Source organism: Gopherus evgoodei, chromosome 6 (assembly GCF_007399415.2).
Source record: "Gopherus evgoodei ecotype Sinaloan lineage chromosome 6, rGopEvg1_v1.p, whole genome shotgun sequence".
Lineage (NCBI taxonomy): Eukaryota > Metazoa > Chordata > Testudines > Testudinidae > Gopherus > Gopherus evgoodei.
The window spans coordinates 102,220,280-102,796,995 of record NC_044327.1 but is presented as its reverse complement, the minus strand read 5'-3'; the positions used below and the strand labels follow the sequence as shown (position 1 = coordinate 102,796,995).

The following is a 576,716-nucleotide window of genomic DNA, read 5'->3' as shown; positions in this document are numbered from 1 at the left end:
TTTTAACTCTTCTCTTTCCCAATCTAAAAATGAAATGAAAATTAGGAATGGCATTCAAAGACAAATAAAAATGCAAAGAAGCAAATATGAGAGTAACAGTGACATTTTAGTATGTTGTATATGAAGAAAAAAGAAATTTGTAACTTAAATTACTGTATTAAAGTTGTCTGGATTTTCTACTATACTTAGATGGTCTAAGAACAAAAAATGAGTGAGAATAGTAGTTTCAAAGTGATGAGTTGTTTGTTTGTCATTAAATTCTCTGAATTGATGGGTTAGAATACACAGACACAATAGGGATTACACAAATCTCTTGGTTGAAGTCTCCCTCATTTAAACTTGTTTCTCCCTTCTTCCTAGAAAAAAAGATAGTTTCCCTGAAATTAATATTTCCAGCTTTGAAACAATGACTTAATCAAAAGATAATAGGTAAAGTAAGGTTTAGAAACCAGAGTCAATACTGGTGGGGGGGATAATAAATACATACATAATCTTGGCCCGCTACTAATTTTATGAAATTCCACAACCTAATGAATCTGTCATCTGAATGGCTGCTCCACTGAGAAGCTGGAAGACAAAAAGTACAGAGGTTGAACCTTTCTAATCTGGCACTCCCTGGTTCAGCAACATCCGTGGTCCGGCACAGGAGCTGACTCCAGAGATGCTCCAGGGCTAGAGCACCCCAGGAGAAAAATTAGTGGGTGCAGAGCATCCACTGGCACCAAGCTCCCTCCTCTGCCACTCTCCCCCAGTGCCTCTCGTGTGCTGGCGGCCCTGCACTTACCAACTCCTCCTCCTCCCTCCCAGCGTTTTGGAGCACTGCAAACAGCTGATTCGTGGCATTCAAGCTCTGTGAGGGAGGGGGAGGACCTGGGGTCAGTGACTGGACCCTACACAGAGGGCCGGCGGCTAGGACCCTCCCGCACCCCTACTTCCAGTGCCTATGGAGACCCATTGGCATTCTGCATTGACTTCCTGTGGTTTGGCAAATTCTCTGGTTCAGCACCAATCAGGTCCTGAGGATGCAGACTAGAGAGGTTCAAACTCTTAATGAGTATATAACCTCTTGTAATTTACAAGTTACGATCTTGCTTTGACAACACATGGATCAATTATATCCTCCCGGATTTAGTTTTGACATGTTAATGTTTGAATCAAAAGAGGCAAGTGTGAATAACTTAACTGTTTATATTGGCTAAAACTGAACTCACATAGGATGCCCTGACATACTGATCTGGAAAAAACAAAGATGTATATGGATCTTTCATTTTCTGTTTCAGATTAAATGTGAGTTTAAATGGTTGTAGTTGTGTTGCAATACTAATGTCTTTGTTGAAATTAAATTTGATAAAATATCTTAGTTAAGCAAAATGTAACAGAAAGTTACCCTAAGTAGGCAACTGTTTTCATATATGATATATCTCAAAACAATAGTTCACTTTCATTTAACAGGGAAGTAATGTTACTTTTGCTTTGCCAGTGCTTCATGTTGCCAGTGAGTAGTCTATTCTTCTGTATGACAGAGTCCTGCAGTGGAATGACTGATAGTGTCAAAGGGCTATTAATATGCTAAGCCTTTTAGTGGCATGGGATAGCTCCATCCTATTCTCCCCAACTAGGGTGACCAGATGTCCCGATTTTATAGGGACAGTCCTAATTTTTGGGTCTTTGTCTTATATAGGCCTCTATTACGCCCCCCTCCACACACCCGCGTCCCTATTTTTTACACTTGCTGTCTGGTCACCCTATCCACAACTGTTGCAATAGTGAGCTGTAACTCATTACTTGATTTGAGGAATTTAATGACTGACTTTGGTATTAATTTAATCTTTAGGCTCCAGAAGTAAGAACATTTTTACTGTATAGAAATAATGACAATTTAGTGTTCCAAAGTAATTTCACATAAACTTAAATAGAATAATTAGTCATTTCACTGCATTTTTATATTATTTTGTATACCACATTTGCAAACCTACCTGTGAGAGAAACTGCATAGCTACTAGAATGATAATCCCATCAGTAACTTTTTATGCTAATACATGATTCAGTTTAATTACAAAACAGATCTCAGGCCTGCAGAGAGAGAGACTACACTGAAGTGCATGAGTGAGTAGTTCACTTTTTTCTGATCTTCATTTTTGTGATGAATTAAATACAGGTTACAGAATATCACTTGGAGGAAAAAAGTGTAGAAATTACATCATAAATAACACTGTGAGCAAACACCTGCAATACAACTAAATATGATTTTAACTATAGCCTTTTAAAAACGAAATCCTGTAAAGATTATCTTAAAATATCCTTTAACATAATCTTAAGAATTTTGGGAAGTACACATTTTATTGACCATTTAATAAACAAGTGAGGGTCCTACTCTCTCAAGATTTACATCCTTCATAGTTGATTTTTCAGATACATGGAAAAGTGATAGAACACAAGCCTCCTATTTAACATTCATGAAATTAGCAATCTCACCTGGATATTTTTTAATACAAGATTTTTGACCAGTAAGAAGAGAGGCTACAAAAATCTAAAGAGGGTCTGAGAAGGGGCAAAAATTGGAAGATTAATTCCAAATAAACAAATCACAAGCACTGATTTACAAAAGCAATGAATAACAAATCTTGGGAAAAGTGTGATGTGCAAATTAAACTACTCTTGGCAAGATTCCAAATGCATGAAATATATTCATATAGCATGAAACCTGACCTTCGGGCTATTTTTTGGTAAGGTTTACGTATTCTGTTACCAATGTATGGAGCAAAACCAGATTTCTTTTAATGTTTCCTTACTGAAGCTCTGCAAACTTCTCATTAGAAACTTTGTAAATTTTATTTAGAAAATATTCAGTTCACAAATAAGATTTTTGATATATTTTTCTTTTTCTTTCAGTACTAGGGATAGTTGCATGAAAACAGTACTTCTGTTCTTCAAGAATTTATCAACCATTGTCCTACAGGAGTCCTAGTCTCTTTGTGACATCATAATTCTCTTTGCAAAAACTAATTGTGACACCACAAACACAGACTGCAACTTCAAATGCAGTTAATCTGGTGAAAGTCACTGTTATCTTTTAAAATATGTGAGGCTGGATTTTAGTAAAACATTCTGATTGCCCCTGCTTGGGTACATCAGGAAGGTGAAGAGGCCTGGGTGGCCTTTTCCCCATCCAGCATACCAATGCATGAAGGAAGCCGCCAGAATGTTAGCGCTTACAGTCCCCGAGTGGCAGGATAGGGAATCAAAAGCACAGCCAAATGCAAGGAGTTCTCCAAATGTGGGATTGCCAAGGTATTTCGCTTATGACCTTCTTTCCCTCAGAAGTCCAAGCTGAGTGGGAAATGCACCCCACTTTTCTACATAGGAGATGTTGCAGAGTTGCCAGCTATCACAATATTTCATGATTTACTTAAATTCCAGCTTCTGGAGGCATGTGATTAGGAGAAAATATCAGTTTTCATTAACATAAAAAAAGTTTCTAGCCCTCATGGCTGTGAAGAAAAGCTTCAACCTGCAACTTGTAAGTGCACCCTAAAGGCTCCAAAAGAAGAAGGCTAATAAAATGAACCCAGACATTTATCATTTTAAAAAATCTCAAGCTTTTAAAACTAGTCTCATGAAATTGTGGACCCTGACTCCAGACTTTTAAATATTTGGGATTGGCAAATAGGGGCCTGTCACATCTAAATGTGTTATTTCCAGTACTCCTAGATACATTGGTCCAAATCCTAGCCCACACTACAAACTCCCTTTCATCTAGATAGGTAGCTGGGGATTTCTCTTGCATGTGGGAACCCTAAACTGTTATGCACCACCCTCTTCCAAGGCACCCCAGTGTAGGAGATATGTTGGGGACATGCTGATGGTGTGAGCAGCTGAGGATGAGGCTGCATTGTGCTGCATTCAAGTGGGGAATGAAAACTGGCACTTTCTTCAGCTTGATCCACAAGAAGGAGCAAAATAGCTTGCAACAGATGGCTTGCTTAACCAAGAGAGAAAGCAAACACATCCATTTTAAAACATCTCTTGTAAGCAGTGCAGCAAGATTGTCAGTTTCTCAGTTCATGATCCTATTTCTGAGTTTGGTTGGGTTGGGGTGGAGAGAGACAATAAGCCTTGATATTTCTCCCCTTCCTATGAAACTGAAAGATGGCATATTCAAAACTCAGAAGAGGAAATATTTTCCACCAATAATTAGACTGTGGAACTCACTGCCACTGGATGTTGTTGAAGCCAAGAACTTAGCAAGATTCAAAGATGGATTGGACATTTATATGAATAATAAGAATATCTAGAGTTATAATAGCTAATGCTACAAAAATATATTGGAAGGGAGATGAAACCTACTGTTTCCTATCTTAAATAACAGAGTAGGATGAGACCTTCATGCTCAGAACAAAATATCCAACACCTGCCTATTCTGAGGTTTCTTTAACTTTCCTCTGAAGCATTTGGTGCCAGCCACTGCTGGAGCCAGGATGCTAAAATAGATAGACCCTGAGTCTGACCTAATATAGTAATTCCGATGTTCCTATATATCTGCTCTAATAAGACCCTAGCTCACTTTTTCTCCACCTACCTTTGTGTGGGGTATGGCCACTGCATTACAAGTGTTTTATGTTATATATCTTTATTATTCTTCTATTAATCCCTCCAAAATCATTAATGCCATTTCTCTCAGCAAGACCAGTCAAATAAATCAAATCTGTAGTTTGCAGTCCAAGCCATGTTGGAGATATGTCGAGTCAAAAAAGTTAAGAACATATTGAAACAACTGATATGAAACATTTGACATATTGGCCAGATACTCTAGTGCACTGAGGCTATTTTGTGCTGTATCCTGGCTCTAAAACGTGTTTACATGGCTCAGTAAGGCTCAAAGCAGTGTAAGGGTGAACATATAGTGATATAAACTAGACAAACAAAAACTTGTGCAAAGATATGATCAGTGTATAAATTTAAATAAATGATTAGTTAATCAGGGAGTCTTTTCTGTTATTTATTTTCTAAATACTCAACATTTTTTTATTATTTATTTACATCTACTTTATATGATATAAAAAAATCTGCTTTTATGGCACTGTGTTTGTAATAATATTATTTTATTCAAGAACTCAGAATCCCTCTCTTTCATATCAAACTGTGTTCTCTTACAACCAATGCCCTTTGTCCCAAACCACTTGTGACCTCACTGGCCAAGTTTAGTTTTGACAATATATTCTTAAGCGGATCAGCAGAGATTCTAAAGATGGATGAACTGAAGAGGTTCCATTTAATTTGGGACTGAAAATTGGTAGGCAAGGCTCTAATCAAATAGCAGTTTTTTTCAATATTGGATAGAAACATTTCCTGAAGTCTCAATTTCAAATGAAGAACCAGGCAAGGGTTTCTTCTCAGAAAAGATGGTGATCAGATAGCATTATCTGTCAAGGTGTTTCTGACCTGGGCTGCTTACAGCACTAGAACCAATATGAATTGCTCTCCTTTTGTTGCTCTGAGACATCCAAAATGGCTCAGTTAGGGAACCAAAATCTTCCAAAAATATGAGAAAACAGATGGCTATAAAAATTCAGACTAAACTCTGCTTTGCCTCCTGCTTCAAGTAAAGAAGAAGAAGCAGAAATTACCCCACAGATGTTAAAGTTGTGCGCCCTTGCCCAAATAAACAATACAAAAAAGATTAACTGATCTCTGCTGACGTCAAACAATAAAAGCAATTTCTCAGCACTGGCAAGCTAGACAAGCCTGAGGGTTTCTATTGTAAATCCCAGTGGCCTGACGTCACTCACTGAGATGGTGTGTGTGGAAGGAGTTCTTTCTTCACCATGGCAGCAATATCCGCCTGAAAGGGATTTTTAAAGCCCTGTAGGTTATGTCACTTGCGCCAGTAGTGGATGGTGAGATTTCTCAGGATGGCAGCTATACAAGCCTAAGCGAAGTGAGCTGCCATCCCAGCAGCCTCCCATCACTCACTCTGATGGTAGTGGGTCAGTTGGGATTCCTTGGTAGCCTGCAGGGCAACAGTTAAAAATATTTTGGGTCACATGTCAATGTATCACTTGAGAGCAGTAGGTACAAAAAGTGTGTGGAGAGGGAGGTTGCTTTTGTTTTTAATTTTTAGTTCACAAGGATGGATGTGCAGGGGATAAAGGGAGTTTTTCTGTAAGTCTGTTTGTATGTTAAACTTAGAATGGAGCTGAGATTGCCTGGTTTTAATTTTTTCCCCTCCTGTATGAGCTGTGGTGTTTCATTGAAGACCCCTACAAAAGGGAAAAAATTAAAACCAGACAACTCCAGCTCTATTGTAAATGTCACATGCAATCAAACAGACTTGAAGAAAACTGTCCCTTTCCCCACCAACCTGGCTACCATTTGAGGATTGCACTTAGATACACCATATCCTCCCACACCCCACATTTTTATATTCACTGATCTTTTAAGATAGAAATTGGCTTCTGAAGCAAAATCCTCCATTACATAGTATCTTGGCACGCACACTTTAGAAGGGTTTACAACAGGGGAAAAGACTTTCCTCCACTGCAAACACTTGCAAAAAAACTGCAAGTAGAATTGTGGCTGACGTTTCATCAGTGAGATAAAGCTTTCTGGCTACAAATGGGACCAAAGAAGCCAGTCTTTCAAAGGAAAGCCCCAAACCCTCAAATACTTATGCATATGAGTAACTTTTCACATGTGAGTAGACCCATTACATTGGGACTTCTCATACGCTTTATTGTTTGCAGGATCAGGGCCTAAGTCAGGATGGCCACTTAAACTACAGTTTCCATATATAAAAGTAATAGAACAAACAAAGAAAAACAGAGCTAATATTGCACATTAACTGTCATCACTGTGATTGGTTTACTTGTATGTTGTATCCTTCCTCCCCTAGTCTTCTTCTGTTCTTTGTCTCTTTAGGTGGTGAGCTCTTTGAGACAGGGGCTATGTCTTCCTACATGTTTGCACATTGCACAGCACAAATATTAAATAATAATAATTTAGGAACATCCCTAGAATTTAGCTTTACACTGGTTACTCTGTTATCTATTTGCATCAATGAATTCTCTGTGTCAGACTGATCTTCTTGGAAGCAGGGTAAAACCATCTGTATGAATCTTATTCCTACAGAAAAAGAATAATAATAAAAAGTTAAATTTTCTTCTTGAGTACTTACAACGTGTGCAACAACCAATGAAATCAATTGGACTTGCTCACGCATTTTTAAAGGGAAAATATTACCCTAAATCTTTATAGAAAACAATAGGTACCATGAAGATAAACATTACTCAGCACAATTAGTGCTGCCACGCAGACTGTTTCAGTCTTGACAGATTGTTTTCCATAGTGCAACTGTGATAATAGACCAGCCTGTAGCCAGCATTATAAATGAAATGTTCAAGTCTTCATTAGAGTGTGGACGTTCCCAAAGTAATTCCTGTTTTGCTGCTGTCTCAAAAATAAAGACTTTAGCTGAATTCTCTTTTTGGATGCATGAAACACATACATTTTCTAAGTAGTTAACTTAGGTCTGGACTGCACATAGAAGTTGCATCAGTTTAACGAAAGGAATGATGTTGCACAGGTTTAGTTAAAGTGGTGCAACTTTATGTGTGGATACACATCATCAGCTAAACCAAGGTAAACCTGTTTGAAAATGATGTAAGAGTGTCCACAATAAACGGAACCAATTTAACTAAATCAGTACAATATCATATCTTTAATTAAGCAGGTGCAACTTCTGTGTACAGCCCAGACCTAAGTTAAGGATTTGCTATGGATCAATCAGGCGACTGAAGCAATGCAAAAAAAAATTATGAAATTTTGTTTGACTAGCTCTAACCTTAATGCCTCAATCAGTGCAACAGCATTGCAAAACCCTGGATCTGACTCTAGGATATTACTGGATCCAGCCAATTTTTGACAACCATCTCTTAAATTATAATTCCTAAACAGAGAACACGTATAGCTGCTCCTGCTGCACCAATAAAATTAGTACACATCCTGGCATGACAGGGTCACAGAACCCTGGATCTGGCGCCTCAATTTTTGGTTTCATCCCTCCTAATTCTACTGCACAAATGTAGAATCAACTGCTATGGGGGAAAAAAAATATGTACCCAGCACGTCCCAGTATGATAGCACTGCAACCCAGTATGATAGATCTGTCCAGTTGTGGGTCTCACCTCAAGAAGTCCATTGTTTAAAAAGAGAACAAGTGTGGCTGCTCCTGCTCCTACTTTCTCAACAACAAAATAAAATACCCAGACCCCAACAGATCCCAATACAATAGTCCCAAAGAGTTTGAATCTAGCACCTGGGCCCTGCCAGTTTTTTGTTCCAATCTTCAAAGTTCCACTAAATAGATCTTTAGCTTTAGCTGCTCCGGCTGCACCTTACAAATCTAAACACTAGTATGCCCCAGTAAATCAGCACTGCAAAAACTTGGATTTGGCATCTGGGTCATTTCAGAACCTGCCAAATGCTGGCCACAAACCCAGAAGTTGTATAGTCAATTTTGAGAACAAGTGTTGTCCCTACTATTTCACCAAAAAAAAAATCAGGACACGTCACATTCTGGTACAAGAAAGCTGCAAAAATTCTAATTTGTCACCCATATCTTCCTGGTCTTGTTAGCTTTTTGGCAGTATGGACCATTTTTACCATCTAAATAATTCCCTGTAGCCCTTCCGAATAATTCAGATCTCAGTATACAATGGTACCGCAGAACCACACAAACATGTATCCAGCAACTGAATCTGTCAAGGTTCACGTGGTTTTGGCAGGAAGACCCAAACAGTATTATTACTAACCAACTGCATTTGAGTTTTCCTTTACAGGAATTCTTCTATATCTTTATCAACATACTATGTTCTTGGCTACAACATATATATGTCAGTAGCTTAATTTACCTCCCTGGTTACTGTGATGAAGTAAAAAAATTCACTCCTCCTTTAAGAGATATTAGTGGTTCTAATGTCATTCATTGTAGAAAGTGAACCACAACATGCATAGGTGCTGGAACTAGGGCTGCTGGGGGTTCGGTAGCACCCCCTAGCTTGAAGTGGTTTCCATCAGATGCAAGGTTTATATAGTTTTGTTCAATGACTTTCAGCACTCCCACTATAAAAATTGTTCCTGCACCCCTGTCAACATGTTGGAATATGGATTATTTTAGCTGACTAGAAAAGCTGCACATCTACTACATTTAGATGATAAAATGGGTTTGTAGCCAAAATTTAGCTGTATCTGGCAGGATCCAGGTGCTAAATCTGGATATTTGTAATGACGTTGCTTCCAGATGCATCAGGGTCTGAATTGTTTGTGTAAGAGGAGCATTCTTTTGTTCTCTGTTTATGACATATAATTAAGAGAGGAATAGGCCCAAAAATTCCTAGGTGCCAATTTGCAACAATTTGTAGTGCATTTGCACCACACTTTGTCAGGGTCTGGGATTTTTTGAAACACCGAGAATACCTAGACTTCTTTATTTTACAATGTAGGGGCTTGGATGTAAAAACTCGGAAAGATCGAGGCATCTCCCTGCCTGATATCCCTCCCCTCCCCGCCCTCTTTGCCATTCCCTCTCCCCCTCCCGACATCCCCCGCTTGTCGAGAGGTAGCTGATGATTAGCGCCTTCGCGTTTCCTCTCTGGGCGGAGAAGTTTTGGCCCTGGGAGGCCGCCGTTTCGCAGCGGTTCTGGCACCACCAGCATGGCGGCGGCGTTGTCACTGTCAGCGGCTCGGAGGCAGCTTGCGAGGGGGAGAGGCGCGTTCGCTGCCTGCCTGACTCCGGCCAGGTAACTGGGGCCCTGGACACCCCTCCCGGTCCGGAGGGCGGGGTATGACGGCCTCCGGCCGCGGACCCTGCGGCCTGTTGTTGTCAGCGGGGCGCCGGCTCCGGCCCAAGCTCCGTCCCCGCCGGGGAGAGCGAGCACCCCCGTGGGGCTCAGTGTGAGCGGCGCTCGCAGCCCCTGCACGGGGGAGGGGTTCCCGGGGCCTTTCCCGTTCCTCCCTCCCCGGGCAGGAGGCCGCAGCCGTGCTTGCCAGCGGCCCGGCCTCAGCGCTTCTGCCACCTGGGCTTTGCTCGGCGCTGCTGAAATACAGGCCTAACGTGCCCAGTTTCCGCGGGCGATGGCCGCCTGCCGAACTGTGAGGAAGACAGAGCGTGGTGGTGTTCCTTATTCCGCCCCCGGTATGATTCCCCTGCCCTCCTGCTGTGCTTTTGCTTTAGTTCACCCTTCTGGTGTTACAGATCAAATAGAGCGGCTGTTCACCTGGGCACTTCCTCTGACCAAAGTTTCTTATCTTGGGGCCCTTTCTTCTACTTCAGGGGAGAAAATGAGTTCCGTGCGCCTCGCTGCGAGGGAGGTTTCTCCCCAGGTGTATCTCAAAAACAAGAAGAGCCTCTGTGGAACATCAGGGATCTATGGTCTTTTTTGGATGAGTGTCCTTGATCATGTTAACTTTCTCTGTTGTTTTGGTGCTCTGATTGTCCTTTTAGTTGATGTCCTCCTCCTTGAGGTGACAGCAGTTGAGCACTGTGTAAAATTATTCCTGCATCTGTTGTGAAATTCTTTAGAATCTGTTAACAAAAACTTGAGTTATTAATACCTTCTTATGCACAAAGGTGAAACATGAGTTAAAATTACACCTAGGAAGAGATTCTAAAATAAAGAGAGCACTGAAAAAGCTTTTTTTTTTAATGCTAAATACTTGAGGTTTTTATTTAACTATGCAAAATGACCTTTGTTTATACTTAAGAAGAAGAATGGTGGATAGTGCACTCTCTGGGACTGGGAGTCCCAGGTTCAATTCTCTTCTCTGCCTTTAACTTCTTGTATGTTACCTTGGGCAAGTCACTTGGTCTCTTTGTTTCTTAGTCTCCTATCAGCATAATAGTACTTTTCTACCTCTCAGGTGTTTTGCAGACGTGAGGCACTCAATTACTGTTGTAATGGTGGGGGGAGTCATATAAGTGAAAAAGGAAAATAGGACCTTTATTCTGTGAGGAGTTCAGGGTTCGTAATACTTTACGGTACACAGTTCGTTGCCTGACCATGGATTGCTATGTGCACACAGAGCCCCCTTACATTTCTGGGGCGCTTCATGGGCACAGCAGTTGACTGGTGCACAATGAATTGGAGGATCAAGGCCTGATTCTAAATGATTTTAAGATTGACACCCACAATCAAGGAAATTCTGAGTTCAGCCTGAAACAGCATTCATGTTTTTTTATCTCTGTTTTTTTAGACCAAGCAGAACACAGGGTGTCAGAGTCCCAGAAGATTCAGGACCCCCATAATTCTTCACAAATAAATTGAAATTAGGGCATCTAGCTTCATAGATACCAAGTTGTGACCATTTTCTGTTGAGGTTTTTTTTTAAAACCCTTCTATTTGTTTAAATCAAATCGCACTTAAGTAGAATAAGAGGAAAGTATAATGCATGTGAGAAGCTTATTGGAGCAAATTACATAAAAATTCCTCAGGAGCCCAGAAAAGTGATGCTGGAAGCAGGGCCTGCCCTAGAGCAAATGACGTCCCAGGTGAGGAGTGTCTTCAGCATGTTCCCCTTCCATTTGTTAAACTTTTGAATGCCTTTTTTTTTTAATTTTATTTGCAGCCGATTTCACGATTTTGATACATAATTAATCCCTGTCATATAAGACTGACTGGCAATGCCCCGCCCCTTATATACCCATGAGGGGATGGCTGACAGCATTCTAGGAGGTTTGCGGAAAATGTAGTTCTCAGAAATTTTGGAAGGTTCCACAAGATTCTGCGAAGGTCCAGAACATTCTAGGACATTAGCGAAAATCAGTCTACGTACGGAATACCTGAAACATTTTACTTGGAACATTCTATTTTCCCTTTTGTAGCTAACAGCAAAAATAGGAACCTGAACCGGCATCCCCCAAGCCCGGCACCCCAGGCAGTCTCCTGCCTCTAAATCCGGCCATGGTGGGAAGAACTTACACTTTAGTAGTGGTAGTTGTGAAAATTTTACTCTGCTGTTTTACCCGATCTTCCCTTTTTACATAAGAGTATGTGTAGGTGTACGGTCGCAGAACCTCCTAAAAATAGCATTTCTTAATTGAAATAATAGCATTTCTTAATTGAAATTGTAGCATTGCAGTCAAATGCCACCCAAATAGTTGTATCAAAAATATCTTTGCTGTCGGAATTTTAACAGCAGCTGCATTCGAATCCTTCAGTGAGCTCTGCATGGGTGCACCCATGTGCCCATATACAGCAACTTTCAGGATCAGGGTCCTGGTATTTTGACACACATCCCACCTGAAGAAGACAGTGTGCCCAAAAGATACTGAATTATGATGATAGTGTCAGTACACCTTCATAATGCGCTTGATTTTAAGGTGTTATATCTCAACTTTGCTGCTTTTAACAAAACAATAATAATTTGCTTAGGCCTCAGTCTTCTTGATGTCTTGTATTGAAATTGTCATAAGATAAAATTTTTTGAGGGCTTGGAAGAAAAATCTACAGAGACTACATCTAAACTAAATTTTTTCTAGGATTTTCTTATTCTAGTTGAAATCATCAAGAGATGAAGATAGGAGTTTCAGACTTCACCTGATATTCATACAAGGACTTTTCTGTCTTGTAGCTGGATGCAACTTTTGTCTATTTAATTAGATATAGAAATAATGTAGCAGGATTTGCCAAAATCTTCAGAGTCTGAGGGTGGCAAGAGTTCTCTTACGTCTTGATCATTCGCTCCTTGTATAACTAAAACTTTTTATTAAAGTAAATGAGAAGGTTTGTCCTGCGTACGGGATTGGCCAGTACTGGTTTCTTTTAATGAGTTTCTGGACACTACATTCCCCTCGGCCTGCCTGTTGTCTTGGTTCTCCTTTTAATAACTTCTTGATATATATATTTGTACCTTTACATTATGACTTCTGGGTACCCTTCTGGCTCTGTCAGTCTGTTTCTTCACTTCCCCAGGTGAGTATTTTAAGAACCCTTGATAGAGATCCTGTAGGTGTTTGTCTGAGGGACTGAAGCAAATGCCGTTATATCTTATGGGTTGGCTATAAACAATGGATTGTGTGATGTAGTGTGGATGAAAGCTAGAGGCATGTAGGTAAGTGTAGCAGTCAGCAGGTTTCTGGTATAGGGTGATGTTTATGTGACCATCACATATTTGCACTGTAGTGACCAGGAAGTGGATCTCTTATGTGGACTGGCTGAGGTCCATGGTGGGATGGAAATTGTTGAAATCATGGTGGAATTCCTCAAGGGCCTCCTTCTCAGGGGTCATAAATGTAGCACAAGTAGAGTAGGTAGGAGTGCTAGGGGATGAGAGCTGAGGAAGCGTTGTTCTAAGTCATCCATTTGTTGGCATACTTTGTGGCCATGTGGGTACCCATAGCAGTGCTTCTGACTTGAAAGTATAAATCATCCCCAAATCTGAAATAGTTGTGAGTGAGGACAAAGTCACAAAGTTCATCCACAGGTTTGCCGTGACATTATCGGGGATACTGTTCCTGATGGTTTGTAGTCCATCTTTGTGTGGAATGTTGGTGTAGAGGGCTTCTGCATCAATAGTGGCTAGGATGGTGTTTTCTGGAAGATCACCAATGGATTGTAGTTTCCCCAGGAAGTCAGTGGTGTCTCAAAGATAGCTGGGAGTGCTAGCATAGGGCCTGAGGAGGGAGTCTACATAGACAGACAATCCTGCTGTCAGGGTGCCAATGCCTGAGATGACAAGGCATCCAGAATTCCCATGTTTATGGATCTTGGGTAGATGACAGAATACCCCTGGTCAGGGCCCTAGGGGTGTGTCTGTGGAGATTTGTTCCTGTGCTTCTTCAGGGAGTTTCTTGAGCAGATGCTGTAGTTTCTTTTGGAACCCCTTGGTGATATCAGAGGGTAATGGCCTGTAGAATGTGGTGTCAGAGAGTTGCCTAGCAGCCTGTTATTCATACCCTGACCGATTCATGATGACTACAGCACCTCATTTGTCAGCCTTTTTTATTATAATGTCAGAGTTGCAGTAATTTGTGTGGGTTTAGGTGCCCAAATATGAAAATTTGGACCAGATTTGTTTATTGGTTTGGCCAAGGTCACAGAGTGAGTCAGTAGCAAAATAACTTATATTGCCTAGCTCCAAATTCTGTGCTCTCAATTCTGTTAAGACATGCTTCCTTTCAGATATATAAACTTCTGTGCCAAATTTTATTTTTTTCATTTGGAAAACAGATTTTTTTTCCCACTCTTTTGTGTTTAATGAATTTTGGTTGCTTTCTTGTTTGTACTACAGTCATGTTGGCACACCTCTTAAAATAGTGTGTGTTAGTTTGTGCTTCTCCAGTTGTTTGGAATAACTACAATGTCAAACAAATCACTATATACTGAAGTTCTACAAGCAGTGATGTCGCTTTTTTCTTAACTATGGCATAGTGGATTTGTAACAATATTTTGACTCTGAAGGTAATACTCAAAAGGTCACTATAAATCATAGTATCAGAGGGTAGCCGTGTTAGTCTGGATCTGTAAAAGCAGCAAAGAATCCTGTGGCACCTTATAGACTAACAGACGTTTTGGAGCATGAGCTTTCATGCATCTGAGGAAGTGGGTATTCACCCACGAAAGCTCATGCTCCAAAACGTCTGTTAGTCTATAAGGTGCCACAGGATTCTTTGCTGCTTTTATAAATCATAGGATAGGACAAATATTTATTCCAATTTCTCTTTTAAAATATGGATTTTTATATATATGTTAAAAAAAAACCCACAACAACAGCAAGAAAAATGTTTGTTTGTTTTCTCACTAGTGGCTCACCTCAGCACACCCAGAACTAAGCCTAGGTATGTTAACTGTACCTGAGATACACCTATGCATATCTTGCAGTTGAATGTTTGATACTGTGATTGTAAAGCAGATCTTGGGGACCAGATTCATTGATATTTTATGCAAAGAGAGAATAGTATTTATACAGTGCCTAGCACAGTGAAGACCTATACCAGAATACAAATAACTAGTAATAAGCAATCAATTGACGTGTTATTCTCTGTCAGTTGGCAGATGAATCATATTAATTACTCATGTTCTCTTGATATCATAGAATCACATAATATCAGGATTGGAAGGTACCTCAGGAGGTCATCTAGTCCAACCCCCTGCTCAAAGCGGGACCAATCCCCAGACAGATTTTTACCCCAGTTACCTAAATGGCCCCCTCAAGGATTGAACTCACAAGCCTGGGTTTAGCAGGCCAATGCTCAAACCACTGAGCTATCCCTCCCCCACCTGGTTATTGATGGATTATTTAAATTTCTCCATAATTGGGACTTTGAGGAGATAGTTGTATCTAGTATTAAATGAATTCAAGAACCTGTGGCTATCTTGGTTTTTACAATTTTTTCTCTTTAACTAATAGGTGGAAGAATATTGGAAAGGCGTATTGGGTCATTTACCATAGCTGAGATTTTTCAATTTGGGAATGGCTAGCATGTTGCAGGAAGTACACAGCTGCATCTAATATTAGTGTATGACAATTGCTAACCTGTTTCAGGTACAGCATCTTAGAGAAGATATGCCATCATCAGATTTAGAGTGAGCACCGGGAAGCCTTTCTTAATGCAAATGTAGACATAGGCTTTGAAAATATCTGCTGTGTCAATAATGCAAAAGACATATCAGAAGTTATATTTTTATTTAAATAAGATTGTTAGAATACTGTTCTTCAGGAGAGATTCTTTTAAAATTGTTCTTTTGTCAGAGGACATAGCAGGAACAGAAGATTTAGGTTATGGCTGCACTCGAAACTTCAAAGGGCTGCCGCGGGAGCACTTTGAAGTGTGAGTGTAGTCGCAGCACCAGCACTGGGAGAGAGCTCTCCCAGCACTGCATGTACTCCACATCCTCATCAGGTTTAGCTTGCTGCTCTGGGAGCCGCGCTTGCAGCGCTGTGGCACTGTTTACACTGATGCTTTACAGCGCTGTATCTTGCAGTGCTCAGGGGGGTGTTTTTTTCACACCCCTGAGCTAGAAAGTTGCAGCACTGTAAAGCACCAATGTAGCCATGGCCAAAGTTAGTAATCCCCTCCGCCCCGCGGATTTGTTTAACACTATGGGTATATCTGTTGTAGTTGTTAGTGTGTCTGTAGGAGTGTCTGTGACTAACATTCTTTCCATTTGGCATTGTCTGAGACTAATAATAAACACTTTATATTTTCATAACATTACATAAACTTTAATCCTCAACTCTCTTCTGAAGGTCAAGTAGCTATCTTCCGTTGTAGTTGAGAAAATAAAGATACACAGTGCCACACAAGTCAGTGACTGGATTAAAATTGAAGTGCTGGAGCCTGGATGAGAAGCATACTACAAACTCTGTAAGAGAGGAGGGGGGCCCTTGCCACTCCCGATGGAGGATGAGTGACGCTCTGGTTTGTGAGGGAGCCATGCAAGGCCCCATGTAGTGGTGTTCTCAGGACTCCAGATTGCTTTATCCAGCCCTGCATATTTGCATCCTATGTGAGACAGAGCTCTGACTGAGACCTTCAGCACATTGGCTTGGCCCTGCAACTTCCATGTTCTCTCCCATAGTACACATATTGGTCCTGATGAGCCAGGAGAGTTATTGTCCTGCTTTTTGGCTTCTGCTTTTATGGGCAGTAAGGGTGTGAGAATGCTCTACTTATGTAATTCATTCCCTCTTGTGGTAAAAGCTGCATGGAAAGAAGAAACTGTACCCGTGTCCTGACCCAGGAATAGGGAGAACAAAATGTTGAGCTTATAGCTTCACTAAAATAATAAATTCAGCAGCCAAAACCCAGAATTCTGCTGCCATTGGGCAAATTTCCAAATACTTTCAGGGGAATTGGCATATGCAGGGCCCTGATGATAGAAGTTAGGGTGATGGTAGAACACCTTTTATGTCATCTATTTTACTTCCTTGGTAGTACAAATTTTTCCAAACAGTCTATTTTCTAGTGCTCTCTGTATACTAGATCTTAAATTAATATAGTATTGGGGCTTCTATCATTTTTTTGGAGGAACTGTTTCACAGACTGATAAATCTGGCCAGAAAGAGATCTCATTGTTTTCAGGCTAAATTTCCTGTTCTTAACTACTTTTCATTACATCTAGTTGCACCTTTTTGTCTCCCTAAATATCCTTAGAAGGGGAAAAGACACCAAGTTTTTAGTTTATAGTGGGAAAAATATTGCCTTTTGGGTTACAAAAATGACCTTCAGTAGATGTCTCCTGTGACCTTGGGCATTATAACTCAAGTCAACTGTGGAGTCACAGTTTTCCACTGCAGATTTCAACTCCAGACAATATTTACCTCAATATGTAATCAGAAAAGCCAAAAAGACAGCTTTTTGGGTGCTGCTTGTTTTCTGTGACTGGTAGGAACTGTTGCCTCCAAAGCGATCATTTTCCAAGTAAGGTTAGCATCAGAATTGGTATGGCCCAAAATAACTTTTTTAATGGAAATTCTGGATAATTAAATGTAAAATGTGTGAGAAAACAGTGCTTGCTACCTCTTTAGGATGCTTTTTATGGTTCGTCGCAGCATGAGACAGAACAGGCTGTGGATGAGTATCTAAAACTTTTATTTTTATTGGAAATAAAAGCAAACCAATGTGATAACTGTGATTGTGTTAATACCTGTGTACTCTCTCATGACTGTCACCTCAATATGTTAAAAAGATATGAGAGTAGGACAAGGCTGTGCTAAAGTGTTAACTTAGGGGACAGCCAAGGAGTTAAATGTTTATTTGAAAACAGCTATCATGTTGCCTCTGTATACATAATTTGTACTACAGATAAGGCAGTTAGTATGGTACTACTTCCATGTTCTAAACCATAAAATTTTCCCATTTATTTAAGTAAGCTTCAAAACAGGGTTTTACATAGCATAAATTTGTGGAAATATTAAAGAAATGGGTTCTTTCTTACTTACACTATTTATGTATGTGGATGAAGGAAAGACTTAATCCTATTCGTAGCTGTTTCACTTATTTTTGATATTCAGATCATTTGTATGCCAAAATAGTTTCCTTACAGTGCTTTTTTGTGCATTGCTGGTACTTTAGAAACTAAAAATTAACAATTTTCATATAGACTCCATATTTTAACGTGTGTGTGTGGGGGAGGGGGGGAATCAACTTTTGCACGTACTGTTAACTTTCCTATTATTGACCGGGTTGTGGGAATGAAAAACCATGTTTACGGTCATCCTGAGAAGCTTTATATACTTTTATAGGGAAGCTTAAACCTATATTAGTATAGACTACTGAGTGAAATCTGTGCAGTGCCTTTACTCTCTGCCCCATTTTATCTAGGATTCTTAGTAGATTTGATTGAGTCCTGTGGTGATATAAACATTTTCTTTAAGAATTGTCTGCGTTTACGTTACTTTCATCCTGTTACAAAAATGTGAGGAATTTCAATTTTTTAAAAAAGTTTTAGTTCAGTTAAGTGAAAGCAAGGCACTGTCACACGGTTAAATGTTTTGTTTCTATAATGAGGTTCATTGTCATCTTCTTGTAAGAACTTAAATCTAACTACTTTACAAACGTGTATCTCAAGGTTGCCCAGAAGTGTCATATATAGTCTTCTGTAACTAAATAAAATAGGTCAATCTAGCAGGTGATAAGGTCAAAAATGAATTTCCCCTTCTTAACATATATTCAGATTTTAAAATTAGAACTAAAGTTTATGTCAGATATACTTAGGGACCTGAGAGGTCTCTTTAAACTAAAAATATGTATAAATTGATCTATTATGTATTCAAGGTGACATTGTTCCTTGCTGGTCAATATGGTATATTTAGATACTATTTTGATAACAAGGCACCTCCATCTGCTGTGATTTATTGCTGTCTGAATCTTCCCTAGACCTGCAACTGATGTAGAGAAAGTAAATTAATTTTTGACTGTGCTAGACAGACTGTAGGCAGCCACAGAATTCGTGTGGGCAAACGTTTCTTGCAGCTGTTTATAAGACTGGACTAGTAATATAGAAGTTTATTTTCATACTGAACTTTAATTCACTATTTTAAAAATTTGACTCTAAATTTACAGTTTACTTTTAAATAAATAATTGAAGGCATATCTTTCATGAAATTTACGCTCCTTAATATTTGTATACTTTTCCCAGTTGCCATCTTAATATCAATCTAACAAAGTAAAAAGGCTCCCACAAAATGCTAATGATAAAATTTGTATTAATGTAAATAAATATTAGGTTTTAATTGACATTTAAGTAGATCTTTTAATCTTCGATACTTCGTGCACAGAAGCTGTTTGGGAGACATTAAAACAACATAATTGAGAGACTGTACATGATTATAGTAATGAAATAAGGCATTCTTTTTAGATATTTGAAGGCCTAATGCGGTGAAAAATGAGTGACTTATTTTTTTGTAATCCTTTTTTAAAACAACAACGTAGAGCTTTTTCCTGCAGTAGTCTGACACTACTGTGATGCATTCAAGGAATCTTTTATATGCGCTCTGAAAATTGTCTGAAGTGCAGTTTCACAATAGTGATGTTTTGTCTAAATGTAGATGTGATTGTGTTGAAAATGAGAAGCCACAGGTTGTACTCTCAATATTGTTGCCTGTGTTTTGAATTGGAATTTATAGTAAGAGTAACCTTTGCATCCTGAGCACTAGTTTTGCCTTAGGGGTTTATTCCACTTTAGAAACTAGTCAGCATTAGCAGGTAGTCCTTTTAAGGAGCTAATAGCTGCTCAAAAGGCAAGAGCATAGAGAGAGACTACAACAGAGGAAAAAGAAAAAATATAAAGAAAAATCAGCTGGGGTGGAGGAAGGGAATAATGCAGTAACTAAGAGAACAGGGGACCGTAAGAAAATTATAGAAAAATAAACTATTTGGGTTTTTTTTTTTAAATGTGTCTTTCTCAGTACTCTAGATTAAGCAGAAGAGCAAGTACAGAAATTAGCTATACATAGAAAATAAGAAGGGGAAATTAAGATACATGAAGTCTGGAGAGGAAAAAGGTGGAGTGAAAATATAGTTTAATTTGTCTCAAAATAAACTACAGTAAAATCACCTTATGTGCTAATAACATACAGTAATGTATCCCTCATCTGTCTAAAGTATTATTGTCCCAAGAGAGTAGATATTTACATTATATAATGTTCTCCGCTATATATATCAGGCTTGTTTTCTAAATTAGTTTTACATAATGATTATTTTCAAATGTGTCCTAGAAAGTTTGTTGTATCTAGATGTTTGACGTAACACTCTGTAAAACGATAATAGGAGACCCTAGCAGGAGGTAACATGCATTGCAATTGGTCATTTGTTTCAAGCCAAAGGAAAATGTGCATGATAGAAGTTAATTATTTCACAGTTTTGTCCACAACAAAAGAGCAATGTGATTAGACTGTTCGTAAAGAAAGAGGTAATACTTTTTATATTCTGTGTTATCTCTGAGAGATTTTAAATCTTACTGATATAGTGTAATGAGGTTAAAGATCAAAAGCAAATATGCTGCAAACCCTAATGTTCCACCAGAAGTCCAACTGGAACTATTGACTACTGTAGTCTGGCCAAATTCTGTCTTAAGAACTCTAATGATATTTACAACACAACCTGACTTTTTTTGGATGTTCAGTTAATGTTAATTCCTGGATGTGGGATTGCACCATTGTGCGTGTTGTCTGGATGCAACACTAAATGAAGCATACTAAAGTGTCATGATGATTGTTCCACTCTCAGTACTGTAAAATGCAGGTCTGCAGCAGCTGAACATATTGGAGCTGGAAACAAATCCACAAATTCATAATAAGACTTAAAATCAAATGTGATAAGTAAGCAGCAAGGTGGATAATTGTGGTGGGAATAGTGACAGAGAAATAAGATTGGAGTGGAATTGAGGACAAAAGCTATAGGTCAGGAAGGAAGCCAAAGGTTGGAGGAGAAAAGCAGGACAAAGGAGATGGAATAAGAATGAAACGGGACAGGATTTCAAGGGGGTCTATTAGCTTGATAATCCCACTGTCATGTCTAGAGTGAACTCTGACTGGAGACAAGTCTGCGAAATGGTAAGTTTCATTTAGTTACTACTTCCAGAATGCAGTGCATTTCTTCCTTTCATTGAAGTATTTCAAAGTGAAACGCTGTGTGTGTGTGTGTGTGTGTGTGTGTGTGTGTGTGTGTGTGTGGTGTGTGTGTGTGTGTGTGTGTGTGTGAGAGAGAGAGAGAGAGAGAGAGAGAGAGAGAGAGAGAGAGAGAGAGAGAGAGAGAGAGAGAGAGAGAGAGAGAGAGAGAGAGAGAGAGAGAGAGAGAGAGAGAGAGAGAGAGAGAGAGAGAGAGAGAGAGAGAGAGAGAGAGAGAGAGAGAGAGAGAGAGAGAGAGAGAGAGAGAGAGAGAGAGAGAGAGAGAGAGAGAGAGAGAGAGAGAGAGAGAGAGAGAGAGAGAGAGAGAGAGAGCGAGCGAGCAGTCTTTGCAATTGTGGCTCTCTAGCCAAACAGATAAGTTGGCTTTACTTGCGGACTGAAAATGTTAAATCAAGAAGTTTCCCAATAACATTTTAGAAGATTATTTCACACACAGTTAGCTGAATGGTTTTTAAATGGGACTATTCTGGGGATATGGAAGGCAAGAATAAGATGCACAAATTTACAAGCCAGCTTTTGTGGCCCTCACTATCTTGTGTTATCTCCAGACCTATCAATACAGTGCATGTTACTATAAATGCTCAATGAAATGAAAAGGGAGGCAACATCAAGAGGAAAGGCTAGATATGCAGTAATGTAGTATAACCTAAAATTTATGTAAAGTTTCTAGTGTTTTTTTATTGTTTTTTGTTTAATTTTATACAATTCAGGATACGTTTTATACCAGAAAAGAAGCACAGACTTTCCTACTGCAGAGGTGGGTTATGGATAGAGCCCTGCGTGGATACAAAATCTGCATGCAATCTGCAAAAATGGTCTGTGGATATTCACGGGTGCAGATATAAAGCAGATATTCACAGATTTGTAGGGCTCTAGTTGTGGAACTTGAGCTTCTTTCATTCCTTGCAGTGTTGGCATTAAACCCTGGGACTTTTGTTCTTTTTACTACAAAGAGAGCACTGAGCACAGTTTTTTATTTACAGTTACTACTGATGTGGCCTGAATGTATGTATGTATGTGTATGAGGGGAGAAGTTTGACATTCAGGAAACAGACATAGCAAACTTAGATCACCTATGTTTTAATTGAAATTCCCTCCACCTTCAGCTTTCTCCCCATTTCTCAAGACCCTTTCCAAAAATAGATAATCCCCAAATCAATTGATATAAATTAAATTAAGTAAATGTTTCCCCTCTAACATCCAAGTTTCCACTATTGCACTGAGAATCTGCCAGCTCAGGATTATGATCAGAGATTAATTTCCAGACGTGTGTCTTCTGGTTTAGGGAGTAGTGCATAATACCCTTTCCCAGTTACACACCACATTGCTGATCAGAAATTATATTACAACAGATCGCAATAGTGAAAAACAATTCCGTCACTTGACATCAGTGGAACATTTTATAAATGATCCCATTGCTAAAGAAATTAATATCCACAATCTTGTCCTTTTTACATCACATGTTCTGTGACAGCTACTATAGTAATTTAGAGTTGATCTTGGATTGCTTAATTCTTAGTGTGCTGAGCCATTCTGACGAAAGTGCTTATTTCCTTTTTAATGAAGTATTTAGAACTTACAAGGTCATGAGTTCAATTTCCAAAGACAGGTGATCTTCTGTACTAGTTGGCTTTGATATATGATACTTGGTAGTTAAAGATCAAACAGTGTTAATTTTTTTTTGTAGTAGTTTTTTGGGCACACTCCAGTTGAGCAATACCTGTATACCTAAAATACAATTTTCTCTAGCAGAAAAGCAAATTCAGTTAGTCCATGTAAATTGGGATATATATTACATTATACATCAACTCTTCATCATAACTGCTTATACCTGCTATACTTCTGAATGTTTTCATTTTCACAGTTTGCATTTTTTTTTCCATTTTAAAATAACAGTTTCTGTAGTTTAGATTAGACTAGAACAGTGTTCCTTTCACCTATCTCAAACTCATTTTTCTGTTTTTATCATTTAACCTAATTTTGAAGGCAGAGGAGAAATTATGATGTGCAAATATTGTCTAAGAATGTAGCTACTTTTAAATGGGAGACTTGCTTCTCCTCCAAAACCAAGTTAGTCATGCACTATTGTAATTGTAATACACAGACTTCACAAAAGTTGTTTTACAAACAGATATATATATATATATATGGAGAGAGAGAGAGAGAATTTTTAGATCTATAAACTTGATGTTTACTAATAATGTTATATCATAACATCTATATCCTACATGAAAAAATGCCCTAGTTTGTTTTGAATCTACTTCTTAATCATAATATATTTCTAGCTATATATTTATTTTTACTTTTAGAATATAAAATGCACCATCCTGGAGCTTTTGAGCTCATGTGCAATAAATACTGCTTGGTGAGTTACATTGGTTTAATGTATAATTGTGTTTCACATTCACATCCTTTGTCTAGCTTTTTCTTAGATTGTTTCTGCTTTGTCCCTTTCTATGCAAGGTTCCCAAGAGCAACTTTCTGTTCTGTGTATTCAAGGGTTCTGTTTTGAATTTTATTTGTTCTAGTACCTGCTGTTATTCAGGATTGGTCTTCTTAAAACTCCCTTTATGCTTGATCAGAATACATGCTTTTTCGTAAGTGTTTTCAAAACCCTAATATTATATGATGTCTGAGACATGGGGTTTGATTTCAGGCTTTCCTCTGTCTTCCTATTATGATTCAATTTTCCCTTTCCGAAACATCAAATTTTCTTCAACATACCTCCAACCATTGACCGAAAGGCAGTACTAAAAGATCAGTCGGATGTCTCCCACATAGTGGTTAAGTAGCAATTTGTTTTTTCAGTGAATTCTTACAGAATTCTTTACAGTCTTACCTTATTGATTAGATCAGAGGAGTATGAATATTCTGCATGTGGTCATTCTGTGTACCAGCCAGGCAAGCACAGTAATTTGACCTCTTCTCAACATGGCTTCTTTACATTTTCCTTAATTTTTTTAGATAAGTCTCTATTACTTCAGTGTCTGTGTAAGTTTTTTAAATTTTTTGGTTGTGTATTTAAATGCGAAAAAAGAAATGGAGTTGTGTTACTATGCATTTGTTAATACATAGTCTTCTTAGTATCACCTAAAATCAGTTAGTTGAATCTTAAAATCTGATTAAAAATAACACATTTTCAAGACTAGTGTTTTTAGGCCAAATGCCTTAATTTTCATGCAAAATTTAGCTAAAATATTTATAAAATGTAACATGTTTTTCTGTATTTAACAAATCTGAGGCAAAGCTCAGGTCTGGTAACTCCACTTGGCACTTCTTGATCTTGAATGGCACAAAGTGGATTTAAACTAGCCAGGAACTATCAGCAGAGAGTTCTCCTTAATAGCAGAACTCTCAGATGGTGATGGTATCAGCAGAGTTAGTTCCTACTTCCCTGATGTAAAGAGGGAAAGTGGTCATGTTGGGAATGAGGAGCGCTGCAATGCCTTATTTTCCACAGGTATAAGGTTGCTGTGGGACCTTACACCAATGGTGTAAATTAGAGCTACTGCTTGGTTAGGATTAGGAAATTTGAAATGTCTCCCTAATGGGCACCCTCACTTCCTGTGCAGGTGAAATGGAGAAGCTGAGCCTCTATCACGTGATAAGACAGTTTCAAAAAATGTTGTAAAATTAAATTTTAAACAAACTACATATTACAATTAGAATCAGCATTTAAAATTTAATCCAAAAAAGACATCCAACAGGATTTAAGGACTGCGCACTTTTCAATATGAAAAGCTCAGTAGGAGTTAAGATAAGTTGAAGCAAATCAAAATAAGCAAGGACTTAGATAGCTTAATCCTAGCTGAGGGCTCATAATATAGGCAGTGGATCTTATTATGCATGTCAAACAATATTTCTGAATTTAAGTGTCTAACTTGTTAATTATCAGAGGGGTAGCCGTGTTAGTCTGGATCTGTAAAAGCAGCAAAGAGTCCTGTGGCTCCTTATAGACTAACAGATATTTTGGTGCATGAGCTTTCGTGGGTGAATACATTGCATCCGACGAAGTGGGTATTCACCCACGGAAGCTCATGCTCCAGAATGTCTGTTAGTCTATGAGGTGCCACAGGACTCTTTGCTGCTTTAACTTGTTAATGTTTGAGTGGTTCTGTATCTTTCCACTTGGTTGCTGATTGACATAAGAGTGATTCTCACATCATAGTAAGAATGAAAAAAATTACTACTTGTTATGTCTGTGGTGAATTGGGGCTATATCTGTACAACTGATATGTTCCATGTTAGATTATGTACACTGTGTGTCTGTCAGGCTGCAAACTTCATTTTGAATATGTAGCCTTTTGCTATCTCCATGATTTGTTTGCCTCCAAGGTGGGTTGAAAATGACAAAGGCTGGTGGAATTATCTAGTCACTGGAAATCTATTCACTTTGAATAAGACCGGTTCCTTTCCCAGAAAAACTGGCTTAACGGGGGGAAGTCACCTCAGCAGCAATCATCTGACGGGGGTTCATGCTGATATGGGGGCACTGGTCAGAGTGTCACCTGACATGAAGCTGAAGGTTTTAAAAGGATAGAAGCTGATCTCAGGGTCAGTTCTACAGTCTAGGTGGGAGAGACCATCCAGCATGTAGAAATATCATGGTACAGGGGGCCCTGACTGCTTTCCTGAGCCCAGATGGCCTCTGACTGGACAATCCAATGGGCTCAGACCGCGGGCTCAAAGAATGCCCTGGAGTGATGAGGAAATTGAGGCAATCACATTGTTTAGCATTTGTTGTTTTGTATGATTTGTACTGTCCTTTGCTTTATATAAGTATAAAATAACATAAAACTGTTAGACCTTGCAAAGTGTTTCTGTATATCCTTCACAAACTACTGCATTCTCTTGAGAGAATTAAACTCCAAACCAAAAGTTTAGAGTTTGGGGTGGAGTTTGAAAGAGAGGTGTGTTTAAGTACTGGGAAGTTTGAAGTATCAGTGCTCCACTCAGAGGGGCTAGGCAACTGGACAGCAGATCCTAACTCTCAGAGGGGAGTGTCAGATAGAAGTCTGTGCCCTGAGAATGTGCCTAGGGATCTTAACATGGGGCAGTGGCTGAGCTTTGTTGAGGCTCCGAAAGCTTAATGCATCCCAGAGTATTCAGAGCATATAGGCTTGGATCCCCCTCACAGCAGTCCTAGTGGAAGGTCAGGAGGGACTCTGTCCCAGATCCTAGCAAATGTCAAATGGAGGAAATAGAATGTGTGAATTAATAGAAACTAGTGCTGTACACCATTTATGACTTCGCTAAGCAAACTTGTACATGGAGCAGTTGCAAAAGGGAAGAGACCCTCTTTGCAATAAGAAATCATTTGGTTTTGTCCTTTGAAAAACCAAGGATTTGATGACCTCTAAAGACCGAAATTTTGATTAGTCACTTTAACTGTTGGTCTTCTTGTGTGATGTTAAAAGCAGCTACATTGTCAGGCAATAATAGATACCATATGCTTGGGAAACTATCTAGTGTGGGACAGAACTAAGAACTGGACATTTTGCACCAAAGTGTCAGTGAGCAGTGGCTTTATCCATGTACATTTGAGAACATCGTTACAATACTTGTGTATATAAATGGTAGACGCCTACCCATTTGTGCATTAAAGGGCAGGCATATTATTGCTTCTGGCTTCTTAAAACCTTGTTTAAAATTGGTCTCTTTATGCTATGTTGCCAAGAATCTGTACAGTGCTTGTGTAGGATACCTACCCTTTTGACATAATTTGAAGTGAAAACAGAAGTTCTTGAAATAATTCTTAGACCTTCTGGAAGAGTTAAACCACTAGAGTTAGCAGCAGGTTTATGTCAGACAGATGGTTATGTTGTCATTTTTACCAATTAAGTTTAGAAGGTCCTTTAGCTAATCTGGAAATAAAAGATAATGCCAGTGATCTATAGTAAAGGTTCCCAAACTGCTATGTTCTGGAGATCACAAGTATTCCATAGAGAGTGGCAGGTCACCTGCTGCTGGCTGCTTCATATTGCCAGCTGCTGAATTGCAATAAAAGGAGCAAAAACATTTTATTTATTTATTGATTTTACATAAGCAAATAGATATCTGTCACAAAAGTTATGTGATTGCAAATGTGAAGGAAGTCTGGGAGATAAATCATGTGGTTATATAGTTCACCTTTATGAATAAGGTTTGAGTACCCTGAACTATTGCAATTTTGGGGTATCTTTCCAGCTGTCTTTTGTAATATTTTTAATGTGGAGTCCACATTTGAAAATTAATTTACTGGGCCAATTATTAGTCCGTTTATTTTGTGTAAATATTTTATATTGCAGTGATATCTAGAGGCTCTGTTCATGGATCAGGGCTCATTTAGACTCTGCACTGTACAAACAAGTGAAACAAAGACTGTCCCTGCGCCAGACAGATAAACACAAAAATGAGGGTGGAATGGATAGTGTGAGGACAAGGACCACATCTTGGATGATGCCACTCAAGAGAAGAAAGGAGGAAGGCAGGTGACCTGCCAAAAGAGACACCGAAAGATCTATAGGATAGGGAAGGAAAAGCCATGCAAGGATGAAGCCATAAAACCAACAGAGGGTGTGATTTTTAAAGAAGCAGGACTGGTCAATAGAGTCAAAAGCCAGCAACAAGTCAAGGAACATGTGGATGGAGCAGCATAGAGGTTTGGCCAAGAAGTGCATCTAATAATTGAGTGAAAGCAGTTTCAGTGGAGGAGATGAAAGATGGAACTCGAAAAGGGAAACTTCAGCAGTGTTTTTAGACAGCATGTTTTGTTACTTTGGAAGTGAAGTAGGATAGGGAGATGGTGTAGTAGAGGCATGCAGAGTCAAGATTGTGCTTTGCTTTTTTTGTTTGTTTTTATGAGGAAGGCTGAGATGTGCCTGTATTTTGAGGGGAGTGAACCTGAGGATAATAAAAAGTTGAAGGGGGGAGAAATTTTTTGAAGCTCTGAGTACATTTTTGAAGCTCTGTGAGATCAGTTCAGTGAGATTTTTTTGACACCTCTGAAAATCAGACCAAAACTTGTTGCGATGATCGTGAACTTTGAATAGTCAGGTTACTCCTACTCAAATTATCAAATACTGTAGAATCAAAATCAATACCAAGTCCCACAAGTGAATTTCCCATAAAGATAAAAATCAGTCAATAGCTTCTATAGTTCAAAAAGTTGTTAAGCCCGAAAGATATGCTAGTATCATGTATCCTACTGACACGAGAGACTCCATATGCTTCTACTTCAGGTTCCAGCTATCTCTTCTCTTGGATGCTCATTCTCAACCCCATTTCAGATAAAGAGCTCCCAGGCTGTTCCCTAGCCTGGTAGTAAACAAGAACAGATTCAAAGAGGTCATCTGATTGAAGAAACATATAGGCTTATGATCGCTATGATTGCCAGTCTGTTTGGCTGTAAATCCTTAGTACAGGGAAGATAGTCATGAAAAGAAGCAGAAACTGGCTAGAGATCCAAGCTTTTTGACTAGCTCATCTTTCTCTTACAAAAACAGGTGTAACTTCAACCTGTCCGCTATGATGGACAGCACTTGCGTGATGGTCTATACAGGCAAACAAGTGTAACCTCTTCTTGGGGCCTCATAGCAAAAATCAGCACAGCACAACTGGATAGGTAGACAAGAGGTGAACTCAGTGGAGTCTTTTTGTCCATAGCAAAACTGGGATCTTTTTGTAAGCAGATTGAAATGACAGAACAAGAGTTTATTCCTGACCTATTAGGCAATGGCTCTGAATATACTGTTTCAAAAGTAGTAATGCGTAATTCCAGTAGCTCTCTTCTGGGCTGAGAGTTCATAGTTTCTGGACCTCGTGGAATTGTCCTTGCACACTTTTTTCTCTCATTCCCTAAAGAGAGCCCAGAACTATCAGCCAAACTTAAGTAAATATTGTCAAAACGTTTGGATTTTGAATACAAATAACTGGGTTGTGGGGAATTGTCCTCTGTAGTAACTGACACCCTTAACATCTGTGAGGAATAGACTTGGAATATGCTTTATTTGACTTACATTTAGTTTATAATATAGAAAAGAAAAACAAAATTTCGAACTCCAGGCAATATAATTCCTCAAACACTAGGAGTTTTGCAGGTTGATCTGCCATTAGTTCTGAGTGAAAACATCCTGAAGATTCGTGAGCCATGTCCACAACAGAGGTAAACAGGGCTTATTGGATTTTTTTTTGTTTTGTTCTTTTGTTCTCGTATCATAGATTTGTACAGCCACAAAAGACCATTGTGATCACATAGTTTTACCTCCTACATAACACAAGCTATCAATTTCCTGCCCTCCTTTCCCCCTAGTAATTTCTGCATCAAATGGATTAACATGTGGTTGCATTAGAGGGTCAGGGCAAAGCTGGGAGGCAAGATCAAACCAGTATCTTAGATGCCTTTATACAAATGCAAGAAGTATGGGTAATAAGCAGGAAGAACTGGAAGTGCTAATAAATAAATACAACTATGACATTATTGGCATTACTGAAACTTGGTGGGATAATACACACGACTGGAATGTTGGTGTGGATGGGTATAGTTTGCTCAGGAAGGATAGACGGGAAAAAGGGAGGAGGTGTTGCCTTATATATTAAAAATGTACACACTTGGACTGAGGTGGAGATGGACATAGGAGACGGAAGGGTGGAGAGTCTCTGGGTTAGGCTAAAAGGGGTAAAAAACACAGGTGATGTCGTGCTGGGAGTCTACTACAGGCCACCTAATCAGGCGGAAGAGGTGGATGAGGCATTTTTCAAACAACTAACAAAATCATCCAAAGCCCAAGATTTGGTGGTGATGGGGGACTTCAACTATCCAGATATATGTTGGGAAAATAACACCGCGGGGCACAGACTATCCAATAAGTTCCTGGACTGCATTGCAGACAACTTTTATTTCAGAAAGTTGAAAAAGCTACTAGGGGGGAAGCTGTTCTAGACTTGATTTTAACCAATAGGGAGGAACTTGTTGAGAATTTAAAAGTAGAAGGAAGCTTGGGTGAAAGTGATCATGAAATCATAGAATTTGCAATTCTAAGGAAGGGTAGAAAGGAGTACAGCAGAATAGAGACAATGGATTTCAGGAAGGCGGATTTTGGTAAGCTCAGAGAGCTGATAGGCAAGGTCCCATGGGAATTAAGACTGAGGGGAAAAACAACTGAGGAAAGTTGGCAGTTTTTCAAAGGGACGCTATTAAGGGCCCAAAAGCAAGTTATTCCGATGGTTAGGAAAGATAGAAAATGTGGCAAAAGACCACCTTGGCTTACCCTTGAGATCTTGCGTGACCTACAAAATAAAAAGGCGGCATATAAAAAATGGAAACTAGGTCAGATCACGAAGGATGAATATAGGCAAATAACACAGGAATGCAGAGGCAAGATTAGAAAAGCAAAGGCACAAAATGAACTCAAACTAGCTATGGGAATAAAGGGAAACAAGAAGACTTTTTATCAATACATTAGAAGCAAGAGGAAGACTAAGGACAGGGTAGGCCCACTGCTCAATGAGGAGGGGGTAACAGTAACGGGAGACTTGGAAATGGCAGAGATGCTTAATGACTTCTTTGTTTCGGTCTTCACTGAGAAGTCTGAAGGAATGTCTAGTATAGTGAATGCTTACGGGAAGAGGGTAGGTTTAGAAGAGAAAATAAGGAAAGAGCAAGTAAAAAGTCACTTAGAAAAGTTAGATGCCTGCAAGTCACCAGGGCCTGATGAAATGCATCCTAGAATACTCAAGGAGTTAATAGAGGAGGTATCTGAGCCTCTAGCTATTATCTTTGGGAAATCATGGGAGACGGGGGAGATTCCAGAAGACTGGAAGGGGGCAAATATAGTGCCCATCTATAAAAAGGGAAATAAAAACAACCCAGGAAACTACAGACCAGTTAGTTTAACTTCTGTGCCAGGGAAGATAATGGAGCAGGTAATCAAAGAAATCATCTGCAAACACTTGGAAGGTGGTAAGGTGATAGGGAATAGCCAGCATGGATTTGTAAAGAACAAATCATGTCAAACTAATCTGATAGCGTTATCATAGGATAACGAGCCTTGTGGATAAGGGAGAAGCGGTGGATGTGCTATACCTAGACTTTAGTAAGGCATTTGATACAGTTTCACATGATATTCTTATAGATAAGCTAGGAAAGTACAATTTAGATGGGGCTACTATAAGGTGGGTGCATAACTGGCTGGATAACCGTACTCAGAGAGTAGTTGTTAATGGCTCCCAATCCTGCTGGAAAGGTATAACAAGTGGGGTTCCGCAGGGGTCTGTTTTGGGACCGGTTCTGTTCAATATCTTCATCAACGATTTAGATGTTGGCATAGAAAGTACGCTTATTAAGTTTGCGGACGATACCAAACTGGGAGGGATTGCAACTGCTCTGGAGGACAGGGTCAAAATTCAAAATGATCTGGACAAATTGGAGAAGTGGTCTGAGGTAAACAGGATGAAGTTCAATAAAGATAAATGCAAAGTGCTCCACTTAGGAAGGAACAATCAGTTTCACACATACAGAATGGGAAGAGACTGTCTAGGAAGGAGTATGGCAGAAAGAGATCTAGGGGTCATAGTGGACCACAAGCTTAATATGAGTGAACAGTGTGATACTGTTGCAAAAAAAGCAAACATGATTCTGGGATGCATTAACAGGTGTGTTGTAAACAAGACACGAGAAGTCATTCTTCCGCTTTACTCTGCGCTGGTTAGGCCTCAACTGGAGTATTGTGTCCAGTTCTGGGCACCGCATTTCAAGAAAGATGTGGAGAAATTGGAGAGGGTCCAGAGAAGAGCAACAAGAATGATTAAAGGTCTTGAGAACATGACCTATGAAAGAAGGCTGAAGGAATTGGGTTTGTTTAGTTTGGAAAAGAGAAGACTGAGAGGGGACCTGATAGCAGTTTTCAGGTATCTAAAAGGGTGTCATCAGGAGGAGGGAGAAAACTTGTTCACCTTAGCCTCCAATGATAGAACAAGAAGCAATGGGCTTAAACTGCAGCAAGGGAGATTTAGGTTGGACATTAGGAAAAAGTTCCTAACTGTCAGGGTAGTTAAACACTGGAATAGATTGCCTAGGGAAGTTGTGGAATCTCCATCGCTGGAGATATTTAAGAGTAGGTTGGATAAATGTCTGTTAGGGATGGTCTAGACAGTATTTGGTCCTGCCATGAGGGCAGGGGACTGGACTCGATGACCTCTCGAGGTCCCTTCCAGTCCTAGAGTCTATGAGTCTATATCTCTTAGAGAGCCAATCTTAATTTAAAGACTTCAAGTACTTTCAAGAGAATTCACCAGATTTCTTGATGTGGATTACCCTCGCTGATTGAGTGATTGATTACTCTCACTGATAAAATCTTATGCCATAATGCAAATTTGAAATTGTGTAGTTTCAGTTTCCAGCCCTTCAATCTCATATATGTTTTTCTGCTAGATTAAAGTATGAGAGTAGTATCCCTCTAGTATGAGAGATCTTCTCCATGGGTAGCTTTGTTAGCTTGGCCAATGCCAGCCACTCCTTTTTAACTTAATGCACTGGTGATCTGTCTGTTCCATTTTTTTTAGTCTTTATTTACCTACACAAAGAAAAAATGATTGGGTGTCTGTGTGAATTTTTCAGAGAGGAAAAATCCTTAGAAATTCCAAGACCAAAACTTCATTTAAAAATGAGCTAACATTTAACTACTCATAATTTCTTAAACACAAACTTAAAAGCAAGGAATTGGATTGGCTCTGAACAATTTGGTGAAAACTCATGATCAAATGTCATTTGGCACTAAATTTGTAACAACTCTGAAAGAGTAAACAAACTAACATGGAAATTATAAAGATATAATATAAAATGAACACACATTAGCAATATTTGTAAAAGTGGAAAAATTGTAGTAGTATAAAAGAAACTTGAGAATATTTGATATGCAAATTAAAAGAATAAACTTTGCCATCCATTATGCCATTTTTAGAGCCACCTTTTAAAGTAAAACTTCAGTTTGTCTTGATTATCCACTGATCTCAAGAACAATAGATTTCTGCTAGTGCTTCATGATCAAAATGCTGTTGCATTAAAAGAATTATTTATCTAAGCCAAAGCATACCTAGACTAGTATGCATGTCTTATTAAAGTGAAGTAAAAAGTTTTTTTTTAAATCAAGATTAAAATAGAATGAATATTGAGTTCATGGGTTTTCAGTGGTCTTCTAACTTCTTTTCCTATATACCAGCAGTTAATACAATTCCTTCTCGCAGTTGATGAATGCAAAAATAAACAAAGGACTTGTAATATTTTTACCACATAGGGTTGTTTGAACACACTCAGTACTTCTGTTTCTAGCAGGTACAGCTAGTTCAGTTAAACATTTTTGTTTTTTTTCTCTGTAGTGAATCATTATTCCTATTTGAAAATACAATGCTTTGTTGCAAAGTTATTTTTCTTTTGCTCCTCAGGAGTGCTCTGTGGGCAGCAGTCTATTGGCCACAAAATTGTTCTCTAACTCCTATACAGTTTCTTTCTGACCTAATAGATGGGAGCATTTGAATAGAAGAGTAATTGCTGAAAACTCTCTGTGACACTACACCCCATATTCTACACAGTGATATTATATGATTATGGTATAATTATGATGTATTTTGTACAAGACAGATCATGTGAGGTGTCATTGGAAAAGTTGTGGTTTGCTGATTATGATTATCCTATTCGTATTCATGTATCATTTTTGTATCTAAATTAGGAATATTGACTATGTATCTGCATTTCAAGCATGCTTACTCTGGGTGACACCCACAACTAGCCTTTCTGGTACAACAGTGGAGAAGCCAAAGACAATGGACCCTGGAAGAACTTAACCTTCCTGTGAATGTTCTAGACAGCCTGTCAGTAATGGCTGCTATAACTCAGGTATGCAAGGTCATGTAATCAGACCATTTGTCTCTGGACTCCATCTTGGGATGTCAGTATTTTTCCACAAACCGGACTGGGAATCAAGTTTTGAAACCAAGGGTTCTGCCATATGCTAAAGCTATATAAGGCAAGGAGTGACATCACTCCCCACACAAGAACAATCCTGGATACACTTGAGGAACAAAGACTGAATTGAGGGAAGTGCTGGACCCAGACTAAAGGGATTTCTACCCTGTGTATGAAAGACCTGGGGATTCCAAGCTGTAAAGCAAGTGCAGTTTGTCCCTTAAGAATCTGCAGCCAACTTGTATCATGAGCCAGGGTGAGAATTCGCTAATTCATATCCTGTCTTCCTAGTATCTTAGACTAGTTTGTGTTTTTTGCTAGGTAATATGCTTTGATCTGTTTGCTGTCATTTATAATCAATTAAAATGTGTCTTTTGAGGTTAATAAACTTGTTTTTGCTTTATCTAAACCAGTGAGTTGGAGTGAGGTGCTTGGGAATCTTAGCTTAGAGAGGCTGTTGCATATTCCTCTCCACATTGCAGGGTGGGGACTCTGTGAGCTTACACCGTGCAGTTCCCTGTGCAGTGCAAGACAGTATAATTTTGGGTTTATGCTCCAGAGCGGGTGTGTGCCTAGGAAGCTGAGAGTTACTGCGGCTTTAGCCTTTCTACTTTTGGTTGGTTTGTGCAGTGGCTAGTCCGAGAGCCTGCATGTAACTGCAGCTGGGTGTGTCCCTACCTGTGTGCATGGTGGTGGAGGTGTAAGACCGGGAGCAGGTCTGCAGCTTGTCACAGCAGCACAGTCTGAGGAGCCTAGGCTGGTCGGTCAGAGGGCTCAGTTGTACCTCAGTTCCCAGGGGGAACCGATCACTCTGTCTTCCTGGTAGCATTCATAATGAACAGAACTGAGAAACTTCAGTAACTGATCTAATTCTGCAGTGTCCACAGGTGTATCATCTGCACTTTGTGGCCAGTTGATATCAAAAAATGGCTGATGCATCTCAAAATTTGCCGTGGGTGTATGATTTTCATCATCATAAGATGATCCTCAACCAAAAAAACCATGGCCTTCTGTGTACTATGCCACATTTGAAGATGTGTGGGCTCAGAGATTGGAGGACCACAGACAATGCTGTAGTTGCCTTGCTAAACCATTTTAAACTTCTCCTGGTATGTCAGTTTCAAAACAGAGTGAAATTGGACTATTGTCAGCATCAAAATGGTTTCTTGAGCAAGGGTCAGATAGCCTTTTAAGCAGAGCTGATATCTTGCTCTTCTGCAGGGAGTAGTAAAAAATCTGTTCCACTTACAGTTTTTTTATCTCCCCACTGTCTTTCACCAGCCAAGAGAGACCTGGATCTGACTAGCATGTCTTAGTCTGCACATCCCTAGCACTCCAAGAACCTCAGGAAGCAGCAATAGTTGAAACCCAGGCTGTGAACTAACACTCCCCACTCTCTTCCTTTCCTTTCCATACCTTTCCTACCATGGAGACAAACAGATCAGTCTGATCTATGTGATCTTATTGTTTAAAATAGCTTGAAAATTCTTTAACTTTCTGGATGTAAACAGCTTTCATTTAACCTAGGGGGGTTCATTCTCCTGGACTGTTCTGCTGATTGATATTGTGAAGGTGAAGATATCCATATAAGCTCTTTAGTTTCATTTATTCCTATTTGGAACAAGACTTCTCCCCCCCCAGTGCTTCACCCGTATTTCCTTCTGCTACATCTGAAAAAAAAAAAAACTATTGGATAAGATAGAACCAGAGAAGGTTGTGTTCATGGGTAAAGGATGAAATATCATTAAAAGGTCCCAGTAAGCCATTCTTTTACTAGTCTGCCAATTTCCTTTGAGCCCTCTGAAACCCAGTGGATTATAGTTTATTATTCGTACTGCAGTAGTATCTAGGAGCCCTAGTCATAGATCAGAACATCATTTGCCTAGGCACTGTACAGGCACATTACAAAAGGCAGTCCAGTAAGCCTGCAAGGTCAGATCATCAAGAAAGCTTGACAGAAGTGAGTGCTTCAACCAACAAAACAGAGATGGATAATGGTCAGTCTACAAAGGCATATCCCATTTCTCTCACCCCTCCACCAATGTCAGTCCCAAAAACAAGATCCAGAGTTCAGCCACCTGCTGGAACTGAGCCAGAAGCTACCTGAGACAGACACATAGTTGTCACTATCGCCAAGAGATCTTAAGCTAATTAAGAAGGTTCTTCATCAGCATTTATGCTGAAGTCACCCAGAACAGTTGGTCTCTCTTATTCCAGTGCTGCCACAGAGGAAATCTGTCAGTTTAAGCAAGAATTATGAGTTCACCTGGTCAAATGGGATGATGCAAGAATTTTTATACTTAAGAAGGCTGCATTATCATGAAAAAGTAAAAATAATAAAAGAAGGAATTTGTTTTGTAATTGATGGCAAATTGCTTTTTTGGCAAATCAAATTTAATATAGTTAAATATGAACTGCATTAATGCACATTAAACAACATAGACCAATGGGAATATACAACTGAAGTAGAATTGTGTTGAGCTTGAAATAATAGTAACATAACCTCTTGGAATGTTGTTGTTTTCCTGGACAAATGGAGTTGGATCCTACTAATTCCAATTATAACTTTGCATAAAATAGTTGTGGCTTGACCTATGCTCAATGCTCGCAAACTCTTCCAAGCAATAATAGCTAGAACTTTGTCAGCATTGTTAAAATAACTTTTTCAGTCACTTTAAATGTCATTTGGACTGTTTTCTCTAAAATGGAGGAATTAATTTAGTTGATGTTGCAAAGTGCAGTAAAGCTGGTTTATTACTAAATTTTGGGAATAGATGAATTTATAATAGCCATTTGGACTCTATACCTTCAAAGCACTGTACATCATTATAAGAGGAGCTTTTCTAATTTGTTCCTGAATGCTTGTATGAAAACTCATAGGTCTTAAACTATATTTCATATTGTAGCCTACTAAACAAATGTACATAATTGTTGGCTTCTATTTTTGGCTTAGATAGTATTTTAAAAAAAATCTGAACATACTGTCATTCTGTTCGTGAAAAATTTGGATTTCAGAATGTACTCATATCGCATGGTTGGCTTTCAAAAATTGTGTAATGTACTGATAAAAGATATGCCAATAAATCACCAGCAAGTCAGCCATGACACCTCATAAACAAAAATCTCATAAATTTCATTTGCAATTTGAAGTGTGTCTAGCTTTCTGAATTATGTAACCTCTGAAGGACAATCGAAAACTACAGTAGTATGGTCCACTCTTTTTTGTACTTCTATATTCTCACACTTTAATGCGTCATTTGTTTAAAGCAACCTGAATTAAACATGAGGCACACTATGAATTAGCAGAGAAAACTGTTCTTTCACTTGCTGTTGTACTGTTTCGCCAAGGGACTAACTGCTTTTGTAGGGCCCAGTCCTGCTCCCAGTGACTCCATAAAAATTAATGGCAAAACCATCAGTGAATTAACTGGGAGCAGGATTGGCTTCATAGTTTTGCCCATACTTAATGTTATGGGTTTTACTAATTGTGCTATAAGGTTAACCAAAATGTTCGGAAGTTACTAAACAGATCAACAATTGACGTAGAAATGAATCAAAATGAGCTGTACCTAGTCATAAAGACAGAATTTGTGTCTGAATTATTAGTTAAGAGGAGTGAGTTTGTTTGTTTAATATCCTGTTATTAAACGGTACAACTAGCTTATGCCATTGGGATAGAATTAAGATTGTTTTCCTCTGATGCCATCATTTAGGGATCAGAGTTCCTGAATACTTGCAGCAGCTTTGTGTTTTTGTCTGTTCGTGACAAACCAACTACTGTACATTCATATAGAGCAGTACAGTCCTTGCCACTGGCAGTCTCTCTGTGACGAGAGCCTGTAGGCTGACATAAAGTGCAGCCTGTTGTGAACTGCTAAGTGGGAGTCTGCCAAAAACTCAGCAGACAGAACTAATTGGGGAGAAAAAGGATTTTTGTGCCCTCATCTCTCCCTCTTCCATTTTTTTTTACAAGATGGATATTGATAAAGTAACTTGTTTATGTAAGATTTGTCTGCCTCTATTTTCTCATTGCATGAATCATTTTTTAACTTCAAGTCTTGCACTGCAGGTCACTGAGCACTTCCACATGGCGGCTGGCACAGGACCAAGCTCAAGACACGCAACTCATCACAGTTGATGAAAAATTGGTAAGGGTTTTCTACTGCACACTGCTATGATACTGCCTTCAGGGTTATTTCTACACAATAGGCATTCAGTATGATATTCCATGCTCTTGTAGGAAAGCCATATAAATGTAAACTACAAAGCAAAAATCTCTCATACTTTTTAAAGTGGGAATATTAGTGAGCCATAAGGAAATCTGTATGTGAAAGAAATTCATGGTTACAAATATTAAACAATACAAAATTATGAAACTACCTTGGTGTTGATTATTTTGTGGTCAAGAAACAGTAAGAACTCTATTTTTGTAATTAAAGTGCTATTTTTGAAAGCCATACTTTTGCCTTTTTAGTGAAATCACACAGAATTTGCCACTGCTTCCTAAAATTAACTTTACTGGGTTCTACAGTGCTGAAGAAATAGTTTAAAGAACGATGCAAAGTTAGTGTTACTTTGTACCTATACTCGGCTTTTGAATATGCATGAGGGTTAGATTACAACTGGGAACAAATGCATAGCATTCTTCTCCTAATCAGTAGCAGATTAGAATTTTGGCAACCTTCTCTTATACATTTTGCAATGTGTGGTCTGTTACTTTAGATGCAACCTGATACTTATGCTTACAATATACAATAGCATAAGTTTTGTAAGACTTCCAGGACTTCTGGTGGAATGTGTCATAGCAAAAGCATGTTTTCATTGGCTTTCTTACCACTTTGAATCTTAATTTAAAAAAAAAATCCCATAATAGATGGTTCATATTGTATTTACCTTCAGGTATACAAAAACATCTTAACTTTCTGGGAATAAAAAGAAATACTTGAGTTTTTTTTATCTAAATTGAAAACGTGTAATAGTAACTTCAGTATTGAGACATTTTAAAGCTTTTGAACATCTTTTTGAAACTTTATTTCCCATAGTTTCCATAATATAAATATGGGTCATTCTTTCCTTTTCTATGTCAACAGATAACTGTTCAGATTATCTGTAAATACATTTCAATACCCTTAATCATTTTATCTGAATCTCATTTTCAAAAATAATAAACATAACACTAAAGTTTATAAACTAGAACTAAGATTTTTTTTATCTATTTTGACAGATCTAGTTATTCAGTTGGACAAATGTGTAACTTGTGCAGCATGTGCCATTTTATGTATAGAAACTTAAATACAATATTTTCAGTATATGGATAAATAGTCACTGAATGCTGCCTAAATACTCATGTTCCTGTTTTTCCTAGATTTAATAATTATCTTATGAATTGCATTTCATATAATTATTGTAGCACTGTTCCCTAATATAAAGATTTAACACTGGAGTGGTAATTTGTATTGTAGTTACATGTATCTTGGCTACAAAGGGGTCAATTTCAATTTATACATTTTGTGGACTTTTTGGTGTTCTGTACAATACTTTCAAATTTGATAATGCAATCCCTGATTAATTCTGTAAATACAGTATTAATCTGGCAGCCCTTTAAATAGTAAATAAGATAGTTAAATGTTCATTTTGTCCAGTTCTTCCCAGTATTATGGTAATAGGTCTAACCAAATGCTGTTGTTTATTGACAATTTATTTGTGGATTTTACTGGAATATTTTTCTTCTGTGCTCATACAGGGCTTGAGATTAATTTTTGTAATAGTTGAAAAGATTCATAGTATTGTGTCTGTAGACTTGATTACAGTCTGAATTAGATTTGTTTGTAATGGAGTCAATGTAGAAACCATTTCAGAAAAACACACACCTGAATAAAAATAACAGACCTTTAATAGTTCATGTTTATAAACGAGGAGCGGTTTCAAGTGAATGTTTGATGTAGATTAGGTTGCTATGTAAATAACTTAATTTTGGTTGTTGACATGACTTCATTTTTATTAAATCATACATTAACTCAGTCGTAAATTAGGATTAAATCCCTTATTTATCAGCAAATCACTTTTCAGAGACTTTAATACGTAATTATTTTTTTCAAAAATTAGTGCTAAGCATAACGAAACCACACTGTATCTATGCATAATTATATAGTTACATTACATTTCCGAAATTGATACTTTTTTCTTCCTGGAAAAGTTTCGTATTTGCTGCATGTGTAGATATCTCCTCATCAGAACTCATTAAACCAAACTGTGCAATATGAGTAGAACTCTTATTCCACCACCACCCCCTCCCAGTTTTGTCATAACCACTGTCACAGACTCCCAGGACTCATGCTGTCTCTCGGCTCCATACGGTCCCTGCGAGGAACTCCCTTCAGTGTCACAGCCCTTCTCAAGGGTTCACTCTCTCTCTGGGGGTTAAACCTTGTGCTTCAGCGCCTCCTGGAGCCGCAGTTCTCTGAACCTTCAGCATGCCTGTCTCCTGCTGTGGGCCCCCTCAGGGAGTCCCCTCGCTCTGGACCCCCAAGACCTTCATGCCCAGAGGGAATAATGCAACCCCGATCTCTAGGCTGCAGTGACTCTCAGCCAGCATAAAACAGAAGGGTTTATTGAACATCTGAACACAACACAGGAAGTTCTCAAAGCCCTTGGGCCTAGCAACCCTCAACACAGTTCATCTAGGTCTTTCCCCCATCCAGGTGGGCTCTGGTTGCTCGCTCTCTCTCTGCAGTCCAGAAGCCCCCTTCTTTCAGCTGACCATTTTATATCACCTCCCTGAACAGCCCCTCCTCTGTCCTTTGTCTTCAGTCCCAGATAAACAGGCCACCTGGGCCCTCTCTCTTCCATCCTTTGTTTCCCCACTGACTGGAACCATCTGGTCAGGTCACGGAGTACTCTCTGCTCAGCCCATTGTCCTCCCACTGATCTGAACCAGCTGACTTCCAAGCTGGGGTGGGCTTCCTGGTGACCAAACACTAGGGTACCAATCTCCAGGCTGTTATCCAGGGTCCTAACTGCTAGGCAAGGTCACCGCTGGTCCTATACAACAACAAACGCCCTCTCCCACCACCTCATTAAACAAGCAACACATAGGGGAACCAAGTCCCACATACTTTGTATGCAAACCATTGAAAAAATAAGAAAATCCCTCGCTTTATTACAACCACATTCCATACATCTGGCACATCTTTCTCAATAGATCAGTTGCATGTATGATAATATCTAGTAGGGAAAATGTAACGTTACTATAGGTATTGCTGATCTACATACATATGGCTGTAATGTCAGTAAGGCATTTTGATGATAATCCACAAGAAGAAAATTAAAAGTGCTTTATAACTATACTGCAGCCTGAGGATGGAATTACTTTTATCATAGAAATGTAGGACTGGAGGGGACCTGATTAGGTTGTCTAGTCTAGTTCAATGCACTCGAGGCACGACTTAGTATTATCTGGACCATCCTTGGCAGGTGTTTGGAGGTTTTTAAGAACAGGTTAGACAATGATGGAGATTCTGCAATCTCCCTAGGTAATTTGTTCCAGTGCTTAACTACCCTTGCAGTTAGGAACTTTTTCCTAATTTCTAACCTAAATCTCCCTTGCTGCAATTAAAGCCCCATTACTTCTTGTCTTGTCCTCAGTGGCAAAGGAGAACAATTTATTGCTCTCCTCTTTATAATGTCCTTATACATACTTGAAGACTGTCATCATCTTCCCTTCAGTCTTCTCTTCTCCAAACTAAACAAATCCAGTTTTTTCAATCTTTCCTCCAAGGTAGAACCCTACCAATTTCACAGTCATAGTATTTTTAAAATAATAAATTTCATGATTTCAGGTATTTTAAATCTGAAATTTCATGGTGTTTGTAATTATAGGGGTCCTGACCCAAAAGGGCGCTTGGGGGGGGGTGGGAGGGGTTACAAGGTTACCGTAGGGTGTCACAATATTGCCACTCTTACTTCTGCGCTGCTGCTGGTGGCTGTGCTCCCTTCAGTGCTGGGCAGCCGGAGAGCAGCGACTGCTGGGTGGGAGCCCAGCTCTGAAAGCAGTGTTGCCACCAGCAGTAGTGCAGAAGTATGGATGGCAGTACCATACCATTACTTCTGCGCTGCTGCTGACAGGGTGCTGCCTGCAGAGCTGGGCATCTAGCCAGCAGCCACCGCTCTCCGACCACCCAACTCTGAAGTCAGTGCCGAAATAAGGTTGGCAATACCATGACCTTCCTACGATAACTTTGCGACCCCCCCCCCTTTAGGGTTGGGACCCCCAGTTTGAGAAACACTGGTGGTCTCCATGAAATCTGTATAGTATAGGGTAAAAGTACACAAAAGACAAGATTTAATGGGGGAGACAAGATTTCACAGTCCGTGATGCTTTCTTTTTTCACGGCTGTGAATTTGGTAGGGTCTTACTCATAGGTCATATTTTCTAGAACTTTAATCATTTTTGTTGCTCTTTCTCCAATTTGTCCACATCGCAAAGTGTGGTTCCCAGAACTGGATACAGTACTCCAGTTGAGGTCTTATCAGTGCTGAGTAGAGAGGAAAAATTACATTTTGTATCTTGATTACAACACTTCTGCTAATACATTTCAGAACGATGTTCATTTTTTTCCCAACAGTATTACATTTTGACACACATTTAGTTTGTGATCCACTATAACCTTCAAGAAGTGATGATGCTCTAACACCCCTGTCATTGATTATCACTTTCATTTCCTGTGTAGTCCAGATGTTAAGGTATCTTCAATGAATAACCAAGGCCAAAACAAAACAAAAAGTATATATAAAATAAACAAAGCTAAACAAAATCACGGGTGTTGCATCATATCCTGAATCTGTGGTCAAACTCAGGGTCACCAGCACGGTTTAATTCCAAAGGCCTGGCGTTTTACCCAGTAAGTTTACAGCAAGGGCATTCCATTTCTTCTCAACTGCTAGGATAAATGGCAGTGAGAGAAGGGTTCTGAGACCCAGGGCTGTTACTGACAAGGTCTTTTAGCAGTAGATCTCCCTCAAGTGATGCTTAAAATAATGTAACTGCAAATATAGATGGGACAATGTAGTTTGAGCATCATTGCAGAAAGTATGCTTAGTATTGCATAAATTAAAAAATTCCATTATTGCAGTTTATAAGCTTCATTTGTACTCTTGTAAGTCTTTTTAGCGTGTCTGCCCCAAGCAGGCCTTGCATTTCATAGATTCTAGAACGGGAAGGGATGTCGAGAGATCATCGAGTCCAGTCCCCTGCCCTCATGGGAGGTCTAAATACTGTCTAGACCATTTGGCATACTACCCCCATTGTATAGTGGGTACCTATTGCATAGTTTCCAGCAAAGCACAGTTCTGTGGAAGTAGCTGTCCACAGTTGGAGAGGTGCTGTACCAAAATTTTCATAAAGCTTTTTTCAATGGATAAGACTAGTTGACATCAGTATTGCATAAAATATTTTTGAACAAGAAAATCCATAATATCACGTACTTTATACCGTTAAAGAGAAAACTCATATAACTGTACATAAGTTACAGTAGTGCACAAAACAAGGAGTAAAAATACAGGAGATGTGGCAAGAATCTCTGCTAGGTGGACCATAGATGCTGCACAAGCTACAGGTGCTACACAAATGCCTTCTGTTATGGAGCACAGTGACCTGCTGCGGGATGCAGCAGTGCGAAGCCTTGCTTACAATTGCAGTTGTGCTGTGAACGCTTTTTACGTTTTTTTTCTTTTTTTGTGCATAGACAGTGAGATGTGTACAAGCATGACCAGCTACTTGCAGTGGTGCTTATAGTGACAAAATCCTGTATGTGGCTATGCTATTGACATTTCAGTGACTATGCTGAAGTGGCTTTGCCCTGTCTATATATGATCAGTTAAGCTGTTTTCTTGGAATCAGTTTAGAAGAACTTGTTACTGAAAACTGTCAACAATGGGTCAGTTTCCTTCTGTAGACAGGATTTCAGAGAACTGGCATTTGAAGTAATTGTACATGTAAGTGAATGGGAAGCCAGTGCAAAAATGTAAGCACTTATTCCAGTCAGGAGGTAGACAGTTGCATCCCTCACCTGCTGTGACTTTTAAGAGGTCTTCCAGTGTACAGCACTTTACAGCAGTCCAGCCTTGAAGTAACAGATGGATGACTACAACAAAGGGGAGTAATAGTGGCAACCTGTTGGCCATCCATAGGTGGTAGTGATGGCCCGTAGTGATTTTTACTATATGAGAATCCAGAATTAATGATGGATCAATAGGATTCCTAGCATGTGAGCCATTTTGGCATGCATATACTTTCAGTAACCAATTGTTGAAACCATCCCAGTCCACTTCTCTAGAAGCTTACCCTACCAGCAAGCATCATTTAGCCTTGTCAGCTTGTAACCAGTTTACCTTCATTCATTTCCCTGGCTTGGAAAGTAGTGAAACAATAATTTGGGTTTGATTAAAGAAGACGTAGTATGGAGTGTATTAAACAGTGGTGAAACTGCAGCACAAAATAGAAATATGTACCCATATGTGGAAAATGATCGTGAAAAGTTAAACTTTTTCAAATGTCTCATATTGTCTAGAGTGCTGTTATATAAAGGACAGAGCCATAAGAGTTTTAGCACACCCTTAAAAGTTTAGATCATTTTCCAGCAGATCAAAAAAAAAAATTAAAAAATGTGTGGTAGTATAACTTCTTGAAAACAAAGCATGAGTATACTGCAAAGTTAGAGGCAAATCAGTGTGATATCATTTCTGGAATTTGTCTTAGAAGCTATTGTGAATTGAAAGGAGAGACATTTGGCAAAATGCAGCTTTATTAAATATAGGCTTACTGTACTTTCAAGAAGAGGAAATCTTACTTAACTGGAAATTCTCTGAGCAATGCTACAGCATTTTACAATAGAGATACTGTGGACATGCTGTATGTTGATTTTCAGAATGCTTTTAACGTAGATCGCTTGGGCAGCAATTGAAACTGCTGCTAACTTTGTGCATTTTACAGTATCTGGATTAAAAAAAATTAACGTAATCTTTTAGTCCTTTGTGCTTTCTCCTATACTGCCTTTAATCTGCAAAACTGCATCATTATCCACCTTTAAAATTCTCTTTTGTTGTGATGCCTACCAAAACTTGACAACCATTAGGTCACTGGTTTGCTGAGACTGCTGGCTATCATAGTGAGTGGTATTATTTCCTTGTACTCATCATCTGTCTGTATTGCGTCATCTGTTGTCTCTTATCTTATACTTTAGTCCCTGCCCCAGAAATATTACAGTCTGTCTTATTTTGTATTTGTACAGCGCCTAGCACAATAGGGCCTTGGTCCATGACAAGGGCTGCTTGGTGCTGCTATAATATAATAATTTAGAATGGATCCACATCCACAGACAGGATTTTAAAATTATATATAGTTAATTAGGGTGTGACCCTATGCTATTTCCAACAGCGAGATTAAGGGAATTGCTGCCTTAATTAAATTTGTGCTTTCATAGTATAAGCAACACTGTGCATGCAGAAGAATCCTTGTGATTACCTGCATTTGGTTTCTTGTTATAAGATCTTATTCCTTAAAGCTTTACAGGGAAAAACATATAATAACTGAGTGCTGGTCTCTTTTCTCCAGCCAGTTTATTGAGACCTGATTCTTTTGTGTCCAGTAAAGTGACGGTTCCAGAGATAAGAAAGAAAAGAAACTCCACTCACCAAAATGCATTTTCAATCCACCTTACTGGGTGCAGAGAGTTTTTCCCTCTTCTTAACTCTTCCCTCCTCCAATCCCTTTCCAGTCTTAGTCCTAAGTGTCCCTCAGATGAATGTGTGCACACAGTGCTGGGATCACATGATCTGTATGACTCTAGTTTTGTATACAAGCTAGGTACTGTGTGTGTGTGTAAAACACACACACACACACACACACACACACACACACACACACACACACACACATATCCCCCTTCTCCGCCCATAACCATGTCAGCATCATAAGTTTTCTTCCCTTTTCCTCCTCATACCTGTGGTGTAGAGTACATACCTCTGTCACATGAGCAGCATTTCAAACCTGGCTATGTAAACTAATTGGAGATGAAAATTTGAGGTAACAAATGGAAAAAAGGGTAAATGTGCAACATAAAATAGGCAAAAGCCAGAAAATTGGGAAACCGATCCATTGCCTTTTTGTCAGATCAGTAGGAGTGCTGATTTTCACTTCCTTCTTTTCCTTCCCTCAAAGAACAAACAGTGAAAAACTGAGAGTCTGTCCTTGAACATTCAGATTTCATGACTTTTTATATTTACAAACATACAGTCTTATGGTTCTAAATTCTATCTTGATTAGGATAAACTTTTCACTAAATCTGGAGGGTGACTCACACTTTGATATTCTGCTTGCCTTGTGCACGGAACTCCCCCTGATGTCAGTACAAGTTCATCATGTTCATCATATGTAAGTGCAGGTTGTCAGAATTGATCTGCTGTGTGGCTCAGAGAGGAAGATTGTGCCCGAAGAACAAATCCGATCTATTTCTTTTGTGCTAGCTGGATTGGTACAGTTATCCTGTGGAAGAGGAGGCAGAGCTAGAGATGTATACTATCCATTCTAGTTAGGGATGTAAAATGTTAACTGGTTAACCGATAAGCATGAATCTTACTGGTAAGGTATTCCAATTAATGTCCACTGCGGGACTCTGCTGCCAACCCCTGGGATCTCGGCTGTCGGTCCCCGTGACCAGATCTCTGTTCACGGTGGCAGTGGAGCTTAATGTTTAAAGGTTTAACTGGTGCAATTTTAATAGTCTAAATGTTTTTAAAAGTAAACACTATTTACATCCCTAATTCTAGCTTCCTGCACAACAGGAAGTGCTACAAGTGAGGGTCATGGGAGAAACAGGGCCAAGGTATAAACTGCTGCTTGGTTTTTCAGTTCTTCATAGCAAATAGGCCTGGCAGAAGCTACTTTAGCTTGTAGCCTGAACAATGTGGCTTCACCAAGGCTCCTGTGGCATGGGGCCCCAGGCAGTTGCCCTGTTTGCCACCCCCTGACACCGACCCTGGCTTTTATATGCAAAAAACAGTTATTGTGGCCCAGCTGGGTCATGGAGTTATTATAGCATGTTGTGGGGGCCTTGGAAAGAAGAAGGTTGAGAACCCCTGTCAATTAGATTGATTGGCTCTACTGCTTGGGGGAGGATCTCCTCCCATCCCAACTGCATCTAATCAGTAACTGACCAGACTATTTGAGCAGATACTGGGCTCTGGAGTGAGCCTAAATGGATAATTATTTGCTAGTAGACTAGAGAAGACATTGATTATATTTAAAAAAAAAAAAATTTAGTACAGTCAATGTTCTGTTGTTCTCCATTGTTGTTCTTAGGATAGTGTTTTTATATGCATTCTGTTGCCTCTTGTTCTGGTGGTTGTCACTTTAACTTTGTAAAACCTGTAATGCAAAAGGTTTTTCAAAATTGAACAATCTTCCCCAGAATGATTTCGAAATTAGATGTATCTCTCGAATAAATTTGAAATGTAAGAAATGGAGGATAAAATGAAAATAAGATACTTGCAAGTAAAAATACATATGCAGAAAGTGAAGGTGGTAATTATAGTGAATATGCATTTGCATGGTTAACCTGAAGCCCACACAGTTGGGTACAGTTATTATTTATGGTGACATTTTGGTGCCCAATAGTTTTTGTGCTCTTCAGCAAAAGCTGTTAGTGCACACAAGCACAATTGCTTACTCAGTTAAAGGCTGACAATTTTTGCTATGTAGTATTAAAGAAAAAGAGCCTGAATTTGATAGCTTTGTCAAGCCATTAATATTATTTAAATATAATCTTTCAATGTATGAGATTTTTTTTCTCTGCAGAAAATATCAATCTGTTGTAAATGTACACGGTGACACACTTGATCACCAGAACAAACGTTTATTGCTAAAATAGTAATTTATATTAAAATGTGGTTTGGGGGTTTTTTGTTTGGTACAGTTGCTGCTAGAAATATCTTAAATACAGTACACATTTATATTTACAGAAAATCTGATATATTGATTGTTAGTTCATTGCATTTCGCTGCCTGGCAATTAAATCCCTCTTTAATTAGAATAACCTATCTCAGTTCAGCCCCTAGTGCTTGCTGCAACTTGCTTTTGTAGGTAATTACTGTTTGATTAAGCATGTAGTAGTGTTAGCAAGCTCGGTTGGCCGATAGTGATTGATATATATGGAGCTTTCTGTAGAATGTCTGAAGGAAATAAGTGATTCACCAGCAGAGAGGAGAAGCTTTCTGTAGCTCTGACAGTGCAAGTAAAGAAATTACTGAATCATCCTCTTTTGTAAAGAAGAAAAAATTGATGTGAACAAGCTTTGGAAAAAAACAACAACAAATATTGTTACATGAATGTATTGGTGTTTCTAGGATTAGGATAATTTTCTTTCATTATGGAAAATACATATAATGCTAATTTTGCAGAATTTTTAAAGTAGCCCCTAACTTATTCAGAATCAATTTCTACTGAGCTGTCTTGAAACAAATGTACCGTAGTTATGCTGATGGGTTACATTCTCATGTGCAAGTTTTTGAGGAGAAGGTAGAGAAATTGGTTTTCTTTTTGAGATCCTTTTCTTGTGGTGCATGGTAGCACTATCTCTGCTAGGTTATTGGAAGGAGGAGTGTCTGAGATTGGGGCTATACAACCTTCTAACATCTCAAGTGTCTGTTTTGTCTGGACTTCTCTCATGCAGCATTCTTGTGCAAAAATTTCAAGGCTTTAGTCTGAAGCACTGGGTCAAAGGATATGTCTCTTTGAGGGGGAGACAGGAGAGTTTTTGTTTTTGTTCACTGTGTAGTATTTCATTTTACATCAAAGAATACTGGTCTTCTAGAACCTGTGATGGTGGCAATTTAATACAGCTTTTTAAAAGACATATACTAAATATGGCAACATTTTGCAGTTAAGAGTTTTCATCTTGCAAATACTTGGTTTGGTTTTATAACTAAATATGCAAACAGTAATTTGACTATATTGTAAATAATTTAGCCAGCTTATGACTCAGTTTTGCTTTTAAAGAATAATTGTGGCTATTTTCACAACTCCAAATACCAATGTGACTAGCCAATCCCTTTTCAGAATTGTTTTAAGTAAAGGCCCTCTCCATGTTGCTGTTGCTTGCCCTAATTTACTGTTAAGTATCATTTCCAGTCAATATTTGTGTCATAAATATGAGGTAAAAGAATAACTCCAAGACAAACTGTTTCCTGTGCAGGAAAATCTTACATAAGGAACATGAAACTGTTTCCACTTATAAATGTTTCCTTTTGAATCATTCTGTTGGGATTGGATGGGAGGAGCATGATTTACCCCTCAGGAACAGAGATTTAAGGGCCTGAAACCTGTAAATCCCCGTCTCTCTTGATGGCTCTGTGGTTCTGCATTAGTTCTGCCACCTATCTCCACCTCCACAGTCAATGGGAGAATGGCTACAGTTGCACCAGTATTTTTTGGCATCTTTTAGTTACTTTTGAACCACCCTCTCAGGGCTAGTTTCCCACAAAAGTGGCAGCCTGTGTATAATGAGGCTGGATGGATGTGGCAGAGAATATCAGTTTTTCAGCTCACAGGGTCTCCTTGTGTGCCTTACGCAGTGTCTGTCTTGGTAAGAACATGCTTCAGAGAAATTGCTCCTCCCCTTTTGTATGATTAGTGCCTCTTTTTTTCACTCCATAAAGTAGAACAGAGCATGTAGCCCAGTGTCTTTACCTTTTTCATGAGAAAATAATCTTCACTGAAGCTGGAAAGAATTGTTACCCTTTTCTGTGACCGTTGGGTAAACAAGTGAGAGGGAGTATGCTACAAGTGATCTCCACTAAGGGCTGACAAAACATTTTGAATGTGGTTTCTGTCTCTCTTTAAGGGGATTAAAATTTGCCACTAATCATAAAAACTTCCAGGTATCTCCTGTAAAGACATGTATGATATTACTCTTCTTGCATATGAAGAAACTGTTCACTTTTCTTTGCAAACAGTTTAATAAATAATCTTTTATTCACATAAGTATGTATGCATATGTAAGTGATTTTTGCAGTATGGAATAGTTTTGTGCATCATTTTAAATATTTCAAATGAAGCCGTCTAGAGGTACTAAATCCTATAGGCAAAAACTTCTTTAGATTATCTATAGATGTAAGGAATCTTCACTTTACATTACTTGTATACATTGTAACATTAAAATATTTCACTTGTAAATGACCAAAAAGTTGTTAATGCAACCATGTCTGTGTCTGATTGAAATTCACCTTCAAATCCATTAATTCTGTCTTTCTCATAAGCTAGTAGCTGAATATTGCCGTACTAAAACAGAAATGTATTTTTAACATAATCATCTGTTTTTCCCCAAACTTAACTTTGAATGTTTGTAAATGAATTATGAATATACAATTGGTGTAAAACATATTCTTCTGTTTTATTGTTCTTTACATAGCAATAGAAAATTAAAGGCAAAGATACTGTATATGACATGTCTAACTTCAATACCTGTTAACTTCTTAGACCTAGGTTTTTCTCTGTTGCATCACAAAAATTGCATAGAAACAGGATTTATGGCTGTCAGCAACTTGAGAAGGATAAACTCTGAAAAACACAACTCTAACTAGACCTTAGCTTGACCATAAGGCAAACAAGGAATAATCAATAGGCCAGATTAGTGTACAGGTTTTAAAGAAATTGCAAAAAGTTTCTAATTGACTAATCTAAATTAAACAATCGTACTGTACATACAATAAGTTTGTTTTATTTTGCAAGATAGTATTCAACTATAGCTTTCATCAGTGATGGTTAAACATTGAAGCTTTGTTTCTTTATTTGTATGGAGAGAAATGACTAACATGACAATCAGAAAATAGAACCTTCTAAAACGTTAAAAGCTTAAAAGTGCTATGCACTAATTAACGAAATACAGTGAAAGTTTAAACTGTTAATAGCTGCAACATCCTTGATGCATAGAACTGCAATATACTAACACTGTATAACCCAGTGATCCCCAAGGTGGTGCCCGCGGGCACCATGGCACCCACCGGGGCATTTATGTGCGCCCGCCTAGTGCCCAGCAGGGGAAACGAGCCGCTTTCCTGTACGTGACGGAGACAGAGAACTCTGGGGCTGCAGGCTGTGGGCGCTGGTGTTTTTTGTCCTCACGGCTTCTCTCCAGCTTCTCTCTCTCCTCTCTGGATTCATATATTATGTTATATTAAATATGATGTTTTTCATATTATTTAATCTACAAATACAAAATAAGCCTTGAAAAATTGTTGGCGCCCGCCACACTCTTCTGAAAACATGAATGTGCTACTGGCCACAAAAAGATTGGGGACCACTGGTATAATCGTTCTCTATTTTGTACCCTTTTAACTAGGGTAACTGTGTCCATTTTTTTTCTCCACTACCTGCTGTATATGGAAATTGTGCACACTATTTGGAACTAGCTTTCAACATTGAAAAGCTATGCATATTATTGCATGGAAGAATTACATCTCACATTACAGTTGGGGAAAACTTTTAACATTCTGGCGGGTTTCTTATAATTCCTAAAATTTAATAATGCCTCTTAAACAGAGGTACAAAATGCCTCCTTCAACACCACTGCAATTTGTAATATTTGATTTAGGTTTTACTTCCATTCTCTGTTCTCTCCCAAATTTTAAAACTGTTTTACACATTGTAGCCAGGACTTACTGCAGCAGTAGGAATTGCTTTCTTTATTGTGAGAGAAGCGAAGAATGAAGAGCACATGTGAAAATAAAGAAGGGTCTTGGCTTACATGGGAGTAAGGTCTTCTGGGAATTATACTTAATTGAAGTGTAATAGTATTTGCTGCTATTGACAATATTGGTCTTTAAAGTTAAAAATATCCATTTTCACTTTTGTTCCCGCTAGCTCCTGAGGACTCACTCAATGCACTACTTTTTGTTTAAATAAGAGTTGTGCAAGGACCTGGATAGCTTATTGAATTAAATTCCAAACCTTTGAGTTACGACTTTATACCTAGTTATGAGTTGTTCCAAAATTGCATGAATCAAAGAGGTGATGATTTTAAAAACATTTCATTATTGTGTAATTATAATAGACTTTTAATAGACTTTAAGGTCAGAAGGGACCGTTATGATCATCTAGTCTGACCTCCTGCACAACGCCGGCTACAGAATCTCACCCATCCACACCTGTATCAAACCTGTGTCTGAGCCATTGAAATCCTCAAATCATGGTTTAAAGACTTCAAGATGCAGAGAATCTACTTTTGACCATACTCCACACTATATCATCTGACATAAATTAGCATTAGAATTCCCTGATTTTTATAGGTTTCATCTATATAAAATGGAACTACTTTAACATGGTGCAGTATGATTTCTTAGAATCAGTATTTAGAAAAGACTGTTTAAGGTCATCTGGTCCATATTTGGACCAATTTATACTGGTGGATGCCTGGGAATGGATGCAGAAAAGGAAATGCCATAGGGCTCACTGTTGTCCAAAGAGGAACAAAGTAAAGCAGAACCTGCTCAATTTGTCTTGCTTCTGATTTATTTCCTATGAAGTAGTGACTTGATATGTTAATATAAGCATGACATCTGAGTGATTTGTTTCAGGAGTTTTGTCTGACTGCTATTCTAGTCTCATGAGAGGGAGATAGTATGTCCTTTTTAAAAAAAAAAAAAAAAAAAAAAAGTGTGTGTGTCTGTGTAAAACACCTGTAAACTTCAGTGGCCATTACATGAGCCAACATCCTATTACACAAAGTGCTGCTGGACCTTTAATGGAAATAAGTGGTTGAGACCTTAGTTTTGCATCTCATCTGAAAAATGGTATTTTAAGCTAGTGCCTGTGGGTTACTGGTTAGTACTGTCACTTAGGCAAGACTCTCACTTACTGAGTTGCCATAACCACTTCCTGTAGCACCTATTTGTACCTTTTTGCTTTCCCGTCTAAGTACTGGTACAGCCCAATCTGTTTAGTCCATGAGATCTAATAGAAGTGCAGCGCAAACAATCAGAAGTGCAAGGTGAATATTTTGTCTAAAACTCTCAGCCTCAATTGTTATAACTTTGTTAATCTGTAGTGTATATAGAGTTGAAGATTCAGTCAAGGGAAACAGAGCAATGTTGTGTATGACTGCTCCTTCCTGGTCTCTTGCTCTTTTGATTATTTGTGCTGTACTTCTGCTAGATCTCATGGAGTAAGCGGATTGGGCTGGGGTCATTGCTTAGATGGCAAACCAACAAGGTATAACTAGGTGCTACAGGAAGTACTGATGGCAATTAAGTAAATTTAAGCTCTCTTCCATCCCCTACCTTTCCGTTTTGACACCGAGAAAAAATGTCTTTTGTTACAAATACTGGTGGTAGCAAGATAGCAGTGGCATACTGCCAACAATTGCAGATGATAGGAAGCTAGGAAGCAGTGTCAAATCACTTCAGCTATGTCACTGTTATCTTTCTTTGTGTAAGCCCAAGTAATGTTAAACAATATCCCTATTTCCATTTATTTGGAAATTCATAATCCAGAAACTTGGCTATTGTTTTAATTCTTAACCACTACACTTTTTTTGTATTTAACTGTGATATGTTTGTTTTTATATGTATATATACTGCATAGTGTATATGCACAATCTAAACCTTTTACAGTACAGAAAAATGCATATCACTAAATTTGTATTCTACAGCTAATAAACATTTTGGTGTGTCTTTTGGCAGAATAAATACATCTTCTATAGATGACACTTCTAGAAAGAATATTCTGTCTATTCTTAATATTATGCTTTGAAACTAATACAGTTTATAAGATGTTTTGTAAGGTGTTCTGCTGTGATTTCCCTACCACCATTAAAAATGCTGTTTCATTATTCTAAACTAGAGAATAAATTCTCACACTGAAGTTCCAATGGCAAAACTCCAATTGACTTCAGTGGGAGCAAGTTTGGGCGCTCTCTCTCATAGACTACAGGCCTAGTTTTCTATTTTTTTCCATACAGTTTCACAGAGATTCTCTTCTTTCCACTCAAGTAGAAACATTCATAACTTCTTCCAGGAATTAGTCAAATCAGGCTGATGCAATTTTTCTTTTTAATTTCACTAAACTTATCAGGCCAATTTTAACAAAACAGGAAAGCAGAATTGTAGAAATTTAAAAATGATTTTATTTCAAAATAAAGATTTCATTTCCTTTGCTTTATTCTTGCTGCTTCGTGATTCCTGGCAAAAATATTTGAGCGCGAGATCTCTTTATACCTCCTGTGGAAGTAGGTGGAACTTACTACTTACATTTCCAGATACTTTATTTTTAATTTCTAAGACACAATTATTCTATCCAGCAACAGACTGAAGCCGTTATACTTTTTAGAGCTTGCCTTGTCTGATGCAGTTTTGTTGAATATACTTTGATACTTCACTATGAAGTTTATCAGGACTCCGAAGGAAGCAAAATATTTCAATTTATTTTTATTTTTAGTACTGTCTTTAAACAAGTCTTTAAAAAAGAAAGACACTTATGTAAATATCTTTTTTTGTAATTTTGTCACAGAAAACCAGCCTTTGATATTGTACATTTTTCTGTGAATATAGTGCAGTGTATAAATAAGGTAGTTTCCTGTGTTCAGATTAAAGCATGAATTTTGAGGGGACACCATTTTACACCCTTCTCTTCCCTTCATGTTTCCCACTTGAGGTGAGAATTAATGTATGGAATTAATGTGGATCTGCAGTCAAATATGTTAATGGGTTAGTGGAATGTTTTTCAGAATGGTAATCAAACATGCTACTGTTTGCCATTTTATTGCTTTCTCTCAGGACAAAACAACGACAAGTGATACTAACCAAATGGTCCAGGGAAAGGCATGTTATATACTCTAGTTTTGGAGTGACTTTGCGTGCCAGGCTTTTTTGTTTTTCTGATTAGACAGAAAACAGAGTAACTGTTATATTGGCATATGCACTGAAACAGGAGAGGGAAAGGCTGCTCAAAAGGAGTGGGTGTTTGCAAGCTTCACTCAAACCAGATAACTGCTCAGAGACCTCTTCTGGATGATGACTGCTCCTTTAGCATATGCTTTGTTAGGGTACATCTACACTGCAATTAAAAACCTATGGCTGGCCCATGCCAGCCGATTTGAGCTTGCAGGGCTCAGGCTAAGGGGCTGTTTAATTGCAGTATAGACATTTGGCCTCAGATTGGATCCCAGACTGTAAGACCCTGCAAGGTGGGAGGGTCCCAGAGCTCAGACTGCAGTCAGAGACCAAATGTCGACACCTCACTTAAACAGCCCCTTCGCCCAAGCTCCATGAGCCCGAGTCTGCTGGCATGGGCCAGCCACAGGTTTCTAATTTCAGTGAAGACATGCACTTAGTGAAATAAAAGATATTGCAAGAGGAACTTCTATCAAAAACAGATTAGAGCCCAACTGACAACTCCCACATCTCTCACAGACATGCTCTCCAGAGTCTCTTTTGTAGATTCATCACCCTTCTCTCTTTACTTGAATATTTTTCACTTTAAGCAAAAAAAAAAAAAAGAAAATTTTTATGTAAACATGAAATAAGGGACTAATGAAGGTATAGACTTTAATTTTTCTGCTATGGTACTGTATTTTTCCTTTAAAATATAATAGTAAAATCATCCTGCTATGAATATTTAGATGGAGTAACACATTATGGGTAACGCATGTTGTCCACAGAATTATTATAGTAATGCAAAAATATTCTCTCTGCCTTAAAGAGAGTGCTGTGTTCCATGCAATATGGAAATTCCAAAGAGCAAATATGTTCTCCCCCCCGTTTATGTCTATATCTATCAGATCTAAATGTCTGCCCATATTCAGCTTATTCTGCTCCATCTTTCTGCTTGTGCTTCACATTGATTTATTTTCTTACATTTGTTTCAAAAGGACCATAATGAATTCCAGAAATGTGCATGTTCTCCTCACCTTTATTACAACCCAAACAACTTAAGAACAGTGAATCAAAACTCTTATTTACAGCAGCTACATAATATATGCAATTAAAATTGCCCAATGGCTTGTTTTTGTGTGTTAAGTCATAACTGTGTTTTGATTTAAACTTAAAAAATGTATTGCAGAGGAAACCATGATTTTATAGCAAAACCTGATGCAATTTATTACTGACCTGTCAAAACATATGGGGTACTGGGGGAAGAACAAACTCTCTTAAACTCCTGTAAAGTGCAGAAGTTTTATAACAAGTGTAAACTGTGGAGGTTAAGTAGAGGGGGCAACCGGAAGTAATTACTAAGGCCAGTGGCATTTCTGTGGTTTAATACAGGCAGAAGCTAATTATTCAGTTTTTATTTCAGTGAAATGATGCCAAAAAGGAGGGTCCTGCAGAGCAGCTGCACTCCTTCAGTATTGCCCTAATTTACCACAGACGACTGTCACAAACAGAACTTTTAAACTTGATATATAGCCACGAAAGTAAGGAGCCTTTTGTCTGGAGTGCATGCAGAAGAACTCCTTTATACAAATCAACCGGCAGATGACGGACAATGATGAAAATTTGATTCTTTGAAGTCATAATGGTCATTGAAATGTGTGAAATTCTGGTATTGAAAAGAGAGCGGCTAGCAAGACTCTAAATCCTGGGTGGCTGCTGGAAGCTTACTGGGAGGTTTTTCTGCATTTTGACATCAACTTCCCATTGCTTGTTCCCTGCTTCCTTTATTTAAAAAAAAAGGGGAAAAGTTAAACAGTAGATATTTGATAGCAGCACTTCACACAATTTTTTCATGTGTGTACGAGAGTTTTCACAGTGGAGAGATGAAACTTGTGCACACCTGATTCATATGAGCCAAAAATGGTTACTTTCATAAATATTAATAATATGTTAAAAAAAAATGTTTTGCTCTCCTCCCTTAACTTATTAGTTTCTTTTTTTCAAGACTGTCGCCTTCGGAGTTTGCTGTAATAGTGGGATACTTTAACAGCCCCCTCAGAAATGAAGTAGGTCACTTTCATGGTGAATTCTACTTTCATTAACCTTCAGTCTGTGAACCAGTTTTTTCCTCTTTGGATTCTGTAGCTCATCAGTAGGAAATGATACAAGTGTTCAACGGCCTGGATTTTCAATACTACAAATCTTTCTAAATAGCATAAATGAAAAAGAAACATCTTTTTGATTTGATAGACATTAAGGATTTTTGAGGAGGGCTAAAGAGAGACATTTCCAAAGTTTATGATCTATTGCAATATGCTATCAAAATGATAAACCTTTTTTAAAGTTATTTTCTTCAAAAAAAAAAAAAAGAAAGAAAGAGAAAATATTGTATATTCATCATGCAGTACAAGTCCTAATTTGTGTTTTTTGTATGGTCAGATAAATAACATCAACTAAAATCTGATCCAGTTTTGCCAGCCTGCTTAATTTTAAGCATTGAACAGTTCATCTCTTTAGTCTCAAGATTTCTCAGGTTTTTTTCTATTTTTAATATTTGATACCTTTATTGTTTAAAAAACTCTAACACTAAGTATATTAATACAAAAGCAAAAATTTGTAAGAAGCACAATATTAAAAAGAATGAGAGCAAATTGAAAATAGCTGTCAAAAACATCTTTGTTTTGGAGTTTGTTCACAGGTAATTTCAATGAGAACTTGAACTCAGAACAAAGCACTGAAGACACAGAGAAAGTTCAACTTAGTGCAGCATAGTTCTTTTCAAGTATTATATTGTTTTAATGGAATCTTGGAGCGGGAGCTTTAGCCCATTGAAATGTCGCTTAAAGGACAGGTTCTTCTGTCACTAGCTGGAACCGTGTGGATGAAATGATCACAATAGAGTGTTGTAATGCATTTTAAAAGTGTGAGAAATCCGTTTGTCTAGACTAAGAGTGCGCCTACGGGGAATAGGAATTTTAGAGCTTCTGTGCTCTTTAGGTGTCAAGTATGTGATAGATGCCAAGCCTTTTTATTCCATATCTTTGGCAACAGCTCAGCTATGCTACAGTACCTTACATGTCTACTGCAAGCAAAAACAGTGATTCTATGTCAAGACGACTTGGGCTTCAAAATCCAGAAAGTCATTGTCCTAACAACTGTCTGTTCAATTGCCAACTTTAAACTGGGGAAGATATCAATAAATAATTGCTAGATTCCCAGAAGGCATGGAAACTTTAGCTATAATGAATCAGAAATATGGTGAGCTAGCAACATCATATAGCTATTTCAGTGTCTTAAAACAGGCAGTTTTTATTTGCACTTTGAAAAGATCTTCATAGGATGAATTGCATGCTGCTAGGAAAGTTAATTTTATTGTTTGAAGCCAATCAAGTGCCCCAAAACTGTGACTTTTTTTTTTCTTTCAGATAAACTAGACTGGACATTTATTACAAGAAATTTACAAATACAGTAATTACTGTGTTCTGAGGACAACACAGTGCAATTTTAAAATCATATTCAATATATGCCAGTTTTAAAATTATTGCATTATATGCAATACTTCTGTGTTCTTTTTGGTGTGGTGTTTAGGGCTGTGGGGGGAGTTTACTATCACCAAAAGAGAGAATTTAAAAAGTGTCCTTAAGTTTATTGTAATCTCATTTAATAGAACACCATTTTATCCTGGAGGATAGCACTTTGCAAACTGGATAAGCCATAGATTTGGTAGATACAAGAACTGTTTAACCATCGTCACTGTAGATGAAAAAATTAGTTACACCCAATTTGTGAGTGTCAAAATAAATCACAATTGTGAAAATGGCAATACTAATGATATTAAAAATGCTTTTCATTGTACAATTTTTGTAACTATCTTTGCGCACATAGTAGGATCAATATTATTTCATCAACTATAGTGTTCAGTTTCTCTGTTGCCCGTACATACTTGCCCCCGTGTGTGTGTGTGTGTGTGTGTTATATATATAATAAATATGGTTTACTTCTTCGTTTCTATAAACAGACAAGCCGTAACAGTAAAGCCGCACCTAATTTTTGCTGCAGATGAAAAAGTATTGGGTTGGTTAAGCACAAAATTTGTTGCCAACTCAAATAAAAACTTCAAAGTATTTCTTTTTTAAATTGTAGTTTTGAGATTTTAGCAGAATTAGAAATGCCAGTCTGTTAGAGTATGTTTTGTGTACATGTTGCAACATTTGAGTAATTGTTAGTGGTGGTTTTTTAATATCATGGCTAGACTGGTATTCAAAATAAACATTACTTGGGCTTAAGGAAAACACTTATGAATAAGTTGTTAAAATATTTTGACAGTTTGCTTTAGGTATAGTCTGATCTCAAATTTTACAAGTTGGAAACTTCCTGTGTTTTTCTTTCATTCTGATTTAGTTATAAATGCAGGACAAACATTTCACTCTCACTCACTGATTTAGTTCAGACAGACTGATCTAGTTTATTTTGTGAATTGATACAAAAAATGAAATTCCTCATTTCTAGGGATGATCTGGTGACAGCATCAAAAGCTTCTAAGTATGTCACAGAACAGAATCCTATGAAGCTGGTAGCTGAAGACTTAAACCCAAAATGACTTCTTTGCCTCCTCAATTCAGGTCTTGTCACCACTGGCAAGATTAGTTCAATATGCCCGAAGTTCAGCTGCACATTTCTGGACCTTCACCAGGTGAGCATTTGTCCCTGGAGAAAGACAAGGAGAAAGAGTCCAAGAAGCTCCCATTGGCATTAAACTTAAAAGTATCTGAATTCATGAGTTGTTAGCTGGTTTCTTTCAGCAGCTTTGGATGAAGAACTTGATGATTCACTTTACTCTGTTCAGCAGGTGTCACAGTGCTAGGATGAATTGACATGGTAGTTATATTTAATTGCTGTTTAGTTTTTAAAGTGTGTTCATTTCAGTTATATCCAGAAAAATTACTCTCACCAGTGTCTGTCTCTCATGAATAGATTGCTTCCTTGATTATTATTTTTTTGTCTATTTTATTTTTGTTACCTATTAAAACTTTGTCTCTCTTTATGGTCTTTATCTAGTGTTTTACTGTTGAGTACAGTTAAATCTGGTTACAAGACAATAGCTTAATTAGCTGTGGCATTCTCCTACTAACCTCTTCCACTAAAACTTGTAAACAGTTTTGCTTTTTAAATTATAAGGTTCCTGCAGACTTCTTCCCCTTATAAACAAAAAATATAATCCCAAAACATCAATAGAACAAACACTGCATGAGCCTTAATGAGAGATTTCCCAATCAAAAATGTCAAACAGAATACGTCTTTAAGTGAAATGAGTCATAATATCAGAAACTCATCAAATTGAGCCTGCATTTTGAGGAAAGATGAATTTACAGCGTACACCTTCATGGAGGGGGGCGAGTTTATTATAAAGGAACCTTTCTTCTAAAATAAAGAAAAAAACTGTGTGGAAGGTAGTGAACATTGATATTTATATTAGCTTCTTTAATAGAGTAGTTTTAATCAAGTTGCGTTTTTTTTCTCTTTCTGTAGGATATCACTCCTTTAACTGGCGTTCCAGAGGAGCACATAAAAACCAGAAAAGTTCAGATTTTTGTCCCAGCACGTAATGCCATGCAGGCTGGTGTCAACAACACAAAGAAATGGAAGCTAGAATTTGATACCAGAGAGCGCTGGGAAAATCCTTTAATGGGCTGGGCATCTACGTGAGTCTGATTTTGAAATGATTTCTCCTCTCATATCTGCGCAGATTTGACTTTGAAATGTCCTTTGTATCTGTAAATCTGTGTATTTAACCATAATTATAATAAATGGTTGATGGGTCACGGTGATCATGATGAAATTTTAAACATAACAGTACATATGCTGCTCTCTCTGTTAGCATAAATAGGTTTAGAAACAGATTTAGATTGCATTGCTCCAGGCTAGAAGAGGCTGGAAAAAAATCTTCAGTTTCCTTCTCCACCTAATTTAAGTGTATGACCCAAAAATCAAAGATTATGTTTACATATGCAGTGTAGTAGCAAGTTGCAGTCTCACTATAGTTGAAGGTCATAAATTACATCTGCTCCTAAACCCCTCTGAATGGTCCATTTTAATTAGCCAAAGCTTCAGATAAATGTATCTAGTTCATGAGCAGTCTTTTAAAAATATTTCTTCATAAGTATTTACATCACTTTACTCACTTTTCAAAATTATGGCCTATTGCTTGGTTTGGTATGCTTTAAGATGTTTTGTTGACTTGATGAAATAAAAATTATAGCAGTGATAACTGTACAGTATCACCTGCTAAACAGTCTTGTCCCCGTTTTGAGCCTGCAGAATTTTTATAGCATTTCACAGGCACATGAATCAGTGGTTTCAAATTTCATAATTTATGAGAATTTGGCACACTTCTCCTAACATCACTGTAAATTGCCACTGAAATATCATTTGCTACAGACCTATTCTGAAAAGTTAACATTTACACATTGTCAGCAAAACTTGTTTCAATATCTCACCCATTCCAGAATTTTTTTTGAAACATTGGAAAGAGCACAGTTCACATTAAAGTTTCCCCTAGCAATTATTTTATATTACATTAGAGCTTAGTACCAAAGCGACTGAAACCAAACCCTTAGTTACCTTTGTCCTGTGTGTTTAAAAAAAACACACCTTAAAGTTGAAATAGTATAGATTGTTTATTGTTTTAGCTCTTTAATATTCTAAATCCAATCACAAAATATATGCATAATTTTAAAAATAGTCTATTTTAAAATGTGTTTTTATTTGAAAATTAACCTTGAGCTCATGTCTGTTTGCTGTGTTTCATTTCCTGTACACTAGTTGGTACGACCAAAATCTATATCAGCTCCCTGATGCCCAGTGTAGCAGGAAAAATATTGAATTCAGACGTGAGCTCTTAGGTGGTAGGAGAAGGAGAGAGTGATTACTAACCAGCATATTTTAATACAAATGATTTTGAAACATTAAGCCTATGAATGTAGTCTATTAATGATTTGCCATCTTAAACAGCTCCCCTCAGACTCCACGTTTTTCACCTGTTGGGCTCTAATAATCTTAAACCAGTTTTTAAGGGAATCAGGCTCTAATAATAATGTAATAAAATATGATTAGGCTGATTTCTATACTGTACATAACCATCGAATTGTCATCAAATGTTTCAGAGTGGTAGCCATGTTAATCTGTATCGGCAAAAAGAACGAGAAGTACTTGTGGCACCTTAGAGACTAACAAATTTATTTGGGCATAAGCTTTCATGGGCTAAAGCCCACTTCATCAGATGCATGCGGTAGAAAATACAGTAGGAAGATATATATGTAAAAATACACACATACACCCCCCCACACACAGAGAACATGAAAAATTAGTTCTTGCCATACCAGCTCTGACAAGACTAAGCAATTAAAGTGTGCTGTTATCAGCAGGAGAAAAAAAAACTTTTGTGGTGATAATCAGGATGGCCCATTTCAAACAGTTGACAAGAATATGTGAGTAACAGTAGGGGGGAAATAGCATGGGAAAATAGTTTTTACTTTGTGTAATGACACATCCACTCCCCGTCCCTATTCAAGGCTAATTTAATGTTGTCCAGTTTGCAAATTAATTCCAGTTCTGCAGTTTCTCGTTAAAGTCTGTTTTTGAAGGGTTTTTTTGTTGAAGAATTGTGACTTTTAGGTCTGTAATTGAGTGTCCAGGGAGGTTGAAGTGTTCTCCGACTGGTTTTTGAATGTTACAATTCTTGATGTCTGATTTGTGTCCATTTATTCTTTTGCGTAGAAACTGTCCGGTTTATGTGTGCAGGTGAACAAGCCTCTGATGGTGTGGCTGATGTGATTAGGTCCTGTGATGGTGTCCCTTGAATAGATACATGGACAGAGTTGGTAACGGGCTTTGTTGCAAGGACAGGTTCCTGGGTTAGTGCTTTTGTTGTGTGGTGTGTGATTGCTGGTGAGTATTTGTTTCAGGTTGGGGGGCTGTCTCTAAGCAAGGACTGGCCTGTCTCCCAAGATCTGTGAGAGTGAGGGATCATCCTTCAGGATAGGTTGTAGATCCTTGATGATGCGCTAGAGAGGTTTTAGTTGGAGGCTGAAGGTGACGGCTAGTGGTGTTCTGTTACTTTCTTTGTTGGGCCTGTCCTCTAGTAGGTGACTTTTGGATATTCTTCTGGCTCTGTCAGTCTGTTCCTTCACTTCAGCAGGTGAGTATTGTAGTTTTAAGAATGCTTGATAGAGATCTTGTAGGTGTTTGTCTGAGGAATTGGAGCAAATGCGGTTGTATCTTAGAGCTTGGCTGTAGACAATGGATCATGTGATGTGGTCTAGATGAAAGCTGGAGGCATATAGGTAATTATAGCTGTCAGTAGGTTTCCAGTAAGGTTGGTGTTTATGTGACCATTGCGTATTAGCACTGTAGTGTCCAGGAAGTGGATTTCTTGTGTGGACTGGTCCAGGTTGAGGTTGATGGTGGGATGGAAATTGTTGAAATCATGGTGGAATTCCTCAAGGGCTTCTTTTCCATGGGTCCAGATGATGATGATGATGTCAATGTAGCGCAGATAGAGTACAGCCAAGAGGAAACCCCTATTGCAGTTCTTGCCGTTCAGTCTTTGGCTTTCTCAGTGATCCACCTCCCACTTGCTGTCTCAGAAAGGCAGGGCACCATATTAGGTTTTGTGCTCCAGTAGTGTTACCCCAAATTTCTTCCTAGAATTGCTGTTAAATTTGCAGGTTAATCGATTACCATGTAGCTTTATTCCTTTGTCTTCAGTGCTCTAGATTGAATTTTTATAGCTGCTAAGTGGACCCATAGTTTTTACTATGGCTTGACCCACTTATTTCAAAAATCATTTTGCCACTTTGTGACTTTCAGAAACGAGACTAAGACAACTGATCTACAAGTAACAATTAGCTTATGGTTTCGGGCTTCTGAACTCTATTCGTTTAGCTCAGAGGGCTTCTGGACTTGTTTTATTAGGGTACAGATGGCTTCTGTTGCATTTAAATGCTGCTCTGGAAACACTTGAATGTGGAGATCATCGCAAACATAACTGTGTCAATTTTCAGGCAGTTCTAGATGCCAGGTTTGTTCAGGTATTCTCTAAGTATTCCTGGCCTACTTGCTGTGAAGTCCTGCTTTCCCTTCTGCAATAATGTAGATTCACAAAGCAAATAGGGTAAAGACAGGCTCCTTGTCTCTTTACATTGTTCAGTATTTACATCTTTCACCTTTTCAATCCCTCAAAATCCGTCTTCCTTTTTCAAAGAGTTTTAGAATTAAAAGGTTTTCATAGAGCACTGGTTGCTTATGTCATTGGCATATGCTTAGGAACTTACATAGTTACAATTTTAAAATATCAGTTTCTGAAAATAAAATCAGAAGTTTAACACAGATTGTTTGTTTGAAATACAAAGAAAAATCTTCCCATGGGAAAATCTTTTAATACTGAAATTAAATCCTAATTTAAAAGTAAAAGGACTCAGGTTCCTCTGATTTATTTGAAGATGATGCATTTTCTTCATGGTGTCTTTAAAAATGTATACATAAAGTGACATTAGGTTAGACTGTGAGATGCAAACATTATTATACAAAATGCTTAGTGTTACACTTCAAATATATATTAATATTTTATGTTTTACATCTTACAGTGCTGATCCTTTGTCCAATGTGGTTCTAGCTTTCTCTACTAAAGAAGATGCTGTTGCCTTTGCTGAAAAAAATGGTATGTATTTGAGAATTCTAGGTCATGGCAGTATTTGTGTTTGAGTCCGTTTTGTTTAGATAATCTTTACTTTACCATTTGGGAAGAAAAGTTACATTTAATAAAGTACGCAATAGTGTTTTGAAGCTAACATTCTTTAAGTGCCAGTTTTAATTTTGATAATTACATATTAAAAATCCCTCTTTAATTATGTAGTTACCTCATAGTCAGTAGCAGCTCTGAAAACTTTTGGATGTTATGTATGCCTCCTTATTAATTTGGGAGATAGAATCCCGATCACATGCTATCAAATCCTATTCTTGACTCTGCTGCATCTGACCTTGTGCGAGTCACTTAACCTCTCCCTCAGTCTCCACATCTTTGAGATGTTTATTTCACTGTGGAATTGAGAGGCTCAGTTCATGTTATGTGTGAGGCAATTAATTTCTGTTTGTTAGAAGGCACTAAAAATGCAAGTATATTAGTAGTAGTCATTTTTAATTTTGATTTGGCAGTCTAATGGACTGCTCATATGCATTAATATAAGCACATGCTTAAGTCTCTAAAGGATTTGGGCCTTAATCTTCTAACAGGCCATTAGAAGTACTATATATATAGTAAGCAGTCTACAGTTTGTTAAATAACTTTTCAGACCTTTTTCTAACAATGTCCTTTGCAAGTGGAATTTGCAACTGCACAAGGAATTTGTTCCATTACTCCAGCTTTCCCACACAGCTCTGCCAATGAACTTCATCTTGGCCTACAAACGATTACTATTTTCAGTCCTAGGCACCTCATGAGTAGGGAGTGCCTGTCAGATCAAATTGGTGCCAAATTATGTGGTATTTATGATGTGTACACACATGCAGGGAACTAGGAGAAGCCCTTCAAAGAGATTTTCACTTAATTCCTGTCACTACAGGTCATAACTTGTATCTCCAGAGGTGAAAGGCTAGGGTATTAAACCACAATGTTGCCTAATCTTTCTCCGTTCAATGTATTTCTGAATTTAGAGTGGTCACAGTTCAATTAAAAATAAACTGAATTAATTACCCTTAAAAAATCTGCCTGTTTCCATTGGGATACACAAATTACCATTTCAGAAAAAGTTAAAGAATGCAGTAGTTTTCATTCAGTCATCATAGCACCTTCATCTCCCTCAAGGGCTGCAAGGTATCCAGTGCTGTATGTATAAAGTATTGGATAAAAGATGATAAGCAAAGCAGGAAATCAGGAGAACCCAGAGCTGCCTTAATGATAGCACTTCTGTTCCACTGCCAGGTTTTCAGCTTAATAGGTGCAAAACCTAATAGGGGAACACATACTTAATCATCTTGTTAGAATGAAAGTCAAGCTTAAACCCATCTCCTTGCACATGGCTAGTCTCCACTCTCCCCCTGACCTTTTAATCTGCGAACTTGAGTATGATGCCTGACGTTTACTACCGCTCAGTGTGGAGGACTGTGCCTACCAATTTACCTTATTTGTGCCTCAGTGGCAGTGGTGCTGATTCAGCCTTTAGCAGCATGTAGGGGATTGCAGGATCAAGGCATAAAGCCTTGTCTAAACACAGAACCTGCACCAGTTAGGCATAAAGCCTTGTCTAAACACAGAACCTGCACCAGTTTAACTAGGGGTGTGATTTAAAAAAAAACCAGTTCAGTTAAAACAGTACAAGCCTCCTGTGTAAACATATATATCTATTTAATACCAGTTCGATTTGCACTAATACACTTCCCAATGCCAGTAAAATCAATATAAGCTAGGGTAAAATCAATAGAAAGTGTCTACACAGATGTTCGTACTGGCTTAAGTGATTTGATTTTAACATCACACCTTTAGTTAAAGTGGTGCAATTTTATGTGTAGCCCTTATGTCTTCAGACCTTATTAGTTGAGGGTCTTAAAACAGGCAGACCTGGAAACTTAAGTTTTATTTATATAAAAATATTTGTGTGTGTGTGTGTATATATTTATAAAAAAAATAAATTAGGGAACTGACTATGTACCCAAGTTTATAATTTAATTTACTAGAGTAATTGCCACAAATTGTTGGTCTGAACACTAGTTTTGGTTCAGCTTAGAAAAACCTGAGGAGATTCAGCAGATATCTCTTCTCTTAACAAGTATTTATGAATGCGTTTTTTAAAATAGAATGAAATACTGTCACGGAGTTGGGGGGAGACAAGGCCCTGCCCCCCCCGGCTTCCTGTGATTGATTAATTGATCTCAGCCAGCCAGTAAAACAGAAGGTTTATTTAGACAACAGGAACACAATCCAAGACAGGTCTTGCAGGTACAGACAACAGGATCCCCTCAGTCAGGTCCATCTTGGGGGGTCAGAGGAGGCCAGGAGGTCTGTCTGGCCTCCCCTTCATCTTCCCAGGCAGCTCCAAACTGAAACTCTTCAGCCCCTCCTCTGCCTTTGTCCCTTTCCCAGGTCAGGAAGTCACCTGATCTCTTTGTTCTCCAGCACTTTCAGTTGGCATCTTTGCAGAGGAGGGGCCCAGGCTATCAGGAGACTGTGTGTTGGACATTCTCTTTGCACACCCTTGCACACCCCTTCCCTCTAGGGTTCTGCAACAATCACACAGCCTTATCCCACCACCTGGATACTTAAGAAATGCATAGGGGAAACTGAGGCACCGACACACTATTTAGAGAAAATACTAAGAACATTCCCACTTCGTCTCACTCGTGTATCTCAAATATATCTTACATATAGGATAAGAGATGCTTAGAGCAAATGCAAGACTGGGATTCGCTCAAAGGAGCTTTGCACAAAAGTGTATTCTATTCTCTCTGAATGGCACAAAGCTAACTGTATGTATACATTAGTACTGCCATGTTATAAATGTTAAAAAGGTTCAGAAGTATATGTTAGTATTTTGGGGGGTTTTAATTTTCTTTTTTAATTTAACTTTGAGGAAATTTACCCTTTCATTGGCATCAGTGAAACTTCTGCTTCTGTAAATTTCTAACTTAAAAATGGAAGTATTTCAACTGTTTAATGATTGAGTGAAATCATGTTGCAGAAAGGGAGCCCAAACTTCATAATACTAAGCATTGTATGGGCAACTTTCCAGATACCTAATCTGCATGTTGATTTACATAAACAGTATTGTCCCTATCTCCACTTTTCTGACCTTTTTAGCATTTCCCTTGCAGAACTATCATATTACTCATCTTTTAATGTTTTATTCCTTTCTCTCTCATCCCCATTTTATTCTCTGTGTGTGTGTGTATAATTTTAACATATATACACACACACACTTTCTTTTTACTCCTTTCTATCTAGCTTTGATTACTTAGTCTTCTTTTTCATAGCCTGTTTTCTCCCTCTTTCTCCTTTGCCTTGCAACGTCTCCCTTCTCTGCAGATTTTCTCCCACCCCCTTTCCCTAGGTCTCCTTTATCTTTCCTCACATCACCCAGTCTCTCCTTCCCTCCCTAATTTGTAATTTCCCCTCTTGCTGAATTCCCCCCAGCCACCCTCAAAGGGCACATGCATTCCCAAAGTCTTGGTGTCTCAGTCTGATGTAAAATATAGAGATGTGGATCCATGAGATTATGGGACTATATACCTCACAGTCAGTGCTCCTCTTTGTGCTTTCCCACTGAAATAATGCCCCAGGAAGGAGCAGTGAAAGTTGAAATATGCAATATCTGAGATCTGACAAACCTCAGAACAGGCGTAGGTCACATTTAGGGCTTCTCTATGTTATAGCATCATTTTCTACTGCTGATTACAAAAGAATAAGTACCTATATATTATATATCAGAGGTGTTTATATTTCTTTTCTGTTAAATATTTAAAGTTTTAATTTCTATTTCTTTGTTCATTTGCTCCATATTATATGCTGTGTGTGTATTGTTTAGAATTCTCTGTGTGTTTTTCCCCAGGCTGGAGCTATGATGTTCAAGAGAGGAGGATTCCAAAGCCTAAATCCAAGTCTTATGGTGAAAACTTTTCTTGGAACAAAAGAACAAGGGTGTCCACGAAATAGATTGGCATTGGCTATCTCTCTGTCTGACTGTGAATAAAGTCAGCTGTGCTGTATTTATAGTCCATGTATAATACATCTCTTAATCTCCTAATAAATTTGACCTTTAAACTACAGATGCATCTTGTGGTGTCTATTTAAAATGTTTTTGATGTCTCCAATTGAACCTGTTACAGCCTTCCCTATATAGAGAGGAGATTTGGGGTGTTCATACCTCTAGGAAATTGCTGTACTCGGAATCCATTAAAAGGAATGTTTGAAATCAGCTGCAACATTAAGGATTGTGGCTTGCCTTTCGTAGTAATCTTGTAGTTCAATAAGTTGTTTAAAATCACTACCTTTTTATGTAGATGTTCTGTTAACAGGAACTCCTCTGTTTTTGTTGTCATTGTGTACAGGAGAAATTCATCAGTCTGACAGCATGGTATGGCATGTAGAAGTCAGTATCTGCTTATTATTTAAGTTGTTTGGTGGAACTGCATGTACTACAAGCTCCTTTCAATCCAAATTAATACTGTGCTGTAAATGTGACTTCCTAGAAGCATTCATAATCTGAGTAACAAGCTAGCATTGTGTAATTGTGTTTAAAAATATTGTATAGTCCTGTGAATTTGAGCTGCAGTCTCAAAGATCAAGATAGTAAGCCCTCCTGTTTTGATATACCTTCAAAGTACAACTAGATGGGAAATTTTAATACTTAACTCATACTTACAAATTAAATCAGAGTAGTAAGGTAGCAGCTATAAGGTGCTCTTGTAACATTAAATATATGCTAATATACCTATTTTATCACACCTAAATTTTACTTTAATAATATAGAAAGCAAATACTTACCTAAACTGAGGGTTCCATAAAAATACTACACGTTTCATCAGCCTTACTACTAAAACATGTAACCCAGCGCTGTCATGGTGCATTATTTAATTATTAGAACGTTTTGTCATGTAGAAATCTATATTTGTAGTCTTTGACTTACCAGTGTCTTTTATTTGCCCTTTATTATTTTTCAGTAATTTTGTAACTGACAAATTGAGACATCAGCAGATAGTCGCTGATGAGACTTATAAATGTTGGTATAAAACTTGTGTACAACAAAACAGTTTACCCTGAGTCCCACAAAAGAGTGTTCAGACAAGTTTCATTTTTCAGATGGCTGCTGCTATTTAAAGGACAAGACACTTGAAAATGGTTCAATTGCAATCCATTGGTACACTGACCAAAGGAAAGCACAAACAAATGTCTACGGTGACTCAGACTCCGTGATATTCTTGTAGTGTCCCTATTTCACAAAGGTGTCCCAGTGTGCTGGCTGACATTTATTTAAACCATTGTTTTTTACCCAATTTCAGTATAATCAACTGGCTGGCTGATGTTGCTGCCTTCTAAACACAGAAAGCACTAATGTTCCAGCCACAGCGTAGTTCATTATCTTCCTATTGCATTGTGCATGCAATGATGTGCAGTGGCATCTGAGTTACTCCAGAAATCCCAGTGTGCACCAAACTGGAGTTTTGAACAGCCCAGATTCCATTGCATCGCTACATCTTTCAACCCAACTAGCACTCTGTCCTCCACCAACAAGCATTTCTCTGTATAGAACACAATAACTTTTCAATGCCACATTTGATCAATTTGAAAATGTCAGGGAATGTTCCAGGCATCAAGGACTAGAACCGTATATTTTGGAGAAAAAGGAGGAAAAAAGGGGGTGGGGAGGCATATGAAGACTGTGCTTGCTCTTAGCAAAGCGACAACTTCAGGCACATCTTTTAATTGTCAATAGATAGACTTGTTCCTAGCACCCATTGATGCCTTTCAGCATAACAATACTCCTTAAAATAGTGTTTTACATATTGACATCCTGACTGACTTATCACGCAGCCACAAAATAGAATCATGGCTTTTGGAGGAAGGGGGAATGGAGGTGTGCGCACAGCCCCATCATGGAGGGGCAAAATGTGGGTTCCTAGTATGGGGGGATGGGGAATAGGACACACATCCCCTGGTGGGAAGATTGGAAAACCTTCATATGGGGTACAGGAACAAAATGGCCCTTGCATTGGGGGAAGGTGTGAATTGTGAGGAGGAAGTGGTGGGGCAGATAGTTCCTGGCATGGTGAAGGGGGGAATAAGGGTGTAAACAGAGCCCCTTTTATAGGGGCAGAATGGGGGACCCATGAATGGATATTGCAGAATAAGGTCACAGAGCCCCTACTATGAAGAGAATGGGGGACAGAAGGACCACACAGACCCTGACATTGGGGAGAGGGAATGGGGCACAGAACTCTGGTAGAAAGGAGGATGGGGGGAGAATAATGGGGTGGCACACAGAGCCCTTGCATTGGAGGAGGTTTGGGGACCTTGGAATAAGAGGAGGGCTTATAGGGGGCACAAAGAATCCCTGCTGGTGGAGACTGGGAGGACCAGGAAGAAGGGGGATTACACAGCCTATCATGGGCAGGAGAGGAAAATGGGTACATAGAGCCTCTGCTATGGAGGGCATAGAGCAAAGTGAGTGGTGAATTGTCTGTAACTTGAAATCAAGGACTTCCAGGACTTAGCCAGAGGCGGTGGGCCTATTGCAGGAGTGTGGTGGGTGAGGTTCTGTGGCCTGTGATGTGCAGGAGGTCATGATGGTCTCTTCTGGCCTTAAACTGACTCTGTGAGCATGCACATGGAACCCCTGGCAGAGGGCAGATTGAAGGAGTTGCAGGGAGTCTCTGAAAACAGGATGGGAAGGTGGCACACAGGGAACTTGTGTGGGAGGGGAATGGAGGAATGCAAGGGGCCCCTGGTTTGTGCAATAAACTCAACCTTCAGGGTGTCTGCCCCCCTAATCATAGCTATACTCACTAAGGCCTTCAAGTTCTTTGCTCTGCCATGTGGGACATAAATTTATTTTCAAAATCAAATTGGATATAGGAGCCTCATAGGAAGAACTAAGCACAATCATAATGTTTAGAGATAGGAAACACCTTTTAGATAATTGGCTCCATCCCCTTGCTAGTGCAACATCAGAAGATGGTTTGCTGTATGATTCCAAGTTTGACCTCAAATTGCACCAGATTACATGACTATGGCACCAAATTGATGCTAAAACAATGAAGAAAAGGACTCCAGTTCCAGCTGTCTCTGTATGAAGTGTAGTTCATCTCTTCACTGAACTGTGCATTAATTGCTCCAGAAATTCCGGAGTAGATAAAGACTAGATCTAAACAGGTTACCTGTCATACATCTGTAACTAACTGAGTAAAGTTGGGTATTCTCAACCAGGAGTGGTCATCAGTATGACCTGTGAAATCTAGAAACAGGCTTGGGGATTCCCAAGAACTACCCAGTTCCTTATCAAGCTGTGTCTCTGAGACAGACAGTATAATAGACTAGTCAGGCTTTCAGAAAAGTTAATTGTAAGTGGCATTTTTTGTTAAAAGTTGGTAAGTCTTTTAAAGATAATTAGGGTGTCGGAATCCAAATATGGTTGTTACCAAGCTGTATGTTGTGTATAAAGACTTCTACAAAGAGGAAAGAGTAATACATGGAAATCGCTGAAGTGTAACTCTTTATTTTCTTTTCATTTAGGATTAACATACTTCGGTTTGGCCTTAATGAGCTGTAGGATGTAAGTAAAGTGACCAAAATGTTATACAACCATGAAAGATGTCTCTTATAACTTGAGCATTAGCATCTTAAAACAAAAGTATACAAGCTTATTTAACTCTCAAATACAATACGTAATCTGAAAACATCTGTTTTAAACAGGTGAAAATATTTTCTTGATTAAACATTAAATAAGCATTTTTATATACACAAGTTAAGCACAGATGTTAAACATTGGTATATAGTGGCAGAGTGAATCAATATGTTGTTAGGTCACTTACTATGACACATCTACATAACACTATCCATAAGCACTAAGTGTTAGGTGCACTGACAGAGCCCTGTTCGAGTTCTCTGCGTTTGTATGGTCCTGGACAAACAAGTGCTGGCCTGCACTTGCATCACTGACTTCTGCACCCCATTGGGCAGCCACAGTATATTGCCTCCATATAGTCTGCTGTGATTGGTGGCAGTGACGTGAGCTGTGCCATCAGACCTCCGTCCTCCTGTTTTCCAATTCACTGTATTTGAGAGAAAGTATTAGATTTCGGCAGCGGGTGTGTCTCCAGCGAAAGAATAAGCACATCAGTGTCCCTGGCTGGAACAAGCACACTGTAGTTATACGATGCACAGAGTGTAACTTCGTTCTTGTCTACTTCTTCCTGAGGAGCACACAGCTGATTGGTGTCAACTCTTGCTGCCGAGCACCATATTTCAGCCTCATCCTGAAATCACCAGCCAGAATGTCTATTTTATCTTGTGGTGCTTGAGTCATTAGTTGCTCAGATAAAATATGGAGGGCCTTGCAATATTTTTCTGGAAGCTCAATGAAATTCATCTAGTTACTTTGAAGAGCCTCATAGCTTCAGGTGGGACTTGAAGCTCTTGAGAGTTTTTTGCCTTATACCATGCTTAATAGATTCCTTGTATTACTAGTATCTATTTTGTGGAAGACTGCTCCAGTCCTAAGTACTATTTTTTAAAATGTGCCTGCAAAGTCTCCAAATGTTTTGGCTCCAGATGGCTTTCCTATGGCTTGGGCCAAAGCCTCTGCATCTATCACAAGACAGCTTCTCCCAGCGGGGGTAACTGTTGATGGGCAGTGGACATCATTCAGTACATCACCCAGTATTGCTTTTGTGCTGTTCTTAGGCTGCAATTAATCTGTGCTAATGCCAAAGGGACAGGTATTAATTCACGTTTCAAAATCTGTTCTAAATTCACAGTTCTGCTGGCTTTGTATCCCTCAAGAAGAGATTGTCCATCACATAGCAGCTGGAGGAACATGTGCAGGTTATCTGAAACACAAGCAGCTGCACCATCCTCACTGACACTGAAACATTTGTAGCAAAGTATCTCCCCAAATTTTCAATGCAACATGTACCAGTGACAGAAATATATCTTCCTGGGGAGGGTAAATGGGGATGGCCATCTCCTCATCTTGGCCAAGAATCCATCATTTGTGAGATGGGTAAATATTTATACTTGGCTGTAACTAACAGTACATCTCTCAGCAGATGATCGTTCAGGCAATGAAATGAACTGAAATAAATCCCCAATATGAGCTTGGAGATTTTCCTTGAATAGTGATCTATTTCAGGAGGTACTGGAATTCCAATGCCAGCTTCCTTTGCAAGATTGCAGTAATAATGCCAAACCTCAGATAGCTCCAAAACATGGCCTTGACTGGCTGCATGCTGAAGCGCATTTTGAAGAGAAAGCATTGCTGTGTCAGTAATTTTGGTGCCCTCACTCTTTTTCATCCCAGACCTCATAAACGGGATGTAACAAGTCAGGCGGTACTTGCCTTCAGCAGCTCTGAGGTCATTTACTCCAGCTAAATGAACACTCATGTTGTGGTCAAATACAGCTGCCTTCATTATCTGTTCACTCATCTTGAATGTACTTCCAGTTATGAGTCTCTGTTTAGAGTGCACTTCTTCACAAAACGTGCAGCATCTCCAGTCCTAGCTTTCACAGAACTGACCTGTCTTATATTATGGACATTGGTGTTTTTACTGGGATCCCTACAGCTTGCCACATGTGCTACATCAATTGCAGATGCTCTTGCTTTCTGTAACTTCTGATTTTGCCTTTATCAGTGTATTGGGCATAGCACTATTAGTGCTACATGACTGATACCGAATAAAGGGTGAACTCGGTCCTGCCATTGTCCTCTCTGTATTTGTGGCAAAATTTGCAGATGATACAAAACTACTCCAGATAGTTAATAAGACTGGGACTATTCATTTTGGAAAAGAGACAACTATGATTGAGGTCTACGCAATCATGACTGATGTGGAGAAAGTAAATAAGGGAGTGTTGTTTACTGCTCATAACACAAGAACTAGGGGTCACCAACTGAAATTAATAGGCAGCAGGTTTAAAACAAAACAAAGCATGTATTTTTTCACACAATGCACAGTTAACCTGTGGAACTCCTTGCCAGAGGATGTTGTGATGGCTAAGACTAATAACAGGGTTCAAAAAAGAACTAAATAAATTAATGGAGGATAGGTCCACCAATGGCTATTAGCTAGGATGGGCAGGGATGGTGTCCCTAGCCTCTGTTTGCCAGAAGCTGGGAATGGGCAATAGTGGATGGATCATTTGATGATAACCTGTTCTGTTCATTCCCTCTGGAGCACCTGGCATTGACCATTGTCGGAAGACGGGATAGTGGGCTAGATGGACCATTGGTCTGACCCAATATGGCTGTTCTGATGTTCTTATGCCATCTTGCAGTTTCTTTCTAATTGCTGTTGCTTCCCTTATTTTATGCAGTCCCTTTTCACATGCTTCACACACACCTTCTTTACTTGATTGTTGCCAAATAATGCAGGGCCTGTAGGAAACTGGCGTGGCTCTCTTGATACTTACTACCGGTTCCATGATTTACCTACAACTGCAACCGATATGAGTATCATAAACCACCACTCCATCTAATCACTGTTGCTCTCTCTATTTGTAAAAAATACCACCACATAAGTATATAAGAATGGTCACATTAGGTCAGAACCAATGGGCCATCTAGCCCTGCATCTCATCTTCTGACAATAGCCAGTACCAGATGCTTCAGAGGGAGTGAGCAAAACAGGGCAATTATTGAGAGATCAAACCCCTGTCATCCAATCCCAGCTTCAGAGGTTCAGGGACACCCATAGCATGCGGTGTCTTGGCTAAATAGGTGGATGGACCTATCCTCCATAAACTTATCAATTCTTTTTTGAACCCAGTTATACTTTTGACCTTCACAATATCCCCTAGCAACGAGTTCCACAGTTGACAGTGCATTGTGTGAAGAAGTATTTCTTATATTTGTTTTAAACCTGCTGCCTATTAATTTAATTGAGTGACCCCTGGTTCTTGTATTATATGACTGGGTAAATAACACTTCCTTTTTCACTTTCTCCATATCAGTCATGATTTTATAAACCTCCATCATAATCTCCCTCTGTGTAATCTCTTTATAAAGACTGTGACTATTCAGCTTAGAAATTTCTCATCATGTGGAAGCTAATCACTTTTGTTACCCTTCTCTGTACCTTTTCTAATTCTACTAGAACTTTTTTGCGATGGGGCAACCAGAGCTGCACACAGTATTAAAATTGTGGGCATGCCATGGATTTATATAATGGCATTATGATGTTTTTTTTTGTTTTATTATCTATCCCTTTCCTAATGGTAACTAAGTATTTAGTTAGCTTTTTTGACTGCCACTGCACATTGATATGTTTTCAGAGAACTATCCATGATTACTTTCTTGAGGGGGTAACATCTATCTTTGAACCCATCATTTTGTGTGTAGTTGGGATATTGTTTTCCAATGTGCATTACTTTGTACTGATCAACACTGACCTTCATCTGCCATTTTGTTGCCCAGTCACCCAGTTTTGTGAGATCCCTTTGTTACTCTTCATAGTCAGTTTTGTACCATCTGCATATCATATTCATCTAGGTATGTGATGATTGTGTTTTTCACTATAGTTTTAACCAGTTTCCCTGGTACTGAAATCAAGCTTTCTTTCTTGTGATTGCCAGGATTGTCTCTGGAGCCTTTTTAAAAAATTGGAGTTACTTTATCTATTCTCCAGTCATCTGGCACAGAAGCTGATTTAAGTGGTAGGTTGCATACACCACAGTTCATAGTTCTGGAATTTCATATCTGAGTTCCCCCAGAACTCTTGGGTGAATATCATCTGGTCCTGGTGACTTATTACTGTTTAATTTATCAATTTGTTCCAAAACCTCTTCTATCAATGCCTCAATCTGGGACAGTTCCTCAGATCTGTCACCTAAAAAGAATGGCTCAACTATGGAAATCTCCCTCACATCCTCTGCAGTAAAGACCAATGCAAGGAATTAATTTAGCTTCTCTGCAATAGCCTTGTCTTCTTTGAGTGCTCCTTTAGCACCTGATTGAATTTGTAAATTCAGAGACGTGCTCCTTCTTCAGTCACAGACATTATAATACATGCAAGTGCAATAGCTGATACAGCTCAAGAGACAGAACAAGCTCTCTAATTTTCCTCTTTTCAAGGCTGTATCTATCAAATGCCATAGTGTATGTAGGTGCGTTTCCATCATAAAGTCATGACCCTTTTTGGGAGGCAGTCTTCCCGCTTTTTGCTGTGATCCAATTAGATCTCCAAAAAATTCAGTGAAGTTGAGGCAGGAGGTCAGACTAAATCATCTTAATGCCCCTTCTGGATGTAATTCCTAAGGTCTTGTCCTTCACAGTGCTGTAGGCTGGTCTACCAGGGTGCAATTTGTAAAGTGTTCTTATATGTAGAGCTCTAACTGTCCTGTGTAGACCCTGCTGGTGTGAACTAAAAGGTTCACACTGATGTACTCCTGTTTCAAGGATAAAATGGAACAGTACCCAGAGGTAAATGAGACCCAGGATTTTGCTAGCCTTTTGCCTATGGGAAAGGGGGAAATCTGAAGTCTTCTGCAGACTGAGTTCCTCTGTTGGGAAACTCCACCCTCCTTCCACTTGTGGGGAAGTTGGAGAAGATTCAAAGGCAACCTGAGTCCTGCAGTGGGGATAGGGTGCCCACCTCCAAAGTTATTGATTGTCTGGTGAGAGTCCTTAATGTCTCATGGACCCAGTTAAATGCCTGGTTTGACAGAGTGGGACACAGGGCACATAGTGCCCCTCCCAATGTTAAATAAAGTGGCAACCTCCTGCCTAAATCCATACCATGTCTTGCACATTTTTCTACTCATCGTTTTTTGCAAGAATGCTATTTGGACAAGTGGATGGTAACTTGCTACCTGTGCAAAGTTGTAGAAAAAACATTTTCTAATTGTTTTGTGACTTGATTCCACAGCACAGGCAACCTTCCTAGTATGGGTATCACAGTTCACTGGGCCAATGGATTTGTATCAGAGTAGAGTAGGATATGCTAAATGTCCAGCTTTAGAAGGAGTCAGCTCAGGTCTGTTGGGTTGGGATAGAAGGCAGCAGCACAGGGGTGGATATGAAAACTCTTCAGTGTGATAGGGTGCCAATTTACTTGATTACACCCTGATTAGAGCAATGACAGTGAATAAAACAAATGTCAGAATTTCATTTTAAAGCTATTAATCAGGGCCGGCACTTCCATTTAGGCGGCCTAGGCAATCACCTAGGGCGCCAGGATTATTGGGGGGCGGCATTTTGCCAGGAAGGGGGCGGCAGGCGGCTTCGGTGGACCTGCCGCAGGCATTTCTGCGGATGGTCCAGTGCTCCCACGGCTCCGGTGGACCTCCCGCAGACACGCCTGTGGCAGCTCCACCGGAGCCGTGGACCAGCGGACCATCTCCGCAGACAGCTGCGGGAGCAGCGCGCAGGGCAGCGAAATGGCCGCACCTACGGCGCTAAAAACACTGGCACTGGTCCTGCTATTAATTAGTGCCAATTTGACAGCTCTGGCAATGGAAGTCCTTTCCCCTCATCATCTCATTAATATGCCTCAGCCATATTGTTATAGCATCTCATCTAAAAGTCACTCTCCGTGTTCATTTGTCCTCAGTCACTGTCCTGAGACTACTAATAAGGATGATATTGTGAGAGTATTTGGTGCTTACTTTAAAACTCATCTTTCCTTCCCTGAAATGTAGATGTAGAGTTGAAACTGTGCTTAATTTTTAATTTAATTTTGCACAAAATAAGTGTCTATTTTAGAACACTGAGACTTTTAAAGAACAAAATTCTTCAGCATGCTAAATAATTCTGAAGTCTAGTGATATCTATACTTTTTCTTCCAGCGAACAATTTCATATTATAACAAGGCCCCTTCAAGCCTTAAAATTCTGGAAGTTGAAGTGAAACGTAAAGGCTGCCAGGAAGATAAGAGCACAGTTCCAGATTTTAGCAGTATATTACTTCACTACAAGATTTAATGGATAATTTAAAACAAATCAGTCCAGTAAGTTATATTGTGAAATGGAAAATGTAATCACCCTTATCTGCAAAGTTTTGGCAAAGTGAGGAGAAAAGGAAAGCTAAAATTCAGTTTTGCTTTGCTTGGATTTATTACATGTACCATTATGTTTAACTACGTTATCTTTGGTTACTGCTCAAGCCAGCATATTTTGTCATTTTACAAAGGAGTAAATTGCAAAAAACATAAGCCAATCATGCAATGAGCTAAAGAAAAAAAATGTCATTCCAGACAAATAAACAATTATAACAAACTAAGACACAATGGAAATCAAAGTATGGCATGCTGGTAATGCAACTATCTTTCAAAAGTCATTGCTCTAATATTTCTGCAGTCCATAATGGTCTTTTACAGTAGTTGAAATAGCCTGTCAAAGCATGTGTTTTCTTCATTACTAAAAAAAACTATATCAATTGATTGATTAGTTAGAATATAAAAGCACAAAAATCAGAAATTCTGAATTAAAGCTTCAAGAAACACTAAGCCCGTCACATTATTTTATTTTAATATTTCATTCCATATGTGTTTTAGAATGATATGGTGCAAACCTTGGCTGGGATGATTTAGTTGAGATTGGTCTTGCTTTGAGCTGGGGGTTGGACTAGATGACCTGAGATCTCTTCCAACCCTAGTCTATGATTCTAAGGTACCTGATCCAAAGAACTTCAATTCTTATGTGTCATATCTTGCAGAAATTTACTACGGGGAACAGTGTTTATTACTGTGAGTAGGCCCAATTGGACTTATCGCAGTCTTCAGCGCTTTCTGGATTGAGCTTTAAGGGCATGTTCCATTTCCAAAAGTATGTATTACACATATCCATATGTAGTATTTTCAATTAGTGTTTATGCTTTAGCTCATATAACTAACTCAGGCTGATGTGCCCTTTTAGTTACATATTCTGAGATGTTTTTCTGTGGTGGGGGCTTAAAGTGTCAGAATTAACATTGCTATGAGAATCTTGACTTTTGAAATTCCTGACACTTTGCACATTTACATTTGAAACCTCAATATTACATGTTACATATGAATTTTTGCACTAATTTCACTCTTCCTTTAAAAAAGAGAAAAGAAAAATGTATGTTACAGACCAATGCATCAATGAAGTGCATTTATTTAAACTGATAAGCCAAGATTTTAAAAAATGGGTGCCTAAATTTTAAATCTTCCTTTAGGCACCCAAATACATGGCCAGATTTAAAAAAAAAAAAAAAAAAAAAAAAAACCAACAAGCCAAATCCCCTGAATGCTTATTTAGGTGTCTAAAATAAGGATTTGTTAAAATCTTGGCCACCAGTCCTGCCATTTGCTACTGTCCTTGGTGAAGTACAGAATCATGTTCATGGACCTTATTTTGTAAGAAACTGTTGGAATTTGTGCACTTTTTCAAGGCACCAGAACTGGTGGATGCATGGCAGGAATCAAGGAAGGGGGAAATAAGGTGATTTTTAATGCACAGATATTTCAAATTTTTGAAAACTGCCTAACGTATACAAATATATAATTTTGAACAGTAAATTGCTTCTTAAACTTGTAGTTGTAAACTATATATGGCTATCTGGGCTTTATTTAAAAATGTGTATTTATATATAATATGTATAATTTACCCTTCCAACATATTTGTATTCCCATACAGTAAAATTCTTCTTAGCTAAAGCATGCTTTATTTAAGTAAAGAAAAAGTGAAGACAATTTGTGAAAGTCCTGTTTACTCAGAATGAGAGCTTTTAGTTTTCCACTGTTATGTAAGATTACAAAATCCTTAGCATGCCTATTCAGTGAAGCAATTGTCCTCTACTATGACTTAGTTTCCTGTTGCAATAAGCATATGTAAGTAATGCTGAATACAGCTGATTCAAATTATTTTTCTAATTGAATGTTAATAAGTCATTATTGCCTTCTGCTTTTAACCAGTTATGTGAAGTAAAGCATCAAGCTGAGAAACATTGTAATTTTGAGGCAAGAACACATAGTTCATTACGGACAGTAGCCAGATGTCCCAAATCAGATTTTCTGCTTACTGCAGCACTTTTAGATGTTGGATGTTTCGTTATTTCGGTAAAAGGGCACTCTGATATTGTGTGGCCTAATGGGCTTTTTCTAAAGACTACAGAAAATGTTTCTTACTATGTGCCTTTTTTGGTTAATGATCACCACTGACAACCTCATTTGTGAAAGTCTGGATAGTACCTGAGAATAACTTTGTATTCTGGACATAAAAACTGGGGATATGTTGCCATTATAGCACCCTTAAAATGACATATTGTAGCAAAGTTTCACGGATAAATCATACTGAAGGAATATGTGCTTTTGAATCCTTTGGTAGTGTTTTTCATGCTTTTCAGGTCTGAGGCAAGACAAATGTATTGTTCAAGGAGTTTGGAGAGGGGAATTCTCTAAGCTCCTGCACCATACAACTTCCAAAATTATACAGTATTTCTAAGTCTAGTATGTGTCTGTAACCATTAAACCAATTAGCTGCCAAGCCAAATTTGTAATATGTGGAGAAACTCCACTGAAATATCAGAAAAGAAACTATTAAAGAAGAAACCCACTTATTCAGCTATATAAAGTTTACTATAACCTCAGGTTCATGATTCAGCATTTGCAATTTGTTTGTGAAGTGTTGCATTAAACAACAAGAATGCTAGGGACAGAGCTGATTTTCTTCTAAATTGAGTGTTGTGTATTTCTCCTGGTCCTGATACAATAAGCCTTAAAATAATTAACACTTTAGAGCATCTTAACTCAATAAAAGCAAAGCAATTCAGAGTTAAGGCTCTCTGTCCATAGGTCACCCCTTTGAGCCAGATTCCCCCTCCCTTCCATTCCATTACACCCGTGTAAATTTTTGCAGATTAACTTCACTGAAACCAAGTTACTTTGGATTTAGAGTGCTGTAACTGAGCAGAACCTGGTTCTTGTGGATTGATCTGAATCCAACTGAAAATAGTAAGTCAGGAATAATTCCTCTGAACTCATTCCATTTACAGTGGTGTGAAACCAGTATTGGCGAGATTAGAAAAAAGCCCCTTTGTGATTTGGTGTGTCTCTGAGCAGTAAAATGTTTTGTAAACAGTGGATTGCATTGGGGTCAGGGATGGACTTGCAGCTTTCTTTCTAAATCTCTCTATTTTGTACAACTGAAGTTTGATCCAAAAGCTTTATTCGTCTTCGTGACACTTGCAGCTTGGGGGCAGAGCCAGACTTGTCAGTCACTGGCAGCAGGGGAATGCCTCACCTCCTAAAGTTCTCTAGGAGCTCAGCCAGGTCTCCCAGCTGCAGAGCTTTTCTGAGGGAAATTCCAAACTTTATTTCAAATTTTTAGACAAACAATTTGGTTCAGTAATGTATCAAATTCCCAGCCATAGCCTACGACTATATTAGATTTTGTGGGAGATTGTCCCTTCAGCTCTGCTTTCCCCTCTGTGAGGCACTGGTGGTGGCTGGGGCCCTCTCAGGTTGCAGGAGGAGAGGCAAGGCCAAGAAAAACCAGAGGCAAAAGGAAGGGCCCGTGTCTTCTGCTTAATTCCCTTATTGAGTCTCTCACTGGGGACCTCTGCAGGCAGGACACAATTTTCCTCGAAGTCCAGTCTCTGTAGGGGTCACTCAGTCTCCTCTTCCCCCTTCAGGAGAGAAGCCAGGCAGAAATAGTGAGGCTGGCTTTGCTGGGAAAAAACATAGCCCAGTCAGGCTGAATCTTCCCTCCCCTGGAAGGAGAAAAGGCAGGCAGGACTGGAAAAAGAACTGACTCCAGAGTAAGCAACACCCTCCTCTATATCCATGAGGTGAGTGAAGCCAGAAGGACAGTGTGTCAGGTGGAATATTGTACCTGAGTTCCTACAGCCTGCCCCTGCAGCCAGATCTCTGTAGAGTTCAATGGCCATTTCCCCATGTATAGAGGGTACTGGACACAGCATGGGCACTGCCAACACCAGAGCATGAAGTAAGGGGCCTTTGTGTCCAGCTCCCTCCCTTTACTGTCCCAGGGAATCCCTATTCCTAACCCAGGGGCTGTGATCTCCAAGGGAAACACAGACCTATCTAGCCTGTGTGGACCCCATGCAATAGAAAGGGGTAGCGCTTCTGAAGAGCCCATCATTGAGCCTCAGGCCAGTACTTTCCTTGAGAGACTTAGAAGGGATCCATATGGGAAAGAAGAGACAAATAAGCCACTTGAAATAATTTCAGTGCAATCTCTGCACCCAGTTTCACCACCCATTCTGAAGCAAGAGTATGGGAGAAATACATTCATAATAATCAAAGTTGTTCCCCTGCTGGCCTTCTCAGAATACAGCAGGACAAATACTCAGTGCTTAGTTCCCCTGCTCACTTTCATGGAGTGCAGCCTACGGGATAATCATCCATGCCACGTTGACCCCTTCAAAGAGCAGCATGGCAGATCAACGCAGAAAAGGACAAGTTATAGACCTGTTACAATTCCTCTGGGTATGCCTATGTCCACCCCCACAAAGGGAAACCTAACTCTAGCATTCCAAATCAGAGTTACAGATCAATTCAGTAAAATACCGGTACATACAAAACCACAGAAAATAGATTTTCAGTCAAGAGTATGCTGAGTACTGTGAAATGATGGTTAGGAGGTCTGTAGCTGCCCTAGACAAACTATAGCCATATATACCCATCATTAGGGTCCCCAGGCCCTAATGTCTAAATTATGTGTCTCAGCTTCTCTTGCAGGTGCCATGCCTCGCCTCCAATTCCATGTTTTTCCCCCAATGGATGCTATGAAGTGATGAGAGGGACAGTCCAGACGTGGAAGAAGTGTCAGGGAGTAAAGGTCCTCTTGGCACACCATTTATCTCATTGATGTCATCAAAGCTTTCCTTTTTCACCATCCTCAGACAATTCTTATGTTTTGCAGTTAGATTGCTGCCTTTTCTCACCAACTTCCATTGTTACTATTTGATCTTACATGCACTTCGAGGGTCTAGGTCCAGAATCATGGAGCTGGAAAAATATTGGCTTTAGGGAAAACATAAATTCACTTTTAGCTGCTGGACAACTTTTCTGATCAGAGTACTGCACAGAGAGAGAGCAGAGACAAACACACAGTTATATGTTTCCTGGAGTATGTTGGATTCAGGACAAACACCTATACATGGTGTCAGAAGAATCATAGCTCTGGACTGTGCATGAACACTATCATGTACAGAATCAGATCTCAGAAGATGAAGATGGCCATAATGAAAAACAAGTGGAGTTACAGAAACAAAAATCCCAATTCTTACTGTAGCCTATTGGAAATATTGATCTGATACACACATGCACATCACAAACTTGCCTCAGTGATCCAGCCACTAATTCCATGTATTCCTTCCATATCTCACCCATTGGAGAAATCTAGTTTTAATTGTATATTCTCTGCTCCCACAACTGGTGAATTTGAAGGGATCTTCTTGATTCAGAACCAGGGCTGGTGCAACCATTTAGGTGACCTAGATGGTCGCCTAGGGAACTAGGATTTGGGCGGTCGCATTTTCTTCAGCAGCGACTGTGGTGGACGGATCTTCAGCTGCCCCGGTCGCCGCCGGCATTTAGGTGGACGGAGCTGGGGCAGGGGAGCGCGGGGAGGGCTCCTGCAGCAAGTAAAAGGGGGGGGCAGCACGCAGGGGAACTCCCCGCACCAAGTCACCCCTGCCTCACCTCCTCCCTGAGCACACCGTGGCTGCTTCACTTCTCCCACCACCCAGGCTTGCGCACTAATCAGCTTAGGCGCTGCAAGCCTGGGAGGCGGGATAAGTGAAGCAGACACAGTGTGCTTGGGGAGGAGGCGAAGCAGGAGTGAGCTGGGGCAGGCAAGGGCACCTCAGGGCAGAGTGGGGGAACTGCCATGAGGGGGGTGCCTCAGGGTGGGGGCTTGGGACCGGGGGAGGGCGCAAGATGGAAGTTTCGCATAGGGCGCAAAACGTCCTTGCACTGGCCCTGTTCAGAACACTGCTCCTTCTGTGGATAACAAATGTTTTCTGGCCACAACAGTCCATATGTCTGATAGGATTAAATAATAAGTAGGAAGAACACAATCAGTCCTACCCTTGAGAGCAGTTCCTCCTGGGTGGAACAAGGTTTCCTATCAATATGTGCATTTCTCACTAAGGGAGAGATTAACGCAAAAACGCACGTCTGATTGGCAGAGCAGCTGCTGCACCCAGAAATTTCTCACACAATGTAAGTCGATTTGGTTGGGCTAGTGCTTGTCGTCTTTGCACTTGGAAACAATAAATAAAGTGTAATGCAGCCTCCAGCCTCAGGATTTGAAGTGGGGAATGTCATCTTGCAAAGCTGGGTAACTATGTCTTCCCACTTTTTCCACTATTTTCCAGGACAATACAGGAATGAGAGAGCAGCATGCTACCATGCTAGACCAGTAAAATACATCTTTAGTTCTTCTAGGAGGGTTTTATGGATGGGGGTAGAACAGTGTTCAAGCAAAATGGTCAAATTTCTATAGTTTAAGAAAAGAATGTTTTTGTACATTTCTCAACATTAAATGTTTCTTTAGGACATGAACCATATTCCATCCCTAGAAGGTCCTAGAACATGACCTTGAAATCTCATTTTGTCCTTTAAAGCACTATCCAGAGTGAACTTCTGCAGGAGGGGGGTCACTGTACTTCTGAGCCATCAGATTAGGCTACTCTCTCCAATCAGATGAGATTTTTTTAATTTGAAGTTGGAAACTTCCTTTGAGACACAATCTTGTACTTTTAATTCAGACGGGTAGTCTTCACAACTGTCATAGCATTCATTCCCTAAGTCAAGTAAAGAAATACTCATGGTTCCTTTATTGAGATCTGCTACACAGCCATATAAACAAACACACACACACACACACATACACATATATGTATGTGATGTGTGTGTGTGTGTGTGTGTGTGTTTATATGGCTGTGTAGCAGATCTCAAAATATATATATATATATATGAGAGCAACACGAACTAGGAGAGCCATACCGGCTTGGACGTCGCCCGGATTAACAAGGTCCGCGCCAGATGTTGAGGAACCAGGACAATCTGACGATAAGTGGGCTACTGGAACAAACCATTCATGGACAAGACAAGAGAACCTGGAACTGATGGAATGCTACTATAACAGTAGACCTAAGGAGAGGGGATATATGAAACGTATGAGGGGGCTATGGATAGACAAAAGACCTACATCCGCACTTACTGAGAAACAGCTAGTTACCCAACACTTCAACATAGTAAAGAGGAAGCTGCTCTCACAGCTTGAGATAGACCAACTCCACATTACATCCCAGACTCAAGAAGGCCTGGAAGAACAAGTGGATGTGCAGCCCACTCCTGAAGCTGAAACTTCACTGCCACTGCCATTGCAGAGCACAGCAGCTGATATGAGGCATAAGATCATGGAGAAACTAGCTACAGTCAATCCTTGAGACCAATTACCAAGGCTCAGTGGAGAAGTACCATCAGATAGTATGTTAGAAGATGCCAATAGGGCCCTCATGACAATCCCTACTACCACCATAACTCAAACCAATGAACTGCTATACGCTACAGCCTCTGTAATCCTGGAGATGCTTGGCTGTACGATCAAGAAGAACAACAGTATATACCCACCCTGGAAAATGAGGTTGGAGGATAAGACCAAGGCGACTCAGAGAGAAGTTAGTCAGCTGGTGGAACTACAGAAGGGTGTAGAGATTAAGGATAAGACTCGGCTACTGAAAAAATACAAGGGCCTGACTCCATCTGAAGCCCTAGAGACTGCTAAACAAAGGCTCACAGCACTGGCTACCAGGTTAAGGAGATACACTAGAGAAGCAGAGGCCAAAAAAGTAAATGCCCTGTTCTCTAAAGAACCATCTAAGGTGTACTCCCAATTACAGTGCAACAACACAATAACAGCAGAGCCACCAGCAGCAGAAACTGAACAGTACTGGAAGAACATATGGGAGAAAGAGAAGACTCATAACATCAGTGCAAAGTGGCTGCAGGACCTGAGAACAGAGCACAGCAATCTCCCAGAACAGAAATCAGTTACCATCACAGTAGAAGACATCCAGAAGCTGGTCAAGAACATGAAGAGCTGGACAGCACCTGGACCAGACATGATCCACACCTACTAGCTAAAGAAACTAACAGCAGTGCATGAACGCCTAGCACCACAGATGAACCAGCTGCTGGCAGCAGGCTCCCACCCAAACTGGCTAACACAAGGAAGGACAGTGCTGATCATGAAAGACCCCTGCAAGGGAATAGAACCATCCAACTACCGGCCAATAACCTGCCTCCCCACAACATGGAAAATCCTATCAGGTATCCTAGCCGCCAAGCTACAGGACCATATGGGCCAGTACATGAGCACAGCTCAGAAGGAGGGCATTGGGAACAACACCAGAGGCTCAAAACACCAGTTGCTCATAGATAGAGCAGTCACCCAAGACTCAAGGTCTAGACAGACCAATCTGAGCACAGCCTGGATTGACTACAGGAAAGCCTACGACTCAATGCCGCACACGTGGATCTGTGAATGTCTGCTGCTATACAAAGTCAATAGGATACTAAGGACCTTCCTCAAGAACTCAATGGGACTATGGAAGACGACACTGGAAATCAACTCAAGGCAGCTTGCACAAGTGGCCATCAAGTGTGGCATATACCAAGGTGATGCACTGTCTCCACTGCTGTTCTGCATAGGCCTAAACCCCCTCAGCCAGATAATTACAAGGACTGGATATGGGTATGGGTTTAGGAGTGGAACTACCATCAGCCACCTCCTCTACATGGATGACATCAAGCTGTATGCTAAGAATGAACGAGACATCGACTCACTAATCCACCTGACACGGATTTACAGTGAGGATATCGGGATGTCATTCGGACTGGAGAAGTGTGGCCGGATGGTAGTGAAGAGAGGGAAGGTAGTCAAGACTGATGGGGTGGAACTACCAGTGGGCCACACAGCAGACATACAGACCAGCTACAAGTACCTTGGCGTCCCACAGTCACATGGAAACCACGATGAGGAGGCAAGGAAGACAGCAACCTCCAAGTATCATCAAAGGATAAGACAGGTCCTGAAGAGCCAGCTCAGTGGGAAAAACAAGATTCACGCCATTAACAGATACCCTGCCAGTATAGTGAGCTGGCCAAAGGAGGACATGGAGGCTGCCGATGTGAAGACCCGGAAGCTCCTCACAATGCACGGAGGTTTCCACCCCAAGTCCAACACCCAGAGACTGTATACCAGCAGGAAAGAAGGCGGGCGGGGCTTGGTGAGCGTCAAAGCCACTGTCCTGGATGAAACCCGAAGCATCCAGGAGTACATCAGTAAGATGGCCCCCAAAGATGAGCTGTTAAGAGAATGCCTGAGGCAGCAGCAGACATGGGAGGAAGACCAAGCAGAAGAAGTGCCATGGCAAGACAAGATCCTGCATGGGATGTACCATCGACAGATAGCTGAGGTGGCTGACATTGGGAAATCCTACCAGTGGCTGGAAAGGGCAGGACTAAAAGACAGCACTGAGGCACTGATCATAGCAGCACAGGAACAGGCACTGAGCACCAGATCCATTGAAGCAGGGGTCTACCATATAAGAGAGGACCCAAGGTGCAGACTGTGCAGAGAGGCCTCAGAGACAGTCCAACACATAGTGGCAGGATGTAAGATGCAGGCAGGAACAGCATACACTGAACGGCACAACCAAGTGGCTGGCATTGTGTACAGGAACATCTGCACAGCGTATGGGCTAGATCCTCCCAAGACCAGATGGGAGATTCCACAGAAGGTTGTGGAGAATAGCAGGGCTAAGATTCTGTGGGACTTCCAGATCCAGATGGACAAGCAGGTACTGGCCAATCAACCAGACATTGTGGTAATAGATAAGGACCAGAAGACAGCGATGGTGATAGATATAGCAGTGCCAAGTGACAGCAACATCAGGAAGAAGGAATATGAGAAGCTGCAGAAGTACCAGGGCCTGAAAGAGGAACTAGAGAGGATGTGGAAAGTGAAGGCCAAAGTGGTCCCAGTGGTGGTAGAAGCACTCGAGGCTGTGACTCCTAAGCTGGGTGAGTGGCTCCAACAGATCCCAGGAACAACATCAGAGCTCTCTGTCCAGAAGAGTGCAGTGCTAGGAACAGCTAAGATACTGCGCAGAACCCTCAAACTCCCAGGCCTCTGGTAGAGGACCTGAGTTTGAGGAAGACACCCATAGGGGTGAGAGGGCGGTTTTTTATATATATATATATACACACCTCATTTTGGATAGCCACATTTAAGGGATGATCTTGCTGCCCATCCAGGAGGCAAACTGCTATGAAAATTCCATTATACCAGATTTGTGAACCTTAGCACATAGATCGGAAAATGTATCTATGCCCACCTGCAATTTTCCTTTTGTTGCATGATAAGAGCCATAGGGCGGTCCCATCCTATAGACAAATGGATCATCCAGACCAGAGATGGAAACGGACATCCAGAGATTTGGTTTCTGGGCCTTCGGTGGAATTTACTATGCTCTGCAGAAGGAGAAATAGTTTTGCTTTTTCCTCAACATATGTTTAATATAATCTGTAATTTAAATGATCTGGCTGTGGAAGTTATCTTAACGAGAGAGCATTTCAGGAAGTGGGGCATTCCCCACTGCCACTTACTGGTCTAATCCTGCTCTCAAATTGCAAGGAGGCCAGGATACCAGTGTAACAGATCTGTGGCATTTATTAGTTGAAGAAAGGAAATTTTCATTTAGGCATGGCGACATCTTCCTATTAGAATTTATTTGCTTTGTTTTTAAGAGCAATATAACCATTTAAAAAATAAACTGCAATTAAATATGAAAATTATTAAAACACTCAATCTTACTGCCTTATAATGGCATTGAAACCCTCAGAATGTGTTAACCTCCTAATGAGACATTTCTGATGTATACAATAAATGTGAGAACACCAGATTGGTGCAGGAAGGGAGGTCAGACTAGGTAGAAATGTAAAGAAGCTCCTCACAATAAAGGAAACTTTGAGCACTAATCTTTAAAGTGACAGGAACACAGTGAGCTGGATCTAGTTAACATATAACAAATGGGGAGGGCTTTTTTTTGTTTTTGTATCAGAATGACAGTACTCTTGGTGGGGACTGTACTGCTATTGGTTACATTCCATCTTGCTGAAAACTGGTCCAAAGATTTGCAACCCAGCTTAATAATTTGATGATTATTTGTGTGCAGCTACATACAAGATGGATGAAGAGGGAAAGGAAGTTATCCATCAGGATAGCAGACTGTAGTGTGAAAGTTGTCAATTTAGAGCATGATTGCAACTGCTGAAACAAATGAGAGATTTGTTGAACCCGAAGTGTTAAGAAAACAAATGTATTTTTTGCCGACTCAAGAGTCTGGTCATCAGAAAAGGGAAAAAGAAATCTTCCTATAATAAACTATTTAAACTTCCATTGAAACTATGTGAATGTAACCACGTGACTGAGTAGAATATAGCCTGGCACTTGAGTTGAATATCAAATCCCAGTTAATTTCCTGGAATTGGCTAAAAGTAATGGGAATCTTTGATAAAATCATCAAACCTGGTGTTTTTAAAAGATGCAAAGTTAGAACTATGCAAGCTTTGACAAAAAACAAACAAAAAAAATCCTGTGGGCTCTGAAAAAAGTAAAGACCATCTCAAAGTTAAGATTCATCTGGTTCTTAGTGGGAAGTTGAGTCTCAACTTGATCCTCCAAATCTCAGTGGCAAAATATAGCCTTTGAACTTTCTAGATCTCATGAATTAAGAACAGATCAGCACTGAGCAGGTTACTCATACTTGGCTTAATCAGACAGTTACTTTATTGAGGCATCACTCATGAATAATTTTTAGCTAAATATATTGCACAACAATGACCACTGCTTAATCAGGGTGACAGTAGTAAAAAAAATCTGATTTTTTGGCCAAGCATTCAGCTTATGTCACGAGATCAAGTGGTTGTTTACTAAGACGTTAAATTGGTGTGAAAAAGTGAGCTTTGATTTTATGATACAGTGATTGTAAACAGTGAAAAACAATACCAAATAGATTAACTGTAGCTAATATATTTCTTGTATTTTTATTCAGCACACTTAAATTGTTTCTTGACTTTTTTAAAAATAGTCTTCTCTCTGAAAGGAAAAAGCCATTTTATTAGAACAATACACAGTTTATTAGATGGCCCAAGGGAAAGGATTTTGTTGTTCTTTGGATGGAGCAATCTCTTGTGCCAGGAACCTATATTCTAAATTCTTAAAAGCAAGAAGTCCAACTCAGCCTGTTATATAAAATAGTTTATTGGAAACATTGCCGATAGAAAACCTAGTCCAAAGTGGAATCTGTGATTAGGGATGTTCAAGGCTCCTGGTAGAGTTGTGGGTTGATATTTGGAATGAGCTGAAAGGTTCCAAAAATTGGATGAAATGTTAAAGTTGAAATCACCTAAATGTGTTTTGATTGCTTAATTTTCTGTATGAGGTTGCCACCCATTTTTGGACCTGCATCACTGAAAGGGGCAGCAAGACTGGTGGATTGGAAAGAGCAAGCCACAGCATCCTGGCAGCCCTGGCTGCCCCTACTGTCTCCTGGGTCTCTGGGATTAGAACGGGTGAGGAATTTTTGATGAAATTTATTTTAATCAGAAAATGGTGATTCACTGAACCAGAAACATTTTTGTGGGAGTGTCCCAGCTTTGATGAAATTTTTGCCGTTCTTTTCTTTCCTGTCTCATGAGAGAGTTTGTCTTGTTTTCTCTTAAAGGAAACTGGATCAGATTTCAACAGCAACAGCTCAAGACCGTCTAAATTGACTTTCTCTTTTTCCCAAAAAGGATAGTTTATAACTAAAACAAGACTATTAAGCAGGCAATTTTCCTCTCTAAAAGACTATATACCTAAACAAAGAGGGAATAAGGGAAACTATTAAAATAGAAGCCTTACTTAATTCTATAAGTTCCAAACACTTTAACTGTTTTCCTTCTCTTTTGGTGTTTAGTAAGATGTTTAAAAGATAGTTGATTATTACAGTGGGAATAAGCCAGTGATAACTTGGTATGAAACCGCATTCACTTTTTAATGTTGTGTCAGTGAACAAGGGTATTAACATTTTATTTCTAGGTTGGCCCGAGGCACCTCCTTTTCAACATAAGCTTGGTGATTCAGTAGGGGGCACTCTTCACATTTGACTTTCCTGACCAAATGCCCCAGCATTTTTGCTGAGGGTACCCTACTTCCATAGATATTATCTTTGAAATGAAACCTAAAACTTGGGCTCCTGATTGCCTGTGGCTATAAACCCTCCAACCCCCACCCCCCAAAAAGCCCCCAACAATAACAAAAAACAAAGAACAAACAAAATAAAGAAACAAAAACCACACAAAGTGCATTTATTTCAAAAGTAGGAGCATTAACCCCAGTTCCATGGCAAAATTGCAACTCACGTAAATATATTCTGCCTCCCTAAATTATCCTTGCAGTTTAGGATAAGTGATCTTTCACTTTCTAGCTTAAACTGTGCCATAATGATATACTTCTTAAAGACTGATCCCTATCCATGGGGTGGTAGTATGTCTGGGATGAATGAAGTGACTATAAATGATATTGGTCTGAATACATTTTAATTGTTAATATGAATGAAATTAAATATCAGTAATCATCATTATTATGAAAAACGCTTAACTAAGGCATTGTGTTAGAAATTACCACAGCAAAGCTACCTGTAAAAACATATCCAGGAGGAGGAAGACAAGAAAAGACTCATAAAATTGATCTGTAATAATTCTCACAAGTCACAGCTGATGTTATAAAATGCCATTTTCTCAGAGGCTGATAAATCTGCTGTTTAAAATCTGCTCCACACAATCTGCTCTTACACTATGGGCTATTTTTTTATGTAAAATGCTATGTTAAGGCATTGATGTTGAGGCATTTGTTGGTGGGAGGTGGGAAGGTCTGTTCAAACCAAAAAATGTGGGCAGAGGCCCTTGTCTCTCACGTTATGGGGAGTGGGAGGAGGAAAGACAGGCTAACATAATATTCTGTTTAGGCTGCCATCTTTTCAGATAACTTAGAAATAAAGACAAATACTATTAGAATTAACATTTTAAACTTTTGTTCCAGGTAGATAAAATGTTGTCTTCTTAATATGGATTCCAAAATATGCCACATTTTTGACTACAAAATTATGTAAGTCCCTTGCAAAGATTTGTTTGTTGATATTAATCTGTTTGGCATGATTTTAATGTTAAGATACTTTTCTTGCTCTGAGCCCTCTGAAGTATTTGTGTGTGTTAAGATTAATTGTCGTTAATGAGAGGGTTAGCTTTAAACTATATTGCTTTTTATTAGTTTGTGAGACTTTTACTGTAATATTGGGGTCTGGTAAATCTAAACGTGACAGCAAAGTAGACAATTACAACTGGGTAGAAAAAACCATTTTCAAAAAAGGTCTTTAATTTTTGAGAGCCCATTTTTAGACACTTACCAGAGTGCTCTGATTTTCAGAGGTACTCAGCAACTTACATGGGAATTACTCTAGTACAGTTCAACACCAGAAAATGTTGCTATTTCTATTTAAGGAGGAAAAGAGGAACATAAAAAGCTGATTGTCCAAAAACTACCTATTTGTAAAATGCTTCTCCAGGATAACTTTGATGGACATATGAATTCCAGCTAACTCAAAGAATGAGACAATATTTAAGATCTAATTTGAAACCTAAGCATTAAATGGTTGGTAAATTAAATTTCAAGTTCTGAGACAGGACTACCAGAAGATGTTATACTATACTGTGGCCTCTTGGGCGACAACTCTCCTTGATCTTGACACAATATATTTGAGTCAGGTTATAACTATCTATTAATCAGCAAGGCCATAGGCTTTGTGCAAAAAAAATAAATCAGATTAGGGATCCAATTTGTCCAGTACTAAACACTTTCACATACTGACCATCTATTTCAACAGTCAATTTAGATGTTTCCCGTAAGTTTAGATTAATTTTCCCTGTGTTCTTTACAGAACTGCCACCCCAAATTGAGGTGAGGAACACAGTGAGCTTGTTATGACAGCTGTTATTCACAATGTTGTCTCACTGCTTCCTGAAAATTTAGCTGTATTTAAACCTCCAATCCATTACTTATAGTCCTTTTCAGAGGGAACAGATTATATCCAAAGAGCTTTTAATTTAATTCTTAGCATTCTGTTATAAATTAGTGTATTACTGGGTATTTTCTTCTATTTGTTCTGTGACTTGAAAGATTTAAAATATGCTCATCATCCCCCCACAATGATTCAATAAAAGTGTATTTAAGGCAAGAATTAGACCACATCTCTGAGCTTTGCCACAAGCGACGACACAAACATGCTTGGAACATGCTGATCTAAAAATCATTGAGAGAACACGATGATCTAAAGAATACTATAAATAAATATTGATAGTGGAACAACATTCCTAATGTATTTTCCGCTGCCAAAAGCTTACTTAAGTTTTACTGATAATGACAACTGAAGCATTGTTGAGTATAATATGTAGATAGATTGGATATTAAACATCACTTAATTTTCACTCTATTGAAATTTGAGTAAATCTTGCCCAGGCAATAATTGCTGATAAATGTTTGGAACAGCAGTCATCTCAGTTATATGCATTATTAGATTTTCCTTCCTCTAAAAAAGCAAGCTTCTAAAATTATAGATCTAATGAGATTAAAGAGAAGAAGTTCTTATGGAAAAAAAAAAAGGAGACTAAAGATCAGTAGTAATCTAGCTTCATCCACGTAGTGCTACGTAGGTGTCGCTGGGAAAAAGAATTAAGAAAAATATCCCTTCAAATGCCCTATAGGCCATCTGGAAAAAGCACTTCAAAACCACAGGGTGCAGCTTCTAATTAGATGTATTTTTTTTCACTTTTCTTTGTCTTGCACTACAGACGGGGATACATTTTTATAGGGGGATGGAAGCTAGAAAGTAGAAGAAAGGCAGAAATCTGACGGAAATGTTTCTGTTGACCATTTGGTATTTCCTATTGTCTGGGATTATTTGTTGGCATTATAACAAAATAAGATCTATTGATAAAGATAAAGTTATGACACTGGAGCAGATTTGACCTGCATGTTACACTTAAGGAAAAGGAATGTAGAAAAAGGGGAAGAGGATTACATCTGAGCCCCAATCCTCCTGGGAGAAGACTTCGGAGGCCCAGAATTTCCCTACTTTTTACAAAACTAGTGTAATAAGAATTTTGGACAGAAACTTGGAGATAAGCTTAAGGCTTCTAGGGTGAGTTGCATGTGTCATCAGTATGGGTTACATTTGAGATACCAGTGATTTCACAAGTCAGGATAATATGATGGTGGACAATTGGATTAAATAGAATTTTTTTTTTAAAGGTCCTTGCATTATCCTGCACAAGGCTCTGCAGACTGCTTCAGGCTGAAGGTCGCACAGGCCAGACAAGGGCCCGTATCTGAAAATGAGGAGTTAGATGTGAATAAAGGAAAGGTGTTGAAAAGAGTGAGGGAAAGGGAGTTTGGGTTTGGAGCAATATGGTGAAAGATTTTAATGGAAGGGCCAATTACAGCAATGAAAAAGTGAATATTTTCTGTGGAAATGTGGCTTCAACAGAAGTTGAAGGATATTATTGGCCTAAGCATAACATAATAACTGTTCTGAACAGAGAGAAGGGAATTAGTCAAACATAAGAAGAAACAATTAGCTATAAGAGAGAAAGAGAGAGACTGAGAAGGACATATAAGAGGGAGAGAGAGAATCAGAAAAGTAGAGAGAAGTTCAGGAATGCCTACTGTGAATCTACAGAAGAAGGTAAAAGAAAGTATGAAGGATGTAAAATGCATGGAAAATGAAATGTTCATAGAGAAATTTAGAGAGACATAAGAATTGCCAGTGGATCAGATCAATGGTCCATCTAGCCAGTATCCTGTCTTCTGACAGTGGCCAATTCCAGGTGCTTCAGAGGGGTTGAACAGAACAGGTAATCGTCAAGGGATCCATCCCCTGTCACCCATTCCCAGCATCTGGCAATCAGGGATACTAGGCTAGGGACACTTCAGAGCATGATTTTGCATTCCTTCCCATCCTGGCTAATAGCCATTGATGGACCTATCCTCCATGAACTTATCTGGTTTTTTTTTAATGCTGTGATAGTCTTGGCCTTCACAACATCCTCTGGCAAAAGGACATTTTAATGTCCTTTGTAGTGTGCATTTACAGAAATCTGTTGTACAGAACAGACATCTACTGCATTTGTTAGTAAATATGCCAATGAATTATAGAGGTATCTAATGCAAAAACAATTTCTTAACAATTATGTAAATCATGAGTGGGGAATGCAGGCAGGGTGAGTGGGGGGGATGCTGAGAGTATGAGTATAGCTCAAGTATTCTATTCAGCTCTTATACCAGGCCCACCACAATGGTCTCAAATGTTAACACCATTTTTCCTACTATAGCTACTGGGTATAAACCAAAAACTACTGAAAACTTCGTGTGTTAGTGTACCTATTGGAATGTGCTTGTTGAATGCTGGTTGAATGAATGTGCTTGTTGGAATGCAGGTTGAATGAAGGCTGCAAAAGGTAAGGGACTCTATTCATTTAAGAATATTTCCTCTAAGCTTCTCACTTCAATGCTTTGAAATAGCCATCTTGCATTAGCTCACATAACACAGAACTCTGACACCAGAGGTCAAAACATTGTCATTTACAGGATAAAATCAAGTCCTTTCCCCTCTTTCATACAGGTTTCCAATTCAATTCACCCAACCTTCCGTTTAAATAAAAATAATTATCTCAATGAGACAAGGTCAGGTGAGGTAATATCTTTTATTGGGGCCAATAAAATATATTGTCTCACCTATCTCGTCTCGCTAATATCCTGGAACCGACAGGCTACAACAACACAGCATACATGTAGCTACAGCAACACAGCATATGTTATTCTAACAAGTAAGCCTGTACTTTCAAAATGATCACTTTATGGAAGAATGTCCTGTTACATGAGAATCTTACAACTTCAGAGAGCTCTGTATCTCCAGGCAGGTATATGGTCACTGTGATGAGCATTTACTCTCTGTTGTTAGTTCTGTGGAGAGTTGTTAACGCTAAGTTGTTACTGCTGCCAGCATTGCTGTTCTTGGAGCTCCAGTGTCAGCAGCGCTAGCAGAAAGTGCAACATGTTAATTCAGCAAACCTCCACGTTAGTCGTAAGACAAACCATAGTCTTGGTTTGGTGGTGAAGGCGCTCCGCATGGTTTATTGTAGACAGAGCATGGTCCTAGCGTGCCATAGGAGCTGGAGGTACACTAAAACATGTATGTCCCCGACAGTGGTACCACCTCAGTCAGCACACCAGAATGCAGTCTCCTCGGCAAGTACAAAGATGCCCTGCCTATGACTTCTCCTTTTATACATGGATACAAACAAGTTATGCATTACACTCCAGATGTTGTTAGTGGCCACCCTTAGCCTTGTACCTGCCAGTTCGAGCAAAACATCCCCATCCATTATCCTGTCATCCCATCGTTATCTTACAAGGTTTCAGCATGTTCCTGTACAATCTCTTGGGACTACATTTACATAGTTACTTGAGAACGCTGGGTGCTCTTAAACCATCCTCTCTGGTCAGGAATGTGCTTATTTGGTTAGCCAGTACTTAGTGTGTTGTTATTTTGCCAAGGCCAGGTCTACTCACACCCTTTGGTTCACATTGGTAGTTATGCCTAGGGCTCCAGTAAGGCCTATACTCTCATACAGAACTCTTACTTTTCTCTCCTGTAGCCAGTGTTTTAGCTGATCGGTGTTTTGTCTTCCACAGCACCTTCTTCTACCGCTTCTTACTCTAGCAAATTTCATTCTGTACAGGGCTATGTCATGATGTTGTTTGCGACTTCCTTTTTTGCAGTGCAAACAGTAGTTTTAAATACTCTTCCCCCGTCTTTTCACTCATTTTTGGCTATTTCTCTTCTACCTCGCAGCATTTTGTAAATTGTTTTTACTTTTTCACACAGCTTTGACATGAAACAATCCCTCTTCTTCAACTAGGTTCCTTCCCCACAACCAATACAAGCTTTACATCCCATTTGCTGTGTACTGCACTGTCTGCATACAAAGCTCACTGAGTGTACACACATGATCACTCAGGCAGTCTTGTATAGTACAGGGAGAATGAGCACCCGTACATGACTGGTATAACCTCACTAGACCAACTCATCCAGCAGGAGGATGAAGTACAAGATTAGTCTGCACCGTTGTCAACTAGCCCCACAAGACAGCCATTTATAATAATGATTAAGTGCTGGTATTCATAACTATAGGCTGGGCTAAGAAACTAAATATACAGAGGCACATAAAATAGTAACATCATAGGTAGGCACTGATAATGTTATATGTCAAGTCATGCCTACTAAGTAATGCTGAGGGTTGTTAGTAGTGAGGGATTAATGGAGTGAAGTCCTACCAGTTAACTGCCCACTTCTTGATTTCTTTAAACAAACAAAAATGTTTGTAGTAGCCACCTTGTTTTTTCCCTTCTCTCCCGCAGAACAATAGGGAGAGCAGCTGGGGCAGGGGTAGTCAATAGGTGGACTGTGGGCCAAATCTGGACCACCAGACACTTTTCAATGGTCTGTGCAGGCTCAAGCCAAGCCAGGGCTGGAGCTGTGCCCATTTCCCGAATGCAGGTTCCCTCCCCTTAGCAGGTGGCTGGGCTGTGGGGTACAGTCGCGTCCCTAGGTGGCTACTTGTGCAGTTGCAGTGCCAACTGAGATTGCCAGGCATCCGGTTTTCAACCAGAATGCTGAGTTGAAGGTGCTGACCGGGCAGTTAAAAGTCCGGTCAGCAGCGCAGCAGAGGCCTGGGGCTAAGGGCAGGCTCCATGCAGCTCCCAGAAGCAGCTGCCAGTTCCCTACAGCCTCTAGATGCATGGGCGGTGCCCAGGGAGGCTCCATGTGCTGCCCCCATTCTGAGGGCTGGCTCCGCAGCTCCCATTGGCCAGGAACCATGACCAATGGGAGCTGTGCGGGCAGCACCTTCAGGTGTGAGGGCAGCACATGGAGCCTCCCTGGCTGCCCATGCACCATGGGGCCACAGGTACCTGGCGGCTGCTTCTTGGGAGCCGTGGTAAGTGCCACCAGGCTCCCACACCCTCTCACTCACCCTCACCCCAATCTCCTGCCCCAGCCCAGAGCCCCTTCCCACACCCAAACTCCCTCCTGGAGATGCACCCAGGATCTTCCTAATACCTCACAAGAAACCCACACGCCAAGCTAGAGCCCTCTCCTGCACCCCAAACTCCTCATCCCCAGCCCCACCCCAGAGCCTGCACCCCCTCAGTTGGAACCCTCACCCCCCCTGGCACCCCAACCCCCTGCCCCAGCCCAGTGACTTGACTGAGGGTGGGGGTGAGTGCACGATGGAGGGACAGAGAATGAAGTGAGTGAGGGGGTGGGGCCTTTGGGATGATGTGGGGCATGGGTGAGGGCAGCAGCTCAGAGACTGTGGGGGTGAGGGGATGATGAGTGGTGCCAGTTGCAGGGGGAATGCACGCACGCACACACGCACACGCACACACACACACACACACACACACACCCCTCCTTACGGGGAGCCTGATGTGGCTCCATTACACCCTGCCTCTCCAATCAAGGAGTGACGGGGTGTCACGTGCTTACGCTGTAGCCCAATCAGAGGACGGTGCTGTAGCGGCCCTGACTCAAATTATTTTCTGCTTGCTGTGGAGACAACAGGGCTCGTTGGGCCATGGCTTCGTGACTTGTTGGCCCCAAGCCCTACCTGCAAATCTGGCTGGAAAGTGCCTGATGAGGTTGCGCAGCCTTCCCTTGTACCAGGGCACTGAGCACGGCATGCTTCCCTCCCATCCTGCCCCCCTCCTGCAGACCCCCCCCGAGCCTTGTCTCCCCCCACCACTCCAAATGGTCTCCAGAACCCCCTGGAGTCCCAACCGTTTGTTCCCCCTCACCATGAACTGTCTCTGGAGCCCCCACCCCCCTACCCTGTGCTCCCCACCTGATTTAGGGTTTGTATACTCTGCAATCAGAGGTATGACTGTGGCACCTGTAGATATACCCATTTAAGATAGCTATCTTGAATAATAACAGTAGAGACGCCACAACAACATGGGCTAGCCACTTGAGTACACATTCAGGGTCCTGGATGGGGTTATACAGCCCTGTCTATGAATAAAGACCAAAGACTGTTTCACTGTAACATGGACTGGGGAAAGGCACTCAGGATCCATTCACCCAGGAGACAGCTAACAAGTGGGGCTCTTTTTTAATGACAGATTGGCTCCTGGTTCCTGTGAAGCCAGCTTTGCAGCTGAGTGAACTCTGGAAGGGGAGGGGAACCTCCTTTATTAGCTAGGAAAGATAACTATTAGTAAGTGTAAGTCCTAGTTTGCATTTTATGGTTTTGTCTTGTGTTGTGTCCATTTGTTTCCAATCCATCATTATTGCTTGTTTCTAGTGCAATCTCTATTCTCTCTTAAATAACCCTTCTTTACTTTCATTACAAGAGTTGTGTTATACAGGCATGATGATTTAATTAAAATGGGTAAATTGGGACACACTGCTCCTTTGGGGGCAGAGGATCTGGGATTCCTATGAATACTAGTGTCAGGGGCTGGATACCACAGGAGGACACTTCAAGAGGACTCAGGGACTGTGGTGCACCTTTTATTAACATCCAAGGCAAAGACAGGGCTGGCATAGCCAGGGGAGAATGCTTGAAAGGCTGGTAGTGTTAGGGTACTAACACCCAGTTATCACAAGCAAGACTTCCTCACGCTAGAGCCAGGGGTAACAAGGTGACTCACAGTCCAGGGTACTGAGTCCTGAGAATTGTCACACTAAAGAAGAAGTAAATTAACTATATTTAGGAGAAATGTATTGCTAAAATATTAGGCTTAAATCAGTGAGGGCAACATTAACGTTTCCATTTATTAGCTGCGTTTGAGTCAGAAATGATGGGAAAAATGAAATGTCTAAAGAGCTTCAACTACTTCTATTTAACAGATCATTTTCCCTTCTGCTTTTAATATCAGGAAGTGGGATCTAAAATCTCATTTAATATAAATGCATCAGGAGTCCACTAGACAATATAGGGAACCAATACTGTAAGCTTGAGGCATTGCTTTTAATAGAAGACCCTCTGAAGGGGGCTGAGTGAGTGTCCCACCCAGATGTAGAATGGTCTATAGACCTCCAGGGAAATGACCTACAAGGCCTACAATAGTGATGTTGCTCCAAGCGTTTCAAGAAAAATCATCGCCATGTCTACACTTACCGGAGATCGATGTTACTGTGATTGATGCAGAGGGGTTCGATTTAGCGGGTCTGGTGAAGACCCATTAAGTGGACAGCGGAGTGCTCTCTGGTCCACTCCAGAACTCCACCAGAATGAGAAGAGTAAGATAAGTCGATGGGAGCATGTCTCCCATCAACACAGCACGATGTAGACACAGTGGTAAGTCAACTTAAACTACGTTGACTCTAACTACTTTAGTCACACAGCTAGAGTGGAAGTGTAGACAAGGTCATAGATTTCAATTCATAGATTCCAAGGCCAGAGAGGACCATTGTGATCATCTAGTCTGACCTCCTGTATAACACAGACCATAGAATGCCCCCAAAATAATTCCTAGAGCAGATTTTTTTTAGAACAACATCCAATTTTCATTTTAAAGTGCCAGTGATGCGGAATTCACCATAACCCTTGGTAATTTTTTTCCAGTGGTTAATTACCCTAAGTGTTATAAATATATGCCTTATTTCCATCTGAGTTTGTCTCGCTTCAACTTTCAGTGAGTGCTGGTGCAACAAAATATGGATTGGGGAAGCCCCCAACCCTGAAGAAAGGTGGGGTCAGGAATGCAAGAAGTGGGATTAGGTGGGGGTAGAGTTGCCTCCTGTTGTACTTGGTGTTTGAATTTTTAACACTCTACTGCATTCTATACCATGATCTGAGAAATAGCATAGTCATGTGCTGAATTCAAACACAAGATGTAGCAAATGACAGAAGGGCAGCACATGAAGCAGGCCAAGCACTGAAACAGGGCCCACTAAAGAGAATCATAACGTGAACTAACACTTGCAAAAACCCTTATCTGAAGAAGACAAGAGCTTCACCACTCACTGGATGGTAGTGTGAAAGAGTAGATACAACATGAGCAACTGCTACCCTGCCCATGTTTTTCTCTCCTTTTGCTAGAGGGTCTTACCTTCCCTGTCTGCCTGGGAGACCGATGCTGTCCAGTCAAAGAGAAACATATTGTAAAAATTATTTATGATGCTTTTATATTCAGCCATTTTCCTTCTCTGTCTTACTTTTCTTTCCAACTCCCTTTCTCTTTCCAGGGCCCTCTTCCCATTTTCTCCTTTTACTTCCCACCTTGCAGTGCTTCTTTTCCCTAATCACTCTTTGGCCCCTGTGCTTTCTTTTTGCTCTACCAACCCTTGACTCGTGTGCTCTTTGCCACTGCCCTCTTGTCCAATGTCCTACATACCGATTTTTGGATTTGGCTTCTCTGAGTTTCTGCCAGTCATAATGCCTCCTCTGTGATATCTTCAGTGCATGTACTGGAGGTTATTTACACTACCCGACACAAGCATTATACACCCATGCCACAACCAAGTCCTAGCTCTAGGCTAATGCCCCCTTCCATGCCTAATTACTTGCAAAAGTTCCTTCAAATTAATTCTACAGACAAATGCCTCCCTTCCCAATTTAAGGTCAGAACAAACACATCCCATGCCCAAACCAGAAGACCCTATGAGAAAAATGCCTTGTAAAAGTGCTAACTATGGACACTAATACCACCACCTGTTCTTTTTTTCTTTCTTTCTTTACTTCAGTCCTTCCATGGAACCAATGCCCCATCCAGTTCCAGCTTGGTTAAACAAAATCCCCATCCTAAATTACTGCTACCACCATTTCAAGAACTGGGGTTCACACTGGGACAGATCTGGCTTCCCAGTCCGCCCAATCAAGTGGAAATAACCCAAGAGCAGCTGATAAATAGAAGTCCAGCACTGAAAGGGTTACTGGAGAGGGGACGTGATGGGGAAGAAAGGGTTAGCGGAAAGAAAATAGCCCAACACTCTTCCCAGCTTGTTTGATGGAGATGCGACCTGGCAGCATTGAAAAGCTTCAAGATTAATGGAGAAAAGGCGGAATCTGACAGCTTTTCCGCTGGTTTCACTCCTCCTGGGTGGGCCGATTGGTCTTGAATGTCACTCGCTACTTAATCTTGTGTATCTGAAACAGACTGATGTGTTTGGGGAGCCCCGCTTGCTCTGTATAGACATCAATTGGAAAGGCAGATAAAAGGAAACTGCATTGAATTACTCTCTTATGCCTTTTATAGAGCACTTTCTGACTACAAAATAATTAGTAGTGCCATCCAGCACAACTATCATACTTAGGATGCTCCTTAAATACCAAAAGTGGTGAGGCAAAGTATTCCATGTTTATTCCAGTCCAGTAGCTTCCCCAAATTACCACTAAGCCTATGTGTGTTTAGACCCAAATGGAAACTTCGCTGGATAATATCCCATTATAGAATCTCACCTTACTGTTTGTAAACACCTTAGATCTACTATTTCTTCTGCACAAGTCTATTGATTGATGTATGTTTAAAGGTCAAGATATGCTATGTATTTTACATAGTATATTATATAGTCTTGCTGCACAGAACAGGAAAAGAGACGTAAAAACACAGCAAGCCCTGCTCTTAGTGAATGTGCTGCGTTCTCCCATGATAATGGGTGCATTAGAATGACACAAAAATCAGCGATTTCTCTACCTGCTGTGAATTTGGAGGGTGACTGCACTGTTGCAAAGAGATTTTGTTTTTAAAAAAACAAAACTCTGAATCTGATTCTGACCATACGTATATTAGTTTAATGCCAGATAAAGCAGCATAGAACAGGCATGAGCTAAAAAGCAAGCCCCTTGTGTCAAAATACCCTGCTTATATATATAGCAGAGTAAATGTAGGCTCTCTCAGTGGAGATCATCCAGATTTACACCAGTGTTACAGCTGGAAGGTGAAGCAGTTCCTTAGTGTATAATCAATAGCAGCTGAGAGTAAGCCAATAAACATTTAACTGGTTTATATTTAAAAGTTAGGAATGTTTTGTTGCTACTGCATGCAATAACTGTGTCTGCTGTAAGGCGACTGTTGAAAGCATCTTTCAAACACTGGGCCAATTTTTAAGAGAAATATATTTATTTGAGAGCATGTCAAAACTTGCCCTTAAATTTGAAAAAAATAATGGATGCACAATAAAGATTTAACTGTTAAGTTGTGTCACATCAAACGCTTGGTGGAAACTACAGTGCTGGCCTAAATCAACAATGACACTTCCAGTGCATTTAGACTAGCACCTGAGAAATAGATAAACTTACAAGGTAATTCAGATTGTTCCTTTAACAATTATGAGAACATATTCCAACTGGCATGAAAATACATTTCTTGGTACTGAACAAGCTTTTCTTTAAAAAAAAGCATAATCTTGTAGGGCTCAGTGGCATTGTATAGGAAGAAAAGATGCTTTTATATAAAATGTTAATAAAGTCACGTAACAAGCTACACGGACACCTGCCACTTCAATGTTTATATTTCAACATGCTAATTCTCATGTCCTGCTGGAGGAGACAGTGGATATAAAGTGTATGATGAATCTCTATGGTATAAATGTAACAAGCCTTTGTTATTTATGTATTTATTTATTTATTTTAATAGGAGAATTCCCAGACATCATACTATTTTTAAAGCCCAGCTGCTCTTTTCTGGTCAGTTAGCCCTGTTTAAACAAAGCTGCAGGCACACAATAAGGTTTTAATATTATCATTGCATTGATTCTTTAAAATATTCTAAATTTTGATAATTGGTTTACCCAATAATTCAAGCACAGGAAAAAATGTAAACTCCAGCATTTTCATGTGTGTGTGTCTGTGTGTGTGTGTACGCACGTGTGCATTGATAGTGCATTTGTGTTTATAAACAGTAACATACACTCATACCCTAGGATATTGTCTTCTTAGGTATCAGATAATTATTTTCCTACTTCTATATATTTCTCAGCAGTAGCCCCTTAATGAAAGCTATAGCAACTGGGGAAAGCTGAGGAGAGTAACCAAGTATGGATAAGATTTTGTGTAGTAAATGGATTCCTGTGCTAAGTATGTGCTGAACATGGGTTGGCTTCAGATAAGAAATGAGGAAGATGAACGTGAAGTAAGCCACTACTACTTTTTGCAATATCATAAGGCATCAGGAAAAACTGAATAGAACACTTATAATTACAGAGTCCTCAAACCATTCATTTTTCTGGAAGGATTACTTTAAACATATGAAAACTTATATGAAGCTTTAAAACTATTTAATAAAATTTGTCTAATCACTTATGTGGGGTTTTGTCTGAGTTTTTAAAGAGTGGCACTTACTTAGGTCCTGATCATACAAATGCTTAATTTCTCTCGTGTGGGTAGCTCCACTGAAGTCAGTGGAGCTACTTGCATGCATAATATTAAACATATGGATAAGTGCTTACAGGATCAGGGCCTTAGACTGTAAAAAGATGGTAAAATAAAACTGAATTAAAACGGATTTGAGATTCCCTGTGAGTGCTATACATGGGTGATTCCCACTAGCTAAATGCATGTGATCTTTTTTGGAGAACAGACCATAATGTGCTCATATCATATCAGTGCTTAGACACCTTGATGACAAGTGCAAGACATAAAATTTAGGTAGACAGACTAGATTAAATAGAAAAATCAATGAATCTCTGCCACTATACTATAAATCACACCACTGAACCACTATAGGCCATAATAGATAACTTTTTATTTTGTGAACTATTAATGCATCAACCTGCAACATTTCTTTTGGGGCCATTATACTCTTCAAAGACTACTTCAGGGACTTTAAAGCATGGGTTATTGTCACAATAAACTGCAAAGTCTCTTTTGAGTCATAGTAGCTACTCTGTCAATGGACATGCTGCTGCCAAGGCACAATACTTGTCTACCTACTGGTACCATCCTTCTAAAATGTTTGACAAGAAACAGGAGTTTGAATATATTAGATATGCTTTTATATGCAAACACCAGAGAGTTTATTTTCCTTCCACACACAGAAAATGCTGTGATTCCATACGAAAAACTAATCACCGCCCAAATTTTTAAAAAACAAACTACAGAATTTTAAGTTGTAAGGGTAGATCAAACAAACCTGAATTCTAAAGGGTGTGTTTTTCTGCCATATTATAACAGTTAAACAAACATAAAATTTTGGGCCTGAGTCTACATCCCTTGCACACCCAAAAGAGACATGATTAGTACCCTGAATCACATTTATCAAATGGGGGGTAGGGTGGAATGAGGTGGGGGGTAGGGGTGGCAAGACCCCCTCAGTTACTAAGACTTTGTAAATTTCAGCCCACAGCCCACTTTTAAAATTGAAACATGACATCCTGAAAATAAGGGGCCATTTATAGTGAAGAAGACAGCAAAATGTAACTCTTTCTGTGCTTACAGTGTTACTACACTTATCTAGAGAACTGTGTTTTTAAAACCTACCTGTAAAGAACTTTATACAGTTGGGTTCAAACTGGCCAAATCAGGAAATTCAAAGATAATGTTTGCATTCTATCACTAACCTCTGCCATTGTAGAATAATAAGAATATATGATCTTTTCATGATATATGTGTATAATGCCTACACAATGTGGCCTTTACTCAGATTGGGGCCTCTGGGTACTAATGAAACACCAATAGTTAGTGGCAATGTCTCTCATGGCCCATTGTCATGCAAAATTCCTCAAGAACAATGCTAAATGCCTTATAAGCAGAACCCCATGTACTCTGTAGCACAATCTGCTGCAGCAATCTCTAAATATGTTCCATATCCATGACAAGAGTGAAGGGACTCCTGTCCCTGCATTTACATGAAACAGTGGTTGAAAATACTAATTCATGTAAAATTTCTTGATTATTTTCAGTGTTGCCAATTTTTACAATTTCATCATGAGTAATGCAATTTTGGTCCCTGCAGGACACAATCTTGTTATGATGAAAGAACTGCCAGGCCTCCCTAGGACAAATCTTTGGAACTGGCTACCTCCCCCACGTCCTGGAGAAGAGCAGCCAATCAGGGAAGCATGGATAGAGAATTCAGCAATGGACCCAAGGACAATGGAACAGTGTGCTGTGTTCCTGAAGTGAACATATGAGATGTGCCCATATGAGGTGTGGATGGGATTATGAAGGCATCTGGTATGTCTTCACTGGTGATGATTTACATTGGAGCCAGTGATTCAGTATCCTGTGGAAATACACAGATTAAAGAAGACTTAAGGGATCTTGGAAGGAAGATGAAAAAGGGGTAAGTTCAAATGAGATCCCAGGTGTGAGAGAAGGCAGAAATACATCACAGGTTTCACAGAAGGCAGAAATACATGCAGTGAATTGTTGGCTGCATGATTGTTTTTGGTTTGGTGGAGCACTGAGCAACATTCCAGTGGGGGGCCTCCACCTCACAGGTCGGATGCTAATCTACTTGGCTGAAAACTAGCTGGAGCAGCCAGGACAACATTAAACTTGCAATGCAAGGAGAAGGTTCCAAGAAGGTAAATACAGTACAAATTCAAACTCAAACAAGAGGAAGTAGAAATTCTCGTTGATGAGAAAAAAATATAATGCACATTACTGACATCTGTGAGAATTCACAAGATTGGAAAGTTAAAATCAGTAGTTAAAACCTCTTTAGAGCAGAAAAAAAAATGGTGGGAGGAGCACTGTACATTAAAGACATCATTGCCTGTTTTAGAGTTATTGAAAACTAAGAACCACGAGATCTTGTCTGTATATGGATCAATGTGCTAACTAACACAGCCCAGAAGGGAGTGATGGTGCGGGGTATTACAGATTTTGGAATCAACTGAGAAAACAGGATGAGTTAGGGTACATCTACACTATGGGATTATTCTGATTTTACATAAACCGGTTTTGTAAAACAGATTGTATAAAGTCGAGTGCACGAGGCCACACTAAGCACATTAATTCGGCGGTGTGCGTCCATGGTCTGAGGCTACCGTCGATTTCTGGAGCGTTGCACTGTGGGTAGCTATTCCGTAGCTATCCCATAGTTCCCACAGTCTCCCCCGCCCCTTGGAATTCTGGGTTGAGATCCCAGTGCCTGATGGGGGCAAAAATCATTATCGCGGGTGGTTCTGGGTAAATGTCATCACTCATTCCTTCCTCCCTGAAAGCAACGGCAGACAATCATTTCATGCCCTTTTTCCCTGGATTGCCCTGGCAGACGCCGTAGCATGGCAACCATAGAGCCTGTTTTGCCTTTTGTCACTGTCACTGTATGTGTACTGGATGCCACTGACAGAGGCGATACTGCAGCGCTACACAGCAGCATTCATTTGCCTTTGCATGATAGCAGAGATGGTTATCAGTTGTTCTGTACCGTCTGCTGTACCATTGTAAATTGGCAATGAGATGATGGTTATCTGTCGTTCTGTACTGTCTGCTGCTGTCATGGGTGCCCCGGCTGAGGTCAGCCAGGGGCACAAAGACAAAAATGGGAATGACTCCCCAAGTCAATCCCTTCTTTATGGTATCTAAAAATAGAGTCAGTCCTGCCTAGAATATGGGGCAAGTGCACTAGAGAACCAGTGTATCAGAGAACCAGAGAGCACAGCTGCTCCGTGTCAGTTCCCGCAGAAATGATGAGCTGCATGCCATTCACGGGGGGTGCCCCTGCAACAACCCCACCTGTTGATTCCCTCCTCCTCCAACCTTCCTAGGCTACCATGGCAGTGTCCCCCTCATTTGTGTGACGAAGTAATAAAGAATGCAGGAATAAGAAACACTGACTTGTTAGTGAGATAAAATGAGGGGGAGGCAGCCTCCAGCTGCTATGATAGTCCAGGCAGGACATTAAGTGGTGTGGGGGTGAGGAGCCCAGCATCCCGCTGCTGTGATAGTCCAGGCAGTACAGAATCTTTTCTTTAGACATGAAAGGGAGGAGGCTGATGGAGCTCAGCCCCCAGTTGCTATGATGAGGACAGTTACCAGCCGTTCTGTCCCATCTACTGAGAATGACCGGAAATCATTCCTATTTTTACCCAGGCGCCCCCGGCTGGCCTCACCTGAGGCCAGCCAGGAGCATTCACGGGCTGATGACGAGGACGGCTAGCAGTCCTACTGCACTGTACCGTATGCCACTGGGGAGGGGAGGAGAGAGGATGCTTCTGTTTACTGCTGCAGCACCGTGTCTACCAGCAGTATAGATAGAGTGACATATAAAAAAGTCAAGAAATGATTTTTTCCCCTTTTCTATCATGGAGGGGAGGGGTGGTAAATTGACGAGATAGACCCTGAACCACCCCGGACAATGTGTTTGACCCTACAGGCATTGGGAGCTCAGCCAAGAATGCAAATAATTTTTGGGGACTGTAGGATAGCTGGAGTCCTCGGTACCCACTCCCTCCCTCCATGAGAGTCCATTTGATTCTTTGGCTTTCTGTTACACGTCACACAGCACTGTGCTGTGGACTCTGTATCATAGCCTGGAGATTTTTTTCAAATGCTTTGGCATTTTGTCTTCTGTAACGGAGCTCTGATAGAACAGATTTGTCTCCCCATACAGTGGTCAGATCCAGTGTCTCCCGTACGGTCCATGCTGGAGCTCTTTTTGGATTTGGGACTGCATCTCTGGACAAATAGGAAATGAAATTCAAAAGTTCGCGGGGCTTTTCCTGTCTACCTGGCCACTGCATCTGAGTTCAGATTGCTGTCCAGAGCGGTCACAGTGGAGCACTGTGGGATACCACCCGGAGGCCAATACCGTCGATTTGCGCCACACTAACCCTAATCCGATATAGTAATATTGATTTTAGCGCTACTCCTTTCGTTGGGGAGGAGTACAGAAACCGATTTAAAGAGCCCTTTATATCGCTATAAAGGGCCTCATTGTGTGGACTGGTACAGCATTAAATCGGTTTAACGCTGCTAAAATCGGTTTAAACGTGTAGTGTAGACCAGGCCCAAGTCCTTAAGCAGCTGCTTGTAATGTGTAGGGGAAAAGGTGTGTTGTTATGAGACTTCAGTTGGGAAGATATATGCTGGAGATCTCATGCAGCCGGTAGTAAAACATCATTAGCGTTTGCAAAAATTATGGATGATAATGTCTAATACAAAAGATATTACACCCAATATGGAATATTCTATTTGGGACTTCATTCTGACACATAAAGATGAATGACTCACTGGATTGGAAGTTGCTGGTTGCCTAGGGATCAATGATCATTGCCTGATTATATTCAATCCTGGCAAACAGAGGATAGTTCCAGCCAATTGCATATATACTTGGTGTTTCAGAGGGGTAATTTTCCAAAAACAAGGTAAATTATGCATGAAATTGGGAAGGAAAATATAGACAGAAAAATGTGAATGAAAATAAGGAGTTCTTTAAGATAAGTTTATTAGCTGGCCAGAAAGCCACAATTCCACAAGCAAGAAAGACAACAATTTTGGCTAAAAGCTCATCCTGATTCAGTGGTGAAATGAGGGCAGAATCTGAAAGAAAAGAGCAAGATATAATAAATGGAAAAAAGGGGAAATAGATAATAATTGATATAAATTAGAAGTTAGGAGGTGTAGAAAATTGGTAAGGAAAGCTAAAGCCGTCAGAGAAAAATACAAGGACGACAGGGCTAAGAACAAAAAGAAGGTATTTTTAAAGTATATGCGCATGTGCGTGTGCATGTCGGTTAGGACTCTTGCCTTTTTTGGGGTGTGTGTGTAAATCTGATTCATGATTTTTGAACTGTTGGGGGTGACAATACTATATGTTTGACTATGCTTAGCTTCAGTACCTTGAACGATAATGGAGCAAATAATCAATTAGTAAGCACCTAGAAGGTAATAAGGTAATAAGTAACCATCAACATGGATTTGCCAAGATCAAATCATGTCAAACCAACCCAATATCCTTCTCTGACAGGGTAACAAGCCTTATTGAGGTGTAGGGGAGGCAGTAAGGTTTTTGATGCTGTCTTACATTACTTTCTCATGAGCAAACTAGAGAAATATAGTCTAGATAAACCCATTATGGTGGATGCACAAACAGGCACTGACTTCTAATTTCCCCCGGGGGTGCTCAATCCCTGCTTAGCCTCACTACAACTCCATCCCTTTCCCGAGGCCCCACCCTGCCTCTTCCCACCCCCTTTCACCTCCAACCCAGCTCTTCCCCACTGCTTTCTGCCCATTCCCCCAAGCACGCCCAATTCACACTCCTCCATCCTAGGCCCTCCTGCATGCTGTGGAACAGCTGGGAGGGAGGGTGAGGAGTTGATTGACAGAGGCCACTAGTATTTGCAAGTGGGGGAAAGGGGAGCTTGGCTGCTAGTGGGTGCTAAGGACCCACTAATTTTTTTCTATTGGTGCTCCAGTCCTGTCCAGTTCTATTTAGTATCTTCATAAATGATTTTGGATAATGGCATAGAGAGTACACTTAGAAAGTTTGCAGACAATACCTATCTGGGAGGGTTGCAAGCACTTTGGAGAACAAGCTTGGAATTCAAAATGATTTTGGCAAACTGGAGACATGGTCTGAAATAAATAGGATGAAAGTCAATAAGGACAAATGTGAAGAACTACACTTAGGAAGGAATAATCTACTGCATGCACACAGAATGGGAAATGGCTACCTAGGAGGACATACTGTAGAAACAAATCTGGGGACTATAGTGGATCACAAACTAAATATGAATTGTCAATGTAGTACTGTTGCAAAATAAAACAAAACTCCTCCAAAAAACCCTGAACATCATTTAAGGCTATATTAGCAGGAATGTTGTAAACAAGACTCCAAAAGTTATTCTTCCAATCTACTCAGCATAAATAAGGGCTCAGCTGGAGTACTGTGTCCAGTTCTGGGCACCACGCGTTGGGAAACAAGTGGACAAATTGGAGACAGTCCAGAAGAGAGCAACAAAAATGATTAAAGGTCTAGAAAACATGAGGAAAGATTGAAAAAACTGGGTTTGTTTAGTTTGGAGAAAAGAAGATTTTGGGGGGGGGAGGCACGTAACAGTCTTCAAGAATGTAAAAGATTGTTATGAAGAGGAGGGTGATAAATTGTTTTCCTTAGCCACTGAGGACAGGACAAGAAGTAATAGGTTTAAATTTCAGCAAGGGAGATTTAGGAAAAACTTCCTAACTGTAAGAGTAGTTAAGCTCTGGAACAGGTTTCCTAGGGAGATTGTGGGATCTCTGTCATTAGAACAGGTTAGACCAACTCCCATCTCTATTCCTGGGGCCTGAGCTCCAGTGAAATTGCCTTGGCTCCCTGACCCAAACTTCCTTCCCCTCTTATGTGCCAGAGAAGCAGGGAGCTTGTAGCCAGATTCAGCAGCTCATTTCCCCAGTGTCCCCATTGCTGCACTGTTCCTCAGATGGCCTGGCTTATCATCCGACACTTCTGGCTCACCCTGCTTTCCCCCCTGGGATGACAGCTGGACTCCAGCTCTCACTTTCCAATCCCTTGCTGCCTACTTCCATGGAACAGTGCAGGGAGTGCTCACTGCACTCCAATTAACTCCCCACAGTGGGGAAAGCAGACGTGCAAGAGGCAGCGGCAGGTCAGGCGACACGAAACAAAAAGCTGAGTAACCAGTAACAGCAAAATAGCGAATTCCATGAATTCGGTGGCCTCTTGTGAAATACCAACTTGCACAGTCATACCATCGTTGAGTCTCTGGGGCCCTGATGGAGCTGAATGGGGCAATTCACACCCCATGGAGGTATTGTTTCAGGTTCCCTCCAGACTCAGGCAGATGATACTACAACCATAAGGAATATGTTTTTAAATAAAAGGGGGTGAATTGCAAACTCCATTGCCATTGAATACATGGGCTTGCTAATAAGCTCCCCACCCCCATACTGTTGCTTCTTTTTTAGTGGATTATTGATGATACAATATAATGCACTTAATTAGGGTGGCCACTTTATCGGGTTCATCTGCCAGAGACTCAATTTTTGCATAATGATAGTGCATGTCAATAACTTCCATTCAAAATGCTGGTATTGGTGAACACCACCATCCCCTAAAAATTCCACTAGCTTTGAAGTCTTTAACTCATTAATCTCATTTTTTTAAACAAATAGTCCAGTGTATTGCTTTAGTATTAGATGGAATGTGCTGTAAGACACTCTCCATGCAGTGCACTGGCTCCAGTAGCTCCTCGTGTTTTAAACTATGAGAATAATTAGCCATTGGAATAATTTACCAAGGATTTTGGTGGATTCTCCATCACTGACAATTTTAAAATCAAGAGTGGATGTTTTGCCAAAAGAAAAGCAATAGGAAGCATTGTGGGGCAGGTCTCTGGCCTGTGTTTTACAGGAGGGCAGACTAGGTGATCACAATGGTCCCTTCTAGCCTTAGAATTTACGACTCTATACTGCTGCTTAAAAGAAGATTCTCAGCTGTTAAACTAGAAGCCTTACCCCATCCAGCACTGCCAGCCCCAATCCTGCTGATGACGACTGGATTGAGCACTCATAAGCCAGACAGAAAAGAGAGTATTACCTCTGCAATTGGTGCTTATCAGTATGTAGGTGCTATTAGAGTGTTTGCTTATGCTTTATAAAACTGTGAATAATCTCAGACTCAGCTACCTGAGAGAAGGCCTCTTTTCCTATGTTCCCTTGGTGATGCTTCCCTGATCTACTGTGTTCATCTCACTTGACGGTCCTCATGGTTTATCATCCAGGTCGAGCAGTTGTGGGATCTCCAGTTATGGAACTGGCATCCTGCTTTGGCAGCCTTCCAAAGCCTATGGTTATCAAGCTTCAGGACACAGTCCAAGGTATATTTGTTTATACAGGCTTTGAATTAAATATTATAACAGCCCAAGAGGTCATTAATTTCAGCTGATTGCCTCTGTTTGAGAGACACTTTTATCTCCATTTTCAGTGTTGTTATGGTATCTGAATATGGTTTATTGGGGGCTGTATAAGTGGGCCTATATCCTCTCTCTGATAATACTTCCTGTGTTCCACTATTGATGCCTGCTTTTAATCCCTCCTGGGTTTTATAGTTTCAATAGACGCACACTGATATTTCACTTTATAAGTCAAGAAAATGTGTTACTCCCAGAACAAACTATTACAGCCAGCTAAGTGCCTAAAATGGTGGGCTATAATGGGTTTGCTGGCACAAATTTCACTTTAATTATTGCTGACAAGATATGATATCCTGAGTAAAATGCTAGCTGTAGTACTTGGACCAATATCAGGACTTGTTTGCATGTGATTTCTTTTCTTTCCCCTTTCCCTGTGTTTCCACCACAGTTTGGAAGGACAACTGGTTGCTGCCTTGACTCCATACAGGTCTAGTGTGTGCTCAGCTGATGGTTCTGCAGCATTAGTAGAGCCTAAAGGCGCTCAGATACTACAATGATGAGCACCATGGATTGCCTATAGATAAAATAAATAGGACTACCAGGGCTATCTCTTGGACGTGAACAGTATGATTGGTAGATAGCAGCTCTCAGCTCCTCCATCCTTCTGTCTTCTTCAGTGTTCTGTTGGTTAGACCCTACTTCCATTCTCTATGTTCTCTCCCGCTCCTCCTTTTTCTGTTTGCTCCTCCTTTCTCCCTTCCAACACATTTTCCTTCTGTTCCACAATCTGCTCCCCCGCTTTCCAAGCACGTTTCCCTCTTGCTCTCCTACTCCTAAGCGTGCCCTTCTGTACACTTATATCTCCCTTCCCTATGTCCGCAGGCTTCCAGGTGTGGAGAATGGCAAATGTTTGGATTTCACACAGAAAAATAAGCATTTGGTGATGTCATTGTCACCCTGGCCCAGACTCTCACAACAAAACTTGTATTAAAGAAATGCCTGGTTAAAGAGTATGGTTTGGCTTTGTATCGCTGGTTCTAACATATTATGTTGTGGTTTAAGAGATGCTTAACAAGTCTGTATATTCAATCTGGACCCGTTAGCTGTGCAGCCAAAGACAGCTTTACTTTTCCAATCCTCCACTCTGCCCCTTCATTAGTTGCAGGGTGCTTGCTTTAAGAGATTGCTTACTGAGGACTCCAGCTATCAATTCCCTTACAGTATTTGGATTTTTTAAAAAGTGTTGCTAGATAAGTCTTTTGCAAAATCTTTGATGATTTTTCTTTGTGATTTTTTCCCCTGCGCAGTAATAGAGCTGATCAGAAAATAATATCATGATAAATTCTTCCCTCACTGACACACTTTTCCACTGCCAGTTCTATTATTAAACATAATGTACAGAAATTAGGCACTCAGTCCATCTCCTAGTCAGCGCAGGTTTGTCCCGCTGGCATGGTTTCTAGGGTTTTAACTAGACAAAATGGTCCCCATAATTTCCTCTTAGAAAACAATGTCACAGCTTACTCGGGAAGCTTTTCCTAACATTCAGCCTATTTTTCCTTAATTAACTTGCTGTTCGGCAACTATAGCCAATAGGGCACTGCAATTACACTGATTTTTTTTTTTTTTTTTTGAAGACGGGAGGCCTGAGCTTGTAATGTCCTGTATGCAGACTGTGTTTTTGCTAGGCCGTGTTCCTGTGAACATACAGATAAAAATAATTACATGAATAAAATGCTCACCCTTTTTTTACTTAAACTCATTACTTCTAATTACATATAACCATGAACCACCCTCTTCCTCCTCAGTATTTACATCTATTATATACTTGCAGATATCAACTGCTCTAATGGTGTTTTAGTTAAGCTGTACATCATTAACTTGCCTAATCTTTCCAAGTTGGGTGCAGCAGCAGAAATTGTGCTTGGTGTAAATTCATCGGTATTTAATCTGACACATGCAGCTGACCTTCACACAGCATTGCAGTTGAATAGCAGTTGGTGCTTACTTTACTTGCTATTAACTTTTTCTGTTCTGAGATATTTTTAAATAGTCCAGAAGGGTGGAAATTGAACCTGGCTTTCAAAATTTTCTGGACTGCATAGCCAGATTCCCCTTTTTATTGGGAAAGGCTTCCCATGTGGGTGTGTCTAGCCTTTGGTCTGATCTACACCTAAAAAATAGATTGACCTAGCTACCTCATTCAGGGGCTGTGAAAAATTTCTAGCCCTGTGTGATGTAGTGAGGTCTGTACATGTAGATGCCAGTAGGCCAGCAGAAGAATTCTAGCTACTATCTCTCAGAAATATGGATTAACTATATTGATGGAAAAGTCCTTTCTATAGCTGTAGGAAACATCTACATATACAGACCCTGAGCAATGTAGCTAAGTCAATTGCTCTAGCTTTTGTTTGGCAGACACACCCTCAGTTTCTTCATTATAAAAACAAGGGGCACAAATAGTAGAAATCTTTCAAAACAGTAGACGCTTTCTATACATGCCAGAATTCTCTTACAGTATCTGTGGTTCTTTGAGATCTGTTGTCCACACAGATTCCACCTGTGGTGCCTATGCTACCCATGAATGCAAAATTGGATTCTTTTGGCCAGCAGTGTGCATGGGGGCCATGCCTGTGCCCGGGATCTCCTTGTGTCCCTCTCACTTGAGGGCTTAAAGGAGGAGAGGGCCCAACTCTCCCTCAGTTCCTTTGCCAATCAGATTCCCAGAGGAGTAGGACTCTGTAGTAGTGGGGAAAAAGGGAGAGGCATGGCCTTATGTGGGCAACACATTTCAGAGAACCTCAGTTATGGTAAGGGAAGTAACTATTCTTTCATCAAAGGGTTGTCCACATGGAGTCTACTCTTGGTGAATAACAAGGAGTTGTCTGCTTGCTTGGAGTTGGGTTCTATGAGTCCTATTGAAGTAATGACTGCTAGGCAGCCCTACCAAAGTGGGCATCAGTCTGGAAGCCTCTACCAAATTACCCAACCCCACGTAGCTGCCTTACACATTTTAGAACTATGGGCATTCTTCAAACAGGCAGCAGAAGCTTCTTGAGTACTGGTGAAATGAGGTGGATCTAATATGACTAACTTGTAGCATGTTCTTATGCAATTGGAGACCCACTTGGATAATCTCTGGTTTGATATTGCCTGACTTTTAACCATGTCAGCAGACAGTCTAGGTGTGTTCCTAAATGATTTTGTCCTTTTAAGACAGTGTGACAATGCCCTTCTCACTTGAAGCATGAAGATTTCCCTATAGTAAGTATGGAGAATACTGCAAATATAAGGGTAAGGTTACCTATGAAAAATGTGGAAGCTTTCTGTATGTGACCATTGTAAATAAGATGCAATTATTGGGATCACTAAAAGTTGCATGACCAGCAATGATATATTGGTGGAGGAGAGGCCAGGGAAATTGTTCTAGCTTAATCATTGCTTCCCTGGTGCTAAACATTCAATAACTTCCCAACTTGAAACACAGAAAGTATTTTCTCCTCTTCTATATATTTATTTGTGGTTTACATTGTTGTTTGATAAATATATTTGGACACAGCCCATATTTTTCTGGATCTTCAGCAGCTCACCCTACCCACACATCTAGGCTGGGGCTTCGACTTCAGCCCTGTACGACAGGGCTTAAGGAGGGACCGCCACCTCCATCCCCTGACTCACCTCAGCAAGCCACTCAGACTGCCTGGGTTGGGGGTGCACAAATAAAAATGGCAGCATCTCTGCAGAAGAGAGATCTCTCCCTGCCATCAGAAGGAGTTGCCTCACAGCCATTGACTCCAAAAGAAGGCAGCAGCTAGCCAAGAAAACACACCACTGCTTTGCCCTGCTACATCAGCACTTCAAAGAGCAAGGCCAATGGAAGACAGAAATCTGGGGCAGGGGGCACGTGACCCAGTCAGCATGGCATGATTAAATTCACCCTAGGGTGGTTAAACTAGACAAAGCAATCTCTGAACTATTAGTGATTATCTCTGAGAACTCATGGAGGATGGGCAAGGTCCCAGAGTTTCAGAAAATGGGATAAAAAGGAGAACCCTGGGAATTATAGATCAGTCAAACTTCAATACCCAGAAAGATACTGGAACAAATGAATAAACATTCAGTGTGTTCAAACCTAGAGGATAATAAGTCGATGATAATAGCCAATATGTCAAGAACAAATCATGCTAAACCAACTTATTTCCCTTCTTTGACAGGGTAACAAGTCTAGAGAATGGGCGGGAGGAGGGGGAGAGAGCAGTAGACATGATATACCTGGACTTTAGTAAAGCTTTTGACACAGTTCCACATGACATTCTCATAAAAAAACTAGGGAAATATGGTCTAGCTGAAATTACTATGTAACTCTTCTTCCAGGTTGAGCCAGCAGCAACAAGGGCCAGGTTCAATATCTAGGGGTTCCTTTTCAACAATACAACACAAAACAGGCTCAAGCCCCCACCTAATGACCTGAGACGTTATACACTATGCCCCTGGGCGGGCCCCTCTCACAAGCACAGAGTCTGAGTGTAGCAAAAACTTTTATTAAAAGCAAGGAAGCAACTCAGCATTAATTGGGGAAAACATCGCAACTAGGGTTCATAAACATAAACCATGAGCAAAAGATCCACCCCCCAAGTAAGTTGGACAGTGTCCTTTTCCCCAGGTTCTTAAGTTCAGCAATGCATAAATCTCTTTAACGTGCCTGTCCCTTCTCTGCACCCCACTCACAGTTGCTGTCCTTGGCTAGTGCAGCCCGAGTTCACCTCCCACCCCGGGTGGAAGAGGGGGTAAGGAGACACCTTACACACTCCACTGCTCAGGCACACACTTGTCATCCTGCCAGCCAATTGCTGCACCTCTCTGCGGGGCTCTTGTCTGGCCCTCTCTGCCAGCCGTCCTGCTGGCCACTCACCAAGATGTCTTCGTGTCCCACCACTTAACAAAGCACTCAGCAATTTCAGCTGTTAGTGGGGAACCCTGACTTCTGGTACACACTGGGCAGTCTATTGCAATAGAGACACTGTCCCAAAGTAGGCCTGATACTTAGACCTAGATATCAGTGATTTCAGCTCTGCAACATGTAACAAAACTCTCAGTTGAGTCAAAATTAGCTCTTATTATACCATGAAGAAAAGAACAGTCAAATGGTGTCTAGGACCCTTAAAGAGGCCTCACACCACCAAGTACCTATCCCCTACCCTCTCTCAATGCATTAGGCTTTGGAACCTACCTAGCAAGTGCCATTTAGTTGATGGTGAATCCCTCCATCAGGGTATGCCAGATACAATTCTGCTGCCCTTGGGTCACACAACAAGAATAACAACTCTTTATTACTCCTGCCCCAATAACTAGGAGACTGGAGATCCAACACCAGCCACAAGTGATCATTTGGGCAAACAATCCTATCATGCTGAGCACTGAGGCAGGTTGGGTGCATGCATGCAAACGAGATTAACTCCTGAAGTCCTTTTCCACAGCTCACCACTAGATGTCAGGGGAGAGCTCAGTCAAACTCTGCTCACAACTACAAGGAGCATGCATAGCTGTTTGAAATACTGTTTTCAAAGAGTACTTATCAACGGTTTGCTTTCAAACTGGGAAGACACATGAAGTGGAGTCCCAAAGGCGTCTATCTTGCATCCAGAACAACTCAATATTTTCATTAACCACTTGGCTGATAGACTGCAAAGGATGCCTATAAAATTTACAGACAACACCAATATGGGAGGCTTTGCAAGCATTTTGGAGGACAGAATTACAATTCAAAAGGCTCTTGATAAATTGGAGGATTGGCCTGAAATAAATAAAATGAAATTCAATAAAGAGACATGCAAAGTACTAGTCTTAGGAAGGAAAAATCCAATGCACAACTACAAAATGGGAAATAACTGAGAGGCAGCAGTATGGTTGAAAAAGCTCTATGGTTATAGTGAATCACAAATGTCAACAGTATAATGCTGTTGAGAAAAAGGCAAATATAATTCTGGGCTATATTAACAGAAGTTTAGTATTTAAGACATGGGAGGTAATTGTTCTGTTCCATTTGGCACTGATAAAATCTCAATTAGAGTACCAAGTCCAGTTTTGGGCCCACACTTTACAAAAGATATGACTAAATCAGAGTGAGTCCAGATGAGAGCAACAAAAGTGATAAGACGTTTAAGAAAACATGACTTGTGAGGAAAGGTTGAAATAATTGGATACATTTACTCTAGGGAAGAGAAGGCCATGGAGGGACATGCAACTGTGTTCAAATATGCATAAGCAGAGTCTGAATGAACTCTCCCATGACGTATAGTGATGAGTTGTGGAAAAGGACTTCAGGAGCTATCTCATTCCCATGGACAAACCCACCCTACCTACATGCCAGCATGATGGGATTGCTTGCACAAATTATCACTTGTGGCTGGTATTGGATCCCTAGTCTCCTTGTTATTGGGGCAGGAGTAATAAAGGGTTGTTATCCTTGTGTGACTCAAGGACAGCAGAACTATATTTGGCATAGCCCGATAGACTGACTCACCCTCAATGGCAGTCGCTAAGCAGGGGACATGGATTCCAAAGCCTAGTGAGTTGAGGAAGGGTGGGGATAGGTAGCTGTACCTGCTGGTGGGGGCCCTCATTAAGGGTCCAAGACATCATTTGACCCTTCCTCTCTCCACGGTATAATAAAAGAGCTAATTTAGACTAAACTGAGAGTCTTGTTACACACCACAGAACTGAAGTCACTGATACCTAAGTCTAAGTGTTAGACCTGCTTTGGGACAGTATTTCTGATGTGAACTAGCAGTGAGGCTCCCCCACTAACAGCTGAAATTACTGAGAGCTGTATTAAGCGGTGGGACCTGAAGACAGCCCAGCAGATCTGCTGGCAGGGCGGGCAGTGGAGAGGTGTGGCAATTGACCAGCAAGGCAGCTGGTGGAGAGGACCACAGCAAAGCCCCACAGAGAGGCATGGCAATTGGCCAGCAGGCGGCTGGCAGAGAGGCGCACCAATCGGCTGGGAAGGCAGCCCATGGAGAGGACCAAAGCGGAGCCCCGCAGAGTGGTGTGGCGATCAGTCAGCAGTGCCGCTGGCAGAGAGGATCAGAGGGATCCTGGTGGAGAGGTGTGGTGGTCAGCGAGCAGGGCAGCTGGCAGAAAGGATTAGTGAGTGAGTTCCTGGGCAGTGTTGCAAATAAGGTGTCTTCTTACCCTGCCTCCACCTAGGGTGGGAGGTGAACTCTGCAGATGCACCCTGGGTCTGCACTGACCAAGGACAACAATTGTAAGTGGGGTATAGCGGAGGGTCAGGCACTTTAAAGAGACTTTTTGGGTTGCTGGATTTAAGAACCTGAGAGAAAAGGACACTGCCCAGCTTATTAGGGGGTGTGTTTTTTGCTCATAGTTTACATTTATGAACCCTGTTTGTGGTGTTTTCCCAAATTAGAGCCAAGTTACTTCCCTCCTTTTATTAAAAGTTTGGTTTTTTTGCTACACTCAGACTCTGTGCTTGCGAGAGGGGAAGTATTGCCTCTTAGAGGCACCCAGGGGGTGGTGTATAATTGTCCCAGGTCACTGGGTGGGCGCTCAAGCTGATTTTGTGTTGTATTGTTGAAGAGGAACCCCTAGATACTGAACCCAGCCCTTGTTGCTGCCAACTCTGCCTGGCAGAAGGGTTACATATGTAAAAGGTTGTTATAAAGAGGAAGGCGAGCAAGTGTTTTTCTTGACCACTGAAGGTAGGATAAGTAGTAATAGGCTTAGTTTGACTCTAGGGAGATTTAGATCGGACGTTAGGAAAATGTTTCTAAACAATAATGATAGTTAAGCACTGGAACAAGTTACCTAGGAATGTAGTGGAATCTCATCAACAGGTTTTTAAGAATCTGTCAGGGATGGCATAGGCATACTTAATGCTGCCTTAGCACAAGGGTGGGGTGGAAGGAGAGAGGGATGGATTAGATGACTACTTGAAGGCTCTTCTGTAATTCTATGACCATCAGGACAAACTGCACAAGGTTCTTTGCTATGCACCAGCTGAGCATCAGCCAGCACAGTGCTGTTAGCACCATGGACTGAAATGACATGGAGCAGAGCACTTGCTTTGCCTGAGCAGCAGTAGCATAGCAGTGTCGATGAGCTACGGGTGCCTGAGCCAGTCAAAGAAGCATTGTGTTTTCTACAGCTTTCACAAGATGTAATGGGGGCTGGAGAATCTACTGATTTCCATTTGTAGCAGAAAGAACTTTTTCAAGATGAATATTTTCCTCTAACACGCACAAAGAGCCACCAGTATTTTGGCGGGGGGGCCGGGAGGAGATTAGAGAAGGGAAAAGTGAACATGAAGCTACTAACAAGAAGGGGAGAAAAAAGCTTTTTTTCCATTTCAGCAAAAAAGATTTAAAGGAAAAGGAAGGAAACCCCCCTCCCCCACACACACACGTGCTCGCCAAGCAAAGAAAGAATTGACTTTTCAAAAAGTCAGTAATTTTGTGTCTCAGAATCTATGAGAAAGAAAGGGGGAAAAAAAGCCATTGTGTTCTGGTGCCTAGAAAGGGGTGATTGGCTGACTGTAGAAGGAAGTACTTGCATTAGTCAGATTGGCTGCAAGGTCTGGCTGGGCGATAATGTGTTCAGCAGTTAGATGGCAGGCAGAAGAATGGATCACTTGAGCCAAGAAATAGTAAATTGGGCCTCATTGTTTTGTTTGCTTTATTTTGAGTTTTAAAATGGACTCATCTAGGTATTGGATGCCTCACAGCCACTGCAGACATGACTGGTACTTGACTTTTTGCTAAGACATTAGATATTCTTTCAGAAAGTAGCAAGTGTGTCTAAATCCACAATGACACAAACACTCATATTACTGCAATAAATTTTCCTGACAGCCATTTGAGTGCAAATTAACAGAAAGAAACCCCGTTTAAATAGGAACAAAGGGGAAAATCTGGAACCACCCAATGGTAAATAAAAGCGAATAAATAGAGTTAGTTCTTATTCCATAAAGTTCATGACAGAAGGCTTTTCTTTTAACCACCATTATTTAGCTCCAGCGGCCTCTTTAGTTAATTTTGCCAGTTATAAATGCATTGATATAGTCAAGACAGTGAAACATACTTAATCCATTTAAATACTGTAAACAGGCTCTGCCTGTTATGTTTGTGTTTGTTTTCTTTCCTTTTATCCTCAAGAACAAAAACTCTTTAATTTAAATGATACGTTTTTGCAGAACAAAACTTGCGTCATATGTTTAGAATGTGGAGCAAACACATCTCCTCTTGGCAAGGCTCTTGCAGCTTCGAATGTTTGCCCTGGTGTGTATGTCCTCCAGAAGATAGATGACAGTTAGAAGATTTACAATATGCTACATTTAATCAGTCAACCAGTTTATTTTTTATTTAAAATTGTGAAGCAAGGCAAAAGTTTATAAAGTTTCAAAGACTGTGCTAGATATTTAGACTGGGCTTTCTTGAGAAAGAGATACATTGCTCAGGGCTAACATTGCTTCCCTGTATGGCTCCTCATTGCCTTACCACAAACACAGGCTGTGGCACTGATTTTAAATCCAAATGTAACACTCATCTCTCTGCGGCTCTGGGCAATGGGAAATCCAGCAGCTGAACAGTACGTTTTGGATATGATTCCATAACCTAATACCCCTTCTCAGCTCTTTCTGTAGCATTTCATAATAAAGTGCCCACATAGAAGAACTGCATATCAAGAAAAAGCAGCAAAGAATCCTGTGGCACCTTATAGACTAACAGACGTTTTGGAGCATGAGCTTTCGTGGGTGAATGCCCACTTCTTCAGATGCATGATACTTTCATATCAAGAGTGATTTTAATTGTTTCTCTTTGGATGTTGGTAACTTTTGACAACACAGTGAATGTTCGCCCATGCATTCTAGAGTACATGACTCAGTCATTCTAGATTGACACCACTTTGATAGGGAAGGACAAGGAAACTTTCTATGACTTCCCAAATGTGCTGCAATGTTTTCATTGCCTGAATATGATGGGAGGAGGGGTGGAGCCAGAGGATATTATTCTCCCCTATAACGCAGCATTCCCAAGGCCCAGGCTGGGATTCTGCATGTGTATTCATGCATTAGTTGCCTTATGTTATTGCATGAGGGTGAGCAGGGAGGAGAGGAAATTACTGCTGATGGAAGTGACTTTAGGAAAGTAATTTGGTGTGATACATCATGTCAGTATAAATCACTTATAAAAACCCTTTATTGTCATGGTTACTCCCTTGTCATGCCTATTATTCCTTACCCTAGGACAGGTTCTCAGTCAATGAGATCACAAGAGTCCTATCACATTATTCCATGGAAAATGAGCCTGGGAGGTTGTGAAGAGGTGTTGGTGATAAGCATGGTATGATATAGACCAAAGGGAGCGGGGAGCTCTCAGGTTCAGTTAACTCGAGAGGAAGTTCAGACTGAGGCAAAATGATAGCTTTCCTTAAAAGGCTGAAGCTTTACACACACTATTTTTCACTCCACGTGGCAGCTCCTCCTCCTTAACTGGGATTTTAAATCCTAATGCTTCATTTCATATCATACAAACCCAGGTCCCTACCCTTCAGCCTTTACCCCAAGTCATCCTTATTCATATATGCAGCCCCACTGACTACATGAGAATCACAGGATGAATAAGGATGTTTTGCATGAGTAAGAGTTGCAGGATCTAGTTCCAAGTTTCTTTCTGCCTTCTGTGGATCACGGGCATTCATCCCAATTTAGAAACCCAGCTCTGACTTTTAAAAATGAACTTTTCCTACCCAACTTTGTAGCCCCTGCCTTTCATCTCCCACACATGCAGAATAAATCCAAGTGCTCAGTTTTTCCATTTTCAGAGATACTCTTCACACAGATTCTGTTCAACCCATTCAGTGCAGCGCAGAACAATGGACACTACAGTACTGAAGCTGACCTCAGTACCACGGATGTGCAGCCTCCATGGGAGAACCAGGAAGAGGCTAGATATATTTTCCTTCATTTTTTTTTCCTAACTCAGGCATCATTTGTGGAGCTGTATTAGTGCAGGCTGATCAGATCTCTCACGTTAATCAGGGTCAGACCAGGTCAGGATGTAGAGAGATCTATTGAAAAACCAAGGATGTTGCAAGGTGTGGCGCTGATGATTCCATATGTGGTGTTCTTCCTTTTTTATTGCTATGAAATGAAAGTAGAGGATACTGTGCAGCTGGAGGCATCATTTCTCAAACAAAATATAAAACTGTGTCCCTGTTGATTTGTCGTTATTTTATTATGCTTTCATTTTAAAAAAAGTATTCCAGTCTCAAAAACCTTCTGATGTTAAAGAGTTTGAATCTCTTTTACTTAATTTCCACTTAAGCTCTAAATAAATTGCACATAGTATTTTGTACATGCAGTTGAAATAGCCACATGAACTCATTTGTTTTAGATTGAATCAATTTGAACTTTGAAACCCTTTATATGTAATGTGACAGCCCAGCTTTGCACACAAAAAGCACAATCCACGTGGCATGAAAATTAGGAATTAATTGGTTTGAAAGATGCTCAAGACATGAATAATACTTTTAAAACAACAATGTAAACTATACATAAATCTGAGATGACTTGGTAGTACAATTTAATCCAGTAGCAAGGGTTCAAAAAAACGTAAAAGGACTGTTTCTAAATTGCAAACAGATATCCTTTCTTTGTGGCTCATTGGGCTTGAGCCCACATTGTTCTTAAGATAAATGTGCATGTTTTGCTACAAATTAGGAGAGATAAACTATGTCCAATGGATCCTTTGTTGTACATAAGAAAAAGAAAATGCGAGATCTACAGACAGCTCAGACAAAAGGCACCTCAGAATTAACATCTTTTACTAAAACAATTGTTAATGACTTGCATGAGAGCTGAGTCCTATGAACACAATGTTTTATATCAGTTAAGGCTACATCATTACATAGCAAATACATATAAATATATAGTGCCTTTTATCCTGAAAGGCTTTACAAACACTAAAATACAAGCTACCTACAGGGATCACTTCACCCACCTCTGAAATGCAGCTGCAGTCAGGTGCCACAACTTTGTAACAGTACACCACACAATAGCTTATAGCAGGAAATGAAAGTACATTGTAACCCATTGCATTTGGTTGGGATCCTGAGTTTAACACCCTCACACCGTGGGCTTTTATTGGAAAGGGATAAGAACCTTGGTTTTACAAAGAGGAATAATCTCATAGTTAAGGCATTAGAGAGTAAGCCTGGGTGCTAATACCAGCTTTGCCAAGACTCCCTGTGTGATCTTCACACAAGTCAGCATCCCTGGATGCCTCAGGCTCGCTGCCTGAAACATAGGGTAATAATACCTCCTTGCTTCACAGGGGCATTGTGAGGCCTAATTCATATAGTCTGTGAAGTTTGAGATACTCAGAGGGAACATGCCATAGAAATATAATTTACCGTATTATTGCTGTTATACCCCTAGTAGCAGGGTGCTTCTAAAACACCATACTAAGGCATTGATTCTGTACCGACTCAGAGGGACAATGCTACATACAGAACAGCTACCACCACATCTGACTGCACCTAGATTTTCCTTAGAGATTTAGCAGCCAGGTACTTCTCAGATACAGTCAACGTTATTAGAAGATCTGATGGCTATCTGTCTTGGTGAGCTGGCAGCTATCCATATAAGGCCCATTGGTTAGGATTTTGCAGCCCAGGTCACCTCCAGAACAAGGCACTGGTGCTTGAGAAGAATCTAATTCAGCGCTGAATTATACAAACTCCTTAAGCCATCAACTAATTGGATTTGTTCTTTGACTATCAATGCTCCAAATCTTCTACCTTCCAGTTTCATCAATGTAGGTCACTGGACACTGTGTCTTGTGTGGATGCTGTAGAGGAACAGTTCACAGATGGTTGTAGAATACAGATAGTGGCAATGTTCTACTAACCCATCATTGTTCTAGTCTAGTGGCTGAGAAAACTTTTGCCTCAGATGGATCTGGGAACCTACTAGACCCATAAGTCTCTGAAGGATGAGCAGCGCAGTCTGTCTACCACCTTACAAAGGAGTGCTGACTTTGACATTTTGAAGGAGCTAATAGTTCCCTTAGAACAGGTGTTTTGCTACAGGTCCCACACCCATGCTGAAAATGAGGACCAGTCTGTTTCCTATCTGGAAGAAACCCTTAATTGTTATGATAATGAGAGTTCCTAAGCCAGTTGTGGCTTAAAATAAATCTGTGTGGACACTGGAGTTCTGGAAGAAAATTAATCATAGACACCAATATCTGCCTTAATAGCAATTCTGCTAACTGAATTCAGACTAACTTCCTCCCACGGTTGAAAAGTAATTGTGATATTTTAATTATTTCCATACATGACAAGAGTTTCAAAAGTGCCTTTCTGAGTATAGCATTGGCATTATGTACAGCTATAATGCTTCTCCTTTGATGATATTCTCCCCTCTGGATTTTGTACATGCATCAATTATCAGTGACAAAAGAGCATGGGTGTAGTCTATAGATACCTAACAACCATAAATACTTAAATGAGGGAATGTAGGGTAAAAGTGTGGGTCTTTTCCAGATATAAGAATGACTTTGATTCATATATGAATGTTACAACTTTATAGCTATTGAATAACAATGTTCCAAAAAAGAATCAAACACAAAAAAGCTACATTGTAAAGAATATTATTGAAAAGATCTTCTCTTTCCCATCCATCTTTTGTAATACATTTGTGCAGACCATGTTAGTATCACTTTTACTCATGGGCCCGCTGTGTAAGAGAAACACATCATAAGAGCCTATTTATGATGCTAGTATGTGTTTAGAGCATGTGACTGTGATATTTAAAATATGGACGTGTGACTAAAAGGACAAAGTCTTTTCAGAACAACCAACCCAGAAGGAAAAATTATGCCACTCACCTTACCACGTGGAGGCCTACATCTCATTACAACAGCATGCTTATCTGCACTCCCACTTAACTCTACAGCTGTCTAGCCAGAGCCCAGAATGATACATCTGGAAAAGTTGTGTGGGCTGAGGGAGTTTACATTCATTTTGCAATGTTCACAAGAAAACTAACTGTAGAAAGGTCAGCATATTTTACATCCATCTACTTGCATTAAATAAAAGCATATTGTATGTTATTTTAACTTTCTGAAACTTGTTTCTCATTAGAAGGCATGAAAAACCCATGTCTTGAAGCATCTAGTGTTTGCTCTGGCATACCCTGTGTACTAGCAGAAGCTTCAGCAGGCTTGTAGGGGTAAGTATTAGGTAACAAATGTCCAGCAAGCAACAAAGCAGGTTTGAGATGGAGGAACATTAGAGCAAAGAATGCTTCCTGAACAAGTTTGTAAAGCTGTGATCCAAGAATTGGCATCTCTGCTAGTTATGAAGTACAAAAATCCTCACATTGAGCTACATCAGTATCAAACACAGCAGTTAAACATCCATTATTTTAAAATGACAGTTAAAGACAAAATTAAAACTTGTGTTTGCGTTGCCTTACAAACAATTGCTGCAAGGCAAATTCTTCCTCGTTAAAACACATAAGGAAAAAAAATCACTGCAGTATATTGAATCATTGTTATGATTCAGAAATTTGTGGATTTATCATCACTGTTCAATTAATGCCACATGGAGTACACAGCCGCATTTTCTGTTTTTTAAACTGTAGAAATAAAATTGGATGGGGAAATCTGATAACTGATGGTAGGCTCCAAATCTTAATACCTTAGATTTATAACTGAGAACTGAGTAGATTTGTGTATATCAATGGGTCCACCAGGTTTTCTAGAACAGGATATTTTAATCTGCCGAGTGGTTTTTGTTCATTGCTTGGAAGAGGAAAGCTAGCTTTCCTGCCTTTTTACACTGCCAATTGTTTTACTCAAATTTGAATGAGCAGTACAAATAAGGAATTCTTTTCTCAACTGCTATGGAAGAAGATACTGCAGTCAAAAACTGGTTTACCACTTCAGCAAATCCTGCCTGTAAATGTCTGGCTAGTGACTTCTACTATGTCACTGGTGTAACTTTAATTTTGGCACCAAATATTTATTTGTGGAATACTATTGCTGCATAACGGAAAAGGAGAATGGTTGGCATGGATGAGCAGTCAGAGCCACAGTCACGTCCTCTTCAGTAGTTAGGCATCAACCCTGCTATTTTAGGTCCTTTGGATGAGATGTGAAATTGAAATCTGAACAACTTGTGGTCATTAATGACCTCAATCAAATTTGATCATAGTAGAGATGGTAATCTAAAATCCTGGCTATGCCCTAATTTAGGTAAATCTATTCTGCCTACCTAAAAATCACTTATTACATCTGAAGTTATTCTTCACTTCCCCCCTAAATCTTTGTAGTGTATGGCACCGATTGGCAGCTGCATCCCATTGCTTATAATGGACTTTGGGATCTCCTGCTAGAGTAAAAGTGCTGTTATAAAAGGGAACATTATTCAGTTCATCTGAATTTTTTTTTTAAAATGTATATTAAAAATGTAAGATAGCTTTATTTTCAACTAATACAACAATTTTAAACAAGCAGTTTTGAGCAGCTTAGTTTGTTTCAAAGAATATAGCTTACATGTACATCTTTTATCAGAGGAGTAGCCGTGTTAGTCTGGATCTGTAAAAGCAGCAAATAATCCTGTGGTACCTTGTAGACTAACAACTGCTAGAACAGGGCCTCATCCTCCCTGATTGAACTAACCTCGTTATCTCTAGCTTGCTTCTTGCTTGCATATATATACACCTGCCCCTGGAAATTTCCACTACATGCATCCGACAAAGTGGGCATTCACCTACGAAAGCTCATGCTCCAAAACGTCTGTTAGTCATAAGGTGCCACAGGATTGATATTCCAGGATAATATACAGTAAATGAGAAAAAGTAGTCAGTCACCACCACCCCAATAACTAAGATTGACTAAAAGATCACATACATCTTCTCATTGATTGAACAGGTAATAATTCCACCCATACGAACATGAAAAAATAAATTTTGATTGAAATCTGTATAAGATTTTCTTTTCACAATCTTTTAAAAAGAGAATTAAAATCAGGTCACCTTGGCACTGAATGAGGTTAGTTTTAATAGGGTACTGCATAATGTGCTAAGTTATTTAAAAGGTTCATCTTTGCAATGTTCCGATGAGGAGTGTAGGACTGTTCAAAACATCAAAATGAGGTATGAAATTTTCCAAGCTTTGTTCATCTGAACTTTACAAAGTACAGAGGCAACATTAATATGTCATTATATTAACCCCAGGAGAGTTGAGGATTCCAGAGCTGGCTGGTTAGCAATAATGCATTTTGGGGAACAGCCTTGTTGAGATACATAGTTCATAGCAATATCAGAAATATCACAAATTATTCACTTTCAGGTTTGGTTGGCTGAAAATTAGTCAAAATCTAACAAGATTAGTTTTCAATATTTAAAACAGGTCACATGTTTTCCAAAACTTGATTGGTTGAAATATGAGAATTCTAATTTCCATACTAGCTACCAATTTTTTTTTTGAGAGAGAGAAAAAGTAGGCTCATAGGTCACTAACAACCTGTCTCTGCAGGAGACGTAGTGCCCATGTGTGCGCAAAATGAACAGTATATAAGGTTTTAGATTATAGATTATTGTCTAGGGGTGGGAGCCCCCAAGCCACTGGGAGTGCTGAGTGTGCATTCTGGTACATTTCAGCATTTATACAGAACTTTACAAAGGTTTACAAATGAATCACCCATTAGAGCTGTATAATCTATGTAAGCAGCAGTAAATCCATTTTATACATAGAAAAGCTAGTGCCAGCTAGGAAGTAAGGGTTAGAGTTGGGATGAGAATTCAGGAGTCCCTTGTTCAGTTCTGTACTTTCTCCATTAAATCATACTGTCTCTCACACTACTGGACAGACCCTTCTTTTGACCAGATGCCACATTGTTTACTTAGCTTCAGGCAGCTAGCAAAGAGTAAGTTTGTGGCAGTCTTCGCCTTAGAGGATGCCCTTGAAAGTTTTGGGTGTCTGGGGTTGCATTGTATATAACCCACGATCTTTGGGAAACACCAGTGAGACACTCATCTCTAGCAATTATTTTACATCTAATGACCTTTTCAAGGTTTTCTATAGGCTAGAAGCATATCCCCCCCTTCCCCTCGGATGAATGCTGAGATTAGCCATATTTCCAGTCCCCACTCCTCTGCCTCCCCAGTTAGGTGTTGTGGGGAACAGGGTTGCCAGCACTAGCTTCACATGCTCCAAAGGCTGTTTCTATTCACATTTAATATAGAATTCAAATATATCGTCAATATCCCACTGCATTTCAGAATGGAAGACAATTTGAACCACTTGTGTTCAGAATGTTGCAGAAGATTTTGTATCACACTTCCCACCACAGTCTCTAGCATTACACACTATTACACCAAATAGGGCCCAATACCCAGGGAGGACTAGAATACAGACCACTCCTCTAGCTGAGTTGGCTCTGCAATACTAATAGGGGTATAAAGTAGTTGAAGAAGCTGTTTTAATCACTGAAATGAGCATACATAACTGAACACACAGGGAATAGTTCTACTGAAGAAGATGGTACTATTTTACAGAGCTACTTTCTGACCAGAACAGTGAAAGTTATGGATCTGTTATATGAGCAAGAACCTCACTCCTAAATAATGGTGAGTTCTTCCAATCATTTCCTTTGATCCATGAGCACTGCATTGAGCTTATTCAGGATGACATTCAGCCAAATGTCTCTCATTCAAACATAACCGCCTGATACTTGGGAGACATTTCGTAAACGGTCACCCACGGAGGGGACACAGAGCAGAGAGTCTCAGACCATACTTCTTTACAATATGCTCTAGCTGCCTCATTGCCATGCTGAACTGGAATGTGATGATTCCTTGATTTAGAATCAATTTGTACATGAATCCACTCTCATTCAAAGGGCTTGAATTTGTGTATTCTTGATCGCCTCCAAAATATGAGTACCAGATAATACATTCAAATGTATTAGCCACCTGCCTAATTAAAAAGTAGCTCAATATGTCAGGTTTGAAGACATGCGGCCATTGGAAAATGTCCCCTTTCCATATTATCTTAATGCCAGAGAATATGGGGTTTGTTGTTTCCTTGGACTGTGATGTACATGTAATTCAGAACAGTGGCCTGTGTTTCACAAGCATCTTACCTTGTTGTGCTGAAGTCAACTATCCACAGCAGGTGTCCTGTGTTCCCTTTGCTGATCGAGCCTATATCCACTTAGTGCTTTTTCTATGCAAAGGGCAAGGAGCTTGCTACTAATGTCTCAAGCAGATCCTCCTCCACAAAAGAAAATAAACAGCTTGCTCATCAGACTATTTTGGGGTATAGCCGTTTATGCCCTCTCCTGTTCTGACCCAGCTGGGCCTCTTTCTTCAGCCATTCCCTTTCAGTAGAATCTGTGGTGGTGGTGGTAGTGGATCTCTCCAAGGCCTGCATTTCTGCACTGAGGACCTTAGCTCAGCAAGTCTCATAGAAGCTCCTTGTGCTCTTAACTCCCATAGCCTCATTCTTGGGTCAGTAGTAGCTCATTTTGATTGAAAGGTGGATTTCAATGTCTCTTGGAGTCCCCACCACCACCTGTCCCCTCCTTCCATGTCCAGGATGCCATTTTAGGCAGGAGTCTTACTTACTCTCTACCCATCCCATGATCAGCAGTTATATTGAGGCTTGTCCCTAGTCGTCTCCTCTCAGGGATGGAACAGATAGGATGGACATCTATTAATTTTCTGCTGGTTAATTTTGTTGGAGGGAGTTGGGTGGTGTCTGTACTGTTCCCAGTTAAGCAGTCCTTTGGGAGAGGCACAAATGAACGAATAAAAAATAAATCTAATCTTATCCAGGCATATTTGGAGCTGTCTAGCCACCTCCTTTAGGAATCCTCCCCCTCAGATGCTTACAGAGAAGAAGCAGTATGTGAAGGCGTTACTATTGACAGTACTTTTATTAAAGGAAGAGCCATACTTCTGAACATTCAAGTGTGGGCTTGAATTGAAGGTAAAGAAAGTAACTGAAAATATCTATCATCAATGGACTTAGCTTTAAGTAGCCAGGTAAAATATCAGATCGTTCCCAAAAGTCATCTGGTTGAGCCTCGGTAGCACCACCACCACCACCACCACCACCTGAATCTCAGAAAATAAAAGGCCAGTCTCAAATGAGGCAAAGTTTTTCTTCTGTTCTGGTGGATTTGACTGACATGAAAAGGTGAAAACAACACAGTGACTGCTGAAATTCTCATGAATTACCAGCATAGCAGAAATCAGCAGACCACCTACCCCCTCACCAAAACAGCTGTGTTGGATTATTTCTTACTGCCTTTATAGGAGAAATAACAAAAATATTCTTGTTCACCACAGTACGTGATTTCTTTAACAGCCTGGTCAATAGATTAATAATAATGTATGAGCATACCAAAGGATCATGAAGTCTCAATATTAAAGATCCTTTGAGGTTAAAGCAAGTTTTAAGAGCAGGCAAGAAGCTTATTTACAATCTGTTATGCTAAACTCTCATGCTGCCATCATGTCTCAGTAGAGATGTGCCTGAACCCAAACCTCAGCAGATCCATACATCCTGAACAGTGGAAGAATTCAGATCCTAATCTCAGAGGTTGGGCCCACGCTCAGGAGGCCACTACCTGCAGGAAGCTAAGAAATCCTATTTTCACGGTCTATGCAGAGCAGGAAGGGAAGGGGGATAATCTTGTAGCTCAGTCTCAGAGCTAGGAGATTTGGGATTATTTCTGGCTCTGCTACAGACTTCCAAGGATGAATATTAGGTACTCAGTTTGTATGGTAACTATCACAGAAAAGGATATAAAGCAATCAATACAAAAAACTTTCCACTAAAATATTGAGTTGTTTACTTTTATACTGAACCATATTAAGAGTTTCATTCAGATATGAATCGAATTAAAGCACCTTGATTAATAAAATTCACAGTACTATCTCAGTACCTTTAGATAAACATTTGTAATATCGTTTATATGTATTATTGCCATTTCCTGGGTTGACAATTTCACCCCGTTTATCACTGACAGCTTTAATTATTTTTTCAGCTGTGGATCATGTTAATTGTGGAAGAAGCTAATAGATAGGAATGTGAGATAAACGTGCCTAATACCTTTAATGTATGTGATGACTTTACCAGGCTTATGGTACTGTATTTACTGTAAACAAAAGGTCATGCTTGTAGAGGTAATGGGGCAAACTATGAACTATTCTGCATAGTGACATCTGGGCAGCTTGGCACAAAAGATCTACTATCTTCCAAAGTATGATTAGCTACTTTAATTAACACTGGTGTCACTGAACTTGGGGAGCGCAGACATTGACAAGCAAGTGTAAACCAAGGAGGAACAAGTCTTTCTGGTTAGCATGCACTGCATTTTAGTAATAGTTGATTAAGAAAAAGATTGTTATTCTGTTGATTTACCTTTTTAGCAGTCAATGTCTCTCAAGCTTTTCCTTTTTGGAACAACAGGACGGAATGCAGGGACTGCATGTACATTTAAATATTCTTAAACAGAAAAACAATTCCACAAATACAGTAGCTTTAACAGGACCGGCGCTAGTGTTTTTAGCGCCCTAGGCGCACGGCCATTTCGCCGCCCTGCGCGCTGGTCCGCAGCTCCGGTGGAGCTGCGACAGTCGTGCTTGCGGGAGGTCCACCAGAGCCGAAGGAGCAGCGGACCATCCGCAGAAATGCCTGCGGCAGCTCCACTGGAGCTGCAGGACCAAGGGACCCTCCGCAGGCATGACTGCGGCAGGTCCACCGGAGCCGCCTGCCCCTCCCCCCCCGGCAAAATGCCACCTCCCAATAATTCTGGTACCCTAGGCCTAGGCCGCCTAAATGGAAGCGCCGGCCCTGAGCTTTAGACAGCCTAAATGACAAGCACAACAATAGGGTCAGTCCCCTGAAGAAATACTATGCGTACGTTACATGGACTTTTTAATGAAATAGCATTGATATAGTTTTGTTAATAATGGAAACTTGTTCTTTCAAAACAAACTAGAAAACTACACCACAATTTTCTTAAAGTTGGGATCAAGAGTTGATTTGGGGGCCTGATCCTACCTAGATCCCTGGTGTTAATCACTTTTATCTTATGTATAGCAGCTATCACACTTGTGTGTGTGAGGACAGTAGTTAGTTCTGAAAAAAATACAGATGTGCATTATGTAGTGGAGGGTAGGACCTCAAGAAGTTAAGGAAGTTAGCATGCCACTGGTCAGAAATGGATTTAGAAATACTTGTATAGAAATTGAGTGACAATTCCAATTCACAGCATGAACTGTTATTTTATAAGGACCATGTCAAAGCTGACAGGCCCAAAATGCAATTTACAATAAAATTATAAAGAAATGCCTTTTTAAAACTGAAAAATCATCAACCTTGCAAATCCAATACTGCGACGTTGTTAAAATACTAGCTACTCTGCTGGGTGATTAGCTTTAAATCCTGGTTTGTTTTTTATGGCTGCGTATGCAAGTCATGCTGCAGCTCATTCTGCAAACTTCTTTGTGATGAGGCAGGGTATTGATACTATTTCGACTGTACAAGAATCCTTCTCCTGGGATTTCCATGATTCAGCATTCCACCCATTAATAACTGATTAAAAGTAGAACCAATCTTGGCTCTAAACTGAGCGAAATTCCTCATAGTACATTTACAAATGTATGATTTTTACATTGTTTTGTTTAATAGATGCACGTTCTTTCCATTGCCTGTTCAAATGTAATGTATTCAGCATATGTTTCATAGTAATAGAGATGGACTATTTTTCCCCCCAGTTTAAGTAGACTGATATAAAAGGGTAAAGATAATTCTTTGTCAATAGTTTTATTTTGTAATATATAATGCATTTTAATATTGGAATCAATTTAATTCTGCAATTGTATACATTTTGTGAAAGAAAAAGTCTTCAAGATTAATGTATCAGTGTTATAGTAGGTGAGCAAGTTTCAATAAATTAGGAAAATAATGTTTTCCACATGTGAAACTTCCAATTTCGAATGTATAAAATGTTAGGCCTACAATTACAAAGATCCTCCTTATAAAATAGGATATATTTGGACAATATTTCACTCCATTTCTATAGTAGCAACAAGTTAATGACATGAACCAGACATCACCCCTCTTCTGCAACCCCAAATTCTTAGTTTTCTCTAAATATTCCAAATCTTTGACTGCTTTACTGAATAGAATTTCTAAAGTGTTTATGATTTACACATTGCTAGGCTTGCCACCCAAATGATTAAAAACACTCCCGTCCATTGTCATGCCCTTTACTTATTTGAAAAGGGGTTTTGTGTTTTCATTTGACTCTGTCCCTTTCTGGACTGTAAAAGTAAGGACATTTCTAAGAGTAACAGTAAGCAGAGGAAATCAGTGTACTCATTGCAAATTCTTATTTTACAAAGAAGATTGCTCTGCATATTTCCCATGCAAAGATATCAAGAAACAAATGTTACATTTTTATATGAACTTCTGTGAATTCGTAAATGCTTTGGAGACAATGCTTTTTTTCTTTTCTTATTGTTATAATTTTAATTTATATTAAATGTAGCCATCATGTAGCTCAGCAGTCTCATATGGTTAGCTAAATCTAGCCTGACCTTCAGACCAACCCATACAATAGATGGAAATTATTCACTTTACGTGGTGGTTTATGAGGTTGGGAAAGGAAATGATGTGTTCTATCACCACGTCACAGAGAGCAGTGGCCCTATCTGCCTTTCAAGGTCCAGTCCAACTTCAGGAGGTAGTTGAGGAATAGAGATCCTATGTTTTTGCATGGGATAAAGCACTCTCTCCCTCCCCCATTGTTAGTCTAGTGGTTTGGCTAGCTAATGCAATACTCCAGACACACAGATGTTCTGATTTGTTTGTACTATCAGGTCAAGGGGCTAATAAACTAATGAAAATTCTTTAAAGTTCTATTAAATGAAGCATGATTATTAGATTTCCATTCATCTGTGAATATGAAAACAAAACATGAAGAAAACACTATTAGTTTTCAAATCTCCTAATTCCATCCTAGTCTTGATATGTTATAACTGCCTACTTTGGAAACTAAACCAGAAATGTCCAGCCAGCCTGACCAATGCTGTATCTCAATCAGTTGCTTAACAGCTTTGTTTGCTGGCATTTTGTATACTCAAACAGTATGAGACAAGATAATGTTGCACTGGAGTCCAAAACTGTCTGGGGAGTTATTTTTCTTCCATTGCACTCCTTGGAATAAGTTTATTTGTTTACACTTTGAAGGTGTTCTCCTCAGTACATGAACCATATAGTAATGTCGCAGTTCTATTTAAAATCTTCACTTAGTTACATAAGTATTTGTTTCTCAGTCTGAGCTTCTGAAGTAATTGTATTACTAGTTACCATTTCCATTTGTAGTCCTGCAATAATTTCACAGTATATTTTAAAAACATTTCTAAAATAGCAAAACTCAGTAAGAAAATAAACCAGCTAGAAATACCAATTGAATATTTATATTATGCATAGATATGTCATATTATTCCAAATTAATCATTAGTTTTGACCCCAAAGTACGTATTTTGAAAATCTGTTTCAAGGTAGTGAAAAATGTACTTCCAAAAATGAATATTGAAAAGATTCAAGCTGACCACTTCAGTTCTACTCAGTGTTTATTTTCATGTGGAAATCATGTATAAATCAGACAGTACAAGTTCCTCTGGTCTTGCAGTTGCCTATATGAATGGGTCAACTACTAAGTCTAGATGATGTATTTTTAGTATAAAGTCAGGATAATATGACATTTAACTATCAACCAATACTCAGTTACAGAAAAGATACAAACTTTTGTAATATAAATTAATTGCCATTACAAAAAGGCAACTGTAGTAGCTAATAAGGTACAAAAATCTGTAACTTCTATAAATATAATGAAACGCCAGAAAGTAAATGAAATAATACATCACAGATTTCTGTACAGCACATTTGAATATGCAAACTAAGACACATCGCACATTATACAGCAAGAAAGACTATCAAAAACACTAACAAGGATTTCCAAAATCACTGCAAATTCTGTTCGTACAAGCACGGGACATAACATGGAAGCAACAAGATGACCAGCTCAGAACTCCTAGACAAAGGAGGCCAGTTGTAAAACATTAGGCGTCAGACAGAAGCATGTCAAGAACAGCTGTTGTTGGATACTGATTGATAATGTTTTTATTCTGAGTGCTGAAATACTGCAGACAGACATAGGTCTGAGAAGCCGCCCAGTGTGGGCACATCCACACACACATACAAACACACACCCAGAAAGTAATTTAACAGATGGCTTAAGAACATTAAACCACAATATCTTTTTTTTAAAAAGACAATATTCACCGTTTAATGAAGTTGAATGGAACTTAGCTCGTTCCTAGTGATTGAATTTATTTAATCTAAACGATGAATGCACAAGAAGAGAAAACAGTAATTGAGATTGGTCATCTGAATAAACATTGTGTGGTGTTCACAGATTCTGTATTAAGAATATTCAAGAACAATTTAGATAAAGAAAGTGTGACATGAACTGCTATGAATTTTTTAATCCCTCCATAAAAAAGGTGAAAGTGTTTAAACATTTAAAAAATCTACAAATCCATTATAATCCATTCACAAACAGAACCATATTCAAAGTAATGTTAAACACCTTTCTTGAATCCTTGTAACAGTTACAAGGTATTGTTTCAACCTGTAGTATAGAGCGATTACTAAGAATATGCAAATTAAAAATCATTACAAAAAAATTCACTGCTCCTGTGCAGTTGACATTTTCCTAAAGAAAAGAATTAAACATCAAAAGGTCCTAATATACTGTATAAGAGAGTATGGCTAAGGCCACATTCTGATTGGCTAGTTGGGCCTTCTTGATATCACTGCTATGTAGCACTTTCCAACAGTGCATAGCTGAGATCTCATGACCAAACAAATATCAAACCCCCTATGACCTTTGCATCAAATTCACTAATTTACACCAATAGTAAGACGTAAGTGGAGTTGGTCTCATTTACAGCTGTTGTGAATTTAATTAGTTACATCTAAAATGGGCCACAGGGCAGAAAATAGTAAAGAGATTGTTCCTCCCATCCTCTAATTTTAAACTGAAAAGCAGCTAAAGTTTAGAATGCTTCCTTTCCCCTTCCTCTTGCTCTCAGAGCAGGCTTCCCTTCTGCGTGCAGCCTGTCCCCCCTTCTTACGCTCATCCTCCTCCAAACAGCTTCTTTTGCAGATGCTTGAGAACTTTAAATTGTTTGTGTTACCTGAAAGGATGAATTGGAAGCTCTAAACTAGATCCCAATTCCTATTTAGTTCAGGGGCAGGGAGCCCACTCAAGGTGCACAGCAATACCTGAGGGGCAGCAAGCGTGCTTCCAATTCATAGAAGGAGAATTGGGAGCTGGCTTTGAGTAACATGAACAGTTTAAGTTCCTGAGTATCTGCAGAAGAGGTTCCTTGGAGCAGCACATGGATAAGAAATACAAAGATAGGGGAAGAGAGGGAGAAGAAAGTGTCAGTGAGCCCAGATCTCTCTATCCAGCAGATTCTAGCGCTCTGGTCACTTTCAGCTCTCAGTTTCTATTACACAAATAATTCAGAAACTACTCAGGAACCCCCACTTAATTTTGATTATAGGAAGTGAGTTGAAGTAGCCTCTACCAGGCCAGACACTTATATTGAAGTGGGCCTCAGAGAAGTTCACAAGTGAGGCAAGAAGTGATCCAAATAGTTCAAGGAAACTTAAAATGGTAAAAGTTATAGAAACCAGTTAATTTAACAAAGAATACATTACAAATAGAGAACCAGCTTTTATACGCTCTCCCTCACTATTTTTTCTTATCCTCAAACTAGTTATAAACTATAATAAACTTAAATGAATCTTCAGAGTGAAAGACATGTTGCATAAAGCTCTGAAAAGTAGTTTAAGAAGATTTTCCAAAACCTGAAACACAGAATCAAGATGGATTTCTATATCCTCAACATGCCATTGCAGGGTATGCATCAAGCAGGATATCAGTGGAGGAGGCACAACATACAAGGTATGTACCAAACATCTACTGATTTCTACACCCTGTTGTGATATCTGGTTTTATTATGAATCAATGAACCGAGAAGCTCATTTGAAAACCAAACTGATTTATATCAGTTTAAAACTGCCAAAAGGCATGCAAACGCTGCAAACCTGGGGTGGCTGGGGCTCAGGGGTGGAATATGTATTGCATTCCTTGAACTGAATGGATTTTTTCCAAATTTGTTCAAAACTGTGGTTCTGATTAATAAACTTTTACTAACATTCAGTCCTTCGCAAATTTCTGAAGGCTTTTTTTAAAGTCCTGAAAATAGGGGTTTATAAACAGAGATATTGGCAGACCCTTAACTATAGTATAGAGGTAGGAGCACAGTTGTGATAACAACACTACTTTGAGTGAGAGATACAGGAGATCCCTTAATTGAAATGTCACACGTCATGCTATTTATCCAGCATGCATCCACATCTGAGTTAAAATACATATACTCTTGCTGCTCTTTAATCATAGTCACTAAAAAAAACAGGTGAACTTTATTTTATTCAACTCATTTAATTTTTTAACAAATATTATCTACTTAAGTTGTAGCTGAAATTTTATGCAAGCTGTTTTTATATTCCAGATAATCCAAAATCCATAGCAAATGCTGATATGTGCACACACTGTGTTTGTGTCTCATTTCCCCTTACTCCCACTAACTTCACTGCTTGTGCCTTGAAAGGGTTAAGAATTAGAATAGTAATCAACAGCAAGGTATTTGTATTTTCATTCAGTAAGACTTCAGACTAGACTTTGCATCAAGACGTTTCCTTGCTTGTAAGATGATTTCCGGGTACTCTCAGTGGCCATCCTTTCCAGATAGTCCTTGGGGTCAGCAAACTAGCTAACACACAAAGTAATATCCACAAATTCTTATGACACTTACTTTTCAGAAAACATAGTTGGTGGCATTTTTTTCCAACCTTTACAGATTGTGACTTTGTGCATGCAGAATTCCGTATCAAGTATTTTTTTATGATAATGCAGGGAGAAAACATGCAGTGAGCAGAATTAGTGGTAAGCAAAGAGTAACTCCCTATATTTCAGTAGTGTGATGACTTAACTGGAATAATCCTATACCCAATTTACAGCACATTTATTTTAACAAACAGATCTTCTGCACTAAATGAAAGTTTATATTTACTGTAAGCCGCAACGCAGTCTTGATACCAAATCATAATTAAGCTGGGAGCAGAATAAACAGGTACAATGCTGATTGGAGAAGCAGTCCTCTTTCCTAGCTTTTCACATTCTTGAAGGCTCAAGCTCTCTCTCTTCTAGCAAATGTATCAGAAGGGTGAAGCTGTCTTTTACTGCATCCATATCATCCAGGGAGCAGGGTTTAAGAATCCAGCGCTTTCCTCGTGCAAGAGGTTCAAGTTCAAAATATTTTTGATCTATTTTTCAAAAGTAAAAAAAAGAGGAAAAATTAACATTTCTTTCATATTACAGCTGGTCTCTTGAAAACAAAACATGAAAAAACCTGGAGGACACATTTTTAGAATCACATCCCACAGCTGTTCTTATACTACAGGTTATATGTTGTGACCGGAAAGTGTCTTCTTTAGGGGTGAGGACCTGCTTTGCAAGCCACCGTTCTACCAATACATTTAAACTGCATGGGAGGTCTGAGAAAGAATTATATGCACTTAGGCATAGAGTAAAGTATATTAAGCAAGTGTTCCAAAAAAAGAACAGCAAGCAACTTTATAAACAGCTGGCTTGTGCTTTAAAATCAACCTCATGACATGCTGACCCATATATTATTGGTAAACATCTGTACTACCTGATCAACCAAAATATGTAACCACGCAAATTTAAACTGTCAAAAAATTCCCCAAACTTATGTACTTGGATTCAATGGTAAATTACAGCAGGGTTTCCTGGGAACCTCACGCAACAGAATGCTAGATGCAAACGACTTACACAACCAGTTGACTCATTTGAAGCTATACAGCGAAGACTGGGATATTAATGGGATCAAGGTAACAATGTGTATTATGTATGAGAAGATGCTGTCTTCTGTCTCTGATTGGCACATAGCATATTTAGGTACAATAAAATTAAACATTAGTATTATTACCATAGAACAGTGGTTTTCAACCTGTGGTCCATGACTCATGTGGGTCCACATACTATGTCAAATTTTCCGAAGGGGTCTGCCTTGCCGTTCAAAATTTTTTAAGGGGCTGCAAACCAGAAAAGATTGAAAACCACTGATATAGAATAATGACAGTTAAGCTGTTAACCTTTCTGACTAAATTAAATCTCACTGTGGTATTTCTACACTAGTCATATAGCAAAAAAAAGTAAATACAACTTTTAATGTCAAATGTTAAGAGTATCAAAATACTTGACAGAAAATATTTGGCAAGATATAGCCCCTAGTAAAGATTTCATTGACATTCATGATAGCAGCCATAACGCAGGAAACACTTATAGACAAGTAAACAAAGCCAGGTATATGTTGGTCGTTCTTCCCAAACTCACTGAAACACTTCTTTTTACTTCTTTTAAACACAATAGTCTCATTGTGGTTTAAATAAATTATCAAGAAAAAAATAGGTTCAATTCATTTCTTGGTCTTTTTTCAGAAAGAAAAAAAAAGGTAAAATAGGTGGTACTTTTCAGACTACTTTGATGAATGGATTTCATTAAGTGTGTTTGTCAAGGAAAATTCCAACATATTTTTTCCTTAGTCAGTATTTGATCCAGAAAACCTACTAATGTCTGACACGTCAAATGGACTTTTATCATAACTGCAATTACATGCATCAATGTTTGCTATTGTCAACAAATAGAAATATTTTGTCCTTACAAAGTTTAGTCTGAACATTCTTGTACTGAGGAATGTTTTTGCAAGAAATATTAACTTTCCACTCTCAAAAATAGCCACAAACATGCACAATAATAGTAATTATTATTTTTATTTGTATTGTGGTAGCAACCAGAGACCACAATAAGGTATCAGAAGTCCTAGAGCACTAGATTCTGTACTCATTAACTAAATCTTCTAAAGACTAAACAAGCTGTACATTCTCCTTTAAGCTCTTCAAAATTCCCCTACAATTGTTTTGTTTACCTGCTAACCTATTTAAATACTAGAAATCTGTAGCAATTTTATTAAATGTATGTACTGTTCTGACAAGATACTTAGCTGAAGTGCTAGACAGAAACCTATATTAAAAATATTACAGTGAGGTAGGAGAGATTACTTATCTACAATTATCTATAAAGGTAACTGCATTACTAGGGATCTTGAACATAGTTATCAGAAAAGTTGATATTTCTATTTACATAAAGAAGTGGGAACAGCTGCCTATCTCAGCTCAGAAATAGTCAAACCTAGATTTGTTAAATGCAGAGTGAGGCTGGAAACAACCTAGAAAGATGATGTAAAATCAAGAGTAGATAAAAGTGTAGGGATACTTACCTATGAACAGCAGTTACCAAACCATTATTTCCTGGGCTTTCTCTTTGTGTAAAATGTTATTAAAATCATCAGTGGTACAAGTTCAAAATTTGCAATAACATTGCAAAAATTGCTTAAAATCTTGAGACAATTAAGAATTTTAGAACTGAATTTTTATATTATTAGGATACCTATTTCATATCATTATTATTAAATCTATAAGTCAGTGTGGTAAATCATTAGAATATACAGTAATCTAGTGAAGGTATGTATCTTGAAGTCTTTCATATAGTAGAAATTATACTTAAGGTCAATTTAGGTCAACATTTATACACTTTGAATGCTAAGTATGGAGAGGAAGTGAAAGCTGTACAAAAATATAACAAATCAAGGTTTCACTATAACCACTTGATAAAAGGACCCTGCTGGTGTTAAGCTGATAAATATGGCTCAGTAAGCTGAGATTTTCAGACCTCTAACCTACAGAATGCCTACCATACACCCCCCTACTGGTAAGACCACTGCCATCTGCCCCACTGATTACATACAAGTCTTAATTTACAATCCTATTTATACTTAATGCTTGAAATAAGGTCAACCAAGGCTGATTATCAAAAGGTAATTGCATTTTAACGATGGAGTCCTTGAGCTTAAGCTTTAAAATTTACAATATATGAAAATGCACCAAGCACACTAGCAGGTTAGTTTTCATGCAACTTAGAGCAAAAGGAACAACCACTTACCAGATCATACTGTTGTCAAGATGTAGCCTAAAATCATTTTGTACATTTCAGTGACAGTATGTTCCAAAACAAAGTCAATAATTGAGTAATAAAACAGGGCAAAATTCCCTTTGGTAAATTGGTAAAGGAAAAATTGTTTTCTTGACAAAAATTTAAAATCCCTTCTTTTTGTTTTTTTATTTCTTGGTATGTAAATAAATATAGAAATTAAATTAACAATCTGGCACAAATATTCTGTCTCTGTGAGGCTGATCAAGTTCCAAAATATCCACCGCCAGAGAACCCGAATCTTGGTGGCTGCTGAAATAAGAGGAAGCTGATCATTAGGTAGTGGCTTTTGGAGTAGGAACCTGTGGTGATGACACCACAGAACAGCTGTTTGGAATATCCATAGGAATGTAGCTATTCTGGGGACAGCCATAGAGAAAAAGGCTTGTCAGCTGACTTGTCTCTAACCCAGATATAGAAAGGGACTATAATTAACAACACTGCCATAGAAGTGATCTTCAGAATAATTTATTGTACGTTATTGCATTATCCAATTTAATCTTTACACTACAGTGGATGAACCTCAATAAGTCAAGGGCTTTAGGAACTGTTTCCACTATTTTGAAGTCTTTGGAAATTAGTTTGCATACACAAACATTTATCCCGTAATTCAAACCAGTGTTTGCCCTCTTATGTATACAAAATGTGACTCAATTCTAAAAACAAATATTTTCAGACTAAAAAGAAGCCTGCACTATGCATCTGAGATAAGACAGTGACTCAAAAGCTAGATTGGCATAATTAAGTGCCCTATGTTGTATATATGGTCTACATTTTTGTTGGAATTCTCTCTCTAACTTATCTCCCCTCCATCATCCCCTCATTTCTTTGTATTTGTTTTCAACAATGTCTTTCCTTCATTTTCACACATTTATTCCCTAAGGGATTTTTTCTCTCTGCTCCTATTTTTACAACTGTTCTAGGCATGATGCAACCCAACCACCACCAAAATGTCTGAGTGGGTTTGAAACTGTGTGAACAGCCTACCTACCCTAGTTCCTGCACAATCTCTCATTACAGTAGGACAAAAGTGGTAGGAGCTCTTCTGTCTTCTCCTATTCCCTGAATGGTGAAAAGGACTTCTTCCTGTCCATGGGATTCTAAGCTGAATATAAAGCTACAAACTCCTGCCTCAGATATGCTGCACTCAACATACAATTATCTGTCTTAAACTGATATTTTAAATTATTTACAACAGGACTACAACATTTCTAAAACTGAGGTTAGAAAGAAATATGATGAATTAAATGCACAACACTAAGACTTCTGTAACGTCTTCTAGTGGTCGCCATTTTGGGTCTTCATCCCACAATGGGCTCTTGTCATGTTGCAAAAATTAAGTTGTATTGATACCATATTCTGTAATCAATAACCCGCCTCCCCAAACATGTAAAATACTATTCTCTCCCACTTGAGTACACTAGAAATATAATTCTCAAACACTGCTTTCTCCAACTTGTAGATTAAGCAAAAACTGGCAAAGATTCATGCCCAGATCCTCAGCAAGTGTAAATCAGCACAATACCATGATGATTGTGGTCCTAAACCAACGTATACGGGCTGAGTATCTGGCCCCAAAGTTAATTTCATATGTCATTACTAATGAGCATCTATTCCATTCATAAAACCATTTCAGTGAAATGTGCTGATGTGCTATATTCAGATAGGACAACTCAAGAAAAATTGCTTTGATTGTACTGATGGCTATGAATGTATTTCAGTATCCTTTTAGATAAAAAAAATCAAGCACATAGACAAATGCGCTGAACCTTGTTTGCAGCATTGGCTGAAATCCAAGTTAAAATGTATTTCAATCATTTGAAAAACATGTCCAAAACAAATGAAATCCTTCAAAATATCAGAGTTGAGGAAATAATTCTTCCTTATGAAAGAATGCTATTACCACAGCGTTACCACGATAGTTTGAGATTTAGACAAAGCTGGATATGGCCCTCCATTTTTTTTTTTTGATAAGCAGACACAAATCCAATAGTCCAAAAAATTGCCAGATTCATAGAATCACAGAACTGGAAGGGATCTCGAGAGGTCATCTAGTCCAGTCCCCTGCACTCAAGGCAGGATTAAGTATTACCTAGTTCATCCCTGACAAGTGTTTGTCCAACATGCTCTTAAAAATCCCCAATGATGGAGATTCCACAACCTCCCTAGGCAATTTATTCCAGTGCTTAACCACCCTGACAGTCAGGAAGTTTTTACTAATGTCCAACCGAAAACTGCCCTTGCTGCAATTTAATTCATTTGTGTTAGTTACTCAAAATTAATCTTGGAGCTGTTTGAAGAGTTCTGCTTCATTGCTCAGTAGGTGTAGTAGACTGTCGCAATTTCTCTCCAACAGTTGAGGGGAAAAGGAAAGACTTTGATAGATTGGAAAAAATAAACACAATGCTTGCAAAATTTTTGTTTTTCAATGACCAATCCAAGAGTGACTTTTATAGGAGGCTCCTTACCTCAAAAGGTTAAAACTAATTCAGAACAGATCAATATGTGCTTGACATGTTGTATTTGGATTGGACTGCACTGTTGCCTGTTGTGTGCACATGCACACAATGGAGATGAGGTTAAAGTGCTCTTAAAATATGTCTCTAACAAATTTATAAATGTAACAAGTTCTGTTGCTGAGTTTACTATCATTCTGATTTCTGAGTCTGTGAATGTGAAGATAGAACTTAAAGCATTTAATTACAAAGCATAAAGATTTTATGACAGAAATCATGTTAATGAGGTTTTATTTGTTTTTTAAATGTGACCCTGCTTAAGGGAAAAACTTTTGTATTTTTGAGTAATAGCAGTTGCATTGGTAGACACTGCTCTAGGTTAAAAACAAAAGAACCATTTCCATTTTAACATTTGTTTTCATAATCTTCACAACTAGTGAAGGGCAATAATGGTTATGAAAAGGTTGTGAAATTTGTGTGTTGCTAGGTTACTTTGTATGGTTATGAAGCATTTGAAATTTTGCTTTTAGCAAAAATTGTAGGTCCCAAAGCTTTTGCAAATGCGTTTCTGAAAGTCATTTCTAGTTCAAAATGTTTCATGTAAGTTCTACTATGGCCATGGCTGACTATTTTGGCTTGTGAATTTTGACTAACAGGGATAGAGAAAACATACATGCACTTCACAAATCATTTATGAAGTAACCAATTTACACAGTGCTTGACAGAATAGAAGCTCTTCTCCCTCCTTTTTATCATTCGTAATCTCCAAACTCTCCTCTCCTGAACTTAACCTTCAGATCATAAGTGATTTAGTCTTTTGCCTGCATTTTACAGAAGAATCTGAAGTGTTTTCAAGGGAGAGAGAGAAGATGCTTGACAAATGAGAATGGAAAGACTGTACTAGAGAGAGTGCAGCATGGTACTGGCAAACCCAAGTGTCGGAGACTAAAAAGGGAGGAGAATAAGGTGACGTGTGGGGAGGGTGGTCATGAAAAATGTCAAAAATCACATCAAATATCACAACAGAGGGACCAGAGTTGTTCTAGGCTATACAGGCAGGTATATACAGAAATACAGATATACAAAGATACACAGACATACTAGGATACGTGAGGGGGGCTGAGACAGCAAGGGACCAAAAGTAGTACAGAGATCTGTATTAGACTCTCCATTCCGGCCAGGACATAGGTCCATGTTGAGGAGTTGCCAGTATGTCAGCTGTTTCCACATATTGTGATAACTTGTTCGCAGAAAAGTAAAACAGGTAATTGGTACAAAATCTTTCCCATAATTTTTTTCACCAAGAATAGCCTATTTTCCAGAAAAACTCTTTGATTTTAATTGTCATGAGCATGCTCGAGTCTCTCTCAGACTACTAGGGGTCACTTATATAATATGAAGAAGGTGGTATAAGCAGCTACAGAACAGAAAAAACTATTGGATGTACAGGAAAGAAAAATTCTACATATGCAACCAACCTTTTATGGGGGAGCCTGGAAGATGATACATTGAAATGGTTTACTGCCTCCTGGTCAATGGTGGCAACATCATCTAGTCTATCTGGGAGTGGTGTGTGAGAACAATCTCACCACCCATTAATATCAATCCAATTAAAGGGCGGTCACACAACTTTCTCAATCCCCAAACTCTGTGCTGAACAGATGAGTTCAGCACAGCCTTAGAAAGAAAGGATTTGTTATTTCATACATAAATCAGGACAAAAGAAGTGACAAATATGTTAAATGGGAAAGAGATGACTCTCATAGACAGCACTGTTTTAAGTTTTAAGAAAGTTCACTGTCCTAGTTTCTAAAACCAGTTCTCCCACTGGCAAGTCACGTCACTTCTCTGCCGGTTTCTCCTTTGTCTCAGTTGAGGTCTCTAGGTGCTACTGTAGCACAAATAGTAAATGACAATTACATAGTGCAAATTTCACTGCAAGGCTGAACAGATCTCAGGACAGTCCATAGTGAATTCTAGTTATTGTATTGCCCATAGAGATAACACACCCTTAGAAATGTATTAGATGTATAGTATCAAGTATTAGATGGTAAAAGATCTAAACATTGTAAAGCTGATTATTAGCAGTGACTAAAGCCAAAGACATTCAGAACATGTGAAATCCCACTTTCCCCCTCTATATGGAAAACCCACATAATACATATGAAACAGCTAAGCAATAACACATGCCTGAGGGACATTATTAATGTACTCAGATGCATACTACTTAACATATGTCCTAAGATAGTTTGTTTATTTTATAAGTACAAATATGTTTTAAAATCAGTTTCTTATTGCATATATCCCTTTAAGAAAAATACTTCAGTGTCTGCAAAAATAATTGTACAAGAAAGATACTAAAACATGCAACCTTCTACTAATTTCACTATTTGATTTATTTGGCTTGATTACTATCAGGTATGACACAACACAAGAAATTAACACTGGCTTTTTAAAAATCAACTCTCTCTTGCTCAAGATGCCCTAACTGGGTTATATTTGACTCTGTTTTTTTATGCAGATTATTGGTGTTTCATGGCTTGTTTTATTACAATGTGCAAGTTAAATACAAAGTAGAATGTTCACTTTGGCAGGAAAAAAATTCTAGTTTCAACTTTAGCTTTAGCTATTAATAAAAACCTAACCTCAGTAACACTACTTATACAAATATTTACCTAGTAAATACACCTGTTGTGTAGAATGCCAAGTTAAAATAACCTTTAATTATCCAGAAGTCCAGAGATCAATCTGCAATGGAATACACAGCTATATTTGCACCCTACACACTACCGGAATAATCTTTGTGCATGCCTTGTAAGTTATCATTTGAAAACTCAGTTTGCTGGTCAGTATTGTCCTGATAAAATGTGTTTGGACATGCTGTATGTGAAATTATAAGACTCCCCTGGATGTTATTAACCCACGTTCCAAACCCCACAGTCCTGCCCAGATAGAAGTTAGGTCTGCCCTAAACAAAGGAAAGAATGTGTGCTTGCCTTAATTTGCATTTAAGCAGGAAACAGAGTCATCAATCATGGAGGGAAAACAAAGGAAGTTCAAACAGGTGAAAAAATCAGCAGGGAACATCCTTCCATATAGACTGTCTCCTGGATCTCAGCTGGGGATTGAAACTATAAAAGGAGAGACAAGCTCCCCAATGCACCCCTCTCTCCCCCTGCCCATTGCATTCACCTCATCTGAAGAGACAAAGGCAGCAGCCATTGGATTCTGGGGAAGCGGTCCTGACCTAAAGAGTCTGGTCAGTAAGACTGCTGAAAATATACGAGAAAACTTTGCTTTGAATCTAACGCAGTTTGTTAATTTAGGCACCAGTAAAAGTTTGATCTTTATGTTTCTTGTAACCATTTCTGACTTTTATGTCTCATTTCTTGTACTCACAATAAACTTGTATTATTTTTTTATCTAATCCAGTGTGTTCAAGCTGAAGTGTCTGGATATCTTCATTTGGGGTAACAAGTTGTGTGCGTGTTATTCCCTTAAAGGACTGATGGACATAATGTGTTTCTGCTATCCAGGAGAGGGCTGGGAAGTACAGGACAGACATTTCTGGAGGAAGATCCAGGACTACGGATGGATTGGGGTCACCGTGCAGCATAACCAAGGTTGGAAAGAGCCAAGGTCTGGCTGGCTGTAGCACACACACACGACATAGCTGGAAGTGACTTACATGTGGAAGGCTGTGAGTAGTCCAGAGTGGAGGCTTCAGCAGCAAGGCATTGTAGGCAGGGGTGACTCAGCTACTTATTAGTCTGGATTGTACCCTGGTATGTCTCACAATCCCTACTATGAGGTTGTCGGAGAAAACTTAGTTCTTACTTTTTGGTTGGGTGCAGCAAAGTCCAATGACATGTCCAAAACAAAGCTTTCAGTTCCGACTGTAGTTAAATGGTGTATAGTTGTGATTTCTAAATACCTGTAGATGCAGAAGAATTACTGCATTTGTCTATACATGTGTACCTATTTAGAGTCAGAATAAACAGCATTCTTACATAGAGTGCTCATGTTCAAAAGCCCCAAAACACTTTATGGACTTGTATCTGACCTAAGAATAGAGTTCCTAAAAGTCCTGTGGGTTTCCATTTTTATAATACATAAACTGATCGAAGCAATGACTTAATACATGCACAAGATAACATTTTATTCATCACCTATTTGAATTATATATGCATCATAAAAAAGTGTCAAGATAACCTTAGATTTTGTGCATTATTTGTGTAGTTGAAGTTAACAATTCTGTGCATTATTGCAACTGTAACCAATGCTCACTCAGTATTACTCTCTGGCCCCCTCAAGTGCCTGGCCCTGAAAAATGTTGAGTTTGCTACAGCCTTTGTGGTAATAAAGCTGGGTGTTTTAGTTCAGACAGGAGAGGTTCATATTTTTGATCCTTGCTGTCAACAAACTAACAAATGAGAGTGTGTTACAAAGAAAAAAATTACTAATTTTCCAAAAAACAGAAAAAGAAAATTAGGCATTCCTCAAAATAGTTTGATTTCAGGAAGATGGGAAATTAGTGGAAACCCCCCCACAGCATCAGGGTCTCATAAGCTGATAGACAGCAGCCTCCTTTTTCTTCATTCGAAACACAATTTTGTCAGTGTTTTTCTCTCTGTCATAGCATCTGTAAGAGAATATATCTCTGCTCAAAAAGAGATTAATTAAAGGTACTGCAGACACCAACCAGGGCCGGCTCTAGCCATTTCGCTGCCCCAAGCATGGCGGCACGCCGCGGGGGGCGCTCTGCTGCTCGCTGGTCCTGCGGCTCCGGTGGATCTCCCGCAGGCGTGCCTGCGGAGCTCTACCGGAGCCGCGGGACCAGCGGACCCTCTGCAGGAACGCCTACGGGAGGTCCACCAGAGCCTCCTGCCGCCCTCCCGGCAACGTGCCCCCTGCGCCATGCCGTCCCAAGCACGTGCTTGGCGCGCTGGGGCCTGGAGCCGACCCTGACACCAACACCTGAAGATAATGGGTCAAGATGGACTCCAATGGACAAAGAATTTTCCTCGGCCCACATTTCTTTTCCTAGAAACTCCCTTCCTCTCCACTTATCCAACAAATCCTCACTAGTGGCAACTAATAGCACAATGAAGCTATAATGTCTCTTCCACATTACTTTTCTTTTCTTGCACGCAATATAAATCCAAACCCTACACACTTACAAATTAAGATGTATTACTTGAATTTTTGCTTAAAATAGAATTTACTCTGTAATTGGATAGCCGACTAGAGCTTATGAATGATAAAAGTCAAATGGTTATAGTACGTAATTAGCATCATTGAGAATATACTAAAAAGAGCAGCACCCTGCCCCGCTTCTAGTACTTTTTGGTAATGTACTTTGAAATATGACTAGCTAAAAAGATCTTACATTTGTACAGAACAGAGTTAGTTAAGAAATGTTCTGTACACCAAAGGAAGTTAATGAGTAAGTCCCAAACTCACATATCAGAGACAACCAATTATCGTGTCTGAAACACAGGCTTGTAAAACTATCAGTTACTTGTAAAATGGTCTGCTACACACGAGTAAGATGTTGTTTAAATGGCCTAATTGACTAGACGCATTCACCATGAAATTGATTCCTTTAAAGCATTATTTTTTGAACTTGATACAAGTTAACTGCATCAACTGAAAATGGGAAAAAATCTGGCATTATAAAGTGTAGGTTTCAGGTATGAGTTCAGTTTTTATTGAGGTCGAGGGTTACTTGAATGAGAAACTCATCAAGTACAGACAGTCATGTCCAGGGCAATAACTGAAAAGGTTTAATACAATTAGACTATTCTACCATTTCTATGCCAAGATGATATAAGATCCAGTACTATTCCACCAGAACCTGTGCAGCTGTAAAATAGCACAAAGGAGGTAAACTACTGGATTAAACATCTTTCAGCTAAGAGAGAAAGATCAAAATAAACCTTAGAGGTCTTATTTTACTACAGCTAGTGAAGCAGCTAGTGAAGCAGAATAATCGTATCAGTGATATTGTGCCTGACTCTCTGAATAAGATTAGCATTTAAAGCTTTTTTAATAACTGAAATGCTTTTTATTCACGTTCTAAAATTTAACTTAAATTACAAATTAGTAAATTGGACAGGGTGCCATATATGCATTCAGATCTATTGACCTATGATCACTAAATAAACTAACATTTGCAGATTAATTTTGTATGTTAAATTAAATGTGCTGGCTACTGAATAACAATACACAATTTACAAGGTGTTTAAATACTATCTCCACACTGCTATTAATTCACTGATGCATTGCCTGAACTACTGGAACTTCTTAAGCTAAAATAATTGACTTTGTATTAGTTTCATTCATCATTTTAAATTTACCTGTTCTTTGGAAATGTTTTAAGGAAATATTTCTGATTGTCTATTAAAAAAAAGGAAACTACTTAGTTAAGAGGATCGATAAAGCAGGGGTAATAATTTGACAAATAATAAATGAATAAAACAAATGTGTTTTATACATTGGCCCAGAGGTACTGGAGTAGCATATTGTGCTATCAACTGTAAAATTCTGATTTGAGAGCAGATTCAAATTCTCAGGTTCCAAACTGAAGAATTATTTGTATGTTGTGAACAGGATGCTCAGTACCCATCCAAGAGTATCAGTCGCATTGTTTTTATAAGACCAGATGTAGACAGAGTCAGAAATTACAGTGACATCATCTTGTCCTCAGCCTATAGGCAATGTGCCACAGTGGAAGGAATCTGAAAGAGGAAGTCAGAGTCATAAAGATTAAGGCCAGAAGGAACCACTAGATCATCCAGTCTGACCTCCTGCATCTCACAGGCCAACATCACCCAGTAACACCTGCACACTAAACCCAACCATCAAAAGGAGACCAAAATATTACAGCCCACAGGAGACGAGATTATTATGTGCCACCAACAAAGAACAGTAAGGCCCAAGGTGCACCAGCGTTCAAGGCCCCCGCAATAGCAAGTGACCCACATGCTGCAGAGAAAGACAAAAAACTCCACGGTCACTGCCAATTTGACTTGGGGGAAAATTCCTTCCCAACGTCACATATTGCCATCAGTTAGACCCTGGGCACGAGTGCAAAAACCAGCCCAAGCACCTGAGAAAAAGAGAACGTTCAGTACCACGTCGGAACACTGGCCCTCTGTGCCCAATGCCTCATCTCAAGCCATCGCCATCCCTGATGCTTCTAAGAAAGGAGATTAAGGAAAGCCTTCCAGAATACAGTGTGTGTGTGTTGTGAAAATCCTTCCTGACTCCATTATTCCAGATGCAGTCCTACCAGTGCCTTGTTCGATGGCATTAATAATTCTCTCTCTCTACTGGGAAGTGCCTTGTCTAGTACATTCTATGATTTGCCTTTTTCACACTACAACACACTGGAGACTCAGGGTCATCCTGTGATCAACCCACACACCCAAGTGCCTCTCCTTTGTTGCTTCCAACTGAAGAATCCCCAGCTTGCAGCAGAATTTCTCTTATTAGACCCCAAGTGCAGGATCTTGCATTTTGTACTATTGAATTTCAGCCCATTTCTGTCATTCTAATCTTCAAGGTCATCTTCCTGTATAATATTCTGATCCTCCTCCGCATTGATAATGCCTTCCAACTTTGTATCATTAGCAAATTTGATTAGCACACTCCTACTTTTTGTTCAAAGGTAATTAATAAAAAATATTGTAAAGAGATCAACAAGGAAATGGGTTTAGCTGACTTCAAGGTATTGAAACAGTGCGTTTCTAAGCATCTTGGAACTGGCATTGCATTAAAAGATAAACAAAATTGCTATTGTTTTTAAGTACATCAGAAGCAAAAGGCCTGCTAAACAACCAGTGGGGGCCACTGGACGTTCAAGATGCTAAAGGAGCACTCAACTACAATAAGGCCATTGCAGTGAAACTAAATGAATTCTTTGTATCAGCGTTCAGGACTGAGAACTTGAGAAAATTCCCAAACCTGAGCCATTCTTCTTAGGTGACAAATCTGAGGAATTGTCGCAGACTGAGGTGTTGCTATAGGTGGTTTTGGAAAAAATTGATAAACTAAACAGTAATAAGTCACCAGGACCAGAAGGTATTCACCCGAGTTCTGAAGGAACTCAAATGTGAAATTGCCAAACTACTAACTGTAGTTTGCAACCTATCATTTAAATCAGCTTTGTAGCAAATGACTGGAGGATAGCTAATGTGACATCAAGTTTTAAAAAAGGGCTCCAGTGCTGATTCTGGCAATTACAGGCAAGTAAGCCAGACTTCAGTACCAGGAAAACTGGTTGAAACTATAGTAAAGATCAAAATTGTTAGACACATAGATGAACATAATTTGTTGGGGAAGAGTCAACTTGGTTTTTGTAAAGGGAAATCATGCCTGACCAATCTACCAGAATTCTTTGAGGGGGTCAACAAGCATGTGGACAAAGGAGATCCAGTGGATATAGTGTACTTAGATTTTCAGAAAGTCTTCGATAAGGTCCCTCAAAGTAAGCTGTCATGGAATAAGAGGGAAGGACCTCTCATGAATTGGTAACTGGTTAAAAGACAGGAAACTCAGGCTAGGAATAAATGGTCAGTCTTCAGAATGGAGAGAGGTAAATAGTGATGTCCTCCAGGGGTCTGTATTGGGACCAGTCCTATTCAACATATTCATAAATGATCTGGAAAAAAGGGGTAAACAGTGTGGTGGCAAATTTGCAGATGATACAAAACTACTTAAGTTAGGTCCTAAGCAGACTGCAAAAAGCTACAAAAGGATCTCTCAAAATTGGGTGACTGGGCAACAAAATGGCAGATGAAATTCAGTGTTGATAAATGGAAAAGTAGTGCACATTGGAAAACATAATTCCAACTATACATATAAAATGATGGTGTCTAAATTAGCTGTTACCACTCAAGAAAGATCTTGGAGTCACTATGGATAGTTCTCTGAAAACATCCACTTAATGTGCAGCAGCAGTTAAAAAAGTGAACAAAATGTTGGGAATCATTAAGAAAGGGATGGAAAATAAGACAGAAAATATCATATTGCCTCTATATAAATCCATGATACGCCAACATCTTGAATACTGCATGCAGTTGTGATTGCCCCATCTCAAAAAAGACCTATTGGAATTGGAAAAGGTTCACAAAAGGGCAACAAAAATGATTAGGGTATGGAATGGCTTCCATATGAGAAGTGATTAATAAGATTGGGACTTTTCTGCTTGGAAAAGAGATGACTAAGTGGGGGATGTGATAGAGGTCTATAAAGTCATGACTGGTGTGGAGAAAGTAAACAAGGAAGTGTTATTTACTCTTCCTCATAACACAAGAACTAGGGGTCACCAATGAAATTAATAGGCAGCAGGTTTAAAACAAACAAAAGGAAGTATTTTTTCATACAATGCACAGTCAAACCTGTGGAACTCCTTGCCAGAGGATGTTGTGAAGGCCAAGATTATAACAGGGTTCAAAAAAAAACTAGATAAGTTCATGGAGGATAAGTCCATCAATGACTATTAGCCAGGATGGGCAGGGATGGTGTCCCTAGCCTCTGTTCGCCAGAACCTGGGAATGGGCAACAAGGGATGGATCACTTGATAGTTACCTGTTCTGTTCATTCCCTGTTGGGCACCTGGCATGGGCCACTGTTGGAAAACAGGATAATGGATTAGATGGATCTTTGGGCTGACCCAGTATGGCTATTCTTATGTTCTTAAAAATTCTAATGGAAAATGCCCCATCTGTACAATGTTGACAACAGCACTGTATTTCTTCATAGGGTGTCTGGAGGATAAATACATTAAAGATTGTGAGGTGCTCAAATACTGTGATGTTGGTGGCCTTTTAAGAACCTTACACAAGAGGAAATCAGATAAATTTCAATTCTGGATCCTGACCTTGCCCTGAATCTGAGACACTTGGAAAGAAGTAAGGGGAAATTAGTTAGGGAAAAAAACAAAATGATGCAAAACATTCCCTTTCCATAAAATTAATTGCATTAATACATTCTTGGACCCTTCAGGAACTGGTTATATCTGAATAAGATCCAGCACTTGATAACCTAAGTAGGGAAGATTTGGATGTTTTCAAACAGAATCATTTAGGGTGAAAGGAAAAGAATAAAGATTCTCTTTTCCTGATCTAGTCAGTTCTTCTAAGGCAGTGTTTCTCAATCTTTCCAGACAACTGCACTCCTTTCAGAAGCTGTTTGTTTTGTGTACCCCAGGTTTCACCTCACTTATAAACTACTTGCTTTTAATCAGACAAAATTATGAAAGTGTCTTAGCACACTATTACTGAAAAATTGCTGACTTTCTTATTTTTAACCATAATTATAAAATAAAAATTGGAATATAATACTGTTCTTACATTTCCGCATATAGTATATAAAGAAGTATAAAACAAGGAATGTCTGTAATTTTAGTTTGCATTGACTTCATTAGTGCTTTTTATGTAGCCTGCTGTAAATCTAGGCAAATAACTAGAGACAATCTGAGGTAACCCATGGAAGACATATGGATGTCCCCAGGGGTACACTTAACCCTGGTTGAGAAACACTATTCTAAGTTATGTAATTCACCACTCTCTCCACATCTAGCAGTTGTCATGCTCTCTTTTGAGTTTGGGAGCTTTGGACAAAACAAGAGGGAGAATAACTTTTTGCATGGTACAAAAGGAAAAATTAATTGTGGTAATGAATAACTCTGCAGCACAAAGGATAACCTTGTCCTTATGGAAGATGTAGTAAGGCCCATGTCCAAGAGCAATGATCTGAGACTCTTTCGGCAGCTAAGATTGCAACCAGGAAGCACATCTTTATGGAAAAGGAAGATAGGGAATTGGTTGCTATCTGTTGAAGGATGGATTGTGATATTTTGCAGCACTGTGGCTAGAGACCTAGATGATTCTGCATTTATGATACCATTTGAAGTTACCGTGAGATATGGTAATGATAGCCTCAGGTCTATGTCATCCTGTAAGAAATGTAAGAATTTGAAAACCTAGTTTTCTGTGATTAATCTTACTATCTTGATACCAATAGGAAAATGTTGTCCATGCTCTTGAATAGGTTTAGAGAATTGGAGGGGCCTGGATACAAACTCTACACTATTTTGGAAGCGTGCTCCATCTCAACGAGTTTTCTTTTCAAAGTATTAGGTGCAGGTAATCTGTATAGGATACAGGAATGGACCCACAGGTAGGAGATCTGTCATATATCTGCTGATAGTTATGCCCCTTTTATATGGATCAATCAACCTGATGGAGGCTAGGTGATCTTCTGCCCAGGAAAATACCGCATTACTTTGGCATTTAGACTAATTTATCTATCTGCCTGTCAATGTATTGTGCTACAATCTCTATTATACTGCAATAATCTTTTACACGTTTCTTATACCAGTTATGAATACAGTGCCCTTTCTTATGCAGGTCCTTACAATAGACAACATGGCAATGAGTAAGTACCTTTCCTTACTCTTCAAGATACGGTTCAAAATACAACTCAATTATATATATGCATTTATGTAAAATAGTTCAGCCCCCTCTCCAAAAAATGTACATGAATGCTATTTGATGAGAGAGGTGTTATTCTTCTGGTGCTTGTCCTATATACAGAGCTGCAACGTGGTAGGCAAATTTTGTTCCATTACCCCTCATGTACAGCAATATTAGAAATCACAGTAAGCATATTCGTAGCAGTAACAGATGTTCAAGAGATAGCTGAGGCTTCTGTTTGGTATGGAGCCAAGATGACAAGCTAATAAAACCTATTAACAGTGTACCCTGACTGTGTAAAGAATCATATGATGTCTAGAAAGAAAACAAGAAAAATAATAAAATGTGATCATAAATTTAATATTTTATTAATACCTGGCCAGAATAGTAAGACAATTTAAATGTGTACAGCAATATAATGGACTTGTGTCAGATACATAGTAGGGAAGAAGATTGCAGACAGTCCAATATTTATAGCAAAATAAAAAATTTACCTGACTTGATTTGGCACAGAGATCTCTATGTCTCATATACTGACATTCACACTGAACATGGAGATTCTGTGAAGAATCCAAATAATGAAACACCTTCACTTTGCCAGTGACAAACACCAAACAATTAGAGATGTTTGGGGAGCAAGAAGCTCCACTGTAACAAAGATTACACATTTAGTTGTTCCTGAACCTATAAGTAACCTACCAAAACTCAAGAGCAGCATCAGAGTATCTTGCGCCCTAGATAGAATTCGGGGGGGGGGGGGGGGGGGGGGAATGCAGCATTTTGTGCACTCCCCACGGAGCATGCGGGAGTTTCTGTTTCCACTCCCACTGTGCCGCTGAAGAAGGACTCTCCACCGAAATGCCGCAGGCAACAGCTGCTCAATTGCCTGCCGCTGTTTTCCGCAGCACATCGGCAGAAGGTCCTTCTTCCGCGGCAAGACGGGAGCAGAACTGGAAGCTCCCGTGCGCCCCCCGAATGCTGGTACCCTAGGCAGTCGCCTAGGGTCGCCTAATGGAAGCACCGGCCCTGCCAGAACTACCAGAAAAAGTGGTAACGTTTAAAAAATTTAAAAAGTATGTTGACAAAGGATAATGTTCAAGCAAGTGCTTATAAGGCAGACACCAACGAGTCTCTACACTTTCTGCTGACTACAAGAGCACTTTCAAGAGAGATACAAGTCAATCAGACCAATCTCATGAAGACCAAGAAACAATGATTCCATTAGGTATTGGTGACAGATATTTTGTCTGGAATTAAGTTTCTCATCTTCTAACTAGACTTTATCAGTGTGAATAAAGAGGCAACTGTAATATTTCTGATTAAGTCAAAGTTAATTCTTTTGGGACTTAAAATCAGTAGTATAACATGGTCATCCAGCCATTGAAGGGTTAGACTGCTCTCAGCAACTGGTTAAGGTATTATGGTTTTATTAGCTATCAAGGATCTCAGTGGGCCTACAAGCATGTGCTTAAGTGCTTTCTCAATTCAGGGCCATAATGAGTTTTCCAAAAGGTACACAATGCACATATTTTAAGATCAATTCAATATTATAATAAATGGAAATACAAATAATAGATTGCATAGGATATCTGGAATTGATGCATTTCAGTCTTGCCCTCAAATATGCATGTGAACATCAGCACCTATCAACAAGGCAGATAACTTCAAATGATGAATGGTAATGTTCACATGAGGGGAGGATTGAGTCCACAGTACAAGAAAAAAGATGCACTTATCCTAGGGTACAGTACTACATAGTAAACTGCTTATGATCCTTCAAAGAATTACATGACATTAGGAAAATCTTGAAAATAGTACACTACTCTTAGTTACAGGAAGTGGTTTGAAGAATCCTTTAAACAGTCACAAAAGGATCTAAAAAAGAAGTATAAGGCTACCTACACATGTTAAAAATAGCTATACCTCTGCAAGACAACTTGCACTGTCTGAAAGATGAATGGCATAATCAAGGACTATCTGCCTCTGTTAGTAGCTATTGAAAGAAACATTTCTTACAAACTCTAGCAACAACATGAAAATTCAGGGCAAGGAAAGGAATCAAGAACATTCAGCAACCTGAAACTACCAGGATTATTAATAGCAGCAGTACTGTAAAGTTTGAAGTATTTTGGGTTTTGCCTTTACAAAGAGACAAAGTTAAACTTTGAAGTATCAAGTTTTATAAATGTAGAAAATATTTTAATTTAAACAAAGGGGATTGTTATATAATGTTGAGAACTAATGATTGCTAAGTACAAACTCCTCGGTTTTTTTTGTTTTTGTTTTTCCAATTCTCCCACTAAGTGTGGGAAAGTCACTTTGGCAAGTCACTTAATCTTCTCCGTCTCAGTTCCTGATCTGTAAAATTGAGTTAATAATAACCCTATCATAAAGGCTGCTGTAAAGCTAACACTTCAGTTAGCTAATATAACATTGGTGAGATACTTGGATAATAAGGTGATGAGCACCTGAGGAAAGCCTATAAATACATACACATGAGGATGCCAGATAGGGCCTCATATAAGGAAGAAAAAGGGAACCTTCTTTAAAAAACAATGTTCTGCTGTTCATTCTTAAAGGCCCAGGCATATTTATACAATATTTAAAGATGGAAAAGAGAAGGATTGCAGAATAAGGAAAACCAAATTTTGCCTTATTTAAAAAGTGGTGTCTGTCCCTTGCTTACTTTCTTCTTGTCTTTCGGATCCAACCAACTGGACAAGTACCATCTGCTGCAGCATCACAGCCCACCAGGACAGGAATAGCTTGGAGAACCATGGCATTACTTAGCCCACAGCTGTTCTCTCACGACTACTGAAAATGTGTCCAAGAGCCAGGTCATACTGCCTAGGATCTCCCACAGAACAGATTGCAATGACTCAGGATCTTTCTGGGTCAAGAAAAGTCAGCCACTGTTGTCCATTTAATACACAGAACCAATTATCCTGTCTCACGTCCATTTTGGGTATCCTATCTCCAGATTCTTATTTAAATCTGCTCTAAAAGAAAGCCACAACAGAGGACTGCCTCTCAGCAGCAATTTGAAATAAAAAGTTTAAGCTTTGGAAGTGGGTGGAGGCAAAGGAACAGCAGAGAAACCAATTTACAACCCCAGAGGAAAGTAAAACCATATTAAAAGTGACATTACTTGAGATGAATTTACAGTTAATCAAACCACACTGAACAAATAAAACAAAGTTATGGCATCACACATACACTCTGGCTGTGTTTTTCTGAGGCCTCTCTGAAATGAGCATATATAACCATACCCTAGAGTGTGTTAGCTCTTACTGTGCTTATAAAATGGTTACTGCAGTGTTTTTACTAATAAGTGGTAGGTCAGCAGAATATGCTCTCAATTACATAACTCAGTCTTCATCATGCAGCCAGCCAGATTGTTCCCCAAGTCCATGATATTTTATAAGTGATTACTGTTTAAAGGATAGCTCTCTGGCGAACAAATAAAGTTCCAGAGCAGCTGAACTCAGATGAGATAAACAATAACTAATGAACTAAATAAGGAAATTAACGTATGTTTCCTTTTGTGTTTGTACATCCGATACTGTTATAGACTGGATGTTTTTCATGTCATTACCACATATCAAGAAAGACTCAGAGTGATACCTCCCTCCTCCCAAAAATAAAACAAAGTAGTAAATGAAACACAACAACAAAGCAACATTTCCCAATCAGAGTTTTAACCTTAACAAGGGCCAAACACTCCATTAAGTTCACAAAGGACTTCATTGGTGATATTGACTTTACATGGAAGGCATTCAGATAGGGTTTTACACTACAGCCTCTTACTGTACTAACAGATAGCTGTGATAAATAAGTGAAATAATACTTGGTTTTAATCAGTACATTACATGTTCTCTAGGCACATTTTCTTCTTTTCCTGACTTCACTACACTTCTATTAATATCAAACATGCATCTAGAATATCAGATATAAAAACATGCCATCAGGCAATGGCTGGAATTACAAATGTGTCTTTAGTAAACTATACAAACACAACAAATAGTTTCCAGCACAGCTTTAGTATTACAGCTCAGATGTACAAGCAAACAAAGATACATAAACTGATGAACATAAAACATTTTACTGTTCATGTCATTTTACTTTTGTGTTTTAAACCCCAAAGTGTAACTGAAATTTGGAAACAGAGCGAGCAGTGTAACTAAATACATGAGGTCATTGACTGTGATTCAACTTCTCCCTGATGTTAACTCGAGACACTGAAAAAGAAGACAAGGAAAGTAACAGGGAAATTGTATTTGTCTGACCTTGTGACAGACCTATTAAAGGTTACAAGTAATTCGAAAGGTAGCATCTGGGTGTAGCAGACAATGGGAATTTGTAAAGCTGCCATGCCCTTAACTCCTCCTTTAGAAAGCACTCTTCCAGCAGCTCCTTTTTATGCCAATGGGAATTCCTGCAGGTCCAACCACAAACATATTATGAAACACATTCACAATTTTGCTGGCTGCTAGTCAGAACTTTAGGTGTCAACAGGTTTTCCTTAACAGCTACAAACAAAATACGGAGGCTGCTTAGTAGACCAAAAAGACGAATAATTGCTCAATAAATATTTTGTTATGTATGTGTAAGAAAACATAGGAATGACACTGGAACGCTTGTTTTTTGGACTAGTGAAGCTGGAACCACTGTAGAGGTGGATACTCTCACTTTTTGGTAGGTAATGGGAGAGAAATCAGTACAATACAAACCCTGCTGTTCTTGTGCAAGCCCGATGATCTGCTTTGAAGTGCCATTGTAGTCTTTAAAACTGCTGGGTATCTGGCTGATTTAAAGAGGGAGAGTGCTGAAATTAAGACTAAAAATGATCTCCTGGAATTACGGATGACAGAAGTCCAGCAACTCCACGTACCAGTTCCGTTAAATATAATGAGCCACCATGTGAAGAACTTTCAGAGTCAGTGTACAGTAAGCAAGGAGAAAGTGATGGTAACCTGTTTGCTTTCAGCTAGTGGCTATTACTATTTCCTCTTTGGGAGTACTGAAAGTTCAGACCTTGCCTAGTGGTGAATAGTGAGGATTGTAGAAAGTGAAAGTGCAACATAGGCAGCAGATTGTATCCAGACAGCTACTATACTACCAAAGTGATTCTTTTCCCGGTAATGGCTTTTTTAATCAAGGGAGTCAGGCTGAAAGTCGAGTATAAGTGGCTGTTTTAAGAATCTAAGGAGCTTATTTCTGTTTTTGAAGGTTCTGATGGCTCCCAAGCACAGACCAAAATAGACTGCTCAGTTTGAAAAGTTTCCTAATTGCGGTGCCTATGAAGGGAGAATTGTTCAGAGAGACTTAGTATCTTTCCTTCCCTCCTTACTGTGAAGGATACCTTAACTATAACTGTGCATATGAATGTTGAAAAGACAACAGATTTTGGGCCAAATGCAAATACAAACTCAGACACTATTTAAAAATTGGATCAAAAATAGACTCGCAAGGAACCTACTAGAGGGCAGTATGGAAAAAACACATGACACCATTAGTCAACAGCCTGACACAATTCAAGAGATTCAGAGTGAATCAGAGAACACAGAGACCTTTAATACAGCTGTCAATTAAGGACAATGCCCTCTTGCATAGGAAGCTAGAAGTGCTTGAGAATTCATCAAAGAACAGCAATTTAAATATATTTGGACTTCCTGAGAGTTATTCCCATGGAAACTTTCCCAGCTCTTGTAGAATTTATATTAAATGAGGCACTTAATCCCTGCCCTCCCAGCTTCCCCCCCCTGCCCCAAGTTTACATCCTATTATAGTTTTCTGTTAATTCTATTAGGGAAGGAACTCTTCATCTCATGTTGGTACTTTATATCAGACCTATCCCTTATGGTAAAAACTAGTTCGGTTCATATTATTTTTATATTATGTGGGAGAGGGAAGAAATTGTATATATAATTACATATACAAAACTATGTTAAAAGAACATTAAGGTAATAAATCAAATAGTCAAAAGTTAGGATAAGTACTAAGTGCTTCACAATCATTCATGAATTTATCTTCTCAACACCTCTGAGGTATTATCCTCCCAATTTTACAGATGAAGAACTCAGGTACTGAGAAATAAAGGCCAAAATTGTCCACTTATTTTGGATGCCCAACTTGAGACTCTCATCTGATTTTTCTGACTACTTAGCATTTTTATAACACTTCAGCTTCTTCAGCACTCAGCTTCTTTAACCATGAGACTCTGCCTGTCTCTTCTTGCCACTCCCACCTCCTCTCCAGCACTTCCTAACTTGTGAGTGTTTCACTTTGCAACCTTAACATGCTTTTAATTGTTTTGTTCCTCTGTAGGCTTTTCTTAGGTTTATGTTATTTTGTATGTAGGTTTAAAAAAAAATTAAGTGTAAAAACTGAAATTTCATCGCATGATATCATACCAACCTCCACATGGGTCACCGTGGACTTCTGTCACTTGAGCTGATTGGAGTCCTGGCAGCAGCAGAAGGCTGTTATTGTTATCCCTTAAGTAGAATAGCTACTAGAGGGGATGAGGCACACATCTTGCCAGTAGTTCACAACTATCTGCTGGACAACAAAGTAATGCTGAGACTCAGGACTCCTGGTTTCAATTCCTAGCTCTGGAGAAGAGTGTGCTCCAGTTGTGTCCTTATCCCAGTCCCCTGCCCTTTCCAAGCACCTATCGCCTGCCCTGCCTCCTGCTCCAGCACTTCTCTTTTCCCTGAAGTTCCTGCTCATCCCCTCCTACGTTCCTATTCTTGTTTGCAGAGTTTCTGTGTCCCCCGTGGCTCTGAGAAGGGAGAGGAGAGGCAACGATCCAGCAATCCCATCTCTGCTCAGCAGAGCACTTAAGTGCACCCTTAACTAATAGGGGAGCAGTTCCATTGAAGACAATGATATTTAAGCACACACAAGTGCTTTTCTGAATAGAGCTAGGATCACAACTGTGCCTAACGTTAAGCATGTGCTTAAGCGTTTTACTGAATCAAGTCTTAGCAGCTAAGTACTATTAAGTGCTGCTGCTTGCAAAAGGAGCTTCATTCCAATCTCTTTCTCCCTTAACTCAAAGTGGAGGATCTTGCTACACTTCAGCTTGTCAGTAAACTCTGCCTTTTTTTTTTCTTTTCTTTCTCCACATAGTACAGCTGAACAGCTCCCTTCAAAGAGAGAAACCATAAGATACCTTCCTTTTTCACGGTAACATCCACTAAGATGGGCAGCACTGAAACTTTCATTAATTCCCTCACACTCCCTGGATGATTTTTGAAAATGTCTTTTACCCATTCTCAGACTAAGACTACATTTCTTTATATAATGTAAGGAACGACTGAAATGATTATTATTTATGCCAAAGTTTTCAAATTGGATGCCTAAAGTTAGATTTCTAAAGCCATATTCAGATGCTTAATTAAATGTAGCCTGATTTTTAGAGGTGCTGAGCACTTCAGGAGCCCAGCATCATGGAACCTCAGGCCACTTAAATAATCTATATTTAGGCACTTCTTTAGCAGTTTAACTTCAGGCTCCCAGATTGGAAATGTCTCACCTTAGATTTTTCATCACAGCAAAAGAAAAATAAATCCTTCACTAGAATTTTCTTTCAATTAAATAAAATGGAAGTTTTCAAAACAGTGTGGTCCACCTTCATTATACAGCAGCACACAGTGCCAATATGATGTCTTGGTTAAGCTGAGTTTTGATATAAATGGGGATATACCTAGAAAAAAGTGTTTCCTTAACCCTGAGTACAACTAATTTGCAATATGAACTGACATGGAGCGAAATACAGATATTCCTTCTTTCTGAGTTGCTTCTTCTTATCACTTTATCCAAAAAAACTTCAATAAAACCATTCAATTAAAGAATTTCCTCCTCCTAAAGACAGCCAGAACTCTCCCCCATAGCTGACTCTGCAGCCACACAAACTAAAAAAAAACAGGAATTATGAAGTCAACTAATGTGTTATCTATTACAAAGGGCAAAAAGAATGTAGCTTGCAGTGAACACAAAGTATTGCATGCCTCAGAGGAAGACAGCATCCCTACTAGCTGATAACAGCAGGGCCAACAATTACCCTTAATAACAGGACTCTACAAAATTCCCTCAAATGCAGATCCACACAAGAATTTGGGATAACTGACCACGGTCATTTGCTGTTGATACCAAAGATTAGTAAAGAAAACAACTCCACAGCTAGGAATTTGTCAAAAGCATAAAAGGAATTTGCCTACATACCACCAAGATGCTATCTATCACACTCCTGGAATCAAAGCACAGTGGCAGAATCTAAGTAGAAGTTCCAACAAGTAAGCTGATTTCTTAAAATAAAGCATTAATATGACCAGAAGAACAGAGAGCTATTATGAAAAATATTAATTTAAAAATCCTCCCCAGTGTCAAACAATACACATTCATTACATGGCACTTTAACAAGTTACTGATAAAATATTATTTATTGTGCTACCTCTAGGATGGATTAAATCTTTTTTAAGAAGTAAGATCACTCTTAATGCAGAGTTAGGAGAAAAAGCCTTATTATACACAATCCTCACTCACATATCCATGGAGGGAAGAACGATTTCATATTGCAGTTGTATTGAGAGACTCTGAACATCTGTAACACTGCTAATGAATTCGCCAGTTCTAGGAAAGCCCATGTACTTGAACATTTGCTTCATTTTCATCTGCCAAAAAATGTAATAAAATGGAATTTAGCGCCTAGCATCATTTCTTGTTCCTTGTGCATAACTGGAATTACTAAGCACTCAATTAGGACACGATACTCTTTTTAAAATGACTTTCTGTACAGAAAATTCATTTAGTTCCATGTCTTCTTCAGAACATCTGTTCCTCCTTAGACATGCATTACGCAACTTATCACCCAAGGATATAACTGGATGGAGGAAAATGAACAAGAGTTTAAAAGCAAATACAACCTTGATCAGATTTATCTAGTTAAACCAGATTGTGTGTTTTATAAATATTGTTTTTCATTAGTAAGAGTTATTCTCAATGTCTATGGTACATTTCTCTCTCTGCAAAGTTATGTGAGCTATTTGTATATGGAAGACCTGTAAATAGGTGTCCATATTAGTTATGTACTTCCCAGAATCAAAGCTTGAGTCTGAAATGTGGCCTAATTCAATACTTCCCATTCCTCCTGCTTTTTTTTTTTTTAAATAAAGTACCACGTATATGTAAGTGAAACATGGAGCTATACAGGTGATAGCATGAAAACTAGTAGCATCCTTTTCTGCTTATGCTTTCTTATCTATAATCTACAGTATACATATTAGAAACACAAAATCTGGGCTAAAGTTAAAGAATGTACAGCAGCAGGGTTGGAAAATTTCAGAAAGAACTGTTCTAAAGGTTTACTGATGAACTCTTATTAAAACATAGCACTGATACTATACTCTGATCAGGAAACGCTTAATCTAAACAGAGTATAAAGGAAGCACACAGACAGTCTTGCAGACTAAAATTTCAATGTCGACACCACTGAAACAAGATAGGATAGTGTGCTCATTACTACTATTATTTTGAGTGATCTTTTCAAGCCACTCAACAGTCACGTGAGCTGCCATCGATGAGGCATCTTTAAAACAGTACAAGCCCCAAATCAGGCATTTCACAGTGCTCTGGAACCAATACAAAATTCTTGTTGAATGTAGGGGATGCATTTTAGCTGCAAGAGTCACAGAAAGTACAGCTTTCTGAAATCAGGAACATTTGAAAATACTTAGTCAGAAAAGAGTATGAACTGAATTGCTTAACTGACACCTTAAGAAGAATATCCTCATTCAACTGGATTCAGCTACCAATTACTGGACACACATTCTTATAAATGAGAAAACACAAGCTATCTTTTCTTCCATAGTTTCCTGGAACATATCAATTACAAGTGACCGTCGGGAAACCATATGCAAAAACCAAATGAGATTTCCTAACAACAGTAGTACATTGATATGGTAAAAGCTAAGCACTATTTTACTTGAACATTAAACCTAAACCCTTAAAGAGACACAAATATAATCTAACCATAAATACCAAACAAACTAAATATTAGGAGTCAAGTTAAGAACCAAAATACTCTAAAAATTAAACAGCTGCCTAAGGGGCTTCATTCTCCTCACACACTGGTGTAAATCAAATGCATTGAAATCAACAGAATTACAAATCAGACCATACAACTCTGGTTTTGAAAGTTTAAGGAAAGAAAAGGTATATACTACTGAAGCGTGAAATAACAGAAGGCGTAAGGAAGGCTTTTTTTTTTTTTTTTTGCAGAAGCAAGACAATTTCATTAAATTAAAAGGTAATACATTTAACATTGTTAAATATATTAATTAGACCATGGAACTCAAGTGCAGGATGCTAGTGAAGCAAATATATTATGGAAACACACACAACACCACTTTCAAGATCCATCGGTCCTACACACAGGTGCCAGAACAGGAGAGAACCAGGGGACCATAGTCCATCATTTTTAAAAGTGGGAGGCAGGGACGGCTCCAGGCACCACCCCAGCAAGAAGTTGGTTGGGGTGGCCAAGAAGAAGGGGCAGCATGTCCGGCTCTTTGGAGGCAGGTCCCTCGGTCCCTCTCGGAGGGAAGGACCAGCTGCTGAATTGCCGCCGAAGCCTGAAGCAGTGGCGGTACAGCTCCCGCAGATTGTGATTGCGGATTTTTTTTTTCCCCTTCTGCTTGGGGCAGCAAAAACCCTGGAGCCGGCCCTCGTGGGAAGGCATAGCTTACACACTTTTTACTGATGTAAGGGCGAGCAAGGGGGAAAAGGGGTGAAGAGGAGCAAGCAGAGGCCAGCTCTTGTGGGGAAGAGGTGGTGGGGGAGCAGGGCCTTGAGGGAAGAGGCAGAGCGAGGGCAGAGGATGGGTGGAAGGAGAGGCATGGGAGATGGGGCCATGGTTCAGGCACAGTGGTATCACCACTTTTAGGGAGCTTCTGTCACTCCTGCCTTTCACAACATGTGGTATACCTCATCCAGTGCACCAAAAGCACTAACAACTATGTGGGTGAAGACAGACCATCACTATGCTGTTGAATGAACTCCGAGACAAATGATAACAGACAAAAACACCATATCACCCATGGGCAAACACTTTTCACAAAATGATCACTGCGTATCTGACCTCTGCATCCTCGTCCTCAAAGAAAACCTGCACAACACCTTCAAAAGATTAATCTGAGTGCTTAAATTAACAATTTTGCTAGACATTAAAAGTCACAGTCTTATTACAATAATCTGCAACCCTATAACCCCTACTTTTTGTCCTGTATCTGCAAAAGCATTAACAGGCAACTTCACTTTGAATAGTCTCTTACAACATGTGTTAACTACGTAGGCTAAACAATCTGTTCCACCTTGTATTTAGCTGTGTCATTCCATCCGAGGATCTCTAGGTAGCTCAAAAGCTTGTCTTTCACCAACAGAAGAAGCTGGTCTAATAAAATAATTACTTAGCTCACCTTGTCCCTCTTATTTTCTAGGACAACACATCTACAATACTGCAAACAAAAGGGATTGTACGTGAGTAAGAACAGCATCTGTAATTACACTTCTAGATTAATACAACAAGAGGTTCCTCTGCTCAAGGAACGACCACAAGGTTGGACTAAAAAGAATTATACCATTATATAATACAACATAAGCAGGTGCATTATGGGTGTTTTACACTTTCTCAATTATATACAGACATTGGAACAAACACTAAAGTATGGAAAGTCCTATGTTTCTGACAGTATAAAGGAGTGCTCTGAATTGCTTTATAATACAGTGCTTTTAATAGTTTATTTTTGTTTTCTGGCTGAAGGCTATTGGCTTGGCATTTCAGGGTTTTGTTACAGTGTGAATGACATATTTATATATTGTGTTGTTATGGTAAACAGCTCAGCTAACTTCATTCAGAGGTACAAAAAGAAATCCTGGGCTGAAGGGGAAGCCATAGACAGCAGGGGAGCTCAAAAATACAACAGATTTGACAAGTGGAGCCCCTAGTGAGTGTTTTAATTCTCCCAACAAGTTTTGTGTTTTCTCTTACTTCCAAATGTATTTTACATTTAGAGAGTTTGGTGGGCTTCTAAAAGAGAGTTTGGTGGGTTAGCTCTGGGTCAATTATGGAAAGGAGGTTTCCACATGACAGAAGTCAATAGAATTTATGTAAAACAAAAATGTAGAACCACACCATATGTTTTGGTTTCACTTGTGGGGGTATAGGAATCAAACACATCTTGACTCTGGAGGTATAAGGGCAGTGTGATCTACTTCAAGCACAGATCCTGAATAAGGAGAGGGCTAGATGGACTGATGTGCATATGGCATCATCTCCTCACCAAAACTATAACTTTGTCACATTAGCTTCCTTTTTTGGGTGGGTGGGAATGGGGAAACAGGTGCAGGCTAAAGCCCACAGTTGGTAAGGATACCCACATCCAAGTTGCAGTGAGGATTTAGTATAGATGGCCCTTGCATTCTCTAATATTGGAGACCTGTTAATTTTGTGGGCTGTCTTGTTTTCCTGTTTTATCTAGGGGGATGATGCAAGCTTCATTAATATGAAATACGACTTCAAGAAACCAAATGAGGGGAGCCTGAAGTCTTCTGACTCCTACTATACAGGAATATCCTCACTTAGAGGATGATAAGGCTCAAAATAAATGAATAAATTAAAGGAAATATCAGCTTTAGTGTAACAACTTCCATTAACACAAATATTCACTTTTCACACAGCACACACAAATGCTACTATTATACAGATTAAAAATGGGAAACACAAAGTTCACTTTCGAGTCCAAAACAGTATTATGATTTCCTCACATTTTCCCATGTCTTTTGGACTTTTCACCATAATGCGTCTGGGATTTTTTAATTTTTTTTTTTAAACCAAGGTGGCATATACTAGAGCTTCTGAATGATTGTCTTTCCAAGATTGCTTTTCCTACTCACACCATGGGGAAATATAGTAACTATTTGCTTTTATGACAGTAAACATAATGTTCAAAGATCAGCATGGCTCCCTAGGAAAATAATACCCTGATTTTTCACAGCTCCATTCAGGTGATGTGCGACTCAGCACTTTATAAATTAGCCTATTACTGCAGAAATCTAATTCTGGCTATCCAACTGACTGCGTGTGGACTTGAGTGCATCTTCATCTCCCTGGGTGAAACCCTAGCTCCAATGAAGCCAGTAGGAGTTTCAGTTTGTCTTATCTGTAAAACAGGGATAACACTCACTTTTACTCACTAGGCCCAGGATGTGTGTGTATGCTGAGGATGGATAACTGTTCATAAAATGATTTAAAAATACATTATGTCCTATAGTAATATTCATCATCATTAGAATTTGTGAAGAAAAACTTTTTGACATATGGCGAAAGTGGTGTACATTGATAAAGACAGACTATTCTGTAATTCCTAACTAAAAATACAGGCTTCCATGTATTGGAAAGAGATGGGGGCATGTTTCAACACCACACTTTCTAAAGCCTTTGAATCATCATAAAGCATGTGACTAAGAATCTCTGCAATGAGATTAGCGGGAGGTTCCATGAAAACGGAGTTACAAATGACCTTACACAGGGTTGGGTAGTCTAAATTTTCATATTAACATCTGCAGGGCATTCCAAAATCCTGGCATAAACAGTAATACCTAAATTCCAGATCTAATTCTTTATCCTCCTTCAATATGCATAAGTTAGGGTGTGTGGATGGAGGAGTTCTTTAACTGAAGCCTCTAATATAAATATATATTTTATTCCTCAGAAACGGGTCCTTTCTCTCTCACCTGTAAGTTACCTAAACAATGCAAGTCATGTTGCTTTTACCCAGAGCTCATTTTTATACATATGGACATTCTCCACAGTAGAAACTAAGATGTGCAAGCACCTGAATATCAACTATAGTGAGCTAGCTTCATAAGCCTAAGTGCTTCATAGCCAAACTACACATTAGCAGAGATAGGGAAGGGTAGTTTTGACTAAGAAGCACAGTCTTATGAAACTCAGTATCTAAGAAACTTCATATCTATCTGCTTGAACTCCTTTGTTTCTACTGTATAAATGCGTGCAGAATGTCCTTTAATCCAGACTAGCCAGCATTGCTAGCTACGATTAAATTACAAATACTTTCCTTACCATCTCTTCATGAGAAGCTGAAAGAATACATTTTTATATAATTCTCAATGACTTTTGAGCAATTTTATTCTTATTTGGTGTATTTAAAATTGTAATTAGGGAGAATAAAGCCTGAGCATGTACATTTGTCAGGAACTGAACTTTTCTACAGTGTTCTGGGCACTCAAGGGAAATAAGAAACATATTATTCCATCATAGTTCCCAGCAGAGTTACATATCAATATACCTTCCCCTTCCAGTTTATACAAAGGCCAGATACAGAGGCAAATGCACAAAGTATGACATTACCCATACTGAATCTATTAATGGAATGAATGCAGCAGTCAAAGACCATCTGAAGATAAAAGCATCATTCTCTCTAAAGTCTCTGGAATTCTGCCCAAATCACAGTCATATTTTCATATTTCAGCTTTTTCCTGTAATCAAAGGGTTTCTTTTATAATAGTAAATAAAAATTAAGTGTTCTTTCTGTGCTTCAAAGTAAAACTGTTTCAGTAACAATGCACACAGTACAGTGTGCATCTTTCTATAGAAAGATTTACCGCCTCAATTTCAATTTAAAATTTGTAATGCTTCAGGGCTAAAAACACTGGGACACAATTATGCAAAAATGAATCTCTCACATGTGGATCAGTTATCTTTTCCCATACAAAGCTTTATATTTAAGAAGGGCAATTTTTAATGAGCAATACAGAGAAACAGGCTTTTACCATGTAAATACATAAAGTTACATAAATCCTGTGTATTCTACAGTACAACCAGGTTATAGCCGATTGTTCATTTACAACATTGTTAACTAGACTTGGCCTCAAAATCTGTTCTCAGAAAAAAAAGGTTCTAAGGCTAGAAGGGACAATTATAATCATCTGACATCCTGTGCAATACAGGTCATGGAATTTCACTCAGCATTCTGGTATCAGTATCTACTGGCTGATCTAGAACATATCTTTTAGAAAGACATTCAAACTTGATTTAAAGACCTCAAGTGATGGAGAATCCACCATTTCCCAAAGTAAATAAGTTAAATGGCTATTTTAGTTACCCTCATTAAAAATTTGCTCCTTATTTCCAGTTTGAATTTACATAGATAGCTCCAACTTCCAGTCCTTGGATCTTATTATACATTTGCCTGCCAGGTTGAAGATCTCTCTTCTATTATAAATTCTCTCTCTGCGTAGTTACTTATAGACTGTGATTGAGTCACCTCTTCACATTCTCTTTGACAAGTTAATAGAATGAGCTTCTTAAAGCTTTCCAGAGCAGGAACATGAGGTTAATTAGCTACTCTAATCCACACCTCTAAAAAAACTGGCCCTCTGGTTAATATTTCATTGCTGCACAAGAGACACAAATTCAATCCTTAGGCCCAGTTCTCTTGGAGGTAGAGACAGGAAACATTACAAAGGCAGTGCATTCAGCCTTGGGGACAGAACACTTTCCGGTAACACTTTCTTTGGCTGAGCTAGGAATGGCACTAATCATTTCTCCTAAGCGAGTCTTAACCTGTTTTTTCCTAAGGTGGGTCTGAAGCGTTGGGGAGATGCTACTCAAAATTAAAACACTCCTCTCACGCTCTGAGACATGTTTCATCTACAATTATTTCAGTAAAGCATTCTTGATTTTCTAACTAACCTCACTGTTGAAGAACAATAATAAAATTGTTGTTGGCATACACTAGAGCTTTAAGTCTCTTTTGGATTCCTTTCTCCACATCCTGAAGAAACGAGCTATTTTCCATCCTCCCACTCACACCCAGAAGCAACGTCTGCATATCACTTAGATACCTGTTCATGACGGATATAGGTAGTTACAAGTTGTTGATTTAAAGAATTATTTATTGCCAAGAATAGAAGTGATAGGAAACATTTTATTTGACTATCAGCAGCCAGTGGATTAAACACCACTATAAACAAGTCTATACCCCTTTAAATGTAAACTTAACCACACCCTATAGTTATTTCGCTTTAGTGCTTCCAACTTTTACATAATGAGTATAATTAAATTGGATTTCTATACACTGGCCTAAAATATCTAAATCATTTGGTAGAATGTGTTTAAATTGAATCTTGTTTGCTAAATCTACCATTTTATCACCATTAGCAAATTTGTAGTACATTTGGGGCCAGATTGTGACTGACCTTGAGTTGATTAGCAAGGTGTGGGGGTGCGAGAAACAGACATACCCCTTTTAACCTCCATGCTGGGCTAGAGTCAGCGCCAGCCCTTGAGGTACAAATGTATAAGGACTCCATGAGTCTAGAAGCAATGCTGGATGCCCCTAGATCAGTAGTGCGCAACCTGCGGCTCGCCAGGGTAATCTGCTGGCAGACCACGAGACAGTTTGTTTACATTGACAGTCTGCAGGCATGGCCACCTGCAGCTCTCAACAGCTGCAGTTTGTGTCTCCCAGCCAATGGGAGCTGCAGGAAGTGCCACAGGCCGAAAGGATGTGCTGGCCACTGCTTCCAGCAGCTCCCATTGGCCGGGAACGGTGAACCACGGCCGCTGGGGCCTGCGGACAGTCAATATAAACAAAACTGTCTCGCAGCCTACCAGTGGATTTCCCTGACAGGCCGCAGGTTGCTCACCACTGCCTAGATGGTGGGAACAGGATAAGGGAAATAAGCCCACACCCTTTTCAAAGGTTGTAGCAATGATTGTGCTCCCCTGCTATGACAGAACTCCACTTTGTATCACAAGTTGAGCCACAGTTTACAGCCACAACTACCTCCCCTTCGATCATTTCATTCAAAATCATCTATGGGATAGCTTTCATGGTAGCAAAAGTTACATTACGACTTTTACTGCAACTGCTTGTTTTCACATGCCTTCCGTAAGGTTATCCTTTCCAACTGAGATTTTCCATTTTTGCTCTGAGTTCACAGAGCTTTATTTGAAAGAATGAGCCATTTTTTAATTAGGAAAATTTAAAACACATATTTGTTATTCAGAGTATATTTTAATACTTTTTTGAATATACAACTCAAAACCAGCTGAACTTTGTGAGCTGAACTGTTCTGGTTTCTTAGTGCTCACTGGCAGACTAGGCCCTTTGATGTGTGCAAAAAATTGAAAGCCAGTTATATATATTTAAAAATATTGTTTTCACATCTGACAATAATAATTTTGTTAGTTGAGAGCTATGATTCTATTTGCAGCACCTAAAATTGCAACTATGCATATATACAAATATATGTTCAGAAAGGTTCACCATAGAATACTTTCTCTATAGAAACAGATTCTCTGCTGAAATCTTTATGCTTTTATTAATGTCACAAAACCAAAATTATGGAAACAAGCACTGCTGCTTAAGTTACAGGAACTTGTCAACTCCACAAAATTAAGTGAGGGTGGGGAGAAGAGCAAAATGCAATAGACAACAAATCAGCAGCACCCTCTCTTTTAAACCAAGAAAGTTTTAGCTTGAGCTCTTCTGACAGCAGCTGTAGCTGTACTGGGGGAGCGGGGAGGAAAAAGAGGAGAAAAACTCAAATAAGCAGGTAGTTCCCAAACCTTCTATTACTTCTTAAGTCAAAGTTAACACCTTAAATGCCACCCAGAAGTCAGCAGCAGCAGCGTTATCAATGCTCATAATTTTATCATTAGTCCTGGAACGTTTGGTGATTTTCTTAAAGTCCCAGTATCTGGAGTCATGTGAATCTCAGGTTTCATCTAAATAAAAGTTAGTAAGTTTCTTACCCTTGCAGATAAAAGTTTGAAAATGTGAACTATAAAAGTCTCAAAAACAAGAAGGCAAGTAAACCATTTATTATTTTTAACATGTCATGATAAGGCCTGACTCGTGGTTTTTGAATACTTGCGGTTAGTAATACTGCAACAGGCGACCAGTGCAGATTACAGACCACTGCTATAATTGTTCATTTAAAAAGGACTACCACATTCTACAACAGCTTCAGTTTCTGAATATATTTAAGTTGCAGATCTGTGTTGAGAACGAAGCAATTATCTGACCCCAAGGTGGCAAAGGCACGAATCTTGGAAGTGAGGTCTACATCCAAAAACAATGGCCATATTCCTCTTGGCATTTGGCCACGGCTGCTACTTCATCATCTAACAGCAGTTGGGACTCTAAATGGTTGGCAAACATGCTCTATCCAAGGGGCAACCCCCTTCATCAAATCTTCCAGCTACTTTCCCCAAATTTTCTGGCTACTTTTGTCAACCTAACAGCATTCTTTCTATCTTGTTTGGATTGAGTGTTTGTCTGCCAGCCCTTTTCCATGTCTCAAATTCAACCCAATACTTAGAGAATGTTTATACAGGAATGAAAGACCTGTGGCATGGCCATTGCTGGCCTAGGTCAGCTGATTCAGGTTAGTAGGGCTAAAATATTGCTGGGCAGACATTTGGGTTTGGGCTAGAACCAAGGCTCTGGGACCCTCCCCTCTCACAGGGTTCCAGATCTCGGGCTTCAGCTCAAACATCTATATAGTAATTTGACATCCAGTTCTTAATTGGTAATGAAAGAGGTGCTGGTCTCAAGCAATTAGGTGCTGGGGCTCAAGTAATTTTTTTAATATTCATAATTGATGTAGCAAACAAAGAAGTGCCAAGGCTATGAACTGCCACACACCCAGAGGTGTCAGGGCTCAGCCCTAGCACAAGTTAAACACTGAACACAGCCCAGCAGCCTGAGCCCTGTGAGCCAAGTAAGTTGACCCAGGCCAGCTGCGAGTGTTTAATTACCCTAAGTATGGCACTTGACAGCACTGGCTGGGTTAGAAGAAAGAGGTGGGTGTCAAACAGCCATATCTCCCCAGTAGACACTTCATATACCCATTGCACTCTGGAGCCCCTCATGAGAATGCCCCTAGAGAAGAATAATTGCCCCTCAAACTACCCTCTGAGAATGCTTTCCAAGAAAGGAATGCACACACTTGAAAATATATCTGTCCATAGCAAAATCAACATCACTTCATGATCAGTGGTGTCAAGGCAGATACATCTAATATGCACACATATACAAGACATACAGCATAGCCAAGTATCATTACTTTATAAATTGTATATTTTTGATTACTTAAACTCTTCACCTTAATGCTGCAATAACAAAGTTTTTATACCCACAAGCACTCCCTATAGCAAGCATTAGTAATTTCTGTCTAGAAAAGTAATTATGTTATTGCTATAGTTTTAAGTCAGTTTTTTTTTTAAATATTACATTGATAATATGATTTATTTTCTGAGCCAATGATACTGGATGTGATTAATGTACATAATTCTTTTAGAAGTCAAACTAAACATTATTAAGTTTTGTTTGTTTGACATCTTAATTCCATAAGCAGGTTCACCGTCCTATAAATCCATGTTGGTTGTGCCTAATCAACTTTTGTTTTAAAACTGTACTCACTATATCCAATTAGATTGTTTTCCCCAAACTTCCCTTTTAACATTAACAAATCCCTAGTGATACATTTTACTTAAATAAACTCAAACTGTTTTTGTTAAACATTAAGATTAATCCAGACTGTTGTTATTGTATCCTCACATTATTATAGTTTTGTTTCCTTTTGATCATCTTGTTTTGAGAATTCTCTCTATCAGGTATTACACATGTTAGCTAGAATTAAATTTTCTCAGCTGAGGAGACAGTCAAGGACATGCGTCTTATTTTCATTATCCTTTCCTCTATATTGTTAGTTTTGTTTCCAGTCACAATTAAAAATAATGTGTAATGTTAGTTTTATATAAAACAAGGTTGATACTCCGAGTACAAATTGTGTTTAGCTACTGTCTTTTAGGAGGATCTTATTTGTATATAATCTTTCAGCTATGTTGCTTATAGGAAGAGGATATCTGCTTTTTTATTTACAAGAAAATTTGTATTTTTTGTTATGCATCTCTCTATATTCATAATAATCAAGCCTTTTACATTCAGTGGGGTTTTCCAACCTATTTTTCTTCTGTTGCACATTTTCATCCTTCCCAATCATCTTTCTTTATTTTAATATCCATCTTTATACATACCAGTTAAACTATAAAGTTTCTTTCAGCTTATTCTTTTTATTTATCCTTTCCTATTCGCCTATCATCTCTACATATTGTCAATATCTTTTAGACAGCCTGTAAAAGTGATTAATCACTTGTATGACATTGTATTTCTACTTGCTTAAAAATCCTAGTTTACTACGTTAATTGTGCAATCCTCACTCTTCAGCTTTAATCATCCCTTTCCTGTTCCACTGCTCTTTGGATTTAGTTACTTCCTCCGAAAATTTTATATATTCATCTCACTAATTTTGAAAATTATTAGAAAAGAAAAAGAAAATCATTACCAACATTCGACTCCAATAAGATTTGTCCCATGTCTATTAAATAAATTAATACACTCCCCCCCCCAGCTCAAGCCGTGTCCAAGATTGTGCTGGTAAAGAGAGTGATGAGACAGGTTATTTAAGAGAAGACAACACTGAAAATAGCCCTGCCCCAAGAACAGATATACAAGTTCAGATCTGGTAACATTACTGAGTCAATCACCTACACACATCAAGCTTGACCATAAAAGTAACTAAACCCCTGTAGAGAAAGAGACCTTGTGTCCCATACCAAGTGTAGTCATCCCCAAGGTGCTAGTCTATCTATGCTTTCAAACTACTAGCTGTTGAGACTGACCAGCTAAAATGACAGACAAATAAACACTACTCCTCCACTAAACATGGATAAGCATTAACAGGACATAAAGCAATAGTACACCAAAAACAAAGTCATTCTTTTTGGATAAATGTTAAACACCTGTACACAAGACAGAGTAAAAAAACTTGAAAAGACTTTTAACAACAAAAGAATCTGATAAATGAGAAGAAAACTGGGAAAAGTTCAGAGTCAAATCATGCCAAACATCAATAAAGTATCTAATAAAATATGATCCAAACATAATTTGAATTTCAGTTTGCCTAGTACAAAAGCATACTAAATACGAGTGTGAAATTTTACAGCAAGTACGATGTTCACCCTAAACTACAAAAGGATTGTCTAAATAAAAGCATATAAAGTTGAAAGAGATACAAAAGTATCACATTTGGTGCATCTGAAGTAAATGTTATATTAAGTAATTATTTCACTCAAAGTGTAGCTCCTCCGATACATTTGTAATGGTGGCCCTCCAAAAGTGACGTCTGTTTCTACCAAAAGAGGATGCCAGGATTTTCAAATATGGATGCCTAATGTTAAATTGCAATGAGAGTTGCTAGGTACATTTTTGAAAAGTAGTCCATTTATTTGGATGCAGAAATATGGACACTAGGCAAGGTTTTCAAAATTGGGAGTTTAGAGTTATTTACAACATGGATAAATAACTGAAGGTAACTAGTAATGGGCTTGAACAATTACTGACATGTAGAGAACATATTTCAGAGATTACCAAAATTTAGGTATGTACAACAGATTGAACTGGCCAGTTGCTCGCTATGGCTCTGAAAGAGGACAGTGAATGAAAAAGCATTTACATACCTCTTCAATAACTGCTTTCTTCAAGATGTGTTGCAAATGCCCATCCACTTTAGGTGTGTGTGCGCACTAGTGCACTGAAGCCAGAGAACTTTTTCCCATAGCAGTGGCAGCTGGGGATGCATGCACCCGTCGCACACTTATGCTGCTAGCTGAAGAGTGAAGAAATGCTCCGAATCCCCTCAGTTCCTTCAAACTGGAAAGCCAGAGTCTCTGATGTAGAGGAGACGGAGGGTGGATTATGGAATAGACATGTGCAGCACATTTAGAAGAACAGTTGTCGAATAGCTCTGTAACCATTTTTTCATCAAGTGCTTGCACATGTCCGTTCCACTTTAAGTGAATCACAAGCAATTCCAGATGGAGAAGGTATCAAAGTCTATTTTAACAAAGCTGCAATATCACTCTCCAAAATCTAGCATAGTCTCTTAAGGTCTGGGAGAGAGCAGAACGAGTGGTATACATACAAACAGATGACCAATAACAGTCCTGCAAATGGCACTGATGGGAATGTGACCTAAGAAAGCAGTGGACACAGCTTGTGCTCTTGCAGAGCATGCTAAAACTCTTCTGAGATATTGGAACCTTAGGAATATCACAGCACAGAAAAATATAAGAGGAAATCCAGGAAGAACTCCTCTGCATAGTGACAGGTTGCCCTTTCATCCTGTCAGCAAAGGAGATGAATAACTGCAGAGATGCCATAAACTCTTTATTCCTATCCTGTTTAAAGGCCAACACCCTTTGTCTAGCGTATGGAGTTTTCCTCATTGTTGTGAGTGAGGGGTTTTGGAAAAAAGGTTGGTAAGTATACAGGCTGACTGAAATGAAAATCTGACACACACTAGTGAGAAATTTGGGCTGTTGACACATTAAGTTTGTCTTTATAAAGAGGGTGAGCTGCCAAGGCTGAATCTTTGCTACCCTTCTAGCTGAAGTAATGACCACCAGAAAAGCCACCCTCACTGAGAGATGAGAAGATGAGGACAGAGCTATAGGTTGAAACAGGGGCCCCATTAAAACTGAAGGAACCAAATTCAAATAATGGGATGGGGCTGAGTCCCTAATAGGAGAAAAGAGCCTGTCCAAACCTTTCAAGAACCTTACAGTCAGAGGATTGGAAAACACAGATTTTCTCTTCACAAGAAGATGGAAAGTGGAGATAGCTGCCAGATGAACACTCAGGGTTTTTTCCTTTATCCTTTAGTTTAAGCATGTAATCCAGAATATCAAATTGACTATTCTGAAACCAGGAAGATGAGATGCTTTGAGCATAATCTCGCTTTGGTTGCAGACAAACCAGACGTTTATTGCCTAGCATCACCTTCCTTCTTTAGATTGAACAATGCAACTGTGTTGTCTGTGAGCACCTGCACAGAATGACCATTGATGTGGGGAAGAAACATTTGACAAGCCAGGCAGACAGCTCGAAACTCTTGAACGTTGATGTGGAGGCAGAGATCTTGATCTGATCAGAGTCCCTGAGTCTGAAGGTACCCTAAATGAGCTCCCCATCCAAGAGATGAAGCATCTGTGACCAGGGTCATAGATGGCAAAGATGGAGCAAAGGTCCATGGCATACATTGGCATGGTCCAGCCACCTGTCCAGGAATGACAAAACATTACAGTGGATGACAAGATGATAGACTGATTCCAATCACCTCTGCATGATTTTGAGGTAAAGTCAGACATGCTGAGTCATGTATGTACAAGCTGCCATGTGATGTAGAAGTTTCAGGCAATTCTTCACTATCGTATGAGGATATACCTTGAAGTTCTTGCATAAGTCCCATATCTCCTGACATCCGATCTGAGATAAATACGTTCTTGCTACGGTTAAGTCAAGAACTGCTCCTATAAATTCAGTTACAGGGTACAAGGAGAACTGATTTGTCCTCACTGATCAATGGGCCCAACAAAAGAAAGAGGAGTTAGATCTTTTCAATAGTTACCATTACTTGCTGTCTGGACCAATCTTGAACCATCCAGCTATCCAGGTACAGATATACACCTGGATCCCTACCTGCCTGACACATGCTGCAACCGATGTCGTGCACTTTGAGAAGACTCAAGGTGCTAACAACAGGCCAAAGAGAAAGACCATAAACTGATACTGAACGTGTTATAAGAAATTTTACGAACCTCCTGTGACTCTGGTGAATGGCCACATGGAAGTAGGCATCCTTTAAGTTGAGGGCAATGAACCAGTCATTTGGGTCTAAGAATGGGATAATAGATACTAAGATAACCATATAAAACTTCATCCTTTTTATGTATCTGTCAAGGTTTCACAGGTCTAAGATAGATCTGAGGCCTTCTTTGGCCCTTGGAATAAGAAAACAGGAATACAATCCCATTCACAATACTGAGTAGGTACTTCCTCTCCTGCCCCCACACTGTAACAGAGACTGAACTTCCAGAATTAGTAAAGTCTAGAAAGAATGGTCCCTGATGAGTCAGTACCTGGACCTCATTCTGCACAAGTAGTGAATCCAGCACCAATAGGCATGAAAGATCCCTGGACTCTGAAGGCATCTTTGGTACTGATATAGTAGCATTCATTGCCAAGGAAATCAATGCTGTTGAAGATCCTGACAACTAAATCTGTTTCAATGGTACCATGTGAGGTGCCGGAGTCAATGACTATGTTGCTGGAATGCATTACCAGGGAGCGCCTCACAGGAGGTGGCTTAACTCTAACCATGATACTGGTCTTATGTCCGTCTTTTGGGGACCTAACTCTTGAAGACCAAGAGGGCTTCCTCTGGCCAGAAGTCGTCAAGATATGAACATTCTGTTACTTGCCCAGTACTGGAGATGGAGAATCGTGTCTTCTCTCTGGCTCTCTCTGATGCAGGGATGGCACCAAGTCCAAGATGCACTCGAGTCCAAATTCTCATGTGCTGAGCAGCTGACCTCTGAATGGGGCACAAAGCTGCTTCCATAAGGCTGTCTCAAACTTCTCAACTTCTCAGTCCTGATTTTTTACTACTAAAATTGGGCACTTGTGTCACAAGTGTCCTTTCAAATACTTCAAGCAGTGGGACTGAGGACCACTGATTAGCACAGATTTGTTATAGTCAGGACAGTTCTTAAATCGAGGGCACAGGCATGGGCCAATACCAAGCTAGAAGCTTTAGAAAAAACCAACACCTCTAGCTAAAACTAAACTATTTACACCAAAAGTCCTGTAAAAAATTTCTGAAGGGAAACATTGGAAAGTGTGAGATGCTCACATGCACTCATAGGCTATACTGATCATATGTGGTAAGAAGCAACTGAGAGGGGAGATCAGGGCAGCTCCACACCTTTATACCTTCAACCAGATGCACGTGTGTGTGGAGGACATAACTCCCCTCTCCCTCCCAACAAGCACTGCAATCGGAAAAAGTTCTCCAACTTTGATATACTTGCCTGCACTCATCTAAACAGGAACAGACATGTGCAGGCACTCACAGAATAACCAACTATCCATTGCTATTGCAGCAGCTTCTTCGAAAAATATGCATGTCCTAAACCACCGGTTGTGGGAGTAATTTTTTCTTCAGACAGCTAAAGCCTAAGGGCATTATGAGAAGTTGGCATTTTAGTCTAAACCTTAAATACTATGACATATGTCTTTTCCTGACTCAAAGCACTGGCAACCCAGAGACTCTATCAGCAGATTTTGGCATGATCACATCAGATACCCACATTAAAAAAAAAAAAGTGACATTTTCTCTTTCTAGGCCAGTGGAAGCTCAGCATGTCATGGCAATGGTATGTTAGACTTCCAAAATTTGTTATTATGGGATTACATACATAAAAAATAGGTGTTCATGTGGCTGCTTAGCCAGCACATCCATAGATTTTAAGGCCAGAAGGGACCATTTTGATCATCTAATTCGACATCCTGGATAACACAGCCCACAGATTACACCCAATGATTCCTGCAACTAGCCGAGTAATTTGTGGTTGAACCTTCTAAGCTGATTTACAGGATAACATGTAAATTTACCTCATTGGTAGGAGAACTTTTATATTCCCAAAGATATCACAACATAAAATTCAACAGTTCTAGGAAGGTAGAGAAAAAGATCAGCAGCCAAAGCAGAGCCAGGGGAATGTAAAGTATCAGAGGGGTAGCCATGTTAGTCTGGATCTGTAAAAGCAGCAAAGAGTCCTGTGGCACCTTATAGACTAACAGACGTTTTGGAGCATAAGCTTTCGCGGGTGAATACACACTTTGTCGGATGCAATGTAAATTACCCCTGCTTAATGTTAGCATCTCAAGTCAGTGCTTTAGGACAAAAAACACACAGAGAACCATATTTTAAATAGCCAGGATTTCAAGTACCAGATTAGAAAATTTCCACCAGATTTATTTTGTTGGTCAAAAGACTAAGCTATGCGTTCTTTTGATGCATTTACTTAAGGCAAGCCTAGAAACGATATCTGGAGTTTGCGTGTGACTAAACCAAATCTTCATACAAAGTGTTTAGCGTAGAGACCTCCAAAACAGTGTCAATTCATACGCTATTATTTGTTCACAAGAGCAAAGGGATATGAAGGAAAGAGAAAGAAGATCAGGCCATATGAAGCCTCTATCTGCTATACAAACACCAGGTAGAAGAGGTGTATATAGTGAATGTGCAATGATATGCACCATGTGGTCACAGGGCCACTATCTGCTGGAAAAAGTGTACATGTAGCTTCTTCCACTGTCTAGTGAATGCTGCCACCAGCAGTTAACAATAGACACAAGCAGGTCAGAAATGAGGAGGAGGAAGAAAGGCGCTAAGATCACAGTGTTCTACAGAGAGCCCTTTTGGTCCACTGAGATGAATCCAAGATGCTGCTTACACTTTGCCAGTCCATGTGCTGATGTCCAGCAAACATTTCCTCTAAGAAAAACACAACAAAAGCAATACCAAAATCACCTCTTGGTGCCCTTATACTTCAGTTTGATGAGAGTGCCAACACTTAATTAAGACCATTGAAATGCTATATATTTTCTATTTCTTAAAAAAGGAAATATGTAGAAACTATTAATACAAGTATTTTCACTCAAAATTTAAAAACTTAGAAAATACAAAGAAGTTAAGGCTCCTTAACATTAATTCTGCCATGTTGTACAGCCTGAGTATTATTACAACAGAGAGGGTATTGTTACCTTGTCAGAGATTATTCAACTGAGGACAGCTCTAAACATTAAGCTTTTTTTTTATTTTTATCAATTTAAATTTTCAGATTAATATTAAAATAATTGCATGCCCCTGCCCATAATTTAGGAAGTTCTAACATTTAAAAAACGTTGCCATGTAAATATCAGAAACAAAACAATCACTACAACAGTTAGTTTTTCTTAAAGAGAATTATACAGGAATATAGTCATCAGATCTTTCTGTTTAACAGGGTTTTACCATATTACACAGTGTGCATCATTACAACACGAACAATATCAGTGGATGTTGAGATTCAAAATGCTAAAACTTCATAACTGTTAAAACACATTATCAAAACCACATGCAAAATATACAAAGAAAATATCTGTAAATCTAATTTAAAAAATTCTGCTTGAGAAATCATTACTTTGTACATTTTGAGTCTCATTAATGGGAATATTTTTTCACTTGTTTGTGTGTATATACAGTGAAATTGCCATTGATGAACATTTACTGATTAAAAAACGTAATCCTTTCAAGCCTATTTATAGTACTACTTTACAAATGGTACAAGAATAGTTGGGCTAAGAAAGATGATGGGTATGTGGATGCTTAAGTGAATATTTGCTCTGTGGAAGGACACATCTTGTTGTAGGTCTCTGATGAAAGAGTAGGACATCAAGCATCAGTGGCTCTTTATTCAAGCCATTGCTGTGCACAAGTGAAACATCTAACAAGATAGGATCACTAGATAAATGCCCTGTTCTTTCCCTTTGAAGCACCTGGCAACGGTCACTATCAGGAGACAGGATACTGAACTAAAAACTAATCCCTAAAATCAAACCAACCAATCAAAGAGAAAGTGGTAGGTTGAAATTAAAATCCTTCAGGAAGAACCACAAACCTAACACAAAATACCAAACAAAACTGCCTCAGAAAACTTATTTTTCAATGGTAAAGAGTTCTGTGGCACCTTGTAGACTAACAAACGTATTGGAGCATGAGCTTTCATGGGTGAATACCCACTTCGTCAGATGCATGCGTATTCACCCATGAAAGCTCATGTTCCAATACGTTTGTTAGTCTATAAGGTGCCACAGAACTCTTTGCTGCTTTTACTGATCCAGACTAACACAGCTACCCTTCTGTTATTTTTCAAAATCACCTCACCTAGAACCTTAAAATAATCTCTCTCTGTAATTTTACTATGGTTTGTACACGCTTCCTCTAAAATATGGTTCTACTCCAAAAAGTGACTCTAAAAACATCACCAGGCATGTTTCCTGCTTATTGTGTTCCATGCTTTCTAGATCCAATTTACTCGGTTTACAACTGAAGGCCCCGTTCCTCAAGTCTTATGCAAAGTCTTAATTTTACAGACTCTGGGTAAAATCCTAGCTCTACTGAGGTCAACTGGAGCAAGATTTCACACTCTGAGTAGACCCATTGAAGTTAATGAGATTATTCAAAATTTGTAAAGTTGAGGGCCAAACCAGTTTTTCTAAATGATAGCCTTCAAACTCAGCCTGGAATCTGAAAGTCACACTTATGCTCAAAGTTATACCTCGGTTTCTTCATATTCTGCTTCCAATGGCGGTTCCATGAGAGGGACTAGAATGTAATGGTGCAAATGGTTAAATTCTGGAAAAATATACACGAGTCAGAATAGAATTTAACTCTGTGTGATTCGACGGTGCTAAGAAGAAAAGTAACACATTGTTATGATAGGAGGCAGATATGACATTGAATCCACATGAGGAACAGAGTGTTAAGTAAGGAGACATTTTATATAGTTGCTTTTCAAAGAAGAACTACATTTTAAGGGCTTTTGCATATGTTTTACCAAGAGACCGCTGTGCTGAAGTGCCAATATCAGCCTTCCTTTCTTTTTGACTGCCAATTTGATTTGATTTTTTTCTTCACCTGTGCCAGACAGTATTGATTTAACATTTTTTAAAAATCAGCCATCTTGCTAGAATGCAAAGCTGATTAATGTGTATTTTATATATATACACACACACACACACACACACAAAGCCAGATATTCTTAACCCAATAAAAGCAAAGAAATTAAGAATTAAGGCAAAATATTGGAGCACACATCCTGTTACACCATCACAGTGCTTTATGCAAACACCAGTCAAATTTATGAAGAAAGTGTTAAGTAAAAGAGCTCTATTCATTTAATACGGCTGTAGTTTACATGGTTTGAATTGCAAACTAAAGAAAGATCACAAGCCAGAATTTTTTAAGTGGAAGATATTTTGTTATCTCACACAGTAATAACTAATGCCATCTATGCAATACAATATATTTGGTGACTACAGTTGTGTACCAGGGTAAGTCCTGCCAAGCTGCATTCCTTGATTAAATTAAATCTTAATAAAATATCTATAATCAAAGCAATAAAGCCACAATGTTCAGATTTGGGTGTCCATATTCAGGCACATGATTAAGTGGCCTAATTTTCAGAGGCACTAAAATTCCTCAATTCCCAGTGAAGTCAGCTTTAAGCACCCAATTTTGGAAATTTTGGTCTCAAAAGTTACCACGAGACAATCAATAGATATGTCTAAGAAGGGAACATCAATTGTGGTGGCTGACTTTGAGGAAAGGAGGTTAAAGGACTCTGAAAGTCTTTTCAAAGCACTGCTAGTGTGTGTAGTTATGTCTTTTTGTGCACAAACACTTGTGTTTACCCATACTACAAACACAGTAATTAACAGATCACCTCATAACTCAAAAAATTACAATGACCAGTCCAATGGTCCTCTACTGGGACAACAGTAGAAAATATTCCTGCTGCCACAATTCTCCATGTTACATTTTGTGTTCATACTGTGAGAAAGTTCCTCCCATGCCTTGATGAGTCCTGTGCTTATTGGCAGATTTGCTCACCTCAGAGATTCACGGCAGCCCTCACTTTGGCCACTTTTGCTAGTGGCTCAAACCTGCCATTCACTCAGCTAACCTCATCACTGGCCAGCATGGGGAAAGGGAGGAGAACAATCCCCACAGTTCTGCTGACCCACCTAGTGGGTCGGGGGATAGGCCAGGGATCTTCCCCTCTGGTGGGACCCACAGTTCAGGTCAAATCCTCTTGTCTCTAATAGGGAGTTGAGGGGGATGGGGGGAACCTGGGCCCGCCCTTTACTCTGGGTTCCAGCCCAGGGCCCTGTGGATTGCAACTGTCTACAGTGTCTCTTGTAACAGCTGCGTGACAGCTACAACTACCTGGGCTACTTCCCCATGGCCTCCTCCCAACACCTTCTTTACCCTCACCACAGGACCGGTTAACACCTGTACTTCGCAGTCCTCCAACAGTACACCTACTCACTCTCAGCTTCTGGCACCTCTTCACACATGCCTCACTAACTGAAGTGAGGGCCTTTTTAAAACCAGGTGCCCTGATTAGCCTGCCTATCCTAATTGATTCTGGTAGCTTAATTGGCTTCAGGTGTCCTAATTAGCCTGCCTTAATTGTTTCCAGAAACTTCCTGATTGTTCAGGAACAGCTCATTATATTACTCAGGGAAAAGGGACCTGCTTAATCTGGGGCTAATATATATACCTTCTATCACTCTCCTGCAGCCATCTGGCCTGACCCTGTCATAATACGTAGACTTACAAATCTTGCACTTAGCTCATTGTAGAATTAAAAAACTATTAATCTGAGGGGGCTGTTGGGTTCCTAATTACTCTATTACTTCCAAGTATAGTTCCTATGATAGACTCAGTATTAATGAACAGTGGTATTCCAGGAGATGCTAGGCAATGAAAAGATTAAGGTATCCTTTTAATAAAAATTAAAAAATAAAAAAATATAAAAAAGAGCCAGTTGAATCCCACAGTCATCATTGTACAACTCCAGCTCTTCTTAGTGGGATCCCTTGGGGTTTCTTGTGAGAACCGATAAAATACTGAAGTGCTTTAAGAGTTGGTGGATTGTGGGGTAAAACAGACTAGATCAGATTTTTCAGTTTATGGGAAATCTTGGAAAATGTTCTGGCCACAATCCATCCTCTAGAGGACAATTACTGTTGATATTTTTTCCCACAGTAGGTATGCAGAAGAAGAGCGCTGTGGGCTCTATACTCCTTGAAATACCCTGCTGTTACTCATACAGAAGCTTTATTTGCCTAGCTCCTATTACTAGGTAGGGTGTGACTTCTGATACTCTTGCCTGGATCAGCTGTAAGTGCAAACCTCCTCTAAAGGCTAGCTTGTAAAGGAGGATGACCATTATGAAGACTTGCTTATTCTTATCCTCTTGTTCAATTTGTGGCAAGGAATGTTTGGTAGGTTTGTGTAGTTTCTGTTTGCATCAGTCATGACCGGGTGTCTCAATACTTCTCTACTATTTTCCTGAGTTTTCTGTAGCAGCTTTTCACCACAACTTATTCTTTTGTTGTATCAATGTGCAGCAATTAAAGAGCATTGCCTAGTCTGCCCCCGCCCCCCATTTCCAAAAGCAATCACAGCTCCTGAATGTTCTAGGCTTTTAAACAGTCACTCTTTTCCATTTGGTCAATTTTTTTACTCTCTCAAGACATTTTATTTTTGACTTAGCTGTTCTTAATTTCTGCTGGACTCTTCTCATTTGTGAGTAGTCAATTTCCTTAGACCAAGTACTACCCTCTCTTCTGGTGAAGAAAGTGTCTTGCATCTTAATTTTTTTTAATATATATCTTTTTGAAGACTTCTTCATCTGAGCTATTCTGCTTGCCTCACTAAATGCCTGGGTCTAGAGGAAGGAGGAAGTGAAGCCTCTGCTTGTCTAAGGCTGACTGAAGACATATAGCCAAAAAAAATGGCAATCTGAGGAGTTTACACTTTTTTTTTTTGTGCCTTTTCCTGATAGTGGATCCAGAAAGTAGTAACTTGAGACTTCATTCATGCAGTACGTGTGCAGAAGTTTGTCACATGAAGTTCATAGGAAGGTTTTAGAAGATGTAACCAACTATTAGTTAGTGCAGACTTGGCCATTCATGTTGACATATTGTCCTTCTTAGAAAAATCTCACACCTGGAAAAACAATCCTCAGTTCCAGCAAGTTTAGAACTTACTTTATCAACAAGAGAGGTATCAAATAACCAGACACATTGTCTAAGCTCATCTATTACAGAAGTAAGTCATGTCTTGTTCCTCAAACTGCTACTTCAAATCCCATTCTCAGTATAATATTGAGGTGCAACTACAGTACTACACCACCCAATAGTTTTCCCAGATTTAAAGAGTGATTGTTGTGATGGTTCTTAACCTACATTGGTCCATAGAGTTTTCTCGTCTCTCCTGGATGCAAGTCCCTGGCAAATTGTCTGATTTGATAAAACTTTGATGTTGTATGCCCCCGTCATTCTATAGTCCACAGATTGTTGGTCTGATTGATATGCAAGATGTTCACTACTCTGTATTCAGTCTCAGGAATTTACCCAACCATATTTAAGTCTCATATTCTAAGGCAAGTTCACATTCAGAGTTGACGGCTGAAGATAACAGGAGACCAGTATGCTGCAGAAGATAGAGAGAGCATGATGCTCTTAAAATATTTCACTACTTGTCAGACAGTTATAAATTAAACTTTAAACACACATCTGTCTTCGACAGCCACAGGCTTTTACATGATGTGCAACAAATATTACAGCCTTAATTTTCTGAACTTCCAGTTATTTGAATTTAATTTTGATAATCAAGGGCACACATTCCTAATTCTCTACAAGAGTGCCCTAATGAAGCACACAACCACTACTCTAATCACCTAATTAAAATATATTACTATGCCTTATGAAGAGATCCATTCACTGGTGGTAACAACAACAATGGTAAAGTCTCCTTGAAAACAGTCTTGTACAAAATATTTTTAGTAATAAACTCTCATACATTTTTCTGTTATTACCTGTGTCACTCAACCTCTCACAGATAATCTGGCCACAACCTGGATGAATTATCTTTGGTTATAATTTTGAGTCAAACTTTCACCATCCAAATGTGTGCATCTGGTGTGTGCTTCTTTATTTTAATATGCCTTTGATAATTATGCTTCTTTGACCAGCAATGTGGCCACTCATCACTGTATTTGGTAAGTAGGGTTGGATTCAGTACCAGCACTGGTGTACCGTCCTCGACCAAACCCTTAAAAGACTGGTCTGGGGCTGGACTGTGGCATGGCCTGTCCCGAGCCATGGCCTGAGGAGGGGTGCTGCCTCCTTCTACCACCCCTATTCCTCCTACGAGGAGTGTCCTGGTGATTCTGAGCTTGGTAGAACCTAGAGGGAGGCTGTGGCCGGAAATTGAGTGGCGGTGGTACGGAGCCCCAAAGATCTGAGGGTGGCCCTTGAGTCTTTCAGACTATGGAGTCTTTTAACCATCTTATTGGAAAAGAGGAGGTCCTGGATTGTTTGTTGGACCCCATGGGGCACACCCGAGACCTGCAAACAGGAACTCCTCCTCATTACAACCCCCATGTATGTGAGGCTGCATCTGCTGCATCCAATGCCGCCTGTAGGAATGCTCGAGAAATCAGCTTTCCTTCCTCCACCAATGCCAAGAACTCTGTGCGAGAGTCCTGTGGCAGAAGCTCCGCAAACTTGGCCATTGCAGCGCAGCTGTTATGTGCGTATCTGCTCACAATGGCCTGTTGATTTGAAATGCGGAGCTGTAGTCCCCCAGTGGAACTGACCTTCCTCCTGAAGGTCTAGTATTTTTGCATCCATATTCTTAGGGGAGAGGCCCTGGTAGCCCTGGCACTCTCACTGATTGGCTGCATTAACCACCAGGGAGTCGAGGGGTCGGTGGGTGTATAAGTGTTCATATCCCTTAAAAGGGACAAAGTACTGCCTCTCATTCCTCTTGGCCATTGGGGCCAGAGATCCAGGGGTCTGCCATAGGGTTTTCACTGTCTCTACGATTGTCTTTATTAAGGGCAAGGCGACATGAGAGGGTCTGGAGGACACGAGGATATCGACAAGTGGGTTGGACTCCTCCACCACCACCTCCGCCTGTATGCCCACGTTCTGGGCAATGCAACGTAACAGCTGTTGGAGGACTGTTATCCTCCTAAGATGGGGCAGTCAACGTCCTGCCACAGCTTCATCAAGGGAGGATGAGGAGGAGAGGCTTGGCAGGGGGCCCTGCTCACTCCCTTCAGTGTCCCGTGGGTCTCGGGACATACAGTATTGCTGAGCCCTTAGGTCAGAAGTGTGTGGTGCTGGGGCTGCTGGGAGTGGAAAAACCAATACTGAGGCAGGTGGTGCTGAAGTTCTTGATTCCGGCGGTGCTGATATCCTCGACGCTGGTGGCATCAAGTATGGAGCTGATGTTGGGAGGGTTGGTGCTGGAGTTGTAAGGGACAAGAGTGGTGTCTGTGGGGGGACGAAGGACACCAAGGACACAGATACAGACCTGGACCTTGAGCCCTGGATCTGTCCCCTGGCTCTGGTGATACACCCAGGGTGTCCAAAAGGGACACTGTGGAGGCCGTGGTGCCAGGTAGGGCTGGTGATTGCAGCGGGATCTGAACTTCCCTCTCCTGGTCTTATTGGAGCGATAGGATTCCGACTTCGAGGTCTCTGAGTAGGAGGACCACAGAGGAGCGGTATTCTGCACTGCTGGAGAGTGGTGCCGAGAAGGGGAGCCGCACTGGTCCCCGCCCATGCGGGTGGACCGTGCCGGGGAGAGGTGCACCGGAGATGGGGGTCAGAGCACCCTCATTGCAGGTTTGTCCTTTGATTGAAACTGCGGCCACGAGGTCACTGGCAACTTGTCTCTCCTCTGCGGGGTTGACGGCGCTGTGAGGCGAATAAGGTCCTTGGCTGCCTCTAAGGCCTCTGGCATTGAGGGGAACTGGAGGTGATCACCTTGGCAATCTGGGGACCGTTGAGGGTTTGGACTCAACTGTACCCCAGATGGAGCAGGAGTCAACGAAACCCTGGAAGGCAGGAGAGACAAGGTGGCCTAGCATGAAATATGCTCTGATGCCGCAAGTCACTTGTTTTTTGGAGTGGGAGAGCAACCTCTATCTGGACTTTTCTTTTTCTATGGCACTGGGGACTGAGAACGGTGCTGGACAGAGGGAGGTTTCTTATCAGTGGAGTGGTGGAAGTGCCATGAGTCCTTGTGCACTCTCAGCACCGGAGCACTGCAGACTGATGAGAAAGTGCTCAGTGTGGGGTCTGCCAATCCCGGATTGGATTCTGGTCTGAGTGCCGCTTATTTTAGTAGTAAGCAGCACTCTGATCCTGGTCTTTAAAGATCCTAGGGAGAAATCCCTTGCAGATCCTTCACTTGTCCTTTTGGTGGCTCTCCCTGAGGCACTGTAGACAGGAAGAGTGCGAGTCACTCTTCAACATAAACTTGCCAGAGTCCTTGCAGAGTTTGAACCATGGGGACAGGGGCATACCCCAGAACCGGGAAAAAGTTGTTGGGGTGGGAAACCCTCAAGAACTCTTAAAACAGACTGACTGAGTATTTTAAACTATGAAAACTGAAGTGGATACTGCAATGCAAGAAAGACAGTTGTTCCAGCTAGCTGTCACCAACAGTAAGAAGGAACTAAGGGGGTGGCGGGTCAGCAAGGCTCTGTATTGGGCACCATGAAGGCGCAACTCCAGGGGGCGCCCAGGCCAACCCTATAGATGCTGCTAAGGGAAAAATCTTCTGGCTGACATGCACATGGCGCGCACACACCTGATTGAAATAGACATGAACAAGCACTCAAAGAATTGTATGTCTCCTGCTCTGTTTTACCTGCATTCTGCCATATATTTCATGTTCTGGCAGTCTTGGGTGACAACCCAGCACATGTTGTTCATTTTGAGAACATTTTCACTGCAGATTTGACAAAATGCAAAGAAGGTACCAATTTGAGATTTTTAAAGATAGCTATAGCACTTGACCCAAGGTTTAAGAATCTGAAGTGCCTTCCAAAAATCTGAGAGGGATGAGGTGCGAAGCATGTTTTCAGACATCTTAAAAGAGCAACACACTGATGCAGAAACTATAGAACCCGAAGCTCCAAAATAGAAAATCAACCTTTTGTTGGTGGCATCTGACTCAGATGATGAAAATGAACATGTGTCAGTCCACATTGCTTTGGATTGTTATTGAAGCATGTATGGAAGCATGTATTCTGGAACTGTGGGAGAAGCATGAAGGGTCGTATAAATCTTTACTGCATCTGGCACATAAATATCTTGTGACACTGGTTACAACAGAGCCATGCGAATGCTTGTTCTCACTTTCAGGTGACACTGTAAACAAGAAGCAGGCAGCATTATCTCCTGCAAATGTAAACAAACTTGTTTGTCTGAGTGACTGGCTGAACATGACGTCAGACGGAGCCGACTTGTAGGCACTAAAGTTTTACATTGTTTTATTTTTGAGTGCAGTTTTTTTTGTACATAATTCTACATTTGTAATTTCAACATTCATGACAAAGAGATTGCATTACAGTACTTGTATAAGGTGAACTGAAGAATACTATTTCTTTTTTCCAGTGCAAATATTTGTAATAAAAAATAAAATGAGCACTGTACACTTTGTATTCTGTGTTGTAATTGAAATCAATATATTTGAAAATGTAGACAACATCCAAAAATATTTAAACAAATGGTATTTATTATTTTTAATTGCTTGACAGCCCTAAAAGATATGAAAATGTATTGTACAGATTGCAACATAAATAGCCTGTAAAGCACCGAGTTTCACTAGCAAAGAAGGATATATGTAATTTAGATACCATATCAGTGGTCCACGAGGGCAATTTTTTCATGAAGTCACACACACACACAATTTATTTTTGTCACTACAAATGACACAGATGAATGACAGCAAATGACTTGCTATTTTAAAAAATTTCAATCTCGCTTTCAAATTTGGTTTTCAGTAGTGCTAGCTATTCACTTCCGTCTAGATTTCCTATTATGACAAAATGTAGTAGTATATATTTTAAGTAGATAATTTACACATTTATGGAGATAAAGTTTTCAAAATACTTTTATTCCAGTGGCTAATTAACTTTCACTTATAATTTTTGTTTTTGGAGATTAGTGACTTAAAACATTTACCTTTCACATGTATTTTAAGACTTGTTTGTATGTTTGGTTGTGGGTCCCGAAAATTGGAACACATGTTGTTGATTAATCCTTTGTTAATAAATAACTTACTTCCAACTTTTCCCAAGCGACACCTACATTTCTGATAGTTTAGCTCAAAAAATACTTTTGATTTTTTGGTGGGATACCTAATAAATACTTTAAAGTTCTATAGTGATTCCACATATTTTTGGTTAAAAACAATGGGCAAGATTTTAAAAAAGAAATGCTTTAAGTTAGGCTCCTAAATCCATACTGAAGCACCTGCCTGATTTTCAGAAGTGCTGAAGTCAATGGGAGGTTTTGTGTGTTCAGTACTTTAGAAAATCAGGCAACTCCCTAAATTAAGGCTCTACTTTTGGAAAAATTTGGCCATTGTTATTTATAGACACATTTACATAGCTGAGACAAACTGAATAAAACAACCTAGAAGACTCTGAAAGCAGTAGAAAACAATGGTTTTAAAAAGTGTTTATGTGTGCACGCGCGTGTGCAGAACAGGGTATATTTACTATAAAGGAAAATCTTTTTTAAAAGGTATGTACAATACGTGGTAGGGTGGAGTGGAGTAGGAAACAATTGCCATATCTGCTTTTACAAAGATATAGACTAGGACATACTTTTCTTTGCAGAAGTTTATATACTGCACTTTGTAAACAAATAAACAATGTTTTAGTGATGAAGGGAAGTTAAACGAAACGAAAATCTTTAAATAGCTAGGTTGAAGAATTCTTCTGTCAACCTAGCTACTGCCTCTCGGGGAGGTGATTTACCTATGTCAACAAAAGATTCCCTCCCGTCAGCATAGGCAGGATCTGCACTGAAGCACTACAGCGGCACAGCTCCACTGCTGCTGTAGCATTTTTAAGTGTAGACAAGCCCTGAATATTTGTAAGCAATGTTGGATGATTTTGAGTGGAGTGGAATAACGTAGAAAAAAATCTTGTACATGACTAGTGAGATGTACATCAGTCATCATTAGAGGACAAGCTTGTGGCTCTTTGAGTTAATATGATACCACAGGAATGATAGCAACATGATTTGTGATAACACTTGCTACAAATCAGCCCATTTCTTTTTCACTGAAAGTACAAACTCTGTTTCTTCTCTCATTATGAAAGAGAGAAGGAACATAAGAATGTTTCAATTCCAGGTTGTTCCCTTTCTTTACAAATATTCAGTCATGGCATTAAAAAGACAGAACACAAAACCAATCTCTAATAATTACAGCAATGCATTATAGCACCCAATTTAAAAGCACAAAGATAGCACACTTATAGATGGAGCATCTGATTATTTGTCTGCACTGCTGAAGATGTTAGCAATACAAACCAGTACCAATAATTTGTGAACCTTGTAACAGAACACAACAGTTATTATTCTATTTTAATAACTTGATATTGAGTTTGCATATTATGTTACTGATTGAACATATTATTGAATTAATAGCATATGAATTTCAGGCCACCACACATTAAGCACAACTAAGGGTTGTTATTCCCACTTTCTATTAAGATATTTTGGCAACTAAACTTCTGAAGTTTAGTAAATAAAAAATATATTTTTTTAAATATTTATTTTTCTTCACTAAAACAATGTTTTTTCTCCTCCTGAGTAAGAGAACATGTTTTTAGAAAGGCTAAAAAACTAAGTCTGAATGATCTTTAGCTCACTTTTGATGAAGAGGTTTAAGATAATTAATGCGTCTACAGGATAACATGAGTCTGAATATCTGCCTCTTTCCAGCAAGCTTCACTGACTGTGTCAAAATGAGCATGATAAAATATAGATGATAAAAGAGGAATGAAACAAGTAACCTCATAGACTAAAGGCACAGCTCAAGTGTGCAGTTTGCCTAACTTCACTACTAGGTTGCCAGAGGATCTGATGCAGAAAATCTGTCTGGGAGAGGAATGACAATCAGAAGGTTTCATTGTCCAATGGAGCAGCAATAGAAAGCTGTCAGGTGAATTGGCCATGAAGAGGTGAACCAAGAAATGGTCAGTGTCACATGGAGAGGCTAGAAAGCAGAGCATCCTCAGCGTTCCGAGAACAATGATGGGCCAACATGGGAACTGACCATGAGGAAAGGAGATGGTAGAAGCCACCTTTGGAATAAAAGCACATCTACTTTTCCACTCAGCTTTGAACACAAATTTGGAAAATTATTTGGCCAAAGCCATGTATCAGTGTCTGGGCAGAAATTCAAACAATTTGAATTTGGATAGAACAAGGAGCAATGATGTCAAGTTGCAGTGGGGGAGGTCTAGGTTTGATATTAGGAAAAACTATTTCACTAGGAGAGTGGTGAAGCACTGGAATGGGTTACCTAGGGAAGTGGTAGAATCGCCATCCTTCGAGGTTTTTAAGGCCCGGCTTGACAAAGCCCCAGCTGGGATGATTTAGTTGGAGTTTATCCTGCTTTGAGCAGGGGGTTGGACTAAATGACCTCCTAAGGTCTCTTCCAACCCTAATCTTCTATGATTTTATAGTCGTATTGTAATTCTGTTTCTAAACCAAAAATCATGATGTAAACTAATAAAAGTAATATATTTAAAATGCAAGCAAGATAAAATAATATCCTTTTTAACTCAAAAGACCAAAGAATAGCGACAACTGTATCACCCTTCTTTAATTACCAGATTTAGGAGGGGAAAAAAACCCCAATCCTATACTGAAGTAAGGAGGTAACAACAAAGTTAAATGTCTCAGTGTTTTCAAGCAACTTCATGCTGACAAATCTGCAATGGCAATAATACAAAAAATACTCAAAAATGAAGGCAGATCTCCAGACAAAGATTTATATACCTGTATGGGGAGGGGGAGGAGAACATCCCAGAGCCCAGCATTTGAATAGTCTAAACTGGAACAATACAAAGTCATGCAAGAATTATTTTAAAAAGAGAAGCCATTAACAATTTATAAAACCCACATTACAGAAGGAAAAACAGAATGCTAAAAGGAGATTAATTTTAAAGGATATCTCAACTGTGACAAAAAGTCCATAAATCAAAAGCAACACACATCACTTATGTAGTGCTTTATACATATTCATTAATCTTTGCAACACTCCTGTGGTATTATATCTATTTTAGAGGCACGGAAACTGTAGTGACAGAGATTTGCCCAGGCTGGCAGAAGGAGTCAGCAACTGTGACAGGATTAAAGTTTGAGTATTTGTATCCCAAGCCTATGCTCAGATCACATTCCAATAGAACAAAAAAAAAAAAACCCCAAAAGGTGAATTTATCAGAATCCAAATCTCCTCTTTAAACTAACTACCTAAACATGAACATCTCTTTTTTGGTGTTATGTTTTAAAAGGACAATACATAGCTGTTCTTAACGAACAAAAAAAAAAAAGGAGTTTTAGATAAGACAGACTTCTTCATTGCGATTTAAAATAATCCCTATATTAAAAAAACTTATGGGAAAGCTCTTGCTTCAGGTAAAGGTGAATCCCTTGCTTTTTTGAATTTATGTTTTGGTATCTGTATTTTCAGTCATCACTGTTATATTGCACAGTTTTAGAACTCAGTGCCAGCCAAAGTTTTTGGCTCTTTCTGTCTTGTAACTTGGGTATATGGATTTTCAGCTCTTGAAGTCACAAAAGCTTTTAGACAGTTTAAAAAAAAGTCACCCTTATTGTTCTGTTACTTATATTGAATTGTTGCTGTATTTTCTTTACACAGATTTTCATTACAACTTAATAATACAGCTTTTGTAATTAAATCTTGAGTCATAGCAAGAGGTTTGGATGGAGAGAGAAATAGGAAGAATTATACTGTTGTTTCCACTCCTTTGGAAATTCATAAGGATCAGGCCTTTGAGTCACCTTTATTACAAGACTATAAAAAGCCTGAGACTACAGATGGTCAGGACCAGGACTTTCCATACTGAAAATATTCCAACATTTCAAAACAATATTCCTTCTAATCAGACTGAAAAGCTGAATGTCAAAATATACTACATAATACAATATTAAAATTATTTCCCATCAAGAATTTTGTCAAAGTTGACATGTTCCTGTGAAACATTTTGATTCACAAAAATACACTTTTCAATAGAAAACTAACTTTGTCAAATTTTTCAACCAGCTCTACCTTAGACCACCACCAACCAAATCTGATATCCAGTATGTAGTTCACAGTGAAGAAAAAATAAGAGTGTGCTAGATACAATCTTATGCGATATCTCTTCTAATGGGAACAGGCTTCCAAGTTCAATTAAGGAAGAAGGCAACAGGCATTTGGTAAACTACATAGTGAATTGCTGAGGCAGAGTCCTTGAGTTGCCCAATTAATCTTGTATTACATATTTAAAAGAGTATTACCCTCCAAACAATGGGTTGAGACCAAAAATGTGATCTCCTCTAAAAGTGGTACAGCACCACGTGCAAGATCTTACTTTTGTATTCCTAGAATAGAAATGTTTACCACTGATCCTGATTAATACACGGGATATTGCAAATCACATCTTTCCCTGGTGTCATTAAAAAAATAGGGGAGAATTGTAAGGATGGTGAATTGGAGAGGGAGAATAGTGTAATGAGTTTTTTCATACTAGCTGAGAATTACATTGATGCACTTGAGGGGAATAGAAAGTGAAATACAGTGATGCTTTACAGGGCACGGTGGAAGCATGCTTTGAAGACTTTCTTCATGAGACACGCAGGACTTAAAAAGTAGGTTCACAGCAGATGAGGAATGAAGCAGCATTAAGTGGGAAAAAAAACTTTCACAGCTTCTGTCTGTTTTACATTATTGAGTTTTAATCATTTGCTCTGCAATGTACAGAAAGGATAATATGGTCTCTGCCTTATGGACCTTGCATTAGTCATAGTTTAGAAATAAAAAAAATAATTTTCCAACAGAAGTAGTTACCCACTTATTTAAGACTAAGCTGTAATCTAAGAAATATTTAGCATATGTTCCTTGAATAGAAAAAAACAGAGAATAAAAGGTTAAATGGTTAAAAGGATGAAAAGTGGTTTTTTTGGGGGGGGAAGGAAGGGATCCTGGGTTTCCTCTTTCAGAAAGAATGAATTTGGTGACAAAGGAAGGAAGCATATACTGTCACTCATCTGTGTTTAAAGATGATTGCTCCACATAACTGGCAGAACATGCTGTGAAAAAAAACGAACACCCTGGTTTCTTGTAAGACATTTCCTATGAAATCTACTGATGTTTAAAATGTTAACTTGTGTTAAAATCTCAGCCAGCATTACTGTTTGAATATATAGGAAATGAGATTCAAATCAATAAGTGTAAGGGAAAGATAACCAGCAGATTTTCTAAATCAAGCTGTTTGCATTAAGAGATACTTGGCTTACAACTGTATACCCAAGACAAAGGTTTTATAAAGGTCACAGATTCAGTTAGTTAAATTATAGACTGTTGGCCTGCACATAAGTTATGATACAGAATACTGAAAATGACCTCCAGTAATTCATGATAAAGGTGAGCTTAATTTATAGATATTAAATACTCTACATGTGTCTGGATCTTTAGTAACTATACATTTACATAATAAGCACGCTTGCCTACCACAGCATATTTAGAAAGAACTATTAGTTATTCACAAAGATTTGAATTCCAAGTAAATCTTAAGGGGCCCAAACAGAATTATACAATTTCCATTAGTATCTATAGCAGAACTTCAACTACTTTCTGTTAATGAAGTGTTTGAGCAGCTAGTTTTTCCTTCCATGGTCTATCTTAGAAAGATTAATTTTAAAACTACAAAACATGTGACAATAATGACCGCTCCATACACCACTAGGAACGAAATACAGTCTTTAAAATGAGAAAGTAAAGTTTATAAATATAAATGTATGTCAGGTAAATCAGCTAGTTTCCTCAACTACAAGTCTAGTTTTCATGGTAAGAGCTCAAACAGAAAGATTTACATAATAAACTTTGCAGTTCCACATAATAGAGGGCCAGAACATACCTACTATATAAATATTTAGCACAATAATTCTTTCCAGTTCAAAGTTTGAAGAAATAAAACTGTGCTTTCTTCCAAACAGGTCACTATTATGATCTATTGCCTTAACCAAATAATCCTTCCATCCCCCAACTGAAGCATCTTTGGCCCTAAAAACTTTTGCACTTCTTTGAACAATATCAGATAAGGATTATTTTTAGCAAATAATAAGTAGTATAAATAGCAGTAAAAACTTAACCTCACCTGAATGCCACTAAATAAATTTTATTAGACTTCCTAAATTCACAGTCGGGTCACTGGCATACTTTGGGGTCTCTAGCTCACAAGGAGGTCCAACCTTTCAATGCATGCAAAAATCATTAGATATCCATTGCAGAAACCAAAATCAGTAATTTAAATACTCTTGAACAGTAGTGTAGGGATGTTTGCTTATAACATCAAGGCAAAATAAGAACTGATGCTGCTTAGCACTTTTTATTGTGTTAAGTTTTAACATCTTGGTGAACAAGACACAGCTAGTCTTTTTTCTTTGGGCCTCTGAAGTTATTTACTTTGCACAACCAATCTCCCATCCACTTGCCACAACCCCACCCCACCCCACCCCCAAAACAACATTCACACTTGTCCAACATGATCATATCACTAGGCCACTCATGAGCATAAGGATTTTGAGGGTTGTCAGCAAGTTGATGCTTCAGTGTACACACATTTCATAGATATGTTTTATAAAACTGGGATGGAGAGGGGAATCTTCATGTCTTCTCAGTTTTCATCTGCAGGAAAAGTAGAGCCCAGCTGCGTGTGGTAAGTTTAGTGTATAGATGCCAACATTTAGAAGGTTACTGAAGGACAATCGTCCAAATAAATCAAGCACGGTTAAACTTATGCTGTCTAACCTTTCACCTGGGATCATCTGGCCTGTTTGACAGATGAAACGGCTCAGTTGTAGGCATCCAACTTGTGGAGGGAACTTACATCAACACCAGGGGCAGCTCCAGGCACCAGCACGCCAAGCGCGTGCCTGGGGTGGCAAGCCACGGGGGGCGCTCTGCCGGTCGCCGCCAGGGCGGCACGTAGGTTGCCTTTGATGACATGCCTGCGGAGGGTCTGCTGGTCCCGCGGCTTTGGTGGACCCCCCGCAGGCATGCCGCCGAATCCACGGGACCGGGGACCTCCCGCAGGCAAACTACCGAAGGCAGCCTGCCTGCAATGCTCGGAGCGGCAAAATACCTAGAGCCGCCCCTGATCAACACTAGTGCCCATCAATGACAGCCGGAGTGGCATTGTATTCACAGCTTAGAGTGGATAAAAATCAATGATAAAAAAAATTTGATTTTTTAAAATTTAAATACAGGTTTCTTCTAAAAAATAATTTGAAATTAGGACAATGTAAACTTACTGTAATCTATTTCAAACCATTCCAACTGAATAATAGGTATGTTTGATGCCAGGTTTTAAAGAAAGTAGGCCCCTGAACTAAGAGAAGTCACTGGGATCAGATTGCTGAAGTGTTAAAGCAGCTGTTGCTTGACAGCAGTAGCCTCTTATGCAAGTACAGAATAAATTTCCATAATTTCAGTTTATCCAACTAGTTCAGGACAATGCACAGCTGCTAACAGGCATAAGCAGACTAAAGATTGGTCTACACCACAGAGGTAGATTGAAATAAGGCATCTCATATCGACCTAAGTGTCTACACTACAGTTGCTCCTGCCAATATAAGTCACTCACTACATCAACCTAATAATTCCACCTCTGTGAGAGGCGAAGCGCTTAGGCAGATGCAGTTAGGGCAATGCAGAGTCTGTGTAGACACTGCATTACTCACATCGCCTGTTGACTGTCAGCCTCAATGCTGGGGACTGATAGCCCAAGCTGTCAGCCCCATGCGGGACTCACTGCTGGAGAGGCCAGGGTCATCGGCCCTGGGGTGGGGGGCTCGAGCTGTGAGCCCCTGTGGGGCTGACAGAACCCCACAATGCCCCATACAGTTAATTTGGTGGAAGTGCTTGTGAGGATGCAAACCAGCAACAGATAGGGGGCATAGTGTGACATGAACCATCACAGTCTGTACTTAGGCCAGCTTAATCCTGTAGTGTAGACAAGGCCTAAGCAATTGCTTAGGGCCCTGAGCAGCTCAAGAGGGACCCTTATTTGCTTTTTAAGAATGTGTTGTCAGGAGGGGCCCCAAAATATTCCTGCTAAGGGCCCCCAGTGGGCTAGCACAACCTCTGGTTCAATGACTAGTTTCATTCAAAAAGATGAGAGATTAATTGGGAGTTGAAAAGGCAGGAAAGTTTGTTTTCCCTCTCCCATCCATGAATAAAAACAAGGGGTCAGAGGATGAGGTCTATGAGCTCTAAAATCTTAAAGGACATGGTGGCAAGAAAACATTGGTTCAATTAGCTAACTACAGGTAATACTGCCTTTGTTTAAAAAAGCAAATAGTTTTAAATTCAAAACATTTTTGGTTTTTTCCCTTTAAGAAACCAGAACATTTTAGGTAGTTTTCTTTAACTTTTCTTTTTTTAAAATGCTGATTGTGCATTTTAATTTAATTTGAATATCCATCCAAATTGCTCTGCACACACAAATAAAAAAATTAACCATCTAGTAAATAATAAATGCATCATTTACCTTTTTCTAACATAAACAACAAAAATTAAGAATCTGAATTAAAGTAAGGTAAGCTTAGGGTTAAATAAGTGTGTATTGCGTAAATAAAAGTGTACTGGCATCCTGTATCCTCCTGGCAAGTAAAATCATCAAAATTTAGTTTAACAGCTATATTTAGCTGTAAATCAACATGTTTTAATAGTTACCAACCACTGAAAATGAAGCTTGCTTTAGGAAAATAGAAGTATAAATATAAAACAACTTCAAATCAATGATTTAAATCAAGATTTCCTGCTTGTTTATTTACATCATGATTAAAATTGGGGATTTAACTCAATCCACCCTTCCACAGCTATGAACTGGTCTGTGGTTCTTCCAAAAACAGAGACCTGTGGTCACCGTTTTCATTAATATCAAATGCCAACGATAGGGAGGAATGTGAACAACCTATAATCTTTAAGAGAATGCCATGATAAGCTTTCTTCACTGAGCACAAAAAAAACCCCAAACAATTAACATTCCATTTGGGAGGGAAAGGATGGAATAGGAAATTAATAAAGTGAAAGGTGTTCATGAACACCATTATTATATTATCATACTTAACGTGCCACTTTTAAAACAGAGTATTGTGCAACTTGGCACCTATGATTACTATGGTTATATTTATAACCTTTTATGCTTCATCACTAAACCCAACAAAATGAGAGTGAAATACCATAACTGTCCACCAATACTATCTGACCCAATTCTGAATTACTTTTTGACTTAATTCTATTTCTCTATAGTCAATGAAAGTTTATTAAAGGTTATAAGAAAGTAAATAATTTTATGTAGCTAGGCTAGGGAACGAGTTTATTTTTTGCTAATTGAGATGGAAAACTTTAGAGGCCCAATTCCCACCTAAGGCTGCTTACTGGATGGCTTGCCAATCTTTAAAGCTGTTACAACTAGGTTTGTGCGTACATGCCAGATAAAACAGACAAGGAAGTATTTGGAATGATCACAAATACATTCTTTTTTCATGAATTATAACCTTGCTAGCTGCCAAAACAATATTGAAAATAGTTTATCAATATTCATACGTGGCCCCCAATGTCTGCTTATCTAAGATTTTAGCTGGGAAATGTTTTATTCCACAAATAGTATTTGAAACTCCCTGGAGAGGATTTTAAAAGATTTTTTGTTGACATCAGTACAAAATTTTTCACTAGTGAATAGAAATAGTTGAAAACAACGTAATCTTTGGATAATAGATCATTTTATTGTCTGCAGTAAGAGTTAAGTATTGCAAAGAAAACCAAAGAGACTCAGATTATTGGCTCAGTTTAGAAACTGTAACACTGAACAAACCAAAATCAAAGTATAAAAGCCCAAAACAATACTGAGAGATGAGAGCTCTGCTCAGGTTTTAGACAGAGTATCCAAACAGCTGGAAAAGATGTTGATACTCCTAGGGAAATTTGTAATGTATTAGACTCATGTTTTTGTGGAGCTGCGAATTATCCTGAGGGGTTTGAAACAACGAACAATTGCCAAGAAGTTAAGAACATTATCTGGAAAATGATAGCATTTAACCAGTTTTCCAAAAGTCCTAATCATGGACATTATCTATGACGGTTTTCTGTTTGTTTCTTTTTTGTTAAATGAATGTGCAAAAAAGTTAACTGAAAAAAAATCAGCATAAGCATCCAGATATTAAGAATATGATGCATTCCATCACACCATTCACATGAATCCCAATTTCAATTCTTTACAAAAAAATTAAAAAGACAATTCAATTTAGTACAGCACTTATTGGTTAACCCTTTTACCAGGTCACTCGTGACCAGACAGGGAAAGAGGAGCAGCTCATGTACTATATAATGGAGGTGGCACTGTTTCATAAATGAGAGAACGTTACTCACAAATCTTACGCTAGGTACAAAACTTCCTTCACAATGGAATCAATAGACATTCAAAGTCAGTAACAAATAGTTGTGTATTATTATTATTATTATTTAGTTTCTCAATATTGATGTTTATCTATAATTTTAAAGTATTTTACAATAATGGAAATGGTGGAGTTATTAGATTTGTTCATGCAACTGTAAGATGGGACAAGATTGGCTGACACGTCAGGATAATTATCATACTACCAGACAGATTTGTCATATGACAACCAATGCTGAACACTGAGTACATGTGACCAGTTTACTAGGCAATTTAATAAGTATGACTGAATTAGTCCAGGTTGGATGGCAAAGTTAGTTCTGATTACAATCATGAAGATTTTGATTTGTTTTTTTCCCTCCACTGTCCTTTGTTAAGAAATCCAGGATTACAACTTTAGGGGAAAAAATATCAAATGTTATTGAAAAATAATATTAATATGTAGAAGTACCACCATATATATGCAATCCTTCGAATTGTGGGGAAATGATAAAAACTACTAAGTGACCAAACAAGTTGAAGTCAGGGTTATATCTCTATATCACAAACTCCTATAGCAAGGCTGTCTCTATACACTACACTTTTTTTTGCTAAAATATCATGGCGTTGCTATGAATGGTTCAAATACAATGGTGAGACCATTAGTGTTGGAAATGGATTCCCTAATAAGTTTATTAAGGTTTACCATGACTCAGCCTCCACACAGGCATTCCTTTATTAGTCCAAGGGTCACTTGGTGTTGATTATATGCCATATACAAATATAAGATACACATGCTTATACTCTCTCTCCTATTAACAATACAGTTATAAGCATTAGCTGAATACTCACAACTGGACCTTCTCATTATGGCATGACTGCAAAGGAGTAAGGAAAAGCTGATAAAGAATCCCTGAAAAATCTTCCTTTTTATACACTACAACAAAGAAGTGATGTCATTACTGGTTATTCGACTTAATTAAAGTCAGCTGAAACCAGTTTAGGGCTGCACTCTACTCTCTTCAAGGTTTTATCATCTTATTTTGCCTCATTTCTTCCCAACGCCTGGAGTAAACATTTCCAACCAATTATTTATAGCACCTGGTGCTCAACTAACCATGCTTTCTTTTATTTCTGTTTCACAGCTCAAACCTTAAATAAGATTTAACACAGCCAGTCCCTCTTTTTCATGATCTCATTTTTCTGGCCATAGACCTATCACTCATGTTGAGATCCAAACTCAGTTTAAAACCATAGGTTGGGGGAGCGATAGCTCAATGTTTGAGCATTGGCCTGCTAAACCCAGGGTTGTGAGTTCAATCCTTGAGGGGGCCACTTCGGGATCTGAGGCAAAAATCTGTCTGGGGATTGGTCCTGCTTTGATTTAAGCAGGGGGTTGGACTAGATGACCTCCTGAGGTCCCTACCAACTCTGATATTCTATGATTCTCTGGTTACTTAGGTCTAATGTGGGCCTATATTCCAACAATTATGGTATGGAGAGACTCCTGGGAACGGCTAATGTTTAGCCACTATGCTGTCTAACATCCATCGAGGATGTTTATGCAGTGTTGTTGTAGCCATATTGGTCCCAGGATATTAGGTCTGGCCTTTTCAGACCTCAGGAATATCTCTGTGTAGTTCAAAGGCTCGTCTCTCTCACCAACAGAAGTTGCTTCAGTAAAAGACATTACCTCACCCACCTTGCCTCTCCAGAGGAGGGCTAGACATTTGCTGGTCAGATCACCCGAGCGTTGTCTATTTGGAGCATCAGTGGAGATACCCTAGCAGTACCAATGTTGTACAATTTTAGGGAAAAATAAATGATGCAGAGGGAAGGTCTAAAGAGCCTGATTTTGCTCCCAGCTAAATAAAAAGGAGTTTTTTGCCACTGACTTCACTGGGAGCAGGATGGACTCTATAAAATAGTAATCATTTGAACCGTTTGCAAACTTAACAACTTTAAGGTTAAACAATGAACACATCTAAATGTCCAGGGAATAATTCTGTTTGGATTTTTAGTCCAAAAATGACAATCATTATAGTTTAAGCGACACAGTTGAGCCGATCCAAACTACTAGTTTAAACTCCAATCCAGAGGCCAAAATAGAGCAAATTACGTAGACTTGTCCAGGGACATCCAGACCAGTCCAAAGAATTTATAAGAACAACAAAACATTTACTTAATAATCATAAAAACTTACAAAAGCAAGTTAAGATAAAGGCCAACATATTCATTATATTTATTGAGACATGACACTGACTGCATTCTGAAACTGATCAGTTCAAGTTCTAAGTTTGAAAACTGAATTTTCATACTTGAAACACATTTGCTAATCCAATACATAAAACAAATTGAATTCCAAATGAAAACCCTGTACCAAGTACATAATCAGAATGTCTAAAGACATAACCAAAGATCTAAACCTATTTAAAAAATCACTTCATTACCATAAAGGAACATATATTTGGATACAACCATTAACAAGTAAAATACATTTCGTCTATATCCTTAACCTAAACCACATCCCAAAATTACAGAAGCAGATGCTGTCCTTTTAAAATGAAAAGTTTAAATCCTTATGCTCAAATATTTCTGCTTTTTAGTAATATGAAGAATCAAAATAAGACACGACAGATAGCACAGCTGTGGGAGATCAGAGAATCCTTTGGTTGCTATGAAAATTCAAGTCCAATGGCGTACTGACATTAACTAGTCGAGAAATGCAGTAATCCCTAGGAACAAACTGTCATGTGTTACTGCCATTATGAAATGAAAATTGTAAACAAGGACGAAAGATCATAATTATTAATTTATGGGTGTTTGTTAAGGAGTATCTCAGTCTTAATCAGACAGCTCCTTTTACAATATTCTTGAGAATTCATATGCTGCTATTTAATAATGGCCCTTCAAAACTGATTTTAAAAATATATATTATTGGATTTTATCAAAAGAAAATACACATTAGGACAAGCTGCAATCACACAGGCTCGGAAAGCATATAGAACAAGGTTCCTGCAAATTCAGACATCAGCTCTAGCTACTGAGCCACATGAAATAATTTAAGAGGAAAAGAGGAATACACCAATTTAAAAGTATAATTATTAAAAATAAATAAAGCAGGATGATATCAAGAACATGGAGCAATACTGATTATTTTTGAATACAGGCATCATATACATCAGTGGTGGGCAACCTGAAGCCTGCGGGCCGCATGTAGCCCATCAGGGTAATCTGATTGTGAGGCCGTGAGACATTTTGCTGACGTTGACTGTCCGCAGGCAAGGCCCCCGCAGCTCCCAGTGGCCGCGGTTTGCCAATCCCACCCAATGGGAGCTGCAGGAAGCGGCAGACAGCATGTCCCTGCGGATAGCCAATGTCAGCAAAATGTCTCGCTGCCTGCAATCAGATTACTCTGATGGGCTGCAGGTTGCCTACCACTGATACACACAGAGAGCGCAAGGTTAAGTAGTTAATAAATATCCTGAGCTACATGTGATGTACATGGTATGCGAGTGCGCATGAGTGTGAGATGCAGGTTTAGGTACACTTTCTACCCTTTTTAGATCCAGTTCAGCATTGTCTCATGAGTGGCACTAAATATCATTCAGGAATTAATTCAGTCATAGTTGGAGTTTTGTCCCCGTTAGAGTATGTTCTTCTCTAATAAGATTTTTTCATAACTAAAGAAGTCTTGAATCTGAAATAAAAATACAGTGAGAATCACGGCGCCCATTGTAACTTGCTGAAGTTTGGTTCAGTTATATTAATTCTGCCTGCAGTTACATTGCTTCATGTAACTATAGGGGAAATTATTACTAACTACTCTATTACTAACTACTATTTCACCTCTTCACAGCCATAGTCTAAGATTTGCATGTTGTAAGTCTCAATTTTCAGAGGCGCGTACCACTGGGGCTGTACTTAGGTCTTCGTTCTTCTCTGCTTGTAGAATTTTACTCCTAAGAATTATAAGATGGAGGGGGAGTGTGGACTTGCAGCTGCAATATATTCTAGTTACTAATAGATAATTTCTTCCCCCTTTATAAATAGGTCTCTGCAGACCCTCACCCTGAGAGACTGACTAGCAGTACTAATGAACCCAGGATTTAATTGGAGTTACTGGAGGACTGCACTCTTGGAATGAGTAATTGAACTGGCTATGACAGTGAGAGAATGACCGCCCTGCACCTTTAAGTGAGGAGGTGGAGTATTTGGCTGGCTGGCTGGCCGAGTAAAGGGAACGTTGCTTTATGGCTAGTGGTGATGGGGGAGATGCATTTGCTGCAAAAAGGGGTCAGCGTGCTTGCTGACTCATCCCCTGAGAATGCAGGGTTTAAAAGGGGCAGCTTGGCACCTTCCTTTTTACATGGACCAAAGCTGAAGCAGGACCCATTCTCCCTCCCTTTTAGGTGGTAAAACAACAGGTTTGGTCAACACCTGCTGTGGGCATTACACAAGCCGTCCCTTTCTTAGGGGGCTGGGGAAGAATTTTTCTCTTACTACCATATTGGCTTGGGTGCAGTTGGTGGGGGTTTCACCTTCCCCACAGCAAGTTTCAGGAAGGGTTCTATTCATGCATGACATGATGGGCAGTAGGTCATATGCCACAACTCATTTAAGTGTAGGGCAGATGATTAGTGCAGGTATTCCATAGGAAAGATACACAGCGACCGGATAAATGGCTTGGAAAAGGACTTAAAAAGAGGTGTTCATAAAAGGAACGGGGGAGCGAGAGGGGGGCGTGGTTGGGGATTCTTATGATTGATACGGCAGGGAGCCAACCCCTCATTCTTATAGCCCACCCTTAACCCTGCCATTGGGGTGTGTGGATGGTAAGGTTCCGGCAATGGATTTGTTGGAGGGACTGTAGGTGAAAAAGGGGGAGCTGGTAAAAGCCCACCGGATAATTATGGAATAACCTGGGATTATCTGCACTGTATACTTATCTGCCAGGTAGTCCCAGATATCCAATAATAAAATTGCAGCCTGATTAAACCCAAGTCAAATGTCTACTATCCTTCTTTTGGCATAGCCAGACAATAGTGCTGAGCAAAGATATATAGTGAGTGCCTCATAGCTCCTTTATATAGCTCTGCTATTACATAAACAGGCAAGTGGCCAAAGCATTCATCTCTCTAGCTGAATGTGCTGTGCTACAAGACCTTTTTATCAATATAAGCAGCTCACATACATCCAGGCTATCCATTTGGATATAATTTGTATCCAGACAGACCCCCTATTGGACTTCTCTCCAAATCCTACAAGCAGTTGGAGAGATTTCTGGGAGGGCTTAGCCATGTCCAGGTAATAACTCATCACCTGTTCATTTAATCTATATGAGCCATAAGAATCATCAGCGCTATAAAACAGATTAGAAGAGAGAAAGTGTCAGATTTCCATCTTCATCAGACTATCTTTGGAAAAGTTTTAAACGAGGGAGTTAAGACAAGTTAACTGTCTAGTCTAATGGCTTTCACATGCAGTAAGTAAACATACAAATATTGGAAAGAAAACTAAATTATTTCAAGTTTACTCATCTGAGGAGTCATTAAAAGCCTTGTTCAAGAATTTTTAAAAGTATCTACCATTTTAACATTGATAATGTTCAGAAAAGGTTTTATCAGAGAATGATCCAAAAAAAAACAGTCAGGAATTGTGTGTTTATATAGGTGTCCGATTCCCTACATCTTTTTAGGGATTTTATTGTATATATCCATACACACACATCTGACATAATGGTAACAGAGGAATATTGAATTGGGCACATCCTTATTGTGACAAAATGGTTAATATAGGTGCAAGATGCCTTCATGCTCAGAATCTCAGATATAAATGGACTGATTTTGACTGCTGCGGCTATCTAGTCTAATTGCTGACTGTTGGTGAGGAAAACGGTCTAATATTTATTTTTGCAGCCTGTAACATCTTTTGCTTTATACCAGCAAACACTACAAAGCTACCCCTCCCCATGGCAAACACTGAGGCTACAGGGGTACATGGGCAAACTGCCCACAGTTCCTTCTCTCCCCAGTCTTCCCTTGGGGAACAACTGAAGTAGAGGGCAAGCAGAAATGGAGCACCTATAGGGACACATACTTCTAAGAACTAGTTACTGTCCAGGGTGAGTAACATTTCCCTACGAGTGCTCCACTTCGGGTGACTTCTAAGCAGTATCCCCAGGAGGAGGAGGGAGCTTCAGAACAGCATCCAGAACTGAAGTTAGTACTGAAGACCCAAGCACCTCATCAGTGACAGGCAACCCACTGGTCCCAATATGCCATTGCAGGGGTCCATAAGGAAGCAGGGAGTGGCTTGCAAGGCTGGTTCCACCTGCACAGTCATCTCTGCAGCTGGCCAAAAGCAGATTCCCATGGAGGAGGCCAGCCAACGAAGATGGAGGAGAGTCCTGTGCCACAAGATTGCTGCTCAGAGGCAGAGGTCCTGATAGCAAGAGATGCCCGGTACCTGTCAACAATGGGGCCTCTGGTTTATCTGACGCCAAGAGACGCCTCAAGTATCAGAATTCCTGTGGTACCAGAAAGCAATCTGGTAGTGACACCTCAGCGTAGGTCACCATAGCTGAAGCAACGTTACTGACAATGATAGACATACTGCTGCCACTGTAGAGGTCTGGTGCCATTACTTGCTCAGTACTTGCACAGGCACCCCAACCGAGCTGCTTGTATCAGCACCAATGGCTGGGTTAAGGTGTGGGACGGCACCAATGGCTGAATGGGATGTTTCGGTACAGATGGCAGGGCTAGACTTGATGGTACCCTGTGCTTGCTCTCCTTAGTGGTGGAGAGCAGCCACGTTTCTTGTCCTTGGCACTCCAGGGCTTTGTCTCAATGGTACCCTTGGAGACTGAGGGTTTCGATGGAAACTTGGTCTTTTTTGGAGCTGGCTCCTTAGAGTGAGTCTGCGATCCTCTTGCTGGGAGTCTTCCCAGGGGGCTGCAAAGACTTCCCCTTCCTTAGGGGAAGCATGCTCCAAAATGAGGAGTCACTGGATCTCTGCTGGAGGGGTGAAGGAGAGGCCTTAACCTGGCAGTTGAAGGGAGTGTTCCAGAGCTAACAGTCTGAGCTTTAGCTCTCTGTTCCTCCTTGCCCAAGACTTAAGGGCCAAGAAGAAGAAACACTTCTGGGAGGCATGGGACTTCCCCAGGCAACAGACACACTTGGAGTGCCCAGTAGAGTCTCCCAGCCTGAGAGGCAGCGTTTGAAGCCTAGTGAGCCAGGCATGCCTTAGCAGGAGAAGACAAGTCTCCCAAGGGAAAAGAGAGGGAAAAATAAAAAGAGAAAGCCAAGTATGCTTTAGGCAGACACACTAGTTTTCTGTCTCATGTCGAGGCAGCAGAGAACAAACAGAGCGGTTTGCCTGTGCACGCCAAGATAGCCTTGCAGTCTCCAGCAAGGATGCATAGGTCCATGCGCAGGCCAAACAGATGCTGTGAGCTAGAGAGCTCTGATCAAGGGCTTGAGAGGCGCATGCACACCTGAAGTGGAGCCACCACAGGGACACTACTCAAAAAAGTAGTACAAGTTCCATGGGAATATGTAACATAGGATCTGTAATATGTAATCAGGATTCAAATTTACATCTAGGATTTTAGAAACAATTTATAAAAATACAAACTTACAGATGTCCAGGTGCAATATTGGAAGGTGAACCAAAGATTCATAAATTACAAATCTATCAAAAATTTCTCTATATTCTCTTATAAAATTTGTTTTCTTCAATCAACGATCCCGGGTACTCATTTTGATTGTAAGAATAGAAATGAAAGTTGTTAATAATTCAAGTGTGTTTACTGTTGCCATAAGTTAGGCTCTACAATTGTAGATTACTAGTTTTCCTTATTATCCCACAGGTAAAGTTCAGAGAATCTTTCAAAAAGGTAGAATCTTTCAAAATGGAAGAAATTTCAAGTGCAACCACTGTCCTTTCTATTGTTGTTTAAATCTAAACCTTTAATCCTACCTTTAAGATAGCTAGCCAAGTAACCCCTCAGTAGTACCTGGTTGTCTCCACACAGTATTTTGTTTACACTAATCATACATCTTAGAAGACTGGTATTCCTGTCAGTAGACAAATAGTTAAGCTCTGGAAACTGTCTAGGCAACTAGAAAAGAAAAACTATTTTTAAACATTACTTCACATCATGCCACTGAAGCCTGCACCCTGGAGTTGGGGGGCGTCACTGCCCCCACCAACTTTCCTGTCTGGACCAGAGTTTCCATCTATGAACAAAATTCTCCCCCTTTCCACAGTCCTTAGTCCTTCCCTCCTTGCAGTGCACTGCTCTACTATGCTCTATGAGTGCAAACGAACAATATTTGAATCTCTAAACTGCTGACACAGCACTTTAGCGATATGAACATTTTATTTTCACTCAGCTGCTATCAACACAATAGGCACAGAGTGCAATAGTAAGGAATCAAAAGGTTTTAGCTTAAAGTCTTTCATTGCACTCACAAGACACAACCAGGGTCAAGCAAAGACCTTGCTAGACAGCAGCATACTAGACAATGTGTTCTTTCTGCTTGTGAAATTGTGGGAGACATTTTATATGGTCTCCAAATCCCCCAAAAAACTATCTAGGATAGACCCAAATTAGCTAATGATTCCGGTATCAGATTTTGTCTAGCTTTGTTTTCTTTTAAACAACAAATGCCAGTTAAAAGCTGTGGGCCGCAGACAAAAAGTTATTGGGATGGGTGATAGGCCTTCAGATTGAGAGAAGGGGAAGAATGTAAAACCTAAACATATTCTACAAGAGAAGGAAAATTTGACACTTCTTTCCCTTTTGTTTCTATTATTCACTTTTAAAGACTAGTCAATGTTCCCTTAACCCAAGTTTCCGTGAATATATTTCGGTTGTGAAATTATTCTATTTACACTGTTTGCCTTAAATTATAAATAATAATGTCATAGATCAGGCTGAACTACCATAGGCTGCTTTTGAGTGACCACATGATTGAATAATCTGGATATTCGTCTTTCACCAACTGTACTCTATGTACAAGTGGAATTTCCAGTTAAAAAATCAGTGTACCAGCAATTTTCTGCTGAAACATCGTGTTCAAACAATTACTGGGTAAAAAGAGCGCTAATGGTTCTGAACTAGCAAGTCTAAGAAGTGTTTTCAGATAGATCGCTCTGGTTTGATGCAGTTTACCTGTATAAAATGGGTATGACATTTAAATACAATCAATATGGTTCAATTTTAATCTGACAAATTCAACAGTTTACCACTACTGGCAAGTAAGATTAACCTAGACTCAGTAACAGCATGTCTAACCTCAAAAGTCATTGTGGTTCATTGCAGCAAGCAAGTTCATAGGTCTCTGTGGTGCCCAAAGGGACTACAGAAAGTCCTCATTTGAGAGAAACCTACTATGATACAAAAGGGTCATCACATCTACATAAACATTGCAGTTGAAGTCATTTTAAAACTTTCTATGTTTTGTTAGATTTTCCAAGTAAAAATAAAACAAGATTCACCTTAGGTCCTTTATAATACCAGTCTGGCCTTTATAGTATCTGTTTTCATTTATATCAAGCAATTGTATAAATTTACACACGTTTTTGCTGATATAATGAATAAAAATGGGAAGCCCTCAACAATGCCAAACAACAGTAGTTTAGAAAGTTTAACTGGTGACTAATGCACTGATGCAATACCACAATGCAAAATTCTTTCAAAATATTTAGGAGTTAGAGATTACTTGTGGAAACTGTAATGTTTCCTAACAAATCAAGTGTTTCAGGGACAGACCACCCAAATGTATTATTATAAAAAGATGTCAGTTACGTAATTACATGATAAAACAACACATCTCTACTCTTTTGTTTTTTAACAAAATGTATCCACTCTAGAGAATACAAGGTTTACAGCAAGAGAGTGGTTGAATTAATTTTGCTAGCAAGGAACTTCTTTGTGTTCTGATTATTTTGGAAGTGCTTTAACTGGAACCATGATAATGTACATATAACACGAGGGAATGAAAACACTACCCTTTCTCTGCATCTGAAATGGCTTTACTGAGACCACCTACAGTGACAAACTGTATCTAACTCCAGATAAATTTAAAAGTAGCCATGTTTCTTCAACTGTCATCTTATACCATTTCATCCTTTTACAAAAAGGATGCACATACAGTAGAACATCACTAATCTGCATACAAAACAGTAACCTCTCCCCACTTCTCAGCAAATAGAGAGCTGAAATATCTTACATACTTACAAAGACCTTTACTTTTACAAAACATAGTAAAAAAATCTACTAGTACACTGTGAAATAATATAAATAATTCACATTAACCACACGAACAATATACACTATGATGCATTATCCTTTATTTGTATTTGCTAATTCACAATGGGTCTCCTAGTAATTATTACAAACGAGTGCCGTTCTATTCTAATCTTTTAAAAGTCTTTAAAATGCTCTCAACTTACATTTAAACTGTAATTATTAAACCTGTAGCTATTTTCTTAACAGATAATGAATAATAAAAGCACGTAAGGAAGTTATATTGTGTGCATGTTTACAGGTCTCTGGTACAAAAGTTGTATGTACACCTGGGGTACACACCCCACAGGTAAATATTTAATGGCCGTAATAAATTATATTCACTATGCAAGACCAAAATATTGAAAATAACTACTTTGTACCTTATTAGACATTTCGGTGTTTTGTGTCCACCACCATTTACACAGTATAGCTAACACAACTAAGGGGATTCTCAGAATTTGATAAGAAAATATGCACCTTGGCAACCCATAAGACACAGACAACAACACACTGAAGACAAACTAATTTCAAGTCAGATAATTATAGTGGTGGATCTGAAGTATCCTATATAATGAGTACACTGAAGGGGAGGGTGGAAGAAAACAGGCTCAATGACGCTATGGTAGAGAAAGCAAGAGAAGAACATGAATTGTTTAAGAGAAACCCACTCCTTTCTGGATGAGTATTTTGTTTGTTTACATTCTCTTCTGGAGTTGCTACATATGGCTGTTTTGCTTTAGGTCAGACAATCTTCATTGGATGACTTTGTGCATTTCATTGGCTGTCCCACTGGTAAACTTTTACATGAACCTGAATTTGAAGATAAAACATATCTGAAACTCATCTACTGTATACAGAAACTTGAATTTAGCTCCTATCCACACTATAACTGTTTAAACCAGATGTGTCAAACTTATTCTCCAAAAAAGGGCCGACTTCCACTTTTAATTATGCCCCATGGACCATGGTATCACTGACAAACTGTTCCTGATTTCTGTTAAAGAGGGAAGCTGCTTTGGCCCAGTGATTAAGTGCAGAAAACAACAGAACTTACACAAAGAGCAAATATTTTAGTCTTGGCTTGTAATAGAGGGGGTGATTAGTACTAGATGTTAAGGGATTAATGATTAGAGTTCTGGAAGATGGACAGCTGCTGGGTAGTACAGCTTGATGTGAAAATACTAATGCTGTGCAGGCAGAGCTTACTCACCTAGAAGAACTTATTTTCAGATTATTGGCTGCATCACAGAAAAACAAACTGATTTTTTTGTATTGAACATGAGTGTGCCTACAGTATGTACTGCAGAACCTCTTGAACACGGAAAAAAACAACTGCTAATGAAGTGAAGTCGTTTGTCCAATTTCATTGGAAGAGGCAGCCACAGAGCAGTAAAAATATTAACTTTTGAATAAAGTTAGAGAAATTTCACAAAGTTAACATTAAGGAAAAAATAAAATTTGGTGATACAAATGCTTAAAATTCAGACTACTCTGATTACTAACTTCTTTTGCAACATGACGTTAGCAGATAATGACTTCATATTATTAAAACGTGAGATTATTTTATACAGAAACTTGAAAGCAGGGATTCCTAGTTACTTTCAAAAGGCATTTAGAATAACATCTACCATCAATTCTTGAGATAATGGCCTCATATCAGGTGAGAATTTAATGAGGAGTGTGGGGCAAGTGGGAGAGGAAGAAGAGGGAAGGGGGGTATTAAAATGTGATCTTCAAGTCTAATAGATCTAATCAGCTCTCTGCATGCCATTAAAACATGGGATCCTGTTCTTTCCTAGCACTTCAAGGTATCAGATCTCAAAGCAGTCCTTTTTGTAATCGGTTGAGGACTTGCAGAAAGTATAATTTTAAATCACTGGATACTGCATTTCTCTATGCTGCATATAGTATTTCACATAGTTCTTAAAAGGAACAGACCCAAAGTTTTCAAAGCTGGCTGCCTAAATCCATAGTTAGACCCCTAAATAAAAGTAGTCTGATTTTCAGAGATGCTGAGCACTCAGTTCCCACTGACCTATTGCAATGTACTTTGTCTAGTGAGTTTCATTGTTGTATTGACACATTTCTTCTTAGGGTCTCTACTAGTAATAGCAGCCAAACTGAAACTCTATGTAACAGAGAATCAGAAAAGCATGGGTTGGAGGTGGAAGCAAGAGTAGGGATGGCACAGAAAGCAAGTTACCATGCCAGAGACAGAGGGCAAAATGAACCTTAGGAATGGTAGACAGGACCCATAGAGTAACACACAACAGATATGTCTTCACTGCAGAGTGTTAACCCAAGCTCTTCTCAGGTGTTGCCCTTAACCCTCCTCCCATCCACACACCATAACCTCTGACTCGAATTCAGTGGTGATTTCAACTTGGGCTAACTGATGCATACTAGCCTAAAGCCAAATTAAAGATTTCTCTCAGGCTGTTAGCCCTCTCACTTTGCATTGAGAATTCAGGCCAAACCACTTGAGCACTGATAGTCCTTTAATGCCTTTCCACAATTCCCCACATGACCAGAAGGACCAACAATTTTTACCAGAATTCACTGGGAAAGAATCAGAGTGGCACAAAGAGCCATTGGATATGCCCAGAGTTCCTAGTGACACACACAGGTTAACTATAGGACCACTGAGGACACGATAATTTCAAGTGTGGCTTGGCAATGTGGCTGCTTACACCCAGATTAGGCTAACCCAGGTGCTCAGATCACCAGAATTACCTCTGCAGTGAAAAAATATTCCCAGAGAGTAATCTGTGTAGTCGTGGCTAGGACTGAAATGTCAGGAGTTCAGTCAGTACAATAAATGGTATTTTTAGATCGTCCACTAGTCAATCCAAGAGAAGCTGTTGAAACAAATTTAGCATTTTTTTTTAAAGGATTACAAGAAAATTGATGTACCCTAATGCCGTAGAGGTTACTTGGGCAGTTTAAGCAAGAGCTGGAAAGCATACTTTAACTCATACAAGGACTAAAGTAAGAGTACTGCCAGAGAATGTGATTTGGAACAATGCTTGGAATATAAAATATTCATCTGTTTGCAAAGAAAGAATCAGAAGCACATCAACATAGTCAGTGATTTTAAACTCGCCTATTAAGCAAAGACACTGAAAGTTAACAGATGCATTTATTTGCAAAAGATTTCAGAGTTTACCAGTCTACATCACAAATCTCCCTTAACTGGATTGCAACCTGTGTTGTAATAGGAAAAAATAGTAAAATAAAAACGATATAAAAATATGGCATTTATCCCAGCAATTTAAGGGTATTTATTGCCAAAACATATTTAACTAGTGTTTGGTAACATCATCTTCCAGTTTATTTCCAAGTAAAGTCAGAACAAAAAAGTCATTTGTATCTAGACTGTAGGTTGTTGCCTCATCCATTAAAGCCACTCAATTAAAAGCCTATTTTTTGGAATTTTTTAGACTGAAGTTGGAAAAATTGTTTGCAGGCCTTTTCTTTTTTTAAATAGTTGCTTTCAAGGATTCCTCAGTATATTAAAGAAAATCTAGCCCTTTATGAATTGTGTATAAACACAATAGATCTGATTCTCATTAATACTTTGCTCCCATTGCAGCAGGCACTATACAAACACAGTAAGACAGAGCAAAAACATAAAAAGAAAACTCATTAACTAGAAGGGAAAGAGATGCAGTGACCAGCAACCAGCTACCGAATGACTACTTTTATGTCTCTAGCTGCATACCTCTGCCAACTATCAGAAAGGGTAAACTTTTCCAAAGGGTGGTGATCCTTACCTAGGGAGTTTCAGCAGCAATATGACCATTGCAAAGAAACGTGCTCGTAAAGAAAAATAAAACTATTTTCACTCTTGGGGGCAAATCATCTGGTTGAAAGAGAGCCCAGGTTTCCAGGCTGGAACAGAACGTATGAAATTGTTATTTAAAAAGAGACACTGTGATAGGGTGTCTGCTCCACTTAGGACTTGAGGGGGATTAAGGTAGCCAGGTAGGCCTATTAACTCCATAGGCTGCACCTCAAAGGAGAGCCAGGGAGCAGGGAACTGATTAAAAGCAGGCTCAGGAGGCTGCAGACCTGGGATGAGAGAGGACTGGGAGCGAGAAGCTTCAGACCAGAGAGAGAGCAAGTAACTGTGCAAAACATCAAAGGGTGTGTTGACCTTGAGAGCTAATCCCTAGAGTGATCAGGAGAAGGTGCAAATCAAACAGTGAGTGGTGCTCTCCATCACAGACACATCAAAATGTGTTTATATTATGAATATTTAAACTTCAAGTACCAGCTCTATTTAGCATACTTCCATTATATCATAGGAGGAAAGTGAGATACAGTGGGGGAGAGGCTGGTGGAGAAGTAGAGACCATATGTTTACATTTTAGGAGCTGTTCAGAGGATAGCCATAGAAATACTGAAGGCTGGTTTAGTTAGAAAATATATATTTGGACAGTGGAAAAAAGATCTGATGCTGTGATAGGAATCTCTATATCCTGGTATGCAGTAGTAGTAGCCAGGATGGTGATGACAATGCATTAATTTTCCTGCCACACAACACCCTTGAGCAAATTGACCAGGGTATGCAGATGAATGAATGACAGACACATGGGATGGCTCCAATCAGCAAACTGCAACTTTATTTAATATACATTGGGGAAGAACATAAGAATGGCCATACTGAGACAGATCAATGGTCCATCAAGCATTCTGTCTTTCAATAGTGCCAGATGCTTCAAAGGGAATGAACAGAACAGGACAATTATTGAGCGATACGTCCTGTTGTCCAGTCCCGACTTCTGGCAGTCAGACTTAAGGACATCCAGAGCATGGAGTTGTGTCCCTGACCATCTTCGCTAATAGCCATTGATGGACCTATCATCCATGAAGATATCTAATTTTTTTAAGTCAGTCATACTTTCGGCCTTCACTTTTGGCAACAAGTTGCACAGGTTGACTGTGTGTTGCGTGAATAAGTACTTCTTTATGTTAGTTTTAATCCTGGTGCCTATTAATTTCATTGGGTGAATCCTGGTTCTTGGTATGTGAAAGGGTAAATAACACTCCCCTATTCACTTTCTCCATGCCAGTCATGATTTTATAGACCTCTATCATATCCCCACATCATATCCCTCCCCTTACTCATCACTCTTTTAAGTTGAACAGCCCCAGTCTTTTTAATCCCTCCTCATGTGGAAACTGTTCCACACTCCTAATAATTTTTTTTGCCCTTCTATGTACCTTTTCCAGTTCTAATATATCTTTTTTGAGATGGGCAACCACATCTGCATGCAATATCCAAGGTGTGAGCATACTATGGATTTATATAGTGGCATTATGATATTTTCTATCTTATTACTGATCCCTTTCCTAAGGGCTCCTAACATTCGGTTAGCTTTTCGGACTGCTGCACATTAAGCAGATGTTTTTAGAGAACCATCCATGACGACTCCAAAATCTCTTTCTTGACTGGTAACAGTTAATTTAGACTCCATAATTTTGAGAGTTTAGATTATGTTGTTCAATATTCATTACTTTGAACTCATCAACACTGAACTTTGTTTGCCATTTTGTTGTCCAGTCACCTAGTTTAGTGAGATTCCTCTGTAACTCTTGCAGTCTACTTTGGATTTAACTATCTCGATGAGCTCTGTGTAACCAAAAAGATTATCTCACCAACAATAAAAGATATTACCTCACCTATCTTGTCTCTCTTAACTACCTTGAGTAACTTTGTATTGTTCACCCCTCTTCTATATCATTTATAAATATATTGAACAGCACAACTCCCGGTACAGATCTTTGGGAGCCCCTGCTATTTAGCTCTCTCCATGCTGGAAACTGACCATTTATTCCTACCTTCTGTTTCCTATCTTTTAACCAGTTACTGATCCACGACAGGGCCTTCTCTCTTATCCCATGACTGCTTGCTTTGCTTGAAAGTCTTTGCTATGGGACTTGTCAAAGCCTTTCTGACAGCCCAATAGACTGACAGCATTCTGACACATGCTTCTTGACACCCTCAAAAAATTCTAATAGATTGGTGAGGCATGATTTCAGTTTACAAAAGTCCTGTTGAAGGCAGTTGTCTTTCCCAACATATCGTGTTCACCTGGGTGTCTGATATGTGTTCTTTACTAAGGACACTACAAGGCAAACCCCCTCTTACTAGGCATTTAATTGGTTCCAGGGCTCCAACACACAAACAAAACAACAACTTGGGGTAAACTTTAGTTCCCTCCCCTCCTTGGATGAAGATCCAACAGTGAAACCCAGGGTCTTATTTACCTCTGGGAGTTGGTCATTTTACCTTTTTCTGCACTGGCCACATGTCAGAACAAGTCAATAGCCTTAACCTCATATGAGTTTTCAAATCTCATTGCTTTCAAACCAACTGTGCCTCCAGGAGACTCTAAGAAAGGCAAAAAACACTGGACTTCAAAGCAATTTAGACCTATTAGGAAAAATTCGAACCTGATACCTAAAAACAGATGATTGGATACACCTGCAACATTGTAAGAGGCATGGCTCCTAAACTACAACCAGGGGAAGGAAGAGCGGGGCAGCTGATTAGAAAGTAAGAGGATTTTGAAAAGCCCAAGCTAGCTTAAATGGGGGGGGGGGGGAAAGACACTTGGTAGTCAGTCAGCTGGCCCCATCCCCCCTTGCCCATTCAATAGCTAAGCAGAGGGTCAAACCAGGCTAGGGGGAAGCCATCACCATACTGCTATGCATGCACTTTGGGCTTCTCTTCTTCCCTGCTATCTAGTCAAACTGCTTCCCTGAAGAAGGTGGTGAGACAGTGTTGCCAATGGCTCCCAAAGAATAAATGTCCAAAAGAGGTGGCAGAGTTTCCATTATGATTACTCATTCACAATAAATATGAGGTTTATATATGGACTCTCAATAAGATTGTGGGCTGTTTTAACAATTGTTTACAATTATTACACTTATGTAAACCCCTAATTTACTGGTTTAAACAAACAGTTCACAATATCATTTTTTTCTTCATCTGGTGCTTTTTTTTTAAAAATGAAAAATTTTACACAACAAGTTTATAGTTCCTGCCACCTGCTACCCATAGGGCAATTTAGGATATTAACCACAATGGAGTTTAGCACTAAACACAGCTTGTTCTCCATTTCCACAATCCTGTAGAAACTCCTCCGCTTCACATCTGCAGGACTGGAGGACTGCCAGTGTCAAATCTATTCTTCACAATATCATTCCATCTATGTAAACAGGGATTGCACTGCAGAAGAAAATTCTGACCTTGTCTTACAGAAAGATGATGCCATCTGATGATAGTTTGACAGCTTATTTAAAACGAGTTAGAAGCCTCAGCCCCTTTCCTAAATAGTTGGTATCCTATTTCTCAGTGAACACTATCATAACTTGCAACCTTGTTTGCCGACTCATTTCACCCACAGAAACTGTCCTACAAGATCAGAGTTGAGACACACGGCTCAGTCAACATGGATGTTTGCAAAGCATCTACTTGTGTTGTACTGCTGTGCACAGAGGATTTCAATTACTAGGACTGACCGTCACATTTTTCAAGAGCACTAAATTCAGTTTAAAATAATATATTTTTATACAAAAAGATAGAGCCCTGGCCCAAAGAGCTTAGGGTCAGAAAACTCTGCCTGGATCAACCAGTGCACTGATAACATTTTACAACAGACAACTCATTGGGATAGAGGACTAGAACCTCCTTTTTTAGTCAAACTAAGATCCACTGCTGTTGTTGCACTTAGATTTTATAGTTATAGGGGCCAAAAAAGTAATGAGATAAATAGATGTTTGCCATCAAAATACTGTCTTTAAATGACATTGAGCCAAATTTTTGACTTCATGGCAGCCCCCATCACTATATCTAAAACACAAGCAGTTTCAGATTTATGCAGACTCCCACTTCCCCCTCCCTCTCCCAACAACTATATCTTAAATGTTTCCCCAGACTACTCACTTGTTTTGTTTTCTGACAGCATAATACAAAAAGCCTTGTTTAGAGAGCCCACATTTTTTTCAACCTAGATTCATTTTTATACTGTTTGTGTTTACTACTTTCTTCTCCAAGTTTATCATATTCCAGGCTGTAGCTGCTGCTCCTGCTCCATTCTACCAGATGCTACAAATCACAAGGGTGTATTTTGACTAAGCTTCTTTGTCATGTGATTAAGAGAAGCACAAACCTTTTACCAGGCCCCTTGCTTCATCTTTGTTTTTCACACTTTTATTTTAACTTTCGCAAACTGTATTCAGAGTACTCTTCTGGATTTGAATCATTCCCTTAATTTTTCTTCTAAAATAGAGTAAGTTTTACACATGTTAAACCAATTTTGGACAAAATTGATGGTTTTGCTGCTTTTTTTGCATTTATGCACAAAAAGCATACACCCTGAGGCCATACAATCCTCCTTGCCCTTTATTCATTATGTACGTTATGGTACAGATTAGAGGCCCCATCAGAGATAGGGCCCCAAAGAACAAGGTAGTGTAGATACCTGTTAAACAGTTCCTACCCCAAAGAGTTTATAAATCTAGAACCGCCCTCTCATTGACATTGGGGAAGATGCATGTAGCAAACGCAGCCCTCACTATTTAGTCATTTAGAAGTAGCCAGGATAATGCACTTGAAAATATAGCACAGGGAACAATCCTGCATTACTCCGGTTCGACTGGATGTACGGTATAATTCTGAAAAGTGCTTGAGTGTCTTAGGATACGCCAGATTTCCAGAAAAATATCTATGGGTATGTCTACACTACAGGATTATTCCGATTTTACATAAACTGGTTTTGTAAAACAGATTGTATAAAGTTGAGTGCACGCGGCCACACAAAGCACAATAATTCGGTGGCGTGCATCCCTGTACCAAGGCTAGCATCGATTTCTGGAGCGTTGCACTGTGGGTAGCTATCCCATAGTTCCCGCAGTCTCCCCCGTCGATTGGAATTCTGGGTTGAGATCTCAATGCATGATGGTGCAAAAACAGTGTCGCGGGTGATTCTGGGTAAATGTCGTCACTCAATCTTTTCTCCGCGAAAGCAACGGCAGACAATCATTTTGCGCCCTTTTTCCCTGGATTGCCCTGGCAGACGCCATAGCATGGCAACCATGGAGCCTGTTTTGCCTTTTGTTACTGTCACCGTATGTGTACTGGATGCTGCTGACAGAGGCGGTACTGCAGTGCTACACAGCAGCATTCATTTGCCTTTGCAAGGTAGCAGAGATGGTTACCATCCCTATTGCACTGTCTGCCATTGTAATTTGGTGATGAGATGACGGTTTTCAATCATTTTGTACTGTTTGCAATAGGGAATTGGTGATGACAGCTATCAAGCATTTTGTACCGTCTGGTGCTGTCATGGGTGCTCCTGGCTGGCCTAGCTGAGGTCGGCTGGGGGTGCATGGACAAAAATGGGAATGACTCTCTGGGTCATTCCCTTCTTTATGTTTTGTCTAAAAATAGAGCCAGTCCTGCCTAGAATATGGGGCAAGTCTACTAGAGAGCCAGAGAGCACAGCCGCTCTGGGCCAGAGCCCCAGAGATCCTGCAGAAATGTTGAGCTGCATGCCATTCTAGAAGGTGCGCCTGTAAGAACCCCACCCGTTGCTTCCCTCCTCCCACACCCCTCCTGGGCTACCGTGGCAGTGTCTCTCCATTTGTGTGATGAAGTAATACAGAATGCAGGAATAAGAAACATTGAGTTTTTAGTGAGATAAAATGAGGGGAAGGCAGCCTCCAGCTGCTATGATAGTCCAGGCAGAACATTAAAGAGTGAGTGGGAGAGGAACGCAGTCTCCCACTGCTATGATAGTTCAGGGAGTATAGTATCTTTTCTTTACACACGAAAGGGGAGGGGAGGCTGATGGAGCTCAGGCTCCAACTGCTATGATGAGGACCATTACCCAGCATTTTATACCGTCTGCCAGGAATGACAGGGAGTCATTCCCATTTTTACCCAGGCGGCCCCCGCCGACCTCACCAAGGCCAGCCAGGAGCACTCACGGGATGATGACGAGGACGGCTATCAGTCATTTTGTACTGTACCGTCTGCCACTGGGGAAGGGAGGGGAGAGGATGCTGCTGTTCCGCGCTGCAGCACCCCATCTACCAGCAGCATCCAGTAGACATAAGGTGACATTGAAAAGTGGCGAGAAACGATTTTTTTCCGTTTTCTTTGAGGGGGTGGGGGTGGGGTAAATTGACGACATATTCCCTGAACTACTGGCAACAATGTTTTTGACCCTTCAGGCATTGAGAGCTCAGCCAAGAATGCAAATGCTTTTCGGAGAGTGCAGGAACTGTGGGATAGCTGGTGTCCTCAGTCCCCCCTCCCTCCCTCCATAAGCGTCCATTTGATTCTTTGGCTTTCCGTTACGCTTGTCACACAGCACTGTGCTGAGTCCCTGCTGTGGCCTCTGTCTATCATAGCCTGGATATTTTTTCAAATGCTTTGTCATTTCGTCTTCTGTAATGGAGCTCTGATAGAACAGATTTATCTCCCCATACAGCGATCAGACCCAGTATCCCCCGTATGGTCCATGCTGGAGCTCTTCTTGGAGTTGGGACTGCATCGCCACCTGTGCTGATCAGAGCTCCACGCTGGGCAAACAGGAAATGAAATTCAAAAGTTTGCAGGGCTTTTCCTGTCTACCTGGCTAGTGCATCTGAGTTCAGATTCCTTTCCAGAGCGGTCACAATGGTGCACTGTGGGATACCGCCCGGAGGCCAATACTGTTGATTTGCGGCCACACTAACCCTAATCTGACATGGCAATACCGATTTCAGCGTTACTCCTCTCGTCGGGGAGGAGTACAGAAACCGGTTTAAAGAGCCCTTCATATCGATATAAAGGGCCTCGTTGTGTGGATAGGTGCAGGGTTAAATCGGTTTAACACTGCTAAATTCAGTTTAAACGCGTAGTGTAGACCAGGCCTATGACACTTACAATCCTAATCGCCTGTAAGTCATTTTTTAAGAGAGAACTTTGGTGTTTTGCAAGCTTTTCCCTCTAATGCCTGCTCCATTTCTAATTTCTATGACTATATGTAAATATAGCCCTCAGAACTGAAGCTCACACAGAGGTTTTTATGTAAACAGCAAGATTAGCTGTTTGTCAGAAGATGCCTTCCCAGTGAGGAAAAAGTATTACCAATATTCTTCGTTTCCACTGATTCCACCCACCGTACTGTGCAGGAGTTCCACATCACATCAGAGAACAAAAATATGTTCAAATAAACTAAAAACTGCATTTTACCACCATTGCTACTAAAGTTCTAAAACGAAGGTATGATGAAAAAAAGTTACCAGAACTAATATCTATGTACTGTCGTAGCCATGATCACCCTGCACCCCTGAGCCTCTCCCCATGCCTTTTCCCTTATCCCCCTCTTGCTCTCCAAACCCCTCAGTCCCAGCCTGGAGCACCCTCCTGCACCCCACATCTCTCATCCCCACCCACCCCGAAGCCTGCACCCCCAACCAGAGCCCTCACACCCCCTCTCATACCCCAACCCCAATTTTGTGAGCATTCATGGCCTGCTATACAATTTCTATTCCCTGATGTGGCTCTCAGGCCGAAAAGTTTGCCCACCCCTGCTTTATAGCATTTGTATCCTCCTTCTACAATGATTCATTTTAGCTACTCTGTATTCATTATCCATTGTACTTTAATTTATTCAATTTAAAAAATATATTTTTTTTATTGCGCACAAATGTGGGTGGGGCTATCCAAACATCAGTGTTCCAAGATGCTTAAAAATACAGTCAGAAACGGACAATATTATTTAGATTAATATCAAATAGTTGGAACCCTAGTTCTGTAGAAGCATTAATCAAAGTAATCTTGTTTTTAAGGACAGATCTGAGTGTGAGAAATAATTTGGTACATGAAGAGATGAAGTGTGATCCAAGAATATGAGGCAACAAAATATTAGTTTTGTTTTATAAATTAACAGATATGCCATTATACATGTTTTATGTACAGTATGTCATTAGCAGAACCTAAGTTTTCAATTTTACCTCATTTTTCTAAACAAGGTAACAATCTTAGTTTAGTCATTAATGTATGTAGAATCTAGTATGTATTAAAATTACAAAAAAGTTTTATTGGCAGTTTCCATTAACTATGGTATTTTTGTGACTGGATTGGCCAATAAGTTTCATTTTTAGACATTGCTAAATAGTCACCAATACTGAATATATAATTCAACTATTCTTTTATCATTGACCTGTAGGATTGTTTAATTCAAACTACATTAACTTTAGGTCTGTATCATATGACTGATTTTTTTTCTTAAAATTAAAGTATTACTTTCAGATGTAGCAGTTGAAGTTATTCAACTGACATTTCTGAGACTCAGCAAGGATGCCAATATCATTCATTTCGATTTTTAAAAATTCACCTGTCCCGTGATCTGGGTAAATATACATTTTTTTTAATTATCATGGAGTTCTCTGACATGAACACTAATTTGTTAATTAATGGTATTACTGTAGCACCTGCAAGTCCTCGTAACAGACCAGGACCCCATTGTGTTAGGCACTGTTCAAACGGAACAAAAAGAACTTGCCTCAAAGAACTAACAATCTAACTATAAGACTTAGACAAATGGGTGAGTACAAGGAAACAATACTAGTCAGCATGAAAGGCAGTGGTCTCAGTACACCAGACCTCTAACTCTTAAGTTTCTTGTAGGCATTGTAAAAAAGGAGTTTTATGGAGAGATTTGAAGGTTAATGAGGTAGCTTCAGCTAATGAGGTAGGGTGACCAGACAGCAAATGTAAAAAATTGAGACAGTGGGTGGGGAGTAATAGGAGTCTATGTAAGAAAGACCCAAAAATTGGGACTGTCTCTATAAAATCAGGATATTTGGTCACCCTAATCTCACCTCAAGCATGAGGGACAACATGGGAAAAAGCAAAAAGTTGTTTGTTTGAAAATTTAACAAGTGAGTGTTGGAGGCTGGCATCGTGGACTGAATTGAGACAACCAACTAATTTCACATAAGCCACCTAGTGCTAACTATTTATTTAAATAAATACGTCCTGTTACCATCAACATAGTCTTGACCAAAAAAAAAAATAGTCATGTGAAAGCCCCTACATTCCAATCCCATGCCCTAAACCTTTCCAAACTAGCCACTTCCCTTGTCTATGCAAGGGCAAAAGATTATTATCCAAGGGCCAACATAGTGAAAATTGGTATTACATCATATAAGCAATCTATGTTTATGGGACAATTGAAAGACATTTAAAAAAGAGAAAGAGAAAAAATAATTGAGAGTTTACAGCGGGTAAAAAAATGTCAGAACATTTTTATGTGACTTATTGCTTGTGGTGAAATTAAATGAGCTGAATTGGAGGCTGTTTCACCTCAGCTGTGTGAGCACTTTACTGTCAGAGGCTCTCTGATCTGGCTTTGAAATTATTTGTTGCACTGAGCCACAAAACTTGAATTCTTAATGTAACCCGGGAGTAAAGTTGAAGGTAAATGCAATTCCGCTATCCCCAGATTACCAGCTGTATCATTGTTTTGACTATTACCAAATGTTTACTCTCCTTGCTCTTTCCAAATCAGAAGTAGTACATCCTGTTAGTCCAAGAGAAAGCACTGACATTGCAAAAAAAGGGTTCACTACATCAGAAACCCTCAATTAGAAGACCACTGGGAAATGAAAAATGTTTTTCACCTTCCCTTTCCATTTATATCCTTTTCACTCCTTCCTCTTTTCCTCCTCCCCCTTGCTTCTTCTCTGCGCCCATTCCCCCAGAACTCAACCAAGACACCAAAGGATATCTAACTTGATTTACAAGGATGTGGGGAGGTTGGAAAGCCAAAGTGTATAGCTGAGGCATTTCTGGAGAAAGAACCTAATAGAAATACAGTTGCATTAGTGACAGACCAATCATTTTTAAAGGCTAGAAGTCATACATGCACTGATTTCACAAGAATATAAGATTATGTTCTTCATAGCCATGACATATTCCCTTAAAGTTAAAAAAAAAAAAACATTGCGGCATGAACATACGTATGTTTCTTTAACTCAAAAGGATACAAACCCTCAGTTACCATTGCAATTTTAGCAGTAGTTTTTTTAAAATCTATGAATTGCTATCTTAAAATGTTTAGATTTTATTTCTGTGATCAATGTAGTTCATTCTGATTGTGCTATTAGCTTTATCTGCTTTGAGTGTAACAAAATCATTATTTGTTTTTTAGGCTACTCAAATGTTAATTTTTTTCCTAGAGTTTTCTTACAAAATTTAGCTGGCTGTTTTATAATTTGTCACCTTTTGTCTCCTTTCAGCAATATGTCATTAAGTCTTTAATTTGGTGTTTCCTGTTGTCTGCAGTAGGATATATGCTGTTTTAAATCCAAAGGATTGCAGACATAGATGGTGGGTAAAAATCTGTGAACCATAAGTAAATTCTTATAAGGAACATACAGAAAAGATTGTTCTTCAGTCAGTCTTAAGCCATTACTTTCTTCAAAAGAAGAAAAGACACAAGTTAAGAAAAAGCACCGCCAAAGACCTTCTGCCCAAACGTGCATCTCCATGAAGTTTCCTGCTGAGTGAATATGAATGCACTGCGATCTGGGAAAAGGATCCAAATAGGATTTCAAACATCCAAAAATTTTAACTCAAACATTTAGGTATTTCACCATGCTGCTATTCATTCATTCACTGATTTTTTTTGTCTTAGTTTAAAGAGATGCTAAACAAAAGGAGACGAGCTCTACATGTATTTACATTCCAAAACTAAGCTCCCCTCACCACCTCCCTAGTCTGTCATCCCTTCATAGCTAAACAAACCGTAAAGTCTACGTTCTCAAAGCACAGTAACAAACATGGTAAGCGAAAGGTTTCTCTTAAAAAAAAACAACTTAAAAGTAGTTTTAAGCCATTATAGTTCCCAATGTTGTTTTGACTATGATCGGCACACATTCAGATAATACGTGCAGACTAAACTAGATGAGGAATAGGATCAGTTTCTTTACTATTTTGGCTCTACTGAGCCAGTGTCTTTACTATTTTGGCTTTGTTCTTTAACGACTCAGCCATTTGTATCTTATCACTAAAATATATTGGTATATACAGTTATACATGTCAGAATAACTTGGCACATATTAAATTGCATAATATGTATTCAAGAGTGTAAATTAGCAAAAAGCAACTATAAGAGTTCTATAGCAGAGTAGCTCTTGCTAGGTGAAATCCTGAAGAAGCACTGCAGTTCTGTTGCAGGGGAGAGGGGAGCAGACCATGTAGAGGCCACAGAAGGGGCCTCTCCAATCCCTTGCATACTACACAGTACTGCTGCGGCCTTTTCTGAATGTAAGCGGTGGGGCCAGGGCATGGCCACCAGATCAACCAATTGGAAATCCACCAGCTGTAAATTCCACGTATGGGGCACAGTGGGCTGTTGGGGCTGCTATAGCCAACCAGTATGGACTAGCTGCATATGTCCTTGGCTGTGTCGTTAGATTGGAGAGGAGTCCTTTTCCATCAGCTGTGTTGAAGTCCTCCTGCACAAATATGTTCTCATATAGACTGTATAAGTCTTCTCTTATTCTTACTTATATATTAAGCACCAACATGTTCAAAGCATTAAAAGACACAAAGGAGGTTATGAATGAGGTTAGAATCTAAAGAGGCTAACAAGGCACAGAGTCACACAGGGAGCCAGAGGATTGTTTGTGGTGACTACATTTTACTGACATGGTGTCACAGATCTAGTTGAACTCCTCCTGCTGAACACTCACCAGGTATTTAAGCCTCTGGAGTTTTAACTGAATCGATGCCCGGGCTGGGATATGTAGGTATGCTCAGAGTGTAGATCCTCTTTCTAGCATCCTCTCCAGAGAGCTGAGATATTGTGGCCCAACTGCACAGCTCAATAGTGACTCCTCAGAATCCCTATAGCTTGAACAGATCCTTTGCCTCAACTCCAGACATGATCTGGATTTACAGTTACCTCTTCAGGGGCATGACACAGGTCTAACAGACAGATTTTGCACAGTATTACAAAATACCTTTGCTTTGAATCTACTAAAAAATAATAGCCCCTACCTGCATTTCCCTGCCTCAATTTCCTCTTCACCTGAGAGAATTCTTTAGGCTGGGATCAGGGGCCCCAGTTCCCGCAGCAGCTCATGGCTTGACTTTTGAATCACGAAACCCCTCTGCCCCTACGTCAGCTTGCTTTCTATGATTTTGGTTGTTCTCACAACTAAACCACCACCCACTCCCATCCTCTGCTACAAAAGCTTCTCTTCTCCTGCCCAAACTTCCTGTCTTTCCCAGAAGTCTTCCTTTTTATGGATCATTTGAAAACCTGTGCTTTATCACCTCTGTCTTCATCCTGTTTGAGAATTTTCCACTCTCCAAATGCCAGCCCCATTAAGCCTCTGGAGAAAAATGGTTCTGCCAGCTTCAGCCAACCTCCATAGCATACCCATTGTGTTGTCACAGTACAGTCATTAACATTAACTACTTTCCATAGTTCCTAACCTGGTGAATACATGGCACAGCCCCTGCCAGCCCATGGTGGATTCCACATTTACATAGAGGCATTCAATGACAGGGCTATTTTCAGAGTAGCAACTTCAAATCAACTAGAATTCATAAGTTGTACAGATTCCCCAAATAGTCACACATCGGCTCTCTTTTGCTGGCCTTCCAGAAATAGAGTATTTAAAAGTGGTATTAACGAAGACAGCTTGGGCTCCTGAATCACTGGGATACATGGAATTCCAAGCACAATAAATAGCACTAATAGGAAAGAAGACATCCATGTGGCATATTACGCACTATGGATGGAGTACAGATCACAGGTTTATTTGCATCTTGGTATCTTATGTTTGTGCTTTGTCATATTTTGTATGTTTAAATTATATAACATGCAACTAAAAGCTCTTAAACAGAGCTCATAAAAATGGTTAGACGCTTATATACCCAATGCATAAATACTTACTAAAGTACCATACCTCCTTACAAGCCCTCTTTTGATTAGGAATGGCTTAGTGTTATTAGTTTCAGGTTTGAAACATCTAGAGTAGTAAGAATTACAGGCCTGAATCCTAGTAGAATCAGTCATGAACATAATTCTGAGGCAGATAAAACTGAGTTCCATGCTGTTTAATATGAATAGGTGCATGGGCAGCACATAATGGATGCTGGGAGGGCTAATCCTCCCCAAACCTTAAGTTGGGGCCCCTAAAAAAAATCTCCCTCCACCATGGCCCTCGCTCCTGGAGGCGGCGCAGAGTTTTTCTGGTCTCAGGGCTGCAGCAAGAGCCGGGAGGACAAGCAGGGGGTGGGGTCTTGAGGGAGAAGAGACGGAGTGGAGGTGGGGCGATGGAGGTGGGGCGATGGGGCTAGGGGAAGAATGGGGACCAGGCCGTGGGAAAGAGGGAAGTGGGGACATGGGTGGGGCCACGGGTGAAAGGGGCAGAATATCTTGGGCCACCTAAGTCCCATTTTCAAAAGTGACACAGGTGCTTAGTACTAGTAGACATTTTAGAAAATTTTACCCAGCATCTATCTTGGTAAAGATAAATTCATACTATTCTTTAAAGACGTCATTTGCCTCTTAATTCCCATCTCTCTCATCACATACACACATACACTACAAAGCATTCCCAAAGTGGTATGTCATCACAAGGAAGGATCCTGTCTAAAAAGGCAGAATTGACCTAGGAAGTAATAAAGTAAAGGACAAATAAGAAATGGCCAATACTGATCTAATGATGCTTTGTCGGCAGTACTTCTTAAAGTTATCTCATTCACCATGATGTGGCACAGCTATCTGGAAACAGCATGGGAATGCAAAATATATGTATCTACCTACAATGTCTGGAAACACCTGTTAACCTCTAGTTTAGAGACAGTGTGACAGGTAGTAATGAACTTTCTCCCCAAAGGAAAATGTGAAGTCAGAGTCTTTTCTTGCTGAAGCCTGGAAATGCAATATTTCGAGGCCTGCTTGTACTTTTAACAAATAACATTAAGAAATTTGCTGTTTTATTTAGAATTTCACTCAGTTTGGTTAAAAAATACAAAAGCATTATGCCCTTTGCTGGAAAAAAAATCACTATTTTTCTATTTTTCTCACATATATAACAGTGAATTAGAAGCTCTCAAACAGTACCTAAAATGCTTCCAATCAAAATCTTTACACTGTGCGTTAAAATTAATGTGAAAAAATACATTCTATACAAACCTGCAGGTCTGGAAGAGAGAGCCAAGAGTTTAAAAAAAAGTAGCAGAGGAAATCTCAGAATCCCTGAAAATAATCTACAAAAAGATGTGTCTCAGAAGTATGTTACAACTGGAGAACAAGCAAGTGTGTAGTCCTCACTCTTTTCAGAGGTGCAGAGGAGCAGAAAAGCTCCTAGCGAGTTACTTGAACGTCCAGTCTAGACAAAGTTTATCATTAGTTATCTTAGCTAATATAGGATGATACAATAAATAGGATATCATTATTCTTGGTCCTTGGATTCACCATCTCAGAATGGAAGGTCAGCACCTAGCTAAAACCAGTTATATCTAAAATCTTAACACACTACCAAAGAACAATGTACACAAAAGTATACTAAAAGATTTATCTAAAACTAATCTCGGATAAATCTAAAAGGCACCGAAGACAAGGATCTTACAAATCTCTGAAGTTCTTGAAGTGTGTCAGCTAGACATGGTAGGTAGGAAGGAACTGAGGCAGTCGCGGTGCCTTGCATCCTTTTATAGCTTTGCCCTCAGAACATTCACAAACAGTGAGAGTAGGCAGGGGTCGTGGAAGCTTCCTCACACTCGGGGGGTTGTGGGGGGGGGGAAGTGTGTGCACTGGCACCCAAACCATGGCCCCACCCCCTCGTATCACACCTTCCCCCTCATCCTGTTCCTTCCCCCGTCCCTCGCCCTTATAGTCAGTGAAGAGTGGGAGGGGCTATGGACTCCTGGCGCCACCATTCTGGCACACCTACAGTGCTCTTGCTGGTGACACTAGTTAAATTTCTACCGTCTACGTTTTACCCAGGCAGTGCATCCCATGAATATCAACATGCAGAGTCCACCTCGAAGAACTCTGGTTACACACATCTGGTTACTTTCACATCTATTTGTGTGATATAACTAATGATAGATAATAACTATTATATGGGATGTGTGTGTATATATTATATTTATAATATCATAATATTCTATATTATCTAAGATCGTTAAAGATAGACTTTGCCTGGAGTAGAGACACACACACAAATAAATGAATGATATGGAAGGAAGAGCCTACAGGGCCAGGGGTTCTTTCAGAAACAGGACTAGCACCAGGGGACAGAATAAGAGGAAGAGGTGGTGGTTTTGGCAGCTCATTCCAACAAGCCTGGATAAAGCATCTTAACTTTCGGACACTTACACAGTCTCCCATAACTGTTTTTTATGTCCTGCAATGTACACCTGACTTTTTTTTATTGACAGGAATGATTATGAAATATATTGTACCTTGAAAATTCTGGCATAAGAGAACAGTCTTCACTACCCTTTGCAGTATTTACAGACAGTATCCTATTGACAGTAGGTCCAACCAAATATCTTACAAAACAGCAAACAATAAAACTGTGGTTATACAGAAAGCGAAGCTACATCTCATCTTGTCATAACCAGTTTGAAGCAATTCTGAATGGTAGACTCCTCTGGGTATTACTTAAACTTTCTTAATGAAATTCAGGTGTAATCCCTGAGGCTCTATAGCAAAGAGTACATTTAGATCAACTACAGAATATGGTATTTGCCAAAGGGGGATTAATTATGTTTAGATGTGTCTACTATGAATACCAACAAGTCTACATTCACTATTTACTGCACATTTCAAGAATATGTGCTAACTACAAAATTAAATATAAAAAGGCAGAAGTTTTATATGACTCCTTTCATCTAAGAAAACCATTTCCTAATATATCTTCAAAGACTATTTTCTTTAGTTTTACTTCTGTTCAGTTGAACACCAACATGGTCTCCCAATCCTCTCTTCTCCTCCCACCTCCCAACTCTTCCGACATGCACGCAGCTTAAGGTTTTAAGATGACGTATAATAAACGTCAAGCAAAATCTCCATGACTAACTCCCTGAGATTTGAGGGTACTTCTGTGATGATATGCTACTGGTCATAAAATAATCCAGGCCACACAGCAGAAATAGAAGACACTTTCAGTACTAACATGATGCAAAACTGAATGTGAGAGAACACTGTGGAATGTCTGACTTTCAGCTAAACAAGTTAGCTTGCCATTCTGCATATACACAACTCACAAGACACCTTTTTCACAATGGTAAGCTTTAAGGGCCCTATTCAGCAAAGAAGTCATTAAGCAGTAGCTGTGTAATGCTAATTTTGCCTCGTATGTTTGTCGAAACAGGACCTATTCCCACCCTCCCAGCAACTAGATATGGTAAAAAACTTCATGGAAGTGACATCAGAAGATACAGTATAATACTTTTATTAATACTTACAGGGCCTGGATTTCCCCTGACATCCCAGGGTTTTTTCCTGAAAGATATGTGGTTAACCAAGCATGAAGAAATTTAAAACTAGCCACATGATGCAATTCTGGCATCTCCCAGAGTTTAGTTTAGGAGAAAAAAAATGAACAATCAACCTAGAGACTCCCTCCACTCCTGCCATTTCCCCTGATAAGACTTTTACTTTCTCCCCATCTTTAGCCTTTGCACATGTGATACTTCAAATCTAATATTATAGTGTCTTGAGCAGTCTGTGAAGCCTAAGAGGCTGAGACAAGGATTCAATTCTATTCTATCTTGGTTCTTGCACTGCTCTCACCACAGTATTTCATGAGTATTATCAGATACACATTAAATGACACGATTAACATCTGTCATGTTTGGGTTGTCTTCTATCTCCTCCATTGCACACACAATTCTCTCCCTGAGAAGGAGAGAATTGTGTGTGAAGAGGTGTCCTCTCTCTTTTGATAGGATTTTGGTTTTATTTTTAATATGTATAAAGGTTATGTTCAGTTAGATGTACAGTTTAGGTCTAGCATACAGAATGGGAATACTTCTTGCCTTCTTGAGAAGCAACACATCCCCGAGCAACTTAGGTTTCCCGTTTGTTTAGTTTCAGCCTCATAACCCATTTCCCCAAAAGGCTGGACTGTGGTGCAACCAGTGTCCACACCATTCATAGTTTATGGGGCTCTGAAGGTTGTGGTTATTTTTTTGCGGGAAAGAGAGCCTGTGTGAGCAAGAAACGCTACAAGATTTATGTCAGGCACTCTGGGGAAAATAACTATATATTTAAAATTTTATATAACTATTGACTTTAGAAGCATCAAAATGAAATTCCCATTCTCTTGTTTCATTATTATATCTTTGTTATGTGTTTCAGAGAAAACACCCTCACAAACAGCTGATACTGCACTTTAGGATATCTGAAAGCTCAAAATATTTGAGATATTACAATTTGTGAGTAAAATATACTTGTTCTCTAAAGAGAACATTGTCAAAGGGCTAATAAAAATACATGAAACATCTAAAAGACTCCATTCATGCATATGTTTTTGTATTGAAACTGCGGGTAGAAAACAGATGCATCATCTTTAATCACGTTTTACGGCAATCTACAGCTTTTTGGAGTTTTATAAATCAACCTATTGTTTTGCTAAACTGGAACTGTAAAGGCAACACAACGAGCATTCAAACCTAATGACCCCTGTATTCCACATACTATAAGCCGAAAAAAGACAATGCTATAAATCAATAATGCAGTATGTTGACAATTCTTGACAGTCTCAGTATGGATTACACATTCCTAGATTTACTTATGCAGTGACAGAATTAATGGGTGTGCTCAGATATCATTCGAGAGACAAGGTGGATGAGGTAATATCTTTTATTGGACCAACTTCTATTGGTGAGAGAGAAAAGCTTTCGAAAGCTTGTCTCTCTCACCAACAGAAGTTGGTGCAATAAGAGATATTACATCACCCACCCTTGTCTCTTGAGTATCCTGGAACCACCACAGTTACAACTACAATACATAGATATTATTCATCAACTTAAAATGTTTAAGGACAATAAAGACAACAAGATAATACGCTGAAGTTCCTTGTCTGATTGCAAATCCAGCCATATGTGAAGAGTAGTCCTCTTAAAAGCAAGCAGACAGGTAAGAATAAATATTTCAATATGCTTTTTTCTAGGTATATAATGATCTTATGTATGACATTAACATGCAAAGACAAGTGGAAGTAACAAGGTACATCCCAATATTTACCACAGCACAGAAGTTCAAATCTGAACATATCCTGTTACATAGACTAGGATTTTGTTCATGTAGAAGAAGGCTGACGAAGGTGACAACCCTGAGATGTTAACACTTTAAAGTTACTTGTGCTAACAATGACTTATGTAGAATAAATTCAGACTAGATTAGTACTTTGGGAAAGAAGCATCATAGTACAATTCTGGCTCTTATTCTTAACTAGTCAGGTACAATACTCCTCACCACCTCACAGTACAGCCAGGTGAGGGCAAGCAGAAGGGAAGGACTACCACACAGTAGCATCCTACCACATATGCATTTCTCTCTGTCATACAGATGAATAAACAAACTGCATTCTGTAAAGAGCTGTATTTTCTCAGCTCCTGCATTAATTCTAAAGCCAAACTGCCAGGTTCTAGAAGTAGTGACTTATACAGATCAAACACAACGTCCGATTCCCAGACTGGAACAGGAACTGCAAGGGTGAGTGAAAGGGCAACATTCTGTTCTGCTTTAACACTATAACCGTAGGAAGAGGCACCGGTTAGTGGTGATTTAAGATTAATTAGGTAGTCAGGTGAAGAGAAGGGAGGAGATCTATAGTCTCTTAAAATGGAAGACAGAACTAGTTTGGTTAATTTCTGAATATTTGTTTGAATGTCAAATTGTCCACATTATTTGTTTTAAATGGTTAAGTTCCTCCAGACATTACAAATCAAATGGTCAGTTGAATGTTGAAATGCTATTGCTTTGCATTTTAAAGTTTGTGCAAAAGGAACTTCTTGTAATACAGTTACTGTCTCCACCGTGTCCTAATTTTGCAGTTACTATCTCCTACAACTACAGTATGTCCCAACTTCCTGTAGAAAAATGGACGGACATATTTCAATACATGAAAGTAGCAGACAAGGGGAGTATTCCACACTATCTAAACAGAACAGCCAGTAAAAGTGATTGCACAACAATGTAAACTGTTAGATCCAAACCCTGCTAATTTTCACTGGATGACCTTCACTCTGCTAAAAGTAACTAGCAAAGGAAGAAAAATTGTATATGCACCCTTTTTCTTTGCTCCTTTATTATTTATACAGCAGTCCTGGATAGTTTTAAAGAAGTTCTAAGGTATCTGTCTGTTTGTTTTCCCCTGCTTGTATAACTTAGAAGTATTAGGAATATTAAAGCTTGTCTTTTCTCTTCTTTGGAAGACTATAGCATTAGAGTGGGAACTTCCTCACACATGATGAGACAGGTCTTGTATTTTCACAAGGAGCTTTTTCTGTTCAGTATGTAAAGAGTTAAATACGTGTACAAGAACAATGAAAATGAAAAATAATTAAAAAGATTACTAGTTAAATTAAGTGTCAAAGCAACTGGTTTCCTTGCAATGTCAATCCCACTAGTTCTCCAGGCTTCCAAAGACACTTTTACTTAAAAACCAAGACCAGGCACAAGGCAGGAAAAATAGGCTTTTGAAAAACAAACAAAACAAAACAAACAAAAACCTTTCAGCCCATCTTTAAACATAATAAAGCAGCAAAAAAAAGACAGACACTCTCTCTGCAGGAACACCTTTAAAGACAAGTATCTTATTGAGTCTATCAGTCTAAAAATAATGTTCTGCAAGTACACCACAAACTTCTTTTCCATAAATTGATTTCCTTTCCTCATCCGTAAAACAGGCTGTATCTAAATCTTGTCACTTTTTCCATAACACTTCCAATATCTGACATTTCTCTGGTCCCACAGAGTCACTCTTGTCCATGCCATTTTTTCTCATGTGGACAATTCCTCTCAGAGCATCCTAACACTCACCTAGCCCGATCAGATCCATTCAGAAAACTGCAGCTAAAAATTATCTTCCAATACATTCTGACCATGTAAATCCACTGAATTGATCTAACTCCCAGACACTCACCTCACATCCAAGTTCTTGTCCTTACCTCTGAGGCTTTACACAACCCTAGCACCTTCTTACTCTCTGTTTGTGTCTCATTGTGTCCTCTACCATCCTGTTCACCCCAAAGATGCCAGCTTTCAACTTCCGTTTATTTTATAAAAAAAAGTTAAGATTTAGTTTTATACTTACTTATCAGTAGTTTTTCTCAGGAGTAAAATGAGGAAAAGTGGTGGTATGTTATATATGTGCCAACAACCACAATCCCAAAGGATTATAGCTGGATATTTTGGTGAAATGACTAACAAAATGTAGGCATATAAATTGTCAGCACTCTTTTTCAGGATTAATATTATATTGAGATGACTAGAGGTGGATGACATTTCTTTTAATGCCATTGTTTCTCTGCATATTCATAAAGGCCCCGTTACACAATCTACAGTGAAGAGTGGGGTTATAATACTGTAGGGCCCTAGCCATGCTATTACACATTGCTTTTCATATATACAAACACAAAATAATGTTACAGTCATTTTGTAGAACTATGTGAAAAACCTGTAAAAAGACTAGCAGTGATCAAAACTGAAATAGTTAACAACACTGACAGGGCTTTGGTACAGTTCTAGAACACCTATTACAACATGGTAACCCAACAGGATAAATTTTGCAGTGTAGACGGACCCTTAGACACACTGCATTGGTTTACATCTAAAAAAGGTTCTCTTTGCTACCAGAATGGCTAAAAACTACTGACTATTCTTAAAAGTAAAGCTTATTTCTCAAAAACTGAGATGGGGTTTCTCAAAGTAGTGCTGGTATGTCATACTATAAGTTATTCTTATTATCTATTAAGCTCTGATCATATGCTTGCGAATAAAAGAGAAAATGTATTACCTGCCCAGGGGATCTTGCAAACTATGAGCTTATCCTATAAACACGAGTTGATTTGTTCATAGTCCTAATGACTTTAGGACTACTCACATATAAAATATTACTCAGATGTTTAAATATTTACAGGATCAGACCCTACACCCGGACTGAGTTCTAGCTCACTCCAAACCATGGTTTTTAAATTGCCATTTCCCCTTTCAATCCTTAGTTTTCATGCTGACAGTTCTGTTGACGCGTGCGAGACTTCCCATCTGGTGTTTAAGACCAGAAAAAATACACTTAGCATCTTTCTATAACATATACGCCAATATTTACATACTGCACTCTAAATATCTGAATAAGTGAAATGGACAATTCTGCAGGAATTCAGGCTTTAGCTTCACATTAAGAAGAAAGTATTTTACTCTGTCATTAAATCATATAGACTGTTCTCTTTCTGCTTAGTGAAATACACTGATCGCTACATTCCCAAAGCTACAGATGAATACATTCAGCATGATTTTAAATGACTCCACCCTATTACGCCAATTGACAAATATTTTTAAATTATCTGTAAAGTGGAAAAAAACAACTTCTGTGTAAGCTGAGATATTTCCACAATTATATTTCACAGTATTTGAATGGTATTATTCATTACATCTTTCTAGTTTTATGACATACTGAAGATTGTTTTCTACTCACATTTTAATGATAGCCTGATTGCCGTAAATACACTTGAAAATAGGAACTGAAATGCTATCCTTAGCGACTCTGTTGATGGTCTAATGTGGCATTTCAATAAATACAACAGGCAACTAGTGGAACAAGTTAATACATATTTACACCATGACATCAACATTTGTGGCAAAATATATTCCTTGTTTGGATGCCACTAACAATTTGAGATGAGTTTTAGATCTAGGTCTGCTGATAGGCGTGGAACCTGGCTATCCACCAGCTTGTCCTAAACACATAGCATTACACTATCTACATATTTATCTATCTGTTAAAAAAAACCTGTCTGCCATCTCTCTCTTGCTTTCCTTTTTTAGTGGAATTGTAAGTGATTCGGTGACATTTTGATAGCTTCTAATAAGAGATGTATAGTAAATTCTTCTGTACCAGATTAATCTTTGCTGGTCGCTAAAATTGGAAGCCAGAATTTTTTAACTAACAGTTACATGCAAAATGCTGGTTTTGTTCAAACTATAGCACGTGATGGTGAAAGTACTTCTCTCAAAAGAAAGAAGCCACTGGTATACCCTGCTTCATGCTATCTGGGGAGATACTGTCTATTGTGGCAAATGTCCAATGCTATTGTGGTGGGTCCTGTGCTTTTCCTTGGTGTGGTGGATAAGGTGCCGGCCCTGCCCCTATTCTTGGGCTCTGCAAGGGCTCTGAAGTGCGAGAGAAAGGGACAGGGAAGAGACTCAGGTTCTCCCCCTTACTCTGGTCCCAGCCCCTTCGGCTTCACATGCATTTTACTCTTTCCCCCTGGGCAGGGTTTCTCTCAGTCCTCTGCGCTGGGGGAGTCCCTCCGCCCTGCTTGGGCAGGGTTTCCCTTCCCGGGCAGGGTTTCCCTTCCCTTGGTACTCTAATCCTCTAGTCAACGCCAGTACACCTCCAAACTAGAAGTCAGCTCTCCTCCCCTTCTCCTGTCTGACTGAAGCAGGGGTTTTAATAGGTCTCCGTCAGGGCCTTAATTGGCTCCAGTTGCTCTAATGAAGCTGTAGTAACCTCTCCTTAGTCTACAGGGAATAAGGCTCTCTCATCCTGGGGCTTATCTCTCTCCCATCTATCACTCTCCTTCTGGTGGATCCCTTGACATCTTCAAGGAGCAGCGGGTGCTATCTGGGGTTCTCAGCTTGGTGTCCCCTTCAGGTTCTCTATTTTTGACCCTTTGACCTTCACACATGGCCTTGTTTTCTTTTTTATTGTCCCCTGTAATCAGTTGAGTTCCCGGGCTCAGTGGATCCACCCCAATGGCTGGGGGAGGGTCCTTTAGCCTTAAAATTAAAAAAATATAATAAAATAAATCACTCTCCTGCTGTCCTCTGGCCCTGCTGTATCACACTATGTAAAGATTATAAGCTGGTGTAATTGATTTTACTGATCAATCAGTCCTGACAGTTTCAGAAATCTGCTAAAAAGTGTACTCTCTCCCTACCCCACCCGTGTCAAAAATGTCTGTGAATGTCTGGATACAGTACAATAAATTCACATTCCATGAGTATGAACAATTGCTCTGGGCCTTGCTAGAATCAAAAATTTGATTTCTAAATACAGCAGTGTTGTATTGTCAGATTCCATGAAAAATCTGCCTTCAGTTTCAAACAAGTATGATGTTCATTTCTTTATTCATTCGTACACAGCCCATAACGAGTACAAACAAACAGTCTTCCAGTTGACTGGACACTCAGAAGTGAAAGGCTGAAGCAAAAGATCCCTAAACCTGAAAGAACAAGGAAGGCAACTCTGGTAGAATCCCAGTATCTTCCACTTGCCAGCAACTTGGGGTGAGCAGGCTTTACACCCAGTAGACAGATCTACTGTGAAGTCCATTCTGTAAGCAGAAAATGGCTACAAAGATTTGCTGATCTGACCTTTCCAGCATACATGTTTAAATTGTCAGATTCATCAAAAAAGATGTATGATTTTACAAACAATGACGGTATCTTTACTATTTCTTTCTGATGACTTACAACCTACCCTGGTAATATAGTATGCTGGATTAACTGGATATAACAACACTCACAAATTACAGGCACAGAAGAATTTACGTTGAAGCTATAAGTACCGTACATCAAACTAGTTAAATAAATAGCACATGGTATATATTTTAATCATTGCATATTTCTTCTAGTCTTTACAATAAAAGAGAAACAAGTACTACTTTTAAATCAGGCTTAAGTAATTAAGGGAGGAAGGATGGCCAATAGTTAGAGACTTCAGACTTAGAAACCCAGATTTAATTCCCTGCTCTTCCACAGACTTCCTGTGAGACCTTGGACAAGCCAGAGTCTCTCTGTGCTGCAGTTCTCTATCTGCAAAATGGGGATCATCATTCTTCCCTACCTCAGAGGGGTGCCATCAGGCACCAGACACTATGGCAATGGTTCTCAACCTAATTACCATTGTGGGCCACACATCCAGCTCCCTCTGTGTTATGTGGGCCATATCTACACTACTTGTATGTCCCTGAGGACGTCCCTGTGTGCTGACTGCGCCGCAGGAGGCCGCAGTTTAAGAACCACTGCACTCTGGCAATGAGTATCATATGCATGGGCCAAGATAAATAGATGAAATGTACAAAGATCTAATTTTCCACTTTCATAATATTCTAGGTCTCCTTTTGTGAAGTACCTGGTATAGTAAGTGCTATATAATTACTTAATACATTTTTATGTATAAACACTCAAATCAAAGCCATTTAAAATTACTATCACTTTCTGGTTAGTGAGGTATTTGGCCAAATTAAGTTAGAAAATGAAGACTTACTGTCCTCAGTAACGTCAGTGTCCATGAAGACAATGGCTCCTCCTACTCAAATTGTGATCTCATGTCAGTCATGACAACCACAGGTTTGTACCAGGTTACTTTTTGTCCTAGGAATATAGAGGAACTTGGTTTTGGATACAAATTGGTGACTGTAGAAATTGGTGGCAGGCTAAATTACACCTTTTGTGAAGGCCAAGACTTTAATAGGATTAAAAAAAGAACTAGATACATTCATGGAGGATAGGTCCATTAATGGCTATTAGTCAGGATGGGCAGGGATGATGTCCCTAGACTGTGTGCGCCAGAAGCTGGGATTGGGCAACAGGGGATGGATCACTTGATGATTACCTGTTCTTTTCATTTGCTCTGGGGCACCTGGAATTGGCCACTGTTGGAAGACAGGATACTGAGCAATATGAGCCTTTGGTCTGACTCAGTATGACCATTCTTATTTTCATTAAAGACCGGATAACCCAATTTGGTTTCAATGGTGCAACTAGTGGGCCACTCAGTTGATAATTTTGTAACAGATTTTGATTATGTTCCTTGATCATTTATAAAAGAATTGTCAGCTTCTTATATGCTGGTTAAAAGTGTTCTACAAGTTACTACTAACCTATCAAATGTACCAGACATTAATGTAAATTGTGCTCAGTCAGATAATTGTGGTTTAATGAGTTTTAGAGTCCAAACAATAAATGAGGGTGTGAAAAAGCATTCTTCTCCTGCCACCACTGCATCTACACTGTCCTGTCCAGCAGATTTGGTCCAGGTGACTGATATGTACATTCTGTCTGCCTTCACTCACAAAGGAAGACAGATTTTTCTCCCTGTGATTCGTTTTCCACTTCACCAATAGGATCTTTCAGTTTAGATCCATTTGGCTGTGTTCATCTTGGCTGAACTAGGTCAGTACAGAGAGTGTGCATACATCTTTGCACGAGTTCAGGACAGCATTGCTCACACAAGTCCTGTTGTTCCTGGAAGAGTTTTGTTCAGAGACCTACAAGTTGGACACTTGGTCCGACCAACTGTTGAAGTCAAGAAGAGACATAAGGGACCACTGGAGCATGTTAATTTCTTCCTAAAATATAACAGAACCTTGTTTAAAAGCAACTCTCTTCTCTTTTGGGGGAAGGTGATTAGAGAAGGCTATGGCCAAGACAATGGTCGTCTTACCTAGAGACCTGTCACTGGGAGACTGGATTCTAAGAGGGAACAAAGCACATTGCTCATCTGACTGAATGGCTGCTGCCTTAGGAAAGCTGCTGCTGAGCTGCTGAAAAGGCATAAGAAGGATGCAACTAAGGAAGCTTCTAGAGAAACGGCATGAGAGTCCAGCAAACACAGGCCCAAGAAGGGGGCCTGTGCAATCCCCTGACCTCAAGAGGAGAAACAATCAGTAGAGCCTGGGTGATAACAGAGACCAGCAGAAAGGCTTGGAGCCAGACAGCTCTCAGAGAGGAGGGGCTCTGCCCAGTGGGAGACTGTATGAAAGATACTTTGTGCTGATTTTACTTTGGGTTGATTTTATGTAATAACCCAGTCCCCAAATAGGTTTTGTTAATGGGTATAGGTCTTTGTGGATTATTGCAGGTAACCTGTGAAGAGGAAATCGAGGCAGAGTGTGACAGAGCCATGCGGGGCCACCGGGTGGCACTAGAATCTACAGACTTTCTAGAATCCTCGTTTAATTTGAATAGCGTCATGAGACTGCAGGAGGAGTGCAATTTTTCCTCACAGAGATGGTTTTGGTTTACTATTTTTTTAAAATAACATGTTGTATTACATTATTTTTGTGTATCCTGCACATTTTGTAAGAGTGCATTCAACTAAACAGAGAGTCAAAGGCAATGATATATTTTGCCCTTCCTCTTGCATTGTCGTTAGTTGAGATTAGTTTATACTTTGATATAGCAAATATTTTATTGCAGCAGATAGTATACAGTTGTTAAAATTTTAATTTGGCATTAGTGGGCTATGTAAGTGATTTTTATTAAGTGGAGGCTTATTCAAAAAAGAGCACGTAACAGAGTTTGTACAATAATTCACAGTACTCATTTATCAAAGAAATAGAATTTTTCTCCTCCTGACTACATGCCTGTTGCTACAAAAGGAGATATGGTAAAAACAGTATTATGACAAGGAAGAAATTTTCAATCTGTGGAGGCTTTTTGTGTTTTGTTTTTAAATTGTTCCCATTGGAGCTAGATTCTTCATAGACTTGTACTTAACCCCTATTATTGCAACATCACTTGCCAGTTAGCACAGGGCACACGTGATCAACCTTTGATTTCCTTTTACTGAAGTCAACCAACAAAATATTCTGTTCAAGTAACATATGCCTTGAAGAATCTAGTGTCAAAGGGGAGGGGGGGAGAAATAAATATGCAAGACAGTGTATAAATCAATTCACCTTGCCTCTTAGGAAAACTGTCCTCATTATCAGCAATGAGGATATTATCTGACAATATAAGTGTCAGAAAAACATTTACAGATTCTTTAGGCTAAATTTACTTTTTTCTAAACACTTAAATCCTTTGATTGTTTTTTAACCTCTGAGCTAAGTAAACCATAACTCATTAACACTTCATTTTACTTTTTAGCAGACCAATTAAAAACAACATATTAAGCACCCTACATAATTTTTAATTCTGTTTCTAACTTCACTCAATATATTAGTCCTAACATTACCCTCCTATTGATTAGGAATGAGAAGATTCTATTTGACTAGCTATAGCTTAGTCTAGCATGGTATCACACAGACCATGGAGTTTGCTTTCAGCTATGAAGGATGACCCCAGAGCAAAGAAGGCAGCTTGACTGATGAGCAAAGACCAGCAATAACAATTTGACACCAATTTATCCAGGAACAAAGGAAACCAGAGATGCCTGTCCACATGACCAAAGTTAGATATGTAAGAGAGTCATATTAGGTCTTCTACTTCATCTTGCTCCCTATAGTACATTTTCTAGTGATTTGCCCTCCCTAGTTTTAAAAAAGTCTTACGTCTTCAGGTTTCCTTTGGAAGATTCCCACAATTTAAGAGCTGCCCTTCACCTCTACACCCTCCATAGGCAGGTATTTTTCTTCCTATGCTGGTTTACACTCCCTTCTTCATCTGGATGGATTTCAACTATGTGACAACAAAGAAATCAAACACCGAAATAGCAGCAGCTACATATCCTCTGCATGACTAATTTCTTCTGCCTTAAGGCAATGTCTAGCACTGAAATCATAGCCTGTTTACTTTTATCTGGTACTACATTACACCAAAGATTTAACTCTTGCTTATATAAACCTACACAAAGACCAGCCTATTTGCATGGTTTTATTTAGAATTTGGATTCAAATAGTGTCATTACCTTTTTCAGCCAAGTCAGTCACACAGCTTGAGCAGAACTCTAGTTTTCATTCGAAACACAGGTTGGTTTATTGCTAAATTTTCCTGTGTTCCTATAAATTACTACAATGAGAAACCAAACAGCCTAGGTATATCCATCTTCTTTTGATTTAGAAATTACTTAGAATAGTCTTAAATTTTATATTTAAAAAACCTATCATTTTTCACTAAATCTTTAAAGTTAGTTTATATCATTTATAATCTACAGCCAAAACTCATTAAAATGTCCCCTTCCCCTTGCTAATTAGAAAAGATACACTCATGTATCTTGGAAATCAAGAATGCGCCACACTGTGGAATATCTGAATTAGGAGGCTTGCTTGGATAAATACATGAGAATTGATAGGGCAAACATCTGAACTTCAATGAGCACAGGAATAAGGGCAGAATCAACACTGCAAGTGAAAGCAGAGTAAAAAGTAGGATGAACATTTAAAATGTGTATATGTTTGATGCTTGTTACCTTCACAAAGTATTAGCAGACAGAGGGCTACGGAGGGAAAGGAAACAGCAGTGCACCCAGAGCCCTGGTGTTGGTGAGAAGATTAACAGTATTTGCAGCCATACATTTGCATGGACACTAGCTTTGCTCTCTCTGTAGCACCAGCAAGACAAGTTCATGTGCGTGGGGCTCTCTGGCACAAAGTCTTGAACAGCACCTGTTCGCTCTTTGTAAATGCTTACTGCTACTATGGGTCCGAAGTATTTTAAATTATTGTTCGAACAAAAAATGGATCTTTTTACAAACAATTCCTGTTGATTCAGAGAGTTAGAAAAAATTCAAAACTAAACCAGCAATAGGGAGCTGAGTTAGAGCTAAAAAGGGGTAGTCAATAGCTTCCACCACACTAACTGGCTGACTGTGATACTGAGCGAAGTTATCCCACTGCACTAACCATGAATAGTTTTTCAGAAAAAGCCTACTTTAGGCTATGTCTACACTGCTCACCTTACAATGGCGCGGCTGCAGCGTAGCCGCTCTTTATTAACACGGGAGAGCTCTCCCGGCGATAAAATAAAACTACCTCCAGTGAGGGGTAGTACCTTCATCCTCAGGAGCGTGGCTCCTGCTAACGAAGCGCCGTCTACACTGGCGCTTTTCATTGTTAAAAGTTTTGTCGTTCAGGGGGGTGTTTTTTCATACCCTGAGCAACAAAAGTTTTACCAATGAAAATGCCAGTGTATACAAAGCCTTAATCAAAGCTCGCTATGACAGTAGAAAACCGCTTCCGCTCTCAGCCAGTGCACAGAACTAAGAAAACAAAGAAGAGATCCAAAATAGCTGGATCACAAATGCATATTGTTCTTTCCCCTACCCCTTTTATACTAAATTTGTCTGCACTGCACTATATATTCCCTTACTTGCTTATGCTTCTATTTTATCCAGAACAATTTTGAATGGTATTTCCCTCCACCTTCAGGCACATTGTCTCCCACTATTACTGAAATCATACCCACCAAAATTATTTTTAAAATGCCCTGGTAAAATTTATCCTGCATATGTCAGATGGTCAGTTTTAAGACTGACACTATCTTCCATAAGTATAAAACGAATAATTGACTTCTGCATCCTAAGATCATTTTTGATTAAATACATACTTGGTTTTTATAGCTACTTTCTCCAATTCTAAAGCGAAAAAGCAAGGTGACCAAACACATACTTTTCATTACTCAGAAAGATCAAGAATTTTAACCCTATTTCCCTCAGCCAGTATTACTCCATTTACAGAATTCTTTTTCTGCCATGAGGAGGTGTTATGAATGCTTTACCTTTGCTTCTCCCTTTTGAAATGGAGACCATCATCCCTTAACACTTGTAGCGCTGCTGGCCTTGTATGCAAGAGTTTGGTGGTCATTCTCAAATGGCAATGCAACTTGTTAAATTACATGACATCAGTCTGAAAACACCTTTAAAGCACCCAGAATCTGCACCTATTTAATTCAAAAATAAAAATGCGTAAAGGCTATTGTTACAGCAAACTAAAAACCTTTGAAATAATCATCCACCTTTGAAATGTTTTCAAAAATAGGAAATCCTTAAATCTGTGAAAAAACTGCAGCTACATCAACCTAAAATATCTGACATACAGAGCCCTAATTTAACAACGTCAATCCCTTTTAGTGAAAGCACACTTCTTGAGTCTGAACAGAATGCCACTGTCAAAATTTTTCACTTCAGAACCACAAGGTTAATCTTTTGCAGTCTGGCGCGCACCAATTAAGCCCTGATAAATACAGCACAACTAGACAAAGAAAATAAATTTCCGTTTCAAATCACCAGGTCAAGGGCAGCACACAATGCGTATCAGGTGTTTCCACAATGTAGCTGACCTACCGTCTTTTCAGTTCATATTCTAAAACCCAGGGTATCCCCAGACATATTATGTTACATTTCTGGAAAATATTACTCATCAAATTCTTCTGACATTACTTGAGTTAAGTTCAACATATAATTTTCTAATCTAAGACACACTGAAAAATAGAGGTATTCACAGAGTTTTTAAAACATGTGAACTTTTCAGTGGTTACTGATTCTTAGTTATTCTATCAGATTAAGGAAACCTTGATTTTCACATGGTAGTAGACATTTATACAAAACTTTGAGTGTGCACTTTAGACTTTAAGCAGTAGCAAACTATACAAAAAAAGAAAGAGCCGCAGTTGATAGAAACGTCAGTTTGCAAAGACTTTTGACTCATTCCACATTTTTAAATTAATTGCTAATTATATTAAAATACAACTGTCCAATTTTTAATATTAGAGATGGACATCACCCAAAATCTCAATACAAACACCTATGAATTTTGTGGCACAGACTAATCTCTAATTTTCAGTGGCAGAAGATCAAGTAACACAGCTTTACTTACTCAATGTACTAATGGAAAGTTACTACTTGGATTTTCACATTTGTTCTTTGTATTAGAAAAATTGATTACTGTATTAAAACTGTGTCCAAATGGTGGTGTAGCAGGACTTGCATCTTGTCATTTATTTTTATTTTTATATTATGTATATGTGTTTAAGTGTATCGATGGTATAAAGTAGTTAGGTGATATAATTCATAGACAAAGTGTTTGCAAAAATACCATAGTAGTCAACGTTCCTATTACAGGCTCACTGATAAAGTGGTCCTTCCTGCTCCTGGGTCACAGGACTCAATAATTAACATCAAGACCCTGACACTGAGTAAAGCCTCAACTTTCATCTACTTCAGATGCTCTCTTCAAAGCTTCATTATAAGATTTACTTGCACTAATTAACCGAGATCAGAGTCCATTAGCTTTTTGCAGGCTACCCATCATATCACATGACACCTGGATTTGCAATGATGCTGTATGACAGCAAACTAGATTAACATAACACTAATAATTCCCCCCCTAAATGCCTGTCCTTAAAGACTTGGGTCGACTTGTTATTATATACCAAGATTTGAAAACAACACAGGCTTATATGTGACTATAAAATGATGACTGTTGAGCTCAAATTATCCAGCAAAAAGTGGTTTAAAAAGTACTGATGATAATGGTTTTCCACTTTCAGTTGTCCCACCAGAGGAAGCTGAGGAAAATCAGAACTCCAAACAGTGCACTTTCACGACTCCAGCAGCAAGGATGGAGAGATTTCAGATAAGTGATTTTACTGACTTCATTTCAAAAAGCATCCACCACAATCCAAGGCAGCTCTCAGCATTTAATAATTTTAAGTCTTCTGCAGCTGAGAAATTAAATGTAGAGGGAGAGAACACTAAAACATAACTGGGATATTAATACTTAGGTTATTTTGATCCATAATGACCTCTCAGAACTCTTTTCCTCTTGGAAGCTAGATTGGTTTGCCTAACTAGATGTCAGGGGTGTTACCTTTGTGCTTATGCGTTACCAAATCCTGCACTCAGCCCACAGAAGCGTTTTACTTTTCAAGTGATGATACTAAGAGTTGAAATAACAATGTCATGAACCTTTTATATCAACACCTTGGAAACAGCATGTCTCTTTCTTAGTACAGTATGATCATTAGTCCCTGGTGAGTGGAGAAGTAATCAATAACTAGTGAAAAATAAGAACATATACACCAAGTATGAATAATGCCCAAAATCAAGAATCAACAATTAAGTACATAGAAGTCAAGAAGTGCTAATATTAAACTTGAATGCGAAATTGTAACTCTGCCCTGTTTGAATACGCATGGCAATACAAACTTGATTTTTTGTCAAAAAATGTACATATTAATACTTTTATCATTCTTTTCTACTTGCTAATATATACAATGATCCAGTATATCTTTGAGTGACATTACATCTCTCTTCTCCAACATAAAAATTTTAATATTTTGCCAGCAGCATTGCATTTTATATTTTGAACATGATTTTTTGCTTCCCTTTGGGGAGACACTTCTGAATAATAATTGGTTTATGAGCAATTTATATATTATATTTTTATTAGTTATTTTTGTCTTCTTCCCTGAAGTGCAGAAAATTAGCATTTTGTATCTCAACAATCATGCAAAGGCTTTAATAAAATTTAAATATTACTTTTTCAAATGCCAGAAAAACCCAAAGATGTTACAAAATTGTTTCCTTAATGAGCCACAGCATGTATACACATCATAATATACTACTGATTTGAAAGTCATCAATATATTTTCAACTAGACAAGAACAAGTCAATTGAAAACTTTTTCCACAAACTGATGAAAAACACATATGCTAAGTATTTAATCATGTTAAGTATGATTAAGGTATTACCAATACAATATATTAATAAAACAATCCTGATAATGATGTAGTTGAGGTTGTAATTTAATTATTAGCTACATGTGTTAATGTCTTTATTAGTGGCCTGGAAAAGGGGGTAAGCAGTGAGTGGCAACTTTGCATCGGAGATAAAATTATTTAGGCTAGTACAATGCGGGGAAAACTACAAAGCTAATCTGAAGGACTAAGTGAATTGGCAATATGATGGCAGTTGAAATCAGTGTGGACTAAAAGCAAAGTTATGCATGCTGAAGGGAATAATTTTAATTACTCATACACTTGACTGGGTTGTAAATTAACTGTATTAACTCATGAAATAGACCCAAGCAGCATTTCAGACAGTTCAATCAAGATGTCTGTTCAAAGGTTCAGCAGCAATGAAAACAGCAAACTAATGTTAGAGGCGCACAGGGAATGGAATAGAGAAAAATACAAAAATATTACAATGCTAAAGATCTTGACATATACAATCTTTACCCACTTACTACCATTCATAATGTTTCTGCAAAGATCATTTTCTTAGCCCTTTGCTTTGGCTGTCACCTCCTCTATTTGCAGCCTTCCATTGGCTCCCCCATCACTATTATATCACACAGAAGCTCCTTTTTATTAATCTTCAAAGCCCTCATGGTCTATCCCCACACTACCCATCTTCTCGTTCATTACCAAGAGGGCAGCTCCCACCTCCATTGTCACATAGTGTCAGCCTCCACTGCCCACATGTTAATTTTCAAACAAACACCTTCCTGCTTTCACCTGAGTTGCCTCTCATGCTTGGGAGGAACTCCTTGTAATCATCAGCAAAGCTACTTTATTGTTATTTTTAAAAACCCTTCTTAAAAATTTGCCTTTGCTATGATACCTATGATAAAACTTAACAGTTAGGATGCTGGTGTGCTAAGACCATTGCCTACATAACTGTCCAATATTGTCTCATTGTTTCCTTGGACTCCCCTGTCTGTATCCATCTGTTGTCTCTTGTCTTAAATGGTAAACTCTTAGGGGCAGGGACTGTTTTTTGTTCAGTGTTTGTACAGTGCATAGCATAATGGATCCTGGTCCATAACTAGGGCTTCTGGGCTCTACTGTATTACAAATATATAAAATAAATAAATAAATACAGCTTTCTTTCTCCATCAACAACTCAGAGGCTTTTAATGTCATTAAGGGGCTCTGAGGAGACACTGAAGGTGTGTTTTAAACCCATCTCCCCAGGATTTCAGTCTTGAAATCACCACCACTTGGCAAGTTCTGCAGGAAGGCTCATGCCCCACATGGCTATGGGCTGCTTGATGTTCTAGCACGGGGTAGGCAACCTATGGCATACATGCTGATTTTCAGTGGCAGTGGCACTCACACTGCCCAACTCCTGGCCACCGGTCCGGGGTTCTCTGCATTTTAATTTAATTTTAAATGAAGCTTCTTAAACATTTTAAAAACCGTATTTACTTTACATACAATAGTTTAGTTATATATTATAGACTTATAGAAAGAGACCTTCTAAAAAGACCTGACTGGCCCAATCCCTCTCCAGCTTTTTGTTGAGTTCACAGAGGAGGTATGGTATTGAGGGACTGCCTCCAGAAAATGCAGTGCAGACCTTCTATGCCATGTGACTAAGATATGCCAGAAGTTGCTCGGGGGCCTGGACTTTCACTGTCCAGGGAAAAGAATAAATAGAAGGGGGAGATAGGAGGCACTTCAGTTTCCAGGTCTTTGAAACTCTGCTGGATTGCAAACAGTTGCACATCTGTATCTTGCACTTTTTAATTTAAAAAAAAGCTAAACTAAGAGGTGTTTAAAGCCTTTATTATTAATTTAAAGTACAAAAGGAAGTATCTGTGATGCCATCTACTTAGTTATAAAACTAGAATATTTCTCTTTATTAGTGTTCTCAAGGAGGTTTAGTGGCTTTCAATAGTGATTTCTCCTCTGCCTACTCCTTTTATAACTAATATTCCAAAATGATAAATCTGAATAAAAATGAAGTTAGTATTAATAATCACATGTAAGAACATTTATATTTCACAATGTCTGTGATGAAGCTTTAAGTTTATAAGCTTGAAGAACTGAATTATTTTTCCCCTAAAACATTTGTCAAGAGTCCGACAAGCTTTTTAGCTATATCTCACAAACCACTGCCTATCCTCAGCAAGGACACGTTGGGCATCTGAAAACCAGCCACAGCAGCACTCTAGCAGAATAGCGCGTTACCCATAGGAGAGAATTAAGGAGGGTGCTAAGTGAGTTTCTCTCTGGAGCTCGCTTTGAAAAATGGTATCGCTTGGGTGTGGATTCTGCCTCTACCTTTCTGCAAAGGAAAACAGAAAATCAGATAAGGAAACCAGCAAAGACAAAGGACGGGGGGCGGAGGAGATGGTAAAAGGAAGATATGAGGAAGGGGGAAAAAGTAGTATGGGCTAAAAAAAAGCAGCAGAAAGGTCAGAAATAATACTAGGGGCTCTAATATTTGTGTCCTATAGCATTCTCCTATCATGAATACAAAACTGCGTGGAAAACCAAAGGTTAGAGAAATGCTATCAAAATATGAATTTTTAGCCAAGGTAATTATCGCACAGAGAAAAAAAATTACAATGATGTACTTTAAGTATTCTAATCAGAGGCTATGACAAAGTTTATATTGTAGACTATCCGGCCACTGAACTTTCTGATCCCCAAACCACCCTTTATCCCCCATTTTCACTTATCCAAATGAACTAGCCAGCAGATGACCTGCCTCAGTTCTGCAACTGGTCAGCTTCTTACCTCCACTCAAAGAAAAGGGTAGCGGAAGAGCTAGACAACTGCTGAACAGAGACCAATTTGATTGACTGATCCATTCAGGAAATAGCAACTTTTATCCAACACTTTTTTTAACCACTTAGGTGAAAAAAAACAACCTGCAAGTCTGCTATTGCTAGGCCTCAGAAATCATGTAAACACTTTTCAGAAAAAGAGTGAATTCCCATTAAAAATAAAATTAAGGGAAATCAAACATACTGAAAAGGCAGTAAGGAAGTTGGTGCTGGAAGATAAGAGATCTGATTCTACATACTTCCTGAACATGCAACTGCCAGTTATTTCAATGGACTTCAAAACTTCAGGATTGCATTTAGTCTGGAAATGGTCAAACAACCATGTTGTGTATTTCTGTTATTTCCCTCTCTCTATTATTTCCCTCTTACCTATTTCCCTTGTTCATCTGCACAAAACCAGCAGGACTACAGAGCGGGCTCATTTGGGTTTGTTTGTTTTTTTTTGTGGTGGTAGGGATGCAAGAGAATTATTTAATATGTATCTTGCTCTTCCTAAAGTATATTTGGATAAAATTAAGTTCCTGGAAGTGATCTATGTGCAATCAATGCTTCCAATTAAGTTCCAAGTAGAAAGGTGTCTACATCATTTAAAAAAAAAAAAAAAAAGATATACTACTTGAGAATCTCAGAAGAAAGGCCAGGACTCAAATGGTCTTATCTAGTCTAAAGATGACTGCCATAGAGCACAACGGAGTCATTTTCTCAGAGAAGTGTACTTCTTACCAGCATGTTGATAGAAGATTTCAGCCTTCACGGCGCCACTGTCTTATTTCACAGGTACTAAATTCACACAATACTTTGCGTGAAGTGCCAATTTCTGAACACCTGTATGAGTCACTACATTATAATCACACAATCCTTCTATTACTAGAGCACAGATCATTCCATCCTCCATAAATTAGTTCTAACATTTGACCAGTTTAGACCCAGAGATAAACTTAATCCCCCTTTCCTCAGTCTATGCATGAGAGAGGAACATTTTCTTATCAAGGGTCAGATTTCCAAGCCATGATCTTTAGGTGTCTTTCACTCCTATTGCCACTTTTCTATTTCTTTGTGGGATATAATTTTCCTAACATCTGGATCTGTTCTTTCCTCCATAACCTAATGAGCAATACTTTATGGGCTGTATATCATGTAGAAATACTGTATATTACTGTAGTGTAACTGTAGTTACACACACCATACTGAAAGGAAAGTGGATAAAAGAATGGGCATTTCTTAAAATGTTCTTTTTGGTTACCTGATTTTGTTTCATCTTTCTCATGATGAAAAGCAGAACCAGCAAAATCTACACATGTTGTACAGTCTGTTTAAAAACTGCTCACCTCATGATCTAAACTTCTATCACTAACAGATTATCTGATTAAAGGTTCCACTAGTAGATAAATTTATCTTGCCTACAGGCATGAATGAGAGTGTATCTGCAAACTTACAATAATGTTTATATACCGGTCTCCTTCACAGCTCAATTATCTATACCAAGGAAGGTTTTTAATGAATTCATCTGCCTTCTGTAGTTTGAAAGGGGAAAATCCCTAGATATCTCCAGTTTCTCACATAAACCAGTAATTTAAAAGGGGTCTATTAGAGTACACTTTGCTCCTGACAGAAGTACTCTTGAGAACCTGTCATATGGTACACCATGTTCTTTTAAACTCTCTGAACAAGGTTTTACTTACTATTCTGCAAAGTTTGCAACAAGTCTTGGCAAACCTACCATTTCACACTAGGAACACTAGACCAGACATTCAGAATCCTAAAGAGTAAAGTTTGAGAAGTAGCCATTTTCAAGTTTAAGTCACATTTAACATTTTATACTACTAACCCTTTAAATCTACATTATATTCAAGTCTTGCCTATTTTAACAAGGTAAACAAAGAGGAATTTTTTTTTTTAAGGGGACAATTTTGTTGACAGAGGCTATTTCATTCTGAGCACTTGGACTCAGTTCTAATTTATTAACTAATCCTTTACTGACAGTAATACGAGACAATTATTAGAACCACAGCAAAAGAATACATAGTTTCTACTGCTCAACTCAGTTGTCCCCCACCATTTCGTCTGACGGGCACCAGATGAAGGACCGTGGTGGCGGCTAAGCATCCGCCAAAATGCCACCGAAATTCGGCAGCATTTCGGCAGATGCTCGACTGCTGGCCAGGACATGGGCACATTGAGATGCCCCCATGGGTGCCATGGCGCCTGCGGTCACCGTATTGGGGAGCCCGGCTCAACTTTTTCGAGCACTCATGTACAGCTGTACAAAATTTGATTCGCTAACAAATAATACAATCAATATAGTAATCCCTGTGCTATACATATTAGCAGTAAACTCACTTTTCATATCTGCTACATATGCTTGTAATGCCAGACTAACTGCATTATAAGTAGTCAAGCGAATAAAACGAGACGTTTCTGCTAAAATGATAGGCAGTGAAATAGTTAATTTTGACATCTGGACTGACAAATCCTTAAGTTTTAGTATTAATTGTTCATTGAATTGAATGGACAGTTCACATCTGTCAGAGCTATTTTAAGCTCTGTGCAAATGCAGGAAGGCATCACTACATTGGTTACATTCTAGTCACATTTCTACAGTGTCCTTCTCAAGTTCGGGGACTTCAGTGCTAGGAACTAACTTAAACAAAAGCTTGGACTCTAGAGCATAATTCTATGGCAACTGGTGGGTATACAGGGGATGAGTAACCACAGAGCACAGAGGATCCCGTTCCTGATACATACTATGGATAGGGTTTCTAGAAGATGAAAGCATACTGCGAATTTGTAAAGCTATCCAAACAAGCATTTTAGGGTAAATGTGCTCAACATGAATTATATATTTCTATTTTTTCTTGGTAATGTAACTAGAGCTGGGAGAAATATTTCACAATTAACACCTGGCTACACAGAGCTATTCCTGAATAGCTATTCCTAATTAACTATTCTTGGCTAACTCAGTGTGTGGACGTACTTATTCTGGAATGGCAGTACCTTATTCCAAATTAGTTGATTAAGCTAAATTTGCAACAAGCTATTCTGATTCCAGAGCATCTACCATGGAGTTAATCAGGAACAGTTAACCTGATTTTAATTCACACTTTATCTTAATCTGGATTAATTTTCTTGTGTAGACAAGCTCTCAGGGAAACAGGCTAAAAACATACCCTGGATTTGTGGAAAGCAAAGAAAACATGAATTTCAACTCTACTTCTGATTCTTCCATAAAAAAAGCAGTTTTTTCAAGCGAAAGCTACTATTAGTCTGATCAGATCCTTCTTTCCTTTTTTTGGGGAGACAGAAGGGAAAGAGAACCCCAAACCTGAACACTTTTGACCTCTGGTGTAATTCAATCAGATGCAAACTTTTTGACTTGAACCAATATTATTTCTTTTTCCATCGGCGTACAATACTGAGTTTTGTGATGACACTGGCTCTGGTTAAAAAAAAAAAAAAGGAAAGCAGGATTTTTCCAGGGCTTCATTAAAACTTGCTTTGTTAACAAATTTCACAGTAAGACCAAGAATTACTATGTTATTTTGTAAAGTGCAAACACCACTGAATATTTCTCATTTCACATCATGAACTTAACAATCAGAGAACTTGTAATTTCCAATATTTAATTTGTACCAGAAACTCAGTTACCCTTCTGTACATTATGGGTGCCTGTGAGTGGGCACCAGATATGATTGTGATTCACCTCATGGAAAAAACATTGGGAATTTGTAAAAGGGTAGACAATGACCAGAGCTAAGAAGGACTTGGGGAAGATCCTGGAACTTTTCCCAGGAGTAAAAATTGCCTGGTCTGACAATGTACGGTATGGCAGGGAGCTGTGAAGTCACTTTAGGTTAACAATGCTAGGAGGTACGTGAATAGGGAGGTGGCGAAATTCATGGGAGCTATAATGGGTTGGTAATTTCACATCCAGAGATAGTATATGGGGCACCAGAATTATTCAGGGTGGAGGAGGTCCAACTGTTAAGACTTGGGAGTTAACATGTTTTTGGCCGATATTAAAGTAGTATTAGATGTCTGGGAACCCAGGTAGATATGGGGGGAGGCACCCAAGCTAATTACTGGCACTTTCTTCTGGCAAATGTCCAGTATAAGTACTCCATAGGGAAGGGATACAGGGATCAGATTAAACCCTTTACCAATCCATTATAAGGTGCAGAAATGGAGGTGGGGCTCTTATGACTGGTATGGCAGGGAACCAACTCTCCCCTCCCTTATAGGCCCCCCCCGAATAATCCTCATTCAAAGCATGGGGGATGATGAGATCCCAGCAGTGGGTTGTGGGAAGGCTCACAGAAGAGGTGTGTGTGTGTGTGTGTGTGTGTGTGTGTGTGTGTGTGTGTGTGTGTGTGTGTGTGTGTGTGTGTGTGTGTGTGTGTGTATTGAAATGACTATAGAATTACTTGTACTGTACATTTCTATCTGCCTGGTACCTCCAGACATTTAAGAATAAAGTTGTGGCCTAATTAAAAATCAAATCCAGTGTCTCTTGTCCTTCTTCTGGCATGACCGGACACAAGGCACTGTACAGGTAAGGCTGCTGGTATGCTGAAACCAATATTGACTCATTGTTTCCTTGTACTTGCCTGTCTGTCTATGTCAGTTGTCTTTTGTCATATACTTATATTATAAACTGTTTGGGGGCGGAGTGGTCTTTTTCTGTTTGTACAGCACCTAGCACAATGGTAATATAAATAATAAATAAAACAACATCACTGTCAGGGCTTCCAATTACTGCAGAGTGATCAACAGGGGCAAACATGTTCTCATTTTTCAGTCATACAAAAGATCGGCAGTTTGGAAAAGTCATGACTAGGACCTCCCGGGATCATAAATAAAGAATTGCTACCTCAGGTTATGCAACTACTGGGGGAAGTGCGTACATACTGGCATAGCATTGGATGTGTGTAAAGCAGCACATATATTTATAACTGGAGGTATAAATGTATACCTGTGTGCACACCAGACAAAACCAGACAACCTTTTCCCAGAGGAGAAAACTTAGAATCCTGATAGACATTTAGTGAATTTCAGTCCACAAGATCACCAGCACATTCCTGTAGTCTAGACCAAGGGTTCTCAAACTGGGGGTCGGAACCCCTCAGGGGGTCGCAAGGTTATAACATGGGGGGCCGCGAGCTGTCAGCCTCCACCCCAAACCCTGCTTTGCCACCAGCATTTAGAATAGTATTAAATATATAAAAAAGTGTTTTTAATGTATAAGCGGGGGTCACACTCAGAGGCTTGCTATCTGAAAGAGGTCAGCAGTACAAAAGTCTGAGAACCCCTGGTCTAGACCGTGGTGATGAACTCTGGGATTTGGCTCAATGTGATCAATGAATCCCAGAACGACATAACAAGGGGCTAACAATACAGCAGCAGTAGTAGTATTAACAGGAAATACTTAATTTTTTTTTTTTAAACTGTTGTTTTGAAAAAACTTCTGGCTAGTAAATGCCTTCCTTGCCTGGGAAGTTTCAGCTCAGTTCATGCAGCAATACCAAAGTCAATCAATAACTTTGTGAAGACTGCAGAACAGCAGGAACAAGATGTAAAACAGACACTAAAACAATAATGTCAAGTATCAGAGGGGTAGCCATGTTAGTCTGGATCTGTAAAAGCAGCATAGTCCTGTGGCACCTTATAGACTAACAGAAGTATTGGAGCATGAGCTTTCGTGGGTGAATACCCACTTCATCGGTATTCACCCACAAAAGCTCATGCTCCAATACTTCTGTTAGTCTATATGCTGCTACAGTACTCTGCTGCTTTTAAAATAATAATGTAATTCTTTCCATTAGTATTTTTATATATTTATAATGACAAGTGTCCTTTACTGGTCTTTCTACACTGACTAAGACGACATGTTTGGTTACTACTTACCAAATTAAACTCATTTTGTATTCTCAAAAATCAATATTGTCCAACAAATTCCATATTAATTAATGCTCTTCTCCCTTAGCAATTTTCTTTACACTGTTACAACACATCTATTCCATCATAATGAGATTATGTAAAACATGTATTCTGTTTATCTGAACAAAAATTGCTGTTTAGAAGTTGTTCTGCTGTTTGCCAGTGATTTTTCTAAATATTCAGGACTAAGTCACCAGTCTGAAGATACTTTCTGCAATTAAAAAAGTTTAACTATTTTAAGTAACTTATAGAATTAGCATGATTCAGAAAGTTTGTTGATAAAGAACATTTAACAATACTGAACAGTTGATTACAGAAAGACATGTCAGTGCACATACAGCAGCCAGATAAATTATGCACATCTGGATTACTTCTGGCAAGAAACACAGCTAAGTGTCTGAAGCCAAGATTACCAATCTGTCACTAACAAGATGTACATTTATTTAAAAAAACGACAAGGACTCAGTCATATTTTCTATTTCTTCATAAACTTTCCAACTCTGCATAAGGCAGCAAACAGGTGACAAAATTCATTGCTGAAATAGCCAAAGGCTGTATAAACAGAAATAATTGTGACTTTCACACACATATAGTAGAATATTCATGATTTGATGTAAACTGTACTGTTCATTAGTATGGTACATTAAAAATTTAGCATAAAAATGATGGTTGATCAACATTTTAACAGAGCCAACCTCAAAATTTAGGTGAAAAGAGTTAATAAATCAGAATCAAAGAAATTACCAGAGAAAAATTACCACCATAATCTAACTCATAGTAGCAAATGTTTACATTTATACATAATTTGACATAGGAAATGTGTCTTTCCATGTCTAATACTCATGGGCAAAATCAAAGTAACCAATATTAGTGGCAGATGAAACCTATGGCATTAGACAGTTGCCCCAGGATGGCTGTTTCCTCAAACAAGTTGGTTTCCTAATTCAGTTGGTAGTCTTATTTGCAGTCTTAGCACATAGACCAAAGATTGGCATAGAAAAGGTAGTCCCTTCTCAGCCACATAGGATTGTTCAATCAAATTTACATGTTGACTGTACAGCATGGAAGTCTGCATTAGCACTACCTAGACTGTAGTAGTTCTATGGATAAATGCATGATTTCAGTCTCCTGAACTCCCTACTCTGATAACTTTCATAAGCATTATATTCACTTTTTTTTCTTTTTTTTTTTAAAAAGGTACTGAGGTAGTTAAGACTTTGCAGTCCATCTACTGCAGTCTCTGCCATATGCAAGATTGGCAGAGAAGTCTTTGTAAGTATGATCTTTGAATGTCTCCTTAGATGGAACTTGCACAACTGAATTTGAAGGCTACTTTAATATTTTAACAGGTTTTACTGCTAAATTTCCCTCTCCATCCAAATGTTTAACAATCCTTTCCTTTATCTAGTTTCATGTCACTGCTCTCAATAACTTCTTACCAGCACAATTCCACCGGCTCTCTGCAAACTAATGCTCTTTAGATAAGGGAAGACATTTTATTCCTTACTCTCTTCATACTCACGATCTATACACATTTATTTGTCTTATTTTCTTTTGTAAATTCTTCAAAGTCATTTACTGATAGTTAATGAAAGGAGAGCCCCTAAAAACAAAAATTTAACTCCACCTTACTTTTTCTGTCATAAGAATAGTAACCCTCTAAATTTAAAACCACACAATTTAAAAAAAAGGAAACAGTATATAAAATATAAGTTACCATAAAATACAGTTCTAAGACTGCTCAGTAAATCTACAGTATGTAATTTATCTTGAAATTTAAAGTACAAAACTGAAAACTGAATATAAATACAATGAGTTTAATGTTTGTTTTTGTCAGATTCTTTTCCTTTCAAGCGAGTGGTGTTTTACAAATGAAAAATATGCGCAGATTTTCATACGACAATGTTGTGTCGATGGGTAGAAAACCAGCTGCCTGCTCTTTTTTTCTGACTTTATTTTTAGTTAAATGACAGTTAGCTTTGCATAACTTAGTAATACAAAACTCTTAATGACTTACTCATACCCATAAACTAAAAGACATCATTTAAGACCAACATGGAAGACAGATAATGTAAGAGAAAGTCTTTATAAATGAAAGTGGTATGAGCTAACACTTCCTTTAGGGACCAATAGTTACATTAGGCAGAGCTGTTTCTCTCATAGTGGCAATGAGTAATAGCCAAAAATCCCTCCAGAGCAATCTGTACAAACAAATAATTCAGAAGAATACATACTGAAACATCTCTGTGGTTAAAAGCCTTTACACTTTTTGAACCATTCAGACTAGTCCTGTAGACAACTAATTATATGCAAGTTTATAGCAACCCCTATACTAAGGCTGCTCAACACTTTCCTTTTTTTGCAAACCTTTTTTGAGAAGCTCAAAGACATCCATTATCGGCAGCAGACAAACCCTGGAGCTAGAATAGTGCCTTTTCTTTATCCCACAAAATTCTATATTGCCATATACCTGTTGTGGCTTGCATTCTTCAAGAAAATTTAGGCAAAAATGTTAAAATAATAGCTGAAAATGAACATTCTAAAGAGCAAGGCAAATACCCAGGCTAAATCAGTGACGCAGCATATCCCTGTACTGGGAATGCTGGGAGCTGATGGTGAATCTGTAGTGACAAGAGCTCGGAGACAACCAAGCTAGGCTGTACTGACTACATAGCCCTGACCCAACACATGGCCTCAGTATCCCATATCTTTGCTCAGGGCCTTCAAATGGAACCCATCATTTCCCAGGGTGAGGAGGACAGCTGGTTCCCCTGACCACACCCTCTGGATAGGGCACATACCAGCAGCCCATCCCCTCTCTGAGCTAAAAGCTAATGTAATCAGCCCTGGAGATGTACAGTATTGAAGGCTCAGGATATAACACTGCTGCTGATGCATGATGTGGAGATTGCTCTAGTTTCACATAATTTATTTTCACCTTTTTCCTTTTAAAAACCACTTTTAAAATTGTTTATTTTATGTACATAATTTTCTAAGTTAATTAGATTGGAAAAGTCAAAACTTAAAAGTTAAGAAATGACAGATTTACAGTTGCCTTGCGATTTTTTTTTATTTTTTATTTTTCTCTTTGTGCATATACATTATGATACATATCTTTAATTACATGATCACATGCTATTTTTTCCACAGGACTACTGTCATATTCACATTGGATTGATGGTTAAAGGAATAGAATTAAATTTGCACAGGGAATCTGACATTTCCTAACATTCAAATGCTTAATGTTACAACCAAAAATCGCTCTTAACATAGTTTTTTGTAACACATTCATAATAACTCACTCACTGTACCATAATGTTAGTATACAATTGCATTAATCATATCAAGTTCTGATTTATCTACATTTTAATGTCAATTTTTACTATTTATTTGCTATCTATATGAATCTAATTACATGAAATGGATTGTAGTATTTATTCCTTTTTACTCCAGCCTTTGTACTTCAAAATTAAACTCTGCAGAAGTTCATACCACCAAAATCCTTGGCATGCGATCTATAGAGAGTAGTCAATTGTTAAAGGTGAGGCACCTTTTTTCCCTCTCCTCTCCACAAACCTCAGTAGAACAGCTTTGGACTTTAGGCTAAAGTTATTCAGGACAGATCAACTAGTATAAATGGGCATAGCTCCACTAACTCCACTGATTTACATAAGGTGAGGACCAGGCTCATTTATTTTTGTCCCTCAATAACTCTCTCTTATTCCTTGTTGTGGAATTTTCTTGCTACCAAAGATAGTCCAAAATACAATGTTTATCCAGAGCATTTAATGTCCAGTGCAAAAATCAATATAGGTAAGAGGCCTCAACAATCAAACTTTTAGCTTGTGGGTGTGAGTAAGTCATTAAGAGTTTTGCATTACAAAGTTATGCAAAGGTAACTCATTTCACTAAAAATAAAGTCAGAAAAATAAAGAGCAAGCAGCTGGTTTTCTAGCCATCAACACAACATCATCATATGAAATTCTGCACTTATTTTTCATTCATAAAACACCACTCACTTGAAAGGAAAAGAAACAGACAAAACCAGAGATCTTACAACATTAATTGCATGACTAACCAAAGAAAAATATTAAAAAGAGCTGAAATGAAATTATGGACACATGTCAAAGACTGATAGCAAAAGATGTACCAGAAACAGAACAAACACTTTAGGGTTCAGAAAAAATAAAAAAGGGATCCCAAACAGAACAGAAAAATAAAAACAAAAAATCAGAAAGAAAAACATGAAAGGAGAATAGAAACCAAAGACAAGCTGAGGCATCCAATCAGGGAAAGGCAGGATGTTTTCCCTTCTTGATGCACAATCACATTTCTGGGAAATGTGAAAGCAATATACTGTGGCTGTCAGGGGAAGAGAATTCACATTTGTAGTACTTCATTTAAGAGTCCTCTAGGAGGTTCACTCAAACAAAGGTCTCTTTGCCATCTCACCTTAAAGCTCACCCTTTTCTACTACTGCGAATTTCTGATCATTAATAGTTTACTTCCAATCTTCCAAGAGCCCACTTCTTCATATCTTACTCTTCAGCAACAGTGCACAAAGTAGCTGTACAGAAACAGATATAAGCTTTCCAGTAGCAAAACACTGTCAATGCTTCCCATTGATTACTAAGCCAAGAAGTGGCCCCAGAAAAATCAAACCACAGTCTGCTAAGAGTAGTGTGATCCAGTTGCTAATCCTTTAGCCAACAGGCTATGAAATGCTGAGGACTTATTACATTTATTTCTTCAAGATTTGAATGGCTATCCCATGACATTGCTATATGAACCATTTTGGGGAGTTACTGCTATGGATATGACATGATAGTAGACAAATAGAATGGTACTCAAACTACTGAATGTTATGTTTAACAATCACATCATAAGTAAACTGAAATTTCCAGAGAAAATAAACTAGCTTGTAAAATGGCATTAAGTAATCAATACAGTAAAGTCAGTCTACGGGTAAAGCTTGTCTCCCACACCTTAAATGAACCCTGCTAATTCACTTGCATTCATTTATTCAAGCTTCTCTTAACTTCATATCCCTTCTATTATGTTGCAGGACTGTTACCGATGTTCTGAGTTTTATTTTTAGCAACTTTGTTTCTTTAGGTAAGCCCACAGTTGGTCCAGCTCCACAAAACAAGGTTATATTCTTCTGGAAGAAAAAGTGCATATGCGGAAATTCTGAAAACCATCCGGTGTAGTGCAGAGCTGTAAGGAAACATTTGACAAATTTTCTTGCCTGACACATGTACAAACATATCCTAGTAGATTGTTAAATTCTTCTGAGGTCAGTCATTGAAAAGAATTAAGCACAAATCGCAAGCACAAAATCCCCAAACAGAAATTAAATGGGTAAAAACAAAATTGCATAGTAGTGTTCCAGATCAGGTACAATTATGTTATACCTTGGAAAAATGATTACTTTTACAGGTAAAATGTTATATAACCGTATTAAATGTTTTTACTGAATGCTTAACACTAATTACTAATGTTTCAGATTTAGAATGAATAGACAAGGAACCTGACTCTAGAAATCAGGTTATTTCACCTAAAACTGATTTCCAGTAAATTCCTAATAGTTTATATCATGCAACAGTAGCTTGTTTTATTGCATAAGTACATTATGATTCAACCCACTTTAGGTTACTGTCCAGGTATGTTGTAATGATTAGAACATTAAACTCTCTACCAGCAGAGGGGGACCTCTATTGTGATTTCTTTCTCTGAAAACATTCAAAAGGCAGTCTTCTAAATCCATTAGTGAATCTCTTGTGCATTCTTATAAGACACACATATGGGACTAAGCAAGTACTCTTCCTTCTCACAAGCACCCCAAGAAATATAGTTAACAAGCCTAAAGCTATATTGCTTGTTTGGTCTATGTTGATCATACTATGCATCAAAATTTCTGAAGCGATTAGTGTGAAAAGTAACATTACTCTTGTTTTAGGGGAAATGTACTCTAGTTTTAAGTTTTGTGAGGGTTTTGAGCCATTATTTATAATACCCTGTTAGATGTTTATAAATTTCCTTTCTCTACTAGAATCTCTGAAGATTTTTCTGGCACACAAACCATCATGTCTCTTCTTGGCGTACTTGGTCTAAGTCTTTAAAAGATTAAAGTCTCAACAGAACTGCGAGCTATTATCACTGTTTTACACATGGGTAGACAAGCACAGAAATCAAGTGACTTCTCCCGTGGTTGTAAAGGAAGTCTCTAGCAAACGCAAGGAAAGAACCTGGTTCAGATCCGTGCTTCAGCTACAGTGTATTTGTAATGACTTACCTAATAAGTGACACCATTAGTTTTAGGCCTTAATTTAACTCTCCCAGAAACTTGACCTCACCTCCTTTCCTGCAAATTTTATCAATTGCTAAATGAAGAAACAGACTATAAATTAACATTCATAGTGACAAAAAATAACATTATGTTAGTCTACAAAGGGTGTTTTTTTCTGTTAGTCAGTGATGGATTGAAGAGCTATGATCAAGAAAAAATCTCCTTAGACTAAGCAGCATTTTAAATTAAGTCAAATTTTAGGCTTAAAACTAAAATTTGCCTATATTAGGGAATTTTCAGCATTTGGTAGTCAAGCCATTAAAAAGGACTTTTTGTACATCAGTATACACACACAATTTCTTATACACTAAACATAATTTAAATAGATTTCAGACTTAATATACTAAAGGTGTCAACCAAAAATAAAATAATTTTAGCTACAGCTATAAAAATGTTTGTTATTCATCTAGAAATACAAATAGAACTACAAATCAAGAAGCTTGGGCATAACATGCTCCCTTCAGGAAACACACCTTCCATAGTTTCTCATATTCTGCAATATTTGAAGTTTACAAGTGGTCTTAAGGAACAGTCCCAATGCCTTATGGTGACAAACGCATGGATCACCGTGACAAGATTAAAATCGGGTGGGAGGAGGGGGAGAATGGAAAAAAATATTTTGGCTACATTTGGCATCTCTAGATTTGAATGTTTAACCATATGTCTCTCATGTGCTCTTCATAGTTTTATTAAAGGACAAAAATAAAGGCTACTTTAAGAGCTGAGAGCTGACATGGTATTGAAAGCTTTAGCAGAGCTGCCCTTCAAAATCCTGGATGGATTATGAATTCATTTTCAGGGGCCAAAAAGAATTTCAACAGAAAAGAAGGTTCCTACACTGGGTTTTATTTTCTAAAACTTCAGGATTTTGAAGAGCAGCTTTGCTAGAGGTTTCAATACTATGTCAGCTCTCAGCTCCTAAGGTGGTCCTTTGTTTTGTATTTAAAGAAATTAGTCACTGTATGATGCATGTTTACCAAAAGCACTTCGATTTTCTGAAAACAAATTACAATTGTTCTTAAAACTCTCTTTCTTTGGCCATAGGTATTTGAAACAGTTTTGTGGAACATCATCACAGGTGAGTCTGTGGGCCTTTGACAAACATTATTCAATTTTGACAATTTCATATAACAGCCAACATACAGACTGCCCTTTTCGGGGCCAATATGAAAGTATAGCCTTGTGAGTTTCTGCTTTTAGCACAGAGGTTCTCAGGCTTTTGTACTGGTGACCCCTTTTCACACAGCAAGCCTCTGAGTGTGACCCTCGCTTATACACTAAAAACACGTTTTTCTATATTTAGCAAAGCAGAGTTTGGGGTGGAGGCTGATAGCTCAGGACCCCCCATGTTATAACCTCATGACCCCCTGAGAGGTCCCAACCCCCAGTCTGTGAACCCCCGTTTTAGCACCTGTCTCATCATGTAAAGGTTTAGTACGTCCCTGGAATACTCAATCTGCCTATATTCGTTGTTTCATGAAAGAAAAAAAAGATACAAAATTAAGAATTCCTTTAACAGAGTTTAGCTTTTTTTTGCTCTCAATGCACCCCCCCTCGATTTAAGGTAAAAGGACTACAAAGATGAGTCAGAATTCGTGTTTCACATGAAGAGCTACCTCTTCTAGATGGAGGAGGCACACCACAATCTCAGAGATGACTTCCTAAAAGACTAAAGGACAAATATTTAGATATAATGTGAAAGTAAAATGATTCAATTTCCTGCCACCCTGAAATACAGAAAAGTTGATATGCCCTGACAAAGCCCCATAGTATTATAAACTCTCTGGCTCCTAGGGCCTGTTTGCCTTAATAAATATAAAGTACAGGCAACTCTGTGTTCTTTGAAAGCTTCTGGTGTTTGATGCTGTTTCATGATTGGCATAGATTATATTATATTATATTATATTTAAAGTGATACTGAAAGTTTACATATGGAATGTTACTACGAGAACCTCTAAAGCTTAAGGACTGCAAACTGAGCAGGGTTTCCCATGATTACTTGTGACATTTTTACCTCTTCTCTTTTGCAGAGGGTGGATGATCCCACCAAATGGCCTCAAGAGTTTATAGATTCCTAGAACCCACATTAAAGCAGATAAAGATGCTAATAAGCAGCTCAGAGACTACCAGATCTGCCTCTGCCGGAAGGCTCTTTCAGTGGAGCGTTGTTCAGTGGAAACTATAGTTCCTTTCCCCAACCCCTTTTATCAGCCAGAAATTGAGTTGTCAGAACAGGTATAATGGTTGTAGTGATGACACAATTTTCTTATCAGTCCCAACAACAAAAACCACGAAGAAGGAAACATTTTTCAATTTCTTTGAGCATTACAGAGTAGTCATCTAGCTGAACTCCTAAGATGCAATGGTGACTGATGATCCAAGCTTGATTGTCCTACTCTCGTCCATCTCTATTGAAGGGGCAGGCAGATACACTGTCCAGAGTGCAGCCAGCTGAAAAAGTGTTGAACTTGTGGAATCCTGTGGTGTTTGGCAGGACTTCTGCCAGAGTTTTCCTGGCTTTCTATAGGACTACATAGGCTTCTTGCAGAGCACTTTGTGAAGCCCATGCTGCAAATTCCTTTAATATGTGCCATACTTTTCAGCAACAGTACCTTATACCAAGTCCAACAAATCTCATTTAAACTTGACTCCTAAAGATGCACAGAATTCTGTACTGAGAATAGAACAAGCAATTAGGATCCCCTCTCGTGGGCATTGGAAAAAACTGATTCATGTTTAAAGCTTTCCTTTTGAGTTCACTAGAAGTATAGCACTTAACAGACTAGACAGTACAACTTCTCCACTAAACACTAAAAAACAATCTGTGAAATTCCCCATTCTGCAGCAACACAAATATGCAAACGATGCCACTACGCAGACTAGCGTAATCACTTTTTCCCTATTAATGAAACCTTAAAGAAACTTTGTAAGCCAGTCAGTACTACATAAATGCTAATAGATCAATGTCTGAACAAGAAGTATACTATATATTTTTCACATGTATAAACTCAACTTGGAAAATGAATAATATATATCAAGAATATAAAAGAACAGCATAACAAACAATACTTTTATAAGAACAGATGTTTCAAATTAAAATAATCCTGAGAATTATGGACCATTTAAACTCAAGGGGCTGCAGAGGGACCAATGACAATATTTAACTTTGCAAATTTAACACTTATGTGTTGACATTTCACATGCTCAAAAATCCATTGCACGGGAATATTACATCTGCATGTAGTTAATACTATACAAAAATTACATGGATTAAATGGACTGTCAACCTGAAATCTAGCAAATTAAAATAAACAAGATAAAAACAGATTCAGATATTACACCTTCCCTGAAGTCCCCAGGCCACTTTTTGTGGGTTTAATACAAAATTATTCTCTTCTCTCCCCAATTTACTGTGAAAGAGCCACAAAAACTGAGAATATTAAGTCCATACCTTAGCCAACGCCCATTAATGTCAATGGAAAAACTGCCACTGATTTCTATAGGCTTTGGGTCAGGCCCTTTATGGGGAGATAATGAAACCGACGATACATAAAATGTCATCAGATGAACAAAATGAACGACCAGGTAAGTAAATGTATTTGTATTTGGGGGAGGAGGAGGAAGATGTTCTTTGTGTCACTGAGAAGACATTTTGAAAGTATCTTCCCATTTGTGTTATCTACATATTAAATAATAGAGGGATTCCGCATCAATATCTCATACATTATGACTGTTTGTTGTATCATTTGGAAATAAATCCAAGAACAAAAACCCATTGAGGAATCCAAACTAACATCAGACTAGTCTGTAAGTCTTTCCTAAAAGTTTCTAAAAGCCTAAGAATTAAAGTAGCATCATCCACATTGCTATAGTTAAATTTACGGTAATATTCATGTAGATTATAACTCTGCAGTAAAAACTGCATCAATTTAGAGACTGATGTACAAATTCTAGAGTCTAGAAACACATTTTTAAAGTTAATTTATAGAAAGGTATTTTCAGTACAATTTCAGGAAAATATTTAAATATTGTGATTCATTGACCAATTCACTTGATAGTTTTTGCAGCATTTGACCAGTTCTGTAGGTGGCAGAATATTACATACTGAATTATCTGATGAATGTGTTATTTGAATAATGTATATGCCTCAAAAATTTTAGGTGTGTTCAGACAGCTCTAATTTTCAGTTAGGCTGAATATAAACATACACCCAAAAACAGAATCATTTTTACCCACTGGCTAAAATAAATTAATTTTAAAACAGAATTTTTCCAACATAAAAATAGAGAGATGATTGACAGTGTTGTCAATGCAGTGATGTGCTTACAAGTACCGCCATAATCCAGGCCATGGTGCTTTGAAGACCGTTTGTCAAGTTCCAGTCAATTCAAAAGCACTGTGATGTTAAATGAAATGGCTGTACCTGGAAACACAGTAAAAATAAAAGATTGTCCAATGATTAGGGCATTACCCTGAAATTTGGGATCCCAGAGTTCAATTCCCTGCTCTAAAACAGTTTGCTCATGAGATTGTAGGCAAATCTTTTAGACCCAGATTTTTAAAGGTATTTAGGAATTTAACCCCCACTGATTTCAATCTGTCCCCTAGTTTCTGTGTGCCTCAATTCCCTATCCGTAAAGTGGGGATAAGACTTCCTTACATCACAGAGAGTTGTGAGGATAAATATATTAAGATTAGACTCACAGACTTTAAGGCCAGAAGAGACCATCATGATCATCTAGTCTGACCTCCTGCACATTGCAGGCCACAGAATATTACCCACCCACTCCTGTAATAGACCCAAAACCTGTGGCTGAGATACTGAAGTCCTCAAATCATGATTTAAAGACTTCAAGTGACAAAGAATCCACCCTATACACTAGTTCAGGGGTAGGCAACCTATGGCACACATGCCGAAGGCGGCACACGAGCTGATTCTCAGTGGCACTCGCACCGCCCGGGTCCTGGCCATCGGTCCAGGGGGCTCTGCATTTTAATTTAATTTTAAATGAAGCTTCCTAAACATTTTAAAAACTTTATTTACTTTACATATAATAATAGTTTAGTTATATATTATAGACTTATAGAAAGAGACCTCCTAAAAATGTTAAAACGTATGACTGGCACGCGAAACCTTAAATTAGAGTGAATAAATGAAGACTCGGCACACCTCTTCTGAAAAGTTGCCGACCCCTGCACTAGTTTAAAATGGCACATGACACATGATGCAGAGAAAGGCAACCCCCCCAGGGTCTCTGCCAATCTGACCCTGAGTAAAAATTCCTTCCCAACCCCAAATATGGTGATCAGTTAGACCCTGAGCCAGACACCCACCAGTCAAACACCTAGGAAAGAATTCTCTGTAGTAATTCAAAGCCCTCCTCATCTAGTGTCTCATCAGGGGCTGTTGGAAATATTTGCTGCTAGCAGTTGCAGATCAACTACATGCCATTGTAGGCAGTCTGATCATATCATCCCCTTCATAAACTTATCAAGCTCAATCTTGAAGCTAGCTAGGTTTTTTGCCTTCACTGTTCCCCTTGGAAGGCTGTTCCAGAAATTCACTTCTCTGACAGCTAGAAAATATTATGAGACACTCAAATGCTACAGTAATGGGGGCCATATAAACACCTAAGATAGACAGATGATACAGCAGTGAAACAGCTGGATCTTCCAGTACCCTTATTTGGAATCTACAGAAACTCCGCCCCATTACCTAATGCCCCAAGTAATTCTCTCCATAAGTTAAAATGAAATGACATTCTGCTTACATTATATATATATATATAAACCCTAAAGATTCCAGTACAAACCCTCCCCCCCCCCCAAAAAAAAATATACTGAAAAACAGACTTCTTAATGCATCCTCAGGACTAAGAAAAATGTCAGTTGGAACATGTGCAACATTGCCTCAACAAAGCAAGCAAAAGACGAAGGTTGAATTTGAAATTGCCTTGCTTTTGTCTTAGACACAACTGGTTTGTTATTTTTTATGCAGCGTTTTGATAGTGAAATTGCACTGTTATGAACACTAAAGGTAGGACAACTGAGCAGAGAGGGGAGCAGAGTAATAAAAACAGGATGAGTCTTCACTTTTCCAGAGAAGTACATAACTATTCTGAGACGTTTTTTTCTCAAGGGACTAGAGTTCTAGTCTCAGTTCTGCTATCAGTCTGCTGCATGACCTTAGGCAAGTCATGGCACCACTCTGTGCCTCTGTTTCCCATCCCTCTTTGTTTAGACTGTTTAGAGTTGTTTAGAGTTCTGCAGCACCGTCTTGGGGACTGTCTTTTACAGTATGTCTATATTGCAATTAAAAACCCGCAGCTGTCCTGTTCCAGCTGACTCAGGCTCATGCTAAGGGGCAGTTTAATTGCCAAGTAGACATTTAGGCTCGGGCTGAAGCCCAGGCTCTAGGACCCTGCTAAGGGACCCCTAGCCCAAGCCTCTGTCGCAGATGTCTAACTGCAGTGAAGACAAACCCTCAGTGTGCATTTGTGCATATCCTCACACAATGGGGCCTCACTCACTGGCTCTACGTCAACAGAAGATGCTCTCTCGTCAATATTACTCCAGTTCTGTGAGAGACAGAAGTTATTATGCTGACAGGAGAAAGCTCTCCATCGGCATAGAGCATCTTCACCCGATGCACTACAGCGGCGCAGCTGTATCAGTGCAGCTGTGCTGATGTATCGCTTCTAGTGTAGACCTGCCCATAGACAAAGAGGGGTGACAGTCTGTTGTAATAAGACAGAAATCCAATGTCTTTGTTAAGACCATGGTTTTTAGTGTCTAATGGCTATGAATTTCAGTTCCGTGACCTTTTGAATGTGTTGTGCTTGTTTCCTTTGAAGACAAAGACTGAGAAGTCACATATGGAGTGATCCTTTCTGAAAAGTGTTCACCTTTGGGTGACATGTTTTTGTCTTATTTTTCTGTACGAGTTCATTCGTGAGGGCAGGGATCGTCTGGAACCCCCTCTCATCTCATCATCAGAAGCAAGCTCCCTACAGACCAGGATCCACCAACTCAAAGCAGCACCAGACCCTGCCATCATAACAGATGCAAAATCTGCAGACATACCTCCACTGCTACAATGATCAATACCTCCCACAACACACCTTTCAAGATCCATGGGACCTACACATTCCTATCACGTCGTACCTTATCCAGTACATTAAACACCCCAATAACTATCAAACTAACAAACATTATCTAATTCACCCACAGGCAAGCAAGACAAGCATACTGGACAACAGAACAATTTCAAAAAGAAGAACTGAACAAGTAAATTTACAGAAGTATTTTAGATACATTTTACATTCATTGTAATCCAGATCAGGAGCAGATGCTATTGGTTTATCAATAACTATACTGTTTATACAAACATATTAGATACAGTGCTCCCAGTTTAGAAAGTTTTCATATGTAAAATGACTCCATTTCTCTGTGTGTCTACCATAACCGATATGGCTATATTCCGAAAACAGGACTCCAGTATGTACAAATAGGCGTTTGCCTTGATTTAGGAAAGGCAGCATTACCCACTTATCTTATGATTAGTGCCACCTATTTTCCAAACATCACTGGCTGTCTCTGGCATTTCTGACATAGCTTATACTATTGCCACTTTTAATCACTGCACCTTATTCTGCATCCGGTTATCTCCAAATCAAGATATACATCAGCATTACACTCAAACAAATATGTCTTGAATTTCAAAACATCTCTGTATGAAAGTAATACAACTTTGCTTTAAAAGAAAGACTTTCTAAAAGAAAGTATGGGAAAAAAGCATAATTTTTCTGAAGCCCAAACATGATAACCCCTTATTAACAGCACTTATCAACCTGAACAGCAGTGTCTGTCTGAAGAAGGAACACATATAACATTAAAACAGTTCTTAACAGTTCATATAAAAATGTTTTACAAAATTACAAGATGAAGCAAGTATCTTTAAAAACAATTTCCAGAAGACAGGCTGACAAGTCATTCATGTCTAATAAAACCAACCCAGTCATATGAAAATAAGTCAAATTCTTTAAGTGTGGTAAGTAATAATATCTGCCCTTTCAAACACACACAGTGTACATGGTTTGGTAATATCAGTACATTCATTGATTCAGTCATTTGGGCATTTCAGCCAATTTTGAAACATCACTCTGCATACATTGTCCTTAAACACACCCAAAAAATTAGTGTGATGAAGTGTCATAATTCTCTTCTGATTGACCAAATGCTCAGAAGCACAAGGCCTAGAGCAGATGACTTAATTCGACTGAATAATTCAATCAAATAGAAAAGTTAATAAGCATAATGCAAGTATACTCTTTAGGATGCTGGGAAGGCCAATGGAAAGAGTATAGTGGTAAAGCTGAAATGTGTTTTGTTTCAGTATTCCAATCTGCTAGACATTATGCCATCACTATATGCCCTAATAAGTTTCTATTGATTACTATGACCTACAGCTACACAGAAAGCTAGTTAAATGCAGAATTTTCTAACATGTAATTTCACCACACCACCAAAGTTACAGCAAATACTGAAACTCTAAAGATCAGCTAGAATTTCAGAATAAGATTGTTGGAGTCTAGTTTCTAATAATTACAAAAGCTATTTCAATTATTCAATATTGTATTAATCTTATACACGTATTCAACTATAACCAAATTCTGAAAAAGAGGTGAATATGAAAAGAGGAGCACAATACATTGCAATGATACACCTAGATTTGTATTTTGACTTTTAGCACGATAAGGATTTTCCCATTAATTCATAAACAAATCACTGATTAACTGTATGCCTTGAAAGCACCAGCAAAAAGCAGTGAAGATAATTAAAAAATGTGCATGGGAAACACAGTACAATGGAACTGAGGTGAAGCTGTAATTTAAGTCGTAAGTTCTTCAAGGCTAGGATCATAACACTAAAATACATTGCAAACTGATGGCATTACTAACAAAAATTATAAAGATAAAAGTGAAGATAATCTGGCATCATATTTTACTAAATTTAATAACTGAATACCAAGAGTAATTGAAAGCAAATTTTCCGTAATTAGCCTGGCAAACTTCACTGTTCAACATTCATTTTCTGCTTCTCTTACTCACGTGAATAGTCTAATTAGATGTCAATGGAACCATCTGAGTGAATAAAAGGAGCAGGTAGAGCTCCTAAAATCAGATACTAATAATTCTCTTGATTAGCATCACCTATCCCAAGAATTTCATTTTGTACATTTACTAAAAACATAACAAAAAGAGAACAATCAAAACAGCAACTCAGGGTATCTTGTTCTTTACAGTAAAGTCTAGAAGTTAATGCAACCATATGCCAAACTCGGTTTTGAAAGCAAGCAGGAGTAAGAATCAATTAGTGAAACTTCAGCTAGAAGATAGAAAAAAAGTACCTTACTCCTAAGACCACCCATTTGTTTTATTACCTAATGCTTCAATGCACAACAATAATACAGCTAAAAGGCTGCACTGCAATTTTTACTAACCCCAGCTGAGTCAGAAATAGCAATGACAGAGTTTGCTATGAGTTGAAGGCTATCCGTGCAACTGATTAAAAGGGTATTACACATGATAGTTCTACTCCTCAAACCAAAGCAGCTCAAACCACTACCAATTAACTGCCAATGGGGGTGGGGGGGAATTGAAAATCAAAAGGAATGAAGCAAGGCCAGATAAATTAACAACAATTTTCCCTTTTACATCTAAGAAGTGGTCAGCAAAAGGAGTTGTGAGTACTAATCGAAATATATGATGGTGTTTATTAGCCTGCATTATAGAAAGAGGTCTGTAAGAGTTGACTGCCAGGCACATTGAAGTGGCATGATGCAACATTCACTTTTCATGAGTAATGATACATCAGTAATAAAACATTCAAACAATGTGTGTTCTGTTAATCTTTTAACATTTGTTAGTATTTATTTAGAAACCAATAATACTGAGATTGGTATTCGATGTTTTCTCAATGGCCGTTATAAAAAAAAAGTAGATTTAAGCAATCACAATATAGGCAGTCTACCTCAACAGATTTGCTTGTCCTAAGAGTTTTTAGCATATAATTTATATATTATACACACACACCCTCCTCTGCACACACCCTACAGATCACAAAATAAGAAGCACGGGCACATAATTAAGGGGTCCACAGAGCTCATAAAGAAAGTGCAACGACCTTGTTAGTGTTTGGCCTTTCTATCGCACCCAGGCTCATTGTAAAACAGTCAACCATGAAAGTACTTTAAAAAGCTGTTTTTCTTTTTATATTTATAGCATGATTTTATAATACACCTTTCAAGTTTTAAAGAAGCTGGTACTGCTGTATATTTTCTTGACAAATTCAACATGAATCGCACAAACTTTCTAATTTACAACTTTCAGAAATCTGAATGCTTTTCAATACTGGGGTTTTCAACTTTGCAATTTAATGACAATCCTGCCTTTGGCCTTTCCTGACCTGTTGTGAAGTAAATCAGGCACACTAATGTGGACTAACAAGTCTTTTTCACACTGTTCGATCGCCCTGCATCACTTTTCTCCACTGACACAGCCTCTCTCCCACTCTCTGTCTAGCCATCCTCCCTCAAAGCAAACAAAATGGTCACTGTAACCCCCGCATTACTGCTCATTAGATCACAGGTTAGTCAAGTGGAACTGCCCGAGGTTCCCAAAGGAGAGCTATACTTCAAAAAATCTGTCCATGTCAAATGAAGAAAAAACCCCTGAGCATGGGGTCACCCAGATCAATGATCAAAAGAGACTGAGAATGGTTTGGGGGGGGGGAGAGAAAGAGGGAGAAACCTTTTTTGTTTAAAAAAAAAAAGCCTTCTGTATAATAAACCAGAATCCAAAGATGCTATGCATTTTCTTCCCCTTGACAACAAGATGCTACTTTCATTTCAACATGAAACAACTTGTTTTTGAATAGATAATGTTTTAAGCATTAAAACTGAGACTTTGTTAAACTCAAGACTATACTCTTCACAAAATAAATACAGCCAAGACAGATAGCTACAGAAAATATTTTGGATGTTTCTACCACCAGAGAGGGACAGCCTCTCAGAAATAATCCACATATTTGGTAATTAAAAAATAAAACTATACTTGAATTTCATTATGCTTCAAAATAATGGTAACATATTGGCCTCCAAAGGGGGGGAGGGGGAAATCATACAGTCACAATCATCTGAACTGTGCTTGCACATGAGACATAGCAATTACCAATGGAATTTGAAGAAATTTGCAACTATTCCAGTAACCAGTTTTTTTGTTTTTAAGTATAAAAGTTAAATGACAAAGAATTGGAAAAACAAATGAAGTCCTTTTGTACAGAAAAAAATATCCTAATTGTAAAACTGATCTAAGAGACTAAGACTTAAATAAGAGATTAATTTCATCCACTTACTCAATTTTTTTTTAAGTAGCAGCACAGACTAAACAAAATGAAGTCTATGCACAAAACTTTACATGCTAAGTAGTGAGAACTCTCCTTTCAGTTCTTTTAAGAGCGACACTAGATAGTCTGAACTTGCCCAATATTTTAGCTAAATTTGTTTTCCTATGTACTTGGCACAGCAACTGAAGAAATAACAATTTATGTTTTATCAACTAAAACAAAGTTATCACTTGGCAAAATTACATACAATCTGAAAGGGATGAACCTAAAACAACTGGTTTAAATTGAACCTTGAAGTGAAGTGATTTTTTTTTTTTTATTAAAAGGACCCACTGCACAATAATTGCCAAAGAAGCCTAGCTGACATAGTACTCCCACTACAGGAGTGGTGGCAGAGCATCTCTTACCCTCAACAGCAGCAGGAGCTCTGAGGACAACTTTTGGCAACCCTCTCTACTCCCCAGTAGGAAATGATGCAGCAAATCCCTCAGTGCTCCTATGCCAAAGAAAAAGGTACATTTCTCCTGCTCCTCTCTCCCTCTCTCTGCTCAGCCAGAGCAAAGGGGGTGGAGTGAAAGAGGAAAGATATCTACCTTGGAATCAAGTACATTCCATTAGTCTGGTAAGTGACACTTGTATTCCAAAGGTATTAGTGCACTGGAACGAAGTTACAGCGAAGCAAAACCTTCATTACAAGCAGTGAAGTTTCACTACAAAAAGAGTAGTGAAAGTATTCTGAATTATAGTGAAGCTATGCGAAATACTCCACTGCAACTGGAGTTTCTCTGGCATGGACTACATAATAAGTTGGTTCCAGTATAATTAAAGCTAACAAAGTAAGAAAGGCAAATCATAATATGAACATTATAGAAAGTGTAGTATCTTTTTACAAAGTAATTGGTTAAGTACTGGCTGATAAAACAATCCTGTATTGTCCCATCCATCTCCTGTCAATGTAAAAGATAGACAAATTATAGAATCATAGATACAGGAAAAAACTGAGACCTCTCTCAGAATTGAGAAGTAATCTCTTCTTTTCTGACCCCTATTATCCTACTCTGTGTGTATGGGTGTGGAGACGATTAGAATGAAAAGGAGGAATTTTATTACTACACTGAGGGCCTGCTTCACCACTGCAGTTCTACACCAGGGTATCAGATCATCAATTTTTATAAATAACCCTACTTGTAATTTTACCATATATTATCTTTAGAAGGGCCTAACTCATAAATACTGAAGTTACATAAGTCACTTATATCTGGATTTGATACATGTTCCCAAACGTTCATGACATATTTTCTGTGCCATGCAACTTCACTTTAGGACACACTCAGAACCTGAATAACTAAGGAAAACAAGAAATGTTTGCAAAACAGATGTTGATATAAAAGTGAGCAAATTACTTCAACCAAAAGCACTTCTAAATTATGATATTTTAGTGGTTGTTTGTCTTAGGTAAAACTAAATATATATTATTACAGGTAATAATTTAAAGAAACATACTTGTTAGAAACGTATATTGTATACGTTTGTAAGTAACAGTTTTAAATTGGCCTTGATAGTATTTAAATCAGCCCATAATCAACATATTTAATATAACAGACTACATCTTGTACTATGTCTGAAAAGTGATCAAATACCAAAAATCCTCATGTATTTTTACTTGTTTTCAAGTTTATTCAGAAGATCCTACACTAGGGTGACCAGATGTCCTGATTTTATAGGGACAGTCCCGACATTTGGGCGAGGGGGTTGGTTTTCTTTGTTTTTTTTTTTTTTTTTAATATCGGCTCCTATGTCTCACCTCTGTCTCGATTTTTCACACTTGCTATCTGGTCACCCTATCCTAACACTAATCATTCTTTCCTATCTCAAATGTAAGCCATTTTTCAAATTTCATCAGGAGATGCAAGTATACTGTTTAGTATCACACTGTAGTAACAAACTTTCAAAACATTTATTCTGAGGAAACATTTATGCTTATAAAGATTCCAACATGCCTAATGATATGTTACAGTATTAGCAAATCACCATTAAAATAATTTAATTATAGTCATAATTCTGCTTCTGGTCTTATAAAGAAGATTGTTCCCAGATGCTAGACAGCTGATAATTCACATTTCTTTCAGGGTGTATGTCTGTGTCTGCTACTGAAACACTATTCATTGTAGGATGAGATGGGAGAACGATTTCCTATTTCTGTATCAGAGTGCAATTATACACTTGATAGATTAAGTTTCAGAAGAAATAATGGACAAACACTTCCCTCAACCTCACCTTCAACACAATTCAGTACAGTCCAATTATTTACATTGTGCAAAAAAAAAGTTAGTTGGGACAGAACTACAAAACCACTGAACAATTACTAAAAACAAAAAACCTCATAATTGTGTACTTACACATTCTTTAAACTGTTAATACTCATAAAGGTGCCAGACTGACAGTTTTAGTTACTCAAGTACTTTAGCTACAGAAAAGGCACAGCCAATGCAGCCAAGAAAGGTTCTGCATGTAACCGCACAAATACAACTCAACTCTACCTTGAAGGACTAATATTACATAGGTAAATTGTCCTTTCATTTCATGTTCAATTATTCCCTGGGCTCTCTCTGGAGGTTGCCCATTAGGATGCTGCTTTGATGTTTGTGTGTGTGTGGATGTCTGAATACTAGGAATTGAGCTGAGAGTACAAACTCATTTCACATGTGGAATTGAATACCATAAGGTAGCAGTGACTTGGTCATGACTAATCTCAGGTGAATTCAGACAAATGAGCAGCCAGTGAAAATTGAACACGAAAGCATACTGAGGAAAAAGTTTAGCTTCACAAAACAAATCATTTAGCCTCTTCTGGTCAGTTAAAAATGAAAGTTTCTGACGATATAATTTAACTTTTCTTTTACCAATAATCCTGTCAAAACACTAATTAAACTGTGCTATCTTCCACTTTTTGAACTGGAAGATAGTTAGGTATTAAGTTCCATCATTTATGAATGTTGATGTTTACATTGTTGCATTCAGAGTTCATTCTACTAAAAATATAGAGAAAACTTCTGAAAATAGAGACAATTACTAAAGAAATTTTTGCTCATGCAATTTAGAGTGAAAATAATTATGAAAGAATTGCAACCAAAGAAAAAAAAGTGTCACCCAACACAGAAGTCACTTTAGGCAATACATCTGAATGGAAACTGATAGAAATAATTACATATTCTAATATGAACAATATTAAAACTGTCTTCACACTGCTTCTATAGGGCAGAGACCTCCTCATACTTTTCATCTTGGAGATAACTCATCTCATTTATTACTGCATATTTTTCAATTTTTCATTGGCCCCCAAGATTTTTTTAAAATTGCTTTATGATTCTTTAGAAAGCAATTATATAGCCACTAGTATGTCCCACTTCACATTACAATATTTGCTTATTATGAAGCCCCCTGATTTGCATGCAGAAGGAAAGACTCCTAAATATGCTACTGCATATATATAGAAAAGGTACATTTGCAAACAGTGCACCATGTTTTTATATTAATGCTAAGTATCTTTGCAAGGCTGTATTTATCAGTGTTCTTCAGGATTTCCTTAAAAGCATGCATGTTTGTAATGCTGTGCCCTATTCTAAAGGTTGTTTCCTTCGCTAGTCATAGTTCACCTTTGCTGTGAGTGCTAGTCTGAATTTTTTTTTTTTTTTTTTTTAATATAGCTGTTCAGTGTTACATCGTAGATTAAATGGGCAGTTTCTGTATTTAAGTTGTTGTATAGTTTCTGCTCTCTAGCTTGCTCTATTGTGCATTACAAACAACTTTTGGAAGCATTCTAGAAACTTCCTTCACCGATCTTTAGGAAGGCTGTTGTAATTCGTTGTCTCCAGGAACTTTCCTTCAATTCAGACTGTTGAAGACCTTTATTTCTTCATCTACAACAGCATCAGGAATTTATTCTTCAGAAGTTTGTTTGCTTGCCTAAGATTGTACAGAAGTATTGAACAATTATTAGTAAGTTACATTGCTTACCTAATCAGTGCCAGCAGTTAATTCTGATGTCATCTTTTGATCTAATGAAACTATATCTAGGATTTTATTTTCAGGAGCTTTGTTTATTTCTAAAGACTAATCAGAATGGAAACAAATTTGAAGTAGTCTCATGTTAACTGCCTGGATTTTTTAATGTCACTTTATAAGAAAGAGGTTTTGCATAGCTCAGTGTCTAATCTTATTTCAGCTCTTTCTAGTTAATTTCATTTCTCTGTTCTTCCTTCGCAACATTCTGGTTTCTTCTAACATCGTATTATTCTTCTCTTTTCTCTGTATTACTGCTTCTTTCAATATGCTCTTGATGAAGATAAGGGATAAACATCCAAATTCTTCACATTAATGGAATTGTTGGGAAAGTTTTTCCAAGATTTGAAATTTTGCATTTTGTTTGAGATCTTCAAAAAGTTACTTACATTCTGCAGCGTTAAGGTATGTCTTCACCGCACAATTAATCTTAGCTCCTACCTGGATTTTAGCCTTAGCTCCCCTTACCATCCACATAAATAAAAGTTTCTGATCTGGGTTTCAAGGTGCTTTAAAGTTCAGACTAGCTTATCCAGCTGGGGGTGAGAGTGAGAATTGGGCTCCATTTTAACTTGGTCTGGAACCTGCCTACTTTGCATTGAGAACCAGATTAAAATCACTCATACTGATAGTGCTCCAATGCCCTTCTAACCACTGCTCACGAAGGACAGACAAGTTCTCCCACAAATGACTGGGGAAAATCCTAGAGTACTGCTTCACAAAGAACCATAAGATATACTATAGACATACACACCAGTACAGAAACAGCAAGAACATAATAATGTGAGTAGGGCTTTGCACTGGAAATGCTCACACCCAGGCCAGGCTAGTCAGGGTGTTCAGACCCAGGTGCCAATCACTTATCCCCCGTCCAGACTACCCCGCCGTATCGGCGGGTTAAAATCGATTGCTCGGGGATCGATATATCGCGTCTAGACTAGACGCGATATAGCGATCCCCGAGCGCGCTTACATCGATTCCGGAACTCCATCAACCCGAACGGAGTTCTGGAATCGACACGGAGAGCCGCGGACATCGATCCCGCGCCGTCTGGATGGGTGAGTAATTCGATCTTAGATATTCGACTTCAGCTACGTTATTCACGTAGCTGAAGTTGCGTATCTAAGATTGATTTTCCTCCCCTAGTCTGGATGAGGCTTGAGGCTCTCTCTAATGCACAGTTAATCCAAGTGTTATTCTCTAACCAACTTCCTATTTATTCTTCTAACTATGCAATGATTGTGGCAAGCAGGCCACCTACTTAAAACATTCAGTTGATACTGGGCTCATACCAGTCATTGGGAAAACCATTTTCCCTCCGAGTGGAGCTAGAAGTTTCTCTTCTTGATGAAGCTGCAGGATACTGTACACTTTTATTAAGCAGTTGTAAAAGTGCTATAAATGTACATGGTTCTTTTGGTATGATTGCTGTCCTGAAAACCTTAAAATCCCAACACAGCCAGGACAAAAATAAAACCTTGAACTCTTAACTTCTATAGAAACCTCCTACCATATTCTGAAGTCTCAAAAAAGTAACTAGCTGTGCCTATTTTTAAAATAAGCCTACCTGGATAATGGCTTTAATAACTCACACCACAAGCTGATTGCATCAATATTTAGGGATCTGATTGCCCGACAATATTTATCTCAGTAGACATACAAGGGGTGATTTTAACCTATTAAGATCTAAATGGACTGTCTTCTTGTGTTGCACAGCCACAGTTAAGATCAGCAGAGGTGCTCAAGCTGGAGCTCCCTTCACTGAAAGTGGGAAGGAGCGGCAAACAAGAGATTCTCTATGAAGAATCTTCTATTTTGGAATTCGATTTCCCTATATCTGTCCAAGGCTGTATCCATCAACCTTCCAGATGCTTTGTAAGGGTCAACTTTTTGACCAGTAATTTAGGGACTTGGTGGGTTGATGGTTGTTGGGGTTTTGTTGTTTGCTTTGGGAATTATATCTGCTAGTACAGTGTTTACTTATTCATTCAAATGAGTATCTAGTACTTCTGTCCACCAGGTCCTTTATACTGATGCCCATCACTTCACTATCTGGTCACCTCATTCATATTTTAAAATGATTTAAAAACTCCTCCTTTCTAACAGCTATAAATAAGTGCTTCATTTGAATTAAGGGGGGCGGGAGTGAGGTCAAAGTAGTGAGTTTAGCTCTAGTTTTGAATGTGGTGAAGTTAGTATTTACAATTTTTCTAGAAATGAGTTTGATACCACAGGTCCCCTTTTCTGTGATAGTTGTATCTTCTATTCACAAGCATCGCCCTTTTGACTCACTACTTCACTGTTCCAGCAGAGGTCATGATTGCAGAGGTAAAGGTCATTTCTCGGGCACAACAGCAGTAGCCATTTCCAGAGTGGGCTCTGAATACCAGGATTGGCACCCTGAACTGGACTAGATATTTGTAATAATCAAGACTGGCTCCATGATCAGGTGTGCATTCAACAGAACAGGGGCTCAGTATTCTGGTCATTTGCTGTATCTATTTGGCCATAGCAGTTAGTAGTCTCTGGGCACCTGATGCAGTGAATCAACTTCACACTTCCAGGTGGATCTCTTTCCCACGCTAGGAAAAGCTTACAGAGAACGGAGCTCTGTAAAGTGCTTTCTTCAGTCTTGCCTAAATTCAGCTTTAGGACCTTTGATAGGCAAACTGACAATGCAGCTCTGTGCAGTGTAAAACCACTTCACCTTCTGCATAGAACGCTTCAGTTTTCATCCTGCTTTGTTCTTTATGTGAGCTACTGCTGGAGAATCATTTGCTGAAATTACAGTTTAGCCCATCATTTTCTTACAACATTCTAGCAGAGCAGAATGGCGGTCACATCTTCATGCAGCTAATGCTATATTTTCTCTCGAGTTTAATTTTCTAAGGTCAAGCTGCTGTTCAAAGCAACTCTCCACCCTTTTGTTTATGATCATTCTGACTTGATGATCAGTTGATAGTTCTTCTACAGAAAAACTGATTTTCTTCCCATTACTAGAGAGAGGCACACCTCTACAGAAAGATGAATTGGTAGTGAATGAAGCTGAAGACACGGCTCTGCACTGCATAACAAACAAGTCCTGGAGTTCAGCCTGTCCCGTGTGACTAGCTCAAATAGTAAAATTACCAGGCAGAGTGCCAATTTCTAGCTATTAACTTTCTTGTGACACAAAGATCTGCCAAAGATTTTGAGTGAAACCAGCACACTCTACTGGGATAGGGAGTTTGCTTTAAAAGACACCTGAGACGTCCAGATGGCATTGCTTACAGGGAAATTATCTGTGGGTATAGTTTGGGGGGCGGTGGGGGGGGGGGGAGATCGGCAGCCTAATGGCTGGTTCTTACCTTAGTTGAGTGCCTTTTCACAGAAAGAGAGCCAACTGCTGCTTATCTGCCAGCATAAAGTTGTATTTAATACTATACACTCTAGAGATACCAAACAACCTAAAAATATTTTCTCATTTAAGATAATAGCAGTTCTTTATATAAACATGGAAGCATTTTTTCATATATTCTCTCGAAAACATTTATTGAAACTCAGACATTTCTAATCATGCTATTATAATTCCTGAAGTATTAGTTTAAAATAGAGTCTTTCTTTCGAGTTTCAAATAGCTATAGGTGCTGTATATCCAAAAAAGAATAAAATTAAACCTCATCAGCTCAGTATATACCACCCTCTCAATTTTTCATGCACCTCTGCAACTGCTATCTAAAAAAAGGTTACTAACCTTTCTCTGTCACTGTTTTTTGAGATTTTTGCTCATGTCCATTCCAATATAGGTGTGCATGCATGTGCACTGTCTCCAGAAGTTTTTCCCTTGAGTGGTATCCGTCGGGTCAGCTCTGTGCCCCTTGATGTGGTGCCCTCATGACGCAGTATATAGAAACCTGCCAACCCGCTGCCCTCCCAGTTCCTTCTTGCTTGCAACTCCAACAAGGGGTAGAAGGATGGGTTTTGGAATGGGCATGAGCAACATCTCAAAAAACAACAGTTACAGAAAGGTTAGTAACTATTTTTTTCCTTTGAGTGCTTGCTCATGTCCCTTCCAACATAGATGACTACCAAGCAGTTACCCTAGTGGATGGTTCGGAGTTCCAATGGGGGGTATCCCATCCCTCGTCACTGATCTTGGCCAAGGAACTGACCCCTATTCTGACGTGGATGGTGGAGAAGCTTGTCCTTCTGAAGCCACTGAATATAAACGTCTCAACTGGGGTCCTGGAAACTGTTGTAGCATCCAAGAGTTTGATATTGGCCATTGCATTGGCATCTGGTTTTGGCGCCATTTCCTGTACCTTGTCCAGTGCTCGGGGCCTGTAGCTGGACCTGAGTCTACTCCTCTATAAAGTACAGGACTCAGCCTCAGTCTCATTCAGGAGAATCACTCCTGGGAGACCACAGCAGCACGGTGCCCATCAGCACCAGCAAGCAGTGCCCCGATGAAAGAAGAGCAGTGCCACTGCATCATTGTTTCTTATTTGGCATTGACGATGGTGAGCAGTGCCAAGGAGTCGATGCCAGGGAGGTCTTGTGCACCGGGGAAGAATGACGAAACTGGGAATCTTTTGCATTTGTTGCAGAGTCTTTTCCCAATGCCAGGGAAGTGGAGCACTGCTGTGCCTCTCTCAGCAACACCAGGGCATTCCTGACCAACACTGAGGTGGTCGGTGCTGCTTCCCCTTGCAGCTCCAAGGAGGGGGGGATGAAGTGCCGCCTCCATCAGGAGGAAGTTTAGCCTATTGTCCCTTTCCTTCTTGGCCGTAGGGCTAAAGTTCTTACAGATATGGCATTGTTCCTGTACCTGTGGTTCTCCAAGGCACTTGAGGCAACTATCATTTAGCGTCACTCACTGGCATTGGTTTGTGACATGACGCACATTGTTTGAAGCCCTGGGATCGAGGCATGTCCTGGAGTCTAGGGCCGGCTAGCCCGCAGGGAACCTACTACTATACTAACTACTTAACTGTTGCTCTAACTATTATTTAATGTAATAACTATGTACAATTTTATTTACAGAAGTCCACTGAGAAGAACACTTGGAAGTGCAAGAGACCAGCAATGTTTCGGTGACCATCATGAGCGGTAAGAAGGAACTGAGTAGGCAGCGGGTCAGCAGATTCCTGTATACTGCACTATGAGGGCACCATTCCAAAGGGTGCAGGAACTAACCTGAACGGTACCACCGAGGGAAAAACTTTCAGTGATGGTGAACAGAAGCACGTGCACACCTACATTGGAATGGACATGAGGAAGCACTCGAAGAATAAAATACCATTTTTTCATCATTTGAAAGTTTACTCAGAAAGGCTCTTTCAGACTGTTCATGTAATAGAAACTCCACTCTATGTAAAAACATAAATCAAATCAAAAGGTTCTACCATTCTGCATAAATGGAATTTAAATCTCTTGAAACCTTCAGTGATTTACAATTGGCATTATTGGTCAACAGTTTATTTAAATGCATTGCATTTCAGATAACTGAAGAACTGACCTAAATGTTTATATGCTCCATTACTTCATATTTTCTACCGTGACATAGTTTTGGGTTTGGTAACTGGTACAAGGTGACTGGCCCCTTTAAGGAGAGATGGGGCCAGTCTCACTGGTACCATAATTGTTAGCTGCTTCCCAGTCTAAGAGGGGAAAATGGTATTAAGGAGAGTTGGGTGATAGAATAATGGAGGCACCCAGACTTTTTAAAAGGATATATCAGTCTAAGAGTGGAACCACATGGAGCAGGCAAGCTCCTGGGGCAGGACCTAAGACAGGGTCTACAGGAGGCTGGATATTCTAAGGGACTAACGTGGGGGACAGTGCTCTATACAAGGGCAGGGATGGATACAAGGAAGAGAGCCCAGAAGGGGCTGAAAAAGATACTCCAGGGGAATCAGCTTGGAGGCCATATGCTCTATCCTAGAGCCAGAAAGACTTGCACAGGTAGCCCAGAAAGGGGCTGGGAACAGCACTCAGCAGGTGGGCTGAAGAGCAGCCCTTGAAGAGCAGAAGGACCTTTTTGTTTGTTGGCACTTTTTTAGCTGGACTTTAGCTACCGCGGAAGGTATTATGTTTTGTCTGTGACTTGGCCAGAGGACTGAGCCATATCTCCAGCACAGAAAGGTATGTGGAAAGCTGAGAAGACCCACCACGAGGAAAGAAACTGAGGTACGGCGTGCCTCTTGTGTCACATGCAACCAATAGGGGGTGTCAGAGTGCAGTCAAGCCCCATAACAGCAACCTTCTGCAAGACATTTAACTGCTTCTCCATAGGACTCTGGTGGGCAAAACTGAAGTAATATGGACTGCACAATTTCACCAACAACTTCAATATCCCAGAAGTCCAGAAAAAGGATAACAGCATGACAAATACTAAACACTCTTAACACCACACAACATCCTATTACCTCTGAGCTGCATTACAAAAATCTGAACAGGGAATAACAAAGAACACTTGTCCTTAATCAAAAATAATGAACACCATAAACATCCTCCCTCACCAATAAGGCTTATGGGGAAAAACGTACGTTAACTAAGTAAACTGCTCTGGAAACATATAGACTATATGTATAAACCAATGTATTGATATTTGTGTGACTGATCTATGCTTCCAGTTGTTAGGTAACTGTCTTCAATTATTTTAATCTGTAAATGTTTACATTTCCCAATTAAGGCATATTTCCAACACATTTCATTGAAAATAAGTAACAGCTGATCCCTATATAACTAATTATTTTAATTTACAGTAATGTTTGGTATCTTAATTTAACAGATGGGTTATCTTAAGATGTGCTTACTGAACTATCAAATAAGATTTCATTAAAATTATGTTCTACACAATATACTGTGCCTTTATATCCACATTACTCAGTTTAGATTGCTTTTAAAAACCGATTAGTAGCTATTTGAAAAAAAACTGAGATGCATGTTCCTACCACAGTGGTATCAAAACAAATTACAAATATATTTGACATTGGGAGATACAGTATATAGCATACAAGCAGACGGCTGAAAATCCAAAAAAAGACGTCTAGTTTTTAAAATATCAACTTAATTTATCATTTATATGATGAAATGTCCAATTTTTATAAAAATTTAGATTTGAAAAAGCCAGGAAGTGAAACAGAGCCACAATTAGCAACTGAGTAAGGGAAAACAGGATTACTTTTATTGGCTACTATTTCATAAAATTTCCCCAGATCTCTTAAATAACTTCAGAACTTAAGTACGTTCTCCTATGGGGGGATGTAAAACAAATTAGGTACACTTACATTTCAGTACAAGTAACGAGATCTACTGTATACTTTTACAAATTCTCATTACATAGTTTTTGAATTAAATTACTCATGGCTTTGCTTTTTAACACTATGGACATTTACTTTGTGCAGTGCTGCTTTTGATTGTAATGTGTAGAGAAAAATGTTTAATAAAAGAAAAAACTTAACATGTTGGAAATCTCTAGCAATTGCATCTCCCCAAAGTGAATACAACAAACATCTGTTGCTGAAGTTGCTTGGCTCTTGAATAGTTTTGTAAAGAATTTTTGCTGCAGATAAATATTTGTTCATATTTCCACTGTACATCATTCAGTTCTTAAACATTTTGTTTAATTACACTGCAAGTGGTCCTTTTAGGTATATTACAGAAAGGGAAACTACGCAGTCTACAAGACTCCACATGTCCTTAGAAACCTCAATATGTTGCCTTTGCCCTGTAAATTATACTTAAATTTAGTGCATAACTGCATAAAGAGCAAGACAAAGAGTTTTGCACAAACATTCATATTATTGAACAATTACATTTCTTTTATTTTAAAAAATATAAGTTCAAAATATATTTTAAAATTATCTGCTTGAAATCAGTAATGATCTAATGATAATTCAGCATCCCATTTCTTTTGTTTTACTTTTTCCAAAATCAGTAATAAAAGTAAAGTGAATTCTTTAAAGGAAGCAGTTAATCCTCTGTTTCAATAACTGTGTAATTCATTGTGTAATGTCTGTATTTTTTATTCAGTAAGCACAGAACATAAATGTTCTCAGGAACAAGTAACTGATAAGCTTTTATGCCTGTCTCTTTACATTAACCATAATACTCCTTATTCGATTAGTTTTCTATTATTCTTCTATAAAGTCAACTATTTCAGCAGAAACGTACAGTCCATTCTCAATATGCTTTTCCGCAAAGTTTGTATTAGTTGTGTATTTCAAACAAAATTCTTATGTTTACAAGTTTCACCCAAGACTCAACATTAACAGGTAGTCAAGGCTTAATTTGAAAGAAAAATACAAATAATTATGTTTAAAACATACTGTACAAATGTGTCATGTTACAGTTCTACTGGAAGCACATAGAATAAAATGGTTATTCACCTTTCATAACTGTTGTTCAAGATGTGTTGCTCATGTCCATTCCAATTAGGTGCACGCACCGTATGCATAGTCATCAGAAAGCTCTTCCCCTAGCAGCACCCGTAAAGTCAGCTGTGGAGCCTGCTGGAGTGGCGCCTTCATGGCACTCAATATATGATCCTGCTGACCCGGCGCCTCCTCAGTTTCTTCTTTTTGGTTACTCTGACAGAAGGGAAGGTAGGCGGGTTTGGAATGGATATGAGCAACACCTCTAGAAGAACAACAGTTACAAAAGGTGAGTAACCATTTTTCTTCGAGTGATTACTCATATAGGTTCCAATTAGGTGACTCCCAAGCCTTACCTAGGTGGTGGGGTTAGAGTTAAGGAAATGCTGATTGTAGAACTGCTCTGCTGAAAGCCGTGTCATCTCGGGTATGCAGGACGATGGCGTAGTGAGAGGTGAAGGTATGCACCAAGGACTAAGTTGCTGCCCTGCAGATTTCTTGGACTGGGACCTGGGCCAAGAACGCTGATGACAAGGCCTGGGCCCTTGTGGAGTGTGCCATAAGAGTCGGGGGGCAGTATTTTGGCAAGCTCGTGGCACATGCGGATGAATGATGTGATCCAGAAAGATATTCTTTGAGATGAGACTGGGAGCCCTTTCATCTGGTCTGCCACCGTTAGGGACCGCTGGTTCAACTTTCTGAATGGCTTAGTGTGCTCAGTGTAGAAAACTAGTGCTCGTTGAACATCGAAGGAGTGTAGCCTCTGCTCTCGGTTACTGGCATGAGGCTTAGGGTAAAAGACAGGTAGGAAAATGTCTTGACTGGTGTGGAAGTGTGACACCCCCCTGGGGAGAAAAGCCAGGTGCAGTCTGACTTGCACCTTATCGTTGTGGAACACTGTGTAACGTGGGTCAGAGGTGAGGGCCTTCAGCTCAAGACACCCTCCTCGCAGACATAATGGTGACCAGGAAAGCTACCTTCCAAGACAGATACAGGAGAGAGCAAGTTGCCAGTGGTTCAAACGGGGGCCACATGAGCCTGGAGAGGATCAGGTTAAGGTCCCACCCAGGGATGGGCTGCCGGATCTGGGGATGTAGGTGGTTCAAACCTTTGAGGAAGTGACCAGCCACATGGTTAGCAAAGGTGCATTGACCAGACCCTCTTGGGTGGAAAGCTGAGATAGCAGCGAGGTCTACCTTTATGGAGGATGCCACCAGGCCTTGCTGTTTCAGGTGTAGGAGGTACTTCAAGATGAGAGGTACAGGTCCTCAGTGAGTAAGTCGGGGAGGAGAGGTAACGTTGCTGGTGCATCCACCGACAGCCTCTGTAATGTCATGTACCAGTGTTGTTGAGGCCATGCTGGAGCTATCAGAATTACCTTTGCCCCCTCTCTCCAGACCATGAGCGGGAACGGGGGAAAGACAGAGCAGGCAACCTCTCCAGGGTAGCAGGAATGCATCTGTGAGTGAGCCTGGGCTGTGACCATGGAAGGAGAAGAACATTAGGCACTTTTTGTTGCATCGTGTGGCAAACAGGTCAACCTGGGGAAATCCACACCTTTGGAAAATGAAGTGTATGACATCCAGCCGGATGGACCACTTGTTCGTGCGGAAGGACCTGCTGAGATGGTCCTCCAGTGTGTTATGAACTCCTGGTAAAAAGGACCCCTACAGTCAAAGGGCCTCCTGGCATAGGGGAGAGGAATGGGCTCCATCCTGCTTGTTGATGTAAAACATGGTGGTGGTGTTTTCCATTACAACTACTATGCACTGGCCTTATATTCAAGCCTGGAAGGCCTGGCAAGCTAGGCACACATCCCTCAGCTCCTTGATGTTGATATGTAGGGACAGCTTGTCCTGCGACCACAGGCTCTGTGTCTGGAGGTCCCCCAGATGCGCACCCATCCCAGAGCTGACGCGTCCATAACCAGGGACAAGGAAGGTTGAGGCTTGTGGAAGGGGACTCCTTCACACATCACTTGAGGGTTGAGCCACCAGTGGAGGGACATGAGGACTTGCGTGACCACTGAATTCAAGCTGTCGTGCACCGAGCAGTAGGCCAAGGCAAGCCGTGCCTACAAAGGTCTGAGCCGCAGCGTGGTGTGCCAGGTCACGTTAGTGCAAGCAGCTATGTGGCCAAGAAGACTCAGGCACCCCCTTGCTGTTGTGCTTGGGAATTTCTGGAGGCTTTGAATTATGTCTGTGATGGCTCTGAATCAGGTCTCCGGCAGAAGGGCTTGCACCTGAATGGAGTCTAACACTGCCCCAGTGAATTCTATTCTTTGGGTTGATTCTAAGGTTGACCTCCCCAAGTGGAGAAGGAGACCCAGTCATTTGAACATCTACCTGACCCAACGGATTTGGGACTGCACCCATGCCCTGGTGTGGCCCCTGAGCAGCCAGTAGTCGAGGTAGGGATATACTTGCACCTGTCCTTGACGGAGGAAAGCAGCCATGACCGACATGCACTTGATGAACCCTCAGAGCTGTTGAGAGGCTGAATGGTAGGAGAGTGAATTGGTAATGCTCGTGGTTGACCATGAAGCATAGGAAGCGCCTTGTGCATTGGACAAATAGCTATGTAGACGCACGAATCCTTCATGTCGAGGGCAGCATACCAGTCTCCCAGATCCAGGGAGAGGATAATAGTGCCCAAGGAGAGCATATGGAACTTCAACTTTACCATGAATTTGTTGAGCCCGCACAGATCTAGAATGAGTCTAAGACCCTCCCCCCCTTTGTCCTTGGGGGATTAGGAAGTATTGGGAGTAGAATCTCTTGCCCCCTAGCTCCTGAGGAACCTCCTCCACTGCTCCCACGGTGAGGAGCGCCTGCACCTCCTGGATAAGGATTTGCTCATGAGAGGGATCCCTGGAGAAGGATGGGAAAGGGGAGTGGGAGGGAAGGTAGGAGCAGAACTGGGGAGAGTATCCCACTTCCACCATGTGGAGGACCCAGCAATCTGACATTATTTGGGACCAATCATGGTAGAAGCAGGACAGACGATTCAAAAAGGATGGGGAAGAATCCAGGAATGAGGCTGGTGCACAGTCTTCGGGTACACCTTCAAAAGCCCTGCTTGGAACTGGATGATGGTTTGGTTGGGCCCTGGCCGGAAGCGGGGTTGGAAGGCTTCCTTCTGCCATTCCTGCTGCTCCTCCTGTAAAATTTCTGCCTTGGCTAAGGAGGGTAGGAGTACTGCTGAGGCTATTGGGGCTTGAAATGCTTCCATTGTGTTGCTGGGGTGTGCATACCCAAAGATTTCATAGTAGCCCTTGAGTCTTTTAGGCTATGCAGCCAAGAGTCAATCTGCTCCACAAACAGGGCCTGCCCCATCAAAAGGCAGGTTCTGCATTGTCTGTTGAACCTCGGGCGGTAGGCCCAAGGCCTGCAACTATGAGGTGCACCTTATGGTGATACCAGAGGACAAGGTGCATGCCGCCAAGTCCACAGCGTCCTGTGAGGCCCGTAAAGAGGTGCATGCCACCGCTTTGCCCTCCTCCACTATCACTCCAAACGCCTGCCTGGACTCAGTTGGCACCAGCTCCTTGAAACTGAGCATCGAGTTCCAGGAGTTGATGTTATACCAGCTCAGAATTGCCTGCTGAGTGGCAATCGTGAGCTGAAGGCCCCCTGTGGAGTACACCTTACGTCCGAACAGATCCAGGCATTTGGCCCCCTTGGACTTAGGCACTGGAGCTTGTTGCTTTCTCATTTACTGCCACAACCACCAAGGAACAAGGCTGTGGGTGCGTAAAGAGATATTCATGCCCCTTCAATGGCACAAAGTATTTCCTCTCAACACCCTTGGCAGTGGGAGGGATAAAGGCCGGGGTCTGCCAGATGATTGGCCAGTACAGTTTTTATGAGGGGCAGAGCCACTGTTGAAGAACCCTCTGAGTATCTAGATCCCGCATCCAAGTCCAAAGACCGGGATTGGGACCGTGACGGCCAGGGTGGTGCCAAGTAGAGCTGATCTGGCGAGTAGCTCTGCAAGGCTGTAGCTGCCTGGGATCTCTGAGCAGTGTTGCGGACAGTGCTGGGTCTGGAACTTGCTGTGCGATGGGGATCAATGCATGGATTAGCGTCGTGACCGGGAATGCTGGCGCAACCTGGAGCGGTGCCAGGATTGCGAGCGGCGCTGGGAAAAAGCAGTCAGGACAGAGAGTAAATCCCCCAGCCCAACTGCTAAGTACTAATATGAACTAAAAATTAAACTAACTAATATGTATAAAGAACAGAAAATAAAATGAGGCTAGGGAAACAGGGTAGAATTTGCTAAACAAGATGCCACAGTTCCAACGAGCGTCACTGGAGGTAAAAAGGAACTGAGAAGACACTGGATTGGTAGAGTTATATATTGAACACCATGAAAGCACCACTCCAGGGGGCTCCACAGCCAAATGAACGGGTGCTGCTAGGGGAAAAAAAGCTTTCCGATGACTGCGCATGCAGCGCGCGCACACTTAATTGGAATGGTTATGAGCAATCACTCGAAGAACAACTGCTATTGACACCACATATATAATTATGGAGAGAAGAACAGAAAGTGGGGGGAGAGGAGTGGGAGGAGAGGGTCCTGAAAAAAAGAGGATGGAGAACGATAAATCTTGGCCCTAATCCCACAACTGGATCTGTGCAGGCCCAAAGGTACGCCAACAAATATCCAATTGTAGGATGGGATCCACTTCTCTAACTCACTGTAAAGCTAAATCTTCATAGCAGAGTACAGACATAGCATGAAGAGACTTCATCTTCTACAAACATGTCATACGTATAAGCATTGTAGGCTGAATATTCAAGTAGCAGAACTTATAATCAAAAGCTTCTGTCAATACATATCTATACCACACCTTTAAGAGAAAGCTATACTCCACTTTGTTTTAAAAAGATATATTTAAAGCATTAGAGTGCATATTAGAGGGAAAAAAGTGGGGGAAAAAACCTTTTAAACACAAAGTAGAATCAACTTCCTTTATGTGAAAGGTAAAGTACAGTATCTTAACATCATGTTGTTATGACTGAGAACACAATTTACTACACTACTGAAACAACGTTAAAAAAATCCTACACACAAAAATCTATTTTATAATAAACAGTTGTTAGAGATCAATAGTTGTTCCTTGTTTCTCATCCTTCTTGTAACCATTAAAATCCTCCAATCCAAATCTGAGAGGGAGGAAAAGGTAGTTTTTCTCTCTCTCTTCTTATCTTTAGTAGATCACATTCTACTTACGGCATGTTTGTGCCACATTAAAAATCAGGGCCAAGGATTTCAAAAGCAAGTGCCTCAAGGTTTGGTTTCTAAATAAACGTGCATGCCTGTTTTAGAACAGTGATGACCACCCAGCTGTACCTGGGGACATAGTGCCATTTTAAAGATAACAAGGTTTCGGAAATGAATATTGCACGGCTGAACCCAAGGTGCTCAGCACTTTTGAATAATCATACTACTTATTTAGCTGCACCTAACATTAGCCAGTCATTATTAAAAATTTTGCCCCTGAATAGGGTTGTCAATATTGGTTAGATGTATTCCTGGAGGTTTCATCATATAACATAATCTTTAATTCCTGGAGACTCCAGAACAATCCTGAAGGGTTGACATCCCTACCCTGAATCATATATAATCTGATTCAATTTGTCTCCTCAATTCTATTCCTGGATCAGCCATTATCTTGCTGCATCTTCTGGGGTTTGTACGATTGTGTAGCTCAGTTTACCTTTATGTAACATGGATATACACTAATTACAATTTCAGAGTAGAGTAAAGCTTGATTTTTGTATAAATTTCAAGTATTCTTACACTGCAACCTCAATTACCTAAGCCTCATTTATTTTCGGCACCTCATATTAAAAGTGGCATTGCATCCCCAGATATTGTTTACATTAAAAACTATACCGCTTGTCTGACTCTAACCTGAATAGCATTCATATTCTCCATTCCGTTTGGCTGAGGAGATGTGTGACATGAGATAATGTTGGACCGTTCAGGATGAATGCAGGTACTATGCTGCACAAATAGTAGCTGGTGTAGTGTGGATAAAGGGCTTTTGCATCCCGCTTCACCAGTATTTGTTGCAAGTTCATATTATTTTTGAAAAAAAATAATGCACAAAAAAGTAAGATTTTCAATATGACAGCAAAATACTCCAATGATGATACTAAAGCAGTTTTGACTTTACGGTAATGAAAACCTTCATTCACAGGACAAACCTTCATTTCACATAAACCTTTTATCGTGCAGAGCGCCTTAACCCTCTTACACAAAGAAGAAGATTGCATAGTTGGTTGCACTTCAGCATAACTATAAGCTTGGCTGAAATTTTGTTCAAAATACACTGCTTCCTACAATATTTTTTAAAAAACAGAGCTTCTTATGGAACAAAACACTATTCTCAACACTACTGCTGTAAAACAGCACACAAGACAACTAAAATATAAACATTTTTCAGCAACTGCTAATAGTACTGAGTGCTGAATTTACTGAATGGAACAATTAAAGTATTCTCTGTATGATCACTGCAAGTTAGGCAAGGATATCACATCTTAGATTAGGAAATTCAAAATAGGACTTCTGAATAAGAATTACAACTTGACTCCCATGTCAGTGGGTAGCAGAAAAGAAAAAAGCTTTTACATAAAAGTTACACACGGTTGCAAGCATAATATATTGCTTTAAGCAATGGTGAAGACTAAGATAATAGGGATAGTGCTAAGAAGAATAAAAACAAAAATCAACATTAAACTAATAGCAAAAAAAGAACAAACAAAACAAAACACATTCCCAGTAGCTTTTCGTAAAAGCAGTTAGAAACGTCTTTTCTCCCTTAAGCAAAAGAAGGTGAAAGCAGGAGTATTATATTCATATCCAGTTCTTTTACAGGTTCTGCTCTCCAAGAAGACTAAGAACATATAGTGTGATCAGCACAAAATGCACTTGAATAATGATGTGCTTTCTATCGTGGGGTGCAGACGGACAAGATGCTGCCATGTTAACATACCTCTTGCACTGAGCGAGCTGCTGGCTTGTCTTGATGATTGGCCAATATTAAAAATGGTAGAGTACATAACTGTGGGTGCTGAAGAGCAGAATGTAGTTCATTCCTCGCCGTTTCTAGATCATCTTCCGAGGAGGCACTGTCTAATACAAATATTACCCCTTGGGATCCTTGGTAGTAACGACTCCAGTACTTCCTAATAGTGTCAGCCCCTTTCAAAACAATAATGAAAACTAATTAAAAACATGAAAAGTTAAATAGATCAAAATTTCCTGCCAGATAACAACTCTACCACTTAGAATGGATTAAAGCAATGGGACAAATTTTGTCTTTACTATACATTCTGTGCAAACCACTGAAATCAAGAACATTATTTGTCAGTAAGGGCAGAATTTAGTTGTCCTTTCTCTAAAATTTTCCGCTTAATTAACTAGCCATCAATCTCTAATCCAGCTTCAGTGCCACCTAATCCCACACCTTTCCACTTATAAATAATGGTCCCTCTTCCCATTTTTACTGTTGTCCCACTTGTTCCTCTTACCACAGCTCCACAGTTTCATCATGTGATGGTGCATGCTGGGCCCTTTGAGGCCCCTTGCTGGAGGTCTTGTGGTCCTATCACACCCCACCCCAGAAACGGAGCAGTGAAGGTGGGTCCTCCAGGACTGCCTGGAAGGGCTACAGGAAAGCAGCCAATCAGAGTGCAGCAGACTCAGTTAAAAGGAGCTGTAGGGTCTGAGTAAGTCAGATCTTGGCTGGGACCGAAGACTGAGGACCACCATCCAAAGCCCAAGATTTGTGGTGATGGGGGACTTCAACTATCCAGATATATGTTGGGAAAATAACACCGCGGGGCACAGACTCACCAATAAGTTCCTGGACTGCATTGCAGACAACTTTTTATTTCAGAAAGTTGAAAAAGCTACTAGGGGGGAAGCTGTTCCAGACTTGATTTTAACAAACAGGGAGAAACTTGTTGAGAATTTGAAAGTAGAAGGAAGCTTGGGTGAAAGTGATCATGAAATCATAGAGTTTGCAATTCTAAGGAAGGGTAGGAGGGAGTACAGCAGAATAGAGACAATGGATTTCAGGAAGGCGGATTTTGATAAGCTCAGAGAGCTGATAGGTAAGGTCCCATGGGAATCAAGACTGAGGGGAAAAACAACTGAGGAGAGTTGGCAGTTTTTCAAAGGAATACTATTAAGGGCCCAAAAGCAAGCTATTCCGATGGTTAGGAAAGATAGAAAATGTGGCAAACGACCACCTTGGCTTAACCACGAGATCTTGCGTGACCTACAAAATAAAAAGGCGTCATATAAAAAATGGAAACTAGGTCAGATTACAAAGGATGAATATAGGCAAATAACACAGGAATGCAGAGGCAAGATTAGAAAGGAAAAGGCACAAAATGAACTCAAACTAGCTATCGGAATAAAGGGAAACAAGAAGACTTTTTATCAATACATTAGAAGCAAGAGGAAGACCAAGGACAGGGTAGGCCCACTGCTCAGTGAGGAGGGGGAAAACAGTAACGGGAGCCTTGGAAATGGCAGAGATGCTTAATGACTTCTTTGTTTCGGTCTTCACTGAGAAGTCTGAAGGAATGTCTAATATAGTGAATGCTTACGGGAAGAGCGTAGGTTTAGAAGATAAAATAAAAAAAGAGCAAGTAAAAAATCACTTAGAAAAGTTAGATGCCTGCAAGTCACCAGGGCCTGATGAAATGCATCCTAGAATACTCAAGGAGTTAATAGAAGAGGTATCTGAGCCTCTAGCTATTATCTTTGGGAAATCATGGGAGACGGGGGATATTCCAGAAGACTGGAAGGGGGCAAATATAATGCCCATCTATAAAAAGGGAAATAAAAACAACCCAGGAAACTACAGACCAGTTAGTTTAACTTCTGTGCCAGGGAAGATAATGGAGCAGGTAACTAAAGAAATCATTTGCAAACACTTGGAAGGTGGTAAGGTGATAGGGAATAGCCAGCATGGATTTGTAAAGAACAAATCGTGTCAAACTAATCTGATAGCGTTCTTTGATAGGATAACGAGCCTTGTGGATAAGGGAGAAGCAGTGGATGTGATATACCTAGACTTTAGTAAGGCATTTGATACGGTCTCGCATGATATTCTTATAGATAAACTAGGAAAGTACAATTTAGATGGGGCTACTATAAGGTGGGTGCATAACTGGCTGGATAACCATACTCAGAGAGTAGTTGTTAATGGCTCCCAATCCTGCTGGAAAGGTATAACAAGTGGGGTTCTGCAGGGGTCTGTTTTGGGACCGGTTCTGTTCAATATCTTCATCAACGATTTAGATGTTGGCATAGAAAGTACGCTTATTAAGTTTGCGGACGATACCAAACTGGGAGGCATTGCAACTGCTTTGGAGGACAGGGTCAAAATTCAAAATGATCTGGACAAATTGGAGAAATGGTCTGAGGTAAAGAGGATGAAATTCAATAAAGATAAATGCAAAGTGCTCCACTTAGGAAGGAACAATCAGTTTCACACATACAGAATGGGAAAAGACTGTCTAGGAAGGAGTATGGCAGAAAGAGACCACAAGCTTAATATGAGTCAACAGTGTGATACTGTTGCAAAAAAAGCAAAGGTGATTCTGGGATGCATTAACAGGTGTGTTGTAAACAAGACACGAGAAGTCATTCTTCCGCTTTACTCTGCACTGGTCAGGCCTCAGCTGGAGTATTGTGTCCAGTTCTGGGCACCGCATTTCAAGAAAGATGTGGAGAAATTGGAGAGGGTCCAGAGAAGAGCAACGAGAATGATTAAAGGTCTTGAGAACATGACCTATGAAGGAAGGCTGAAGGAATTGGGTTTGTTTAGTTTGGAAAAGAGAAGACTGAGAGGGGACATGATAGCAGTTTTCAGGTATCTAAAAGGGTGTCATCAGGAGGAGGGAGAAAACTTGTTCACCTTAGCCTCCAATGATAGAACAAGAAGCAATGGGCTTAAACTGCAGCAAGAGAGATTTAGGTTGGACATTAGGAAAAAGTTTCTAACTGTCAGGGTAGTTAAACACTGGAATAGATTGCCTAGGGAAGTTGTGGAATCTCCATCTCTGGAGATATTTAAGAGTAGGTTAGATAAATGTCTATTAGGGATGGTCTAGACAATATTTGGTCCTGCCATGAGGGCAGGGGACTGGACTCGATGACCTCTCGAGGTCCCTTCCAGTCCTAGAGTCTATGAATCTATGAATCTATAAGATGGAGAAACTCTTCAGGCAAGGAGACTTGGGGGAGGCCCTGCTCAAGCAGGGAACAGACAGAGAACCCAAGAAGGTGATGGGACCAAGTGGAAAGCTGCCTGGGGAATAGCCGCAGCGACCAAGTAAAGCAAGCAGTACATGGCTGCTGTCTACAGGGTCTCAGGTTTGGGATCCAGGATCCCCCTGGCCACTGGAGAAGTGGCCTAAGCCACGAGGAAGGGATAAGACACTTCACTAAAAGCCCAAGAAGGGGTCTGGGAATTTAAACAGGCCCAGGTCGGGGGCTGAAGACCCTGCAGAGGGCCAACCATGCGTTGAACATTGTTAACCCAGAAGGGGATTTTTACTTGAAGGCGTGACCTGGCTGGAGATCTGGGACAACTGATGAAGGCAAAGTGTCCTGGGGTCACTGATCTATACCAGAGCAGGCATGGACTTAGAGCTAGCCGAGAAGGGGCTGAGAACTGAGACAAGGCTACAGACATTAACAAGGTAACAGACAGGCCCTGTTGGACCTTTTACCTCAAAAGGGGTTCATCCATCCATTCACCTATTAACTGAGTGACTTAGCCAGAGGGCTGAGCCACTGAAGACCTGCCTGATGAGGGCAACAGCCAACAAGGGGCACCATGAGCAGAGTGTGTGCTTGTGCAGGTTTGCACCCAGCTGACGGTAGAACTTTGATTTTATGAACACCAATCTACAAATTACCAGCTATATGAACAATTTTTCCCAAAGTAAAAAAATACACACAAAAGTGATGTCGATGAAGAACAAATCAATGTCCCTTCACATTCCAATGCCTTCAATGCATTGGAAGTCACTTTGCAGTGGGTAGTTTAAAGGAAGAGAACAAAGTGATGCAGTGCACCATACTGTAACTTAAGCACCATACGTACTGTAATTTTGAGATGTTCAATTGTATGAACTTTTCAATCCCAATTAGTTCTTAAACAGAGGTTCTATTGTACTTGTGTGTTCTCTCTCATTCATTTGTAGACTTTCTGTAGGAGAACTCAGATTTTCTCATATGTCTCAAGTGCCATACAACCCTACGGTGTTATTGTGCAAAAATATTTGATTCAAAAATATAAATGAAGCCTACCATTTATTTTATAATTATATATTTAGTTAGTGGAATGGTGACATGAAAACAATTCACACAAAAATGTCTGACTCAACTTGCTGGGTCAACCTGCAAGACCTCCCAAGCGCTCTGCGCCCTCCAGCAGAGCACTACATGATTTGGCCTTCAGCAACAAAACATCAGTCGTGATACCATCTGAGTATGAGTTCTTTGGGGCAGGGACTGTTCCTTCTCATCCGTCTTCGACTATCATTAAAAGGGAATAATAATAATAGTACAGGGTGCTTGTTGAGTCTCAGGAAAAAAAAGAAAATGTAGTTTGGGGGGGAAAGAGGGAAATGTTGCTCTTTACATAAAGATAACTATATTCTGAGAGGGGAGAAGTGAAACTATTTAAATTTACATACTGTGTGCACATGTGCTGGCTACTGATTTTAAGGAAATCTCAATGTTTTTTCTGAAACAAACATTAATTATGCCCAGGCAATGTTCTGAGCAAGGTACAAGGCACTGAATAAGACAACGTAATGCAAGTACAATGAAATATTTTAGGACAGTGTTACATAGTTTTCAAAAGCATCTACTTTAAAGTATGTACTCATGTTGTACACTGCTCAGCAAGATAGGTGTTCTACATTAAGTCAGGGTGAAGAGGTAACATTTAGAGCACACCTTCCCTAAAGAGGTTCACTGATCTAGGTGATCACAGCACTTTTCAAAGTGTAATTACAATACATTCTTCACATAGCCATTAAAAATAAACCCTTCCTAGCACTAGTCTGCCTTCTGTTCCTTTGACCCTCCCTGTTGGTTACTCCAGTAATAACAGTAGTAACAAATACTACTTCATACTTTTCTCAGATCCGTCAAAACTCTGAAAACCTTTTAGGTACAAAAAAGGTGCAACTATGTAACTGCTGAATCAAATTAGACCTGACCCTTAAGAAATGGTTATTTAAATATGGATAAAACAGGCTTTTACTAGTATGAAAAATCTTGCTTAAATTCACTATTAAATCAGCCTCACTTATATACCAACAGTTCAAATACAGTATGATTTTCTGTATTTTAGGAACAACTTAGATTGTACAGCATGCTGACGGAAAGTGTGATTATATCGAAACACTATTACTGTTCCACACCAACATCCCATAAATATCTTCTTCTTTGCTCTGCCTGCAAAGGGTTTCAGTGTTGCTTAGACTCAACAGCTCTTCCATATGTCCCTCAGTGTTATTTCCAGGTACAGTGAGTTGCCACAGGAATCACTGCAATCTTTCAGCAAGCCAGAGAGCAGAAATGACATAGAACAATAGGAACCTGAGACTGTACAGTACATCAACATGGGTTTTACATTACATGCTGGCCTACACTATGACCTTCTCCACCACCACCCTTCTTCATTCTTTCCTTTCTTGAATGTATTTCTGGAGAAAGATTCCAAAGCCTTCTACTTCCTGGCTTCTCCATACTAACAGATTGATGTTGGTTTCTTCTACCATTGCAGTTTAGGTGGTACTACTGCAGCTGTCCACTAGGTGTCATAGGGCTGAATCAGCAGACGTTTCCCCAGAAGGGAACACTCCAAGGACCCATCTACACTACAAACTTAAGTCAACTTCAGTTAAGTCAACATCCAGTTGCTGCAACAAGCCGGTACTGTGTATCCACACCACACTCATGTCAGTGCATACTCACTAGCAGCGCTTGCGTCGATGCAGAGAGTAGTGTACTGTACATAGCTATCCCACAGTGCAACTCGCCACAGGGGTTATGGAAAGGACTTGCAATGCCTCATGAGACCAAAAAACATTCTTGCAGAGGGGACGGGGAACATGGCTTCAACATCCCATGATGCCATTTTCTCCCTCCCTCTCCTGATTTCAACTGGAACCCATGATATTTCCTGCCTTTTTTCAAAAGGCTGGTATAGCTGTGCGTATGCCAAATCCCAAGAAGCATGGACCCCACTTAGCTGTGCACTGTTAATGTGAGCATTACAAACACCATATGCCTTATCTTGCAGTATTTCCAGAGCGACGCGAGAAGTTGCTGCATGGAACATTGCAATGTCCATTCCAGCAGCCTTGCTGGAAGTCAGAACGAAACAATTCCCAGTTTCTGCTGGCAGTCACACAGCAGCTGAACATGGGGGAAGCACAGTTTCAGGTCCCGAGAAACAAACACTGACTGGTGGATTGCACTGTTAGAGGATTATGATCAGTGTCTGCCAAACTTTCGTATACACAAGGCCACTTTCCAGGAACTGTGTGTGGGGCTCTCCACAGCACTGCAGTGCAGAGACACTACAAAGAGACCTGCTCCAACAGTGGAGAAGCGAGTGGTCATCGCTGTGTGGAAGTTACAACGTCAGACTGCTACTGGTAGGAGGGGAATCCAACACATCCACTCCATTGCTTCAGTTTCTCTCTCTCTCCTTTTCTACCTCCTTCCCAATTTTAAACTAATCAAGACTTTCATTCTCAAAACATGGACTTTTATTGAACAAACATACTGTAACAATCACAAATAGAGTTTAACCTGAATACCGAACAGAGTTTAACCTGAATATTGCTTACAGATGTGGTCATCTCATCTCAAAAAAGATAGACTGGCATTAGAAAAGGTTCAGAGAAGGGCAACTGAAATGATTAGGGGGTTGGAACAGGTCCCATATGAGGAGAGATTAAAGAGGTTAGGACTTTTCAGCTTGGAAAAGAGGAGACTAAGAGAGGATATGATAGAGGTATATAAAATCATGAGTGGTGTGGAGAAGGTAAATAAGGAAAAGTCATTTACTTTTTCCCATAATATAAGAACTAGAGGCCACCAAATGAAATTAATGGGCAGCAGGTTTAACACAAATAAAAGGAAGTAATTCACACAGCGCACAGTAAACCTCTGGAACTCCTTGCCTGAGGAGGTTGTGAAGGCTAGGACTATAACAGGGTTTAAAAGAGAAGTAGATAAATTCATGGAGCTTAAGTCCATTAATGGCTATTGGCCAGGATGGGTAAGGAATGGTGTCCCTAGCCTCTGTTTGTCAGAGGGTGGAGATGGATGGCAGGAGAGAGATCACTTGATCATTACCTGTTAGGTTCTCTCCCCTGGGGCACCTGGCATTGGCCATTGAAGGGCAGACAGGATACTGGGCTGAATGGACCTTTGGTCTGACCCAGTATGGCCATTCTTATGTTCTTAACCTTGGACACACGGTGGAATAAAATTGGGAAGGGAAAAACACATTCAGCTTGTCTTTAAAGGGGCAATGGCCTTGCCTGTCACACATCATATGTGCAGTTTTAGTCTTAGGATCCTCCCCTGGGGTTGAGTGGACAGGATATTACAATCTCCCACCCAACCCCTCCTGGAACATTTGGGAGAGAGGCAGGGGGAGTACGGAGATGTTGGAATGCCGTTCTGCAGGGGCTATGGAGGGAGTCTAGCCTCAAGGTGTTTCTCCTGAAGGTGAACCAAATGCCTCAACATGTCTATCTGTTCCTTCAGAATCTCCAGCATTTCCTGCTGTGTGCCATGATCACTCTCCTGGGCTGATCTCCTGCTCACCAGGTCCATGTCCAGTTTTTCAAAGAGAGAGAAATCCTCCACATTTTTTGCTCAGTGTCCACTGTCCCAGAGGCTTTCATAATCTCATTAAACATGTCATTATGTGTCCTCTTTCACCTTCGTCTTATCTGGGAAAGCAGCTCCACCAGTGTGGAGGAAGAGCCGAAGCCCTCACTTTCAGTTCTGAGCCATGGAAAGCACAAAGCAACCATTGTCAATGCAGAATCAATGTCTAGTGCAGAGCTGTTATATTAAAAAAAACCTCTCCCCTTATTTCACAGAAGTTTAAGGCAGAACACTTCATTTACACAAGATATTCATTGAACTGGTTTGCTGCCCCAGCCATGGTGCAATTACTATGGTCAACACCAACCCCTGCTACCCAAACAACAGCCATATTTTGTCTGAAGGGACAGAAAAATCACAATGGGAGAGGGGAGCACAGGCACTGTTGTCTGTGGATCAAGTAGTTGCAATGAAAACTCCCACAGTCTCCCCTACATGACCCTATTTGATATCACTCTTCTGAGGTAACAGAGGCAGCAAGGGAACAGATGCTGCAAGCATCCGGGTATAGACTGGATTCTTATGCTGCTATGTTGCGTACTGCAATGATGCCAGCTGAATTAACACTGTAGTGGCATGGGAAAGTGGCCTATGGCAGTGGAAGAAATAAGGTAGCCTTCCCCAGAAAGCTTCTGCAACAGATTGTAGAGTATCTCCACAAAAGTTTCCTAGAAATCTCTATGGAGGATTCCCAGGCCAACCCTGTGTACATGAACAGTCTTTCACGGGGCACTCTCTGCTTAGCTGGTGCGGCTACTGAGAAGCAGATAGCCACTCTACCTCACCTTCTTAATTTTATTTAAATAAGGAATATAAGAACATGGGACCCCAAAATATTACTTTGAATTTCATACTCACCAGAGGTTCCTTCCCTGACACCACGCTCTGCCACGATGCTGTTCTGCAATTGGCTGGACTGTTCCGGGGTTACAAACAGCTCCTGACTCAAAAGAAGCATGCATCCCCCACTCGCCTGTCTCCCATTCTCCTCCTCCTCTTCCTCATCCAAGACCTTCTCCTCAGCATTGTCCATGCTGGCCTGGGACTCCAACTCCTCAGAGGTATCTTGGGGGTCGTGGTGGGGTTGCCACAGAGAATCACATGCAGTTCCTTGTAGCAGTGGCACATCTACCACCAGAGCGACTGTTCACCTCCCTTGTCTCTGGTACACCTGCCTCAGTTCCTCGATTTTCACCTGGTACTGCTGCATGCCCTTGGTGCAGCCCTTCTCCCCCATGCGCAGCATGATTTGCTCATAGAAGTCTGTCTCTGCAACTGAATCAAAGCTGTGCCTGCACAGCTTCTCCTCCTCACAGACCAAGAAGATCCACCACCACCTCCTGTGTACTCCAGACTGGAGTACATTTGGAGCATGGAGCTGCCACGATTAGCTGTGCAGACGAGCTCTCAATGCCATAAAACAGGAAATGAAAATTCAAAACTTCCCAGTCCTTTAATGGGGAGGGGCTGTTTCCTGTGTACCTAGCTGCTGTGCAGCAGAGTTGAAAACGTTTACCAGAGCGGTCACAGCAGAGCATTATAGGACACCTCCTGGAGGCCAGTTAAATTGATGTAAGCAACGCAGTGTGTACACTGCCTCTAAGTCAATCTAACAACGTTGAAATAAGCACTATGCCTCTCACGAAGGTGGAGTAATTAAGTCGACACAGCAGGCAAGTTATGTCAGCAGAAAGGATCTAGTAGTGTAGACACATTCATTATTAGGTTGACATAAGACAACTTACATCAATTTAACAATGCAGTGTAGACCAGGGCTTCCAGCAATCCAGGAGTTCATGCACAAACAGCACAAGAGGCGAACAAGAATCTTGTGGGATGATAATTTTTGGTGTGTGCTGCCTGTGTACTCAACATATACAAAACCAGAAATATACATGAACATATTAGACAAAGTTGGTGAAGTAATACCTTTTATTGGACCAACTTCTGTTGGTGGAAGAGACAAGCTTTCGAGCTATACAGAGCTCCTCCTCAGGTCTTACCAATAAGAGATGTTACCTCACCCACCTTGTCTCTAATATCATGAGACCAATGCAGTTACAGCAACACTGCAATCAGCATATACATATAGTTGTATGAAGATTTATATTTTTGTTACTAAACAAGCCGCAGTTTGTGAAAATCATCTCCGCCTGCTTTTATCTTCCTTCCATGTTTCTGTAGTGAGGTTAACTTGAGATTCATAGCTTCAATATTTTTCCGATTTGCTAACTGCTGCCTCCAGCTTGGTCTCCATTTTACTAATTATATTTTAAAAACTGTTAGAACAACATTATTTAGGTTGCAAATTTAAGCACTTGAAACGTCAGATTTATGGTTGCCTGTGCAAACTAATTTGTTCCTTTTGTGCATATGAATTATGATGCGGTCTTAAATTACATAATCATATACTATTTTTTCTACAGGAAATCAGCGGAAATCTCAAAGATGATTTCATTTAGAAAGGAAAAAGATAAAAACAAATTCCATTACATCAGTGGGTCCCCAAACTGGCGCGCCAACCTAGGGAGGCATGGAGGAATGTTTGGGAGAGAGGGTCCAGTACCCACAGGGGTAGGGAGGGAAAGCCATGCTTCCAGCCCTGCTCTGCCCCCAACCCCATTCAGCCCCAATTCCTGCTCTACCTCCAGACTGCAGCTCTGCTCTCATTCTCTCCCTGACTCCAACCCCAGCTCCTGCCCCACTTCCATCTTTGGCCCAAGCTCTGCTGCTGAGGAAGCCTTGGCTGTGCAGTAAGGAGAGTGGGGGGGACACACACGTGAACAGATTCTATTAATGGAGGGGCATGACTGGAAAAGTTTGCACACCACTGCATTATATACAACTATACTAAATAGGAGGTGAACAGTGTGAAAGCATGGATTGATTCCAGTATAGCTGCACTGCAATTACTGAGACAGGGACACTTCTACTAGGGCTCAGACAGCTTCTCTAAGAATGGGCTCCACCCAGCATGGGTAGATGTAATCTAGTTAGCTCATAGCATGTTTTAATATAATTAGACATTCCTATTTAGACAACTTTTGGATGGACATTGCCTGATCTTTAACCCTTTCTGCACATGCTACAAACAGCTTGAGAGCTCCCCCAAAAGGTCTCATTCTATCAAGGTATTATTAAAGAGCCCTACACGTGTCAAGGATATGCACTTTGTCTTCCCTCTGGAGGCTTAGGGAAGAAAACTGGGAATCGAGGAGTGGGGTGGGGAAATCAGTTGATTCAAATAAAAATCTGAAATAAATCTGATCAGAACTTAGCATGCTGCTTAAGCATTATCTTAGCTCTGTGAAATATGGCATACAGTGGACCAGCCATAAGGGCCTGAATTTCCTCTGCCCTTCAAATTCTGCAGAGATAGATGGTATAAAGAGCAAGTTGCCAGAGGCTTAAAAGGAGTCCCATTAAACCAACTAAAAGTGTGCTGAGGTTCTAAGACGGAGGGGGCTCCCTAACAGGGGGCAACACATTAATGAGGCCCTTGAGGAATCTTAGGGTTGGCAAAATTTGATATGACCTGAAAAGTGGGATGTATTGATATTGCTTCTGAATATTTTCTTATGGAGCTAACTGATATTCCAGAATATCAGGAAATAAGTTTCTAAGGTGACATTGTGCTGCCCAAATAGAAAACCTCTTTCATTTAGCTGTATAGGCCAGTCTAGTAGATTTTTTTCTGCTATGCACCAAAATGTTCTGGGCTTCAAATGAGTAGTTTTTCTCAATGGAAATTAACCAGCCAGCATCCACACTGCAACAATACTGGGTTCAGGAGTAGACGTTGACCACAGTCCTATTAGATCACATCAGGTAAGAAGTTATGTGACTGGAGGCTATACATTCCTTAGGTCTGAATACAAAAATTATATGGGCCAAGCTGGGGCTAGTATTACCCATTACTGCTGAGTCCTGCGTGATTTTCCTCAGGACGCTTGCTATTAATGGCATTGGTGGGTAGATGTGCATGATCCCTGGTGTCCATGAGATGAGAAATGCACTGAACTTGGATCCTGGACCTTCCCTGCCCAACTCCCCTTAAAGAGAATGTTGACATTTCTCATTCTGACCTGTAGTAAACAGGCCCAATCTTGGTTATCCCCATCTACGGAAGATGGTCTGCAGGGCAGAGTCCTTGACAGTTCACTTGTAGTTGTCTAAGATTCTATAAGTCTGATAGATGCAGAATCACTGATGAGATTTGGTGACAAAGGTACCAGTTCCCAAGATGAACAGCTAGTTTGCAGAGCAGAGATAGCCAAATGCTTAGGTTCACAGCATTTCTAAGTACTAGGACATTTATGTGAAAGTGAGTCTCCTCAAGAGTCCAGAAGCCTTGGGTTTGAAAGTGGTCTAAGGGAGCTCCCCACCTCTAACTTTGAGGTATCTGTCCCCAGCATTTTGGAAGGTAGAGGTGAAAAAGTGGTATTCTTTGCACACCCAGCAAAGGTCCTTCCATGAATCTAATGATGAGAGGAATTCTAGTAAGACCTGAACTCTCATGCCATGTGATCATAGAACCACAAGGTTAGAAGGGACCACAAGGGTCTTCTAGTCTAACCTCCTGCCAAGATGTAGGATTTGTTGTGTCTAAACCATCCAAGACAGATAGCTATCCTCCCTTTTGAAAACCTCCAGTGAATGAGCTTCCACAACCTCCCAACGCAGTCTGTTCCATTGTCCTACTGTTCTTACAGTTGGGAAGTTTTTCCTGAAATTGAATCCAAATCTGCTATGCTGTAGTTTGAACCCATTGCATCTTGTCCTGCTGTCCATGGCAAGAGAGAACTTCTCCATCTTTTTTATGGCAGCCTTTCAAATATTAATCTCTTTTCCCAAACTAAGAATATCCAGTTCCTTCAGCCTTTGCTCATATGGCTTCCATTCCATCCCTTTGAACATCTATGTCACTTGCCTCTGGATCCTTTCAAGTTTCTCTACATCCTTGCTATACATTGTTGACCAGAATTGGACACAGTACTCCAGCTGAAGTCTACTAGTGCTCAGTAGAGTTGTACTATCGCCTTCCCTGATTTGCATACTAGGCCTCTGTAAATGCAACCTAAAATTATATTTGCTTTTTTTGCAACTGTATTGCATTGACTCAAGTTGAGGTTGTGATCCATCACAACTCCCAGATCCTTATCAGCAGTGGGGGGGAGGGATAGCTCAGTGGTTTGCGCATTGGCCTGCTAAACCCAAGATTGAGAGTTCTATCCTTGAGGGGCCAAAAATCAGTATTTGGCCCTGCTAGTGAAGGCAGGGGGCTGGACTCAACAACCTTTCAAGGTCCCTTCCAGTTCTAGGAGATACATATATCTCCAATTATTATTACACTGCTCTACAGACAAAATGCTTCTGAAATAAATGTAGTCCAACTTTACTAATTCTGGGTCACTGAGAATGAAAATGATGCTTAAAATTGTTGATTGGCTCTAGTTTTCAAGATATGCTATTGGGTCAGTATATACGACCCTTGACTTGGGAATGGCGGAGGATAAGTGAGTTATAAAGGGAAGGGATCTCAATTTAAACCAGAAATGACTAAAATACATCTTTGACTGGATCTATGAATAAATCTATGACTGGGTTTGGACAGTACTTGCTTTTTAGGCAAAACAATGAATGATGCAATCTGAAGCTGGTATTGCATCATATGATGCAATTCATATCATGTGTTATTCCTAGAAGTCATGGATGATGCAATCATAACGAAGCTTACATCACTCTGCTGAACAAATTGCCCTATATCAGCTCTAGAAATCATAGTGTCGTGCTCTCTTATTTGTCAGTGTTTGATTTTGCAAAGGGACACATTTCTGTTTAGCCAAAGTGAGCAGAGATGCCTCGTACTTGTGTGAACAGTGCAGATAACTTCTGCTATGTTGTGGTGAAGTGACTTTTGCATCACAAAAGCGCAGTATAACCACTATGGTTAAGAAAGCCTATCACCTTTATTTTGGCTGCAAAATTGGAGATCAGGACAAGAGGTGGGCCCCAGACATATGCTGCAACACTTGTGCAACAAATCTTCGCCAGTGGTTGAACAGGAAAAGGAAATCTATGCCTTTTGCAGTGCCAATGATTTGGAGAGAGCCAACAGATCATACCAGCAATTGTTACTTCTGCATGGTGCCTCCAGTTGGGAAAGGTGTGTCAAAGAAGAAAAAGTGGACTGTGCATTATCCAAACATTCCATCAGCTATACGCCCAGTACCCAAAGAGAAGGACTGCCGGTTCCTGATGCACCAGAATCACTCTCACTTGAGTCAGACGAGGAAGAGGAAGAGGATGAAACTTCTGGTCCTGAACCATCAGTGTCACAGGACCCACATTTTCTCCCATCCTCCTCCACTGAACCACACCTCATAACACAAGGTGAACTGAATGACCTTGTCAGGGATTTGGAACTACCCAAGAGTAAGGCAGAGCTGTTGGACTCCAGACTACAGCAGTGGAATCTCCTGGCAGGCCATCAGGGCAAATGGAGCCCATCAATGCTTGCAGACTATTGCTGGACAGTGACAAGAGATGCTCCATTTAATGAATACAAGAGACAAGCCAAGAAGTGCCGAGTAGACACTGAATAGGACTAAACTATGTACATAATAGTTTTTTACCTTTTGTTTCTGTAGGGGACTGCGGAAAACTATGTCACGGCCTACCTAGGGTATCTCCGCTTTCTCGGTGGCCTTGTGGAAAGCCCCTGCTTGCTAAGTGGCCAGTCATTGTAGGACACGGCATGCCAGTTATAACTTGCTTTTAACTGGTTGAAACCAGTTTGTATGGCCTTAGGCCAAAGGGCGGGCATAGCTTGTGGGAAGTCCCTTTTTGCATATGTATGAGTTGCTTTTGTATTGTGTATATATAGCTGTATGCTCCCGGTCCCACCTTTGGACTCCGACCCAGGCCGAGCTGAGCTTTGGTGCTGGGTTCCCCGCCAAAGTGACAGCAACACCCAGAGTCCCCATTGCAAATGTGTCACTCTACCTTCATTAAAGCCAAATAACTCACAGTGTGTGTGGGCCTCGTTCTTGCAGAGCATCCAAGCACGTTACAGTTTCATAATAAATTTTATTTACATAACCCTTTTGCTGATTTTTAAAGTGTTCCATAAACAGGACAGGTGAAATATTATCATGTAAAGCAACCATAAACAGATGAAAAGACCTAGGTTTACAATTTATGATTAAAACTCTACTATCTACACAATATACATAGACATAAAATGTAAAAACTTAAATATCTTAGAAACAGTAGCCAATCAGTTGTTTTAATTGCCATATTTGAATTCAGCACATCAAAATACATAATAAATATCACATTTTATCTCTGAAGCAGACAACTTCTCAAAAATTGTAGACCAGTGTCATAAGCCAGTTAGCCCCCATTCGTATTTGTGCATTTGGTCTTTCTTCCTTAAGCATAGCACCTCACATTTGTATTTGTTAAATTACACTTTGCTGATGTCTGCTGTATAGATACAAAGATTTGCATGGCGCATAGATGAAGTCTGGCATATTGCGGGCATATTTTCTTGAGGAAAAAAAGGCTAGGGGAAGACCTGATAAGTCTTCAAATATGGTAAGGGCTCTTAAAAAGAGGGCAGTGATCAAATTGTTCCACTAAAGGTAGGACAAATAATCAGCTTAGACTGCAACAAGGAAGATTTAGGTTAGATATTAGGAAAAACTCTTTAACTATAAGGATATTGAATATGTTACCAAAGGAGACTGTGGAATCTGTTTATTAGAGATTTTTAAGAACAAGTTAGACAAACATGACAGAGAGGGTCTAGGTATACTTGGACCTGCCTCAGCACAGGGGGATGGACTACATGATCTATCGCGGTCCCTTCCAGCCCTACACTTCTATAGGTGCAGGAAGCCATATGACGCAGGAGCTAGACACATACAGACATTTGTAGTTGAGCCTGCAGCTGGGTTGATATGGTCTGCCATGGTCTCAAATCTCCCCTGTGGTAATCAAGCTCTTGCTTGTGACAAGACAAAAAAAAAAAAAAATTACACAGCTCGTGTAAATTCTGTTCTTTGGGTTAGCCACCTATTCTTATAGTAGTACTCATCCCCTATATCCTCCAACGATGTCAGCCTTGATATGCCACTCATTCACTTCTTCTACAGCAATTACTTTTTCTACACTGCCTCCTACACATGGAATATCATCTTAATTATGATTCACCAAGCTGTTTATTCACTTCTGTTCATTAAATCCCTTCTTCAGACTCCTCCTGAATTGTCAACAAGAAAGGAGTCAACAAACAAACTTCCAAAATTAAAGCAGCCATGTGTTCTTATTGTAACAACTCTGGTCCTTCCGCTACCTAAAATTTGTTACCCCATCTCAACCTCCTTCCTTGAATGGCCACAATATTTCAATACTCCAAGTTTTCACTATGATCTTCTCCTTCATGGCCCAAAACACATACCGATGAAGCAAGGAGCACAACTCCAGAGAAGTGGTGCAAGGCTTGCGGTGGACCACTGCTGGAAGAAGCTTAGAATTTGCCAGTACAGAAAACCTCCTTCAGCCTCAATTGGGCAATCAAGAATAATAAATAATAAAACTTAGATTTTTCTATCTCTAATTAATTCTTCAACGCCATCAGTCTGTAAGTTAGAAATATTTCACCACAATTTTCAACCTTCCATTTACAGGATGGTGGATTAAAAGACCAAATTTGGCTTCTTTGGTCTCTAAAATTACATGACTATATGGATGTAAACATTATTTGATGTGATTATTCTGAAATGTGTTACTGGGAACTAAATCAAGACGATGAAGTATCTACGTCTCAGATACCACCAATAACTAGCACTGATTTTGTTAGTATCATGAAGCCAGCAACCAAAGAAAAACATTGACTAAACTACTATCACTCCAGAGGTGGTGTCTCCAGATTATGAATAAGACTTCTTGGCCAGATAACGTGAAGAAGCTTGCCATTGGTGCTGTCCTGTAGTACCTGTACTGTGGATAAACCAAGGGGCTCAGTTTATCCAGGGAATTCACCAACACTAAATTCATTAATTAAAATTTTAAACAGACAAAGTCAGCTTCTTTCTTGCCATTTTTCCAGTCTCTTCACATTCTCTCATTCTCTCATCTCCCACATTTTATATTGAATCAAGTGCCGTTTCTGCCTACAATACCACGCTAGGGCTTTGCTGGACCTCCAACTCCTCCATTTCATGGTTAAAAAAAAACAGGAGTACTTGTGGCACCTTAGAGACTAGCACATTTATTTGAGCATAAGCTTTCGTTGGCTACAACCAACTTCATCGGATGCATAGAACGGAACACACAGTAAGAAGATGTTTATACATACAGAGAACATGAAAAGGTGGAAGTACCCACACCAACTGTAAAAGGCTAATTAATTAAGAGAAGCTATTATCAGCAGGGGAGAAAAACTTTTGAAGTGATAATCAAGATGACCCATTTTGGACAGTTGACAGTGAGGATACTTTAACATGGGGAAAGAGATTCAATTAGTGTAATGACTGAGCCATTCCCAGTCTCTGTTCAAACCAAAGTTAATGGTATCTAGTTTGCATATTAATTCAAGTTCAGCAGCTTCTCGTTGGAGTCTGTTTTTGAAGCTTTTCTGTTGTAAAATTGCCACCTTAACGTCTGTCACTGAGTGAGTAGAGAGACTGAAGTGTTCTCCTACTGGTTTTTGAATGTTATGATTCCTGATGTTAGATTTGTGTCCATTTATTCTTTTGCATAGAGACTATCTGGTTTGGCCAATGTACATGGCTGAGGGCCATTGTTCTTTTTTGCTGATACAGACTAACACGGTTGCTACTCAAACCATTTCATGGTGTACCTTAGCTAAGTGAGGGGGGGCTATTTATATCTACACAGTAAAAGTACCCTTTTGGGGCATCTGGGTTAAGGAATGCCTAATCTTCTGAGTAGTCGTCTAATCAAAGAAACAGATTATCTCATTTATTTAACAAATTCAAAACTTAAAGTCTTGCAATTTAAGAAGAAAAAACAAAAGGAATTACACAATTGCTATGTCAAAAGAGAAACTTAACTCTGGACACTGGACTTAGGCAAAAGAAGGAAGAACAGCATTTCAAATATTTCAAGTATTTATGTATTTGTGATTTTAAAGTCTCCACAGATTTTCTACTGATTCAAAATCTTTTTTTAAAAAGAAAACTTCTAATATTTTAGAAATTGGATTCAAACCAGATTCAATGTACCAAGGTAATATTGTTTAAAAATACAATATAATTTGTTCAGCTAAATGATGCAAGAGGTCAGGATACTCCAAGAGTCAAATAATCAGAAAATTGAACATGTTAATTCACTTTTTTGATGTTTAAGAATCTAAAACAGTGTTTGATAAAAGGCAAATGTCTGCAACAGAGCACAGCAAGCTTTGCTCTCTGTCTCAAACAATACTAAAGAATGATGAAGAGTTAATGAGACCAAGAACAGCAGATAATATGAAAGTGGCTGTGTTTTCTATAAGCTGTAAATGAAATTTTTTTTGTATAATTCTACAGAAATGGAGAACCTGGGTGTATTAGAAGCTCCAGGAGGTAACTAGAATGGTACATACACCACCTTCCACTACAAGGAGGAGTATTCCTTCAGCCAAACAAAAGGAATAGTACATAATCAGCATCTGTTTCACATAACTGCTTGGCTGCTGAAAGAAGAAATCTAAAGAAAGTATGAGTTTTAACAGTCAGTCCTTAAAGTATTTCAAATGAAACTTCACTGTGCTCAGGCAACTGGACAAGGCTTGCAATTTTCCAAAGGCTAAGATTGCAAGGCAATTTTTAAATTAATTGAGAATATCACAAATTAAAATCTAAACGGAACTTTTCCCTTTTGATTGACATGCTGCAATGAATAGTGAACCTTTGAAGACAGATTCCTTTCAGCCTCTCCAGATTCTCAACATCAACTGCCCAGACAAGACTGCTATAGTACAGAAAACAAAACTCAGCCACAACATGTTAGTGTTTGGGAGGGTGGGGTGGAGTGGGGGGAACAGAGATCTTAAAAACTAACCTAATACAGGCCTCTCTCCCTCAACATCAACGGCAGAAATTCCAGAACAAAGTTTAGCAGAGAAAGAGAAGTTACAAAAACTAAACTGGTAAGACTTATTTCTGTACACTGTTTATACCAATACAGAAATGATGTAGTCTACTATATACAGCAATTCACCTCCACATACACAAACAGAGGAAGGGGAAAAATATCAGGGGCCAACAATGCCCGACAGGATCAACACGCTGACGCACTGCAATCAAGTCAAAGGTGTTGCAGTCTTCACCATGCTTCTACAGAAAATATAAACATATGTAAAAGCTGCCCTGCATCTCTTTCCAAGTGAGGTCTTCACTTTTCAGCCCTCCAGAAAGCTCCACCTCCTCTTAAGAATCTTCACCCTAATGCAACAGAAAACATCCCTCCCACTTCAAAAAAAAATATTAAAAATAAACAACCATCAGGTTGGGCACTGAAGCCCTTGAGTCCAAATCAGTATCTAACTACCTGACATCTACCTTTAACTGACTACATTTAGACTCCAAAATGTGGCCCCAAGTGACTTTATTTTGCGACATTGGGAAAGAATTGCACAGCTAAATAGAACTCAGATATCTGTCACTCAGGCACTATGGTGACAAGTACAATATAAATGCATAGACAAATATGTCATAATTAAGGCTACAATTCTGTCATAAAGGTCACTGATTCCATTACTTTCCAGGACCTCTGACTTCTTCTGGGCCAGCTCGGGGCCATCGGAACAGTGGTCTCCAGCCCGCCAGAGCAGCAGCTGGGGTTGGGTGAGCTGCAAGCCCTGGCAGCACTCTGTCCTTTATACAGTGAAATGAAAGTAAAATATCGATCAAATATGAAATTGATTAAAAGTGTTATACCTCCAAGTTCTTTTACATTCAAGACAGCATTCTGGAATGGCACTGCTTTTATGCTAAAACCTAAAATTAGAAACAAAAAGTGTTAGTAACTTATTTGGTAAGGTATTTTAGAATAGACTGTATCCATTAAAACTACTGTGCTCACTGTGGTTTTAGATAGGTTACTCAGTCACATTAAATATAGATTGGACAGAAGCAAATCAATGAATACAAGTAGACCTATAAGGAGGGCCCTACCAAATTCACGGCCCATTTTGGTTAATTTCAGAGTCGCGGGATTTTTAAATTGTAAAGTTCATGGTTTTAGATATTTAAATCTGAAATTTCACAGTATTGTAACCATGGGGGTCCCAACCAAAAGGTGTGTGGGGGGGGCATCTCAGTATTGTCACCCTTACTTTTGCGCTACTGCCTTCAGAGTTGGGTAGCCCGAGGGCAGCTGCTGGCTTGGTGCCCAAATCTGAAGGCAGCACCACTGCCAGCAGCAGTGCAGAAGTAAGGGTGGCAATACCATACCAAGACACCCTCAATTCTGCACTGCTGCTGGTGGCGGCGATGCCTTCTGAGCTGAGCTCCCACCCAACAGATGCAAAGCTTCCTACAGCCAGGGAGGTTCCCAGAGGTGGGTCTGACCCTGCCCTGGGAGCAGCCTGTGCAGGGGAAGAGGAAGTCCTATCCCTCCCCAGACCATCCGGGACTATCAGTTGGAGTCTGGTGCAAAGTAGAAACCCCTGGCCAGGGCACCCCCAGCCCCACCTCTCCCCAGCTCCAGGTCCAGCACTTGGGAGTTAAAGGGACCTTGGGCTGGCTGTAGGAGAGGGGCAGGGGGTTACCAAGGGCCCTGGACAATTGCTCAGTTGCCCACCTGTAAGGTTAGCCCTGCTCCCCCCACAAAAAGTTACAACCTCCCCATACCATGTCACCCTCACTTCTGCACGCTGCTGGTGGCAGCACACCTTCAGAGCTGGGCTCCTGGCCACCAGGTGCTGCTCTCTGGCACGCAGCTCTGTGAAATCTGGTTTCCCCTACAATAGCCAGATTTCCCAGGGGAGATCAAATTTCACAGTCTGACTCACATTTTTCATGGCCGTGAATTTGGTAGGGCCCTACCTATAAGCTTGTCAACATAACCTTTCTATAAATAGAGATTTATTAGCTTTGCCACAGAAACTCCATTCTGCTAATAACTTGTGCAACAAAGCATTATCCCCATCTTCCACATTCGTACTTAACTTAAAAGTGATGTGGGAATGTAAGTCCAAAAAATAGAAGTTGATAGAACGTGCATGTTTTTTTGGCAATCCCCATTAAAAAATTTTTACTGAAACTGAAGTTTTGCATTAATACTAATAATATTAGGTAACCATTCTAGGATTTTTAACATAGAAAGAGACTAGGAAAATAAACTGAACTGCATACGTTGTTTTACTTAAAGTATGCTTTTCTTGGTCACTCTTAATATGTTGATAAAGGGTTAATAAATTATGTAGTAGACATTACAACCCTGTTCAGACATGAGTAGTATGTTACAAACACTTCAGTAGGTGTTACATACGTTTATAACCAACCCATTGAGTGACTGGACTAAATCTGTAACAATTTAATCAATATTTTAATAAAAGGTTAATAATCATTTATTAGCCCTTTATAAACTATAAACAGAAGAAGATCCCAGATGCATAGGAAGAAGCACTGCACTTGAAGCTGCTCATGGCAATCTGCTGCCATAGCCCAAACTTGAGTGCAATGAACCCCTTCCATTCCCTAGAACAGAGGCTCTGAATTGGGGAGGGAAGGGGGCACACAGCCAGCTTTCTGATAGTTTGGTGGTTAGGGAAGAAATGGTGGGGCCATGCCTCAGATTGCACCACCATTCGCTCTGGTTTGGCCTGGCCAAGTTTGAACGAGTGGCATTGCAACCCAGCACACTGGGTCCCAAGCACCAGTCTGGGTGGGCCCAACTGCCCCTGGCACCTAAGCAGAAATTGCTGCTCTAGGCAGCTGCCTAGTTTGCCTAGAAGGTCCTCTGGCCCCTGGTTAATAATGGGAGAGAATACTGGGCTCCCACTAATTGCTAGGCAGCAGCAGAGGAGCCTGAGGAGCACCATGTTGGGGGTTTCCAGAAATCTCAGGGTGATCAGTAGGGCCTCAGTGAGGACAGGGTCAAGTCACCCCAGGATCACAAAAATGCAGAAAAGGCAGCAGCAGCGGTGGGAGGCACCACAGGACTCAAAGAAGGCTTTTCCTTGGCCAGGACTGGGAGAATGGACCCCATAGGGACCTGGGGGTTGAGGACCAAGCTGAACTCCCTCTCTCTCACCTTACCCCCAATTCATATGCAGGACCATGTGCAGTGGGGAAGGGCAGTCAGGGAAACATATAGGTGTTGGGGGAAAGCCTGGAGTAGCAACAGTTTGAGCCAGAGGAGAAAGGCCAGGTAGCTCCTTGCAAGGGAGGCTAACTAGACCCCCTTAACACAGTATAATGAATGGGTGTCCCCCTCCGAGCCAGGGGGGGGGTATAGAGGGGGACAGACAGGCTGCCTGACCTCTCATCCCACTGCAGAGCAAGTGCACGTATGATGGGAGGAAGGCTGTCCAGTGTGACAGCTAGTATGGCAGCACCCTCTACTCACCACAGAGTTGTGTGGTCCCTCTTACAAGAGGGAGGGCGGATGGGTGGACTCTTACCACTACAGAGCTGTGAGGGGCAAGAAGGAGAATAGGGGAGATAAAGGGACATTCCCACAGTTTGGAATTTCTTACAGGGATTCCCCAAGTCCTAGAGTCCAGACTCTAAGGGGTACAGCATTCTATAAGCTTGGCAGAGGTCTGGGACCAGGCTGCAGCAGAGCAATGGCAGGAAGAATGTTACAAACCAAACACCTCTGAGTGTTCCATCTTGCAGAAGGAACTGAGGGATGGGGCCACAGACCATTGAGAGAGTTCCCTCTGTGAGGGGGACATATGTATATCAAGCACCTCTGTAGTTAACAGTAATTGGGGAAACTGAGGCACAGCTCTGGGCAGCTGCAGCCAATACTCCAGTCGAAACTGGGAAAGAAATTTGGAAAAACTGAAGCACAGCTCAGGGTGTGTCTGAAGCCAAGATTCCAGCATAAATTGGGGACCAACACTAGGGGAAAAAAGGTCCAGATCAGGGTTGTTATGGCCACAGTCCCAGCAGATATTGATAACAAAACTGTGAGGAAACTGAGGCATGGCCCAGGATGGCTGTGGCCAAGATTATATGTGCAGCAATTGGGAGGCTGCAGTCTAAGACAAAGGACTTTTACATAGAGAGTGACCCTGGATATTGGCGGACACCTCAGTCAAGGACCCTGACAGGCACCACATACTGAGGCAGGGCAAATACCCACCTTCCCATCCATGGAATCAGAGTAGAACTGGATTTCTTTAAGATCTACTATGGGCATTACGCTAGTCACCCTTTTTCCTTGGGGGCTGGGAAGGAATTTTTCCCTCATCACCAGACAGGCCAATGTGGAGAGGGTTTCTTCACCTCCCGCACAGCAGGTCAGGGAGGTTAGGTTAATGTGGCAGATATCCAGTGCAAGTACTTGTTATGGAAGGGACACTGTGATTGGATCAAGTAGACTGGAAGGGATGGGGGATTTAGAGGAAAGCACCCCTTCAGGAAGGTGGGGACAGGGGCGGCTCCAGGCCCAGCACGCCAAGCGCCTGCTTGGGGTGGCAAGTTGCGGGGGGCACTCTGCCGGTCGCCGCAAGGGAGGCAGGCAGGCTGCCTTAGGCGGCTTGCCTGCAGAGAGTCCGCCCGAAGCCTGCGGGAGGTCCATCGAAGCCGCGGTACCAGCGGACCTTCCGCAGGCAAGCCACCGAAGGCAGCCTGCCTGCCATGCTTGGGGCAGCAAAATGCCTAGGGCTGCCCCTGGCTGGGGAAGGGAAGTTTGGGGCTTCTAACTTCTAGCATAGCACACATGTTTACACATGCAATATCTTTGAAGTGGTTTGTTCAGGTACAATTCTGAGGGCTGCCCAAACAGAATAAAGGAACTGACATACCAGGACAGACCACTGGCTTCCAGTATTCTGGTTCTGACACTGGCCAATAACAGATGATTCAGAGGAAGATGCAAGAAACCTGCAGAGATCAATTCTGGAATAACCTGCCCATAGAGCAAGTTTCTTCCTAACCACGTGAGCTGGATGTTGGCTTATGCCCTGAAACAGAAGGGTTTTATCCCTTTTAAAGTCTATGAGATATAACTGCAATGGCAATGAATTCCATGGGTTAAATACACATTGTGTAAGAAACAGTATTATCTTGAATCATTTTTAAATTTCTTATCTTTCTATTTTATTTAAATTATTAAAATGTGAGGATATTGAGCACACCATGAAAACCAGTTAAGGCTGCTCATGGACAAGAATGCAAAACCCAAAACCACATACACCTCTACCCCGACATAACGCTGTCCTCGGGAGCCAAAAAATCATACTGCGTTATAGGTGAAACCCCGTTATATCGAACTTGCTTTGATCTGCCGGAGCGTGCAGCCCCCCAGAGCACTGCTTTACCACGTAATATCCAAATCCGTGTTATATCAGGTCGCGTTATATTGGGGTAGAGGTGTATATGAAAACACATACCTACATACACCAACTCCTCACACAAACACTGTCATACACCCCTTCCCTATCACACTAACAAATCAACTTTACTCAATTGCTAGGGTCGCATAACTAGAAAAAAATTACAAGATTGCTCTCCCTCCTTTATAACCTAATCTCTCCTCCTTATTAATTTTATACCCAGGTATTTGTTTTTGTCATTTCACCATTTTTCATTAATGCCTAGTATGTCACAATCATCTCTTATTGCCAAGCATCCTGGTTCTCCTATGTTTGTTTTTAAGCTTCTTGCATTGGTATAGATACATTTATAAGTTTTAGTTATGTCTGTTTATATTTAACTCCTTTATTTCACCCTGGTTTTGTAGAATTTCTCTCTGATCTAAACCTGTTCCTGCTCCATTCCTCTCCTTCGCTGACCAAAGAGAAAGGACTATGACCAGCAATAAACACTGACCATTGATTAAGTTTTCTTTTGGTTACTTACACATTCCACAGTGCTGCAGTGACTGACTTTGGAAGGACCTAAGTCCTGATGTGTATCCTCTAGTTTCCTTATCTCACCCCGTTTACTATCACCTTTTCCCCTCACTTTGTGCCTATGTAGCAAAGCCCCTTAAGGAATAAAACTTCAAAGGTTTCTTTCTTCCCTTTTTTGGTGTCTATGGAAAAATCCACAGGGGGTAGGACCTTTAGAAATTAACTATTTAGATACACCACCCATGTTACTGGAGAGCTCTCTCACTTTTAAAATGCACCAGATTGTATGTTTCTGTGAAAATTCCTCAGGTTTATTACTCAGTTCTAAACACTGTTAAAAAGATTATTTTAAAAAATGAATTACTATGCTGTAGATGACAGGTTTCAGAGTAACTGCAGCACACACTTTAAATCTAACCCAGTTAGTGTAGCTGTTCATCTTTAAACAAAAGATAACACACTTTTCAAACTATACACACACCCCACACAGTAGAACAATGAAAATGGGACTAAATAGGAAGTAGCCAAGGGGAAAAAAAAATGTTCATTTGGATAATTGATATAAACATATTAGGAACTAATCTTTATAAAATTGCTACTGTAAACTCAAAATTTCTGGGCTACAAGAGTATCAAGGATTAGCTTATTCTACGTATTCACTATTTAGTTCCCATATTTCTTTTCATTTCACTTCATTGTGTGCATCTGAATGATTAATAGAGAAACAAATATGAGATAATATCCCCCTTTTTATTATTATTATTATCATCATTATTATTATTTTAAGGAATGCATAATTTAACTGACAGTTTTCTAAAGTATTAGAAACATTACTTTTGGTTGAAAAAACTTTCCTGACAGAAGCATCATACCTGTTGTAGAAACTATATTCTCTTGGCTTTCACTGCAAAGCTGTGACAGTAGACTTGTCTTGCCAGAACCAGTGAGACCTATACAAACCAAGTCATATTCAGGTCGTGGAGGTGGTGGTCCCTTGCAACAAAGCGCTTTAAAACACTGCCAGGAAAAAGAAAAAAAAGACTTTACAAATTCTGTAACAAAATTAAAAAGTTCCAGTTCACAAAATTAAAGGTAATAAAGACAAGCAAAATATTCTCTCTTTTCCAAATGTCCTGCTACAATCAGTATTTACTAGACTATGATTAGCCCAACCAGAGTCTAAAAACCAGATTTTTAAGAAAGCACTAGGTGAAAAATCAATACTCTAAATCTGATATGCATGGGATGGGCAATCTGATTGCATTTCCTGAATAGCATAAAAAATGCACATTTAATGAGACAAGAGTGCATGTTATTCAAATATTTGTCCAACCATGTTTGCTGCCATCATTAGAATCAGCAGGAGATGCAAATGCTATTCACCTTTTTAACTAATGCCATACCTGGCCCAATTAGCAAGCAGTTTTAGAGCTGCTGCTAGCTAGATGCTCCCAGTTGTCGCAGCTTTGGGAAAGGGAGGAAATCCCTTGGTGACATTGTCTTCATCCCCTCCCCAATATTCCCCTACTTGTACCTTCAAGGGGATGATGTCCAGTTTACAGTCAGCTTGAACTGACTTTCAGGATAATTTTATAACAGTTAAAACACAACACACTATGTGGGTTTATTAATGCACACATTTTAGGAGGAACTTACACTTTGTTCACCACACGATACAATAGAGAGGTGTAAATTAATCATTGTGTGACTGCATGAAATACTAAACTGCTTAAACTATGTCTTTCTTATGGCAACTCTTAAGAGCCAGTGCATCAATTAATTAGTCCTTTAGACCTTTATTTATGCATTACAGGTAAATCTTTCAAACAATTTAAAAGATCGCCATTCTGACAAAACCAGTGCTAAAGGCTTCTGCATAATATTTATATTCAAGTATGAATCATCATCACAGTTTACTTAAGTATATAAAATGCACTGACCAAAACAAAGCATTCTCTCAGCAAGCACTCATCAGTATCAACTACCCCAAGAGTAGGGCACAAAGAAGCTGTAGCAAGTGATAGAAAATGTGATTGCATAGACAATTCATGACTGTCTGCATATCTGAAACACACACACAATAAGATCCGTCACTAGGTATCAAATCCAGCAGCTTCAGCACCAGAAATGTGAGTCTACCACCTAGCTACAGTAATACTAACACTGTTGCTTGTAAATAGCAAGCGGAGTACATTACAGGCCACCCACTATAGGGAGACATGATCAACAGCCAGTTTACTAGGATACTAAATTTGTAATGGAATTATTTTGGATTAAATGTTATATTATTGATACTGAATTTAAACTGCAGGAGTGTTAACATTTTAATTGTTCTTTTGAAAACAAAATGCGTAACACTCAACCTCATTATTTTAAAAGCATCAAGGCTTGAATTCTCATATCCATGTGCACCTATTTATTTGAGTGGAAGATAATAGGTCTGTCTGAGGACAGGATTTGGCATTATCAGTCTTGTTACACATTTTTTCTTCTCTATGCCTGCATAAAGATTAACACACCGCAAATATACACAATACCAATGCAAAATGTTTCATTCTGGAGTCATATTGGTTTGTTTCCTTACACCAGCCAATCTAAAGAAACAATCTTCATAAAGAAAGGAACAATGGCACATAAAATAGGAAGAATCCAGGCTGACGTTCAGATTCCAGGCAGAGTATGCAATGGTGACAGAAAAACCCCCGATTTAATTGTGAACCAAGCAAGTTTTAAATGAAACTTGAGATTCAACAAACAATTTTTTTTTCCCCTCCAGAGCCAGTTTCCACACATTAGTCCACATAGCTTCTCTATTCCCTTTATAAAAGCCAAAGTGAAAATATATGATTTGGCCAAAAATATTCACTCCAATTAATGTAGTTAAATAGAGAAAATATCAATTTTTGTATATGGAAAGAATATAGGCTTTACTGCAATATGTTTGGGGTTTTTTTGTCTTATGAATAGTGAATTTTATTGCATATTGAATGTAACATGTTATTTTATTGAAATAAAAGGAGTAAGTGCTTAAAACCATTTAATGTGTTGGCCTGAAAATATTTCCACAACTTAAAAGGCTACACATACTTTTTATCATTCGCCAAATTTAAAAAAAAGGATCAGCTTCTTCCCATTTCAGGTGCTACCATCAGTAACACATTTAAAGATTTTATAAAACCATTTTTAAAACTTCCATTGCCCAGTAATCTACATTTACCAATCTCACTGGCCAATAGTTTTATAAGCAAGACATATTTGAAACCTAACTATAGCCATTCACACTAAGAAAAAGTTATCTTTTAGCAATGCTGGGCAACCATCACTGCCTTCCCACTCTGCAGGGGTAGAAAATTGTTTGGCTATTAATGAAAATGGGCCACACCATTTGAACATTCATTACAGAGATCAGATCTCACAGCTCTGGAAGCCACATTTATTATTATTTGTATTATCAGAACACCTATGAGCCCCAGCCATGGACGGGGACCCCATTGTGCTAGGCACAGAAGAGTCTCCTGCCCTAAACTGCTTATAGCCCAAATAGACAAGAGAAGCATAGGATGAAGGAAGGAATATAACACACAAGCAGAGTGAACAATGTGATGGCAAAAAAAACAACACATGTTTGTTCCATGATTCCTTCTCCACCTTTAGGAGGGTAGAAAGAAAAGAGATGGCAAATTGGACACTGAAGAGAAAAGAGTGAAGGGAACAAGACAGGGAGAAAGAGTAAAATGGGCGGGTATGGAATGATGTTGAGAAGAGACCATGAGGGAAGGTTGGAGCAATCAGCACAGGTCAGAGAAAGTCCAGTCAAAATTAGCCATATCATTTTCAACCCTGTTTTGGTGGACTGAGTAGGGGACTGAAGACAAAAAGCAGATTGACAGTGAGATATTAACTATCACAGGAAATTTTCTTAGTGCAGACAAGGTCTTTAAATTTAGTCATCCAGAAATATCTCATCTCTGTTACCTATCACCTAGTTGTCATAAGGCTTTTAAGTTTAAAAAAACAATTCTCTTTTTCACAGGTGTGGGCCCAAATGATCTCAGGTTAATAAAAAACATTTAAGTCACATCCATGTGTGAAAGAGGAAAATTTCCACAAATAATTTTTGTTAAAAACTCTTGATGAGAAACGTGTGTGCTTGTTGGAAAGACAATATTAAGTACAGTAACTCCTCACTTAACCTTCTCCCACTTAACGCTGTTTCAAAGTTACGTAACTGTTCAATTATGGAACATGCTCATTTAAACTTGTGCAATGCTCCCTTATAAATGTCATTTGACTGCCTGCTTTGTCCACTGCTTTTAAGATTCTGTGGAAGAGCAGAAACTTTATAAGGAAGCATAGCACATGTTTCTCTTCTCCGACTCCTTCTCCTCCCTCCCAGCGCGTCCCCCATTGCCAAACAGCTGTTCAGCAGCACCGAGGACTTCCTGGGAGAGGCGGAGGAGCAAGGAAGCGCTGAGTCTCCACTCCTCCCTCTCCCTCCCAGAAAGTCTTAAGCGCCACTAAACAGTTGTTTGGCAGTGCTTAGGACTTTCCGGGGGAGGAAGGGGGAGAGGAGCAGGGATGTGGCGTGCTCCAGAGAGGAGGTGGAGTCGAGGTGGGAAGAAATGAGCCTGGAGTGGAGCAAGGCCAGGAAGAGGCGGGCCTGGAGCATTCCCGGTAAAGTCGGCGCCTGTTCTTCTCCGGGGAAGCTGCCGCTGCTGCTGCTGCCGCCTAACCTCCTTGCCTGCAGAGGGCTGTGCCTGCGTGGGGCAAGCCGGGGCACTTCCCAACCAGAGTACAGTACACTACTGTACAGTATATAATGCCTTTTCTTTGCCCAAAAATATTTCCTTGGAACCTCCCCGCCCCCACTTTACATTAATTGGATTAGTTTAACATCGTTTCACTTAAAGTTGCATTTTTCAGGAACATAACTAAAATGTTAAGTGAGGAGTTACTGTATACACTAAAATTTCAGGGGGTGTGTGTATATACACATGTACATGCATGTGCAGTAGCTGGCTAATAATTTAGCCAACTGAACTTTTAAAGACTGTTGTGAATGCAGAACTTTTGCAACATTTAATTTTATCTCCTGTTGCTCTTACAGACCCACTAACTCATGTAGCTGCTTCTCACCACCAAATCTACAATGAAAACCAGTAGCTTAATGTTGTTTTTAATGCACTCAATGAGGTCGTTATTCCTATCTCAGTAAAATGCATTCTAATATTTAAAGGTGTGTATGTGCTGTTGTGGAATGCAACAATCATTTATCTTATCTATATACATATTCCTTGCAATCCTGGGTCTGATTGATTACATTGTAAAGCATTTTGAGATCTTGTAAATAACAACAATTACTGTAAATAGTCCAAGTGAACACTGCACTCCACAAAACATCTTTGGACACACTTCCTGCCCCTAATGAAAAGCAATATTTAAAACCATACTACATATTCAGAGATCTCACGGAGTACATTAAAAACATCACTCAGCTACTGATTTGATTATAGATTTTTCTTAGGGCAACAAGAAGCTACCTGAGCTGATGGGCCAGTAAGAGCAACAGAATATAAAATTAAATGCTGTTGTAAAAGTTCTGTACTCACAACAGTCTTTAAAATTTCAATTGGCTAAATTATTAGCCACTTACTGCAAAAAAACAAACAAAAACAAACAAAAAAAAGAAGCACCACTACCCACAACTGAAATTTTACTATATACTTGATATTGTTCTTCCCAGGACACTGGGACAGTCCCCTACTCTTTTCAGAAACTGCTATGAGATGTTTAATCTCCTCTAAGAACATAAGAGCAGCCATAGGTCCATCTAGCCAAGGATCCTGTCTTCCGACAGTGGCCAATGCTAGGTGCTTCAGAGGGAATGAGCAGAACAGGTAATCATCAAGTGATCCATCCCCTGTCGCTCATTCCCAGCTTCTGGCAAATAGAGGCTAGGGACACCATCCCTGTCCATCCTGGCTAATAGCCATTGATGGACCTATCCTCCATTAATTTATCTAGTTCTTTTTTTTGAACCCTGCTACCGTGTTGGCCTTCACAACATCCTCTGGCAAGGAGTTCCACAGGTTGACTGTGTGCCATGTGAAAAAATACTTCCTTTTGTTTGTTTTAAACGTGCTATCTATTAATTCATTTGGTGACCCCTAGTTCTTGTGTTATGAGAAGGGATAATAACACTTCCTTTTTACTTCTGCACAACCCAGATATGATTTTATAGACCTCTATCATATCGTCTCTTTTCCAAGCTGAGAAATCCCAGTCTTATTAATTGCTCCTCATACAGAAGCTGTTCCATAGCCCTAATCATTTTTGTTGCCCTTTTCTGAACCTTTTCCAGAGAAGAGCAGAGGGGACACTAGTAGAGAAGCAATCCCTGTCCTAATAGTGAGTTGCACTGTCAGGCCCACACTTGGAACTACCCTTCTTATGGTACTCAAACTCAACCTTCTGGGCGAGTGTGCCAACTTTCACAAGGACAGTGAATAAGCTTTACTTTGTGGGACCAATTTTAGACTCTAGAATATTAACTGTCAAAAACTGACAATTAAACAAAGTGACAAATGGACATAGATAAGATCAACAGTCCAGAATTTAACCAGCATGAGAAGTACACATACTTTCAACAATTGCATTAAAGGTGTTTTTAATTTGTTTTAAACAAAGGTCTTCAGCTTTATTTCTCATAAGTAGACATGGTAGTGAAATATTCAAGAATCTGCTATATTTCATTTCAAATCTGTTCACTAAAACCAAGACTACAGGGAGATTAGGAAGTACTATGAGCCCACAAACACACAGCTGGTAAGAGCTAGTTTTAGGCTTCCCAGCCTTCATAGCTTCCCTGTAAAGCTAAAAAGGTGTAAGAATTATTAGCAATGGTTAAACTCTGTCATCACCGATCCCAGTCTTCTTGGGTATTTGTAGCACAGGTGTTGCCATTGTTTCAACACAGTACTGGACTCATGAGTGTTGCACTACAGGGCGCTCTTTGGCACTTGCTCTAGTGAAAGGAAAGTCTCTTACACTACTTCAATTTAAAAGCTGTAAAATTTAAAGTTGTTAAAAATCCTTTTTTATAAGTATCAAATGCCTACTTGAGCACAAGTAATACCACAGCTTTAGAGTTTTTAAAGGAGCCATGGAAACAATGTGAGCCATTTTCAATTTTCTTCAACTGATGAGAAATCCAAGGTGATAGGCACAACTAGTCATATGGTAATACTGAAAAACCCTGCACAGTTTTTCACATGCCACCACCAATATATTGCAATTCCTAGATAAAAACGACATTAATATGGAGTTAACGTTGAGAGTATTTGGCAGTAGCTTAGGGTAAAATACATTACAGGGATGTTGTAATTATCCCAAACACAAGCGTTATAAACCCAGGAAATTCACAGTTAAGGTTAAATTTAAAAAAATCAAAAGCCATTAAGGAATGGATACGCACCATTCCCTTAACACTGCCCTGCAGTGTAACCAGGTGTCACAAGGTGGGGTGGCCCTTCCAGTGGAGTCTGAGTTCAGTCTTTACTTGCTACTAGGTTACCTCTCAGGACATGAGAGTCATGTCATGGGAGAGAACGTGACTGAAACAAGGCTGGCTGGAAGATATAACAGCAGCCTGTATTCAGGCATAGGGAAGAGACACAAAGGAGATGCCGGAAGTAGGCTTACATGGGAAGAGGTCTAGGCAAGAACTCTGGTGGCTGAAGGCAAAACAACCAAATCACATAGGGTCCTTTGGTCAGAAATCTGTAGTAGAAGGAGCATGTACATCCCCCGTATCACCTCATTCTGAGTTGCTGCATCCACCTCTGTTTACAAAGGGAAGGAGGAGTGTTGAGCTCAGCTTCCCATTCTCTTGGGTTCCACTCAACAGAAGAGCTAAAAACTGAAGGTTGATAGATCCAGACCCTTAGAAGAAGGGCTTGTTCTGGAAGAATCTGAGGTGGAAAATGTTTACTTGTATTGCCATTAGATTATAATTTACTCCAGAAGGTGTGAACAGAGGCCAAATGCTAAATCACCCTGGAGCCAGTAAAGCACTAAAGACTTCAGGCTAAGAGAACCATAGCGTCTTCTCAGACTGGGAAACTGAAGCTGAGAAATGGGGAAACTCAGGCAGCAGGTGCATCCAATATCAGACCGAGTAAACCACTGCTACATCATATAATTACGATTAATAGACAATAGTGTTTATAGTTCCAGGCCAGTAACACCCATGTCTCTCAACAGTGGAATATCCTTGAATAACTGGCAAGCGAAAGAGTAAATTACTTACCTGTAATCCTTCTTCTTTCAAAGTATCACATAGGATTCTCATGAGCCCACCTTCTCTTTAGGGCATAGATTATTGCCATCTCCAAGAGTGCCAACTATGTAAAGATTTTCTGAGGAATTTCTTGTGAACAGCTGACATAAAAAGCTCTTCTTTCCTGCACTTTCAAGGACTAACTGAGGTAACTGAGGGTATGGCTACATCTACAATTTTGCAGCGCTGGTTGTTACAGCTGTATTAGTACAGCTGTATAGGGCCAGCGCTGCAGAGTGGCCACACTTACAGCAACCAGCGCTGCAAGTGGTGTTAGATGTGGCCACACTGCAGCGCTGTTGGGCGGCTTCAAGGAGGGGTTCGGGGAACGCGAGAGCAAACCGGGAAGGAGACCTGCTTGATTACCAGAGAGGCTTCCTCAGGTATGCTGGGATACCTGCTTATTCCACGGAGGTCAAGAAAAGCGCTGGTAAGTGTCTACACTTGCTTACCAGTGCTGGATCACCAGCGCTGGATCCTCTACACCCGAGACAAAACGGGAGTACGGCCAGCGCTGCAAACAGGGAGTTGCAGCGCTGGTGATGCCCTGCAGATGTGTACACCTCCTAAGTTGCAGCGCTGTAACCCCCTCACCAGCGCTGCAACTTTGTGATGTAGACAAGCCCTGAGATAGCAACAGCTGGAATGGAATAAGGGGGGAGGGGACTCCTGCTTCAACTACCTGAAAGGGAGTTCCAAAGAGGATGAAACTAGACTGTTCTCAGTGGTACCAGATGACAGAACAAGGAGTAATGGTCTCAAGTTGCAGTGGGGGAGGTTTAGGTTGGATATTAGGAAAAACTTTTTCACTAGGAGGGTGGTGAAGCACTGGAATGGGTTACACCTAGGGAGGTGGTGGAATCTCCTTCCTTCGAGGTTTTTAAGGTCAGGCTTGACAAAGCACTGGCTGGGATGATTTAGTTGGGAATTGGTCCTGCTTTGAGCAGGGGGTTGGACTAGATGACCTCCTGAGGTCCCTTCCAACCATGATATTCTATGATTCCAGCCCAACTGCCATAACTCATAGGATCCCGATCTCTGAGTTTGGGGAGTCCTGGCCCATCTCATAGTGGGGAGGAGAGGCCCTAGAACAAGAATCCTATGTACATGCAATATTTAAAAGGAAGATTACATATTTACTGTAAGTGTTCATGCTTTAGAGTATATCACACTCAAGGTCTGTGTATTCATGGGGGGGGGGAGGAGGAGTTAAATTCCAGAAAAAAACAAACATGTAAAGGAAACATGTGAGTTGAAACTAAAGTAAAATGGTATCTTTAAGAAATGTGCATATTTACCTACTAAAAAGGGAATTAATTGCTGTTGCAGAAAAATGTACAAAATTAAGCACCACTATTTTTTTTAACTCTGTTTTTTGGTGATCATGTGCAAGAGTTATAGGAAAACAATAGCCAGTAAGATTCCTACCTAGGAATTTCCACCCCCACCAGATTATTGCAGTTTTAGGTGGATCAGTATTTGAGCTGAAAATCCTCAACAGTGGCCCTTTAAAAAAATCCTACTGAGGTTTCTTCTGGGGAAAACATTAAATATTGTGTCTGTAGCAGGAGTGGCCAAACATTTTTTACATGTGGGCTGCTCAGAGATCACAGCTCTGGGCAGCAGACGTCCCTGAACTACTACTTTCTTGCCAACACACTGCACTGCCTCAGGCCATGCAGTCTTTCTTCGCCTACTTGTACTTCTCATTTCACTCTCCTTTTTGAGATGAAATACTCCTCCGTTATTTCTGCTTTGTTCGGGACTCATCTCCTGTCTGTTTCTTTTGTTGCACTAACAGAAGCAGGGAATTTCATGCTTAGTTGATCTCTCTCGCGTGCACATAAACATACACACACAAAATATTCAGGAAATAGAGTTAAGGGTGAAAGCTCATCCTTAATTCTGTCCCTTTGTGCTTGTATGTTAAAATATGATCTCCCTTTATATTTTATTTGCCACTTAAGGAAACATGATGCAACTGGCTTTCTTATACCAAACTTGCATACATTAAAGTACCAGGCTAAGTTGATTAAAAAGCAATGAGATCTTCAAAACAAGCCAAGTTTACAGAAAATTAGTTCCGTCGATATGATAACCTTACATAAGACTGCAAAGGGGTCTTTGGTCTTATTGGAAGAAAAATGAAAAAGATAAGAGAAAAATATGAAAGAGGCAAAGAATGCAACACAAGAAAAGAAAGAGGAAGAGAGAGATGGAACATGAGGGAGGGAAAGAAGAAAAAACAAGACAAAAAAGTGAGATAAGGAAGAGAAGGAAGAACAAAATGAAGGAAGATACAGTAAACTAAGCTGTTTGTCACAATAAAATTCATGCAATGTTTGACTATAGAACGTATATCTTTGGAACAACAAATATAAATGTTGCATTACAATAGGTATTGTATGCTGTGCCAAAAAAAGGGGGGTGGGAGATGGGGAGGAGGGCTCTGCCAGAAAAATCTTACAATCTGAAGGCACAAGCAAGGTTTAATTTCTCCATGTTAAGTGTTCAATTCAAAGCGAGGATGGAAGAAAGATGTCTCCCGGGGAAATGTATCCCCCTTTCTCTATTACTAAACCAGCCCTGATAAGTATTAAGGCCCCAATTCAGCAAAGTATATTAGCACATGCATGCATGCTTTCTTGAATACAGATGAACTAAGCATGTTCTTTAATACTTTGCTGAATTGGAGCCTCAGTGTCTTGTGAAAACCCCAGACTCCAGTAAATTACATACGTCCTCCCTGTCCAAAAAAATTATTCACTAGGGGAGAATAACTGGCAGACCACACTTCAGAGAATTTATTACCTTCCCCTCTCCTCCAATATGCTTACTAGTTTTAATTAGCGCACAGAAGATTTTAGGTCGTCAGTCCATCCCTGTACCAAACCCGACTGTACTTGAGACTAATGTTTCAAAAAGATAATTGAAGCCATCCAAATACACAACTGTCACATTAAAAAAAGAGAAAAAAATCAAATGTATAAATTATATTGAAAGAAAACTAAGAACTGATGGAAATACCAGAGAAAAAGCATCAGAAACATCATTTAGGACTATAAATGTGCAAAAGTTAAGAGATGTGGCACCACTTGTCATTCCGTTAGGATGAAGGACATGTACAGATTTTTCAACATAGCCTAGAGCTTACAGGCTTGCTAAAAGCCATCATTTTGCAGGTACCTGAGCTTAGCCAAAATAAGCTTCTCCATCATGATTCATGTGTGTTACAAGGTGGGCTACAGAACACTATGTTTTCTTTAGTTCAGCACAGCAGGAATAATTACTCATGTTCTACAACTGTATTACGACCCTACGGTACATTCACTGAAAGCTTACATGGGATCACAGAAGCCAGAAGGAACCATACAGACACTTAGTACCCTTTGATTTTTCTAATTAGTGTGAGTGTATGTATTCCAAATATAATTGTGTATTTCATTCTCCCCGCTCGCAGAAACTACTCATGTGTAAGTAAGCTCTTGCCTAGCTGTATCTGACGTACATGTTGAGTATAATATTAGATATGTAAGTATATATGACCCAAAATACACTCGTCTCAGAAACGTATGCATCCAGGACAGCGTGCTACCAGTGAAAAAGTTAGGCCAAACAAATGATGAAGGAAAGGAAGGTCATGTCTAACTACAGTGTATGCCAGTAACCATCAATCATCAAGAAAGTGAAAAAGGAAAATAAATGATATATTTCAGCTCGTTGTACAGTGGATCACTTAAGTTACTACTGTTTGAGAGGAGTCTCTGCTCTACCTGTATTCCCAATTATGTTGATAGAAAATCACTCTCAAACCAGTAACAACTTTCAAACTGGAGAACACATTTTAAGTGGCAGCTACCAATCAAAGCCTGGTATATTAATGGAAAGTATGAAGACAACCTCTTATGATAATTCACACAGGATTCTAGGGCAGCAACAGCTTCTCATTCACGTTAATGGTAAGAAAAAGTTCTGGTTAAAAGTATGCTACTGCAAAACTCATTATCTGTGTGGTAAACCCAACAAAGTGACCAAATGCAACACGTAATTTTTGCAACCCACACAGACTGAAAGAAAGAAAATTTAGATTTAAGAAGCTGAAAAAGTTCAACCAAAAATTAGTTGAAAGAAATGGAACAGCAGATTAAGAAAGCAACAACCCTAACATGAGAATTGTGCTCTAACTGTTGCAAGCAAGGTGGGTCTCAAAAGGCTACAGGAGATCATTTAAACTATGGGCTGACAAAAGTAAAAATGACTGATGCAAGAAATCCTCTAAACAACTCGACCATAATAATTACAAGATAGGAACAGATAAGGCTGTAGAGAGTTTCATCCACTCGACACTACCGGGTATCACAAAACAGAATAAATGTAGAACATCTCACTGAGTCTATGAAAAGGGACCTAAAGAAATCCTCTGAATGTGTTCTAAGGGAAAAGAAGAAGAGTAGAATGTTTAATTTAGGAAACTTTCCCACTTAGATTAAGCCACAGGATATATCTTGTATTTTCTTAACCAGGATTTCATTCGGCAAGGGGAAGAGACATCTCTAACAGACTACAGGACGGATTGCTACTAAATCTGGACTAATTAAATATCTCCATTAATGTAACTGGAATAGGATACCAAACTGGGAAGATTTGGACACTAGTCAGAATAAGACATTTTTACAAAGGCACCTACTAAGATTAGAAATAGAAGCAGAAATGAAGTGAGATTTAATGTGGGGGCACAGAGAATAATCTAAACTCGCCCTACAATGTGAGGGAGAACCCAGAAAGCAGTAATAAGAAGAACACACTGAGAGGTAGAGAACAAGTATACATGGGTATGGCAATGTATAGGGCAACAAGAAAGGCGAAGACAATTTAGAACTGAACGTGCAAAGGTATCAGATCAAAAGAGCTGGAAAATAGTACTTGTCCTTACGCTCCAGTGCAACTTCACCATAATTGATTCTGGTGCTGCATTACCAGAAAGACTAACAAAAATAGTGGGAGCTTAAATACGATTACCAAAAACTATTGGTGAGCAAGGTGGCCTGTGAGAGCTGATTCAGGAGGAGATTAATATCGCTTCAAGTTCTGTTTTATCTATAAACATTTGAAGTCTAAACAAAGAATGGAGAGGATCTATTACTGCGGTAAGCAATATATGCAAGAGAATGGGACAATGTTTGTGATAATCTGGGAAATAACATTTTTATAAACATCAAATAACCTCAGATTACCTTTTGTGATATCAAGGGGGCCTGAATGCCAGGAATTAATAAAAGAAAACAAAACAGGACCCTTGAGGAGGACAATAGCTGGGCCATCAATAAGAAGAAACTATCTGGCTGGCTCCATCCAGGTGAGAACGATGTACCCTTCCCAAGGCAAAAATCCTGCAATCAAAGGGGCTGAAAAGCTCAAAGACCCTAAAAAAAGGAGGGTGGATAGTGGATGAGCTAAGAAAAGCTGACAGGCTGGGAACACACGGACAGATGCTGTGAGCAGGAAGGGCTGCTTCTTCCTGCCAAAGATGGAGTTCAGTGGTCTGAGAGGAACTTACGAAAGATATGTAATGTGTTTCAGCCTTTTACTGTGGTTAAGTTTTGATCTAAATGGACTGGTAACTGGTTAAAAGATAGGAAATAAAGGGTAGGAATAAATGGTCAATTTTCAGAATAGAGAGGGGTAAATAGTGGTGTCCTCCAGGGGTCTGATACTGGGCCCAGTCCTATAACATATTCATACACGATCTGGAAAAAAGGGGTAAACAGTGAGGTGGCAAAATTTGCCGATGATACAAACTACTCAAGATTGCTGTCTGCCTGGGGCTTAACTAAGAGCTACAAAAGGAATACTGGAATTGGAAAGGTTCAAAAAGGGCAACAAAAATTATTAGGGGTGTAGAACGGCTTCCATATGAGGAGAGATTATAATAAGATTGGGACTTTTCATCTTGGAAAAGAGGTGACTAAGGGGAGGATACGATAGACATTTATAAAATCATAAGTGGTATAGAGAAACTAATAAATAAATGTTATTTATTCCTCATAATACAAGAACAAGGGGCCAAATGAAATTAATAGGTAGCAGGTTTAAAACAAACACAAGAAAGTATTTTTTCACGCAATGCACTGTCAACTTCTGGAACTCCTTGCCAGAGGGTGTTGTGAAGGCCAATATGATAACGGGGTTCAAAAGAGACCTTTCTTCCATGAATTTATCTAGTTCAAGCAATGGCTTTAGCCAGGATGGGCAGGATAGTGTCCCTAGCCTCTGTTTGCAAGAAGCGAGATGGGGTGACAGGGCATGGATCACTTGATAACCACCTCTCTGTTCATTCCCTTTGGGGAACCTGCCATTGCCCACTGTCAGAAGACAGGATACAGGGCAGGATGGACCTTTGGTCTGACCCAGTATGGCCATTCTTACGTTCTAAATGCTTTGTGCCCTTAAGGAATGAATAAATGACACAAAAACAGCTTATTCTAACAAGGTACCACAGCAGATGTATGCTGTCACAGGCTCCTGAAGAAAGAAAGCTTGCAAACAAGGCCGGCTCTAGCATTTCTGCCACCCCAACCAAAAAAAAAAAAAAAGCAGCCACCCGGACTGTGCCGCCCCAAGAATGGACAGAATGCCAACCCTTAGCATGTGCCGCCCCAGGCACATGCTTCCTCTGCTGGTTTCTGGAGCCAGCCCTGCTTGCAAAGGTACCAATCACTGTTGGTTGTGCTGAAGTATTATTTGTTACTTCTATTACCATAGCGCCTAGTCATGGCTGACAAACCAGGAGACTGTAGCCCACACCCTGGTCTAAGATGGATGAACTGCAGAATTGCCGGGAGGGAAATCTCTCCAAAATTGCCTTGCTCTGTACACTCCTCTTGAAGCTCTGGTACTGGCCACTGTTAGACATTGATACTGTGCTAGATGGACTATTGGTTTGACAGTGGCAGTTTTGTTCTTTCTGAATCCTACCTCAGGAGAAGAAAAGCTTAAGGCCTAACCCCTCTGGGGGTGCATTGGGTGAGACATACCCGCCACCCCCCAAAAGCAGGGACAATGAGAGTAACTGTGACAATATTTTACATGGGAATAAACGTGGGAAGAATGAGGGGGGGAAATTGACTGAGATCTAGTGGGCTCTAAAAGGCTCCCCCAAAACAAAATGAACACTTCAGTGCTAGAATAGACATACAAAAAATTATATTTTTTTTAAGTGTCCTGCGGAACATTTCAGGGGAGATGAACTAGAAGAACCTAACAGGAATTTTCTATGTGCAACTTCCACAATTTTATAAATCTTCAAATTTGGACTGCAAGGATATACTCCCTTGCAAACTAATCTCTTCCCTCGGTTTGCTACAAGTTTATCACATTTACTTCTGTCCTTTTCACCTTCTTTGTTTTATTGTTATTTTTTTTAAACACACACCACACACGGGCTGTCAAGCGATTAAAAGAACTAATCACAATTATTCGCACTGTTAAATAGAATACCATTTATTTAAATTTTTGGATGTTTTTAAAATTTTCAAATATATTGATTTCAATTACAACACAGAATAAAGTGTACAGTGCTCACTTTATTTATTTTGATTACAAATATTTACACTGTGAAAACCAAGAGAAAAATTGTATTTTTCAAATCACTTAATAAGTACTGTAGTACGCACTGACAATCTCAGTCATAAAAGTTGACCTTACAATGTAGATTCTGTATAAAAAAATAACTGCATTCATAAATAAAACAGTGTAAAACTTTTGAGCCTACAAGTCCTCTCAGCCCTACTTCCTGTTCAGCCACTCAGATGAACAAGTTTGTTCACATCTGCAGGAGATAATGCTGCCTGCTTCTTGTTTACAGTGTCACCTGAAAGTGAGAACAGATGTTTGCATAACACTGCTATTGCCAGCTTTGCAAGATATTTACATGCCATATTAACTAGGTAGCTGCAGGCGACAAGTCAGGCAGAAGTCCAGCAGCAGAGTGGAGGCTATCCAGTTTATTGCGCTGAGTGCAGCATGTACGATTACCTGCCCTGTTGGCGTATGGCATATGTGTGCATTCGATGTAAGGAGCTCCTGGCCCTCAGAGACTGCGTACGGGCTTTGGAGGCCAGGGTGGCAGAACTGGAGGAGGTAAGGGAGGCAGAGAGGTATGCTGATGAGGCTTTCCGGGACACTGTAGAATTGTCTCACCTCCGGTCAGACGGCCCCTGCACTGCTGAGGAGGATGAAAGGCCCAGGGAAGCAGAGCAGTCAATGGGAGCAGAGGGAAACCTTCCCATAGTTGGGACCCTCCTTCCAGATGGTGTTACTCTCACACTGATGTTACCTCTCCAGGGGAGGGAACTCCAGTTTCTAGGAAAAAGCAGGTGTTAGAAATGAGAGATTTGATCATTAGAAACAGATATCTGGGTTTGTGATGACCAGGAGAACCATATGGTGAGTTGCCTGCCTGGTGCGAAGGTTGCGGATCTCTCGAGGCATCTGGATAGACTTACGTGTAGTGCAGGGGAGGAGCCGGTGATCGTGGTACATGTAGGTACCAATAACATACGGAAGGGTAGGAGAGACGTCCTGGAGGCCAAATTTAGGCTGCTAGGGAAGAGATTGAAATCCAGGACCTCTATGGTGGCATCCTCAGAAACGCTTCCAGTTCCACACGCAGGGCCAGGTAGGCAGGCAGAGCTTCAGAGTCTCCATGCATGGATGAGACAATCGTGTAGAGAGGAGGAGTTTAGATTCATTAGGAAGGGAAACTTTTGGGATGGGAGGAGCTTATACAGGAGAGATGGGCTCCACCTAACCGAAGTGGAACCAGACTGCTGGCACCAAACATTAAAAAGGTTGCAGAGCAGTTTTTACACTAGGACATGGGGGAAAGCCGACTGCTGCCAAGGAGCATGTGGATCGGATAGAGACTTCTCTTAGAGGAGAGTCTATTGATAGAGATTCTCTAGGTTATAGTCAGGAGCAGAGGATGGAAGAGGATAAATGTAAGGGCCAGATCAGACGAGAAACATTCAGAAAGAATCGGACACATCAGAAAAGGGCAGACAAACAGTGACAAGTTTTTAAAGTGCTTGTACACAAATGCTTGAAGTCTAAATAACACTGGTCTACAAATTCTGAGAAGTTGTCCGCTTCAGAGATAAAATGTGATATTTATTATGTATTTTGATGTGCTGAATTCAAACATGACAATTAAAACAACTGATTGGCTACTGTTTCTAAGATATTTAGTTTTTATATTTTATGTCTATGTATATGGTGTAGATAGTAGAGTTTTAATCATAAATTGTAAACCTAGGTCTTTTCATGTGTTTATGGTTGCTTTACATGATAAGATTTCACCTGTCCTGTTTATGGAACCCTTTAAAAATCAGCAAAAGCGTTATATAAATAAAATTTATTATGAAACAAAAGGCAAAAAACTATTATGTACATAGTTCAGTCCTATTCAGTGTCTACTCATCGCTTCTTGACTTGTCTCTTGTATTCATTAAATGGAGCATCTCTTGTCACTGTCCAGCAACAGTCTGCAAGCATTGATGGGCTCCATTTGCCCTGATAGCCTGCCAGGAGATTCCACTGCTGTAGTCTGGAGCCCAACAGCTCTGCCTTACTCTTGGGTAGTTCCAAATCCCTGACAAGGTCATTCAGTTCACCTTGTGTTATGAGGTGTGGTTCAGAGGAGGAGGATGGGAGAAAATGTGGGTCCTGTGACACTGATGGTTCAGCACCAGAAGTTTCATCCTCTTCCTCTTCCTCGTTAGACTCAAGTGAGAATGATTCTGGTGCATAAGGAACCGGCAGTCCTTCTCCGTGGGGTACTGGGCGTATAGCTGATGGAATGTTTGGATAATGCACAGTCCACTTTTTCTTCTTTGACACACTTTCCCAACTGGAGGCACTGTGCAGAAGTAACAATTGCTGGTATGATCTGTTGGCTCTCTCCAAATCATTGGCACTGCAAAAGGCATAGATTTCCTTTTCCTGTTCAACCACTGGCGAAGATTTGTTGCACAAGTGTCTGGGGCCCACCTCTTGTCCTGATCTCCAATTTTGCAGCCAAAATCAAGGTGATAGGCTCTCTTAACCATAGTGGTTATACTGCGCTTTTGTGATGCATAAGTCACTTCACCACAAACATAGCAGAAGTTATCTGCACTGTTCACACAAGTACGAGGTATCTCTGCTCACTTTGGCTAAACAGAAATGGGTCCCTTTGCAAAATCTAACACTGACAAATAAGAGAGCACCACACTGTATGATTTCTAGAGCTGATATAGGGCAATTTGTCCAGCAGAGTGATGTAAGCTTCATTATGATTGCATCATCCATGACTTCTAGGAATAACATGATGCAATTCATATCATGTATGATGCAATACCAGCTTCAGATTGCATCATTCATTGTTTTGCCTAAAAAGCAAGTACTGTCCAAACCCAGTCAAAGATTTATTCATAGATCCAGTAAAGATGTATTTTAGTCATTCTGGTTTAAATTGAGATCCCTTCCCTTTATAACTCACTTATCCTCCGCCATTCCCAAGTCAAGGTCGTATATACTGACCCAATAGCATATCTTGAAAACTAGAGCCAATCAACAATTTTAAGCATCATTTTCGTTCTCAGTGACCCAGAATTAGTAAAGTTGGACTACATTTATTTCAGAAGCATTCTGGCTGTAGAGCAGTGTAATAAGATGGGTGAACTCATGATAAAGGAGGATATAGATATAATAGGCATCACAGAAACTTGGTGGACTGAGGACAATCAATGGGCCATAATCATTCTGGGGTACAAAATATATCAGGACAGAACAGGTCGTGCGGGGAGGAGGGGTGAGTGGCACTATACGTGAAAGAAAATGTAGAATCAAATGAAGTAAAAATCTTAAGTGAATCCACATGCTCCATAGAATCTCTATGGGACAGTAATTTCATGCTCTAATAAGAATATAACATTAGGGATATATTATCGACCACCTGATTAGGACAGTGATAGTGATGATGAAATACTAAGGCCATGTCTACATCTAAAATTTTGCAGCGCTGGTTGTTACAGCTGTATTAGTACAGCTGTATAAGGCCAGCGCTGCAGAGTGGCCACACTTACAGCAACCAGCGCTGCAAGTGGTGTTAGATGTGGCCACACTGCAGCGCTGTTGGGCGGCTTCAAGGGGGGTTCCGGGACGAGAGAGCAAACCGGGAAAGGAACCAGCTTCCCCGCGGTTTGCTCTCTCGGTCCCGGAGCCACCCAGCAAACCGCAGGGAAGGAGACCTGCTTGCTCGGGGTTCCGGGACCGAGAGAGCAAACCGGGAACGCCGCGGTTTGCTCTCTCGGTCCCGGAGCCAGCCAGCAAACCGCAGGGAAGGAGATCTGCTGCTCGGGGTTCCGGGACGATGAGAGCAAACCGGGAACGCCGCGGTTTGCTCTCTCGGTCCCGGAGCCACCCAGCAAACCGCAGGGAAGGAGACCTGCTTGCTCGGGGTTCCGGGACCGAGAGAGCAAACCGGGAAAGGAAACCAGCTTCGCCGCGGTTTGCTCTCTCGGTCCCGGAACCCCGAGCAAGCAGGTCTCCTTCCCTGCGGTTTGCTGGGTGGCTCCGGGACCGAGAGAGCAAACCGCGGCGTTCCCGGTTGCTCTCTCGGTCCCGGAACCCCGAGCAAGCAGGTCTCCTTCCCTGCGGTTTGCTGGCTGGCTCCGGGACCGAGAGAGCAAACCGCGGCGTTCCCGGTTTGCTCTCTCGGTCCCGGAACCCCGAGCAAGCAGGTCTCCTTCCCTGCGGTTTGCTGGGTGGCTCCGGGAACGCGAGAGCAAACCGCGGCGAAGCTGGTCTCCTTTCCCGGTTTGCTCCTCTCGGTCCCGGAACCCCGAGCAAGCAGGTCTCCTTCCCTGCGGTTTGCTGGGTGGCTCCGGGACCGAGAGAGCAAACCGGGAAGGAAACCAGCTTGATTTACCAGAGGCTTCCTCCTTCCACGGAGGTCAAGAAAGCGCTGGTAACTGTCTACATTGGATTACCAGCGCTGGATCACCAGCGCTGGATCCTCTACACCCGAGACAAAACGGGAGTACGGCCAGCGCTGCAAACAGGGAGTTGCAGCGCTGGTGGTGCCCTGCAGATGTGTACACCTTCAAAGTTGCAGCGCTGTAACTCCCTCACCAGCGCTGCAACTTTCTGATGTAGACAAGCCCTAAGGGAAATTAGAGAGGCTATCAAAATTAATAACTCAATAATAGTGGGGGATTTCAAGAATCCCCATATTGACTGGAAACATGTCACCTCAGGACAAAATGCAGAAACAAAATTTCTCGATACTTTAAATGACTGCTTCTTGGAGCAGCTGGTACAGGAACCCACAAGGGGAGAGGCAACTCTTGATTTAGTCCTGAATAGAGCACAGAATCTGGTCAACAGGTAACTATAACAGGACCACTTGGAAATAGTGGGAAGAACATCAACAGCCCAACACTGTGGCATTTGATTTCAAAAAGGGGAACTATGCAAAACGAAGGGGTTAGTTAAACAGAAATTAAAAAGATACAGTGACTAAAGTGAAATCCCTGCAAGCTGCATGGACGCTTTTTAAAGACACCATAATAGAGGCCCAACTTCAATATATACCCCAAATTCAGAAACACAATAAAAGAACTAAAAAGGCGCCACCGTGGCTTAACAACCAGTAAAAGAAGCAGAGAGAGATAAAAAGGCATCTTTTAAAAAGTGGAAGTCAAATCCTAGTGAGGTAAATAGAAAGGAGCATAAAAATTGCCAAATTAAGTTGAAAATGTAATAAGAAAAGCCAAAGAGGAGTTTGAAGAAAGGCTAACCAAAAACTCAAAAGGTAATAACATGGGTTTTTTTAAGTACGTCAGAAGCAGGAAGCCTGCTAAACAACCAGTGGGGCCCCTGGATGATCGATACACAAAAGGAGCGCTTAAAGACGATGAAGTCATTGCAGAGAAACTAAATGGATTCTTTGCTTCGCACAGCTGAGGATGTTAGGGAGATTCCCAAACCTGAGCCGGCTTTTGTAGGTGACAAATCTGAGGAACTGTCACAGATTGAAGTGTCACTAGAGGTGGTTTTAGAATTAATTGATAAACTTAACATCAACAAATCACTGGGACCAGATGGCATTCATCCAAGAGTTGTGAAAAAATAGTTCCGCAACTTCACATTTGAGTTAACTATGGTTTGTAACCTGTCCTTTAAATCGGCTTCTGTACCCAATGACTGGAAGATCGCTAATGTAACGCCAATATTTTAAAAGGGCTCTAGAGGTGATCCCAGCAATTACAGACTGGTAAGTCTAACGTCAGTACAGGGCAATTTAGTTGAAATAGTAAAGAATAAAATGGTCAGACACATAGAACAAATTGTTGGGCAAAAGTCAACGTGGTTTCTGTAAAGGGAAATCATGTCTTACTAATCTATTAGAGTTCTTTGAAGGGGTCAAACAAACTGTGGACAAGGGGGATCCAGTGGACATAGTGTACTTAGATTTCCAGAAAACCTTTGACAAGGTCCCTCACCAAAGGCTCTTACGTAAATTAAGTTGTCATGGGATAAAAGGGAAAGTCCTTTCATGGATTGGGAACTGGTTAAAAGACAGGGAACAAAAGGTAGGAATAAATGGTAAACTCTCAGAATGGAGAGGGGTAACTAGTGGTGTTCCCCAAGGGTCAGTCCTAGGACCAATCCTTTTCAACTTACTCATAAATTATCTGGAGAAAGGGGTAAAAAGTGAGGTGGCAAAGTTTGCAGATGATATTAAACTGCTCAAGATAGTTAAGACCAAAGCAGACTGTGAAGAACTTCAAAAAGATCCCACAAAACTAAGTGATTGGGCAATAAAATGGCAAATGAAATTTAATATGGATAAATGTAAAGTAACGCACATTGGAAAAAAACAACCCCAACTATATATACAATATGATGGGGGCTAATTTAGCTACAACGAATCAGGAAAAAGATCTTGGAGTCATTGTGGATAGTTCTCTGAAGACGTCCAAGCAGTGTGCAGAGGCAGTCAAACAAACAGGATGCTGGGAACAATTAAAAAGGGGATAAAGAACAAGACAGAGAATATATTATTGCCCTTATATAAATCGATGGTATGCCCACATCTCAAATACTGCGTACAGATGTTGTCTCCTCATCTCAAAAAAGATATACTGGCAATAGAAAAAGTTCAGAGAAGGGCAACTAAAATGATTAGGGGTTTGGAACAGGTCCCATATGAGGAGAGATTAAAGAGGCTAGGACTTTTCAGCTTGGAAAAGAGAGACTAAGGGGGGATATGATAGAGGTATATAAAATTATGAGTGATGTGGAGAAAGTAGATAAGGAAAAGTTATTTACTTATTCCCATAATACAAGAACTAGGGGTCACCAAATGAAATTAATGGGCAGCAAGTTTTAAACAAATAAAAGGAAGTTCTTCTTCACACAGCGCACAGTCAACTTGTGGAACTCCTTGACTGAGGAGGTTGTGAAGGCTAGGACTATAACAGTGTTTAAAAGAGAACTGGATGAATTCATGTAGGTTAAGTTCATTAATGACTATTAGCCAGGTTGGGTAAGGAATGGTGTCCCTAGCCTCTGTTTGTCAGAGAACGGAGATGGATGGCAGGAGAGAGATCACTTGATCATTACCCCTTAGGTTCACTCCTTCTGGGGCACCTGGCATTGGCCACTGTCGATAGACAGGATACTGGGCTAGATGGACTTTTGGTCTGACCCAGTACGGCCGGTCTTATGTAAGATTCGTATGTCCCTTCATGCTTCAACAAGCATTCCAGAGAACATGTGTCCATGATGACGACAGGTTCTGCTCAATAACTATCCAAAGCAGTGCAGACCAACGCATGTTCACTTTCATCATCTGAGACAGATGCCACTAGCAGAAGGTTGATTTTCTTTTTTGATTATTCAAGTTCTGCAGCTTCCGCATCAGTGTTGCTATTTTAAGACTTCTGAAAGCATGCTCCACACCTCGTCCCTCTCAGATGTTGGAAGGCACTTTTGATTCTTAAACCTTCAGTTAAGTGCTCTAGCTATCTTTAGAAATCTCACACTGGTACCATCTTAAAATGAATAACATGTGCTGGGTCATCATTTGAGAGAGCTATAATATGAAATATGGCAACATATGGATAAAACAGAGCAGGAGACATACTATTCTCCCCAAAGGAGTTCAGTCAAAATTAAATTAACACTTTTTTTTTAAACGAGTGCCATCAGCATGGAAGCATGTCCTCTGGAATGGTACCCAAAGCATGAAGAGGCATATAAATGTTTAGCATATCTGGTGTGTAAATACCTTGCAATGGCGGCTACAAAAGTGCCAGGGAAAAGCCTGTTCTCACTTTCAGGTGACATTGTAAATAAGAAGCAGGCAGCATTATCTCCTGTAAATGTAAACAAACTTGTTTCTCTGAGCGATTGGCTGACTAAGATGTAGGACTGAGTGGTGTGACAGGGTCAGGCCAGATGGCTACAGGAGAGAGTGTTAGAAGGCAGACATATTAGTCCCAGATTAAGTAGATCCCTTTTCCCTGGGTAAGGTAACAGAGGCAGTTCCAGAACAAGCAGGAACTTGCTGGAACCAATTAAGGCAGGCAGGCTAATTGGGACACCTGGAGCCAATTAAAAAGAAACCACTAGACTCAATTAGGACTGGCTGGCTAATCAGGGCACCTGAGTTTTAAAAGGCCCTCACTTCAGTTTATGGCATGCATGTGAGGAGCTGGGAGCGGGAAGGCTGGAGGACTGAGGAGTACAAGCATCATCACACAGCAGGAGAAAGATCATGTGATAAGGATAAAGGTGGTGTTGGGAGGAGGCCATGGGGAAGTAGGCCAGGGAGTTGTAGCTGTCATACAGCTGTACCAGGAGGCACTCTAGACAACTACAGTCCACAAGGCCCTGGGCTGGAACCCAGGGTAGAGGGCAGGCCTGGATTCCCCTAAACCTCTCCACTCCTGATCAGACACAGGACGAGTTGACCTGGACTGCGGGTTCCACCAAAGGGGAAGGTCTCTGGGCTGTTCCCCGACCCACATGGTGAGGCAAGAAAAATCCACCAACAAGCGCAGGACCCACCAAGGTAGAGGAAGAACTTTGTCCCAGTGGACTTGATGGCTCTATAGTTGTACATGATTTTGTTTTTGAGTGCTGTTATGTAACAAAAAACAATCTACATTTGTAAGTTGCACTTTCACGATAAAGAGGTTGCATTATGGTACTTGTATGAGGTGAATTGAAAAATAGTATTTCTTTTGTTTATCATTTTTACAGTGCATATAGTTGTAATAAAAATAATGTGAGTACTGTACACTTTGTATTCTGTGTTGTAATTGAAATCTATATATTTGAAAAGGCAGAAAAACATCCAGAAATAGTTAGTGTATTTCAATTGGTATTCTGTTGTTTAAGAGTGCGATTAAAATGGTGATTAGTCGCGATTCATTTTGAGTTATCACGTGAGTTAACCGCAATTAATCGACAGCCCTAACTTATATACAAATCCCAAACAGACAGAATACATACTTTAACCAAAAGATTTAGGGAACAGATAATGTGTTAACATTAATATACAAGAACTTGGCTAGTTACAGCACATTGTCTATATAGGAGGAAACAGACCAACCCAAGAACATTAATCTGTAGACTACGAGGAAAGCACAAATGAAATAAAATCTAACATTTAAAAAGTTGACCGAAAATTTAACTGCAAATGACAACCCTTTGAATGTAAACCTGACTTGATTTCCCCAACTTCTTAAACGAGTTAACTGGTTCTAAGGTTTTCTACCTTATTTCTATTTTGTAACTTTTAAATGCCATGCCTAACCCCTCCAAATGCAGTTTCCCAATTTTCTCTAAATTCACCAGCCTGACCCCCACAATGGCTATTTTTGTCCTCTTAGATCAGACCCTTTAAGTTTTCATCTACCAATCATGTGCAAGGAGGAAGTATCCACCAGTACCCCTAGACTGTTTCCACACAAGTTGATATTCTGATTTCAGGTCCTACAGAGTCTGGGGGAGAGGGCTCATTTTCAGAGGCACTGAATGGACTCATTTTCAACAGACTTCAGCTGAAGTTGCTGATTCTCAGAACTTGTGGAAAGAGTCAGGCTACAAGAATCAAATTCACCACTGGCATAACAGCTGCAATTATAAGTCCATGTTTCCACAGGCTCCTAGCTTTCGAAAGCAAAAAACCCACACAATTAGAGATCAACCTTCCCCTGGTATTCTCTTCCAAAGGAGATTTTATTTTTGAAAACTTTGAGCAAAATCTCTGTTTGAAGAAGGCAATTATTTCAATTTTAAGGAATTCTAGACACTAGAGCTAATCTGCCTTTTAAAAAGGCACAGATCGATTTCAAAGTTCGAGAAAGAAACAGTCAGTCATCAGTAAGTAGTGCATTACTAGCTATGAAAAAATGTTTGACTTAGTCTTATAGCCACTGAAAAACGGTGCCCTCAGTGCACATACTACAAATTTAAGTTGACTTCAGCTGCACACTATAAGACAGGTGAAATACATTCACTGATAGCAGGTGCACAAATTTGTAGCCTCTCATCCTGAGGAAACCCTTCTACTCCACTGGTCCTCCAATCTAAATTATCTCCTTGAAAGACTTCACTGGGTATGTGTTCATCAGATTATATTTTTTATGAGGCATTAGGTTTTATGACCTAAAAGACAAAGCCTTACAGAGTCTAGGAAATGTGAACTGATGAAACTGCACCCAAAGTCTGCTGAGTTTACAGAGGTAATGGTACTATACTTTTTTCACTAGGGTATTGCCTGGGCCACAATCAAGGATCAGGGCTCCACTGTGGTTTGCAATCGCATAGCTAAAGAGTACAGCCCCTGCCCCAAAGCGTTCACAATCTAATCCAGTGATACTCAGATTGAGGCTTGGTGGATGCAAGCGGTTCTTTAATGTGTCTCCTGTGCCTCTTTGCAGCACATATTAAACACCACGTGGTTTAATTATTAATCAATGTTATTAACAAATCAGGATGTTTTTTATTATGTTATTAACCAAATTGTAGTTGATAAAATAATAATACTTGGTCAGTCATTTTTCTATGAGAACAATATATGAGAGAAAACGAAACAATGAATTCATACCACTGTGGATCTTTTGGGTGCTGAAGGGCATCTTTGCAGCGGACAGTCGCTTTCAAGCTGGGGACTCTCAACTGCCTGTCCACCAGGGAGACAGAGGGAGATGCCACCAAAGAGCCCATAGTCAGCAAGGAGGAACAGACGAAAGGTAAAGAAAAAACTTGTCAGTGGGCCTGTCTTACTTCAGAAGGGCTCTGGGAGTATCAATGTCCACTTCAGAGTTCACTAGGGTTCCAGTGCAAGCCTCATTTTTCCCCTTCGACACCCTCCTTCTCTGACAACAGGGGCTCTACGGGCTGTCCTCTCTTCAGGGCTGGTGAAGCTCAACTTTCTGTTCCTTTCCCAGTGCTGTCCCCATCTGAATAGAGTTCCCTCCTTCTAAGACCTCCTCCAGTCTTGACATGATTTGCAGGTGTAGCAGAACAGGGCCACTCTAGCCCAAAAGCAGCTCTTTAACCCCTTCCAGGTTAGTGCAAGGCTTACATACCCTGTCACAGTCCTCCTCTAAGGAGAAGCTTATCATATGTCAAGAAATGAATCCTGACAATGATCTGTTTCAGTCTGCAGGATTTGTACACTCCATTGAAATATTGATGGATTTCCCAGCTCCCGGATTTCTTTAATCTAATTTTTAGAGATAACTGGAAGCTGGCTGAACATGGTTTTCACTTTACCTTTTAAAAACCACAGATTGGTAATATGCTGTTACTTGAGAGCATACTGTTTTGACGGAACATTAGATACATCAAGCATAAAAACACAGAATTATATTAAGATGATTGACTATGGTTTTGTGTGAGTGTGAGAGAGAGAGAGAGAGTGTGTGTGTGTGGGGGGGTATTTTACTTTGATGCATAGATCTAAAAAAGGTTTAATGCAGACTAAAACATGTCCTGATCCAGCACATCTTACTCAGGCAAAGTTCCCACTAACTACATTAGGTGAGCAGGAAGCCAGTCTGTCCCTCTTGTTGGTTTGGGAGAAAAATCTCACCTCAGGCATGAGGAAGCCTGCCATAGGCATCTTATCCTACAAAAAAAAAGCAAACTCAAAATGAGATATTGAATAAGGCTCAAAAAACATATATATAAAAAACTGCGGGTGCTCAGACATTACAGTGATACATAGGGTGTAATGGACTACTAGCCCTTCAGCTCAACTTTGTAATATAAATATAAAAGAAATGTTACTCATGTAAATAGTGTATGGTAGTAAGAGTTTTAAAACCAACAATTTTGGCATTCAGTCATTTTAAATTTTTGATACAGCAACTGGACATTAGGATTTTATACGAGGGAAAGATAAAGAAGAGATATTTACAGTTCAGATTCCTATAACTGACATCATGCCATCGTGTTTTAGAAATGCAGGGATTATGTAAAGGGTATGACAAGGGACGAAAAAAAATGTTTTCCGTGCCAGAGCAATTTCTCAGTTAGAACATAAGAACGGCCGTATCGGGTCTGACCAAAAGGTCCATCTAGCCCAGTATCTGTCTACCGACAGTGGCCAATGCCAGGTGCCCCAGAAGGAGTGAACCTAACAGGCAATTATCAACTGATCTCTCCCCTGCCATCCATCTCCATCCTCTGAGGAACAGAGGCAAGGGACATCATTTCTTACCCATCCTGGCTAATAGCCATTTATGGACTTAACCACCATGAATTTAGCCAGTTCTCTTTTAAACGCTGTTATAGTCCCAGCCTTCACAACCTCCTCAGGTAAGGAGTTCCACAAGTTGACTGTGCACTGCATGAAGAAGAACTTCCTTTTATTTGTTTTAAACCTGCTGCCTATTAATTTCATTTGGTGACCCCAAGTTCCTGTATTACGGGAATAAGTAAATAACTTTTCCTTATCCACTTTCTCCACATCACTCATGATTTTATATACACTTCTATCATATCCCCCCTTAGTCTCCTCTTTTCCAAGCTGAAGAGTCCTAGCCTCTTTAATCTTTCCTCATATGGGACCCTCTCCAAACCCCTAATCATTTTAGTTGCCCTTTTCTAAACCCTTTCTAGTGCCAGTATATCTGTACACAGTATTTGAGATGTGGGCATACCATGGATTTATATAAGGGCAATAATATATTCTCAGTCTTATTCGCTATTAAGAGGAAGCATTTATGCTCAGTTAAGAAGAAGTTAAGAGGAAGCATTTATGCTCAGGATTATTTCTCCAGACCAATTCAGAACAACTGATAGGTACAGTATGGTACAGTATTTGCAATACCATTTTGCATCTGAGTTTAGGAATGTGGTGGCTGTTTTCAGACTAAGTTATTAGACACTAATTTGTAAAAGGCAGGATTAAAGAGGAACTGAGGCTGGTGTTGCATTTAAAGATTAATTTTCACAATAGGGCACATGTGATGAGGAACACTAAAAACATTTGACTTCCTTGGACATTTGTACTGCCTCCTTTATTAAACGGAATGTGTGACTGACCAAATGCTTCTTTTCTCAATCAGTCCTCCAACGACATCTTACTCTTACAGTAACAGCATCATTCTGTTGCTACAAAAAAAACTAAATCGTGTATTATGGACATCAATACAGAGTCAAACATGACAAGCTATGTAAGGGACAAAATCCTTTCCTTCAAGGCAAACACCTGATAACGTATATCAATTAAAACAATTAATAAATTAATAGATTTTAAAATGTTTGCTGCATGATTTAGCCTCTGAAGAGGGAGGAGGCAAAGAAACTCTTTTTCGCATGCCATTAAGGACTGTGAAGTGCTTTGAGATCTACTGATGAAAAGCACTAATAATACCACCAAACTCTTAAATAACTATTTCAGATTCTGAACCAGTTTTATTGACAGAAGCAATGGTTAAGGCTACAATTTAATCATGATTATTTTTAGTAAAAGTCATGGACTGGTCACGGGCAAAACACAAAAAATTATGACCTCTGACCTGTCCATGATTTATACTAAAAATACACATGAATGAATCTGGGAAGGAATGAGCACTATGTGGGGTGGAATCCAGGGGCCTGCTGGGAGGGGGGGGCTGCTGCTGCTCCACCCATCCCAGGACCACTGAGTCCCTGGGGCCAGCCACATCGGCCGCTGCTCGGGTGGGTCCCCGCAGCCAGCTGCCCAGGGCTGCCAGAGCAGCGGCTAGTGCAGCTAGCTGCGGGACCACCTGAGCAGCTGGCTGAAGAGCCGCTCCAGCAGTGGTCAATGTGCCTGTCCCCAGGGCAGATGTGCCTGTCCCCAGTGTGCCTGTCCACACTGGCCACTGCAGAAGCCATGGAAGTTGCAAGAAGTCACAGAATCCATAACAGACACAGAGCCCCAGCAATGGTCCATGGGCTAAAAGCCATAAAAACACAGTTTCCATTACACGTTATGCTAGCTGAGATTGGGTCTCAAAAGTAGAAACAGGTTTGAGCAAGAGCACTTCTCTGCATGCCCAGACATGCTGTAGCATGTGGGAGAAACCTAACCAGGAGTACTAAGAAAGACCCTGCATATGAGAAGAGTCCCAAACACTCCATAAGAGTGGGAAGGCAAGCGAGAGACGTTTTACACCTTGATTTTTACACCATTTTCTCAATTAAGATATTACTTTCTTACGAATGGGGCACTGGTTTTCAGGCGCAAGAACCTCTTGAAGTGCCCCTGAGTAGGCTGTGTGATATATCCTCCCCTCAGAAATCCTTCCAGGAAAAATTCTCATGCTGCTGATTGAGCCTTTTCGTGGCAGTTACAGATTCGAGACGGGAACGTGGCCTCTGGCATGCTGGTGTGACTCAAAGCACCAGGGTCGGAGGTTTGCTGCAGCAGCGCTAGCTCACCCTCTCAGACTCCTGAAAAAGCTCCGTATAGCAACTGTTAATGTTGGCTCAATGTTTGCAGGGTTTCTCTATTGCGGGGGTGGAGGAGAGAGAGCATGCTAGAGAGCTGCTGTACCAAAGCAAACCAGAGGTTAGGGCCTCAATTCTCCACTGATTTCTCAGCTCAGAAGAGAATGAAGTTACAGGTTGAAATGAAGACACCACTACATGTAAATGAATAAGAATTAGGGCTGTCAAGCGACTATAAAAATTAATTGTGATTAATCGCACTGTTAAACAATAATAGAAAACCATTTATTTAAATATTTTTGGATGTTTTCTACATTTTCAAATACATTGATTTCAGTTACACCACAGAATACAAAGTGTACAGTGCTCACTTTATATTTTTATTACAAATATTTGCATTGTAAAGACAAGAAATAGTATTTTTCATGATAAACAGATTACACTACAGTACTTTAAGGTGAATTGAAAGTTAACTTACAAATGTAGAATTGGGAACTAAAAAATAAACTGCATTCAAAAATAAAACAATATAAAACTTTAGAGCCTACAAGTCCACTCAATCCTACCTCTTTGTTCAGCCAATAGCTAAGACAAACAGGTTTGTTAACATTTGGAGGAGATAATGCTGCCTGCTTCCTGTTTACAATGTCACCTGAAAGTGAGAACAGGCGTGCCGTAGCTGGCGTCGCATGATACTATGTTCCAAATGCCCTAAAGATTCATATGTCCCTTCATGCTTCAACCACCATTCCAGAGGACATGTGTTCATGCTGATGACTGGTTCTGCTAGATAACAATCCAAAGCCGTGCGGACTGATGCATGTTCATTTTCATCACTGAGTCAGATGCCACCAGATGCCATCACCACATCCTCCCAGATAATCATGAAGGAGAAATAATTCTGGTATATCTTAACCTAGGAGTTCTTGAGTTTGCAATGTTCTTTTGACAATTTTTTGCTATAGCATTTCCTAGATTCTTTAAAAAGGAAACAAATGTAGTCATGTGCAACTGTAATGACATCCTGCATGCATCAGCAGCAGGGACTGAACCCAGAAAGCTCAGGTTCACATCAGAGACCTCTATCACTATCATTTCAGCTAAAAGAATAGCTGGTAGTAATAGTAGGTGATCATCAGCTGTGGATCAGTTACTAGCGAGATACATGACATACACTGCCAGTTGTTTACACAACTGTTTGCTACACAGCAGTATAGTAGTGGCAGTCAGGATTCCAGGATTCTACTCCTAGCACAGAGGGAAGAGTGTGTCTTAGAAAGTAATTAAAACAAAGTTTGGCATCATAGCCAAGCACATAGATTTGACACATTTATTCTGAAAGGCAATGTTGCTATACAGATCAGTCATTCTATTCAGTCTAAATTCTATTCCCACGTATACAAAAAGTGACATTACTCAACTTCTCAATTACCCTTCCTGCAAAATGGGAAGCAGTGTAACTGTCTACCTCTTCCGGTAGGAATAGGCAGCCTCTCTCAATAACAAATCATTGATGTTAATATTTCTGTTCACTTCACAATCAACGAAAGACTTGAACTGAGAACTTTTTTGGTTCTCAGCCATTGATACCCTCCCCTAAACTTAGAGGTATTTTGATCGGGGGAAGACAGGCAAGCAGCTCAACAAGGCATGAGAGTATGCAGGGTACAGCTGGAATAATAAACATTAAGGAGCTGGTGTAGAACAAGTTCTACTGAGTATTGTAAATAGTGATTTTCTGTGGTTTATAATTTACCAAGCCTGGATAGATTTTCACAGGAACGGTGAAAGGCCTCAGATTTACCTTCAGCTCTGCCCCAACCCACCATTCTGCAACTTCCTGCTCTAAACCATGGATCTGTAAAAGTCATTCTAAACAAAAGATCTGATCACTTTTAAACTGGTATGGCTACCTCATTTTTTAAAACAACTTTTATTACATTTGGGTTTTTTTATTTAAATGTAATCCAACTCAGAGATAAAGTACAGAAATAGTATTTCAGCCTGATTGGTTGAAGTTTAGCAAAGCTATAAACAAATTAAACCAAAGCACAATAATGGGAAGCATTAGGTAGTCTTAACTGTGTGTTAACATATTTAACCTATAATTATTATTTCTTTCTAGTGCAGTACCACCCAATAGCATCAGTCAGGATCAAGGCTCAATTTTGATATGCTCTGTAAAAACATAAAGGAAATGTCCCCCTTCCCTTGAAGAGTTTACAATCTCAGAAACATGTATATAGCTTTATATTTTATGATGTTGCACTTTTGTTTTAGGCTTTGTGTTTGTTTTGGACTTGATCCAACTCTTATTCAAGTCAACAGAAAAAATTACCTGATAGCTGTAATCGATACTATCAATCAATAAATAAAAATTTATCTTGCGTTAAAGACCTTTTTTCTTAAATTTGGAACACAATTAACTGAAAATATGAATGCAGTGCCCTTCTAAAACAAATTAAAAAGAAAATGAAGCAATGTATTATAAATGGAAGCTTTAGAGCTCAAATTGTCATATTGCTTTGTATTCAGAAACAAAATTCAAATGAACCATAAAGGATGCAGTTGAAACATTTGAAGATTTTTATCTCAGTATACTATCTAGCTAAAAACTAGTGAAAAACCTTTGAATCTTGTTATAATAAAAAGTCCTTTTAAAATCAGTACAATTTGATTTTTCATCTATGAACACATTACAAAATGTTCAAGCTGAAAAGTATTTAGCTTCATTTGTAAACTGAGTATTGAACAATATGAAACCATGTAAAAACTATTACAATATTAACCATATACTTGTGGTTCACTGTAACAATATGAATTTCCAATAATACTAAAGAGTATAGACTTAATAGAAAATATACTGTTGACTAGATTCCCTGATCCCCTACCTTCCATTTTCTTCTTGCTGATCCTCAAATCTCAGCTTCTCATTTGCATACTTCCAACAATTCCAAGCAGCCACAGTATTCAAAATGGCATTTCCTAGAAGCATTAATCTCCCATGCCAGACACACAGGAGCAAACCATCTAGGAACAGCTCAGCATATCCAGAGTACAGGCTTAAACAATATTGGTAGGGAAAGAATACGTTAAAACTCATTTGTTAAACAATTAAGATAAAATAAAAAATGGGGAAGAAAGAATAGATACTTTGATCATTTGCCAAATTCTCCCAATCAAGAGTGAGACTAGACTTCTTACATACATAGAATCATAGAACATGAGGTCTCTTCCAACCCTAAGGAAGTCATCTAGTCTAACCCCCTGCTCAAAGCAGGACCGACACCAACTAAATCATCCCAGCCAGGGCTCTGTCAAGGCAGGCCTTAAAAACCTCTAAGGATGGAGATTCCACCACCTCCCTAGGTAACACATTCCAGTGCTTCACCACTCTCCTAGTGAAATAGATTTTCTTAATATCTAAGCTAGACCTCCCCCACTGCAACTTGAGACCATTGCTTCTTGTTCTGTTATCTGCCACCACTGAAAATAGCTGAGGTCCATCCTCTCTGGAGCCCCCTTTCAGATAATTGAAGGCTACTATCAAATCTCCCCTCACTCTTCTCTTCTGCAGACTAAATAAACACAGTTCCCTCAGCCTCTCAAGTCATGTGCCCTAGCCCCCTAACCATTTTCGTTGCCCTCCGCTGGACTCTCTCCAATTTGTCCACATCCTTTCTGTAGTGTGGCACCCAAAACTGGACACAGTACTCCAGATTAGTCCTCAATGCTGAATAGAGGGAAATGATCATGTCCCTCGAGCTGCTGGCAATGATCCTACTTATACAGCCCAAAATGCCGTTAGCCTTTTTGGCAACAAGGGCACACTGTTGACTCATATCCAGCTTCGTGTCTACTGTAACCCCTAGGTCATTTTCTGCAGAACTGCTGCTTAGCCAGTTGGTCCTCAGCCTGTAGCAGTGCATGGGATTCTTCCTTCTAAGTGCAGGACTCTTTACTTGTCCTTGTTGAACCTCATCAGATTTCTTTTGGCCCAATTCTCCAGTTTGTCTAGTTCGCTCTGGATCCTACCGTTACCCTCCAGTGTAACTACCTCTCCCCTCAACTTACTGTCATCCGTGAACTTGCTGGGGCGCAATCCATCCCACCATCCAGGTCATTAATGAAGACGTTGAACAAAACCGGCCCCAGGACCGACCTCTGGGGCATTCTGCTTCATACCATCTGCCAACTAGACATCAAGCCATAGATCACTACTCATTGAGCCAGGTGATCTAGCCAGCTTTCTATCCACCTTCTAGTCCATTCATCCAATCAATACTCATTTAACTTGCTGGCAAGAATACTGTGGGAGATCGTATGGAAAGCTTTGCTAAAGTCAAGATACATCATGTCCACCGCTTTCTCCATATCCACAGAGCCAGCTATCTCATTGTAGAAGGCAATCAGATTGGTCAGAAGAAACCAATATGATCGTCTAGGCTGACCTTCTGCATAACACAGGCCACAAAATCTCACCCACCTACTCCCACAACAACCTCCTAACCTATGTCTGAGCCACTGAAGTCCTCAAAACATGTTTAAAGGCTTCAAGGTACAGAGAATCCTCCAGTAAGTAACTCATGCCCCACACTGCAGAGGAAGGTGAAAAACTCCCAGGGCCTCTGCCAATCTGCCTTGGAGGAAAATTACTTCCCAACCTCAAAATATGGCAAATCAGCTAAGCTCTGAGCATGTGGGCAAGACTCACTAGCCAGACACCCAGGAAAGAATTCTCTGTGGTAACTCAGATCCCACCCCATCTAACGTCTCATCACAGGCCATTTGGCATATTTACAACTAATAGTCAAAGATCAATTAATTGCCAAAATTAGGCTCTCTCATCCCCTCCATAAACTTATCAAGCTTAGTCTTGAAGCCAGATATATGTCTTTTGCCCCCACTACTCCCCTTGGTGAATCCATGTTGACTGTTCCTGACCACCTTCCTCTCCTACAAGTGCTTCAAAATGGATTCCTTGAGGACCTGCTCCATGATTTTTCAAGGGTCTAAGGTGAGGCTGTAGTTCCCTGGATTCTCCTTCTTCCCTTTTTTAAAGATGGGCACTATATGTGCCTTTTTTTAATCGTTCGGGACCTTCCCCAATCGCCATGAGTTTTCAAAAATAAAGGCCTATGGCTCTGCAATCACATCCACCAACTCCCTCTGCACCTTCAGCTGCATTAGATCCAGCCTCATGGACTTGTGCATGTCCAGCTTTTCTAAATAGTCCGTAACCTGTTCTTTCACCAATGAGGGTTGCTTATCTCCTTTGGGTGGATGCAGCTTAAAGGGGTACAGGATTTAGGTTGGGAAGAGGAAGAAATGCCATGGTGCAAACACATTGGACAAGTGCCCTTAATGAGAGGAAACTGGAAGACTTAAATATAGCCTCAAATTATATACACCAACCATTTACTATATTCTGGTTTGATGTGACAGTATAAGCCTCTATTTAAAATAAAAATAACTCATCTGTGCAACTTCTGCAAAATCTCATGATGACCTTCCAGTTACAAGAATACTTCTTGGTAATAGAGCACAACCAAATGGTAACTGAAGAGGTTATATTTGTAAATGCCTCTATGAAAGCTGAATAAAAATAAAATGTCATTTCCTTCTTTAGTTTTTGAATTTCTATCAACAATTGCACATACTATTAAATATGTATGTACTAAAAAATACAGACCAGGAGATCTGTATAAGTTTTTACCTAATTATTACACTAACTCAAAAATATTTTAATGCAATTAAATGCTGCCCACATTTTCAGGAATTAGGCCTTTCAGCTTCCCCCTTTCAACACATGTTCAAAGAATTTAGCATTATTAGACTGTCATAAATGAGTTAAGGTTTCTGGCAGGCAGTCTGCTGTAATAGCTTTGAATTTCCCTTAAGTGCGTACTGTAGATGACTTATTTTAATAAGAATTATCACTACCCTGTGGCTCAGACAAAATCTAAACTCTTATTTCCTTTGTATCACCAACATGCTAAGTAAAGGGCAATTTTTCTTACCTGCAATATTTACTGAAGGTAAAGTTAAGATGCATTCTGAGATACATGTATTGACCATGCTTCTGATCTTAACTTTTAAAATATTAATTCCTTCTAAAGTAATGTAAGACTTTCTCCATGTTTACATCTACATGCTGTGTTTGATTTCTCTGTCAGAAAATCTACAGTAGCGTATTTTCTTTTTTATGAAGTCTTTTGTTGGATCTTTCTCAGGGACAATTCCAATTTCCTATGACAGAAAACATAACGGTATTTTAAAAATTATTCCAGTTCCATATTGCACTTATGATGGTCAAAGTATTTCTTTAATATTCATTAGATTTAGTGTAGAAAGTGCCAGAAGCAAGAGAAGAGTGATTTTCTTGTAATGTTTCCTGCACTGATTGTACTGTGAATCTACTTTCTGGTACTTTAGTGTAGAGCTGAATTGAATCAATCTTAAAAAAGAATGAGTAATTAGTCTCATTTCAAATTGCTTATCAAAAAAGCAGTGTTCATTACTGATAGCTCAAGACAATGAAAGCACTAAAACAGAATTACAGATGGATTACACAGATTTACACTGAGGATTTGCTATCAGAATATCATCTTGCCATTACAAATTGATGAATGAAGGTAGGTAACGTCTAAGGCTAGCATATTTCCTGTACCTATTTTGCCATTATAGTCCCACTCTGCATAAAAGTGAACAGAAAGGGAAAAGTTGTGCAAGGGGGAAGGTAGTGTTGCAGCACCTTCTTCACTGCACCAGCGCTGAAGAGAGGGGGGAGAGGACCTCAGATGAGGGGGCAGTTATTGCTAAGGGCCAAGCCTCAGAGATCCCCTCCAGTCACATGGATGGTTCTCACTGAAGACTTTTCAGACCACCTCTGCACCTCTAAGAACAGCATCATGGTCAGTTTGTTTGTTGTGCCACATGTGGCTCCACTGCCACAGTTACGCTTTGACATTCCTGGTGACACTCAAGGTGAATGGAGATCTTGAAAGGTGAACTAGCATTCTTCAAGAGAGACAAAATTAATTCTCTAACCATGTTATACATTCTGGGGTTGTCTTGTTGACTGTCAATATAGCCAGCATGACATGCCACTTTGACCTAGTTTACGCTAGAAAGGGTTTCTTGGTATAGCTATACCATTAAATCCTCATAGTGGAGATTCTTGTCTACATGGTTAGTTAGTGTGTGCTAGCCAGGGTATGAATGTACAGTACACTAGCTTGACATGCACTGACTGGCTGTGTGGACCCTGCTACTGTGCATAACGGAACTTTTAGTGAGTGGTAGCAGGGTCCATAAGGCCAGTCAGTACAGGTCACACTAACGCACTGTATATTCGCAGCCTTGCTTTCTACGCACTGACTAGCTGTGCAGACAAGCCCGCAGCTTATCCTGGCATAGTTTATACCAGTTCCCAAACATCATAAGCTCTACTGGCAAAAGGACTCTTTCTTCGCCCTAGTTATTTTGCCAGAATAACTGTCCACATTAGGGTTTGTTTTTTGCCAATGTAAAAGTGTTGTAAAGAATCAGTTATACCAGCAAAAATGTCTAGTCTAGACCTGACCTTAAAGGCTTCTGCCAAACACGTCCCTCCACCTTTTTTCCCCAGAGAGATACTGTGATAGGATAAGGAAATGAAAAGACATCCGGTGCAGCTTTATTCCCCACTCTGTGTGGGCCTCTCACTCCATTACTGTGGAACTGAGGTGGCCTTGCTCCCCTGAGTACCATACACCACAGAGAATCACACAACAGTATTCATCCCATTCTAATGTCTAGTCTTTTAAGATACTCCACACAGTTCATTTCAGTACAACAGAGAACAACCTTCTTAATAGTGACAAAGAAAATGACAAGAAGCTATTAGGTACTTTCCATCCCCCAATCTGCCTTCATTCTATATTTTAAAGTCTCTACCACAACTGAGGGATATATATTATGGAAAACAGTTTAATTTAGGATTTCTATCCCATATGGTTATGAAGAAAATCTTGAAACTATGAACCAAGTGTAAATCAATATAGTGTTCATCTTCCTGAGCCTGTCTGTATACAGTCGAAGAACAATGTGAGGGTGAACTGCCCAATTTGTCTCAATCAGTTGTCACATTTGACACCCCAAAGATTACAGTTTGCATGTTAATATTGTTAGCTATTTCACTGTTGATCATGTTAGCAGATATACACCTAATATGCTTGTCCCACAATCATAAGCCACCCCCCACCCATCCACAGGAACCAAAAGCCCCAACCCATCTGCCTAAATTTCTGGTTTCTTCACTGACATCTACAATACAGGGTTTTTAACATGCTGAAACCCCAGGGCTATTTTACAGTTATTCATTTGCGTAACTAGAAAACTCAGTTTAAATGAGGCTTCCAAAAGAAGTTCCAGTTTGCTACAACAGAGTGCCACAGAATCCAGAAATCTTGCCACAGTTCACACATCGTGCCTTGTCTTCCCATTGATACATAAGCCATTTAAGCTGCTGTGGTCTGGCCTGACTTTAGTCTTAGATGCAGCTACATGCTGTGCACAAACTGGTACCTAGAAAGCATACGTGCTCATGAGATTAGAATCTGGTGCGCTATATTCCAAATGTACATAGTTTTATTTCTGTAGCTACACATTTTTGCAACTGCCAGTTTTAAACACAGGGTAGGTTAGATTCCAAAAATTAATACTGAGCGAAGATGGCGCACATGGGTACAATACTATTACATCCTGGATGTGATGTTTAATTGAGGTACTCCTAGCACTCCTAGGTGCTTACACAGCAGCAGTAGCTAGAAACTCTTACCATCTTTGGCTGACCAGGAAGTTGCACCTCTTCCTATTAAATGTGGACTCAAGTATAGTGATCCATGTATTCCTCACTTCTAGGCAGAAATGGTGCCATGCACTGCACCTAGGAATGAGAACATTCAAGCTGATGCAACATGCAGCACTTTTTACTAAGCAATACATGAAGAAGGCTCACCAGAAGTCAGTGTAGTGTGAAGGACCAGGATTGGTCCATTACCAGATTCAATCTGAGGCCTGGAACTTGATTTTCATGGTGATCACGTGGAGTGGACTATCTCTCTGTGACCTGACATGACATCCAGAGTCATCATCAGGATACTGGAGTGAGCAGTGCCAGCGCATGATTCACTTTTGCAGCTATTGGCCACAGTGTGAAGTATTCTGCAGAATGGCCACTCATCTGACATCTGTTAGAGTGAAATGCAAGTTTCATTTATCTGCAAAAGGTTCCTGTCACATAATACAGGTGTTAAAAAATAGCCCCGCTTCACCTCCTTTAAGACAGCAATTAGTATAATTTTTTTAAGACTATGCACACTGTCATTTGAGGAAAGAATGCACAATATAGTCTCAGATTGCCTCCGGCGATTTTGTCAGGCACTCACATATATATATGCAATGGACACATATATACACAAGACAAACAGACAGAGCTGAATCATGATGAATGTAAAAGATATGGGGAAACTTCCCACATATGGATATTATTTCCTTAGATAGAGGAGGACTGAAACGTGAAAGATTCTTTCAGTTCTATGCCTGCAATGAGGAAAAAGTTGTTAAAATAGGGAAAAGAAGGTAGACAATATTCCATACTTCAAGTTTCACATATCTTCCCTGTTCCAGTTGGTCCTGGTTTTCTGCTCTATTAGAGCAACTATCCACTTCAGTGAATAGCACATTCTGTTGGCCAAGCCTCTTATAAAACACAATATTTTTTCAGCTGTGATGCTTGATTTTTAATATTTTCCTATTCATACACAGCACATTAAGAATGCTATTAAGAATGTACCACTACAGAAAAACAATTACCTAAAGGCATAAGCTTTAGAAAGCAAACATTGTCAGCCCTCTGCAATAGAGCAAGAGCACCAGTGCACCTGGAATAGGGAAAGGAAGGGAACATGACATTGTATTTTTCTAAAGGATGTTTTTTATTTATTTAAACCAAACATTTAATGTACCTTACATACAGCAACAGAAGGCTCAAGAGTCTACATCGCTCATTCAAACTGAAAAGTGTGTAACTGCACAGAAAACAATGCTTAAATCATTCCAAAAACTACATACGAAGACATGGAATAAATATCCAGAATCCTGTTATCCTTGTACACAAAGTATATTTATGATACAAAACTGATGCATGTCTACATAAAGGTGTGCCTAAATTTACTTAAATTGTTTTAAAACTGATTTGAATTAAACCTGTACAACATGAGTGTAGGCTTAAGATCATGTTCACTTACTGTCAAAAAGGGGGGGGAAAAAATCTATTACTAGCACTAGTTTTAAAAAAAGTCCACTTGTTTATTTCATAGAGATGAGTAGGAAAATTTACATGGTGTAGAGAGGGAATTAAACCACTTATTTCTGCAGAAATGAATATTTTATGGTTGGAAAGGCAACCTTCTGAAAATATACTGACATTATACTGTCTTTCTGAGTGCAGAGAGTTGTTCTAGTGCCTCTGTTGCTGCTCAGAGCTTCCCTACCAGCAGCCACATGAAGCTAAGTATGCCTGAAGCTAAGTATGCCGTAAGTATGCTGTAGGGCAGCAGTGAAATTAACAACTGCCAGTTTCATTTTGTTCCCGTTCTGAAAAGCAACAATGGTCTTGGTTTAAAGAATAAGCATTTGCTAACATGATCATAGCAGGTATCACGTTTTTCCTGTATTTAGAATACAATATTCCCAACCCCAAAGGTTCAAAAAAATGATAAGTTTTTTTTTTTAATATAAATATTAAACATGTTTTTGGACTGTCCTGTGATTTTTTTTAGCTCCCCCTACTCCCCCAAAATGACAGGCTCTAATATTAGTAGAAGGGATGAGGAAAAAGTTCCCCCATTTTAACAGCCACTGAGCTCCACCCCCAAAACAAAGTCTTGGGATAGCACTTTGGTAGGAAACCCAGTAACCTCCCCAACAACTGGATGAGGGCTGGACTTTTCACTAGAGCCCTTTGACCTCACTGGTGCCCCTCCCTTCCCCCCCCCCCCCGCATAAACATCCTCTTATTGTACTAAACCCAGCCAAGGCTACTTCTGCCCCTGATCCCTGCCCTCAGATGCAACTGGACTAGCCAGGGTTGATGTACACCAGCCCGTGTCCCAGTCACGTGAGCTTGGAAAAGAAAAACTTCTGCATGAATCTAGGCTGAGAACTAAAGGTATGTCTGCACTGCAGAATTAACTCAGGTGATCCACACTCAAGTCTGAACACCCGAGTTGGCCTAGCCTAGTTGTTAGGAACTACACAGCAAAGCCACATCAGAGTTACTCTGTCCTCACTGGGGCTGTGCTCATCCTTGTATTTTGCTAGAACTTCTGGGGACACATCTCACAGCAATCTGTGCTGCAATAAGCTGAGCTGCTTCATGTTTCTTTCACAGTGAATTGCAGGAGAATTTACCTGTCCCAGGCACACAGAGGAATCGTGGAAAGGTACTGGAGGACTATCAGCACTCATGAGACTAAGTCTGTGTCCCCAACTGAAAGTGGCACTGAACTCTAGGCTACATATCCAGACAGACCAGTTAGCCCAGATTTAAAGCATCACTAAACACCGGTGACAGGGTTTCATATCGGACAGACACAGGGTTAAGGACAACACCCAAATTAAGCGCAGTGAAGACATGTACAGACTCAACTGGAAGGAGCAGACAAAAAGCAGCTGCAGCATGGATCTCTGCACACTGATGTCAGACTGCTACTTACTACCTTCCATACCACTTATTCCTTCCCTCCCTCTTTCTCCCGTCCTCCATTCACCTTCTCTCTCCCTCACTTCAGTGTCACCTGTCCCTTCTTTTAGCTAACCTTGATTAAGAAATTAAAACACAAAAAACAAAAGAGCTCACATTAAATAGATTAAAAACTGGCTAACTGACAGGTCTCAAATGTAATGGGAAATGGGAAATCACCATTGAATGGGTGAGGTTTTTTGTGAGGACTCACAGGGATAAGTTCTTGATCCTGTGCTATTTAAAAACTTTTATCAATGACCTAGAAGAAAACAATTACTTATAAAACTCGCAAATGACACAAAGATCAGAAGAATGGCATAATGTAGAGGACACATCACTAATACAGAGTAATCTGGATGCAGGTAAACTACGTGTGTTTTAATGCAGCAAATGTACAGTCATAACTAGGAACAAAGTATGCAGACCATACTTACAGGATAAGGGACTCCATCCTGAGAAGCAGTGACTGAAAAACACTCAGGGTTCATGGTGGATAATCAGCTGAACATAAGCTCCCAGTGAGAAGCTTTGGGCAAAAGGGCTAATGCGATTCTTGGATATATAAACAGGGAATATAAAGTAGGAAACATTAACTCAGTATGTGTCTTCTCTGAAGGCTGTAAACTTTTTGGGGCAGGAACTTCCTTTTACTAGCACAATGCAAGCCTCAGTGTCAGTTGGGTCTCTACACTTTAGTATGTAACTACTTAGATTCACCTAAGAAATTTAAAATAACTCAAACAGGGCAACACAACATGCCAATATTTCATGGATCTGGCCAATGTTTTGTTAATAGTCCTTCCTTGTTATCTTTTATAGGCTTGGGCTGCCCTAAAAGGACATTATAAATCCATACAGTCATAGTCTCCCTTCATGTAACAATGCAGTATTCAGTCCAATAAACCATATCCACTGAAGAGGACAAGAGTATATTTTATATCCAGTAAAACAACAGATAAATAGTGATCTCCAAAAATTCAAACTCACTATACATTTTTTAAATCTGATCAGAACAAGTCAACTTAGGGAAAGTGTGCAGTACATTTTCAAGCTCTTACCAAACCAGAATTAAAAGAAAGCATGTTCACAGCAAGTCTGCATCCTTGAAACTTCAGGAAATAATTCAGTACCAATACTTTCAGGACTAGTAAGAGGTCTCCCTTTCTACTCAAGAAATAGGAAAAGAAAAACAGTAACTAGATTTTAGAAAATATTGTCCCCAGGTTTCCTGCACATTTCACCAAATTCACTGAAACAGAAGAAAATTTATTGTAAGATTAAAATATTTTAATCAATGTTTAAGAGGCTATTTAAAAATGTGCAAAGCTATGTAGTGAATGGGTAACTAAAGTTAAATGTGTTTAAAAGATGAAGTTGTTTTATAAAAGCTCCACACTGCATATAAAATTAAATTTCAGTGGCATAAACATTAACAAATTTCTGGGTTTGATTTTTATTTTACTCTCTACTCAAGAATAATCAGAGAAAAGGGCTGCTCTTCCCACTTGGACAATAAAAGTATATAATATGGAGACAAAGTTTGACAAAGCTAAAAACTAGTATTCCCACAAATCAGATATAATAGCTATAAGAATTGAATATCCACAATCAAGGAGACAAATCATTTTTAATCTGCTATTAAAGATTTGTTTCTCTGATAACCTAAACATTTCATTAAACTACTTCCACAGATGAAAAAATTGTGTAACAGTCAGCAAAGATGATAAAAACTGGAAAAAAAAATCACTGAAATCTGCTCAGTAAAATAAGAGTACACCATCAGGATCACTGGAGAATGAGCTAGCTTATTCTTCTCCACTATAGAGGAATGTATGTTGCTGTGTTAGAGCAGAAGTGAGCCCTAAAAACATACATGCATAAGGGGTGGGGGGGCAGTTCTAATTTTCCTATGGTGAATCTTGTGTCTATATTTTATGTCCTGATGGTACTAAAATCAAAAGAAAAGACCAAGGCACAAAACTTGCATTAGAAAGCAATTACTGTCATTTATACCAAACACAAAAGACACTTTCTAAAATGACAGTCACCCTAAAAATTTACAACATCCAGTATCTTCATTAAGCATCATTATCCTCTGAACACACTTTTGTGTTTGCTTGTTTGCCAGTAATGTCTGGATGTTTTAATTACCCCACTACTCTCTTCACCATTTGTCAATTATCTTTAACAAATACAAAAACATGCCTTTAGCATGTTCAACTCCTACACCCCTAGTGATCTAAGATGAGCACTAGAATTCTGCCATTTGAAATATATACAACCTTTTGCTTCCAGCCAAATAATGTACATTCAGAATAATTTAAAATTTCCTAAATGCTCCAGATCGTCACTCTCATCAGCTTTGCCACATAAAATACCGATAATCGCAAAAAAAAAAAGGTGTTTGGATTACATTTAAATATTCCTCCACACTCCGCAAATCATCTTTATCTGGTCAACAGCCATAGTACATAGCATAGTAGCTATGACCCCTACATTTGAGGTGGTGTGATCAAAGGAGGTCTGGCCAGACTTGGAAAAACATTTCCACTGAGAATGGACATACTGCCTGTCAAAAGGTTATTCCCACTGCGTACAGGGAGCAGCTCATATTACTCCAGTGTAACATGAAAGTGCAAAATCTAGCCGTAGTAATCCACATACATGTTTTTCTTTCCAAAAGGGCATATGGGAGACACTGACTAGAACAGAACATCCGTATTATCATTTGAAGGGGGAGAAAAAAAAGTTTCCCTAATCAATCCAGCTATGAGAATCAGACACTCCTTTAAAAAAAAAATCACTTTTAAAATGTTGCCCTTTAATTTGGAAACTATTTTCTTTGTTACTTTTTTCCTCTTTTACTTTTAAAAAGATCAGACTTTCCTTCTGCAGAAGACAAAACTTTGGAGGCGTAAATCTTAATGTCAATGACAGGAAGGCTTTGGTGAACCATTACCATAAATCTGACAAACGCTAATTTGATGGGTGGCTGTATCTGTCTGCTGCAAGGCCAGTCTAGACAGTCTATTGAGAAATCCTAAAACACAACTGTTTGTTCCCTGTAACACCATCTGGATATGGCAATAAGAGCCGACCCAGTGCCATTCACACATGGATCAAAGCACATGCTAATGCCATCATGAAGTCATACACATAAAAAATTCAATCTGAGAACTCTAAGCAATTTTCCTAAGTCCTCAGTGAAGAAACCTCAGACTTAGCTTGAGTCGAGCTAAGGGGGAGAGGGTGGAAAAAGAGAACAGAATATTTAATGAGCTTGGCCTTCCAGAGGAATGTTAGGCCACCCATTGTATTGGAAAAGGCTCATGTCACACTTCAGTCATGGCACCCATCAGGGAGCCCCTTTACAAAAATTGATCTGAGGACTTTTGTAATTACCTGTTTTGAACAGAAACAATACCCAGAAATATGAGAGGGGTTCCAAGGTGTAAATCTTACATTTTATTATATCAGACTGAGCTGGCAGAATTTTCAATATTGCAGACAATATTGAAAACCCCTCTCTCATTAAATTGCACTGTGGCATCAGATCAAAGCATCAAGGGCCCCCTATTGAACTTCTCTAAATATTACAAACATAAGAGCAAGTCTGGCTGTGCAGAAACTAGAAACAAAGCCAATTTTCTTTCTACTTCCCCTCCACCCCGACCCAAAATGCAACGTCCTACAATTTAGCTTCAAATTTTATTTAAAAATAAAAGCTCAATATCCATGTCGCAAAACCGAAGTTCATAAAACTCGATCTCCATAAACACTTAAAGCATAATTAACTGTTCTTTGCATGCCTCACCTCAGCAATACATTTTCTAGAATGTTGTTGTTAATATCTGACTGCCTTTCATCAGAACTTTTTAAAAAAAAAATTCTAGGCCGGATTTTTTTTTTTTAAACATGCATAGCATTTTGCAACAATTCTAACAAATTGTAGAAAAATTATTTTAGGCTTTGTAATAGAATTATATATCAGATATGCCATATTTTTCCAATGAAGGATCTGCTGATACTAAGATAAGCTTCCAAAAAAATTATGCATTTTGATCATTCTGAAGACTTGGGGTGCAGTGTTTCGTTTAACTTCGCCTTTTTGATTAAGCTTATAAAGGACACATACTCAAAACCGTTTGCTGTAGAATTTCTGAGAAAGTTACACTATGAATCTAGCATGCTGTTAAGTTACACTGTCATTTGGGAACAGGAGCAACATTTTTTTTTTCATTTTGATGTAGATAATATTAAAAATGTGGCTCCCATTCATGTATTTGATATATACAAGACAGGTGATTCTTTCACATATAAAATGTATAATTTATTAAGCAAGCATACTACTCTAGTTTATTGTAAAATATAAGTTGTATCTTCATCATAAGTGTGGAGATGAGCAAAACTCACTTCTGTAATCACTAATAGTTACTAATTTCTTGCACGTATTTAACTATCAGTATTCCCAAATGTAGCATTTTAAGTTTGTCAGTTAAAAGCATTTATTATTTATCTGTGAACACACAAAATTAAAGTCATATTTAGTTGGGCCATATACTTACTGTTTCACTGCAAAATTGTTGCAACAATGCAGACTTTATAAGCAATTCTTACAGTATCTACTAAGTCCTTCAGACCATTATTCCCCTGTGCTCCTTTGCAAACAAGATACCGAAGCAAAACACCAAGCAGTTAAACATATTTTTTGCAAAGAACTTGAGGTACAATTTCAAAAAAATAAATTGGTCAGAGGACAACCTTACCAAATTTTAATATCCACCCTTCAAATTTAATTATGTAGAAAGAAACTGTACATTTGAACACTTTGTATATTCTGTGGTATGTTAAATTTGGAACACTACTAAAAAGAGTGAATATTTCTCTTAATTTAATAAAATATTTAAAAGAGACCTTGAAAGAACAAAATAAATCAGTAGGTAGGGACACTTGTATATTGCACTGTAGAAACTTTCAGCTAACGGTGTGCAAATTACAAGGGTCTGTTCTACTACTATTTTTTTTAAAAGTGATACATAAAAAACACAGTTTCACCCCCATTCAAGATGGTGACTATTCAAGAAAGTGAATCTTGCCAACAGACTAGCACAGAGCACAAAACAAGTGATCACGGACTCTCTCATAGGTTTGCTAGGGAACAAATAAAGAGGCTTATTTATAAAGATTCCCTGATCTTGAAGAAAGAGCCAAGATGTACTCCCAGTACTGAGTTGGGACTCTCAAGACTAGTAAATTGTGAATCAAGTTTTAATAGCAAAGAAATGTTTCAATGGGGGGGCGGGGAAGAGAAGACAACTGTTAGAGGAAGGTCCTGTGCATCACTACCAACAGAAGTTGCAATAGAAACTAGTAAAAAGTAACCTTTAAAGGGGAAAAAATAAAACAAGATCGAGAAAAGAGGAGGAAACGACTACACCCCCAATGCTTTCTTCCATTTAACATGAAGCCTTATTTATAACTAATTATAGAACATCAAACTAGCTCTACACTTTCAGCATGGTTAAATCACACTATATATACACGCCTGAGGCATCCATACATACTCCAATACGTTAACACCAGCACTCTTTTTTCTTCAATACTGATAATTGTTTTTAAGTGACTGAGCTAATTCTACTTAAAACAATACTTAATATCACTATAATGGAGTTCCAGAAACTGAATAGATGTGAAGGATATGTTAAACAGAGTTCAAAGCTCAAAAACTCTGATATTTCAGCAGTTACAAGACTGCAGTAGAACAGCATTGCCATCTACTGACGAGTTTCATTGTAAAAACCTTCCATAATCAAGCCAGAGTTAGGTCTAATCTAAGAATGCATAAAATCTATGTGAGCTCTTCTAATTACCACTTAAGGAAAAACTGAGTCATAACAAAAAACATCTTTAAAAATGTAAATTAATAGATTCTCATGCAATATATTTGTGTCAGTAACAAAATATGCTATTAGCTTCTCACCTACACACAATAAAAAAAGTAAAAAAGGGAACAGTTTAATTAGTTTTGTAAATATACATATGCAACTTCCTGAAAATTAAAGGTTTTTTTTTTTAAACTCTTCTGTAGTTTGTAGATGTTAATAGCAGATTTTAGTGTCACCTGAGGATCTATTAACTTTATATATAAATATATGTATGTGATTATCCAAATTATCTGCCCAATTCTATAAGTAAGGAAAATAAAGAATATACATTTAAAATGATAAAGTAAAATCTCATTTTGTCAAATAAAGAACATTTGTTCCATCATTTTTACTTCTTGGTAAATGCACAGACACCAACTTTCTCTTAGGAAACAAATAAATCTCATTATAGAAGCCAGTAGAAATGGTACATTGTTTAATTAAAGGAATAACAAAAAGACTTTTTGCCATGCCTATTTCATTTCAGTCATAGCTTTGATAAACATACTATGAAATGACAAAAACAAGCATAGCAAAACATTTATCCACAAAGAGAGAAGTCTACAGGACAGAAGAATTGTGCCCACTTGGTCAGTTTTCTGGGACATCTGAAAAGCCCACCCCAATCATGACAGAGGCGTTATATCTATTAAAACACAGATTTAGTCAAAAAGGTTGTTTTTCCCCCCACTGACCCACAGAGACTATCATTTAGCAAAACACAAAAAAGAGGATACCAGCCAACAAACACTACTTGAAACAGAGGGCAATGAAGTGGTTCGCTTTAATGAAAGACTTTTCCTTTTCTATAATTCTACTGTAAAAACTGAAAACGTCTTTAATGCACAGAAAGAGAGACAAATGTGTGCTATGTCATTAAGAAAAAAAAATATATCCACACTGCACAGGGCACAAACCACCACGTAACTACTTTCAGTTATGTGGTAACTGTCATGTAATTACAGTACATAGTTATTTATGTCTCTCAGATTACATGGCAATAAAGCCAGGTTATCAGTTACCATATGTAGTAATTTGTGGTTGGTAGATGCTGGAGATAATTTAATATATTCATCAAATATATCAGTGTGAAAGCTATAATTACCATTATTGTAAAGCTATAGATGCAGTTTCTCATTTTCTGCAGAACATATAACTGAATTCCCACAATGGCCACAAATAACTGGGCTCTAGCCATAGACTCATACTATATCAGGGTTGGAAGGGACCTCAAGAGGTCATCTAGTCCAACCCCCTGCTCGAAGCAGGATCAATCCCCAACTAAATCATCCCAGCCAGGGCTTTGTCAAGCCTGACCTTAAAAACCTCAAAAGGAAGGAGATTCCACCACCTCCCTAGGTAACCCATTCCAGTACTTCACCACCCTCCTAGTGAAAAAGTTTTTCCTTATATCCAACCTCAACCTCCCCCATTGCAACTTGAGACCATTACTCCTTGTTCTGTCATCTGGTACCACTAAAAACAGTCTAGATCAGCGGTTGCCAAACTTGTTCCGCCACTTGTGCGGGGAAAAGCCCCTGGCAGGCCAGGCCGGACTGTTTACCTGCCGCGTCCCTGGGTTCAGCCAATCGCTGCTCCTGGCCAATGGGAGCTGTTGGAAGTGGCACAGGCTAAGAGATGTACTGGCTGTCACTTCCAGCAGCTCCCATTGGCCTTGAGCTGCGAACCACAGCCAGTGGAAGCCATGGTTGGCCGAACCCGCAGACGCGGCAGGTAAACAAACCAGCCCGGCCCACCAGGGGCTTTCCCCGCACAAGCAGTGGAACAAGTCTGGGAACCACTAGTCTATATCCACCCTCTTTGGAACCCCCTTTCAGGTAGTTGAAAGCAGCTAACAAATCCCCCCTCATTCTTCTCTTCTGCAGACTAAATAATCCCAGTTCCCTCAGCCTCTCCTCATAAGTCATGTGCTCCAGCCCCCTGATCATTTTTGTTGCCAGCCGCTGGACTCTCTCCAATTTTTCCACATCCTTCTTGTAATGTGGGGCCCAAAACTGGACATAGTACTCCAGATGAGACCTCACATATGCTGAATAAAGGGGAATGATCACATCTCTCAATCTGCTGGCAGTGCTCCTACTTATACAGCCCAAAATGCCATTAGCCTTTTTGGCAACAAGGGCACACTATTGACTCATTCAGCTTCTCGTCCACTGTAACCCCTAGGTCCTTTTCTGCAGAACTGCTGCCTAGACACTCGGTCCCTAGTCTGTAGCAGTCCCTGGGATTCTTCCATTCTCAGTGCAAGATTCCACACTTGCCCTTGTTGAACCTCATCAGGTTTCTTTTGGCCCTCCGTATCCTATCCCTACCCTCCAGCGGATCTACCATTCCTCATTTGCAATGTCATTTGCAAACTTGCTGAGGGTACAGTCCACACCATCCTCTAGATCATTAATGTCAGGATGAGAAGACCCGCAGACGTGTTTCTTTGAGAGGATGGTTGTTTTAAACACTTCTTAAACAAGTGGATCTATTCAGCATGAAAATACTGGGATACTTAATTTTGTTTCATGCTATCTTTTCTTCAGGAAATGTTACCATAAAGTTTTGATCTTCTGTTTTACTCTTATTTTATTGGGTACAGATTAGGGCTGTAAATTAATCACAGTTAACTCGAGCAATTAACTCTAATTAGATTTTAAAAATTGATCGTGATTAATCACAGTTTTAAACCACACACTGTTAAATAGAATACCTATTTAGACGTATTATAAATAAATATTTTCTATCCCTTTCTTAATGATTCCCAAAATTCTGTTTGCTTTTTTGACTGCCGCTGGATGTTTTCAGAGAACTATCCATAATGACACCAAGATCTTTCTGAGCAGTAACAGCTAATTTAGACCCCATAATTTTATATGTATTGTTGGGATTATGTTTTCCAATGTGCATTACTTTCTATTTATCAACACTGAATTTCATCAGCCATTTTGTTGCCCAGTCACCCCATTTGGAGAGATCCTTTTGTGGCTCTTCACAGTCTGCCGGAGAGTTAACTATTGAGTAGTTTTGTATCTGCAAATTTTGCCACCTGTTTACTCCTTTTTCCAGATCATTTTATTAATATGTTAAACAGAACAGACCCCTTAGGGACACCGCTATTTACTTCACTCCATTCTGAAAACTGACCATTTATTCCTACCCTGTGTTTCCGATCTTTTAACCAGTTACCGATCCTTCCCTCTTATCCCAGGACAGTCCACTTTGCTTATGAGCCCTTTGGTGAGGGACCTTGTCAAAGGCTTTCTGAAAAATCTAAATGGGGGATCCAGTGGATCCCCCTTGTCCATATGCTTGTTGACCCCATCAAAGAATTCTGTAGATTGGTGGGGCATGATTTCCCTTTACAACAATCATGTTGACTCTTCCCCAACAAAATTAGATTAAACTATGTGTCTGACAATTTTGTTGTTTACTATAGTTTCAACCACTTTGCCCGGTACTGAAGTCAGGTTTACTGGCCTGTGATTGCCACGATCACCACTAGAGCCCTTTTAAAAAAATATTAAAAATAATATAAAGTGAGCACTGTACACTTTGTATTCTGTATTGTAACTGAAACCAATATATATGAAAATGTAAAAAACATCCAAAAATATTTAAATAAATGGTATTCTATTATTTTTAATAGTGCAATTAAAACTGCAATTAAAGCAAAAAAATTTAATCTTGCAATTAATCACAATTTTTTTTAAATCGTTTGATGGCCCTAGTTCAGATTTTCTAGGTTTCCATTATATATTTTTCTTTCAAGAAGAGCAAGATGGTTTTCCCAAAGTTATCCACTTCAACCTAGCCCTATAACTGGTCAAAAAACAGTTGTGCAAGGTATGCAAGAGCATCATTCTACAGCTTTATGTAAGCAACAAAAGCAGGATCAGACTGAGGAAAAAAAGAGAAAAATCTGAAACTTTACACAAAACCAGGTTTTGAAACACAGTGATGGTCAGAAAGAGAGCTCACATTAAACAATGGAATTCTTATCCAAGAGATCTGGGAACAGCCTTTCATCAGCTAACCTAAGCAGTTTATGAAATTTGGTCCGCAGAAGCTATTACTATTGATTATGTGCAATCAGGAAAGCACCCAGCTTAACTTTCAGATCTTAAAGCCAGCAGTTAGACAAAACCTTTCTATCTGTAAACCACAATACATTTGGCCAAAAAGTTACTGAGACATGAGAGATATGGAACATCATAATGCTATTTTTAAAGTGTCTTTTTTTCCCCCCAATCATACTTTAAAGGATACAAAATTTTGAACCTAAAACATTGACACTATTGCTTTAAAAAGTTACCAGCTTCTTGTCATTATCCTGGTGGTGTTAAACAAAAAAGTAGCAGCACCACATTTACAGTCTCTACCAAAGTGTTCACGCAAAGTCTTACCAATAACTCTGCAACAAATGAATGGCCCGAAGCAGAAAGTGCACATTATTAATACAAAAATCATGCACATTTGTGAATGTTCATCCTTGCTTAGTAGAGGGCTACCAAACGAACTCATCCATGGTACTCTCTGGCCAAAATCCTATTCTTTAAGGCAACAGTTGATTCCTGCACCATGAACCAATTTCTATACAAAATATATTAATACTGTAGATTGTCAAAAATGATTAGGAAAGGACACAAGGAGAAATCATAGAATATCAGGGTTGGAAGGGACCTCAGGGGGTCATCTAGTCCAATCCCCTGCTTAAAGCCGAACCAATCCCCAGACAGATTTTTGCCCCACATCCCTAAATGGAAAATACGGAGGGTTTTTTAGTTATATTACAAACAAAAGAAGTCCTAACAATGATATTGGTCCATTACTAGATGGAAATGGTAGAATTACCAAAAATAATGCAAAATTGTTGAATAAGTATTCTATTTGGGAATAAGGCAAATGAATTATGATGAAATACTTTCCATTCCAACATTAACTCAAGAGGATGGTAAAAACAGCTACTGCAGTTATTAGACATTTTCAAATCACCAAGGACAGATAGCCTGTTCTTTTAAACCTCTTGGATGCAAGCTGAGAAGATCTCTGGACAGTTAATGTTGATTTGCAATAAGTCTTGAAATAGTGGGTAACTTCCAGAGGACTGCAAGAAACCTAATACTGTACAAATATTTAAGGAGGGTAACTGGGATGCCCCAGTTATAGACTTGTCAGCCTGACATCAATTACAGGCAAAAATAATGGTACAGCTGATATGGACTTCATAAGTAAAGAATTAAAGGCAAATAGTATAATTAATGCCAACCAACATGTGTTTATGGAAAACAGATGCAGTTAAATAACTTTTTTTTTTAATTACAAGTTTGGATGATAAAAGGTAACAGTGTTGATGTAATAGACTTCTGCATGGCATATGACTTGGTATCACACACCATTTTGATTAAGAAACTAGAATGATACAAAATCAATATAGCACACACTAAATGGATCAAAAACTGGCTCCCTGATAGGTCTCAAAATGTAACTGTAAACAGGGAATCATCATCATCAAGCAGTTGTATTTTTAGTGGGGACCTACAGGAACTGGTTTCTTGACCTATACTATTTAATGGCTTTTATCAATGACCTGGAAGAAAACAAAACCCTTACTGATACAATTTGCACAACACCAAAATTGGGAGAGTGGTAAATAATGAAGTGGACAAATCATTGAAACATAGTAAACTGGGCACAAATGTAAACAGATATATCTAGGAACAAAGACAAAAGACAAAAAAAAACTTACAGGATGAGGAAAACAGTGACTGAGAAAGACTTATGTTTAGATGATTATTTACCATGAAACCTGAGCTCTCAGTGCAACACTGCGGCCAAAAGGACTAATGCAATCCTTGGATGCATAAACAGGGGATTCAAGTAGGAGAGGTTATTCTACCCTCTGTATTCATACTCCTGGGGGAATTCTGCCACAAAACAATTAAAATTATGCACCAAAATTAAAAGTTATGCAAATTTTATACATCAAAATTTTGCAATATAATCACACCAGTTTCAATTGTTTTGGTAAGATCTGTCAAGATCTTGACAGACTTGTTTCTGATTAGGGGAAGAAAGTGTAGGTGAGCATTTCTGACAGCCCTTAATTCCAACAGATTGATGTCCAAGCACTGTTCCTAATGTGACCATTTATCTTGGACTGTGTGGAGGACACAAATGTGCTCCCCATTCCAAGAGTGAAGCATTCAACATTAACCTGACCGTACAGGGACATGGGTTAAACAGGACTCCTGCACAAACCTTGGATGGATTCATCCACCAGGAAAGTGGCAGCTGGTGGTTCAGTTAATACGGAGAGCTGGTTAACAGAGGCTTAGATAAAACAGTGATCTAATGTATGTGTTTTCATTTTTTTCACAAAATGTAAAAACTAAAGTTTTTCTGTAAAAATGCAAATTCTGCATTTTTCTGTGGCAAATGGATTTCTAGGATCCCAGGTGATAACCCCCCTGTGGATAGTTGAAGAAAGAGGACGAGGTAGAGCTCCTAGAATCACGAGCAGACCTCAGTACTGGGAGATGTCCAGGAGGTTACAAGGTACTGTAAGGTCCCTTGAGTACCAGAAGCACAAAAGAACTCCATACCAGTGCTGACAATATTGCAGAGGCTGTGGGATGTACTCATGTCAGAACCACAAGGTCTTTTGTACTGGAAGCACTACTAAACTCAGTACTGATGTCGCCATAGATGTTGTGAGAAACACTGATGTGGTATCAAGGTTTGCATTGAAGCTGGTCTCTTGAACAAAGTGGTCTTTAGTACTGAGCCCTTTATCACTGAGTTATGGGACTCAGATGAAGTCTTACCATGCTTCATAGTAACAGAAATACCCAGAGCCTCATTAGCACTCCTCTTGGGACTTGGGGTTTCCAGTGACAATCTTTTCTGAAGGGGAAAAAAAAAAAAAAAACACTGATGTTTTGCTCTTCTTATCACCTGTCTTATGTTTGGAGTGGGAAGCTCTCAGTATTACTGGCACAGTTATCAGTACTTCAGTCAAGGAGAGTGCTGGAGACCAAGGTTTCGGTGTTGTCTTCCTTGTGGAAGTTCTTGGCGACCTGGACTTGATGACAATGAGGCACAGGCAGATGAAGAAGGTCCCTGTACAGGTGGGCTGTCTGAACCTGGATCTGAAGCCAGTCTTAAGGTTTGCTCCATCATTAAAGTCTATACTTAATTTCCATGTTTTTAAGAGATCTTCCCTTAAAGGACAAACAAATTTTACACTTGCTTGCAACATGAGATTCTCCTGAACAATGTATGTAGTGGGGGTCTCTCTCAACAAGGACTGCTTCTTAACAAGAGCAACACCTTTTAAAACCTGGGGAGACTGGCATCCCTGACAGAAGAAAAAGGTTACTCGAACCCCGCAATAGGGTAAGAGAGGGGAAAAAATTAAACAAAAGAAAAAAAGGCAACAAACGTTCCAACTATAAAGGCACTAAATTTACTCTAACTATACAGCTAAATACTAATAAATGAGGCAAACAGGCACATATCAAACAGGTACATATTAGACTCCTCTCAGGCCAAAGGCAATTAAGAATGAACTGAGGGCAGTTCGCCCACACAGCTCTAGCATGTATAGCATGCATCCTCAGTATAGAGCATGAGGATGTGTAGGCAGCATGCGTGGGCCAAACGGGCACTACTTCCAAAGATCTCTGATCAAAGGTGCAACGGTGCAGGTGCACTTCAAACTGAGCACCCACTGGGACACTATTTGAAGAAAAATAAGTTAGCTACTGTTGGATCAAATTCATCCTTGGTGAAACATTCACTGACTAATTGCTGAAAAGCAATGTGAACATGTAACGTTCAATACAAATGGCATGAAAAATAATTCTCCATTTAGAGTGTGATTTGCTATGAAACATGATAATACACATGAAAATGTCATTCATGTTTGATGCATGTCAATGGTTTCCAAAAAAAGTGTGTCCAACTTTCAAGTAAAAGAACAGCTTTGCTACCAGTCAATGCTGCAGACAACTTCAGATCCAAAACCAGGGTACTTTCCTTCTCCCACATCAACAACAGTGAAAATTCTTTGAGGTAAATTATACCCTCAATCACATCTGTGCGATCCCATTGCCATCAACAGATTTCCAGAGATCTGACATAAGTTTAGTAAACAATCCTGTTGAGGATGTCTATGGAGGACTAGAACCCAACTCTCTTTCTGTCAGCGTGGTTCTCCAGTGCAATGAGAAGTAAAAAACAGTAAATATTTACTTTAGACACTGAAGAAAGCAGATACATGACTCCAAATACACATAAGGAACAGATCCGTTAAGTTTGAAGGTGCCATTTTTACATAGTCAATTTTCAGAAAAACACCACCACACTACAAATTCCCCTGTTTAGATTCAAAAGTACTCTCAACATGCATTTTAACAGCTGTAATACATTTGCATTAACTTGAGTGCTATAACTTAAATTTTAATACAGCCTCTACACTGGTGATTGTACAAATGGGGTTTACTAGGCTACAGTCCAAACACATTTTGTTCAAGACAAGACACTAGGGAAACTCACCTTCAATGTAATGTGTTTGAAAGGGAGGATAATCCCTGAGCTGTCATTTAAAATAAGACAAGATCAGTTCCTGCTGAGAACACACGCTTGTTCAGGACCTCTTACAGGGAAACCTCAGAATTGAGAAAAATATTTCCAAGAGTGTCTGCACATGCCCACATTGGAATAGATTAAGAAATGTCTGCCTGATGCAGTAAAGGATATTTCTCTAAAGCAATCCACATTCCTCTCTTAGGACATAAATCTTACACAAATAATATGTGCTAACAACCAAAACAGTAAGGGGTCAACAGCTTTTTCGTTTGCTACATTATTAAATACAAAGCTTGTACCATCCACAATGTAGCAGAAAGATATAAGCTCACAAAAGTGATTTTTCATGCTATTCAGGCCAAATTCCAACAGTTCAGCTTGCAAAGTCTCAAACAATTCTGAATTATCAGAGGCCTTCAAGAGATTTGCAAATACTCGTCAGCCAAACAGACATAAACAAAATAAATTAAACCAAATTTCAAATATGGCAGTATCTACAGTTACAGTGAGCCAAAGCAAGCTACAAAAAACTATGTCTAACACAGCATGATAATTTTAGCAAGCTATAGTACAAAGTGTCAGACATCTCCATTAATCAATACATGTACAGTGGGACAGAAATTTAAAAAAGATGTGATCTTTAAGAAATTTTATTTAGATTCGAAAGTCCCTGACATAGAGCACAGAAGCAATGATGTATGCCACACAGTTTTATGACTAAATTTAGATTATATGTAATAATCAATGACTTCTTAATATTTTGTCTAAATTCATTGAAGTTCACAATTATAAAAACTAAATCTTCTGCATTTGACACTAAAAGTTGCTATCTTGTGCATAGACTTTTTTGCTAGGTCCTAGGGTTGCCAACTTTCTAATCACACAACACCAAACACCCTTTCTCCACCCCTTCTTTGAGGCCCCGTTCCCTGCTCACTCCATCCCCCCTCCCTCCATTGCTCACACTTCCCCACCCTCACTCACTTTCACCAGGTAGATGCAGGGAATTGGGGAGTGGGAGGGGTGAGGGCTCCAGCTGGGAGTGCAGGCTCTGAAGTGAGGCCAGAAATGAGGTGTTCAGGATGCGGAAGGGGTCCCAGCCAATGGGAGCTCTGGGAGTGGCACTCAGGGAAGGAGCAGTGTGTGGAGCTTCCCTGGTCACCCCTGCACCTAGGGGCCACAGGGAGCCCACCTTAGCCCTGCCGTGCCACCAACCAGACTTTTAGCAGCCTGGTCAACAGTGCTGACTGGAGCCACCAGGGTCCTTTTTCGACCGGGTGTTCCGGTCCAAAACCAGACACCTGGCAACCCTACTAGGCCCATTTACATAAGCATTTAGCATATCCTGCTAACAAAGAATACATTTAGATTCCCGTTTGCAGTGGATAATGCCTAGATGACAGGGGTGGATAAGTGCTGTACCCCAATCAAAAGAGACTTAGGCATTAATCCAGCCTCCAAAACCCATCTATAGCAGTTCCTGAAAGCCTATGTATCTCGTAAGCAGCTCCTAAGATGTCAGGCAAATTCACTGCCGCACAGAATATGCATATCTGGTGGCTGATTTTTTTTTTTTTACAACACTGCTGGACTAACAGCCAGTTTGGTCTAAGACCTCTATTTTGGCTATGAACCTAGAATGAAAAAGACAAAGAGAAGTATATGGGAGTTTTTCAGCAAGCCAGGCTAACCCTGCAGACCTAGTATAAAGCTGTAGTTTCTCAACAGAATGCCACCATGATTCCCATTCTATGGTGAATAAAGGCCTTGTAAATACCTAGATATATCTGACTATTTTAGCTTCAATGCATTTTTTTTCCTTCACAGTTGATGTAAGCATTCACATGCCTCCAGAAACATCACAAAAAGAGGAAGACTCACGAACAGAGAGGCTTGATCCACCTGCAAAGAGCAAGAGCGATGCAGCACAAAAGCAGCCATTACAGATAGATCCTTTGGAGATGAGGGCTATCCATACTGCTCTACAGAAAATCTCATGAAGGATTTGGGCTACAGCAGTGCTAAGTGCTCTAGGCCAAAACAGGTCATTGATCCAGAAAATAAACATATCTGAGAAATGAGCTGAGGAGGGGCTGCACATTTTTAGCACTGTCGGGGGGCGGGGGGAACACCCCTCCGATTGCTTGCTTTCCCCACTAGCTTGGGTACTCTTCCACAGGAAGCTATCAGGGCTGCTGCAGGAATTGCTCAACCCTCTCCCCAATAACCTGACTCCATTCTCACAGGAAGGGATTGAGAGGAGGAAGAGCTGAGCCATGCAGAGCAGTCTGCTCTTTTTCTCCCTCATCCTCCTCCTGTGAGAAACAGAAAACTCCTTTGCTCCTTCCTCCTCCCACTCTGAAACACCCAAGGACAGGGGAGGGGAGAGTCCTCTCCCTCTCCCCTCAAGCCCGGGAGAGGGCTGAAGACAGAGGTGAAAGTAAGCCGGTCCGGTCCGGTCCGGCATACTGGCAAGAGCCAGTACACCATGCTGGACTGCACCAGCTTCCACGGCCGGGATTTAAAGGGCTGTTGCGGGAAGCCCAGAGCCCTTTGAATCCCGGCTGCAGCTGGGATTTAAAAGGCTCAGAGCTCCCAGCCACTGTGGGCAGCCCAGAGCCCATTGAATCCAGGCCGCGGCTCTGGCGGCTGGGCTGGGGCCAGGACTTAAAGGGCTCTGGGCTCTTTACATTCCTGCCCCAGCCCCACAAAGTTCAGGGTTCCCCCCAGCGGCCAGAGCCCCAGGCCCTTTAATTTGCCCCTGAGGGCTTCCAGCCACCTCTTCAGCTGGGAGCCCCTGGTTGATTTAAAGGCCCTGGGTCTCCCAGCCACAGCTGGTGCCCCAGGGCCTTTAAATCTTGAGAGGCCATGCCTCTTCCGGGTGAGGCCACACCCCCCTTAGGACTCCGGCAGTACCGGTAAGTCCTGTAAGTTATTTTCACCCCAGCTGAAGAACGTCAGGAGCTGCAGAGGCAATGCTGGCGTGGGCAGAACTGATGTTGGGGTTGGAACGCAGAATTAATTGCTGGGCAAGGGGATGGGCAGATGTAAGGGTGATGAGACAACCTCATATATACTTTTCTCAGATCACTCTGAACACTGGTCACATCTTGGGGACTAGCTTTCCTCTCAGTAACTCCGAACCCAGTACCATTTTATCCAATGAGTGACTTCACCTGGAAGTGATAAATGCTGAAAGCAGGAAACAGTTATTGATCAAAAGCAGTGAGATGAGGAAAATATTACTACCTCATCCTTCATTAACGGAAATCACAGAACCCCCTTTACCCAGTTCATTTGGAAAAAAAAATCTCACTTATTTCATTATCTGGATTTAAAATATATTTAAACTAAACTAAACTGAAAAACATTTTGTTTTACTCTCATAGCGTTTCTTGGATATTTTCCTCCCAATTATTTTTTTTGCTTTGTAAATTCAGCTCCTGTGTGAGTTAGTAAACTATGATAAATGGAGAACATGACACCCCACAAGAACCAAAACAGAGAAATTGAGCTGAGACAGGCCTTCTGTCAAAATGTTTAAACTCTTGGAGCAGGGGGTCCCCATGGGAAGGAGTTTTTATTAACCCCTATTTAAGTTCAGTAACCAAATAGTACTTTGGATAAGGAAAATCTTTATTAAGATTTGATGCCCTCATCCCCATTCCCCTTTAATTATAGTTTTTCTGTTCTTAAACATCTTTGAGGTCTTCCAGAGGCCTCCCACAAAACCAGAAAAGACTGAATTTAGCATTCATGATCTTTCAGAATGTGAAATCACATGTTAAATTTCTCATTCCTTCTTTATACTATTTTATAAAAAAGCAAAAAAGGACGTAGGCCAATTTTTTTAAAATGTGTTTGCGGGTGATTTTTAAGAAATAGTAAACAAGGTTTTCATTAATGGCTGTTCCAAGTCAGTAATTGGCTGGCGCAGAAGTAGACATTGAGACCAACATTAAATAATGTTCACTTACTCCTCTACCTAATTAATTTAAGACTACAACGTTTTCATGTTAAAACTAAATTGGTTATTTGAAACTACAAGTATAGAAAGATAGTCATATTCAAGATGTATTTCAAGGCAATGGAGTGCTGGCAGCACAATGGCAAATTAATTTCAGATACATACAGAATACTACAAATATGGATGGCTTGAAAAAAATAGCACCGCCCTGCAGATAAAGTTGGGCACGGGAGGATTTTATGGCTGCAGAAGATCAGAAGATGGTCAGTCAATTAAATTATGAAGCTGTTTATATGACCCTTATCATAATATTTCAGTGCTAATTTGAAATTTTGTAGTTTCAATCCCTGAAGTTCAATGCTTCCTCTCCTGCAAACTAAAGTTTTAAGGACTTAAGAGTCTTGTTTTTCCCTTGTATATTTTTCAACTCAAAGCAATTCTTGTTCGTTTGCAACAACTGCTGGATTTCAATACCGGCCTATTTTGTTGGCTCATGTCCTGATACTTCCTCTCAGATCTGTTCTCAAATATATCAGGAAGAGTAATGAACAACTTCGTAGCTCCTGACCTGCGCAGGCAGAATTTTCCACAAGCTTAGCACTGCAACACCTAAAGTAAGAAACTGTTTAGAATTTGGCTCTCAAGGACCCAAATTCCTACCCAAAGACTCCCCATTTAAGCTGAACAAGTCTACATCCTCACGTCTTCTACAAAGTGGTGCCTAATGGCTTACTCAAGGTAATGGAAATCAGAACAGGGAAATGAAGGTGTTGTAGCCAGCATTTTTCTTGCCTCAAATATTCTGGACCTATTGCAGATAATCATGTAAAGGAAAAGGCACTGCTTTGCAAAATGGTTCAATGACAACACAACCATCTCTGTCCTATAAATACCGCTTCTCAATGAGACAAAAGAACACGGATTCGGTCTCTTTCCCCAAGAAGGAATGCACACTGAATGACATATGGATGCAGCAGTGGGGAAAGTAAGGGGCAGTGAATCCCCTGTGAAAGTGAGGTGGCTAATTCAAAAACAGTGAAAGGAAATACATGTTGTGTAAAACAAAAAAGTAACTGGACTGAAGAACTCATTGCCAGCGGATATTGTACAAGCTGATAACTTAGCAATATTCAAAGATGGATTGGGGTTTGACATGGATAACATGACTATCCAGAGTTCTAATAATTCATACAAAGTATTTGCTGGGATGAAGACAAATTCTAAATGATTTGGGACCACCATGGGGGAAGAGGGAGAGAAGGGGAAGATTATCCCACATCTGCTTAACACAGGGTTTTTTGCACCTTCCTATGAAGCATCTAGCGTTGGCTACTGTCAGAAACGGAACGTTGGACTAGATGAACCATTGATCTGATCCATTACAGCAATTCCTATGTTCCTAGCTTCTATGGAAATGTTATAGAGGAACAGTGCCCCTCTACTGTCCATGTGGAGCACAAGATCCCTTAAGCAGAATCAGACTATTAAACAAAGGTTCCACACTTCCTGCAGGACAGTATTAGTGGTAGAGTAGGGGGAAACAGGATGTTTTAGCTAGAGAAGCACAATGCAGACAGACATTAGGGTCAGCGGCCCCCAGAGCCCTCCCCACCATCACAACCAACATGTAAGGTAGGGGGTTTCCACCAAGGAAGCAGTCTATAAGAAGTGCCCAATTCTCCTTGCGGAGCACCAGCAGCAGTGCAGCAGAAGTGAGGTGACCATCTCTCCATTTTAGGCATCTGCCCCAGGCTCACAGCCAGGTTAGCAAAGCCTATACATTTTCCTGGCTTTTGCTCAGCCTGGAACAGAAGGGTATGGTCACCTGTCTGTTCCCATTTTATCATCTTCGTCTCCAACTGCAATCACCTCAAGTCACACTCAATTCACCTTCTGACACCTACATCCCAGAAGTGCCCCGCTGTTCCCAACTCCTCATTACCACAGTTCTTTCCTCCTGCAGTATTCCCCAAACCACTCCTGGATGTCCCAGACCTCTTGCTGCTATCTTGCCTCCCACTAGCCAGTCCACCTCCAACATTCCTCATTCCCAGCTACGCTTCACTGTATTCTTTAGACTCTTTGGTTTGAAACTGAGGGAGGAGTCATGAAAAGCAATCTCCCCAACACACTTTTCTAGGCCCTGTGCCGGTTCCTCCCAGCTTCCTCTAACCTCAATAGCCAGGTTTTCCCTTGTACCCCAGGCTCCTCACAACTCAACTGGCTCCCAACCAACCCTTTGTTGAACTGCAACCTAAATTTTCATTCTGAAGGAATGGAAGTGCTGGGAAAGATAAGGGAAGACCAACTCTTTTCTTTCCCCACCTTCCAGTCTGTCAGCTTCCAAACTCCTTCCATGTTCACTCCCTTGACTTGCACCCAAACCCTCCCTGCTGCCACACACCAGCATGCCAGATTTCCATCATGCCATCCCTCTCACAATGGCAAGTGTCCTGGCTTCTAGTTCTGAAAACTGGTGTCCCACCCAGCCACCCCACAGGACAGGATCAGAATGAGTGCTGCTGTAATGAGTACTACGCTGTTATTTAAATTGTTACTCAGCAATCTGGGTGCAGATGTTTCTAATACCATGATAGTTAGCTCCACATTCAAACTTCCCAGCCAAAGAATGTATGTATTTTGCCCTCTATATATTTTTATGGTTTGCACAATTTGCTAAATATACCATGTAAATTTTATACTGAATCACAGACAGTGAATTAAAAGCAGCTAGGAACAAATCACTTGCTTTACAAAGCATTCATGCTTTTCAATGCTCTTCATTACAAAGGGAGATTAAAATACACCCTCTAGTGGTCCATCATACAACTACATACATTTCAAAAAAATTGCACACATTTAGGTACTATTTTAAACGGTACCAAACATATTTTTAGGGTGGATTACATGAAATCATTTAGGGCAAAATTTGAGCCAGACATTTCACAGAATGTATATTATACTGTAGTTTAATTCTTTCCACTAAGCCCAAAAACTTGAAATCTAACTTGCTGACAGAGCACTTTAAATACAGCCTGACTTTATTTCTAAATTCCTTTTAAAATGTTTTAACAGGAATTTCTGCTCCAATTGGGTACCCATTCTTTGGGCTGGTCTGAGGGCAAACACCAAATATGTTCAGATCCTCCCTTCCACTCCCGCCTGCCACCTTGCAATTCCAGTCTGCTTTCAGTTTCATATCTGCAATAGGTTAACACTCCCATGCAGAGAGCATTCAGAATCAAGGTCACTGAAACGGACTAGCCAAAAAATATGTTAAAGTGAATGGGAGACAGGGGGAAATAAACTTGCTTTTTAACTTCTAAAAGATTGGCGGTAATTGCCACAGTAGTAAGGACAAAATTTTCAGGGTGATTGTGTGTAAGCTATTTGAGGATATTTGCAAGTTTTTTTAAATTCCTTTAACATCATCCAGTTTCCCCAATCCAGTGGCCTGTTACAAAGGGCTTATCAGAAAGCAAGAGAGAGATTGACCTGCATAGGAAGCTATATGGTAACATTCTCCAGTTAATTTAAATAAAATCATTTGGCATGGAGTGTGTGTTGCAAGCAGGGCCTTTTCTTGTTGTGTTTTGTTATTAACTAGCTTTTTGCTAATAAAGTTCTGATTCTGAATTTATTTTCTTGAACTGTTAATTTCTAAGTCTTCCTAAAGGGGCAACACTGATCATGATAAATTTATTAAGACTCATTTTCAGAGTAAAATTACAGAAATTCAGTTTATTTAGCCTAGCAAGATGCTCACACAAGATGGTCATATAAAATGATTAGCATAGCAATTAACTTTTTGTTTCAGTGTAGACAGAGTGAAGAGTAAAGGATCATTTTAAATGGCTTATTAGGACAAAAAACCTTTGAAGTAAAACTATGCATCCAGTCCTGACACAAACAAAAGCAAATGCCAAAAATAAAACTGAAAATTAGAAATAACATTTTCTTTAATCCTTCAATTCCTGTAATCTTGCATGTTACTTAATAAATAGCAAAAAGTTTTCAGATAGAAGCATGATTTTTAAGTTGACATGACTTTCTGAAAGCAGCATTTAAAAGTGAGACTTACTCCTTTGGACCAACAATTCTTCAATGTATTCTAAAGTTTTATGAAGAAGAAAGTCTTTAAAGTAATACTGCATTAAACTATTAAATATGTTTAATAACCCTTACAAATAATCAGATGCATCAAATATATAATACAATAACCATAAAAAGGTCTAGCAGTCCAAGGGCCCAGTCCTGATCCCATTGACGTCAGTGAGAAGTTACCTGGAAATTAATCCTGGATTAATTAAAAATAATCAAAACAGGATTGGACCCCAAAACTTCAAGGTATTTAGGCATCTAGACCTAAGTTTTTGGGTTTGTTTTTTTTTTTAAATCAATGGCAAAATCATAAACATGACTCTGAAGGTCATGAAATTCTTACCTCACATGTAGAATAAATTAAAAAATGTATACATTACATCAGAGAAAACAGGAAACAGATGTGTTGTGACATGGAGAATGATAATGGAACTATTCTGCTAGCAGATGAGATTGACAAAGCAGACAGTAAAATGTACATTTCAATTTAAAGTCGAGCAGTGCCACAGCAAAGGTGAGATTTCCTCAAGTCATCTGACATGAGTAAACCAGAGGGGTTTACTAAAAAATAATGTGAGCAGTGTAAAGAGAGATTACTGCATTTAGCAATGGAGAACTTGATACTTATAAGAACATAAGAATGGCCACTCTGAGGCCTGGTCCACACTACAGCGTTAAATCGATTTAAACAGCGTTAAATCGATTTAATGCTGTACCCGTCCACACTACAAGGCACTTAAAATTGATTTTAAGGGGTCTTAAAATCGATTTCTGTACTCCTGCTCAACGAGAGGAGTAACCCTAAAATCGATATTACTATATCGATTTAGGGTTAGTGTGGACGGAAATCGAAGTTATTGGTCCCATTCTTTTACTGAGCTACCCAGAGTGCACCGCTCCGGAAATCGATGGTAGCCTGGGACCATGGACGCACACCACCAAAGTAATGTGCCCTAGTGTGGACGCGTAAAATCGATTTTATAAAATCTGTTTTATAAAATCGATTTTATTAATTTCGATTTTACTCTGTAGTGTGGACGTGGCCTGGGTCAGACCAAAGATGCATCTAGCCCAGTAGCCTGTCTTCTAACGGTGGCCAATGCCAGGTGCCCCAGGGGGAATGAACAGAGCAGGTAATCATTAAGTGATTCATTCCCAGCTTCTGGCAAACAGAGGCTAGGGACAGTATCATTATATGTAAAATGATTTTTAAAAACTACAGCAGTGTATACAAAAGTACTTTGGATTAAAGTCATTAATGCCAACAATTTCCTTAGGAGTAGATATTTCAGAGTGTGCAGTCAACTAAGTGTGTCCCAGAATGCAGTTGGAATTTGGGTCATGATTGCAGGATCCTGACATTTCTATAAAAATTAATTAGAGATGCTTTGGGGTATTATGTACAGATTTTTGAGAGAATGCACCGAAATTCTAAACATAAATCATTCCAAATCTGCTGGGTTCCTTGAGCATAAACATTGAAAAATCTAACCCAGACTTTCCATAATATAAAAAAGGTATTCAAAAACTTGAGGAGAGCTGGCAAACAGGGAAGTTTCACACAAACTGAATTAGTCATAGATGAAACGAGGTGATCTAACTCTGCCAGTTATTAAACTTAATATTATCTCACCCCATGCGAGACATTGTAATACAGTTTCCAAACGCTCTGTACAATTACTATCACCTGGTTATTAACTGTATGAATGCATTGCTCCATGCTGCAACGTCTCTATTTCTTTTTAATCTGTTTTTTAAAAATTCATTTTTAGATCCTCGTAGGCCACCCTCAAAAGAGTACATTCAGAATCAAAATCCTCCCTCTGCTAATCACTTAATAGTCCATTTGGGAATAGCAGTCTTCTAAATCTAACCAACCAACCCACCCATGATATCCATAGTAGCTCATGAACTGAGCTGCTCCCAAGTTAAGGTGAAATCTAAGGCACCTATTTTTCATCTGGATAAATAAAGCGATTTTATTGAGTCAGTGGTAGCCATTATTGCCTAATTTAAGTTTGGGTCTGAAGCTGACAATCAAGGTCTCTAAAGGTTTCCATGTTTGACAGAGAACAAGTTGTGGTTGTAATAGTTGATATAAGGACAGATAAGTATATGAATATAAATATGGAAAGAAAATTGTGTAGGACATACCAAGAGGTCAAATGCATACCTTATCATTGCCTGCTCTGAGACAAAACATTAGCTAGATACTTCTGGACTTCAAGCTCTGCTCAACTAAATTAATAGACTCTGCAAACTAACTAATGGAGATGTCAACATTCTGGTCCCCCCTCAAAAAATATCCCCCCACATTTTGTGTGAAGTCTACACCTGTACTATTCAAGCTCTAAACTTCAACACACTGCCAGACAAACTGCACTTCTTAGTCCATGAAAATTACTATTTAAAACAGATCTCTCCTGTATCCCTAAAAGGCCAAGACCTTCCCTGTAACAAACTAAAACCAGAACATCTTCTACATAAATGCTGAAATCACCGCGAAGAAACAATCTAGTCACATTCTCTCTTATGAGTTTCTACAAGATATATCATAGCCCAGTGGTTCTCAAACTTTTTTTTCTGCAGACCACTTGAAAATTGCTGAGGGTCTCAATAGACCACTTAATGATCTTTCTAAATGTTGTTTGTACCGTTAGCTAACTACTGTAAAGCGCTTTGGATAAAAGCGCTATATAAAAAAAACTTAATAGACTTTTTTTTGTTCTATAAATAAAAGCACACAAGTCATATTTTAATATCAGTAGTCTTACCTTTCTAATGCAATGGATGTGCCCTTTCTCCTCCGCTGCGGCAGCCCCGGAACTGGGGCTGAGAAGGAGGACAGTCTCTCCCTCTCTCCCCTACCATGGCAACCCCTGAGCTGGGGCTGGGAAGGAGGGCTGTCTCTCCCATACAACTGCAGCCCTGGGGAACTGGGGAAAGTCATCTCTCCCTCTCTGGCCACTGCAGCCTTGCATGTCTTAAATTCCCCCCACCCCCTCCCACCTACTGCCTATTCCCCCCAAGGCCACCATCTCACCTTATATGTGCATCTTCTCCAGGATCCAGGTACCTAATTAGTGGAGCCATGCCAGCACGGCTCCACTAATTAGGTGAGTGGCCCTTCATTCTCATGTGCAGCCACCCAGGCACGCACCTTACAGGGAACTATCCGTGGACCACCTGAATGGAGCTCGCGGACACAGCTTGAGAACCTCTGCCATAGCCAATAGGTATCAGTATAAATACCACCTCTCTGTTTCTACTTATCCACTTTCCCCTTTTCACAGAATCATAGAAAAGCAGAGCTGGAAGGAATCTCATGAAGTCATCCAGCCCATGCACTGAGGCAAGACCAAGTAAATCTACACCACCCCTGACAAGTGTATCTACCACCTGTTCTTTAAAAACCTCCAACAATGGGGAATCCACAATCTCCCTTGGAACTTATTCCAGAGTTTAACTACCCTTATAGTTAAAATATTTCTTAATATCTAACCTTAAAATTTCCCTTGCTGCATTCCTTCTTGTTCTACCTTCCATGGACACGGAGAACAACTGAGTAAAGTCCTCTTTTTAACAATCGTTAACAAGTTTTCAGATATAACAGGTCCCTTCCTCAGTCTTCTTTTCTCAAGACTAAATATGCCCAATTTTTTAACCTTTCCTGATAGGTCGGGTTTTCTAAACCTTTTATCATTTTTGTTGCCCTCCCCTGGACTCTCTCCAATTTGTCCACAATTTTCCTAAAGAGTGGTGCCCAGAATGGTCTCACCAGTGCTCAGTAGAACGCGACAATTACTTTCTTTGTCTTACATACAACACTCCTGTTAATATACTCCAGAATATTAGCCTTTTTCACAACTGCATCACACTTTTGACTCATTCATTGCCACTATAACCTTCAGATCCTTTTCAGCACTACTACAACAGAGTCAGTTATTCCGTTTTGTAGTTGTGTAAAGTACTTCGCTCAGAAAGAAATATCAAATGCACATCTCTATTGAATTTCATCTTGTTGATTTCAGAGCAATTCTCAAATTTATCAAAATCATTTTGAATTCTAATCCTGTCCACCAAAGTGCTTGCAACCCCTCCCAGCTTGGTGTCATCTGCAAATTTTATAAGCACACTTTCCACTTAACGTCATTAATAAGAACATTGACTAGTACCAGACCCAGGACTGACCCCTTGAGGACCCACAAGATATACCATCCCAGTTTGATAGTGAACCATTGATAACTCATCTTTGAGTACAGTCTTTCAACCATTTATGAACTCATAGTAATTTCATCTACACCACATTTGCTCATGAGAACCTCATGTGCAACTGTCAAAATCACCACTAAAAACCAAGATGTATCACGTCTACTGCTTCCCTGCTTCATTAGACCAGTAACCCTATTTAAAAAGGAAATCATGTTGGTTTGGCATGATTTGTTCTTGACACATCCATGCTGGCTATTTCTTATAGCTCTATTATCCTCTAGGTGCTTACAAACTGATTGTTTAATAATTTGTTCCCTATATTATATATGTTTTCCAGTGCTATATTCGCCCTTCTCCAGTCCTCTGGAACCTCACCCTTCTTCCCGGAGTTCTCAAAAAAAAAAAAAAATCACTAATGCTTACGAGATAGCTTCCACTAGTTCGGGGCGGGCAAGCTTTTTTGTATGGAGGGCCCAGCCCCCATCTCCTATTGCCCCCCCCCCGGGGAACCCTAACCCATCCACACACCCCCGCTCTCTGTCCCCTGACTGCCCCCAGACACCCATCGCCCCATCCAACCTCTCCTCTCATTCCTGAAAGCCCTCTCAAGACCCCCGCCCCATTCAACCACTCCTTTTACCTGTCCCGACTGCCCCCACCGCCCCATCCAACCCCTCCTCCTTCCTGACTGCCCCCCAACCGCTGCCCCCATTCAAACCCGTTCCCCTCCACTGCCCTGCCCCCTATCCACACCCCCAACCACCACCTTGAACTCCCCTGCCCTCTATCCAACCCCACCACACCCCCTACTCCGTTACCACACTGCCTAAAGCACCGGTGGCTGGTGGCGCTTCAGCCGGACCACGCTGCCCACCTCTGCCACCACACAGTACAGAGCACCAGGTCAGGCCAGGCTCTGCAGCCCTGCTACCCAGAGCATTGCGCCGGTGGCAGAGCAAGTGAGCTGAGGCTGCGGGGGAGGGGGGACAGCAGGGAAGGGTCTGTGGGCCAGCCTCCCAAGCCAGGAGCTTGGGGGAAGAGGCCTGAGGGCCGGATGTGGCCCGTGGGCCATAGTTTGCCCACCCCTGTGCTAGTTCCTTTAGTATCCAAGGATTAATTTTCACAGGCTCTGCCAACTTTAATACATCTATTTCTTCTAAATGTTCTTTCCCTTCTCTGGGTTGTATTCTGTCCCTCTTGCTGGTAATATCAATCATGTTATGCATCTGGTCACAATTAACCTTTTGAGCGAAGATTGAAGCAAAATAGGCATTAAACAGCTCTAAATATTCTTTAACCTGTTCTCTCCTCTACCCCTGTCTTCACTCCTCTTTTTCCCCTAGTATTTTATAGTTTTTCAGGTTCCCATCAAATAGGACTAAAAAACAGTCACTGTAGTACATAACTACCTTGTATACTACATTAGTCTCAGTTTCCTTTTGTTTATGTACATAAGATATTTACCTTGGAGTAACTTGTAAGTAGATTGTTAAAGAACTACTTTGTAAAGATTGAAATTCCTCATGAAAACTGGTCAAGTCCTGATTTTCTATTCAACTGTCATCCTCATTTAAAAGGCTTTGGATTTTAATACACATTCATATTTCACTATGTAAATAAAGCAACTATAGATCATCAAAACAATCTTTAGACAACAATATGCTGGGGACATATTTTCTCTAAATAATGTTTTTAAAAGCCTAAAAAAATTCTGTTTAGATACTCACAAGGGAGACACTAGCATGAACAAAAGCATGAGAGGCCACTACTAGTCTAAGGAAGCCTCCATTTCCCTTCTTCCTTCCTCCTGCTCACTGCCTTTCCCTCACTCCATTTCTCCTCCCCAATTCAACACAAGGCCAATAGACCAGACAATGAAGTCCTATATGTTGTCTTAATTTATCATCCTCCTGCAGCTGTAGTATTTCACCAGGCTTTTTGATTGGCCAGGCTGCCATGGGCTGCTACGTACACCATGCCATGTGCTGACTATTAATAAATGCTGAGGGACCACAAAGCCTCATTTCAGAATGCCAGGACACTGATCAAATTCCATTGTACTCCGGATATGCTGAAAAATACAGCTCCTAAAATAGGCCCACTTCAAGTCCAGCATTCTGGCTACTCTAAACAGGAAAGATTAGGATTTTCCATGCTAGTACTTATATGTTTTTGTCTCTTTTCTCCCCTGTAGCAGCTTTAATGCAGTGCTTTAAAAACAGCCTAGAGGATGGACATGTGGCTCACACTGCTATGGCACAAGTCACCTAACATGTGGTGCTGCAGAGTGCCAAGGTCTGCACACAGACTCTGGCCATGGCTACACTGGTGCTTTACAGCGCTGCAACTTTCTCGCTCAGGGGTGTGAAAAAAACACCCCCGAGCACTGCAAGATACAGCACTGTAAAGCGCCAGTGTAAACAGTGCTGCAGCGCTGGGAGTGCGGCTCCCAGCGCTGCAAGCTAAACCCCATGAGGATGTGGAGTACGTACAGCGCTGGGAGAGCTCTCTCCCAGCGCTGGCACTGTGACTACACTCACACTTCAAAGCGCTCCCGCAGCAGCGCTTTGAAGTTTCGAGTGTAGCCATACCCTCTGATGATTATTGTTAAGCTCTTAAAGGCCTGGGCAGAGAAAGAGAGAACACTGGATGCTCTGCTGTCTCCATGACACATCTCAGTCAATTTAATTACATACAGAACACCTCAATTCCCTAACTTCCTTAGCTGAACTTTTAATAGAATGTAATATGCTGGCTTGTGCCAGCTGACCTATAATATATCATAAATGCTTACTCAGGTTTGAGGTGGTGAAGAGGGAATTTCATGACAAATCTAGGGCAGGCAAGGGGCCTAAGCCACCAACTTCCAATAAATAATAATAAGCTTTTGCTGGCTGTAAATGACTGTTAGGGCTTGTCTACATCAGAAAGTTGCAGCGCTGGTGAGGGAGTTACAGCGCTGCAACTTTGAAGGTGTACACATCTGCAGGGCACCACCAGCGCTGCAACTCCCTGTTTGCAGCGCTGGCCGTACTCCCGTTTTGTCTCGGGTGTAGAGGATCCAGCGCTGGTGATCCAGCGCTGGTAATCCAATGTAGACAGTTACCAGCGCTTTTCTTGACCTCCGTGGAAGGAGGAAGCCTCTGGTAATCAAGCTGGTTTCCTTTCCCGGTTTGCTCTCTCGGTCCCGGAGCCACCCAGCAAACCGCAGGGAAGGAGACCTGCTTGCTCGGGGTTCCGGGACCGAGAGAGCAAACCGGGAAAGGAGACCAGCTTCGCCGCGGTTTGCTCTCGCGTTCCCGGAGCCACCCAGCAAACCGCAGGGAAGGAGACCTGCTTGCTCGGGGTTCCGGGACCGAGAGAGCAAACCGGGAACGCCGCGGTTTGCTCTCTCGGTCCCGGAGCCACCCAGCAAACCGCAGGGAAGGAGACCTGCTTGCTCGGGGTTCCGGGACCGAGAGAGCAAACCGGGCGAAGCTGGTTTCCTTTCCCGGTTTGCTCTCTCGGTCCCGGAACCCCGAGCAAGCAGGTCTCCTTCCCTGCGGTTTGCTGGCTGGCTCCGGGACCGAGAGAGCAAACCGCGGCGTTCCCGGTTTGCTCTCTCGGTCCCGGAACCCCGAGCAAGCAGGTCTCCTTCCCTGTGGTTTGCTGGCTGGCTCCGGGACCGAGAGAGCAAACCGCGGCGTTCCCGGTTTGCTCTCTCGGTCCCGGAACCCCGAGCAAGCAGGTCTCCTTCCCTGCGGTTTGCTGGCTGGCTCCGGGACCGAGAGAGCAAACCGCGGCGTTCCCGGTTTGCTCTCTCGGTCCCGGAACCCCGAGCAAGCAGGTCTCCTTCCCTGCGGTTTGCTGGCTGGCTCCGGGACCGAGAGAGCAAACCGCGGCGTTCCCGGTTTGCTCTCTCGGTCCCGGAACCCCGAGCAAGCAGGTCTCCTTCCCTGCGGTTTGCTGGCTGGCTCCGGGACCGAGAGAGCAAACCGCGGCGTTCCCGGTTTGCTCTCTCGGTCCCGGAACCCCGAGCAAGCAGGTCTCCTTCCCTGCGGTTTGCTGGCTGGCTCCGGGACCGAGAGAGCAAACCGCGGCGAAGCTGGTTTCCTTTCCCGGTTTGCTCTCTCGTCCCGGAACCCCCCTTGAAGCCGCCCAACAGCGCTGCAGTGTGGCCACATCTAACACCACTTGCAGCGCTGGTTGCTGTAAGTGTGGCCACTCTGCAGCGCTGGCCCTATACAGCTGTACTAATACAGCTGTAACAACCAGCGCTGCAAAATTTTAGATGTAGACATGGCCTTAGATTGGGATGCCTATAAGATCCCACAGCTGGTGTTAGGTGAGGGTTCCTGCTAATTAGTGATGTGGACTTGGCAGGTTGAAGGTTGCGTGTGACAGGTCGGGGAGTGTGCCACTCCCCTCACAAAACACACAGAACAAATCTCCAAGTGAATGAAGAGGTGGAGCAGCCACTCAAGCAGCAAAGCATAGTGTAGACAGTGAGGTAGAAGGAAGGGAAAAGAGCAGCAGTTTTGCCAACTCTCAATTTTATTGCAAGTCTCACAATAATTAGCGTTTTTCTTAAAGCCCTGGAGTCATGTGATCACCTGAGGCTCTCGGCTTACATTTATTTTAAATGAAATTTCTAACCCTCACAGTTGCAAAGAAAGGCCTGAAAAATACTCCAGGTTTTTTGGGACTTGACAATACTGGAGTTATGAGATGGAATAAATAGAGTGAAGATGAAACTAGCAGCAGCTGGGAGGAAACAAGTTTGTCCCCACAGTCCACAGTATTGTACTGATGGGTGTTTATTTCTCAAATCTGTGGGAGCAAGCCAGTATGTACTCTCACCTAATCCCCCTATGGACCCCAACCCTCCAACCGAGAAACACTGAGCTAACAGACCAGCTGCCTGCTAACTTACCTGGTAGACACAACTCATAAATACACAAACAGACCTGAAATTCTAACTGTGCTAAAACTGATGCTAGGTTGTTGGGTTAGTTTTTTTTAAAATGATTTTGCTTAGCATGTTCATTCTGTCTTTAATCATCCATCAAAAATAGCTTTACTGGAAAAACAATACCTCAGACTAATGATCAATAGTAAAATCTGAATACCTGCTTTAACAGTCACATTTAAGAAAAAACCCAGCCCAAACTTTGTCAGCCACCAAAAAAGTTTAACTTGATAACTTCCTCATTTACAAAATTCCAGTAGTACCAGACATGAGTGAGCTGCCTCAGACACAAGTCAATCTTAGTCTGTTGTATATTTTTAGACTAATGGGTACACAATTCACCACTGTTTATATACAATATTACACACAAAAAACTAATGTGAAAACACATTAAGGTTGCAAAATCAAACACTCCAAACAGGCCTGGATCCAGCATTTTTGCCACCCCAAGCGGCATGGAAAAAAAAAAAGCCGCGATCGGCACTTCTACTGCTGCCGCTTCATTCTTTGGCAGCAATTCGGCGACAGGTCGTTCCCTCAACACAGACTGATGGACCCACCACCAAATTGCCGCCGAAGAGCCAGACGTGCCGCCCCTTTCCGTTGGCTGCCCCAAGCACCTGCTTGCTGCGCTGGCGCCTGGAGCCAGCCATCACTCCAAAGTTGGGAAATGCCAGAATGAAGGTTGATGTATGTGCACATGCATGATGACACAGTTAAGTTATGTCGTCACTCATCAGATACTATTAATACCTCTGCCTCAGTCAGTGCACAGGATGGATGGTGCTCACTTAAAATAAAATATTGAATAGCTGCTTGTTATCTTCATTGTTCAATATGCAGCCCCAGGCCTTATTAACTGCACATTATTCAAACCCTGCTCTGAAGACAGAAAAATTAGTTTCTTCAAGCGGTTTTCTACGGCACAAATTAATATTTCTAAGCACAGAGATACTTTGTTTTCACAATACTCCAATGAGATGGGGGGGGGGATTCTCCTCATTTGACAGATAGGAAACTGAGGCACAGGGTCACAGTCCTCTGATTTCTCATCCCAAACATGTCCCCCTCTAATCAGTCCCAAATTGTGCAGTCTCTTTTCATATGGAAATCTTTCCATGCATCTAAAAATTGTCATCCTTCTCTATACCTCTTCTACCATATCTTACATATTTCGGGATGCAGTGACAGCTACACTGTGTATCATTCCTTCATATAACAGCATGGTATTTTACATCCTATTCTTTACATGTACAAGTCTTCTGGTTTTTGTTGCATGGTAAGAAGTGTTTTAGTGAATTTTTCCACAGTGACAACCAGATCCTTCTCTTGAGCAGTTATAGTTGCCTTAGAGCACAACAATGTGTCTAAGAAGTTTGGTATTATTCCTTTCAAATGCATGAGCTTGAATTTTTCAATTTATTTCATTTTATAAAACTGAAGAATTCAGGCCTATATTTGTATTCATCCTATTCCACATGCATTAATATTGTCAACAAGTATACAGATCATGGAGCTGTAATTTCTGTGCAAGATTAAGATTTCTACTTTAGTGCCCACTGAATCTGCAGGTTCTCTTCAACACCAACCCAGCCAATTTCAGTCTTCCTTTAATTTTCTAAATTCAATTGGTATTAGACAATCTTTTAGGATGCAGTTATGCTCAACTAATTTGATTACCCATACCCAGTGCAAATCAGACTGTTTTTATAAGACTGAGGTCATCAGTGAATGCCTAACTCTTTTACTGAACTGGATTATAGTTTTTAAAGTATGCTATTGATAAAATATTTATAAAGAAAAGAAAAGGAAAGGAGAGGAAAGGAAAGACAGACGTGGCTGAAGTTCTAAAATGTCTGTGCTTTAGTGTATGAGGAAAGCCACAACAGCATTATTTTCATATTGTTTAATTTTGACAGCTAGACTCCCTCTTGCAACAGAACTGAAAATATTAAATTTGATTTAACACACACACTACATTCACCTTAGAATCATTTTAGAATCTTTGAACAAGGCTTGAAGGAATAACTAACATCTACTAACCATATGCTAACTTGAAAAGTTGGCATCTGGGAGAACCATACAATAAGCATGGTCTTGAGGCAATACCCTGGTGACATCTACAATTCCAATCCAAGTTGGTGGGAAGGAGATGATGGCTAGTTAGTGTTGATCAAGTAGTAAAAACGTCACTTAATACTTTCACAAATAAATTAAGAAGTTTATGCTGCTATTTGTAAGGTCTGACAACCAGTCTATTAATGACAACATTCATTAATCCCTAAATAGTTTCCTGAATTTAGCATGCATGACCGTTTGACTGAAAAATTATATTGCAAGTGTGTTAAATTGTTTGACAGTGATCTCTTATTTTCTTAAGAAGCATGTCATCCTACCAGGCTAATACCATGAAAAATATGCATCTTAGGTGACCAATTATGAACCACGAACAATGAATAGCAAAATAATCCAAGTGAACAATGAGCAACCAATAAATAGGATGAAACATGTCAAACTACTTAGACAAGAACATTAGCAGAAACCGTAACTGGTTCAAAGCAGAAAAAGGGGGCAAGTTTTGTGGCATTATGCATTTGTCATAAGTAACCTGACCAGTGCTGGTGATATGTTTCCTAAAATGGCGCAGTCATCCCAGGATGCCATTCAAAGGTTCAGTCTTTTGTAGATTCTGGCTAGTAGATGTTAGATTAACAACCTTCTGAGCCACAGAGAAGCAGCTTTCTTCCCCCACAACAGCTTCCCTGCTAGAGAGGGGAGGTTCGCCTGGGTGAAAGAAGGCATCATACTGCTACATCTTATGTTCCCCCAGTCTTTTTTTGTGGGGGGCGGGGGAAAACGGGGGACAGACGACATTCCTTCAATCACAGTGAATAGCTTTAGTTCCAGTCTCTACTGCAATTCATAGCTTTAGCAAAACAGCAGCATCACTGGAGCCCTCTGTTTGAAGAGTGAGAAAAACAGTTCTGTATTGGTTCACATTTAGAAAGTTTTCTTCACATCTGTAAGGGCTAAAAATATCTCCCCTCTCAGCCCTACCACCCCTCAAATGAAGGATTAAATTCCTCAGAAATCAATGGCTTAGATGCAACCAGGAAAATAAGAGTTCCTATGAGAGGATCATCATGGAATGGCTCTCCTGATTGAAAAGGCCTAGAAGAAGAAAGCCTGAAGAGATGGGAGAGGACAGACTCTTGGCAAAAGGTTAAGTTGTTCACTGAGTAAGAGACAGCTTGCAAGACCTGCACTGATGGAATAAACATTGATATGGGCAGTGAAAGTAGGGGAAGGGAATTGCCTGGGACAAGAGAAGCAGTGTAGATGTAAGGCCTGATGTGTGAACCCGCTCCTTTTAAGGATCCCAGGCCAGAGCTTTCAGAGAGGACTGAAGGAAACTTCCTTCACTTTCCTGTCTCAGGGAACCAGGGAAATACCAGGGTGAACCATGGGTAAAATACTGTTTAACCTGGGAAGAGGACTATTTTCTTTCCATTTGGACATTTTCATCAGCTCAGAAGTGGAAGACTTTATGGTTTGGCTGCAGGACACAGCCACATTAAATCAGTCAGCCAGCCAAGAAACTGGCCATATCTAACACAGAGCCAGAGAATCAATTTCATTACACTCACCTACCAAAAAAAACTGATTTGAGAGATTGAAAAAAAGAGCAGTGAGGGAGAAGGGCCAGGCTGAATTCTAAGGAAGGAGTTCCACCGCTCATATGATCATCACCTAGTCCTGACTAGATACAGAATTGACTTCTGCTGAGGCAGCATGGTCCAGGGAAAAGGGAAAAAAAAAATTCAGTGAAACCAGGATTAGTGATCAGGTAGAGAGAAGAAAACCAGAGAGAAAGAGTAAACTGAAATCTACTGTACAGGAACACCATTTTGGGGTGGTGGGTGAGAAAAGTAGTAAAACAAAACCTTTTGAAGAGAAGAATGATCTTAAAGGAGAATATTCAAAGATGCATGGCGGGGGAGGGAGGGTGAAAGAGCCTGATGAGATATCCAGATGTAGCTCCAGATGTAGCTCCTCTGGGGGCTTAATATGTAAAAACAAGTTCTTAAATAAAAGGCAGCATGAAAATATGTTCAAATACACAGTAAGTTAATTATCTCAGAAGTCTGCTGCCAATGAATGCAAATTATACCGCATTAGATATCTATCATGCTGATTCCTTGTTCTCCCATCTGTATCCATCTGCTGTCTCAACTTGTACTTAGATTGTAAGCGCTCTGGGGCAGGGACCATCTTTTTGTTTTGTTTGCATACAGCATCTAGCACCAATGATGTCCTGGTCCATGTCTAGGGCTCCTAGGTGCTACGACAATACAAATAAAGATTCATTCTGACTTCTGAAATAGATGCAATGAAATGTGACGGTTCCAACATACAGGGCTTCAGAAAGCCAACTAGCAAAGGTTTGTTGGGGCTGAGTTAACTAGAGTTGGCAGGCTAGATGTGCAACTCTGACAGCCGCCATCTTGGCTGACACAGCAAGGACTGAACTGGGGACCTCCAGAGCTAAATGAGTGAAATGCTACAGCTTAAGCTAAGGAGCCACGGCTCTGTAGATTGGCACTATAACAATTTATAATCTTCAACAGATTGGCATGAGGAGTTGCCTCCACCACACACTCACCCATGACTTACACAACCATTCAAATTCACTTGGAGCTTCATATTTGCAGAAACCTCAAAATTCCAAAACGAGCCTTTAACAGTGGAATTAAGATGAAATCAGAAAGATTCCTCCCGCCTACTCCACATAGCCCACACAGCATGGCTATTGCTCTGAACCTGCCTTCGGCAGAAAAAAAAAAGTCCCCCACTTCCTATCTAGCATATGGCAATCACTTACCTACTTAAACATCGGAAAAATCTCCCATCAACGCATTGTCAGTTGGGGTTTGTTGGTGGTTGTTTTTTTAATGTTTCAGATGATATTACACCTACCCTCAAGTCCCTGTCCCAAATAACTGGCTTAAAATCCTTTACATATTGCTCTATAGAATGCCTACATGATCAGGAGAAACTGATCAGTTATATACAGATCATTGTCAAATGTCTGAAGTTCAAATGGAAAAAAATGGATAATCATTTATCTATAATCCTTTACTTTAGTAATACTCAGTTATTACTCACAGCAAAACAAAATGAACTTTTTAAGTTGACAGTATCCCTTTAAGTGTTCAAACAGATAAAGGAGAGAAAAAATTTGGATAACTAGGAGAGACCTATATAACTATAGAACCTATATAAATGGTAAGAACTGCAAGTCTGTACCATAAGTAAAGCTACGTTTTAGTCATGGGTATTTTTAGTAAAAGTCATGGACAGGCCACGGACAGTAAACAACAATTCACAGCCTGTGACCTGTCCATGACTTTTACTATATAACCCTGACTAAAACTTGGGAGGGGGGCAGATCTGGGAGGCACCACGGGTGCTTAGGGGGTGGAGGAAGAAGGGTTGGTGGGGCTGGGGCACATTTCCCTACCTGGCTCCTGAAAATCTATGACATCCAGCTCCTAGCTCCATATGCTGCCTCTGTTCTACCCAAGCCCCGGTTCTGCAGATCCCACTGGCTGGGAAACACAGTGAATGAGAGCTGTGGGGGTGGTGCCTGCAGGCAGAGGCAGCATATGGAGCTAGGAGCTGATGAAAGGGAGTTCCTGTTGCCCTTCTGGGAAGCCCTCCTGCTCCCACATCAGCACTGCCCTGCACTCCAATCCCCAACTCTGAGGCCCCCCTTCCCCAAACTCCTGCTCCTGGGAGTCGGGGGAGAGGGGGCAGTGGGCAAGACTGCTCCAACAGCAGCCCATGCAACTGTCCCAGGGGATATCTGAGTTGCTCAGGCAGCTCCAAGGGCAGCTGCACCTGACACTGCAGTAATCAGGGAAAGTCACAGAATCTGTGACAAACACGGAGCCTTAACCAACAGACAATCTTCCTGCTCACCATCTTCTGTGACCATTCTACAGCAGTCCCCATGTTTTTTGTTAGAGTTCAGACTTAGCATTTTTTGCTTACTGATCTGTTGATTTTTAAGTTGTCTAGAGTATATAAATTATTGTGGGCCTCTTGCACTTTTTTAGAAATTAATTTTCATTCAGAGATAGCATCAGGGCTGGCTGTATACACTGAAAAGGCTAAACTCAAGAGTTAAACATACCAAAAATGGCCTAGCAACATCCGGGAATAACAGTACAATGAATGTACTAAAAATCCTGATTCCACATGACAGAGCATATTCTCCATTTTAATAAGTGACAATTTTAAATATTACGTAAAACAAGGTTGCAATATTTATTCTATAGAACATGAAACAGTCTTTCAAGAAATGCATGAATTCCAAAGTACTGTCCGGAAATTAATGAATGAAACGATTTCCAAGAGGAAACAACTTTTCTCTACATACTAGAATATCTGTGTGAGAAAACTCCTCCAACCTGAGTTTGTATTGAATTTTTATTTATATCTACATCCTGTTTAGCCATTTAGAATAAAAGCTCAGCCCCATATATTGTAGTCCCCTTTGTGTAAGCTTTACAAGAGTTACTCCTGAAGAAGGGAGGATCCCAGTACTTACATCCTGCAATTCACACCGTATGGCTACTTAGTATCCTCAATCTGATTTCTAAGGGGAAAAAAAACAAAACAAAACAAAAAAAAAAACCAAACACCACATACACCTTTCCATTTATTCATGAGACAGCTGGTATAAAACTTGTGGGCCTCTAAAGTGTCTTTTTAAAATAAGGTTTAACTTGTACCACATAACACCTTAGACACTGTTTTGGCTCATAATCAAAATATTTTTATTAAAGAATTGACAGTGTTAAATTGTGAAAAAATGGTGGACACATTTTTCTACTAATTTATTTAAATCAAAATATTTTGATTATGAGCCAAAATATTGTGGTAGAAGATGATCAACTTCATCACCACTGAGGAGCTGCCACAGCACATATTTGGAAAATGCCAGCTAAGGTCTTCCATACTGTATGTGTTAAACTGTATTTCAGAAAGACCTTTTAGAGGCCCGCAACTTTGAAGAAGTAAGAAAGGAGAGAATGGCACAAGAGGGGCTGAATAGCTGCACACTGACTACAACTTGGGAGGGGGGTAGCTCGTGGAGGCACCACGGGTGCTGGGGTGGGGCGGCATGGCATCACGGGTGCTAGTGGTGGGGAGGAGGGTTGATGGGACTCAGGCAGGTTTCCCTACCCAGGTCCTGGGAAGCAGCGACCTTCAGTACCTAACTCCATATGTTGCCTCTGCTCCACCCCAAATCCTGGTTCTGCAGCTCCCATTGGCGGGGAACTACGGCCAATGGGAGCCATCCCCACAGAAGCATTAAGGTACAACTTGAATGTTGTCCCTAACCTGACTCCCATTCATACACAAAAATCTCTAACTTAAGTAAGTAGTGCTTTAGCTCAAGCTATCGGCTGACTTGTCTGGGGATACGGGCTGAAGCTCAAGTACTGCTGCTGATGCTTGAGCTAGTAAGGCAGTGGGGGATGCAGTTACTCTGTATTGCTAATAAAATCACTGTCTGCTGCTTGAGCATTGTTTTGCAGTATGGTTGCTCTTACTTGAGCTAGGCTAACTCAAAACGAGCAAACCTGAGTGTCGATAACTCGAATTAATGCTGCAGTGAAGACATACTTATTGTATTGAGTAAGTATCAAAAGAGTTATAGGTGTTATAAATGCTTTCACTTTCCAACATAAAAATAGCGATGCAAAGGAGTACAGGTTTGTTTCTTTGTTTCCAACAGACATCTCCATTTACTCAGTTATTTGGCAAACATCCAAAAGGATTCATTAAAAAATCGAAAGTTTATTGATCAAACACAAGAAAGAACATGGAATGAAAATAAGCATTTACACCTCTACCCCGACATAATGCTGTCCTTGGAGCCAAAAAATTTTACCGTGTTATAGGCGAAACCGTGTTATATCGAACTTGCTTTGATCCACCGGAGCCCCGCAACCCTGGAGCGCTGCTTTACCATGTTATAGCTGAATTCATGTTATATCAGGTCACGTTATATCAGGGTAGAGGCGTATACTGAAACAAAGATTATGCAAAACAATCAAACCCTTTAAAGTCTCTCTCCTTTCGAAGGCACAACTTTTCTTTGAGGAAAAGAAATGGGTTAGTTTTACTTTCTGTCCTGATGTGTAAAGGGCATAAACTTCTCCTGTTTCTGGCTTTTCTCCTCCCCTTGTATCTGTTAGAAGAGGGGGCGGGGGGGAGAAGAGAGAGATGTTTTTTGTTGGTGTCTCTGGAATACAGGACAGCTGGTCAGTCACAAATGAATGCTTTAGCTTTTAGCAGGTCAACCATGGCACCTGTTGCTTGGACCCTGGTTCACTTTCTGGTCCCGGGTCGCATCTGGTTGTGTCTTTTCTTAGACAGGGTAGGACTGTGGTCATCTCATCTCACTGTGCTGATGCAATGTGCTAATTTCAGGGTTTGGTGAAAAGACAAGAGAGGAGGAAAGAAGGGTAGAAAGTAACAGGGGAGGGAAGCACAACAGGATCTTATCTGACTCTGTGGTGATGGCAATTAACAATCCTCAGTCAGCTGCTGAGGACTCGATGTCACAATGATTTTCAGAACTCTTCTGGGAGGAGGAGGAGGAGACTAGATGGAATGGGAGATGAAAAAGCTGGCGCTGTTTTTGCTTTTTTGTTTTTTAAGACTTAAGAAAATGCAAAAAGGGGGAAAAGTGAGCAGGAATAGTTCATCCCCCTCATTGTTTTGTCCACCAGTTAGGCCTAATATCCATCACACTAATTTTGGTCTATTAACTTCTGGTTCCACACCTTCTGTTTTTAGCAAGCATGGTTTCTACAATCCTTGAATCATAATCAGCAGCTCTTTTTGTTTGGATTAATCCAGCTTCTTTGACTGTTTCTCTTGCACTTACTCATTTATTGAAAACAATTCACCCTATTTTTCATGGCTGATTTTCAAGTAGGCAAAAAATTATCAGTTACTGTAACATCTTGTGAACTTTCACATATTTTACATTTGAGATTACCATATGCTTAAATTTTGTAGGCCCACTAGTCACAACATGCCCTTACCCATCCCACTTGATTTTGTTGGTCGGAGCTTTTAAAAATAGTGCAGTAGTAAGTATAACTGGGTCAATTTCCCAGTTCTATCTGGCACTCTGTATGCTTTGGTGGCAATACTCCATCTGAAATGACAAACTGGTGGGCAACACCAAACGCTGCAGGGGTGAAGTGACTTATCCAAGGTCACCCAACAGGACAAAGGCAGAGCTGGGAATAAAGCTAGGTCTCTGCCTCTATTCTTCCTAGCTCCAGTCCATCCAGAAACTGCTCTTACCAATATGTCTAGATATGGAAACAAATTATTGATTATAAAAGGGTTGCTAGAATGACTAGCCTTTTCCTATTACCCATTAGCTTGTGTCTAGCTTCAAAGGTAAATGACAACACTGAGGCCTTGGCTACACTGGCGCTTCACAGCGCTGCAACTTTCTCGCTCAGGGGTGTGAAAAAAAACACACCCCTGAGCGTAGCAAGTTACAGCGTTGCAAAGCGCCAGCGTAAACAGTGCCCCAGTGCTAGGAGCGCGGCAAGCTAACCCCATGGGGAGGTGGAGTACCTGCCGCGGCAGCGCTTTGAAGGGCAAGTGTGGTCGCAGCGCCAGCGCTGGGAGAGAGCGCTCCCAGCGCTGCACGTACTCCACCTCCTCATGGGGATTAGCGCTGTGGCACTGTTTACACTGGCACTTTACAGTGCTGTATCTTGCAGTGCTCAGGGGGGTGTTTTTTTCACACCCCTGAACTAGAAAGTTGCAGTGCTGTGAAGCGCCAGCGTAGCCAAGGCCTCAGTCTGAGAAGTTTCTGATAGGTAGGGGCTTAGAGCACATACAGATACACATCCTGTAAAAGCTCAGTGAGCAAGCTTAGCTGCTCCCTCTAAACCAGTATAGTATGATTCCAGCAACTGCAGGAATCAATCATGATCAAGCTAAACTAGAAAAGTGACTTTAGTGATCAGTAGAGCCACACATGGAGTGGAAACAAGACCTACACATAGGGGTGAAAACAAGACCTACACATCTACACATAGGCCATGGCTACACTGGCACTTTACAGCGCTGCAACTTTCGCGCTCAGGGATGTGAAAAAACACCCCCCTGAGCGCTGCAAGATACAGCGCTGTAAAACCTCAGCGTAATCAGTGCTGCAGCGCTGGGAGCACGGCTCCCAGCGCTGCAAGCTACACCCGTAAGGGATGTGGTTTACATGCAGCGCTGGGAGAGCTCTCTCCCAGCGCTGGCGCTCCGACCACACTCACACTTCAAAGTGCTGCCACGGCAGCACTTTGAAATTTCAAGTGTAGCCATACCCATAGTGTATATATGAGAAAACTAGTGGAAATGCAAGAAGGTAAATCCTGAGTTCTGAGTGGTCTTGCTTATGCTTGCTGAAAGTTAAAGGTGAAACCCTTGAACATTAAAACCTTATAGTCCAGAAAGGAGTTGGATGGATACACAGGCTCTAATTTTCTCAGCAACAAGGTAGCTTTTTGGCTTATTACGTAATGAAATCAGAAACAATTCCATCTGTTATTTTCTAACAATGCCAAGTACTAGTATTGGAGTAATTTCAAATTTTGCCCCTGGAAATGTGTGTTCAAGGAATAATGTGAAAAGGTTTTAGAGAAACTGACAGTAAAGATATCTGAAATGCCCTTATATTTCTAATCCTAAAATATACAATAGAGCATCAAAAAGTACAGTTAAATTCAGCCTACAGGAGAGCTAATTTTAAACAGATGAAATCAGTTATATACTCTTCCTAATTGCCAGGATCATTAAATAGATGTTTGACTGAGAACAAACCTTTTATAGCAGTGCAGCTATGAAACAAGCATATCAGCCCAACAACAACAAAAAACAACCAAAACCACTAACCCCACCAACACAGAATGTTTTTATATGTTGGTTTAATGCCATGATCACTGTGAATTGTTTCCCTAATAAGACACAATTTTTAAACATAAATTCTTTTTTCTACCCTTTAGAGAACTTATAAGACAGAGTTCTAAGAAACCAATGCATTCTAACACTCACAGATGTGCATTTATATAAAAAACAAATGTAACCACACATTACACCACACAAGACACTCTCTCAGCTGATTCTTGTGTTAAAATACCACCACTTAGATTCAAGAACTCAGATTTGCATGTTTGAGCAAGGTTTCAAGTTCACAATATTTTGAACATGCTTTCCATGGTTACACCACTCTGAAAGACGTTTTCGTGCACCATGAAGTGCTCAGTCCTTTCTCTTCCTTCCCTTAAACATCTAATCAAATTTAATTTTTAAAAGACAATCAACATTAAATAGTTCTGCTACAAAACGCAAAACTTGACAAACATTAAATCCACCGTGTAAGTCAGTTTGGACCTTCTGCTCAGACTGCAAATGCATGTTGTACATACAAACTGAATCAGGCTATCCTAAATCCAATTGCAAGTGCAGTTCATAAACAACAAAATCCGTTAACTCTGTGACCAGCACACTGGACCAGCAGGATCTGGAAAGAAAGACTCAGGGTATGTCTACATCTACAATTTTGCAGCGCTGGTTGTTACAGCTGTATTAGTACAGCTGTATAGGGCCAGCGCTGCAGAGTGGCCACACATACAGCAACCAGCGCTGCAAGTGGTGTTAGATGTGGCCACACTGCAGCGCTGTTGGGCGGCTTCAAGGGGGGTTCGGGGAACGCGAGAGCAAACCGGGGAAGGAGACCAGCTTCGCCGCGGTTTGCTCTCGCATTCCCCGAACCCCCCTGCAAACCGCAGGGAAGGAGACCTGCTTGCACGGGGGTTCGGGGAACGCGAGAGCAAACCGCAGGGAAGGAGACCTGCTTGCTCGGGGGTTCGGGGAACACGAGAGCAAACCGGGGAAGGAGACCTGCTTGATTACCAGAGGCTTCCTCAGGTATGCTGGGATACCTGCTTATTCCACGGAGGTCAAGAAAAGCGCTGGTAAGTGTCTACACTTGATTACCAGCGCTGGATCACCAGCGCTGGATCCTCTACACCCGAGACAAAACGGGAGTACGGCCAGCGCTGCAAACAGGGAGTTGCAGCGCTGGTGATGCCCTGCAGATGTGTACACCTCCTAAGTTGCAGTGCTGTAACCCCCTCACCAGCGCTGCAACTTTGTGATGTAGACAAGCCCTCAGCCTTATCATTTGGACAATACTAGCTGTGGAGATAATGTTCCTTGAAGGGGGCCATTATCTGACCCTCTTCTGACACAGGGAGAGACCCTGAGGCAATGAGGGATTTCCACAGAAACAAATGTTTTTAAGTTTAAAAGCTTTCTAATGCTACACATTCAAATTCTAACAAGATTTAGGGCCATATAAGTCAGCCATAGCACAAGCAAAAATCCCACTGAATTGCCAAAACTAATTTACATGAAACCAGTTTGTAAGAATCATTACACTAAATTTTAATAAAAAAGGAAGTTCCTGAAGTCAGTGGGAATTGTCTGAATGAAACATAAGTAATGACTGGAAACTGGTCCTTTAAAAAAAAAAAAAAAAAAACACGAGTCTTGTGAATATGGAGAAGCAGTGGATGTGGTATACCTAGACTTTAGTAAGGCATTTGATATGGTCTCACATGATATTCTTATAAAAAAACTAGGCAAATACAACTTAGATGAGGCTACTATAAAGGTGGGTGCATAACTGGCTGGATAACCGTACTCAGAGAGTAGTTATTAATGGTTCCCAATCCTGCTGGAAAGGTATAACAAAGTGGGATTCTGCAGGGGTCTGTTCTGGGACCGGCTCTGTTCAATATCTTCATCAACGACTTAGATATTGGCATAGAAAGTACGCTTATTAAGTTTGCAGATGATACAGAACTAGGAGGGTTTGCAACTGCTTTGGGGGATAGGGTAATAATTCAAAATGATCTGGACAAATTGGAGAAATGATCTGAGGTAAACAGGATGAAGTTTAACAAAGACAAATGCAAAGTGCTCCACTTAGGAAGGAACAATCAGTTGCACACATACAAAATGGGAAATGACTGCCTAGGAAGGAATACTGAGGAAAGGGATCTGCTGGTCATAGCAGACCATAAACTAAATACAAGTTAACAGTTGCAAAAAAAAGCGAACATCATTCTGGGATGTATTAACAGAAGTGTTGTAAGCAACACATGAGAAGTAATTCTTTTGCTCTACTCTGTGCTAATTAGGCCTCAACTGGAGTACTGTGTCCAGTTCTGGGCACCAATTTCAGGAAAGATGTGGAAAAATTGGAAAAAGTCCAGAGAAGAGCAACAAAAATGATTAAAAGTCTAAAAAAAAAACCTCATGACCTATGAGGGAAGATGTAAAAAACTGGGTTTGTTTAATCTGCAAAAAAGACGACAGAGGAACATGATAACAGCTTTCAAGTACATAAAAGCTTGTTACAAGGAGGGTAAAAAAAAAACCCAACACCTCTCAATAACTTCAGGCGAGGACAAGAAGCAATGGGCTTAAATTGCAGCAAGGGAGATTTAGGTTGGACATTGGGAAAAAACTTCTTAACTGTCAGGATGGTTAAGCACTGGAATAAACTGCCGAGGGAGGTGGTGAAATCTCCATCATTGGAGATTTTTTAGAGCAGGATAGACAAACACCTGTCAGGAATGGTCTAGATAATACTTAATCCTGCCATGAGTGCAGGGAACCAGACTAGATGACCTCTTGAGGTCCCTTCCAGTCCTATGATTCCATGATTCTTGGTGATTGCTGTCCCTCAGTGATATTAAGGAGAAATACAAATTTGCTGTGCCCTGCAGGCAAGTACATTACACCAATGTGGTTAATACATGTCATCACAAACTTGTACAACCAGTATCTCTTTTCTCTCACCCCCACAATGTAATATTGAAAGCAACCTATGATCCCTCTACATATTTTCTTTAGTTTTAAAGCTAAAAACACAATTAAATATTGTGAAGTTCCCCTGGTGTTTTCTAGACCAGTGATCTGCTAGGTCACTCCAGTTCTTGACTCTGGGAGCCAGCCTTACCCTGCTCGGTTGTGAGAACCCCCAGTCCTGGGCTGTTCATGCACAGCGTCTAGCCTGTAAGCTGCTCCCAAGTATGTGAGTGAGCACCTCTGGCCAGGAGCTGCTTGGACTGTGCAACCAAATGACACTAGCAAATATTTTTGGCCACAGACACAACCCTAGGAACCTCCGTCTTGCAGTGTCTAGTTATGCCCGCTGTACACTGCAAGCTTATACAAGTTCATCAGTTTAACAAAGAAATTGTTATGTACCAGGCTTGTTATCCCAAGGATATCTCTGACATGCTTCAAAACAATTGCATTGCTTCAGGTAGAACAAACAATTGTATTAACTACAAAAGACAGATTTTAAGTGATTATAAGTTAAAGCACAACAGTCAGATTTGGTCAAATACAATAAAAGCAAAACGCATTCCAAGCTGATCTTAACACTTTGTGCCCTTACAAACTTACCTACTTCTCACTACAGACTGTCTGGTTGCCCTTCAGCCAGGCTCTCCCCTTTGATTAGCGCTTCAGTTGCTTGGTGGTGGTGGTCTGTAAATGGACGTGGGAGAGAGAGAGAGGAAGAGCATGGCAAATGTCTCTCCCTTTTACCATGTTCTTTCTCCCCTCCTGGCTTTGCACCTCCCACCCCCGAGTCAGGTGAGCATTACCTCATAGTAGTCCCAAACTGACCAAGGGAAGGGAGAGGGTAACACACCCAAGAGTCCAACAGATCTTTTGTTGCTGCCTAGCCCAGTGTCCTTTGTTCCCGGGCTGGGTGTGTCCCACACATGGCCTGATGAGGTATGAACTGCCCCTCTGCTCTTGGAGAATTCTGCCTGGGCCTCTGCTCCTGAAGAGTTTTTGCCGGGGCTTGTTTTAAGCTATGAAGACACATTTTTAACCTCATAACTTTATACATGAAATTACAACCTATAACTACTATAACAATGCTCAGTGCATCATGAGCCTTCTGAAGGCACCTGACGTGAAAAACTTTGCACTGGATATCATGCAATCATATTATAAAGATGAATATGGGAATGGCAGGGTGTTCCCCCAAGGTTCAGAGCATCACAAATATAAAAACTGTGTATGAGAAATCGGGATTGAGAAACCAACAAGCTGAGAATGTGTGTTGTAGTGATTAGAGCATGAGACACCAGGATTCAGGATTTCTAGATTCTCTTCCAAGCTCTGCCTAGGACTTGCTGTGGGATCTTGGGCAAATGGCTCAGAATTCTGCAGATAAGACGACTGAGGTGCAAAGGATAAGATACTTCCCCACCTCAGAGATCTTTGGGGATTAAGCCTGATCAAAAGTAGTCAATGAAGAGACCTACTCAAGTAAGTGGGCTTTGGATCAGGCCCTTATCATTAATGTTTGGGTCGGTAATGTACTAAGAGATCCATGGATAAAATGTCAGTATGCAAATTCAAAGCATTTAGAAAATTGTCAACAGCCATTTTGGTTCCCATATACGTCCACGCCTCAATCCCACCAGCATCTTTGTCCCTAAGCATCATAACACCATTTTCCAGTGAAGTTTCACATGTAATCTACTTGCACTTTGGGGGGGTGGGGAGGTGGAAATCACTTATGATTAAGCCAAGAATAACACAATGATTCAGAAGTTCCATTTACCCATCTAATGAGAAATGTGATAGTTGAATCTTAAAACAAAAACACTGAAAGACTGTTTTGGTAATGAGCCTTAAAGTTTGTGGCAGCCACCAGTTCTGACAGCTTCACCTGAAGTTGATTTGCTCTGCCATGATTGAGGTCTGAAGTGTTGCCAGATAGAGGGAAGATGTGTATATATTTAATTCATTCACATTTCCATTACATGTCTACACTTTTAGAGCTTAAACATTTCAAATCTCAACTTGCTTTATTGTAGCTCTCCTGGTCAGAGTCCTAATGTCCTCAAGCCCTAAGATTCCACTGGTCCTGCAGAGTGAATTCTATCAATTACATTTCACATTTTTAAACACAAAACACAGACTCTCTCATCCCCCTCAAAGGCAATGTGAATTTAAAGCTCCTTTCTGTAACAACACATTATTCTGAACAGCAAAGTAGCAGTTGGCATTTTTGCCACTACAGTATTACTACAGCATCTACATCATCCTTGGTACGTACTGATGTGTAACTTCTCTCTTTAGAGACTGCTCATCCCAAATAGAGTCAGAAGAGGTACTACAGTCAAATGCATTTTGCAATCAACAGAATCAAGATCCAGTCCTCTGCCACACCTCCATGTTCCTTTTCATGGTTTCTGCATGTATATATATCACCTCACTATATGTTCCATTCTATGCGTCCAATGAAGTGAGCTGTAGCCACAAAAGCTTATGCTCAAATAAATATGTTAGTCTCTAAGGTGCCACAAGTACTCTTGTTCTTTTTGCCACACCTTCAGCACCCAAGGACCCAGAACTGTTCATGGAAACTCTTATTCTGGTGGCATCACCCATGCACGTCTCTGCCCAGCCATGTGAGCTTAGGGAGAAAAGAAAATATTGGGAGGAACTAGTCAGAATTTCATCTGGCAGCAGCAGAGACAAGCAATTGAAGCAGAAATGAAGCCGTCAGGGATCAACAGCTTTTACAGTTTTTAGTCTGGGCATTCTCTGTTCTGCTGATTAGCTATTTGCTCCACATCCCTGTAGCCCCTTCCCTTTCAGTTTCTTCACTCCACCTGTTCTCTTTAGTGTCCCCTCTTTCTCTCCTGCTACTCTTCTGCCAAAAAATTCAATTACATTTTTTGTTTCCTCAACACCACCACATTATGGCACCAACAAACATGTCATTTGCAACCCCACTGCCAGGACTTGGCAACACTGTTAAGTGCCTTCCTTCTAGCAGGCAAATATTCCTTGTGGCTGGGCACAGCACCACAACGGGCTCTCCACTCACCAAGGAAACTAGCTAGCCTCTACGGTAGAACACCTCAGGCCTCAGTGCCTTAAGAATGTATATGGGACACTCAGTTAAATCCTAAGTAATTTACAACTCCAAAACACAGAAGGACATATTAAATACTGTTTACTAATAAACTGGTCTTTATAAGTTCCTTAAAAGAGATTTATACACTGCACTGAAGTCTTCAACTGTGACATTGCTATATTTGCATAAAATTGCTGTCTGTCAAAAGGATATAAGTTTAGCACTATAGTACAAAGCAAAGTCAAGGAACATCCATCATTTTACACACAGGCTGAGCTACATTTTGTATGCCACAAAGGCCACCATAATTTGAGTAGATTTTTTAAAAATAAGTTATTAATGGAATCTGGACAAAGAGAAAAAGAGTTCCAGCACACTACCTACCTCCCATTAAAAGCTTCAGTTGCAGATTCTGTTTGCAAGGACAAAATTTTCCCTTCCTCAAAATACCACTGGAGAAAAGAAAGTTTCAAATGCTCTTTTCCATTTAACTGGGTTAAGGATGGAGGAAGTGAACGAGGTGCAATGCAGCACTTTAAGAAACATTCTAATCAGTGCTGGAAAATGTCTTTAAAAGAATAGCGATACTTTTTTCTTCACATCTGCTCACTTTCATTCTGCCTTGTGAATGTAGAGAGATTAGACTCTTTCAGGGCTTGTCTACATCAGAAAGTTGCAGCGCTGGTGAGGGAGTTACAGCGCTGCAACTTTGAAGGTGTACACATCTGCAGGGCATCACCAGCGCTGCAACTCCCTGTTTGCAGCGCTGGCCGTACTCCCGTTTTGTCTCGGGTGTAGAGGATCCAGCGCTGGTGATCCAGCGCTGGTAATCCAATGTAGACACTTACCAGCGCTTTTCTTGACCTCCGTGGAAGGAGGAAGCCTCTGGTAATCAAGCTGGTCTCCTTCCCCGGTTTGCTCTCTCGTTCCCGGAACCCCGAGCAAGCAGGTCTCCTTCCCTGCGGTTTGCTGGGTGGCTCCGGGAACGCGAGAGCAAACCGCGGCGAAGCTGGTCTCCTTCCCCGGTTTGCTCTCTCGTTCCCGGAACCCCGAGCAAGCAGGTCTCCTTCCCTGCGGTTTGCTGGGTGGCTCCGGGAACGCGAGAGCAAACCGCGGCGAAGCTGGTCTCCTTCCCCGGTTTGCTCTCTCGTTCCCGGAACCCCGAGCAAGCAGGTCTCCTTCTCTGCGGTTTGCTGGGTGGCTCCGGGAATGCGAGAGCAAACCGCGGCGAAGCTGGTCGCCTTTCCCGGTTTGCTCTCGCGTTCCCGGAACCCCCCTTGAAGCCGCCCAACAGCGCTGCAGTGTGGCCACATCTAACACCACTTGCAGCGCTGGTTGCTGTAAGTGTGGCCACTCTGCAGCGCTGGCCCTATACAGCTGTACTAATACAGCTGTAACAACCAGCGCTGCAAAATTTTAGATGTAGACATGGCCTCAGACTTTACTAACAGAAAATGGGAAGGATGAAGCAGGATCACAACAGAGAGGGAAGGAAGACAAACAAATGATATTTAAGTGTGATAGAACAAGGTGTGTGTACAGAAATCAAATAGAATAAAATAATCAATACATGAACTATTGAACAAAGGTGGAAAAATACCATTCTAACACTAAAGAGTTCACATTAAATTAAAGGGAAATCAGTCAGCAGCCAGACAAAAGGAGAGTTAACTCCGGCTTGTATTAACTAGTTGATGCTCGGAGACCATTGTTCTCAACACCAGCAGACATGCCATGCAGTATAGGCCTGAGGGATTTTCCAGACAAGGGGGCAGGCAGAAACAGACATTGTGCTGTAGGCAGATCAGAAACCAAGTGCAAGGTAAAGGAGTTATTTTACTGGCCACAATCATGTTCCAGTCGGGGTTTCTGCAAGTAGAATGAACAGTCTGTAGTCTTGTTCCTTCTTTCGCCATCTCCATTTATCAAACAGGATTTATGGACATACTGTACATAAGGTAGTCTAGAGATTATCTGCACTCTGCATTACTAACTTCTCTTTAAAATCAAAAACTAACCCACTGACAAGCCCACAAAACTACTACCTCTTGATAAAGACAATAGAAGCAAAAAAAAGGATAGACACTCATGTTTTCCACTTATTGGTCACCTTTAATATAATGGATGGGGAACTGTATTTTTTTTTTTTTACTGATGTGGGTTATATATATGAGATTTGAAAGAAGGCAGGAAATGGTAGGAATAAAGGGAGATGGTTTCCATTCTCAGCATGAAAGGGAGCTGAGAAATGAAAGTAGTAAATTAGGAAAGTCTTGAAATGAAAAGTGAGATACACAGAGATTAAGTACGGCTGCTAACTCTGATTGCAGAAAACCAAACACCCCTGCCATGCCCCTGTCCCAAGACCCAACCCCTTCTCCGAAGCCACGCCCCCCCACTCACTCCATCCCCTTTCCCTCTGTCCTTCATTCTCCCCCACCTTCATTCATTTTCCCCAGGTTGGGGTGCATGGTTGGGGTGCGGGAGGGGATGAACACTCCACGTGGGGGTGTGGGCTTTGGGATGGAGGGGTCGGAGTGTGGGAGTGGGCTATGGGCTGGGGCAAGGAGTTAGGGTGCAGGAAGCAGAGAGGGCTCCAGCTGGGAGTATGGGAGGGGGCTCCGGAGTGGGGCCAAGGGGTTCAGAGTGCCAGATAGAGTGCAGGCTCTGGGAGGGAGTTGGAGTGCGGGGTGGGGGCGGAATCAGTGCTGGGGTAGGAGGTTGGGGTGTGGGAGGGGAGTGCAGGATCCATGAAGGGGCTCAGGTGTGAGGCAGGGGGCTGAGGTGCAGGATCTGGGCAGCGCTTATCTCAGACAGCTCGCGGAAACAGCTGGCATGTCCCTGTGGCCCCCAAGCACAGAAAAGGCCAGGGCCACCACCTGTAGGTGCTTCCCCCTGCAGGTGCCATTGGTCGCGGTTCCCAGCCAATGGAAGCAGTGGAGCAAGCACTTCGGGCAGGGGCAGTGCATGGAGCCTCCCTGGCCGTCCCATGCCTAGGGGCCACAGGGCCATGCTGGCGGCTTCCAGGAGCCATGTGGAGCCAGGGCAGGCAGAGAGTCTGCCTTAGCCCTGATGCACCGCCAACAAGACTTAACAGCCTGGTCAGAGGTGTCGATCAGAGCCACCCAGATCCCTTTTCGACCAGGTGTTCCAGTCAAAAACTAGATGCCTGGCAATCCTAATAAAGACTTAGCCAAGTGTGACAGGTTGAATCTCACTCCTGGCGGCCACCTGCTGTGCTGGGGTCTCACTAGCCCACGCTTTCAACCAGCCTGGGTTTCCTTATGCCATTCTTGCTGTGCTAGGCTCTCATGCCTTCTCCAGGACACACACAGATTAGGCCACACCCAGCTGCAGATACAGACTGAAATTAGCTATGTGTGGGAGGATTTAGCTAGGAGAATTGCCAGCACTCAGGTGCACACCTCCTTTGAGGTATAAACCCAAAATAATATTGTCTTGAGCTGTATAGAAAGATCTGCACAGCACAAGCTCTTAAAAATTCACCCTCCCTCCCTCAGTGGGGTGAGAGATATGCACAGCAACAAGAAATATGTTTATTATTAACTACAGAAGGTAAATGTTAAGTGATAAGGGATAGCAAACAGAACAAAGCAGATTACTGAGCAAAAACACATAAACTAAGCTTAATACATGCAAGAAACAGGTTACAAAATATAATTTCTCACCCTAAATGTTATTTTAAGCAGGCTATAGCTTAGAGTTCCAATTACACTGGTCTACAATTTTTGAGAAGTCGTCTGCTTCAGAGATAAAATGTGATATTTATTATGTATTTTGATGTGCTTAATTCAAACATGACAATTAAAACAACTGATTGGCTACTGTTTCTAAGATATTTAAGTTTTTACATTTTATGTCTATGTATATTGTGTAGATAGTAGAGTTTTAATCATAAATTGTAAACCTAGGTCTTTTCATGTGTTTATGGTTGCTTTACATGATAAGATTTCACCTGTCCTGTTTATGGAACACTTTAAAAATCAGCAAAAGGGTTATATAAATAAAATTTATTATGAAACAAAAGGCAAAAAACTATTATATACATAGTTTAGTCCTATTCAGCGTCTACTCGGCGCTTCTTGGCTTGTCTCTTGTATTCATTAAATGGAGCATCTCCTGTCACTGTCCAGCAATAGTCTGCAAGCATTGATGGGCTCCATTTGCCCTGATAGCCTGCCAAGAGATTCCACTGCTGTAGTCTGGAGCCCAACAGCTCTGCCTTACTCTTGGGTAGTTCCAAATCCCTGACAAGGTCATTCAGTTCACCTCGTGTTAGGAGGTGTGGTTCAGAGGAGGAGGATGGGAGAAAATGTGGGTCCTGTGACATTGATGGTTCAGGACCAGAAGTTTCATCCTCTTCCTCGTCTGACTCAAGTGAGAATGATTCTGGTGCATCAGGAACCGGCAGTCCTTCTCCATGAGGTACTGGGCGTATAGCTTATGGAATGTTTGGATAATGCATAGTCCACTTTTTCTTCTTTGACACATCTTTCCCAACTGGAGGCACCATGCAGAAGTAACAATTGCTGGTATGATCTGTTGACTCTCTCCAAACCATTGGCACTGCAAAAGGCATAGATTTCCCTTTCCTATTCAACCACTGGCAAAGATTTGTTGCACAAGTGTTGCAGCACATGTGTGGGGCCCACCTCTTGTCTTGATCTCCAATTTTGCAGCCAAAGGAAAGGCGATAGGCTTTCTTAACCATAGTGGTTAGACTGAGCTTTTGTGATGCAAAAGTCACTTCACCACAAACATAGCAGAACTTATCTGCACTGTTCACACAAGTACGAGGCATCTCTGCTCACTTTGGCTAAACAGAAATGTGTCCCTTTGCAAAATCAAACACTGACAAATAAGAGGGCACCACACTGTATGATTTCTAGAGCTGATATAGGGCAATTTGTTCAGCAGAGTGATGTAAGCTTCGTTATGATTGCATCATCCATGACTTCTAGGAATAACATGATGCAATTCATATCATGTATGACACAATACCAGCTTCAGATTGCATCATTCATTGTTTTGCCTAAAAAGCAAGTACTCCAAACCCAGTCATAGATTCATTCATAGATGCAGTCAAAGATGTATTTTAGTCATTTCTGGTTTAAATTGAGATCCCTTCCCTTTATAACTCACTTATCCTCCGCCATTCCCAAGTCAAGGGTCGTATATACTGACCCAATAGCATATCTTGAAAACTAGAGCCAATCAACAATTTTAAGCATCATTTTCGTTCTCAGTGACCCAGAATTAGTAAAGTTGGACTACATTTATTTCAGAAGCATTTTGGCTGTAGAGCAGTGTTATTTCTCTTTACAGACTGAATCCCTATCTCAGCCTGCACTCAGTCCCTGCCTTTCCCTTCAGGTGTTTTTAGCAATCTTCTTTTTGCACAGGAAGGTAACGGAGAAGAGTCCCAGTTGACTTACATCCCAGCCTTAAGTAGAATTTACATAAGGCAGGAATCTTTGTTTCCCAGTCTGTCCCCACACCCTCTCAATGGAAACAACACTGAGAGCCCAAGATTGGGTCATCTGGTACTAGACCCAATCACCTGACCCTGTAGCCTCAAAGCAGCAACCCAGCAACTTGTCAGGAATGTGGGAGATTAGTATCTTCCAAGTCTTATTGTTCTTCCTAATGGCTCATTGAGGCTGATTGCCTACTGGCATTCCTCCAAATACACACACAGTTGTAATTGTTGCAGCCAACATTCCTAACCTCAGATACAGAAATGATACATGCATACAAAGTGGATAAACACATTCAGTAGATCCATAACCTTTCCAATGATACCTCACATGACCCATCTTGCATAAAATATTATTTATGCCATATTCATATCATAATATTTCTACGAAGAATATGGGGTACGGTGTCACACCAAAGTCACATAGTAACAGGGTGGATAAAAATCAATGATTTTTTTTAAATCTTTTTTTTTTTAATTTAAAATAATTTTTGAGGAAAAAACCTATTTATCAAAAAAATCCAATCTAAAGAGATAATGTATCTTAATTAAAACTAGCTCAAATATATCTCATCATGGAATAGGGATTATAAATTATAATTCTATAGTATGAGACAATATATTCATGTAATATTTAAGAAAAGTTTTGTAAATGAGTTCCAATAGTTCATGGATTAGGGACCCAATTTTATGGGGTTCCACGGGTTCTGTATAGATTATTTAGGTTAATATTTCTATGTACCCAATGGGACTCAGTGCTCAGTCTAGAAAATATCTTCAGAGATGCTTAGTTTTGCAGTTCTCAGGACTGTGGATTTGTATCTCCAGAGATAACATGCTTGTTAACTGCAAAAATATTTTAAAATAAATAATATAGACAGGTGAGAAATAACAGACCTTAACCCCTATTGTCCCTCTGCAAATCTGTGTACCCAGAGTCGATCCCTTACCTCTCTCTAACAGTGCAAAGCTTCAGAAAGTTCAATGAATAGAAGATTGTTGGGGGCGGAATAGATCTCGACAAGGAGAAGTCTGGAGATAAATAGGAGAAGGCAGGTACAGGCGGTAGAAACAAAAGTGAAGCTGTTTGAGCAGAATATTCCAAAAGTCTTGAGGTCTCATTGACTTGAGATTACCATAACATTCTCTCACTAGAAGAAAAAGCCTATAATAGCAGCAGGCCGTAAAAGAAACCCAGTTTGGGAATAAGAACCATTCAAACAATATATGTTTGCTGATGATGTTTTAAAAGAAGTCACACCAGTGAATTGGAGAAAGTCACTTAAAGCACTTGGATTCAGAGACTGTTGAAGTGATAATCTCACTTTAACAGCAGTAGCTTCTTCTGCCAGTGTAGAAAGAATATCTTCTTCCTTTGGACTAATGAATTCTCAATTTGGAATGAGTTTGGGACCTGAAAAAGCAGGAAATCTAGTTTTCTTTTCCAGATTATGAACAAAAAGGAAAATGAAGGTGAAGATGACAGAGTTAGCTGCAGAAGCCAATATTTTAAGTTTCTCATGTTGACTGGCTGACAGTCGATTTTTTTTTAAATTCTTTTAACTATTTTAATTAAAAACAAATTTCAACAAAAACAAACTTGATTTTAAAAAACTTGAAAGTTTAACTAAACTCAAAAATTCATATGCTTGTTTTGTTAAAATATTATGTTTGCTGTGGAAGAAAAAAATCCACAATACACAATGTAGTTGTTTTAGTTAAATAAAACACATTTAAAATGTCTGACTGGTGATGTTTTCCTCTTAATACAGCATGCAAAAAAACCTCTCCACATATTAATGATTAATCTGTTGAACTGGAGATAGTTCACATCCCAGTGACTTCTTAAATATCTGCTTCAGTTACTTTGGTAAATGAAATAACCATTCATTCATTCATTTTCGGATACAGCTGTAAAACTAATCTGAAAAGTTTTCAAAACAAATCACTTAAAAATGTATAGCATGTATCTTCTAAAAATGAAACCAACATCTATCTCTGAGTTGTAAGGAATATGTATTACGGTTATAACAACCAACAAGAATGCATTTTTATGTGGAAATCCATGATTAAATCGAGTCTTCCTGACTAGCGATTTAAATCAAATCCACCCTGCACAATAAATTGTAACGCCTCTGGAGACAGACTCCAGAATTCTTGGCTCTAAAGAGGTGCTTTAGCCAGTGCTTTAACTTCAAGACTGATGTGATAAACTGGGAAAATGTAGGTGTGGGGATTAAATGAATATGATGTGAGACTTAGTTTCTCTGTTCAATTTTGTATTGCTGCCTGATGCTTTAACTGTGATACCCTTATTTTTTGCCTCTCTCCACTGGTTTCCTCTTTTCTCTCACATCAGACCAATTACAGGGGAATATGTCAACTTCCAAGGCCCTTACTGACCTACCCCTACTTCACCTATCACCTCATTCAGTACCAAAAAGTTGATGATTGCCTCTGATCAGTGTAGTGCATTTGGTGCAGGGACTATCTTTCTGTTCTGTATTTGCACAGTGCCCAGCACTCTGGGTCTGGATCCATGACTGGGGCTCCTAGGCACTCTGATAATGGAAAAGCTAGACAAAGTTAAAGTCATAAACAATCACTGGAACAATTTACCAAGGTTTTTGGTGGATTCCCAGTCAGACAATTTTTAATTCGAGACTGGACGTTTTTCTAAAAAAAAAGAAAATATGCTCTAATTCAAACAGGAATTATTTCAGGGAAGTAATTTGGCCTACACTATGGGGAGGTCAGACTAGATTATCAGAGTGGTGCCTGCTGGCCTTAGAGACTATGACATAAGTAATAGCAATAAAAATCAAAGGAGGCTAACAAGGGATTATTAATTAACCAAGCAGGTAAGGTGAAATAATGACATAGATAAGTCTGCCTCAGGAACACAGCTTCAACAGAGTTCAGATGATAATGGCTGGCTACAAGAACAGTTTACTCTTTGGAAGGCTAAAATTCAAAATTAAAGGGGAATCCAAAACCACCAAAAAAATTTAAGAAAAGGGCAGGGCTTGGGGCGAGTTAAGAGATGCTGAAAGGCTGGGAAGACACTCCAGGTACGTCTACATTACTAGGGCGCTGTAGCACAAACATTCCCTGCCGCGACCATTCTGGAGGGAATTCTGCACACAATATTTTAAAATTCTGAAAATTGTGTCAATAAATATATGTGGAGGCTCCAGCAAGGCAGTGGGGAGCACAGGCCACTGACTGCACAGAGGTGGGAGATCGCCCTGTGGCCCCCATCCCATACCATGGACTCTGCAGCGAAGCTGTACACCCTGCAAGGGCCAGGCCTGCCTGTCCATGCCATGCACACTAGAGATAGACAGGCAGGCTCAGTCCAGCAGGATCCAAGCGTGGAGGAGCTTAGTGTGGGGCAATCTGGGTATGAGTAGTTTGGTGAGGGGAGATCCGGATGAACAAGGGCTCATTGGTAGGGGGGTTCAGGGTGCAGAAGCAATGGGACTCTGCTGGGTGCTCCAGGTGAAAGTGGTTGGGGCTCAGTGGTGGGGTCTGTGTGGAGGACTCAGCGGGGTGGAGGTCCAGGTGCTGGCTAGATGGGGTGCAGTTCCATGTGCTGGCTTGGTGGGGCTCAGTGAGGTGGGAGGTCTAGGTGCAGAGGACTAGTCAGGGAGGTCCAGGTGCAAATGGGGGGTTAAGTGCTGTGGGGCCGCCTGGATGCAGGGGTGGGGTCCAGATGCAGGGACATGAGGCTCCCAGGTGCAGACTATGAGGTTTGTTGCAGTGTGGGTTTGGGTTCTGAGTGCAGGGGATGAAGCTTGGTGGTGCAATCTGGATATGAGGTAGGCCCAGATGCACAGGGGTTGGGCGGATGGGGGAGCAGCTCCTCGTACAGTGACCCCTTCTCTTCCCCCTCCCCACTCCCAGGGCTGAGAAGCAGTAAAGGCAGGAAGGAGATGGGTGCAAAGCGTCTTACAGGAAGTCCCGTCCTCCCTAACCCTCCTGAGACTAGCAGCTGAGCCTGGAACAGGGTAGAAGCCACTGGCTAGGGTGTCCTCAACCCCATCCCCACAGTGATTTACCTCTTTGCTGGGTGCTCCTGATGCCCGAAACAATTCACCCATGCTGCTGGGGAGCAGCACATGACCATTTTTGCGGCTTCCCTTTGCTTCCCCATCAGAAAGGGATTTTTCTATGGGGAACATAAATTCTGCACCCGTGCAGTGGCGCAGAATTCCCCCAGAAGTAATCAACAGGCAGCAGCTAGCTCAAGAGAAGAATTCTTCCATCAAACAACCCTGAGCAATGCAGCTAGTTAGACCTAAGTTTTAGATGTGGACCAGGACTCACAGAGATAGGGGGAGACAAAAGTGTGAGGAGGTCAGGCTACTTCTCTCTGCCAGAGGAAGAGTGAGCTGAGCTAAGAGGAGCTTACAAAGATGTAAGTAAGTCCATGTGCCTTTTGCTATTTTTCAACTTTGCTCTAAATGTTGTTTTGCACCTTCGAGGAATGAATAAATACTAATTTGCTTTGAGGAAGCTGTTTGGGTCACTTTTAATCAACTGCTGTTACAGGGTCCCAAAAGGAAACTTTTCCAGGATCCAACCCCAGCTGGACTTGTTGAATTAGTCACGGCTGGTACCTGGGGACTGTACTCCATGCCCCAGTGTGAGAGAGGGCATAGTACAAAATTCCACCTGAGGACAGGTAACCACTTGAGGCCTGACACCTATGGATATGCACTTGGTGAGACCCGAAAAACTGGATAGTGTAGCAGGTAGCCTGGTAATTATGCATTTATTACCCTATTTTGTAAGACACAGGGCCTCACTTTTCACTCGTTAGCCACATATTTTGCTTGGAGTGTACTGAAGTATGGTATTTGAGATATTATATTAAATCCCTGCTTATTAGTTATTTATATGTTCAAAGGCTATGTCTTTTCCTGCACGTCTAATACAGTAACTCAACACAAATGACAACAGTACCTCAAGCACTGTAGTTGTTGTTGTCAAAGGGAGTAAATATCACAAATAGCATGATAAAACCATTAAAATTCAAAAGTGAGATTTTTGTACACAAATTCTCACCAGTAAAATGAAAATGTGTCAGTTCTGAGAGGTCATCTGAACACTACTGAATACAAATAGGATTAAAGCTTGTGTGAAATATCAACCACATTTAAGTACTGCAACAGGGACCGATATAAAAGGATTATTAATTTGAAAGGATAACTGAACAGCCATTCCAAAAATAGCTCCAGTACATCCTCTCAGTAAAGAGCATTTACAGCTTTCTTTAGAGAAGAACAAGATTCTGAGGAGTCCCAGAGCACTGTAAAGGAACACTCCTGAAGCCTAGTGTTAAGGAACTATAAACAACAGGGAACTCAAATACCCTGTTTTAAAACTACCTGTAATATCTATACAAACGTTTAGATATTAAGGTGATGGGAACTCTAATTGTACCAAGATTATACAGATATATATTAGGGAAGAGTTACAAAGGACCCAAACCATACTTCTCAGTGCCGCTTTACTCCGATTCTCTTCCAAGCCCGATATTCCTTCATATTAGCTACCATTAGCTAGCTAGCTTTAGCAACTAAAATACTCAAATGGATGACATTTTTGCATTTTATTTCATTAGCTTGCTCTTCTCCTCACATTTGTGATCTCTGCACAAGTAAGGCAAATATCTATCGTTGAACAAATGCAGGGAGTCTTTTGAAAATGGTGAGTTGAACTATTCTCAAAGTTAACTGCACTCTAGAATCTTATGGCAGAAAATGAAAATACTGGCTATCATGATGTTATTTGGCCTCTGATCAAGCCAAACACAGGCCAAACAAAAATAAGAGTATAGCATTATGAGCCTGATCTTGCAAAAGTTAGTACTGCAATTGAGTTTACAGTTGTATATGAATGATTGTAATGGACTGTAGATGCAATTGCTGCAATTGTATGTACAGATAAACATCTATAGTTTGCACATGCAAATTCCCTATTTGTGCAATATTGTAAATGTGCATGCAAATCACAGTAGTTATGCAGTTGCATGTGCACTTTCTTGAGCTGAAGGAATAACTTATCCTCTCTGTGGACCAGCCCCTAGAGCAGGAACATGACTTTTGTCAGTAGACTATACAACTTTTTGGAAGAAAGCAGAAAAATGATGGGGATGAGGAATCCAGCGTAATCTGGGATTATGGGAGAAGAGCATGGTCTGGTGTTTATGAACAGGATAATCAAGTATACAGGTTTGGTACATACATAATGAAAGTCAGTTTGTCTCAGATTTAGGGCTCTTATATCAGAGATTTCGGCTCTCTTCCCAGCCCTATCTGGAGCAAACTTAGTAAAAATGTGAGAAATCATAAATACTGGATGCCTTTTAGGGTCAGAAGCATGAGACCTTGCTCAACAAGAAATGTCACAAAATGCAAACAGTGGTCAGTAGAGGTGAAATTTGAACTTACTGTTTCCTGGCTCACCATAATGAGCTTTCCCCTATCCTACAGGGTACCAGAATGGGGAACACTACATGATTAAGACAGACTAACAAGTGGCCTAATTTCACTAAACTATGGGAAGTCCCCCAAAATCCAGTACACTTCAGAGCTCTCAGCTACAGATTCTTGGTTTTTTAACAAAGTACTTCTCATCAGTTCCTGGCTGTGGGAAGCAGTGCTATACAAACCAAAGCTGATGTCACACGTTGCTGCCTACTCTGTGGGGATGAGATCTCAGGAGCATCCATCCATGACTTTTGAAGCTACTCAATAGCTCAGAAGCAGTGTGGTATAACAAATAAGGCACTTAGGGTATGTCTATACTGCAACTACAAGGTCTGACTGCAGCTTACATAGACGTAACCCAAGTTAGGTGTCAAAATAGTGAAGCTGTAGCAGTATGGACAGTACAAGCCTATCCAAACCCTGGATAATTACTCACGCTGAAACCTGTGCTGTCATTGCTTTATTCTCCAGTACCCAAGCTACCTTGATTAAAGCTATCTCAGGTATGTCTACATGAGCTATAATCTCCAAGGGTATGTCTACACTGCAAACAGGGACTTCTGCATTCTAATCCTGACTGACACTCTTCCTGGCCTTGTTCACATCATCTAACCTTTCCGCCTTAGTTTCCTCCCTCCGCCCCCCATCTGAGAACAGATGATAATTCTCTCCCACCTGACAGGAAGGAAGATATTAACTGCTTGGTCATTACCTGTTTGTAAAACACAATATATTCAGTGTTCATATTCACCAGAATGTGCACAAAATCCTCCAACAGCTGAGAGCCTAGAGTTCCCAATATCCAATTTATTTGGACAATTGTCTCTCTCTCTCAACACTATTATGTTCCACTTCTGTTGCAGCAGACTGCAGGGTGAATGGGGTCGCGGGGGGGGGGGGAGAAGAGAGAGAAAAATATCCCACATAAATGACTGAATCCATTTGGTTCAGGGTGTGTCTAACAGAACCATGGGGCTAACCTTCCTCCAAACCCACAGGCCAGCCCGGTACACAGTGGTGTGACCGTGGTGAATAGGAATGGGTGGCACTGGAAGCTGGAGACAGGAAAGGGAAGGTAGAGTTGTTTTTAAAATCAGCCTACCCCAACAATGTTGAAGCCAATTATGAATGGAAATTTCTACATTTCCAAAGGGCAACAAATAAAACTTTTTTTTTCCTGCTGCTTTTTTTGTGCCTTTGTTTTGCTGCTTGGGTCAAGGACATGACATGGGAAAGGGAGGAGTACACAGGATATAGTTCAAGAGCTTTGTTATAATGTAACTTTGTATTTTCCAATGAAGAACAACAGAAAAAAAAAATTCTCTTAGGAGCCTCTCCATATTTATGTTGTAATGTGGCTCCTGAACCTTTCCAAAAGCTTATATGCTGATCACTTGTTATCTCCATTTGTTTCAAATGAGTGTTGCAGGCTTTCTTCCATTTCTATGGGTAAATGCATCACTTCCATTTTATCCAACTATTAGACAAATGCCTTAGTACGTGTGAAGTAGATGAAGTAATATTTTTCAGTTCCCAGACATACCAGTTTAAAAGATCATCACTACAGGATTATAAACAGACAGGTAAAACTATTAATCTTAAAGTAAACAAAAAAGCGTTAAAAGCACCAAGTTTGCATTAGACACAACACATACAATAGGGTAGTTACCATAGAACTCAACATGCTGATTCAGGTTCAGTGGATAATTCTACTGGAAGTTACAAGTAATAGTGGTTTTGATTTTCAAAAACTAACATTAATACAATTTCACAGCAGTATCTCTATTCCCAATGTGCAAACAAACAAAAAAATTACCAAAAGGGACTTAATAAAAGGGATCAATATATGTTTATAATTCTAGGAAGCAGTGTTAATGGTTAAAAAGACAAGGAAAACCAATCAGCTTCCAAAAGTTCTTGAGGAGGGAGATTCGGTCATAGCCGTGAATTTGCTTTACCAGTTCAGAGTCAAATTAACCTCTACCTCGATATAACCTAACCCGATATAACACGAATTCAGACATAATGCAGTAAAGCAGTGCTCTCGGGGGAAGAGGCTGGTGCTGCGCACTCCGGGGATCTAAGCAAGTTTGATATAATGCGGTTTCACCTATAAAGCAGTAAGGTTTTTTGGCTCCTGAGGACAGCGTTAAATCGAGGTAGAGGTGTACTACTATGTGTAGGTTGAAAGGCTTTACCCTTGCCCCAGGTGAAGGGAGGATGAACAAAGATGACATTTCTTGCCCTCCATTTACCTTTGCAGTCTGATTTCAGAGCAGAAAGGTGATTCCCTATAGCAGGGGTCCCCAACGAGGTGCCTGTGGGCGCCATGGCACCCAGGGGGCATCTAAATACGCCCATGTCCTGGCCGGTGGTGGAGCATCTGCCGAAATGCCGCCAAATTTTGGCGGCGACACCTCTCGATGACACCACTTGCCGCCGACAAGTGACGTCATTGCCAAAATACCGCAGAAATTCGACAGCATTTCAGCGGATGCTCCACCGCCACCATGGTCCTTCGTCTGGCACCCGCCAGATGAAAAAGTTGGAGACCACTGCCCTATAGTCATTAGAAACCCAAAAGTAATATTTTTAATGTTATAGTTTTGGAGAAGAAAAAAATGCCCATGTAGAAAAGTTAAGAGAAATTTAGTTAGAAATCTTTAAATTCTGTGAAAGGTTTGGAAACATACAATTCTGTGATATTCTTCCTCAAGGGCAGTTCTAAGCCCTGGATCGGCTCCAAAGATCTGGTCAGCCTGGCGATGATATAGGGAAGCAGAACGTCTCACTATCAAGACGTTCATATCATGAAGGGCAGAGTGAACATCAGATTTTTCCTTCTTCTTCCTTCTTCCTTCTGCAGGTTAAGGTCCACATTTTTTTTTAAAAAGTTTATCTTTAGACGTACCATTACAACATTTCTTCTCCCCATTTAACAAGCCCTCCAGCCAGATCCTGCAGAACTTGGGAGATGCCCATAACAACAAGCATTCCAGAAGTCTTTAATCTATGGAAAAAACTACTCCCAAGTTACAGCTGAAATAGGAAGCTGTCTTCATTTATTGGGGTTCCGGTAAGAGAACTAATTTAAGCATCCCAAACACCATAATGCAGGTTGGCATTTTCTGCAAGAGGTCATTGGTTATTGTCAAGCAGCGTATAGACCCCATGCTGGCCCGGCAACACAGGAGTTAACGCAGCAACTATGAGCTAGTGATTATTTTTATACTCCCAATGTCTGAGTTTGCCAGAGCTGAGAAGCGGGGCGGCAGGGGCAGCTGTCACAGGAGCAAGCAGGCTGGGGAAGGAAAGTCCTGCCAACAAACTGGAGAGAAGTCACCCAGAGACAACATCCAAGAGACAGGACGACTAAAACCACCGGCTGAAGCTCAAGGCAATACAGTTTAATCCTGTTGGATTTTAAGAGAGTAGCTCCTGCAGATGGGCACATGAGTAAAGAATTCCAGAGTACTCTGCAAAGGCCATCTAGGCAAAGATTCCGACATAGACCTGCCTCCCACATCATTCCCCTCATAATTCCCACCTGAGTGGGATGGAATCAACTGAGGGGTGGAGGGAGAGGAAGCAATCTTTGCAAGCCCGCACTCTGCCCAATGATTCCCCATCCAACCACCATGAAGCTCAGCCTCTATAGGCATGGGAGGTTGTATGCACCCAAATCTTCTTCAAGTATCAGAGGGGTAGCTGTGTTAGTCTGGATCTGTAAAAGCAGCAAAGAGTCCTGTGGAATCTTATAGACTAACAGACGTTTTGGAGCATGAGCTTTCGTGGGTGAATCTTCTTGCCACTCAAGCCTCCCTCAAAGTAACCTTCCATCTCCCATAACAATCTACTGCAGGATCAAAAGTCTACATTCCCTGCTCCTTCCCCTCTACCCAAGGGTCAACAAAAACTAAAAATCATCATTACACAAGTGAAAAGTATTCTTTATTGTACTGTCCCTCCTTTTCTCTGCTCTTAGCATAACCACAACTCATAGTACCCTAGAGAAACCCAGATTAAACTGCTCATTTGTAGTAAGGAGGGCCAAATGATATGACTGTTCCAGCTGTAGAAACATCTTGGATAGTGCAGGCAGTTGTTTAGAGGGCTCATACTCATGGTGTGTGTTTGTTTGCAAGACCATACCATATGCAATTGCAGGACCAAGTGGTCCAGCAAATTCTACTACAATTTTCTGTGGAATCCTGCAGAAGGCTCCTGTGAAGTTACAAACTTTATAGGCCATTCCACTTTTTGTGAAAGAAAGCCTGAAATGCACGTATAGGGTTTCATAAATAATGTCACATCAGAATTATACCTCAGAGTAAATATCCCAATATGCAACAATTACAATGTAAAAACTTATTACACTATGGGCAACAGCACATTTTTTTTCTTAAAGAGCATCAGGATATTCCAAATCAGATTTTTTTTAATTTTTAAAATATTCACACACTATACTTTATAACAGATGGAAAGCTGATCAATTCTCCCTAGCATGGAGCCTCAGGTTAACATTCTCAGCTCTGCCACTTAATGAATTTGACTTTGGCCAGAAAACCTCAGCATCTCAAATTTCTCCATCTGCCAAATAGAAATATTGCTTGTTCACCTTTGAAATCCACTGATGAGAAGCACCATATACCAAGTGCTCATAATATGAGCAAACTCTGAAACACACAGTTTCCTATAGCTCTTCTCTACTGCATGAACAATACTTACCATAGATGTCCTTTCCCTCCCCTGCTGCTCTGGACCTTTTCAGAGCCTCTATCATATTTTTTCTTATGTTCCTCCATAGTGGTCTCTGTGGCTGGAAAAGCTTCATTGCATTTAGCACTTCCATAAATTACAAGGTACCTGTGATGCTGACAGATTCATAGACTTTAAGGTCAGAAGGGACCATTATGATCATCTAGTCTGATCTCCTGAACAATGCAGGCCACAGAATCTCACCTATCCACTCCTGTAACAAACCCCTAACCTATGAATGAGTTACTGAAGTCCTCAAATTGTGGTTTGAAGACCTCAAGCTGCAGAGAATCCTCCAGAAAGTGATCCGTGCCCCATGTTGCACAGGAAGGCGAAAAACCTCCAGGGCCTCCGCCAATCTGCCCTGGAGGAAAATTCCTTCCCGACCCCAAATATGGCCAGGTGTCAGCTCATGCCAAGGCCCCTAACCTTCACTGAACACTGGTTTCAAGCTATGTTTAGACTTGATGAAATGCTTGTATTGCATTGATCTCACTTATAACAGACACAGCCCATGGTATAAAGTTATGCTGTTTGCATTGTAAACCTCTGTAATTGTGTAACAGGAAAGCAGCATTAATTCGTGTAAAGTACTGGTTCTGCTCCCTCAAAGGCGCACTGAAACCAAATGAGGCAATGTGAAACAAAAGGACAAAGACTGAGTTGATTGCTCTCCATCACATCCAAGAAGAGAAGAACTGTATGTTAACTCACCCCCATCAGCCTGAACTCTGGGGGAAGGGAATAAAAATGCCTGACAAGAAGGGACTGTATCACTATGTTGCTTGGAATTCAGTATTTCTACGGGATCACCAAGCTGCTTAGTTTGGGTTAATCTTAAAGGACACGTGGCTCTTATATATACAGCACCTACCATTACTTTTTGGAACCCAAGACTGTCACAATTGATACAAAAGACCTTGAACAAAGAGAAGGGAATATCCTTTAAAAGAAAAACCCCAGATCAGGAACTGAGAGCTTTGCTCATACATTTTGACTTTGCATCCAAGCACCTTCCTTCCCCAGATACCACTGCAATGGAACTGGCCCAATTAAGGCACCTGAGAACCTGGGAAGAGCAGGAGCACAAGGGACTGATGGCAGAACTGCAGACTTGGAAGACTAAAGAAACCGAGGAGGCGGATAAGAGAGCCCACCAAAGACACACAGCCAGTGAACGCATCAAGGAGAAAGCCCACCAAAAATACATGGAGCTAGAAGCTGAGAAGAGGGCACACCAGAAACAGATGGAAGCTCACGTACTGCAGCTCAATGTATTGGTGCAGCAAAAGGAGTGTCCCCACTTAGTGCATACACTCACCCATCCAAATACAGGGGAGCAGGAGAAAGTCTGCCCAATTTATTACACAAACACACACTCTGAACTGTTTGGTAACTCCAGCTGAAGCAGCAAACTGCTGAATATTAACTCCTTACAGGGGTAGCAGAGCTTTAATGGCTGGACAGTAAAGAACACACATTTTGAGAAAACTAGGAGTGTATTGGGGTCACCCTGCAAGTGGTAACCGAGGCTGGTGGAAGCCAGAATGTGACTGGAGTGTTGCTGACAGGCTGCTGGGATCAGAGCTGCAGCTGTACATAGATACTCAGGGTGTGACCTGCATGCTGTTAGGCTGTTTGTGATCAGTCCTGTCAGGGGCTACATCTGCGAAGCACTGTGAAGCACCCAAGATTATGGGTCAGGGAATGACAACTCCTCATTGGTCTGGACTGCACACTGAATGTGATGGTAGCTATTATTTTTTTAAAAAACACAAACTAAAGTGAAATTAAAAGCTATGCTGTCAAACAGGAGAGCACTTGGGACACAAGCAGCACTGTTACTGCAAAGGCAGCTTATTTAACTCACTGATGCACTGCCTCTTATTTACAGCCTATCCTATCTTGTGTTAAACTAAGCAGTTTAACCAATAGTTGTAGGCTGTGTTTGCACTAATCATAAGGCAGAAGCTGCTTACGTGTATGCTTTCACCTGACTCCCCGTATTTGTACATTGTGTGCTTTCACATTTTCTCAAATTATTTTAATTTGGATAGATATTAGTAAAATTTTTCTATAGAGGCAATAGGTGGCTTGTTATACCTTGCAGTTATTAAAACTGTGTTCTGCAATCTTGTCAGATCACAAGCTAAGTAGGGTCAGGGCAAATCGGTATTTGGAAAGAAGACTTCCACAGAAATCTAGGTGCCAGAGCTAGTGATGCTATTGATTCAGTAGACAGAGGGGGAAAAGCACTAAAGATTTGTCTACATTACAGACTTTTATGGTGTTCAACATATTTGCTAAGGGTCATGTTAGCTGACATGATGCTGGCCACAAGTGATGGGCCAGTGCAGTATTCAGTACCAGGTCAACTAGTTATGATTAAACCCTGCATAGCTAACACAATGCTAAACAATTCTATAAAATAAACAAGCCCTGAGCATCTTAGCTCCAGAATGCTAGTGAGATTCCAATCCAAGCAATAATTCTACCCACCTAAATTACTGTTTGTGGACACAGCACTCTTCACTTTTTGTCAGAGATTGTGGCCAAGTGTTCCTGAGCACTATTTAACTGCTGCCACTTTCCATTCCATTAGGCTACACGTGGGGTCGGCAACCTTTCAGAAGTGGTGTGCCGCGTCTTCATTTATTCACTCTAATTTAAGGTTTCGCGAGCTGGTAATACATTTTAATGTTTTTCAGAAGGTCTCTTTCTATAAATCTATAATATATAACTAAACTATTGTTGTATGTAAAGTAAATAAGGTTTCAAAAATGTTTAAGAAGTTTAATTTCTTCCTGAAGAGAATCAACAGCGGAAGTAGAAACAGAGCCCTAGTGTAGATAAGGCTCCAAGGAACCACTGTTGTTTTAATCTGTATTTGTGTAACTTAAACCTGTTCAAAGCCAGTCTATGGACAAGCCAATGGTTAAAATACCACTGGTACCTCATCTATACTCCCACATACCATTGCTATCCAGTTCAGTTGCACTGGTGGCAGCAATGGTGGGAAGATTTTCAGGGGGAATCTTGTAGCACAGATAAAGGTTAACATGTATTACACACCTTCACTAGGAAGTTGGGAGGTTTAATTCATTCCATGCTTAGAAAGTATTTGGGTGCTGTGGCTGAAGGTACAGATAGATATCTATCTACATACATTTAACATTTCATTATTTTTCAAAAAAAATGTTAGTTTGGTTGAAAGGAAAGTCAATTTATACAAACTTTAGTTGACTGGTTTACTAGAAATCTCAACTATTGTGTAAAAAAAAAATCACAATTTAAATGCAAAATCATGTTTTTTATGTTATGGTCCTCTGCATTATCGTTAAATTTAAAAATCCAAAACTCACAAGGGCAAGCACTTTATTATGCACTTTCACATTTAATAATGCTTTGATAGTAGTATTAGCCAGTGGTTCTCAAACTTTTTTTTTTCCACGGACCACTTGAAAATTGCTGAGGATCTCAGTGGACCACTTAATGATCTTTCCAAATGTTGTTTGTACCATTAGCTAACTATTGCAAAGCGCTTTGGATAAAAAAGCTATATTAAAAAAACCCTTAAACTTTTTTGTTCTACAAATAAAAGCACACAACTCATATTTTAATGTCAGTAGTCTTACCTTTCTAATGCGATGGATGTGCCCTCTCTTCCCTGCTATGGCAGCCCCCGAGGTGGGTCTGGGAAGAAGATGGGTCTCTCCCCCCTGTCACAGAGCTGAGGGTGGTAAGGAGGGCCGTCTTTCCCTGGCAGCCGCAGCCCTGGAGCTGAGGAAAGTCACCTCGTTCTCTGGCCGCCACAGCTCTGCACATCCCAAATTCCCCCCACCCCTTCTTCTCACCCCACAGCCCCCTCCCACCTACCCCCTATTCTCTCCTAACGCCACCACCCCACCTTACATGCAGGTCTTCTTCAGGGTCCAGGCACCTAATTAGTGTAGCCACGCTTACATGGCTACACTAATTAGGAGGGCAACATTTCATTCTCTCATGTGCAGCCGCCCAGGCACGCACCTTAGACAGAACTATCTGCAGACCACCCGAATGGAGCTTGCAGACCACAGTTAGAAAACCTTTGGTATAAGCAATAAACAACAGTTTACTTTACCCGAACAAGATCCTTTTGCAAATCAGGTTCCCAACTCTTGCTTTGAAATACCTCAGATTTTCTTTTACAAAAAAGCTATTCACTCAGTTTGAATGCTTGCTTCCTATGCAAATACCAGTTCTACAAACTGCAAATGTGAGATGGATACATTCAGACATTCTCTAACGAAATTAAAATAAAATATTACCAAGAATTTTATTTACTAGGAAATCAAATGTTTAATTTTTGAGAAACAAGCCATCAGCCAGTTTTGTTTGAAGGTAGCCTGCAAAAGAGATTTTTATCAATGATTGTTAAGCCCTTTTTGGACTTCTTTATGATGTATGAAGAAGGCATAAGAAGGTTCTGTGTGGGTATTGGGTCCCCTCCCACCCCCCCAAATTTTTTTTAAGCAGATGATGTTCTTACATTTCTACTCTGGTCTTCTCTGAACTAATGAAAGAAGCTCTGTAATGCCTTAATTAAGAATAGGGTGACCAGATGGACTGTCCCTATAAAAAACAGGACAGTCCCAATATTTGGGGCTTTTTTCTTATATGGGCGCCAATTACCCTCCAACCCCATCCCAGTTTTTCACGCTGCTATCTGGTCACCCTAATTAAAAGGATCAGTATTTTGCATTTGTAAAAGGAAGCTTTTTTCACAGGCATTTATGTAAAGTTGATCTTAAAAGTCTTCCCTTCAAACATCCAATCCATTGTAATGCCTGCCATACGTCTATTAGGTCTAGTCACCTACAGATGTCAAGACTGGACATGACCTCAATATAAACTTCTAATGAAAAAATACTGAAAAGGCCTTTTCAGGCCTTCTTTGTAGATCATAAAGAAGTCTAAAAAGTAAAAGTAATAAAACCAATTTCTCCCACTTTAAGTTTTTTAATTTGTTTGATTGTTTTTATATGTAATCAAACACCAAGCTGTGCTTCCAATGCATTTATGAAGTTCATGAAACTCAAAAAACTCTTTAAATGTAAATGTAAGAAATCTTTTTTACAATGTGGGAAACAAAAGTTACAAGCTACCAGTTTTACACTTTGGGTAATTTCTACACATGAGAATTCACTATGTTGTTTACAGGGCCGGCTCCAGGCACCAGCCCAGCAAGCAGCTGCTTGAGGCGGCCAACGGTGAGGGCAGTATGTCCGTCACCCCCTCTAGGAGCAAAGGACTAGTCGTCGAATTCTGAAGCAGTGGCGGCAGAGCTGCAGATCACGACTTTGGGGGGGGGCGGTGGGGAAGAGGGCTGCCTGGGGCAGCAAAAACCCTGGAGCCGGCCCTAGTTGTTTAAGCTGTAATATTTTTAGCATATGAATTAAGTGAACAAATGTCAGCCACATTACCATAAGAGGAGTCATTCTGATTTAAGACATGAAATGAACGAACACTTCTGAGAATGTCTGGAAGCCACAGACCTCAAAACACCATCAATGGAGCAATTATGGGTCTGTCTGCTTTAACAATGATGATATTATGGAATCCCCATGTAGACTTTCTAAGGATTTGTGGGGATCTGTGGAAGCGACCAGTAAATTATGTGGGACCATCAGGTTTCATTTCCACCCCCACCTTATTTTGAGGGGCTGGGTGGAAGGGGGAGGAGAGGAGGAGCGAAGAATCACAAAGGTTGCTTAACACAAGAACAAGCAGAACTTAGTAGTTCCTGCTTTCTAAATGCTTTTGGTGTTGGGAGTAAAAATATATATGTTTGCGCCTCCTGCCCATTTCATTATAAACGGCATCAACTTAATTTTGACAAAAAAAATTAAAATATTGTGACAGCAACTCTTATTTCAATAAAGTTGTTACATTTTCTACTTTATTTTTAAAATATTTAAATAAAAATTTCCGCACAATGTCAAAGTCAAATTGAGCAGTTCAGAGAATCAAAGCAAAAACCAAACTGATTTGGATTGCCCGACCTGAAATAAATGCGGAAATATAATCAGTCAAAAGTAAACTTTTCACTTCTGGTATCCTAAGATATTACTAGCAATAGGGAAATTTTGTTGTTTACAACCTATGATTTAAAACTGTCTGGGTTGCTGTTATGCTTGTCTACAATTTTTTAAAATTTAGAGCACATATGTAACCCTCAGATGTGTATTAAAATTACCCAGCACCAAAATTAAACTTAGCATGGTGAAACAATATCTTTTTTAATATGGATACCATTTCAATTTTATTTGGATTCCTATTCAATACTCAGACTCAATACTGAAAGTGGTTCTAGCATGATATAGAAGCAAAGGAAAGTATTTTTTGTTGCCAACTAAATTAACAGACAGTGGAAGGTATAAATATTTCAACACAAATGTTAATTAAGAGGATTACATTTTTATTCTAGCATGCAATGTTACTGTAAAATTTTAGGCTGTGTACATAAGCAAGCATTTATAGATTCACATTAATTAAGGAAAGCTAACTTGTACTCAAGCTCTGTAATGGGGTGGATATTTTCAGAATGCAACTGCAATAGGACAAGCAAGAGCTTGTCTAAACTAGCTTACACACCCCAACTGATGGGGAAAGAAATACAAAAATATGTAGCTATTGCTGGAATTTTGAAACTGACAAGGTATTACAGGCCCAGTTCTACAGTTATCTTATGTTCCCATTATCAATTCTAATATGAGCAAATGTTTTTCTCATGTCACAGTGAAACATTAAGTTAGTTTCTACCCTTTGCCCCAACTCTTCAAGACAATGCTAGCAAACTGCCATCTACAATACAGTAGAATCTCAAAGATATGAGCAACAGTTACGGACTTACTAGTCAACCAGACACCCTCTGAAACCGGAAATCATCTATCAGGCAGCAGCAGAGACACAACCAACCCCCCACCCCCACCCACACAAAACCAACAGCAAATACTGTACTGCCTCAGGGATTTAGCCCTGGGGGTCAGGGCTCGAACCACTGGGGTCGGCATCAGGGCTCTGAGCAGTGGGGAGGCTTCTGACCTTCAGGAGCACCAGGGCTCAGGGATTTAGATGGGGGGGGAGTGCGGGGCTCGGAGCTTCAGCCCCGCAGCTCTGTTCCCAGCTTCAGCCCTGCTGTTTCAGCCCCAGCAATCTCCCTCTAGATAAAGCCCCAATCTCTGGCTGAAACCGGGAGCAGAGCCATGTATTTGAAGCCCCGACCCCCAGGATCCCCCACGGGGCTGAAGCCCCAAGCCCAGCACTCCCTTCAGGTTTAAAGCCCTGAGCCCTGGTACTCCCAGGGGGGGGAAAACCCCTGAGCCCCCTGCCAGGAGCCTTGGCAGCTACTAGGATCAGAAGCCCTGACCCCCACAGTCCCAACTCCCACATGGCTGAAGTCCGTAACATCTTGTTCAGAGTTACAGACTATTTCAGAGTTATGGACAACCTCCATTCCTGTAACTCTGAGGTTCTTCTGTACTTCAGATATTGAGGGCTTGTCTACATCAGAAAGTTGCAGCGCTGGTGAGGGAGTTACAGTGCTGCAACTTAGGAGGTGTACACATCTGCAGGGCACCACCAGCGCTGCAACTCCCTGTTTGCAGCGCTGGCCGTACTCCCGTTTTGTCTCGGGTGTAGAGGATCCAGCTGGTGATCCAGCGCTGGTAATCAAGTATAGACACTTACCAGCGCTTGACCTCCGTGGAATAAGCAGGTATCCCAGCATCACCGAGGAAGCCTCTGGTAATCAAAATGGTCTCCTTCCCCAGCTTGCTCTCGCGTTCCCCGAACCCCGAGCAAGCAGGTCTCCTTCCCTGAGGTTTGCTGGGTGGTTCGGGGAACGCGAGAGCAAACCGCGGCGAAGCTGGTCTCCTTTCCCGGTTTGCTCTCTCGTTCCCGAACCCCCGAGCAAGCAGGTCTCCTTCCCTGCGGTTTGCAGGGTAGTTCGGGGAACGCGAGAGCAAACCGCGGCGAAGCTGGTCTCCTTTCCCGGTTTGCTCTCTCGTTCCCCGAACCCCGAGCAAGCAGGTCTCCTTCCCTGCGGTTTGCTGGGTGGTTCGGGGAACACGAGAGCAAACCGCGGCGAAGCTGGTCTCCTTTCCCGGTTTGCTCTCGCGTTCCCGGAACCCCCGAGCAAGCAGGTCTCTTTCCCTGCGGTTTGCAGGGTGGTTCGGGGAACGCGAGAGCAAACCGCGGCGAAGCTGGTCTCCTTTCCCGGTTTGCTCTCTCGTTCCCGAACCCCCAAGCAAGCAGGTCTCCTTCCCTGCGGTTTGCAGGGTGGTTCGGGAAACACGAGAGCAAACCGCGGCGAAGCTGGTCTCCTTTCCCGGTTTGCTCTCGCGTTCCCCGAACCCCCCTTGAAGCCGCCCAACAGCGCTGCAGTGTGGCCACATCTAACACCACTTGCAGCGCTGGTTGCTGTAAGTGTGGCCACTCTGCAGCGCTGGCCTTATACAGCTGTCCACCTCCACTGAGAGAATTAGCATAGCACGGTACTTCTACCAACAGGAAATTGAAGCAAGATTCAGAGAACTCATTGTACTGAAGTTTTTCTTTAGCTAGCCCAGGTTTCAGCTATCATACAATAAAGTGCCTCAGAAGAGGGGGAGGGGGCGCTGTATCCCAAGTAACCTTTGCAGTCTTTCACCATCCTTCTATTGCAACTGATTTTGTATTTTAAAATGTTGTTTACTTACAGTTTATTGTTGCTTTCTGTAAGGATTTTACATGGTAAGCATGAAAGTAAAGAAAAAAATAACTTAAAACATTTGCATCTACCGTTGTAATGAAAAATATTAATTTTCAGGTATATTTTATATTTGATCCAAGCGTGAAGGGCTTTTATTTTTAATAATGGACTATTAGACAGCAACAGTCACATTTAAAGAGAGAGACTGGTTCCTTTCCCCCACCCCCTTCCTTGCATGAGCTCCTGCACTACAAGAACATAAAAAAGAATGCACCCTTCAAATCATATCCTGACTTCCTTAAACAAAACACTGCCCCCCCCCCCAACGTTTACTAGTTATTCTACCTGGAATTACTGGTGGCAAATATATCAGATGATCGCAATTTCCAAAGCTTCTGTTTCTTTCGTTCCTAACTAAAAAGTGCTACTGGTAGTAATGAACTGGAAGCCATGTCTTTCTTGGATCTGGGCCATCTAATTCACCACAAGGCTTTTACTTTGCACAGTTATGAAAACATCCAACCAGTTTTGAACAACAATGGAAAACACTACATTGACAGATTTAGTGTCTGGAATGGAGGTTCAAGAATGGAAATAACTCCTTTATCACTCTACAGTACAGTAGCACACTAGTTCTGCACCAAAATAAAAATAAATGCAATGTTATTATATATATATATATCTCCAAATTACAGAAGGCACATTCATCTATGTTCCATACACAAGACAGTAAAAATCTTAAATAGACTGATAGGAGCCAATTTCATTCCTAGACCTCTTAGGGTGAGATCCGCTCTTCATAAAAAATGGTAATTGTTTAAAACCTTCTGCAATGTCTTCATTAAACTTGAGAAGCTTTAAAAAGAAGCTCTCATTTTAAAAAACTGGACTTCAATCCTGCAACTTGTTCCACATGGGTGGGCCCCTTCTATCCAACTCAACTGAACAGGTTGCAGTATAGGCACAAGCATCTGCTTGAAAGGGAGCTTTAGTTCTTAACTTCTTGCAAGGGAAAAGCAGAATGAAACATTTGGCATCTGAAGCAAAACGAGGGGCTGGCAAAAATTGAGCTGAACATGAGAGTTTATTTTTATTATTATTTGTATTATCATAGTGCCTAGAAGCCTTAGTCAAGGACCAGGGTTCTTTGTGTTAGGTGTTGAACACACACAAAACAAAAAAATGGTCCATATCTCAGAGGGTTTACAATCTAAGTATCTTGAGTACTTTTTTTTTTTTAAGCCCACACCTAAATTAGTTACTAGCAGCTACAGAGACTGTCACATTTTAAGACCATATAAAATAGGAAGAGCTTACAGAAGGAAGCTTTTAGCTACTAATTATTTGAAGTTGCTCGGTACAGATTTGAGCAGTCATCTTGCAGTTAACTTGGCAAACAATAACCAGTGATTGATCACTCAGAATTGTTGCAACTTCTGTGCAACAATGCTTTTCCCTCCTGCATAACAAGTGTAAACACATGACACTCCCACTAATTATAACTGAAAAAAAATATCCAGAGAGTTCTGGTTTTTGGATCACTGTACCCAAAAAGCCAGAAAAAAAGGCCTAAGAGATCATATGATTAAAGTCTGTAGCATAACTAATTATGCTCACCTGCATCTATATTACAGACTACAGAAGATTCAAAGTTGGCACTTACTTATGGTGCATTATTCAATGCAAAAAGTCGTTAGCATGTGTATTAAAATTCCTTTCTTTCCACAGAAGAAAAAACAGCCTTAAGCATATTCCATTAATAACATTTCCCCATTTAATGTCTACAGTTCTGTGTGCAGTTCTCCTTTAACTATTAACAAAATGCTCATGTTTTCCTTCACTGATAGCGCACGCACATCTTCCTAGGGCTTTTTAAATCCATTTAGAGATACTGCTCTACTTAAATACAATTGTTAAAAAAAAAAAACCTGATTTTTGAGGTAAGGAGAAATGGGACTAATGGAATGTCAGTGTTATCAGGACAGGAGCTAGGGGAGTTCTTAGAACTATTGTTATGAAAATTTGTTGACTAGATCAGGGTTTCTCAAAACTTCATTGCACTGTGACCCCTTTCTAACCACAAAAATTACTACATGACCCCATAGTGGGAACTGAGCTCCTTCAAGCCCTGTTGCCCCAGGTGTGGGGGCCAAAGAGCCAGCCCGAGCCCCACCACCCAAGGCAGGGAGAGAGGAGGACCCAAAGCCAAAACTCCAGGCAGGAGGCTTGTAACTCGAGTCCAGCTGCCCAGGACTGAAACCATTAGGCTTCAGTTTTAGCCCTGGGGCTCGGGTTTTGGCCCCATGCCCCAGCAAGTATAAGCCAGCACTGGTGACCCCATTAAAATGGGGTCATGACCCACTTTGGGGTCCTGACCCACAGTTTGAGAACTGCTGGACTAGATGCATCAGAAGACAACCCTGTCTACTCCTCTAGACGATTTTCTCACAAAAAATGTTTTCCATGACAACAAAGCTGGAATGGACCCTAAAGGTTCAAACAGAAGGCGGCTTAAGACGAAATTGAAATTTCACGAATGGCAAAAAGGTTTCTTTAGATATCTGAATTTTTGTTTCTATTGTGCTGAAACTTGATGCTCCAAAAACTCCTAGGCAAGCACAAAACGTTGTAAAGACCTTTCACCAGTTATTTTGCAGGATACATAGGCTGTCAGTTCAATTTTAGCTTCACTGGGAAGTCAAGTATAATTTGGTAGGCCAAAAAAGAATGTGAAGAGCAACTAGCAAAAGACACAAAAACTAACAGCAAAAATGTTTAAGTACATCAGATGCAGAAAGCCTGCCAAACAATCAGTGAGACTTTGGATGATCAAGGTGCTAAAAGGAACACTCAAAGAAGCAGAGCCATTGTGAAGAAGCTAAACAAATTATTCACATTTGTCTTCACTGCAAGGGATTATGAGGAAGATTCCCAGACCTCAGCCACTCTTTTTAGGTGACAAATGTCAGGAACTATCCCAGACTGAAGTGTCAATAGAGGTGGTTTTGGAATACACTGATAAACTAAACAGCAATACGTCACCAGGCCCAAATCGTATTCACCCAAGGGTTCTGCAGGGTGAATTGCTTAAACCTGCTAATGGACCAGATTACTGAAGTATAGCTAATGTGACACCAATTTTTTTTTAAAAGGCTCCAGAGGCTCTCTCAGCAATTACAGACCAGTAAACCTAACTTCAGTACCAAGCAATTTAGTTGAAACTATATAGTGACGAACAGAATTATCAGACACAGATTATCATGATTTGTTGGGGAAACACTCACTCAACACAGTTTTTGTAAAAGGGAAGTCATACTTCAATCTATTAGAATTCTGTGATGGGGGTAAACAAACATGTGGATTAGGATAATCCAGTAGATACAGTGTACTTGGACTTTCAGAAAGCCTTTGACAAGGTCCCTCACCAAAGGCTCTCAAGCAAAATATGCAGTCATGGGATAAGAAGGATGGTCCTCTCATGGATCAATAACTAGTTAAAAAAGGGCTTCCTGAACTGTGGGCAGCAGTCTACAGGTAAACCCAACAGAATCCCAGGTGACCCGCTGGCAGGGGCAGAGATTGGTGACACGTAGTCCCTCAAAAACTATATATCTTTCCACATTCCCCCAACCCTGACCTTTCAGTGTCCTCCATCTTAGAACAAACTGATCTGCGTCGCCCCTTACCCCTGTGCCTCAGAGGTAGGCTGGGGTTCTCTGGGGCTGAACCCCTGCTCTGACTAGGAGTAACAGGTTCTGTCGCCTTTCTCCAGCTGGCAGAGGCACTCTCCCACCCGCTGCATGAGAATTAGGCCTTACGGGCTAAGCTGGCACTGACAACCCCATAACCAAGCAGAAAGTGCCTCACTTGCCACCAGTGACTGGCAACACCATGGGACCTCAGCCATCTCCCCCCACCAGCACCCCGAGGGGCAGAGGTCAGAGGGATCTTGCTTATGGTAAAGGGGAGAGGCATGGAGCTTCGGTTCAATTGCGGCGGAGGAGGGAGGAATAAGGTCAGGGCTTTTGCCTCTACAAGGGAAGGAGTGTAGCGCATCAGTAGTATGTGCTGAGTGCCTTGGGGACAGTGGCTGCACCTGCCCTCAGGCCACAGCACTAAAGGGCGAGGATCGGAAGGGGAATGGAAAGATGCACCCTCACAGAGTACTGGCCACCTGCTGGTACATATAGTTTGTAATATACATAATAATTAAAATTAATACTTTTCCTCAAGAAGTGTTAATAGTGGGACACAGTGCCTATTGCAGCTAAACCAGTGGGCCTCAGGGAAAAAAGTCTGGGGACCCCTGCGTTAAAAAGACAGTAAACAAAAGGCAAGAGCAACAGGTCAGTTTTCAGACTGGAGAGAGAGAAATAGCAGTGTTCTCCAGAGATCTGTACTGGGACCAGTGCTGTTCAATGTTCACAAGTGACCTGGAAAAAACAGTGAGGTAGCAATGTTTTTTGAGTAGTTTTGTGTTATCTGCATAGTTAAGTCCAAAGCTAACAGAGAATTCAAAGGGATCTCACAAAACTGGGTGACTGGGCAACAAAATGGAAGATGAAAAGCAAAGCTAAGTGCAAAGTTATGCACATTGGAAAACATAATCCTAACCCTACATATACAATGTTGGGGTCTAAATTAGCTGTTACCATTCAAAAAAGATCTTGCAGTTTTTGTAGACAGTTCTCTGAAAAATCTGTTCCATGTGCAGCAGCAGTCAGAAGAGGAAACACTAGGAAATGGATAGATAAGAGAAAATATCACAACTCCACTATATAAATCCATAGTATGCCCACACCTTGAATACTGAGTGCAGTGCTGGTCAGCCCCCCTCTCAAAACAGCTATGCGAGAATTGGAAAGGGTATAGAAAAGGGCAAAAAAACAAGCTTTCATATGAGGAGAGACTAAAAAGACTAAGGGCTTGGCTACACTCGAAACTTTAAAGCGCTGCCGCGGGAGCGCTGCCGTGGCAGGGCTTTGAAGTGTGAGTGTGGTCGCAGCGCCAGCACTGGGAGAGAGAGCTCACCCAGCGCTGCACGTACTCCACATCCTCATGGGGATTAGCTTGCAGCGCTGGGAGCCGCGCTCCCAGCGCGGCGGCACTGTTTACACTGGCGCTTTACAGCGCTGTATCTTGCAGCGCTCAGGGAGGTGTTTTTTTCACACCCCTGAGCGAGAAAGTTGCAGCGCTGTAAAGTGCCAGTGTAGCCAAGGCCTAAGACTGTTCAGTTTGGAAAAGACACAAATAAAAGGGGAATATATGATAAAAGATCTATAAAATCATGACAGTGAAGAAAGTGAATAGGGAAGTGTTGTTACTTACTCCTTCACATCACACAAGAACCAGGGGTCACACAAAAGATGTTAATAGGCAGTAGTTTAAAACAAAAGGAAATTCTTCACCCAATGCACAGTCCATCTGTGGAACTTGTTGCCAGGGGATGTTGTGAAGGTCAAAAATACAATTAGTTTAAAAAAAAAAATCAGATAAGTTCCTGGAGATTAGGTCCATCAATGGCTATAAGCAAAGATGGTCAGGGATGCAACCCCATGCTCTGGGTGTCCCTAAATCTATGACTGCCAGATGCTGGGACTGGATCACAGGGGATCAAGTTTCAGAGGGGTAGCCGTGTGAGTCTGGATCTGTAAAAGCAGTAAAGAGTCCTGTGGCACCTTATAGACTAACAGACGTTTTGGAGCATGAGCTTTCGTGGGTGAATGCATGCATCCGACGAAGTGGGTATTCGCCCACGAAAGCTCCTGCTCCAAAACGTCTGTTAGTCTATAAGGTGCCACAGGACTCTTTGCTGCGATGACAGGGGATGTGATCATGCAATAAATGCCTTGTTCAGTTCATTCCCTTTGATGCACCTGGCACTGGCCACTGTTGGAAGGCAGGATACTAAACTAGACGGCCTGACGCAGTATGGCCATTCTTATGTTCACTCAGTCTTTTTACCCTCCTCTAAAGTCAAAATGAGATAAGGCACAGTTATCATGGACAAGATAGCTTCTCTCCTCACATCAGCACCTGCAATCCAAGGGGAACCCTTAGCTCTGACTACAGGGTAGTGTTCACAGGGGTTAAGAATCTTCAGGCACCTGCCTAGAGTCTTGTCTCCTGTGGGGCCAACCCAATATTCATATTTGTTTTGGCTTTCCCTTATTTGCACTGGGGGGTGCTCCTGGACACCATCTGGATTTGCTCCATTTTCTGAGAAAAGCTACTTAATTTATTGGTTTTGAATCTTGTGCCACCTTCCCTTGTTAGGAAGGATTTTTTCTAGTTTATGAAAACAGCCCCTTAAATACCTATTTCCTAGTTTTGTCCATTTCTCTTGTGAGATCTCTAAAACCTAAGATTTTTCCATACCATGAGAAGTACGCTTTCCATTCCAAAAGAAAGAAAAACAGACTGGCAATACAGCTAAATGGTCCCCTAATGATATCACTGGATAGTGTTAATGTGAAGTAATGAGATGATGACATGGTCCAATTTCAATATGCCAGTTACTTCTCTGTTAACCAACCTGATCTTACTATATCTTAAAAGGAAAGATGAGGAGGCACATCTCACTTTTTCTAGAATCAGAGGAGAATTTCCCTCAGTTTCAAAGTGTATTGTTGCTCACTCCTCATCAGCGACAGCCTCTCCACATGGTAAGCAGTTCAGATCACTAGGCCTGCAATCTTTACATTGTTCCTCCCTCAACCTTCCCACATACCTCTCAGGTGTCAACTGTCCCTATTCCTCTCCATAAAGTGAAAAATGTGAACTCAAAGTATAGCTATTTCCGCTATAGCTGAGGAGTTTTATACCAAAGAACTTCTACAATGCAGTTTTGCATTGTCAACAGATAATGCTGTGGCAACACTGAAAGTTGAAGACTTGAGATAGCACAGGGGTCAGCAACCTTTCAGAAGTGGTGTGCCAAGTCTTCATTTATTCACTTTAATTTAAGGTTTCGCATGCCAGTAATACATTTTAACCTTTTTAGAAGGTCTCTTTCTATAAATCTATAATATATAACTAAACTATTGTTGTATGTAAAGTAAATAAGGTTTCAAAATGTTTAAGAATTTTAATTTAAAATTAAATTAAAATGCAGAACTCCCCAGACCAGTGAGCAGGACCTGGGCAGTGAGTGCCACTGAAAAATCAGCTCGCGTGCCGCCTTTGGCACACGTTCCATAGGTTGCCTACCCCTAAGATAGCATATAAAAAGTTGAATACACAAAATAAACACCAAATATACAAAAACAGAGTCCAATGGTGTGGGGGGGAGAGGTTTGGGTTGTTTTTTTTTTAAATGGATTTTTTTTTATATTTGCCCTCCAGTTTTAGAGCTTCAAGAGTTTACATTTTCAAATTTTAATCTACACCCACAAGGGCTAGAAACTTTTTTTTTTTTTAATAAAAGTTGATATTCTCATGCAATCACACCACTCCAGGAGCTAGCGCTATAAGAAAAACACCCAACCTTGCGAGACATAAGATTGCAAGCACTGACAACAATGAAAAAAACATACCAAACGTTGGAGCCTGCACTGAATATTAAAAGGAGGAATTTGCAGTAATTATTTTATTCATTTTCACAGCCAATAAAAACCTCTACTTTTAAACTGAACTTGAAACTCCCACAGAATTCAGCACTCCTATGTCAAATACAGAGCCCTTGTTGAAGAATTTAGGAACAGTGATGTGGGTTCCTAGCTATACTGAATTTAGGGAGGGAGGTTGGAGAGGGAGGGAAGATCACAATATAGCCTAGGCTACTTGTACTAAAGCCATACTTAAGCATATTTGCAAAACCGGAGAAAATACTTTTTTTTAAGTCTAAAGACATGTAATATTCAGTGTCACTCTCACCACAGAAGCAGCAACACAATTTGAACTTAGACTTAATTCAACCGTTTTTTCCTGCTTTATCTGAAACTAAGGGCTTGTCTACATCAGAAAGTTGCAGCGCTGGTGAGGGAGTTACAGCGCTGCAACTTTGAAGGTGTACACATCTGCAGGGCACCACCAGCGCTGCAACTCTCTGTTTGCAGCGCTGGCCGTACTCCCGTTTTGTCTCGGGTGTAGAGGATCCAGCGCTGGTGATCCAGCGCTGGTAATCCAATGTAGACACTTACCAGCGCTTTTCTTGACCTCCGTGGAAGGAGGAAGCCTCTGGTAATCAAGCTGGTCTCCTTTCCCGGTTTGCTCTCTCGTTCCCGGAACCCCGAGCAAGCAGGTCTCCTTCCCTGCGGTTTGCAGGGTGGTTCGGGGAACGCGAGAGCAAACCGCGGCGAAGCTGGTCTCCTTTCCCGGTTTGCTCTCTCGTTCCCGGAACCCCGAGCAAGCAGGTCTCCTTCCCTGCGGTTTGCTGGGTGGCTCCGGGAACGCGAGAGCAAACCGCGGCGAAGCTGGTCTCCTTTACCGGTTTGCTCTCTCGTTCCCGGAACCCCGAGCAAGCAGGTCTCCTTCCCTGCGGTTTGCTGGGTGGCTCCGGGAACGCGAGAGCAAACCGCGGCGAAGCTGGTCTCCTTTCCCGGTTTGCTCTCGCGTTCCCGGAACCCCCCTTGAAGCCGCCCAACAGCGCTGCAGTGTGGCCACATCTAACACCACTTGCAGCGCTGGTTGCTGTAAGTGTGGCCACTCTGCAGCGCTGGCCCTATACAGCTGTACTAATACAGCTGTAACAACCAGCGCTGCAAAATTTTAGATGTAGACATGGCCTAAGTAAACTTTTTGAACATTCAAAAAGATGAGTGATTTCACAGAATCTAGCTCTGGAAAGTGTAGTCACATTTGGCTTGGAGACATTAGGCATTCTCTTGTTTTCGCCAGGAAGCTTTATAAAGTTTTAGTATTTATAACAATCACCTTAAAGTCAAGAGTTTACCAATGGAACTCAAATTTTCTAGTGGCAACACAAACAAGTTTCAACTTTTATTTTCATTATCATTTGGAATCAGAAATGTCCCCCCTTTCTGCCCATTCAAGCATCAAAAGAATGATTAACAAATGTATTTGAGCATAAGCTTTCGTGGGCTACAGCCCACTTCATCGGATGCATAGAATGGAACATACAGTAAGAAGATATATTTAAACATGCAGAGAACATGAAAAGGTGGAAGTACCCATACCAACTGTAAGAGACTAATTAAGCTATTATCAGCAGGAGAGAGAAACTTTTGAAGTGATAATCAAGATGGCCCATTTCAAACAGTTGACATGAAGGTTTTTAGGATTCTTTAATGTGGGGAAATAGATTTAAATTAGTGTAATGACCGAGCCATTCCCAGTCTCTGTTCAAACCTAAGTTAATGGTATCTAGTTTGCATATTAATTCAAGTTCAGCAGCTTCTCATTGGAGTCTGTTTTTGAAGCTTTTCTGTTGCAAAATTGCCACTGTAACATCTGTCACTGAGTGATTAGAGAGACTGAAGTGTTCTCCTACTAGTTTTTGAAATGTTATGATTCCTGATGTCAGATTTGTGTCCGTTTATTCTTTTGCGTAGAGACTGTCCGGTTTGGCCAATGTACATGGCAGAGGGGAATTGCTGGCACATGATGGCATATATCACATTGGTAGATGTGCAGGTGAATGAGCCCCTGATGACATGGCTGATGTGATTAGGTCCTATGATGGTGTCACTTGAATAGTTATGTGGACAGTGTTGGCATTGGGCTTTGTTGTAAGGGTAGGTTCCTGGGTTAGTGTTTTTGTTGCATGGTGTGTGGTTGCTGGTGAGTATTTGGGGGGCTGTCTGTAAAATTTAAAAACAGACTCCAACGAGAAGCTGCTGAACTTGAATTAATATGCAAACTAGATACCATTAACTTAGGTTTGAACAGAGACTGGGAATGGCTCAGTTATTACACTAATTTAAATCTATTTCCCCACATTAAAGTATCCGCACACCTTCATGTCAACTGTTTGAAATGGGCCATCTTGATTATCACTTCAAAAGTTTTTCCTCTCCTGCTGATAATAGCTTAATTAGTCTCTTACAGTTGGTATGGGTACTTCCACCTTTTCATGTTCTCTGTATGTTTAAATATATCTTCTTACTGTATGTTCCATTCTATGCATCCGATGAAGTGGGCTGTAGCCCACGAAAGCTTATGCTCAAATAAATTTGTTAGTCTCTAAGGTGGCAAAGTACTCCTGTTCTTTTTGCTGATACGACTAACACAGCTGCTACTCTAAAAGAATTATTAGATTTTACTGAGTTAAGACAGCAATATCCTTATTACCCATTTTATAATGCAGTTACAATCTTTAGTTCAGCAAATATTCCCCATAATATGCAAAGCTTCTAAGCCCAGAAGGAACCACTGTGATCATCTAGTCTGACCTCCTGTATAACACAGGCCATAAAACTTCCCCAGAATAATTTTCAGAGCAGATCTTTCAGAAAAATATGTAATCTTGACTTTAAAATGGTCAGTAATAGAGAATCCAGCATGATCTTTTGGTAAATTATTCCAATGGCTGATTACTCTCAGTTAAAATTTTACATCTTATTTCCAGTTTGGATTGTCTAGCTTCAACTTCCAGCTATTGGATCATATTATACCTCTCTGGTAAACTGAAGAGCCTATAAAATATTTCTTTATCATGTAGGAACTGATAGTCTAAGGGATGACATGATTACAGGCTATCACTATAATGCAAGTTTACTAATCCTTTAATGATTCTTGTGGCTCTTCTCTGAACCCTTTCCAAATTATCAACAGCCTTCTTGAACTGTGGGCACTAAAACTGGACACCGTATTCCAGCAGCAGTTGTACCAGTGTCAAATACAGGCATAAATAATCTCTCTACTCCTACTCAAGATTGCCCTGTTTATGCATCCCAGGACAACATTCACTCATGTGGCCACAGCATCGTACTGGGAGATCATGTTCAGATGATTATCCACCATGACCCCCCCAGATCTTTTCTGTCACTGTTTCCCAGCATAGAATTCTTGCATCCTGCAAGTATGGCCTCCATTCCTTTGTTCCTACATTTACATTTAGCTGTATTAAAATACTTACTGTCTGCTTGCAATTACTTTATCATGTGATCCAGATCACTCTTAGTAACCTGATCTCTTCATGATTTACTACTTCCTCAATTGTTGGATCATCTGCAAACTTGATCAGTGATGATTTTATGGTTTTCTTCCAAGTCATCAAAGCATTAAATAGTGCTGGACTAAGAACAGATTACTGTGGGACTCCACCGGAAACAGACCTGCTCCATTATGATTCCCCATTTATAGTTACATTTTGAGACCTATCAGTTAGCCAGTTTTTAATGTGTGCCATGTTAATTTTATATCATTCTAGTTTTTTAATCAAAGTGTTGGGTGGTGCCCAGTTAAGAACCTTACCAATGTAATGTTTGAAATAATATACCTTTATCAACCAAACTTGCAATCTCATTAAAAAAAAAAAATCAAATTAGTGTGACAGGATCTATTTTCCATAAATGCATGTTGATTTGTATTAAGTTACTGCCTTTTAATTCTTTATTAATTGAGTCCCACATCAGCTGCTCCATTATCTTTGCCAGGATCTATGTCAAACTGAGTTGATTCTCTGAGAGAAGAGATACTGTCATGAGCAAGCTTCTTTAAGCACCTTGGATGAACCAGATTCTTGAGTTCACAACTTTGACATGGGTTTTTGTTTTTTCTTTTGTGATTTTTTTTTTTTGAGGAGTGGGGAGAATTTTTTTTTTTTTTTTTTTTTTTTTTAAAAACTAGGAGGCAGCTCCCAGAATTACTACCATTAAAGTGCAGTGCTGCTTATGACCGGAATACTGCCGAACTATCAGAGACCTTGCAGTAGTTTTGGTTTGTAATGTACTTTAGCCACATCAGCTGCTTGAGGTTATAAGATGTCAGAAAATTGCTTTTGATACAAGTTACTTTTCTAGTTCCTGCCTACAACAGAAGTAAGCAGCAGAGCTTCCTTCACAATCAGGAGAAACAACATTCATGACTCCAGACCACATGATACATGCGCACCCAATGATCTTGCATCCACAATTTGGCTTCTTTCCCCATATTATTTCTTTACCTACTAGCATCTTTTATAGCTCTCCATATATTAAAGTGACTCATAAGAAAAGTCACAAATGCCTGCAATACTTCTTAAACAGATGGAGAGGATGATACCTTGAGATAAGCCAGCAATCTTTAGAGGGCACAATGCTTCCAAAAATGGCAACCGGACACCTCAGCCAAAATACAACCCAATAGTCTGTACTGATGGTATATGGCTACAGAAAGAGATAAGTAATAACTGATGAGAAGGGAATTTTTTAAATAGTTGCAAGGCAAGGAAGTAAGGAGGAAGAGAATTCCAGACATTCACCTGCTAGTAACATTATAGGTAATAAAAGAGAGGCATATGAACATCAAGGCCAAACAACCCTGAAGAAAAACCCCAGCATCTCTCACACCAGAGATCTCCCCTCCTCCTCATCCAATGGACAGTAAATACTTGTCTAGAAAATGTTAGTGAAAAGCAATTCTCACATGGGAACAGCTGCTCTGATAGTTCACTTGAAAAATAACCATGAAAGGAATATTTCAGCAGTCTGTCTCAGAGAGTACAAGTAATAAAGGAGTAGTAAGGAAAAAACCACATGAAGTAGATCAGAAACCACTGAATGATAATCTACCACAGATTACCACTTGCATAGCCATACTCATCTATAAATCTGATTAGATTATAAAAGGAACTATGATAATGGTAGGCTTTCAATGATGGATACCACATTGATAGAGAACAGATGATAGATGAGACACTATTTTGGAGACACCATATTTGAAGTTCAATATATTGAATGTCAAACAAGTCATGAAAGTGAAGATTCTTTGACCAAACTGTACTCAGGAACTGCAGTTTAAAGTCAATGGGACTTGTGCTCCTAAGTCACTTAGGTGCCTAAATACGGGTTTAGCAGCTAAGGTTAGAACATTTTGGTCAGTGTTTAAAGTTATTGTGAACTATTTTAATGTATTGAAAGTCTAAATAACTTTTTGTTGTTAACAATGAAGTAATTACGTTTGATATGACAAAGATGATACGCCACTGAGAGAAAAGTTTAATACAAATACCAATTTTAGCCCTTGATGCTTCAAACACTTATGCACACGCTTAACTTAAAGGACATGAAGTCAATGGGACTATCCATGTGAATAAGATTATATAACCTGCTTAACTGTATGCAAAATCAGGGACTTAATTTTCAAAACAATTTTTTTGCCTATAGCAGTTTTGTAAAACTCCAATAAGATACACTAGCAACATGGCTGTTTTAAACATCTGAATTTATTTTATTAGAAAATTTTAATCAAAAGTTAGTTACAGTAGGACAAATTTCAAAATTAGTTTTACAAGCCCTCATTCAGATTTAAATCAATGTCTTTTTTTAAAATCTGGGAAAAGAGAAAATTGAGGGGGACATGATGATAAAAGGCTGTTATAAAAAAAGAGGGTGATAAAATTGTTCTCCATAGCCACTGAGGACAGGACACGTAATGGGGCTTAAATTGCAGCAAGGCAGATTTACGTTAGACATTAGGAAAGCACTGGAACAAATTACTTAGGGAGGTTGTGGAATCTCCATTTTTAAAAACAGGCTAGACAAACACCTTTCAAGGATGGTCAAGATAATAGTTCTGCCACAGAGAGGGGGAATGAACTTTCAGAAGTGGTGTGCCAAGTCTTCATTTATTCACTCTAATTTAAGGTTTCGCGTGTTGGCAATACATTTTAACGTTTTTATAAGGTCTCCTTCTATAAGTCTGTGTTATATAACTAAACTATTGTATGTAAAGTAAACAAGGTTTTCAAAATGTTTAAGAAGCTTCATTTAAAATTAAATTAAAATGCTGATCTTACGCCACCAGCCAGCTCAGTTTGCTGCCAGCCTGGGGTTCTGTTTACCTAGGCCGGCAGTGGGCTGACCAGGGCCTGCGGCCGGGATCCCAGACCTGAGTGGGGAGGTTTCAGGGGTCAGAACAGAGGGCTGGGTGTGTGGGCGGGGTATAGAGCAGAAGGCTGGGTGTGTGGGCGAGTCAAGGGTCAGGGCAGAGGGGGTTTGTGAGGGGTGCAGGGCAGAAGGCTGAGTGTGTCGGGGGGGTCAGGGCAGAGGGATGGGGTTGTGGGGATGCAGAACAGAAGGCTAGGTGTGTGTTGGGGTAGGCGGGGTTCACGGCAAAGGACTGGGGACTTGGGGGGTGCAGTGCAGAAGGCTGTGTGTATGAGGGGATTATGGGGGCTGCAGGACAGAAAGCTGAGTGTGGGGGGGGTGTCAGGGCAGAGGGCTGGAGGGTGCAGAGCAGAAGGCTGGGGGTGTGTGAGGGTTCAAGGGTCAGGGCAGAGGGTTGGGGGATATGGGGGCTGCAGGGCAGAGGGCTGGGGGGTGCAGGGCAGAAGGCTGGCTGTGTGGGGGGGTTCAAAGGTCAGGGCACAGGGCTGGCAGGTATGGGGGCTGCAGGGCAGAAATCTGAGTGTGTGTGGGGGGGTCAGGGCAGAGGGCTAGGGTGCTCAGCCCGTAGGCGTGCTCCCAGCCCCCTGCCCTGAGGATTCAGGGCAGGGGGCTGGAAGGGATATGTCTGTTCCATCCCCTTCCCCAAGGCTCCTCCCTACCGCTCTCTGTCCCCTCTAGGGAACTGCCTGCACGCTGTTGCTCTTCCCCCCTTCCCCTCGCTAGGGCCATCAGCTGATTGGCGCAGAGAAGGAGAGGGGGAGGGGCAGGAAAGCACCACTCTGGGGGAAGAAGCAGGGGAGGGAGAAGTTTCGCTGCTGCAGAACCAAGCTTCTGCCTCCTGCCCCCACAGGGGAGAGCGCTGGGGGCCAGGACTGCAGCAGACGGCTGCGCGCCGCTCAAAATTGGCTCGCGTGCCATGTTTGGCACATGTGCCACAGGTTGCCGATCCCTGCTTTACAGCTTTCTTTAGTGAAAGCTCCAGATGCAAGGCAAGAAGAAAGCGGGAGGACTCTCATATGACGTACATACAGAAGTTTTACTACTGTAAAGACCAGTATAAGATAGTATAACACAGGGGCTTGTACTGGTATAGTTATTCCCCTTCCCATATTGGAATAAACTTATGCCAATAAATGGGTCCATCCTAGGGATTGTACAGGTATAACTTGTTCAAAAACGAATCACACCCCTAACAAAAATAGCTATACCAGTACAAAAAATGTGGAACATTTTGTTGTTACTTTTTTTAGATTTAGACACCTTGCTCCCAACCCTTCCCAGGGGACGGAACAAACCTAGACTACTACACAGGGTACAATTACCTCCAGAGGATAACCATGGTAGGGGTCAGTTAGTGACAGTGCTCAGTACTACAGGAAACATGCACGGAGAAGGAACAGTTTCTGCACTCCTTGCCTAACAGAAATGCAGAAAAAGATGGACGCAGGCCAGGAGTCAAAGCTAATTTTGGGTGTGGTCCTGAGGATGCTCAAACACTGCTCAACATCCTGCTGATATTAGTGGGTGTTGCAAATGCTTTGATTTCTTGGGATCAAGCCCTTTGAAGCCAACCATGAGAGGCTCCTACCAAAAGAAGTGCCTATAGTATGCATGGCCTTCATTGCAAGGATCTTGGCATAAAAGCCTGGGAGAGGGCTGCTGGTGGGTAGCGGAAGCCTGCAGCAGCCTCCCCCATCCTATCCTACTTCCCATTACTCTTCACTTCCTCCCAGTGCCCTTCCCCATTTTGCTTGTCACCATTTCAGCTTCTCACCTCCCTCTCTGGAAAGGGCCTGTTGCAGCCAAGAACTACTTAGTCCTTCCACCACAATGCCAGCTGCTTCATGCTAGCTGGGCACCAAGAAAACTCACTGCTCTCAGGGCTGATTCACAGTGGCCCCTGATCACTGAGAGGAATCACTGCTTGGTCCTTGCAACCCACCTGGATAAGAGATTCAAACAAGGCAGAAATACATGATACCAAGCAGCTTTGACCACAACTTACAATCAGCTTTCATGATTTCCTTCACATGCATCGTTTTTCTACGACCCCAAGAAAGTCACTCTGTGACTAGCATCCAGAGTTGGATGCAATACAACAGGGGTCGGCAACCTTTCAGAAGTAGTGTGTCAAGTCTTCATTTATTTACTCTAATTTAAGGTTTTGCATGCCAGTAATACATTTAAATGTTTTTAGAAGGTCTCTTTCTATAATATATAACTAAACTATTGTTGTATGTAAAGTAAGGTTTTAAAAATGTTTAATAAGCTTCATTTAAAATTAAATTAAAATTAAAATGCAAGCCCCCCAGACCGGTGGCCAGGACCTGGGCAGAGTGAGTGTCACTGAAAACCAGCTCACGTGCCACCTTCCGCACACGTGCCATAGGTTGTCTACTCCTGCAATACAACCAACAATATCAATCACCGCTGCTATTCCTGCATACCAAATAGCGAAGGTCTCTGATCTAACACAGAGTTCAGTGAGCCTCTGTCCTCCAGGCTGACTAAATGGGTGGTATGAAAATTCTCACCTGACTGACCACCCACATATGTTTTGTCTGAGCAGATTTTGAATGCTTCCTGGACCACTGTCATTTACCAAAGGGCATGGCCACGTACCACCATGCACAGGCTATTTCATGGAGAAGAGGCAGAAGAGATAAAAGCTAAGGAAAGAGCCAAACTAAAACTCATCTCAATTCTCAAGCTTATTTGGGAGGAAGAAAATGAAGGCTAGATTAAAAAAAATACTCTGTATGCATCCGAAAGCAACATACTGTAACTGCCAGAGAGAATTTGTTCTTGTTTCAGAGTTCCCTAAAGATACGAACACAAATTCATCTTTTCATTGCTTTATTTTGTCAAACTATTTTTTGTTTGAAACTGTTGGTACTGAATAGTGCAACGATTCTCACTCTAAGAAGCGGGGAGGGGCATCTTTCTCTGCTGTGAAAATTATGGTCACATCAGGAGTCAATGTTCTCTGGTCCTAAATGACAGCAGCTTAGAGACTGGCCCAAGTCAGCACTGGATCAGTGTTTGGATTTGAGCTGTGAATGCAGCTCTCCCCACCTACAACAAACCCAACCTGGTTAAAGTAGGGACGTGTAGTCCAAACTCCCAAGTTTTGTATAGTGCAGCAAATGTACAAGGCAGTGTACAATAGGTGAATTGTGATGAACAATCAAGACCTTGTCTTGAAGAGGCTACATTCCAAAAAACACTTGCAGTTACAGTACCAAATTAAATAAAAACTACAGGACCACTTCACAAAACAGATGTGCAAAAGACTTTTCTCTTAAGACATAAAGCAATAGAAAGCTTGTCATTTTGAAAGTGAAACATCATTCCAAGCATGCTGGGCTGCTTGAAAGAAGGCATGAAGTTAGGAATGGACAAAGGGAGCAGCTAGGCCAGTATTCTCAACCAAGGGTATGTATAACCCTGGGGGGTACGCATAGGTCTTCCATGGTGTACATCAACTCATACAGATATTTGTCTAGTTTTACAGCAGGCTACATAAAATCAATAGTGAAGCCAGTACAAACTAAAATTTCATACAGACAATGACTTGTTTATACTGATCTATATACTATAGAAGTACAATATTTTATAATTATATGGTAAAAATGAGAAAGTCAGCAATTTTTTGCAATAGTGTGCTGGGACACTTTTGTATTTGTATATCTAATTTTGTAAGCAAATCACTTTAACTGAGAAAAAATTTGGGGGTATGCAAGACAAATCAGACTCTTGAAAGGGGTACAATAGTCTGGAAAGATTGAGAACCACTGAGCTAGGCAACAGGCCTGGCTGGAGCATAAGGAACAGGAAAAAGGCATAAGAGTGCATTTATATTTCTTTTTTAAAAGTTGCTCTCCCACACCCTGCATTAGTTTGCAAACACACTACCAGTTTTAAAATTCATTAAACTTATTAATCTCACAGTGATGTATGTTCCACAGAATTTTCATAGCAGTCATGAAGATTAGCTTCTGCTGTGAAAAGTCCATGAGACAGCTAGTTTCATCTGGACATAAGTTGATGGAGGAAACATAAACTGCTCCAGGCTCTTGAGAAGCCACTGCAAGGCTGCACTTGGGACACAGCAAGTTCACCATCGGTATTCCATTAACTAGGTTCTTAAAGATAAATTTACCTACTATTTCAATTATACAGCACACTCCCTTCCTGACTCAAGCCTAGCATACAACTTATAAACATGAAGTTTTTAAATAAAGCATTTCCACTCCAAAATAAATCCAAGCTGCATATATTTAAACCCAACATTTAGGTAAGTGTTGAATATATTTGTTTTTTTTTCTAGGTAGCTCCAACAGCAGAGAGGAAAAACAAAATAAGTCAGCTGTTACATGCTGCTTTCATTTCAATAGCGCAACCTTGCAACACAAAGGACGGAGGTCTTGCTCACTAGTCAACAAGACAATCTCAAACTCACAGTTATGTGTGTCATGTGTAAGAACGAACTAGATAAAGATTAGAGCTTCAAATGCCAAGAAAAAAAACTCCTTCATCTCACGGGACACTAACATCTTCCTACTAGATGGGATGGCAAGAAGACAGCTGCCTTTCATTTAAAATGTTTATGAGTAAACCAAAAGTGAAACCATAACACCTTGAAAAAAATATGAAACTTTGAGTTGAATTGAGAGAGAAAGTTCATTAGTCTCCCATTTTAAATTTAAGAAATCAGTTAAGCAGGAATCACACTAAAATGTGACTATTCAGCTCACTATACAGCCTAGCCATTTGGTATATTTGCATAGTGACCCATACATTAGAATATGAACATGTTAACTGCCACCCTGGCCTGAAGTACACACCTATGATACAATCTCTGCAGACAAATAAGGGCAACATTCATTAAGCAACATTAAAGTTACTGTGAATACCAAACTACTCAGGTGCAGTACTGGTCATGCCCAAGGTTACAATTTAGTTCATTCAACCATATCCTATGTTAATGCATTTAGGAAAAAAACAGTGACCTAGGCCATAACTTTAGAGTTCTAATAACAACCAAATGAGTGAGGATACAGAGCACTTTAGCAAAACCATTCTGGTTTATTGGCCTTTAATAGTTCTGAAAGAGTGATAAAGATCGAACAAGAAAAATACTCCCATCTCCCAATCAGGAACTCACACAAGGACTTATTGGAAAAGTTCTCCAGACACACACACAGCTAGACATGTGTGCGCCCTTAGAGCGGATTACAACACTGGAGAAAGATCCTACTTTATCATCAGGTGTAGAATTACCCCACAGAGCCTTCTCTGGATTATTGACACTGTATTAAAAGTGTGTGTGTATGCACACAGACACACGCACACTTTTAATACAGTGGCAATAATCCAGAGAAGGCTCTGTGGGGTAATTGTATGCCTGATAAAGTATGACCTTTGTCATGTTGTAAAGCTGCCCTGAGGGCTGATTTAAATTTTTCTTTTACATACTCACTTTAGGGTTCCAGCAGTCTCCAATACAAGCCTTTAAAACACCATGTAGCAACAAATACAATGTTCTATGTAAATATTATTACAATAGATTATTCTATGACAGGTGTGGCTGAGCCAATTTACCATGAGGATGCAAGACAAGAAAGAAAGGAGAGCGAGTTGGGGGAAGCACACGTTACACGCAATACGTACTAGATAATCCATGTACTGGTGAATAGAAAGGATCTGTTGTTGCTCGGCGGTCTCAAGGGGCTCTTTGCTCCTCTCGGATGGATTTAAGTGGGGAGTGGGTCTCTGCTGTCAGAACGTCTCAGGATTGCAGAGGGCTGAGTGAGTCTGCTGCTAATATTCAGGAGGAGTTTTGGTTGGAAAGTCTCTGCTAACGGGTCTCTGAAGCGTGGCGTCCCTAACGTTCTTTGCAGGAAAGTCTCTGGGGTGCAAAGGGGAGGGAACAAGTCTCCCTGGGTATCAGGAAGGTCTCTGTTACTCCCGCTAGGAAGAGCCCAGCGGAGACACGAAGGGTCCTTGCTGCCGGCAGGAAGGTGCAGTGGTTTCTGGTACTGCTGCTGAGCAGAGGGGTCCCAGGCGTGTAGGGGTGGGGTGAGATCTCTGCAGCTAGCAGGCAGGTCCCAGCGCAGTGGGTGGTCTCTGTTACTGCTGCTGAGAAGAGGGGTGCAGGTGGCTCCGATCCTGGCAGGATGGTCCTAGCAGGGTAGGGTGGGGTTGGGTCGGGTCTCTGGCAGGAAGGTCCCCCCAGCACCGCCTTCCTGGGCAGAGGGCAGGTATCTGGGGCTGTCACTGCTGCTCGCTCTCCTGCTGCGCAGACTAACCCTGCACGCTTCCCCCTGCGACGGCCAGCGGAGCGCGGAGGAGACTCGGCGGGGGAAGAGCACGGGACAGCCCAGCCCAGCCCAGCGCCCGTTGAGCCCGCAGCGCCCGATGTTTCAGGAACTGGGGAGCGCTCTCCCCTCAGCGTCACCATCAGCTGATCACACACGTGGGACGCCGAGAGGAGACTCTTAAAGGGGCACACACAGCGCGCGGAGCGGGGCAGTGCAAAGGGAGAGCCTGGCTGCGGTGGATGGAGCGCGGGGACCCTGGCTGCGGACACCCGGCCCCCATCTCAGGTTTGGGGAGGTTCCCTCAGACCAGCTGCAAGAGGCGGCAGTAGCAGCGGCGGCGGATGTTGGCTGCTGCGGGAAGAGAGGGGAGGTTGAGTGGCATAAAGCCCTCCCGCACGCCGGGGCAGCTCCAGGCCCCAGCACACCAAGCGGGTCCCCTGGTCCCGCGGCTTCGCTGGCCCTCCCGCAGGGACCAGCGGGCAGTCCGCAGGCAAACCCCTGGAGGCACTCTGCCTGCCATGCTTGGGGCAGCGAAATCTCTAGAGCCGCCCCTGGGCCCTGCGGCTGGCAGCGTTCCCCTGCTTCCCATGCGGGTGCCCAGCTGGGTGCACCTGTTCTTCGCTGGGAGGTCCTTCTCTTTCTTACATAAGAATGGCTGTACCAGGTCAGACCAAAGGTCCATCTAGCCCAGTATCTGTCTACCGACAGTGGCTAATGCCAGGTGCCCCAGAGGGAGTGAAGCTAACAAGCAATGATCAAGTGATCTCTCTCCTGCCATGCATCTCCATCCGCTGACGAACAGAGGCTAGGGACACCATTCTTTACCCTTCCTGGCTAATAGCCATTTATGGACTTAGCCACCATGAATTTATCCGCTTCTCTTTTAAATGCTGTTATAATCCCAGCCTTCACAACCTCCGCAGGTAAGGAGTTCCACAAGTTGACTATGCACTGTGTGAAGAAGAATTTCCTTTTATTTGTTCTAAACTGCTACCTATTAATTTCATTTGGTGACCCCTAGTTCTTGTATTATGAGAATAAGTAAATAACTTTTCCTTATCCACATCACTCATGATTTTAGATACCTCTATCATATCCCCCCTTAGTCTCCTCTTTTCATGCTGAAATGGCCTAGCCTCTTTAATCTTTCCTCATGTGGGACCCTCTTCAAACCCCTAGTCATTTTTGTTGCCCTTTTCTAGTGCTAGAATATCTTTTTTGAGGTGAGGAGACCACATCTGTACACAGTATTCGAGATGTGGGCGTACCATGGATTTATATAAGGGCAATAATATATTCTGTCTTATTCTCTATCCCCTTTTTAATGATTCCTAACAGCCTGTTTGCTTTTTTGACCACCTCTGCGCACTGCATGGACATCTGCAGAGAACTATCCACGATGATGCCAAGATCTTTTTCCTGACTCGTTGTAACTAAATTAGCCCCCATCATATTGTATGTATAGTTGGGGTTATTTTTTCCAATGTGCATTACTTTACATTTATCCACATTTAATTTCATTTGGCATTTTGTTGCCCAATCACTTAGTTTTGTGAGATCTTTTTGAAGTTCTTCACAATCTGCTTTGGTCTTAACTATCTTGAGTAGTTTAGTATCATCTGCAAACTTTGCCACCTCACTGTTTACCCCTTTCTCCAGATCATTTATGAATAAATTGAATAGAATTGGTCCTAGGACTGACCCTTGGGGAACACCACTAGTTACCCCTTTCCATTCTGAGAATTTACCATTAATTCTTACTCTTTGTTCCCTGTCTTTTACATCTCTTTGGACTGGGCGAGTCGGGATCCCTCTGCCTATCACACACACCCACCACGCCTCCACCCCCTGCAGCTCCATTGCCCTTCACTCTGGCCTGTGGTCTGGTCTTGCCCCCTTCCTGGTCTGTGCTCCACTCGCATAGCACCCCTAATTGCCTCACTCCTGTACTTGTTGCTTGCTTCCCCTGCCACGTCCACCCCCAGCTGGGGGTCGCTCCCTGAGCCTGGTTGCCCTTTTCACCTGCACTTGTGATTCCCCTTTGTTTGATTTTTCCCCCCCTTCCCTGCACCCTCCTCACTCATATGCACCCTACTCCCAGTGCAGCCTGGGGAGATGATTTTTCTCATAATCCCCCCTCTCTGTTCATTGTTTTCGGTTACCCTTCCATTTTATAAGGAGGAGTCAGAACCCAAAGCACATGAAAGCTTATGCCCAAATACGTTTGTTAGTCTCTAAGGTGCCACAAGGACTCCTCTTTTGTTTTTGCTGATACAGACTAACATGGCTACCACTCTGAAACCTGTTTTCACCTTTCCAAAGTGGTCCTTTTTAAAGCACCAAGTACATACGGTAGAACACTATCTGAACCTCCATTGTCTGGCTCTCCCTATTAACCAAACTGGGTGGCCCGAGCCCCACCCATTCTCTTGCTTATCTGAATTTTTGATTGTCGGATCTGGCCCTGGTCCCAATTAGATTGAATAATCGGGGTTCCACTTTATATGGTCTGAACTTTATTCTGTTTGCACATTATAAATGTGATCAAGTCATGATCATCACTTAGATATAAGTTACCATTCATTTTTAGTTAGGTGATCAGTTCCTCTTTATCTGTCAAGATGCAGTCTAATATAGAATGCTCTGTATTGGATGCAACGTGTTTTAAAGGAGAAAATCACTATCTATAATATTTAGAAATCCCCAAGGTATTTTCATATGGAGAGTATGAGACCTCCAGCACATCACTCAAATTGAAGTCCCTCATGATCACTCAGTTTTTTTTTAGATAGATGAAAAAGGAGGTGGTCAACCTCTTCCCTAGTGCGATCTAGTGGGGATTAGTTCGTGTCTGCTACCGCCCATCTTATGCTTTATCTGTTAGGACATTAATCCATATGCATTCTGGATCGTATTATTCCAAGTTCAGTCTTTCAAATAGGTAATACCATTTCTGACAAGAGTGTAACTCCCCCTCCTTTTTCTCACTCAGTCTTTCCTAAATAGATTATAAAAATAGATTTTAACATTCCCACCATGGGACTCATCCCACCAGATATTAGTAATATCAACTAGGTCAAATTTAGAAATCCATATTCTTCTTGTTTGTTACCTAGAGTCCTAGCATCACTGTATATTATAAGCAATTAAACAATTTCTTGTCTGCATGTTTGATTGCTGATTAATTTTGTTCTCAACATCTCAATTTTGTTATGCATTCATATCGTCACTTTTTTTACCCTCCCCTTTTTAGTTTAACGTGCTCCTGACTATGCTAGCCAGCCTGTCCCTGAGAAGATTCGTCACCCTTCTACTGAGATGGAGGCCATCCAAACGATCCTGTCTCATCCCCTTAGATGAACCCGTGTTCCACAAAACTAAACCCCTCCACCTTACACCACTTACCTAGCCAGCAGTTCATTTCGAGAATCTTCTATCTTCCTTTATTCCCCTCCTTCCACCAGTTCTGGGGGTCTCCACTCTTCAGTCCCTGGGGAGTATGCTCAAGTGGCCACAGCCCCATTGCTGTCTGCCATGCCCCCTCAGTCCACTCTGCCACCTTCTTCATCTACGTGGCCAGGGCCTCTGCCCAACCCTGACCAAGAGGCACAGTGTCTGCTGCCTTTTGGTGGCCATCTCACCCCACATGGTGACTTATATGCAGGCATTAGCAGCAGTGGTGGGGCCCTTGGCCAGAGTGCTAGGCTCCAAAACATAGGAGAGTGTCATTTTCTTCCTAGCATCAGAGGCCACTGCCCAGGAGGTGATGGAGAAGGGTCTCAGTTGCGGGGCCTCTTCATCCCCCTTGAGCCTTTGGATGGTTCTCCAAACTGCCCTTCCTCCCGAGTGCTAGCTCCTACTTCTCCTGTCTACCCTCAGGAAATTGGGCTTCCACCTCCACTCTTTCCCACTGGGCTGCAAGGACACCACCCCTCCATCATGTCTTTTTATTCCACTGTCAAGTTACACCCCAGCTGCCACCAGCAGTGGAGGTAGCCTGAAGGGATAACAACATTCCTGGGTGCTATCGAACCAGTGAGGAGCTATGTCACCACTTACCTTGCAACTTGGGATGCCTTACTATGCTTTGCTACTGTAGCTCCCAAACTGGACTCTTCACAAAAAGCATGCAGGTCCCAGCCTGAGTGTCTGCATACAGCCACAGCCCTGGTCCAATAGCTCTGACCTCAACAGCCTGTCAGCTAACTCCAGCCACCTGCTGGCTTCCAGCAGCCTTAGTTACTACTTTCAGGGTGACCCTAACACACTCCCAGTCCCAGATTTCCCAGTATGTGTTCCACACTGTCCTGTCTTCTCCTGGACAGTCCAGAAAGATTGGGCCCATGGGCATAGTCTGCTAAAAGGAGATACCCAAACAATTCATAACCCTAGATTAGTTTTAATTAAGAAATAAAACAAGTTTAAATCCATCTCTTTGTAGTTATATTGAATGAATACAAGTAGCAAGGCATTAAAGTCAGAAATGATTACAAGAAAAAAATAGAGAATACTCTTTCTAAACTTAAATTAGACTTTGTTTAAAGTGAAGTTCTCGCCACAGATTTTCAGTAACATTGCTGAACAAATTCTCAGACCAGTATCTGATCTCAAAGTTCAATGGCTGTTTCTTTTGTTGTCTTAAGTGAAGCGGGAGATGGATAGGGAGAGAGAACCTGGGTGTTTCTGCCCCTCACTTTTATAGTTTGGTGCCCTTTGAAATGCATTTTCTCAAGGGTTACCCCTAAAGTTCATTCCTTCTGTTAGGACAGAGACAAGGAGTCTCGTGAAAGAGGCTTCGGGCTGTTTGCTGAAATGCAGATTTACCTTGTCTCCCTCTTACTGTTTCAAGGACTTTGTTTACCACCTATATGTACATTGAGGTAAACAAATTCCTTTGTTTAAGACTTGCTTGACCAGTTCTGCCTAATCGGGGATGCATTAAACATTTGCTTAAACATTTGACATCCTTATCATTCAGGGAAATGCATAGCTTTACATATGATGTTGCTACACACATTTCATCACGATATGATTGACTAGTGAGTTAATAGTTTTCAAATGATATCTTACAAGGCATATTCTGTACAAAGATTATTTACCTCCTACACTCACTGTAATAAAGGGGTGCATTCGGTCACAGGGGTCCTTCGTGGTGCTCTACCAGAGCTCCTCACTATAACATCCAATGCCAAAGCCTTGGGCACCGAGTTCATCTTGGCACCCGGTACTGAGGTTGAAGAGGAGCCCCCAGCCCCTTTAACACCTGTATGTGGAGAGGTGGAGCTGCCCCCAACAGTATAGCCACTAGGGACACCAATCCCACTCTGAACTGGTCTCCTTCCACAATGTGGACATCCTCCCTTCGTTGGGTTGCAACCCTCAGGAGGGGACATTTGTTTTCCCCTTTCCCACTCCATGAGGTGCTGCTGTGCTTGGTGTGTAATAATGGAACCTGCACATTTAATCTAATTACAAGATCAACTATAAAAAGGACTTAAAAGTTCATAAGATTTCATAACAAATGTTGATGTGAAAAAATATGAAAGGAAGACAAAGGCCTACTGATATAACTCAAGGACTATGGTAAGATCATGCTTGGTAAACAAGAAAAACATGAAACTAAACATCAGTGAAGCCAAACATGTTTGTTGGACAGTAGGCCTAACTGATGGATAAAATAATATCCCATCCCCTCATTCTGCCCACCAGAGAGAGAGACAGACATTGGGGGAGAATGGAGCAAGCTTCACCATTGTAACTGCCACCCCCACTATCTCGTAAGATCCTGGGCCTTTAGCATTCTAATCCTGAGAGATGTCCTGACCATTCCAGAGGGACTCAAAACTCCCTACTGGCTCCAGCTGAATCCCAACACCACCTAGGATGAAATGGGCTCAGACTTTAAAAAACAGAGACAGCTCCAGCCCATTTCAGCTAACTTCCTCTCTTTTGGGGAAAAGGACACATTACTATAATTGATACCATCTAGGAGACTGTCAAACATGGAGATTGTGCTTTCTAAGACTCTCTCCACCTAAAGGGAAAGAAAAGCAGTTAAAAATGAAAGTCTTATTTAATACTTTACATTTCAAATGCTTTAACTGTTTTTTCCTTCTTTTCTTTATCTTTAAGATTAAAAGGATTTTTAAATGGCATATTTGCATGGGACTAAGCATGTTCAGATCTCTATATACCAAACCCCGAACCTTGTTTAACATTATTTAATGTTAGAGGTGTTAGGTTAACACCTTTGATTCTTAGGTCCCTGTATTCCCTCTAAATTAATACAACTCACTCCCCACTTACTCCTCTGTTGGGGGATGAGGAGTATGGGTGGGGAAGCATGCTCCTGCCCAAAGGTCACAGGTACTGTTGACAGGAGCCAGCCAGATGACGACCAGAATTACATGATTCATGTACATGAGGATGGCCTCAATGGCATACAGCAAACAGCCCTGATGCACCCCTCAATGGAAGGTGCCAGGCTTGGTCAGGACCCAGCTGAGCTTGACTAGACACTTAATAGAGGCAAACCCAATGGAGGAACACAAGGAAGACAGGACCAAAAGACAATCACTTGCAGAGTGCCCATGAGATACCCTTGATCCACTGTCAACTGCCTTCTTCTCAGGGACAATCAATCCAGAGATCATTTACCTAGGAACAAGTTTTCCCTAGGTCTCAACTGGGGCAGAAGCAAGATTAAGATGGTCTGTTTTGATTAGGTGGAGAGTGACAGGAGCAATAATTTAAGAAACCTGAACAGCTGATTTCTGCAAGTGGTCATTGATCATATATAACAGGTTCAAGATATGGAGTTTGTTTCACCAAAGCTTTGAAAATGTTTTAATGAAGATGTATGAAGTTTTTGTTTAACAAGTTCAGAGTTCTGCTCCCATTTTTTAAAAAATGCTTTTTTTGTACACAGAGACCATGTTTATGATAGATAAATTTATGTCACTGTCCCCTGAGCTTGTCTGCTGCCATGCTTAAAAGTGATTTCAGATACCCACTACAACTGGTATTTCTCCATTCATCTTAAAACCTGTATATCCCCAGCTCAAGGCAATACAATTTAGTCCCCTTGGATTTTAAGGGAGTAGATACTGCAGATGGGTGCATGAGTAAAGTATCCCTGGGCATGTTGCAAAAAAAGTCATCTACATTAGCCCTCCTGCCTCCCCTCCCTCATAACTCCCACCTCAATGAGTCTCATTCCCATAGTTCTGATACCCTCCCAATCTTTCCAGGCATGCACCCAACCCAGTGATTCCCCATCCAACCCCCATGATGCTCAGTTTCTAGAGGCATGGGAGGTTGTATGCACCTAACTCTTGCCACTCAACCCTCCCTCACAGTAACCTCCTCGCCCCATAACAATCCACTGCAGGATCAAAAGTCTACATTCCCTGCTCCTTTCCCTATACCCAAGGCTCAACAAAAACTTAAACTCATCACTACACAAGAGAAAAGTATTCTCTATTGTACTGTCCCTCCTTTCTCTGCTCTAATACAGTAGAGAAACCCAGATTTAATTGCTCGTTTGTAGATAGGAAGGGACAAATAACATGACAATTCCAACTGCAGAAATCTTGGATGGTGCAGGCAATTGTTCAGGGAGCTCACACTCCTGGCATTGGGTTTTTACATGTTTGCTTGCAAGATCACACTGTATGCAATTGCAGAGCCAACTGGCCCAAAAAATTCTACTACAATTTTCTGCAAAAGGCTCCTGTGACGTTACAAGCTTTAAAGGCCATTCCACTTTTTGTAAAAGAATGCCTGACAGGCTGCATGTCTATGGATTCAGAAATAGTGACACATTAGAACTATACCTCAGAGTAAACATCCACAGTATGCAACAATTACGATGTAAAACTATTACACTATGTGCTAGAGCATAATTTTTTTTTAAAGAGCATGAGACTATTCCAAATCAGATATTTATTTTTAAAAATATTCACACACTACACCTTATAAAAGATGGAAAGCTGGTCAATTCTCCTAGCAATTCTCTAGCATGGAGCTTCAGGTTACATTCCCGGCTCTGCTATTGACTCCATCTGACTTTGGCCAGACAACCTCAGCATCACAATTTCCACATCTGTAAAACAAATATTGCTTGTTCACCTTTGAACTCCATTGATGAAAAGCACCATATACAGAGTGCTGACAGTCTCAGTCTCTGGCCCAATGACAGAGAGAGAGAGAGAGAGAGAGAGTGTGATTCAAGAGTCCAGTGATTAGGGCATCCATCTGGGGGGTGGAAGGCCCTGGTCCAGTCCTCCTGTTCCACTCATTCTTTCATCATTTATCCACAACCGATCAAGAGACTGATGAAACACCATATCAGAATACCCCATAGTCCAGTGGTTAGAGCATTCTCCTGTGAGGTGGGAGGCTCCCTGTTCAAATCCTATCTCCCACTCTGACAGAGAGAGAAGACTTGACCCTGACCCTCCCACATCCCATCTGAGTGCTCTAACCACTGAGTTAAATATTATAAAGTGGGCACCATCTTCTCCTCCAGCCATTTTTATGAGCCAGCATCCACCTCGCTCTATCAAGTAGTGGCTTATATACTTAAGCGGCCTGACTCCAGGTGGCTGATTCCAGTTCATGGATCACTAAGCAGAAATCGGTTCCCCAAGTCTAGACTGCAGGATAGCACCTATCTCAGAGAGAGAGAGAGGGGCAGGGGCAGGATTTAGGACAGGTCAGCATCTCCTATTGGCTGGCTTAGACACAGAACTGCCTACAGAGCCAGAGCTAGGCATAAGCAGACTAAGCAATTGCTTAGGGCCCCTAGCAGTTCAAGGGAGACCCCTAGTAATTATTAGTATGTGTTTTGGGGGGCAAAAATATTCCTTCTTAGGACCCACCCCCCAATGGGCTAGCACCAGCACTGGCTGCCTAACATGATAAAAATGTGATCCACAAACCTAAGAACTCTCTCTCCCCATTCATCATACAGGGAGCTTTGTGGATTGCAGTGTTGTTCCTGTGATTTTCTAGGTATCTTAAAGCTAGGCACTGCGATGCTCAGTGTTGCAATACATAAGTCCATTGGTGCATTCCACACTTACTATTTAATGTTTTCTGAGATAATGTTTTTGTGAGAAATTTGATTATCTTTTTTAAAAGGCTAATATTTTAGGTTACCCCACCCACATAAGTTAATTTACTAGCATGCAACACAGTAGGAAAAATCATATCTCTTTTTTAGCAATTATTCAGGAGTTTGTTACAGCACTGCCTGACTGTGGAATATCCACTCAGGCAAAAAACTCAGTGGGGCTAACAGCTTCTAGCTGAAAGGTTTTAGCTAGAAGCTGTAACTAAACACAGACACTTCTACTATCCTGGAACCGAAAGGGGACTGGAGCCTCTAGAACAGAGGTTCTCTAACTTATTTGATCAGGCCCCCCCTTCTTTGTTTCTATAGTAGGAAGAGGGGGGCATAAACCACAAGTACATATACTGCCACCTAGCTCTGAAGGCAGAGCAGAGAGCAGCAGCTGCTGGCTGGGCACCAGCAGTAGCACAGAAGTAAAGGTGGCAGTGTGATAAAAAGTGATATCCATCACCTTTCACAGTGGATTTAGAACCTCATTGCCATCCTTACTTCTCGCGTAGGGCAGTGGGACTCCCACTGTCCTCTTTATCCCCACCCACCAGGTGTATGGCCCTTCTGCATAAGACCCAGCCACCTGGGCTGACAGCCAGAACTGCTCTTTTTTTTTGTTTTTTGTTAAAAAAAAAAACAACAGCTCACACCTCCCTTAACACATTCTCAAAGCTCCCTTGGGAGACCCACCCAATAGTTTGAGAACTGATACTCTAGAACATGCAATACATAAAAAAATAAAAGTTCAGATGCTTGAAATGTTCACTGATTGAACACACTGGAGGCATGCTGTAAATCTGATAAGCCAAAAATGTGAAAGACTCCAAAACTACTCCCTTTTCCTTCTACTCCAGGGTTAGGCGACCTGCAGCACACGAGCTGATTTTCAGTGGCACTCACACTGCCCAGGTCCTGGCCACCGGTCCGGGGGGCTCTGCATTTTAATTTAATTTTAAATGAAGCTTCTTAAACATTTTAAAAACTTTATTTACTTTACATACAACAATGGTTTAGTTATATATTATAGACTTATAGAAAGAGACCTTCTAAAAACGTTAAAATGTATTGCTGGCATGCAAAACCTTAAATTACAGTGAATAAATGAAGACTCGGCACACCACTTCTCAAAGATTGCTGGCCCCTGTTCTAGTCATATACATGAAGATGGTTCAGAAAGAAAGGTGAGTGGAAAATCAAATTAAGTAATCAAGAAGAATTGTCCCACCTATGGACTAGAACTTGGTCAAGAAGGAAAAGGCATGGCAGAAGCTTATATTAGTCCCTTCATTCAATATCAGCAGCAAAATTCTTTGCGTTATTACACAATCCTCAGCTGCAACCATTTTATGATAGTAAATGAAGATGAACCTAGCACAATAACATTTTTCAACAGAATGTAAGGGCCATTCAAATATAGTAGTTTTTATGTCTTTATATTGTCTATATAAAAAAACAGGATAGTGATCTCTAACTATGATCCGTCTCCCATGGACTTCAATATATGGCTGAAAGCATTAAATCTTATTGGATGTGGGATATTATTGTTTTGCATTTGTAAGAGAGCCTATAATCTTCTCTCAGAAAGGGAAGCTACAGATACCACATTGATCTACAATTTACACATTAATGACAGCTTTGTTCACAGAGAAAATTACACAGGGGGGGGTTGGGGGGGGAAGGAACAGGGAGATGCTTTACTCTCAGCAGTGAAAAGATCAAAATGTCTTTTTGATGGGTAAAACTTAGCATTGCAGACTTATTGCCACCAAGTAACTAGCAGCTTCAGAAGCTGAAGAATAATTCTTCAATCCACAGAAGCAGCTGCATGGGCAAGTTCAACTGAGCACTTCTATAAAAAGCAAATTGACTACAAATATGCAAGATGTTTCCTACAAATCCAGGTAACGTCTCAGGAAAAATATCCTACCAAGCTTTGTCATATTGTATCCAATTTGGGTTTGATATGCAAATGTGCTGAGTACCTCCTGTCATCAACTGTGGTTTACTTCAGTATGAGTTGACTGTCAAGCGCTCTGCACCTTGCAGATTCAGGCCCTTAAGGTACTAGCAAGCTACAAATTTTAAAGACAGACTGAATTGTTTGTAGAATTAGTTTATGCAGTGTAGCTGTAGCTAGGTAATCCCAGGATATTAGGAAGACAAGGTGGATCCAATAAAAGATTCTCACCCAGCTATTCTATTATAATTAGCTTATTAGTTACTAAACGATGAGGTATGCAGAGGCCAATGCAACACAAGAGAAGGCCAATGCTTGTATTTCCAGCCACAGCTGAAAGGCATTATAATTGGTTCAAAATTAATTTTTGAGTGAGGTACTCACTATGAATAGCTTATTCAGCAAGCAACACCTTGGAAGGTAATTGATGGTCAGCAGTGCTTAATTTGTAGTGAAAGAGGTCTGGGACTATGAACGGCCAAGCCTAGAGGTGCTGAAGCTCAGCCCTGGCATCAATTAAGCACTGATTGTCAGACATTGATTGCTCACTATAATCATAGCACTTTCATTTGGGTCTCAAAAGTTAAGCAAGTTTAGGCCAGGTCTGTACTTGAATAGAAAATTTACCAAGAAATCCTGTGAGCTGCAGGAAGTGGTGCTATTCAGTTACCAGATGGCACAGTTCCCTAACGTGAGTATGAAGTGATATTCCAATATGGGCAGAGGTGAAAGTAAGCTGGTATCGTCCAGTAAAACGTACCCACAAGAGCCAATACACTGTGCCAGACTGGACTGGCTTCCGCAGTGGTGATTTAAAGGGTCCAGGGCTCCAGCTGCTGCAGGGAGCCCCAGGCTCTTTAAATCCTGACTGGAGCTCCGGTAGCCAGACTTGGGCGGGGATTTAAAGGGCCCTGTGTTCTGGCTGCTGCAGGGAGCCCTGGGCCCTTTAAAGTGCCGCTGGAGCTCCAGTAGCTGGGCTCCCTGTGGCAGCCAGAGCCCTGGGCCCTTTAATTTGCCCCTGAGCCCTGGGGCTCCCAGCCACCTCTGCAGCTGGTAGCTCCGGGGTGATTTAAAGGTTCTGGGGCTCCCAGCTACAGCTGGAGCTCCAGGGCCTTTAAATCTTGAAAGGCTGCACCTCTTCTGGTTGAGGCCATGCCCCTGCTCAGGACTCTAGCATACCAGTAAGTCCTTTAAGTTACTTTCACCCCTAATATGGGCAACTGTGTGGCTAAAGATGCCTTAGAGCAAAGATGTCTTGCAGCAGATCCCAGGATTCAGAGCTTAGACCTAAGTTGTTTCTCCTGGGTAAGGTGATTCTCTCCATTGTTTCATGGAGTGTAAAGTATTTGCATTATCACAGCACCTTGGAGCCTAGTCCAGGACCAGGATTGTATAGCATCTAGCACAAACTCTGAACAAAAAAGAGTGTGTTCCTGGCCCAAAGAGCTTACAATACACTAGGTACAAGTTCCATTTTCCTCTCTGAGAATGGGGGAGGTTTAGGACCTTTCCAATGTCATTTTTTATATAAAGCAATTCTGTGACATATGACAATGAAGTTGTGCATATCAAGGCAAAAGTGAAAAAATGCATAAAGAAAAAGCCACATTATCAAACACCTCATGAGACAGGACTAAACTTCATTTGACAGAGTCTCATATGATGATTATAGTTGTTAAATGTTTATATTTCAGTAGCATCTACAGATCTAGCCCTATTATAATAGGCACTGACCAAGCCATATAACAAAGACCTGGTCCCTGCCTGTAATGGGGTTCACTTACTGCAGGGTACCTGCTTGTGGCTGGGTCTGAGAATTAGCTCCATGCAGGTCTCATGCCCTTTTCCTCCCACTGTGCCCTGCTCTCCATACTCAAGTGCTCCCTTTTCATGACTCAGCCCTCCAGGCAAGTCACTATATAATCCTCCCCTTCCAAGATATCAAAATCCCATTAGACCAGCTATCCTCAGGCCACTCCAGACAGTCTGCAACTCCAGGTTTCTCACCAAACTTTGTAGCCCCAAACATACCTCCCTTCTCCCAAGGAGTGACTGCAGACTACTTCCACTGCAGCACTCATCTGTTCTCAGGTTCCTCCATCCTTCCCAGGTGGGTTCCCTCTTCACTTAGTGCTTGTCCTGCAAGCCTAAATCTCCTCCAATGTGCAGCCTACCAGGTTAATTGGCCTAATTTAACCTGCTCTTCCTTGTGTGGGGTGGACACCCCATCACACTCCCCCAAAGAGTTTACATCTAAATATGATTCTCCTCCCAAACACATTTGTTATCATCCCTCCAAACCCCATTCTTATCTTTCTTTTCTTTCTTGATTCTCACTTCAAACAGTGGTATAAAGTGAATTTCCATGCTTTAAATGAAATTTGTGTTGCCTTTTTTTTTTAAAGGAATGCAATATACTTTTACAGAAGATCTGTTGAAGAAGAGCACACCAGGTTCAACCAACACAAACCACAAATGAAGGAGGCATGAAATAGACACATTGGTGGCTATGTGGTCATGTTCATTAAATCATGAGATTTCCAGAATAAAGTTGTCCTTTCTGTCTGCTTCTTTCCTCGTTGCCTCCCGCCGCCTCCTTTTTTTTTTCTTCCCCTTGATGTAGAGTGAACAGGATAGAAACAGAGGGACTTTCGTACAAGATTAGCTGAGTGTGAAGGGAGCTGTAAAATGTTCTGGCAATAAGGTCTTAGTTGACTGGAATTCAGATTATTCACTGAGTGCCCTCATTATCTGCTGAAACCTGGCAGATGGAGAAACCACCATAACAGAACATATGGTATAGAATTCCTAGTCTTAAAACTGAGCTCTGTGGTGCCTTTTCTTAATACGACAGGACTGCCAGGGTCATTTTAAACCATAAGTCTATTTTAGGGGGACTTGAGACATCCATTGTTTCTCATGATTTTACGCTTGTACAATCTGGTCTTACAACTTGTGCACAGTATTGACTTTTAAATTATGAATAATCACTACCTGCAGGAATTACCGTAGCACCTTCTACATAAAGGACATCTTTCATAAATTAAAGTACCTTATTCCAGAACTTTGAATCAATGGACATTTCCAGAAGAGTAGGAATTAAGTCTGGTTCAGGATTTGTCCTCTTATAACTTATTGTTTGTATTGCACTAGTACCAAAGGCTGCAATCAGGATTAGGACTCCATTGTTCTAGGTACTGTACCAAGACAGATTTACAGAGATTTAAACAGACTAATGACCTATTAATATTGAAATAGTGGGGGCACAGGAATAGTAGGGGCACAGTAATCTTTCCTCAGCTTAGTGCAGCAAGGGATTTTTAGTGGTAATGAAAGCAAAGGCCACTGCTGTGGAGTTATATTTTAATCCCCATGCTCCCAACCTGGAAGTGTAAAACTCTTTGGGGAGAAAACCCAACTAGAAATATAGGCTTCTTTTGGCTTATGATATTCATTCAGTTCTAGAGATGCTACCAATAGGAATAACAAATGTCTCTGGTAAATGTAGTCTGAAACTTAGATGTCGAACATCTTCTTAAGACATTAACTGTGATTAGTTCAAACAAAAGTAATTATTCAGCTAACAGCCACCCCTGTCACTGACATAAAAGGCAGAGAGAGAGAGAGAGAGAGAATACTTGATGGAGGAATTCCAAGGATCTGCAGCTGGCAACCTGAGGGTTCAAGAAGATGTGACAGGCCTGTAGGCCTGCTTGACATGAGTAACTGGACATGGGTGAGGCCTGATATTTTGGGAGACAGGATTAGGGAGGTAAATGGATCAACAGGTTGAAAACAGAATGTCTGTACTACTTAAGATAACGGGGAACACCCAGGGAGCCATTTACAGTAGACAAGATAACAATGGATAAAATAAATCTGGAACATAAAATGAGGTAAAGAGTAAATTGTGCATGGGCAGAGCATGCTGTGCCTACAAAGTGACCAAGCCAATCCCATAATGTGTAATATAATGTACAGTAAATGCAATGGAATGGGTAAATGTATATAACAGAAGAGATTTGTTGTGTAACTTTGGATGCGTGGTATGCTGTATACTGATCGCCTCAGTGCAGTTTTGATGCATGCCAAATAAAAGAACCCAAGTGATGAGACTGGAGTTGAACTGAATTCTTGGGGAACCAAGTGGATTAGGTCTCGGGGAAACCCCAACAAAGTCTAGAAATACATTCTGATAACTTTAGCAAGCCAGCAATAAACCTGCATGTGACAGGCTGTTGCTGGAATCATATCCAGTGAGAAGAACTTGGGGAAATATTAAATTGTGTCCAACAGGCCCTCTGCTGTATTTAATTTATGTAAGTGACTTAGAGTAGAGGGGCCAGCTGTAAAGAGTTATATTTATTAATGATACTTGGGGGAGTGATGAAACTGCTTGGAGTACTAAAACTCAAAAGATTTGCACATCTGCTTTGTAAATGAACTGACATACTGGCAAATGTAAAAAAAAAACAAAAAACAACACTATACATTTGGCAAAATATCACCACAGGATCCTCAGAGGACCATGGACAAACATCAAGGGGAAGCAAAACCTCTTGGTCAAAAACCTATCACATTTAAAATGTGTCTTCCTGCAGAAGCTTCTATCCCACATACATATACATAATTTGCTTCCCTCCTACACTGTTGTACTGACTGTGCTGCAGTTAGGCGTAGGTAAGAGTTCCTGCAGTCAAGCAGGGTACATTAGAAGGAAAGAAAAACAGAATCAGAAAAGGATTGTACACTTCACCCATTCTCCTCCCTCTCCCCATTTCCCAAAATGATCATTTGGCTTTTAGATGGTCCTGCTACCAGAACAACAGGAAACTTAAAACCAAAGGTTAATGGGCCAGGTGAGAAGCCAAAATAGTTAGGGGACAAATTCTCACTTAAACATACTAATGTTATTCTGGGGTAACTCCAGTGAATAAGGAGGAACTTGCACCTGAAGTCCCTAACTAACTAAAAACAGATAGAATTTTGAAACATAATAAATTTGGTTTTCCTTGTGTGTATATTTCATCTTTATAGTTTGATATTGTCTACTCCTTTATTACATTGACATTCCCTCTCTTCATTAACAGGAATATCTTCCAAAGAAGGGAAATAGGTTGATATATGAATATATATCTGAATGGTGAATTTTGCGTGATCTGTAGTCTGGCATGTATTAGGCATGCACCTAGCAATGTCTGACGACAATCTACTCTGGAAATAATAAAACCACAGTGGCTGAAACTTCCAAGTTTGGATTTATGGGAACTCTATTTCTTAAATAAAAAACAAAAACCTTTGTAACAAAATGGATGTGATCTTAAATGAGACCCTTGTATCCAAAATATTTTAAAAATTGTCTGATGCATAGAGGGAATATTAGGGGCCTGACTTCACTTAAAGAACATGCTTGACTTTAAACATATGCTTAAGTTCATCCCAATTCAGCAAAGCACATAAGGACATACTGAAGTACCATTAACTTAAGTGTTCTTAGATGTACTTCAGTGCTTTGCTGAATATGGTTGAATTCAAGCATGTGTTTATTAGTAAAACACATTTAAATTCATTTCTGTACCAGGGCTAACTGGCAGTGTCATAAGAACATAAGAATGGCTCTACTGGATCAGACCAATGGTCTATCTAGCCAAGTAGCCTGTCTTCAGGTGCTTTTGTCTGCCAGATGCTTCAGAGGGAATTAACAGAACCGGGCAATTATTGCATGATCCATCCCCTGTCATTCAGTCCCAGCATCTGGCAGTCATAGACTTAGGGACACCCAGAGCATGGGATTGCATCCCTGACCATTGGCTACTAGCCATTGATGGACTTTTCCTCCATGAACTTCTCATTCTTTTTTGAACCTAGTTATACTTTTGACCTTCAGAATATACCCTGGCAATAAGTTCTACAGACTTACTGTGTGTTGTGTGAAGAAGTACTTCCTTTTGTTTGTTTGAGGGACCCTGGATCTTGCGTTATATGAAGGGATAAATAACACTTTCTTACATAGGCACCAACTTTTCCCGGTTCGGTGGGTGCTCGTGCCTCCCTCCCCTGGCCCTGTCCTGGCTTCACTCCTGCCCCACCCCTGACCTGCCCACATTCCAACCCCTTCCCCAAAGTCCCCACCCCAACTCCAGCCCCTCCCTGCTCCTATTGGACCCCTCCCCAAATCCCCACTCTGGTCACGCCTCTTTCCCCGAGCACACAGTGTTCCCCCTTTCTCCCCCCCTCCCAGCACTCGCCACTGCGAAACAGCTAAACAATTTTTTCAGAGAACTATCCACAATGACTCGAAGATCTCTTTCTTGAGCGGTAACAGCCAATTTAGACCCCATTATTTTGTTTGTATAGTTGAGATTATGTTTTCCAATGTGCATTAATCAACATTGAATTTCATCTGCCATTTTGCTGTCCCGTCACCCAGTTTTGTGAGATCTCTTTATAACTCTTCACACTTTGGACTTAAAACATAAGTTAGAACATAAAATCTGAAAGCATTAAGAACATGCATGTAGAAATTTACATTATGTTTATGCTCCAGGGCGCCCATGGAATCATAAAAAAAATAAAAATCTAGGAATAATATTGGTTTAATGACAGAATTTTAGGGTTTATCAACTAGATTGAGGATTAGCAACTTCGTTGAAGGAAATGGGAATATGAAAAAAGCTCATGTCAGTTGCAGCTGATAACCTCCAAGGATCACTTTTTAATTTAAAAGCAGGAAATATTGGTAGAGATATGGAACTCTGAGAAAAAGTAGACAAGGTAGATAATATAATCCTTATCCTATTGACTAAAAACAACAAGATCATTAGACAAGTTTACAAGGAAATCTCTGAAGGATTTTCAGATTTCAATTGTAACTGGCCATGAAGCATTTTCAGATACTTTTGTATGAAAGATATTACACACATTTGTAAGGTACTGAACACTTAGGAGAGAAAGGCTGAAGCACTAATATACCAAAAGAAACCTGCTGACCAAGCAAATCAATTACTTTCCTCTCCGCTGGAACATTTGGTACATTTGTGAACTTCTAAGAAAATGAATCTCAGAAGACAGAGCAGTACTATAAAATAACCATGGAAACAGGAGGAAGGAAACATACCTAACAGCAAGTATTTCTTCCCCTCCAACTGTACTTATTTAGCACGCACAGTATGTCCAGGGTCGGTAGCAGGGTCATTATTAAATAGTTTCTCAGTGCCATCCATCTGCCCCTCTGATTTCCCTGACACAGCTCACAAATTCAGATTTTCTAGTGGCATCTATATTTTAAAACATGCCTCTAAATTGTAGAAATAGCATAAATTTAAGTTAATAACTAAATATTTTCCAATGACCAAGGTAAGGGACACCATGGTCTGGGAGGGACATGGGGCCTATACATTGTGGAGATAAAGGGACTGCAGAGGGGTAGGTAATAGAGGGCAGAGGGCAAGACACTGGCCCATAGAGGGCGCTCCAGGGCTGAAAGAGCTAATTCCTGGATGACCAGCAGGAGGCGCCACGTCGGTGAGTGAATGCCTTGCTACAAGCTCTAAAAATACGAGAGGCCAAATTCTATTCTAACTTTAAATTCAGAGTAATTTTAACTTCAGTGCAGTTACTTCAGTTATCCTGACCCTATATTTAAAATTACATACCAAAAACATTAAAAGAATGGTAGATTTGCAAAGTCAAGCACCCAAAAGTTAAAAAATGCCAGAAATAAGGTTGTCTGTGCCATGCGCTAGGCACTGTACGCACATAAAAATACAGTCATTGCCTCAAGACTCTGTGGTCCTCTGTTATCTGAGCTTTGTATTATGGGCCTAATCCCTTCCAAATTTCTGGGAATCTTTCCATTAACTTCAATGGGCTTTGCATCAGGCCCTATGTGCCCTATTTAAGACATGCTATTATGCACACTTAACAAAATTAATGTCAGTTCTTGAGTTCTTGGCTACTCTTGGATCTCATTTGTTGGGACCATTAGCACCTGGAAGTACAATATGGCAGAAGTGATGTCCCTTAGCCCTCAGGCACTCGGTAGCAGTGCATGCTATGTCACTTCTGTGCACCCTTTCTAAACTTGTCAAATACCAGCCCAGGCTCAGAGGAGAATGCCACCCCTCTCAGCCTCTTCCAGCATTACTATTTGTCAAAAATCATTTCCCTAATAAGTTTATTATGGTTTACCTTGACTCAGTTTCCACACAAGCATTCCTTTATTAATCCAAAGACCACCTGGGTATTGTTTACATCCAAAATATCAATATAAGCATATACACCCTTATATTCTATACCCTGTTAAGAATACAGTTATAAGCATTGGCTGAATACTCGCAGCCAGATCAGGCCCAAGGGACACTTTCCCATCATGGAATGACTCCAGATGGGTAAGGAAAAGCTCTGGCAAAGAACCCCTAGAAAATTTTGCTTTTTATACCCTATAACAAACCAGGGATATCATTGCTGGTTATTGGACTTTAGCTATTTAGGGCTGCACTCTGGTCTCTTCAAGATTTTTCTGCTTATCTCACCTTGCCATATTTCCCCCCAACTTTTAAGCAATTGTAACCAATTATTTACTGTAGCTGGTGCCCAATCAACCATGTTCTTTATTTCCCAAACCTTAAATAAGGTAATGCTGGTATTGCAAAAGGTCACTACAAGTTTAACACAAACCGCCCTTCTTTCAGTTCATTCTTTTTGGTCATTTGCTTTGGACCTATTGCTCGTACTAATATCCAAAGTCAATTTAAAAATAAAATAATTCAGTCAGGTCTAATGTGGGACTATAGTCTATATGGTTTCTCCTTTCCACTGAACATCTGTTTCCCCCACAGCTGTATTAGTCTGAAAAAGAATCTCATTTTGTTATCTTCTGCTCATATTTATAACCTCCCTTCATATTATTTCTACTGATAGCTGATTTCATCTACAGTGTACCTCCTGGTAAGAGACAACATGGCTGTTAATGTACGACCATATAATTTTATGAATTCAGGTCAAAGGCTACACTTTAATCTGTAACTGCCTCTCTAAGATAAACTGTCCTGAGCACAAGTGAGGAGGCTTGTTGTTATTGTTTTTAAATGGTTCAATCAAAATAAACTGAATAGATTCCCAAAATGAACCAAGTGAGACCACATAATTACCCTTCAAGTACCTTTTTATCTATCCAACTAGCTATGTTTGACCTGCTTTGGAAAAAGCACTGTACCTTAGAACTCAGCCTTAAACTATGGTTCATTTCCAAAAGCAAGACTGCTCCTCAACCCATGCAAGAATTTGCAATAAGAGGCAACAAAACTCAGTCGTTTGGGAGAGGTACTGAGCCCTGAAACGTTAACCTTCTGAAGTTATTCTCCACCTGTGTCCTCTTCCCTCCAATAGCACAGAATGCCAGGAATACCCTTAGGCAGGGATGGGGATGGGTGGAGCAGCCACATAATGAGGCCTCTGCACTCCTTATACACCAGGGAGAGGGCATCCAGAGAAGTATTGGGGCAGACTGAGGTAGCAGGCACTGGTTCTGTCCTGATTCACATGCAGTGACTTGCTGCCCCACATGTACGGTGCCTGAAGGGACAATGACTACTATGTTAGTTCAAAGGTCAGAACAGCAGCAGCTGTGGGGTTACAGAAGGCTGTCCCAAAGCCCTAGGGCTTGGCCCCAAGTTTGACTCATGGATTCCTTCTCAGCCTAACCTCCCAATTAGGTCTTGATCCTGAGCCCACTGAAGTCAGTGGAAAAGCTCCCATTGACATCCATTGACTACAATGGGTGCAGAATAAGGCACTCAGTTGCCAACACATGCCCATTTCCTTTGGCTTTGTACAGGAAAGGAGAAGGAGAATATTGTCCTTTTATCATAATGCTGCTCTTTGCAGAGCTCTTTGGACACTTTGTGGCATTTGAGCCACAGCTTTAAGATAGCTCTGTCAGCTGTTATAACACACAACAACACATACATTATTTGCATTCTTTTTGCCACTCCCCTCACCAAATCACAGATTTGTCTTCCCCCTAATAAATCACAGTAATGATTAGGCTAAACTGCATATGAAATTGCTATTTACCTTATGGTAAGTATGATTCTTCAGTATGGTCTGTGTGCGGGATCCCACTCAGGGTGTGCTTGCTCCCCTGCACAGCAGTTCAGAAGTTTTACTCTAGCAGCACCCTCTAGCAGTCGTCCAGATATCCTCAGGCTCTTGTGCTCCCCCTCCCAAGAGCATAATAGGTAGAGCAAGCCCAACCGCCAGCCAGTTCCTTTGCCACCCAGAATCTGAATGATAAGACTCTGGGTTGTGGAGATGGGTTATGGGATCCACGTTCACAGGCCATCTCAAAGAGCCAGAGTTACTGTAAGGTAAGTAACTATTTCTTCTTCTTTGAGCTCCTGTGCATGTGATTAACAAGCATTTCACCTCCCTGGAGGTGTGGGTGAGGAATTTATTGAAACAAGGATGATACGACTGCTCTTCCAACTTGAACATCTGCTCCTGATAACACCTCTAATGGACAGTGGCCAGTACATGTGTGCACTGAAGACCATGTTTGCTCTACGTAGTTTCACCAGAGGAATCTTGCTAAAGCATGCTGTTGGAGAGATCAGTGCTCTCTCAGAATGAGCTGAAATGTTTGAAGAAGGATCCAGTTGTTACTCTCATAGGCTATTTGAATACAGCTCAAAATTCACTGTGACAGTCTTTGTGACCATAAAAGCAGCAAAGAATCCTATGGCACCTTATAGACTAACAGACATTTTGGAGCATGAGCTTTCATGGGTGAATACCCACTTCGTCAGATGCATGTAGTGGAAATTTCCAGGGGCAGGTATATATATGCAAGCAAGCTAGAGATAATGAGGTTAGTTCAATCAGGGAGGATGAGGCCCTATTCTAGCGGTTGAGGTGTGAAAACCAAGGGAGGAGAAACTGGTTCTGTAGCTGGCAAGCCATTCACAGTCTTTGTTTAATCCTGAGCTGATGGTGTCAAATTTGCAGATGAACTGAAGCTCAGCAGTTTCTCTTTGAAGTCTGGTCCTGAAGTTTTTTTGCTGCAGGATGGCCACCTTAAGGTCTGCTATAGTGTGGCCAGGGAGGTTGAAGTGTTCTCCTACAGGTTTTTGTATATTGCCATTCCTAATATCTGATTTGTGTCCATTTATCCTTTTCCGTAGAGACTGTCCAGTTTGGCCAATGTACACAGCAGAGGGGCATTGCTGGCATATGATGGCGTATATTACATTGGTGGACGTGCAAGTGAATGAACCGGTTATGGTGTGGTTGATCTGGTTAGGTCCTGTGATGGTGTCGCTGGTGTAGATATGTGGGCAGATTTGGCATCAAGGTTTGTTGCATGGATTGGTTCCTGAGCTAGAGTTACTATGGTGCGGTGTGCAGTTACTGCTGAGAATATGTTTCAGGTCCTGTGGGCGAGGACTGGCCTGCCACCCAAGGCCTGTGAAAGTGTGGGATCATTGTCCGGGATGGGTTGTAGATCCCTGATGACACAGCTGAATAGCAGCTCATGATGCATCAGCTCAGGATTAAACAAAGACTGTGAATGGCTTACCAACTACAGAACCAGTTTCTCCTCCCTTGGTTTTCACACCTCAACCGCTAGAACAGGGCCTCATCCTCCCTGATTGAACTAACCTCATTATCTCTAGTTTGCTTGCATATATATACCTGCCCCTGGAAATTTCCACTACATGCAAGCAAGCTAGAGATAATTCTAGAGCTAGAGACGTTTTGGAGCATGAGTTCTAGCAGGGTCTTGATTATGGACATCCAGGCTGTGTCTCCTGGTGTGGCAGGGATGCAGGGGGGCTTGGGTTCCAAGGCCTTCCTTCCATGGGGGCCACTCCAGGCTCTCCTCAATGTGTTAGGGTTGCGCAGCGGGGCTCAGTACCGCCTTGTCCACCCTGGCTCCTCAGGTAGACAAGGTGGTGGTCTGAAGCTCTTCTCCAGGCTTGTTAGGGTTGACCCCAACATCGCGGCTTGGATCTCCATCCTGACTGAGGCCTTGGTGGCCAGGAAGTCCTGCATGAGAGTAGTGGCGCAGAGCACCCAAGCCCTACCTCAGGGTGGGAAGATGTGGGTGAATTGTTCCAGGGCGATCTCTTCAGCCACCCAGTGGAAGAGTGCTGATTGGGCTAGAGCCACCACATGCAGGTGTCCTTCAGCTCTTGGGCGACCATCTGCAGTCAGGCATTTGGCGGGTATGCGTTCCCCCAGAACCATTGTCAGAACATCTCCAGGGTGATGTCTAGCACATTGAGCACTACAGCCTCTACTGTCCCATAATCCCAGGCCTCATTGCCAGGGAGCCCACAGTAGGCTGTTTGGGTCATTCCTGTTAAATATGGGGCCATGATGAAGGGCCGCTGCTCAGGCGGCCACCATGAGGCTGAGGTGACCTGCTTGAATGTCATAAGGAAGGCTTAGGGGTCATTTTTGCTAACTGTGTGGGCACGGTAGGCACAGCTGGCATCGCTGCACCGATGGGGCTAGGGATGCTGGGACTGGGTACATCCCTGGCTGTTGAACTCCCAGTTGCTGCATGAGTTGCTGTTGCAGCTGGGTTGCCTGCTGCTGATTCTCTGCCAGCCACTTAATCAGTTTCTTGATCTCGATGGTTAGAGATGGTCAAGGGGTGGTGGTGGTGGTGGGGAATTCTCTGCAGTACTCTCAGCCCCTTGTCTCAGGGTTGGGTCTTATTCACATTCTCCACCAAGTGTAGAGGCTTGGCATGATTCCTCCATCAGTGTCAGCTGGAGGCCACTCAGCCTCCCTACGCCAAGTGGCTTAGACCCAATCAACAGGGGATTAGCACCAATAACAGTCTGTAGCCAACACTCTGGCTGGGGCAGGCAGCAAACACAGTATATCAAGCAGTCAGGCTCAAGCTCTCTGGCTGGAGCAGACAGTCAACATTCTATGTCCCAGCTTATAAAAGTTACAATTACAGCATAAAAACGAAGAATGGATGCAGAAAGCTATTTAGAGTCAGCTTCAGAAGGGACTGGCAAAAGTCAGCCTGAACAAAAAACACTCACTGTTAGAGATTTCTATGAAAAAGCTACTTGATTAGAACACAAAGAATATTATAGAAAAATATAGGAACATTGTGAAATCTATTGTGCAAATAAAAGGTTATTAACAACAATTTATGGCAGTACAAATATTACAAGAAAGGTATATGGATCCTTTTCAACCACTATATACATAATTCCCTCCCTTTTCCATTTTATTTTGTTTAAGATTTCCTGGGAATTTATCAATGTTTATTACAAAAATTAAAAAAGGGTAAAGATCAGTGCAAAAAAATTAGCTTCACAGTTTTCTGGGTAAATATTGTGATTAATACTGGAGGATGGGAGGACAGAAAAAAGAAAAATATATAAAGGTAAGAGAATTGAAAGTAAAAGCAGTTTAATGCTGTGGTTGTTTATTTCATTAACTGTCTTTAGCTGCATAATATGTAACACTATTGGCTGATACCTGAACCTATTTGAGCCCCAAGACACTGTGACAAACAGATGTTAATGTGACCTGCTATAGAACTTTAATTGAACACATCTGCCTACGGTAATATGTTGGACTTCCTTAACATAATCAGTATTCTCATGCACTGGAGTTGTCCAAAATTTGGGTGAAAATCAGTAAAAAAGTAATAGCTTTGGTAAAAACTGGGAATTTGGTAAAAATTGGTAAAAACTAAAAAAGAGGCCTTATACATACAAACACAATTCTATAAAAATGACACATTTTGCACATACAGTTGTAAACATCTAATCACTGAATCCTCTATTCCCCTCATATGAGTATACTGTAGTAAGAACTTAAGAACGGCCCTACTGGGTGAGACCAAAGGTCCATCTAGCCCAGTATCCTGTCTACTGACAGTGGCCAATGCCACGAGCCCCAGAGGGAAAGAACAGAACAGGTAACCATCAAGTGATCCATCCGCTGTCGCCCATTCCCAGCTTCTGGCAAACAGAGGCAGCATCAGGGGTGGCCAGGAGTCCTGTGTCCTTTTAAATCGCCTGGGCGGGCCAGAGGGCTCCTAGTCATAGGCGCTAAGAGGGTGCTTAGCACCCACCAACAGGTCCTTTCTCTCCCCCAAATGCCTCCCGCCAGCACTGGGCCCCACTGATCAGCTTGTCCCCATTTCCCCTCCCCCCCCACACTGCCTCCCATCCGCTGCCATCAGCCATGGGCAGGATCAGCACCTTCCAGCCACTGAGACACTGCTCTGCAGCCCTGTGCGGCGGCTGCCTGAGAGAGCTTGGCTGGGGAGGTCACTTCTGCTCCATACCGAGGCTTGGGTGCCTGGATCCCTGGCAGCCGAGCTGGGGACCCAAAAACCTCCTCTTCCCCAGCCAGGCTCTCTCCAGAAGCTGCTGGGCAGGACTGCAGAGCAGCAGCCAGGAGGGGCTGGGGGTTAAAAGTGGTTCTCTCCTGCTCCCTGCGGTGGCAAGTGCAGCAGGAGGACAAAGCACACACCCCCTCCCGCAGGTAGCATGGGGCGGGGAGAGTGTGGTGACCCTGGGCAGGGTATGGGGCGGGGGACAAGTGACCTGCCCTTTAGATTGTGCCACCCCACTATGGGGAGGCACCAGCTGTATATGGGGCACCCTTGGGGGAGGGGGCCGAACAGGGGTGGGAAGAGGTGGGGTGGGGGTGGGGCAGTGGGGGAAGGGGCTTAGGACAGAACAGGGGTCGAGCACCCTCCAGAAAATTTGGAAGTCAGCGCCTATGCTCCTAGGCGCATGCGGGGTGGTACCGGCGGTGGTGAAGGCAGCTGGGCAGGCATGTGGAAGCCCTGGCCGTGCCAGAAGAGAGCACCCAGCAGCTCGCTGGGCACCAGCAGGGAGCCCATCGACTGTTCTGCCCTGCTCTTGGCAGACCTGCTCCCTCTAAACTCCCTCACAAAACTCCTGTTAGCCACTCCTGTTCACTAGATTAAAACCAGAGAGCAGGGATTGTATAACAGCCCTAACTTTTGTTCACAGCAAATAAAATGCTTCTTACTGTACTCATAATTTCAGTATTACCAACTCTAAGTGTTCAAAAATCATGAATCAGAACCTAAAAAAATCATGAGGCTGGCCTAAAATCATGTTGCTGGATCTGTCTTCTGGTTTTAGTACTCCCTGATCACCCCAGGTCCCTGTGTGTGTGTGTGTGAAGGACAGGTTCACAATACAACTTTAAACACATACAAAATGTGCACACACACAGAAAGGCAGGTCCCGACTTCCCTTTCCCGCACCATCACCCCATCCAGTGCCTTCCCCTTGGGAAGATTCCCCCTCTCCCTTGCCTCCCACCTCAGCCCCGGCCAATCTGATCCTGTAGCCTGTCACAGTCCCATTTACCCCTGTAACTCCACTGCACATCAGCCCTCTCCCTAAAGCAGCTACCCCTGCCTCCAGCCACCCGGGCTCCGAGCTCCATTAATTTCCCCTTCCTGCACTGTGCTGGGGATGACACCTCTGCTGCTGAGATAAAAGTGGAAGGCAGTTGACTCTGTTGCTCTGCCCTTCTCAGAGAGTATATGGGCCCCCTAGCATTGCAGGCAGCTGCTACAACTATCTGCAGCACAAACAGCATAAGGGCCTCTAGTGGGTGATGGGGAAAACTATAGGCAGCTGTTCTGGGCAGGAAATGCTTTTCCCCATCCCACAAACATTCCTGAGATTTAGATTTTTCCTATTCTACATAAAACTGAAACTTTTTGTAGTTTTATAATTAAAAATCACAGACAGAGATCCACCTCAGAATAACCAACAGGTCAGTGGCTAGGGTACTCATCTGGGATGTAGGAGATTCAGCTTCAAATACCTGCTCCAATAAATATTTAATTAAAATGGACCATACTGTTCAGTAATTCATCAGCATATTTAGTCTTTGCTATGGTATCATCAGGGGTGATCACGGATACTGGATACAAGTGAAATAATGAAAACGTAGAAGATAATAGAGCCTTTCAGAAAGCAGTGCTCTTTTGCATAGCTTAAGTAGGCAGCCTCAGAGGATGCCATATATATGACGATGCAAGAATAGCACCAGGATTACTATGGTCATATGTAGGTCAATTCTAAACAGTTTCTCTTCTTCTATGTAGTGCCTGTACCCTTGTTTCCCAAAACCCCAACCCAAAGGAGGTCCATACAGATGAAAAGCTCTGTAAAAGTTAATTATTTTTGTTATATCTGCTCAGTCATGTGCAACTGCTTCCTTTGTGTCTTTTCAGATGTGCACCAGGATCCTATACTCCAGCTGCCAGTAAATTATCTTTTGAAACATCAGTGCAGCTGGCACAAAAAATATGGGGCATATTTTGGCAACTGATGGCACCTGCCTCTTGTGGCTGTGCAGAAATGGGAACTTCTGGAGGAGGAAATTATACAGATTGGAAGTTTTGTGGGATGAATACAGCAAACAAACAAGCAGTGTAGAAGCAATATCTATTACTGTTCCTGCCAGGGCAGAATTTGCAGGTTACTCACCATCCCTACCTGGTTTAGATCAATTTAATGTTCACAACCCTGACCTGTAACACAAGAAAATGCATAAACATTGCCAGGGAGAAACCTAACATTGTGCTGGTGGAAAAAATGTTGTACATTGTAAAATATGGATATGTGACTTAATAGTTTCTCATTGTTCTCAATCCTGTTATTGTTTTCCTTGCTATTTATGTTTCCGAGGCAAAATTCCAAAGGGCGATGGAAAATGAATGGTAGAGTGAGATTGTGAAGTACTTTCAGACCCCTGTGGTGATTTTCCAATTACAAGTTTGTTACTCTTATAGCACCTGCTTCGGCAACTTTCACTTATGTAATAGCTCCATTGACTTCCATAAGAAAATTCAGATGAGCATGGACTAGGAGCATCAGCAGGGCCATCACCACCCGGCCAATATCTAGAGGTCATTGCCTTGGGCTCTTGTCACTTCTCGTATTTTTATGACTGATGCTCTTGCCACTAAAAATCAAACTTCCTCTGCTCCAGGACCTCCTTCTCCTTGCCCACCGTGCTCCATTCTCCCGTCACCCTCAAAACAACTTTTCTTTCTCCCCATTGCTGTCTCCCCTGTCCCTATCATTCATCCTTCTCCCTATTCCTTTGCACTCTCAAAAACCACAGAGGCATTTGGGTGCTATGATATTATAAATAACAAAAAGCCCCTAGTTCTTGCCAATCTGTAGTCTTGATCTGTTCCAAAGGTTTCTACAATAGTCTACAGATCCTAAAATGTAAACATGTACTAGTAAGAACTGTGCTATCCTTGCAAACATTTTTCCTGGCCTGAGTCATTAAGTCCATTATTACAAATATATTACTTGCACACTAATACTGGCTTGCATATGTAACCCCCTTTTCAACAGTTATTGCTGTAACTACAGCTGCTGTTTGGTCTGAGTTGACATGGAAACATTTCCAGATAAGCTGGCAGTATTGAGCCTTGAGTGACCACAAAGAAGTAGTTACTATTTCAGCAAGGAAGTTGTTAAGCTTGCTGAGTAGCGATTTTGAAGCTGGTGTGGATGGTCCTGCATGTACACATATACCCCATTAGTTAGAAGCTGGAAGCTCCTGGCCAATCAGTAGTGAGTGCTGTCACGGGGAATAAAACTTTCAGTCATGTTGAGCACCAGCCAGACTGAGGCCAGCCCAGCAGAGACACGACAGAGCTGCCAGGGATAACCCAGTCTGAATCTGTGGGTTGGAGCTCTGTAGTTTCCTGTAACTACAGAAGTCAGTGGGCTTTAGAGAGTGGGAAAACACCATAAAGGAGGAATTGCAGACTGGAGGTATATTACATTATTGAATCAGAGACAGTGTGTGAGTCTAACAGCTCTAGTCATGATGAATTTTTCTCTCTTATTTGAAGTTATGTATGTGCTCAGTAGTGTAGATGCCAAAACTGGTCATGTTATACGACTAAAGGTTTTATTTAATTGTAAATATAATTCACAGGGGGAGCCTACGTGAAAGCAGAAGATCTCCAATTGTCAGAAGTTCCAATCCCTGTATTTGTTTGGTAAGGTATTGTAAATATATATGCAAAGTACTCCATTTAGGAAGGAACAATCAATTACACACATACAAAATGGGAAATGACTGCCTAGGAAGGAGTACTGCAGAAAGGGCTCTGGGAGTTATAGAGGATTATAAGCTAAATATGAGTCAGCAGTGTAACACTATTGTAAAAATAGTGAACATCATTCTGGGATGTATTAGCAGGGGTTTTGTAAGCAAGACACAAGAGGTAATTCTTCTGCTCTACTCTGCCCTTATAAGGCCTCATCTGGAGTATTGTGACCAATTCTGGGAACTGCGTTTCAGAAAAGATGTGGACAAGTTGGAGAAAATCCAGAGAAGAGCAACAAAAATAATTAAAGGTCTAGAAAACATGATCTAGGAGGAAAGATTGAAAAAATTGGGTTTGTTTAGTCTGGAGAAGAGAAGACTGAGGGGGGGACATGATAATAGTTTTCAAGTACATAAAAAGTTGTTACAAGGAGGAGGGTGAAAAATTGTGCTTGTTAACCTCTGAAGTTAGGACAAGAGGCAACAGGCTTACGTAGGCTCACCCCGCGAATTATACGGACAATTAAATAAAACGTTTAGTTGTACAACATACAGCAAGGGTAGGTTAGGTTGGACATTAGGAAAAACTTCCTAACTGTCAGGGTAGTTAAGCACGAGGAACAAATTGCCTAGGGAGGTCGTAGAATCTCTGTCATTTGAGATTTTTTTAAGAGCTGGTTTGGGATATACCTGTCAGGAATGGTCTAGTTATTACACAGGAATGGTCTACTTCTGTGCTGAATGCAGGGAACGGGGGTAGATGACCTCTCGAGGTCCTTTCCAGCCCTACATTTCTGTGATTCTATATGTATTTGGTTTAGGTTCTGTGTTATAGCCTTAATTTTAAAGGAAAATAAAAATCTGTAGTTAGTGCTATTTGTCTAGGTAGGGTGCTATGCCAGCACCGTAACAAGGGCAAGGCGAGTGAGGCACTTGCCTCGGGTGTGCAAAGCAGAGATGCGCAGCTCCACCTCCCAAGCAGGGCAGAGGAGAAAAAAAAAGCCGCAACTGGTGGCAATTCAGCAGCGGGTCCCTCAGTCCCGCTCAGAGGGAAGGACCTGCTGCTGAATTGCTGCCGCTGCTTCATTCATTCTTCTGCGGCAATTCGGCAGCGGGTTCTTACCTCCAAGAGGGACTGAGGGACCCGCTGCCGAATTGCCGCCAAAGAGCCTAGAGCCGGCCCCTGCCTCGGGCGAAAAAATTCCTTGCTACGGCTCTGTGCTATGCTATCATTATGCTGTGCTGTAATGATTTACCTTTGGAACACAGACAAGCCGTGCCTGCTGACTGTGGGGGAGCACAACTCCGGAACAGCTCAAGTCATGCCCCTCAATCCCCGGCAACCCATCCCCTCCTGGAAAGCAGCGCCTCCTCCTGCAGCTCCCAGCTGTTCCTCCGCTCCTGCCCCTGTGCTCTGCCTCTCCCTACTCAGTGCAGCTCACTGGCTCAGCTGCTTTGCAGGGAAGGTGCCCGGCCACATCATGTGATGGAGCAATCTGGGAGGGCAAGTGACCCTGCAGTCCCCCCATGCATCACCTCTGCAGGAATGTTAGTCATAAAAAGGAATTTGAAATGATTAACTGTGTGTGCGCGTAACTGTCTTATGGCAAAGACTGGTACTGGATTCCTAAGAGAAAGAAAGTGAATCCTATTATAATTTCTAGTTTTAGTATTTAGAACGTTCCTATAGAAAATCCATCTGTCATCCCTTGCACTGATAGGAATTTATGGTCTGTGCAAATACTTTGTCAGATAGAGGAATTCTGTAGCACAGAACTGGAAAAATAAATTGACTTATCTCCAATCTATGTAGTTTACAGATAGACCTCACTTACTCACTGAGTACAGTAAAGATTAATCATGATAAAAGTTTCTTCAGGGAAAATGGAAGAGTTTACATGGGAGCTAAGTCCAGGCTTTTATAGGCAGAAGAATTCTCTTGTGTTCCTTCTACAAATTGTATTTATGGCACAACTTGCTATCTAAAACATAAACCATGGCATGATTACATCTAATGAAGAGTCTGATAGTAGTGTCGAAGAAGCAGGTTTTTGCAGGAAACCACTGTATTGGTAAAAATGTATTGGAAGGAAGGTTGCCATGGTAAGGAAGAAAAAGCTGTGCTGCTAGTTAAAACACAAGCTATGCAAAGAGTGGTTTGTGTCACCAGGCTCTGGAAGTTGAATTACACAGAAGTATTTACTTTGATCATTGCTTAGAGGCCACAGTGAAGGCTGACACAATTTCTGCCAGCATTTTTTATCATCTATTACAATGATTTTTCTAAACTGCTTTACTCTATATGACCACGTGCCCCCTTCCTGTGCACACATCTTATTCACCGGTGGCACTGGGTCACCAGTATAGCTTTTTTACCCCTCTAATCATCTACTCCATACACCTGGCTGTAAATATCAGATGATCTTGGCTTAGGGTAACCAGACAGAAAGTGTGAAAATTGGGAGAGGGGATGGAGGGGTAATAGGCACCTACATAAGAAAAAGCCCTGAATATTGAGACTGTCCCTATAAAATCGGGACATCTGGGCACCCTATCTTGCTGCTTTTCTTATTTCAAGGGCTCTGCAGATCTGTTTAAAATCACTGACTGATTTCATCTCTGGCTTCTGGGTTTGAAAAACCACTAAACTTTTATGTAACTCAGGTTTGTGTTATGTTTACTTAATAATAACACTCAATAACCTCTCTTATTCCTACTCCAGTAGGGCCAGTCTACATCTATAAGGGGCCAACTGTGCTTCCTCTCCTTACGGGAGTCAACCCATGAACCTTCTTGCTACCCTTCTCAGAGCCATCTGACAGTCTGTTAAATTCAAACCTCCGAAGTTCCAAATGAGCAATCTGGGTGGAGAGTTCATCCAGGGGCCCAAACTTATGTGGGTAGGTCTACACTGCAGTTAGACACCTGTGAATGGCCCGTGACAGCTGACTCAGGCCAAGGGGCTCAGGCTAAGGGGCTGTTTAATAGCAGTATAGATTTCTGGGCTAGGGCTCAAGCCCAGAAGCCTACTCTGCAATTAAACAGCCCTGGGAGCCCAAGCCCTAGTCAGCTGGCTTAGGGCAGCCATGTGTTCTTAATTTCAGTATAGACATGCCCTGAGTCTCCCTGCATCCTGGGGTGTATGTTTTTTTGGTCTTCATCCCATAACATACCTCCTCATAAATTTTTTCTTAATATATCATATGACAGAATCACATATCAAACAAGTTTCAAAACATAGTTCCTTGTCTACACTGTTTAAAAGAAAAGAGCTGTCGGGGCAAGTAAACAAACAAGGGAAACAACAGTCCTTCAAATAATCTGCAACAGATCTACAATTTGGATCCCTATGACCTGTCACATTCTGAAATCATGTTGACATCAGTGGCATCTCCACATCTATGCAAATATGATCCATAATGCAGGCCAGAAAGAAGAATTCTGCCATTATATATATATATATCACATACTTACTTACTTTTGCATCAGTCTTGGGAGTTTCAGACTGAAACATATGTGCGGAAGCTGAAGGGAGGAGAAATAAAAGCCTTAGATCTCAGAATGCATCATCTCAGTGTGGGAGGTTAATTACACTTGAAAGACATCTGCATCATACCAGAACTGTCTATGCTGTTGTAATAAGAATTAGTAACTCTTAAGCTAAATTTGTGATGTTAAAGAGAACCAAGTCTGGCCCAATAAGGAGTAATAATGCCTGTGCTAAACCTGTAACATGAGAGAGGGAGAATAGCGCTAGAGAGGATGCTAACTTCTAAATTAAAGATGTAATTTTAATTGTTCCCAATTAATACTAAATTGTTATCGCTAAGGATGCAATAAACCAAACATAAGTTTTCGGGTTTTCAGTTTCAGTTTTCAGCCTCTAGATTGGTTACAGACAATTTAATTTAGTAGAGGACCCTGGATGACATTTTGAATAATAGAATCAAACTTTATTTAACTGAAAAATAATTTAAACAAACAGGTATACAGTTACCATTAACACAGGTAACATGATTATACTCACATTCATAGATGGAATGGTGTAGCAATGGGTGATCTATTCAGTGACAACAGAATAAAATATAGGCTTTTAACCCTGCAACATAACAGTATCCTTTTGAAGTTAATTGGAGCTCTCCCCAATTTTGCAAGGCTACTCCTTTTTATAACCCATTATAATACTAATTAACATTACCATTACCATATCTACATTTCTGCCACCTTGTTATAGGCTCTTTATTTACATTAACATCTTCACCAATGTCCCTCCCAGTCTATCAGTATAGATAGAATTTTAATAAAACATTCAAAATTCTCAAACCACTCATTAAAAACCTTAAAATCAGTTATACCCAAAACATAACCGCAACAGAACCCTGGGTCAAGTCCTTGCTAACTTCAGCTTTCCAATCTCACTGTATCCAACTTATCTCTCACTTTTACTCACACTAACTCCATTTGCCATACTCCTCTATATTTAACCTAAATTAGGTCAAAGCTTAAGTTAACATATTTCTATTTAACATAACCAAGCTACCCTTCTGTAGGTTACAAAGGGTTAAATTCTGCACTGTCTTACACTCTACACAACCCCATTGAACTCATCAGGGCTGGAGGGGGTATAAATCAAAATTTGGCCCTACAATTTTAACTCAATTTAGCAAAAAGGGGGTTAATAGTTCCTGAGTTTAGACTTTACAACCTGTCTCTCATTATAGACTTGCAGGAATTAATAAGATCTTAGCAAGTGAACTGTATCCTTACTCCAGTACTAAAGGAGCTAACAACTTCTGAATTAGGGGCCAGATTTTGGCAGCAAAGAGGATAGAGCGAGAGAACTCATGCCTATTCAGTCATGGCTTTCTTACTGAGATGGGGAATGCTTTTTGTGATAATGGTTTTGTGATGTGGACATAGGTTCACTAGGAACTTGATAGATACTACCAATGTATTTCATGTAGGCCACCAAAGAATCATATGAAGATCTAAGCTTGTGGGACTCACCCCTGCAGTGCCTCCTGCTGGTCATCTCAGGGAATTAGCTCTTTTCCAGCCTGGGTGCCCTCTGCAGGCCGGTGTCCTGCTTGTTTCCAGCCCTGTGTCCCTCCCAAACCCCAGTACCCTTTTATCTGGGTCGCTGCCCCCTGGAAACATCCCCCACACTCTGCTTCTGGGTCTCCTCTCTCTGGGGAACCCCCAACCCTCCAATCTCCACCTTGCCTCAGTCTGGGTTACTGACCGTCATTACTAAGCCCCCGCTTCCTGGTGCAGACTGCAGTGTAAAAGCCACTCATCACAGGCAAGGGGTTTCAGATTTGCTGCCTTCCTCTGTCTCCCAGTACTTCTGTGGGCCTTGGACCAGGCCCTGCAGCCCAGGGAGTTGTCAGCAGGGCTGGGTCCAGGGTTTTTGCAGCCCCAAGCAGCAAAAAAAAAAAAAAAAAAAAAAGCGATTGCGATCAACTCTACCATCGCCGCTTCAGTTATCGGCTGCAATTTGGTGTCTGGTCCTTCGTTGGACGTGCCGCCCCTCTACGTTGGCCACCCCAAGCACCTGCTTGTTGGGCTGGTGCCTGGAGCCGGCTCTGGTTGCCAGCCTGGAGCTCCCCTGCTCCTCTGGCTTTTCCCCAGCCCTGCTTCACTTGCAGCACCCTTTCTGCAGACAGCCAGGCCCTACTCCCTCCAAGACTGGAGAGAGAGACTTCCAGGCCTCTGGTTCACAGCCATTTATACAGGCCAGCTGTGGCCAGATTGGGGCATGGCCCAGCTGCAGCTGCTTCCCCAAATCAGCCCAGTTTAGCAGCTCTCAGCCGCAACCTTCTCCCAGGGCTAACTTAAATCCCTTTTCCACTGGCATGGCGAAGCCGCCCCACTACAGAAGGTAACAGGTTTTGATCACGACCAACTCAGCCTGGTCCTGATGCTAAACTGGTTACCAAGGGAATATCTATACTGCAAAGTAGACATCCAAGGCTGCCTGTACCAGCTGACTTGGGACTCTTCCACCTTTGCATGGTCCTGGAGCCCAAGCCCAAACATCTACACCACAATTAAAGAGCCCTTTAGCCCAAGCCCCATGCTAGCCGCGGGTGTCTAATTGCAGTGTAGACATATTGTAAGGGGCAATTCCTCCTATGCAAGTATCAGCCTCTGGCCCTCCAGTCTCTGGGATTTAACCTGCAAGTTATAGGTTGGACAAACTGTGCTCCTCATTGTAGAAACTAATTCCCAGACTAATTCCCAATCGTATCCAATTGTGTATTTATCTCATTTCAGAAAGTAATTGTTAGCTAACCATAGCAAGCATTTAATGGAAGTAAATGTTTAACATATCATGGCAGTTGCCTCCTTTCTTTAGGCAGTTACTGAGTGAGCCATTATTATCATTGGTTCAATAGTTGGATTCCTTCCAGACTGACATGCCAGCCTGAAAGATTTGTAGGCTGAGCATTCATGATCCACTACTTGAAGTCTAAACATTCAGGCTATGCTGAGGGCAGAAGAATGTTTGATGAAACTTTGAAGGACCTGTCATGACATCTTACTGGCCCTCCCCCCGCCACCCAAAAAAAATAAAATAAAGGTGTCTTGCAGTACTGGTTCTGGTTTCAACAATGAGACCAGATTACAGGGGATTACTGCAGGATTCATTGAATTTGAGGCTTTGTTTAACCTGGAAAAAGTGTCCAGTGGTCACAGTCACAAACATTTGCTAGTGTAACCAGACTTCCTTATACTCAAGGTCAATACAGCTGTCCTATTGATTCATCACCAGCACATACCTACCAACTACCATATATAGCTCTCAAGACTTCCTGACCAAATAAGAAGATAAATAGGCAATTTTTTTTATGCATTTATAAAATGCCTGCTCAGTTTTGACTGCAGTGTTGGTACCACTGTTATAATAGAAATCTCCACTACAGATGAACAGATGCACTGCCTCTGTCTGAAATATTAAGCCCCTCTGACACATCGGTGTACTACAGTGAAAAACATACTACAGGACTGGCCCAAAAAAGAAAGTAACGGAATGTCACTAGCCATCACCTACAGCCACCAATTAAAACCTCTCCAGCACATCACCAAGGATCTACAATCTATCCTGAAGGATGATCCCTTATTCTCATAGACCTTGGGAGACAGGCCATTCCTCATTTACAGACAGCCCCCCAACCTGAGGCAAATACTTACCAGCAACTACACACCACACAACAAAACACTAACCCAATCCCTGCAACAAACCCCATTGCCAACTCTGTCCGCATATCTATTCAAGGGACACCATCATAGAACCTAACCACATCAACCACACCATCAGGGGCTTGTTCACCTGCACATCTACCAATGTGATATACGCCATCATGTGCCAGCAATGTCCCTCTGCCACATACATTGGCCAAACCAGACAGTCTCTACACAAAACAATAAATGGACACAAATCAGACATCAAGAATTGTAACATTCAAAAACCAGTAGGAGAGCACTTCAATCTCCATGGACACTCAATAACAGACTTAAAAGTGGCCATTCTTGAACAAAAACCTTCAAAAACAGACTTTAACGAGAAACTGCAGAACTAGAATTAATGTGCAAACTGGACACCATAAAATTAGGCCTGAATAAAGACTGGGAGTGGCTGGGTCCACTACAAAAAGTAATTTTCCATCTGTTGATACTCACGCCTTCTTATCAACTGTTGGGAATGGGACACATCCACCCTGATTGAATTGGCCTTGTTAGCACTGACCCCCCACTTGGTAAGTCAACTCCCATCTTTTCATGTGCTATATATTTATATTTTTCACTCCATGCATCTGATGAAGTGGGTTATAGCCCACAAAAGTTTATGCCCAAATAAATTTGTTAGTCTCTAAGGTGCTACAAGGACTCCTCATTGTTTATACTTTAGAACTAGAAATTCAGTAAATGAGTAGAGCTTATTTCCTCCAAATAAATATGTTGACAAACAAGTCCTTTTATTAATTATCTGTCACTTCAATACACTTCCCAATAGCTATTTAAGCCTATGTCTCTTTAACTTTATCCACAGACAGAGCTTTACACAAGAGTGAGATCAGCCTTTGTTTATGATAATTACATTTTGGTATGTTCTCTGTGTGCTTTAGCTGCTAGATTTTTCCAGCTGTTAATCTCTAGAGATTTTAGATAGTGCCTAATTTGCAAGCAGCAGAAAGATATTTCCTTCCTAATCACCAAACGCCAGAGCACAAGAATTTCAATACTTCCATCACTTCAACAAAGCATTCAAACCCAACTTGCTGTTCCAGTGTAATGTCTGCTTAGTCTATGGCTCTTATTGAATAGCAAAATGCCCATTTTATTTTCACATGAGAAGAATCAGGCCCCACAAAATTAAACCCAACGTTATTGAACCTAACTAGCTGAAGTAATGTCTGTCAGATATCAAGACAAACCTTCAATGAAGGAATAAAATCTGAAACCTAGCATTTTTCTTAGTACACAGTGGTTAATTTTTAACTGGAGAAAAAAAGAGCTTGGGTAGCAAGAGTATATTAGATTCTACCTTTCAGTAGCAGGACAGAACTTTCAAACCCTCTGGCACAGTATTCTCTTTTAATTGCTCATTTCCTCTCTGTTGTGCCTCCTCATGTTAGAGATGGCCAGATAACCATTGCTCTTAATAAAATAGCAAAGCTAGTTCAAAAAATGCCTTTCTAACCCCAGGTAAGGCACAAATGCACTCACATGCAATAGAATTAAACTTAATCAGAAAATAAGTCACGTTAAAAAGACCCATGATATAGTGTCATTTTTAAAGGGTTACTCTCTGAGACAATTTTTGGTGGCCATATTAGCTGCTCAGTAGAGGAGCTGGCTTGGAGCAAGCTTGCCACCATCAGGGACATTACCCTCCCATCCTTGGGTGTCAACCAGACTCAGTTGCCCCCTCTCCCTTCTACTCTGCCTCTCCACCCCACCCCTACAAATCAAAAGTCATGTAGTCATGGGTTTTGTCAGTCCCAAGGGATGTTCCTTGGAAGATATAAGGAAAACTAGAAATAACATAACATAGGAATGACCATACTGGGTCAGACCAAAGGTCTATCTAGCCCAGTATCTTGTCTTCCAACAATGGCCAATGCCAGGTGCCCCAGAGGGAATGAACATAACAGGTAATCATCAAGTGATACATCCCCTATCGCCTGGCAAACAGAGGCTAGGGACACCATCCCTGCCCATCACGGCTAATAGCCATAGATAGACCTAACCTCCATGAATGTGTCTAGTTCTTTTTTGAACACTGTTATAGTCTTGTCCTTCACAACATCCTCTGGCAAAAAGTTCCATAGGTTGACTGTGCATTGTGTGAAGAAACACTTTTTTTTGTTTGTTTTAACCTTTGATATTTGGGGGAGAGGGACGGAAAATCTGTGATTCCTTTATATTTTTCTTAACAACCTTCACGCTGAAATGGAGTAGGAAATTATATCCTCAACATTGAAACTGAGATTAAAGTTCACATTATTTAGAGGTCCCCACACTCAGAAGCCCAAAGGGCAACTTTACCAAGAGGTCATGCAGACACAGCCCCTTCCAGGGTTTCACTATTCCACAAATTGGATTAAGTCCTTCTCCAGAGCCAGTGCTAGAGGCATAAACATACTAAGCAAGGTGGGCCCCTAGTCACTTATGTGTTGTGGGGGGAGGGCAAAAAGTATTCCTGCTTAGGGCCCCAATGGGCTAGCCCATCACGGTTTTTCTCCATCCATGTTTGCCCTGAGCCACATCAAGCAAGCTAAAAATCAGTGACTACATGTACCCCTGGGGCTATACATAAAAGCCTTTAGAACAAAATTAGCATGAGAACTCTCACCTCAGAAAGGATTACAATATGATCTTTCATCTAATGTACATGCTGTGTGCTCAGGATGAAACACTTAAATATATTTTAAAAAAGAAAGAGGTCATTATTCCCTGTAAAATAAAACATCCCATATCTGTTTATGGCAGATTAGACAGAGATAGTAGATTGTTATTAAACTGAGAAATTCTTCAACATTACATGAGGGTCAGACATAACAGACTTTAGAACTAACTCAGTTTTCCAACCCAAATACATGGGCAATTTACAGCTGTTCAAAGTGACAGATTCTTGAAAGAATAAAGCCTTTTAAATAAGACGCTTTAAGAAAAAAATGTTATTTGCTTTCAAAAATATGTAACTACTGTTTTATGTTTTTCCCCTTTTACATTCCACAGCTGGGTCCCAAAAATTCCACCCAAAAAGATATCTTGTTCTGCTGTGTATTACTTTGGTATTAGATCTCCCAAATTATGGTCAACATAAGTATGGAAGACTTCAATTTAACACTGGGGTGCTGCAGTGCTGTGATTCAGTAGGTGCCACTCTTCTCTTCTGTCTCTTAGTGTTACTTTGATAGTTCCTGCATTTCAGCAGCAACTAAAGCATATATTTCGCTTTGTGAAATTAGGTATCCAAAGTGCTATATTAACCCAATATATTTTTAGAGTTGTGCTAAACAGATGATCTTTATTTCATGGAATTTTGCAGCAAAATGTTTGCTTTTTCCCCTTGTTTCTCCTTCCAATTTTGCTTTAGTTACAGTTTCATTAAGATAGCTATTGTGATATAAATACACATTTCTCCATGATTTCAGTACAAAATACATCTTTATTCTAGAAACTCGTCTTTGCTTGGAAAGAAGTCTGGTTGTGCTTGAAAAATGACCCATTTTCAAGTTGAAATCTTGACATTTTGCCTAGTTTTCCTTTTTCTAACAAATATTTCATGTAACTCCAATTTCCTTGTAATTTCAATACAAAACACATCTCTACTCTAGAGACTTGTTTTTTTCTTGGAAAGAAGCCTAGTTTTGGTCCATTTTCAAGCTGAAACCTTATAATTTTTCCTTGTTCTGCTTTTCCTTATAAATATTTTTCCTCACTCTAATATTACCTATTGTTGTACATGTATAATGCACAACAGAAATGTCTTGTGAAGAAAATAATCTTGATTTGCTGCTGGGGTTTTTTCCTCAGACACTAGATGTCAGCATAACACACTTATCTATAATTTTAGTACTCTACAGCTGTTGCTGTTGTCTGGCAATTGTAATTCAATCCAAATGCTGTCATATGTTTTACAAAAAGCCAACCTAGAATGACATCATTTAAGCCACATAAAAATGTGCTATCAAAGAGGCAGTGATGGTTTGAATACATGAGAGGAATGAGGAACTCTCAAATTCTAATCCCCATTTTGCAGAGTATCTGTGTGGTCTTCCCCAAGTCACTTGATTTCTGTGTCTCAGTTTCTCCCCTCTGTCAGTTGGGCGTAACAATACTTCATCACCAACTACACTGGGATGTTATAGTGAATAATCAATTAGGGCTTAATTGTGAGCTGAGGAAAGCACTTGTGAAGGCTTTGGAGTGGTGGACAGAAAGCTTGGGTTCTGTTTCTGTCTTGTCCACTGACCCGCTGTGTGAACATGAGCAAGTCACTTCACCTCTCTGTGCTTCAATTTTCCCTTCTGCTCTCTGTCTTTTCTATTTAGATTGTAACTCTTTAGGGTAGGGACTTTCGCTTATTATGTATGTACACTGGTAACACTGCCTAGCACAGCGGTGCCACAATCTCATTTGTGGTGTTTAGGTGTTACTATAATGCAAATAATAATATTAAAAGCTGTGAGCTTTGTTACCTTAACAGGAGTGCTAACTCACTGCAATCAAAGTAGTTTTATTCTCCACAAACACTCTCTCTCATTGAGGTCTGCAAAATGCAATCATGCCAAAAAAGGGATGTTTGCAGACAGCCAATCTTCCTCTTGACAGTTACTGCCGATATAAGCATTTGAATAAGTCTTGTTATCAGTCAAAAAGCTAAGCACTGCCTATCCCCAAACCAGCTGACTTTTACCCTCAATGCTCAGACTTCCTTATACCAAGTACTTGGAAAACTCTGCTACAGATATAAGTATTATACATCGTGTCCAGGGTTGCCAGGAGTCCGGTTCTCGACTAAAAGTCCGGTCAGCAGCACAGCGGGGGTAAGACAGGCTCCCTGCCTGCCCTGCCTCTGTGTGGTCCCTGGAAGTGGCTGGCATGTCCAGCTCCTAAATGCAGGGGCAGCCACAGGGGCTCCATGTACCCCACCTCGGGTGCTGGCTCTGCAGCTCTCATTGGCTGGGAACTGCAGCATGCAGAGCCCCCTGACCCCTCCACCTAGGAGCTGGAGGGACATGCCAGCCACTTCCGGGAGCTGCCTGATGTCAAAGTTAGAATTAGGACTCACAGTTTGTCAGACCACTCTGTTTATTAGCGCAGCGCTCCGCCAATAACATTCAGAATATGTGAGTGGCCATGCAAGGCCCAAACAGTCTTATTTATACAGATAAAAGAGCGGGAATTAGACAAAGGGACAAAGAAAGCAAAACAGGAAAATTCACCTGGGGCACAGCATGCATATCCTATTTCCTTACTAACTGTTATTGATCTCAGGCTAATACTTCACCAATTGCCCTTAAACGGTGCAATTGTTCTATGTTAATGTCTGTATTCCTGACACCTGGTTGCAACATTCCAACAACTTTGATTAAAGGTACAGACAACATTTCTTTAATCCTTTCTATTCTTACTATATAATTTATTCTACTTTCACACTGAGGTAAGTGCCGCCCGGCTGGAGCCTGCACCCTGAATCCTTGCTCCAGGTTGGAACCCCCTCCTGAACCCTAACTCCCTCCCAGAGCCCACACCCAACCCCCTTCCCCAGACCGGAGCCTGTACCTTGCACCTCCTCCTGCTCCCCAACCCCTGCCACAGCCCTGAGCCCTTTCCTACACCCCAACTCTTTCCCAGAACCCCTCCTGCACCCCAACCCTCTGACTCAAGTTGGAACCCCCTCCTGTACCCTAACTCCCTCGCAGAGCCCGTACCCTGCACCCTCTCCTGCACCCTTACCCCCTACCCCAGCTCTGAGCCCCCTCGTTCACCCCAACCCTCTGCCCCAGCCTGGAGCCCCTTCCTGCATTCCAAACCCCTCATCCCTGGTACCACCCCAGAGCCCACACCCCAGCTGGAGCCCTCACCCCCTCCCACACCCAACCACCAGCTCCAGCCTGGCGGTGAGAGTGTGGGAGAGCAAGTGATGGAGGGAGGGGGGATGGGGTGAGCAAACGGTACAGGGTCTTGGGGAAGGGATAGGGCCTCAGAGAAGGGGCAAGAGTGCTGGGTTTTGTGTGATTAGAAAGTTGGCAACCCTAATAGTGTCACAATAGAGCTGTAACCTGGATGACATACGTATATTTAGACTAAAGTAGAGTGATGAAGGAGATTTTCAAAAGCATAAATGGAAGTTTAGGGACTTAACTCCCATTGACTTTCAATGGGAATTAGGCACCTAGCTGCTCTTTGAAATTCTCCTCTAAAATACCTTGCTTTTATGAAAATTAAGCTACACACCACCACCCTAGGTGTGCAATACCAGCCTCACTCACTAGAGAGCGAGACGTCTTACTAGGTAAAAATCGGTTTTAGGGTTGCCACTAGCTTAAAGACCCAACAATTAGCTTTAATTACACTAGTGGGCTGAAATGTAGCATGTTTTTTTGAACACTGAAGAATAAAAATCAAACTTTGACAGTCCTTGTATTTGCAGCTCCAGGTAGGCTTCTTATTTTAAACCTGAAAATATATTCTAAGTTCCTGGGATCTTGGTGTTTCAAGTTTAATGTGTAGTCTCAAGAAGTGAGGTGTGCTTCCTGGCTGACAACAACCAAGAGGTATGAAAGAGGGAGCTCCTGAGGCCTAAGATGGAGGACAGAGCGTAAAGAAGAAACTAAGATGTGGGAGAGACCAAGATGGGAGGTGGAGAAGAAAGAAGTTAGGGGTAGACAAAGTAGGCTGCCGGACTCTTATTATGGAACATGATGGGTGATCCTAGTAATACCTATATAGCCTTGCCTAATTTGTGTATTTAAAGGGAATTCAAACCATCACTCACTAATTAGACCATACATATTGTTCCCAGTATGTTTGATAGGAGATATTTAAAGGACTAGGGACTAAGAGAACTTTATGTGGTTAAAAACAGACATAAATATGTCTTACAGGGTATGTACTGACATTTTATCATCAAAACTTCAGCAATCTACCAAGCTGTCTCAAAGAAAGAATCTCCTTAGAGTTAGCCCATTCTTGCCAGAAAATGTTAGTAGTTTTTTTTTTTGAAAAAAAAAAGGAGGGGGCCTCAGAGTGTCAATATAGAGCAGGTTAATGAACAGAGCACAAAACTAACTTGAGCTAAACAAGACTATCAGAGAATAGAACCCAGTAGGAATAATAAAACTTGAGAACAATAAATATAAATGATTTAATGGTTTTTAAAGACATAATACCTGTCTAGTCTGCTTAAGGACAACCAACCAAGTATATTACCTCACACGAGGGTTAAAATTCCTCCATTGGTTGAGTCACTGGTTTGTAAAACAGAAAACAGCTGTTTAGAGGGTAATGGGTGAGGTTCCAGGGGCTTCTGCTAATGTTCTCATAAACCACACAATTAGGGCTTGTCTACATCAGAAAGTTGCAGCGCTGGTGAGGGAGTTACAGCGCTGCAACTTTGAAGGTGTACACATCTGCAGGGCACCACCAGCGCTGCAACTCCCTGTTTGCAGCGCTGGCCGTACTCCCGTTTTGTCTCGGGTGTAGAGGATCCAGCGCTGGTGATCCAGCGCTGGTAATCCAATGTAGACAGTTACCAGCGCTTTTCTTGACCTCCGTGGAAGGAGGAAGCCTCTGGTAATCAAGCTGGTTTCCTTTCCCGGTTTGCTCTCTCGGTCCCGGAGCCAGCCAGCAAACCGCAGGGAAGGAGACCTGCTTGCTCGGGGTTCCGGGACCGAGAGAGCAAACCGGGAAAGGAGACCAGCTTCGCCGCGGTTTGCTCTCGCGTTCCCGGAGCCAGCCAGCAAACCGCAGGGAAGGAGACCTGCTTGCTCGGGGTTCCGGGACCGAGAGAGCAAACCGGGAACGCCGCGGTTTGCTCTCTCGGTCCCGGAGCCACCCAGCAAACCGCGGGGAAGGAGACCTGCTTGCTCGGGGTTCCGGGACCGAGAGAGCAAACCGGGAAAGGAAACCAGCTTCGCCGCGGTTTGCTCTCTCGGTCCCGGAACCCCGAGCAAGCAGGTCTCCTTCCCCGCGGTTTGCTGGGTGGCTCCGGGACCGAGAGAGCAAACCGCGGCGTTCCCGGTTTGCTCTCTCGGTCCCGGAACCCCGAGCAAGCAGGTCTCCTTCCCTGCGGTTTGCTGGGTGGCTCCGGGACCGAGAGAGCAAACCGCGGCGTTCCCGGTTTGCTCTCTCGGTCCCGGAACCCCGAGCAAGCAGGTCTCCTTCCCCGCGGTTTGCTGGGTGGCTCCGGGACCGAGAGAGCAAACCGCGGCGTTCCCGGTTTGCTCTCTCGGTCCCGGAACCCCGAGCAAGCAGGTCTCCTTCCCTGCGGTTTGCTGGCTGGCTCCGGGACCGAGAGAGCAAACCGCGGCGAAGCTGGTTTCCTTTCCCGGTTTGCTCTCTCGTCCCGGAACCCCCCTTGAAGCCGCCCAACAGCGCTGCAGTGTGGCCACATCTAACACCACTTGCAGCGCTGGTTGCTGTAAGTGTGGCCACTCTGCAGCGCTGGCCCTATACAGCTGTACTAATACAGCTGTAACAACCAGCGCTGCAAAATTTTAGATGTAGACATGGCCTTAGAATCACACAGCATTATGTGCTGGACAGTTTTCCAAAAGAGTACCCAGACTTTTAATAAAGAAGCATACTCATTCCCTTCCCACAGTAGGCATAAGCATTCATTGAACTGAGTTAAAATAGATCAAAATCAACCTGAACCATTAATGGCCAGCCTTTAAACAATTTCCTTAACAAGCAAGTCAGGTTTCACATTTTCTGAAAATAAAACAGCAACCCCAGCAAGCATAATGACTAAGAAAACCTCTCCTCTGCAGTCAGTTAGTTTATATTTGTAATCTGCAAGCTATATTTGTAATCTGCAATCTTGTATATAAAACAAAGGGAGTGGGGGTGGGGACAGATTCTTTTGCCATAACTATTGAAATAGGAATGTTTGTTTCTTGATGTCTCTGCAGTCCATTAACTTTCAGAGATCACATGCAGGCTTGCTTGCTGTTTTCATTATGAGGAAAGAGGAAGAGACAAGGCAAAGAGAAATCCACAGAACAAAAGCCAAAAAAAGGAGACTAAGTGTAAATAAGGAGACTTATTTAGTTCATAATCCCCAGCATTACTGCTATTCAAGGAAACAAACACTTTAGTCATTAGTTTCCAAAGTCTATACTGCTTTCTCTTATTAAACTCCACTACAGAGATTTTCCTGAGGAGACAGAAAAAACTGATATGGACACTTTTCTTAATGACTTAAAGATCTGGACTTTTTTCTTTCACATCAACTGCATATTTCCCCTTGGGCTCATTAAGAAAACTGTTAATACTTTCCAGGGTTTATCCTCCCTTAGGGCACTGAGCAGCAGGGAGACTGGAAATATTATCAGCCCCAGTCCATACCTAGATTCACTTGTGATTAAGGCCACAGATCCAAGCCAGCAAGCCCAAGAAGAGAAAGGAGGAATAGCTACAATGGTGCAAATGATGCAGTCACCCCAGGGCCCACAAGGTTATAGTGAAGAGCACTCAGATCTAGCCGCACGCACATATCCTCAGTCATGGCACCATCAGCCCAACAGAAGTTGAAGCATGCCACCACACCACAGCGGAGAGGGGTCACTGGGGAAAAGCCGTGTCCAGAGGTGGCTGGGATGGGGCACCCCAGGTGTGAGCAGCCAGGAAGGATGAGCACAGAAGGTGTAGGGGAAATTGCAGCACCTGCACACAAGGGGGTCCAGATATGGGAAACACATCCTCCCCACACCCCCCACCAAGAGACAGAGTGCAAGGTAAAGTCATCAGCCTCTTTGCACAGTGTGGGGCAATGGCGGGGAACTGGGGAGTGATGCGACGGAGGAATGGGGGCCTACATAGCAGTTGAGGGTGGGAGCAGGGGGTTAGAGAAGAACTAGATAGAAACTGGGGGACTGGGTCAGCACTGTTGAGGATGGAGGAAGAGGGTTAGAGCAGAGCTATAAGGGACCTAGGGCAAGGGATCAGGGACATGAGGGGCAGAAGGGGAACTAAATGGGTCTGCATGGGGTGATTGGATCAGAGCTGGGGATGCTGAGGACTGAACTGAAGGAGGCTGGAATGAGGTTGATGGAGTGCTGGGGGAAGCCTAGATCAGAACTAGAGGGAATGAGAAGGATACAGAGAGAGCTTAGGATCTGTAGGGGGACCATAGGGGTGAGTAGGAGGGAAGCTAGGGAGAAACTGGAACACTGGATGGGGCTATGGGGGAACTGGAGAGGAGCAAGTTTTGGAATTCTTGTACATGGGCCCTCTGGGGCCTTGCTACACTGCTGCTGGGACCAAGGGGCTAACATTAGTCCTGACAGTTGAAAGTCTCTTTAACACATCTGAAGTGTTGCACTCTGCCAAGAAGCTACCTCATGGAGGTCATAAAGCACTGAGGATGGTGTGGAGATTAAAGATAACCTAGGAATGGCCCAATGCCCAAATAAATACTTTGCCTCCATTTTTTAATAAGGTAATGAGGAGCTTAGCGATAGTGGCAGGATGGCTAATGGAAATGAGGGTATGGAAGTGGAAATTACCACATCTGAGGTGGAAGTCAACTCAAACAGCTTAATGGGACCAAATCAGAGGGCCTGGATAATCTCCATCCAAGAATATTACAGGAACTAGCACATGAAATTGCAAGACCAATAGGAAGGATTTTTAATTATTCTGTAAACTCAGGAGTTGTACCCCTGTGACTGGAGAATTGCTAATAAAGCATGTATTTTTAAGAAAGGTAAAATGTGATCCGGGAAACTGAGGGCCTGCTAGTTTGACCTCAATTGTATGCAAGGTCTTGGAACAAATCTTGAAAGAGACAGTCATTAGGACATAGAGGTAAATGATAATTGAGGAGTTAGTGCCCTGTTAGTTAGTGCTCCTCTGGCGTGGTTGTGCTACCCCCCAGCTCTGCTCACTGGGGCAGGAACCACACTTAGCAGCAGCAGTCCCTGCTCACACTACTGTGAGCAAGCAGCTCTCAAACTCTGGACAGGAGTTGCAGACTGCTGCATGGAAGAAACTCCTATCTGGGAGCGTGCGAGCCACTTGCACACACTAGCACGAGTATGACCAGTGACAGCTGCCAGTGAGTCTGGTGTCTGTCTCAGTGGGCAAGGCTGGGGGCAGCACAGCCATGCTGGAGGAGCTGCCCAGGCTGGCTCCTGTGAGCAGGAGCCTGATATGCTGCTGCTTTCGCTGCTGTGGTTCCTAGCCCGGTCGCTGGCCATGGCCCTGCTGCTCTCACTCACTGTCACTAGACCCCTGCGGCTCCATGAATATCTGCTTTATATCCGCATCTGTGGATATGAATTATGTATCTATGCAGGGCTCTACATATTTAAGAAAGATGAATTCAAACTGGACAAGGGCTCCTAGGATGATCAGAGGAATGGAAAACCTACAACTGCTAGTAGCCAATATCTCCAACACCTGATGATGGGACACTACATGGAGAAGGCTCTGAGTTACTACAGAGAATTCTTTCCCAAGTGTCTGGCTGGTGAGTCTTCTCCACATGCTCAGGGTCGGGAAAGAATTTTCCCCTGGGTCAGATTGGCTGAGACCCTGAGGTTTTTTCACCTTTCTCGGCAGCAGGTCACTTGCCAGTTTAAACTAGTGTAAATAGCAGTTTCTCTGTAGCTTGATCTCTTTGAATCATGATTTGAGGACTTCAGTAACTCAGCCAGAGGTTAGGGGTCTATTACAGAAGTGGGTGGGAGAGGTTCTGTGGCCTGCACTGTGCAGGAAATCAGACTAGATGATCATATTAATCCCTTCTGGCCTTAAAGTCTATGAGTCAGTAAGAACCAAGTTAGCCATTTTTGCAATTCCCCCAACACTTAGGACACCCATTATTTTGACTCTCATTTTTACTATGAGATTACAGGGCTAATTCAGGCTCTTGAGTCTGAGCTACAGTCTCCAATTGGAGACTCAGACTCCATCACACTGTCAGGTTCAAAATACTGGCCACTCCTACTATACCACCAAGATCTGTAACTGCTGAGTCAGCATCACAGTTACCTTAAAGTTGGAGAAGAGAGAGCTAACAGCCCACAACTAACTTTCTCAGGAGCGCTCAGAGTTTGGCCCCTGCAAAACTTTTGCCACAGCTTTAGAGGCATCTGACAACTTTCTAGTGAAACCATCCCCAAATTTGCTTCTCTCACTTGCTCAAACAGCTTGAGTTCCCCTGCCCCAAATAATTTCTATATTTCAGTGAGAAAAAAATATATCTTTTACAGTTACTGTGGTAGTTTCCCTTGAGAAACAGAAAGAACATCACACTCCTTTCTAGACAAATAAAAGAACCTGTAAAAATACCTTGTTTCCTCATAACAACAAACAGGTTAATTTGCGAAGAACAAATAGTGCAATAAAATTTCATTTTTACTATTTAGTGTATGCATAAAAACTGCTAAAGCAACTGAAGACACATCCCCTATAAATAGTGTTCTATTGTCAATGTATAAAAAGATGAGGCATGTTTCATGGACATGAAGCATGTCCAATTAAGTGTTAAGCTCTGCCAGTGCTAAAAATGAAAGGCTACATCAACTGATAAACTAGTCTGAGAGTAGGCATGCAACTGGAAAGAGCTCACTACGCCAGTGTGACTCTACTGCTTTCACTGGCTATCAGAAAGCAGTAACTCATATTTCTGTCTCAGCAATGGAAGGAGTAGTTACAAGACACTGGGTGGAAACTCCTGTACGTTATCAAGAGCAATTTGCTGTCCAAGATCTGGAAGCGTGCAAGTTGGATCACTCTTTATATGCTTTGCCAGGCCCAGCCAAGGCTGAGGTGAGAAGCCGACATGCAACAAAAAGTACAGCTACAGCAGAGAGGGACAGCATCGAGGAAGGCAAACCCAGCTTTCAGGTCTTACTGGATGTTGTGCAGTTCCGTCCTGAAGATATCATCATTCAGACTTTCGAAGGCTGGCTCCTGATCAAAGCTCAGCATGGACCTAGGATGGATGAACATGGTTACATATCCAGAAGCTTTGTTAGACAATACAAATTACCTAATGGAGTCAAGAAAAAAGATTTGTCTGCTCTCTTCTGTCATGATGGCATTTTGGTTGTTGAAATGAAGAGCTCAGAGGGAATGGACTAAAATCTTTTTAATTGTTATTGGTGAGATAATATTATTCCTAATGTAACTCAAACAATGCTTTGCAACATAGCCATGCATGTGAAGTTGTTGGTTTGTATTTACAATGGAGATAAGAACAAAACTTTGCATATATTTTCGGCATGTTGAGTTTTATTGTTTGATGTGAAATGTAAGACTACTTTCCTTCAGCTGCATATGTGCTGGAGACCCACGCTTTTTAGACAAAGGGAAGTTTATGGCAGTCATAACAAATGAAAAATATTTCATATAATGCTCTCTGATGAGGTATCAAGTGTAAAGCATGTATAAAAATGTCAGTAAACAGGGGTTACCTTTGTAATATGTATTCATGAGATAAATAATGAAAGAAGCAGCAGACATTTTATGGAATTTTAATTGTACATAACAGAAAAATGCCATGTTTTTATAAGACATATCACTATATAATGTTAACTTCAACATTTCTTAGAAGATGTCAAAGCACGCATGAGCCGCATCCATTTGGTCTGCAAAATAATTTTGGAGAAAAACTTTTTGAATTCAAATTTATTTCTAAAAATTGCTTGCGAGTCTGCCCTTTACAAATATATTGTACTTAAGGGAATATTGAACAGCAGAACAAACATTAAATGCACTGTTTCAAAACGTGCCATCTTTCTACTAACATTGAGTCAACTTAGTTTTGATGGAAATTTTTCAAATGTTTTGTTATTAATCACAGTTCATTTTGTTTAAATGTCCTGGCTTTCTGCCAACAATAGAAACAAAATATTGCTCACTTATAAAAGCTCAAAAGTCCCAAAGTCATTCTTGTGTAGCTGCCCCAACTTAAAGGTATTACTATGCTAGGGATGAATTTAGTCCAACAAGTTTACACAAACAATGTGATAACAATCATGTAAAAGTTTTCTTCTGTGACTTTCTTTGGAACTTAAGGTCCTGATCCTGCAATTGGATCTTTGGCAGCAGATGCTTGTGCCCACAGAGCCTAACTGGCTCTGCACCAGCATAGGGGTTCAAATGCCTGATTGCAAGATAGGGCCAACTAAGAACACAAGGCTGCTTTCTTCTCTCAATTATACTAGAGCAATCCCACTCATTTCAATGGAGTTGTGCAACTAAGGTTAGCCAGCACTCTGCCTGCTATGTCTAACAAATGGTCTTCAACACTACAAAAAGACTTGTTACAAATGGTCCTGTAAATACACAAAAATTCTAGGGGAAAAGCAGCTGCAAGAGAAACTGCCTCCTTTTATGTGTTCTTAAGATACGTATGACTGCTGTGCTATGAATAGTAAAGGAATGCAGAGTGGAAAGTGCCAAGCTAAATACAGACTCTTGCTGATAGCCATCTGCTGTTCAGACAAATTAAAAACATTTTTGAACTAAATCAAATACAAATAAAATTCTGAGTATATTAAATCACAAGGGAAAAATCAGATTAACAAAAATGTTTCTACCCCAGGCTCAAAAAGAGAGCTCTCTAGTTTACAGTGAAAGCATTAGACTTGTGTGTTTGTGCTGCATGCTGTAGAAATGTTTATATTAGTGATCAATTAAATTTGAAGAAATTTGAAAGACACTAGTTTGGAATAGGCCAAATACACCTCTACCCCGCTATAACATGACCCGATATAACAGGGCTCCGGCAGCGCTTTTAAAGGGTCCAGGGCTCCAGCTGCTGTGAGAAGCCCTGGGCCCTTTAAATCACCACTGGAGCCCTGCTGCCACTACCCCGGGGCTGCAGCAGTGGGGCTTGGGCAGCACTTTAAAGGGCCCAGGACTCCGGCTGCTGTGAGACACCCTGAGCCCTTTAAATCACCGCTGGAGCCCTGCCACTGTTACCTCAGGGCTGCAGCAGTGGGGCTTGGGCAGCGCTTTAAAGGGCCCGGGGCTCCGGCTGCTGTGAGAAGCCCTGGGCTCTTTAAATCACCTCTGCAGCCCTGCCACTACTACCCCGATATAACGGCTTCTCACCTATAATGTGGTAGGGATTTTTGGCTCCCCAGGACCGTGTTATATCAGGGTAGAGGTGTACTACGTTTTTAATTTTTTTAATTTTTTTTTTGCAGTCCAAACTCACACCAATTTCAAAGCAAGTTTGCTCTGCATAAGGAATGATGGATTAAGTCCAGAGCCTGCAATTCACTGCATATGCTCACCCTGCTGCACCCAATCACAGTGGATAGCAGGTTAGGGACCTACATTTATTTCTTGACTGATGTACACATTGGTCTCTTTTTGTGTGGCACTAATGTTTTCTAGCAAACTGATTTAAACATAAAATAAAAGTCCCTCAACCCTCTCCTTTGCCTCCAAGTTTGCCTTTCTCTATCCATAGGTTAAGGAAATTAGAATGAGGTTCCAGTCGCAAAATTCAGGCCTAGATTCAGATTCCAAACACTTCAAACTCCAGGATCTTTCAGATCCAGAGATTTCGCTGAGCCCATAATATAAGTTAGGGCCATTAGCAAATTTTAGATGCAGATCTGGGTTTAGATGTGTTTGGATCCATGGTTTTTACACCATCAGATGTATTGCGATCTGGGTTCAGGACCATCTATAGAAGTAACCAGCTTTAGTGCCATTTTAAAAAACCTTAATACTCTTCTATTGCTCATTTTACTTTACAAAGAATTTGTAAGATATGATCATTTACAATGAAAAGTCCAGCCCTATCTATTATTACAATGGAGGCATTCATGTATCTAGAGATAACGGGAGATTTACAAAATATGGATTTAGCAATTTTAAAAGTTATACAAACATAAAAATATGGCTGATTTTATAAATAAATCAAGCTCTGACTAAACAAATGGAAATTTGGTAAATAATTAGTCCATAATCCTGACAGCTTGACTTGAATTTGTATACACATGAAAAGAGCTGGCCAAGTAGAGTGCAGCTATTGCACCCAGCTCTAGATTTTCCCAAAGCATAAGGGGCTGATTCTGAACTCATTTATGTTGTAAGTCACAAGTAACTCCACTAAAGTCAGTGAGGTTACACTTGTGTGAAACCAGTGTGTTGAGCAAATGGAGTTCACACTACTGGAAGAGTTATTGTTGTAGGTCTTGCTACACCCAGAAGTAGTGCTGTAGTGAGTAGGTTTTGCCTCTGAACTACTGCGAATAAAACACATACTGTATTTCTCCTGCAACCACATCTGCCTCTCTGTGGGTCTACTCCTTCCTACACCATAATATGACAATACTCTTTCTGTGTTCTCTGAGACCAGAGCAATGGAGGCTGCACTAGACCATTTGACCTGGAGTGTTGATTGTTACATTTTAACATGCTCACTTCTTAATTGTCCATTCCATGTCAAGCATTGCAAATTCTTATAATTTTGTCACAAGTCTCATATTATCTGGTGGGGGGTTTAGCCCACCAATTCCTGGAGCTTTCATTTTAAATATTCTTGGGTTTCATTTTACAAAAAAAGTTTCTGGTCCTTTCTGTTGTGGAGAAAAGCTTGAAAATATGAACCGTAAAGGCTCCAAAACCAAAAAGCAAATAAAAATCTAGCATAAGAGTGTCCATACTTGCCGTTATTCTGGAATAGCTATTCCAGAATAACTCGTGTAGACGAGTATTTATATAAACAATCATACAACATAAAATTTGACAGTGAATTTGGCCACAGAAATGTGAAAAGACCCACCCTTAAGACAGCTACGGCCTGATTCTCCACCTGCTTACAACAATGTAAATCAGAAGTGAACTGTCTAAAGTCTGTGGAATTATACTAGTGTAAAAGTAACAGTAGTTGGGGAATTAGACGCTTAAAGTGCATTCACAGGCTACACTGATGGGTGCGGTATAAGAGTCTGATCCTGCACGGCTAGAATCAGTGAGACCTTTGCTATTGACTTCAATGGGCACAGGAGCAGAACCTAAGTGTATGTAACAAGTAAATACATACTTGAGACTATACTAGAATATGTATCATCTACTCAAGAGACAACACACTCATTGTCTATATTGTAGCATTGAGTATAATACAAGGGGAAATGTCTCATTCATTTTTGCCTTATAGTTTATTAAATGCTTTTGAATTAATTATTTTAATGGACTTTTCCCTCAAATATATTTGGCAAAATAGTTGCACATTCTTTCCAAGGGGCTGAACTAACTTATTTTGAATGTTATTTCTAATGTTTGCCTTTCTAATATGATTAGATGTGAATATGAGAGACATGAAGGGAGATATTAATATTGCTCATAGACAGTGATCATTTTATAAATCACATAGAATTTCATAACAGCCATAGCTCAAGGCAGATTTATGACACACTGATATGATTAAATAAAGAACTCTGACATTGGCTGTCTACAAAAGCCTGGCCAAGAATAAGCAATATATGCTGCTGTATGAACTGCAGAGCAGCTGTTATTGAGCCTCGTCAGTTCCCAATGGTGAAGGGATTAAGTATGTAATTGATCAAGCAGTGTCCAAGTGATTCCAAGCACTTTAAAAATGCCCGAAGTCTCAAATTCGGATTAATAACCAAGAGCAAGGGCACAAAAATAAAGAGCATGGTTTGACAAGGTCTTAAGGATCCTCAACCTCCATAGACTTATTTAGTTTTATAATATCTGCTGTATTCAGGGTATCACAGCCTCTTTATGCAATCGGATACTCATAGTGCAATGAACGCAGGCAAATATGACAGTTATTATCCACTCAAGAATAGTTCAGACACAGCCTTGAATATCTGAAAAGAGAGCACTGTGCTCCTCAAATTTCCTGTTTAAATAGGCCAAAACTTGCAGACCTTACTCAGTCCATAATCAGGAAAAATTCCCATTGATGTGATTTTTTGCCTGAATAAGGACTGCAAGACTTGGTAGTTAGTGAAAGAAAGAATGAATGTTGATGAACACACTGCACACCCGGGTTATTTTCTCCTCCCTTTTAAAAGGGCCATGCAATGCACCTGGGCAACTGCCTGTGGAGACAGATGGGCCCATCATTTAACATTTCCTCTTAAGGAATGCAGCAACCACATTGGCACTTCAGTGCTAGCAGTAGGGATGAGTCTCAGTCCTATATTGGGTCTTCTTTAAGGATATTGATAACTTGAAAATCATATTTCCATCTGAAAATTTTGTATTTACCATTACTACAAGAAAACTCTAAAAATGACTGAAACTGAGAGAAATTACAGAATAATTCTGTGTCCATCTTGTTTTCCAATTTCTTTACTGTGCAGTTGGCAGCACTTTGTATTTAGTCAAGTTCACTGTTCCAATGATCCTGTCTGCCCTTCCCCAGGCTCTGCAAACCACCACTGAAGAGGCACCAGGCAGGAGTGTGCAGGAAGAGAAAACCGGGGGAGGAGGGTTGGGCCTGAGCATGTTGGATTATGCTGTTGTGTTCACCTAAAAGAATCTTCTAACAAAAACAGGGGAGGAAGAAAACTCTTACAATTGTAGGAAAAGATTTTTAAGATGTCAAGGTATAATATTTAAAGGCTGCTTTTTGAGAAATGTTAGATTCATTTAATTTATCAATTTTTTAAAGTTCAAGTTAACAGTGTCCCTGTAGCATCATTTTAACTAAAACTTTTGGGCTGAAAATATAAATTATGTTACATATTGTTTAAATCTTCAGTATAGTATTTAAAAGTAAATCACTTATCCATTTTCTTTGGCTTACTTTCCACCCAGATTTTCCCTTCACTTTTCCCTCTGTTGCACTATTAATCTTATAGCTCTATCAGTTATAGCAATTTTGGGACCACTAAAATAAATAAGATTCCAGTGTTTTAACTATTGTATTGTCTTCACCTGATCTGAGCAGGGATAGATGATGTGGTAGTCAAAATGCTGGTGCCAATTTCCAGTGTTGCTACCACGGTGGAACTGCACTTGTGGTAGTACAGTGGTTGGAAGTAAGAAGAATTAAGTATGTGCAGCCACAGCTTTAGTATACTGAGGTTGGCTTTAAATTTACATAAGTCTAACCTATATGTAACAATGCTATCACTATGGCTATGCTGACAAATTCAGAAAAGTCAATGATTTATGAGACTAGAGTGTGGCTTGACAAATAAAAACGTACCTTACTTCATTTATTCTCTTGTTGAAAAAAACATGATCCTATGATTTACAATCTTTGCAGCAAATGGCAGCTTCATGTAGTTTTAATATTATCTCATATCTATTCTGTAAATAAATATATTAATATTATTAAAGTGCTGATAGTGTGACCAACACTCTACGAGTGACAAATATAACAAAATCCCTGCCTTGATGAATTTATGAGCTAAGGCTCTATCCTGAAATCAGATTCATGCAGGCCAAAATGTCCACCCGTGAATACAAATGCATGTCTGGGGGCTCAGAAACAGACAAACATACATACAGATAAATTAATGTAGAGGCTCACTCTATTACATTATATATTTCTGTTCCAATCTGGAGCTCCTTCATAAGGTGTTTAGGCCTAACATTAAAAAGGTGTGTGATTTTTCTTATTCCCCAGTGCAAGTTAAAATTGGAACTGAAATACCAAAACCAACATTAATATTTAGAATAATAATAATAATATTTTCCAGGAAGTTGGCTAGAAGCTGATAAGCTGCTGGCTGCTATGACAAAATGGAATATCTGGATGTTTCCATGTCATATTTAACATACAAATCTACAAAGAGACCTGGGTCTGGGTTTTGACAAAGCTATTCATTTCTCATTAACCTTTACAAAATAAACTTATTAACTGCACAACATAACCAAACACAGAAGGCTAAATTTAGGCTGTCTCTTTCACAAATATACATACGTGAAAAGAAGTAGCAAATGGGCTGCAACTGTGGCATTAAAATCTCTGCAGCCCTCCATCTCCAGAGCCACAAATGGAGTTCCAAGGCATGGCCAGTAGTCAAAGGCACAGGGTAACTAGACCACAGCATTGGCAATAAGAGAGTTTACTGTCTCTGAGGAAAAGGAAGACTGCAGGTGCATGAGTGCAAGAGTGGCATCAAGGGGCCAAGAGGAAATGGAAAGTCAGGCCCAGGATGCCTGATATGCACTGGTTTAAATACAAGGAAAATCAGGTTGCTCTAATTTATGTCTCAGCTGCAGTGGTCCCCCGGAGACAATTTGGTAGCCCCCAATAGCCAGAGTACAGACTGCTCTTTCTTCAGCAGGCCCCTTTACTCCTGGGGCGTATCCCCTACATGAGCTTGTGCCAAGGGCTGAGAGGAGGGCAGTGTAGGGACATTCTGTCACCACAATTCTGTGCCAGGTGGTAGAAGGGCAGAGAAGAAGTTTCTCACAGCAACAGGATTGAACTTGTGATAAGGAAGAGAGGGTCTGTGAAGTAGGCCACAGTAAATCAGTTGAGGATTTTACAGAAGCTAAAGGCTTTAAGTGTTTGTAGTAAAAGATGAGTAAAATAGATTTTAAATAAACAATGCAATGCAGTTTCTGAGACATAGGGTTTGTAAATAGGCCAGAGGTGCCGACTTTGAGAGTTCCTAGGGGATTCCCCCCTCTGCCCCAGGTCCCACCCCCACTCCACCCCTTCCCCCAAGCCTCTGCCCCTGCCCTGCCTCTTCCTGCCCCATTCCGCCCCCTCCCTCACCTCTTCCTGCCCCGGCTCCTCCCTCTCCTCCCCCAGTACCTCCAGCATGCCACTGAACAGCTGAGCAACCTGCGGGCAGGAGGCGCTGGAGGGGAGAGGAAGGAACTGATTGCTGGGGCCCACCAGCAGGTGGAGGCACTGAGGGAGAGAGAGGGAGGAGTTGGCTGCCAGTGGGTGCTGAGCATCCATTATTTTTTTTCTGTGACTGCTCCAGTCTCAGAGTCGGTGCCTATGACAGAGGCAGTGTCTTGCGACCAGGGCCGGCTCTAGCAATTTCGCCGCCCCAAGCACGGCGGCACACCGCGGGGGGGCGCTCTGCTGCTCACTGGTCCCGCGGCTCTGGTGGACCTGCTGCAGGCATTTCTCAGGGGGGTCCGATGGCTGCCACAGGCGTGTCTGCGGGAGGTCCACTGGAGCCGTGGGACCAGTGGACTGTCCACAGCCACGCCTGCGGCAGGTCCACCGGAGCCACCTGCCGCCCTCCCAGCAACCGGCAGAGCGCCCCCCGCAGTATGCCGCCCCAAGCACACGCTTGGCGCGCTGTGGTCTGGAGCCGGCCCTGCTTGCCACCATTCCTTGTCCAAAACCTCCCCATTCTTTCACAGAGTTTATCTTTATTTTTTCAATAAAGGAACATGGGTCTAAGTTAGGAATTTACTCATATATATAAAAGAGCAATTCTTAGCTTAACTTCCTGGTCCTCTCTGTGGCTTTCCTTTCCTCAGTGGCCACTATTCCTTTTTAATCCCTGGGTTGGATCTAAAAATGCTGGCCTGTGCTGGCTATAAGGGTAACTTACTAGAATAGCTCTGCACCTGTTCAGACACCCAATCAAAGAGATTGTCATCTTGGAAACAAATTAATTTGTACAACTTGTTCATGTAGTAAAGGATGTTCTTTTTAAAGGGAAAAAATAATTCAGGACTTGGAGGTTTTTAATTAATGGAAGTAACGGAAAGTTTATTTTTATCATGAAGCAGTAATTTTAAAAAGTCAACCTAACACCACCAACCTTCTCCCAAGTAGGGAATAAAAGCTGTTCTGAGCTTCCCAGAGGAGGCCAATGACTGAATGCAATTCAGAACACAAATTTTCAAGGAATAAAGTGCCTAGCCTGCAACAATAGCAATATGAGAAATAAAGACAAAAAGGAAAAGGAAAACTGTTATTATGCATTAACTCTCATCTTTGGCTGTATGGTGAGCTTTGACCTGGTGACTTTTCAATGCATTTTATTAGGATACAGATTGGGAGAATTCTATGGAGAATAATGGGTAGCCCTATCAAGACTGTATACACAAAGCTAATTTTCTTCTAGTGTATACAGTCAGTGTTTGATCACTAGGCAATCAGACATTTTCATTATGTTCAGCTTGGCAGAAAGAACTTAAATTATTTAACTCTTAGATGTATGTAGAATGCATCCCGTAACATCCCCATCATGTCAAAGGTGGTGGGCTGAGATTCTGATTGAATTAGAAATGCCAAAGCCACTCTGGCACCAAAGTAATGGTTACAATGGACTGTGGCATGAGAAACGGTAGAGCCCACTTGAAAGAGGTCCAAAGCTGTTTATGAAGACAGCACAGAGCATGAGGTCTGCAGACCCACCAAAGGAGCTGTAGTATAGCTGTTACAAGAAAATTCATTTTTTAACGATGAGGTCTGTGACCTACATAAATGTGAAAACCAAACCTATTAAACAACTTCTGCTGTTTAAACTTGTCACAGCTTATCATCATTGTTGAGAGTTATTGTGCCAGAACTGCAACAAAAATCTGATCTAAATTGGGCAGGTGGACATGAACTGCAGTAGAGGTCACTAGATATACAGAAGAGGCAGTTCAGCATGAAGGAAGCAGAAGCACATGTAATACCACATGCCTGGCTCCATAAGCAGGGATTAAATTTAGGATGCATAGATCTTAAAACATGGGAGCTAAAAGACCCATCTCTGTTAGCTAAAACTGTAGCAGGGTCATCAACCCCCTCTACTGCCCAGCCAGCACTAGGAGGAGATTGAGTACCACACTAAGTAGGAATGAGTTACATACATGCTTAAATCATCACAGGAAAAAATTAATTGTGCCAAGCGGCTGAATGCCTCTGTGCAGTCCAACACAATTAATATTGTTTTCATATGCTATACCACTAAACTGGCTCTAAAACAAATATTAATTTAACTAGTTTTTTTTAAAAGTCCTCCTTCCTGTCGCCATCACACCCAGTGTTAACAACTGTGATGCCCAAAATGGAAGACTATCACAGCTGATTGCTTCTAGACAAGACTGACTATAGCAAGTGTTTGGCATTTCTATAGTTGTTATATAACTTGTCTATACTGCTACCAAATTACTACTTCATTTATATAAATTATCCACAGCACAGGTCTGTGTCCTTGATTCTTCAATATTAACTAAAAGTTCATCAAAGCTGATTTACTGTTAGGCCAATTCCTTCTCTGTGTATAATTCCTTAAGTGTTAGCAGCAGTCACAAAATGATGGGAATTAAAAAGAAAGCTGTATTGATATTTCTAACACTTAAACTATGGGTAAGTAGAAACCATAGGAGTAGGTATTGGATACACTCATTACAGAAGGGAAATACACAGGTGTGTGCACACGTGCACGTGTGTGTGAGAGAGATAGACAGTATATTTAGACTTTTAAAACAAAAAGTCCCCTCTCCAAAGATCTAAGCTCCCTGTCATCACTTCAAAAATCATATATTTTATACAATACTTAATTCAGAAAAAAATCTGTTAAAAAAAATTAGGTTGCAAAGCCAAGCATTCAAACATTAGGAAATTGCAGAATTCAGGATACCCTTTAGTTCATCTCCCTTGTGCATCTGATACAGTCTTAAATTACATGATCACATACTATTTTTCCCATAGAACCTCTGCTTAATTCAGTGAATAGATAGTTGTTCAATATTTTGCTTTATTCTTCCCAGTCAATGTTACTTGAATTTATAATCACAACACCATGGTGAGAATCCACTCCCCTCATCTCCTCTGTTCCTATCCACCTCTCAGCTTCTGCCTCCTTCCCCTCTGCTCCAATCCACTCCACTACTACCCTGGCTCCTGACCCTCTTTCCCTCTGCTCCTATCCACCCTCCATCCCCTGGCTCCTGCCCCTCTCCCCATCCTCCCTGTCAAGCCCCCCAGCCCTCTGTACTTATGTACCTATATAGCTCCCACCATCTCACTCCCCCTCTACCCCATCCTCCACCACTGACTCCTTTCCCCCATCCCCACTGCTTCTTCCTGTTCTCTGCTCCTGCACAGCCCCCTCCTGCTACCACCATTTCTCACCCCACTACATTCCCATTATCAGAGGGTTAGCTGTGTTAGTCTGCATCCACAAAAACAACAAGGAGTCTGGTGGTACATTAAAGACTAACAGATTTATTTGGGCATAAGCATCTGAAGCTTTTTTACCTATGAAAGCTTATGCCCAAATAAATGTTAGTCTTTAAGGTGCCACCGAACTCCTCGCTGATTTTGTACATTCCCATTAGGTTACCTCCTCCTTCTCCTGCTTGCTGCCTGAGTCCACCCGGGAGTCCCTGAGAGAAAAGCAGGGACAGTCTCCTTGTTTTCAGTTCTTGTGCTTGGCACAACAGTGGTGCCTGGTAGTGGAGCAAAGCAATTGTAGGGAAAGTGCCCCTCAGGCCCTGCAGGCAAGGGTTGAAAAATGCTTAGTACAGATGGAATTTTTGGAGAATTGATCTGGCAAAATCTAACAAGTCTTTATTGAGCATGTACAAACTGAGATTTTTTTGTAGGCTGTGGAGAATGTCAGGTAACATGTTGAGTTAATGTTTTGTATATGGAGATGTGGAAAGTAAATCTATTGTTAGATATAAGACAGTGATGTAACATCTGAGGACTCTGTAAAGGCTCATTTGGTTGCCACCATGGAATATTTGTTCAGATTCCAGCAGCAGGGCGAGGACTGTTCGTAGAAAGAGTTGAGACTGGCTGGTTGGAGGTGGATTGTTCCAGGATCTCCATGAAGGCGCTAGGGACGGACTCTCAAGACACTAATCCATCAAGGACTATAGGCATCCTGGCTATTGGGAAAGTGATGTTGAGACCAAGCTCAGAGAACATAGGACCAAGTCACTTCTAAGAAGGAAGTCTGAATGGGATCTGTAATAAGACTTCCCTGTGCTTGAGAAGGTATAGAGGGCACCTCTAGCTGAACAGTAATAGGCACCCGATGAAGTGGGTTTTAGCCCACAAAAGCTTATGCCCAAATAAATTTGTTAGTCTCTAAGGTGCCACAAGTACTCCTCATTCTTTTTGCTAATACAGACTAACAAGGCTACCACTCTGAAACCAGTAACTAAGTTAATTCATGGGTTTACTTGTAATTAATAAAGTAAGAGTTTGTTAAATGAATCCTGAATGTAGCCATAGTGACTGGGTTTTCCTGCAGCAGCCTTCAAACAGCATCTACCATATTTATCAGCAAGCACCCTGCTCCTAGGGCTAGGGAGTCCTTGGAATAAGGGACCAGACTGAATGGTAACACAAATTTCAAAGTGTGAAGCTTGATGGTGGCAGCAGTCACCTGAGCCCAGAGTGTAGGAAACCTGGGGTCATGACAGAGTCTTATAGTTTGGCCAAATTTACATAAATTTTCTAAGGGATGACAAAAGGCACATCCCTGACACCATAGAAAACCTACTGCAAAATGTTAGGCCTTTCCTCCAAAGTATGGAGGCACTAGAGCTTCTCAAGAAAGTTTAAGAATTTTTAACATGAACAAAGCAATATTTTTTGCTAGGATCACCTCTGGAGCCTTTTTTAAAAATTGGTGTCACATTAGCTATCCTCCAGTCACCTGGTACAGAAGCTGATTTAAATGATAGGTTACATGCCACAGTTAGTAGTTCTGCAATTTCATATTTCACTTAGTTCAGAACTCTTGAGTGAATACCATCTGGTCCTGGTGACTTATTACTGTTTAAATTTATCAATTTGTTACAAAACTTCCTCTACTGATACCTCAGTCTGGGACAGTTCCTCAGATTTGTCACCTAAAATGAATGGCTCGGGCTCAGCTTCCTCATAGCCTCTGCAGTGAAGACAGATGCAAAGAATTCATTTAGCTTCTCTGCAATGGTCTTATCTTCCTTGAGTGCTCCTTTAGCACCTCAGTTGTCCAGTGACCCCAGTGACTCTTTGGCAGGCTTCTGATGTACTTAAGACATTTTTTGCTGTTAGTTTTGAGTCTTTGGCTAGATGCTCTTCAAATTCTTTTTTGGCCTGCCTAATTATATGTTTTCACTTGACTTGCTAGAGCAAGGGTTGGCAACCTTTGGCACACAACCCATCAGGTTAATCTGCTGACAGGATGTGAGACATTTGTTTACGTTGACTGTCTGCAGGCACAGCCCCCCACAGCTCACATTGGCTATAGTTCGCCGTTCCCAGCCAATGGGAGCTGCGGGAAGCGGTGCAGGCTGCCAAAAAAGCAAAAGTAGAGCTAACTTCCCCACACTCTTCTGTTACCATGCCTCGGTCTTTAATGGAAGGATCTGTAGGCGTAGGAGGATAGTTCAGACTTAAAATCCATAACATGCTTGATCCTGAGTTGCTCCTGCAAGTGAATAGGACTCAGCGGTGAGGGCAAATAGCACCTTGCAGGATTTCTACGTATTATATGGCCCTCATCACCACAGCATCTAAGAAAAACTCATAAACATTAATGAATTTATCCGCACAATAGCCTTGTATGGTGGAGAAGTATATCTACCCCATATTTATTGATGAAGACCTGAGACACAGAGAGAATAATTGAGTTGCCTAAATTCACATCAAAGTCTATGGAACAGCCTGGAATTGAACCTAGATTGTTGACTCATAGTTCAATGCCCTATCCAGGGAATCATACTTCTTTCTGCTTTAAGCTTTAGTATTTTCAGCTCAGAAAGTGACAAGCATTCCAAGTAGCATCCTATGTAGCGATGGTGATTTTTAAGATGTGAATATCCACCCACTAAGAACTAAACCAAGATAATTAACTTATTTTACAAAGGTCACAAAACAAAAACTTCAGTGTTATTTTGACATAGATTTTATCTTTAATTTTACATGTTTTGGTTTGCTAATAATTATGTAACAACTGTTTTATACTTTTTCAAACTTGAAGACTTTTGTTGATTTCTCCTAAATTAGTTGTCATTTTTAAAATGTCATCATTTCAGATGTCTGTAGTTTACTATAGAATCTGAAATACTTTCAAATAGAATTTTCCAATCAGTAGCATTTTTAAAAGGGTAATAACATTCTACTTTTAAAAAGCACATATGGAAAACTTTTTTTTAAAAAATGTACTCAAACTTTTTACATTCATAGCACGTACTACTTAATTCATAGCATTTACTTTTATTACTCTGAAAGCTTTAACATTTAAAACCATTTAGTGCCCTCTAGTGGGACATTTGCTGTGCACTGCTAACTTCTAGACAATGTGAACTTTGTGATTCTGCATAGAACACTACATTGGAATTAGAGTTGATGGGAAAAAGGGGGGAGAAACAATTCACAAAACTTTTCCTTTAAATCTATTTTCTGTTTTTGCAAAAATGTCATTTAAATTTTCTAACCAGTTCGAATTATGATGAAAAAGTTAGCATCTAACCAAAAAATCACCATGAGTACAAATCACATATTTAGTGAGCATTAGGCTCAGTTTGTTCTCAGAGATACAATAGACTAACAACTGATTTATTTGCTAACAGCTCACATGCCCAGATAAAGCACAATTCAGGGCTTGTCTACATGGTGCTTTAGTTTGCACCTGAGGGGTGTAAATTCCAGCCTTCGCTAGCACGTTGTGAACTAACGGCACTTGTGGACCCTGCTGGTGTGCACTAAAAGTTCCCCAGTGCATATTAACATAGTACTCTCTGAAATGGGACTACATTAACAAGGTGTAGGGAACTTTTATGGCATGTCAGCAGGGTCCACATGAGCCGGTTAGTGTGCAGCACACTAGTGCAGACTAAAAATTACACCCCTCTGGTGTGGACTAAAAGATCATATAGATAAGCTTTCAGTGTGCTTTCTTATCAGGATCTGATCCAATGGTCCTACCAGATGTATGGCTCCCATTGAAGTCTATATGCAAAATGATGTGTGGATCAGGCTGATCCAGATCAACAAGTTAAATGTAGTCAGAACCTCATCTAAACTCATGGGACAGCCATTTTCTGTTGCATTACTATGACAAAAGAATGATAACCCAACAAAGAACTACCAAAATTATCTTGGAAACTGTGGCAGGGCAGGGGTAAAACCCCTTTAAAGCCCTGCCAAAATGCTGGCTACAGCCTGCTCTCTGGCCGATAGGCCAGAGAGATGCAGGTACTCAGCAGGGAGCCCAGCTGTAAGCCCTAATGAGGACTGGCTCAGACGAACCTGCTGGGCTAAGTAGTGACAGCTGGGCTGAGGCAGGAGAAGGCTGTAAAAGTCTTGGGCAAACCTCAGTGAGGAGGCTAGCTTGGGAGGAGACAGGAGGGCAGTATCTTTGTCTCCTTGCCAATAAGGAAGCCTCAAGGGCCAGGAAACCCTGGGGAGGGTCTGTGGGGCACTAACCGTTGGGGAATCTGGGCACTGCACGAGCACTGTAAATAAAGACACTGGAGTGATTCAACAAAAGAGAGAGTGCACACTCTTTATTAAACCAGCCTAAATGCAGGATGCAGGCACAAAAAGGGGAGAGCCTGAAAGGAAAGTTTCCTCTGCACTGGGATGGATACTGACTTCAATTATTTTTTAGTAGTGAGATCTCTGTTCACTCACACTCTTCTATTTCAAGATTACCCTAGAGTAGCAGTCAGTGGAATCCCCACCAGTTTTCCTTCTTTAGGTTCTCCAAGATAGCACCTTTTAGTTTTAAGGTCCTGCAGCTAAGCATAGCCTTCAAGATGGCCCTTGGTCTCCAAGGCCCTGATCTTGCAAGCATTTAAGAGCATGCTTAACTGTTAGCATGTGAATAGTCCCATTGTGCTTATAGTTAAACACACTCAACTGTTTATAGGATCAGGGCCTATCTAAGAACACCTAGACTCACTTTGGATTCTGTCAATGCAGTTCTCAAATGAGATAGGAGAGATCCATTATAAAGAATAAAATGTGTTCAAGAAAGCCAGCCTCACAGGCTTGCTGCAGACATGCCAACTCTTGCAAATTTACCATGAGAGATGTGGTTTTCAAGTAAAATTAAGCCTCCCTTCTTGCAACAGAATTCTCAGATGTCAGGAATTTTTTTTCAGCTGTAGGTGGGGCTCCCGCTGTCAACATCCTGTCCTCTCCTTGCAAGCCTGACAGCTAGAGCCCAGCCACCCGGTGTTGACAGCGCTGAAGCCCCTCCTTTGTGGGCTCTGGTTGTCAGCCCAGGAGGCTGCTTCCCTGCCTCTGGAAAGTGGGAAAGGGGACCCCACTGAACCCCTCCCCCCAGACTAGGGCGGGTGAAGAATCCCAAGAGGAGGTGAAGCTGTGAGGACTGAACTGTGGCTTGGGAGCTGCTGAAATAAGGAGAGTGGGAGTTCATGGGATAGGAGGGGCTGCATTGCTAGTGGGTTCTGAGCAGATGGAGTTGTTGTCAGATGTTGGCAGCATGTGTGTTCATTCAATGTGCTGTCCCACCTCTGGGCAGGTAGCAGAGATAGCAGACCTCAATTAAACTGCCCAATAAATCCACAGACTTGCTTTTCAGCAAAGGCACCTGGCCAGGTTTATTGTCGATGAAGCATGGTAATAGCACCTGGCAGACTACGAAGATACAAAGACATATATGCCTGTGACAATGGACACAGCTGTCAGTGGCGGGACTTTCCATTGCTTTGTAGGCTGGCCAAAGACACTGTCTCTAAGATACATCTTTATATACCAATACAAACAAGCTACATATTGCCCCTGGTGTATGAGGGTGTCACCCATTGCCTTGTACATGTTGGTTTGATCAAAACATGTCCATCCATCATGATATCATCCTAATGTTATCCTTAAGATGCATCAGTGTGTTCCTGTTATCTTTGGGGAATGTGTTTGGTATTGAGGTGTTCTGGTACCACCTTTCTGGAATGGGTTTACATATATACTCTTGTGCCTAGCACTACTTAGCAATGTGTGTTTCTGCAATATCGGCCATGTTCTTGCCAGATTCTGTGAGCAGGGCCTGCCTCTTGCTCACAACCTGACTTTGCTTCATATTGGCAAAGTTTTGAACACTACTTTAGTTCAGGCCTCAGCCTCATACCAGGTCTGATACACAGGCTTATTATTATTAGGGTTGGAAGGGACCTCAGGAGATCATCTAGTCCAACCCACTGCTCAAAGCAGGACCAATCCCCAAATGGCCCCCTCAAGGATTGAGCTCTCAGCCCTGGCTTTAGCAGGCCAATGCTCAAACCACTGAGCTATCCTATTTCAAGCTTTCTTCCTACTACAGGGTGTGAAGGGTGAGTGCTGGGAGGGTGAACTGAGGGTGATGGGGGTTGATAAGGTGCGGGGGCTGAACTGATATGGTGGTGATGATGGGAGCTGGGGGCTGAACTGAGGAGGGAGCTGAATTGATGGCAGTCGGGTAGGGACAGAACTGATGGGGGACTGGAGGATAGGATTAATTGCTGATCTGGAGACACGCAGAGGGATCCTTGCATGCAGCTCCTGCACATGTGGGAGAGTGGGCAACACTAATTGTTACATGCACACACCCTGGGGATGGGCAGAGGGAGTTCAAAAATCAAGAGACTGACCTAAGAAACACAATTTCATCTTTTTTAAAATTCTCATGATTTTGGAGGCTCTGAGTCAAGATATTTAATCTCTTGAAGTTGGCAATACTGTCTACGGAGTTGATTTTGTTAGAGGCAATTTAAAAAAAGAAGTGCTAATTTTAAAATTAAAAACAAAATGCTTGCACACTTACCCAAAGAATATCATTGGCTCATTGGAAACAAAGAGATGGAACAGGTTGTTTCAGATCAGGATTGTTTCAATATCTTAGTGCAGTTTTGTCCACCAAGGCAAAAATGTATGTTTAATGTAACACTTTATACTGTCATAATTTTGCATTAGTGTGATTGTCTGGGAAGCCATCATAATTGCTCTTAGATTACAGAGTAAAAGCTAGAACATTTGTAGAGTATAAAGGTATGTTTACACTGGCAAGTTTCTGCACCACAACATATACCATTTTTATTAAAACACTGGAATTAAACGGCTGTTGCATATCCACACTGTGCTCTTTGTGATGCTGGAGCGCATCCACATTAGCAGCTCTTGCAACAGCAAAGACAGCAGTGCATTGTGGTAGCTATCCCACTATGCAACTGGTGCACAGTGCTTTGGGAAGGGTTTGTAATGCCTCATGGGGCTGGCACAGCATCACATGATGCAGGTTTCCCAATCCCATTGTTCCATGGGCATCCTACTACATTGCCAACTGCTTTTCAACTGAAGTGTGTGTGGGGGGAAATTGTGTGTTACAGGGAGTGTGTGTTATAAAAGGGGAGAGAGACTGTGTTTTGGGGGCAGGGCTGGCTCTAGGCACTTTTCAAGGGTCGGCACTCCAACTTTTTTTTTTGCTTGGGGCGGCAAAAAACCTGGAGCCAGCCTGTTTGGGGGATAGAGAATGTGTCAGCATGCTGTCTTGTAAGTTCAGCCAGCGGCAGGAAGCAACCAGTCTTGAGGTGGGGGATATCAGCCCCCTCCACCCTCCCTGGGCTCAGACACCTGCCTCTGTGTTGAACAACACAAGCATTCCACATTAACGGTTTGCTTTGTGTCCCGGAGCAGATCAGCAGAGCACTCAAGGGCTGTCAGAAATGGTGCTTTGAAAGGGGAGGGGCGCATGTCTCCAGGGCAGCCAAGTTGAAAACAACAAGCAGAGCATTATGGGACAGGTCCGGAAGCCAACTACAGCACAGAAAGCAATCAAGTGTCTACTTTGGCAATGGAGCACTGGAGCCTCTGTGCAAATAGCCTTATGACTGTCATCGATGTGGTTTTTGCAGCTTTCCAGCTGAGGAGTTTCTGCACACAAAGTGGCTTAGCAGTGTGTACACGTCTACAGTTTGAGTGCAAAAAGCTGCTTTACAGTGCAAAAACTTGCCAGTGTAGACAAGCGTCCTGCTGGGGTGGGGATGAGGTTGACTTTTTGGGAAAGTCTCCCCCCCATCCCCAAGCCTGAGAACGGGCATACTTCATGCATATCACAGGCTCTAAAGCACTCAGGAAGGAGGTGGGAACACCCACTGAGATGAATGGAGCAGTTTACACGTCTCAGAGCTATTGTTTCAGGTTGTATTCATCCCCATGGGGTGTTCTCTTTCACCCAGGAAAGCTTATGCCCAAATAAATCTGTTAGCCTTTAAGGTGCCACCAACTCCTCCTTGTTTTTGTGGATACAGACTAACAGGGCTACCCCTCTGATAATTGAGATGAATGGGCCACTTCACACTGTTCAGAGCTTCCAGAGCTGCAGATGGATGTGTAGAGGAACATTTCTCTCCATCTATCCTTCCCCATAAGGATGACAGTTTTAAGGGCTTGGCTACACTAGAGAGTTGCAGCGCTGGTGGTGGGTTTACAGCGCTGCAACTTACTCACCGTCCACACTTGCAAGGCACATACAGCACTGCATCTCCCTGGCTGCAGCGCTGGCTGTACCCCTGCTCTGCCTGGGATATAACGATTGCAGCACTGGTGATGCAGCACTGCTCCGCCAGTGTGGCCACCAAAAGCGCTGTAATTGGCCTCCAGAGGTATTCGGAGGTATCCCAGAATGCCTGTTCAGCCACTTCCAACAGCACTGCAAATGCTGCAAACGTGGCCACACTGCAGCGCTGGTAGCTGTCAGTGTGGCCACACTGCAGCGCTTTCCCTGTACAACTGTATGAAGACAGCTGTAACTCCCAGCGCTGTACAGCTGCAAGTGTAGCCACACCCTTATGTTCTAAAGTCTGAATGCTTGCATGGATTTTCTTTAAATTGGCTATGCCTTCTGTGAGTACAGAGTAGGGTTAGTGAGCCACATTTGAGGTCATTTGAGCCAGGAATTCCAGAGATAAAGAAATAGATGATTTTCAAAAAGTTTCTAGGTTGGGGCTTTTTTAGGGGATGGAGGCAGAGCTAGAGATCAAACTATTGCTGTGATGCTGATCAAAACAATCTCAACTAGTCAATTTTTATGCATGGCAGTGCGGGACACCCCTGATATCTTCAGGGACCCAAACTGTGAACGGTATTTTAAAACACGTTCACTCTTCAGCTGTACAGATATGCACTCTGGAAGGACTGCAGTGCACATACACCGATAAATTAAAAACCAGTGTTTCTGTGCAGCCACTTTACGCGTGCCTGGATAGTTCAAGGGAATATGCCGACACTATTCCCCGGTGAACACTCCACCACTGATGTACATCTGTGCAATAAAGATTAATAACTCACGTTGCTTGCTACACATTGTCTCTGTTATAATATAGTTTTTTTTATTTTATGGGGAGATTTCTTGTGAACACAGGAGAGTAGTCAGAAGCTGGTCTAACCAAAATGTTTGTTATATTGGGTGGGGAAGAACTGGAGACAGAGGATTTTGTGTGGGGGAGTGGGTCAGGGAGAGAGGCTGTGGCTGCAGTGGGGCTGGAGAATGATGAGCCGTAGTAAGCAAGTCTTGAGTTGGTTGTTTGAGAAAATCTGTATTTTACTAGCCTCTGAAGGGCCAGGGTGCAAAGTGGCCACTTCCTAATCTGAGGGCAGATTAATGTGTTTCTAAAAACACATAGCACAGAGGTTTGAAACTGTACATTGACTGCTGAGGCAACAGTTATACATCTGCTGTCAGGGTTGCCAAGTGTAGATTCTGGGTGATTCCTGGATCAGAAGTTTGCAGGAGAACAAGGAGTACACCATGATATGTGGATTTCTGAGTACAAGCTATTTTGGCTTGGTATACAAATTGTCAGACGCGACATGTATAATTGCCTAAATGACTACTAACTGCTATCAACAATATATCTTGTCCTGTTCAAAAAATAAGGAAATTCAATGACAAAAACTTTGTTAATGCAGAGTTAAGGTTGCTTAGTGGTATGTTGCCCCCTTGCAGTCAGTCGAGTTGAGCAAATCTCAAACTTCTGAGAACAAGGAAATGCACAGTTAAGGTTTCCCATGCAGCCTTAATTCTGCTCTTTCAGCAATGCCCCAATACACCCTATTAACACACATACCTTTATTCTGTCAACCCCACAGTTGATGAAATGTATAGGCTTTTCACATCCTTTTACATCCCACTCACCCACAAGAATCCATCTAATACTGTTTAAGAACCCCCCAAAAAAGTTGTCCACCACCTTCCCTTGTTCCCCTGGACCTGGCAGTAGCCAATGGGAATTATTGAATATACTATGGGTACAGTCAGTATGTCAGTGACAGAGGAAGTAGTTGGGCCTGCTTCCAACACTGACCCCTTGCTGGGAGGGTGGGAGGTACAGCCAGCAGCATCCTTAAAGAGGATATCCTATTTCTCAGCAGCCTTTGGTACACCTTCTTCATCAAAACAACGAGAAGTCCAGTGGCATTTTAAAGACTAACAGATTTATTTGGGCATAAGCTTTCATGGGTAAAAACCCACTTCTTCAGATGAATCTGAAGAAGTGGGTTTTTTTACCCACAAAAGCTTATGCCCAAATAAATCTGTTAGGCCTTAAGGTGCCACCGGACTCCTCGTTGTTTTTGTGGATATAGACTAACACAGCTACCCCTCTGATACTTCTTCACCAGACAGTCCATTGAAACCCTATTGAACAGCAGTACACTTGGCCTTCTCATGTTTAGCTCTTGTAGATTCCTAGACCAGTTTCAACGGAAAGTCTTGGACAGCTTCTCTAGGACCTAGGCAAAGTCAGGTTCTCCCCTGCAGCGTCACTGTTTTGTTGCTGTTTGATAGTGGAAGTGTATTAAGCATCAGAGGAGCACATCAGCTTGTTTACATCTACATAGCAACCCCTATACAAACTGCAGAATTTTTCTAGGTGATGGAGGGCCTGAGTGTGCTTAGGAAACACTGACATACCAAAAGATTAACAGTGGGGTGCCTCGAGATTCCTTAGCAGGTCCTGTGTTGTTCAATATATTTATTAATGTGCTGGAAAGGGTGGGATGAGCAGTAAGGCGACAAAATGTGCAGATGACACAGAGTTATTTAGATTAGTCATTAGCAGAGAGGACTGTGAGGAACTTCAGAGAGACCTAAAAAAGCTAAGTGAACGGGCAGCATAATGGCAAATGAAATTCAGTGTCAAGAAATACAAATAAATACACATTAAGGGAAAATGTAAACTATGCATATGCCTTACAGGTCCACATTTACTGTATAAGCTCGAGAAAGGAACCTGGGCATCACTGTAGAACCTGTGCAGTCAAAAAAGCTAACAAGATTTTAGGATGCCTAAAGGATGGGATGATTAACAATATGAATAATGTTATAATGACTTTACATCAATCAATGGGATGGACTCATCTGGAACAATGTGTGCAGTATAGGTCACCGATCTCAAAAAGGACATTGCTGAAGTAGAATGGATACAGAGAACTGAGGCAAGAATAATCAAGGTCACAGAAAACTCATATTGGGAGAAAAAATGGGATTGTTTACTTTAAAAGGAGATAAAATAATGAACGGTCTAGAGAAGGTAGGTTGGGAACATTCAGCGGGGTGAGAAAATTGCTTGATCTAAATATTGCTTAGCGTAATAAGGTCTAAGATTTAGACTCTGTGCTTATCTTCTATTTTCTTTGGTAACTATCTCTGACCTCTTATGCCTACCACTTATAATCACTTAAAATCTATCTTTCCTTAGTTAATACATCTATTTTATCTAAAACAGTGTGGTTTGAAGTGCTTGGGAAATCTTAGTTCAGGTACAAACGCTGGTGCATGTCCTCTCCACACTGAGGGAGGTCCAAATTGGGTAATAAACGTACACTGGTAAGACTTCTGACCAGGGCAGGACAGTACAGTGCTAGGGTACAAGGTTGGGAAGCGGAGGGGAATTGGCTGGTGCCTTTCTCTGCGTGATTCATGAGTGGCTTTCAGAGCATTCATGCAGTCTAGATGGGTGTGGGGCTCCACATGCTGCTGAGCTGAGTGATAGTAGTGCCTGGAGGGGTTTGCTGCTTATCACTAGCAAAGGATTGTGAGAGACAGCCCAAGCTGGAGAGTTAAGGAGGCAGGGTTCTTACACTTTCCTCTGGAACATCTGATGCTGTCCACTGTCAGAGACAGGATACTGGATTATATGGACAATGGGTCTGATCCATTAGGCAGTTCCCATGTTTCTACATTTGGCAGAAGAGAAGTGTTGTCTGTGTATAAGCCAGAGCTTCTTGTGCTGAAAGCATTTACTCAAAGGCTGTGGTAACTGGTCTTGGTGAGAACTGTGCTCAAAGAGTGCTAAGAGTTCTGACAACTGCTGACACACACAGCTAAGGAATGTCTCAAAGCCAGTACAGGAGAGCTTTGTGACAGCCTCATAGAGGAAGAATAGTGGCTGGACTGGATCACCAAGCATGTACTGATATCCGGAATTATCATCCTTGTATCTACTTTGAACACATGGAAGCTGGAGGGGAAAATCCAGAGGGCTGGATACAGAGCTGTCTCAAGTCAGGGACTTCAACAGAATAATATTGGGGAGCTACTGGCTCTCTCTTGGTGCCTCTTTCCCTAGTCTCTCATGTGAAGGCCAGTGCTCAGTACCACTGTCTTCAAATATTGAGATTCTAAGTGGAGCCCTTGGATGGCGGATGATGGTAAGGGTGCTTCAAGGATGAAGCTGTTCCACTGGGCTAGCTACTAGGGAGTTGGGTTTTTGCCACTGTGGGCAACTCTGACACACAGTCCAGGCTTTCATTAGTATTGGCTAACTCAAGCAAAAGCTTCCAGAGTTAACAATTTAAAGCACTCTGGGCTAGCCTCATGTTGGATTTACAGGAGACCCCTCTGGGATGACTTAGCAATGATACACCAAGGAAATGCTGGTATTGGACCCCTTAAACAATACTGACAGGAAAGTACTGTGATAGCACTGGGGAACCAATAGAAGAGACATCAAAATTCAAAGAAAAAAGGATGCTCAGGAAAAAAAAACAAAAACAAATAAACAAACAAAAACTTAGCACCAAAAGAGTATCAAGCACCAGAAACCAGTGATGGTGCACTGAGGTAGGCACTGGATTGCTGCAGAAATAAAGCACCACAATTTTATGCTGAAGCATTTGAGAAAAAGAGCTCTGAAATGTAACACTATCTTCAACTTGACTGGAGTCAGGCTTGTAAGCAAGAAAAGGATGCCTGAGAAGGTATGAGGGTGTGTCTCTCTGTCTCTCTCTGTCTGCCATGCTGTCTTCCCTCCCTCTATTCGCGCTCCTTGTAGAGTACAAGGCTACATTAACAATGTGTTAACCTTTGAGGGCTCAGCCAAATGCTAGTCCATCATTTAGCAGTAAGGCATTCCCTGGGAAATATCCACTCTCTAACTTCACCACCTCAGACAAGCTTCACAATCATCATTGCTGTACACAGCATTAAATTGTTTGTTTAAAATGTATACTGTGTGTGTATGTGTGTATATATACACACAGTATAAGTTTTAAACAAACAATTTAACACTGTACACAGCAATGATAATTGTATTTTATATATAGTTTTTTGTCTGTTGAAAAATATTTCCCTGGAACCTAACACCCCCGCCTCCCCCGCAATTTACATTAATTCTTATGGGCAAATTGGATTCGCTTAACATTGTTTCGCTTAAAGACGCATTTTTCAGGAACATAACTACAATGTTAAGCGAGGAGTTATTATATGTGAATGATATCTAGGCAGCCGTAGATACCTTAGGGCATGAATTATTAGGTTTTGTTTTGCACAAATGGCAAATAGATCAACTGGTATTTGCTAGATATAGCCAAACAATTATGCTGATTCCAGATACCCTAACTAATAATTTATCTCAGCTATTCATGACATCATCTCCCTTCCTCTCATCTCTCTCCTAGAAACCTATTTGTGGCGTATTGGACTACAAGAAGTGAATTTATCCCCCCAGAAAACTGCAAACCAGACTTTTATGGAATAATCATGATATCCATACATATAAATGAGTAACCTTATTGTGCTTATTATTGTGACCCATGTCCTCCCAGTCCCCTCCACCTACTGTTTACTACCTCTCATTGTGTCATGAGACTGTAAATTCTATAGGGCAAAGACAATATTCTTTGTTCTGTAAAGAGCCTAACAAATTTTTGGCACTGTGCAAATAGCAAGTAATAATTTCGAACTGTTTCTAGACAGATAGATCCAGCAGTTGATTTTAAGTAAAAAGAGCAATAAACTTTTTTTAAAAAAAAGCAAACAAACCCAAACAGATGTAATATAAAGTCGCCTTTTTTGTTCTGCCCATCTGAAGATATTTGTTAAAGCAAGTAAGACACACGCAACTGGCAAATTAAAAAAAAAAAAGAGGCAAAAAGCAATAAAGCAAACAAACATAAGTGAAAATATAAACGAAGTGCTACTGCTAGCTATGGAAAATAAGCCTAAACAGTAGCACGTAGATGCATGTAAAGAACTACTAGCAACAAATGGATACTATTAAAGTGGCTGAATTTTTAAACATTTCAGAATTTAAAAGTGATGTAAAATATTTAAACTACTGCAACTCTGTTTTACAGTAATGAGATGTTATAAAAGTTACAACTGTATCATGTTTAACTTCATTTATAATTTAAAAACAATTTTACTGAAGTTCTGTTTATTCAATTTAGGTTCTTATTACTCTGAGGAGAAAAGGAAATACTGGCCAAAGTCAGAAAAGACTCTTTTTACACAAAGATGAGAAGGAGAATTCATTAGAAAGTTATAAAAGAAATCATATTTTTAAAAAAACCTTCTCCTTTATTTATAATACCCAGATTGTTACAATTGGAACAATTTTAAAAATATAAAATACCTGTTCAGCCATTTATGCTGGTTCTGTATTTTCAGCAATTCACTCAACATAAAATTAAAACTAGACCAGGCAGTTTAACTTCTGGTTCTCATAACCTAAAGCCCTGCTCCTGTAATGAGCTGTGAGCTGGCGGACCCATGTGTTCAGCAGAGTCCCACTGATGGCCTAAATTGTTTGTGCCTCGATTATCTGAAAGATTGCCTCTCTTTCCACAAGACATAGTGGGAGAGTTGAGATCAGCAGGTCGGCTCCAGCTAGAACCTCACTGAAATGTGTTACTTTCTCATTGGGTCTACCAGAGCCTGGATTTGTTAATCTTCCAGATGTGCTGCAAAACAAATCCTTCATTCTTTCTTTTTTGCAAGATATTATGGAGGAAGGAGGCTGAAGATGGGGGTGGTTGCAAGGATAACAGAATCTTGATTTTTTATGAACACCAGTCTTGCCATCAATCACATAAACCATTTTTCACAATGAAAGAAAAATAACATAAGGTGATGGCAATGAAGAACAACTGGACATCCCTTCACATTCTGATGCACTGAACGTCACATTGCATCACTCTGAAAGACAAGACAGCAATGAAATGCACCCTATCGCAATACATGCCCCATTCCTATAGCAATTTTGAGATGGTCAGTTTTTTTCTTTTTAGGAACTCCTCAATCCTGCATTATTTGTTCACAAAATAAAATAGGGGTTCTACCGTCTGGCGGGTACAGCTGTGACAGCAGGCGGTGGTTGTGGTATTACATTCGTTCATGTAGCGAAGCTGAAGAAAGAGAGGCCCGGCGCGTAGGATGGAAGCTGTATTTTGTAATTTCGTATACTGATGAAACAAACGAATCAATAGGCAAACGCAGGCGCCGCAAGCGTGTAAGACCCGAACGCTTCTCCCGCTGTCAATGGCTGGAAATGCGCGTGTCGCTGCCGGGTTTGGCATCCCCGCCCCATCCTAGCGCTGAGAAGGCCTGTCTCCTCCGCCCGCAGCGGTCCCCGCGCCGCCGCCAGACTGGACAGCAGGGGGCAGGCGGCGAAGGGAAGCAGCCCATCGATGGGGGCGGCCGCTCTGCGTTCGGCTCCTCGGCCCTGCGAAACTGGTTACGTGGGACAGTCCCCAGCCCGGCCCCCCTGCTCCCCCCGCTGGGGTGAAGCGGGGTCTGGGAGCCGCCGCGCTGCAAGGCGCAAGGTCCAGCACCGAGCCGGGGGCAGACGCCGCTGTGAGCGCAGCGCCGCGGAGCCAGCCGCCCGCCCCCACCGCCGGGGAGAGCAGCGGGCGGCGCCGCCGCCGCCGCAGGCAGCACGGGGAAGCGGCCGGGCTGCCCGGGAGGGCAGGGCTGGGTCCGGCCCCTGCCCGGCGGGGCCATGGCGCTGCGGGCCCGGGCGCTCTATGACTTCAGGTCGGAGAACCCGGGGGAGATCTCGCTGCGGGAGCACGAGGTGCTGAGTCTCTGCAGCGAGCAGGACATCGAGGGCTGGCTCGAGGGGGTCAACAGCCACGGCGACCGCGGCCTCTTCCCGGCCTCTTACGTGCAGGTGATCCGGGCTCCGGCCGCCGAGCCGCCCGCCCCTGCCGCCGGGGCCCGCTACGCCAACCTGCCCCCCGGCGGCTTCGAGCCCCTGGTGCCCCCGGCTGCCTTCAGCGCGCCCGTCCAGCAGCTCCCCCCTCCGGCGGCGGCCGAGCCCTTCCAGCTGCCGCCCGCGCCCTACAGCGGCTCCTACCAGCCCGGCCAGGGCAGCGACGACGACTGGGACGATGACTGGGACGACACCTCCACGGTGGCGGACGAGCCCGGCGTACTGGACAGCTCCTACCCGGACTACGATGCGGCGGGGGGCGGCGGCCCCGCCTCAGCCCGGTACCGCCTCTCCACGCGCTCGGACCTCTCGCTGGGCTCCCGCAACAGCCAGCAGCCCGGCCACCCGCACCACCACCCCGGCGGCGGGGCCAAGAGCTCAGCCACGGTGAGCCGCAACCTCAACCGCTTCTCCACCTTCGTGAAGTCGGGCGGGGAGGCTTTTGTACTGGGCGAGGCCTCTGGCTTCGTGAAGGACGGGGACAAGCTGTGTGTGGTGCTGGGCCCCTGGGGGCCCGAATGGCAGGAGAACCCCTACCCCTTCCAGTGCTCCATCGAGGACCCCACCAAGCAGACCAAATTCAAGGGCATGAAGAGCTACATCGCCTACAAGCTGGTACCCAGCCACACCGGGCAGCAGGTGCACCGCCGCTACAAGCACTTTGACTGGCTCTACGGGCGCTTGGCAGAGAAGTTCCCTGTCATCTCTGTGCCCCACCTGCCTGAGAAGCAGGCCACGGGCCGCTTTGAGGAGGACTTTATCTCCAAGCGTCGCAAGGGCCTGGCTTGGTGGATGGACCACATGTGCAGCCACCCGGTGCTGGCTCAGTGCGATGCCTTCAGGCACTTCCTCACCTGCCCCAGCACCGATGAGAAGGCCTGGAAGCAGGGCAAGCGCAAAGCTGAGAAGGACGAGATGGTGGGCGCCAACTTCTTCCTGACCATCAGTGTCCCCACCGGCCCTGCAGCTGTCCTGGATCTACAGGAGGTGGAGAGCCGGGTGGATGGCTTCAAGAGCTTCACCAAGAAGATGGATGAGAGCACCATGCAGCTCACCCACACCGCCAATGAGTTTGCCCGTAAGCAGGTCACTGGTTTCAAGAAGGAGTACCAGAAGGTGGGGCACTCCTTCAAGGGCCTCAGTCAGGCCTTCGAGCTGGACCAGCAGGCCTTTTCTGCCAACCTCAACCAAGCCCTTGCCTTCACGGGGGAAGCTTACGATGCCATTGGGGAATTCTTTGCAGAGCAGCCCCGACAGGACCTTGACCCTGTGATGGATTTGTTAGCACTATATCAGGGGCATCTGGCCAACTTCCCAGACATCATCCATGTCCAGAAAGGTAATATGCCATTCAATCTCTCTCTCTCTGTGGTCAGATGTAGGAATCAGGAACTCCTAGCTCAGTCAGAATCAGTGGTTTTCAATTAAAGCCTGCTGCATTTACTCAGACAGAACTGCCACTGAGCTTAAATGCAATAATACAAAAGTTTCATTCCATACCACTGAAGTAGGAATTCTGACTGGCTAAAAGCCACAGGTCTGGGCCCTAAGACAGTCATCTTCATCTACAAAATGGGAATTAATACCTGCCTATGGTACAGATATGTTGAAGATCATTGCGTTTGTTTACAAAACATCCTGCAAATTAAGTGCTGTAAAAGCATCTATTAGTATAATTAATACTTTAAAACAGTTTAACTAATTTTTAAAGATTTAATCTGAAGTTACCTGAGAACATAATACAGTTATAATTGCTTCATCCCAACCTGTCAAGGCACTTTACAAACAGTATTTACAAGAACTCATTTAGAAATAATCTCATTTACAAATGAGCAAACTGAGTCACAGAGCAAGAATGACTTTCCTGAGGTTTCACAGCCTAACCTTGTATTATGTGCGCTTTACGGTGCAAGATTTTGAATTAGATATTGAAAGCAGCTGATGTCTTGTCTGTTATGGCTGGACACTTAAGACTGGTCTACACCTAAAACTCTAGGTCAACTTAGTTACATCACTCAGAGGTATGAAAAATTCATGCATCTCCCCCATTTCCCCCCCGCCCCCAGCTGTATAGACAGCACTATCAGTCATTCAGAGGTGTAAAAAATTAGCACATCTCCCCCATTCCCCCAACCCCAGCTGTATAGAAAGCACTGTCAATCTAGCTACCGCCTCTTGAGGGGGTGGATTTACCACAGTGATGGAAAAACCCCTTTGATGGCTGTACTAGATGTCTAAACTATGATGTTGCTGTAGCTATGGGGCTGTAGCACTTGTAGTGTAGACATAGCCTAAGGATCTACTTCGGCGAGTGTAATAGTTTGCTGCAGTGTTCTTAGTTAAAATTTCATATTCTTCCTCTTCTTCTGTTCACTGTTGTCCTCGTAGCTACCACCTTCGCCGTGAGATGTAACTCTGTTTCAGAGTTTCTGAATGTTGTTTGTAAGACACTGGGATTCATTGGTGGGAAAGAAAGTATCCTTCAATAGAAGGCGTGGCCAAAGCAGCTTCTGTTGCAGTTGAATTGTGGCTTGTGGAGCCCCCCCACCCTTCACGGTTCTCTGCCTACCAGATGTGGGGAGCTTCTGTCCTGTGGTGGGGGTAGGGGCTTCATCAGGAGCTGGGACAGGGGCACCTCATGAGGCAGAAACCTCAACCCTGGCAGGCATGTGCTATGGCTCTCAAACTTCTGAAAATTATCGTATGTGGCTCAGATGATCAGTAAGTTTGGACACCCCTGTCATATACTGTAAAAGAACTGTGTAACCAGTAACATTTTTCACATACATAAAACTTTTATGTTAAATCTTATTTAGATAACCTTAACTTTAACTTTACAGTACAGATGCTATCCACACTAGACTCCTGACCCTGATAGGTCAGTTCCTAATGTAATCTAATCACTAATGCATTCTGTACAGAAGATGCAGGGCATGAATTGCCACCCACCATGGTAGAAAAATTCATCTTTTGTTTTTTCCTAAATCACATGCCTCCAAGTTTTTGCTTTCTGGAATACCACCTCAGAACAAAGGCAAAACAGTTTGATTTGAAAGAGAGGTATTTATAAAGTCCATGTTGGAATCACAGATTTCTGGTAAAATCTGAGGAACCAGAGTTCACAGGTATCACTGTAATACACTTCCAGCTTTAGTGCAAGGGCAGTTTTTGTTGTGTGTCTTTTATGACAAGGAAAGACTCATCTAAATCAGATTTGTTTCACTGTAAAATTTTGGAGAGTGACAACATTATTTCAAGAAAAGAGGGGGAAATTTATGCTAATCTTTTTGTTTTGGAAAATTCCCCTCGTTGGCATTACCCTGTATCAAGTCACTGCTATTAACTGTAGCATGCCCCTACTACCTCCTGCTGCTGCCTTCACCAGTCCACCCGGATCTGATGACTTCAATAAATTCCTGAGGAAATCAGCATTCAAGACGGAGACACTCACCATTGTAGCCATCAATAAAAGCAGCATTTACTATAGATCTTCCATAGATTTGAAGGGGGCATATCTGCACATTCCTATTATTCTGTCTCACAGAACATTCCTTTGCTGCCATCCATAGATGAAGCACTTTCAGTAGAGGTAGTTGTCTTTTGAGTTAGTCAGAGCATTTTCAAAAGTGCTGGTAGACTTAGTGGCATCACTCTGACAGGAAGGAAGCTATGTCTGTCCCTTTTCGTAGGACCTGTCTGTTTGGAACTCCTAGATGCTATGAGGATACAATCATAGACTGGCACCCCATTGAGTTAGGCATTGTACAAAACAGAACAAAAAGACAGTCTCTGCCCTCAATCCCTTACAGTCTAAGCAGGGCTGCCGGGGGGGGTGGGGGGGCAAGTGGGACAATTTGCCCGGGGCCTGCGAGCCCTGGCCCGATGGCGATCCAGGTCTTGGGCGGCATTTCGGCAACGGGGGGCCCTTCAGTGCTGCCGAAGATGCAGAGCGACTGAAGGCCCCTCCCCCGTCCCCCCACCAAAATGCCACCGAAGACCTGGACCGCCGCCGGGTGAGTACAAGCGCCGCAGCTCCCCCGCTTTGCCTCAGGCCCCCTGAATCCTCTGGGGAGCCCTGAGTCTAAGTCAGGGATCTCAAACTCAAATCATCACGAGGACCACATGAGGACTAGTACTTTGGCCCTAGGGCCACATCACTGACCCGCCTGCAAGCTACCCCCGGCCCCGCCCCCACTCCACCCCTTCCATGAGGCCCAGGCCCTGCCCCTGCCCTGTTCCTATTCCAAGCCCTTTTCCCAAATCCCTGCCCCTGCCCAGCCTCTTCTCTGCCTTCTCCCCTGAGCGTATGGCTCCCCGCTTCTCTGCTGTCCCTCGTGGAAAGCACTAAGGGAAGAGCCTGGAGGTAGGCAGAGGAGCAGGGATGCGGTGCGCTTGGGGGCGGGGGTGGGGAGCTTGGTGGCTTCAGGAAATAACGGGGGGGGGCATGGGAAGAGGTGGTGGGCCTCATGCAGCCTGCATGTTTGAGACCCCTGATCTAAGTAGTGATCAGCTCTTTTCAGAGGAAACAAACAGTAACAGACACTTGCCATTTCAAATCCTGGAAGAACAACGATTTGTCATAGGTAGGGCCCTACCAAATTCAGGGTCTGTTCTGGTCAATTTCACAGCTATAGGATTTGAAAATTAGTTTCATGTTTTCAGATGTTTACACCTGAAATTTCATGGTGTTGTATGGACCATGGGGGTCCTGACCCAAAAGAGAGTTTGGGAGGGGGTTCGCAAAGCTGTTGTAGTGGGATGGCAGCACAAAAGTGAGTGTGGCATTCAGAACTTCCTGCAACTGCAGGAGGGTCCCTGAGATGCAGTGGTGTCTGATCTCCCCTGTGCTGCTGGAAGTGCTCGAGCTGGGGACTCCTAGCTGCTAGTCCCACCCAGGATGGGAAGGGATAGGAGGAGCAGCTGGGAATCCCCAGTTGGGGTGCTCCCGGAAATATGGGGGAGGTTAGACATACCTCCATGAATCTCCTGCGGCTGCAGGAAGCTCTAGGGCTGCTGCCCAGCTGCGGAGCTTCCTGCAGCAGAGGGAGGCACCCGGAAGTGGGTCTGACCTCCCCAGCCCAGAGACTAGCAGCTGGAGCCCAAGAGCCCCTGGCTGAGGTGCCTCCCGCCCTGCACTTCTGCCTCTCCTGCAATAGCTAGATTTCACAGGGAAGGGCTTATTTCCTGATCCATGACACATTTTTCATGGCTATGAATTTGGTAGGGCCCTCACCATAGACAACTGATCATGAAAAAAGCCAGTCCATGCCAGTATAATCAGTCATGTACTGTGGTTTCATAGACACTGTCAAACACAAAGTCCTCATGTCACAAGAGACATGAGAAGCTAAGAACTATATACTGGAATTTGAGACCATCAGTCTGTTCATGTGCTGCTTTAGGATTATGAATTCATATATAGATAATGTATGCCAGATTATGCATATACTGTACAATTTCTGCAAAACATAGTGGCTTGTATTTTCGAGTGAATAGTGGGTTTGGTTGCCTAATTTGAGACCACTTATAGTAGTCTGATTTTCAGAGGGTGGGTGCTGAACATAGCTGAAATTCAGGCCTATTTAAAGTGTCTCAAGTTGTGTGCTCAAACTGGGGCACCCAAAGTCCTTAGTCACTTCTGAAAATGTAAGTCATTGTCCAAAATGGTGTCAAAGACCTTGAAAAGGCAGCCAATCTTAGAACTGGACACTTAAGCAGTGCCAGCCTGGTGGGATGTGGTACACAATTCAAGAGAGATTCAAGAGGGAACATGAGTAAGAAAGGAAAATAGAAACAGCAGCAACTAGCTGGAGCTTTTGTTATGCCATTAGCACACTGCCATCTAAAATGTGGCCTAGTGGATATAGCTTTGGACTAGAACTCAGGAGACCTGGATTCTATTTCTGGCTCTGCTACTGGCCTGCTGTGTACTTGACCCTTGGGCAAATCACTTTGCCTCTTTATGCCTCAGTTTCCCCATCTGTAAAATGGGGTGATGATACTGCTCTCCTTTGTAAAGTGCTTTTAGATCTGCTGAGAAGCACTGTATAAGAATAGGTTATTGTATGATTATATTATGACAGATGCCTCTCCAGGCATATTGTATATAAAGTCAATAGTACTACTTTTGAGTAAAATGTAAGCATGTGCTTAAATGTTTGCAGGACAAGACCCTTTGCTGAAAATGACATGTAGGTCTAGCATAGCTTAGGATAGGATATACATTTATTTTAAAATTGCTGAAGTTGAATTTTGAATGAAACTGAAAAGCAAACCCATCTAGCTTGTTACACACTGTTGTTGCACAGCAGTTTTGTTTTTTTTTTCCCCCCTTTTGTAGCTGGAGGTAGAATGTTTAATAGGCTGATATTTCTCTAGAGTTCCTTTCATTTATCTTGCTCTCACTTGTAGTCATCATAGCTGATTTGAGATACTTGTTTAGTCTTATGCTGCAGCTTAGACTAATTAAAAATTCTTATTGGTGATGGTACTTGTCAAAAGTGATATATTTACCTTTGTGGACTTTGAAATGTTTCATCTCGAATTAGCTGTTTCCATTGATAATGTACATTGTCAAGTGTACTTTTAATAAAGATGAGGCATAGTGGCAGAAGGGAGGTCAGTCATCACAAGGTAATCAGTGATACTAAGTATATCTGCAGAGGTCTCTTAAATCTGTGTTTAATATTTATATGACTGTAGCACCAAAGGACCACAGTTGTGATTCAGAGTCCATTGTATTAGGGGCCATCAAGACACTGCCCTTGCCCCAAAGAGCTTACTTCCTAAGGTCTTGGCTACACTGGTGCTTTACAGCGCTGCAACTTTTTCGCTCAGGAGTGTGAAAAAACACACCCCTGAGCGCAGCAAGTTACAGCGCTGCAAAACACCAGTGTAAACACTGCCTCAGCGCTGGGAGCGCGGCTCCCAGCACTGTAAGCTAATCCCCACGAGAAGGTGGAGTACCTGCAGTGCTGGGAGAGCTCTCTCCCAGCGCTGGCCCTGCGACCACACTTGCACTTCAAAGCGCTGCCACGGGAGCGCTCCATGGCTGCGAGTGTAGCCATACCCTAAGAAGACAAATGACATTTGAAGAGTGGGAGTGTGGGAAGGACAAGATTACAATCACATATGTACAATTTTTATTTACATTAGGCATTTTAAAAATAGACACTCATTTAACACCATCTGCTCTCTACATCAATTGGCTACATATAAACTGAATTAATGTAACCGTTAAGTCTAGAAAAAAATTGGAAACCATAGAACTTTTAAACCCCTCCATCAATCACCTTTTATTATTTGCATGGTATCTGAATTGGATCTAGGTGTGAAGCTGATTTTACTAACCTTTTGCACTGGAATATGTGTAGCAGTTTCCTATGAACATCAGACCTGCTGTGACTGGAAATGCACCCAATGTAAGGAATCCCCTACCTGATCTGATCATTGAGTAGTGAATCATAGTGCAAATTTAAATGGTTAGTACAACATTAGTCCTTTCAGGTTTTGAGTATAACTATTTTCTTCTAATATCATTGTGAGCAGTTGATGAACAAGCAGGCATCAAAAAGAAAGAAGTCACGCTTAACTATTATGTCACTGCAGACTCTATGATGTTAGTATGCTGAATTGGGCCCCAGTCTTGCAGACATTTACATATGTGAATAACTTTGCTTAATTTTAAGGGAAAGTCATCTTGATCTCTTAATCAATATTTACGTCAAACAGTTGATGAAATTCAAATAGTTAATCATAGTAAGTGACATGCATTCTCTATCCTTTACTTTTAATAGTGAACAAGAAAAAGGGCTGATAGGAATAAAATTTCATTTTTTTTCGTTTACAGTTGATGCAGCCTCATGGCAGATAAAAAAAAAAAAAAGGTCTGGGGCACAATTTTGTGACCGTGTATTGTGTATAATGTATGTGATTTTGGGGGGGGAGGGGGCGCGCAAGATGGAAGTTTCGCCTAGGGCGCAAAATATCCTTGCACCGACCCTGGGTGTATAAATTTTGTTGGCTAGCTCTGAAGAGGTAAGTCACTATTTTCACCTTGTGGTGTTGAAGACAAATTGCTTCCTTCTCTGTAGGTATGTGTACAGTGCAGCCAGATGCCTGTGGCTAGCCTGTGTCAGCTGACTCGGGCTGTGTAATTGTGGCATAGATGTTGGTACAGTTGGAGGGTCCTAGATCCCAGGCTGCAGCCCAAGCCTGAATGTTTACACTGCAATTAAACAGCCCCTTAGCCCAAGCCCCGCGAGCCCAAGTCAGCTGGCATGGGCCAGCCCTGGGTGTCTTAACTGCAATGTATCTAACCCCTTTGACTCCAAAGTCAGGTTCTAGGTAGGGTAGTAATTGGTTCCTTCTTCATTACTGTGCTTTCAGTTTTTCATTGTGACAGCTTTGCTGTCTATTCACACTTAAGACTGAGAGAGGTTTTCTGTTTTCAATTTAAGTCAAAAAACCCTATTAAGCTATTTTTGGGGTTATAACCTGGTTAATGTACAGACTATGCAAGGTGTTAATTTACTGTGAGCAATTTTCTCTAATCTGGGCTGATGACATTAAGCAAACAGTCCGTCAATAGTGAAATCCCTTGTACCACTTCATACCTTCATTTTGAAGTGCAAGAGGAGAGTATATTCCTTTTTTTAAATTCCATTTTAAGAAAGTAAATGGGAATTGTAAAAGGTCCTTTGATGATATTTAGCTTCAACTGCATTGTCTGTGGGATCTCAAAGTACTGTACAAATGTTAATGAAGGTGAATCCTCACAATATGCATGTGAACGGCTAATATTCCTCTTTTAATATGAGGAAGCTGACTAGAGTAGAGGCTAAAACTTGACTGTTGTAAACCCATGTACAATATCTGGGATTAACATGAAATTGACATAATTCTTGACGGTTCACCCTACTGCACAGGTGTAGTGAGACTGTCTAGAATTAGAGAGACAAGGTGGGTGAAGTAATGTCATTGGATTGACAAGCTTTCAAACTACACAGAGCCCTTCTTCAGATCTCAAAAGCTCTATGTAACTCAGAAGTTTGTCTAGTAAGAGAGAGAGTGGGTGAAGTATTCTAATATCCTGGGACTAACACAGGTACAACAACACTTGCGAACATTGTCTAGAATTGGATTAGTTTGGGGCTCTTTTGGTTGGCAAACCTGTGTAGCAGAGGAACTGGAGCTCTCTGTAGACTCAGGAAAACAACAATGCTTGGATGTATTGGTCTGTTTCAGTGGGCTTTCTTTGCAACTGTAAGGACTATAATTATTATATCTGTATAATGTCTTCACTTTTGCAGTAATTGCTTGCTTCGGACCCTATGCTCACCAAGGAAGCTGTGCACTTTCCAGTGGAGAAGGGATTTTAAATCCTTTATGATAAACAATGGACTGTGAATTTGGGGTGGATGTCATGGCTGCTATTTTGACACCATCAGCTCAGGATTAAACAGACTGTGAATGGCTAGCCAACTGCAAAAGCAGTTTCTCCTCCCGAGGTGTGAACACCTCAACTACTAGAAGAGGGCCTCAGCCTCCCTGACTGAACTAACCTCATTATCTCTAGATTGATTCTTGCCTGCATATTTATACCTGCCTCTGGAAATTTCCACTACATGCATCTGATGAAGAGGGTATTCACCCACGAAAGCTCATGCTCCAATATGTCTGTTAGTCTATAAGGTGCCACAGGGCTCTTTGTCACTTTTTATCATGGCTGCTATTACTGAGGAAACTTAATATGCAGATTCAGGTAGCTCTTCTGTGAAGTATGAGCAGGCAGTTTAAGGTTAATTTGCTCTCAGCCTTTACTGAGAGTTCGCTTCTGCTCTCAGAACCTTCTAGTGAGTGGGACAAATACCTCACATAAAAACCTTTTTGTCCTTTGAGAGTGAAAGGTAAAAAATAAATAAAAAAATAAAATCATTAAGCTTCATGTATGCATTCATGGGCTACCAAGTGTTTGTCTTTTCAGAACTCTAGGCCAGACATTGCAGTAAAATAGTCTGAGGGTTTGGATCCTAGATAAGAAAGAAGTAAGCCTGTTTCAAATTGCATTTTTCATTTTTGCAACTTTGTATACAATATCATAAAAGTGATATGGTAAGTGAATAGATATCTATATTCTCCTTACATGGTAGAAATGGCCTTATTTTAAATGGCTTGTTTTTAATATAAAGCAGGCAAGGGAAAGGAGAGGTTAGAATTGAAGGTTACCACTTTAAAAGCACACTATTCAGTATTCAAAGAGGAATCCGGGAAGCCTACTAGTAGTCCTGCAGATTTAAAATAAGGGTCAGTTTGATGGCAGCAAAAAGTTACATTATTTTACTCTAATAATCCACCAAGTTGTATTGCATAGTTTACTGATTGGATAGGGATAAGGGATCATTACACAGACCTTTTTATTTTCACAAGATTTCACAGTTGTAACCACTGAAAGATATTCTTTGTTAAATTTAGAGTTTCTTCAAAGACCATCATGTTTTCTGACTCTAATTTAGTTTGCTTTTGAGAGAGCAGTATTTCTGAGGAACCTTTGTACTTCTGCACAGACTCATCAGGAAGGATTTCCTACTGAGGCTCATTGGCTGGTGGACTTCTCAAAGGAGGTATTCAAGAACGTGGCTTTCCTTGTTTTTGCCATACTTTTCACTGATACAAAGGCCAGAACATTCAAGCTCCCCTGATTTTTCCCAGCTCTGTCATTCTGTGGCTACTGCCTTTTTACTACTCACTCAAAATGTGTCCATTGGTTGTTTGAAGTTAATGTATTATCTAGTTCAGAAAAGAGCACTGAGTGAGCGTTTGGTCCTCTTCCCAAGTTGCCTGGCTTGGATGCCACGCTGATAGTTTCTTTAGGAACAGCTAAGCTCTATAAGCCTGGTTATGGTCTTGTATGAGAGGCAAAACATGCAACACTCAACTGTTGTTTCTTTTCCTCATTTTTTTTTCTCTGATTCCAATTAAAAATGGTATTGCATATAATAGCGGTATTGGTACCATAATGTGGAGGAGGATATTCCTGTAGCCCTTTTTTTGCTGGAATTCTGCCCCTGCTTCTCATGTTACATACTTCTTGTACAGTTGTTTTGAAAGGAATCTCTAATTTGAAGAGTAAAGTAAGGACTTCACTTGACTGATAAAAATCTGATATTTGCTGAAAACAGGCAGGGTTATAATAAGTAAGCTGACCAGTTTTAATTTGTCACTTTTATCTCTGGCTCATGTTGAAATATATCTTGTTCAAATTGTCTGTCTTGAACTATATTAGCAGAATCACAGCTTAGTTGCCAATATAAGGCAGAAATATTATGGTCAGAGCAGCAAAGAAGGGTCAGGACATTAGTGTGTTACCTTGTCAGTTCCTACAACCAGAGTTTGGTGGGAAAGTTTAGGAATACCAGGTATTGGTGATTTGATAGTAGGTACACTTTCCTGTAAGTTGGTAGTGAACCAAAGACTCACCATGCTGTCAGAAAATATTCACTGCTGCTTCAAGTGCCATCTTTCAGAGGAAATGTATACCCACTGTGACAAAGTTCCTCCTCTATCTTGGTGGGTCCTGCGCTTATTGGCAGATTTTCTAACCTCACAGATTCACCTTATGGGTCGAGAAACAGCCCAGAGACCTTTCCCTCTGGTAGAAGCCACAGTCCAGGCCAATTCCTCCTGTCTTTGATCAGGAATTGGAAGGTTTGGGGGGAACCCAGGCCCGCCCTCTACTCCAGGTTCCAGCCCACGGCTCTGTGGACTGCAGCTGTCTAGAGTGCCTCCTCGTACAGTTGCACAATAGCTGCAACTCCCTGGGCTACTTCCCATGGTCTCCTCCAAATACCTTCTTTATTCTCACCACCAGACCTTCCTCCTGATGTCTGATAACACTTATACTTCTTGGTCCTCCAGCAGCATACCTCCACCCTTTCAGCATCTTGCTCCCAGTTCCTCACACACACTTCCTTTCCCCTGGCCTGACTGGAGTGAGCCCTTTTATAGCATCAGAGGGGCCTTAATTAGAGTGAGGTGCTTAACTGCCTCACCTGACTTTTAGCAGGTTAATTGGAGTCAGGTGTTCTCATTAGCCTGGAACAGCCCCATCTCTGGTCACTTAGGGAACAAAAAACTCCTTATCCAGTGACCAGGATATCTTCCTTTGACTACTCTGCTGTTCCCAACTGGCCTAGGTCTATCATTGTTCCCATGAACCCTGTATTGTTGCTGTATGCTGTTAATGCGTTATTGTTTTACCTTACAGGTGCCTGTTTCAGTAGTGAATGATACATTCTCTGTATAGCTTCTGCATCCAGTGGCATTTCTAATGTGATAAGGACCCTCCATGGAAAAGGGGGAAAAATACTTATTTTTGTCCTGATTTGAACAGTATTCACTATGGTTTTCTTTGCTTTGTTTTGAGAATTATATTGTCTCTTCCCCCTCTGCTCAAAGCCACAGACATTTGCACTGCAAGCCCTTTTACTGTCTCATTCCACTTTTTTTTTTTTTTGCTGTCTCAGAGCTTCTGTATGGACCAGATGTTGCAACTTTTTGTTATACGTTTCACAACTGGAAACATTTATTTCTGGAATGAATTTTAAATTGTCAGTCTTCTTGGCTGCTAGTAACAATTATAAATCTTCATTATTAAATCCTGTTACATCATTGCATTCTCTAGTCTCCTCTTTTATTACAATAAAACATCATAGAATATCAGGATTGGAAGGGACCTCAGGAGATCATCTAGTCCAACCCCCTGCTCAAAGCAGGGCCAATCCTCAGACAGATTTTTGCCCCAGGTACCTAAATGGCCTCCTCAACGATTGAGCTCACAACCCTGGGTTTAGCAGGCCAATGCTCAAACCACTGAGCTATCCCTCCCCACATCAGAACATGAGGTTTTGTTACTGGAACCTGTGGTCCTTAAGCCTCTAAGGGGTATCCATTGAACATCTGACTGTGTAGCATTGGACCTTGGATTGAGGATTACAAAAAATAGCATTTCCATCATTTTTCCCCTCCTTTTTTCAGTTCGGTGATGCAGTTTTTTCTAGGGCTTTTGATCCATGCCCTCTTTGCTATTTGAGGGCTGATCCTAATCTCCTAGAACTTGAATTCAGAGCTGGATAACAAAAGCTCAGTTCACTAAACTAGAAGCTTTAGAGGCATGAGCAAGTGTTTCTAGATTTGTAATAGCTGGAAGTAGAAAAGAAACATTTTGGTCATCTAGTCCATCTCTCCTGCTAATAATCCTATACTTTGGATCAATGGTACTATATGTAGAAATGAAAGGATTGAATATTCTATTACACACACAAAAATACATTAAAAGAATGTTATGGTTGCAAAATAAGCACTCAAAAAGTTAGGAAATGCCAAAATTAATATCTGCACAGGCATCAGTGTGCACAATTTTAGATCAGCCCCATTGTAATGTCCCTTCTGCTAATATACTAATACTCCTATTATATTGTACTGCTGTGAATATATTTCATATTATTCTCTATGCCATAACTTAAGGATCCTAACATCTTGTTTTTTCTCCTCCCCCATACGCTAAGCAGAAGTCTTCATGTCCTGATGCACCTTAGCTCAATGACTTCTTCCAGACATTTTTTTTTTTAAAGTGTGTTGCAGCCCTGCCTGATTACTAAATGTGCCTGATGATGTTCTTTGCTTTGCCTCAGCATTTTAGATTAAAGAAATTATAAAGAGTAAAGGTTTGCCCTGGTGTCCTGGCCAAACTTTCTCTGCCTTCTCCCCCTCCCTAGTTGTTAACAAGTAGTATACCATGCTGTCATCAGCCCCAAATGTGACTGTATATCAGTGTTATAGCCCCTAGTCAATTCTGCAGTTGCATCTGCATGAGTGGACCTTAACATCGCTTGTGCAGAGCCTCATTGTAATCAGTTAGGCTGGGTCCATCTGTGTGGATCCAAATGGAGCTATAGTGAAGTGTTTTGAGACCTTTTGGGCTGAAACGTGCTACATAATTGCAAGATGTTATTACTGAGAATGCAAAAGCAAATCAGTTTTTGTTAGGATTAATTTCACTAGGCTCAGTTTTAACTCATTACTAAATTATGTTATTGAGTGAATGTCAGTTTGCTTAATGCTGTTTAAAAATAGATAGAACCTTTGGTTTTGGTAATCAAATAGAGATCAAACTGACTTTTTTCCCCTTTTATTCTTTTTAGGTTAGTTGAAGGTTAATTGCTTTCTTATTATATTACTCTAAATCTGTGAATTTTTAAAAAGCAACAAGTTCGTATGTAAGGATATGCACTCATTACATATATTGCTGACCCTGGGCTATAATCTTTTCTAGATGTTAATGGAGAATTCTGTTATAGTACCTGCATGAATCCTGCTACATGAGGTCAACAATATCAATTATGCTAAAATTTCTACTTAGGATCTTTTTTCTAATTGTATTTTGTTTCTAATGATCAATATAACTTTAAAACTCTTTACACTTATAATATTGTCTGGTTTATGTGTGAACTATAGATTATAGAGAAGTTGTATTACTGTGGAATTGTTTGAGGAGAGCATGTGCTATAGAGTGAGTATTAAAAATCTAGCAATACTAATGATTCTTGGTGTGTAAGGTTTCTAAAATCAAATTGAAAGATGATTATTTGGATATTCTGTATCTCACATAACAATATTTCCCACATTGCAACTATAGTATGATCAAATTAAACAATTCCATCTGGCTTCTTTCTGCACAAGCCCCAAATTACATTTTTTTTTTCCACTGAAAGAAGTGTCATTGCTTGCAAAGAACACTGAAATCAATGGAGATTTAGAAGTATATTCTACCTGACTCTTGGAAGGGGACAGTCTATAGGCATAGGCATGTGCTCCATAGCGCGCTGTGCCTCACATACAGGGGGTTTGGTTTACTTTTTTAGATGGACCAGGGTGGAGTGGATATGAGACCAATGGATTGTTTTAGTAGCTGTTTTGTGCAATACCCACCTCTTCATTGGAATGTATTATCCATGCGAGCTACAGCAGCGATGAAGTTGTAGGAGTTGGTGCAGAGCCGCTCTAGTACTACTTCTGGCATAACTGTGTGTGGTGTGGACTTTGCACACTCCTGAGCGATGTAATTATACTGATATAGGTCTGCAGTGTGGACCAGATCCAAGTATGTCTAGTGGAAGTTTTCGAGTTCCAGGAACAGTATTTTAATCTGTTTTTATTGATAATTAGCCTGAACTGCTACAGTGTACTTTGTCCTGTATTCACCTGGGTGGGGGAGAAAGATTTTACTATCTACCTCTGTATTTCTTAGCTTTTAAAGGAATATATTGCAACAAACTTTTCAGGTTCTTTGTGTATTAAGTATTTAACCCCTCTATGCAGAACATAAGGGCTGAATGGTATATTTGAACACTCACTGAAATTTGAAAAGATAAGTCTGTTAATGACATCTTCTTTTGTATGTAGTCTGACTTCTGTATGTTCAAGACTATTCTAATGGCATTCATGTGGGCTTAAGATTCATCTGTCTAGTCAGTGTCTTGCAATATTTTGTTTTCCCCATTGTTAATGTAGGTGTTCTCTGTCTTTCTCTGAAAAGCATACTGACTGATTTAAGATATTGAAATATAAATATAGTATTTATAGCCACCCTGGGTTTGATACGGCATAGAACCAACTTCAGCAAAATAAAATCTTAGCTTATTTTTAGCTATTTTCTTCATTATCTGTCAATCCAGTCAGAAAGAGTTGCTTGTGTAATGCTTCCCATAGTATATTTTTGAGGTATTTAGAGCAACTCTGTATTGGTAAAACCCTGTGACTACAGCTACTTATCGTATGTTTGCACCTCAGGTGGCTCCCAGTCAGCCGCACAGTGTGGGTGTTAAGGCAGGCTTCCTGCCTGTCCTGGCTCTGCGGACTGCGCTGTGCCCTGGAAGCATCCAGCAGCAGGTCCAGCTCCTAGGCAGAGGCGTGCAAGAGGCTCCTAGGCGGTTCTTGCCCGCAGGCACCACCCAAACTGACCAATGGGAGTGTGGAGTTGGTGGTCAGGGCAGGGGCTGTGCACGGAGCCCAATGCCCCCCATTCTCCTGCCTAGGAGCCGGATCTGCTGCTGGACGCTTCTGGGGCGCAGCGCGGTGTCAGAACAGGTGGGGACTAGCCTGCCTTAGCTGGGCAGCATCACTGATGGGACTTTTAACTGCCCCGTTGGCAGTGCTGATCAGAGCCACCATGACCCAGTGCCTTACATTCCGTGACCCAGTACTGGGTCATGACCCACAGTTTGAAAACCACTGTTCTGTAGCATAATAGTTCAGTTTCAGTGATCTCTTTCACGAGTTTGTTTAAATTTATTGAACCTTTGTCACTGACATCAGTTCCTCTTTTTTTCAGTTAAACTTTTGTAAGAAAGCACTGATAACAGTTTTATTGTCTACATATTTTTGAGAGCTAGAGTATATGGCACAGATATTACTGTGTTTACAGCTGTGTATCTTTACAGCTAATGAGTTTTAAGTTATCCTAAATACAAGTTTCTAGAAGTGTGAAATGCCTGAGAGGTAGGTAATAACTGCACTGCAGATTTAAGTATGGAAGGTTCAATATAACATGGTTTCATCTATAATGCGGTAAGATTTTTTGGCTCCCAAGGACAGCGTTATATCTAGTAGAGGTGTATTGATAAAGTACAGTAGCTAAATCTATAGTTCAGTCTATTTAGTTTAACTAAATCTATTTAGTTCAATATTCCCTTTTTGTTCTTTATACAGGAGCCCTTACCAAAGTAAAGGAGAGTAAGCGGCATGTGGAAGAAGGGAAGATGGAGGTCCAGAAGGCTGATGGTATTCAAGATCGCTGTAACATTATTTCTTTTGCCACCTTGGCAGAAATTCATCATTTCCACCAAATTCGAGTGAGGGACTTTAAGTCACAAATGCAACATTTCTTAAAACAGCAAATACTTTTTTTCCAAAAAGTGACGCAAAAGTTAGAAGAAGCTCTTCACAAGTATGACAGTGTTTAATCTCCTAACTTTGAATTGTGGACTGTTCAGAGTATGAGAGTGATTTAAGCAGCAGAGTCAAAATCGCTGTTATAGAGGAACTGTTGCCAACTGTTGGTGGTACAAGAATGGTTTTGTGTTCATCTGGAGTCCCAGCTGAATCTCTAATTAAGTTAGAAGGAAATGGTTAATATGACTATGTAATAGAAACAGTACCACACATTGTAACTAAGTTATGCTGTTTATGCCTACACTACCATTGTAACTTTTTTGAAATAATGATTATACTATTTGCCTTATTGCTTTTTGAAGTATGATATTTTAGTACATACTTTGTAGACCTTGAAACCTTTTGGGTCTTTAAGAAAGCTGGCTAGATAAAAGCCTGCTTCAGATGCCTTTTTATTCTCCTAGATTTGGATTTCCTAAATTGAACCAATTCTCTGTTTACAAACTCCTGCTAGAGCAGCTATGCGACTTTGTGCCTTTAGACTTTTGATTTTTCCTTTTCTAGTAAGCCACATTTTTATGACTGAATGAAGGGTTGGTGCCTGTGACAGGAACAGATTGTGAAATCTCATATTGACTGAAATAATCAGCTGCCACCATCTAATTGGCACAGCAAGTATTGTCCTGTGATAAATGTTGGCTCAAAAAAGCAGGATTTAAAATCAATTCACACTTTCTTAGAATTGAAAATGAAGACTATTTATTACATTTGCCAGAACCTTAAAAATACAAGTGAAGAGTACAGCACCAGTGTATTCCCTTTCTTACCATGATTACATAGTGAGGAATTTTATGTTAGAATACATTATTGTGAGTAGAGACTGGAGACCTAATCTAATGGAAGCAGAGGAATGAAATGTGTCAAGGGATCGTGTATACAGGCAAAGTGACTAGCACTTGTTTGTGTACTTGATAGCTGGAGATGATTGCTCATTGTTTGGCTGTTGGTTCAGTGTAAATTCAAATACAGACCTACATGGTCAATTGAGACTCTACTGTGATTCACTGGTTTATTCAGTCACAAATTTTCAGGGATGTTCAGTGGTATAAATGGTTTGAAAGCAGTCATGGCTGAACTGACTAGGAAACAGGAAGCATTTCTTATGTTTATAACACCCAGTTAGAAATTAACTAAACGATTGTCTTACTTTTTTGTATAAGGATTTTTGCAAAGTTGATTGTGTGTATACACACACAAACACTGTCTCAAAATAACAGTTGTCTGAGCTAAACCAAGGAAATCAGACTGAACTTTATCCTTAACCTACCAGTTCACTTTCTGAAGATCACTATGAGAATATTTTTCCTTTATCTTGTCTCCTTCCTGTAAACAAAAACCAACGAAACTGAATTTAATTTACACACACGTAAAGAGCTATCTTAAAACAAACAAAAACCAGGAAACTAGGCAGTTGGGGTATCATGCAAATGGGGGTCTCTGGAGGGAGCGGTCAGAGAACAAGGAACGGGGGGGCCAAAGCAAGTTTGATATAACGCGATCTCACCTATAACATGGTGAGATTTTTGGTCTCCCGAGGGTCGCGTTATATCGGGGTAGACGTCTACTTAAGAGAGTGGTGGGTTAGGTTTGGAGTTTCAGCCTGTGCTTGGTTAAGCCAGATACTGTTTTAATAAATATTTATGTGGTAATTAATTATATGAGGCTGTAGTCAAATTCATTCAGCTTCAGCAGTTAAAAGACTTCTCAGAAAATTACATTAGTCCAATTAAAGATTTTAGGAACTTAACAGTACTGAAATGTTCATATCCAAGAGAAAATGAAGCTGTTATATTATATACAGTACAACATCAGAACGGTACAGTTTCCACAAATAAACTGTCATGCCCTTCCTCTCATTCTCAGTTTTGCTTTGTTTTTTGGGAGGGGGACATTTTAAAATTTGACACTATAAATAAGACTGAACGGAACCCTGGATCTGAATCTCTTCAGACTTTGGAACGATTCAAATCCAGGTCCAAACTTTGCGATTTTGGCCCATTTTTGTGGTAAACCTTTTGTAACTTCTATGTTAGTTGGTCTTAGGTGAGAAAAAAGTTGCCTGAATATCTTGGTTAACTAAACTCAGTGAGATGCCTTTTTTTTGTTAAGTGTCCTTACATTAGAAAAAGGGAAATGAGAATACACTTAATTTTACTTCTTATCATGAGGAGTCCAAACTCTGTTTAATTTAAAATATCCTCTTGGTGAAGAAGCATCCTCTTGGTGAAGAAGCATCAATGGATGTCTGAACATTGAAGGATGAGGTCCAAGGCCCAAATGAACTCAAGATGGATCTATATTCTTTGGTAGGGTCCCTGGATTCTATGCACTCTGATGCAGCAAACTGAACATCTTGCAGCAGGTTTTTTAAATTAAAAATAATTGAATTAAATATGGAATAGAATAAACCAGGACAGGACCATCTATTTAATGTTAAATTCCAGTTATTTTGTAATGTCTCTGCATTTTCAGTTTTTAATGTGTCATAGGTATTTTTATCAACAATACATAAATATTGTAGAATTTTATGGTGGGGGTTTGGCAGCTGGATGGGGGAAAATAGTGCTTTTGGCTTCTATGAAGGTGTTGGGGCAGTGTAGGTTTGTGGATAAATGTGAGTGCTATGTATTGGTTCAAAAATTACTTGCAGTGAAATGTTGAACACTGTTGCCATTTTAATTGTCATTTTTAAGAGTTAACAACCTGTTAAAACAGGTAGGGACTTCAGGGATGCTTGCAAATTCAAGACAAACTCTTCAGTTTATATTCTTTGTACATTTTTAGATTTCTTTACAACCTTTAGGGTCATATAGGGCAATATGTTTGACAGACTTAGGAGTGTTACACAATCCAGCCTGCAGAGACCCATAGGAAAGCACTTGATGACAATAGTTCAGATAAACATTTAAACTTAGAGCAGTGGTTCCCAGACTTTAACAATCTGTGAACCTCTTTCACTAAAATGTCAAGTCTGGCGAACTCCCTCATAGAAATGAATATTTCCAGGGATTTTCTCTTTTACCTGAGTATAAATTATAAAAGCAGTGATCTTGGAAATAATTGTTTTTATGACATGCTTATTACACACTATTTATTATTTATCATTACAGTATTTTTATTACATTATGCAGATGACAACACTATTCCAAAATCTCACTTTCGTAGCTTGTATCACTTTGAGTAAGCCTGTTACAAGACAAGGGACTCCTATGTTTCATCAAGGAGTATCAGATGTAAAACAGCATAACGGTATTTAAGAAGCCAACTCAAAGAGTCCCTCCTATACAAGCATTGAGGTCTTCAGCAGTCCAGGCAAACAATGCGCGTTACAACAAAGCTTAAACTTGTTCTTCATAATAATTTAAAAACAATACCAGCTACCTATTTAATTTTAAAAACAGCAAAAAATACCCACCTCCCTTTCCATTTCTTATGAGTCTTGAAGTTTAGATCCTCAGTGTGATAGATATGCTTGCTTTGATCTGCTTAGCTCTTGCAAGTCCGGGGCTCCGGGCTGCTGGTCCTGTGCTGCCCGGGGTCCTTAGTGACAGCTCTGTCCGCTATTAGGGATCCCACCCACCCCCCACCAAGAACTCCCTGTAACTTTTCACAAACCCCAGTTTGGGAACCACTGACCTAGAGGAATGAAGCATGAAAGAGGAATGAATAACCTTTTGTAGCTTCTCATGCCACTAAATATGAGATACTCAAGAGGGATTCAGTCCATAGCTATTCCTGGATTTCTAGTACAGCAGAAGCATTTCAGAAAACATTGTCAAAACTGAAAGTATTATGTATAAAATTGGATTATTTTTAGACTGTTAAATATGGTGAAAATATATAAATCCTTTTTTATAGGCAATGCTGACATAGTCTGACTTTCTATTCTAAGACCATGTTTGCAATAGCTTATAACTTTACCAAGCTTTAACTGTTCACTCTGAAAGTTTCCAAGCTCTCCCTCAGCCTGAATTCTTTTGGAAAACTTCAAGATAATTGGTTCAGCTGTTTATCACAATGAGGTTAAGGGAAAATATGTAGTTTTGCCCATGTTAAAAAAATTCTGTAAACAGTTTTGTTGACAAGCTTCAGTGCCTCAACTCTTTGAAGCAAGAACTTGAAATTTGGCAGGGATGTCACCCTGGAGTCGGATGTGCCTCTTGCTGTTCCAGCAAAAATCCTCCCACATTTGGTCAATTTATGAACCTCTGTAAATCCCAGCTTGCACTTGCTCAGTACAGACTTGTTACGAGTTTGGCAGCTAAATTTCCCTGAAGATTCCATCTGCACTGGGCATTTTCCTATTGAGGATGGCCTGGGCTGAGCAAGATTCCCTGTGGGGAGGGATAGCTCAGTGGTTTGAGCACTGGCCTGCTAAACCCAGGGTTGTGAATCGAATCCTTGAGGGGGCCACATAGGGATCTGGGGCAAAAATCAGTACTTGGTCCTGCTAGTGAAGGCAGGGGGGCTGGACTCAATGACCTGTCAAGGTCCCTTCCAGTTCTAGGAGATAGGTATATCTCCTATTATTATAAATTGCTCCTCCCAGTGGCCAGGCTGTGCCTAGTGCCACACCACAGCACTGACTCTCCTGTGCCCTCAGTGTCCACGCACACACTGGTGCCCAAGAAGTGATTAAGAGTAAGTGTGGAATATTGAGGGGTGAGCACCTAAGTTCCCTGTGAGCTGTGCAGCAGCCTTTTTAGCGCCGCACAGGTGCTCAGCCCCACCCCCCACCACATTAATTTTGCTATGTGCACCAGTATGAAGGTAGTGTGTCACACAACACCTCCATATTGGTGCACATAACAAAGTTCATTCTGCACATGTGTGGGAAAATGTAGAGGGAACACTGGGAGCGCCGTACCTTGGGGGTGGCAGCAAGGTATGATCCTGGAATTAGGAGCTTGGGGGTGTGGAGGACTGCGATGCGGAGCTGATGAGGTAGAAGATGGGAAAGAGGACAGGAGAGAGGGAAAAGGGGCAGAAAGGCTGTAACCATTAGAACACACTTCCCTCAGAGCCTGAATTAGCATTCAGGAGTCTCAGCATTCTTCAGCTGTCTGCATAGTATGAAGCTACTGGCAAAGTACGCACTTCATCTCCATTTAGTAGTAAGGAGGACAGCCTACTACTGCTATCAGTTACTCTGTTAGCTCAAGTGGCAGAGAGCTGTGATGTGGACTTAAAGTTTCTAACTCTGCTGATGACACATAGATTTTAAGGCAAGAAAGAACTATTATGCTCATCTAGTTGGACCTGTGTAGCACAGGCTTCGAATTTAACTAGGTAGGAGTCAGCATAGTTCCACATCTCGGAATTTCTACTGTTGCAGTTTGCTTTTCTTAAAAACCTAGGAAATTACATACCAAAAAACCTTACATTAAAATAATGTTAAAGTCAAATCAGGCACTCAAAGTTAGGAAAGCCAGAATAAAGGTTTCAATTTTAATTCCCCCTCCACCCTTGTACGCACACTATGATACAGTCTTTAATTATATGATCACATACTATTTTTTCCAAAGAGCCCCTCCCTCATTCAATGCACAGGATGGACTGTGCTCTGAATTAATTAGGGTTGTGTAATTAGACTTCTGCCAGTAGAACTTCTGCATAATTTTTTGCAGAAGTTAGAAGGTTTATAGTGAATGAGGCAGGAGATTAACAGAAAAGAAAAGATGGTCTCATTGTTCAGGCAGAGTAATATCACTGATCCACTGAATTTTATCCCTGTCTCTTCCAAAGAAAGCCTACGTGATGCTGAGCAAATCACCTAAACCAGACTTTTTACAGTTGACCACTAGCTATGTGTTCCTCATTTTTTATGTGCATAAGCTGAGATACAGGGTCTGATTTGCAGAAGTGCTGAGCAGTCAGTTGCAACTGACGTCAATGGGAACTCTACTTTCAAAAGAAACTTCTGTATAATGCAAAGTTCTCTGAAAACTCAGGACAGGCACCTCAAATTGTGCCACCAAAATTAGTGGACACTTGACCTTTAGTCCTTTTGCGCCTCAGCTATCCATCTGTAAAACAGGGGTAATACCTTCTCATCTCAGGGGTGTTGGTTGTAAAGATAAAGTGGTATTTGTGAAGGCCTCAGATACTAGTGATGAGCACCAGCTAGAAGCCTTGGAGGAAATCAGTAATTTTGTCTTCACACCAGGGTTTGAATGATGTGTAGTAAATAAATCACAGGGCCACACTTTGGTGACAAAAAACCAAAATATTACATAGCAGCTCATTAACAGAACACCATACAGTCTGTGCACAGAATGAGGTAGGGGTCCTGTGAAAAGAATAGTGTGCGATCATGTCATTAAAGACTATATCATGATGCATAATCATATTGGTGCTGAATTAAAAATTCACAGGGAACCTTAATTAGAACATTTCCTGACTTTTGAGTGTGTGGCTTTGCAATCTTATTCTTTTAAATTTGTTTTTGTATTAATACAATATAGTAGAGTAAAATAGTATACTGATAGAAACCTGATGTAAAATATCTGATACAGATAATGTAATTAATCAATTTATTAACTTAATAAAATCAAGTGAAGAAAATAAACACATCAGGTATATTTGTTATAAATATACTTGACTCCCATTGTAGTTAGTGACAAAACTCATGTGAATCATTTATTTTCAGTGTATACCATATTTAGGTGTGAGGAAATAGTTCTCATGTTAAAAGTCTTAGACTTTCCTACAACATTTAAGGACCTCAGTGAGACCTTTATGTATGGTGACTACATGTCCCATTTTAGCTGGAACAGTCCCTTTTTTAAGACCTGTACCGACCGTCCCAACTTTTTTGGCAAAAGTGGGCATTTGTCCCCATTTACTGTTGCTGACTTGAGCAGTTGGCAAGAGCAAACAGGACAAAAGCCCACTTTTGTCAAAAAAGTGGGCTGCAGTGCAGAGGAATGTGCCGGGGTCAAATGGTGATGCCCAGGGCCAGTGCAAGGATGTTTCGCGCCCTAGGCAAAACTTCCACCTTGCGCCCTCCCTCGTTCCCGAGCCCCCACCCTGAGGTGCCCCCCCTGTGGCAGCTCTCCCCCTCTGCCCTGAGGCGCCTCCTTATGTCAGGTCCCCACCCTCTGCCCTGAGGTACCCCCCCATCCCAGCTCACCCCTGCTCCGCACACGAGCACCCCGAGCATGCCGTGGCTGCTTCACTTCTCCTGCCTCCCAGGTTTGCGGTGCCTAAGCTGATTGGTGCCGCAGGCCTGGGAGGCGGAAGAAGTGAAGCAGCCATGGTGTGCTCGAGGAGGAGGCGGGACAGGGGTGAGTTGGGGCGGGGAGTTCCCCTGCGTGCCTCCTCCCCCCTTACTTGCTGCAGGCGGCCCTCCCCACGCTCCCCTGCCCCAGTTCCCTCTACCTAAATGCCGGTGGCGACCGGGGCGGCCGAAGGTCCGGTCGCCGCGGTTGCTGCCAAAGAAAATGGCCCCCCCCAAATGCCAATGCCCTACACGACCACCTAGGTCGTCTAAATGGTTGCAGCGGCCCTGTGATGCCAGCCCCCGTGGAGGATGCAGACATTGCTCTGACCAGTCCCATGCAGTGGGGAGGCAGGGCTCAGGGAGGCAACATGGGGCAGGGGGAAGGGCTCAGGCCAGCCCTGTGCAGTGTCCCGTTTTCCCTTTGGGAAATATGGTCACCCTATCTTTTTATGAGATTCCTGGACTGTTGGGGATGGCTACGGGAATGCAGAAAATATGTTGGGGCAGATGGGGGCTGCTTTATTTTACCGATCCCGGGAGCTGCTTTTGGGAGCACACACCACCCCAGGACAGATTTTCAGCCAGGCCCTTTCTTCGGTTACATTCGGTCAAATGCTGTGATGGGTAGGTGGAGAAGTGCAAGTAGAGTGATTCTTTTGCACTACTGCAAAGTATCATTTTAAAACAATTTACAGCATTTTGCCACTTGTGCCCATTTTCTGAACATTATAAAATCTTGTTCCTATGTGAAGTAAATGGCAGTTTTCCCTCTGTCTCCAGTGGGAAGATGATCAAGCCACAATTGTCTAATTTACATCACCATGTTGGTCAGGACAGACTTGCTCCATAGCATCCTCTTCCTCTCCTAATTAGTAACAGTATTAAATTCCTCCCCCACTTCCTTCTGTAACTGTATTGAGAATTAATCTACTTCTGCCATTCTTGGGAAATATAAAGTTACTGTTTGAAGTAAGATTCCAAAAAAACACATTTTTATCTTTTTTTTTAGTTTTAAATATTTTCCAAGAATATATCCTGATTTTTAAGGAACACAAAAGCACTGTGTGTTCAAAGATAGATAAAAGTAGGAACAACTACTTTTTTTTTTCACTTGCACAATTGACAGTGAGAGTCTAAAGCTTGTTTCTCCTCCCACAATTGATCTGCACACATAGGGGAAGGAGTGGAGAAAAGACTGGGTATGAATAATATGAACAACATGTGAGTGTGGGGTGGTATAAGTGGTGACTGGCATGAGTCAAAATAGCTGCATTGCTCACAGTGGGTGAAGGTTCCTGTCATGGAGGTTACCCCAATCATTCTGTTCACAGGGAGACAGTGGCAGTTGTACCTGCATCTACCTCAAGAACCAGTAGGGGCTTCAGTTACCAGTTCCTACAATAGGCCCTGAGCTACAGGGCCATCTGCATAGGGGCCCTGTGGGTATGTCTGCTGCAGCTGGAAGCTTGAGAACCTGAGCCACAGCATCTCTACTGCTATATTTAGCATGATAGACTCTCCCTAGTGGGGCTTGAGCTGTCTACCTGGGCTGGGATGCCCATGGACAAGATATCCATTCATAGAGGGCGCCAAGGAAACAATCTGATACTGATGTGATGTCACATGACTACTCCAACAGTCTGTTCTCTGCGAAGACATTTAACAGATTCGACTAAAAGATGCCAAGAAATTTACTGCTCTTTGATTGTAACTGTTTCTTCCACACCAGTTTATGCACTGATGCTATAAATGCTTATTTTGGTTTTTAAAGGTACATTCTGATGGGCCACAGTAGCTATGTTTTGAACTTCAACTTTCGTATATACTCTTCTACAAAAGAAATAAGGTTAGACTTCTAAAAAGCGGTCACAGAGACTGAATGTGTTGGGTTCATTTCTCACCTTGTCTTGGCCAGTAAGCTACATTATTACCGACTGAAGAAATCTACGAGACAATTGCTAAATGAGAGGGACAAGATTCCTACAGTTTCAGTTCCTCCCAATTATTATCCATGGTTAGTAGAGATCACTATATACAATGATTATAAAAAGTACTTAGTTTTTTGTGTGCATTACTTTTGTCAAGCATCCTGTTGGATACCTGTGGAAATAGTAGTATTAAAAGAGAACACATATATATTCCATTCCCTTCATTTTCAACCTATGTACCATTTCCATGCTGCATCCATGTATCTGTAGATAGTTAAAACACAGAAACGGTGTGGGGGGTTGGATGAATAAAACTTACTGGAATATTGCCAAGAGACTGGAAAAGGGATACCCATCGTTGGTTAACTACCTTGTATGATAAAGTCTTTAATCTCACTATCTAATGTTAAATGATTTCTCCTTTTGGCTGCTTTTAGTTTTGTCAAATGCTCAGTCCATTTAGCTCTCCCACTTCAGCTAGCCTTATGACAAAGGCATAAGCAAATATGTTGCGCAAGTAGTTTAAACTGTTCCATAGGTTACATATACACAAATTGTTTGCCAAAAATGTGGCTAGCTAAATACCTCCATTTAGATAAACAATGTGTCATTGGACTTTTGAAGTGAATTTTGGGTGGTATGAGAGTGAGACTGAAGAAGTGGGTGAAATGGCAGAAATTAAACCTGTGGAAGAAATGAGGCTTATTCATTGGCTTGCAGCAGTTCTTTTGTTTGCAGTCGATAGCTCAGTCTTAACTATCTTCAAAAGAATTCTTTATCTTTCCAGATGGACACATGCAACTCAAATACTCAGCTCTTTTCTCATGTTGATATATTGAGGGAAATGTGTAATTTTCCATGGTTAGCTGATTAGCTCCACTACGCACACACATACACAGTAAAAGAAGAACAGATGCCATTGATTAAGAGGAGATTACTCACACTCTGCTGAAACCACACCCTAAGGAGCACATTTGCACAGAATGGTGAGGAATACATATCCCCTGCTAATAAGGAAAACGTTTAAGTGCTCAGTAAGGCTACCAGGCAGAGGGTCTGCTCTACCCCAGAAAAACTGCTTAACCTGCCATTTGGAAAATGTTCCCAGGTAGGGCACATTAGAGCAGGAATATAGCAAAAAGGGGGCTCTGAAGGTAGGAGAAAGTGTTTTCTCTCTCTCTCTGTCTGTCTTCCCCCCTCAGGCTAAGGGCTAAGGAAGCAACAGGCTAGCAGTTCTCTGATCAAGGGCCGATGAAGCAGACTATTGTACTCAGGAGGACCGGAGTCCTTACTTGCACTTCAGTTAAATCTGTTTATTTCACTGTTATTCTTCACTCCTGCAGTAAAGCAAGTTGGTCTTTGTTTACCAGTTGCCTCTCCCTTGGGAACAGGCTGAGGAAAGCCCTTGGTCTTCACTTTCATTAAATGTGCTCCTGAGTGAAGAAGCTCCCTCCAGATAGCAAAAATATGGCCTAATGTGCATGTTGCTTGCTGCAGTCCCTGGCCACCTTCATGCAGGTATGTATAATTAAAATTGGACTTGTGGTGTTAAATACTAGTTTCCCCACACATTCTGGTGGATTTTTGAGCATCTTTTACAACTAGTGGTGGCATTTTCTATTGCCCTATGGCAGTCCAAGTCCCCTCTCCAATAGAAGCTGTACCCAGAAAACACACTGGCTGTGATGGCAAGTACACAGAGGAGTCTTATGCATCAGTGTATTTACTCATTATTTTGAGAGTAAAATTTGCTGCACTCCTCTCTCTCGCATGTCCATTTCTTTGCCCCTCATTAACATTTTTTTAAAAAACCTATTCACTAGAAGTACTTTATTATGAAGCAGTTAGTGTTGCTCACACAATATACCTGCCACAAAACTGCAAAAGCAAAGAAAAGTTAAGCTACCTACCAATACATACAACAGGATGTTCTTTACCATTACCGCAGTTACCACACATGGCAACTACCATGCACGGCAACAGGGATTGCAAACTTTGTGGCCTAAGTGCTACAGTGGGGTTCCAAAACTGTATGGAGGGGCAGGTAGGGAAGGTTGTGCCTCCCCAAACAGCCTGGCCCCTGCCCCCATCTGCCCCCTCCCACTACCTGCCCCGCTCAGAACCCCCGACCCATCCAACGCCTCTGCTCCTTGTCCCCTGACTTCCCCCTCCTGGGATCCCTGCTCCTAACCACCCCCTGTGACCCTATCCACCCCCCCCCCCGCTCCCTGTCCCCTGACTGCCCTGATGCCTATCCACACCCCTGCCCCCTGACAGGCCCCCTGGGACTTCCATGCCTATCCAACCCCCCCGTTCCCCATCCCCTGACCGTCCCCCCCAGCCTCCATCCCATCCAATTGCTCCCTGTCCCCTGAATGCCCCTCAGGACCCCCTGCCCCTTATCCAACCCCCTGCTCCCTGCCCCCTTACCATGCTGCTCAGAGCAGCATGTCTGGCAGCTGCGCCGCCTGGCCAGAGCCAGCCACAGCACCGTGCTGCCCTGCAGAAGCTCACAGCCCCACCGCCCAGAGTGCTGGAGGCATGCCGAGCTGAGGCTGCAGCAGAGGACGGGGACAGCAGGGCAGGGACCTCAGTCCAGCCTCCTCGGCTGGGAGCTGCAAGGCCAGACAGGACAATCCCATGGGCCAGTTTGCCCAGCTCTGCAATACAACAATAGCTCTGTCCTCCCTCTAAGGAGGTCATCCTTCTGCGTGCAACCCTTTACCAAATTACCATCTCCCAACATAACCAACTACTACACTGTACATGGGCAGCTACTAATGGAGATGTGGGAGCAGAATAATCTGATGAATGTGTGTGCATGCAGAAGGCAAAAGGGAGGCAGAGATAAGGTTGTAGCATACAGTCTGTGGTGTGCAGCTGTTATGGTAATGGTACAGTGTATGCAGAAGTGGAGAATATATGGTCATAAACCTTCAGCACACCTGTCTAATCTATCATGATATCTAAGCACTACCATATAGATGAGACAACCAGGCCAGTATTGGGAGTGAGATATCACAGGAGTTCTAACTGGGAAGGTTATTACATGGAGAGTTGCGAACGGTCAGCCTCCCCCACATGTCCCTCTTCACCCTCTATCATTTATAATAGTATTAAACATAAAAAAAGTTTGAAGGTTGGGGGGGTCACACTCAGAGGTTTGCTGTGCAAAAGGGGTCACCAACACAAAAGTTTGAGGACCACTGAAATATCAGATCACATCTTGAAAGGAGACAGCAATCTAAAGGAAAGCATAAGATCACCCGGTCAGATTCTGTCACCCTTACATTGCATAGCACCTTATGCTGCAGAAGTCTCATTGACATCAGTAATGTTAAACATAGCTTTGTAGACATGAAAATATAAACAAATTAGAGAATATACACTGTATGAGTTATACTTCAGGATGCCTTAAGGATCCCCTCCCACTGACTTCAGTGGGATTTATCATGAGATAAAGTATTGCTCAGTTTGCATATTAGTGACAGAATCTGGCCCGTGATCAGCAAAAAAATGGTTTTCCCACTGTGAGTACTGCAAACAATCTGAAAATAAAGCTATCCTCGTCCTGGCTCATGTGTCATTAAGAACTCTGGCCCAACATAGGGCTAGTTATGATTCTATTGAGGAAAACACATCAAGCTAAAGATTTTTTCAACTGAAACTTAATTAAAATTCTGCTGAAGGTGCCAGAGCCAGAAGAATCCAACTTATCCACATAGTTTTATGTTAAACGCGGGGGTTGGGAGGGAGTAGCAACACATTTTTGGTAATTAAGCAGATATGGTGTGGAAGAAATACAAGGAGAAGATCTGTTGGATAAGATGGTATTTTTACACTTTTCTGATTCTCTCTTTACTTCATTAGGCTACATTTTTATATTGGAATAAATATTCAAGGGATTTTTCAGGTTTCCCTTTGATTCCCTGTGCCGCTCCTTCCTCCTCCCCAATTGTAGTGTGAATATGAATAGGTGAAGTCTTGTTTCAATGCCTTGTAGCTGCAAATGCATGTCCTTCTGGACTCCCTCATTATACATTTTTAATTATTGTTCAGGCTTAGTCAAATCTCAGGCCTTGTCTACACTACAGAGTTGCAGCGCTGGTGTGGGGGTTACAGCACTGCAACCTAGGTGGTGTACACACTTGCACAGCACAGCCAGCGCTGCAACTCCCTGGTTGCAGCGCTGGCCGTACACCCATTCGAGCCTCGGGTGTAGAGGATCCAGTGCTGGATCACCAGCGCTGGTCATCAAGTGTAGACACTCACCAGCGTTTTTACTGACCTCCGTGGCATAAGCAGGTATCCCACCATACCTGAGAAGCCTCTCTGGTAATCATGCAAACTCCACTGCTCTGGGCTCACCAGACCCCTCCTTTAAATGCCCCGGGAATTTTAAAAATCCCCTTCCTGTTTGCTCAGCCAGGCGTGGAGTGCAATCAATCAATCAATCAATCAATCAATCAATCAGCAACCATACCTCCACGCACCAAACGAGCCCCAGCATGGACCAATGCAGAGCTGCAGGACCTCATTATTGTTTGGGGAGAGGAGGCTGTGCAGGCACAGCTGAGCTCCAGAAGGAGAAATTATGATACCTATGGGCAGATATTGCAGTCCTTGATGAGAAGGGGCCATGAACGGGACGTGTTGCAGTGCAGGGTAAAAATTAAAGAGCTGAGGAGTGCAAAGCCCGTGAAGGAAATCGCCGCTCAGGAGCTGCCCCCACAACCTGCCGTTTTTACAAGGAGCTGGATGCCATACTTGGGTGTGACCCCACTGCCAATCCTAGGAGCACGATGGAGAGTTCAGAGCAGGGAGAAGTGGGGGAGGGTGTAGAGGACGGCAACAGTGAGGCTACTGGCGTGGAGGGAGACACCCCGGAGTCCCAGAACACATGCAGCCAGGAGCTCTTCTCAAGCCCGGAGGAGGCTAGCCAGTCGCAGCAGCTGGAAGTTGATGTTGAGGAAGAAGCTGAGGATCGTGCTCGGGGTAAGTAGATGTTTATGTTTTGGGAGAGGAGGATTTTGGTTATGGCTGCCTGCATGCATGCCTAAACGTGGAATAGCCCACTGATTTGCTCTATCACGTCTCTGTAATCTGCCTCGGTAATCTCTTGAAATGTTGCTGCAAGAGCGTTTGCAATTTGCTTTCTCAAATTGATCGGGAGAGCCACCGTGGTCCCTGTCCCGGTCAGGCTAACTCGTCCAATCCACTGTGCAGCGAGGGGTGGGGGGACCATGGCTGCACACAGGCAAGCTGCATAGGGGCCAGGGCGGTATCCACATTCCTGTAGAAGACCCTCCTTCTCTTCCCAGGTAACACGCAGCAGTGATATGTCTGGCAGTAGGAAACCCTGTTGAGAGTTTAGGGATAATTGAGTGCAGGGCGCCAGGTTCGCGTTTCCCCAGCCCATGGTGCTCTGTTTTTAACCCCCCCCAGCATGTAGGCAGCCACGCGGTGCGCTCCTGTGTTCCCCACCCCCCCCTCCAAGCAGGCATCCAGCACCGCGGTGTGCTCCGGTGTTCCCCACCCCCCCCTCCAAGCAGACATCCAGCACCGCGGTGTGCTCCAGTGTTCCCCACCCCCCCCTCCAAGTAGGCATCCAGCACCGCGGTGTGCTCCAGTGTTCCCCACCCCGCCCTCCAAGTAGGCATCCAGCACCACGGTGTGCTCCGGTGTTCCCCAACCCCCTCTCCAAGCAGGCATCCAGCACCGCGGTGTGCTCCGGTGTTCCCCCCCCGCTCCAAGCAGGCATCCAGCACCGCGGTGTGCTCCGGTGTTCCTCCCTCCCCCAAGCAGGCATCCAGCACCGCGTTGTTTCCCCCCCCCCTTACCAGCAGGACAGCGTGAACGCTGACCATAGACCACCCCCCCCCAAGCAGCTAGCTCACCACCTTCCTGTTCACTACTGTCCCCTCTTCAGGACACCAGCTACCTCCTGTACCCATTGCTGATAAACCCCAGTGACCCACTGGTCAATTCCCACTCCCAAGGGGAAATCGGGGCAAAACCACTCATCCCATTGCTCACCATGACTTGGCTTGCATGCCCTCTCTGTGTTATGTGAGGTATGTGAGAAGGATGCTACCAAAAGTCTAAAAAGTCCTTCACCAAGTGATAATAAACAATGTAGCCTCTGTGTATTATATGTTTCTCTCTCTCTTTTGTCTAGTGACCTTGACTACTGCAGCCGGATCACCGGTCTCACGTAGGTTGCAGAACTTGAGACAGAATCCTAGAACATCAAAAGAGGAATTGATGAAATCTGTTATGAGCCACTACAACAGAGGAAGTAGGAAGACAGAGGAATGGAGAGAGAAGACCTATGAATGGAGAAAGAGTGTACATGAATGGAGGCAAACAGAAAGCAGGAGAAAGGAAATGTCTTCCAAAAAAACCACAAAGCAGATGATAAGCCTCCTGGCTCGTCAAACTGAGTCTTTCGAGTCTATTGTAGCCATGCAGACAAATATGTACCGTGGTAACCCACAGCCCTCCCAAAGCCCTCTTCCTTGTTCCCCAGTATTTCCACAAAACAACTTTCTCCAGCAGCCAGTTCCTTATTATCCCCAGCTGCCCCCAACACCTGTAAGATCACCTACCAGCCCTGAGAACTATAATTCTTACCCTGTTCACTCCACCCCAATTATTCTGCAGCATAGTAATCCTGAATTGCAGCAGACATTGAATAGTGATCAAAATAGGACATATTAAAACCTGAGAATCTACAGTCCACCACCCCAACCCCCGTGCCTGTTATGTACTGTATGTTGAATAAAGTTCTTTTTTTCTATTTCACTACGTTATATTGTTGCTGGAAGTGGTAAATATTGTAAAGCAAAGCACATCAAATGCATCAAACATTACTGTTGGCTCTCAGCATCAAATTGCTCCCTTAAAGCATCCCTAATCCTGGAAGCCCTTTCCTGGGCCTCCCTATTAGCCCTGCTCTCTGGCTGAGCAAACTCATCCTCTAGGCGTCGAACCTCGGAGGTCCATTCCTCACTGAATCTTTCACCCTTCCGTTCACAAATATTATGGAGGGTACAGCACGCGGATATAACAGCGGTGATGCTGCTTTCCACCAAATCTAGCTTCCCATAAAGACAGCGCCAGCGTGCTTTCAAACAGCCAAAGGCACACTCCACAGTCATTCTGCACCAGCTCAGCCTGTAGTTGAACCGGTCCTTGCTCCTGTCAAGCTTCCCTGTATATGGTTTCATGAGCCAGGGCATTAAGGGGTAAGCGGGGTCTCCAAGGATCACAGTGGGCATTTCGATGTCCCCTACTGTTATCTTGCGGTCTGGGAAAAAAGTCCCGGCCCTCAGCCTCCTGAACAGGGAACTGTTCCAAAAGATGCGTGCATCGTACACCTTTCCAGGCCATCCTAAGTAAATGTCAGGGAAACGCCCACGGTGATCCACAAGCGCTTGCAGAACCACGGAGAAATACCCCTTGCGATTAACGTACTCTGAGGCCAGGTGGGGTGGTGACAGAATAGGAATATGCGTCCCATCTATTGCACCTCCACAGTTAGGGAACCCCATTTCTGCAAAGCCATCCACAATGTCCTGCACGTTCCCAAGAGTCACAGTTCTTCTTAGCAGGGTGCGATTAATGGCTGTACAAACTTGCATCAGCACCATTCCAACGGTGGACTTTCCCACTCCTGCGCCGCAGGGCAGGGGCGAGCTCAGCACACAGTGACATGAAAGTGGCTTTTCTCATCCGAAAGTTCTGCAGCCACTGCTCGTCATCCCAGGATTGCAGGACGATTTGATCCCACCACTAAGTGCTGGTTTCCCGAGCCCAAACGCGCCAGTCCACGGAGCTGAGCACGTCTGTTACTGCTACAAGCAATTTACTGTCTTCACAGTGAGGCGATTCAATATCATCGTCTGACTCCTCACTGTCACTGGCACTCTCACTGTCACTCTCACTCTCACTCTCATTTTGCAGCTGAAGGAATAGCTCCACTGCCAAGCGCGATGTGCTGGCAACATTCATCAATAAGGTCGTCAGCTGCTCAGGATCCATTTATAACAAAAATCATAGAAAAAGCGCTGTACAATCACAATGCCGCCAAACTGCTCGGAATGTGTAGCAAAGCACCACGGGGCGTTGGAACAGGAAGCGGAAAGACAATCACACTTCCTTCCCCTTCCCACAAGCCACAGCACTGAAATGGGACGAGGTGCTCTGTGGGATAGCTGTCCACAATGCACCACTCCCAACAGCGCTGCAAGTGCTGTTAAATGTGGCCACACTGCAGCGCTGGTTGCTGTAAGTGTGGCCACTCTGCAGCGCTGGCCCTATACAGCTGTACTAACACAGCTGTAACTACCAGCGCTGCAAAACCGTAAGTGTAGACATACCCTCAGTTGGATACTTGTAACTGATAGCAGTTTGCATACTAACTGAAACTAGCCTGCAACAATATGCAAGAAGATAACAGAGTTGCTAAATCTCATATTTCTGCCTGTCTCATAGTTCTAGTATTTGGATCAAATTAACTCCTCCACTACCCCTGTAAACAGACATTTCCAGTGAATTAATAACAATCACACACACACAGGGTCCAAGTTACCATGTAGTGTATGCACAGCATGTCTATATTCCAGATGCTAGAATAAAGTGCTGTAGATCAAGGCCACTTGATCATTCCACCCACTCCCAGGCAAAGCTGAGCTTTCTGTCAAACACCACGGTATCGTGAGAAAATAGAGAAGATTATTCAAATATTTCCCATGTTCTTCTGTTCTTTTAAATGTCATCCATAGGTTTAGCTCTAACTACTGAGATCAGCACTGCCCATATTGTCATTCATGCGATTCAATAAACTTTATCCTTATAACCAAAACTGGCAAGGTTTCCTAGACCTGAGTAAAGCATAATGAGAGATTCTGATTTCATCAGTTTCCACAAAAAGCAAATTTGACAGAGACTAGGTGGCTAGGAGGTTTTCTAATAGAAGAACGTCCCTGTTACTCCTAGGTCACTGGTTTAAATCTATTGTGGATCACAAGTAACCAAAAAGTGTTTCTCTGTGATGGCTGTTTTGAGTTTAGTGGTCTCAATTCAGTTTCTACAGGACAGGTACTCATCATAGCTACAAAGGTCTGACTAGGGCTGGAGAGAAACTGATTATCACAGGTTATTTAGGGCAATGTAAAGGCACATTAGCATGGGGAAGCTTGCACTGTAGAGACCCACAAATGGTCCTATAAACAACTACTATAGTGTATTAAATTCACACATGCTTGAAGCTTTGGATTCATTTGGAAAGTGAGATTTTCCTCATTTACCTTTTGTGCACTTGAGCTTTGTAGAGTATGAGGCTTCACCTAGTGCAATATTCTCAGATGACTTCCACTTTTCAATTCTAAGCTGGCAAATACATACCATTATCTATTTTCTTCCTCAGCTCACCAGCCAAAAGAGAGTTCTTAGTGAAGTATTTTCCCAAGTCATCTGTTTTTAATGCTAAAAAATATGCAATTAAAATATGCATTAGTGTCAAAGTGATACAGATTTAATCATTAGAACTATCATGCACACTGTTACAGCAGCAAGGCACATTATTAAAAGCTCCAAATCAGAAACTTGGCAGGTTGGGTCTCTGCTCTGAGAAACATGTAGTTTAAATATTGGGGGCATGTAACTCTTGCCTGCTTGTTCTTTGAAACCTTTGCCTACACTAAGAAATTAACCTACTGCAGAAAACAGTGGTGAGCAATGGGTCTTTTGGAGAGTGGCCTCCTCCAGCACATCCCCTCATGCCCAGAGGTCACTCTGTAGACCCCCACCATCAATCTCTCCCCACTTAGCTCCCTAACTAAATTCCACAGAGATCAGTCTTGCCAGCCCTTCCAGAAAGGTTTCAAAGAACAAAGCAAAATGCTAATAAGAACATTAGGCAATTACTCTGCTGGCCTCAGTCTCTGCCTTAGGGTTTTTCATCCAAGGCTACTCCAGGCCTCCTGTCTCTTGCAACATCTGTAGTTCCTTCCTTTCTAGACAGATCATACAATTTTCTAGCGCTGCCCTACCCCCTTCTCCTTCCTGCTACTCTTTATAGAGACTCAGCTGATCTCTGCTCAGGTGTGCCTCTTTAGTAACTAGGGTTCACTGGGCCCAGACCTGTGGCTCTTAAAATTGGCAAGCCACCCTGCTACAGGAGGGAAAAGGTGTGAAATTAGCAAGCCCATCGTTATGATTGAGGGTAGCACCACCAATGACCCATTATCTACACTGGCTGCAAAATCCGGCTCTGCCTCTGGCAACATACAGCTGTTATATCTCCTCTGTACTTCGACTGGATATTCCAGTTTATGCACCCAAGACTCGTGTACACCCACTTAGTCACAGCAACATACTGGGAGCTCAGGTTTAGTTGGTTAATCCACCATGACCCATAAATCCTTTCCATAGTCACTATTTTCCAGGATAAAGTCCACCATCCTGCCTGCATTCTTTGTTCCTAGATGTATGACCTTGGAACTGGCAGTATTAAATCACATGCTGTTTGACTGCACTCAGCTTATCTGACTTCTCTCCTTCATGCTGATCCCCTTTTGAGGGGACAGAGCGGGAAATATAGCTGCATTCTCCATACACAAGCTTCCCTGGAAAAACCTCCACTAGGGTCATCCACCCTGAGGAGCCTGCAGCCCCCTGCCCAGCCCCACATTAGGGATCCCCAACAGTGCCATGTGCTGAAATTCACAATGTGGGGTTCCATCTGCATTCCCTTCGGTTGGGCTCTCACCCCTCCCGTCCCAAGTGAACTCCTCTGGGTGTCAGTCTGAAGGTCACTATAGGGTGCAAGGAGGAGCTGCAGTGGCCCAGCTTGCAGGGTGGGGGGAGGTCTCTGACATGGGGAATTGGAGGCATGTAATACCTGGGTGGAACAGTGAGGGGATAATGCTGTGGGACTGGAGTCTGGACAGAGAATTGGGGTGGGGGGCCAGGTCCTGGAGCGAGGGAGACAAGGGCACAGATGTGGTGGGGTTCATGAAGCTGTGGTGGAGAAATAACATTGGGGGGGACTAGGATAAAGGGGCAGATGGATGGGGGGCTAGGAAAACAGGGGCAGCCCATGAGGTAGATTGGGTGAGGGGATAGACATGGGCAGATGAGGCAGGACACAAGAGAAGGAGGCTATTGGCATTGGGGGGCAGGACTTTGGGGCAGATAGGGTGGGGGGCAAGATCCTGTGCAGTAGGAGGACTGGAGAAGGGGGAAGACCCTGGGGCCTCAGAAGTCACATGGTATAGGACTTACATGGAAAGGCAACACCTCAGCTGGCAGATGGGTTAGGACATGGGGGACAGGAAGACTAAGGCAGGGTGGTTAGCACACACCCCAGCTTGCCACAGGCAGCCAACAGCGTAGCTTGCATATGTGTAGAGTGGCCTCTGCATGTCAAATGCTTGAAAAGGTGCCACACATACACCTAAAGGCCATGGGTGCGAACATTCACCCTTTCTGCCTTGCTGTTAACTCCACCACTGTAAGTGGCAGTGGTGACACCATTCCTGGTAAACTGTGTCTAATTTTAGTGTCCACACTTTCAAAAGGATGTTGAGAATGAAAAGGGTTATTTCCGGTAGAAGCCCTAAGAATGATTTGAGATTTGGGAAACGTCTCAGAGTGAGAGACTTAAAGCTCAATCTGTTTAGTTTATCAAAGCGAAAGTTAAACAAAATGACTTGCTCATGGTCTGAGTAGCTCACTGGAAAGAGATTTCCATTAAAGGTTTATTTTTTTAATGTAGCATAAACAAGATACAACATCTGGAAGTGGACACTAGACAAATATGAGCTGGAAATAAGGAGCAAATCTTTTAACAGTGAGGAAAACTAAGGGAAGTGGAGGCTTTTTCATCACTTGAAGTTTTAAAATCAAGATACAGGAATTGCTAGGTGAAATGCTATGGCCTCGGTTAAGGAGGCCAGACTAGATAATTATAATGGCCCTTTCTAGCCTTAAAATCCATTAATCCATTTACAGAATTTACTACTCATGTCCTTGGAGAACAGCACCATCTGCATGTCTAAGAACTTCAGTGGCCACAGTCTTGTGTATGTACAATAAGGAGTCTCCTCTGCAAAAGATTTTTTTTTTTAAATGCAGAACATAAAGATCATCTCCTGAGCACACTGTGAGTATCATATATGTTCTAAATGGTTTGGGCCAAACAGTTACACAACAAAACTGTGTCACTGCTTGGCTGTCATTGTTATGAAAGACAAACAACAGACATCAAACAAAATGTCAATATTCTGTTATTCATGAGCTTTTACTTCTGATGCTACTAATCATTAGCAGCAGAAATGGAAATTCACAAGAAAAGCAAATCCTTAGAGGGGTTATGTGTCTCATTGGCCAGCAGGTCACAACCATTAAAAAAAATAAGACTAGGCTAAAAGTGAGAACGTCACCTGTGTAAAAACAGCCTTCCTTCGCCTTCAGGGTGTGAGTCTTTCCTTTTGGGATGCTACAGCTTTAATTCTCAATAAACTTTCTGATTGTATTGTTCCACTCTTTTCTAGGTGTCTCTTCTCCTTTTGGCTTTCAGTGCTACTTGCTTCAGCCCAGTTTATGAAAAGGCTTTGACACTTACAGTAACAAACAGTCTATACATTCAAACACTGGATTAAACAAGAGAGCCAGGACAGGCTTGACTGGTACCTTTGCCCATTTATATAGCAACATATGTTAGGAGAGTGATACCCACTAGAGAGAGTGAAAACACCCAATTCATGTTGACAGCATGATCTGACAGCTATGGCTTGTTGAATATTTATTACCCAAGTTGCCAGCAGGCAACAGATGTACAGTACATTTGTGATACTGGCAGCTCACTGCAACAAAACAAAACATAAAAGGTGCAATGCAAAGAAAGATAGATCTCATGATTCAGGTGGCAAAGATTTGTTCTAGCTAGAATTCTACCTATAGGCTGCTGCATGCCTAGCTACTCATGTCCCTGAATGTGTCAGAACCCCACATCAAAGCTATTTTATTATTCTTTTCTGTTAATCAGTTTGTGACTGACAGACCTTATAGTGTCAATCTTGTCTCCTATCACAGAGGCTGGAAGAGTGCCTGAAGAGTTAATCAGCCATTTGTACCTGCAGCTCATTATCTTCTATCTCAAAGTATATGCTAATGAGGATATCTGAATCTCAGGGAAGATGGGATGAATTTGTAAATTGCACTCATGCCAGAAAAATGAATACTGCTTTCCAAGATGACAAAGAAAGCAGTAGATGAAATGAATCATCACATTGCATATTACTCTTGGGTAATAAACTATATTTGCTCCCCTGAATTCTTTTTCCCCCCAGAAAATAGTCATATGGTAACTATAACATCCCTGTAACCCTTTCAAAGCATGTGAGTTGAATTAAAAGAATATAATAATATTTATTATTTTTTAATTGACTTTAAAAAAACCTCAGTTTCTGACAGTGTGTCTTTCAAATAATATATGGATTTAAAAAAATCCTTTAAAATATTTTTGTATGGGTTTTTTTCCTCCTATTGCTGATCTTATGGGTCTTTTCATCAAGGAAGAGCAGAATTTTATCTGTCTGAAACATGCATATAATATAGCCCAAACTATAGAATAATATCAGAACAAGTTGAGCCAACTTGAAATGTCAGTGTTGTGTAAAACAATACAGGCTCTGAGCAATATGTTTGGTATGAAAGAACAATTTAAGCTAGCTACACGCACAGGTGGATTCTGAATTTGTTGTCACGTCTCTGGAAAAAGATCGAGGCAGCTTTGTAGATAGCTCACTGAAGACTCAATATGCTATGGTTGCCAAAGAAGGGAACAACATGTTAGGCTCGATTAAGAAGAGGATGAAGAGTAGTAGGAAAAGGTAGCAATCAGTGGTACACTCTTCTT

General features: G+C 40.9%; 4 protein-coding genes across 17 annotated transcripts; 3 read left to right on the top strand and 1 right to left on the bottom strand.

Annotated features, from left to right (window-relative positions):
- Positions 1-9,608: 9,608 nt before the first annotated feature.
- On the top strand, positions 9,609-68,803 carry NDUFS4 (NADH:ubiquinone oxidoreductase subunit S4). 2 transcript variants are annotated; one of them, XM_030567025.1, is made up of 5 exons: positions 9,633-9,797; positions 38,139-38,217; positions 60,518-60,690; positions 64,633-64,706; positions 68,587-68,803. In XM_030567025.1, exons 1-5 carry the CDS (start codon positions 9,712-9,714, stop codon positions 68,688-68,690), a joined length of 516 nt encoding a protein of 171 aa, XP_030422885.1. In that variant the 5' UTR covers positions 9,633-9,711; the 3' UTR covers positions 68,691-68,803. The 2 variants fall into 2 exon arrangements, with proteins under 2 accessions (XP_030422884.1, XP_030422885.1); XM_030567024.1 differs by lacking the exon at positions 38,139-38,217 and having other exon boundaries at positions 9,609-9,797.
- A 68,538-nt stretch (positions 68,804-137,341) lies between these two features.
- Positions 137,342-460,090, bottom strand: ARL15 (ADP ribosylation factor like GTPase 15). Of its 13 annotated transcripts, XR_004000954.1 has the most exons (10): positions 459,241-460,090; positions 378,039-378,117; positions 362,492-362,723; positions 362,312-362,419; positions 324,044-324,188; positions 318,079-318,138; positions 298,173-298,381; positions 166,484-166,611; positions 141,875-141,980; positions 137,342-141,188 (listed from the first exon to the last, which is right to left on the bottom strand). XR_004000954.1 is itself a non-coding variant. In XM_030567017.1 (6 exons), exons 1-6 carry the CDS (start codon positions 459,250-459,252, stop codon positions 141,173-141,175), a joined length of 570 nt encoding a protein of 189 aa, XP_030422877.1. In that variant the 5' UTR covers positions 459,253-460,082; the 3' UTR covers positions 137,342-141,172. The 13 variants fall into 13 exon arrangements, 6 of the variants coding, with proteins under 6 accessions (XP_030422877.1, XP_030422879.1, XP_030422881.1 ...); XR_004000951.1 differs by lacking the exon at positions 378,039-378,117 and having other exon boundaries at positions 459,241-460,089; XR_004000952.1 differs by lacking the exon at positions 378,039-378,117 and having other exon boundaries at positions 362,534-362,723; positions 459,241-460,089.
- Positions 460,091-508,892: 48,802 nt separating this feature from the next.
- Positions 508,893-511,074, top strand: HSPB3 (heat shock protein family B (small) member 3). Its single transcript, XM_030567000.1, has one exon. It carries the CDS (start codon positions 508,970-508,972, stop codon positions 509,414-509,416), a length of 447 nt encoding a protein of 148 aa, XP_030422860.1. The 5' UTR covers positions 508,893-508,969; the 3' UTR covers positions 509,417-511,074.
- Positions 511,075-536,380: 25,306 nt separating this feature from the next.
- SNX18 (sorting nexin 18) lies at positions 536,381-555,495 on the top strand. The gene is made up of 2 exons (XM_030567256.1): positions 536,381-537,968; positions 553,397-555,495. The coding sequence occupies exons 1-2, from the start codon at positions 536,417-536,419 to the stop codon at positions 553,648-553,650; spliced, it is 1,806 nt and encodes a 601-aa protein (XP_030423116.1). The 5' UTR covers positions 536,381-536,416; the 3' UTR covers positions 553,651-555,495.
- Positions 555,496-576,716: the final 21,221 nt, after the last annotated feature.

Coding starts and splice junctions, on each gene's coding strand:
- NDUFS4 (XM_030567024.1), top strand. CDS start 9,624: ATGATTAGCGCCTTCGCGTTTCCTCTCTGGGCGGAGAAGTTTTGGCCC. Junction 9,798..60,517: donor GCCTGCCTGACTCCGGCCAG/GTAACTGGGGCC, acceptor CTCTTTCTGTAG/GATATCACTCCTTTAACTGG. Junction 64,707..68,586: donor TGCCTTTGCTGAAAAAAATG/GTATGTATTTGA, acceptor GTTTTTCCCCAG/GCTGGAGCTATGATGTTCAA.
- ARL15 (XM_030567017.1), bottom strand. Junction 318,139..324,043: donor GAATATAGTTTCTACAACAG/GTATGATGCTTC, acceptor TTCTAATTTTAG/GTTTTAGCATAAAAGCAGTG. Junction 166,612..298,172: donor CAGCTCGCTCAGTGCAAGAG/GTATGTTAACAT, acceptor ATTTTTTGGCAG/ATGAAAATGAAGCAAATGTT.
- HSPB3 (XM_030567000.1), top strand. CDS start 508,970: ATGGAAGGAGTAGTTACAAGACACTGGGTGGAAACTCCTGTACGTTAT.
- SNX18 (XM_030567256.1), top strand. CDS start 536,417: ATGGCGCTGCGGGCCCGGGCGCTCTATGACTTCAGGTCGGAGAACCCG. Junction 537,969..553,396: donor CATCATCCATGTCCAGAAAG/GTAATATGCCAT, acceptor TTCTTTATACAG/GAGCCCTTACCAAAGTAAAG.